General features: G+C 39.0%; 6 protein-coding genes, 2 non-coding genes and 3 pseudogenes across 20 annotated transcripts; 3 read left to right on the top strand and 8 right to left on the bottom strand.

The window, feature by feature from the left end:
* Positions 1 to 78,139: 78,139 nt before the first annotated feature.
* On the top strand, positions 78,140 to 104,985 carry HMGCR (3-hydroxy-3-methylglutaryl-CoA reductase). Of its 2 annotated transcripts, none has more exons than XM_050794458.1 (20): positions 78,140 to 78,423; positions 84,096 to 84,283; positions 85,694 to 85,805; positions 86,086 to 86,173; positions 87,416 to 87,500; positions 89,054 to 89,159; positions 91,664 to 91,770; positions 91,881 to 91,997; positions 92,410 to 92,570; positions 92,689 to 92,936; positions 93,045 to 93,223; positions 97,114 to 97,308; positions 97,673 to 97,831; positions 97,983 to 98,140; positions 98,943 to 99,048; positions 101,561 to 101,731; positions 102,076 to 102,216; positions 102,302 to 102,460; positions 102,890 to 103,044; positions 103,193 to 104,985. In XM_050794458.1, the coding sequence occupies exons 1-20, from the start codon at positions 78,387 to 78,389 to the stop codon at positions 103,245 to 103,247; spliced, it is 2,727 nt and encodes a 908-aa protein (XP_050650415.1). In that variant the 5' UTR covers positions 78,140 to 78,386; the 3' UTR covers positions 103,248 to 104,985. The 2 variants fall into 2 exon arrangements, with proteins under 2 accessions (XP_050650415.1, XP_050650416.1); XM_050794459.1 differs by lacking the exon at positions 78,140 to 78,423 and adding an exon at positions 78,729 to 79,104.
* A 6,450-nt stretch (positions 104,986 to 111,435) lies between these two features.
* CERT1 (ceramide transporter 1) lies at positions 111,436 to 260,231 on the bottom strand. 4 transcript variants are annotated; one of them, XM_050794468.1, is made up of 19 exons: positions 260,146 to 260,231; positions 259,499 to 259,892; positions 254,377 to 254,511; positions 202,565 to 202,681; positions 172,006 to 172,113; positions 171,006 to 171,144; positions 162,515 to 162,598; positions 160,257 to 160,414; positions 154,399 to 154,491; positions 146,440 to 146,526; positions 143,686 to 143,778; positions 142,788 to 142,865; positions 132,399 to 132,494; positions 129,340 to 129,472; positions 128,089 to 128,159; positions 125,389 to 125,517; positions 124,509 to 124,638; positions 122,727 to 122,863; positions 111,436 to 111,603 (listed from the first exon to the last, which is right to left on the bottom strand). In XM_050794468.1, the coding sequence occupies exons 1-18, from the start codon at positions 260,229 to 260,231 to the stop codon at positions 122,736 to 122,738; spliced, it is 2,259 nt and encodes a 752-aa protein (XP_050650425.1). In that variant the 3' UTR covers positions 111,436 to 111,603; positions 122,727 to 122,735. The 4 variants fall into 4 exon arrangements, with proteins under 4 accessions (XP_050650425.1, XP_050650423.1, XP_050650422.1 ...); XM_050794466.1 differs by lacking the exons at positions 142,788 to 142,865; positions 260,146 to 260,231 and having other exon boundaries at positions 259,499 to 259,992; XM_050794465.1 differs by lacking the exons at positions 111,436 to 111,603; positions 122,727 to 122,863; positions 260,146 to 260,231 and adding an exon at positions 116,563 to 117,436 and having other exon boundaries at positions 259,499 to 259,992.
* Positions 260,217 to 350,797, top strand: POLK (DNA polymerase kappa). 4 transcript variants are annotated; one of them, XM_050794460.1, is made up of 15 exons: positions 260,217 to 260,301; positions 289,943 to 290,090; positions 301,585 to 301,704; positions 318,654 to 318,806; positions 322,931 to 323,062; positions 325,962 to 326,115; positions 330,925 to 331,164; positions 332,983 to 333,107; positions 334,452 to 334,618; positions 336,714 to 336,746; positions 340,597 to 340,693; positions 344,160 to 344,331; positions 347,167 to 348,126; positions 348,704 to 348,746; positions 348,891 to 350,797. In XM_050794460.1, the coding sequence occupies exons 2-15, from the start codon at positions 289,956 to 289,958 to the stop codon at positions 348,970 to 348,972; spliced, it is 2,613 nt and encodes an 870-aa protein (XP_050650417.1). In that variant the 5' UTR covers positions 260,217 to 260,301; positions 289,943 to 289,955; the 3' UTR covers positions 348,973 to 350,797. The 4 variants fall into 4 exon arrangements, with proteins under 4 accessions (XP_050650417.1, XP_050650419.1, XP_050650418.1 ...); XM_050794462.1 differs by lacking the exon at positions 260,217 to 260,301 and adding an exon at positions 260,430 to 261,038; XM_050794461.1 differs by lacking the exon at positions 260,217 to 260,301 and adding an exon at positions 266,946 to 268,317.
* LOC126957758 (U7 small nuclear RNA) lies at positions 280,964 to 281,024 on the bottom strand. Its single transcript, XR_007726927.1, has one exon. It is a non-coding gene; the product is annotated as a U7 small nuclear RNA (small nuclear RNA).
* On the bottom strand, positions 321,868 to 322,238 carry LOC126957071 (60S ribosomal protein L39-like). Its single transcript, XM_050794484.1, has one exon. The coding sequence runs from the start codon at positions 322,214 to 322,216 to the stop codon at positions 322,061 to 322,063; it is 156 nt and encodes a 51-aa protein (XP_050650441.1). The 5' UTR covers positions 322,217 to 322,238; the 3' UTR covers positions 321,868 to 322,060.
* Positions 350,798 to 360,530: 9,733 nt separating the features above from the next.
* On the top strand, positions 360,531 to 414,344 carry ANKDD1B (ankyrin repeat and death domain containing 1B). The gene is made up of 15 exons (XM_050794485.1): positions 360,531 to 361,038; positions 366,324 to 366,427; positions 369,893 to 369,991; positions 376,254 to 376,352; positions 376,458 to 376,562; positions 383,654 to 383,752; positions 384,539 to 384,637; positions 389,335 to 389,433; positions 395,324 to 395,422; positions 398,191 to 398,289; positions 401,444 to 401,542; positions 405,530 to 405,625; positions 408,947 to 409,148; positions 411,433 to 411,564; positions 413,478 to 414,344. The coding sequence occupies exons 1-15, from the start codon at positions 360,846 to 360,848 to the stop codon at positions 413,537 to 413,539; spliced, it is 1,686 nt and encodes a 561-aa protein (XP_050650442.1). The 5' UTR covers positions 360,531 to 360,845; the 3' UTR covers positions 413,540 to 414,344.
* Positions 414,345 to 417,034: 2,690 nt separating this feature from the next.
* Positions 417,035 to 454,485, bottom strand: POC5 (POC5 centriolar protein). 5 transcript variants are annotated; one of them, XM_050794469.1, is made up of 12 exons: positions 454,303 to 454,485; positions 450,723 to 450,820; positions 445,291 to 445,429; positions 443,243 to 443,326; positions 439,796 to 440,001; positions 437,934 to 438,110; positions 435,781 to 435,885; positions 433,770 to 433,949; positions 432,366 to 432,519; positions 428,567 to 428,844; positions 420,797 to 420,973; positions 417,035 to 417,415 (listed from the first exon to the last, which is right to left on the bottom strand). In XM_050794469.1, the coding sequence occupies exons 2-12, from the start codon at positions 450,804 to 450,806 to the stop codon at positions 417,272 to 417,274; spliced, it is 1,728 nt and encodes a 575-aa protein (XP_050650426.1). In that variant the 5' UTR covers positions 450,807 to 450,820; positions 454,303 to 454,485; the 3' UTR covers positions 417,035 to 417,271. The 5 variants fall into 5 exon arrangements, with proteins under 5 accessions (XP_050650426.1, XP_050650428.1, XP_050650427.1 ...); XM_050794471.1 differs by lacking the exon at positions 443,243 to 443,326 and having other exon boundaries at positions 454,303 to 454,436; XM_050794470.1 differs by lacking the exons at positions 450,723 to 450,820; positions 454,303 to 454,485 and adding an exon at positions 449,927 to 450,133.
* On the bottom strand, positions 419,463 to 420,790 carry LOC126957070 (40S ribosomal protein S4, X isoform-like; annotated as a pseudogene). Its single transcript, XR_007726639.1, has one exon. The product of XR_007726639.1 is annotated as a 40S ribosomal protein S4, X isoform-like (transcript).
* On the bottom strand, positions 447,062 to 447,165 carry LOC126957705 (U6 spliceosomal RNA). Its single transcript, XR_007726887.1, has one exon. It is a non-coding gene; the product is annotated as a U6 spliceosomal RNA (small nuclear RNA).
* Positions 454,486 to 489,775: 35,290 nt separating the features above from the next.
* LOC126956161 (ADP/ATP translocase 2-like) lies at positions 489,776 to 549,304 on the bottom strand (annotated as a pseudogene).
* Positions 549,305 to 559,382: 10,078 nt separating this feature from the next.
* Positions 559,383 to 561,663, bottom strand: part of LOC126956160 (importin subunit alpha-8-like) — a 6,421-nt pseudogene continuing 4,140 nt past the window's right edge.

The raw sequence follows: 561,663 nt of genomic DNA, 5'->3' as shown, positions 1-561,663 counted from the left end.
GTATTTTTAGTAGAGAGGGTTTCACCATGTTGGCCTGGCTAGTCCCGAACTCCTGACCTCAGGTGGTCCACCTGCCTCAGCCTCCCAAAGTGCTGGGATTACAGGCATGAGCTGCCGTGCCCAGCCACTAACGTTGCCAAACATTCAGTATTCCTTAGTCAGTATTACTTCCTTCCTATCTTTTGAAGATATACTTCCCATTTTTATGTTGAGGCTTTTATCCTTCATATTTCCAACATCTCTAAAGTTCTCTTGAACTCTGAAATTCAGTGACTCAGAAGCCTTGGATGAAAACTAAGATTCTTTTTTTCCCCTAGCCCTTTAGCAACATCTAGTGGGTATTTAGAGACAGGACAAGACAAACTTTTTCCTACATAAGGATCAACTGTATAGATGGCAAATTTGACTTAGCAAAAAAAAAAAAAAAAAAAACACAGCCTTAAGTCTTCAAACAAAATCTCTCCTGTGATTAAGTAATTTGCTACATGCATGGGTGTGTATGTAAACACTTAAGATAAGTCCAGCTGACATTTCCTCATTTAGCCTGCTGTAAACATAGACAAGAGTTGTTACTACATGAGTTGTTACTACATTACATCATGTAGAACCTCATGAAAGGTCTGAAGCAAGAGTACCAGCACAGTGTGTAAACCTCCAAAAGCCAAAAGGAAGAACTTGCATAGAATGGCATCTTTCAGGAACAGAAGTCTCTAGGCATAGAAGCAGAGAGTAACAGAGGAGAGAGAGCAGGAGGGGTGGGTTAGGGAGGGAGCACAAGAAGAAAAGAATAAAGCAAAATCACTGGGACAGATAGATTTATAGAATCCAGAGTTCTTATCCTAAGATAACTGCAGCCCAGTCATCGCTCGCTTAACCAAAAGTAGGTTTCTCTTCATCCTTCAAGCCTGCTCCCCCAAAGAACTTTGCCATCTTTCCCTTTGACTTGCTTCATTACCTATCTCATCTCACTTTCACTGGAGGTTCTGGTCCTAGGCAGATGACGGCTGATAGCTGATGACTGAGAGAAAAGAAGCTCCTAACTTCTGTCTATAGAAGTAAATAAACTATGACTGCAACCTCTCCTATTCCCACCAATACTTGAGTCCTAACAAAAGCAGCTCTTTTCCTAGAAAGCTGGTAACACATTCCTAAAATTAGTTTGCATTCTGACCTTTACAACATAGGTGGAGACTCTGTCAACATTATCCAGTTATAAGAAGGGGATGGCCTGAGAGTCAGACACCCTGGGCTCTTTAGCCTCATTACTTTTTAACCCTATTATCATAGACACTTTATCTAATCTCTCTGTGTCTCAATTTCTCTATCTACAAATTAGATATGATTAATCATATCCTTGCAATTTTCATAGACAGTTCTCCATGATCAATTAACATTTATGAAAATGCTTTCCCCATAGAAAAAAATCCATGAAGCCTAGGTAATAGTATCAGCATTCCCATGAACACCTATGAAACAAATACCTGTTTATGGCTATCAACATATGGTGCTGGGCTGAGCTCCACACAAGTTAGGTAAACCCAGTTTTGCAATCTAGGACTATGTTGTTCCAATTTGGCTTATGACAGGAGAACATAGAACATTGTGGAGGAATTTTTGAGGCAGAATGTTGGGGAGTCAGCAAATGTGAGTTAGGGGAAGGGAGGACTTGTCCTATCAGATATTAAAATACATTTTAAAGCTCTGTTGGTTAAAATATCATAATATACTGGATCAGGGATAGACAGATAGCTCACTGAAAGGTAATGGGGACCCCATAAACAGATCTATACATGTATGAAAATGCTTGGCAATGTAGATCAATAGGGAAAGGAGGAAATATTTAAGACACAATGTTGGAACCATTAGTTATTTGTGTATGAAAAATTGATTCTGGATCCATACCTCAAACTGCACACAAACTCAATTCCAGATGGATCAATGAAAAAGCCAAATTTTTTTAAATTGGAAGAAAACACAAAATATCTTTATATAATCTCAAGATAGAGAAGGATTTCATAAACCAGACACAAAAAACAAAATCCATGAAGAAATGATTGATAAGCTTTGCTCTATAGAAATTAAGAATTGTGTTCTTTGTTGTTGTTGATGTTGTTTGAGATGGAGTCTCTCTCTGTCGCCCAGGCTGGAGTGCAGTGGCATGAGCTCACTGCAGCCTCTGTCCACTGGGTTCAAGTAATTCTCATGCCTCAGCCTCCCAAGTAGTTGGGATTACAGGCATGTGCCACCACACCCAGCTAATTTTTGTATTTTTAGTAGAGACGGGATTTTGCCATGTTGACCATGCTAGTTTCAAACTCCTGACCTCAAGTGATCTGCCGCCCTCCGTCTCCCAAACTTCTGGGATTACAGGAGTAAGCAACACGCCAGCAAGGATTGTGTTTTTTGAAAAGACAAGGAGAGAGTAAAAAGGGCAATGCATAAACTGGCAGAAAATATTGCAGAACATATAACCAGGAAATTAATTTAGGTTATATAAAGAACTCTACTAAATCAGTAAGAAATCAAACAAACCAATAAAAAAAAGGGGCAAAGATTATGAACAGGCATTTCTCACAAGAGAAAGTATGAATAGTGGGTAAAATACAAGAGAGGATGTTCAACTTTATTTTCAATGAGCAAAATGTAAACTGAAATTATAAGTAACATCATTCCACATTTACATATACCTAGATATATTCCCTTGGAAGCTTTTATACAGGCACATTAAGAGACAAGTTCAGAATATTCACCAGAGCCTTTTTTTGTTAACAAAAACTGGAAAAAAGTTTATTAACAGAAGAATAAATAATAAATTGTGATATGTTAATATAATACAACAGCTAAAATAAATGAACTGCAGTTGTATCAATATAAGTGACTTGAAAACATAAAGTTCAGCCAAAAGGAAGGTATGGAAGAACGTACCCATTTATATAACCTTCAGAAAAAAATAAGACAAAGCTTCTCAAAATATATTGCCTAGGTCGGGAGCCACCAGTGGCTCAAGCCTATAATCCCAGCACTTTGGGAAGCCAAGGCAGGCAGATCACCTGAGGTCAGGAGTTCGAGACCAGCCTGGCCAACACTGTGAAACGCTGTCTCTACTAAAAATACAAAAATTAGACAGGCACATTGGTGCACATCTGTAATCCCAGCTACTTGGGAGGCTGGGGCAGGAGAATCACTTGAACCCGGGAGGCAGAGGTTGTAGTGAGCCAAGATTGCACTGCTGCACCCCAGCCCAGGCGACAGAGCAAGACTCCATCTCAAAAAGATTTATACATATATATAGGCTAAAAATACATAGATCTTGGTAATATTATAGAGAAAAGCAAGGTGATAGCAGTGACAGTAGCACAATTTTTTCAGTCTCTACAAACGCCTACATAAAACAGATAAACTAGATGTTAAAACCAAAAACTCGTTGGCAACATTTGCAACACAGCCAGGTGACAAGGTCTCTCTACAAACCTCAAAACACAAGTTGGTGAAGATAGGCACAGCCACAGACCTGTTTGGTCTCAGGGTGTATGTAGGAGGAAGATGAGGAAAACAGTGGAGTGTCTAGTAGCCCTGAGAACAGGAAAACTCTAAAATAGTCAAGAATATTCACTGGACAGAATGGTGGGCCAATTCCAGAACAGCTGCTAAACTAAGATGAGTATTGTCCAATTCAATAAAGGTTAAATATAAAGGTCTTTGGTAAAGTCTTTAAAAAGCTCAAGTAGTCTGGGTCACATGAACTTGTAAAGACATCAAGCAAAACTGCCTTTCAAGACAAAGTTCCATATGGTGGAGCAACTGCTGAAAATAGAAAAGAATAGAAATTCAGAATGCATCTAATAATGTAAAAATGCTGTTTGAGAAAGCTTATTGTTTCAGTTTTTATATGTGTGTATTGCTAAAATATAAAGTTTACTTTCTTACAGTTGGTCATGAGCAAAAGTTTGAAACCATACTGCGATGGCTTTCCCAAGTCGTCATCATCTTCTTCTTGTTTTTTTAAGACAGGATCTTGCTCTGTTGCCCAGGCTGGAGTGCAATGGTGTGAACATGGCTCACTGCAGCCTCAACCTCCTGGGCTCAAGTGATCCTCCTGCCCCAGCCTCCCATGTAGTTGGGACCACAGGCACTCACCACCACACTGGCTGACTTTTTCATTTTTTGTAGAGATGGGATCTAACTTTGTTGCCTTGATGTCTCTTTGTTGCCTTGGCTGGTCTCAAACTCCTGGACTCAAGCAATCCTCCTGCCTCAGCCTCCCAAAGCGTTGAGCTTAAAGGCATGAGCCATGGTGCCAGGCCCCAAAGTCTTCTTTTTTTTTTTTTTTTTTTTTTGAGACAGAGTCTTGCTCTGTCCCCCAGGCTGGAGTATAGTGGCATGATCTCAGCTCATCTGCACCCTCTGCTTCCCAGGTTTAAGTGATTCTCTTGCCTCAGCCTCCCGAGTAGCTGGGACTACAGGCACCTGCTACTATGCCTGACTAATTTTTATGTTTTTAGTAGAGGTAGGGTTTCACCATGTTGGCCAGGCTGGTCTCGAACTCCTGACTGCAAATGATCCACCCACCTCAGACTCATGAAGTGCTGGGATTACAGGCGTGAGCTACCACGCCAGCCCCAAAGTCTTCTTAACTCCAATCTTTCTTACTCTGCCTTCAGAATTATGTTCCTAAAACTCTCATCTGGTCTTTTGCTTATCTCCTGCCACGGTCTGAGTGTGTCCTGAAAGTGTTCATGCATTAGAAACTTAATTCCTCAATGTGGCAGTGTTGGAAGGTGTAGCCTCATGGGAGGTGTCTGAGGGTTCCACTATCATAAAGGGATTCATGAAGTTCTCACAGGACTGTGTTAGGCCTTGAGAGTGGGTTTTCATAAAACAGGTCACATTGCCTGCTTTGACTCCCCTCTTCCCCATATGCTTGCCTGCTCTTCTGCGTTTCTACCATGTTATGATGCAGTATGAAAGCCCTTGCCAGAAACTGCTGCCATGCCCTTGGACTTCTCAGCCTCTAGAATTGCAAACCAAATTAACTTCTCTTCTTTATAAATTACCCAGTCTCAGGCATTCTGTTATAAAGACAGAAAATGAACTAAGCCATCTACCTACATATTTTCAGGCCACTATTTCTCTAAGTGAGATCCTGTGCACAAAAATCACTGGGGATGCTCTGTTACAAATTCAAAAAACTCAGGCCTCTTCCTAGACCTACTAAATCAACATCTGGGGGTGTGATGCAGGAATCTACATATTAAACAATTCTCCCCACATATTCTTGGGCACAACTAAAGTTGGAGAACATTTAAGTCCTGTTAACTTAAGCATGACCCAAATAGGCCCCTACCTCTACTCACCAGGGATGCAGACACCATTAGATACAGGACAAAGATGTTTCTGTAGGAGATGGCAGGGGGAAGATAGGAAGAATTAGGGGTTATTTGTTGGTCTTCTCAACTAAATTTTGGGTACCACTTCTTTAAAATGGATCTAGGTCAAATTAAATACATCAGAGAACTTTTTGGTTTGAGCAATAGATCCTGACGACAATGCAGATTCAGTTTCTATTTGTTCTGGCTTAGATCTACTCGTAGACACCATAACATATATCCCTCTATTTAGGGAGAGGTGCTGTGATAATCAAGTGTCCCAAGTTTGAAAGAAATGGGAATTTAAGGAACCAATGCAGAAATGCCAAGTAGCTTTTTAATACATTAGCCGAGAAATGTTGTAGAAAATAGTGAACAATCTTGTCCTGAGACCAAGAGGGGTGAGAGACATTCCCTCTCCCCCTCTTTCCATGTTAAGATATCACACAAGTGAAGATAATTTTGAGTCTTTGAGGGAGGGTGAATGGTAGGGAGAAATGGTATTTTTCTTGAGTCCTTTCAGTGGGTTCCTGGTGCCTTCTATCATTGCAGCTTGCATGACCAACCCCAGTTATGGCATCCACTTTTGTATTTTGGTAAAGCACTTAAAAATGTATAATTAGTTCTGATATGTCAACTAACAAGAACTAATCACTCAGGAAAGATGCTCAACAATTTGAATTTTTAGCAAGCATTCCATAATGATTTTATCATCATGGAAAAATCATCATTTTATTAATTTTTATCATCAATTTAGGAGACTCTGGCCTAAAAATGGAAAAGCTGATTAAGAGAATAACCAATGTATATTTTTTACTTTCAACATTTATCCAGATCAAAGTGAAGGCAGGTGTCCAAGTTGCCATTGTACCATAGATTTGTACAGTTTGTGTGAAGTTCACAGGTCAGATTTATTGCATGATAAAGGAAGTGGCAGTGATGTGCTTATGAGTATTTGTATCTTTATCTGGTGCCAGCTAATGGTGAAACTCATCTTCTCCAAGTCACACCAGCTAGGAGCACGGCCAAGCAGGAGTCTTCCACTTAGCTCCTTCTGGCAAATTGTGTGAACGATACCCCCCACCATCAGTTAAAATCCCTTTGAAATAATAAAGGAAGTCACTGGTGTTCTTTGACACAGTGCGACAGACGGTGGCTTAACAACAGGCATTTACTCTCCCCCAGTTCTGGAGGCACCAGAAGTCCAGGATCAAGGGTTGTGAGGACAACGCAGGCTCTGGGACTCTGGGCAGGATCTTCCTGGCATCTTCACACTTCTGCGGGCGGCCAGCAATCCTTGCAAACCTCACTATTTTCTTTATCTGTCTCTGCTGTTGGCTGAAGGATCCTAGGCCACTGTTTGATGTTGCCTGTCACTGTGTGGGTTCTACCCTAGATTTCTGAGGCCTTCTCAGGCTCCCGGTGTTGACTGCATAGATCTCCCCCAACCACAGATTGGCATATCCTCTGCCTTTGACAGCCCGCAAATGTCACTTCACCTTCATTATATTTCATAGATTTGAGAGTGGTATTGAAGGTAAAGTAGCACACTTTTTTTTTCTTCACCAGTTTTCTGCAAATCCTTAGAAAAAGTGAGGTCAGCACATTTCCTGCTGATATGGAAATTGCTGATCAATCCAACAGGCTCAATCTTTTAAGACCAAGCTCAGGTGCCCTAATCCCTTAGGTTGAAGATGAGTTATTTTCCAAGAACTTCAATTTCTTAAGGTCCTGTGCCCCACCACACTAGGATTTGCTTGAACCTGCACGATAAACACAGCTTATACTCACACTCTGGGGCTCCCACTGTATGGAAAGTCTTGAAGAAGTTGAAGCAGAGGAGAGGTGTCATTTGTTGAAAGCTGTCAAACAGCCAGATTATAGAAAATTCTGAAGATATTTATCAGGAATATTCTAAGATACTGCTACAAACAACACTATGTATTAAACACGAATATGCCAGTGGCTTTACATATATTCAACCTTACAATAATCAGGCTAGGTAAATCATCTGATTTTACAGATGAGGAAAGAGGTTCAGAGAAGTTAAGCAGCTTGCCCCAAGTCATAGAAACAGAATTCCAAATACAGAACTCAAGAATTAAAAGGACTTTCCAGTCAGTACTGCAATACTGTAGTGCCCTTTCCCCTCAACCCCTCCACATTTACCCCACCCTCCAACAAACATATGAGTGAAGGAAAAGGGGAGGGCAGAATTTATGTGTCTAATGGACAGCTTCCTTTCAAGAGGCAGAGGGTGTTGCTAAGCTGATCATGGCCAGTTTTTGCTTCCCAATCCTGCCAATCTACTAGGTCATCCCTTCTTTTCTGGAAAAGAGCAAAGGAGGGACAGAAAGAGTTGGGAGTGTTATACTCGCAAAGCCATCTACACAGGGAAGGACATATCAGGAATAAAGAAAAGTACTTATCTCACCTCCCCAACAGATCTATTCATCTAATATATATGCACACAAGTTACATTCATATGCAAAAGCTTTTAAAATAATACTGTAAATACGTTAGAAGAAAATATAGAAAAATATTTTTATAAATTAATCATGGGAGAGGTTTCCTGGAGCATAAATAAAAACAGAAACCATAAAAGACTAATCCAAATTTCTGCTTTTCTCCTTATAAGGAAATGGAAATCAGAATTTTAACTGGGTATACCCTGTGAGATAATAATTATCCAATTATTTATTTATTTATTTGGATAGGCTATTGAACATTGAAGAACTACAGTGAGAGAGAACTTTTTGAATGTTAAAAGAAATGTGGCTTTATATTATACACCAAATTAGATAAGCAGAGCCTTACAATTCTAGAAACGGTCTCATTATCGACATCCACAGATATGGTGTCAATAAAATAACACCTCTAATGAAAGTATTTGTCACATCTGAATTACAATTACACTCATTTTTAGGCATCTTCATAATTAGGCATCAATGAGAGTAATTCACATAAGTTCTAGGGATCAATATTATTTTTGTGAGATCCAACCTGATATTTAGATTTCCTCTTCTTACTCTATCAGTTCGTTATTATCTATAATCAGTAACAATTGCTATCAATTACCACTGACACATGACAAAAAGCATCATTAACAATTGGAATTCCCTGGGCTCCTCCCCACTCCTTAGTGGCCTCTTCTTTGTGCTCTTTCTCCATACCCACTGTGGTAGGCAGACTTTTAAGATGATCCTCAACAGCCAGACAGGGTGACTCATGCCTGTAATCCCAGCACTTTGGGAGGCCGAGGCAGGAGGATTGCTTGAGCCCAGGAGTTTGAGAACAGTCCCGGCAACATAGTGAGACCGTCTCTCCACAAAAAAGAAAAATATTAGCTGGGAGGCCAGGCGTGGTGGCTCACGCCTGTAAATCCAGCACTTTGGGAGGCCAAGGCGGGTGGATCACGAGGTCAGGAGATCGAGACCACGGTGAAACCCCGTCTCTACTAAAAATACAAAATTTAGCCGAGTGTGGTGGCGGGCGCCTGTAGTCCCAGCTACTCCGGAGGTTGAGGCAGGAGAACGGCGTGAACCCGGCAGGCGGAGCCTGCAGTTAGCCGAGATCACGCCACTGCACTCCAGCCTGGGCGACAGAGCGAGACTCAGTCTATACATATATATTAGCTGGGCATGGTGGCACGTGCCTGTAGCCCGAGCTATTTGGGAGGCTGAGGTGGGAGAATCACTTGAGCCTGGGGGTTTCAGGCTGCAGTGAGCTGTGATCATGCCACTACACTCCAGCCTGAGCAGCAGAGCAAGACCCTGTCTCAAAAAAAAAGATGACCCTCAATAATCCCCAATTCCTGGTACTCATAAATGTCCTCCCTTTGAGTATGGGCTGAATCTCCTTGAGTGTGACTTGTTTCTAATGGATAAGATATGGCACAAGCAAAGGTATGTCATTTTCATGATTAGACTTTTTTTTTTTTTTTTTTTTTTTGAGACGGAGTCTCGCTCTGTCACCCAGGCTGGAGTGCGGTGGCCGGACCTCTGCTCACTGCAAGCTCCGCCTCCTGGGTTTACGCCATTCTCCTGCCTCAGCCTCCCGAGTAGCTGGGACTACAGGCGCTCGCCACCTCGCCCGGCTAGTTTTTTGTATTTTTTTTTTAGTAGAGACGGGGTTTCACCGTGTTAGCCAGGATGGTCTCGATCTCCTGACCTCGTGATCCGCCCGTCTCGGCCTCCCAAAGTGCTGGGATTACAGGCTTGAGCCACCGCGCCCGGCCCATGATTAGACTTCTATCCTGCCAGCACTATCTCTTGCTCTCTTGGTTGGCTCACTTTGATAACATCGATGTCACATTGGGAAATGCTCTATGGAGATGCCCATATGACAAGGAATTGAGGGAAGCCTCCTGCCAACAGTTCTGGGGAACTGAGGCCTCAAACCAACAGTTGGAGATAACTCAAATGTTGCCAACAACCACACGTGTGCTTGGAAGTAGCTCCTCCCAGCCAAGCCTCGGAATGACTAAACCCAGCTGACGCCTTGACTGAAGCATTGGGAAAGAACCTGAAGCAGAGGTCACAATATAATTGTAGTGGCATCATCGGAGTAGCTACCAGCTGCCCTGCCTGCCTCAGCTAAGATATTGTTTGCAAAGCCATTTTGTTAATTTCCAAAGAGCTGTAATTCTTATGAGAAGTGACAGTCTGTAGTTATAACATGTGAATGTGCAATAATCTGTCTTGGAAAATTACAGGCAGGAATACAAACAGTCTAAGTAAGTGAAAACCCAGCTTAGAGTTAACACACCTGTGAACAAAAGAAAATTGTGCAACTCTAAAAAAATCTAGGGGGCCCATCTCGTCTAGTATAAACCCAGAGTCACACTTTTAAAAAGCCATTTAAGTAGCCAAACATAATTAATAAGAGATTCCATTATTTGCTCCAGATGCTTGAAGAAAATTATAGGACACAATGCATAATATATATTGACTGTTAACTCTCTCCTCTGTGGAATTTCTTGCATCCTGAGAAAGTTCAGAACTTCCCACACACTTAATTTCCACTTTCTTCAGGCTTAGCTCTGAATAAATTTTATTTTCCCTCTTTTCATGGCGCCACTGTTTTCTTTCCTTTATTATTTAGATAACATTAGCTTTTTAACCAACAAACAATAATCCTTTTTGGTTTTATTGAGAAAGAAGGTAAATAAGAGGAAGAAAACTGAAGAATAGTGGGTTCTCCTGAGCTGCAGGTTAACAATAAAATGTCAAAAAATTTTGTCTTTTGGAAGCAACACTGATACTTTGTCCTGCTTCCATCATGGAAAAAGGTGGAAGGCATGTTTTACATTCAGGGGAAGAGTTTGCACCCTAGGACAAACCAAAGCAGACAACAACAACAAAAAAATAGGAATACCCTGTCTGGTTCTTGAAACCTTGAGCCATTCTGGTAAGTTACTGACTCACTACTAAAACCTTATTGGCCTGGGCACCATGACTCACACGAGAGGATCACTTGAGTCTAGGAGTTCGAGACCAACCTGAACAACATAGCAAGATCCCATCTCTACAAAAAAATTTAAAACTTAGTCCAGCATGGTTGTGCATGCTTGTAGTCCTAGCTACTCAGGAGGCTGTGGTGGGAGGATCACTTGAGCCCAGAAGGTCAAGGCTGTAGTGAGCTATAATAAACCACTGCACCCTAGTCTGGGGAACAAAGCAAGATCCCGTCTCTTAAAAAGTTAAGTAAAATAAAAATAACTTTATTTATTCTTGGCATTTTCAATTCTGATGTATGAAATTATACAACTATTATTAATCTATTGCCTCTCAGCTTGCTGTCCTTTGAGTAGACGTTCATTTCCTTGTTTAAATAACCTGTAATAATTCTATCTGAAGCAGTTGCCTGGCAAGGGATGTCCATTCTCCTCAAGATCTGTTCCCACTACTTGTTACCACAAGACCCACTCTGGCGTTAGGTTTCAGATTGTATCAGGAAGACAAATTGAAAGCTTGACACAAGAGGAAACAGCTTACTCTCCAAAGTCATTGCAAAATTTTGCTGTTTTATATTGGAAGAAACCCAGTGAATATGTATGTGAATGGGTTATAAGGGCATTTGACAAGAACAAAATGTAACACTGGGTAAGGCTAACTATATTGATATTAGTGTACTGACCATTGATTCTGAATTTAATAAATTAACTCATACTACTAAAAGTTACTTTAACAGTTCACTGGATTTGTTGACTAAAATTTCAACTCAAGTCTGGCCTATGTATAATGAGGTTGAGACGCTGGAACTGCCCTGAGATAATGTAAGTGAAAGCATTCAAAGGATTGGAGAAATTTGTTGAAGTAAATTATCACGTGCAAAATTAATCCCTCCCTTTTCCCTCTTCATCCACTGAGAGGACCCAGAGGATGCACAATTTAATAAGCCACTGAGAAGTAGATTAGCGAGGGGAGCACAAGCATCATGGAAAAGGAAGTGTTATCCTTTGTAGGTCAGTTAGAATGATAGAAGATGGTACTGTTGAGATTGGTTTCTTGATTCAATGAGGATAATGGATCCCAGAGCAGCACAGGTCAAGTGGCAGCACTTAATAGCCAAACACAAGGTGTTCGCTATCTGTGCATCAGGGAGGAAGTGGTATTAAAATGTTCTGACCTACAAGAACCTTTGATGATGGTTAGTTGATCCCAGTAGGTAGGAATAAAATAGCCTATGAACATAGTCCTTGTTCCATGTAACATGAAAAACTTCAGATCTGGTGACTGGAGACCTGATCTGAGAGGGAAGTAAAGTACTAGGAGCAGACAGAGGATAAACTATGAAAGGCAGAATTCTGAGATGATCCCAATGTTTCTGCCCTCTAGCATACATGTTTTGTATAAACCTTTAAGCGCAAGAATCTGTGACTATTATGGGATACCACTCCATGACAATGTTATCATAATACGGTAAAATTAATTTTTCCAATGTAATTAAGATTCCTAAGCAGTTGACTTTGAGTTCATCAAGATGGAGATCACCTTGCATGAATCTGAGTAGATCAGACAAATTGAAAGAAGGTCCAACAGAGCTGGAAGAAAGCAGAGAGATCTTAAGCTGCAGCAAATACCCTTGCTCGTCTTAAAGAAGCAAAGTCCATGATATATAAAGAGCCACATGGCAGCGAATGGCAGGCAGGCCTTAGAAGCTGAGAATGGCCTCAGTTGACAGCCAGAAGGAAAGCCGGAACCCCATTCCTACAACCCCAAGGGATTGAATTCTTCCACTTTGAATGAGCTTGAAATGGTACTATACACTATAGATAAGAGCACAACCATGGTTAATTCTTTGATTTTAGACTTATGAGACCCCAAAGGGAGAATGCAGTTGAGCCTAATGCAGACTTCTGACCTATAGACTGTGAGATAATAAATGGGCTTCAAAGCTTAGTGGCAGCTCAGCCTTGGGTCTCAATCCTGCTGTTTGTGAGTTTGCTCCTGGTGGTCTAATGGCTAGAAATATTTTATTCTTCTAACCATAAATGTAATATAGATTTCTAATTTTAAAACATTCAATTATTATAGAAAATATCACTTAGAAAGTCAGAGTCTCTCATAATTCAATCACAGATAAAAGCTGACAATTGTGTATATATAAATTAGATATATACAATTTTTAAATTTAGAAATGGGAGCATACTATATTATACTGTTCTGAAACTTAGCCAGGCATGGTAGCACATGCCTATAGTCCTACCTACTTGGGAGGTAGGGGCGGGAGGATCACTTGAACCTGGGAGTTCAAGACCAGCCTGGGCAACATGGCATGGCCCATCTCTACTAAAAATAGTTTTTACAAAATAGCCAGGTGTAGTGGCATACACCTGTAATCCCAGCTACTCAGGAGGCTAAGATGGTAGGATTTCTTGAGCCCAGGAGTTAAAAGTTACAGTGAGCTATGATTGTGCACTGTACTCCAGCCTAGGCAACAGAGTGAGACCTTGTCTCAAAAAAAAAAAAAGAAAGAAAAAAAAAGAGTTGGCCAGGTGCAGTGGTGGCTCACACCTGTAATCCCAGCACTTTGGGAGGCCAAGGCAGGCAGATCACCTGAGATCAGGAATTTGAGACCAGCCTGGCCAACATGGTGAAACCCTGTCTCTATTAAAAATACAAAAATTAGCCAGGTGTGGTGGTGGACACCTGTAGTCACAGCTACTCAAGAGGCTGAGGCACAAGAATTGCTTGAACTGGGGAGATGGAGGTTGCAATGAGCCGAGATTGTGCCACTGCACTCCAGCCTGGGCAACAGAGCAAGACCCTGACTCAAAAAAGAAAAAAAAGAGTATACCACAGTAGACAAGAAAATGAAGCCCTTTCATGAACTTTGTCTATGAAAAAGAGGAAGGAGGGTAGTGTAGGAAAGAAATGTAGGGTAAGGAAACATATCTATATAAATTTTAGAATGGTATCATGCTATATATATGTTCTATATGTTTGTGTATGTATATCTATATAAGAAATTGTCTTCCTGTCACCACTGCCCCAGTATGCCCAGTTCCCCACAAAAATAAATAGTAACAGCTAATGATTTATGTATCTTTCCAAAGTTTCTTTATGAATATACAAGATAATATATATTATATTTCTCCCTATTTTACACAATATATACTATATAAATTTTCTGGGTTTTTTCAAATAATATATCTTGGAACTTTTTTTATACCAGCCCATAGAGGACTTGCCCACCTTTTAAAGTTGCACAGTATTCCACTGCATGGATGGACCACATCTATTTAACTAGTCACCTATTGATGACCACTTTTGCTATTGTGAATGACACTGTGATATATCATTTTGCCCACATGAAAGCAAGGCCACTGCTAGTCCATCAGTGCTGTGTTGAGTAATCCTTCACTCCACTTTCTGCCCTGCAGACACTGAGATGAGGACTTGGGTCCAGTTAGTTTATTGAGAGGTGGTTCCAGGAAACAGGAGTGAAGGAGTAGGGAGAGTGAGACAGCAAGGAAGGAGAAGCCAAGAAGAAGGTGGGTTTTAGAAGTTGTCTGGACCACCCCAAGAACTATATAGAACACCCCAGAATTGTTCAATGAAGGACAAAAGACTGAAGCATTTTTCCAGGTTGCTCCTAGATGCATTAGTTCTCCCAGACTTCCACCCTGAATTTCACCCTAGGGAAAGCTCAAGGAAGACTACTGTCAGCTGATGTGAGCCTGAGCAACCGTGAAACTGTCCACTGCAATATGTCTGAGATCCACGGTGGGCTGAAGTATCTGATAGGGTGACCGGTCTTTGTGAAAATTAGAGAAAGGTGCCCCATCTGAGCAGAAGTAATGTTGCATTCTCAGAGTTTGGTGGTAGATAGCATCTCTGTGTGAAGTTTAGAAAGTTACTTTCTCTAAGCTCTTTACATCCCTGCCCCAGGGACAGGATATGCAGCTAGAAAAGAGCACAGACTGGATTTCAGCTCCTTGGCCAAAAGCATTCAAGCAATGAGCACAACCATACTGAGTGCCCCTGGGTGCACATGCGTCAGAGGACACATTTCTAAAATGTGTCACAGGTATGATTCTTTCCTCTACTCAGGACTTCCTCACATGTTTGCACTGATCAGGACTCAGTTAAACTTGGGAACTCCACTGCAGATCTCGAGGCTCTCTCTCTCTCTCTCTCTACTTCTTTCTCTCTGGTACTCTGCCTGCAAATTCTACCTACTTTTGCCTCCCCAAATTCCCACATTCTTCAACTCAAGACCACTGGGCTCTGTCTGGGTTTCTCCTTCCTGTGTCAAGCACCGACTCTGTTCTCATGCAGTGAGCTGGGACACTCAAAGGATTTACCTTTCTTGTTCCATGTGTCTTCCGGATCACCGTTCTTTGCTGCCTGATGGTCAGTGCCTTGAAAATTACTGTTTTATGTATTTGATCCAGATTTACAGCTAAGAAGTGAAGGTAATTAGAGTACCAGATATTTCTTCTTGACCTGAAGTAGAAACCTCTACGTGTGCATTTTTTTATTATTATTTAATAAGTACTCCCCAGATTACTTTGCACACAGGCTATACCAATTTTCACTTCAATTAGCAATGTATAAAAGTGCTCAAGTCTTCACATGCCAGGCACAAGGCAAAATGTCATCAAAACTTGTTCATACCCTGGGCCAGAAGGGAACCCTCCGCCTTGAAGGGAAGGACCCAGTTCTGCAGGATTCATCACCTCCTGATTAAAGAGCCCTGGGGCCTTGAATAAACATCAGCGATAACCAGGCAGTACTTGCCTCAGGCCTTGGGTAAGACCGTGCCATGCCGACTTCAGGTGTGACCCATCACCTTCCCAGCTGTGGTGGCCACCGGGAGAAACTCCTTCTGCTTGAGGAAAGGGGAGGGAAGAGTAAACGGGGCTTTGTTTTGCTGCTTGGATACCAGCTTAGTCACAGTGAGGTAGAGCACCAAGCAGGCTCCTGGGCTTCTCGATTTCTGGATGGCATTTCCAGACCCACTCTATGCCAGAGGGGAGTCCATAGCCCTGAAGGGCGAGAACCAGGCCTGGTAGCATTTACCACAAGCTGACTGAAGAGCCCTTGAGCCTTTTGGGCAGCCAGGCAGTGCTTGCCACAGCTTGGCATGGTGGTAGCCATGGAGAGAGACTCATCTGCTTGAGGAAAGGAGAGGGAAGAGTGGGAAGGACTTTCTCCTGTGGCTTCGGTGCCAGCTCAGCTGCAGTAGAATGGATAGAGCACCAAGTAGATTCCTAAGGATCCTGACTCCAGGCCCTGGCCCCTGGACAGCATTTCTGGACCCACCCCTGGCCAAGGGAGTGCTCACCACCCTGAAGGGAAGGACGTAAGCCTGGCTGGATTTGCCACCTGATGACAGGCAACTCAGCATGGAGCGAGGGACTCCATTTGTTTGGGGGAAAGTAAAGGATAAGAATAAGAGTCTCTGACTACGAATCCAGGGAATTCTCTTGAATCTTACCTAAGACCAGCAAGGCGGTACTTCTATGAGTCTGCAAGAACCACAGTGTTACTAGGTTTGGGGTGCTCCCTAATGCAGATATTGCTGCAGTGACCAGACAATTAGATCACAATACTTAATTTCCTTTGAATACTTGGAAAGCCTTCCCAAGAAAGACAAGTACAAACAAACCCAGACTGCAAAGACTGCAATAAATACCAAACTCTTCAATGCCCAGATATTGAAAAACATCCACAGAATCAAGACCATCCAGGAAAACACGGTCTCACCAAACGAACCAAATTAGGCACCCGTGACCAATCCTGGAGAGACAGAGACATGTGACCTTTCAGGCAGAATTTAATATAGTTGTTTTGAGGAAGCTCAGTGAAATTAAAGATAACATAGAGAAGGAATTCAGAATCGCATCATATAAATTTAACAAAGAGATTGAAATAATTTAAAAATTCAAGCAGAAATTCTGGAACTGAAAAGGTCAATTGAAATGCTGAAGAATGCATCAGTCTCTCAACAGCAAAACTGACCAAGCAGAAGAAAGAATCAGCAAGCTTAGAGACAGACTGTTTGAAAATACACAGTCAGAGAAGACAAAAAAAAAATTATAAAAAAATGAAGCACACCTACAAGATCTGGAAAATAGCCTCCGAAGGGCAAATCTACGAGTTACTGGCCTTAAAGAGGAGATAGAGAGATCAGGGTAAAAAGTTTATTCAAAGGGATAATAACAGAGAGCTTCCCAAACCTACAAAAAATATATCAGTATTCAAGTTTAAGAAGGTCATAGAACACAAAGATTTAAACCGAATAAGACTAACTCAAGACATGTAATGATCAAATTATCAAAGTCCAAGGGTGAAGAAAGGATCCCTAAAAGCAGGAAGAAAAAAGAAACAAATAACATACAAAGGAGCTCCAATACTTGTGGCTGCAAACTTCTTAGTTGAAACCTTACAGACCAGGAGAGAGTGGCATGACATATTTAAAGTGTTGAAGGAAAAAAAAGCTTTTATCGTAGAAAAGTATGTCTGGTGAAAATATCCTTCAAACATGAAGAAAATGTGAAAGAAAAATATCTTGTGCCCCCAAAATCACTTAGCTAAAGTGAAAAGTCAAACTGGGAACCACTTAGGGCAAATCTAACTCCCATTCTATTCAAAGTCACCCCTCTGCTTACCGAGACAAATGCATATATGGGCCGGTTGAGGTGGCTCACGTCTGTAATTCCTGCACTTTGGGAGGCTGAGGTGGGTGGATCACGAGGTCAGGAGATCGAGACCATCCTGGCTAACACAGTGAAACCCCATCTCTACTAAAAATACAAAAAATTAGCCGGGCGTGGTGGCAGGCGCCTGTGGTCCTAGCTACTTGGGAGGCTGAGGCAGGCGAAGGGTGTGAACCTGGGAGGCGGAGCTTGCAGTAAGCGAAGATCACGCCACTGTACTCCAGCCTGGGCGACAAAGCGAGACTCTGTCTCAAAAAAAAAAAAAAAAAAAAAGCATAAATGCGTATCTGATTGCCTCCTTTGGAGAGGCTAATTAGAAACTCAAAAGAATGCAAACATTTGTCTCTTATGTACCTATGACCTGGTAGCCCCCTTCCAGCTTTGAGTTGTCCTGCCTTTCCAGACTGAACCAATGTTCATCTTACATATGTCGATTGATGTCTCATGTATCCCTAAAATGTATACAACCAAACTATGCTCTGACCTCCTTGTGCACATATTGTCAGGACCTCCTGAGGCTGTGTCATGGGCACGTCATCAACCTCGGCAAAATGAACTTACTAAATTAACTGAGACTTGTCTCAGGTTTTCAGGGTTTGCATTTTGGTAACCATGAAGGGATTCTGAGTGGAGGTGCCCCTGACTGTTGACAAATCCCCTATTGGTGCTTGGTACCAACATGAGCTAACTTTATGGCTCAAACCAATAGGATAATTTGCTGAGGCCTGAGAGCACCTGCTCCAGAGAATTCCTGATCTCCCAAAATTTGATTGAAATCTAAAGTTTATTTTGCCGTACAACTCTTTTTTTTTTTTTTCTTCCATGGTGATGGAAGGCAGGTAACTCCTTTATGAATTATGAGCTCACTTCCAAAGGGGAGATGAAAATTTGGTTTTTGTTTGCTTGTTTGTTTGTTTGTTTGTTTGTTTTTCCTGCTTCTAGGATGGTAGAGAGCAGTCTTCAGCCTGAAATCCATCCTTAGGTAAGTAACTGAATTGAGGGTTGTCTTGGATAAAGCTAAGATTAACAGACAGCTGGTCTTAATTTCTCCTTACCATTAGAACACTCAGTAATCATGTAAGTTGTGCAATCATTTGTTTTGCTTAACATTTTTTCTTACTGTTGTTTGTTTCTGTTTCTGTTGTTGTTTCAATCTTTTTCCCGTTGGGTTTGATCAACTCTATCCAACTCGATCAAATCCAAAGGAAGTTCTAAATTATGGGGAAAGAGGCCTCTGAGGTGGATAAATTTCCAAACACACAAAAAAAGGGTAGTGTGGTGGGGGGAGAAAAATGGCCAGCAAAAGGATAAAAAGAGAGGAAAAAAATTTTTATTTTGACTGCTAAGGGGCTTTATTTAGATAACAAGGCCACCTTTTTGCTAGCCAGGCCAAACTGAAGAGCAGTGGCTGTACTTCTGAAATAGCAGCAATTTTTTCTAGCTGAAATATGGTAATGAGATTTAAAAAAATCTTTTTGAAAGAGCTCAGTGGTTAAAAGTCAGCTTAATTGAAAGCGAACATCCAAGGGGGGTGTGTGTGTGTGTGTGTGTACGCGCGCGTGCATATGTGTGCGTTTGTATTTAAAAGGCCTTCATGCTTTTGTTTTTGTTTTTCTCCTACGACCTCATCTTTTTTTTTTTTTTTTTTTTTTTTTTTGGTAGCAAAAGTTTTTCCTTCTCAGTTGACTGGATTCTCCTTTTTTTTTTTTAGACAGGGTCTCTCTTTTGTTACCTACACTGTAGTGCAATGGCGTGATCTCAGCTCACTGCAACCTCCACGTCCTTCAAGCGATTCTCCTGCGTCAGCCTCCCGAGTGGCTGGGACTACAGGCACATGCTGCCACAACCCACTAATTTTTGGTGTTTTTAGTAGAGACAGGTTTTCATCTTGTTAGGTAGGATGGTCTTGAGCTCCTGACCTGGTGATCCACCCTCCTGACCTGGAGATCCACCCTGACCTGGTGATCTGCCCACCTGACCTGGAATTCCTGACCTCATGATCCTCTTTTGCTATGCGGATGCTCTTTAGTTTAATCAGATTCCATTTGTCAATTTTGGCTTTTGTTGCAATTGCTTTTGGTGTTGTAGTCATGAAGTCTTTGCCCATACCTATGTCCTGAATGGTATTGACTAGGTTTTCTTCTAGGGTTTTTATGGTTTTAGGTCTTGTATTTAATCCATCTTGAGTTAATTTTTGTCTAAGGTGCAAGGAAGGTGTCCAGTTTCAGTTTTCTGCATATGGCTAGCCAGTTTTCCCAACACTATTTATTAAATAGGGACTCCTTTCCCCATTGCTTCTATTTGTCAGGTTTGTCAAAGATCAGATGGTTGTACATGTGTGGCACCATTTCTGAGGCCTCTGTTCTGTTCCATTGGTCTATATATCTGTTTTGGTACCAGTGCCATGTTGTTTTGGTTACTATAGCCTTGTAGTATAGCTTGAAGTCAGGCAGCGTGATGCCTCAAGCTTTGTTCTTTTTGCTTAGGATTGTCTTGGCTATGTGTTCTCTTTTTTGGTTCCATATGAAATTTAAAGTTGTTTTTTCTAATTCTTTTTTTTTTTTTTCCCAGACAGTCTCACACTGTCACCTGGGCTGGAGTGCAATGGTACAATCTCAGCTCAGTGCAACCTCCACCTTCTGGGTTCGTGAGATTCTCCTGCCTCAGCCTCCCAAGTAGCTGGGATTACAGGTGCACTCCATCACACCCAGCTAATTTTTCTGTATTTTTAGTAGAGACGTGGTTTCACTATGTTGGCCAGACTGGTCTCAAACTCCTGACCTCACGATCTGCCCGCCTTGGCCTCCCAAGGTGCTGGGATTACAGGCATGAGCCACCACACCCAGCCATTTTTTGTAATTATGTGAAGAAAATCAATGGTAGCTTGATGGGGATAGCACTGAATCTATAAATTACTTTGGGCAGTATTTCCACTTTCATGATATTGATTCTTCCTATCCATGAGCATGGAATGTTTTTCCATTTGTTTATGTCCCCTCTTATTTCCTTGAGCAATGATTTGTAGTTCTCCTTCAAGAGGTCTTTTACATCCATTGTAAGTTGTATTCCAAGGTATTTTATTCTCTTTGTAGCAATTGTGAATGGAAATTCACTCATGAATTGGCTTTCTGTCTATTATTGGTGTGTAGGAATGCTTGTAATTTTTGCACATCGATTTTGTATCCTGAGACTTTGCCAAACTTGCTTATCAACTTAATGACTTTTTGAGCTGAGATGATGGAGTTTTCTAAATATACATAAATATAAATTATGTAATCTGCAAGCAGAGACAATTTGACTTCCTCTCTTCCTGTTTGAAAACCCTTTATTTCTTTCTCTTGCCTGATTGCCCTGGCCAGAACTTCCAATATTATGTTGCATATGAGTGGTGAGAGAGGGCATCTTTGTCTTGTGCTGGTTTTCAAAGGAAGTGCTTCCCACTTTTGCCGATTCAGTATGATATTGGCAGTGGGTTTGTCATAAATAGCTCTTATTATTTTGATATACGTTCCACCAATACCTAGTTTATTGAGAGTTTTTATCATAAAGGGGAGTTGAATTTTATCAAAGGCCTTTTCTGCATCTATTGAAATAATCATATGGTTTTTGTCATTGGTTCTGTCTATGTGATGGATTATGTTTATTGATTTGCATATGTTAAACCAGCCTTGCATCCCAGGGATGAAGCCAACTTGGTCATGGTAAATAAGCTTTTTCAAGTGCTGCTGGATTCAATTTGCCTGTATTTTATTGAGGATATTGGCAACGATGTTCCTCAGGGATATTGGCCTGAAATTTTCTTTTTTTGCTGTGTCTCTGCCAGGTTTTTGTATCAGAATGATTCTGGCCTCATAAAATGAGTTGCGGAGGAGTCCCCTCTTTTTCCATTGTTTGGAATAGTTTCAGAAGGAATGGTACTAGCTCCTCTTTGTACCTCTGGTAGAATTCGGCTGTGAATCCATCTGGCCCTGGGCCTTTTTGCTTGGTAGGATATTAATTACTTCCTCGATTTCAAAACTTGTTATTGGTCCATTTGCTCATTAGTTGATGCAGTTTCTTCCTAGCATCGATGGTCTTTACATTTTGACATGTTTTTGCAATGGCTGGTACCGGTTATTCCTTTCCATGTTTAGTGCTTCCTTCAGGGTCGCTTGTAAGGCAGGCCTGGTGGTGAAAAAATCTCTAAGCATATGCTTATCTGTAAAGGATTTTCTTTCTCCTTCACTTATGAAACTTAGTTTGGCTGGATATGAAATTCTGGGTTGAAAATTCATGTCTTTAAGAATGTTGATTATTGGCCCGACTCTCTTCTGGCTTGTAGAGTTTCTGCTGAAAGATCTGCTGTTAGTCTGATGGGCTTCCCTTTGTGGGTAGCCCAACCTTTCTCTCTAGCTGCCCTTAACAGTTTTTCCTTCATTTCAACTTTGGTGAATCTGACAATTATGTGTCTTGGAGTTGCTCTTCTCGAGGAGTATCTTTGTGGTGTTCTCTGTATTTCCTGAATTTGAATGTTGGCCTGCCTTACTAGGTTGAGGAAGTTCTCCTGGATGATATCCTGCAGAGTGTTTTCCAACTTGGTTCCATTTTCCCCGTCACTTTCAGGCACCCCAATCATACGTAGATTTGGTCTTTTCACAGAATCCCATACTTCTTGAAGGCTTTGTTCATTTCTTTTTCTTATTTTTTCTTTAGACTTCTCTTCTCACTTCATTTCATTCATCTGATCCTCAATCGCCGATACTCTTTCTTCCAGTTGATCGAGTCGGTTACTGAAGCTTGTGCATTTGTCACGTAATTCTCGTGTCGTGGTTTTTATCTCTGTCAGTTCGTTTATGGCCTTCTCTCCATTGATTATTCTAGTTATCCATTCTTCCATTCTTTTTTCAAGATTTTTAGTTTCTTTGCGCTGGGTACGTAATTCCTCCTTCAGCTCTGAGAAGTTTGATGAACTGAAGCCTTCTTCTCTCAACTCGTCAAAGTCATTCTCCGTCCAGCTTTGATCCTTCTCCGTCCAGCTTTGATCCATTGTTGGCGATGAGCTGCGTTCCTTTGGAGGGGGAGATGTGCTCTTATTTTTTGAATTTCCAGCTTTTCTGCCCTGCTTTTTCCCCATCTTTGTGGTTTTATCTGCCTTTGGTCTTTGATGATGGTGATGTACTGATGGGGTTTTGGTGTGGGTGTCTTTCCTGTTTGTTAGTTTTCCTTCTAACAGTCAGGACCTTCAGCTGTAGGTCTGTTGGAGATTGCTTGAGGTCCACTCCAGACCCTGTTTGCCTGGGTATCAGCAGCAGAGGCTGAAGATAGAATATTGCTGAACAGCAAGTGTACCTGTTTGATTTTTGCTTTGGAAGGTTCATCTCAGGGGTGTACCCCACCGTGTGAGGTGTGGGGTGTTGGTCTGTACCTAGCGGGGGATGTCTCCCAGTTAGGCTACTCAGGGGTCAGGGACCCACTTGAGCAGGCAGTCTGTCCGTTCTCAGATCTCAACCTCCGTGTTGGGAGATCCACTGCTCTCTTCAAAGCTGTCAGACAGGGGAATTTACCTCTGCCGAGGTTTCTGCTGCTTTTTGTTTAGTTATGCCAGAGGCAGGCCAGCCTCCTTGAGTTGTGGTAGGCTCCACCCAATCCGAGCTTTCGGGCAGCTTTGTTTACCTACTTAAGCATCAGCAATGGCGGATGCCCCTCCCCCAGCCTCGCTGCTGCCTTGCAGTTAGATCTCAGACTGCTGTGCTAGCAATGAGGGAGGCTCCGTGGGCGTGGGACCCTCTGGGCCAGGTGTGGGATATAATCTCCTGGTGTGCCATTTGCTAAGACCCTTGGTAAAGCACAGTATTAGGGTGGGAGTTACCCGATTTTCCCGGGGGTTGTGTGTCTCAATTTCCTTTGGCTAGGAAAAGGAATTCCCTTCCCCCTTGCACTTCCCAGGTGAGGTGATGCCTTGCCCTGCTTCAGCTCTTGCTGTTCAGGCTGCACCCATGGACCAGTGCCAACTGTCCAACATGCCCCAGTGAGATGAACCCAGTACCTCAGTTGAAAATGCAGAAATCACCCGTCTTCTGTGTCGCTCATGTGGGGAGCTGGAGGCTGGAGCTCTTCTTATTCGGCCATTTTGGGTGCCCCCCCCCCCGTTTCTTTTTTGAACTCTTTTGGAGAAAGCATTTGAGAAGAAATTGAGTCACTGCCCTCAAGTTTTCTCTGATCTCTCATAGCTAGGATGGCTTATTCCTAGACTAGTCAGTTCCAAGTTATTAGGAAAGCTCATTTTTAGAAGGTTGTGAAGTTGCATGTCCTATGAAGAGAAAGAGGAAGGAAGAAAAACAACAACAAACAAAGAACAATCCTAGAAAATCTATTAGGCCACATTATTCTGAAGTCCATACATCATTAGGTAGGTATGAAAGTGGCTTATATATGTAAATAGGTTGCTGTTATTTTCTTCTGAGGTTTAAGTTGTCTAGCTTCAGTTTGTAGGGCTTTATGAAAGCATGGTTTAGTTTTCAGTGACTCCAAATTAGGAAAAATGAGGAAAAAAGGAAGAAAAAAATGGAAAACATTATTTTGAAGACTTGTAGCTAAGAAAAATTAGAATTTGGTCCAAACTGTAGAAAATAATAAAAATTCAAAAACATTAGGCAAGACTAGAATTTAACAATAGTAGTACTATAATTTTTGAAAGATAGTTTTTCGGGGTGCAGAGCAAGATGGCCGAATAGGAACAGCTCCAGTCTCCAGCTCCCAGTGCGAGCGACACAGAAGACAGGTGATTTCTGCATTTTCAAATGAGGTACCGGGTTCATCTCACTAGGCAGTGCCAGATAATCGGTGCTGGTCAGCTGCTGCAGCCCGACCAGCAAGAGCTGAATCAGGGTGAGCCACCGCCTCACCTGGGAAGCACAAGGGGGAAGGGAATTCCTTTTCCTAGCCAGGGAAACTGAGACACCTAGAAAATCAGGTAACTCCCACCCCAATACTGCGCTTTACCAAGGGTCTTAGCAAATGGCACACCAGGAGATTATATCCCACACCTGGCAGGGCGGGTCCCATACCCACGGAGCCTCCCTCATTGCTAGCACAGCAGCCTGTGATCTAACTGCAAGGCAGTAGCGAGCCTGGGGGAGGGGCACCCACCATTACTGAGGCTTAAGTCGGTAAACAAAGCCGCTGGGAAGCTCGAACTGGGTGGAGCCCACAGCAGCTCAAGGAGGCCTGCCTGTCTCTGTATACTCCACCTCTGGGGACAGGGCACAGCTAAACAAACAAAACAAAAAAGAAGCAGAAACCTCTGCAGACGCAAACGACTCTGTCTGACAGCTTTGAAGTGAGCAGTGGATCTCCCAACACGGAGGCTGAGATCTGAGAACGGACAGACTGCCTGCTCAAGTGGGTCCCTGACCCCTGAGTAGCCTAAATGGGAGACATCCCCCACTAGGTGCAGACTGACACGCCACACCTCACATGGTGGGGTACACACCTGAGACGAAGCTTCCAGAGCAAGAATCAGACAGCAATACTCGCTGTTCAGCAATATTCTATCTTCTGCAGCCTCCGCTGCTGATACCCAGGCAAACAGCATCTGGAGTGGACCTCAGCAAACTCCAACAGACCTACAGCTGAGGGTCCTGACTGTTAGAAGGAAAACTAACAAACAGAAAGGACACCCACACCAAAACCCCATCAGTTTGTCACCATCATCAAAGACCAACAGCAGATAAAAACCACAAAGATGGGGAAAAAGCAGGGCAGAAAAGCTGGAAATTCAGTAAATAAGAGCGCATCTCCCCCTCCAAAGGAACACAGCTCATCGCCAGCAATGGAACAAAGCTGGATGGAGGATGACTTTGATGAGTTGAGAGAAGAAGGCTTCAGTTGATCAAACTTCTCAGAGCTAAAGGAGGAACTACGGAACCAGCGCAAAGAAACTAAAAACCTTGAAAAAAGAGTGGATGAATGGATAACTAGAATAATCAATGCAGAGAAGACCTTAAAAGAACTGATAGAGATGAAAACCATAACATGAGAACTACGTGACAAATGCACAAGCTTTAGTAACCAACTCGGTCAACTGGAAGAAAGAGTATCAGCAATTGAGGATCAAATGAATGAAATGAAGCAAGAAGAGAAGTGTAGAGAAAAAGAAATGAACACAGCCTCCAAGAAATATGGGATTATGTGAAAAGACCAAATCTACGTATGATTGATGTGCCTGAAAGTGACGGGGAAAATGGAACCAAGTTGGAAAACACTCTGCAGGATATCATCCAGGAGAACTTCCTCAACCTAGTAAGGCAGGCCAACATTCAAATTCAGGAAATAGAACGCCACAAAATACTCCTCAAGAAGAGCAACTCCAAGACACATAATTGTCAGATTCACCAAAGTTGAAAGGAAGGAAAAAATGTTAAGGGCAGCCAGAGAGAAAGGTAGGGTTACACACAAAGGGAAGCCCATCAGACTAACAGCAGATCTTTCAGCAGAAACTCTACAAGTCAGAAGAGAGTGGGGGCGAATATTCAACATTCTTAAAGACATGAATTTTCAACCCAGAATTTCATATCCAGCCAAACTAAGTTTCATAAGTGAAGGAGAAATAAAATCCTTTACAGACAAGCAAATGCTGAGAGATTTTTGTCACTACCAGGCCTGCCCTACAAGAGATCCTGAAGGAAGCACTAAACATGGAAAGGAAAAACAGGTACTAGCCATTGCAAAAACATGTCAAAATGTAAAGTCTGTCGATGGCAGGAAGAAACTGCATCAACTAGTGAGCAAAATAACCAGCTAATATCATAATGACAGGATCAAGTTCACACTAACAATATTAACCCTAAATGTAAATGGACTAAATGATCCAATTAAAAGACATAGACTGGCAAATTGGATAAAGAGTCAAGACCCATCAGTTTGCTGTATTCAGGAGACCCATCTCAGATGCAGAGACACACATAGGCTCAAAACAAAGGGATGGGGAAAGATCTACCAAGCAAATGGAAAACAAAAAAAGCAGGGTTTGCAATCCTAGTCGCTGATAAAACAGACTTTAAACCATCCAAGATCAAAAGAGACAAAGAAGGCCATTATATAATGGTAAGGGATCAATTCATCAGGAAAAGCTACCTATCCTAAATATATATGCACCCAATACAGGAGCACCCAGATTCATAAAGCAAGTCCTTAGAGACTTATGAAGAGACTTAGACTCCCATACAAAAATAGTGGGAGAGCTTAACACCCCATTGTCAACATTAGACAGATCAATGAGACAAAAAGTTAACAAGGATATCCAGGAATGGAATTCAACTCTGCACCAAGTGGACCTAATAGACATCTACAGACCACTCCACCCCAAATCAACAAAATATATATTCTTCTCAGCACCACATTGCACTTATTCCAAAAGTGACCACATAGTTGGAAGTAAAGCACTCCTCAGCAAGTGTAAAAGAACAGAAATTATAACAAACTGTTTTTCAGACCACAGTGTAATCAAACTAGAACTCAGGACTAAGAAACTCAATCAAAACCGCTCAACTACATGGAAACTGAACAACCTGCTCCTGAATGACTACTGGGTACATAACGAATTGAAGGCAGAAATAAAGATGTTCTTTGAAACCAATGAGAACAAAGACACAACATACCAGAATCTCTGGGACACATTTAAAGCACTATGTAGAGGGAAATTTATAGCACTAAATGCCCACAAGAGAAAGCAGGAAAGATCTAAAATTGACACCCTAACATTACAATCAAAAGAACTAGAGAAGCAAGAGCAACCACATTCAAAAGCTAGCAGAAGGCAAGAAATAACTAAGATCAGAGCAGAACTGAAGGAGATAGAGACGCAAAAAACCCTCCAAAAAATCAATGAATCCAGGAGCTGGTTTTTTGAAAAGATCAACAAAATTGATAGACCGCTAGCAAGACTATTTAATAAAGAAGAAAAGAGAGAAGAATCAAATAGACACAATAAAAAATGATAAAGGGGATATCACCATCTACCCCACAGAAATACAAACTACCATCAGAGAATACTATAAACACCTTTACGCAAATAAACTAGAAAACCTAGAAGAAATGGATAATTTCCTGGACACTTACAGTCTCCCAAGACTAAACCAGGAAGAAGTTGAATCCCTGAATAGACCAATAGTAGGCTCTGAAATTGAGGCAATAATTAATAGCCTACCAACTAAAAAAAGTCCAGGACCAGACGGATTCACAGCCAAATTCTACCAGAGGTACAAGGAGGAGTTGATACCATTACTTCTGAAACTATTCCAATCAACAGAAAAAGAGGGAATCCTCCCTAATTCATTTTACAAGGCCAACATCATCCTGATACCAAAGTCTGGGAGAGACACAACAAAGAAAGAGAATTTTAGGCCAATATCCCTGATGAACATCGATGCAAAATCCTCAGTAAAATACTGGTAAACCAAATCCAGCAGCACATCAAAAAGCTTATCCATCATGATCAAGTTGGCTTCATCCCTGGGATGCAAGGCTGGTTCAACATATGCAAATCAGTAAACGTAATCCAGCATATAAACAGAACCAAAGACAAAAACCACATGATTATCTCAATAGATGCAGAAAAGGCCTTTGACAAAATTCAACAGCCCTTCATGCTACAAACTATCAATAAATTCGGTATTGATGGAACGTACTCAAAATAATAAGAGCTATTTATGACAAACCCACAGCCAACATTATACTGAATGGGCAAAAACTGGAAGCATTCCCTTTGAAAACTGGCGCAAGACAGGGATGCCCTCTCTCACCACTCCTATTCAACATAGTGTTGGAAGTTCTGGCCAGGGCAATCAGGCAGGAGAAAGAAATAAAGGGTATTCAATTAGGAAAAGAAGAAGTCAAATTGTCCCTGTTTGCAGATGACATGATTGTATATTTAGAAAACCCCATCGTCTCAGCCCAAAATCTCCTTAAGTTGATAAGCAACTTCAGCAAAGTCTCAGGATACAAAATCAATATGCAAAAATCACAAGCATTCTTATACAGCAGTAATAGACAAACAGAGAGCCAAATCATGAATGAAATCCCATTCACAATAGCTTCAAAGAGAATAAAATACCTAGGAATCCAACTTACAAGGGATGTAAAAGACCTCTTCAAGGAGAACTACAAACCACTGCTCAGTGAAATAAAAGAGGACACAAATGGAAGAACATACCATGCTCATGGGTAGGAGGAATCAATATTGTGAAAATGGCTATATGCCCAAGGTAATTTATAGATTCAGTGCCATCCCCATTAAGCTAACAATGACTTTCTTCACAGAATTGTAAAAAACTGCTTTAAAGTTCATATGGAACCAAAAAAGACCCCGCATTGCCAAGACAATCCTAAGCAAAAAGAACAAAGCTGGAGGCATCACACTACCTGACTTCAAACTATACGACAAGGCTACAGTAACCAAAACAGCATGGTACTGGTACCAAAACAGAGATATCAACCAATGGAACAGAACAGAGCCCTCAGAAAGAATGCCACACATCTACAGCCATCTGATCTTTGACAAACCTGACAAAAACAAGAAATGGGGAAAGGATTCCCTATTTAATAAATGGTGCTAGGAAAATTGGCTAGCCATAAGTAGAAAGCTGAAACTGGATCCTTTCCTTACTCCTTATACAAAAATTAATTCAAGATGGATTCGAGACTTAAATGTTAGACCTAAAACCATAAAAACCCTAGAAGAAAACCTAGGTAATACCATTCAGGACTTAGGCATGGGCAAGGACTTCATGTCTAAAACACCAAAAGCAACGGCAACAAAACCCAAAATTGACAAATGGGATCTCATTAAACTAAAGAGCTTCTGCACAGCAAAAGAAACTACCATCAGAGTGAACAGGCAACCTACAGAATGGGAGAAAATTTTTGCAATCTACTCATCTGACAGAAGGCTAATATCCAGAACCTACAAAGAACTCAAACAAATTTACAAGAAAAAAACAACCCCATCAAAAAGTGGGCAAAGGATATGAACAGACACTTCTCAAAAGAAGACATTCATACAGCCAACAGACACATGAAAAAATGCTCATCATCACTCGCCATCAGAGAAATGCAAATCAAAATCACAATGAGATACCATCTCACACCAGTTAGAATGGCGATCATTAAAAAATCAGGAAACGACAGGTGCCGGAGAGGATGTGGAGAAATAGGAACACTTTTACACTGCTGGTGGGACTGTAAACTAGTTCAACCATTGTGGAAAACAGTGTGGCGATTCCTCAAGGATCTAGAACTAGAAATACCATTTGACCCAGCCATCCCATTACTGGGGATATACCCAAAGTATTACAAGTCATGCTACTATAAAGACACATGCAGACGTATGTTTATTGTGGCACTATTCACAATAGCAAAGACTTGGAATCAACCCAAATGTCCATCAGTGACAGACTGGATTAAGAAAATGTGGCACATATACACCATGGAATACTATGCAGCCATAAAAAAAGGAAGAGTTCGTGTCCTTTGTAGGGACATGGATGCAGCTGGAAACCATCATTCTCAGCAAACTATCGCAAGAACAGAAAACCAAATACTGCATGTTCTCACGCATAGGTGGGAATTTAACAATGAGATCACTTGAACACAGGAAGGGGAACATCACACACCGGGTCTTATTGGGGGGGTGGGGGAAGAGATAGCATTAGGAGATATACCTAATGTAAATGACGAGTTAATGGGTGCAGCCCACCAACATGGCACATGTATACATATGTAACAAACCTCCACATTGTGCATATGTACCCTAGAACTTAAAGTATAATAATAAAAAAAAAAAAGAAAAGAAAAGAAAAAGAAAAGGGGGAGAAATGTGAAAGGAAAATATATTGGGCCCGAAAGTCTCTAAGCTAAACTGAAAAGTCAAGCTGGGGAACTGCTTAGGGAAAACCTGCCTCCCATTCTATTCAAAGTCATCCCTCTGCTCACTGAGATAAATGCATATCTGATTGCCTCCTTTGAAGAGGCGAATCAGAAACTCAAAAGAATGCAACCATTTGTATCTTAACTACATATGATCTGGAAGCCCCCTCCCACTTCAAGTTGTCTCACCTTTCCAGAATGAACCAATGTTCATCTTACATATGTTGATTGATGTCTCATGTGTCCCTAAAATGTATAAAACCAAAGTATGCTCTGACCACCTTGGGCGCATGTCATTGGGACCTCCTCAGACTGTGTCATGGGTGCATGTCCTCAACCTTGCCAAAATAAACTTTCTAAATTAACTGGGACCTGTCTCCGATTTTCAGGGTTCACAGAGAAATAAAGACTTTCCAAGACAAAAGCTGAGGGTTTTTATCCATGCTAGACCTGGTCTACAAGAAATGCTAAAGGGAGTTCTTCAACCCGAAAGAAAAGGATGTCAACTAGGAATAAGAAACCATCCAAAGTTTAAAACAAAGTTATAAAACCATCCAAAGTTATAAAACTCACACAGAGAATATTATAACACTGTCATTGTAAAGTGTAAACTCATATCTTGAATGGAAAGGCTAAAAGGAAAAACTATCAAAAGTGATAACTACAACAACTTTACAGGACAAAGATAGAAAACTATTATGTAAATAGAAACAGCCAAAAAGCAGTGGGATGAAATTAAAGTGTAGAGTTATTAGTTTTCTCTTTGCTGTTTCTTAGTATGTTTGTTTTTGAAATCAATGTTAAGTCATCATCAGTTTAAAATAATGGGTTATAAGATGTTATTTTCAAGCCTCATAACCTCAAAAAGCCTACAACAGACACAGAAAAAAAAAGCAAGAAAGTAAAACACTGCCAGAGAAAATCATCTTCACATAAAGAAAGACAGGAAGGAAGGAAGGCAGAGAAGGCCACAAAACAACTAGAAAACAAATAACAAAATGGCAGGAGTAAATTTTTACTTGTCTATAATAATATTGAATATATATGGACTAAATTCTACAATCAAAGGACAAAATGGCTGAATGGATTAAAAACAAAAAAACAGAAACCAAGACCTAACAATGTGTTGCCTACAAGAAACAGATTTCACTCTTCATAGTATCCAAAAGCCCTATCATTTTCAATGCTTTGAAAAAGAAAACTCAATATCTATGAGATAAGGTGGCTAGAAGGAGAAAAGAGTCAGATATAGACAAAACACATTAAAATTTTATGTTTAAGTTCCACCAGAGTCTATTTAAGTATACTTTTTAGCTAGCTAAGGTTGTACCTATTATTACAGACAAAAAAGAAAATTAAAATAGTAAGTATATCATGCTTCAGAAATGTCTAATAGAAAAGCTTTAGCAGCTGAACAAAGTCTCTCTGAAAGTTTTTTTTATTGACCTGTGTTAGAATAATAGTATCAATATTCATTTTCCGGGTGTGGTATAGAGTAATAGTTAAGAGCAGGGTTTTTGGAATCAGACAACACTTTATTATAATATTAAAAAAATTATTTAAACTATCTAATAAACTTTCAGAATCTCAAATTCCTTCTTTGAAAAATGCACAATTATAGATTTTTAATGACGATTAAATGAGACAATATATGTAAAGCACATAACAGTATTCCATGCATGTAAATAATAAGTGACGGTAAGTTTTTTTAAAATAAATTCTATGGCCTGGCCGGGCGCGGTGGCTCAAGCCTGTAATCCCAGCACTTTGGGAGGCCGAGACGGGCGGATCACTAGGTCAGGAGATTGAGACCATCCTGGCTAACACGGCGAAACCCCGTCTCTACTAAAAACACAAAAAATTAGCCGGGCGAGGTGGCGGCGCCTGTGGTCCCAGCTACTCGGGAGGCTGAGGCAGGAGAATGGCGTGAACCCGGGAGGCGGAGCTTGCAGTGAGCTGAGATCTGGCCACTGCACTCCAGCCTGGGTGACAGAGCGAGACTCCGTCTCAAAAATAAATAAATAAATAAATAAATAAATAAATTCTATGGCCTAATGCACTGAGAATTTTTTTTCATGGATTTGGATCTATGAATTTTTTAAAATGTGCCTTCCTTTCATCAGCTTCGTTGGCCAACGCTATGTGGACTCCCTGCTCTTGCTTGCCCACTGGAACTAATAAAGAAAATGGTGTTACTTTGAATAGACTGGGAAAAAAATTGTCTTTGCCAGCCTGATATATGAAAATTGTATCTTATAGTAGTTTTAATTTATATTTGTACTCTGAGTGATATTGAGATTGTTTTAAGACATTAAGAACCATTTGCATTTTCTTTCTTGTGAACTCTTTATTTATATCTTTTGCCCATTTTTGCTGAGTCATTAGTCTTTTCCTTAATGATTTGTAGGAATATTTACAAATTGACCTCCATTATTTCAAAAGTCACATTACAAGTTTAAGTTCATGCCAAGTCAGAGGACAATGCTGACATTGTGGTGCATTCCACAATTGATGTTATATTTATGACATATACGAAGTAAATATTTTAGGCTTTATCTTAGTATTTCTCAAGCAAAATATGAAACTAAAAAAATCCTTCCTGATAGCCATAGTAATGATCTCAATACATGAGAACACACATATTTGAAACACATTTTCAAATAGGTACTTCAAATATAGGCCCGGCACAGTGGCTCATGCCTGTAATCCAGCACTTTGAGAGGCTGCAGTGGGCAGGTCACTTGAGGCAAAGAGTTCGAGACCAGCCTAGCCAACATGGTGAAACCCCGTCTCTACTAAAAATACAAAAAATTAGCCAGGCCTAGTGTCACGTGCCTGTAATCTCAGCTACTCAGGAGGCTGAGGCAGGAGAATCGCTTGAACCTGGGAGGCAGAGGTTGCAGTGAGCCAAGTCTGCGCCACTGCACTCCATCCTGGGCAAAAGAGAAAGACTGTCTCAAAAAAACAAAAGAAAACAAAGGAAAAAACAAGTATAAATACATGTATTACTCTCTGTAAGCACCTTGAGAGTAGGGACTAGATCTTATTTTTATAGTGGAAGTTCCTTGAATTTTTTAGGATCTCAATATATGTATTGATAAATACAAGCTAAGTATGTGTTTTCTTTTAAGACATTTTTCTCTGCTATGTCACTCCATAACTGAAATCCCAGGTTGTTCTTTTATTTTTATAATTTTGTCTTCTGTTTTTTGTTTTATTTCTTATTTATTTATTAAATTTCATCTTTTATTTTCAATTCAGGGGATACATGTGCAGGTTTGATACATGGTGTACAGTGTGATGCTGAGGTTTGTGGTATGATTGAACCCATCAGCCAGGTAGTGAGCAATGTTCAATTTGATGGATGCTCATAGTTGCATCCATGATCTCAATATGGACCCATGAAGGCCAGAGGGTGAGCAGGTTTGACTTCTTTGCTTGGAAGAGAGGAAGGCCCTCTCCTACCCTTTCTGGTAAAAAAGCCTCCAGTCCCTCTGTATGTTGCAACTGGCATACAAGTTTTGGGGAACTCGGACCTTCTCTTTCTCACTCTAAATTCTCCTGTAAAGACAGTCAGATCTCTTTCTCCACATGTTCCCAAAACAGGTGATTTCAAGTGACCTCACAACAGTGAGTCTTCCCTTACCCTCCTGCTCTCCTAGGCTGGCACCAGGCTAAATTATTCCTTTACCCCTTTTCCTCATACCTGGGCTGATCACTGTGTAACTGCTTACATGGATTGGCAATTCAGCATATGGCCCTGGAATCAAGAGGTTTTTTCTAGTGAGAAACATGGGACGCCCCTTTAGAAAGTGCACTCAAGTGCCTCAGTGAACATGAGTGGAACCCTTTTCCTTAGCACTATGCCCCAAGAGAAAATGTGGTTTGTGTCCCCAGTGGACATTAGTCCCCAGCAGCTCATCATTTTCCAGTCCTACCATGAGACAACCCTGTCTATTCCTTCAGATTCACCTCTGGGTTGCATTTTAAAGCACTGGGATAAATTCTCAGGCTCTCAAAAGGAAACATGTAATTTTCTTGTAAAATACAGCATGACCCATATGCAGAAAATCCTCAAATTAGCCTCCTCAGCCTTTTAAAACTAAGCAGAATAAAGAGGACAGGGCTAAGGAGAAAGAAAAACACAAGGACAAGAGGCAGGCTCTAGTGTTGGCTGCTTTACAAGCCCTCAGCCCCCTCCAGCTTGCTCTAAGGACACTCCTTCAGGTAACTGCTACTGGTGCAGAAGGCCAGGCCATTGAAAAGTAAACTGCCTTAATGAAATAAATGGGGAAAAGCCCCACACAGTTTCCCCTCACTCTGCCACAAGCTTGGCCACTGGAAACAGGACTGCCCTGAGGGCTAAAGGGACTCTGGGACAGTATCCCAATCCCTGATGGTCTTGAGCTAAAGGGGCTCTCTGCTCCAGCTGGCTTTCAAATCAGACACTGTCATCAACAGGACAAAGCCAAAGGCACTCTGGAGAGGACAAATGAAATTATAAATTTCCCTTTTGAGTTCAAACACTGCCTACTCTGCACTAATCTTCCCTGAGCAACTGTCCTCAAAATCCTGTTGGGTAATGAAGGCAAATGGCATCCCCTCCCTCCAAAAAGAAAAAATTCACATCCCTTTATATTACTTAAGGGACCAATGGCCATTCTCCCACCAGTTTCTGATAACTAAATACCTCACACCCTTTTAGGGCAAAAATATGCTTTCCAAGATAGGTACCTGCTTAATATTTACCCAACCTCTGAATTCATCTCTCCCTCTAAGCCCTGTTTCTCCTGGGAAAACTGCCTAAATTTTTAACCAATAATTTCAACATAAACAGCCCTACTTCAAGGGTTTAAAATAGCCCACACTTATTCAGACAAACCCTAATAAAAACATAATAATCTCTTGTGGGAAGATAACTTCTACAGTATGTAAAAAACCTCCTCATTTGCTCCCCCTTCACAGAACTTGCTCAGCAACATGCAGTACAAATCTTAACTTCCTAACAAAAGGAAAATAATTTTTGTCTAATTCAAAGGTTATTTAAAGATTATATATAAAACAAGGTAAAAGGAACCAGGAAATAAAAGAGACATAAGTAAGGTTATAAAGGCAAAGAGGTATTTTCGGTAAGGAAGGTTATAAAGTAAAGAAATTTTATATGAGAAAATATATTGTATGGCAAATTCTTGTCAAAAAATAAAATAACTTTTTTTTAAAGAAAGAGGTGGGCAACCCCCTTTGGGTTCCCTCCCATTTTATGGGAGTTCTGTTTTCTCTCTATTAAGTCTTGCAACCGCGCACTCTTCTGGTCCGTGTTTGTTATGGCTTGAGCTGAGCTTTCGCTTGCCATCCACCACCACTGTTTGCTGCCGTCACAGACCCGCCGCTGACTTCCACCCCTCCAGATCTGGCAGAGTGTCCGCTGCGCTCCTGATCCAGCAAGGTGCCCATTGCCGCCCCTGATTGGGCTAAAGGCTTGCCACTGTTCCTGCATGGCTAAGTGCCCCGGTTCTTCCTAATCAGGCTGAACACTAGTCAATGGGTTCCATGGTTCTCTTCTGTGACCCATGGCTTCTAAGAGAGCTATAACACTCACCGCATGGCCCAAGATTCCATTCCTTGGAATCCGTGAGGCCAAGAATCCCAGGTCAGAGAACAAGAGGCTTGCTGCCATTTTGAGAGCAGCTGCCACCATCTTGGGAGCTCTAAGAAAAAGGACCCCCCCCCCAGCCTGCTGCCACCGGTAATGTTTTGGCAACCACGAAGGGACCTCCAAAGTGGTGAGTAATATTGAACCACTTTCACTTGCTATCCTGTCCTATCCTTCCTTAGAATTGGAGGACAATACTGGGCACCTGTCAGCCAGTGAGAAACTGTTAGTGTGGCCACCGGACTTAAGACTCAGGTGTGAGGCTGTCTGGGAAAGGGCTTTCTAAAAATCCCAACCTTTCTGGATTGGGAGCGTGGTCTGCCTGGAACCAGCTTCCACTTTCAGTTTTCCTGGGGAAGCTGAGGGTCGACTAGAGGCAGAAAACTGTCACCCTGAATTCCTGGCATTAGCCAGTTGAGATTATGGCACAGCCAGAAGTCTCTACTCAACAATCGCCCATGAGTGTGCCCCTGCCTTTCCTTCTGACCCATACCTCCTGGGTCCTGACCACTAATTTCTTGAAAGTGTGGCCCCAAAATTCTCCTTACCTCTGAATCTACTTCCTCTGATCCCTGCCTCCTAGATACTAATGCTTCAGACTTTCACTTCCTCTCCCAAGTATTAGAACAGGTTGTATTGTTGGAACCGAACTGTCAATTCCCTCCTGGGCAGGGGTCACCGCGAAGGATCACCGACACGAGATTCACAGCAGAGAGTTATTTATTACTAGCGCGCTAGGGTCCCAAGCTCTAAGTTGGCCCTGGGACCCCGACTGCTTGTTACAGGCTGTTTATATAGGCAAACACAAGTTCAAACACAGCTTAGGGCGCGAAATTCAAACAAAGCTTTAGGCGCGTGGTAATTGGGTCTGTCTATGGCCTGAGCAAGGTGTCTTGTTCTAATTGGTTAGAGCAGGACCTTATGAGGTTTTTTCCCTGGAGTTGTTGATTCCGGGAACTTCGAGGCAGGGTGGGACCCCCGGAATTGGCAGGGTGGGACCCCATGAGGTTGTTTCCCGGAATTGGCAGGGTGGGACCCTATCAGGGTGGGACCCTATCGAGGCAGGGTGGGACCCTATCCAGAGCCACCTGGTGTTAATTTTTTTAAGTTCTTTTTTTATGAGGCCTAGTTTCTAAGTTTTATGCGGCCTAGTTTCAGTATCTCCAAAGGGATCTAAGGAAGCTCTAAGCTGCAACCTTAGGCCCCTAGGCTATGAACCCAGGGAGTCTTGTCCCTGGTGTCCCACCCAATTTAGGCATACAGCTTTCGACATGGTCAGTTATGTGGGACCCGTTCCCCACCACCCTTGCCAGGGCCTTAGAACTGATAACCCAGTACTGTAACAACTGGAACTGGGTCTACAACAACGTAATAGATCAGGATGAAAGCAAATTGAATAAATAAAAGGGAGGCACATATTCCTATAGTGGCAAATGGGGGCAACGAGTGAACATCCTTCCACTGTGTTTCCAAAAATCCATCTACAAAGACAGAAAGAAGAAAGAGAGAAAGAGAAAGATAGAAGTAGTAAAGAAAAAACAGTGTACCCTATTTCTTTAAAAGCCAGGGTAAATTCAAAACCTGTAATTGATAACTGAAGGTTTTCTCCGTGACCTTATAACACTCCAATACCACTTTGTTGTCAGTGTAAATAAGGGCGTAATCCGAAAGCACTGAGGCCACTGACAACCAGTAGCCTTCCTATCAAAAATCTTTAACTCAGGAACCCGTGGGTGGCCCAAATGCATTCAATCTGTAGTGGCAACTGCTTTGCTAACAGAAGAAACTAGAAAATTAGCCTTTAGAGGAAACCTCATTGTGAGCACATCAGAACTATCCTAAATCAAAAAAGCAAAAAGGTAGCTTACTAACTTAAAAATCTTAAAGTATGGGGCTGTTCTGTTTGACAAAGATAATTTAACATTAACCACTGAAAATTCCCTTAACCCAGCAGACTTCCTAACAGGGAATTTAAATCTTAATTACCATACAAAGGTCCAATCAGACCTAGGAGGAACTCCCTTCAGGACAGGACAATAGACCTTCCTCCCAGGTGATTGAGAAAAAAACACAATGGGTATTCAATAATTGAGGGAAACTTGTAGAAGCAGAGTTAAGAAAATTGCCTAATAATTGGTCTGCTCAAAGTTCGAGCTGTTTGCACTTAGCCAAGCCTTAAAGTACTTACAGAATCAAAAAACTCTATCTCAATCCTGACTCAAAAGGTTACCCACACCCTCTCTGAAATGAATTTGCATAAGAACTGTTGTTTGTAGGAACGCACCTGGATGGGGCAACTGGGTTACTGTGAAATACTCAGAAACCCAGCCCAGCTCTAGAACTCACCCCTGAGTGCAAAGGCAATGTCGAGCACGCTAGTAAAGGACCACTAGAATCCAGCAGCCTAGACCCCTTTCTTTGTGGTTAAGAAAGGTGGGAAAACAGGTGCAGGACTGCTACATCAGTGAATGTAACTAATCCAATAAGCAGAGGTCCATGGATGGTTATGCACCCCGGAAAGGAGTATTAGGACCATAGAGGACTCTCTAATACTAATGTTCATCAGAAAATGACTAGGGGTGCTGGCATCCCTATGTTCTTTTTTCAGATGGGAAATCTTCCCCCCAAGGCAAAAATGCCCCTAATATGTATTCTGGAGAATTCGGCCCAGCCAGAGTGTATGTACCTTTTTCCCCCTCAGACTTGAAGCAAATTAAAATAGACCTAGGTAAATTCTCAGATAACCCTGATGGCTATATTGATGTTTTACAAAGGTTAGGACAATCCTTTGATCTGACATGAAGAGATATAATGTTACTGCTAAACCAGACACTAACCTGAGATGACAGAAGTGCCACCATAACTGCATCCCGAGAGTCTGGAGATCTGTGGTATCTCAGTCAGGTCAGTGATAGGATGACAACAGAGTAAAGAGAACAATTCCCCACAGGCCAGCAGGCAGTTCCCAGTGTAGACCCTCACTGGGACACAGAATCAGGACATGGAGATTGGTGCCACAGATATTTGTTAACTTGCGTGCTCGGAAGCAGCCTATGAATTATTCAGTGATGTCCACTATAACACAGGGAAAGGAAGAAAATCCTACTGCCTTCTGGGGAGACTAAGGGAGGCATTGAGGAAGCATACCTCTCTGTCACCTCACTCTATTGAAGGTCAACTAATCTTAAAGGATAAGTTTATCACTCAGTCAGCTGCAGACATTAGAAAAACCTTCAAAAGTACGCCTTAGGCCTGGAGCAAAACTTAAGAATCCTATTGAACTTGGCAACCTCAGTATTTAATAATAGAGATCAGGAGGAGCAGGCGGAATGGGGACAAACGAGATAAGAAAAAGGCCACTGCTTTAGTCATGGCCCTCAGGCAAGCGGACTTTGGAGGCTCTGGAACAGGGAAAGCCTGGGCAAATCGAATGCATAATAGGGCTTGTTTCCAGTGCAGTCTACAAGGACACTTTAAAAATGATTGCCTAACGCCGGGCGCGGTGGCTCACGACTGTAATCCCAGCACTTTGGGAGGCCGAGGCGGGCGGATCACAAGGTCAGGAGATCGAGACCACGGTGAAACCCCGTCTCTACTAAAAATACAAAAAATTAGCCGGGCGCGGTTGTGGGCGCCTGTAGTCCCAGCTACTCGGGAGGCTGAGGCAGGAGAATGGCGTGAACCCGGGAGGCGGAGCTTGCAGTGAGCCGAGATCGCGCCACTGCACTCCAGCCTGGGAGACAGAGCGAGACTCCATCTCAAAAAAAAAAAAAAAAAAAAAAAAGATTGCCTAAATAGAAATAAGCCACCCCCTCGTCTATGTCCCTTATGTCAAGGGAATCACTGGAAGGCCCACTGCCCCAGGGGACGAAGGTCCTCTGAGTCAGAAGCCAGTAACCAGATGATCCAGCAGCAGGACTGAGGGTGCCTGGGGCAAGCGCCAGCCCATGCCATCACCTTCACGGAGCCCTGGGTGTGCTTGACCATTGAGGGCCAGGAAGTTAACTGTCTCCTGGACACTGGCGCAGCCTCCTCAGTCTTACTCTCCTGTCCCAGACAACTGTCCCCCAGATCTGTCACTATCCAAGGGATCCTAGGACAGACAGTCACTAGATACTTCTCCCAGCCACTAAGGTGTGACTGGGGAACTTTACTCTTTTCACATGCTTTTCTAATTATGCCTGAAAGCCCGACTCCCTTGTTAGGGAGAGACATTCTAGCAAAAGCAGGGGCTATTATACACCTGAACATAGGAGAAGGAACACCCGTTTGTTGTCCCCTCCTTGAGGAACGAATCAATCCTGAAGTCTGGGCAACAGAAGCACAATATGGATGAGCAAGTTACCCTATCCTGTTCAAGTTATCCTAAAGGATTTCGCCTCCTTTCCCTACCAAAGGCAGTACCGCCTTAGACCCGAGGACCAACAAGGACTCCAAAAGATTGTTAAGGGCCTAAAAGCTGAAGGCCTGGTAAAACCATGCAATACCCCTGCAATACTCCAATTTTAGGAGTACAGAAACCCAATGGACAGTGGAGGTTAGTGCAAGATCTCAGGATTATCAGTGAGGCCGTTGTCCGCCTATAGCCAGCTGTACCTAACCGTTACACTCTGCTTTCCCAAATACCAGAGCAAGCAGAGTGGTTTACAGTCCTGGACCTTAAGGATGCCTTTTTCTGCATCCCTATACATCCTGACCCTCAATTCTTGTTTGCCTTTGAAGATCCTTCGTACCCAATGTCTCAACTCACCTGGACTGTTTTACCCCAAGGGTTCAGGGATGGCCCCCATCCATTTGGCCAGGCTTTAACCCAAGACTTGAGCCAGTTCTCATACCTGGACACTCTTGTCCTTCAGTACATGGATGATTTACTTTTAGCCACCTGTTCAGAAACCTTGTGCCATCAAGCCACCCAAACGCTCTTAAATTTCCTCACCACCTGTGGCTACAAGGTTTCCAAACCAAAGGCTCAGCTCTGCTCACAGCAGGTTAAATACTTAGGGCTAAAATTATCCAAAGGCACCAGGGCCCTCAGTGAGGAATGTATCCAGCCTATACTGGCTTATCCTCATCCCCAAACCCTAAAGCAACTAAGAAGCTTCCTTGGCATAACAGGCTTCTGCCGAATCTGGATTCCCAGGTACGGTGAAACAGCCAGGCCATTATATACAATTAAGAAAACTCAGAAAGTCAATACCCATTTAGTAAGATGGACATCTGAAGCCAAAGTGGCTTTCCAGGCCCTAAAGAAGGCCCTAACCCAAGCCCCAGTGTTAAGCTTGCCAACAAGGCAAGACTTTCTTTAAATGTCACAGAAAAAACAGGAATAGCTCCAGGAGTCCTTACACACATCCGAGGGACCAGCTTGTAACCTGTGGCATACCTGAGTAAAGAAATTGATGTAGTGGCAAAGGGTTGGCCTCATTGTTTACGGGTAGTGGCAACAGTAGCAGTCTTAGTATCTGAAGCAGTTAAAACGATACAGGGAAGAGATCTTACTGTGTGGGCATCTCATGATGTGAACGGCATACTCACTGCTAAAGGAGACTTGTGGCTGTCAGACAATCGTTTGCTTAAATATCAGGCTCTATTACTTGAAGGACCAGTGCCGTGACTGCGCACTTGTACAACTCTTAATCCAGTCACATTTCTTCCAGACAATGAAGAAAAACTAGAACATAACTGTCAACAAGTAATTGCTCAAACCTACACCAATCGAAGGGACCTTCTAAAGGTTCCCTAGACTGATCCTGACCTCAACTTGTATACTGATGGAAGTTCCTTTGTAGAAAAAGGACTTTGAAAAGCGGGGTATGCAGTGGTCAGTGATAATGGAATACTTGAAAGTAATCCCCTCACTCCAGGAACTAGTGTTCAGCTGGCAGAACTAATAGCCCTCACTTGGGCACTAGAATTAGGAGAAGGAAAAAGGGTAAATCTATATACAGATTCTAAGTATGCTTACCAAGTCCTCCATGCCCAAGCAGCAATATGGAGAGAAAGGGAATTCCTAACTTCCGAGGGAATACCTATCAAACATCAGGAAGCCATTAGGAGATTATTATTGGCTGTACAGAAACCTAAAGAGGTGGCAGTCTTACACTGCTGGGTCATCAGAAAGGAAAGGAAAGGGAAATAGAAGGGAACTGCCAAGCGGATATTGAAGCCAAAAGAGCCGCAAGGCAAGACCTTCCATTAGAAATGCTTCCAGAAGGACCCCTAGTATGGGGTAATCCCCTCCAGGAAACCAAACCCCAGTACTCAGCAGGAGAAATAGAATGGGGAACCTCATGAGGACATAGTTTCCTCCCCTCAGGATGGCTAGCCACCGAAGAAGGAAAAATACTTTTGCCTGCAGCTAACCAAAGGAAATTACTTAAAACCCTTCACCAAACCTTTCACTTAGGCATTGATAGCACCCATTAGATGGCCAAATTATTATTTACTGGACCAGGCCTTTTCAAAACTATCAAACAGATAGTCAAGGCCTGTGAAGTGTGCCAAAGAAATAAGCCCCTGCACTGCAGGCCATACATTTCAACCCCTGTATCTTTAACCTCCTTGTTAAGTTTGTCTCTTCCAGAATCGAAGCTGTAAAACTACAAATCATTCTTCAAATGGAGCCCCATATGCAGTCCACGATGAAGTTCTACCACGGACCCCTGGACCAGCCTGCTAGCCCATGCTCCAATGTTGATGACATCAAAGGCACCCCTCCTGAGGATATCTCAACTGCACAACCCCTACTATGCCCCAATTCAGCAGGAAGCAGTTAGAGCAGTCATCAGCCAAACTCCCCAACAGCACTTGGATTTTCCTATTGAGAAGGGGGACTGAGAGACAGGACTAGCTGGATTTCCTAGGCAGACTAAGAATCCCTAAGCCTAGCTGGGAAGGTGACCGCATCCACCTTTAAACATGGGACTTGCAACTTAGCTCACACCTGACCAATCAGGTAGTACAGAGAGCTCACTAAAATGCTAATTAGGTTAAAACAGGAGGTAAAGAAATGGCCAATCATCTATCGTCTGAAAGCACAGGGGGAGGGACAATGACCGGGATATAAACCCAGGCATTCGAGCCGGCAATGGGTACCCCCTTTGGGTCCCCTCCCTTTGTATGAGAGCTCTGTTTTCACTCTATTAAATCTTGCAACTGCAAAAAAAAATTAAAAAAGGAAAGAAAGAGAGATGTTTAGGACAAGTCAGAAAGTCCGAGAATGTCATAGATGGTCTGTGTAGGTCATGAGAAAATTCATGAAAGGAAATTTATAAAAGGAATGTTGTATGTAATTAAGATATAATCTTTTCTAACATTGGTCTCCTATGTTAAAACAAGATTTTCTTAAGGTATTAATCTGCTCTTAATAAAATTGCAAGAAGTTTTACTTTCAATTTTCTAAATGTTTCTTTTAAAAAAAACTTCTCAGAATCATATCTCAGAAGTTCAACTTTTTCTGTGTTCTGCTGCTTTCAGCTTTTTCTCCCCTGAAGAAGGCCTATGATAATAACTCTCTCTTTCACCTTTTGTCAGGTTCTGCAACTTTTTCCTCCAGTTCTAACTGTTATTATGGCCTAATGCTAAAATATTTCATCTTGAAGGTCAAAAATTTAAGCAATGCTTACCTCAGGCGTAACTTAATTCTGTACCCTTGGCTTTTCTTGATATGTCTAAATCCTCAATGTAATAAAAAAAATTCTCATGCTGTTTCTAAGAGTCATGTATTCCCCTGCTCTACTCATAATCCTGAACACACTCTTCCTGTGTCTAATGAAATTCAAACACTTTTTGTTGAGTTTAACTTCCAAGTTATCTAAATGAGCTTCCAATGGCAAAACAGGCACACTGAAAAAGGGTTTTCTTTGCCTTTTTAGCAACTGGCTTAAAAAAAATTTTTTTTTGGTCCAGGTGCAGTGGCTTACGCCTGTAATCCCAGCACTTTGGGAGGCTGATGTGGGTGGATCACCTGAGGTCAGGAGTTTGAGACTAGCCTGGCCAACATGGCAAAAGCCCATCTCTACTAAAAATACAAAAATTAGCTGGGTGGAGTGATGGTTGCCTGTAATCCCAGCTACTCAGGAGGCTGAGGCAGGAGAATCACTTGAACCTGGGAGGTGGAGGTTGCAGTGAGCCAAGATCATGCCATTGCACTCCAGCCTGGGTGCCAAAAACGAAACTCTGTCTCAAAAAAAAAAAAAAAATTATCTTTCAGAACTCAATAGTTTTACCTTGAAATGATGCTGTGAACAGGAGGATATCAGTCTCTCCCCAATGATGCCTGCTTCCTTTACGAATTTCCTCTGGATTCAACTGGACACCAGTTTTGCCATGACATGCTCCCCTTCTCCGATGAGTCCCTTCCTCTGGTAAGATCCAATATTGTAAGTCCCACAATCTGGGACAATGATCCACAGGGTCTCCTGACAGACTAACAACCATAGGTAGGATTAACTCTATGCCCCAGGCCAGTGGGACATAGTTGGAAGATGAGACCTCTGCCCCAATACTAAAGATTTGTTATTGTTGGTCTGTCAGGGGGAGAATATGGAGTGCTGATAGATGAGTAAGCAGCAAGGAAGGGGCCCCACATTGAAGAGGTCCCCCATTGGGGAAGAACAATGAGCAATTTGTTCAGAGAAACAGCTACACATAAACAGCCCACAGGCAAAACAACCTCATTCTGGGGGCACAATGACCTCATTTCACATGTAGCCCCCTCCAGCATGACCCTATAAAACTTCCCTCCAGCCCCCATCTCTTTCCAGACAGCTGCTATGCTGCCCATTGAAGTCTTGTAATGTATTTTCATATTTTCTCTAAAAAATATGCTCTTCTTTACCTACAACTGTCTTGGTAAATCCCTTTACTGCCCATGAAGCAGGCCTCAGCCAGTTGTACCCATGACAATCCCTTCCAATGTAGCAGGAAAAGCAATAATCTTGATAAATGTTTATAAAATATTAAATAAATAAATAAATAAAACTTACACTATCAGCCCACCATGGAAAAAATATGCAACACCAAAAATTCCTATATTTTTCTTTTAACACTGGCAAATGAGGAAATAGCTGGGTGGAGTTTAGAATTACGTAAGAAGGTATGGTGGTATTCTATATGGAACAAAGGAGAAATAGACAATTTAGCTGAAAGCTCCATCTTGCTTTGGAGCATTATGGTTTCTCTTCATTTCACCATTTTACCTTTTTTAAAATCCAAAATAAATTGTTGTGTTTCCTTAATGATTTGGTTTTGAAATTGTTATTGTTCAGACTTGTACTTCTGTGAGGACATCTACCCAGCAACTGCCTGTCCAACCTTGACTGATGCCACTCTTATTACTGCTCCTTGTAGCCAAGGATAATGGTATCAAAACAATTGTGTAATCCTCCTCATTTTTTTCTTTAAAAACTTTTGTCTTCCTTTGACAACCACTGTCCTGAATACATCCACCATATTTCCATTGCAATGCTTACTCCCAAATAAATATAATTTTCTTTCAGAGAACCTCTCTCTGTGTCTGTTATTTAGGTTAACAATAGATAGATAGATAGATAGATAGATAGATAGATAGATAGATAGATAGATAGATGGATGGCATCAAAGTCTTGAATGATTGTTTTTTTCAATACCTAACCCTTGATCCCCAATCATTTATTTAATAATTTATTTCTTTCCTATTGAGTTATAGTGTATATTAAATCATTGTTGTATATTATAATAATTATTTATGTAAAGGTCTATTTGGTGGCTTTTTTCTGATCCATTAATTTTTATATTCTTGCATTGTCTGTAAACCTTTTATTATTGTGATTTATTTTGATACCTGGGAGTCCTAGTCTTCCTAGCTGTTCTTCTTTGTAAAATTTTCCTTGCCATTCTTACAAGTTTTTCTGTATTAATTTTAGGATAATTTTGTTAAGCACTCCCCTCTCCAAACAATTCCTGTTGGGAATTTAAAAGGGGTCACATTAAATCCACATACTACTTTGGGCTGAATTTGACATTTTTATATCCCTAAGTCTCCTCATCCAAGGATATCAATAGGATTTGTTTACAAGAAATGAAGATTTCCGCCGGGCGCGGTGGCTCAAGCCTGTAATCCCAGCACTTTGGGAGGCTGAGTCGGGCAGATAACGAGGTCAGGAGATCGAGACCATCCTGGCGAACACGGTGAAACCTCGTCTCTACTAAAAAAATACAAAAAACTAGCCGGGTGAGTTGGCGGGCGCCTGTAGTCCCAGCTACTCAGGAGGCTGAGGCAGGAGAATGGCGTGAACCCGGGAGGCGGAGTTTGCAGTGAGCTGAGATCGGGCCACCGCACTCCAGCCTGGGCGACAGAGCGAGACTCTGTATCAAAAAATAAAAAATAAAAAAATAAAAAAATGAAGATTTCCTCACATTATCTTGGAAAATTAGGCCTATCATACTCATAGTTTCTGCTCACTCATGGCTCTGTACACTGTCTTCTATCTTTTGGATTCTGCACCTGCCAACTGCTTGACTCTTTCCTCATACCTACAGTTTAAGTTTCCTAGAAAGAGAATTGGCCTAGCCAAACATTGTCCCTATTGGAATAGAGTTTTCTTTTTACTATCATAAGAAGTAACATTTATTTGAATTCTGCGTGTATTTCTAAAGTTTGCTGTTTTCTTCATATTCTTGTTGACACATTTTTATTTTTCTTTCCTTCTTTTTTTGAGACAAGACCTTGCTCTGTTGCCCAGGCTGGAGTGCAGTGGTTTGATCTCAGCTCACTGCAACTTCTGTCTCCCAGACTCAAGCAATCCTCCCACCTCAGCCTCCCAAGTAGCTGGGACTATAGGCACATGCCACTGCACCTGGCTACTTTTTTTATTTTTAGTAGAGACGAGGTTTTACCATATTGGCCATGCTGGCCTTGAACTCCTGACCTCAAGCGATCCACCAATGTGCCTGACCACATTTCTCTTTTAAAAATAATTGCTGGGTACGGTGGCTCACGCCTATAATCCCAGCCCTTTGGGAAGCCAAGGGAGGCGGATCATGAGGTCAGGAGGTCAAGACCATCCTGGCTAACACGGTAAAACCACATCTCTACTAAAAATACAAAAAAAAAAAAAAATTAGCTGGGTGTGGTGGCGGGCACCTGTAGTCTCAGCTACTCGGGAGGCTGAGGTGGGAGAATCAGGTTACAGTGAGCCAAGATTGTGTCACTGCACTCCAGCTTGGGTGACAGAGTGAGACTTTGTCTCAAAAAAATAAAAATAAAAGATAAAGTTACATATGATATTTCAGATATGTTGGCTGCTCATGAATAGGATTATGTTTCCTTTATGTTTTCTATAAAGAAAAGCTATTTTTAAAAAAGATGTTTTATTATATTCAACCACTTTACCATGTGCTATTATTTCTAAGTTTTTCCATTGATTCTTTTAAGGTTTCTATGTAAAAAAGAAAAAAAATTCTTTTCAAATAATGCCTATGTCAAATCCTTTCATAAATTTACTTTTTAAAATTACCACTGTGGAGGCAGCATGCAAAATGGGAAAGTGGGCCTGGAAATCAGATGAGAAATTATGGTGCTTAGGAGTTATGCAGGATAGATAATAAGAGTTGAAAGGAGAGGGTGGATTTAAGAGAAATTCCAAAAGGTAGAACACGCAGGACTCTGCGATGCGGGGCAACGGACTGGGAGGAATAAAGGATGACTTCCAGGCTTCAGCGTTGCATGACTATGTAGAGAGATAGTTCATTAAGCAATTTTAATGGAAGACAGTAGTCACTCAGATTACAGCTAAGAGATTAGCAGATTATTGTATTCACAAGTAAAAATAAGGACACCAGGATTGCTGGGCTATAAGAGTAAGAATAACTTAGAGACTTAAGTCAGCTAAGGCTCCAAAGCATAAACCAGTTGTCCTTGTTGTTGTGGCAGCTCCATGGGCCCTTGTGTTTATGGTGACGGCATCTCTCTGTCCCCATCTTATTATCACCCATCAATCATTTCATCCTTTTCCTCAGGTCTATCATTACTAATAGTTTCTGCTCACTCATGGCTTTGTATGCTGTCTTCTGAGTATCTTTTGGATTCTGCTCCTGCCAACTGCTTGACTCTTTCCTCAGACTTACAGTTTAAATTTCCTAGGAAGAGAGTTGGCCTAACCAAACGCTGTCCCTGTTGGAATAGAGTTTTCTTATCAGGGACTTAGCCAGCAGCGGGTTGGTTTCTGAAATGGCTGCCTTGAGGCAGGTATTCACTCTGTATCCAGTTGTGTGAGACAACCAACAGATCAGGGTAACACCGAGGGCCTCTGCAGTCAGCACAGTCTTTGCAGGGGGGACTCACTCTCACAATTTAGAAGCCTATGGACATAGCCACAAGCTGTACTTGTTCTGGCTGCACTACAACAAGAAGGAAGGGCAGGTTGTGGGAGTGGGAGGCAAGGGGACACAAGTTAAGTTCTGGTCATGTTTCATCAGAGTTGCTTACAGTATGTCCCCACAGATAGGTCCTGCAGGTGGTGGGAAATTCTGGCCCAAGGTTGGGAGCCTCTGCAGCATTTTTCAGGTCCCTCTTGTAGTACCTACTATATTATAATATAAATTTACTTGTTTTAAAACACCAGATCATTAGCTCCTTGAAGCCAAGGCTTTGGTCCAATTCACCTTTTTGTCCTCAGTGCCTGACACACAGTAAATGCTTAGTAAATATTTGCTGAATGAATAAATGGATGAATGATTGTGGTTTGGAGACAGTTAAATTGGTAGAGATAATAATAAGCTATTTTCTCCATTTTGTACTTGAAAAATATTAGAAGGAAAAAGACATTCATTCTAATTTTGACATCTTTCCATATATATGTACAATTTACATAACTTCAATTCAACAAATTCTTTAATTTACATTATCTTTACATATTGTTCTTTTTTATGTAACATTATTTTGTACATGGATTTCCAAATATTGATGTATCCACATAATCGTTATTTTTATGAGTTTCCATTGTTTTTGTCTACTTACCCATATCCTATTTGTTGCATATTGGGAAACATAATGTCTGACAGCATAAAGACTGGTGTATATGTATAAATTAACTTTAATCTCACCAAGAGGTAATCGGTTAACATTTAAAGTACTCAGATCAGGAATCCACACTCCCCTTTCACTCCTGTTCTAATAAATTTCTTTTATTTTTGTCTTATTATAAAAATAATCGACAATCATGGTAGAAAGTATGGAAGTCACAGAAAATTACAAAGAAACAGATTTTTAAAAATCTGTTGCCTCTGGGTAATCTAACTACCCAGAGGCAAGTACTGGCATCATTTTGAAGTATTTCCTTTAGTCTCTTTTGCTTCTCTATGGTGACTTTCCACTTTCTCCACACTTGTTCTTCCCTGCATGCCATCAGTGTGTCTTTTATTTGTTTGTTTGTTTGCTTGCTTTTGTTTTTGTTTTTTGAGACAGGGTCTTGTCCTGTTGCCTAGGCTGAAGTGCAGTGGCACACCATAGTTTATTGCAGCCTCAAACTCCTGGGCTCAAGTGATGATCTTCCCAACTCAGCCTCACGGGTAGCTAGGACTACAGGTGTGTGCCACAATGCCTGATGATATCGTTTGAATCTGTGTCCCCCATCCAAGTCTTATATCGAAATGTAATCCCCAGTGCTGAAGGTGGGGCTGGTTGGGAGGTGAGTTCTCATGAGATCTGGATGTGTGTAACACCTCCTTTCTTTTCTCTCTCTTGCTTCTGCTCCGGCCATGTAAGACACGCCTGCTTCCCCTTTGCCTTCCGCGATGAATGAAAGTTTCCTGAGGCCTCCACAGAAGCCGAGCAGATGCCAGCACCATGCTTCCTACACAGCCTGCAGCACCATGAATCAATTATACCTCTCTTCTTTGTAAATTCCCAGTCTCAGGTATTTCTTTATAGCAATGCAAGTATGGACTAAAACACCCAGCTAATCTTTCTCTCTCTTCCTTCCTTCCTTCCTTCCTTCCTTTTTCTTTTTCTTTCTTTCTTTCTCTTTCTTTCTCTTTCTTTTTATTTATTTATTTATTTTTTAGCAGAGACGGGGTCCCACTGTGTTGCCCAGGCTGGTCTGGAACTCCTGGGCTCAAGTGATCCTCTCACCTTGGCCTTCCAAAGTGCTAGGATTACAGATGTGAGTCACTGTGCCTTCAGTGCATCTTGTTTGACACCTCCCAAGACACTTCCCAAGATAGTTACACAAGCATTTTAAATACAGTATCTTGCTGAAATCTGTATAAGAGTTTGTTAACTAGCTAGGGGATATTAGATATAATTTTTCATTGGCTCAAAATAGACTGTGCAGACATCACTGCCCTTGCATGAACAATTGTAAGAATCCAGCAAGCTCCACAAGTGGTCTAAGATCTAGAGCTCTACTTTATCCAGTAGCTGTCACTTCATTAAGGAGTCTATTTCTTGAACCAACCATAGTATTGGCAGCTCCTGAGTCCTCAGAGTGAACCTCTCAGGTTAGAGAAAGAGTGCCTGAAGCCGGGATCTTCCCTGAGTTTAGAAGATCTTGTTATGTGATTGCTTGTACTTATTTTATTATTTTATTTTATTTTATCTATTAGAGACAAAGTCTTGCTCTGTCACTCAGGCTAGAGTGCAGTGGTGTGATCACAGCTCACTATAACTTTGAACTCCTGGCCTAAAGTGATCCTCCTTCCTCGGCCTCCTGAGGTGCTGGGATTACAGACATGAGCCACTGCACCTGGCCTGCTTTCTTACAAATGTGGTTTGGCAGAATTTGTTTTATGATTTGCCTTTATCATAACCTTGCTTACCACCTGGAAACAAGATTGTGAGGCAGAGGCACATAGATACTCCACCTAACCTTAATGGCCAGGTTACTGACTTTTACCTGACAATTATAGAACAAATTGGCTTATGTTGGTTCAAAATAAACTGCTTGCAAATGTTTCCTGTCATAAACAGCTGACTAGAATGATATTTTTTTGAGACAGTCTCTCACTCAGGCTGGAGTGCAGTAGCACAGTCACAGCTCACTGAAGCCTCAACCTCCCAGGCTCAAGCCATCCTCCTACCTCGGCCTCCTAAGTAGGGGGGACTACGGGTCTGTGCTACCATGCTCAGCTAATTTTTTTATTTTTTGAAGAGACAGGTTTTACCATGTTTCCCAGGATGATCTCAAACTCCTGGGCTCAAATGATCCTACTGCCTTAGCCTCTGAAAGAGCTGGGATTACAGAAGTGAGCCACCACACTTGGCCTCAAATGACAGTTTTTGGTAGGAAAGCACAATACTCTGAGATTAAAGTACAATCTACGCATATAAGTAAACTGAGGTCTCTAAAGTTAAGTGATTTGTTCAAGACTCACACAACTTGTTAGGGCAGGGCTGAGACTAAACCACAGAGTCTCATAGCCTAAAACAGTGAAAACACACATCTTCTTCCATCTTTCCAGGGTCATCCAAGTTTGTTCAACAATGGGCTATGTGGTGATTCTGAGGGTTACATGAAGGTTTAGTTGGTTAAAATCTGTGTCAAGAAGTTCCAAAGTTGGCATATGAGGGTCTGAGTTATTTGAAGTCTATGTGTATAATTTGGAGGTTTTATAAATGCTTATTTTTCTTTTCAAGTTCATTAACCTGCATCATCTCAATTTCATGGTCTAATTTTAACACTAAATTAGAACAGGATAAAGTCATCTAATTATGTTCAACTTCAATTATCATTACTGATCAGTCCAGACTGCTACCATGATTACTGGCTCTAATCAGTTACACAGCAGTTAATGCCCCCTGTGCCCTAAACTATTAATGTGAGTTACTTTACTGGATAGTTCTGAAGGTCTCATATACTTCAGATAAGCCACACATTAGATACCCAGACACTATACAATGCTCATTTTTATAATATGTCTACTAATTACATCCCAGCTGAGTCCTTGCATGAGATGTGTTTTTAGTCTGGCTCCTTTCATTAATCTGGCTGACCTTGTTTGAGTCATTTAACCTCTCTGAACTTTCTATTGAGAGAATGCAGGTAGACAATCTCTAAGAGCAATTCAAAACTACCCTTCACTTTTCACAATTTAGGAACCCTTACATTCATATTTACTTCCAAAAGGGTGCTCTAAATCCCTGCCTTCTTTCCAACTTGGCTTGAGTCTTTTGGAAGGAAACCTGAACATCTCCCTTACCATTTCCTTTGATTCTACCACCAGCCCTCAAAAGCCCCAAACTCTTTAAAGCCAAAGGCACAAATAAGGAAAAGAAAATCTTCTCCTTTCTCATCCAGTGTCTAAATCACTACACTAGTCAAGTTACTTCTTCCCGCACCCTCCAGTTTTTCTGGGATTGTAATTTTTTTTACACTTTTGAAACAAAACATATTTCTCTGTAAATGTTTTCTGCTTCTAAGGAAAGAAGAAAACAGCTACCATCTCTGCCCAAAAGGGCAGGTTTATTCCAAACTTTAACCAATTTTTAAATCTTTCTTACTGGTTTGCACTCTTTAATTCCTGTTCTGTTTAATTAAATTTATTTTATTTTGTCTCATTATAAAAATAATTAACAATCATGGCAGAAAATATGAAAGTTATGGAATATTGCAAACAAGGAGATTTTTTTAAAAAGTGATAATCTAACTACCCAGAGGCAACCACGGACAATGTTTTGACATATTTCCTCTAGTCTCTTTTGCTTCTCTGCATTGACTTTTCCACCTTGTCTCCTTACTTGTTCTTCCCTGCATGCCTTCAATGTCTGAGAACTCTCCACCTACCCAAGTAAGCAGACGAAAAGATTCAAGAACTTGGAGGGAAACTGTACTCTGGAATATGCTGGAATATGCAGAACAATTCCTTCTTTTTCAGACCATGCTTCCTCCCTAATTTTTTTGTTACAAACATTTCTGAACACACAAAAAAGTTGAAATGGTGATAAAATGAAGATCTGGGCCAGGCGCGGTGGCTCACGCCTGTAATCCCAGCACTTTGGGAGGCCGAGGTGGGTGGATCACCTGAGGTCAGGAGTTCAAGACCAGCGTGGCCAACATGGCAAAACCCCATCTCTATTAAAAATACAAAAAATTAGCCAGGTGTGGTGGCACGCGCCTGTAATTCCAGCCACTCAGGAGACTGAGGTAGAGAAAATCGCTTGAACCTGGGAGGCGGAGGTTGCAGTGAGCCTAGATCGTGCTATTGCACTCCAGCCTGGACGACAGAGTGAGACTCTGTCTCAAAAAAAAAAAAGTATCATAAAGACCCCCACCATGATTATGAATTTATCTGTTTCTCCACTTAGTTGTTTCCAGTATTTTTCCTTTATCCGGTTGGAGCTATAGTATGGCATGCACAAAGATTTAGGGTTCTGTTTTCTTCCTATTGTATTGACTACTTTATCATTATGAAATGCCCCTCTTTTATCTGGTAATCCTTAATTTGCTAATGTAATGCATCGTATCTAGTAATGCTTCTAGAAGCATAATACGTTATATTTAGTAATGTTTTTGTTCTGATATTACTATAGTCATATCTACTTGCTTTTGGAAAGCATTTACTTGATATAACTTCTTTCATTCTTTTACTTATATTTAACCTTTCTTGTCCTTATATTTAAAGTAGGTCTATGATAAATAACATATGCTTGGGCTTTTAAATCCAATCTGACAGTCCTAGTCTTTTACTTGAATTTCCATGTAGTATAGCTAATGATATGATTTAATTTATATCTTCCATCTCACTATTTTTGTTTTTAATCAACCGATTTTATTTTCCTTTTTAATTCTCTTTTGCCTTCTTCTGAATGAATCAATTAGTTTTATTATTCCATTTTCCCTCTACAAACTTTTTATTTATTTATTTACTTTTTGAGACAAGGTCTTGCTCTGTCATCCAGGCTGGAGTGTAGTAGCATGATCTCAACTCACTGCAGCCTCTCCATGTCCCCGGTTCAAGTGATTCTCATGCCTCAGATTACAGGCGCCCACCACTGTGCCTGGCTAACTTTTGTATTTTTAGTAGAGATGGGGTTCCACCATATTGCCCGGGCTGGTCTCCAACTCCTAGCCTCAAGTGATCCACCCTCCTTGACCTCTCAAAGTGCTGGGATTACAGATGTGAGCCACCGTGCCTGGTCACCTCTAATAACTTTTCAGTTATACACTTTTTTTTTTCTTGAGACAGCGTTTTGCTCTTGCCCAGGCTGGAATTCAGTGGCGCGATCTCAGCTCACTGCAACCTCTGCCTCCTGGCCGGGTTCGAGTGATTCTCCTGCGTCAGCCTCCCAAGTAGCTGGGATTACGGGTACATACTACCATGCCCAGCTAATTTTGTATTTTCAATAGAGACAGGGTTTCACCTCAAATGATCCACTCAATTCAGCCTCCCAAAGTGCTGGGATTACAGGCGTGAGCCACTGCGCCAGGCCAGTTATACACTCTTTTACTAGAGATTACCACATGCCTCCTTTAATTAGTATAGTCTAACACAAATTATTGCTTTCAGTTCTTAGTTGGTAATGCAGAACCCTAGAACATATTAACTCTGTTTACACCCTCCTGCTTTTTACCTTATTGATGTCAGGCATTTTCATTTTACATATATTTTAAATTCCACACACACTACTAGTATTATTTTGTACAGTCGATTTTAATTTATATTAGCCACATACTTACCATTTCTGTTGCTCTTCATGCTTTCCCACAGCTCCATGTGTACATCCGGGATTACTTTCCTTATGCCTATAGAACTTTCTTTGGTATTTATTCTAATGCAGCCCTGCTGGTGATGAATTCTTTCAGCCTTCATTTTGTATATGTCTCAAAACATCCTTATTTGGCCGGGCACAGTGGCTCATGCCTTTAATCCCAGCACTTTGGGAGGGCGAGGCGAGTGGATCACCTGAGGTCAGGAGTTTGAGAACAGCCAAGCCAACATGGCAAAACCCCATTTCTACTAAAAATATAAATATTAGCTGGGCATGGTGGTGGGCGCCTGTAATCCCAGCTACTCAAGAGGCTGAGACAGGAGAACTGCTTGAACTCCAGAGGCGGAGGTTTCAGTGAGCCAGGATCGCGCCACTGCACTCTAGCCTGGATGACCAGAGTGAAACTCCGTCTCAAGGCCGGGCGCGGTGGCTCAAGCCTGTAATCCCAGCACTTTGGGAGGCCGAGACGGGCGGATCACAAGGTCAGGAGATCAAGACCATCCTGGCTAACACGGTGAAACCCCGTCTCTACTAAAAAATACAAAAACCTAGCCGGGCAAGGTGGCGGGCGTCTGTAGTCCCAGCTACTCGGGAGGCTGAGGCAGGAGAATGGCGTGAACCCGGGAGGCGGAGCTTGCAGTGAGCTGAGATCCGGCCACTGCACTCCAGTCTGGGCGACAAAGCGAGACTCTGTCTCAACAAAAAAAAAAAAAAAAAAAAAAAAAAAAAAAGAAACTCCGTCTCAAAAAAAGAAAAAGAAAAAAATTCGTTATTTAATCTTCGTTTTATAAGACTATTGTGCTTGACATAGAAATCTAAATTGGTAGTTGTTTTCTTTCGGCCATTTGATTATGTCATTTCATTTTTTTCTGTCTGCTATCATTTTTGTTGAAAAGTTAATTTTTTGTTAATAAATGTCAGGCACATATAGTCAACAGGTGAAAACCAAAGACAAAATGAAATCCTGAAAGGACCTGGAATACAAAAGACTGAATTCCTTCAAAGGAGCAACCATAAGGCTGTTTTTCTGATTATTTATCTTTATTGGTAGTAAGTGTTCTTGGGGTTCACAGCTGGGGTTCACTGAGCTTCCTAAACCTGTGGATTAGTGGTGTTTGTTTTCAGACAAAGTCTCGCTCTGTTGCCAGGCTGGAGTGCAGTGGTGCAATCTTGGCTCACTGCAACCTCTGCCTCCTGGGTTCAAGCGATTCTCCTGCCTCAGCCTCCTGAGTAGCTGGGACTACAGGTGTGCGTCACCACACCCTGTTAATTTTTGTATTTTTGATAGAGATGAGATCTCACCATGTTGGCCAGGATGGTCTCGATTTCTTGACCTCATGATCCGCCTACCTTGGCCTCCCAAAGTGCTGGGATTACAGGTGTGAGCCACCACACCTGGCCTGGTGTTTTTTTTTTTAATCAGGATTGAAAATTCTTGACCAAAAGATTTTCAAATATTATTTCAAACTCATTCTCTTGTTTAACTTTTGAGTCTCTAATTTGCATGTATGTAGACCTTTAATTTGCATGTATGTAGACCTTTAGATTGTATCTGAATTTATCTTAATCAGTTTTTTCCCATGTGATTTAGTGTGGAATGTTTCTGTAGATTCATCTTCCAGTTCAGTAATCCTGTCTTCAGCTGTAACCAAAACACTGTTAACACATCTATCAAGTTCTTAATTTCAGATAGTGTATTTTTCATCTGTAGAATGCCCATTTGATTTTTAATAGGTTCCTTTAATTATCCATTTTTAATTAAAATTTTTTCATTTATTTTCTTGACTATATTAATCATAGATACTTTAGAGTCTTTATCTGCTGACTCTAAGGGTGATCTGGATCACCTATATGTCTATTTATTGCTACTTTTTCTCTTGGTTATCTGTCACATGATTTTCACATGGCTAATAATTTGTATTGAATTCTGGACACGTATATAAAAATTGTAGTGGCTTCTAAAGATGCCATTTACCACCAAAGAATTTCACCTTTTCCTTTACTAGACAGAGTAGGAGCCAATTCCATTAATCTAATAATGAATGAGCTGTATTGAGCTAGTGTCACATTTTTAGTAAGACTTAATTTACCATGAGTTTTCTCTTATTCCTGGGAGGGACTCCCGAAGGCCTTCAATGGAAGCCCTGGAGGGTTTCATGTCTCACCATGGAGAGAGAGTGGAAAATTTCACTCTACTTTTCAGAGGATTTTGCCTTAGTTCCCAGATAGTATACCATGACCAACTCTCATTTTGTTGGATGTGTATTCTTAATAAATTGTTTTATAATAACGAAGAGTTGGGGGAAAATTTACTTCTTTTTCCTTGAGTTATATTTTTCTTTGAGAGTAGATTCATTATCATCTTTAGTTTGTTAGCTCCCTTTCTTTAATTCTTTTATTTTCTGAATATAGTATGTTTATCAAGTTGCCATGTTATTTCTTTCCTTGTAGCTCATAGAAGCAGTGGGCTGTTGTGTCTAGATTCTAGAGCAGTGGTTCTCAACTTAGGGTAATTTTGTCCCTAGACAACATTTGGTAATGTCTGAAGACATTTTTGGGTGTCTCAACTGTGGTGATGGGGGTGTTGCTACTGGCATTGAGTAGGTACAGATTAGGGATGCCACTAAATATTCTACAAGTCATAGGATGCCCCCTTCCCTCACCACACAAATACACACTCAAAAGAATTATCTGGCCCCAAATGTCAAGTGCTCAAGTTGAGAAACCCTGTTCTAGGACCTTCTGTTTATATGATGTATTACATGGAGAAATTGTTCTTATTATGATTCCCATACTAGAGACCTATTTGCCTTCCTCTAAGAACAAAAACTTTCAAGCTGAATGCTGAGTTCTATTCAATATTGAGGACACTGAAATGGAGAGTTCTTTTGGCACTACATTCACCTGTTACTATGTCACCTGGGCTTTGCTCTATTTTCTGAGATTTCTTATACCCAGGAAGCCTCCACCTGATTGGAGCAGGCTTCAGATTACTTCTGTAATTCAGGCCACTTTCCTAATTCAGCATGAACATAGAAAATGGTGATCCCTGGCCGTTCTTTCTGTCTTTGCTGACATGCTGTGGGTGCTATTGGCCTCTCTCCTGGGTTTCTTTGACTTTTCCCTAGGCTGTCTACTGGCTACCTCGGTTTATTTCTCTCCTAAGTGGGAGTTGTTAAGGAACGCTGGATCAAATTCCCTAATTTCTCTGTCTTGATTAATGGGAAAAGGCAGGGGTAGGTTTAAGAAGAGGTTAGAGGTAAAAAATCTCCTGTTTGGTTCCTTGAGCAATGCTTTTTAAGGCTTATGACACAACATTATACTTCTCCCCTTGCTTTGTGGCTACAAGTGAAATTTTTGCCTCTATCTCACTATCTTTTGAAGATTTTGTCAGGTAGTGAGGAAAGGAAACTTTTGTGTCCAGCCTGTCATTTTATCCCAGATATAGTAGTAGGTATTAAAATATTACAGACCCAGCATTTTATTACCCTAATATTACCGTATTATTGATCTTAGATGGCTCTAAAATTAGACCAACCAGGAAGCACTAGGTCTGGGAATTTACCCATGGATAACAGTGACGGGGTGCGGGGCGGAGGGGGGCTATAAGCAAGGAATCATGATCATGTGGAAAGTTTATGTTTTTTATTTGAGACAGGGTCTCACTCTGTCACCCTATCTGAAGTGCAGTGGCACAATCACAGCTTACTGCAGCTTTGAATTCCTGGGCTCAAGTGATCTTCCTACCTTAGCCTCTCAAGTAGCTAGGACTACGGATGCACACCACACGCCTGGTTTGTTTGTTTGTTTGTTTGTTTCTTTCTTTCTTTTTTCTTTCCTTCCTTCCTTCCCTCTTCCCTCTTCCCTGTTTCTTCCTTCCTTCCTTCCTCTCTCCCTTCCTTCCTTCCTTCCTTCCTTCCTTTCTTTTTCTTTTTTCTTTCTTTCTTTTTCTTTCTTTCTTTCTTTCTTTCTTTCTTTCTTTCTTTCTTTCTCTCTCTCTCTTTATTTTTCTTTCCTTCCTTCCTTCCCTCTTCCCCCTTCCTTCCTTCCTTCTTTCCTTCCTTCCTTCCTTCCTTCCTTCCTTCCTTCCTTCCTTCCTTCCTTCCTTCCTTCCTTCCTCTCTCTCTCTCTCTCTCTCTCTCTCTGTCTCATGTGGTCTCACTATGTTGCCCAGGCTGGTCTTGAACCCCTGGGCTCAAGTGATCCTCCTGCCTCAGCCTCCCAAAGTGTTGGGATTACAGGCATGTACCACTGTGCCTGGCCTAATATTTTTTTACTTTTTGTGGAGGTGAGGACTCACTATGTTGCTGTGGAGGAAAAGTTAAATATTAAATTTGAATTCAATTGAACATGGACACAAACAATGGTCACCAGGTCCCAGAATAGGCTGTGTGAGTCCCTTGAGGCATTCATCCAGCACTGTTTCAGAGAAATCTCTATTTCAATCGATTCCCATACATTAGTTACTGAAAAACAATAGACAATCACAAAAACAGGTTGACCTTTTTGTGTTCCTTGAGCCCAGTCGCCAAGAACCCTCGTGACTGGGCCTCATGCCAAATAACTTGTTACAAAAAGAGTTAGGGTCCCAGAGTGCGCCGAAGCTTCATGAGACCTCTCATCATCTGTACACGGATGAGTGGCCGACTCTGGAGCCCAGGCTGTTGCTTCCCGGTCTAGTGGTGAATCCTCCATAGTCTGGTGAATGTAAATATCTTTTCCCTTCTCTTCCCATTGCAATTTGCTGATTATACCAATCTCCTTATTATATCATTTGCTTATTATATCTGCATTGCCATTTACATGGGATAAAGGTTGTTTACCCTTAAAGGTATTGTGTGTGTGTGTCTTTTCTTCTCCCCTCGCACGTTTCCTACACATTGCCTAGGCTGATCTTGAACTTCTGGCCTCAAGCAGTCTTCCTGCCTTGGCCTCTTAAAGTGCTGGGATTACAAATGCAAGCCACCGTGCCTGACTGGAAGTTTTTTAGAAGAGGCTTGTAAATACTACATAACTAGGAAGAAATGGGAAAAGTCAATCTAGAAATAGACAAGTCAGATGGAATTCCTGTCCAATAAGTCAGGCAAATCAGGGTGAGAAATAGGGTCTTGAGGGTTTGATCCTCAGATTATAGCTGCTCAGGAGATTGCTCTCCTCACATACCTGTAATCAGTTTTCCTTCCTTTGGAGCACATGACACCTCTTCCTCTAATCCAGTTTACCTCCTCTTTTTATTTATTTATTTATTTATTTTTTGAGATGGAGTCTTGCTCTGTCACCCAGGCTGGAGTGCAGTGGCACAATCTCTGCTCACTGCAACTTCCGTCACCAAAGTTCAAGTGATTCTCCTGCCTCCACCTCCCCAGTAAGCAGGGATTACAGGCGCCTGCCACCACACCCGGCTAATTTTTGTATTTTTAGTAGAGACAAGGTTTCACCATGTTGGCCAGGTTGGTTTTGAACTCATAGCCTCAAGTGATCTACCTGCCTCAGCCTCCCAAAGTGCTGGGATTACAGGCGTGAGCCTCCACGCCCAGCATCAGTTTACTTCTCAGACCATTCCAGTCTAATTCTATCTAGCTTTCTTAGCTATTTTTATAAAAAGAACACTGGCTTAGAAGAAGGGGAGAGATGTGTAAGTTTTCTTGCAAGTCCAGCTTTCCTACCTTGCTCCTAATTAGGTTTTCTGTTTCTGTGGCTGTGACTTCTCTACCTCCAGCTTGCTGTGTTTATTTCTCCCAAACAACAGCTCAGTATACTTACTTCTCAAATATAGTTTTCAAAACACATGGAGGAATCCACAAACCTCTGTGCATCAGAGTCCAATTTTCCTGCCCTCAAAAAGGCACACAGCTGTATACACAGCATGTTTTGATCACTGGCAAGAGCTTTCTACCTGCCAAACACTTAAATTCATTAACATTTACTGAGAATGGCAGGATGTAGGGTACCGTTTGTCAATAGCCACAGTCTTCCCATCTTCTCACCACCCTAGGAAAGAAGGCTGAGGAGAGAGATTTCTCACACAGATGACCCCAGTCAAGAGCCAAAATACCTTGGCAAGAAGCAGCCAAAAAAACACTCCACTCCCTGTAAGTTCTGCATTTGGAGTTTCTCTGCAGTTTGCTAGACTGAGTAAATAGAGCTGGCAGCCAGAAATAAATATCTGTTTTTCACAGCCAGAAGAGGGACAGCTCCACGAGTGTTCATCTGTGTCTGCCTTTGGCTCACTGGTTTTGTTTCCACAGCTTTGGTTCATGAGTGGACATCGCGCGGGCCTAATGCAGGTGGAGACACTTCTGGAGGTGCGGGCCTAGGGAGGAGAGGTGAAGAGCAGGAAACGCATCAGCACTTTTTCTTCTAAGCGCTTTATGTCCCCAGAAGGCTCTGAAAATTTCAAGAAATTTTGTGAATTTCTTAATCTGTGGTCATCGCTATGTAAGCGGCCACAAGTTGAAGGGGAAGTAATTTTGCAATTAGGTGTTTCTTGAAGTTCAAGTGACTAGCCCACTTAAGGTACGCTGAGGAGATTTGGCCATATCAGATGGTCAGATCCAAAATATACAAGATCTGGTTTCTGAAATTAGGAATCTGACCCTGACACTCCTGCAGATTTGTTTAAGGTGTTTGAATGTTTTTCAACAAATTGGTCAATTTGGCAAACTGACTTTTGAAGAAATTACTTTCAGAGATATGACAGAGCCCACTTTTCTCCTTGACACTGGATCCTCATTACCTACTCGGACCCTTAGTATGACCCCATCCTGGGGTCTGACTCTGCCAAACCACTCCAGCTTTCAGTCTACTTCTCAGGCCTCTGACCTCAGCTGTACAGCTGGCCAAAAACACCTACCTCAGAGCCATTTATCAACTTGCTTGCCATGCCTTAAGCCCTTGTAACTCTTTATCCATAGCTGTCATTTTTGGTCTCTCTGAATCATGCTCTCTTTCTTAAAGCTCACTGTTGTTCTGGATTCCATGGCCACTGTCTCTGACTCACTCTTCCAAATCAAGGCTCCTATCCTCAGGCTGAGTAAGCTGGGAGGAGGCCTCTGCTGTCGCAGTGGGAGGCCTCCAGGGTCATTCTGACTCATCCTCTCTTATTTTGCTTTGTTGGTATCTATCTGTGTGCTGCTTTCACTCACAAAACTTTTGACAGCAAATGCGTGGTATCTTTTCCAACATCACTTCACCAAATTTCCAACACCAGCTGGGTGTTCTACAATTCAATTCAATTCTAATACTATTTATCTGGAATTAGCTTCAGATCCCACAAGTTAATGAAGTGTAACCAAACGCAGTTTCGGCCACGTGCCGCTTACAAAGTCAAATAACAAGGACAAGGAATGGTGGAAGGAAAGTGACTTTATTCCAGAGCTAGCAGTGGGAAAATGGCCAAGCTTTGTGCCTTACAGAAACCATTTCAGGTAGGATTCAGTGGCTCACGCCTGTAATCCCAGCACTTTGGAAGGCCAAGGCAGGCGGATTGCTTTAGCCCAGGAGTTTGAGACAAGACTGGCAACATGGTGAAATTCCATCTCTACAAAAAATACAAAAATTAGCCAGGTGCAGCGGCATGAGCCTCGAGTCCCAGCTACTCGGGAGACTGAGGGAGAAAGATCGCTTGAACCTGGGAGGTCAAGGCTTCATTAGAGAGAGGCCCTATCTCAAAAATAATAATAATAATAATAATTCAAATTTTGGACAGAATGCAAGGGGTTAAAAAGGGAAGCTTGCTATGGGTGGAGTGGGGGGTGGGGGCAGGCATGCTGAAGGGGCATGTTATTTTTTAGTCTTTTTTTTGTTTGTTTTTTCATACAGAGTCTTGTTCTGTTTCCCAGGCTGGAGTGCAATGGTGTGATCCCGGCTCACCACAACCTCCACCTCCCGGGTTCAAGTGATTCTCCCCGGTAGCTGGGATTACAGGTACCCACCACCATGCCCAGCTAATTTTTGTATTTTTAGTAGAGACAGGGTTTCACCATGTTGGCCAAGCTGGTTTCAAACTCCTGACTTCAAGTGATCTGCTTGCCTCAGCCTCCCAAAGTGCTAAGATTATAGGCGTGAGCCACCATACCCAGCCGGCCGGAAGTATGAGTCTGTTACAGGACTTGCTCTGATGACTTATCTTGGATTATTGCCCCCTATGGTGGTGAATGGGCTGGTGCCATCTCCACCACAATTGGGTTGTAAACTCACTGCAACCTTGAGGTAATCTCCTGGTGGGGAGAATTCGGTAGGTGACTGGATTGTTTTAAGATTCAGTTCCTGGAATTTATAAGCAAGCATAAAAATTGATAAGGGGACACTATGCTTGGTGGAAAGAAAGAGGGCAAAGGTTACCATTTTATTCTTAAGAAGTTATACACTAGTCGAGTGCGGTGGCTCATGTCTATAATCCCAGCACTTTGGGAGGCCAAGGGGGTGCGTATCACCTGAGGTTGGGGGTTTGAGACCAGCCTAGCCAGCATGGTGAAACCCTGTCTCTACTAAAAATACAAAAATTAGCCTGGTGTGATGGCACGTGCCTGTAATCCCAGCTACTTGGGAGGCTAAGGCAAGAAAATAGCTTGAACCTGGGAGGCGGGGGTTGCAGTGAGCCGAGATCATGCCACTGCACTCCAGCCTGGATGACAGAGCAAGACTCTGTCCCCAAAAAAAAAAAAAAAAAAAAAAAAAAAAAAAAAAAGTTAAACATACAGTAAGCAAGGAGGAAAAAGGAAATAAAAAGAGAGAAAGAAAAAAAGTTTTTAATAGGGTAATTTGGTGGCAGGATCAGTCCAACAAGACTGCTACCACTTCAGATGCCAGCCACAAGTTCCAGATTGTCACTGGTACTTCTCTCTATCTGGCTATGAATTTGTGGCTTTCCACAACTTCCTCCTGAGGTTTGATAATTTGCTAGAACATCACAGAACTCAGGAAAGTGCTTTACTTGCCATTACTCATTTATTATGAGGGATACAACAAGCAAACAGAGGAGATGCAGAGGACAAGGTAGGGATTCGGAGCTTCCATGCACTCTGGGCACACCATTCTCCCAGCACCTCACGGTGTTTACCAACCCAGAACTTTTCTAAACCCCAATGTTTAGTGGTTTTAATGAAGTGTTCATTAAGTAGGCACAATGGATTAAATAATTGGTCATTAGTGATTAACCCCATCTCCACCTTCTCCTTCCTCCCTGGAGGTTGGAGTGTTGGCCTAAAAATTCCAACCATCTAATCATGCCTAATCATGGTCTTTCTGGTGACCAGCTCCCACCCTAACACTATCTAGGTGTCCCCAGTTGCCAGTCATCTCATTAGTACATAAAAGATGCTAGTAGGCTAGGGCAGTAGCTCATGCCTATAATCCTAGCACAGGGGGAGGCCAAGGTGGGAGGATTGCTTGAGCCTGGGAGATCGAGACCAGCCTCCTCAACATAGTGAGAACCTCATCTCTACAAACTTTTTTTTTTTTTTCTTTTTGAGATAGAGTCTTGCTCTGTCACCCAGGCTGGAGTACAGTGGCATGATCTTGGCTCACTACAACCTCTGCCTCCCAGGTTCAAGTGATTCTCTTGCCTCAATCTCCCAAGTAGCTGGGACTACAGGTGCATACCACCACGTCTGGCTAATTTTTTGTACTTTCTTTTTGTAGTAGAGAACAGGTTTCACTGTGTTTGCCAGGATGGCCTCGATATCCTGACCTCAAGTGATCCGCCTGCCTTGGCCTCCCAAAGTGCTGGGATTACAGGCATGAGCCACTGCGCCTGGCCAATTTTTTTTTTTTTTTTAAATTAGCTGAGCGTAGTGGTGCGCACCTATAGTCCCAGCTACTTGGGTGGCTGAGGTGGGAGAATTGCTTGAGCATGTAAGGTTGAGGCTGCAGTGAGCTCTGGTTGTGCTATTGTACTCCAGCATGGGCAACAGAGCAAGACCCTGTTTCAAAAAAAAAAAAGCCAGTATCATTCCAAGGGATTCCAAAAGTTTTAGTTTAGGAGCTGTGTATCAGGGACCAGGAACAAAGACTAAATTTTCTTTTTAGTATGTCATAGTATCCTACAAAAACTAACAAACTCATCACTTGCTAAATTTCTGAAACTGGGGATACATACACAACACTATTTAAAAGGGCAGTTGTCTTCTCTGGGTTTCTGGATCTGACAACGTACAACCAGTTATCGCATATTAACATACCAAATTGCTTAAAATTGTATGTTATTTATACTTAATGTAAACTAAAATGTGCCATCCCTTTGCTCCAGCATCTCCATCTCCAGGGATAATCCCTATGCCGCCCTCAGGCTGGCACTGCATGACCTGACCCCTCCTGTTCCCTGACTAGGAGTGGGCGGTTAACCCACACTGACCCACTTGGCCTCTCACACATGCATTTGAGTTGAGGGACAGAGAGCAGGAGCTGGAAGCTGCAGGCTATTAACAGCAGAGCTCTAAGGGGAAGATCCCCAAACTCATGCATCAAGGTCCCTTTCCTCCCTGAATCCTGCTTATTTAACTTTTGTTTAGACTTCATGAGACCTAGTGCTCTGTTTCAGACTTGTACCATTCTAGGCGTTGTTTGCAGCAAACATAAATGAGATATGTACTTCAATGTTGCAGATTCATTGGTTGGCTCTTCCCACTATCTCTTCCTTGCTGTTTTTCCCAACAGAGGTTAGAAAACATCAATATTCTATTTCTCTGCTTCTCTTGCCTTTAAGGGTGCTAGAGTTCTGGTCAAGGACACATACATTTCTATGTATGTCTTCGGAAGAAGTTTAGGGAAAGGATTTTTATGATAAATGAATCAGGTGCAGCTGGTATGCCTCTTCACCTTATTCTCACTTTGAACTAACATGTAATACTAGGAGCCTCAGCACCCACCTTGAGGCTATGTGGGAAAGGCCAACTGAATTGTAGAGGTGCTGTCCCTGACACTGTGGAGCTGCTAAACCAATGCCAGTAACCACCAACCTCCAGATTTCTTGATATAGAAGGGAAAAAATGTTTAAGCCACTGTGAGTTAGGTTCTCCATTGCCTGCTGCTGAAATGAAGAGTTCAAAAGCAATTCTGCCATGAAGACTGATTGCCCTCGTACAAAGAAATACTTCCTGCTATTTAGGCAGTAACTCAAAAAGTAAAATTCACTAGTTCTATGCTGCCTGCAATTATTTTCTAATCATTCCACATGCACTTGCACAAATTGAACTTCTTAATCATGGGAACTAAATCATCTACCTTATTCAAAATTTCCACAATCTCTGAGCAGGCTGGACAATCGGAAAAATGCTTTTAAAATTCTTTCCATGAGGCACTAGGGCTCTAAATAAAGTACATCCCCCGAGTCAGTAAGCAGTTTCAGAAAGTAGTACCTTTGGAACTAAGCAAACCAAAACAAACCAAAACAAAACAAAACAAAAAAAATCTTGTGATTCAATACAGGCAGAAGGGTTTCATACTGAGAGAGACCTTATAAACGTGTGGCTGCAGAGAACAGTGTTTTATGTATGAAAACAAGGATAAAACCACTTGGCAAAAGATAATATTGGATTTACACCTCGTACCAGAAGAATAGACTACAAAAGGATCAGAAATGTTAATGTAAAGAATGAAATCAAACAAGAACTAAAAGAAAACACAGATACATTTTTTATAACTTAGGTGTGGTGAAAGGCTAAGTAAAACTCAATATATAGATGCAATAAAAGGAAATACTACATATTTTTAAAACCACAAGTTTTTGCATGGCAAACACCACCATAAATAAGAAAAATCAAAAAACAAATGATAAACTAGAAGAAATATTTGCAAAATACATCACAACAACAAGCAAATCTCAAATCTAAGAGCATATAGAGGAGTAACAGTGATACAGATTAGAGCAACCTTGTAGGCAAGTAAAAATATATATTAACACCATTTACCCAGCTCCCATTCATTTTAGGATTTATTTTACTTATTAATTTTAATTTTAATATTTTGAGATGGAGTCTTGCTCTGTCGCCCAGGCTGGAGTGCAGTGGCACGATCTCTGCTCACTGCAACCTCCGCCTCCCCGGTTCAAGTAATTCTCGTGCCTCAGCCTCCTGAGTAGCTAGGATTACAGGCACCTGCCACCATACACAGCTAATTTTTATATTTTTAGTAGAGATGGGGGTTTCACCACTTTGGCCAGGCTGGTCTCGAACTCCTGACCTCAAGTGATCTGCCCGGCTTGACTTCTCAAAGTACTGGGCTTACAGGTTTGAGCCACCATGTCTGGCCACCATTTTAGGATTTAATAGTGAAATATTAAAGGCAGAAATGTTGGAACACTTAACTATTTATGATAGACTCCTTCCAATAGTCAGGAAGTTTCCAACTTAGTGTGTATAACAATTTTTGTCAAAGCTGTAAAAACAAAAATTGCATACTGTATTTTAAGAAATATAAAGAGATTTAAATGGTATTTTTGACTCTGACATTTTTCCTCCTCATTGTTTTTAAGGCCTTGAGATCCTGTTGGAGTTAATTTTTCTTTTTGCATTGATTTTAGAACGAACCTAACTCTCACAAATAATATGCCTCCTCTGTCTGACAAAATGAGATATTAGATATTGGAAACATAGTCACCACCTATCTGTCAAAACTTCAAAAATTCCTACTTAACTACCCATTAACTCTCTTGTTCTTTCTTTGAAATACTTACTGAAAGAAATATCTGATGGTTTCACTTGGCTTGAGAAAGTCCTGCTTAATAGTATTTATAAAAAGAGTCAGAATTTCACTAATGTTAAGACCATCAACAAACGTACATATTGATCACTTTCTATGCGTTATAATCCATGCTTACTTGCAAGTTTAAAAACATTGAAGGCTCTCTGTTTCTCTGTTATTGGTGTGTAAGAATGCGTGTGATTTTTGCATATTGATTTTATATCCTGAGACTTTGCTGAAGTTGCTTATCAGCTTAAGGAGATTTTGGGCTGAGATGATGGGGTTTTCTAAATATACAATCATGTCATCTGCAAACAGGGACAATTTGACTTCCTCTTTTCCTAATTGAATACCCTTTATTTCTTTCTCCTGCCTGATTGCCCTGGCCAGAACTTCCAACACTATGTTGAATAGGAGTGGTGAGAGAGGGCATCCCTGTCTTGTGCCAGTTTTCAAAGGGAATGCTTCCAGTTTTTGCCCATTCAGTATGATATTGGCTGTAGGTTTGTCATAAAAAGCTCTTATTATTTTGAGATATGTCACATCAATATGGAATTCATTGATAGTTTTTAGCTTGAAGGGCTATTGAATTTTGTCAAAGGCCTTTTCTGCATCTATTGAGATAATCATGTGGTTTTTGTCTTTGGTTCTGTTTATATGATGAATTATGTTTATTGATTTGCATATGTCGAACCAGCCTTGCATCCCAGGAATGAAACCCACTTGATCGTGGTGGATAAGCTTTGTGATGTGCTGCTGGATGCGGTTTGCCAGTATTTTATTGAGGATTTTTGGATCGATGTTCATCAGGGATATTGGTCTAAAATTCTCTTTTTTTGTTGTGTCTCTGCCAGGCTTTGGTATTAGGATGATGTTGGCTTCATAAAATGAGTTAGGGAGGATTCCCTCTTTTTCTATTGATTGGAATAGTTTCAGAAGGAATGGTACCAGCTCCTCCTTGTACCTCTGGTAGAATTCAGCTGTGAATCCAACTGGTCCTAGACTTTTTTTGTTTGGTAGGCTACTAATTATTGCCTCAATTTCAGAGCCTGTTATTGGTCTATTCAGGGATTCAACTTCTTCCTGGTTTAGTCTTGGGAGGGTGTATGTGTCCAGGAATTTATCCATTTCTTCTAGGTTTTCTAGTTTATTTGCATAGAAGTGTTTATAGTATTCTCTGATGGTAGTTTGTATTTCTGTGGGGTCAGTGGTGATATCCCGTTTATCATTTTTTTATTGCATCTATTTGATTCTTCTCTATTTTCTTCTTCATTAGTCTTGCTAGCGGTCTATCAATTTTGTTGATTTTTTCAAAAAACCAGCTCCTGGATTCATTGATTCACAATTGCTTCAAACAGAATAAAAAAACCTAGGAATCCAACTTAAAATGGATGTGAAGGACCTCTTCAAGGAGAACTACAAACCACTGCTCAATGAAATAAAAGAGGACACAAACAAATGGAAGAACATACCATGCTCATGGATAGGAAGAATCAATATCATGAAAATGGCCATACTGCCCAAGGTAATTTATAGATTCAGTGCCATCCCCATTAAGCTACCAATGCCTTTCTTCACAGAATTGGAAGAAACTACTTTAAAGTTCATTGGAACCAAAAAAGACCCCACATTGCCAAGACAATCCTAAGCCAAAAGAACAAAACTGGAGGCATCACGCTACCTGACTTCAAACTATATGACAAGGCTACAGTAACGAAAACAGCATGGTACTGCTACCAAAACAGAGATATAGACCAATGGAACAGAACAGAGCTCCCAGAAATAATACCACACATCTACAACCATCTGATCTTTGACAAACCTGACAAAAACAAGAAATGGGGAAAAGATTCCCTATTTAATAAATGGTGCTGGGAAAACTGGCTAGCCATATGTAGAAAGCTGAAATTGGATCCCTTCCTTACACCTTATACGAAAGTTAATTCAAGATGGATTAGAGACTTAAATGTTAGACCTAAAACCATAAAAACCCTAGAAGAAAACCTAGGCAATACCATTCAGGCCATAGGCATGGGCAAGGACTTCATGTCTAAAACACCAAAAGGAATGATAACGAAAGCCAAAACTGACAAATGGGATCTAATTAAACTAAAGCGCTTCTGCACAGCAAAATAAACTACCATCAAAGTGAACAGGCAAACTACAAAATCAGAGAAAATTTTGCAATCTACTCATTTGACAAAGGGCTAATATCCAGAACCTACAAAGAACTCAAACAAATTTACAAGAAAGAAACAGACAACCCCATCAAAAAGTGGGCAAAGGATATGAACAGACACTTCTCAAAAGAAGACATTTATGCAGCCAACAGACACTTGAAAAAATGCTCATCATCACTTGCCATCAGAGAAATGCAAATCAAAACCACAATGGGATACCATCTCAACCAGTTAGAATGGCAATCATTCAAAAGTCAGGAAACAACAGGTGCTAGGGAGGATGTGGAGAAATAGGAATGCTTTTACACTGTTGGTGGGACTTTAAACTAGTTCAACCATTATGGAAGACAGTGTGGCGATTCCTCAAGGATCTAGAACTAGAAATACCATTTGACCCAGCCATCCCATTACTGGGTATATACCCGAAGGATTATAAATCATGCTGCTATAAAGACACATGCACATGTATGTTTATTGTGGCACTATTCACAAGAGCAAAGACTTGGAACCAACCCAAATGTCCATCAATGACAGACTGGATTAAGGAAATATGGCACATATACACCATGGAATACTATGCAGCCATAAAAAGGATGAGTTCATGTCCTTTGTAGAGACATGGATGCAGCTGGAAACCATCATTCTCAGCAAACTATCGCAAGAACAGAAAACCAAACACTGCATGTTCTCACTCACAGGTGGGAATTGAACAATGAGAACACTTGGACACAGGAAGGGGAACATCACACACTGGGGCCCGTTGTGGAGTTGGGGTAGCAGGGGAGGCACAGCATTAGGAGATACACCTAATGTAAAAGACGAGTTAATGGGTGCAGCACAACAACATGGCACACGTATACATATGTGACAAACGTGCACGTTATGCACATGTACCTTAGAACTTAAAGTACAATTTAAAAGTAAATAAATAAAAAATAAAAAATGTTGAAGGCTACCAGGTATAGAGACCAGGCCTATTCAGAGGCCAAGGACAACCAGAGTGGGAAGAGAGTCCTTTAGAATGTGGTCTGTGAATGAAATACTATTGTCCAAGCTTTAGGAAGGAATTACAAAAGTCTCAGTGGGAACAGGGCTTCTAAAACAACTTACGACTTGCCATCTAAAGAGGCCAAATGGGAAAGTAAAAGGAAAGAAATTCTGGTACAGCAGCCCATAATGCATTCCTTATAGCAGACAGAGTACTCTGCTACATTTCCTGGCCATACCTCCCCTTGAGCTGCAGGTGTGGTAGAGTCTGCCAGGTAGACAGTTCCTGGCAAGCTGAAGGCTTCCCTGCTCAAGTGCCCAGCATCATATCTTTCACCTTTCCTGCCTCAAGGCTTTTCTAAAGCCTAGATATTTCAGTCCTTGCACACACAAAGCTGGCAATGTTTCTTAGAGGGCATTTCTCAGTCAAAGAGGGACTGGAGTTGATGAATAAATGTCTCACGTCACATCCACCCCCATCCTTCAGGGGTGCATTCTACACTTTTTTTAGAGGGTCCCCAGCAGTATTAAGCCCAGTTGCCCACAATGGTAACTAGCTAAATAATACATCCGTCGATGGTCTTTCCTTCTTCCCTGTTAACCTTTCTTTTTATTCTTATTCTGACTTCCTGGGATCATCCCCCAAAGATACTATTACACTCCAGTTTTTTACTCAGTCCTTGTTCTGGGGTTCCCAAACCAAGACAGTCCCACTCATGGTAGAGGAGGAATAAGATGAACTGAAGAGGCTGGTCACAGTGGCTCATACTTGTACTCCCAGCACTTTTGGAGGCCAAGGCGGGTGGATCATGAGGTCAGGGGTTTGAGACCAGCCAGACCAACATGGTGAAACCCCGTCTCTACTAAAAATGTAAAACTTACCTGGCGTGGTGGTGCACGCCTGTAATCCCAGCTACTCCGGAGGCTGAGGCAGGAGAATTGCTTGAACCCGGGAGACGGAGGTTGCAGTGAGCCAAGATAGTGCCACTGCACTCCAGCTTGGGCGACATAGCAAGACTCTGTCTCAAAAAAAAAAAAAAAAAAAATCAACTGAAGAAACAGGGTGAAGTTTCAGACTCAGTTTGCCCTTCTTGAAAAGAAGAATGAAACCAAGAGAAGTAGGTATATCTACCTATGCAGAGAAAGAGTGGAAAGGAGTGCTTCTGCTGTATTTAAGTCCTGCCTTAAGGCAGGATGGCTTCCTGCTCTGTACAAAACTATATTTCTTTTTCTTTTTATTTCTAGAGGCAGAGATCAAACCCTTTCACTCTCTTCATGCCGTATTAAATACATTGTTAAGCAATGGACAGATATTACCATCTGTGCTTTGAGCTCTCTACCAAAATTGGGATTATCTGGTGATCTAAGCAGTCTTAGATTCCAAAAGGTAGTTGGTTTCCTTGCTAAGCGCTAGGGTAGAGACAGAAGATTTTGATCATAGCCTATGGCCAAGCTCCAGTAGGATTTCCAAAGCAACTGTTTAAATAAATGGCTGGGCAAGAAGAGAGGCTGTCCTGGCTGCTTTCATTATCTTCTTTAGGGAAAAAATTATTGGCCCTTGGTGACACCACTTATAAATTTTTAAGTTTCCTTGGTGTACATGGGTCAAATTTCTTCCTAAATTATTTATAGTGACATATATATGTGCATGTGTGTATGTATCTGTATCCACATATGTATACCTCAAAAGAAAAGCAAGCAGGAGTTCTCAACAGAGAGGCATTGAGCAGAGACTTTGCAGGCATTTGGTGTTCTTTTCCTTTGGGGAAGATATGCAGCCTATCTTTCTGGAAGAAGCACAGACACCTTGGTAATATCTTGCTTGAGAAATATGGATAGTTTGTTAATCCATTTCCTTTTCATGAGAAGGTAAAAATTAGCTTTAGGAGTGTTGAGACCTAACTAGGGAGATTTTACCAAGAGTATCTCATAACATGCTGTCATTGAAGTAGCATGAGTTACCCAAAGTCTGGAAAGCACAAAGTAAGGGGGAAAAGTAAGATTTTAGGGATAAATCCAGCCAGAAAACTTATCAGGGTTCCTTGTGCCCCCAAATGCATGGGCTTTGGAAGCACTAATAACTGCAGCTTTGGTTCAGTGCAGCTGGGACAAATATGGAAAGAACTGGAAGCCTTCTCTGGGAGGCAGGACTCATAGGCCTAAGAAATTTCAGAGTGGGAGGCAGCCTATGATACAGGGTCAAAGAAGCACTGAGAACTTGCTGGGTATTAACAAAAATGCAAAAGAAAAAGCAAGGAATCTGGATCAGAGGGAAATCAAGACCACAAATTGCTTGGGAAGTTGCTGTAATTCATTCATTCTTGACTGTTAATAGGTACTGGAGATATAGCAACGAATAAGACCAGTGATGCCCTTTTTTTTTTCTATTTTAAGAGAGAGAATATTTTGTTAGTTCCCCAGATTATTTATGGTGGACCATTTGTAACGTTATACATTGATAGATTTAGCTAAAAGTCAAGTCTCAGTGTTATTAAGAATTCCATTGACATTTCAAGCTAATGTTTATAAAATAATACATCTTTGATATTAGAGTTATGTCCTTTCCTATGCCCCCAAAATCTTGATGGTAAAATTGTTTCCTGTTTTTGAGTTAGGTGATCAACAAATGTATTGTGTACTTACTATGTGCTCACCCAGTATGTGAATAGCATGGAAGATGCTTTCTTCAGTTTTGAGCTGGGCATATTGTTGCAAAAAATAAAGATTACATTTCCAGCTTCCTTGTACTTAGGTATGACCTTGTAGTTCTGGACACTGAGATATAAAATGTGAATATAAAATGAGATATAAAAAAACAGCTAAGAAGGGCTGGTGTTTTCTTCCCCTCCGCCCTTTTGTCTTTAACCTGTTCCTTCCAGAGGGACTGAAATGCAGATATGAAGGTTGGAGCTCCAGTTGCCATCTTGGACCACAAGTGACCCTGGAGATGGAAGCTGCATGCTGAGCATGGTGGAGCAGAGAGACAGGAGGGTCCCTGAAAACATCATGGGTTGCCACGCTAGTCTTGGATTATCTATCTCCAGTTTCCTTTACCTGAGAAATAAATAAATGCTTATCTTTTAAAGCTTCTTTTATTTTGAGTTCTCTGTTACTTGTAGCCAAATTTGTTGCAATTTGCAGCAGATATAGAGTTCTGTAGCTTGTTTTGGCCATTTTTACTTATAGGTGACAGTAACTTTGCATTAAAAGATTGCCTAGCTAGGTATTGCCCTGAGCAATTGCTGTTAGGCTTCTCTTTCAATGGGGTTGCTCAGAAAAGCTGAGGCAGGTCCCCTTGGATGGTTATCCTTCTGTCTTGCCTGGTAGGATCTTAACCAGCTCTTTTCCAAGCTCTTCCTTACCTCCTCCCTCCATTTTCATTTCCTTCTGGTCTCTCTCAATTGATTTTGCTATCTAGGAGCTTTTTTAAAGCTAGGAATGAGCCAGGCGTGGTGGCACACACCTGTAATCCCAGCACTTTGGGAGGCCAAGGCAGGTAGATCACCTGAGGTCAGGCGTTCGAGACTAGCCTGGCCAACATGGTGAAACCCCATCTCTACTAAAAAAAAAATACAAAAATTAGCTGGGCAAGGTGGTGGGCACCTGTAATCCCAGTTACTCGGGAGGCTGAGGCAGGAGAATTGCTTGAACCCGGGAGGCAGAGGTTGCAATCCTCCTGGCTCAGACTCCCAAAGTGCTGGGATTACAGGCATGAGCCACTGTGGCTGGCTCAACGTTTGCTCTTGAGGGAGAAGTGGTGCTCATACTTGGGTCACAATTAGTTCTAATTAGTTTTTCTTTGTTTCGTTCCTTTTTTCTTTTTTTTGAGAGAGTCTCACTCTGTGGCCCAGGCTGGAGTACAGTGGTATGATCTCAGCTTACTGCAACCTCTGCCTCCCAGGCTCCAGGTATTCTCCTGACTCAGCCTACCTAGTAGTTGGGACTACAGGTGCGCACCACCACACTCAGCTAATGTTTGTGTTTTTAGTAGACATGGGGTTTCTCTATGTTGGCCAGGCTGGTCTTGAACTCCTGATCCCGGGTGATCCACCCACCTCGGCCTCCCAAAGTGCTGAGATTACAGGCGTGAGCCACACACCCAGTCTGTTTCATTCTTTCTTGATCTTTCATTGACTTCTTTGTGAACCAGTCACCTTGGTCAAAAATCCCTAAGACTCTCAGATATGGACACTTACGCATTATCATAGTTATACTGTTTCTACATTATGAAGTGTTTCCCAGAGGAAAATAAATTCCTTTAAAACAAACAAACAAAAATTATTCTAATACAATTTGTTACTACTACCCAACCTATTCTACAAAGCTAGGGCAAGGTCTATAGAGAGGAATGGAGAAAACAAACAGGACCAGTTAAACAGTGAAAGCAGGCTCAGTGGACAGCAGAAATCTTTGTGTGTACTCACTCTTGTAGAGACGTTTCTTCCCAACGTCAAGAGAGGCTTCACCTATTCATTTCGTTTTTGGGAAGTTTTAGGAACAAAGAAGCAGTATTTTTAGTTTTGTTATTGAGAAGCAGGCAGCTGAGACTTTCAGTGCATGTACAATATCACCACTAGGGACTTTGAGATCTTCTGCCAACCTGCTCATGACTTCCTTACCTTTTAAATTTCTTGTATTCTATAGTACTTTAAGATTTCTACCCAATTAAATTTTCTTGTATATCTACATCACCTCCATTCTCATGCTAACAATACTAGCCTTTGTGCCTAGAATAGACTTCAAACCATTTCCTCCTCTTGTTCAAAACACAACCCAAACTTTTCTCACTGGACCCTGTGTATACCTCACTCAGAACACTGACCATGTTATCTGGGAAGGGTTTGTTTGTATATATTTTCCTATTTAACTCTCTGCCTTGAGGGCCTAACCCTTTGCCTATCACAGAGTAAGGCCCTCAGTGAATATCTCCCGACCTTTGGCAGAAGTGGTAATCAGTCATCATATCTGCCAAGAGCTATGTGTGGGCAATTATCATTTGCAATAAGCTAGTCTAAAGAAATTATCCTGAAATTTAAAATTACAAAACAAAAAAAACATTGTGCAGGACAAAGAGAAAGAAAACTGCCAAAGGCTGGAAAATACAAATTTGAACACAGCTGGGAGCTGTAAAGGGAAACAAATAAGTACAACTCTTCATTGATATTATGAAAAGTCTTTTGTAATGAAGCATCAGCAAATTAAACAATCACATAATATGTACTAATATAAAATAATGCATATTATGCTAATACAAAAAATAAGACAGTGGAGTGGTTTAGTGTATATGTTTGGGAGCCACATTTCAAAGTTTATATTCTGGCTCTGCTACTTTCAAGCTATATGGATTTAGGCAAATTACTTAACTTCTCTGTTTCTGTAGCTTCATCATTTGTAAAATGCAGATTCTACTATTGTTTTCCTCAGTGGACTTTTAATAAAAGGAGTTAATATATCAAAAGCACTTAGACAAGTGGCTGACATAGAAACAGCAATGTAAATATTTGTTTTAGTATTATTGCTGCTGTTATAATTCCCCATCTTTAAGCAAGACTCATGACGACAAAAACCAAAAATGTAAAGGTTGGAAGCCTAACATATTTATGAATGTAAACGGTAAAGGTGATGGCTTAAGATGGCAATGCGGGTCATTCATTACTTTTAAAGGGGCTCTTAACATTATACTTTTAGGGGGGCTGCGGTAGTTCACACCTGTAATCCCAGCACTTTGGAAAGCTGAGGCGGGCGGGTCTCTTGAGGTCAGGAGCTGAGACCAGCCTGGCCAACATGGTGAAACATCGTCTCTACTAAAACTACAAAAAATTAGCCGGGCGTGGTGGCGGGCGCCTGTAGTCCTAGCTAGTCGTGAGGCTGAGGCAGGAGAATGGCGTGAACCCAGGAGGCGGAGCTTGCAGTGAGCCGAGATCACGCCACTGCACTCCAGCCTGGGTGATAGAGCAAGACTCTGTCTCAAAAAAAAAAAAAAAAAAAAAAAAAAATATATATATATATATATATAAATATACAAATTATATATATATGTGTGTGTGTGTGTGTGTGTGTGTGTGTGTGTGTGTGTGTGTGTAAGCTGGGCTTGGTGGTGCACCCGTGTAATCCCAGCTATCCAGGAGGCTGAGGCAAGAGAATCGCTGAACCCAGAAGGCAGAGGTTTCAGTGAGCTAAGATCGTGTCACTGCACACCAACCTGGGCTCTGTCTCAAAAAATAAAAATAAAAAAATTATACTTTTATAAACTCTTTGCTTGAATGGTTAAATACATACGAGGAAGCGGCGCATAGACTTCCTTGGCGCCTACCCCACCCTCCCTTTCTATGTTGTGTCCATACCAAATTTTGTGATTTATCACTAAGTACAAATTATTAGTAAAGTGCTATAAAGATTCCTTTGAAATACCTTTTGGGAATGATATAGAATTTATTTTAAGACCATAAAACTAGACAACTGGCGTTTCTTTATTGCTTGCTTTTGAACTCATATTACTATTGGAGTTCTCAATTAGGCAGTTTGGGAATGAAAATTTCTAAATCTTGGGCTAAAGCCTGTTTTGGTAACAGCTTTATAGTCCTTATTTGAATTACATTAGTAGGCATGTGTACATTCAGTAACTTCTGAGATATTTGGCCCTTGAGACTTGTAGCAGCATTAAAAATATGACAGCTTCTAGGCTCTTGGTACTTATACACTTTTCTCTCTCTCTCTCTCTCTCTTTTGACAAGGCTGCTAAGAGAACACTGCAATCTTCGGGTAGTTCACCTGTTCTCTTTACTGTGCAAGGTTCATAAAGGCAGGCACCATATCTGTCATGTTTGTCACTATATCTCCCATGCCAACCACAGTGTAATCCACATAATGAGCATTTCAAAGGCACAACATTTGGTAAAGAGATATGAATGAAGGTCTTACACGGAAGCAGTGGGGAACAGTAGAACCAGCGTAAGCATTAGATCTGGGTTCAAATTCCAGTTTTACTCATTATGTGATCCACAGCAAGTTGCTTGACAAACTTTAATTTTTACTGTTTTGTAAAATGGGAATAATACCTATTATATAAGGATTATAACAATCTATAATCATTTATTAAAACTAGGGAGTGTTTAGTGTTTTCCTGGTACTGTTTCAAAATATGGGCTTTAAAAATTGAGTGAAATACTATTCCTGTCCTTAATACATTTCCACATACGATAGTAAGGCAAGTCAAAAAATATTACGGAAATTTTATGGGTTTTCAAGGTCGGCAGTGATGATGTGTTTGAGGGAATTAGAAAAGGAGGTGGTATATGAAAAAGCCCTTAAGGGATATTTAGGATCTCAACAGTTTAAATGGGTAGGCATATCCAAGGTAAACAAAGAGAACATAAGCAGGGAGGTAAAAAGGTACTGAGTGTGACTGAAGAAGGGCCAGTTACTCCTGGTTGAACTGTAAGGTTCGCACAGGAAAGTAGAGATACGTCAGAAATGTATGGTGGGGCCATATTAGTGGTGACAGGTTCTTTCTTTAATCCAGTAGACAATGAGAAACGCTGATCTGGGTCTATGGCATAATAGGAAGTAGTATGCCACATACTGCGTGTGGGAGTTGTGCAGGAGAGGTTGGAAAGTGAATGCGTCTAAGACTGGGAAGACCAGTTTGGAGAGGCTATTGCACTGTTTTAAGTAAGAGATAATAAAGCCCTGCACCAGGTGGAGAGCAGAAGGAACGCAGAGAAGACGCAGGAGAGGCACATTTCAGAGAGAATCCAGCATGCAATGGATGTCCTACACAAGACAGAGAGATGCAGGTAACCGGAGCCATTTACACTAACGGGTAAATCTCGGGAAACCGCTGGTTTCGGCTACCGGCCAGTTATAGGTTTGAGGTGCCCGTCGCTGCCACCTTCCCTTTTTTATACTCCTCTTTTTTTCATGGCCGCCTCCACTTCCCTCCATCTCTCCCGCGCTAGTAACTGAGCTTTCAGTCATCGACCTGACCCTGCGTTTTCCCTCACGCTCAATTCTGCTTCCTATAACTGCCTCCCACAGTACTCTCACAGCCAGGACGACCACGGGTCAGGCCCTGGGGCTGTGGGACACTCCACCCGCCAGGTCCCCTATCGCCTTCGCCTAGGCAGCTGCCATGCTTGCGCCCCCACGGCTCTAGGGCCAATAGGCAGGCCCTACTGCTGGGACTCGAACCGCTATTGGTTGGCCGGGCCGTGGTGAGAGATGGTGCGGTGCCTGTTCTTGGCCCTGCAGAGAGCTGTGGGCGGTTGTTAAGGCGACCGTTCGTGACGTAGCGCCGTCAGGCCGAGCAGCCCCCAGGCGATTGGCTAGACAATCGAACGATCCTCTTTTATTGGTCGAAGGCTCGTCCGGCTCCACGCGTGCGTAAGGCGAATGTTCCTTCCGCTCCGTGTCTCCGTTGACTGGAGACGGGCGGAGCACCGGCGCCGGGGTTTGGTGGCCTCTAGTGAGATCTGGAGGTGAGGCGGGTGGTGGCCGAGAAGCGGGGCCGGGGCGGCGGGGAGCGGGGCGAGATGGGTGGGAGCGGGGTTTGGGCTATTTTGGTGGCAATTCTGGAGCTTCCCTCGGCCCTGGGAAGTGGCTGCCGGCAGCTCCTGCGGACCTGGAGGGTGCTGCGGTTGCGCTTTGTTGGTGTGGCGGCCCGGACCCTCTTGGACTGCAAGGAATGTCCTTGAGGCCCGGCAGGCCGAGCGGCGACCGGCACCAGTGCCGGAGGAACCCAGGGTCCCGAACTGGGCTTGAGAGGCGGGCGGCGGTCTGGCCTCTTGGTGACTGCGGTCATCATCTGTGGACCCGCGGAGCGTAGCCGCGTTCATCGGCCGTGTTCAAAGTAGGCAGTGCTGGCTGCATTGTCGCGGTAATCGGGGCAGAAAGGGTGTCAGGCAGGGTGACCTCGGAGGCCCCTGGATTCGAGAAATGCTAGGGGTCTGTGGGGCTTCTGGGTTGGCAGCTCGCAGGGCAGACGGGAGAAGCGCGCCTGCTAGATCCGGGCATTCACGCCCAGGAGCTGCTGTTCGTTAGCTCCTTTCTTTTACGTGACGGGAAAGATCTCTGTAAATGCTGCTAACTAACTTAGAGCCATAAAGAACCGTGGATTGGTGTAGATGTGTCCGGTTATTTACAGGAGAACGGCTTGAGAGGATGCGGAACCCAACGTGGGGATTCGCACAAGGACTCAAAAGATTCTTCTTCTTTTTTTTTTTTTTTTTGGTAAGGGGCGTAGTCTCCTTGGTGCTGATGTTCTTTTAGGAAAAATGTATCTTGGAGATAAAAATATAGAACAGTTAATTTCTGCAGTAGGAGGAGGTCGATGTACTTCATTCTTAAGTAGTCGTTTGAAATATTTCAGGATTTGAGGATATGCCTTCTTAGACATGGTCCTGCAGAGTCCTAGGAAACATTTATTTCTGGGCTATACTAAATGTGCATGTTTTCGGCGTCCCACAAGGTAGAGAATGTACTTTTTGTTTACTTATGAATTTATTTTCGTCTCCATGCAATGAAAGGCATTTTGCAATTTAGAGATAATCTAGCAAAGGCCTGGACATTACTTTGGGCATAGACTGGATTTTGCAGGCCTGCTTTGTTGTAGTGTTCTTCCAGAACTTACGATAAACTTGGTGGTCAAGACAAATGGGAATTAGTAACATGAAGGTTAAACAAAATTGCACATAGGTTACAGCATTAACATGAAAATTGTCAGGTGTTTGGGATAACCATTTCAAGATAAGTGAGTATGCCTGCATGCACACACTCTTTGTATTATTCCTTTATGGTCTAGTTTCTAGACTATAGATAGCCACATTATGGAATCACATGGTCTACTTAGGTTGACCCATGTGAAATTGCCAGTATTTAAAATTCAGCTAACCTACAAAAATAGCAGTTTCATATGATTCCATTTAATACTTATCTTTGTCAGAGAACTTTGGAGCTCTAGCTTCTTCATAAGTGAATGAAGAGAAGAGATATGACATAAAAACAGCATGTAATAGAATGTGAGCTAATTGGGTATAGAATCCAGGTTTCCTGATTGCCAGTGCAAGATTTTTTTTTTTTTTCCTTCTTTCTGGAATACCAGCTTGAGCAGCAGAATGCTAGATCCTCTTGGGATTGAAAATGACTGCCATATAAGATGCAGTTCTTGCCTTCAAAGAGACAAAATGTACACATTTAATTAATTTGAGAACACTGTAAGACAGTATATAATCAAATACTGGAATGTGCAATGCAGGCGGAGTGCTGAGTAGGAGGAAGTAGGATGCCAAAACATCCTTTTCTGCAGTTGGTCATGGTAGGTGGTTTCTGTAGCAGATTGGATTGACATTTAAGAATTATCCATTCTTTTAAAGAATCCGTAAAATGTTTGGAGCATACTTTTTAGTCTGAATAAGTAAGGCATACCTTGCCTATTTGTTTTGTTTCTTTAAGTGAAATTAATTTTTATTGCAGTGTTGCATAAATACTGTCAACTCAATTTGCAGGAGCTATCCTGTAGCCTGCTTGTTCCATTTGCAACTGCTGATGAAGGTGGAAGATTGGATTCTATGGCATGTAAATGCTTTGCATAATCACAGGGCAATGGGGAGGATGTTCATGAGAAATGAGATTGTTTATAATTATGGTTGCTTTTGACACACCCTTATAAGATTGCTCTGTTTGTTTCCAAATAGGTGGGGTTTTCTGTGTTTAGGGGTGGCTGACAGGGTCATGTGTAATTTTTTTCCTTGAATATTGCAAAGATGACTTTACACCTGGGAAAAAAGTCCCAGAATTACAATGCCACATAAAATCTTTTGAGGGAATACATAATGTGTCTAATGTATAATTATGGGTTTATGATGTTAAACCAATTTGTTCACAAGTTAGTGTTCCTACAGGGTTGCAGCTAAGATTTTAATTCAAATGAATTAACTTTTTAATAATAATGGAATCTGATTGGCATAATGAGGAAAAATCTGAGCTGAAGTGTTTTTTTGCAGGGAAAGAGAGTTAGAAATAATTTTGACCTAATTTTGAAACACATAGTTAATTTACTTTCTGGAACTTCGATGCTAGTTGATCCTGTAGAACACTTGGTAGAGTTGTGTTTTAAATGTAAGACAGAAATTATGTGATAGAATACCATCATGAAAATCTAGCCTTTTACTTTTAGTGAGTCTTTTGGTTATAATTAAGTAGGGTTCAAATCTAAGATTTGATTAAAGATTTCCAATATTTTAAGTCCAAGTACCTGCTAATTTAATAGAAAGTATTTTGTTGCTGTTGTACGTTTTCCAGGATAGTTCCAAGTTGACTGTCTCTAATCTGAAGATCTGAAATCCGAAATGCTCCAAAATCTGAAATTTCTTGAGCACCAACCTGACACTCAAAGGAAATGCTCATTGCAGCATTTGGAATTTGGATTTTGGATTTTGGATTAGGGATGCTAAGCTAGTAAATGTAATGCAGATATTACAAAATTCGAAAACATCCCAAATCTAAAACACTTCTGGTCCCAAGCATTTTGGATAAGGGATACTCAACCTGTATGTAAAATGTTTCTCCTTCCCATACCCCATTAATATATTCCCTGAATGCTCTGCATTTAGCCTTAAACTAGAGGGCATGGGTTACATCCATATCTAGGTGCCTTAAAAAAAAGTCATCTTTAGATCTGTTTCAAGATGTGTCATAAAACACATGCTACTATAGTTTAAGAATTTAAGCCAGCATTTGTTGAGCAATGCTATGTGTGAGTGCAAGGTGCTGGAGGGTAAATTGATGAATAAGACTCAGGGTGGAAGGCTGAAAAAGCATGAGTAAACACAGGCAGGTACATGCCACATTTATATTCCTTTAGGTACTGCCAGCTTTTTAAAACTGACCCACGGTAGGAAATACATGTTAATTTAAAAGCCAGACACACACTTATATATGGATAGTTTCTTGAAACATAGTTTTAAGAAATAATACCTACCCATACTACCTGGCTTACCCAACAGCTATTTTTTATAATATTGTTTTCTATTTAATTTTATTTAAAAATGTTTGTTCTTATTGACGAAATTGATGTCATGATGTAATTGATCCAGTTGTTGTGGATCAACGGTTTGAAAACTATTCAGCTAGTGGCGTGGTATGGCTGAAATGTAGAGAACATGGAGTGATGCAGTGAGAGATGACACTTGATACTTGCTTTGGTTCCTTAAAGCTACTCTTTTTTTTTTTGGTCTTTCCCCAACCCTTTATAAATAGATAAATGCTTTCTTTCTCTTACTTGATTGCCTTTTTATAGTCTGTCTTCAACAGATGAATCACTTTCTTAGTTATTACTAAATGTGAGATTCATTTGAATTCTTGCTAGTGTGGCAGTTAATGAGCTTACTTTTAAAGTCTTTTTGTTGATTTTTGCGGGTTACTAATATGCTTTATCATAGGCATTAATTTCAGTGAAAGAAGTAAGACTTGTAGGTTTATTTGTGGAGACCAATGGTAATATAAGATTTTTTCAAAATAGAATATCAGAATTAGTATTTAGCAAACAGGAAATTTAGTCATGGTAGTCACTAGATCAAAATCTTCTATGTGTTCTATTGGGAATTTTTTTGAATGCCACATACAGATACTTCAGCCAGTCATCCTCTTCTACTACTGTTCTAGCTTTTGATTAGTTGTGAAAGTTGGGAGCTTTTCATGTCTAATGCTTTTCTACTGGTCTTCTAGCACTATTGTTGATGATTCTGCTAGAAGAAAAGCAGCCACCACAGCAAAATTCTTACCCTGTTTTATTAATGTAGAAACATCTATCAGAAAAGACTTTTTCTGTTGACAGCAATGTTAGGAAGGTTTTATTAAACATCCTTTTGCTAGTGACATTCTGCCGTATGTTTTATGGAATGAAAAAGTACAAGAGGTCCCTGCCCTTGAGGATCTTATAAACTAACATGATTTATAGCAGGACACTCAACAAGTAGATTCTTTGGTGTTTACCTTTTGTGTAATCAGAATGTAGATGATGAAGAAGATACTTAACATGCATTTTATATTTCGGTAATTAGAAAATGTGAATAGCTGTTTCTCACTTGTGTTTTCTGCTTGATTGCTCTTCTACTTGCAAGGCTCAGGTAATAAGGTCAAGTTTATCTTAAATGTTTGAATTCATATAATTTTTAAGAAATGGCTGCTTTAAAGTTGGTTGCCAGTGAGTAGTGAAGGATTTATTGTTTGAGTGAAGAAGTAATAACATAGTTCTCTTAATTTTATAATTATTTTCCAGAATTATAAGGAACAGTATCAAATAGTCATATGTATAGGACACTGTGCATACAAAGCAGGGTTTATAGCATACTTTTCCTTAAAATCTTTTCCTAAAACTACAGTGAGCTGTATAGCACACTCTTCCTTAAAATCTTTTCCTAAAAATACAATGAGCTGTATACTAAGTGTTCACACTTGATATTCCTTCCAGGATCCACGGATTCTGTATCTACAATGTTGTCAAGACTTTTTCGAATGCATGGCCTCTTCGTGGCCTCCCATCCCTGGGAAGTCATAGTGGGAACAGTGACACTGACCATCTGCATGATGTCCATGAACATGTTTACTGGTAACAGTAAGATCTGTGGTTGGAATTATGAATGTCCAAAGTTTGAAGAGGTTAGTGAAGTTAATTTGATATTGACTAAAGTAAATTACATTTTCAATTTCTAAAGAGCCCTTAAGTCCTTATATGGTCCCTTTAGGGACCACATAATTTTTAAAAGTTATGAGTAAAATATTTTTTTTTTTTTTGAGAGGGAGTCTCCCTCTGTCGCCCAGGCTGGAATTCAGTGGCACGATCTCGGCTCACTGCAAGCTCCGCCTCCCGGGTTCATGCCATTCTCCTGCCTCAGCCTCCAGAGTAGCTGGGACTATAGGCGCCCGCCACCACACCCGGCTAATTTTTTGTATTTTTAATAGAGACGAGGTTTCACCGTGTTAGCCAGGATGGTTTCGATCTCCTGACCTCATGATCCCCCCCGCCTCGGCCTCCCAAAGTGCTGGGATTACAGGCGTGAGCCACCGCGCTTGGCCGAGTAAAATCTTTAGTATGTAGGAACTTACCTCAAATTTCTGTTTATATGGAATGCACTGGAAATACTATTATTTTGCGTTCTCTTCACAAATGAGTGTAATTGACTTTATTTGAGAAATACATCTTTTATAAGTAACTAATAGTCAAAAATGAGTGTGGGCCAGGTATAGTGACTCATGCCTGTAATCCCAACACTTTTGGAGGCCAAAGCAGGAGAATTGTTTGAGCCCAGGAGTTCAAGACCAGCCTGGACAACCTGGGCAACATAGTAAGACCAAGTCTTTTAAAAAAATTAAAGGCTGGGCGCAGTGGCTCACGCCTGTAATCCCAGCACTTTGGGAGGCCAAGGCAGGTGGATCATGAGGTCAGGGGATCGAGACCATCCTGGCTAACATGGTGAAACCCGTGTCTCTACTAAAAAATACAAAAAACTAGCCGGGCGTGGTGGCGGGCGCCTGTAATCCCAGCTACTTGGGAGGCTGAGGCAGGAGAATGGCGTGAACCCGGGAGGCGGAGCTTGCAGTAAGCCGAGATCGCGCCACTGTACTCCAGCCTGGGCAACAGAGCCAGACTCCGTCTCAAAAAAAAAAAAAAATTAAAAAATTATCTGGATGTAGTAGCATGCACCTGTAGTCCTGCCAGTTTGGAGGCCATGGCAGGAGGATCCCTTGAACCTGGGAGGTTGAGGCTGCAGTGAGCTGTGATTGCACCACTGTACTCCAGCCTGGGTAACAGCATGTAACCCTGTCTCAAAAAAAAAAAAAAAAAAAATTGCAGTGATGTATTGACTTACCACAGTGGTTTGATTAAAAGTTGGATTTAATTTTTGATTTGCATGTTTGATATTTTTATTGGACTTGTATTGTGCTTACATTTATGTTCTCATGACAATATATAAATGAATTGCACATGCAAAATAAAAATTCTTAGTTTTGATTGCTTATTTTAAAAGTCAGAGCTATTGGAATTTCCTTTTCTTTCTCTCCTATTAGGATGTTTTGAGCAGTGACATTATAATTCTGACAATAACACGATGCATAGCAATCCTGTATATTTACTTCCAGTTCCAGAATTTACGTCAACTTGGATCAAAATACATTTTGGGTAATAGTTTTACATGTTTAACTTCTGGTGTCATGAGATTTTTGATGTGCTGTAGAAATAAACCTGTTCATTCAAATCATGTATTTGGAAATATGTGTGTTGCTGAAAGTGTGCTGCATGCATTTAATAGTTTCCTTATTATTGGCAGTTAGACATTCTGACATTTGAGACCTTAATAATTTGGAGAAAACTAGTATTATCTCAGAATACTGTGTGAGACTGTTATTATTTGTGTAGTAAAGGATAAAAGTTTTTCAGTATTGAACTTTTGTCATTTTAGGTATTGCTGGCCTCTTCACAATTTTCTCAAGCTTTGTATTCAGTACAGTTGTCATTCACTTCTTAGACAAAGAATTGACAGGCTTGAAGTAAGTATTTAAAACCTAAATATACTTTCTGTCAAAATACATTTTAAAAAACTTTTCTTCCCCATGCTGCTAAGGCACACATTTTCAAAAGTTAAGAAAATAAGGGGAATTTTTTTGTATAATTTTACTATTAGCTAATTTTCTTAACTATTAACATTTTGGCATATATCCTTTTCTACTGTTTTTATACTTAAAGAAAATATCTGACATCATATATATTGTTTTATAATTTCTTTATGCATAATAATAGTTTATCAACATCTTTCCCTGTCCTTTTTTGTTTGAGACGGAGTTTCGCTCTCATCACCCAGTCTGGAGTGTAATGGCATGATCCTGGCTCACTGCAACCTCCACCTCCTGGGTTCAAGCAGTTCTCCTGCCTCAGCCTCCTGAGTAGCTGGGATTACAGGCACCTGCCACCATGCCCATCTAATTTTTGTATTTTTAGTAGAGACTGTTTTTCGCCATGTTGGTCAGGCTGGTCTCCAACTCCTGACCTCAAGTGATCTGCCTGCCTTGGCCTCCTAAAGTGCTAGGATTATAGACGTGAGCCATTGTGCCCGGCCTCCGTGTCCTTAATGTTAAACTAAATTGTTTGTAATGGCTATACGTATTCTCTTCTGTCTAAACATCTTGTAGTTTATTAATCATCTAATGTTGGACTGTTAGGTTATTTAATTTTTTTCATTAATAACAACTGTGATGAATGTTTTTGTAACTACATTTTTGTTCATATTCATAATCATTTTCTTCAGATACATTCCTAGGAGTGAGACAGTGGTTTTGCTTTTTTTAGAGCTTTGCTTTTTTTTTTTTTTTTTTTAAGAGCTTTTTAGTGCTGTCATTGCCAATTTAGTTTCCAGAGAGTTTGTTTAGTTTATCCTTCCACAGGTGGTGATTAATGAAAATTTTTATATATTCTACTTTTTTTCCCTAATGGTAATCCAAGGAGGTACTTTTTACCAAGGATGATCTTTTGATACAAAATTACCAAAAGGTGTTTAAATGTAAATATACTTACATTTTAACATTAAAAATATTTTTAACAAATATTTTGAGCAACTGTTATGTTTAGCTTTGAGGATACCAAAGAAATATAGGGTATACCTTTTTGTCTGCAGAAAGGTACACATACTACAGGATCATACAATATAGAGGGGGAAAGGTTTTGTTCTAAAAAGAATTTTTTTAAAATCATACTTTTTCTCATTAAATTTATCTGATCATTTTGTTCTTTTCCAGTGAAGCTTTGCCCTTTTTCCTACTTCTGATTGACCTTTCCAGAGCAAGTGCATTAGCAAAGTTTGCCCTCAGTTCCAACTCACAGGTAAGTATTATTTATAAGATAGCAGTGTGAATAGTATTCTTTTTTTCAGTTTACATTAATAGGAAGGATTAATAGTTTCTTCATAGTCCAGGATTTAAGAATTGCCCAAAGTTTTAAGTTTAATTCTCAAGTCCCAAGACTGGTCTCTATAAGTGCCCCAGGAACAGTCCCCTTTATCTAACAACTCAATTATGATTCTGTAGCTACTGGAATTTTGAATTGCCTCCATTTTTCTTTTTGAAAGTTTTCAAAAATTATGGTAATAATTTTTGGGTAAATAAGAGTATTTTCCTAGTGAAACACATCAGAGAGCAGAACAGGATCTAATGGAAGAGAACCCCAGGGCTGATTGATTGATTGATTGATTGATTTGAGATGTAGTCTCACTGTCGCCCAGGCTGGAGTGCAGTGGCGAGATCGTGGCTCACCGCAACCTTCTCCTGGGTTCAAGGGAGTCTTCAGAGCCTCAGCCACCTGAGTAGCTGGTATTACAGGTGTGCACCACCATCCCCGGCTAATTTTTGTGTTTTTAGTAGAGACGGAGTTTTGCCATGTTGGCCGGGCTGGTCTTTAATTCCTGACCTCAAGTGATCCACCCACCTCGGCCTCCCAAAGTGCTGGGATTAAAGATGTGAGCCACCGTGCCTGGTCAGACTTATTTTTAAACCCCTTAAATTAACACTAGCGTTATTTCCTATTTTAAGTTTCTTCTTAATGTTCATTAGTCACTTTGAAGAACCTAACCTTTTTAACAATATTATATCAGAGCATTTTGAGTATAAAATAGTACACAATTCTGCCCTGATCATTTATTGATAAATGTGTATGGTCATTTGAACATGTTAACAAGGAAATGAGTTTGGTTTTATTAATACTAATATGATCTCATAAAAAATTTGCAACTAAGCTTCTGCCATGGTAGGCAAAAATATAGAATGTTATAGGGTTTAATTATGTGGGATTTAAATGACAGAGTTAATGCGCGACCTCAAAGGAATATTCCTAAGAAATATCTTATTCAGTGGAAAGGGAATCAGGGCACTATATGTTCTTCTTTAAAAATTTGGCTGGGTGCAGTGGCTCACCCCTGTAATCCCAGCACTTCGGGAGGCCGAGGCAGGCAGATCACCTGAGGTCAGGAGTTTGAGATCAGCCTGGCCAACGTGGTGAAACCCTGTCTCTACTAAAAATACAAAAATTAGCTGGGCATGGTGGTGGGTGCCTGTAATCCCAGCTACTCGGGAGGCTGAGGCAGGAGAATCGCTTGAACCCAGGAGGCGGAGGTTGCAGTGAACCAAGATCGAGCCATTGCATGTTGCACTCCAGCCTGGGAAACAAAGTGAGACTCCATTTCAAAAAAGAAAAAAAAAATTCATTTTTAAATCCGTCATAATACCATCACACTTTCTATCTTGAATACCTGTTAGTTTTATCATATTGTATATTTTACTCTTTGAATAGTAATTTGATATTAATATAAGCCATAGGATGCTCTAACATTTAAAAAAGTTATTTTGTCCCTTGCCCTCATTGATATGTTTGATCCGTTTTAGGATGAAGTAAGGGAAAATATTGCTCGTGGAATGGCAATTTTAGGTCCAACGTTTACCCTCGATGCTCTTGTTGAATGTCTTGTGATTGGAGTTGGTACCATGTCAGGTTTGTAAGCAATTTTTGCCATATTTTAAAATAGGTATGTCACTAAAGAGGAAAAAGAACATCTTGGATTTGTATTATTTATTGTTAAATTCTGACTTTTAAATTACTCTTAAAATTTTTAATTATATTTGTGACATTTTTGTTCATTTGCTTTCTTTTGTTTGGTTTTTTAACCAACATTGCATTCCAAGGTTGGTCTGGAAGACACCTTCCAGGCCCTGCTGTTACTTAGACTCAACTGGTGGCTTGGTTTTTTGTGTTTTAATTATCATGTAGGGAGAAAAGAGTCAGGAATTGGACAGATCTGAGTAAGATTCACCTAATAAGGTGATTGGAAATATTAATCCAGTAGTAAGCAGTACATCTCAGCAAGCACCCAGCATTAGCTTCAACACATGTTTCTTCATTCTTAATTTGGATAGTAGAGAATTAGATACTAATATCAAACATAGGACTTCATTATGTAGAATAAAAATTACAGCCTGGCATGGAAATTTGCCAGAAGGAATATATTATGGTGTGTGAAGGTCTCCTAATCATTAGGACTATATTTTGTGACTTTCTCGTAAAGACCATACTTAGTTAACTACTGTGTATTTCCTGGTACCTTAGAGCCCTCAGTGAGATGCCTCATTCTTTCAGAAGTAAATTATCTAACTTTTAAGGGTGTAAATTACTGTCATTAGTTTAGGCCTTTTCAGTGGATAGTATTTTAAAAATGTAATATTGCTTCTAACTTTCTGAGAGTAAATTATTATTTAGTTATTTCTTTTATTCAACAAAGATTTTATTTAGCAGATAAAATATTTTTTAATTTTAAAAATTTACTTACCTTAAAATTTACTTTTGGGAGTACAATTTTATGAGTTTTGATAATGACATAGCCATGTAACCAGCACTACACTCAAGAAAAAATGTTGATCAGGTGAAAATGTACTTGTATGATTTTATTCAAACAAAAGAATATATGAGAAGAGGATTCGCCAGGAAGTAATAGTTGGGCCATGAAACCACGGGGTTATTCATTGAAATAATAATGATGTGAAAAGCAGTTGGGCGATGAGTTTTGTCATGATATGGTCAGAAAAGTAGACAAAGGAAGTGATTAGATTTGTGGTTGGAGAAGGCAGTGAGACATTTACAGCCATACAGAAATGGTGTAAATAGAGATTTGGGTTAGGGTAGAAAAGGACAGATTTAATACATATTAACTTGGAAGTAACCCTTTGAAAAAGCCAGTACAAAAAGTAGAAAGTCTTAGCTTCTTGGATGCATGTGGATTGGTGCTGTTTCTTGGTGTATAGAGAGACTTATCTGGGGACAAAGTAAGGAAGAATGCCTGGAGAGCATATGGCAACAACATGAGTGAATATTGTGCAGAGAGAAATAGTAGATAGTCAAGTCAGGAAAGCATTGGTCAAGTATGGTTTCGATGGCCTCAAGTGTGAAAAGATTATATTCAGCTACCGTTTAAAATGTAGTTTGATTTATAATGCTTTTGTTATTGTGATTGTGTAGCCTCTTGAATTTCCACATTTGAGGGTAATTGTGGAATTAAAAATATACAATATATGCTTGTTCTAGTCAGTCAAATGATATCTTAAAATTTAGGAAATAAAATACAACTTTGAGTTTTTGTGAGCAGTTTTTATAGGACAATTTAAATTTATGTTTCAAAGCATTGTTATGTTTGACATCAGAAATATGTTTTTTATTATGCTCAAGGTTATTTGTAAAGTGAGAGAGAAGGATTTGGTGGTAATCTAAGGTCTCTTCTAGCCTCTATAATTCGGTTGTTTTCTATTTGAGATTACCAAATGATACCTTAAGCATTTTGTAGTGGATTATGTTTGTTAATTTTTAATCTTGAGTTGCCATTTTGTATTATATCATTTTCCAAACAGATCAATGAAATAACCAAAATTATAAGAACTTCAGTAGCCATCATAGAAGTTATATTGAAATTAGAGTTTGTTGGTACACAAAAAATAATTATTTTGATCTTATATCAGGACTGGCATAACTGGCAGGATATTCTACTTATATAAAAAATCCTTGGTTAATTGGCAAATTGCTTTTCTCCTAACAAGTGGGATTAAATCAATAGTGTAACTGGGGTTTTGCTCCGTCAGAGTAGCCTGCACGCTCCATATTTCATAACAAGGCACTACTGCTTGACAAAAAGGAGTTGGAAACACATATGTTTATCAGTTGTGTATTAAACACTACGATTCTCCCTGGCATTGTGATATTGGGGACATGGGAGAAGGCAAGAGCTTTGCCCTTGAGGGACTTACAGTTCTGTGGTTATTCCTGCTGTTCCCTAAGGCTTGGCATCACCTCTGAGTTGCTAATTCTATTTCCAGTAAATGGCAAGGAGCTTAGTGTATTGATATTTTCATGTATTTGTCTGCCTGCAGGAAGACAAATATATCCTTGTGATACATGCAGCATCAAAAATACACACACTTTACTAGTTATATCTTTAATTTTTCTCTAACCAGGGGTTCGTCAGCTTGAAATTATGTGCTGCTTTGGCTGCATGTCAGTTCTTGCCAACTACTTCGTGTTCATGACTTTCTTCCCAGCTTGTGTGTCCTTGGTATTAGAGGTAAGACCAGTTCTTACATATGGCACTAGTAGAAGAGTAATATTTCTGCTTACCTCAGTTTACCTGAACAGAATCAGTACCTTCTAATGTTACACTGACTTAATTTGTAGCTTTCTCGGGAAAGCCGCGAGGGTCGTCCAATTTGGCAGCTCAGCCATTTTGCCCGAGTTTTAGAAGAAGAAGAAAATAAGCCAAATCCTGTAACTCAGAGGGTCAAGATGATTATGGTAATGACATAGTTTTCTTCTCCTTTTAGTATCCTCACTTCCAATCTCATTCTTTTAAGATTTCTTATTTTCTACAATTTTTGGCCCATTCGATGATATTGCACCCCCTTCTTCCTTTTTTTCTTAATGTGTTCATTTCTTTGAGGCTCCTGGTCTTTATTAGCCCCTCTCTCCTAAGCAAACTTTTTAAGTTCCTCCACCTTATCTCCCTTTGAAAGCCTGTTCTTTGGGATGTTTTCAGTAGTTCAGTGGGGTCACTACTTTATTTAGTTGCATAGCAAGCTTGGGGCTTTCTTTTTCATGGTAAGAGGAAGCTATGAGAGATAATGTCTGGTTGTCCATTTGCTAGGGATAAGAAATTTAAGTTCTGTTGATATGCAGAGGATACATTATTTTTAAAATTTTATTTCAGTCTCTAGGCTTGGTTCTTGTTCATGCTCACAGTCGCTGGATAGCTGATCCTTCTCCTCAAAACAGTACAGCAGATACTTCTAAGGTTTCTTTAGGACTGGATGAAAATGTGTCTAAGAGAATTGAACCAAGTGTTTCCCTCTGGCAATTTTATCTCTCTAAGTAAGTTAACTGATATCTACTTTGTGATATATTAATCATAGTACTCTATGCTAATATAAGTTCAGATTGTGTCCTTTACATTTCTGAATAATATTTTAATTTGCTTTCTTTTATTTAGAATGATCAGCATGGATATTGAACAAGTTATTACCCTAAGTTTAGCTCTCCTTCTGGCTGTCAAGTACATCTTCTTTGAACAAGCAGAGACAGAATCTACACTCTCGTTAAAAAACCCTATCACATCTCCTGTAGTGACACAAAAGAAAGTCCCAGACAACTGTTGTAGACGTGAACCTGTGCTGGTCAGAAATAACCAGAAGTGTGATTCAATAGAGGAAGAGACAGGGATAAACCGAGAAAGAAAAGGTAACTTGTTATTCTCTTCACTTTCAGTCCTTCATTGCTTCTTCAAAAAATAGTCTGTTTTCAAAATTTTGTGCCGTGTTGTGAGATTTCTTTTGATCTCTTGAACAGTTGAGGTTATAAAACCCTTAGTGGCTGAAACAGATACCCCAAACAAAGCTACATTTGTGGTTGGTAACGCCTCCTTACTCGATACTTCGTCAGTACTGGTGACACAGGAACCTGAAATTGAGCTTCCCAGGGAACCTCGGCCTAACGAAGAATGTCTGCAGATACTTGGGAATGCAGAGGTGAGGATGATACATAAACTCCAACGTGGCAGTTTTCATTACAAAGGAGCTTTTTCAAGGAAGAAAAATCTAGTATCTGCTGAACACTACAGCTAAGTTCTGGGCACCGTGTAACATAACTAACAGATACTATCTTCTTTCTTTATTTCCCACAATCTTGAGAGGTAGGTAGAATTATCTGTTTTCTCGATGAGAACGTTGAGGTTCCAGTATGTTTAATTTCCCCAAGTAGTACATCTAGGAAATGGTAAAGCTGATAGCAGGGTCCAAGATTTTCTGACTCCAGAGTCAAAACTCTTTCTAGTTTATTACTGTTTTATCATAGAGATGAGCGACTACTGTATTCTCATAGGTGTGTTGAGGCCTAGAAAGAGTTTAACACAGAGACAAGTTTCAAAGATACAAGAAAGTTTTTGTTTTATTTTGTAAGCTTGATACCCATGAGGAAGCTTGCTTTTTTTTCTGAGATTTGAACAGGGTCTTCTACCTACATGACCATATCAGTCTACTCATGCTTTCATGCAAATAATCATGTTCCATCCATGTCTGCTTAATATGGTTAATTCTTTCTTTTAAATATATTTTAATACGTTTATTGGTAAAATGCAATTTTTCACCAGTTTTATTGAGGTATACTTGACAAATGAAATTTTATTTTATTATTATTATTATTTTGGGAGACAGAGTGTCATTCTGTCACCCAGGCTGGAGTATAGTGGCACCATCTTGGTCACTGCAACCTCCACCTCCCAGGTTCAAGTGATTCTTGTGTATCAGCCTCCTGAGTAACTGGGATTACAGGCACGTGCCACCATGTCTGGCTAGTTTTTGTATTTTTAGCAGAGATGGGGTTTCACCATGTTGGCCAGGCTGGTCTCAAACTCCTGGCCTCAAGTGGTCTGTCTGCCTTGGCCTCCCAAAGTGCTGGGATTACAGGCATGAGCCACTGCACGCCCGGCCTGCATTCTTTAATCATATACTTTTTAGCTGAATTTAGTCATTGTTCTTTTTTTTTTTTTTTTTTTTTTTTTTGAGACGGAGTCTCGCTCTGTAGCCCGGGCTGGAGTGCAGTGGCGCGATCTCGGCTCACTGCAAGCTCCGCCTCCCGGGTTCACGCCATTCTCCTGCCTCAGCCTCCCGAGTAGCTGGGACTACAGGCGCCGCCACCACGCCCGGCTAATTTTTTTTTTTGTATTTTTAGTGGAGACGGGGTTTCATTGTGTTAGCCAGGATGGTCTCGATCTCCTGACCTCGTGATCCGCCCGTCTCGGCCTCCCAAAGTGCTGGGATTACAGGCTTGAGCCACCGCGCCCGGCCTGAATTTAGTCATTGTTCTTTAAACGCAGTTCCCAACTCTGGGTTTCTATTGTTTTTGTCATCTGACATGCCTCCCCATCTCCAGGTGTTCACACCTTCAGGGCAAATGCTAGCATCTATGAAATCTATCTCAATTCCGCCAAACAGAAGTAACCTTTCTTTTCTGAAGCATCCTTTATATAGAGACTGTGCATTTTTAATGGCAGTTGTACTTTGTTGCTTATATCATATTTACATGAATATCTCCATTATTAGACATCAGGCTCTTAGAAGGCTAAGTCCATGTCTTGAGAAGGCTTTGGATTTCATAGGTGCTCAGTAAACTTTAAGAGAATGAATGAATTTTCATTGACAATACATACACCAGCTAATGTTTATCTTACTATTCTTTTGAAAAATTAGACTAATATTAGTGTTTGCAAAGAAGATCCTTGAATAAATCCACAGGTAGTAGTCACAAAATTGAATTACTGGTACCAGTTTTGTGGAAGGTGGTGACTGTGAATGTGTGTGTATATATGTATGTATGCATATGTATGTATATCACCACCACAAGCAGAGTCAAGAGACAGCTAATAAACCAAGAGAAAATATTGGCAATTTATGTTTAAGGCTAAAGGGCTAATCTCTAATATATAAAAAGCTCCTGCAAACTGATGAGACTAAATTTTTATCTAATTTTTTAAAAGCAGATAATATAATCAGTCTATTGTCAGGAAAAAAGTACATGTGGCTCTTAAAAATGTGAAAAGGTGATTAACTTCATCCTAAGAGAACTGCAAATTAAAATTGTACTTGAGATATTTTTACTCATCAGATTGGCAATAATCCCAGGGTTTAATAACATACTCTATTGAGGTTGTCGGGAAAAGTCTTTTCTTGTTTTTTTTTTTTGTTGTTGTTGTTGTTTGTTTCTTTTGAGAAGGAGTTTTGCTGTTGTTGCCCAGGCTGGAGTGCAGTGGCGTGATCTTGACTCACCGCAACCTCTGCCTCCCAGGTTCAGTTGATTCTCCTGCCTCAGCCTCCCAAGTAGCTGGGATTGCAGGCATGTGCCACCACGCCTGGCTAATTTTTTATTTTTAGTAGAGACGGGGTTTCTCCATGTTTGTCAGGCTGGTCTCGAACTCTGGACCTCGGGTGATCTGCCCATCTTGGCCTCCCAAGGTGCTGGGATTATAGGCGTGAGCCACTGCCCCCAACCTGGAAAGGTCTTTTCTTACATTGGTGGTGAGAAGGCAATTGGACAGTGTTAATTCAAATTAATAAAGTTGTAAAAATTATAAAAATTTATAAGATTATAAATGTTCATACCCTTTGGCCCAACACTTGTGTGAATTTATACCCATATATATGCGTGCGTGTGTGTGTGTGTGTGTGTGTGTGTGTGTGTGTGTATTTATAATCATGCATAAAAAAGTCTGGATGGATACACAATAAAATAGCGGTACCTATTTATGTGTAGTTAGCAAAGAACTGGGCAGATGGTAGACAGAGATGGGATGAAGACTTTTTGTTATATCTCTTTTAATATTTAGTTTTTTTTTTTTTTTTTGAGATGGAGTCTCGCTCTGTCGCCCAGGCTGGAGTGCAGTGGCCAGATCTCAGCTCACTGCAAGCTCCGCCTCCCGGGTTCCCGCCATTCTCCTGCCTCAGCCTCCCGAGTAGCTGGGACCACAGGCGCCGCCACCTCGCCCGGCTAATTCTTTTTTTTGTGTGTGTGTTTTTAGTAGAGACGGGGTTTCGCCGTGTTAGCCAGGATGGTCTCGATCTCCTGACCTTGTGATCCGCCCGTCTCGGCCTCCCAAAGTGCTGGGATTACAGGCTTGAGCCACCGCGCCCGGCCAATATTTAGTTTTTAAACCATGTGAATATCTTGCCTGTTCAGGATATTAAAAATAGAAAGTTTACTAGAGTTTAAACAATAGCTGTTACATCTGACACACACTTGAAACCTTGCTAAATTCACATTTATTTTTCTTTTTACGGTGTATTAGTGCAAGCCTGTCTTTGTATTGTAAAATCTAATGATATGGTATTTATATTATTTTTGTTTGGCATTTTTTGTATTAAATGAATTGTTATTTTGCGGAGGTATCTTTGTTTTGTTTTGTTTTGTTTTGTTTTGAGAGAGTCTCGCTCTGTTGCCCAGGCTGGAGTGCAGTGGCCGGATCTCAGCTCACTGCAAGCTCCGCCTCCCGGGTTTACGCCGTTCTCCTGCCTCAGCCTCCCGAGTAGCTGGGACTACAGGCGCCCGCTACCTCGCCCGGCTAGTTTTTTGTATTTTTTAGTAGAGACGAGGTTTCACCGTGTTAGCCAGGATGGTCTTGATCTCCTGACCTCGTGATCCGCCCGTCTCGGCCTCCCAAAGTGCTGGGATTACAGGCTTGAGCCACCGCGCCCGGCCCCGGAGGTATCTTTTAATTAAAAACTACAGTGATTTAATTTAAAAATTACATTATTTTAACTTAGCATTGTTTGTATTAAATGGTTTATAACATGAACTATAGTCTTTCAAGCCTTCTGTTTCATCTCTCTCTCTAACCCCAATTTCATTTTTTTCTCCATTTCTTTAGAAAGGTGCAAAATTCCTTAGTGATGCTGAGATCATCCAGTTAGTCAATGCTAAGCATATCCCAGCCTACAAGTTGGAAACTCTGATGGAAACTCATGAGCGTGGTGTATCTATTCGCAGACAGTTACTTTCCAAAAAGCTTTCAGAACCTTCTTCTCTCCAGTACCTACCTTACAGGGATTATAATTACTCCTTGGTAAGTTGTTTTCTTGATTAAGAGAGGTTTGCTTTGTATGTTTTTAATCTTTTTCTTTTCTTGATTAGTTTCGTGTATGTACATAGTTTTATAAAACATTTTCCTTTTAAATCATTTTACCCTAATTTTTTATTCTGCTTATGATGTAGGTCATAGAAAACAAAAATATTTTTCCTGTTTTTACAGTCATTACTCAAAGATTTTAGTATTTTAAACACTTTTTAAAGGTAAATTAAAAATTTTGTTTAAAAAGAATACATACTAAAGGATTATGTTTGAAGATAGTTATTAATGACAAGCTGAGATGAGTTTTTGTGCATTTTACTATATAGATTTTCATTTGGTGCCTGACTTTACCTTGTAGGTGATGGGAGCTTGTTGTGAGAATGTTATTGGATATATGCCCATCCCTGTTGGAGTAGCAGGACCCCTTTGCTTGGATGGAAAAGAATTTCAGGTTCCAATGGCAACAACAGAAGGTTGTCTTGTGGCCAGCACCAATAGAGGCTGCAGAGCAATAGGTGTAAGTTGGCATTTATATATTTGCCAGTTTTAAAATACATCATGGGCAAGGCAATGAGAAGAGTTTTAAGGACAATTAGTTGATACCTTTTGGGTCAAGCATGAGCGTTTTTGGGTAACATGTGCTTGCTTCTCTAACATATACTGTGTAGCTTGGTGGAGGTGCCAGCAGCCGAGTCCTTGCAGATGGGATGACTCGTGGCCCAGTTGTGCGTCTTCCACGTGCTTGTGACTCTGCAGAAGTGAAAGCCTGGCTCGAAACATCTGAAGGGTTCGCAGTGATAAAGGAGGCATTTGACAGCACTAGCAGGTGTGTGAGTGGATTTGTATGTACATTTATATCTATTTATTTTAGAACCAGTTTCATTTTCTGTGATTACCGAACATAATTGTTAACATATTACCTCCTTAAGAGCACATAACAGAATATCAACTTTAAAGCTATTCATTTAAAATAAGTAATATTTATGCTTGGTTGGGGGGAAAAAAAGAATCTTGATTCAAATGAATAGCTCCACAGAGGTAAATTAGTAAGAAAAAAAAAAAAGTGTGAGCTAGTAATTTTGATTAGACTGTTACTTTGCCTAGGAGAGAACTGTCTTAGAAAAAAAGATTTTCCAGATAGGAGAGAAGTATTAGTATAATAGACTTACTTTAAATAAAGAAAATTAAATTTATAAAGTAGCATAATCAATACAAATGATAACCACAATATAGTTCAAGCTAACACATTTGTTTTTATGTGAACTGTGTAAGTTTAAGAAATAATTGTGACTGGGCGCAGTGGCTCATGCCTGTAAGCCCAACACTTTGGGAGGCCAAGGCAGGCAGATCACTTGAGGCCAGGAGTTCGAGACCAGCCTGACTGACATGGCGAAACCCTGTCTCTATTCAAAATACAAAAATTGGCTGGGCATGGTGGCCCGCGCCTGTAATCCCAGCTACTCAGGAGGCTAAGGCAGGAGAATTTCTTGAACCTGGGAGGTGGATGTTGCAGTGAGCTGAGATCACGCCATTGCACTCCAGCCTGGGTGACAGAGCGAGACTCCATCTCAGAAAAATAAATAAATAAATAAAGAATAAAATACAATCTTTGCATCTTTTATTTATAGATTTGCACGTCTACAGAAACTTCATACAAGTATAGCTGGACGCAACCTTTATATCCGTTTCCAGTCCAGGTCAGGGGATGCCATGGGGATGAACATGATTTCAAAGGTAAGTGTAGGCAGAGTATCTGAAAGTACTTTTATTAAAAGGTAAATATTGATTGATATAACTCATGTTATATCAATCAGGCATTTGTTGATTGGTATTCCTTACATTTGATAGATTTAATTTAGACTTGGCATTACACATATCCTGAGTTTACTCAGGACTGGGAACAGTCTTAGTGTTGACATTTCAAAACTTTATCTAGTCAAGAGACCACCTTTGAAGCTGACCTCTTCCAGAGACTTCAAGATTCGTCTTTAAGAACAGCAATATAATCCCAGTACTTTGGGAGGCCAAGGCAAGGAGATTGCTTGGGGTCTGGAGTTTAAGACCAGCCTGGGCAACACAGTGACATGCCATCTCTACAAGCAATAAAAAAAAAATAGCTGGGCATAGTGGCACATACCTGTGGTCCTCGCTACATGGTAGGCTGAGGCGGGAAGTTAGCTTGAGCCTAGGAGCTTGAGGCCAGCTTGGGCAATGTAGCAAGACCCTGACTCCATTCATCCATCTGTCTGCCCGTCCGTTCGTCTGTCCGTTTTGAATTTAGGATATTTTCTACTTATGTGGGGTTTACAGTCTAATAAACCTATCAAAAGTCAAGGAGCATTGCCAATAAACAGTATGGCAGTTCAACAACTTAAAAATAGAATTACCATATGATCCAGCAGTTGCACTTCTGGGCATATACCCAAAAGAACTGAAAGCAGTTCTCAAAGAGATATTTGTACACCTATGTTTGTAGCAGCATTTTTCATAATAGCCATGAACTGGAATCAACCTAAGTGTTCATTGTTAGATGAATGGACAACAAATTAGATGTATTTGTATGTGTGTGTATGTATATGTCTATATAAAATGGAATATTACTCAGCTTTAAAAAGGGAGGAAATTATAGCACATGATACAACATGGATAAACGTTGATGACTTTATGCTAAATGAAATAAACCAGTCACAAAAAGACAAATACTATATTATTCCACTTGAATCAGGTGTCCAGAATAGTCAAATTCATAGAGACAGAAAGTAGAATGGTGGTTATCATGGGTTTGGGGAAGGGGAAAATGGGTGGTTGTTATTTAGTAAGTACAGAGTTTTTGTTTTATGAGATGAAAAGAGTTCTGGGAGCAAAGACATGGAACCGGCCCAAATGCCCATCAATGATAAACTGGATAAAGAAAATGTGGCACATATACACCATGGAATACCATGCAGCCATAAAAAAGGAATGAGATCATGTCCTTTGCAGGGACATGGATGAGCCTGGAAACCATCATCCTCAGCAAACTAACACAGGAACAGAAAACCAAACACCACACCTTCTCACTTGTAAGTGGGAGTTGAACAGTGAGAACACACGAACACAGGGAGGGGAACAACACACACCGAGGCATGTCGGGGGGTTGGGGGCAAGGGGAAGAGCATTAGCACAAATACCTAATGCATGTGGGGCTTAAAATCTATATGACAGGCGGCCGGGCGCGGTGGCTCAAGCCTGTAATCCCAGCACTTTGGGAGGCCGAGGCGGGCGGATCACAAGGTCAGGAGATCGAGACCACAGTGAAACCCCGTCTCTACTAAAAATACAAAAAATTAGCCGGGCGCGGTGGCGGGCGCCTGTAGTCCCAGCTACTCAGGAGGCTGAGGCAGGAGAATGGCGGGAACCCGGGAGGCGGAGCTTGCAGTGAGCCGAGATCGCGCCACTGCACTCCAGCCTGGGCAAGAGCGTGAGACTCCGTCTCAAAAAAAAAAAAAAAAAAAAAAAAATCTATATGACAGGTTGATGGGTGCAGCAAACCACCATGGCACATGTATACCCATGTAACAAACCTGCACATTCTGTGCATATATCCCAAAACTTTAAAAAAAAAAAGAGTGCTGGGTATTTGTTGCATCGCAGTGTGAATATACTTACCACTGTATACCTAAAAATGGGTAGGATGGTAAATTTTATGTGTTTTACCACAATAAAATTATTTTTTAAATTGCCAATAAGTATGTTTTGGGTTATTGAGGTATGAGTCGTTAATTGAATTAATTCTATTTAATTGGAAGTCATTGGAAAGCTTATTTGTGTTTTATGTAATATTAAAGCTCAATGACTTTCCACCTCACAAGATCAACTCTTATGACTCACTTCTCTTTACTCTTTGGGGTTTTAGGTAACAGCTGAATAATTAGAAGATGGAATTTATTACTCATTCCCCAGTGACATATAAATATAAGTATCCTTATTGAGTATTTTTAACATTATCATTTTTTATCTACATCCTATTCAACAATGACTACAAAGAACTTGGTTTTCTTACCGAGAAAGAAACACATTAGGAATCTATACCTGACCAAGAAAGTAATTGTGATGGTTAATAAAACAGCTGTTACTTTTGTGCTCAGTTTCTTTGAAGTATAGTTATTACACTTAGAAATATATCATAGATACAAATAAATTCTTCTCATAAGGATGAATATTTCATGCATTTTAATATGTGTGTGTTTTGCGTTCTTGTTAACAGGGTACAGAGAAAGCACTTTCAAAACTTCATGAGTATTTCCCTGAAATGCAGATTCTAGCTGTTAGTGGTAACTATTGTACCGACAAGAAACCTGCTGCTATAAACTGGATAGAGGGAAGAGGAAAATCTGTTGTTTGTGAAGCTGTCATTCCAGCCAAGGTTGTCAGAGAAGTGAGTGACTGGATAGATAACTTATCTTTTTTATTTTGTAATCATCTTTAATTGTATTTAAAACTAGGGTAAAGGAGTATTAACATTTTAAATAAAGTTAAATATATGGGACAGTGTTTTCCATCAAAGATGGCTGTTGTACCTTGCCACCTGCCTATGTGTATCTAATCCATAGGAGCAAACTTTACTGATTTTTTTTTAATTATTATTTTTTAATGGAGGACAGAACTTGAATGGGGCCACATCTAAACTTTGTTTTCTGCAGGTGCAGAAAGATAGATTTGGGTAACATTCCCCTGAACCTTCTAGAGGAACATCTAAATGTACACAGCTCTGTTTTCTAGGTATTAAAGACTACCACAGACGCTATGATTGAGGTCAACATTAACAAGAATTTAGTGGGCTCTGCCATGGCTGGGAGCATAGGAGGCTACAACGCCCATGCAGCAAACATTGTCACTGCCATCTACATTGCCTGTGGACAGGTGAGCTCTTCAGCCTCCACTTCCCTTGTTACGTCTTTCTGAGTGAAAGAAGTATATTGTAGATTTTTTCTTTTCTTTTTTCCAGGATGCAGCACAGAATGTTGGTAGTTCAAACTGTATTACTTTAATGGAAGCAAGTGGCCCCACAAATGAAGATTTATATATCAGCTGCACCATGCCATCTATAGAGATAGGAACGGTGGGCGGTGGGACCAACCTGCTACCTCAGCAAGCCTGTTTGCAGGTATGATGTATCAGGCATAGAGTCCACACGTCTAGTTCCAACTCTGGGTTTCTCTTTCTAGCTGAGACTATGTATCACTCACCTCTATATTTTAATTGGTCTTTTCAAAACTCTTTTGTCATATCAGCCTAATCCATTGTGTCCAAATAGGCATGTTTCAGCTTATGCTTAGATAAGAAAGTAGATGAAGAGAGCAGATGAATGTTCATCTACTGAGTAAAGGGTACTGCCAGTGAGGCTGTGAATATGATGTTAGCTATGGTGTTATGCACTGTCAGTCGTGGCTGTCAAGTCTTGGAAAGTTAGTACGTCCAGTGGAGTCTAGTTCTATTCTAATGCCATTTATAGTTGCCCTGTTTTTAGTTGATTGAGTAAGAAATTGTTCATGATTTTAAGGGTGAATCTTGCTGTGTCTCTCTCTGGCTACAGATGCTAGGTGTTCAAGGAGCATGCAAAGATAATCCTGGGGAAAATGCCCGGCAGCTTGCCCGAATTGTGTGCGGGACCGTAATGGCTGGGGAATTGTCACTTATGGCAGCATTGGCAGCAGGACATCTTGTCAAAAGTCATATGATTCACAACAGGTAATACCTAAAGATATATTTAACATGTTTTCCCTATATTTCAAAAAATATGCAGTGTAAAAACTTACTACTCAGCTACTGTAGTCCCAAGTTAAAATTCTACATTCCTGATGTTTATATATTGCTACTTTGTCATTTTCTACCATAGGTCGAAGATCAACTTACAAGACCTCCAAGGAGCTTGCACTAAGAAGACAGCTTGAATAGCTTGACAGTTCTGAACTGGAACACGGGCATTGGGTTCGAAAGGACTAACATAAAATCTGTGAATTAAAAAAGCTCAATGCATTGGCTTGTTGAGGATGAATAGATGTGATCACTGAGACAACCACTTGGTTTTTGACTCTTTCAGAGAGGTCTCAGGTTCTTTCCATGCAGATTCCTCAGATCTGAACACAGTTTAGTGCTTTACATGCTGTGCTCTTTGGAAAGATTTCAACAAGAATATTGTACGTTAAAGCATCAAAGATGGTAATCTACAGCTCACCTCTGAAGGCAAATACAAGCTGGGAAAAAAGTTTTGATGAAATTCTTGAAGTTCATGGTGATCAGTGCAATTGACTTTCTCCTTCACCCCTGCCGATTGAAAATGGATTTTAAAATTATACTATAGCTGACGAAACTCCTGATTTTGTAGTTAATTTATTAAGTCTGGGATGTAGAACTTACAAGAAGTAAGAGCTAAGTTCATATTTGTAAATTAATTCTTCATTTGGTGCTGGTCTATTTTGATTTTGGGGGGTAATCAGCATTATTCTTCAGAAGGGGACCTGTTTTCTTCAAGGGAAGAAACACTTATTCCCACACTACAGAATAATGTGTTAAACGTGCTAAATAGTTCTGTCAGGAAAACAAATCACTGCATTTATCTCTGCAGGCTATTTGTTCAGAGAGGCCTTTTGTTTAAATATAAATGTTTGTCTAGATTGGCTATAACATGTCTTTCAGCATTAGGCTTTTAAGAAACACAGGGTTTTGTATTCATTACTAAAGATATCAGAGCTCTTAAATGTTGCTTAGATGAGGGTGAGTGTCAAATGCAAGCAAGACTGGGACCTTAGAAATCAATGGAGAAACACAGTTTTGAAAGAAAAATACCATTTCTCTAAGCCAACTTTAATTGCTTAAGAGACATTTTTATTTAGTTGAAAAATCTAGCTTTTTTTTTTTTTTGTAAACTGTATCAAATCTGTATATGTTGTAATAAACCTTCTTATGCTAGTTTATTGGAAGTGTTCAAGAAATAAAAATCAACTTGTGTACTGATAAAATACTCTAGCTTGGGCCAGAGAAGATAATGTTCTTTAAGGTTGTCCAGGAAACCCTGGCTTGCTTGCGGAGCCTAATGAAGGGGAAAGTCAACTTTCAGAGCCAGTGAAGGAGCCACGTGAATGGCCTAGTTCCTGTGGCCAGGAGGTTGGTGACTGAAACATTTACAGAGGGCTCTTTGATGGACCCATGAACGCTCTTAGCTTCCTCAGGGGATCAGCAGAGTTATTGAATCTTAATTTTTTTTTAATGTACAAGTTTTGTATAAATAATAAAGAACTCCTTATTTTGTATTACATCTAATGCTTCAAGTGTTGGTCTTGGAAAGCTGATGATGTCTCTTGTAGAAGATGGACTCTGAAGAACATTCCAGTAAACCACGGCAGCATGGAGAGCCTCTTAGTGATTGCGTCTGCAGTGTTATTGTGGAAGATTTACCTTTTCCATTGTACGTAAAGCCTAAATTGTTTTTGTTGTGACTTTTTAGCCAGTGACTCTTTTTCTGAGCTTTTCATGGAAGTGGCAGTGAAAAATATGTTGAGTGTTCATTTTAGGACTGTAATTAATATCTTGCTAAATTAATGTTTTGTACAATTACTATATTGTATACATTTTGTTATAGAATACTTTTTTTCTAGTTTTAGTAAATAATGAAAAGGAAGTTAATACCAATAAGTGTAAGCAGTAACCTTTTTTTCTTTGGATTAATCCTAGCCCTGCCTGAGGTCTGGAAGCTTGTAAAGTCTGGTCATAGTAGTAACCTGTAATTCATGCGAGGAGTCACATGACCATTCTCAAACTCTAAAACATTGATAGCAGTATTCTATTGCATTAAAATCAGCTTTCTTAGAGCATTTGATTAGTTCAGATTTATGTCAACTAGACATCTTTTGGATAGTGAGAGTGGGAAGGCTAGTTAAGGAGAAGACGGGCAACCACAACCAAAGAGCCATTGCAAGCATTTAAGCTGTGTGAGCTGAATTGGAGAGGGGAATTTGTACAGCTTAGCATAGCTGAGGATGGCCTCTTTAGAAATTATTGTGAGTCAATAATTTACATAAAATGATTGACTACACTTTTGCTGTAGTTAGAGGTAAAAAGGTATGTATGAGCCACTAAGAAAGAACCAAGGCCCAGATACTAGAGGATCAGTTTGAGTTTTTCTCTGAAATGACCTGTGGTCACCTGTATGCTCAGCCCTCTTCAGGGTGGAACAGGCTGGACAGAAGAGAGTGAAGGATCTTCAAACCTGCTTTCCGCCTGGGTGATAAACTGAGCAATGAGATGCATGTGGCAGGACAGGATGTTTGATTTCAGGAGACAATACAGGATTAAATCCAAGGGGCACATCTCACACTGAAGGATCTGAGTTTAGATAAGAGGACAAAGAACAGCAAAACACATCAATACCAATCTCCTGAGCATTATGTTCATTGTGGAGTGTTTTTTCATGACCAGTGTTTCTCGAAGTATGCTCCTGTGCTAGGTAAGTCTTGAATTTATTAATTACTTTGCCCAGTTAGCAAAAATAATGGGTAACCTCTACACTGGAAGCCGAGAGAAGATGGCAGATGATTTAGTTTGCAATTATGTGTTTAAAGCTTAACGGAGTGCATTTTTCATTTTGGTGTGCCTGGAACACAGCCCTCCTACCCCCCGTCCCTGCTGCTGTTTTCCATCGTGTGCAAGTTTGAGAGCTGCCGGGGGAGATATGGGCACTCTTGCATCAGGATGTGAGTTTTCTAACAGCTGCTCCCTAAGGCCAAAAGAAGAGCCTCACACTAACACTGGGGTTAGGAGGCTGAATGCAAAAGATGGCTTTAATACTGTGCTCTCAAATGAGTGTGCATCCACCCAGAGGACCTGCTTCAACAGACTGCTGGGCCCCGCCCCAGCGATTTCCTGTTCTCTTGTTCTGGGGTGGGGCCAGAACTTTGGCAGTTAACAGGTGCTGCTGCTGCACGAATAGGTTAGAATTTCAATATGAGGTACCTGGTGGGGCTGTGAATGAATGGTTTTACAAAACTGTTTATTCAGTAGCACAAGGTTGGAAAACACCCGGGGAGTGACCAAGTGTTGGCTAATAAAAATTCAATTGGAATTAACCCAAGAGAGATGTAATAACTAACTAGAAAATGTTACTTGGATTTGGTGCTCCTCATACACCCCCTTCCTGTCCCAGAACAACAATGAAGGTCTTCTCCACCTCTTCAACCTGTGGAGTGACTGCCCCAGAGAGAAGCACTTGCCACCACCTATTCCCTTCACCCTCCTGCTTGTTCCCTCCACTCTGCTGCAAAGGGCCAGATAGAGGGAAAAATTGAGCCCCTTTTAGAGGTATGTATCACTGTCCACTCCCCATCCTCACCCCGCCTGCACTATGAAGTTTGACTACTTTGAACTGTAATGTTCCAGGATTGTAGCAGTGGAGCAGGATTAGTCCCAGGCAACAGCATTCCAGTTGGCTAATTCTGAAGCCACTTGGCAGGGAGCGTAAAAGTAGGAGGGCCTTGTGCCAGCTGCTAAGCATACAGGGTGTGTATATGTGTGTGCGCCAACTGCTAACTAAGCATACGGGGGGGTGTGTGTGTGTGTGTGATGGAAGGAAAGCATCAGGAAGTAATCCAAACTAGAAGGGCTCCGGTCATCCCCCCTGTGTTGATTATGGAAGTACTTTGCTTTCATGTCACTTGCAAATTTGAAGTGGGCTGGAGTGGAGGTGGGGGGCAGTTGAGGGGGCAATTCTGTCTCCACTCTAAAATCAGCTGGGATTGTACTAAGTAGAAGCCTTGCACACAATAAAGTGAATATAGAGCTTTGTTAGCCCTGCATGATGTGTGATGTTCTCTTGTAGCCCTGAAGCTCACAAAGGAATTAACAGAGGAGCTTCTACCTTCCTGCCCATTTCACTGTCTAGACTTGGGCTATAACCTCAAAGGGCTCTTACTATGAAATCAAGCTTTGGTGCACTTCCTCAGTCTTTTCTCAACGAGGACATAACCTGTGAGCTCTCGTTCTTAAAACTTTCATCCTCTAATAACAAAAGGTACTCATATCTGTGTGGAGAGCTTGCCTACCTCAGGCCAAGCCTCTTTCAACACATCTGGATGCTCTTACCCAGTGGTCCCCAACCTTTTTTGGCACCAGGGATCAGTTTCGTGGAAGACGATTTTTCTACGGATGGGGTGGGGTTGGGAGGGTGATTTTGGGATGAAACAGTTCCACCTCAGATCAGGCATTAGATTCTCATAAGTGTGCAACCTATGTCCCTCACATGCAGTTCACAATAGGGTTCTTGCTCCTATGAGAATGTAATGCTGCTGATCTGACAGGAGGCGGAGCTCAGGCTAATGCTCGCTCTCCTGCTGCTCACCTCCTGCTGTGCGGCCTGGTTCCTAACAGGCCAGGGACCAGTACCTTATTCAACTGTACAACAGTTAAATAACTGAGGCTTGCTGGTATATACCAGGAGGATGGTAATTTTAAATGGAAAGTTCTTGGGGTAAAAGCCATTTTTAACTTGCTCAGGACAGCACTTACCTATGCCAGTAGAACTCAAACCTTGAACACCCCATCAGAAAAAGTTTTGGAAACGCACCTCCAATAATTTTTTGTTTTTTGAGACAGAGTCTCACTCTGTCACCCAGGCTGGAGTGCAGTGACACAATCTCAGCTCACTGCAACCTCCGTCTCCCAGGTTCAAGTGATTCTCCTGCCTCAAGCCTCCCAAGTAGCTGGGATTACAGGCATGTACCACCACGCCTGGCTAATTTTTCTATTTTTAGTAGAGACGGAGTTTCACCATGTTGGCCAGGCTGTTAATATTTATTTCTTGAGGAATTACATACATTATCAAACAAAAAATTAAATGATAAAAACATGTTTAAAAAAAGCCAAAGATTTTTTAATTCTGTACTGCAGAGATAAATCTTGCCCACATTTTTCTCCAGACTGAGGTCTCTGATGGGCAGGGACTATGTCTTTTCTTGTTACCTTCAACAAGTGCCTTACATTAAAAGGTCCTCTAAGTTTGTTGAATGGCCGAGGCAACAAGTCAATATACTTAGCACTCATACCAAACAGAAAACAGTCACAACAGAGGCAGGAAGTGTTGAGGGAGCTGGAAATCCAGAGACCTCCATTGCAGTCCTTGCTGTGAGACTTTATGCTATTCATTTCCTATCTTGTCTTCAGTTTCCTTAATTGTGAAATGAGACAGTTGGCTTCGCTGGCTTCTAAGAAGGTATCTAGCTCTACGTAGTCTATGAAATGCCATATTTATGGTGTCCTCATATAAACACAGAATCAGTTTATCATCCAAAGACGGAAACATGATACATTTTTATAGTGGATGATATGAATCTCATGTGTATTGATACTTCAGGGAAGAGCCCAGTACCTTCCACAGAGCACCACAGGGATTGTTAGCAGAGGTGACTCAGTCAATCTTTGTTTCCATCATCGCTCCTCAGCAGCTGCACAGCTAACTATCCATAACCCTTTGCAGCCCAGACCTGCTGTGGGCTCCTGGCATTTCTTTTGACTCTTTGCTCATCTGCCACTATCTCTGGCTGGGAGAGTTGGCATCTCTTTATAAAGCTTAAGTCCTAGGGGAAAAGAAGATAATGGTGTTCCTTTTCCCGGATCTCATCCTTGCACCTTCTCATTGAAGTTAAAATCTCTTCTGCCCCTCCAGTTTCATTTGCTCCTTCTATTCACAACCTATCCATATATATTTTTTCACTTTTTTGCCACCTTAAACATACACTCTATTGAAACTGCTCTCTGACTTTAGGTGGGGCCTTGTGTTCTACTGGTCAGTTGAGTTGATAAGCTAGAGCCTAGCTTATTAGCAGAGTTTCTAGACTAATACAACAAGCAATATCATAGTAGTTATATAATCCAAATACAAAGGAAAAGGACATACAATAGAACTGAATAGCAGTTGAGGGGGTTGATATAAGTAAGTTCAGAAGTTGGGACCCTGAAGTAGGTTTTAGCTATTGACTAAGGGGAGGATAGCAGGCATTTCCTTAGAAGGTAAGCATGGATTGCTGAGTGACACAGTAAATCTACCTGGCTGTGACAATTTATCTGTATAGAGGACCAAGGAGTCAGGCTGGTAAGATGGAATAAGGCCAAACTACTAAAAGATGCCTTTGATATGAGACTGAAGTCAAGGAGTGTGGACTCACTCTTGGAGATAAGGGCACTATTGAAACATTTAGCAAGAGGCTGAGGCAGGACAATCGCTTGAACCCGGGAGGCGGAGGTTGCGGTGAGCCGAGATCATGCCATTGTACTCTGGCCTGGGTAACAAGAGCAAAAAACCACCTCAAAACAACAACAACAAAACCATCAGGCTGGGCACGGTGGCTTATGTTGTAATCCCAGCATTTTGGGAGGCTGAGGCAGGTGGATCACTTGAGGCCAGGAGTTCAAGACCAGCCTGGCCAACATGGAGAAACCCCCGTCTCTACTAAAAATAAAAAAATTAGTCTGGCATGGTGGTGCATGCCTTTAATCCCAGCTACTCGGGAGGCTGAGGCACGAGAACCACTTGAACCAGGGAGGCGGAGGTTGCAGTGGAAGATCACGCCTCCAGCCTGGATGACAAAGCGAGACTCTGTATCAAAAAAACAAAACCCAAATCATTTGACTTATTCCCTATTCAAACGAAACCAGGCAGCAAGACCCACAGATATTTCTAAAATGTGTACAATAATAATGCTCCAAAAAGTCCTTCAGTGTCTCCCACTGCTGGCAGAACAAAGATCAAACTTTATGGACTTCAAGGTTTTCAACCAACTGCCTGTGCCTCTCCCCCTAGTCTTCTCCCTTACTGGTTATGTCCTGGAGGTAGACTAAACCCCAGAGAAGCCAAGTAACTTACGGTTCTGCTCAAAGCCCCCAAATGTTTGCAACTTGTCATTATTCCTGTCTCTTGCTCATCTTCCTATTTCTACCATTCAAAACCCAGCACCTAGCACATATTTGCAGTTGTGTATTTCCTTAATATTTGCATAGTGCTTTAAAATACATTATCTTGCTCTTCCCCAAACAACCCTGTGATACAGCCATAGTAGGTGGCTTTGTATAATTTTATAGAAGATTACAATAGACTTAGACACATTAAAATGATTTGCCCAAGATAAAAGCTGTTCAAGTGAGAGAGCAAGAGAACCTCTGGTCTTCCTAAGTCTCATTCTTTCTCAGTATGTTGAATACATGGTACCAGGGACTTGGAAATTTACTTAGAAATAACAACAAAAAACCTACTGGATGCTAGGAATGAAAAGTGAGTCACAGACTATAAATTGTAGTTTTAAATTAAAATGAATACCATTAATATGGTGCTATCAATGTACAGAGGCTGGTGAACTTAAAACACAGCAACAACCCATTTCCTATCTACCTTTTGAGAACTGAGAACCAAGAATTAAAAACACTTCTGTACATCTCAACTGTGGCCAAGTCACAATGTAAGTTCAATGTACCTTATTCAAATGCTTCTGATCTCAAAGCCTATTTCCTTTATTTTTTTGAGACACAGTCTTGCCCCATCGCCCAGGCTGGAGTACAATGGTGCAATCTCGGCTCATTGTAACCTCTGCCTCCTGGGTTCAAACAATTCTCCTGCTGCAGCCTCCCGAGTAGCTGGGATTACGGTGCTCACCACCACGCCCAGCTAACTTTTGTATTTTTAGTAGAGATGGGGTTTCACCATGTTGGCCAGGCTGGTCTCGAACTCCTGACCTCTTGGCCTCCCAAAGTGCTGGGATTACTAAACGTGTGAGCCACCATGCCCGGCCCAGCCTATTTCCTTTAACTTTGGATACATTTCTTAAAAGCTTGGTTATGACAAAAACAATGAAGGCTACATGCTGGTTATTGCTGTATCTCCAATCCTTTGTGGCATGTAGTAGTTCAATAAATTCTTGTTTTGGGAACTGTTTTAGGGTGCTGGGGAATTACTGATATCCAATTTGCTAAAGTGTTTTGTACATTGACTACACCTTGATTTAGCTGCTGCACACAGATTCCCTGCTGCTGGACCCAGTTACCATTTAAACCTCTCAATCCTAACAATAATACAGAAAAGAACCACAGTAAACCAAGTTACAGTGAATCCAAAGCTTGGTTTATTTCCTCAGTGATCATTCTGTGGTAGGCAGCCAACAAAACAGTGATAGTTATATTGCAGCTCATCCTTGGGTTGAAAATCTGGGATAAAATCCTTGGGCTTGTTTGTAGTAATGTTTTATGACTCAGTTTCCTGTTTCATCTGAGCTGGAGGACAGGAAGAAAGTTTAAGCACCAAATCGTGATCAAATTTCATCTTTACTGACCTCCTTTCTGTATCTGGTGGGATTTTATAAGACACATCGTTACAAAAGCCCCTTGTGATGGGACCACATATTGATAAGTTGAAAATAAGTTAAAATAATAACGCATTTCGACAGAAGCACCTCGACTTATGATGTGGCCATGTACTGATAAGCCCATTCCAAGTTGAAAATACCGTAAGCTGAAAACTTTTTTTTTTGAGACAGAGTCTTGCTGTGTCACCCAAGCTGGAGTACAGTGGTACACTCTCAGCTCACTGCAACATCCACCTCCCGGGATCAAGCAATTCTCCTGCCTCAGTCTCCTGAGTAGCTGGGATTACAGGTGTGTGCCACCACACCCAGCTAACTTTTTTATTTTTAGTAGAGACAGGGTTTCATTATGTTGGACAGGCTGGTCTCCAACTCCTGAGTTCAGGTGATCCACCCGCTTCAGTCTCCCAAAGTTCTGGGATTACAGGTGTGAGCCACTGCCCCTGGCTGAAAATGTACTTTTGACTTACAGTATTTTCCGCATATGATTGGTTTACTGGAACACAGCCCCATGGCAAGTTGGAGTGTACTGTATTTGTAGTGCTTTGTATAAAGTCAAACAATCATAAATCGAACCATTGTTAAGGAACCACGTGTATTTGGAATTTTGTGAAGCCAATATTGAAGTGTGGGACTAAGACCCATACACCAAAATTGCTAGTCTTCAAGCATGTTGGTTCTTTCCAGTCCATCAAACACTATATTCTAGATATTACACATAGGCATTAAAAAGTAAAGTCTAATGGGAAGCAAACAAACTTGAGTCAATCAGTAGGTTTGGAACCCCAACCTGTTCCCTCCTCTGTAAAAGAGGGGTGGTATCACCAATCACCACTATCACCTCACTGGACTGCTGAGTGGGGAGGAGTCAGAAAAAGCAGGCACAGTGCCTGGTACAGACACGACGGAGATACCCTCACACAACACCTCATCAACCACAGAGCCTGGGTGACAGGAACATCGTGGTTTGGCATCTTCTAATAACTTCAGAGATATTAAAGATTTGTTCTAGTACTAACCTCACAGAACTCTATACAAAGAAAGAATGAAGAGGCCAAATAAAGTAGCTTCACTTATGATATCTGTGCAAGGCTATTCAAAGGATACAGATGTGGAAAGTTCACAGAAAATGTGTCTTAATAGGCAGACAATGTAAATGATAGTATGAACTCTGTAGTAACCAAGTTCAAATAATGGCAAGAAAATCTGGAAGAGCCTATAAAAGCAACCCCATTTGAAACTGCTAGGTAGAACTACACCTTATTAGCAGGTTATATTCCAAAGTCAAGCCTAAAGCAAAACCTGCAGTTAAAACTGCCCTAGAAAATCCCTCTAGGAATGAGGACCACATATTTCTCTGTCAACAAATTCAACACAAGTCAGATTTTCCCTCCAGCATCCCACCAGATTAAGTAGTTGGTTTTTATTTACAGATTACATTGTTTGGATGTCATGTATTTTTGAACACTAGGAAAGAAATATGCTCAGTGCCTTTCAATACGAATCCACTGGCTGAGTGAACTGCAAGTTCACACTTCCCATTTCATGGTTGTTCTAGGGCATAAATTCCCTGAGTGCAACAAGTGGAGCTGAGATTATTTAAATGAGATTTAAATAAATGAGATGATTTATTTATGGTTAAGTGCATACAGATCAATTACAAAATAAATGTGTATCATTCGCCAGCGCTGTGCTTCCATTTTAGAAACACCCAAGTGAATATAGCTTAATTCTCTAGCAATCTTTTAAAACTTCTGGACGTGATCCACAGTGAGAAATTCATTGTAAACTGTAACCCGCTACACACATATGTATAATACATATGACAAAATACATACAAAATATTTATTACATGTCATATACTTGATATATTCCACTGTTATATTTTGTTAAAAAAAAATCGGGCTGGGCACTGGCTCATGTCTGTAATCCCAGCATTTTGGGAGGCCCAGGTTGGTGGATCATCTGAGGTCAGGAGTTCGAGACCATCCTGGCCAACATGGCAAAACCCTGTGTCTACTAAAAATACAAAAAGTAGCCGGGCGTAGTGCCTCACGCCTGTGATCACAGCCACTTGGGAGGCTGAGGCACAAGAATCGCTTAAACCTGCGAGATGGAGGTTGCAGTGAGCCAAGATCGTGCCATTGCACTCAAAGCCTAGGTGACAGAGCAAGACTCTGTCTCAAAAAAAAAAAAAAAACCAAAATAAAAATGTCGGCTGCAACTTTGTTTTCTTGATCCCTAACTGGGTTACAGGAAGAACACTGAATTTCAAGCTCTTAACTACTCAGAGTAGGGCAATATCTCAGGGTTAAGGAAAACAAATCAAGCCAGCATATTTGTCCATAATATTTTAATACTTTTCCACTTTAAATACTGGTTTTAATTTTGTGATTGTAACATGGAAGATCCAACTTTATTATGTTTAAAAAACATCATCAGGATCATAAAGCTATTATAGAAGTTACTCTACACACTCCCAAGGTACTTTAAAATGATTATGTTTTGAGTCTGTAGATGAACCATGACAAAATCCAAATACATCGTCTGTACAACTCGGACTAAATACTGGTGAAAAGTGTTTAATTGGACAAATAACTGATAAGCTTAAAGATAACCAGCACAATTTCACAAGAGAACCAGCTCAGCCCAACTAAAAATTTCTTAATAGCAATTGACACTGACGTTGTATTAGGTGTATAAATTAGTTGATGAAACTGAACAAAGAGAAAACCCATTCCTCCTTTTCCTTATTTTGCCTTCTTACACCTCCCTTGCAGATATAACCCTCCTTTGGTTTAGTTACCCCTGTGGCAATACCAAACCAAGTACTGCAGTGATCATCCTCTACCTCAAAACCAGGAGTCCTGAATTCCAACGGAAACACTGTGCTCTCTTGTCCTGTGCAGTGGCAGTCAGGGATAAAACCCCACATCACCAATAGATTTCAAGTTTCTAACATAGCACAAAAGATAAACTGAGTAGAAAAGAGAGTAAAGGGTAGTTTTTTCTTTTGGTTTGGAGGAAGACAAATTATCTGTAGATGAGAAAACATGAATATTCAGGATGTAGGAATCAGCTTAATGAAAATAATTCTAGAGGATCTAAATGTTGTCCAGAAGGCCAGTACCTCTCCAAATTCTGACCTCTTTTGGACTCTTTCCATATTCACCAATTTATTTCTCAATCTGATTGGGTGGAATTAACTCTAGTGAAGTAAAAGTGCAGTTATCTAAAGGTAAAATGTTATCTTTTCTTCTCTTAATACAAATATTTTAGTGTAATCATTTTATTTACAGAATCAATTGCAAAAGTATATCATCACATTTAGTCCAAATGCAACTAGTGATAATTAGATTTAGATATTGCTTTGTAAACTTTCCATACTTCTGTAAAATAAAGCTATCCAATTTAGTAATGAAAGAGTTAACTGTCTGTGTTCATGACAGTTACCAGAAATGGCAAACAGAGAAACATTTATAGTGAGCATACAGAATTTTTTTGAAGATTCTTATCAGTGGCTATGGTGAATAAACCTGCCCTCCCCAACCCTCCCATTCTCCCATCCCAACCCCATAACCCACAGCTGATTGTAAAATAAAATACACATTTGAGGTATAAACTTTTCTTTTTTAAACATCACAATATAAAATGTTAACTGGTGATGTAGTAAACCAACATGATAATTTGTCTTATTTGCCTTACTAGCATTACCACCATATAGGCACTTTTCCACGTAGTCAAATTATGAACAGCATTTTTCTATAAGGCATATTCCATGCACATCATTTACAGAAAGGTAAATTAAAAAATAGAAAAGATTATGGAGCGTGAAATCTGCGTGCATGTAATGTAAGCATATGTTTTATATGTATTTTTCTCTCTGTACAGAATAATAAATATCACTATATCTGATGCAAGTAATTCACTTCCAGGATTGTGCATATTAAGCGATCAGACTAATCCCATCATTAAATTATTATCTTGCACTTATCATTAAGACTCCATTACCATGTATGTGATATATACAGGACATGTTCCATGTGACATGACTTTCTGCTTTACAAAATGGGTCCGATTTCTGTGTTTTTACAGAGCTGAACAAGTCAGCGAAGCATCTACAAAATGCCTCTGATTTGTATAAATACACTGGTGTGTAAACACAATGAAGATTTTGAAGTGGGCAGTCATTTCAACTTCAGTGAGCACTATTCCTTGCCTCATCTCCATGCTTCAATGTTGTTCACAAGACTTAAACTGAAAAAGGTATTTTACATTTTAAGTTCATATAGCAACAAAGAAATGCATTTCAGTTTGAATCATGTGGAATCTTTACTGCTCTGCTGAAGTTTCTGATCAAGAGGCAGAGAGGCATTGCTCACATTTTCCATGTATACTTTGCAACCTATCTTTTAAACTGACCCAAACTGGAAGAACAAACATATATACCCGTTACTGAATACCAGAAATATTGAATTAAATGTCAAACTCAGTCTGATTTGCTTTAAACAAGTTATACCATATACTACCTTAGAAATTTAAAGAAAACATGAATTTGGCCGGGCGCGGTGGCTCAAGCCTGTAATCCCAGCACTTTGGGAGGCCGAGACGGGCGGATCACGAGGTCAGGAGATCGAGACCATCCTGGGTAACACAGTGAAACCCCGTCTCTACTAAAAATACAAAAACTTAGCCGGGCGAGGTGGCAGGCGCCTGTAGTCCCAGCTACTCGGGAGGCTGAGGCAGGAGAATGGCGTGAACCCGGGAGGCGGAGCTTGCAGTGAGCTGAGATCCGGCCACTGCACTCCAGCCTGGGTGACAGAGCGAGACTCCGTCTCAAAAAAAAAAAAAAAAAAAAAAAAAAAAAGAAAACATGAATTTATCTTGACCATTTTCCAGAAAGTAGTCTATACCAACAAGATTTGTACAGATATTTCTGTTTGGAGACAGGCAGAACCAATTTAGGGATTACCAAATTGTGTTTGTAATAAACTGAAAAAAATGTCTAGCACACAGTACACAACTAAAAAATATAATAGAAATATAAAGATATCTGGGGGAAGAAATAAAGCTTTTCACTTTCTCCATCAGAACCAAAGTTCTTCATGGGAGTAAGACTATAGAAAAGGCAAAATCACAGGTTATTGACAGCCCTCAGTTATTAAGACACACACAACATGAATCATTATAGAAATCAGCAGCAACGAATTCTATGATTATACAAAGCAAAAAAGTCAAAAAATTCTGGACACAGATTTGACTGTAGGCCTGAAAAAAGAACCTCATCCAGATTATTTGCTGCACAGAAAGCACATGCCCCATGTGCGTTCAACTTTTGTGCTTTTCTTTTGTGCACAAAACCTGATACAACAGAGGATCTTAGGCCGGACCATAGTAAATTAAAAATTCTGAAAAAGTATCCAAAAATTAAAGCATCAATTCCTAGTTGTGATTCAAAGTTGATTTTTTTTTCTCTTCTAGGAGCAAGCAAATAAAAATATAGCCATATACATGTAATTTTACATGTATTTATAGTTATATGCTGAGCAAGGAGATCTAGCAGGAGATAGCTAGTGTTAGATGTTCAGCTTTGCTATTGCAATATTTTGTCATTTTTGTACACAAGGCCAAGGTCTTGGGCCACAGACAAGGCTATAGATCCTACGTTCCAGCTTAGAGCATTCAGCTTTTTTTTTTTTCTTTTTTTCTCCAACATGGAATGTCACACAGCCTTGCTTCAGTCACTGAAGGGAAAAAAAAAGACAAGTAAAAAACTCAGCAGTATGTTTGTTACTAACAGCTGCAAGACTACCAGAACACAGTTCTCCCACCCTCCATATTCATGGAATGCACAGAATCTCTATTAAAATTTATCATTATGAATGCAAAATTATTAACCTTACAAATTTGAACTTATCCTATCAGCAAGGAATCGAAGGTATATGGAATTTTTCAAAAGTTAGGGGAATAGTCCTCTCTACGGTCTGGGCCTCCAAGATGACAAAGAAAAGAAGGAACAATGGTTGTGCCAAAAAGGGCCGCTGCCACGTGCAGCCTGTTTGCTGCACCAACTGTGCCCTATGCGTGCTCAAGGACAAGGCCATTAAGAATTCGTCATTTGATACACAGTGAAGGCCGCAGCAGTCAGGGACATTTCCGAAGCAAGCGTCTGTGATGTCTATGTGCTTCCCAAGCTGTATGTGAAGCTGCATTACTGTGTGACTTGTGCAATTCACAGCAAAGTAGTCAGGAATTGATCTCATGGAGAAGAATCAAATACCTCCACCCCAGTTTAGATCTGTGGGTGCTGCCCCTTGACCCCCACCAAAGCCCATGTAAGGAGCTGCGTCCTTAAAGACTGAAGATGGACTATTCTCTGGAGAAAAATAAAATGGAAAGTGTACTTAATATTGCATGCTCAGTGTATTTGTGCCACATAGGGTGAGAATTTTTTGTGTGTGTCAGACCAAGTGTGAAGTGACACAGTGTATTTTCATGAGGGAGAAAGCTTATTTATGTAAATCAGATCTTAACTGTTTGTAGTCACATCCTCGGCCTCACAATTTGCATAGGTGTGTGAAATAAAGGGGGTTAGGCATCTGAAAAAAAAAAAAAGGGCAATATAGGCAAGCAGAGGGGATCAGTGAAAGGTCTCCTGATTTTTACCCCACAACATGGCATTTCTTTTCTTAGCCTGCAATAAAAATTATGACATACAATACTATTTATCAAGAATTTAAAAAATGTATTCAAGCTATGAGAGAGACGCTTGCCTTATTTAATCAACAAACATGCTCTGAACTCTTTGTCAAATGAGTTTAAAAGTTTTTACTGGCTGGGCTAGTGGCCCACGCCTGTAATCCCAGCACTTTGGGAGGTTGAGGCAGGCGGATTGCCTGAGCTCAGGAGTTTGAGACCAGCCTGGGAAACATGGTGAAACCCCAACTCTACTAAAAGTACAAAAAATTAGCCGGGCATGGTGGTGTGTGCCTGTAGTCCCAGCTACTCAGGAGGCTGAGGTAGGAGAACACCTGAACTTGGAAAGTTGAGGCTGCAGTGAGCTGAGATTGCTCCAGTGCACTCCAGCCTGGGCGACAGGAGTGAGACGCTGTCTTTAAAAAAAAATCTATGTATATATATAGTTTTTACTGTTAAACAACTTTGGATCTTATTAACTCTTTACAGAACTTTGTCTAAAGGTGATATACACACTATTTAATGTTACTATTTTTTCCATCACCAAAATTAAGAATGTTCGCTTCCCTAGGGTTTCAATGCTGGGTTTGACTTCATACATTTATCTTCCATAATTATTGTAAGAAAAAAAAAAAATCATGTTACAGTAACAAAGATTTTTTCACATTAAGGTTTGAATTTGGATCTTTGTTAGAAAGAGACTCAATCTGGACTCAAAAAGCCAGATTTAAGTTTGGGCCAATGAATCTTTTGAGTTGTATCTTTGCACACATATACACGTATCCACAAACAATAGACCTCTCTTCCCCAGAGACGTTTTTAAGATTCCAAGCTCCTCCCTCCTAGGTCCATAAATGAAAAATCTGTGCACATATACATACACACACACAGACAGTCAATAAAACACTGCTCTAAATCCAACAGTCTAGATGCAAATGCTGCTAATATCCTACCATGTATCTTTCAAATGTTTCAAAAAGTTATTCTTCTCAAATATAATTGAGAGCATGTTTTACACAGAACTGCATTCTGATTTCTTTTGCTTTAATACAAAGTTATATTTTCTGTCTTGTTTAGTTGAATATCTGAGCCCCTTTGGTAAGGAAGTCATATAAAGCATCAAGAGGGAGGCTGTTTCAGCGAGGTCATGGTGAAGAGAGAAGACAGAGTGAAACAAAATCTGGTCTTGGATAGAGTGAAACAGCACCACTTTAAAAACCTAGTGGCTATGGCAAACAGACATATCACTAAGCAGGGTGATAAGCCTGTTTCTGTCACGTGCCATCAGTTTTCTGGTTTATTTGATAAATATGGCACAGACTCAGAAACAATAAGAAGTAATGCATCCAGATCTAGCTATAACAATTCTAAAGTACAAGATACTATAAAAATCGTGAGCACACTTAATGCAGTGCACATGTGCCTGAGGAGAGAATCCCTAAAGAGTCAGGCTATATTACAAAACACTATTTTCAAATACCCTTTTTCCTGGGAAAAAGCTAAGTAAGACATCAATGTAATACACCTTATGTTAATATGGGATATTAGTATCGGACAATAAATTTAGCCTTTGCATTTTTTTAAAAGAAAGACATACTATAAATATCATTAGAAATCAGATTTGTTTAACATTATTTCATTATATAATTGACTATTATTTTTAGCTAAAGAAAAGGACTCAAGAATATACATTTCTCAGCCAATTACTTAACATTCAGTATAGGTGAGAATGAGAAGATATTCACGTGTTACTGCTTACCATTTGTGTATCACAATTGGCAATACCTAGTAATATTTTAAATGTTATTACAAAATAGAATTTATAGAAATAGTATTATACAAAAGATTCTCAATGGACCAAAGCAGGCTTAAACTCGGTCATAAGAATACAATTAAAACTACACTGACAGAGTATTTTTCACCTAATGAGTTGGGAAAGTTACAAAGTTTTGTTTTACGCATTGTATGAAAAATTATGGGACACAGGCACTGCAATTCATTATTGCTGTTGAGATGGTCAATTACTATAACCTCTATGAAAAGTAGTATCTAAATTATAAATGCACAAACCCCTAGCAGGGCCAGTAGTACCACATCTATTAATTTTTCCCACATATAAACTTGCAAGTACAAAATGACATATGGATACAATTAAAACACTGTTCTAGCAAAAATTGGAAACTGTAATATTCACCAATGCAGAACTGATTAAACAAATTATGTGTATCTACACAATGGACTACTGTATAGCCATCAAAATGAGGAAGCTCCTTATAAATATGTGAGACCTTCAAGATAAAATGCGAATATAAGATGTTGAACAGTGTTTACAGTATGCTGCTGCTTCTCTAACAACAAAAAAAGTGTATGTGTGTAGAAAATACACTAGTATTTGTTCATTCAAGCATTAAAAACTTTCTGGAAAAAACTAGTAATAGCATATAGTAATAGTTAATAGTATATGGCAAATGCAAGACAGGATAAATTTTACTGTGTAACTCTTTCATACTTCTTTTTTTTGTTGTTTTTTTGAGATGGAGTCTCGCTCTGCTGCCCAGGCTGAAGTGCACTGGCTAAATTTCACCTCACTGCAAGCTCCGCCTCCCGGGTTTATGCCATTCTCCTGCCTCACCCTCCCGAGTAGCTGGGACTACAGCTGCCCGCCACCTCGCCCGGCTAGTTTTCAGTATTTTTTAGTAGAGACGGGGTTTCACCAGGTTAGCCAGGATGGTCTCAATCTCCTGACCTCGTGATCCGCCCATCTCAGAACTTTTTCATACTTCTGACTTTTTTTTTTTAAGAGACATTACCTGTCCAGGCTGGAGTGCAGTCGTATAACCACAGCTCACTGCAGCCTAAAACTCCCGGACAAAGCGATCTTCCTGCTTCAGCCTCCCAAGTAACTAGGACTATACGTGTATGCCACCACGCCTAATTTTTTTTTTTGTCAAGATGGAACCTTGCTGTGTTACCCAGGCTAGACTTGAACTCCTGGCCTCAAGCCATTCTCCCACCTTGGTCTCCCAAAAAGTGATGGGATTACAGGTGTGACCCACTGCGCCTGGTCACTTTTGACTTTTAATCATGTTAATGTATCACTTACTTTAAAAAGTTAAAGATTCTGGGCCGGGCGCAGTGGCTCACGCCTGTAAACCCAGCAATTTGGGAGGCTCAGGAGAGCAGGTCACCTGAGGTCAGAGTTCGAGACCAGCCTGGCCAACACGGCAAAACCCCGTCTCTACTAAAAATACAAAAATAGGCTGGGCATGGTGGTGGACGCCTGTAATCCCAGCTACTCAGGAGGCTGAGGCAGGAGAATCGCTTGAACCTGGGAGGCAGAGGTTGCAGTGAGCTGAGATTGCGCCACTGCACCCCAGCCTGGGCAGCAAGAGAGAAATGTTGTCTCAACAACAACAAAAAAGGTTAAAGATTCTACCTCTTTGCATAGAGGTGTTCAGTGCTGTACTGGTTGACAGTAAAAATACGGAACCAACTCAGACATTAATGTGGGACTAGTTAATAAATTCTGCAACACGCATGTAACAAATGTTAAAAGAATGAGATATTTTACACATCTAATGTCTTATAAATATAGAAAGATAGTCAAGATACATTGTTAAGTGAAAAAAAACAGGCTATAAAACAAGAATTTTGTTATAATAGTAAGTATAAACATTTTAACTCTCAAAAATATGTCAGTATATACAAAGAAAAATCTGGAAGATTATACAACAAAAATAACAGTTTCGAGGAAAGGAAAGAATACATACAGGAAGTTTGCCCTTCTGCAATTCTACAGTTCTATAATATCAAAATTTCTTTACATAAGCATTAGAAGAAAAAGGAAACAATAAAAAAATTAAGTTTTAAAGGCTATAAACTGCAATTCCCAAGGCCAGGCATGGTGGCTCATGTCTGTAATCCCAGCACTTTGGGAGACTGAGGCAGGATGATTGTTTGAGGCCAGGAGTTCAAGACCAACTTGGGTAACATAGCAAGACCCTTATCTCTACAAAAAAAAAAATTAGCTGAGTGTGGTGGCACATGCCTGCGGGGACTTCCAGCTACTGTGAAGGCTGAGATGAGAGGATCGCTTGATGCCAGAGGTCGAGGTTGCAGTGAGCTGTGATGATGTCACTGCACTCCAGCTTAGGCAACAGAGCAAGACCCTGTTTAAAACAACAACAATGACAACAACAAAAACCAACGAAACAATACTCTATAGGGGAACATCAAAAAACACAGCAAATACTTTCAACAACTAAATTTTGGTATCGACAGAGTCATATTAGTCAAATAAAGTTAAAAAAAAAAAAGGTAAAACATATCTTCTAGTACCTGTTAATACTAGAACAAAATAGGCTTTCCTGCAGTTTTTTCTTGGACGTAAGAAGTAAAACGTTTTAGAAATTTAGGATACTCTCGCTTTGCCACTGCCCTTAACACTGAGGCTGGTGCCCATCCACCAGGGTTCACTGTAAGATAAAGGAAAATTAAAATGTATTAAGATACAATTCTCCAAACATATGTGAAGCACTTAATTTGTTCCCTTGCTTTTAAAATATTCCTCACATTGGACCAATTTGCATCTTCTTTTTTTTCTTTTTTTTTTTTCGAGACAGAGTCTCGCTCTGTTGCCAGGGTGGAGTGCAGTGGTGTGATCTTGGCTCACTGCAACCTCCGCCTCTGGGGTTCAAGTGAATTCTCCTGCCTCAGCCTCCTGAGTAGCTGGGATTACAGGTGCACACCACCATGCCCAGCTAATTTTTGTATTTTTAGTAGAGACAGGGTTTCACCATGTTGGCCAGGATGGTCTCGAACTCTTGACCTCATGATCCGCCCGTCTCAGCCTCCCAAGGTGCTGGGATTACAGGCATAAGTCACTGTACCTGGCCGGACTAATTAGCATTTTTTAAGTCCCAACCGTTCATTCCTTAACACTATCCATCAGACATAATCAGACAGCAAATAAGAAAGCATTTATAACCTTTCTACAATGTTCTTGGTTCCCGAAATTACCTGTAAAAATTACTATAGCACCACTTAAGGTTATTTAAGGCAGATTTATTCATAAATCTGTACTGTAATTAAATAGTAACTTACTCAGGTACAACTGTTTCTTTAAACATACTAGCAGTTATGGCCCTATATAAAGAAGGTTTGACTTTTGATGAGAGAGGTTGCAATGATTACTGCAGGTGCAAAGTAGGTAAAGCAAGGACCCAAAGCAAGCAATGAAAAGGCCTATTCAAAGCGAAAGAAATAGGTAACTAGCAACTAATAAGGACTAGGGAAGCGCTGACTCAGAAAACAAAAAGCCTGACAATGAATGCCAAAGAGAAATAAATATGTAACTAGCAACAAATAAGGTTAGGGGAGCCCTGATTCAGAAAGTTAAAAAGGCTGACAATGAGTAAAAGAACTCTTAATTTCCTTCCCCACTGTTGCTTATATTCCTAATTATAAACACATTCTATTAGGCAAATATCTAAGAAAATGGTGCTTAAAAATGAAGGCTAGGCCGGGTGCAGTGGCTCACGCCTGGAATCCCAGCACTCTGGGAGGCCAAGGTGGGTGGATCAGGAGTTCAGGACCAGGTCAGGAGTTCAGGACCAGGTGAGGAGTTCAAGACCAGCCTTGCCAAGATGGTGAAACCCTGTCTCTACTAAAAATACAAAAAATTAGCTGGGCATGGTGGTGGGCACCTGTAATCCCAGCTACTGGGGAGGCTGAGGCAGAGAAACGCTCGAACCTGGGAGGCGGAAGTTGCAGTGAGCTGAGATTGCACCATTGCACTCCAGCCTGGGCAACATAGCGAGACTCCATCTCAGAAAAAAAAAAAAAAAAAAAAGAAGGGTATATGACAGTGACCTAGGGATAAAGTTTTAAAATTTACTTATCCACCTCTAGCTTCAGAAATACTCATATAGTAGTAGCTCCAGGGTGAAATTCAGACATCTGTATTTTCAAAGATTCTCTAGTAATTCTGATATACCTTTCTCCAAATTAAAATTCAGTAAACTAATGGATAAGAAAAAGGCATTTGTCCAAACTGTTGTCATATAGGTCATGATCAAGAACAGCCACATTATCAAAGAGCAAAAACAATAAAATACATACCATTAGCTACATATGTAATCTTGCATAGAATGTTATCCCTGCTAATTTCCTGGTTTCCCTCTGGTGGGCTTACCAAGGTTTGACAAATCATAGCAACATTTATTTTGGCACGGACACATCGGTTGTTTAGCTGCCAAAACAAAAAACAAAGCATCAGTAGATACCCAGTATTTTGTAAACTCTGCTGGTCTAGTCTCATATTAGGTTAACCAAAATCATAACTCTTAAAAACTATCTCCAGTGAAATCTTATAAGCACCAAGCTGATATGACACCAGGATTCCTCCCCACCCACTTTTTTCGGGGACAGGGTCTTGCTCTGTTGCCCACTCTGGAGTGCAGTGGCGCCATCATAGTTCACTGCAGCCTCAAACTCCTGGGCTCAAGCAATCCTCCTGCCTCAACCTCCAGAGTAGCTGGGACCACAGGTACACATCACCAGGCCTGGCTAATTAAAAAAAAAAGAAAAACAAAATTTTTCTTTAATAGAGATGGGGTCTAACCATGTTGCCCAGGCTTCCCTCCTCTTAAGTGGTAAATGGAGCTAAATTGTGGTAAACCACAGAGGTTTGGCTGGTAGTTGATAATGGCTTAAGAGATAACTGTGGGAAGTAGCCTATTGCCCAGGGTACGTACTGCCCTTTTGGCTGTTTCACCAAACCTTAGAAGGAAAGGTAAATGGCCCTGGTGGAATGTTCATAGCCATGACTGTTGCCCTCAGACAACACATGGGCTATACTATTGCTAGCAGTCAATCTAACACAATAAGAAGCATTATCAAATCAAGTATTGTGTGTGGGATGTGTTTATCGTCTTTATCCTGCATTGTGTATTTAGCTTTATATTGTTTAATTATACACATTTATATATATTGTACTTACAGGAGCACTGTCATGATCCACAGAAAAATTACAAACTATCCAAGTTTCAGGGTCATTTTCAGTCAAGGCTGATATCTTTCGAATGGCAGAAAGATATAATACGTCTCGCTGAGAAGCAGGCCACACCCTCTGTGGAGAAGTAAAAATCTTCTGAAAAACAGATCTAACATGGAACTAACAGGACAAACAAATGTAATGCCAATAAATGTCTTAATTGAAGGTAAAATCTCTCAAATTTTAAACAGAAAGCATCTGAGGATATCTACCAAATGATTAATTATGAACAGAGTTAATAGCTTTGCAGAACAATATAATAAAAGGAATAATGTTCTATTTTTTAAATTATAGTAAAATATATACACATATAATTTGCCATTTTAACTAATTTTTAAGGTACAATTCAGGGACATTAATTACATTCACAGTGCTGTGTAACCATATGGCTATCTCTGAAATTTATCATCATCCCAAACAGAAACTCTGTACCCATTAAGCAACAACTTTCCATTCCTCTCTCCTCATACTCCATGATTATGGTCCGCTTAGATTCAAAGATTTAAAGAAAAAAGACTTCTTTGAATCAAATCACATTAGAAAGAATTCTAAGTCACTTAGATTGAGTATTTCAGTATTAAGGTATGCAAGGGGAAACATATACTCTGGGAATGACATGGAGCCTAGGTCTTCAATAAATGGGACTCCTTTAAATGAGAAAAAAACAAAAACAAAAAAAAACCAACACAAATCTTTTATCCTGTTTGTTACTTCTGTTTTGGTTATCTCATATATGTACCTGGACTAGTCCTTATTATGCAGTGTCATTCTTGATTACTGAGAGTAATAAATAGCATACAATACAAATCATTTGCAAGATGAAATGATTTATTTTTTAAAGATACAAAATTTCATGCAGTTGACGAACGCAATGTTAGGTAAATTGTGTGGGGACAGTAATACATGAAGATTTGGCAAATTTAGACCTAATGAATACAAATCCACAGGATGATAAGATAGAAATTTAAAGAATGAGAATGACTTAAACATCAAGAGACCAGTAGCCCTCTTTTAAGACCATACTGTAAAAGAAGTCAAATTTAAAGGGAAAAATATTGTAGTGTAAATAACACTATAGACTTTGAGTCTAAGCAGAACATTATCATGGAATGTGAGGAGAGGGGAATGGAGAGTTGTTGCTTAAATGAGTACGGAGTTTCTGTCTGGGGTGATGATAAATTTCAGATATAGTGTTAGTGGTATGGTTACATACATTGTGAATGTAATGTGATTTTCTTGGAAAAATTATTCCAGGACAATTTGTTTATTCCAAGAATTGGCAAATAATTATAACTGTAACACATTTTGTTACATATAAGATTTTAATAATTTTTAGTTTTATTTTTCAATCCTGATACAACTTATATGACCCTCTCTCCATCTACTATTTATCTAGTAGAATACCTTCAGCAGATTGTTTTCCATGATGGATTATTTTCAGATAATAAGGCTCTTTTGGTTCTAAATTATTGGTTATTTATCTTCATTCCCAATTTTAGGGCGACTTATTAATATTCTGACATTTACTAAATTTTAGATTTCAAATTAGACTTCAAAATTTGTATGCTAAAACAGAATCTTAACTGTTATGCATTTCTGAGCAGCTATCATGTAAAATTAAGTATGGCTCCTAATTATTAGATACAAGATGTCTCAGATGACAAGACTGAGCTTAATACAAAACAGACTAATGTTTTCATACAATGCACTCAAAAACCATTTAAAAAAGAAAAATGAAGTACTCACTGAATTGGAAAAACAAAGTATCTATTAAATCATTATATTTCTTTTATAATGTTTAATATTGTTTTTGGTGGATCTCTCCAAAATTTTAATTCCTTTTATTATGATATACACATTATGTTATTGGGCAGTTTTCAGAAAAGAAACAGCAGAATAAGGCAAGAGAAATATTAATTCTATAATTTTAAATATCAAGAATAGCAGAAGAAGAAATAAGGTGAAAGGGAACTAATTTATATTTCTGTGTGCTCTGGTGTATGACTAACCTCTCAAGTCATGCTCTGCGATTTTTCTTTGCCTTCAGATAATCCACTTACTTTTATATCTATTAGTCTTAACATAGGCTAATACCATACTAGCCATTACCCTTATTGTTGTTGTCACAGGAAGCTATAATTCACATTCATATTTGGTAACTATCATTTACCTCTTAATAGAGACTAGATACTAGAAAGGTATTTAAATGTATTTCAGTATTTCAGAAGGCTCTTTTCTAGACTTAAAATGTGTATAAAGAAAGCTGAGAGCGTGGCATACACCTATAGTTCCAATTACTTGGGAGGCTGAGGCAGGAGGATCACTTGAGCTCAGGAGTTTGAGCCTAGCCTGGGAAACATAGCAAGACCCTGTCTCTTCAAAAATAAAAACCGCATCAAGGGAACTAACTGTTGATCTTTATCAAGCACTCTATTTCTAGATTGTCTCTCTCAGATTCTTGCCTGCACACATTTCTGCTCTGAACAGGTTGATACACCTTTCAAATATATGACATTCATGAATCATTAATAAAGTCTTTGGATTTTTGTGCCTTTTAATAACCTCCCCAATTTTACTTTAGGGAATCTGCATGTCTGTGTTTGAACTACATTGAAGTCCTTTTAGGATGAATGAAGAGATCTTTACCTTGTGTGTTTGATAAATGATGATTGCATTATCAGCTAATGTTTCCACCACATGAAAGTTTTCTATAGTTGCTGAAATGAAGAGAATAATAAAAAGATAAATTATCTTTTCCTAGAATGTGATCAATTAACTTATGATGAAAGTCACGTACGAATGGACAGTATGGTCAATTGAACAAGATCCTGCCCTATCTAGGCTACGTCCAAATGGAAGGTAGCTAACACTTAGCATTGTGGTTACAGATGAGGGATGTGAGGTCTGATCACCAGGAAGCCTCATTTTCTTTGGCCCAATATCTATCTCCCACAGCAAGAAAGCAATTCTAATCACTACTGCATCACTCAGGCACAAATAGTTCCCTAACACTAAAACTGTTCCCTTTTTCCCTAATTTATTGATGTTAAATAAATTGTTATATCTAATCTTAGGTGGCTATTTCTGTGAAAAAGGGATGTCAGACTGCCAATGATAAACATGATGTTGAGAAGTATCTATACTTAGGAGATTGTGTGTCTAAGCGGAATACACACTAAGAGTAACTCTAGGCTGGGCGCGGTGGCTCATGTCTGTAATCCCAGCACTTTGGGAGGCCGAGGCAGGTGGATCACCTCAGGTAAGGAGTTCGAGACTAGCCTGGCCAACATGGTGAAACCCTGTCTCTACTAAAAAATGCAAAAATTAGCTGGGCGTGATGGTGTACACCTGTAATCCCAGCTACTTGGGAGGCTGAGGCAGAAGAATCACTTGAACTGGGGAGGTAAAGGTTGCAGGGAGCTGAGATCACGTCATTGTACTCCAGCCTGGGCAACAAGAGCAAAACTCAGTCTAAAAAAAAATAATAATTCTAAAGTAATCACAAAAGGATTCACCTAGGATTTACCATGGAAACAGTTTAGGAAAAAGTAGATGATGAAACAGAAATCTTCAATTTCAGTCTTGGCTTCTCCACCTTGTTGCCTTTGACAAGTCACTTTGCCTATCTGAATTTTACTTAATTTGTATGTAAAATAAGCAATAATAACTACTTATCATTGTAGGATTACTGAGGTTATTGGATCAAATTACATAGTAGGAAGCATTTTGTACACTGAAAAGTTCCACATAAATGTATTGTTAGTCCTCTACATGATTTTCCAAATACTTTCTAAGTTGATTTTGTGAACTATGTATGAGATGCAGAAAACTAGGCTGGATTTGATATTAAATTCAAAATAATAATTAGATTAAAATATATTAATAATGACAGCTTACTTTCCCAGTCATTGCGAACGTCAACATTCCAGAAATAATTGCAGACCTCATGTCCTGTGACGCCTTTAACTGCATGGGTAGCTTTTAAAGGATCCAGAACAATCCCATTTTCTTCTACTTCTCTTCTGTATACCTAAAGATAACATAATTCCAAAACTGTTTGAAAATTAAAAATCAAGTCCATAAAAGCATGAAAACATGCTTTTAAATATGGCTGCTCTTTAGATTTTTATGAAAATCTATTTATAGAACATATTCTGCTAAAAGAAAATTAAAAATTTCAAATTAACAAAAAGTACTGAAAATTATAAATCCAAGGTAAACTTCATAAAAAACATGCGTATGTGATAAATAACTTACTGTGAGTTGTTTAAAAATAAATGTATCAATTTGAATTAGGCATTATTTACCAAACATTCTCAAAGACTGTTTAACATGGCTAAGAAAACCAAATAAACCTGGCTAGAATATATTCTCCTTAAAGATACTAAATTAAGGTTGCTTTGTTCAATGCTGTATCCCAACATCTAGAATAGATGTATCTGAAACACAGTAGGCACTTGGTTATTTGTTAAATCAATGGCTGAAAGCTAAGATGGCAAAAACATAAATAACAGATCTATCTTACTTTAAATACTGAGGTTATATACCTTAAATGCTAAGTAAAATTAATTATTTTAAAATTATAGTTTGCTACTTTAGATAATTATGTGATAAATACTTTTGAGAAATGAAGAAACACGTATCATGGGGGAGAACCAAGTGCCAATTTATGAAGGACCTATGGGGCTAGACATTTCACATAGTTTCTATTACAGCATCTCTCAACAGACTACCTTCCCCTACAGATTTATTACTCATATCATTGGGACCACCGTTTTCCCAGCTACCCAAACTAGAAACTCTAGACTTTTGATTCCTCCCTTTACAGTTCACACAGCTAGTAAGCTTTTTACTATTCTTCTTCTTTTTTTTTTTTGAGATGGAGTTTCGCTCTTCTTGCCCAGGCTGGAGTGCAATGGCGCCATCTTGGCTCACTGCAACCTCCGCCTCCCAGGTTCAAACGATTCTCCTGTCTCAGCTTCCTGAGTAGCTGGGATTACAGGCGTCAGCCACTATGTCCAGCTATCACTTTGTGCCTGACTCTTTTAAGTAGTCTGCTTGTTCTCCAGTTTCTTCCCTATCAGCTTGATCTTCTTAAAATTATACTTTTCTATCCCAGCACTTTGGGAGGCTGAGGTGGGCGTATCACCTGAGGTCAGGAGTTTGAAACCAGCCAAGCCAATACGGTGAAACCCCATCTCTACTAAAAATACAAAAACTAGCCCAGCATAGTGGTGGGTGCCTGTAATCCCAGTTAGTCGGGATTACCAAAAAAAAAAAAAAAAAAAAAAAAAAAGATACTTTTCATACAGTGGAATCTACTGTTACAGACAATTGTTATAGACAATGACTATTCTCTTTAGAGAGTAACTTTATGCTTCCCATAATCTAGGTCCAATTTCTCTAACACTGTGTGCTGTAGGAGTACTTATTTTCTATTCCTTGTTCCAGCTGGAGAGACTTCATCTAGACCATCACTCCTGGCTTCTCTTCAGTGCTTCACTTCCTCCTCCTTAGAGGTAGGTGACTCTACCGTGACTGAATGATGACTACAGAACAAATAAGGCAGGTGTGGCTCAACCCTTTCTTCCGCAAAGAGCATACATCCTGGCCTGCTTCTGTAGTGAAGGTTTGTGATTATCCAGCAATGCCAGGAACATGCTTAATTCTGGAATAACAAGACCCTGTAGCAGCTGATCTCAAACTATTTTCTACAATCACCTTATCAGAATTATAGCTAACATTCTGGTAACTCATTTATCTGTCTCTTTTATTTTATGTCTTAATTTGTTCCTTATTCAAGATGAGAGGAGATCTCAGCATCTAATATTATATCTTATTTGCTAGAATAATTCTGGTCAACACAGATTATGCAAAAATCCCGACTAAAAAGTTTGCTTTCAAGTTTTTGCTCACATCATTATTAATAAATTAATAAAAACAATTTTGTTATTATTTCCAGATGCAGTTCAAATGCTTCTCTGCATTGTAAAACAATCTAATTGTTTCAAATCACAGAGATCTTTCTTTTCTGATTTTCTCCACCACTCATCTGTACTCTTCACTCAGTACGTTATCAGATGGGGCCAAGTAATAGCATGCATACACACACATATATATATACTATTTTTTTAGACAGGGTCTTAGTTTGTCACCCAGGCTAGAGTGCAGTGGCACAAATGTGGCTCATTGCAGCCTTGACCTCCCTGGCTCAAGGGATCTTTCGCCTCAGCCTCCTGAGTAGCTAGGACCACAGGTGTGTGGCACTGCACCTGGCTAATTTTTGTATTTTTTGTAGAGATGGGGTTTCACCGTGTTGCCCAGGTTTGACTTGAACCCCTGAGCTCAAGTAATCCACCTGCCATGTCCTCCTAAAGTGCTGGGATTACGGGTATGAGCCACTGTGCCTGGCCAATAGTACCTTTTAAATGTCAATATTCTTTTTCTTCTCTCATTCCTTGCTCTTATTTTCTGTCCCTGTGTTTAGGGATGTAAACAAGATTAACTGACCAATGTCTGAACATCAAATAAAGGTGCAGTAAGAGAAAAGAAAAGGAGGGTATAGACCAAAAAGGGAGAGAAACAAAGTGTCATCTAGGCACAACATTCAGTATGTTAAAAAAAAAAAACAAAAGGAAATATCCAAATACAGGACCATCAGCTAATTGTGACCTTTCATATCTAATTCTCCAAATTTTATTTTCTTCATGGCCCAGTCAAAACAGAAAGGTTTAATCATATATTTATATTACAATCATAAAGAAATTTTAGTAAAGGCAAAGCCAGAAAAGCAAAAAGACATTCTATTGCTCCATATATGATACTGCTTTGATCACATGTAATAATTTGTTTTAAAGGTAAGTTGAAAGTGCTATCCTTATTCATATCAATAGTAATGATAATATGACTGAAACAGAGATGCCTTTGGCAATCTACAACATTTCAGGGGGAATTACCTTCATTTCTCCTTCTTCTACAACCAACTGCCAATTGGCATCTCCGCCTACATCCTGTAATGAGTAAGTCATGTGGTTCTGCACCATCTCTTCAACCTTGTGAGGGGAGGAAAAAGGCATGAGAATCCAATAGGTATGTCATAATCTCTAAAACAGAATGGTATTCAGTTAACTTCAGTTCAGAAATGGTGCTCTTAGTAGCTGAGCAACCAAATGGACAAAGGTGAGGAGGTTTTACATAGCGTTTGAAGAGTTTGGTCCACATTCCAGATATCCAGGTTAATGACAGGAGACAGAAATGAAAAGAAGGAAGATGGGTCACTCAAGTAACACATATTGGCCTAATGTGTATCAAGTGACCAATAAGCATTTTCTGGAAAAAAGAAATATTCCATTCTATATCATAAAACAGAGATAATATGTTAAAGTATAAAATAATGGAACAGTATAGATAAAAGGGGCACAGAGATCATCCCGTCCAATGTTTCTATATTTAAGACTATGTAGAGATATCAGGAAGGTCTGATATGAACAAAGACATATATAGAGAGAGCACATCTTTGCTCTCATATGAGCAAAGATTAGCAAAGATATATATGTATATGTTAAAGATTTCAATACAAAAAAGGTGAAAAACCTTCCTTATGCCACTGATAAACCTCTGTTTTACAATGGAATATAAGCCAATTTAAAAATAATCAAACCCTTATTTATTTGATTCCAATTTCTTTGTTCTAAATTCTTTCAGGGACAATGCTAATATTCATATATTCAAGCATTTACACATAATCACCTTTTAGTTCATTTTAAAATTTCTAACAATTTCCTTTAAAAAATTTTAAATTTGAATTTATAACAACTTTTTACTGATATTTAAATGTAACTCTTAACTATCACAAATTGTCCTTATACATTTTATGTAAATAAGCAAAGTTGAATATTTCACGCTACCAGAATTCTCAGATTTATTAGAGAACTGAAGTGATACAAAGTGGAAACAAGTAATTTCATTTTATGTAATAAATATATTAGAAGACAGAAGAGCTGGAAAATATATATATATACACACACACATATATATCATACTTCCATTAAATTTTATCCTAAAGTTCGTTTGTTTTATATAAAGTCTATTCTGTTCATTAGGAATATAGAACAGGAATCAGTTTTGAACATATTTCAAAGTAAATAATCAACTCCCCACCCCTCACCCAAGAGACAGGGTTATTCTGTCACACAGGTTGGAGTGCAGCGGCACAATCATAACTCACTGTAATCTTGAACTTCTGGACTCAAGTGATCCTCCTGCCTCAGCCTCGTAAGTAGCTAAAACTACAGGCCTATGCCACCATGCCCAGCTAATTTTTTTTTTTTTTTTTTAAGAGACAGGGTCTCACTTCGTGGCCCAGACTGGAGTACAGTAATATGATCATAGCTCACTGCCACTACAATTTCCTGGGCTCAGGGGATCCTCCTGCCTCAGACTCTGAGTAGGTGGGATTACAGGAGTACAACACCACACCCAGTTAATTTTTCGTAGAGACAGGGTCTCGCCATCTTGCCCAGGCTGGTCTTGAAGTCATCTTCCCACCTTGGCCTCATTAACGGTTTTAAAAAAGAAACTCACTCTGGGAATATAATTTTCTATACCAAAGGATGTTATCAATATGTTATAGTGATGTATATTTCTGCTACCTCGAGTTTGTACATCTTAAATGCATTTTTGATTACTGAAAGCAGATATGGCCTTAAGTGTCTCCTGATACATCAACCATCACAAAGAATATTTTTGATAAAAATGCTGAGATTCTATAATCTACTTTTGTACTAAATAAACACTAACAATATTTTATTCCTTTATTCATAATTCTCAAAACAGTGTGAGTTACTGATTTGACAGAAATTTAACAGGACATTCTACAATTTTACAAAGCCTTGGAAAATATAACTTTCAGTGTTGCATGGAGAAACTGTGCACCTTTATAATTTCAACATCTGCTTTGAGAGAGCAAGGATAACTAATGCAGGATTCCAAGTTACTAATACATACAAAATGTATCTGATTTCCAAAAAGAAAGTCCCAATTACTATGCATAAATAAAAGTAGCATTGGCTTGATTCATTTGTCTGTGTCACACTGTGATTAGGAGAAATGTTTACACTCTTCAGATTCCAAAATCTTAAAAATCTTTAGATTTGAGTATGTGCTTTGAGGTAGGAAACTAGCAGTTAAGCACACCTGTATTTATTATGAGGTAAGAGACAGAAAGAAATGCTTCCCCCAAATAAACCCTACTTTCAATACGTTACTTGTGAAAGAAGAAAGTGAAGAACAGAAGAATTTTATTCTGTTAAAAAACAGAATCGGGTTCAAAAAAAAATTTTTTTTTTTTTTTGGAGATGGAGTCTTGCACTGTTGCCCAGGCTGGAGTGCAGTGGCGTGATCTTGGCTCACTGCAAGCTCCGCCTCCTGGGCCCACGCCATTCTCCTGCCTCAGTCTCCCAAGTAGCTGGGACTACAGGCACCCACCATCACGACTGGCTAATTTTTTGTAGTTTTAATAGAGACAGGGTTTCACCGCGTTAGCCAGGATAGTCTCGATCTACTGACCTCATGATCCACCCGCCTCGGCCTCCCAAAGTGCTGGGATTACAGGCGTGAGCCACCGTGCCTGGCCTAAAATAATTTTTTAATGCTACTTAGCTCTTTTGTCAAAAACAACGCAGGTAGTTGTGTTTCTGTTGGGGAGATTATTCTGAATTAGGGATTTCAAATGCCTAAGAAATGAGGTGTTTTTGATTTGTGGTTTTGTCCAAAAGAAACCAGATTCCACAAACATAAACGCACAGTAGGTAGCACAAGTCAAAAAATATATAGAAAGCATATTTAACATTGTCTTTCTAGGTAGGCAAAAAATGCTATTCCTTCAACGGTAGGCCATGAGGCAGGTCCAGGTTCAATTTTCAGCCATGCTGTATAAAAATGTTTTAAAAATAATATTCCTGTAATAGCTACACTGCATCAATGGAAAACCAGTTTTCAAAAGGTTCAACAAAGAAACAAACATTCAGTGCTATGCTCCTAAAAAACTAAAGATCTAATGAAGTACTAAATTACTGTAATAAACTCTGCAAAGCTTTCATCATGGAATCTTCATTCATTATAATATCTTCCTTGAGGTAATAACATTAAAGTTAAGAAGAGAGGTATACAGGTAAAAATCTCACTATAACAAATTTTATGTTTGCTGTAGGAAAATATGAAGTAACCAATATTACCATAGGGGCAGTGACTTGGGCACTGGTGACCAGACTGACACTTCAGATCTAACCTAATAATCTGCTCACTTTACTGTTCAGTTATGACACTACATATTAAAAAGAAGTGGGAAGCTGGGCGTGGTGGCTCACACCTGTAATCCCAGCACTTTGGGAGGCCGAGGCCGGCAGATCACAAGGTCACAAATTCGAGACCATCCTGCCTAACACGATGAAACCCCGTCTCTACTAAAAATACAAAAAAATTAGCCGGGCATTGTGGCGGGCACCTGTAGTCACAGCTACTCGGGAGGCTGAGGCAGGAAAATGGCATGAACCTGGGAGACAGAGCTTGCAGTGAGCCGAGATCACGCCACTGCACTCCAGCCTGGGCGACAGAGCAAGACTCTGTCTCCAAAAAAAAAAAAAAAAAAAAAAAAAAAAATGAAGTGGGAAACAAGCAAATACTGTTTCATAAAACAAACAAACAATAAACAAATATAGCCAAATCTACCATGCTGTTAGGCTCAAAATTTGACATTCTAGGAAATAATATTATAGTAACACCTCCTGTCACTTATAAATGAAAAAGACTCAGTCAAAAACATTGAAGAAGGTGAACAGTGTTTCTAAGTTTTATTTAGGCTAAGTGTAATTTCAGAAATCATGCCCTTGATTTTTCCAGACCTAGAGTTGAAAATGATTAGCTGACATACAAAGCATCTTCAAATTAATAAACTATGAAACAACATGGAGATAAAATACATTTGATACAGAAAATTAGCTGGGCGTGGTGGCGGGCACCTGTGGTCCCAGCTACTCAGGAGGCTGAGGCAGGAGAATGATGTGAACCTGGGAGGTGCGAGCTTGCAGTGAGCCGAGATTGCGCCACTGCACTCCAGCCTGGGCTACAGACCGAGACTCCGTCTCAAAAAAAAAAAAAAAAAAAAAAAAAAAAAAAAACAACATTTGAGATAGGGGGACATTTGCTCCAATTCTAACCTTTTCTTCCATCTCATATCTAAATCACTCAGTATGATGCCATTTCTGAAGGCTACCAAGCAGGATTTTTCTAACACTATTACCCAGAAATCTGAAAAGAAAATTGCCTTTTGATAGCACAATAAAAGTCTAAGTTGGGCATGGTGGTTCATGCCCGTAGTCGCAGCAGCTTGAGAGGATCGCTTGGGCCCAGGAGTTTGAGGTTAGTCTTGGCAACATAGCAAGACCTCATCTACTTAAAAAAAAAAAAAAGAGTCTAGAAGGGCTCAAAAACAGCTCAGATCTCTTTCTCTTATGCATGTAAAAGAAATACAACTATGTTGGTCAGGCACGGTGGCTCATGCCTGTAATCACAGCACTTTGGGAGGCCGAGGTGGGTGGATCATGTGGTCAGGAGATCGAGACCATCCTGGATTGGATAATACAGTGAACCCCCCTCTCTACTAAAAATACAAAAAATTAGCCAGGCATTGTGGTGCATGCCTGTAGTCTTAGCTACTCAGGAGGCTGAGGCAGGAGAATCATTTGAACCTGGGAGGTGGAGTGTGCAGTGAGCTCAGATCGCGCCACTGCACTCCAGCCTGGGCAACATAGTGAGACTCTATCTCAAAAAAAGAAAAAAAATACAACTACGCTTACTACAAACTCACAAAACCATAGAGGGGCTTGTTAGATAGAACAATTATTAATAACAAATTAATAGTGTACTGTTAACCCAAAAGAGAGATGGTTAAGAACATAGCACTTTTAGTCTACCATATTGACAAAAGTTAACTGAATTACAATATTCAGTGCTACTATATCAATAGAAAACTGACCTGGGAACGTAAGCTGGTTCAACTTTTCTAATTAAGAGTTTGGCAGTAAAAATTTTTAAAACTTGGCTGAGGCCTGTGGCGTGTAATCCTAGCACTTTGGGAGGCTGAGGTGGGAAGATCACTTGAGGCTAGGGGTTCAAGACCAGCCTAGGCAACACAGTGAGACTCCCGTATCTACAAAAAATAAAAAATCAGCTGAGAATGGTAGCCCATACCTGTAGTCCCAGCTACTCAAGAGGCTGAGGCAAAGATCACTTGAGGCTTCAATGAGCTATGATTGTGCCACTGCATTCCAGCCTGGATGACAGAATGAGACCTTATCTCTTAAAAAATAAATAAAATACCAGCCTGGGCAACATAGTGAGACCTCATCTCTGTTACAAATAAAAAAATTAGCTGGGTATGGGGGCGTGTGCCTGTAGTCCTCAGTTCCAGCTACTCAGGAGACTGAGGTAGGTGGATCGCTTGAGTCCAGGATCAAGGTGCAGTGACTGTGATCTCACCACTGCACTCCAGTCTGGGGAACAAAGCAAAACCCTGTATTAAAATTAATAAAAATAAAATAATATAATATAATAAACACTTGAAAATGTTCATGGCCTTCGTTCCCACAATTATGCTTCTAGGAATACATTCTAAGGAAATAATTAGAAAAGGGTGCAAAGATGTATATAAAAGGATGCTCACTGTAGCACTATATACAACAGAGAAAAATCAAAAATAAGCTAAATGTTCAATATTAGGTGAGTAGGTAAATTCAGCCATGCATATGCATAGACAAAGACATATAGACTTATATTTACTGATGGGAAGATGGGCCTATATATAAGTTTAAAATAAAGATTATAAAACAGTTTATATAGAGTTACCTATTTTGGTAGAAGATTTTTAAAAATCTGGCACATATGGATAATTACATACACCTTAATATTTATCTCATATACATGACAGAAGATAAATGGAGTATTAGTAAACTATTATTTTAATTTTATTTATTCTACTTTCAAATTCTGCTAAAATTAGCATGCATCACTTGTACACTAAAAAAGTGAGAGGGGTGAAATAATTACCACAACAATAATGTGCTCCTATGGACAAAAGGTGGGAAAAAGCCTCACACAGAACCATTTTTTTTGCAATGATGCTCCCTATAGATTAAGCTGCAAATGTACTGTACATCCTTTGATTTCTTTCTTTTTCAACTGAGGATGATGTTCTTCCCCCTTTGATTTCTAAGGTGACACCTTTAAATGTGAACTGTTATGCAAATAAATGTGACCAAAATGATCAATTTATGAATCTAAATTCTTTCTATTCTCTGTACACCTGAAAATTATTTTCTGGTTTGTGGCTACAGTCATTATTTCAAGAACTTGCCAGCCTGGGCAACACAGCAAGGCCCTGTCTCTACAAAAAATAAAAACAATTAGTTGGGTGTGGTGGAATGCCTGTAGTCCCAGCTACTTGGGAGGCTGAGAGACAGGAGGATCACTTGTGTCCAGGAGGTCAGAGGTCAGGTTACAGAGCTATGATTGTGCCACTGCACTCAGCCTGGACAACAGGTGAGACCTTGTCTCCTTAAAAAAATAAAAATGAAAATAAAAAAGGCTGGGCATGGTGTCCCAGGCCTGTAATCCCAACACTTTGGGAGGCTGAGACGGGCAGATCACTTGAGGTCAGGAGTTCAAGACCAGCCTGGCTAACATGGTGAAATCCTGTCTCTACTAAAAATACAAAAATTAGCTGGGTATGATAGTGTGTGCCTGTAATCCCAGCTGAGACAGGAGAATCGCTTGAACCTGGGAGGTGGAGGTTGCAATGAGTCAAGATCGTGCCACTGCACTACAGCCTGGGTGACAGAGTGAGACTGTCTCAAAAAAACCAAAAAAACAAAAATGAAAAAACAAACAACAACAACAACAACAACAAAACACAGAACCTGTAGTCCTTTACAACTTTAATTTCTCAGATCTGGAGTGACTTTGTTCCTAGTATCTGCCCATCAGACAGATTCATGTGTTGGTACTAATTTCCTGGTAGATTTATATATTTTATTTTAAGCTATTTTCAGGGCATCTCTGAGTTGTACACTTGATTATTTCAGCCAATTCAAGACTATAAAATACCATTTCAACAAGAACAAGGTAGTCATGAGCCAACACTTACGTAAACAGCAAAGTGAAATTACCAGAGATTTAGAAGGCTTCTGTATGGGAGCTGATATAAATGATCAAGAAACTAGGTATGATACATGTATCTGGACTTTTAAAAGTTTGTTGGAGTAAATAAGGATTATATTATGCTTATATAATATTTTGGCAAATTATTAAAGGTGATTAAAAATGCTGACTTGGTTTTTAAATTAATTATGAAGATCTTACAAAACAAAGAATTTGGCTACTTCCAATATTTCAAGTGTTGTAGAGCAACTGATGTGTATTTGTGTATTAAGAACAATGTAGGCCAGGTGTGGTGGCTCACGCCTGTAATCTCAGCACTTTGGGAGGCCGAGGCAGGCAGATTACCTGAGGTCAGGAGTTCGAGACCAGCCTGGCCAATATGGTGAAACTCCGTCTCTACTAAAAATGCAAAAAATTTAGCTGGGCGTGGTGGCAGGCGCCTGTAATCCCAGTTACTCAGGTGGCTGAGGCAAGAGAATCGCTTGAACCCAGTGGTCGGAGGGTGCAGTGAGCCAAGATTGCACCATTGCACTCCAGCCTGGGCGACAAAAGCTAAACTCCGTCTCAATAAAATAAAATAAAATAAAATAAAACAAAAATAAAAATAAAAAATCGATGTAATATAACAAGTGTTTCTAATGTTAATGAATAACCTTTGAGCCTCTTACTTTGCTTAATACAAAAGTCTCTGTAGGGTGTGAGAACTGTAAAATGTAACACTACTGCATAGTCACTACTATAATTTTACACTGTGTTGAACTAGAAGAGTTTTCCAGATAACACAGTGTTTCTCAGCTAATATTAACTTCAGATCTACATCCAATGCTATATTCTCAAGTGTGACTGTACAGAATCAACTTGCTAGATCCTTTGATAATGGGTGATAAGGCAGTGTAACATCCTCTGAAACAGAAACTCTTACAATTGGGAATTAGTCATCTATTCTAAAGGAACTGCCAAACATAAGGTACACAATTTAATCACAATAGTTAACTGCTAGAGTCCATATCTGCTAATGACAACTAATGCTTTAGCAAGGACAGTAAATACTTGAAGACCTTAATGTAATTTTCTTCATTTTTACCTCTGCTGGCATACAAAACAGTACATAATCAAAAGTTAAAACAGGATCGGATCAATCATGTGCAAAATATATTAGAAAAAAAATTCAGCAAGATTTCTCTTGTTACATATGTGAGCTTTACAAAAAGTTAATATTATGAAGAAGTAAGCTGTAATTCAGTAAAATTTTGTAAAAATATAGGCACCTGCTTCTCAGTGATATAGTTACCTGTACTTAAAGGCAGTTCAGCTGTTCTACAGCACTACCATGAGGGCCCTGGTTTGGGTTCTGAACCCCTAATTCTTAGGCATTCTTTATTACTGGCTTACATTCTTTCCTTGCTGTCATTATATTTTTTTTTCATTTATAGCCTATGTATGCCTATATTCTTGATTAGTCTGTGATATTTTAATGCAATGTGGAGCTTAGCATAATAAACCAAAGTCTCCTAGTATTATGTAGTTTTGTCACAGATTCATTATGAATGGATCTCTTTTTTAAAAAATATGTGGAGCCAGGCACGGTGGTTCACACCTGTAATCCCAGCACTTTGGGAGGCCAAGGTGGGCACATCACGAGGTCAGGAGTGCGAGACCAGGCTGGCCTACATGGTGAAACCCCGTCTTTACTAAGAATACAAAAATTAGCGAGGCGTAGTGGCATGTGCCTAAAATCCCAGCTACTTGTGAAGCTGAGGCAGGAGAATTGCTTGAACCTGGAAGGTGGAGGTTGCAGTGAACCCAGATCATGCCACTGCACTCCAGCCTGGGCAACAGAGCAAGACCCTGTCTCGAAAATAAATAAGTAAAATTTTATAAAAAAATGCATAAATGGACAGGCAAAAGGTAAAATAAACTGTAGTACATTTGGTTATGGATGATTTCTGATCCAGAGTTGCTAAATCTTTTTCTTAAAAGTATTCAAGGAGAAAAAAGCTGTACAAGTCAGAAAAACACCATGCCATATTCTTCTCTATGGCAGGTTAAAAACTAATGTAAACTTTATTTATATACATAAAAATAATAGAAATCTCTTTTGACTTTTAAAAACTTTTATAGCAATACTCTCATAGAGTAAAAATAATGATGTAAACTTTTATTAGCTCAAATAAATTATGTTATAATAGCAATAAAAGCTAACATTTATTGAGCACTTATTATGTGTCAGGTTCTAGCTAAATCACAAAAATGAAGCACAAAAAAGTTAGAAAACTTACTGGGATCATACAGCTAACCAGGATTTAAACTAAGTCATTCCAACTAGAGTGTTCAGGTCTTTAATATAGGATTAACATAATATAATCTAATCCAATAAAATGCAATAACCAGAAAGATAAAAAGTTGAATGGCAAAGATGTGAAGATTAAGAAAATTAAAAAAAGAACCAATGCTGACACTAAAAAAAACTTCCTCCAATGGTAATTTGATTTTATTTTGAGGGTAGAGACTGCAAGCATCCAGCTTCCTGTCTTAAATTCCCAAACCCTTACCAATGTTAAAAATTAAAACAAATTTCCATAGATTTAGCATATGAACAGAAATATTCATTTATAATACCCAAAGGTAATTTGTATAAGGAAAACACAATCTGCTCAATGGAGCTTAGTATTATAATGGAAATGAAACATATTATTAAAAAGTGATTTCTTTGCTGAATATAATTTGGAGATACTTTAAATTAGCTTAAAAGTGAGACTGCTGAAATCTGCTTTTCTGCTATAACATATCATATAGACCACATCCATCAAAACTGCTAAATCCTGACTGAAGAAACAGATATTACATGATACCAAAACCCAGTATCTTCTATTTGTTTCAATTCAGTTTGAAAATCTTTCTGGAGTACCTCCTATATGACAAAATTCCAAGCTGTGAATAGTAAAGGACACATGCAAACCTGACAGAGAAACTATTTAGTAGACAAGGAAGACCTTTTTAATGCTTAATGTTACTATTTAAAATTCAAAACTAAAATCAGTGGCCTAACCAAAAGATTTCTAGGAACTGGGAAAACAGGCTGAAATATAGCACAGAAAGACTCAAGTCCACTCTATACATTCATACAGTACCTGGGAGCTGAATCTGTGAACATCATCAGAGGCACTGACTAGATCAATGGAAGACATGGAGGAAGAGCGACTATAGGGCTACCAGAGACAGACAAAGAAAAAACCAAGTAATCAGAACAAAAGCACAACAGAGCATTCAGTACCAACTTCCAAACACAAGATAAAGGGAAAAGAAAACAAAGCACTATATGAAACAAGCACAGCAGCAACTGCTGACTTCATGCACCTATTATGTATTATGTTCCAAAATCATTCCAAAAAAGAATGCAGTGCTTCCACTAATACAAAGAAATACCATTTAATCCCAAAGAAGAGAGAGATTTAGTATAACTGGATATATTTCTGGTTAACTATTTTGGATTAGCCACTCCTAATTTGCCCACCCCCCACTTTCCCCTTAAATAAAAATGAAAGAACTTTATTTTCAGAACAAGATTTCTAACTGTTTTGGAGGATGTATATGGAATACAATATATAAAATCAAAAACAATCTCATTACTTAAATTCATGAAAAAGGGAGAAAACTTATACTACAAGATATTTCTGGCTGGGCATGGTGGCTCACGCCTGTAATCCCAGCACTTTGGGAGGCCGAGGTGGGCGGATCACAAGGTCAGGAGATCAAGACCATCCTGGCCAACGTGGGGAAACCCTGACTCTACTAAAAATACAAAAATTAGCTGGGTGTGGTGGCGCATGCCTGTAATCCCAGCTACTAGGGAGGCTGAGGCACGAGAATCTCTTGAGCCCAGGAGGCAGAGACTGTAGTGAGCCGAGATAGCGCCACTGGACTCCAGTCTGGCGACAGAGCGAGACTCCATCTCAAATAAAATATATTTCCACCAACAGTGAAGAACAATACAAGGTGTACTTTTAGTAAACTCTGACATTAGCTTACCTTTTGGACAAATCTATGTGTCCCCACAGAAGAAAAGGCATCTCCAGATGGCAAGGATGTAGGCCAATGTAATCTCACCTTTTCACTCTGTGACTAAAAAAACATATGTTAAGATGGGAAGGTTTTAAAGTGTATTTTGCAATTGAAGAATGGATAATATAACCTGGAACTACCAACATTCGATTAGTGAACGCCTTAGTGCTTATAACCATTAGAATTATGAAACTACTTCACAGACATGGCAAATCCTGATACTTGCCTCAGATATCCCAACCTCTTCTTTCTAATTCCGCAGATACTATGTCAGGCAAGGGATAAGTTCTTTGATTTTGCTCCTAGTCAGACTCCCTGCTACCTGCATAGCATTATTTATTATAGGTCAATCTTAACACTGCTGCCAATTCTCTCCTATCCAAACCCTGGCCAAATCATTCCAATGACTCTACCTTATAAGGCCCCTGGAGGGCTGACCCATAGGTTTATATATAAATTGAAAATAATATCACTGTTTGCTTCAGTCATGTTCCTAAGAACATAGGTATATCACTTTGCTTCCTCTCCATGAAGGTATTCTGCCCTTCATCTCATCATCTTACTCCTGTTAAGATGCCACTTGACCTCCTTCTTCCTCTTCAGTTTGCCTTGGTTGTTCTCATTTATTTCAACCAACTGCTAAGATCTCATTTCACATGCACCAGCATGTATCTTTCCTTCCCTATGTTTGCAAATAACGTAAACTCAAAAATGTGTGATAATGTCACCTGGAGAGTATCTATTTAATGGCTGTGTTGTTCAGAGATCTGTGCAATATATACTAAGTATGAAGAGGGAAATGATCTAAATCTATGGAACTGATTTTATGGATTTCTGAAGCTCTCACTACTCTATAGAATATTACCACACTGTATCTTTGTCATATCAACATGCCTGGCTATTAGGCAACAAAAACAACGCACTGTTCAATGACTATTTTGCACAGCATCTAGAACAGTGTCAAGAATAGAATGAAGTTGATTGGATGGCCCCATGAATATTTCTTTTTCTAAAGCTTACAGAAGGGTTCATCAATTCTCTCAAACCCAACTCAATTACCGCACTGATACTCAGTAGAGTAGCATTTTAGAGAGAAGAGATGTTTTGAATCATCTTGTCTACTTTGTTTCACAGATTAGAAAACCAAGGCCCAGAGAATTCAGTGATAAGTTCATAGCTACAAAGTTAGTTAGAGGTAAAACTAAGAGTAAGACTGATGTCTTGACCTGTTGACTACTTTTTCCCAAAACAGCACATCCTAGACAAAAAACGAAGGGAAACAAATAAATAATGCTGCTTCGGGTAGTACTTTAGGTTTCCAAAAGTAGAGCCCATTTAGGAACTGAAAGTACCCACTCTTCTTGAGTGGTACATAGTATCTTTTGGGTATTAAAAAAAAAAATGAGCAATAAGCTTTACAAATTAATGTGACATGAACTTTTTATCAGTAATTTTTTAAAAATAATGAAAGATACACATGAGAAGCAGTTACTACTGTAGGTGATTTACCCTTAGCTAGGTAGACCAATAAGAGCATAGTAGCCATGTACTGCCTTAGCAAGGACAGGAAATGAACAAGCTAACTTTTCCATGCAAATTCATTTGTACTATAAAACTGACACATACATGATTATTTGGCAAGATACTCTGTAGCCACAGTTTATTAATACTTTCCCCCCAAAAAGGTTAAGTTTCCACTATAACGAGCATAGCTTAAACAAAGGGAGGAAATAACAAAATTCATCCTTAAGTACCATCTAGTGGTAACATACAGTAACTGTATTGTTGCCAAATTACAGAAGACAAAGTATCAAGTTAATCTTGAAGCTAGAGTTAATGGGTTTAAGAAATACTTTTCTTTAATTTCCACAGCAGCTAGGTGTAACTACTGTAAATTCAATAATGATAACAAAACACGGAACAAAGTAAAAGTGAGAAGGAAACTGAAGGTGAACTAGTGAAGGCAATAAAGGGGTTAATAAAAACAATGATACTAATATAGATGAAAAAACCTTAAGTTTTTGGTTATCTTCCTTTTCATATCATACTTGGTGAAGAAAAATTCAAAGAAGCTTTTTACTTAAATATATGCTTTATATTAAAAGAATGGTTTAAGTTGGACACTTAAAAGGAAAAAAGCAAAAAGAACATTTCTATTTAAGTTCATGTTAATTATGCATGATACCTTTTAACAATTATTGGTTTTCTTTCTACTGCTTGGAAATTCACATATAAAGGAACTGACTTATAATGATTATTTTACTGCCGGTACCATGGCTCACGCCTGTAATCAATCCCAGCACTTCGGGAGGCTGAGGCAGGTGGATCATGAGGTCTGGAGTTCGAGACCAGCCTGGCCAATATGGTAAAACACCACCTCTACTAAACATACAAAAAAAATTTAGTCAGGCTTGGTGGCATGCACCTGTAGTCCCAGCTACTCGGGAGGCTGAGGCAGAAGAATCGCTTGAACCCAGGAGATGGAAGTTGCAGTAAGCTGAGATCGCGCCACTGCACTCTAGCCTGGGTGACAGAGCGAGACTCCGTCTCAAAAAAAAATATATATATATTTTACATTTGTGACTCAATATATTCACAGTTAAGTTTGTCGGTTACTAAGTTCACAATGTTCAAATTCTATTTACATGAAATAATATACATTAAGGAATGCCTATAGTGTTAAAATAAATCTCAGCTTAGAATTTTCAATAATAGATATACCTGTTCTTCTATTTTATCTTGTCTGTCAAGAGCAGCTTCAACAGCATCAAAGAACTCTTCTTCATTAATCAGACTGTTAGGGCCTTCCTATTCCAACACACGGGGAAAAAAGCAGTTTATTTAAAGAAACGGAAAACTCTGATAACTCTGGTACTAACTTGAGGTTGAAAATTGACCTAATAAACATTTATAGAACACATATTTACAAACCAGTCAGTAACTAGATCATATGTATGCTCTGTGTAAAATCACAAGTGTTATAATTAATTCACTTAGTACTCATATATTTACTTACTGTATATTGACCAATATTATGTTGGGATAATAGTCTAGAGCAGGGATTGGCAAAAACTGTGGCCCACAGGCCAGATCCAGTCTGCCGCTTACTTTTGTATAGCCTGTGAGCTAAGAATTTCATTTTTAAATGGCTGGAAAAAATAAAAGTAATAATATGACATGTGGGGATTACTTGAAATTAAAAGTTTGGTGTCCCTAAAGTTTTATTGGAAAACAGTGATGCTCATTCAACTATATATTATCTAGGGCTTCTTTAGTAGCATAGTTGAGACTTATGACACAGACAACAGAGATATAAAATTGCAATGAGGGAAGTCAAAATGTGCACAAGAACTACAGCTAATAAGTATGGCTAGGCATTCAGAGGGGGATCTTCCTAAGCAGGGGTAATTGTTTCATGAGGAAATAAAAGTTGAGTTGATGCCTGATAGTCTGGCTAGATGGCAGAATAATGGCCATCAATCACTTGGGGAATTGTGTGGGAGATCTCTTACAATGAAAATTCCCAGGCCTCCATGCCCAGAAATTATTTCTCAGTAGGTCTTCAGTGGAACCTTGGAATATACATGTTTAATAATTCCCCCAAGTGATTTCCATGTAAGTGGAACCTCAGCAGCACCAGACAATAAACATACAAAGAACAATAAGAAAATGTAAACAATCAACATATGTTCCTGCTGTGATGAACCAAGTAAGTGGACAGTAAGTGGAACAACAGCTTTGTATTATGATAAAAGTAGAGGCTAAAAGGTAGGCTTGGGTTTAGAATTTCTTAAATGTTAAAATATATAAAATAAGACACATGAACAATTGGTGAAATCTTCCCAGTTAAACTCATAACGCCAAGTCATCATTAGTCCATTAAAAAATATCTAGCAACATCATCCTAACCCCACCATAACCTGGAACCATACTGGAAGGGTGGGAGGTATGGGGTAACGTTCTTGTCATTTGGCATATAAGAAAAATTGACTTAATGGAGTTCTTCTTTTAGGGTTATGAGGACTCAGTCCCCTACAACCTACTTCATAAAAAACAAAAACAAACAAAAAAAACCCACCACCACCACAACAAAAACACCTTTCTATTCAGATACAACAAACATACAGAACAGTGCATATCTCAGTGAAGTATCATACAGTGAATATAACCATCTAATGACCATCTGGGACAAGAGGGTCATGAAAAAAATAGTAACAACACTTTAGAGGCCTTCCTCCTTCAGGATTCTGTTTATAAAGTCAAAACATTTCAAAGACAGTAAAACGACAGCAGGATAACTTTGCTCTCTGTTGATCAGAGAAAACACAAAATATCCAAACTCAAGTATATTTTCTAATGATTTTAAAAACTATTTAACCACATCTACATTTAAAAAATATTACCATTCATTCACTCTACAGTGATTTAGTACACGTGGATTTCTAGTCCTTAAACAATCATGTCAGAGCCTCAAGAGTCTAATTGAAAACTAAAGCATTTAAAAATTCTGGCCAGGTGTGGTGGCTCATGCCTGTAATCCCAGCACTTGGGGAGATCGAGGAGGGCAGATCACATGAGGCCAGGAGCTCTAGACCAGACTGGCCAACATGAAGAAAACCTGTCTCTATTAAAAATACAAAAATTAGCTGGGTGTGGTGGTGCACGTCTATAAACCTAGCTACCTGGGAGGATGAGGCATAATAATTGCTTGAACCTGGTAGGCGGAAGTTGCAGAGGTTGCAGTGAGCCAAGATCGCACCACTGCACTCCAGTCTGGGCGACAGAGCGAGTCGCTGCCTCAAAAATAAATAAATAAATAAATAAATAAATAAAAATAAAAATTGTATTTTGCCAAATGAAATGGTTTTTCCTTTAATGGCAAACCTTTGGGAGAAGAACTAAAGTAACTGGCATAAAATTTTCTTTATTAAAAGAGACTTAAAAAAACTCCTTTTATCTCATCATGCTTACTAAGGGCAGGAGCTACTTATCTGCCCTTTAGCACAGCATTTCTTTTTTTTTTTTTTTTGAGACGGAGTCTTGCTCTGTCACCCAAGCTGGAGCGCAGTGGCGCGATCCTGGCTCACTGCAAGCTCCGCCTCCTGGGTTCACGCCATTCTCCTGCCCCAGCCTCCCGAGTAGCTGGGACTACAGGCGCCCGCCACTGCGCCCGGCTCATTTTTTGTATTTTTAGTAGAGACGGGGTTTCACCGTGGTCTCGATCTCCTGACCTTGTGATCCGCCCGCCTCGGCCTCCCAAAGTGCTGGGATTACAGGCGTGAGCCACCGCGCCCAGCCAGCACAGCATTTCTTATGTTAACAACTCTCCTTGACGAGTTCTCTGACTATAAAGATCAACAAGAATTTGTTCACATCCTGAGACAACAGGTTTTAATCAAGAAAATGACATTTTCAGATTTGCAGTTTAGAAAAGTCATTCTCCCTGCAGTAGAAAGAATGGATTGAAGGTAACAATTGTGACTGGGCACTTGGACACTTTTTGTATAATAGAGATGAGAGTTGAAGGTGGCCTAAATTAGAGCCAAAGCAGGAGGAATAGAGAGGCAATGACAAATTAGATATAGTAATCCCCCCGTATCAGTGGTTGGGGGGCTCCTTTGTAGGTTTCCCCTTCTCTGCCTGTCCTTTAAATGTTGGTGTTCCTCAGGGTTCCATACTTGCTCTAAACACAGTATTCTTACTTATATACAATGCTTCAGTCATCCTTTGATGACTCTTAAATTCACAGCCAGACCACCTCTCTTCTAAGGGTTAGATCTTTGTATCTAACATAGAAGACTTCCTCATTTGACTCACCTCTTCTCTGATCTCCACACCTATCTGCAGAACCTGGGCCTAATCTTGGATTCCTTCCTTTTCCCTCATTCAATCATCACACCCTTCAATTCTACTTTCCAAATACAATAGTCTCCCCTCTCTGTGGTTTTGTTTTCTGTGGTTTATATACAATAAGATACTTTGAGAGAGAAAGAGACTACATTCATGTAACTTTTTACTATAATACAGTATTACAATTCTATTTTGTTATTGTTAAAATAAAAATTAAACTTTATCACAGGTACACATGTATAGGAGAAAACACAGTACATATAGGAAAAAACATAGTGTATACAGGATTCAGTACTATCTGCAGTTACTGGGGGGGTCTTGTAATGTATCCCCCCAACCACTGATACGAGGTGATTACTATATCTAATTTGTCATTGCCTCTCTATACCTCCTGCTTTAGCTCTAATTTAGGCCACCTTCAACTCTCATCTCTGTTATACAGAAAGTGTCCAAGTGCCCAGTCACAATTGTTACCTTCAATCCATTCTTTCTACTGCAGGGAGAATGACTTTTCTAAACTGCAAATCTGAAAATGTCATTTTCTTGATTAAAACCTATTATCTCAGGATCTGAACTAATTCTTGTTGATCTTTACAGTCAGTCTCTTAACCATTCTTTCCTCTCAATTTGTGGAGGCTCTACCTTCCAAAGAGAACTACTTTCAGTTGCCTGAGGAAAAATACTCTTTGGCTTCTGACTTCTGGAAAACACTCTCTACTCAATTTACTCATTCTTAAGGTTTCTGCTAAGAGGTTCTTTTCTCTGGAAAGACATCTCTGATTCAACACCTTCCCTGCTTTTAAGTGTTTCATGACATGCGTTATGATAATTGTCTATTAGTCTTTGTTCCCATTATGCATTCAGGTAGGGCCCTTAGGCAGGATCCTTATAAGCCTTGTTTCTTGTTGTATTCTCCAAGCCTAGTGCAGTACCCTTTATTATGGTAAGTCTTTTTTTTTTTTTTTAGATGGAGTCTGTCCATCGCCCAGACTGGAGTGCAGGAGTAAGGTCTCAGCTCACTGCAGCTTCCACCTGCTGGTTCAAGCAATTTCCCTGCTTCAAACTTCTGAGTAGCTGGGACTACAGGTGCACACCACCATGCCCGCCTAATTTTTGTATTTTTAGTAGAGATGGGGGTTTCACCATGTTGGCCAGGCTGGTCTTGAACTCCTGACCCCAGGTGGTCTCCCCGCCTCGGCCTTCCAAAGTGCTGGGATTACAGATGTGAGCTACCGCGCCCAGTCACATTATGGTAAGTCTTACAGAATAAATTCAAGATTATAAAGTAATTTCTGAGGCTACAGAAGTCAGAAACACTTAAATCTTTTTTTATAATTAGAACATCATGAATGTCTGATTATAACCAAAAAGAGTCATAGTTTGAAATAAGTGTCTAAAACCCATACGACTATAATACCAATAACAAGAAAAGATAGATGATTCAAAACTCCAAAAGGAAGAAGGGGAAGTGTAAAAACAGTTTCCAGTTTACATAAGAATTGTAAATTTAACTTAGTGAGAAAAAAATAAAGTACCCTTAACCAGTTTCTTCACTAAGAAAGAGTAAAGTGCATTTCAAATAGGTGAATAAAGGATGTTTATTCAACAAATGCTAGTGGAATAAAATAGGTTTCTACATTGTACCATTATTTTAAAAACTCCAGATGTATTAATATATGTAGAAGAGACCACTGGAAAATAAAAAAATGAGAAAATATAAATAACGATTTGAAGTAGAAAATGCCCTTCTAAGCATGATACCAAATGTGGAAAAAAGTGGATCAAAGGACTGAGGAGTTAATTACACGAAGGTTTAAAACTTTTATATGGCAAAATCTACCAAACTTTTTAAGTTATGAAAGAAAAAAATAAAATTAAAAAAAGGCAAATTCTGTACATCTTCTAAATCAATAGGAAAAAACCCCCCCAAAACCACTAAAGGACATGGACAAGTTATTCATTAAAAAAGAAATGTGGCAGCCATAAAAAAGAATGAAATCGTATCCTCTGCAGCAACATGGATGGAGCTGGAGGCCATTATCCAAAGTGAACTTCTCACAGGCCAGGTCTCACTAACAACTGTTTCAGTACTGACTGTTTAAGTTAAATATTAAAAGCCAGTGCCCTTATACAAAGGCTGGCATGTAACAAAAGTCCATCACGAGTTTTGCCTAGGCCTTTCCTGGGCCTTAAAGCGTGACAAAATAATGAAGGAATTCTTAATAGGACCCACTTAGGATTAAACAAGTTTTACCGTGGGTCTGAAGAAACTCCCCAGTCCTCCACAAACAAGTTTATTAGCGGTCTGAAAGAACTCCTCAAATCTACATGATTTAGTAGGAGATATGATAAGGGTAATCACCCTAGCACTTTTCCAAGGCTCCAAAGGAAGGTCTTCAGGACTCAGACCTTAATTATAGATTAAAAGAAGTTAATAACTTAGGTCTTTAGATGAATGCACACTTACAGGTAGACATATAGCTTAGAAGGTATATAAGCTCTGGAAAACTTTGTAATTTGGAGTTGGTCTGCTGATGATGTACAGGCCTTCTCCCTGTAACCGGTTACAGAAATAACTCTCTTCCTCTCTAGTTCATCTGCATCTTGCTATTGGGCCGCAGAAATAGCAACCCGACCCTCAGTTTGGTCCCGGAACAAATTAACTCAGAAACAGAAAATCAAATACTGCATGTTCTCATTTATGAATGGGAGCTAAATAATAGGTACACACAGACATAAAGATGGAAATGACAGACACTAGGGACTCTAAAAGAAGGAAGGGTGGGAGGGAGGGGTGAGAGTTAAAAAATTAGCTATTTGGTATAATGTTCACTATTTGGGTAATGGGCACACTAGAAGCCCAATCTCTACCAGTACGCAATATACTCATGTAACAAACATCTGTGTGTACTTCCAATGTAAAATAAAATTAAAAAATAAAAAAAAGAATGTCTGATAAACATAAGTTTTAAAATGCTCAATCACATACATAAAGCAATTTTTTGGCTTTGAAACTAGTAAATGCATGTACCTAGCACAAGGCCCCTCTTCCCTCCACCCCGTCCTCTCCCCCTGGGGAAAAAAAAAAAAAAACAAACCTGTGTTGATCGAAGCAGAGATAAATATGTATACAAATTATACTTACATACTACTGGTAGATGATAAACTGTACAAGTATTGTTAAATTTAAAACATGGGCTTTATTGGCTTATTTGTATAATCTTCCTATAATGAATATACATTTTATTTATAATATTAAAAAATAAGGTACTTTAAAAAGTTGGTATTTCTTCCAAAATAATAATCCTAAAATAGCAAAATAATTTGTTTAGTTTCAGAATAAAAATAATCATTATAATACCTCATATTAAAACCTCAGAGGATAGCTAATTATGTAATTTTAATACATTTTAGAAGGGATAAATTGAGAACAATTAAAAAATATTGCAATTTAAGTCTCATCAGAATGTACTATCACAGTTGGAAATTGATTCCAATATAAAACAATTCAGCAACAGCAGAGCAGCTGTTTAGTTTTCCTTTCTAGAGCAAAAGTAGCAAGAAAGTTTTCTTCTGTTTTCATAAATATAACTACAACTACTTTATTCTTCTATTCCACCTCAATGATACTCCTTGATATCCCATTTTTAACTGCTCATTTCAGAAATAGCAACACTTTTTTTTTTTTGAGACGGAGTCTCGCTCTGTTGCCCAGGCTGGAGTACAGCGGCACAATCTCGGCTCACTGCAACCTCTGTCTCCTGGGTTTAAGTGATTCTCCTGCCTCAGCTTCCAGAGTAGCTGGGATGACAGTCACTTGCCACCACGCCTGGCTAATTTTTGTATTTTTTTAGTAGGGATGGAGTTTCACCATATTGGCCAGGCTGGTCTTGAGCTCTTGATCTTGTGATCCCCTAGCCCCGGCCTCACAAAGTGCTGGGACTACAGGCGTGACCCACCCGTGCTGGCCAACACTTTTTTTTTTTTAGAGACAAAGCCTTGCTCTGTCACCAAGCCTGGAGTGGAGTGGTGCAATCACAGCTCACTGCAGTCTTGGGCTCCTCAGTAGCTGGGACTACAGGCATGTGCCACTACACCCAGATAATTTTTATATTTTATTTTGTAGAGATGAGGTCTTGCTATGCTGTCCAGGTTGGTCTTGAACTTCTGGCCTCAAGTAATCCTCCTGCCTTGGCCTCTCAAAGTGCTGGGATTACAGACGTGAGCCAGTGCACCTAGTCTCAACGTTGTTTAATGGCAATTACCAAATATATTTCTTACACATTTTTTTCTCTTAATATAGAAAGATAGCTTATAAGATTTTAACATATGTGTGTATATACATGGAGAAGGAGATTTTATTACCTGTTTAACAAATAAACACAAGGAGAAAAAAGCTGGCATCAGATATTTTCAAACAAAGACAATAAGAACAGTTTATGTTCAGCTATGGATAAGATCTCACAGTATAGTACAGACTAAAATCTTTTGTCTGCAAAGCACTCAGAGTTTTCCTTTATAGTTTCCTTTTATGTTAAAAAAAAAAAGTAGGTAACATTAAAAATGATCTTTACAGGGAGATACAAATTTGTCTTATGAAGTGAACAGGCCTAATACTAAGCCTTTTAAAGCCTAAACTTTGTAGGCAATAAGAAATATATATTTGAGTATGCCTGGCATTTATATATCACGAAATATACACTGAATTAACATAAACACTGAGGAAAAAATTATATATTTAGAATAAAGTTACAAAACTATTATTAAAAAATCACTTTTGTGATAGACATGACCTATGTGTTTCTCTAAGATCAAAATATAAATTCATACTTCATAATCTGGTCCTCCAAAGTGGGATTTTTTCTTAAGTTCTGTCATTGCATTTTTATATGCTTCCTCTGTTCTTCTTTTCTTCTCAGTTTCCTATTAAAAAGAAGTGAAAATTTGTAATTTGAGGCAGGTATTTTAATTACAATGAAGTCTTTTAGGTGGAATTCCTCTACATTTCACTGAAATTTTATAATTTGACACAAAAAAATTACACTCCTGTGAAAAATAGAGAGTATTATTCTGCCCAAGAAAACATTTTTCTCTAGGCTATAAATCACTTACAACCTACTATGTATGTATGTATGGATGTATGTATTTTTTGAGATGGAGTCTCACTTTGTCACCCAGGCTGGAGTGCAATGGCATGGTCTCGGCCCACTGCAACCTCTGCCTCCTGGGTTCAAGCATCTCTCGTGCCTCAGCCTCCCAAGTAGCTGGGATTACAGGCGCGTGCCACCACACCCAGGTAACTTTGCTATTTTTAGTGGAGATGGGGTTTCACTATGTTTGCCAGGCTTTTCTCGAACTCCTGACCTCGTGATCCACCCTTCTCAGCCTCCCAAAGTGCTGGGATTACAGGTGTGAGCCACTGCACCTGGCCACAACCTACAATTTAAATCATCACTAAGATCATCTTAAAAGTAGATTATGTGTTTAAATGGTTAAGTCACTGCATGTATACTTAAGAAAAAAAAAAAAAAAAAACCCAGGTAAATTAGCATCAGAAATATCTATTATACATTCTTGTATTTCCCCTTCCCACCAACCCCAGTAAGAGATACATTTATTTTGGTATGAAGAAAAACAGCAAGTAATACCAGAAAAGAACTCAGTAGGTGGGATCAATGAATTCTAAAAAGATATTCTAAGAAAGAAAACCTTCTTATACTTTCTCACTGCTGCTTAAGACTGTATTTTGGAGTTGAAAAATACTTCAGGTCTATTTTAACACTCTCCTTTTAATGATAGGGTCTATAGCTCTAAAAGGTTAAAAGACCCAAGGTCAACACTTAAAATAACAAAGGCTGGTGCCATATAAAACTTATTTCCACAACAATGGAGTTCACTGGGTCAAAACTGATACTGGAGTCCATTATGTTTGTAAATAATCTAATGCTTTTATTCCCTCAAGTACAGTCATATGGCTTTTTTCTTTTCTTTCTTTCTTTCTTTCTTTTTTAACCTTGTCCAAATTCCATTTTCTAAAAGACTGATTTGCTTGGTCCCCCTATTGGCTAATCTAAGCATGACACTTCTGAAAGTGAAAGGGAATGTCAGTAATAATTTTGCTGAATTAAGAACTGCCTTGGTCAAACCAGGATTCATGGACACTCTGGCAATAGGAAATGTCAACAGCTCTTCCTATTTCCCCTTATTCCCAAAAAAACACTACTCTGAAGAGTATGATCATCAAAAATCATAATAAAACAGATTATGCTTGTGATCTAAAGTAGGCTGATGAAAGCCACATGAATTTACTGTCACGTGTTACTTCACCACGGGGATACGGTCTGAGAAATGTGTCACTGACGACTTAATTCTTGTACAGACATCATAGAGTGTACTTATATACACCTAGATGGTATAGCCTACCTACACATCTAGGCTATAAACATTTACAGCATGTGACTGCACTGAATACTGTAGGCAATTTTAACATGATGGTAAGTATTTGTGAATCTAAACAGAAAAGGCACAGGAAAAATATGATATAAAGGATAAAAAACAGTATACTTGTATAGGGCACTTATGAATGGAGCTTGCAGGATTTGAAGTTCCTCTGGGTGAGTCAGTGAGTGAACAGTGAATGAATGTGAAGGCACAGGACATTACTGCACACCACTATAAACTTTTAAACACTGCATACTTAGGCTACACTAAATTTATTTAACAATGTTCCTTCTTCAATAATAACCTTAGCTTACTGTAACTTTTACTTTATGAACTTAATTTTTTAAACTTTTTGAGTCTTTTGTAGTAAGATAACTTAACACATAAACATACTGTACAGCAGCACAAAAATATTTTCTTTCTTTATACTGTATTCTACAAGCATTTTTCTACAATTTAAACTTTTTTGTTATAAACTAAGAGACAACACAAACATTAGCCTAGGCCTACACGGGGTCAGGATCATCAAGAAGTCACTAGGCAAGAGGAATTTTTCAGCTCCATTATCATATTATGGGACCACAGTTGTATATGTGGTCCATCACTGATGGAAATGTCGTTATGCAGTGTATAACTATACTTAATGGCTAAATTAAAGTCTAAACTGAACTCACAAAAAGCATACTACTTCTAAATACCACATCAGCATTAAAGACAGTGGAAATCAATGAATCGATGGGTTCATTGGACCCAAAGATTTCATTAATTGATTTTTTTGTACTAAAGAAAAAATGGGACTACAGATCCACCAGAATGACTAAGCCAGGTGCAGTGGCATGTGCTTGTAGTCCTGCTCATTCAGGAGGCTGAGGCAGGAGGATCACCCGAGCCCTGGAGTTCAAGGCTCAGTGTGCTAATGGCTGTGCCTGTGAATAGTCATTGCACTCCAGCCTGGACAACACAGTGAGACCCTGTCTCTCAAAAAAAGAAAGACTCTCCCCAAAATCAAACACCACCAACACCACACACACATACACACAGACACACACACACAATACCAAGTACAGTCAAGAGTGAACATCAACAACACCCATACACCCACACATCCCTAACAATACCAAGTGCTGTCAAGAATTAAAAGTAATTGGAATCCTCACCCATTGCTGGTAGAAATATTAATTTAATCACTTTGGAAAATCATTAGTATTCACTAAAGTTAAGCATATACCCCCATGGATAAATAAGTCTACTCCAAGGTATGAGAAATATACCTAAAGATATGCCCCAAGAACTCTCATACCAGTTTTATTCATGATAGCCAAAAAATGAAAAAAACCTAAATGTCCACCAACAGGAAAAGCGATAAGCAAATTGAAGTCATACAATAAAAAGTTATCATATAATAAAATACTGTATAGCAATAAAAAAGAATAAACTACTATTAAATATAACAACATGAATGACTCTCACAGCCAATGTTGAGGGAAAGAGAAGGCCTGACTCAAAAGTATATTGTATGATTCAATTTATATGTTGTCCCAGAACAGGCAAAACTAATCTATAATGACATAGGTTAAAACCATATGATCACCTCTTGGGGTGGTGCTATGATATGGAATAGGAAGGAGCATGAAGTTACCTTCTAGGGTGCTAGAAAAGTTACATATCTTGATCTGACTATGGTTAAAGGGGTGTATACAAACATTAAAAAAATCAAGTAGTATACTTAAGATTGGTACACTTCCTTCTATGTATGTAATACATTTTAAATGAATAAAACAAAAATGCACAGCACAGCAATAAAGACTTACAGGAAAATATTAAAGACTTACAGGAAAGTGAAAATGTCTGTAAAATTACACACCTGTAAGTCTAATAACGTAAGCAAATGTATCTTCAATGAACAGGTTATCTCTCCTTAACATTGTTAACCATAATTGCCTAATTTTAGAATTTTTGGTCTTCCTGGACATGACTGGCTAATAATTAAGTACACTTCTTCTACAGTAGAAAGGATTATTATTATAGGTAACCAATAAAAATCATCACTACAAAATAGTATTTTCAATTAGCTGAAAGAATCCTGGAACTGACATTATAAGTCTACATAAGAGTATAATATAGACAATTCTACTATTAAATAGTAGAATTTAATAGTAGCTGTTATTATCACCGATTTAATTGTTCTCATTAGATTTTAAGCCCCTAAAGAGACTATTTCCTGCTCATCACTGTTTTCCCATTCCTAGCTTAGAGTCAAGCACACAGCACCTGAATGAAACAATTTCGGTGAAACCATATTGCTATCATTGTACTTTCTTTCTCAATTCTAAGAATTACCTGAAAGACATATTTGTTGATAAACAACTTTCTCTATTCAAGGACTTTCTAGTCTTTAGTGTGTATATATATACACACACACACACTACATACAAAAGATTAGAAAATTCTTGAATAGAGTTGATTACCAATAAATACACACATACCCTGCATATATTTATATTTATATATATATATATGAACACACACATACTGTGTGTACACACATGTGCAAATACACACACACTTACATTCCATGTAAAATGTAACTGGGATCCAGTTATTTCAACCTTGAGAAAAAATTACAGTGGAAAAAGTTAATAAAATTTGACATCAGATAGATTTGTAAGAAGACTATAAAACACAGTAGTGTCCAGATTTTAACCAATACTGCCATATTTTCTGGCTGTTCTTTGGTGAAGAGTGTTGCATGGAGAAGCAATAAAAATAGTTTTTTTCTGCAGATCTTTGGTTTGCTCTGCTCATTGCTACCCAATAAAGAAAGGGAACTGGTAAGATAAACAATGCTGAAAGCAATCAAAAATCTATCTCCCCTTTTCAACATGGCAAATAAACTTGAATGCTAAAAAAATCAGGAAGTCGTGTTATATAACGTGCAAAGGTTTAAAAAAATTTATTTTAGGCAATGTGGTTAGAGTATTTGACCAAATAATACAATCTCTTAGTGAAGGAAAAAGAGACTAAAGAGAGAGAAAGTTGCCAAAAAGTTGGAAATAAGCTAGTCTGGAGAAGTTGAATGATACTCTTGAACCATCAGTCTAATGTATTCAGGCATCAGTCTAATGTTTTTCAACACATTGTTTTTTTGTGTGAACAGGGACTCTTCTAATAATTCAATTTGATACACACTGAGTACAGAGTTGAAATCTTCGAAGATATAATAGTCTGACTCCAGGATGATAATAAATTTTCTATACCTTAAAAGGATGTTTTCATTGCCTGTTTTAAAAGAAGACATATTCCTAATCAAAATGGCTTACTCTCACCTGCACTTGTGCATTCTGAACTGTTCTCTTTTCTTCTAAAACAAGGGAACCTTCCTAAACACATACTGCTAACACTGCTTTCCTCAGTGTCCTGATCAAATTCAAAGGCCTTCAAACTCTGCAAGCAATATAACTCAGAATGAATACGATTCTGGCTGATGTCTAATCTGGTATCCAGAGCTGATATATAAAAATAGAGAAAAATGCCTCTAACTCTGTTACTTTTCACCTTTTGACAAGCCTCTGGGCCTCAATTCCTTCTTCTATAAAATGATGGCATTGGACTGGAACTTTAAGGTATGTTTCAATTCTAATATTTTACTATGTTTCTAAAGCTGAATTATAAATAGAAGTTTTCCTACTTAACAAATCCACTGAGCCATACTTCACACTAGAAACTAAAGAGTCATACTGTAATATTATCAGTGCTGCAGTTTAAACAAAGGTGGGAAAATGTGAACATAGGGCAAATGCTCAAACAACATAATGTATGTGAAATGATATCAATGACCATGGAAAAAACACATGAGTATTATTGTAATAAGTAAATGTTTAACTTTGTAAATTGGCATATAAGTTAGTTCGTATGCCTTAAATGCAGTTTCATACATCATACACTTGAAGGTGGGTAATGTTAAATGGCTCAACACTTCTATTCCAAATCATTACTAACATCATCACAAAAACTTTTATAGCAAATCTTTCAAGAAAGCATACTGTATAGTAATTAAACAAGTAACTGGTGAATCTTGTTAGGCAAACGAGTTTAAGATGCCCATAAAGCTTCAGAGTACTAGTATCATCTGCTATTTCTATCAACCCAAGATTTTTCCCTAAGAAGTTAGCTTGGTTTACATATTCAAACAATACATAAAACTTAAAGTGTGATTATTTTTAAAAGAAAAAAAACCTTAGTCTTACCTTATCCAGTCTCTTCTGCCAGCTGTCCTCACGTTTAACCATTAGTTCAATACAATGAGAAAGTGTTGCAAGGATTCCAGCAGTAGTTGCTTTAAAAGTTATCGCTTCCCCTTTAAAGTCTATACCATTAATTCCTTTTGGTGTCACATGTGGAAATACTGAAAATGAAAGTTATTCACTGAAAATATTTCTAATGAAGAAATAATTCATCACAATTTAAGATTAGAAAATGTTTAGAAAATTAGCAAGTCAGAGCAGATTTTGGGATTTTAATTTTCCTCCTGTAGGCCAACATTTAAAAATCTCCTATGCAAGCTCTATGAGCAAAGAAGCTTTGTGGCAGCATATGTACTTTCAAGTCCTTTTTTTTTCTAGATTCTGTTTCCTGAAATTTATTTGCTGTGCTGCACCCAATTAATCAAATGGTAGGAGGAGCAATACTTTAACAATTACATTCTGACAGCTTAGAGTAGGACCTAATTATGGCAAGAACTACCTTATATTTTGAAAAACCTAGAACTTAAAAAATATCTGAAGATAAACTAAAGAACCTAATAAAATAATATACAATTTAAAAATAAACATACAAATTTAAATCAGGACCAATGCACTTACTTAAACTCAATGCCTTTTATGTTTCAATTTTATCATTTTAATTCATGGTTAGTTTTTGAATTAAACAAAAAATCTTAAAACTCAAAGATGCAAACAAGAAAGTGTAATATTCTATAGTTAATAAGAAATCATTTTAGTAGAATCCTTATAAATGAAATGACACTTTTGACTTTAAAAACTATTAGAGATATGACAGTAAAGGTATAACCCATTAAAGAACAAATTGTCAAACCTCATCAAAATGTAAAATTTCTGCTCTTGAAAATACTCTTAAGAGGATAAAGAGATAAGCCACAAACTGGGAGAAAATCTTGTGTGGCGTATGTTTAATAAAGGACTTCTATCCAGAATTATGAAGTAAACTCAAAGCTCACTAACAATGAACAACGGCCGGACGCGGTGGCTCACGCCTGTAATCCCAGCACTTTGGGAGGCCAAGGTGGGCGGATCACCTGAAGCTGGGAGTTTGAGACCAGCCTGACAAACATGCAGAAACTCCGTCTCCACTAAAAATACAAAATTAGCCGGGTGTGGTGGTGTATGCCTATAATCCCAGCTACTCAAGAGGCTGAAGCAGGAGAATCGCTTGAAACCAGGAGGCGGAGGGTGCAGTGAGCCGAGATCACCCCACTGCACTCCAGCCTGGGCAACAAGAGCAAAACTCCGTCTCAAAAAAAAAATAAAAAACAAAAAATAATAATAAACACCAACCCCAACATGAGCAAAAAATGTGAACACACACTTCACCGAAGAGAAGATATAAATGGCAAATAAAAACATGAAAAGATGCTTAATATCACTAGTTAGTATGGAAATGCAAATTAAAACCACAATGACATATCCCTACACACCTATTGGAATGACTGAAATTTGAAGACTGACCATATTAAGTGCCGGTGGGGATGTGGAGGAACTGGAACTCTCATATGTGGCTGGTAAAAAACAGTTCGGCAGTTTCTTTAAAAATTAAACACATATATATCTGCCATACGATTAGAACATTCTACTCCTAGGTATTTACCCAAAATAAATAAAATAAATTTCCATGAAAAGAACTGTATATGAATGCTCATAGCAGTTTTATTTGTAATAGTCAAAACTGTAACTGACCCAAATATCTACCAGTGAATGACTAGATACACAAACTATGGTATATCTATACAATAAAACACTACTGAGCAATGAGAAGAACTGATTGTGTTGATAGTTTTATGAAAATATCCAATTGTCAAATAATACACTTTAAATGGTATGTCAATTATATTTCAATAAAGCTTTTTTAAAGCTTGTATTTTCTTAATAAGAACAGACACGTACATCAACTCACCAGAATTGAGCGTGCAGAAATAAACACTCGCATTTATAGCCTATCAGTTTTTCACAAAGGTGCCAAGGGAAAAAAAAATTGTCCTTTCAGCAAATGATGTTGGGACAGCTGGACATCCATATGTAAATGTCACCATTATTACATAATGTCAGAATGTGATTTTTACCTACGTGTCTTGGAAGCTATTTTCACTTGGATTCCAGCAGTTCTATTGCTTTTATAAAAATTAATCAATCAGGTAATTATTCTTTGTGAGTTGTTACATAACTTCTGAAAGTATACTTTATCCAGCTGAGGGGAAAAATGTATTACTTACACTTTTCTTTATTGCCGTTGGTATTATGCAAGAAGTCGCCATCAGAACGCGTTGTAGGAAAGTCATCTTCATCATCTTCTACCACTAAATGAAATATATTTAAGGAAATTAGGATGAAAAGAAACAGAAATTAATGTCTATTCTTATGTTCAACTGAGTCATTTTACTCTGGATTCTGATTTTGTGAGTATGAAGTCTTACTCATCTTTGTATTTTCACTGGTAATCAAGGTATGCTCAATAAATATGTGGTGGAATGTCTTTAGATACATTATTTTTAAACCACATTCATTCTCATTTGTGTAAGGGAAGGTTACTGAGTTATGAATTATTTCACCCTGTAGTCTTCCTATATCTTGCTCCCTTACATGGGGCCATTTCAACTCTGTAACAGGACCAGAAGGACTGAGCAGGACTATAGAAGGTACCTTCTATGCAGAAGACACCTTAGCTTGCCTCTGAGAGTTCTTTTTTGTAGATGGAGTCTCACTCTGTCACCCAGGCTGGAGTGCAGTGGCATGGTCTCCGCTCACTGCAACCTCTGCCTCCCAGGTTCAAGCAATTCTCCTGTCTCAGTCTCCCAAGTAGCTAGGACTACAGGTGTGTGCCACCACAGCCAGCCAGTATTTTTGTATTTTTAGTAGAGAAGGGGTTTCACTATGTTGGCCAGGCTGGTCTCAAACTCCTGAACTCGTGATCTGCCCGCCTCAGCCCCCCGATGTGCTGGGATTATAGGCGTGAGTGACCGCACCCAGCCGAGAGTTCTTAAATATACTATTTCTGGATGTGCAGGGAAAATATAATGACTTGCAGATATCAATTTTCATTCATCCCAGTGTATATCTGTACCCAGACATCCCTTTTAGCTTCTCTAATTGCAGAAAAAACAGAATCTCTTTTGTTCTACTTTAACATACCTCTTTCTTCTACGTGCTATCCCTTCTACTACCTCACATACTTCAATTCTCTGTACTATGCATTCCAATCATAATGCAAATTCCTGCATCTTAGCTCCCAACATTATTTCCTGCTTTATCAAGCTTTTCACGGCTTCTTCTTCTTCTTGTTTGTGAGACAGTGTCTGGCTCTGTTGCCCAGGCTGGAGTGCAGTGGCACGATCTCAGCTCACTGCAACCTCCACCTCCCGGGTTTAAGCAATCCAGCCTCGCACACCACCAGCCCAGCTAATTTTTGTAGAGACGAGGTTTCACCATGTTGCCCAGGCCGGTTTCGAACTCCTGAGCTCAAGCAATCTGCCCACCTCTGACTCTAAAAATGCTGGGATTACAGGTGTAAGCCGCTGCACCCAGCCTACATGGCTCCTTTATCTATCTTTTGAGGAACTCCCTTTATAAAGAAGGAATCTACATTTTAAACTAATGTCTTACTTACTGCCTTTATCTTTTTACCTCAGGAGCACCATGGCTCTATAAGGAACATCTCATCTATCTTAGCTGTCTTTTTTATGGATGCAGAGCCCAATTTGAGACCTTATTTCCCTCCTTCGATTAAATGGTAGGAATCACCATAGAAAATCTTCTGTACTGCCATTTTCTAATTACTGGACTATTTCGTTTTTTAATAATCACTTGAAAATGTTGCCAATCATCTATAACAACTTTTACAAATCATAAACTGCTATTATCTATTAATACCTTGTATTCATTTCTACCTGGCTGTGATCTCAATATTCAATTCTTTTTCTTTTCCACTTCCATCATTCCTATAGACTTCAATATGAGCATACCTTGATTACCAGTGAAAATACAAAGATGAGTAAGATCTGATATGCTCAATAAATATGCTGTGGAATGTCTTTAGATACATTATTTTTAAACCATATTCAGATAAAAAACCATGCTGACCATCAGCTGAAGTTACAATACGACTATTCCTAAATTAGTCCCCTGGCATAATCCCATAAAGATGACCTTCAAGTACATTTTGAGATCCTTACTTCCCGGGGCCTTCTCAAATTTCCCTACTTTTTTTGCATCATATCAATGAAAAATTAAAGCAGTTTGTTACTCACTCTTCAATTCTACCTTCATGCATTATTTTCTACAGTAGCAGCAGATATTTTGTTTGCTCTAGATTTGACCTATTCTCCCAATTTGAAGGACTTGTTTTCTTGGAAAACTCAAAAGCCTTCTATATAGCATTTGTTTTCCGCTTTCTGCTGTGCTTTCCTTCTGCCTTCAGAAGGCTTGTTTATAATGCTAGCTCATAACTAGAGAGGGTATCCACGTATCAAGGAACTTTTGGTTATCTACCTATTAAGGAACTTTTAAAGAACAAAACCTTAATCTCTCTCTCTCCCCTTAACCCCTGAATATTCTGGTTTAGTTGAGACTACGGTGAAGGGTATGATACAATTATTTCTTTTTTAAAGCTTCCCGAGATGATTACAATATCAGCCAAACTACTATTTATTTTTGCCACCCAAATATTTCTCAGCCACCAGCACATTAAATCTTCCTCTACCCCTTTACCGTAACCCTCCACCCCCAAAACAGATACAGAATAGTTTTTTCAGGCTGGGCGTGGTGGCTCAAGCCTGTAATCCCAGCACTTTGGGAGGCCTAAGTGGGAGGATCACTTGACGTCAGGAGTTTGAGACCAGTCTGGGAAACAGCAAGACCTCATCTCTACAAAACAGCCCAGGAGTTGGAGACTGCAGCTATGAGTGCACCACTGCACTCCAGTCTGGGCGATAGAACAAGACCCTGTCTCAAAGGAAAAACAAAAACAAAAACAAAAGGTTTTTCAAAGGTTAACTACTGTTTAATAAAATCTGTTTTTATGGTTTGCTCCCATCTCTTTCTTGACGCCTATGCTGTATTTGACACTGCTCATGCTTACATGTCAAATTTCTACTTGACAAGACCAAACAGCCTTGATGATTCTCACATCTTGCTAACATGACCCTATATTATGTTCGTTTTAAAAATTAAATTTCCCTTTACTCTTTAGCTGTGGGCAAACTTCAAGTCTCCTTCCTCAGATATTTATCCTTCTACCCCATGGGCATTTATTCACTGTTATGACTCCAACTATTTTTATGCTAATGACTCCTTATTTTCCTGTGACTTCTTATACTAACACTAGGTTCACATCTCCTATACAATTTCTCTAAAGAAATGTCTATTACTAAAAGTAGTTCCATAAACAAACCAGCTATGCTAACATTGTTGATTAGCTTCTCTGTGCAGTTCTCTCGTCTATAAAAAGGGATTAATACTTATATCTACATAAGGTTATTATAAAATTATATTCAGATAATTAAAGTATTTAACATAGTACATGGGGAATACTATAAAACATTACAAAAATTAATCATGGTAACTCCCCTCTAATGGATTTCCTCTATTCTTCATGCTTATCTAGGGGCTCATTTACAGATGTTTACATTGCTACAATTGGTTACCACATAATTTTCCCCTATCTAAAGTCTTTCACCATTCTAATCTATGTTACAATTACCTACAATGATTAATGTTTTAAAAATATTAACTTCAACTTATATCCTTGCCTAAACAGTAACTTTTCAAATTACCAATGTGAACATTATTTTTTAGATTAAATCGCAACTGTTTCTGTGTTCAATATTCTCCACCTAATAGCCTACCAGCATCAAACAGCGATTTTCAGCTTTTTAAAGCTTTTTAAAAGATATTTTTAAGGCCAGTAATATATAAAAATGATGAAAATAAGCTAAAAGAGTGGACTTCCCTTTTTTTCCCCGAAAGAACTCCTTGTGCATCCTTGAGGCAACTTTACAGAACTCTTAGGGATATCTCACATGGTTTGAAACCATCATCCTAATACAAAGTTCCTCCATTCCAGTCACACTGGTCTCCCTTACCAACATTCAAGTCTGTTAGGCTAAATCCCACCTTTGGATCTTGTACATTTCTGCTTCCTGTCACCCCAGCAATAATCCAAATTAACTATATTAATAACAGCTATTATTTGAGTTTTTGCTTTTAAACACAGTGCTAACATATACATTATCATTTAATTCTCACAATCACAGGTGCTAGATATAATAACCATTTTATAGCTGAGGAAACAGGTGTTGAGAAATGTTGAGAAATCTACTTCAAGTCATTAAACAATAAATAGAAGAGTAAGATTAGAAGAAATTTTACTTTTAATGTGGTATATATGTATTGTTTTTAAAATTAAACAATGTGTTTAGGTAAGAGGTGATGTCTGCCACTTCTGTAATCCCCAGAGTATCTAGACTTAAAATGTTAATTAAATCTTACTGAATGATATACATAAAGACAGACAGTGATTCTTAAAATTATTTAAGTCATAAACTTAGTTTTAATAATTTAATGACAGTATATCCACAGAGATCCTTTAAACTCAGGTCAGCAACTCTGCTCTGCCAAGTAGGAAATTATGGTCCATGTCCTTATACCCAGCATATATTCTTAAAAACATCAGTATTTCAGGCTTAGCAGGTGGCTCACGCTTGTAAGCAGATTGCTTGAGCTCAGGAGTCTGAGACCAGCCTGGGCAACATGGCAAAACCCTGTCTCTACAAAAAATACAACAATTAGCTGGGTGTGGTGGTGCACGCCCGTAGTCCTAACCACTTGGGGAAGCTGAGGTGGGAGGACTGCTTGGGCCTGGGGGGTGGAGGTTGCAGTGAGCCGAGATTGTGCCACTGCACTCCAGCCTGGGTGACAGAGGGAGACCATGTCTCAAATAAAAATCAAAGGATCAATCAATCAGTTGGTATCTCATAAATAACATTTGTAGGGAAATCAATTGTTATGGGCTGAATTGTGTCTCAGAAATTCATATGTTGAAGTCCTTAATCTCCAGTACCTTAGAATATGGCTATTTGGAGCCAAGGTTTGTAAAGCAGTAATTAAGTTAAAATGGGGTCATTAGGATGGGCACTAATCCACTATAACTGTACAATATGCAGAGGAAATTTGGACATAGATACATACAAAGGGAAAGATGATGATGTGAAGATATAGGGAGAAGCTGGCTACCTATAAGCCAAGAAGAGAGGCCTGGAACAGGTTTTTCCCTCATGGCCCTCTGAAGAAACCAACCCTGCCAATACCTTTATCTCAGAACTGTGAGAAAATAAATCTGTTGTTTAAGCCACCCAGTCTGTGGTACTTTGATATGGCAGCCGTAGCAAACTAATACATCAGTCTACATTTTGCTGTTTATTTAAACATGTAGCAGAAAAGATTCAGTGTAATGTCTAATATTTTTTAAGTCATCTACACAACCTGGTTATCACTGCATCCCAACTTCTACTTTTTCACCATCACTTTTGTCCTTCTAATACTATACACTATTGGTATGGACCATTAAGATAAACACTGGCCGGGCGCAGTGGCTCACACCTGTAATCCCAGCACTTTGGGAGGCCGAGGCGGGCGGATCATTTGAAGTCGGGAGTTCGAGACCAGCCTGACCAACATGGAGAAACTCTGTCTTTACTAAAAATACAAAATTGGCCAGGTGTGGTGGAACATGCCTATAATCCCAGCTACCAGGGAGGCTGAGGCAGAAGAATCGCTTGAGTCTGGGAGGCGGAGGTTGCGGTGAGCCGAGATTGTGCCATTGCACTCCAGCCTAGGCAACAAGAATGAAACTCCGTCAAAAAAAAAAAAAAAAAAAAGATAAACAAGGCATCATATTCTATATGTGCCCTGTTTTTGTTTAAAGGACTACTTGCAAGTATAATAAAGCTAATCTGTAACATTTAAATTGATTAAAAGGTATTCTTTTTTAATGAAGGAGAAACAGAAGTTCAGGTGTTTTTTATTTTTAGAGGGGGAAAAAGTCACACATTAACGAACCAAAACCTTTAATAAAAGTTTTTATATTAACAAATAGAAAGGACTTCAAGGCCAGGCGCAATAGCTCAAGCCTGTAATTCCAGTACTTTGGGCAGGTGAGGTGGGAGAATCCCTTGAGGCTGGGAGTTTAAAGACCAGCCTGGGCCACATAGCAAGACCTCGTCTCTACAAAAAATTTAAAAATTAACCAGATGTGATGGTATATGCCTGTAGTCCTAGCCAGTTGGGAGGTTGAGGTAGGAGGATCATTTGAGCCCAGGAGTTTGAGGTCACAGGGCGCTATGAACATTCCACTGCACTCTGGCTTGGGCAACAGAAGGAGACTGTCTACAAAATAAATAAATAAACAAACAAATAAATAAAAACAGAAAATAACTTCCAGGCTACTAAATGTACACAAAATTGAGAAACTTTAAAAGGAATACAGATTTCTGCTTCTGTTCGAGATGAAATAACCAGGATTGAATTTACTCTCTAGCATAAAAGTAAAAACTGGACAAAATATATGAAACAATGCTTTTCAAGACACTGGCTATCAGGCAAAAAAGGACAGTGATCCTTAATAGTTGGGGAACAAATGAAGTGAACTCTATGTCTGCTCTAGCTCATTGTTTTAGGAGTTTCCAAACTGTACAGTAAGGACAGGAAACCCAGGAGGAGCCTTCTGGATTCCCTGAAATGAGACGAAGCTGAGCACCCAGAGACAAAGGCAACTAGCAATAGTTCACAAGGCAGAGTACTGGAGAGGAGAGAACTGGACAGACAGAGAACACTGGAGAATGGCAGAAGGCTACCCCTGAGTACTCTGCAGAGTACTGATAGCACATGCAAGTGAGCAAACTATAAAGGCAAGGGATAGAACCTTCTTAAAGGATTCCAAGAAACAGCACTTGAAGCTTACATGGGAGCAGGGAAAATTATCTGCTTTATAATGCAGACTGGAAAACCTTGTAATTCACAGGGAATTGGTGAGAACTCAGAAGATTCTTGCCTCAGGAGTGAGGACAAAGAAATACATTATTGGAAGGTTCTGATACTACACATAAAGTGGTATATTACTTGAAGGTAGACTGAGGTAAGTTAAATATGCAAACTATAAACCTTAAAGTAGCCAATAAAATAATAAAACCATGAGTTATAGCTAAGAAGCCAACAAAGGAGATAAAGTGGAATTTTATATATATATAAAAACTTCATCCAAAGGCGGCAGAAAAAGGGAATATAGAATAGACAAAAAGAACTTGGATCCAGATCAAACACATTTAATAAGAAAGAGAAATGAAACCATGTCAAGCCACTTACTTATACTGGGAATGAACTTAGTCCTATTTGGTAATAATGGTAAAGTAGTTCACAATAAATTAAGTGAAAAGCTGAAGAACAATGTTGACATCAGCAGCATTTTCAGCACTAACAAAGGAAAGTTAAACTATAAACCTAACACTAAAAGTTAATTGAAGATATCTTGTTTCTTTTAAATAAAAACAATAAAATTATTTTTAAATGTATATACAATTATTATTTTGGTTTCTATTACTGATTTCTTCTTCTATGAGAAAAAGGGTAGAGAAAGGGAGAGATTGAGAGAGAGAGGAGGCCAAGCGCAGTGGCTCACACCTGTAATCCCAGCACTTTGGACGGCCGAGGTGGACAGATCACGAGGTCAGGAGATTAAGACCATTCTGGCCAATACGGTGAAACCCAGTCTCTACTAAAAATACAAAAATTAGCTGGGCATGGTGGTGCGTGCCTGTAATCCCAGCTACTTGGGAGGCTGAGGCAGGAGAATCGCGTGAACCAGGGAGTCGGAGGTTGCAGTGAGCTGAGATCACGCCACTGCACTCCAGCCTGGTGACAGAGCGAGACTCCGTCTCAGAAAAAAAAAAAGAGAGAGAGAGAGGAAAAGACAAAAAGAAAGGAAAGGGGAGAAAAAGAGAAACGAGAGGAAGAAGGAGAAAGAGATCAACTGGCTGATTTCAGACCTGAAGGATTTAACATATACTTATCTCCTCTAAGACTCATCATGGGGTAAATTTATCAGACATAATAATAATGTGAAATGCTCTGTATTACCAAGATGATACCATTTTTTAATGGAATAAAGAGTATCATTTGAAAATCTCTGCCTGGTGTAGTGGCTCACACCTATAATTCCAGCACTTTGGGAGGCCAAGGTGGGAAGACTATTTGAGGCCAGGAGTTTAAGACCAACCTGACCAACATAGTGAGACCTCCATCTCTATAAAAAATAGAAAAATAAATTAGCTGGGTGTGGTGACGCACACCTGTAGTCCTAGCTACTTGGGTGGCTGAGGTAGGAGGATTGCTTGAGGCCAAGAGTTCGAGGCTGCAGTAAGCTATGATCGTGCCACTGCACTCCAGCCTGGGCTATAGAATGAGACCATGTCTCAACAAAAAATAAATAAATAAAATAAAGGTCTTCAATGGCATCTGGTATGGATGATCAAAATGAATTAGTATGTGTAACTGAAGTACCCAAATTACAAGGACACTGAAATCTGTTTCACTGGGGGTTTGCACCAAAAAATGACTATAGATACCTTTATCACTTAAAGACATTACCCTTTGAGATCAAGAGGCTTTTAATCCATTCATTTTCCAAGTAAAAATAGTGGTAATAGCCTAATTAACCTTTATCCCTTTGAAGTTCATCCTTAGAGACAGCATCAGCACAGGCATCAAAGTACTTCTGTAGCGTGTCAACTTGTCTACATAAGATGTCTCTAAATGTTTCCATTTCAGCCAACTTCTCACGTAAACTGTGGCCTTTCTGCAAAACACAAAATAGGGAGATGTAATTCAAGTAAAACAAAACTGGATTTTATTTGGTCCTATGGTATTTCATCAACTTTTAAGGTCTGCACCTTATAACTGAGGGCATGGGATAAGGAGAGCTGTCTAGTTCAATATAATACTTCTAGGAATAGGCTTGAAACTGACTAATCTATTGGCTTGATAGTGATAAGTCACTTAGGAGTGATAACCTTGCAAGTGATATCACTTATAAAAAAGCCTTATTTTTTATAGAAAATAAGAAAGTAGTAACACCTGACAGTTTGCAAATATAACATTTGATATTTTCAAATTAAACAAAATTGTGAGGAACAACTGTGAAAGACTTTGAAATGGGCAAAAATATTACTAGTGTCCTTTCAAAGTAATGGTGAGCTGTCATTTATGGTACCCTTGGGAAAGTACTGTTTGATCATACAGACACTTTTGCCTTTCACTGCATTTGAGCTATTTTACAACTCTTCTAGTAAAAAACTGAGTAGTATAAATAATTCTTGTTCATAGAGATGCAAATGAATTTTGTCTGGTGCAGAAGCACTGATTATTAATCTGTGGATATTGACCAGTTTTGCACACATTTGCAAATCGTTTCAGTTCTTCAGATTTTCCTTTGAACCAGTTTTTTTATGTTTTACCTAATAAATGAATGAAATAAAATCAGTGACGTGTTCATTTGTATGAGTTATTATTTTATACCTTAAGTTTTTCTTTAATAAGTTCAAATAAATTATATTATTAAAAAGCTTGTTCAAAAATTATCAAGTATATTCTGTTCACAACATCCAATACTAAGCTCAATTTATGTTGCTTTAACTTAAGGCATCCATTAACTATACACCTTGAATGAAGAGGTGGATGTTGCAGAGTAGCCACTTGCTCCAGACACCAGGGACACCATTGAGCCATGTCGACGCAAGCTGGATTCAGATCCATATCCAGATTCAGTCTAAAAAAAAGGTAAACTATGTGAAAAGAATTTAAATAAAAAATACTTGAGAAAACAAAAGGTTTTCTATGAATTAACAAGGTTATTATAACAATAATTGGCAGTTTGGGTACATATAAAATATATAGTCAATCCACTGACATAAGCAATGCCTTTCAATTCCTAAATGCCATTTAATTTAGAAATTTATGGAATACCTACTATGTGCTGGGCTAGTGGTCACAAAGACTGTTTAATAATAGGAAAACTAAAGTAGTCAAGTTCATAGACAGAAAGTAGAATAGCTGTTACCAGAAGCAGGGAAAAGAAGAACGGGTAGTTATTATTTAATGGACACAGAGTTTCAGCTGGGGAAGATAAAAAAGTTCTGAAGATGGATGATGGTGATGGTTGAACAATAGTGTGAATGTACTTAATACCACAGAACTGTATACTTAATAGTGGTAAAAATGGTAAATTTTACGTATTCTCACCTATTCTTAACACAACACAATTACAGCATTTACTACTCACAATAGTTTGTGTTTTGTTATTACTACTGGACTTGGATCTTTTTGGAAGCAGCTTGTATCTTTTTGATCTTTGTAACCACCTCGACAGTTGAAGGCACAAAGTTTCCAATTTTGCTAGTCTGTTAAGTTAGCATCCCATGGAAGATAACTGATGGGGATGATACTCTTCAGAGCATCAATTTTATATTTTACCTTCTCTAATACAAATGCAATATAACAATACAGACAAAGGAATAGAACATTTGAACTTCAAAGTAATTAAAACCAGGTATTTTGGATCTCTGATTATTTTCTACTGTTACTTTTAAAAAGTACAGTGAATTAGGCCAGGCACGGTGGCTCACGCACACCTGTAATACCAGCACTTTGGGAGGCCGAGATGGGTGGATCGCTTGAGGTCAGGAGTTTGACACCATCCTGGCCAACATGGTGAAACCCTGTCTCTACTAAAAATACAAAAATTAGCCAGGCATGGTGGCAGGCACCTATAATCCCAGCTACTCAGAAGGCTGAGGCAGGAGAATCACCTGAACCCGGGAAGTGGAGGTTGCTGTGCGCTGAGATCACACCGCTGCACTCCAGCCTGGGTGACACAGTAAGAGTCAGTCTCAAAAAAAAAAAAAAAAGTACAGTGAATTCATAAGCTTGTGTGGAAAAACCAAGGCATCTGTATTATATCCTTTGACAACGTGTCATATCTATTATGGTTTGATTGATTTCAATCCTGCTCCTCTATACTATTATGGTTCTAGATAAGTATTTATATTGAACAGTTTTCCTTCATTTGAATGGGGGAAAAAATCCCTAGGTTTAGTAAACATTATTTTTTTTAATACTTAGAGACCAATACTGAAAACAAAGGAACAAAAAGCTACATTGTATTTAATTTTAATTCTACTCAATAAACTTAAGTGGTAAAATAATATCTAATTATTTTTAGTGTCAAACCTATGGTTACAATGAAAAATTATTTAAAGTTACACAAATTTCAAGATCAATATTAGGAAACAAAATTACATACAATGTTGAAAATATACCCATTGACATTTTATAGCCTCTGTGGTCTAATTCCTGAAAATCCATTACATTTCCTATATAGCTGTTGGTTTACCCATGATATTATTCTAATTGTAAAATATTCTTTTTAGCTATAAGAATACTAAGCTTCTATAGTTTAATAAATAAAATTTTTATGTTCTCATTTTTATGTAAGTGATATCAGCACTAGTTTAAAACATTTTCCAGTTAGTATCATTTCATTTACCTTAACTTTAATATTCTAGGATCTCAGAAAAGCTATCAGAAACTAGATAAGTTTATCCAAATGTAAGAAAAAATGAAAAAGAAAAGCAAGGGTAAAAAGAATAGTAGAGATTAGAAGTGGCAGTAACAATGGCAAGGAATGGCAACAAAGAGGGACAATTCTGCTGAAGGTACAACAGCAACAATCTCAAAGGAAGAGCAAACTTGTCCCCACCCCCAACATCAATAATCAGATGGATCTGGTTAAAACGGGGGAAAAAAAAAAGACGACTAGAGGAGGAAAGGAATCTGTAACCAAAATAACAAAACTCCTCATGAAAAAAGAGATGGACATCTTCAGGCAGACACTAGGAATTTATTCATATCAAAACAAGTAGCCTCCTAAATTTCAAACTTCTAACATCTACCAGCTGTCAAAGTAAAATGGTCACATTTTTTAATAATGCTTGCTTATAAAACATTCCATCTATAAAAAGTACTTCAATACGTTCTCAACTCTTAATTAACAAATTACATATAATTTTAAGAGAAGGTGGAATCAAAGCTCTTCTCCAAGACTTTACATGACTCCACATCTCAAAGCAGTATCTTAGTGATGAAGGAAAATAAATGTTCTGGAGTCAAGAAAACGATTAATGAAAAGGTAAACAAAAGCATGTACTTTATGGTATGCAAATTATGCCTCAAGAAAACGGATTTTTAAAAAAGACAAAACTAATCTATGACAAACAAGAGCAGGCCAGAGTACAACAAGGGCACTGAACACAAAGAGGTAGAAGAAAATGTGGGAAGTGTAGACTACATTTGTCAAAACTCAAACTGTACAATTAAAATGGGTACTTTTTAAGAATGTAAATGTAAATTGTACTCCAATAAAGATAAAGAAAAAAATGTAACCTTGTTTCAACATAACAGAATCACAGCAAAATAGAATTCTAATTACAGCAATCAGTTCACAAAAAAAGGAGTCCTTGACTAGGTGCATTACTAGGCTCATGCCTGTAATCCCAGCACTTTGGAGGCCAAGGCAGGAGGACTGCTTAATCCCAGGAGTTCAAGAACAGCCTGAGCAATAAAGCAAGACACCATCTCTACAAATTTTTTTTAAAAGTTAGCGGGGCGTTGTGGTGTGCTCCTGTAGTTCCAGTTACTTGGAAGGCTGAGGCAGGAGGATCCCTTGCATCCAGAAGTTCGAGATAGCACTGAGCTAGGATTGTGCCACTGCACTCCAGCCTGGGTGACACAGAGAGACTATCTCAAACAAAAGACTTACTGTTTTTCAATTTTAATTTTAGGTTCAGGCAGTACATGTGCAGGTTTGTTACATGGGTAAATTGCGTGCTGCTGGAGTTTGGTGTAAAATAATTTCATCACCTAGATGTGAGCATAGTACCTGATAGGTATTTTTTTGTCCCTTGCCCTCCTCCCATCCTCCACCCTCAAGTAGGGTCCGGTGTCTATTGTTTCCCTCTTTGTGTCCGTGTGTACTGAATGTTTACTTCCCACTTTTAAGTGAGAACATGTGGTATTTGGTTTTCTGTTCCTGTGTTAATTCACTTAGGATAATGGCCCCCAGCTGCATCCATTTCATGAAGAAGCGAATTAGCACCCATTCCAGACTCACTACACTGAAGAGGTGGTCTAGCGGGCAGAGGGAACTCAAGAAGCACTTCGGATGAACCATGCTTCAGTGGCCCTATGTGAGCCCTGCCATGGCAGGAACTTTTGGCATCACCCATCTGATTCCCTCCCTGTGTTATGGGGTTGGAAATGAACTAATTAGAGCTAATGTTGGACATAAACTTATTAGATAAGCCCATGATTTGGCCCACGTGTTCTCATTATTTCGCTCTCACTTATAAATGAAAATGTGCAGTATTTGTTTTTCTGTTCCTGCATTAGTTTACTAAGGATAATGGCCACTAGTTCCATCCATGTTGCTGCAAAGGACATGATCTCACTCCTTTTTATGGTTGTGTAGTATTCCATGGGGGTATATGTGCCACATTTTATTATCCAGTCTATTGTTGATGGGCATTTAGGTTCATTCCATGGTTTTGCTATTGCAAACAGTGTTGTGATGAACATACACATGCATGTGGTCTTTATGGAGGAATAATTTATATTCCTCTGGGTGTATACACAGTAATGAGATTGCTGGCCAAATGGTAGTTCTGTTTTAAGTTGTTTGAGAAATCACCAAACTACATTCCACAGTGGCTGAACTAATTTACATTCCCACCCGCTGTGTATAAGCATTCCTTTTTTTTGAGATACAGACTTGCTCTGTCGCCCAGGCTGCAGTACGGGCGTGCAATCTCAGCTCACTGCAAGCTCCACCTCCAGGGTTCACACCATTCTCCCGCCTCAGCCTCCCGAATAGCTGGGACTACAGGCACCAGCCACCACACCCGGCTAATTTTTTGTATTTTTAGTAGAGACAGGGTTTTGCCATGTTAGCCAGGATGGTGTTGATCTCCTGACCTCGTAATCCGCCTGCCTCGGCCTCCCAAAGTACTGGGATTACAGGCGTGAGCCACCGCGCTTGGCCAAGCATTCCCTTTTCTCTGCAACCTCACCAACATCTGTTATTTTCTGAATTTTTAATAATAGACATTCTGATTGGTGAGATGGTATCACACTGTGGTTCTGACTTACATTTCTCTAATGAACAGTGATGTTGAACACTTTTTCATACGCTTAATGGCACAGCATGGATGTCTTTTGAGAAGTGTCTGTTCTTGTCCTTTGCCCATTGTTTAATGGGGTTGTTTGGGTTTTGCTTGATTTAAGTTCCTTATATTCTGGATATCAGACCTTTGTTGGATGCATAGTTGGCAAATACTTTCTTTCTGTAGGTTGTCTGTTTACTCTGTTGATAGTTTCTTTTGCTTTGCAAATGCTCTTCAATTAGGTTTTACTTGTCAATTTTTGTTTTCGTTGCAATTGCTTTTGGAGACTTCATGAAATCTTCACCAAGGTCTATGCCTAGAACAGTATGTCCTAGATTTTCTACTTGGGTTTTTATGGTTTTGGAACTTACATTTAAGTCTTTAATCCATCTTGAGTTAATTTTTGTACAAGATGAGAGGAAGGCATCCAGTTTCAATCTTCTGCATATGCCCAGCCTGTTACACCAGCACCATGTATTAAATAGGGAGCCTTTTCCCTATTGCTTATTTTTGTCAGCTTTTTCGAAGAACAGATGTTTGTGGTTGTGAGGCTTTATTTCTGGGTGATCTAACCTATTCCACTGGTCATGTGTCTGTTTGTGTACCAGTACCATGCTGTTTTGGTTATGGTAGCATTGTAATACAGTTTAAAATTAGGTAGTGTGATACCTCTGGCTTTGTTCTTTTTGCTGAGGATTGTTCTATTTGGGACTTTATTGGTACCATATGAATTTTAAAATAGTTTTTTCTTATTCTGTGAAAAAAGACATTAGTAGTTTGATAGAAATGACAATGAATCTGTAAACTGCTTTGGGTACTACATAAGCACGGAATGTTTTTCCATTTGTTTGTGTCATCTCCAATTTCCTTCAGCAGTGTTTTATAATTCTTATTGTAGAGATCTTTCACACTTACCTGGTTAGCTGTATTCCTGGGTATTTAATTCATTTTGTGGTTACTGTGAATGGGACTGCACTCCTGATTTGACTCTCAGCTTGGACGTTATTGGTGTATAGAAATGGTACTGACTTTTGTTTTATCGAGATAGGGTCTTGTGCTGTCACCCAGGCTGGAGTGCAGTGGCGTGATCATGGCTCACTGCAACCTCCATCTCCTAGGCTCCAGTGGTCCTCCTCCCTCAGCCTCCAAAGTAGCTGGGACTACAAGTGCATGCCACTACACCCAGGTAATTTTTTGAGTTGTTGTAGAGATGGGATCTCACTCTTTTTGCCCAATCTAGTCTCCAACTCCTGGGCTCAAGTGATCCTTCTGCTTCAGCTTCCCAAAGGGCTGGGATTACAGGCATGAGCCATGGTGCTTGGCTTGTGGTACTGATTTTGTACATTGATATTATACCCTGAATTTGTTTATTGCTTCTAGGAGCCTTTGGACAGAGACTATGGGGTTTTCTAGGAATAGAATAATATTTATTGTCCGTGAAGATAGTCTGACTTCCTCTTTTCCAATCCAGATGCCTTTTATTTTTTTTCTCTTGCCTCATTGTTCTAAGAACTTCCAGTATTATGTTCAATAGGAGTGGTGAGGGTGGACATCCTTGTCTTTTCCTGGTTATCACAAGGGGTACTTCCAGCTTTTGCCTGTTCAGCATTACACTAGCTGTGGGTTTCTCAAAGATGGCTTATATTGTTTTGAGGTATGTTCCTTCAATGCCTAGTTTGTTGAGGTTTTTTTTTTCTTTTCCGTTTTTTTTTTTTTTAAATCATGAGGGGATGTTAAATTTTATCTAAGCCCTTTCCTGTGTCTACTGAGATGATCATGCGTTTTTGTTTCTAGTTCTGTTTATCTGATGAATCACATTTATTCATTTGCATATGGTGAAACAACCTTACATTCCAGGAATAAAGCCTACTTGATTGTGGTGGTGTTTTGACGTGCTGCTGTATTCAATTTGCTAATATTTTGCTGAGGATTTTTGCATCTAAGTTCATCAGGGATATCTGCTTGAAGTTTTTGTTTTTTTGTTGTGTCTCTGCCACGTTTTGGTATATGAATGATGCTGACCTCACAGAATGAGTTAGGGAGGAATATGTACTCCTTGATATTTTTCAGAATAATTTCAGTAGCATTGGTATCAATTCTTCTTTATACGTCTGGTAGAATAGAGCTATGAATCTATGTGGTCCACGGCTTTTTCTGATTGGTAGGTTTTTTGTTTTTTTAAATTACTGATTTCATTTCTGAACTTATTATTGGTCTGTTCAGGATTTCATATACTTCCTGGTCAAACCTTGGAAGGTTTTGTTTCCAGGAATTCACCATTTTCTAGTTTTTGTGCACAGAGGTGTTTAATCTCTGAGGGTTTTTTGTATTTCTGTGGGATGGGTGGTAATGTCACCTTTGTCATTTCTAAGTGTGTTTATTTGGATCTCCTTTTCTTCATTAGTAGTCTAGCTAGCAGTCCATCAATCTTATTCTTCCAAAGAACCAAGTTTTCATTTTGTTGATTTTCTGCATAGATTACATGTCTCAGTTTCATTCAGATCAGCTCTCATTTTATTTGATTTCTCCTACTAGCTTTGGGGTTGGTCTTGTTTTTCTAGTTCATCATGGTGATGTTAGGTTATAAATTTGTGATCATTCTAACTTCTTGATGTAGGCATATTTTTTGGAGGTTTTGTTCATTATTTAAAATTCTATCTCTTTTATTTTTGTCTCTCTGCACTGATTCAAAGGAGTGGTCTCCAAGCTCTGAGATTTTTTCTTCAGCTTGGTCTTTTCTGCTATTAATACTTCCACTGTGTTCTGAAATTCCTGTGGTGAATTTTTCATTTCCAGAAGTTCTGTTTGGTTCTTTCCTAAAATGGCTATGTCATCTTTCCACCCTTGGACTGTTTTACTGTGCTCCTTGGACTGCATTTCAACCTTCTCTTGTTTGTCAACGAGCTTCCTTGCCATCCAGATTCTGAATTCTCTATCTGTCATTTTAGCCATTTCAGTCTGGTTCAGAGCCATTGCTGGGGAGCTAGTGTGGTCATCTGGAGGTAAGAAGACACTGGCTTTTAGAGTTGCTAGACTTCTTGTGCTAATTCTTTCTCAACTCTGTGGGCTGGTGTTCCTTTAACCTTTGAAGCTGCTGTCTTTTGGATTGGGCTTTCTTTTTTTATACTGTTTGAGGCTCTTGAGGAATTGGCTATGGTATAAGTTGGATTTAGTTGATTGGTTTCGTTTTTGGTCACTTTAAGGGGGCCAAGGCTTAGTTCAGCACTCCTTAGCGATGTGTTCTAATCTTGGGGGACTGAGATCAGGATTACTAGCCGCTGTACTGGAGGGATAAGGTGTTCCCAGTCTGCTGGTAAGAACATTCTGATGGGGGCTGCTGGCAAAAGCACTCTGGTAGGGTGGTGGTGGCTCCCTCACCCTGCACATATGCACAGGCGGGGCGGTGGGGGTCCTCACTTGTGTGCACACCAGCAGGGTACCTGCAGGTGTCCTCATATATTTGTGTACCTGTAGGGGTCTTTGCATGCATGCATGCCAGCTGGGGCAGCAGCAAGTCCCTGTGTGAAAAATTCTTATGAAAGAATGAGGTGTATTAAAATCCTAGAGCAAAGGTATCATGTTAGGTCCTTTACCTAAAATGGCTCTAGTTTCTTTTCTGAGACACAATGTTAACTTTGTAAGTGTAGTACTCTATTTCTTATACCGGTTTTGGTAAAGGTTTCTCTCTCTCCTTCCTTCTTTCCTTTTCTTCCTTCCCTTCCTTCCTTCCCTTCCCCTCTTTTCTTTTTTTTCCTTCTTTTACTAAATATGGGAGACTACAATTAAAAATAAGAATCTCTCTGTAACAGGTGAAAATATAAGGTATTTCAGAAATTACTTAGACACCTTTGTGTGATTGATTTCTAAGCAAAATCTGGATTGTTCTTTTAAATATAATAATATCCCCTACAACTTATAATCCATATTTCATACTATTAAACACACATTTTGGACATTTATTCGAAAATATTTAAAACTCAACAGTTTGAATATACATATTTTTTCTTTTGAGACAGGGCATCACTCTGTTACCCAGGCTGGAGTGCAGTGGTAGTCATGGCTCACTGCAGCCTCGATCTCCCAGGCTCAGACAATCCTCCCACCTCAGCCTCCCAAGTATGCTGTATGCTGGGACTAATGGCATGCAGCAAGATGCCCTGCTAATTTATTTTTATTTTCTACTTTTATAAAGACGGGTCTTATTACATTGTCGAGGCTGGTCTCAAACTGTTGGGCTCAAGTGATCCTCCTACCTTGGCCTCTCAAAGTCCTGGGATTACAGGCAGGAGCCACTGTACCTGGCCCAGTATGAAGTTTAAATCCAAATGAATCCACCCTATTCATGTCCAGTATCAATGAGTCTTAAACAGAGCAAGTCAAAACTACTGATTTTTTAAATGATCTTAAAACAAAATATAAATATTAAATACTTTACTAACGGTGTCTTCACTATATGTCTTATACCCTTATGTATTTCTTCAAGTTCAGTATTTCAAAACAAGTAACATCATCTTACAACAAAGACATGATAAAACAAGACTCCATTTCAGCAAAATCGATGCAACACATTTTAAGTGATAGGTAACAGATAAATGTGGAGGCTACAAGTTTAGTACACTTACACTTCTAAGTCTAATAAAATTTCATTTACATAAGTTTCATTATAGATTGTATAAATAATTGCAATGAAAAAGAAAACAGGTCAGGCGTGGTGGCTCACACTTGTAATCCCAGCACTTTGGGAGGCCAAGGTAGGTGGATTACTTGAGGTCAGGAGTTTTGAGACCAGCCTGGTCAACATGGCAAAACCCAGTCTCTACTAAAAATATAAAAACTAGCTGGGTGCGGTGGTGCACGTCTATCATCCCAGCTACTTGGGAGGCTGAGGCAGGAGACTCGCTTGAACCCGAGAGGCGGAGGTTGCAGTGAGCCAGAATCGCACCACTGCACTCCAGCCTGCGCAAGAGAGTGAGACTCTGTCTCAGAAAAAAAAAAAAAAAGAAAAGATAGTATACTCATGAATCCTACTTCCATTGTTATTCAATTTAATAATGAGGGTTCATTATTCCAGTAACTACAATAACTACTAATATAAAAATTTTGAGTTTTTAACAAATACACATAGACACACAAATATACCCTCATTGTTTAAAAATTAGTCATTCTGGTAATGTCTACAATTGTGCTAATGATCCTGTCATTGCGTGAAATTTCCTGAATGGTCCTACCATAACCATATTGAGAGCAACTCATTACACAAAATAGAGCTATTTCAAATCATTTTGGTGATTTTAGAATAAAAATTAAAGAAAAGTCTCATTATATTAAAGGAAGAGCTTAAGCTGATTGTATTTATATGACACGGCTCTGAATTAGTTTTCAATTTCTCTCAAAAATCAAATCTATCATCAAAGATATCAGTACCTTTAAAAAGTATGATAGGGACCAAAAATAGTTCTAAAAGATAAGTTATCAAACTATTCTAAAAAGTGATAAAAATTTGTTAACACATCTCTTTGGCTTCCCAAGATACCCACTTTGAAAAATGACAGTTTTTATTTGCATTTATAATGTCTGCTTTTTGAGAGTGAAGCAGGGTTAAGGAAGTAAGGATGAAAATGAGAAGACATTACTTAGTGGTCATAACTGATACAGTGTTAAATGTTCTTAAAACTTGTAACATGCTTTCAAAATCCCAATGGCACGAGTTTTGGGGACAATATTTTAAAGGCCTGCTGGCTTTTTCTTAATTCCACTTACTCTTCCACAAGAAAAAAGAAGGTGAACTCATTTACAATCTCTAATCACCAATCCATTATTTTGAAAACACCAAATTCTATGAAAATTAATAATGTGGAATTCAAATATAGTTACTATAGGAGTATTTTCCCATTTCAATATATCCACTTTAAGATCCCTCATACAAACTGTTTTGCAAAAAAATTGCTTCCCAAATTTGTTAGTGTTTGTAAGCAGTATTCCTAAGCATGTTCTACATAGATGAAAAATAACATCTTGGGTCAATGAAGCACTTACTGAAACACCTCCTACATAGACCAAGGTTTACTACTTCTGAATACTACAGTAATGAGACCACACCTTTGTTATATTAGGAAATAACTTTTTTTTTTTTTTTAACAGCAATACTAGCCTGAACATTTTTTTTAAATGGCAATCTTTTGGCCACTAAAGGAGGTCAGTAATATTTTTCAATATGAAAGCTAATATGAAGGTTACTACTGGTCAAAAAAAAAAATAGTAAACTTTAGACTGAATCCAATATATATACCTTTATGCTTTAGACTTTGATGTTTTGAGAACATTTAAAAGCATTTCAAATTAAATAACATAGTTCAAAGTTATCAATTAAAATACCAGAAATGCTTAAAAACTGATTTGAACAAAAAGAAAAAGCCAAAAAACCTCCTTAAAGTTGCAACTAAATTTGGTAGCTTGATTATATGGAAGATAAACTCGTACATTACCATCCTGCACAGTTTGTTCATCAGTCTATCTACCCTCCAAATAAAGTGGTATAAAATATAGTAAAAAGGTTGGCTTTAAAAAAACAAATAGCACCTGCCTTTTGAAAACCTTCTTCCTTTTCCTAATAACACTCTGTAGCAAGAAGCACAGCAAAGAAATTGAGAGAGAAATTAAGTAACTTCCTCATGGTGTCAAAAATTACCTAGTTATTAATGTCATAGTTCCTCACTCCCACTCCCTCCACTTAAACTACACTGTCTCTCTCTATTTTAATTACGGAAAATGAGAAAATACAAGATTAAATGTTAACATAAGCACAATAAAGGATTTTTCTGAAAATAAAATTCTGAAACCCATAATAAAATCAAACAAGCTGACTGTGTTGTGAGCATCCATACATTTAACTTCAATATTACTATTTTAAAACAAACCACATGAGAAGCCAGATACAATATCTAAGAGAGCAATTTAATCAATAAAATTGTAATTTAAAATACGCAATGGAAACAATTTTAGCTTGTCCAGGTCAATATAAATATATTATCTGAGATAAAATTTAGCATGACAATTTCATGCTCATTAATATTAAAATTTATTTAGGCTTTCAAATACTTATGGGTCCCCCACTAGAGAAGTTACAGTCTGTAGCAAAAACCCCACAAGGATATGAGTGAGAAAAATGGGCTTTTGAATCACTGTAACAGATAATTAGACACATTACTTATTACCTTCCCTGGGCTTCATTTTATCTTTAAAATGGTATGGCTAGTCCAGAAGTGTAATTCTCTATACTAAACCTAAATACCAAAACTCAGGCTAAAAATGTACATATACAGTGGAAACCAAGTTAAGACAGTCCCTTGCGGATCCAGTTGGAGAGAGAAAATATACAATTCATCAAGAAAACTAACTTTATAAGAAAAGGCTCAACTGACAATGATTTCCAGGAACTGAACCACTCACTCATGAATCAAAAAAATTTTAAAACATATATTTTCAAATAGTATTAAACAGGATTTTTATCATATTTCAATGGTCTAAAACCTAGGTACAGTAAAATTAACTTCAATGAGCGCACTATTTGCTTACCCTCAAGATACTTTTCTCAAATCACGCCGAAAATCAGAACATTTGTAAAAATTAGCCCATAAACTACCACGGGAGAGCTTTTTCAAATCCTAGTCATTCCTGCATCATAATTTAAAAACTAGTATCAAATACAGCAACTCATTTGAAGGTCATTTATGGGAGTTGGTTATTCATTTGGCATTTTCTTTTACTAAACTAGAACATGCGATAAACTTTCCTTTACAGAAATATCGGAATAGGCAAAATGCTGAAGTGAGAAGAAGCTGGAAAAATTAACCAGGGCCTATCATACACCCTAGTTCCTGTGTCTTAAGCAATGACTTACCTAACTCAGGACTAAAAAGCTGAGTGTTACAAGTATACTAGAGGGGAAGAAGAGAGTAAGACATTGCTTATGACCATCCAAAGCAAAAAAAAAGCCCAAATATAACATGGTACCATAGAAGTAGAGGGCTATAACAGCTGCCCCCACTCTCTGCTTGGTTTCAATCTTCTTTTCTTACACTTATAATTCAGGGCTTCTGATTCTGTAATATCATATACCTGCATCCATGGCTCCTGTTTCTCTTAGGATCAAGTCCATGCATTGCTAATAAGGTCTTGGTAGAGGTAGAAATACAATTACACTTAAGGTCTTGGTAGAGGTAGAAATACAATTACACTTAACTATCAGCCTCTATATTCATTTAGTATCCAATATCTAAAATATGTCACAACAGTATTGGCGTATAACAGTGTTTTGTTCCAGCACGTACAATCATGCACTGCATAATGTTTTTGTCAATGACAGACCACATATATGATGGTGGTCCCATAGGATTATAATAGCATATTTTCATTGTACCTTTTCTATGTTTTGACACACAAATAATTACCACTGTGTTACAACTGTCTACAATATTCAGTACAATAGCATGTTATACAGGTTTGTAGCCTAGGAGCAATATGCTCTATCATATAGCCTAAGTGTGTAATAGACTATACCATCTATATATAAGTTCACTCTATGATTGCATAACAACAAAATCGCGAAACTATGCTTTTCTCAGAATGTATTCCTATTGTTAAGAATGTGGGTATTTGTTATAAGGCTATATTATGTTGTGAAACAGTGGAACTATCTTAACCATTAAGACTGCAGTTCAGTAGTATTAAGTATATCCACTTTATTGTACAATTAATCTCCAAAACTTTTTCAGCTTATAAAAACTGAAACTCTATATCCATTAAACAGCAACATTCCATTTTTCACTCCCCCTGTCCCTGGCAACCACCATTCTACTTTCTGTCTCTATGAATTTGACTACTCTATGCACCCAATATGAGCGGAATCATACAGTATTTATCTTTTGGTGACTGGCTTCACTTAGCATAGTATCCTCACACTTCAGGAGCATGTGGCAGAATTTCCTTATTTTTTAAGGTTGAGTGATATTCCACTCAATGGACATACCACATTTTGCTTATATATTTGTCCATTTATGTACACATAGGTCGCTTCCATGTTTCTGCAACTGTGAATCATACCAGGAACATGGGTATACAACTCTCTTCAAGATCCTTATTTCATTGCTTTTAGGTAAATACCCAGAAGTGGTAGATCATATGTTAATTCAATTTTTCATTTTTTGAGGAACTGCCATACTATTTTCCACACTGGCTGTACTATTTTATATTCCTATCAACAGGGCACAAGGGTTCCAATTTCTTCACATCCTTGCCAACACTTGTTATTTATTTGATAATAGCCACCCTAATGGGTTTAAGGTGGCATCTCATTATACTATTAATTTGACTCTGTCACTCAGGCTGGAGTGCAGTGGCATAATCTCAGCTCATTGCAACCTCTGCCTCCCATGCTCAAGCAATACTCACAGCTTAGCCTCTCAAAAAGATGGGACTACAGGTGCACACCACCACATCCAGCTAATTTTTGTATTTTTTGTAGAGATGGGGTCTCAATATGTTGCCCAGGCTGGTCTTAAACTCCTGGGTTCAAGCGATCCACCTGCCACTGCCTCCCAAAGTGCTGGGATTACAGGCAAGAGCCACTGTGCCCAGCCTTTCTGATTTAGTCTTGGTCAGTGTTGTGTTTCTAGGAATTTGTCCATTTCATCTAGGTTACTCGATCTTATGGCATACAATTTTTCATAATGTCTTACAATTTTTATTTTGTATAGTCAGTAGTACAGTAATCCTCTCTTTTCCATGGTTTCATGTGCATAGATTCAGTTACTTGTGGGAAATTCTGATCCAAAAATAGGTGAGTATAGTACAGTAACATATTTTGAGGGGAGGGGGGAACAGGGGGAGAGAAGAGAAGAGAGAACAAGAGCCAGAGTGAGCATGCACATGTGCTCACATTCATATAACTTTTCCTACAGTATACTGTTATAATCATTCTATTTTATTATTTGTCATTGTTGGTAATCTTACTGTGCCAAATTTCTAAAATAAACTTTATTGTAAGTATGTATGCATAGGAAAAAAATGTATATATATACATAGAGAGTTCGGTACCATCTGTGGTGTTTCAGGCATCCACTGGGGGTCTTGGAATATATCCCCTTGTGAATAAGGCAGGACTCCTATAACATCCCTACATTAATTCCTGATGTTAGTAATTTGAGTGTTCTTTTTTTCCTTCGTCCATCTAGCTAAAGGTTGGTCAAATTTCTTGATCTTTTAAATCAAGTTTTAGTTTCAATGATTTTCTCTATTGTTTTTCTAATCTCATTTTGTTGATTTCAGCTCACATCTCTATTATTTCCTTCCTTCTGCTAGCTTTGGCTTTACATTATTTCCCTTTTTAATTTGTAAAGCTATGTTGTTGATCTGAGGTCTTGTTTACTAATGTAGTGTTTATAGCTATAGTTCCCCCTTAGCACTGCTTTCGCTGCATCCCCTAAGTTTTGGTATGTTTTTATTCAACTCTTAGCATTTTCTAATTTCCCTTGTAATTTCTTCTTTGCTCCACTAGAAGTTATTCCATGATCCTGTAAATTTTCCAGTTTTACTTATTACTAATTTCTCAAGTCACCCAGCTGTGGTCAGAGAGGACACTTTATATGGTATTTATCTTTCGAAATGGAATAAGATTTAATCTGTGTCCTAATATATGATCTATCCCAGAAAATGTCCCATGTGTACTTGAGAAAAATGTATATATTATAGTTTGGTACAGTGTTCTGCATATGTCTTTTAGGCCTAGTTGGTATACTGCGTTAAGTTCACTGTTTCTTAATTCTGTCTGGTCTATTACTGTAAAGGGGCATTAAATTATTATTGTAGAACTGTCTATTTCTCCTTTCAATTCTGTTTTTGTTTCATATTATTTTGATGGTCTGTCTTAGTATGTAAATGTTTATAACTGTTACAGTCTTCTTGCTGCAGTGATTTTTATTAATACACAATGTCCTTATTTGTCTCTTAAAATCTTCTCTAACTTAAAGTCTATTTTCTCTGATATTACTATAACTAACCCTGCTCTCTTTTGGTTGCTATATGCATGAATATTTTCTTCTATTCTTTCACTTTCAATCTGTTTGTTGTCTTTGGATCTAAAGGCTCATATAGACAGCATGTAGTTGATCATGTTTTTTATTTTGCTGTCAACCAGGCAGGAGTGCAGTGGTGCAATCTTGGCTCACTGCAACCTCTGCGGCCCAGGTTCAAGCAAGTCTCCTGCCTCAGCCTCCCGAGTAGCTGGGATTACAGGCACCTGCCACCGTGCACAGCTAATATTCATAGTTTTAGTAGAGGTGAAGTTTTACCATCTTGGCCAGGCTGGTCGTGAACTCCTGACTTCGTGATCCATCAGCCTCAGCCTCCCAAAGTGCTGGGATTACAAATGCGAGCCACTGCGCCTGGCCTGATCATGTATTTTTAATTCATTCTGTCAGTCTCTATCTTTCAATTGAAGAATTTGATTCATTTACATTTAAAGTAATGACTGATAAGGAAGAACTCACTTCTTTTCGCTATTTTCTATGTGCTTTATTGGCATTTTTGTCCCTCATTTCTTGCATCACTGTCTAGTTTATCATGGTTTAATTAATTTTTCTTTTTCTTTTTTCTTTTTTTGAGACAGTCTCTCTCTCTGTCACCAGGCTGGAGTGCAGTGGTGTAATCTTGGCTCACTGTAACCTCCACCTCCTGGGTTCAAGATATTCTCCCGCCTCAGCCTCCCGAGTAGATGGGACTACAGGCCCACGTGAGCAGGCCCAGCTAATTTTTGTATTTTTAGTAGAGACTGGGTTTCACCATGTTGGCCAGGGTGGTCTTGATCTCTTGACCTCGTGAGACGCCCGCCTCGGCCTCCTGAAGTGCTGGGATTACAGGTGTGAGCCACTGCGCCCGGCCTAGTTGATTTTTCATAGTGAAATGTTTGATTTTTTTTCATATTTCCTTTTCTGTATTTCTATAGCTTTTTTTTTGTGGTTATCATCTGGATGATATCCTGAAGTTATAACACTATAATCTGAACTTACACTAGCTTAACTTCAGTAACATACAAAAACTCTATTCTTTTGCAGCTCTGTCTTCACCCCTTTCAGTTGCTGATGTCACAAAATTACATCTTTATATTCTCTATGACCAAAAAAATGAGCAAATATTCTTCGAAATCCATTAGTCTACAGAAAAATCTACAATTACAAACCAGTTACAATGCTACTAGCTTTTAGGCTAACTGTGTTCTTAAACATGTATCGTTTTCTTAAATCATGTAGAAAACAAAAAGCAGAATTACAAACTGTTAGAATAATTCTAATTTTTATAATTGCTCATGCATTGACTTTTACTAAGATTTGTATTTCTTCATACAGCTTAGAGGTATTGTCCAGTATGCTGACAGTTCACTTCAGAGGATTCCCTTAAGCATTTCTTGCAGTGCAGGTCTAGTGGTAAATAGCAAAGCTAACTCCCTTAGCTTTTGTTTACTTGGGTATGTTTAAATTTCTCCCTCACTTTATCCCCTCTTTTTACTGCTGGAAAACTAATTTTTTTTCTTTCTCTCTTTCTTTAAGAGACAAGGACTTGGTATTTTGCCAGGCTGAATTTAAACTCCTGCACTCAAGTGACTCTCCTGCCTCAGCCTTCCAAGTAGCTAGGACTACAGGCACACACCATCACACCTGCTAACTCCTTCTCTTTTGAAGGACACTTTTGTCAGACATAGGATTGGGTTTTTACTGAGATGAGGTCTTGTTATGTTGCCAAGGTTAGTCTCAAACTTCAGGCTTCAAATGATCCACCTGCCCCAGCCTCCTGAATGGCTGAGATTACAGGTGCAATGCCACCATGCCTGGTTCCACAAATACGGGAATCTTGGTTGACAGTTCTTTCCTTTTAGCGCTTTGAATATATTGGCCCAACACCTTCTGGCTTCTAAAGTTTCTGACAAGAAATCTGTTGATAATTATATTGAGGATTCCTTTTATATGATAAGCTGCTTCTGATTGCTTTCAGGATACTCTATAAGTCTTTTGAAAGTTGATTATATCTGTGAATCTCACCGATTTTATCTTATTTGGAGTTCGTTAAACTTCTCACATTTATATTCATGTCTTTCATCAAATTTGGGAAGTTTTCAGCCATTATCTCTTTGATTATTCTCTCTGCTCTTTTTTTCTCCTGGCACTCTCAAAATGTGTATTGAGGTCTCCCTGATGTGTCCCACAGTTCTCTTAGGCTCTGTTCACTTCAATCTTTTTTCTTTCTGTTCTTCAAACTCAATCATATCCACTGTCCTATATTTAAGTTCACTGATTGTTCTGTTTGTGAAAATCTGCCTTTGAATCCCTCTAGTGAATTTTTCATTTCAGTTACTAAAGTTTCTAGCTCCATAATTTCTTTTTGGCTTCTTTTCAGGTTTTCTATTTCTTCATTGATATTTCTATTTTGTTCACTTATCTTTTTCTTAACTTTCCCCACATCTTCCTTTAGTTATTTGAGTATCATTAAGGTAGTTGCTTTAAAGTCTTTGTGTAGTAGATCAGCCATCAAGTCTTTTTCAGGGACAGTTCCTGTTGATCTACATTTTTCCCTTGAAAAGGCCACATTTTCCTGTCTCCTTCTATGCCTTTTGTTTTTTTGTTGAAAACTGGACCTTTGAATTTACTAGTGTGGTAACTCAGGAAATCAGGTTCTTTTTTTCCTCACAGTTTGTTATTTGTTATTTTTTATTGTTGTAGGCTATTTCTGTGTCAAGGATCCAGCCTGAGGAGGAAAGGTAAGGTCTTCTTAGGGTCTTTTCTAGCCTTGCACCTTTCCCTGAGCATGCACAGTCATCACTTTCTAATTTTTCCTGTATATGCAGTTGTTTATGCATGTCCTAGTCTTTAATGTCTTGCTCCCAAAAGGAAAAAGAGAAAAGTTAAGGAGAAAGAGGGCACTGGCCCTTCAAGTCCCCTGGAAATCACTACAGCCAGAGGGGAAGGGACTTGCAACAACAATGGTCACCCACTTTTTGTCTGCCCCTCTGTGATAAGAAGCCATAATTGGCAGTCAGAGAATCCTTTGTGCTCACTCTGGCTCCCACAAGTTGTGTATTGATTGCTCTAGGAACACATGTACAGCTGCCTGCCATGCGGCTTGGATGGGTAGAGGTATAGGAAGCTACTACTGTGTTAAGAGCTGAAATTAACAGCAATTTATCACTCAAGCCTTCCCTGGAACTTGCAAGCCTTTAGTAGACTCAAGAGTTTCAAAACAGTTATATTAGACATATCTGGCTAGTGTAATTGTTGTCTAGGTGGGGAGACAGATTCTTGGTGCTTCCTGCTCTGCCATCTTCCCCAAATCCTATCTCCATCCATAATGTTTTTGAAGGAAAAGGTACCCAGAAGAGAAAAATACACCATTGTCTGGATTATAAGACTGAAGGTAGTTTTTACATTTTCTTCCTTTTTTTTTTTTTTTTGTTAAAGAGACAAGGTCTCATTGTGTTACCCAGGTTAAAGTGCAACAATGTGATCACAGCTCACTGTAGCCTCAAACTCCAGGCTCAAATGATCCTCCTGACTCAGGTTGCCCAGTAGATGGGACTACAGGCATGTGCCACCATGCCCAGCTTGTATTTTCTTACTTTATAATTAACAAATATTACTTTAAAAAACCATGGTTGGTCGGGCGCGGTGGCTCACGCCTGTAATTCCAGCACTTTGGGAGGCCGAGGCGGGTGGATCACGAGGTCAGGAGATCGAGACCATCCTGGCTAACATGGTGAAACCCCGTCTCTACTAAAAAATACAAAAAATTAGCCGGGCGCGGTGGCGAGCGCCTGTAGTCCCAGCTGCTCGGGAGGCTGAGGCAGGAGAATGGCGTGAATCCGGGAGGCGGAGCTTGCAGTGAGCCAAGATCACACCACTGCACTCCAGTCTGGACCACAGAGCCAGACTCCGTCTCAAAAACAAAAAAAAAAAAAAAAAAAAAAAACCATGGTTGAGGAGTCAATAACATTTATGTAATACAACAATTTGCAGAAATAGTTTTAAGACTTGATAAGCATTGTTAGAGCTAACTGTATGAGTATTTTAGGTTGCTGCTCTTGAAATAATAATGTTACCACATACCAATCAATAATCAATGTTCTCATAATCCATTCAATTTCATTTTTTATGTAAAATGGGGGCTTCTGGGAGAATTAAATAACACATTAAAGTGCTGAATTATTCTTCCTATCCCTCTATAGATTAGAGGAGTACTATTAAGAAGAACAAGGGGCTAAGAACTGAACAGTAATATAAGCATTCCTATATTAATCATTATTTGCCTATGAAGTACATGGAGTTCCCGTGTGACTAAACTGTTTTCAGCTAGGGTAATATTTTAACCTATGGGATACTAATTTACTTTACTATGTATTTTTTATTATTCCTACCCCAATGTTGTTTTTCATTCTCAGTACCAGACAAGGTGAGAATATGTACCAAGCAATAAAGATAATATAATACTTTTATTAAAAAGATTTATTTGATGAAAAAGAGCAGTTCTATGTAGAATTTAGGAAACATTTTCTCCCAGCTAATGTCCTAATACTCAGCAAGTAAAACTGGAAAACAGTTTATATTGCTGTCAATATGTATAAGCCATGTCTCCCACCATTACTTTTCCATATTAAATATAGAAAAAAGCAGAATCCCATGTGTCCCAGTGACTGTCAGAAATCTTCCCTCTTCATTAAATAAAAATTTAAATACCACATTAGGGCATTGTACAGAAATAACTTCTGCAGTATATAATCTCATTTTCTTTAATATCTTCTGTAAGAATTATATGGAACAGTTATTCGACTCTAGATTAACTTTTTTTTATAACTTGTTACCTAAATAAATATTTCACAAATTACAGACGAAAAAAGGATAGAGAATTAAGCTGAAAATCTAGTAACAGTAACCTAAATTGTTAGTGGTAAACATGTAGTAAACATTATAAAAACTTGAAAATCTGGTAAACTCTATGCAAAATTATAAAATGCATTTTCAGGACATTATACTTGCATAACTGCCAATCCTACCCCTTCCTTTAAACTTTCTTTAACAACAAATAATTAACAAATTCATAGTAATGTGGTGTGAAATGCAAGTAGACTTTTTTTTTTCTTTTTACTTTGGGACATACTAAGAGATTAAGGCAGTTAGGGGTTGAAATCAAAAGACAGAAAAATGACAAACCGAGGAAACAGAAACTAAGAATAGGATAGGAGAGCAAAAGTTATGAATAAACAGGAATTTCAAAAAGGAGAAAAGAAATAATAGGATGAAACAGATATATTAACTGTAGCTGAGGGCATGTGATTGGAGTTTTGTTAACAATAAGAGCACTTGGGTTAAGTACACAATTCCACCTTTCCTTGCAGGTAGCGTATTCTAAATTTTCTTGGTTGCTGGGAATTTTCCCATTTCTCAAGGGAATACAGGCTGGCCTCCAGTCCCTATAACCTAAACAGCTTAATTAAAATGAATGGACCTATGACATCAATACTTGTGAGAGCTTCAAATTTTCAATATGCATCTGAGCAGAGGGGATATCTATGCTCAGCTTTAGTAGATATTGAAAAATGGTTTTCCAAGTGTGTGCACAATTTACAACTTACATCAGCAATGTATGAGATTACTTGTTGCTCCATGTCCTCACCAACACTTGGTGTTTTTTTTTTTTCTTTTTTTTTTTTTTTAAAGCCATTCTGGTGGGTATATGGTGGTATCTCACTGAGGTTTAAATTTGCACTTCTCTGATGATTAATAGCATGAAGTACCTTTATTTATGTTTATTACCCATCTGAGCATCCTACTATGAAGTAGCAGTCAAATCTTCTGGCTTTTTCCCCCTTAATTGAACTTCCTAAACTTTTTGTATTGATTTGTAACAATCTCCCTGTCTTTTTGACATAGTATCTTGTTAAATTACATCTCTTCGATTGGTTATATTAGTTAATACGATTAGCTATCTAAATATCTTCTTCCTTCACTATTCAATGTACAATCTTCCCAATCCTTTTACCATCTTGGTAAAAGTTAAGCACCTTCTCAGACAGAAGAATCCACCTGAAAAATCACTGACCTTTCCTCTCTCTCCAAGATTTATTTTTTGAAGTATTTAGGTGTAAACCAAAAATGAAATTCTAGGCGCCCCACCAACTGGCTGAATGTACCCTCCTCCTGGCCAAGGGGACCCAACTAAACCTGAAAAACTAGTTCAGACCATGACTGGAAGAGAGGTGGGTCAGGCATGCCTCATTATACTATCCTCCCTTGGGAGTTCAGGCACAGAGCTGACCAGCATAACATTAAAATAGAGATTCTAAGACTAACAGAACAGACTCTACAGCAAGAAGATACCAAATTCCAGCCTGACTCTAGTATAGTATAGTAGGGCCCTGAAAGAAACCAAAGTATTTTACACCAAAACATATTTCTTTGACATATTTTGAAATGGCCCCGCAAAACTGTCTCTTATAGGGGAAACTTACTTCCTACAGAGAATAGAGAGCCTTTCCCTATCCAGGTCTTTTTCTGATCCTGAAGAGACTGAGTTTAGAACATTTTCAGGATCTGTATAGGAAAGGTTTGCCTTCTACTGCCTCTGGTGGGGCAGCCACCCATGAGACTTCATTTACCTAAGAAGTAACCCTGGTCTCCACAATCCCTTATCTTAACCCAACCACTTCTTTCTATTGATTCTAAGCCTTTAGATAATAACTCAACAAACTGCCAATCAGAAAATCTTTGAATCTCCCAATGACCTTGTAAGCTTCCCACCCCTTCCAAGTTTTCCTGCTTTTCTGGACTGAACTAACGTATGCCTCACATGTACTGTTGATGTTTTATGTCTCCTAAAACATAACCCAAGCTGTAACCCAACAACTTTGGGCACATGTTCTCAGGACCTCCTAGGGCTGTGTCATGGGTCATGATCCATAACCTTGACAAAATAAACTTCTAACGTCTCAGATACCAGTTTTCAAATACTGCAGGCAGGAAAAAATGACAAATACAAAGTTACTTATAAACGCTTGACAACTGAATTATTTTTATTCCAGAAGACTATAAAAACTAAAGGGGGCTGGTTGGTATCTTGTTTTCCTCTTTGATTTCACCAACCTCAAAAATGCTGGTAGTTTGATACTACCCACATTGCGGTGTTTTAAAAAAATTTACTAATGGTGTGTGGATTACTGCATGCAATTTGGCAGTTAATTCCCATTACTAGGAACCAAATTCTTGATTTTAATGACTGAAACATCCAGAGACAACATGAAGTTTCTTTGCTGGTTAATAAAAGTCAGTTGTGATTCTATGTACTTACTTTTCTACAACTTGAGAAAATGGCAGAGCCCTGACTACTGTGAGAACTATATATTCGTCCTTCCCTCAAAATTTAAAACTCTTGAATGTAAAGAGGAAGTAAAATTTGATCCTCTGTCATCATCATATGATGCAAATAGGTAAATGGAGACTTGGTTCTAATACACTCATGAAATTACTTATATGAAGTAAACACTCAAAATAATAAGTTATATTTGCATTCTTAAACATTTCCCAGTTAAATCATATTCAAATGTGAAGCTAAGTTTTATATAATTTATAAAGCAGATGAGTATAGAAAGGGTATCTGTTAAAATCTAATACTGATTTAAAATGGCACACACCAACAGTACGACTTTACATAACCTTGTTATTTAAAAACTACTAAGAGTTAATAATTCTGCCATCTAGCTATTTTAGAAGTTTCCTAAGATTATGTCAAATTTAAGACAAAAAAATGAAAGTGTCAACTAAGTAGAAATTGCTCCTAAAATTAGAAAAAAAAAAAAGCAGCAAATCAAACTTACTCTGACAGAGCACAGGGGAAATATTTCATTATGGTAAAAGCAACAAAATTTTTAAAAGATCTCTAAAGTAGGTCTTGAGCTTCACTTAGATGGCTCAATAATGGGGTTCTCTTGGTAAAAGACTTTTTTCACACTTCATTTTATTTCAAGTAAAATATATGTTCCCTTCAAAAAGTGTTTTCCATATAATTTTCTCAAAAAGAAATCTCTGAGCTTCTCAGGTTGTGAATGAACCTTTCTTTCAAAGTTCATTGATGCTTCACACATGAATTCGGCCTTCACAAAGGGTAACAACAATTCCACAAATATTAAATGACAAGACAATTGCCTCTAGATTCCCACTACAGAAAATCAACATCTCTAAAAATTACCATTTGGATTCTTCCTCCCTAATTTTATATTTTCATATGAATCTTTGTGTCATGGATAATTTCCACAATGTGAGGAAAGTCTGTGTGGCCACAGGCACCAACATATTAGGATCTACTAAGGTAGATCCTAAATCTTACGGACATAAGAATGTCATATGATTACCATAAACTCTGTCAGAGGCAAGAAACTTAACTTTTTCAAGATGATTTTTAAATCTGCTAGTGTCAGGAAAGCCTTCTTGCTAGTTTAAGGGATTTGAGGGGTTGAAGTGGGGGAGTACATTTTTTTCATAGTAAGCAGAAACTTTGTTTAATCAAAATCACATGTATTCTAGTTGTAGAAGATTCTGAAAATAATCCTATAATTTAAAAAAATCAAAAGATGGTTTATTATATATCTTTGATAAATTATATAGAAAATGCTCACAGAGCCCTTTGACAATAGGCACCTCTTTACTACAAAAATGTTAGCTTAACTTTATACAATCTTAACTTTAATTCATACAGCTTTCAGTTTTTTTAAAGAACTTTTACAAACACTATCTCATTTGAACTCAAGATAGCATGAAAGATGGCTAAGATATTTAAAACAAAACCCTATCTTTAAAAATAATTTAGTGTTGTCTCAAAATCATAAGGAGAAATGCAGAATATTAATGGACTCCACAGAATAAAGCCAGCATATTATTCCTAAATAAAATTACTGGTCTGGTATACATATGTCCTTTTCTATGTTATAAATTGAAATAGAATTTTTGAATTTAAGAATGACTTGGGAATAACTTTTTTTCTGCAGGGGCTGCTGTATAACGTCACATTGAATTACGTGATTTCTAATACATTGCGAATATTTAAATCATACAGTCATTTCGTTAAAACTTTTCTTGTAGTGAGCAAGCCATTCTAGAATGGATACCAAGGAGGTCAAAATAGTAAAGCTAGACAGAAAGTATTCTGTTAGTAATCACTGTAATACAAACCATGAGGATTTTAAGGGTAAAAAGCCTTCAAATATCACAAATTTCTCCCATAAAATCTGTTTTACAATACTGTAAATTATTTCAAATAAAAAATTTGCATGCCCAATGCTTTGCTGATTCCTACAAAGAAGTTTAATTAGAATATGTCTGAGTCTTCAAGAAGTTATGGTCTAAATAATATAGTTGTGAGGAACAAACAGAAAATATGAGAATATCGTGATTCAAGAAGCCCATGATTTATGTCAACAAATCATAATTCACAGAAATACATACTTAAAGCACAGAATTGCGTGCTGGTCAAAAGCCCTGGTTCTGGGTCAGAAAAGACCTAGGTCTGAATGCTGGCTTCCTCACTAACTAGTTGATTGACCTTGGACAAATTACTTCACCTCTCTATGCTCCAATTTCCTAATCTGTAAAAACAGGATAATAATGCTAATCTCATAAAAGTGAGGAAAAAATGAGATAATATATATAAAAGAGTTTATTATATTAGGCATACATAAATCCTCAAAAATGTTAGCTATCTTCATCACCATCACCATTACTATTGTTTAGAAGTCTTGTAAAATAAAACTCATTTTGCTTGCACACGTGTATGTATGAGAAAGCGAGCGAGCAAGTGGAGGGTGCGTGAATGTGCATGGGTGTAATAGATCAATACAAAGAATTTATCATCAGCGTAAGGGTCTCCTGGGAAGGAAGGAAAAGAAACCCCCAACCTCTTCCTCCAGATGTTGAAAATAACTGAAATGTTCCAGGTAAGCCCTAACAAAAGGCCAACAAGAAAAGGTATTAAAAGCCCATCCAATGGCATCAGAACAGAAAAGTACAGGTCTACTAATAGCAAGTGGTGCACTGATGAAGTAACTGTGAAATGAACTGAATAAACTGGCTAACCACAAAGTATAATACTTTTGGTTTATCATGGATAGGTTATTTTGTTTGCTTATTTTTGTCAGGGGTGCTGAGGGTATGGTAACGCATACCGTAAACTATCATTTTTTCCTCCTCTAAATAACTTACCAAGGCCATTCAGCTAGTATTAGGTTGGTGCTAATGTAATTGCAGGTTTTGCATTGTTGAAATTTGCTGTTTGATACTGGATTACATTCTTAAATAAATGTGGTTATATTATACATTATTTTAATGTGCATTTCTTGCTTTATGTTTTTTGCTAATGTTATTACTTGCTGTTTATATCTATTTTAGACTATGAAAATTGATGTTAGACAAAAAGCAAATAAAGCAAATTCAAATGATTTTCTTATTTGAGTGCAAAATGGGTCATAAGGCAGCGGAGACAACTTGCAACATCAACAACGCATTTGGTCCAGGAACTGCTAACGAACGTACAGTGCAGTGGTGTTTCAAGAAATATGCAAAGGAGATGAGAGCCTTCAAGATGAGGAGCGTAGTAGCTGGCCATCAGAAGTTGACAACGACCAACTAAGACCAATGATGGAAGCTGATCGTCTTACAACTACACAAGAAGTTGCCGAAGAACTCAATGTCGACCATTCTACAGTTGTTTGGGATTTGAAGCTAATTGGAAAGGTGAAAAAACTCGATTAAGTGGGTGCCTCATGAGCTGAGTGAAAATTTAAAAAATCACAGTTTTGAAGTGTCATCTTCTCTTATTCTACGCAACAATAAAGAGCCACTTCTCGATCAGATTGTGACATGTGACGAAAGTGGATTTTATACAGTAACTGGTGACCACTAGCTTAGTGGCTGGACCAAGAAGTTCCAAAGCACTTCCCAGAGCCAAACTTGCACCAAAAAAAGGTGCCAGTCTGATCCACTACAGCTTTCTGAATCCCGGTGAAACCATTCCATCTGAAAAGTATGCTCAGCAAATAGATGAGATGCACAGAAAACTGCAATGCCTACAGCCAGCACTGGTCAACAGAAAGGGCCCAATTCTTCTTCACAATGTCTGACTGTACGTTGCACAACCAATGTTTCAAAAGTTGAACAAACTGGGCTACAAAGTTTTGCCTCATCCGCAATATTCACCTGACCTCTTGCCAACTGACTACCACTTCTTCAAGCAACTTGACAACTTTTTGCAGGGAAAATGCTTCCACAACCAGCAGGATGCAGAAAATGCTTTCCAAGAGTTTGAGAATCCCAAAGCACAGATTTTTATGCTACAGGAATAAACAAACTTATTTCTTATTGGCAAAAATGTGTTGATTGTAATGGTTCCTATTTTGATTAATAGAGATGTGTTTTAGCCTAGTTAAAATGATTTAAAAATCATGGTCCAAAACCACAGTTACTTTTGCACTAATCTAATATACAGTAGTGCCAGGATTCAAATCCACATTTGCCAGACTCCAGAATCCAGTACTGAAACAGTTACCAATATAATACACTGTCCTGTTTGACAATCCATAGGCAAAAAGAAAAATGAGCTTATATTTATCTTGCATAGGTATAGCAGAACTCAGATTATACACCATAATTTGCAGGAGGTGAACTCATGGGAATTGTTCATAAAAAATCAGTTTATTAATGGTAACAGATAGACAAGTGAATTAACACAAAATCAAATACTCAGAAATCATGAACTAAAAGACAGTACAGTCTCAGGCAAATTCTTTAATTTTAATGTAAACTTGTTTCCTCATCTGCAAAATAATACTCTATTTTTCAGGATAGCAGGGAGAAAATAAAACACACAAAGCACTGAATACAATGATTACTACTTGGTGATTCTCAGTAAGTGGTAGCTCCTATCATTATCATCATTATGCCTGTACAGTTTTATATAGAGTATCAAGACAGTAATGCATACTTAAATAGTAAAATTACTAAACTTAGCTTCTACAGTCAATATTCCTTAATGATACTGAAGAATGAATCAAGAAACATCTCACTAGCCCTGGTCTATGGGGGAAAAAAACAATGATAACATTTGAAATTTCTCCCTCTTACATATTAAATGACTCAATAATTTACTTTTAGAATTCATATTCTAAATATGAATTCACTTAAATATTCACTAATAGGCTGCTCAGTTGGCATACATCACATATTTTACTTTAGTACATTAAATAATATTAACAACAATTAACAAAGATTTCTCCTTGTCTACGAATAAACTATCTTTAAAAATAAGAAAGGGTGGCTGTGTGCGAGGCTGACACCTGTAATCCCAGCATTTTGGGAAGCTGACGCGGGCAGAACACTTGAGTTCAGGGGTTCAAGATCAGCCTGGGCAACATGGCAAAACTCTTGTCTCTACTGAAAATACAAAAAATTAATTAGCCAGGCATGGTGGTGCATGTCTGTAGTCCCAGCTATTAGGGAGGCTAAGGTGAGAGGATCATTTGAGCCCAGGAGGCAGAGGCTGAAGTGAACCGAGATCACACTCCATGCTGGGTGACAGAGTGACCTCATCTCAAAAAAAAAAAAAGAAAGAAAGAAACGGCAAGCTTGTACAAGGCATCACAACCCTGCAGTTGAGTATTTTTTTCAAGAACTAAAAATCACTTGAAATTTGTTATCTCAGCTTAAATCCCACTGTTCTGAGAGAGACCCAAAGATTAAATCTATCCATTGTTCAAAGATGTAAAGAAATCAACAGTAGAGGAGAAATATATGCTTCATGCATTAATCTTCACTAAAGGAAGAAAACACAAAACAGGAACCTTGCAAAGGAACTGTCATTGGACTTAACAGAGAAAAGTGAGCAAAATAAAATATGTTTAATTAAAACAGAAAAAAACTTGCCCTGTAATAAAAATCAACTGATTAAGCCCTTAAAGGTCATCTCCATTAAAAATATAGAAATTAATTCTACTTAATAACATCTTTAATCACTAGTGAGATGGCTGGCCTTGATTAAATAACATGAAACAGGATGTTCTCCTTATATGCACATTTAGCTTCTCTCACCTAATGTAAAACTCTTCATCCAGAAACAAGATGGTATAATTTAGTGAATTTAGTTGGGACTCCAAATCTCTTGCTTTTCCTATATGCCATAAATGGGCAAATATATCAGTCATTCTGGTAAGAAACTTTGCATATTATCTCATTTATGTCTTACTACAACTTTGAGAAGTACCAACATTGACAGCTGAGAATAAACACTAAGAAGAGGTTAATTACCATGGCCAAGCTCACACATGTCATACATGGCAGAGGCTGCATGTATGGCCTGGCTCCAGAGCATTGAGATTTTTTGAATACTAGCTCATTTCTCTTTTAAATAATAGAAAAACAATAATTTTTTTCCATATTTAGACTTTTCTGAAGTAACATTACCAAGATAACTAAGACTTAGAAAATGTTTTAAAAACTTAACACTAAAGTTTAAATATATAGCCCTAAAGCTAAAACAAAAAAAGACAGGTAACAGTCAATTTTATTTAGGCTGGTAGAAATCTTAATAAACCAAGAAAGAAAAGCTAATACGATTGGATAAAGAAGTATGCAATCTCAGGTGAGACTGGTTTTTCTTGGGTGTATGGGTGTAGGGGTGTGTGTGTGTGTGTGTGTGTGTGTGTTGTGTTTTGCGCTTGTTAAAAATAACCAAAACAGTACCAGAGATTTCACAATCGCATACTTCTTTATCAATTGTGTTAGTTTTTCTTTTTCAGGCCAGACTGGTTTTTCTTGGGTGTATGGGTGTAGGGGTGTGTGTGTGTGTGTGTTTTGTGCCTGTTAAAAATAACCAAAACAGTTGTAGTGTTTCAACTACAACTCTGTGAAACTCAAACGAACAAGTACAGGCAAGTATGTAAACAAGCAAAACTTCTCTAAAGTCATACTCAAGAATGACATGGTGGATTTAGAACTTTCTCTGTTCTTTGTTTTATCATGGTATTACTGAATTAGCTAATAATACATATTTATTAATGTATTTCTTCAGTCTACATAATATTAACAAAAGTCAAAAACAAGCTTTAAATTATATGAATGTACCTTATATATTTATATAATAATACTTTCTACAGGTTTATCATTAGATAGCCTCACATTTACAAAGAATAACCGATTTACAAATGTTCGTACTAAGAATTTACCCAAAGAGTTATAACAAAAATAAACATTGAAGCTTTTACAAGTTAGGGTTTTACAATCCAATGTTATTTCAAAAATCCTTTTCTTTAGATCATAAAAAAGGTATTTATTATGAAGCAAATCATAAATAAAAAATCGAAATATGTTTTATGAAAAAGAACATATTTTTGTTTTAGTTAACAATGAACAATATTTTATCTTTTCTTTTTTTGAGACGGAGTCTTGCTCTGTCGCCCAGGCTGGAGTGCAGTAGTGCAATCTCGGCTCACTGAAACCTCCGCCTCCCAAATTCAAGCAATTCTACTGCCTCAGCCTCCTGAGTAGGTGGGATTACTGGTGCTCGCCACTAAGCACAGCTAATTTTTGTATTTTTAGTAGAAAGGGGGTTTCACCATGTTGGCCAGGCTGGTCTTGAACTCCTGACCTCAGTTGATCCACCTGCCCTGGCCTCCCAAAGTGCTGGGAACACAGGCGTGAGCCACCACGCCCAGTCAAATAATATTTATCATAGTAAATACCCTTAGTACAACTAAAGCGTTAAAAATAAAATTATTTCAAAAATTTACATATGAACTGCTTTAATCTTTACCACCCAAGTAATGTTCAATGTTTCAGTAACTAATGTCACATGTCAATATTTTTTTAAGGCACTGTCAACAATCTCTTACCTAGTCCTCCACGGACAGGTAAACATCAGGGATCTTACCTTGTGCTGTTCAATGGCATCTATCCATTGCTGTCTATGATCTGGATCCTGAGCACGAAGATACCAAACACTATCATTTACACTAATATCAAATCGACATTCATCAAAATCATGAGGCTGTGGAGAAAAAGTAGAAAATGAAAAGCAAAGCTAATTATATCCTTAGAAGTGTTATACCCCAAAGCCAAAACATGAACATACTCATTCTGTGGTGGGAGACTTGTTACTTTTTATTTTTCTATTCAAATAACTTATCTGAAGATGTCTCAGATAAGAATGTACAAAGGCACAGTTACCAAAAGCCATTTTTCACTCACTACTCTTACAAAAGAGTTGTCACATATGCTACAAACATCTACTTCTAAAATACAGCTAATATTTTCATCAAATGCTTTGAGTTAACTAGTGAGAACACCATGAAAAGGATAACTTTTTATTTACTTTTGAGGTGAGGGTCTGGCTCTATTGCCCACATTGGAGTGCAATGGCAGGAACAAAGGCTCACTCCAGCCTCAAACTCCGGGGCTCAGGTGATCCTCACGCTTCCCAACTGGGACTGTTGGCACACACCACCATGTCCTGCTAAATTTTTAAAATTTTTTAAAGATGGAGCCTTGCTGGCCAGGCGCGGTGGCTCACGCATGTAATCCCAGCACTTTGGGAGGCCAAGGCAGGTGGATCACGAGGTCAGGATTCACGACCAGCCCAGCCAAGATGGTGAAACCCTGTCTCTATTAAAAATACAAAAATTAGCTGGGCATGGTGATGGGTGTCTGTAATCCCATCTGCTTGGGAGGCTGAGGCAGAGAATTGCTTAAACCCGGGAGGCTGAGGTTTCAGTAAGCCAAGATTGCGCCGCTCTCCAGCCCAGGTGACAGAGCGAGACCTATGTCTCAAAAAAAAAAGAAAAAAAAGAAAAAAAATGGAGCCTTGCTATGTTGTCCAGGCTGGTCTCAAACTCCTGGCCTCAAACAATCCTCCCACCTTGGCCTCTCATGTTGCTGCAGTTACAGGCACGAGCTACTGTGCCGAGCTAAAAGCAGAATTTTTTTTAAGGCCAAAATAAGTTTTAGAATATAGATTTACTACTTTTTTCTTACCTCATTATTCAAGAGTAAACGCCCATTAATAATTTTATTTCATTATTCTTGATATCTTATTTATCAAATCTTATGAAATTTAACAAAGCAAGATAAAAATAATGTTAACATTTCCCTTTAAGTATCTAAAATTAACTTCCAGGCTTTTACATGTCTTTGATAGTAACAACCAAGAGCACTTCCAGCTAAAGGAAAAAATAAAATGAATATTACATAAGATCTATGTGAGCTATCTACAGAATACTCTGCACCAAAGGTGTAAACATTTAGTGAAAATGTCAACTTTTTGATTCAGTGCTCTTGACTCTTAAGAATATATAAAATGAGTGTTTTACATCCTTGTTTTTAATCTCAACAAATGAATTAAAATATGACAGGAATACATCACATTTACCACCTCTTTTTCCATCAGATACCGTAGAGAGAGACAATCAATATCCTCTCCTGAAAAGATTCTTAACCTTGGAGGGAAAAGAATCCGCTCTGGGCAACACAACAGTGAACTTATTTGCTCAACAGAATTTACATCTTGTACTTCTTCCAGTGTTTATTGTTTATTCTCTCCCTCCCTTAACAACATCCACTTTTTATCTCGTCAGTTTATTTAGCAAAAACAATATAAACTAACTCTACCATTTTCTTTAGGCTATGAAACAACTTCTCTTTTAAGATTAAGATAAGAAATCATGGTTCTGACTGATTAAAGGATTCAAGTTAAATTTCCTGAATCAGTATGTGCTAGACAATAATAAGACTATAGTGAGAAGTAGAGTGCGCTAGAAAGAAGCAAAAGGGAAAAACAATGCATATCCTGCTTCAGTAATTATAAATACAGAAAGACATAAGCAATAACGAGCAACATTCATAAATAATGATCATAAATTTAACTTAATTCTAAATATCCGGGCATCTTAAGAATCAAGTCTAATTATTGAGAATAGCATCTTGGAGGAAACGAAACATATGCTGTGTAAAGCAGGAGTCCTCAAACTCTGGGTCACAAACCAGTACCAGTCCATGGACTGTCGGTAACTGGGCCACACAGCAGGAGGTAAGCAGCAGGTAAGCAAGCATTACCACCTGAGCTCTGCCTCCTGTCAGATCAGCAGCAGCATTAGATCCTCATAGGAGCATGAACCCTACAATGAACTGTGCATACAAAGGATCTAGGTTGCTTGCTTGCTCCTTATGAGAATCTAACGGCTGATGATCTGAGGTGGAAGAGTTTCATTCCAAAACCATCCCCACTTCCACAAAACTGGTCCCTGGTGCCAAAAAGATTGGGAAATGCTGATCTAAAGAACCAAATAAAGAAAGTAAAGCAGATGATCTGTCTCTTGCTATAAGTAGCCCAGGAGTTTTAAACTTTTACTCCATGATCATTCCCATTATATTTCCAGCCAGTATTTCTCAAAATGTTTCACATTTTGTACTGTTAAATATCCTTATTAAAGCTTTAGAAAAATAAAAGAACATACAGCTCACAATTCACCATTTTCTCTGGCAAACACCTTCCTATGCAGACAAGGGAGCCATTTCTACCATCAATGATCTGAAGCATAGGTGGCACAGAAGAGAAAAGCATGAATTGTAAGTGGTGTAGAAAGTCTGTGAATAACACAGTAGTTTTACATCTCAACAAAGTGGAAAAAAAACGAGAGAAGAGTCTGCAGGGCAAAGGAAATGACAGATTTGGTTAAGAGGATGTGTTACGCAATAAAGCTCACATCACTGTATTACACACACGTATGTGCCCCAAACTTATAACAGATTGTTTCATTCAATAACCAATCCTATCTTTATTAAAAATTTTGATATTCTGCTCATTACACAGTAATTTAGTGCTTTAAAAAATATTGCAATAAAATCTTGATTATTGAGCTTTTTCTTGCTTCCTTAAATTTTGTGATTGAGGTAAGTCCCTCACTGGTCTTATCCTCCTTGCTTTGGTGCTGACAGGTAATTATCAGAAAGAAACAAATGTAGGATAGAGGCCAAAATTAGACGGAACACAATGAGAGGTGATAAATATAAGATATGACCTAAGGCAGCAGTCCACAAACTTTTTGGCCTCAGGGATCGGCTTCATGGAAGACAGTTTTTCCACAGACAGGTTGCGGGGAATGGTTTTGGGATGAAACTGTTCCACCTTGATCATCAGGCATTAGATTCTCATAAGGAGTGTGCGACCTAGATCCCTTGCATACACAGTTCACGATAGGGTTCGCACTCCTATGAGTATCTAATGTTGCTGCTGATCTGACAGGAGGCAGAGTTCAGGAGGTAATGTTGGCTTGTCTGCCACTCATCTTCTGCTGTGCGGTCTGGTTCCATGGACTGGTACTGGTCTGTGGCCTGGGGTTTGGGGACCCCTCATCTAAAGGAAAAAAAGACTAAAAAGTTTAAAGAAGAACTAAGGTGACAAGTGATGCAAAGAGGGCTGACAGAGCTAAGTTAAAAAACAAAACAAAACAAAACAAAAAACAGAGTTAAAAATGGGGGAAGCAACAACAAAAAGCCAGGTTTAAAAAGTCATGGATGGCTCACGCCTGTAATCTCAGCACTTTGGGAGGCCGAGGTGGGCAGATCACGAGGTCAAGAGATCGAGACCATCTTGTACAACATGGTGAAACCCCATCTCTACTAAAAATACAAAAATTAGCCAGGCGTGGTGGCGGGCACCTGTAGTCCCAGTTACTCAGGAGGCTGAGGCAGGAGAATGGCGTGAACCCGGGAGGCGGTGCTTGCAGTGAGCCGAGATCATGCCACTTGCACTCCAGCCTGGGCGACAGAGCAAGACTGTCTCAAAAAAAAAAAGGAATGGACATGTTAAACAGATTTGAGAAAAGCACAAAATGAAAGAAATATAATAATGTAGAGTATCAAAGGAGATAAAGCAGATAAAATAACTTTAGCTGGTGTTTTCAAACATGAGAATATAACACACATAACAGAAAGACACACTATGCCCAGGAAAAAACAGACACAGAAAGATCAATGCGAATATATATTCTGTAAGGTTAATTAATTTCAAGAATAAAGGAAATGCTGTAGGACACTGTTTCTCAAGCTTTTTGCATTACCACACCCTGTACCCCAAAATTAAATACTAAGGATAAGATTTTTGTCCATTAGAATTTTGGGGGCCATAAACCATTGTTTTATCTAAGATTTCACCCCTTCTCAAGAACCAAGTATCACCACCACTAAGAATGCATGCTACAGGAAAAAGACATCTATAAAAAGGTGGGTTCCATATTTTCTCATGTCAACATTCACTGTTAAGGACAAAAAAATTTCAAAAGGTGAATAAATCCATGGCACTTATATCCATTCCCTACCAAAATAACCTTATAGAAACAAGAGAGACAAAAATGTCCAAAAGAAAAAGAAAAAACTTATCAGCAAAATTCACAGTTGGAATGTGGTAAATGACTTAAAAGGTGTTACCAAAATACCAGGGGTTTGGTCTAGGTCCTGCTGCTCACAACACAGCAAGCCAATCACTGAGACAATGATTACTGCCAGGGAAGAAGGCTTTAATAGGGTGCTAAAGTTGAGATGGGAGGTCTCAAATCCATCTCCCTGACTAACTAAAATTAGGGGTCTATAGAGCAGGGAAGAAATATAACCATGTGTGGAAACATAAGAATTAGGGAGGGGTAAGGAAAAGGAGTTGCTCAACAGGAAGCAGGTGGTTGGTTAGGCACTCATGCCAGGTAAGAGTTCTGGCATTTCATTGTCCAGATGCAGTGATCTGGTAAGTTTTCGGTTCTTTGATACCACCTGGGAGGCCTGATGGTTGGCTTCCTGAGAAAGGAATTCAGATAAGACAAATGTAACTTTCTCAAGTTTCAAAACTAGAAAGGTCAAGTGCTAGGTTTATGCAAAAGAAACCATAAACATCAGTTCTATAGGAAAACTGGATCAGTTTCACAGGCCTGAGAAAACTGAAAATTAAAAATCTACAAGGGAAAAGAAGACAAAAGAATCAAGCCAATTTGCACACAACATTGGAGAAGTAAAGGAACTGGGGGCATGAGGTAGCACTAGAGGTTAAGGCATGGATGGAGCTGAGACCAGAATTGATTGAGTCATTAAAAGGTGCAACTAGAACCCTGAAACTCTACATGCCCATCCCAAGCACTGGTGACTACTCACCTACCGCCACATGGTAACACTAGAGGCCCCACTCTCCACCCTCCAGACAGACTGAATCAGACATTCTTACACAGAATAGGGTACAGGGTGCTATGGGGGATGGGGTGAAGGGAAGCAGATAAACAAAAGTCTTCATATTAAAGGCCTCTTTCCCCTTCTTGGCACCCAGAAGGCTAGGGCTCAAAAGGTCTGGTGAAGACTTGAGCAGTGTTTTTTTTTTCCTTTTTTTTTTTTTTTTTTCCTTTTTTTGTTTGTGTTTTTTTGGACAGTGTCTCACTTTGTCACCTAGGCTGGAGTAGTGCAATCTTGGCTCACTGCAACTTCTACCTCCTGGGCTCACACGATCCTCCCACCTCAGTCTCTGGAGTAGCTGAGACCACAGATGCATGCTACTACACCTGGATAATTTCTGTAATTTTTGTAGAAACAAGATCTTGCCAGGTTGCCTAGGCACTGGTCTCAAGCTCCTGGACTCACACAACCCACCTGCCTCGACCTCTCAAAGTGCTGGGACTACAGGTGGTAAGCCACTGCATGTGGCTCAGTTTTATACTTAGAATTTTAGGTTCTCTTTCTCTGGCACTGTAATTTGGGATTATCTCCTTACTATCTAGGTTCTTTTGCCTGGTTCCTACAGCTAAAATGATGGCAGGTTTTCTTTAACGGAGTTTTAGCTCTCACATCTCTGCCATGATGGACAGTGACTGAGATCATGGTTCAGACTGCTCTCAGTCAGGTGCACACAAGCGTGGTTCAGGAGTCAGCAAGAGACTTGGAGAGTTTATATATACAATTTTGAGATCCCTTCTTCTAGCTCTCCCTTTTTTCGAATTTTCAACTTGCTTTCTAATAGCCTTGGTTATAGCAAGTAACTTTCCCAGGTTCTACCAGTCAGAAAAATGGTTGGCTGATTTTTCTGTTAGAGTTATAGATACCTAGCACCACCATCACAATGGAGATTTGACCCGATTCTACCCTGACAGTAGGATATCTGATAATTTCCAAATATCCTGCCAAACACTTGTGAAGGCCAAAGACTTAAAACCGTCCAAGTCTAGCATCTCTCTTTTCTGTTTTTACAAATAAACACAAAGCATTAGAATTTCTTTATTCAACGAGACAGTTAAATAAATCCTATTAGGTTCAAACAAGATGAATCAATCAGTGCTCTAAATTGTAAGCCACAGAAATTGATTCTTGCTCACTTAAGAAAAGGAATTCATTTAGAAGTTATTAGGCAGTTCACATTGCTAAGAAATACAAAGAACTGAGATCAGAAAATGGAAAGGAGCCAGGGTAGACTAGGCAACAAAACTCCTGCTGGGAATGCACCACAGGTGTCATTTGTATGGACAGGGCTGCTTCCACTTCTGGACCTTGTAAGCCACTACTGGCACTGCTTCTACTGGAAACTGCATGCTCCTGCTGCCAGCACTATAAGAAGAAAAACTTCCTGTCTCTTGATTCTCTGTATTGGTCCTGTTACAGAATCAAAGTAAGGCTGAAGAGGAAAACAAGGAAAAGCGGGGTGGGGGGTAGAGAAGGACAGCGCAACTGTCTGATAGGTTAGGCCTAATTCATATGCCCATATGCCCTAACTAAGGGGAGTTAACAAGATAGGAGATTGTAGGATGGAGGAAGCAATTAAGTACCTGGTTTTTATAGATCATTTGAAGGAGACCTTCCACTCATATCATGGGGAATTCCTCAAAAGCAAAAAGAGAATTTTGATAAGAATGCCACTTAACAACCTATGATCTCTCTTAAATCCACCCTTCTATACTGTTTTGTCCTACTGGAACTGGGATGCTGCAAACTATATTTCTCCTTTGCCAGCCCCCTTTTATTAGGTTCTGTCAGTGTGGGACATTAGATAAGGATTAGAAGCCAGGAACAAGATAGAAGGAACTTTGCACATTGCTGTCTGCATACTGTTTCCATCAATATCTGCCCCGCAAAAGTCCTTAGCCCTGGCAGTGGCAGTCAGTTCCACTCAAAAGATTCTTTTAAAACTCCCTGGACCAGCTTCATCTAGACACCTCAGAGGTTCCAGTACCAGCTACTCATGGGCCACTTCTTAATTGTATGAGGTGTCGCTCCCAAGATTTCCTTTACAGATGAGTGGGATATTAGAGTATAAGTTACACGAGCTGTAATTCCCCTTCTAGATGTCTGAGACCCAGCTGCACCAAGCATTTCCTTTAAGCTTCTGAGATAACAGCAGATAAAGAGCAACCCTCTCCAGCCGAGCCTCAACTCTTCAGAGATCCTTTCTCTGAGTTTCAAAAGTACTCATCAGCTAGGTGGCCTTTTCAGCTCAGAGGTTTATTAAGTCTCATTCCAGGAGGGTCCTAAGGTAATGGTACAAACACCAGCAGGCAGCAACTTTTCTCCTGAGTCCCACCTCTGCAGGACTATCCCTCCAGACTTATGGGTTCTGATAACCCAAACCACTTCCCTTTGTTCCTGTAGTCTAAGAAGTAGAAGCTGGTCCTTGCAATTATCACTTCTATATTACCTCAATGTTTTTCTTTTATTATTTCACTTCTCCCACAACTGTTTGAATAATTTCCTATATTAAACACTTTCTGCTAAAATACCTAATGTGGTTTTTGGTTCCAGGTGACCCTCTTTATTGAATGCTGAGCATAACATTCAGAAAACTAATGTCCACACAAAAACATACAGAAAAATATTCATAAAAGCTTTATTTGTAACAGCCCCAAACTGGAAACAACCCAAATGTCCTTCAATTGGTGAATGCCTAAACTGTGGTATAGAGATGGAATACTACTCAGCAATAAAAAGGAACCAATTATTGATACATTCAACAACTTAGTGGATTCTCAAGGAAATTATGCTGAGTGAAATAAGCCAATCTCAAAAAGCTATATACTGTATGATTCCACTTTTATAAAATCCTCAAGATAATAAAATCACAGGACTGCAGAACAGCTTAGTGGTTTCCAGTGGTTAGGGATTAGAGAGTAGAATGAAGGTAGAAAGTTGTAACTATAAAGAGGTAGCATAAGAAGCTGGACGTGGTAGCTCACACTTGTAATCCTAGCACTTTGGGAGGCTGAGGCAGGCAGATTGCTTGAGTTCAGGAGTTCAAGACTAGCCTGGTCAACATGGCGAAACCCCATCTCTACCAAAAATACAAAAATTAGCTGGGCATGGTGGTGCATGCCTGTAGTCCCAGCAACTTGGGAGGCTGAGGCCAGAGGACCGCTTGAACCAGAGAGGCAGAGGCTGCAGTGAGCCAGGATTGTGCCATAGCACTCCAGCCTGGGCAACAGAGTGAGACCCTATCTTAAAAAAAAAAAAAAAAAAAAAAAAAAAAAGGTAGCATAAGAAATTTCTGGGGCGATAAAACAGTTCTGTAATTTGATTGTGATTGTTACAAGAATCTAAGTGATAAAATTGCACAGAACTACACAGATGCACAGATGAGTATATGTAAAAGTGGTTAAAATATGAATTAAAGTGAGTTGTACCAATGTTAATGTCCTGTTTTTGATATTTTACTATAGCTATGTAAAATCAGACCATAGATAGAAACTGGATGAATAAATGGAACCAATTTATTCCATTTTTACAATATTTTAACAATGTACAATTACTTCAAAATTTTACAAAATTTTAAGTGAAAAACTTAAAAATTCAACAAAATGCAAAAAGCGGTTGGCCCTTAGTGTCAGAATTACAAGTGGTTTTCTTCTTTAGAAATTTTTATATTTGGTAAGAGTTTGATAATGGATAGGCATTACTTTTGTAATGAAACAAATTAATATTACAAGAAGGCAGAGCCAGATGGAGAAAGAGGACTCTCCAGTGATCATCCCCTCAAGAAACATCATTTTGAACAACTATCCATGCATGAAAACATCTTCAAAAGAGCTAAGAAAACCAAGTGAAAGTTCATAATACCTGTTTATGGCATACTAATAAGAAAATACCCATTGAAGAGGGTAGAAACAATAATTTTATAGTATCTGTGTCAACCCTCCCACAATCCTACTCAGCAGAACGCAGAGATATCTCCTCTGCCTGGGGAAAAAAAGAGAAGTGTAGGATTTTCCCTTGGTCCCTAATACTGGGCCTGACACAGTAAAAATCCAGTGCCGGGCAGACTCCCCATGCTGACTGAATCCAGGTTGGTATCTGTGAATTGAATCTTCTCACCTATCCCAGTGACGGGTGGTAAACTGTAGCCCTCACAAAATGTACTCAATCTCTGGCTCCCATCACTGCTGGATGATGACAGCAGCCTCAGATTTCAGTTAAACCTCAGTAACAAGTAGGCCTCATGATTTTCAGATGCACCCCAGAGCTGTGCCAGCCATGGTAACAACAGATTCTAGTCTCTTGTTATGCTGACCATGGTAATTCTGGGTCCAGAAAGCCTAATGCTGTAACAGTTGCAATGGTCATGGGCTTAGAGATCATACCAGATGACGTGCCCAGGATCTAACAACAGGCTTACTGATAAAGAGCCAGATAAAGCCAGGCTGCAAACATTCCAGTAAGTACCTACTTCTTCAACATGCAGATATAGATGCACAACAGCAAGGATTAAGAACAATCAGGGAAACATGACCTTATCAAATAGACAAAATAAACTTCCAATGACAAACCTAAAAGAGATGGAGATGTCTCAAAAGTCTGACAAATAATTCAAATAGCTATTTTAAGGAAGTTCAATGAACTTCAAGAAAATACACAGAAACACTGAACAAAATGAGGAAAATAGTAAATGACCAGAATGAGAAAATTAATGGATTGAAATAATAATTAAAAGAAAACCAAACAGAAATACTGGAGCTGAAAAATACAATGAATAAAATGAAAAATGCGATAAAGAACATCAATAGCAAAATCAAAGCAGCAAAGAATCTGTGAACTTGAAGGCAGGTTATTTGAAAATATACGGTCAGGAAAAAAAGACGTAGGATTGAAAAGGAATAAAAGAAAGCTTACGGAATTTATGAGATAGCATTAAAAGAGCAAATTTTTGAGTCATTAGAGTTCAAGAGGGAGTAGAGAAAGGCAAACAGGTAGAAAGGTTATTCAAAGAATAAGAACAGAAAACTCTGCAAACCTGGATTCAAAATTTGGTAAAGAATATGCAATAATGATGTAAATTGTAACATCAAAAATTCAAAACATTGAGGGACAGTGTAGTAAAAAGAGTTTATTTTTCAGTTGTTATCAGTTTAAAATAATAATGTTTTTTGTAAACCTTATGGTAATTACAAAGCAAAAACCTGCAATAAATACAAAAAATAAATATAAAGCAAGGAATCAAATGTACTATTAGAGAAAATCACTTAGCCACAATGACAGTAAGAATGGAAAACAATTAGGAAACAAGTGGCAGCAGTTAAGTCCTTACCTATCAATACATAAATACCTTATATATAAATGGATGAAATTATCCAATCAAAAGATACAGAGTGATTGGTTGGATTTTTAAAAAGACCCATCTATATATTGTCTATAAGGGACTCATTTCAACATATACATACTGAAAGAAAAGAGATTGAAAAAGATATTCTATGCAACTCAAACCAAAAGACAGCAGGAATAGCTATACTTCTATTGAGATAAAATAGACTTTAAGTAAAAAACTGTAAAAAAGAGATAAAGGTCATTATATGTTGATAATTCAGCAAGATGATATCACAATTATAAATACAATATGCATCCAACATTGGAACATCTAAATATATAAAGCATATATTCACAGATCTGGAAGGACTACACACAATAGTAGGGGAATTCAACACCTCACTTTCAGCAATGGACAGATCATCTAGAGAGAAAATTAACAAGAAAATATCAGAATTAAACTATATTCTGGACCAAATGGGCCTAACACATATATACAGAACATTTTAGTTGCAGAATATATTATTCTTCTTAACTACATATGGGACATTCCTCACAATAGATCATATGCTAGACCACAAAACAAATCTTAACAAATTTAAGAAAACTGAAATCATATAGAGTATCTTTTCTGACCACAATAGTATAAACCTAGAAGTCAATAAAAGGAAGAGCTTTGGAAAATTCACAAATACATGGAAATTAAACATCGTGATCAAGGGATGCAATGATTCAACAATGGTTCAACACAAATCAATAAATGTAGTACATCACATTAACAGAATTGATGGACAAAAATCATATGATCAATAGATGCAAAAAAGCACTTGACAAAATTCAACATTCTTTCATGATAAAAACACTCAACAAATTAGTTATAGAAGAAATGTACCTCAACACAATAAAGGCCATATGCAACAACTCACAGCTAATACACGGAACAGGGCAAAGTTGAGCTTTTCCTCCAAGATCCTGGACAAGACAAGAATGCTGACTCTTACAACTTCTATTCAGCGTAGTACTAGAAGTCCTAGCCAGACCGATTAGGCAAGACAAAGAAATAAATTGTCCCTGTCTGCAGATTACATGATCCTTATATATAGAAAACCCTAAAGACTCCACCAAATTACTGTCAGAATTAATAAATGAATTCAGTAAACTTGCAGGGAATAAAGTCAACATAAAAAAATCATTAGTGTTTCTATACACTAACAGTGAACTATCTGGGGAAAAAAATGAAGAAAATAATCCCATTTAGAATAGTTACAAAAAGAAAATAAAATACTTAGGAATAAATTTAACCAAGGAAGTGAAAGATCTCTAGACTGAAAACTATATAACATTCAAGAAAGAAACAGAAGACAAAAATAAATGGAATGAGATCCCATGTTCATGAATTAGAAGAATTTATACAGTCTTGTGTCACTTGGCAATGGGAATATGTTCTGAGAAATATGCTGTTTGGTGATTCTGTCAGCTACACATATCTAGATGGTATAGCCTACTACTCCTACTACTCACCTAAGCTACACAGTATAGCTTATTGCTTCCAAGCTACAAACCTGGATGGCAGGTTACTATACTGCATACTGTAGACAATAATTATACAAGGGAAAATATTTGTGTATCTAAAAATAGAAATCGTTATGCATTAAGCTGTGGTCTTATGATGGCTACATCACCATTAAGTAATAGAAAATGTTCAGCCCCATTATGACCTTATGAGACTATTGGCTTAGAAGTGGTATGCTGGGCGGACGTGGTGGCTCATGCCTGTAATCCCAGCACTTTGGGAGGCTGATGCAGGCAGATCATGAGGTCAAGAGACCAAGACCATCCTGGCCAACATGGTGAAACCCCATCTCCACTGAAAATACAAAAATTAGCTGGGCATGGTGGCACACACCTGTAGTCCCAGCTACTTGGGAGGCTGAGGTAGGAGAATTGCTTGAACCCAGGAGGTGGAGGTTGCAGTGAGCCGAGATTGGACCACTGCACTCCAGCCTTGTGACAGAGTGAGACTTTGTCTCAAAAAAAAAAAAAAAAAAAAAAAAAGTGGTACGCTGATGACTGAAACATCACTGTGTGAAATATGATTGTACTGTTAAAATGTCTACACTACCCAAAGCAATCTACAGATTCAATGCAATCCTTCTTAAGATACCAATGACATTTTTCATAAAAACAGAAAAGGTAATCCTAAAATTGATGTGGAACCACAAAAGACTCCAAATAGCCAAAGGAATCTTGATCAAGAAGAACAATGCTGGAGGGGGTCACACTACCTGACTTCAAAATATATTACACAAAACTATAGGAATCAAATCAACAAGTAACTAGCATAAAAATAGACACATAGACCAATATAATAGAATAGAGCCCGGAAATAAATCCGTGCATTTACAACCAACTAATTTTTGACCGAGATGTGAAAAACACACATTGGGGAAAGGATAGTCTCTTTAACAAACAGTGTTAGGAAAACTGGATATCCACATGCAGAAGAATGAAATTAAATGCTTATTTCTCACCATATGCAAAATTCAATTGAAAGTGAATTAAAATCTGAAATATAAGACCTAAAACTATGAAACTAGTAGAAAGCATAGGAGCAATGCTCCATGACATTGGTCTGGCAAGAATTTTTTGACTGAAACCTCAAAAGCATAGGCAATAAAATAAAAAATAGATGAGATTTCAACAAATCTGCTGCACAGCAAAAGAAGCAATCAACAAAGTGAAGAGAAAACCCACAGAATGGGAGAAAATATATGCAAACTATATATCTGACAAGGGATTAATATCTGAAAAATATCCGGAACTCAACTCAATAACAAGAAAACAAATAACCCAATTAAAAAAATGCACAAATACCTGAACAAACATTTCTCAGAAGAAAATATACAAATTATCAACAGGTATATGAAAAAATGCTTAATGTCATAAATCATCAAGCAAATGCAAATGAAAACCATAATGAGATATTATCTCACTCCTGTTGGAATGGCTATTAGCAAAAAGACAAAATAGAGTAAGTGTTGGAGAAAAGGGAATCCTCCTACACTTGTTGGTAATGTGAATTAGTAGAGCCACTAAGGAAAACACTATGGAGGTTCCTTGAAAAATTAAAAATAGAACTACCATATCATTCAGTAATGCCACTGCTCGGTATACATCTAAAGTAAATAAAATCCACATGGTGAAGAGACATCTGTACTTCCTACTTTCATTATAGCTCTATTCACAACAGCCAAGGTACGGAATCAACCTCAGTGTCCATTAACAGATGAATGGATAAAGAAAATATAGTATATGAACAGAATGGAATACTATGCAGCCATTTTTGTTGTTGTTGTTGTTTTAAGACACAGGGTCTTGCTCTGTTGCCCAGGCTGGAGTGCAGTGGCATGATCATAGCTCACTGCAACCTTGACCTCTTGAGGTGAAGTGATTCTCCCGCCCCACCTCAGTAGCTAGGACTGCAGGTGCATTCTACCATGCCTAGCTCATTTTTTACATTTTTTGTAGGGACAGGGTCTTGCTATGCTATGCTACTCAGGCTGTCTTGAACTCCTGGCTTCAAGTGATCCTCCTGTCTGGACCTCCCAAAGTGCTGGAATTATAGGCATGAGCCATCAAATCTGACTGATTCAGGAATTTAAAAGAAAAAAATACTGCCATTTTTGACAATATAAATGAATCTGGAGAGCATTAAATGAAATAAGCCTGGCACAGAGAGACAAATAACACATTATTTCCCTCATATGTAGAATCTTAAAAAAGTTGATCTCCTGGAAGTAGAGAGTAGAATGGTAGTTACCAGAGTCTGGAGTGTTTAGCAGGTGAGGAGGGTTAGCGAGATGTTGGTTAAAGGACACATACTTATGGTTATATAGGAGGATTAAGTTTAAGAGATCAATTGTACAACATGATGACTATAGTTAATGATTACATACTATGTTCTTGAAAAATGCTGAGAGTGGATGCTCAGTATTCTCACTGCAAAAATGACAACTATGTGAGGTAATATATTTGTTAGCTAGACTTAACCATTTCACAATGCATATATACTTCAAAAAAGCATGTTGTATATAATAAATACATGTTACATGTCAACTTTAAAAATTAATAGATTTTTTAAAAATGTAAAAAAATATGTTACTTTAAAATAAAAGGGCTGGCTGTCAATCTTAATCATTGTTATAGTTTGGTGAAATAAAGTTGTAATGAAAATACCTGACAGTAGAACCCATACCTTAATCAAGTAGAAGAGCTGTTCTCTTAGTACATCACGAAAGTCAGTTAAAAATAAATGATTTTTGGCACTAATCCAATCTGAAGAATAACGAATTTAGCCTGCCCAGTGGATGACAGTCTCATGTAGTATATTAGATTCCCTCTACTAGAGGAGACCTCTAGTAGAGTCTAATAATCTCATGTAGTCTATTTGAGGGAGTCTAATAGACCACATGACATTATCATCCACTGGGCAGGCTAATGACACAATAAAGACTGTGGTGTTAAAGGAGGCCAACTAGCTATATCCAGTACTTAACATACATGGTATGATCTTGGGAAAATACCCATAGTCCAAGGCATGTAAACAAAGTTTTGCAAATCTAGAAACTAGATCTTGTCCGTGCCCCAGAAATAGAGAGATTCTTAAGTCTAACCTACGATGCTTCTATGAGATTTAGGAATGTATCAATGCACATACCATACTGACAATTTAATGATTTATAGCAAGGAACAAATGCCATGATAACCAGACATTTCAATTTTCTGGTAAATGTGCTCCTTGTAAGAATCCTATCCAGAAAAATCAAATATAAAAGTTTCAGCATGGGATAAAAATAGAGAGAGTGAAAAGACTTTTAGTGACCAGTAGCACCAAATTTAGTGTAATGTCTTTCCAATTTCCATTTTAAGTGACAGAACCCTATCTGCTGCTGCCCCACCTTCCCAAATCTTAACTTTAATACCTATATATTGTTTACATGTATGGGAATGGGGAAGGAAAGAAGAGCCCTACCGTTTTCTTTTCCCCTCAAGATCATTGCCACTCTCACCAAATGGCTCCTGAGGCATTTTCACAAAACAGGGTGAAAAACCACAATTAACATATCCTTTGACAATTATACTGTTCCTGGGGTGCCTTTTCTTAAACTTGCCAAAGGTCTGTTCTTTCAGATACTTGTTTTACTGCTTGGGAGCTTAATATTAGCCTTTCGGTTTTTTTTCTTTTTTCAACAATTACTAATTTAGCTTTCCTTGGAATCAGTATATTCATATACAGAACTCGCTTATGTTACTCTCCAGTCTATCAAAGGTCAGAGATGGTATATAAACTTTGGTAACCTTAGGCAATTTACTTAAACTCTCCGAAGTTCCAATTCCTTATCTATGAATGTAGGGTTAACAATAAAATTTATTTCACTGGATTTCTGAGAGGACAGAATGTGATAATCCACATTTTGTATGTGCAAATAGTGAAAACATTTTGAGCAATGTTTGGAATAGCAAAAGCACTCAAATGTCAGCTACATACTTTTAAAAACCTATTTTTTATTCAATTAAAAAAACCAAGTTAAAAAAACACTAGTTTTGAAACAATACAAGCTTCTCTAAAACATCTGTCTCTATCAATTCATAGGGATTATTTATTTAACATAAAAACACAAACACAGGTGGAAAAAAGAAACATGTTTTAGATAATCTGGCAGCATAAAACATTTTAAGTTGTAGATGAATTAAATGGTAAGTTAAAGAGGTTGTTTTCTTGATTCCAATTTGTAACACTGGGCTTCAGATAACTGTATCCCAACTCTGTTAAGATATAAGAAGAGCATAGAAATCATGATTTTTTTTTTGCACCTATCACTACCTATTACCATGTATTTAGTATACATAACAGAATGATTATTAAAAGGAAAACCAAATCATGTCACTCCTCTCTTCAAAGTCCTTCAATGCTCTCCATGACAAATTCTATACCCCTGACTTAACCTCAGAGTCGCTCTTTCCTCTTCCTAGAACACTCTCCTCCAAATATATCCATTGTTTAGCTGTTACTTTCTTAAGATCTTGACTCAAGTGAATCCCTTCCTTTGCCACCTTGTCTAAAATTTCAATCTCTAACTCCCACCTATTCACACATGCTTACCATCCAATTTAAAGGCTTGAAAATAAGAAACTAGAACAAAGGTAGTTAGGTAATCAAAATGGTAACTTGTCGGATATATCAAAACCATAAAAACTGGATAATAAAATACTTCTGCTAGTCAGGGAAATCCCTACCCTAAACAACACTGGAGACAGTGAAAACTACTTAGGTTTTTCTTTTCCATGTATAATGCCCTTCCTTGGAGGCAAAACTGATGCCTTGTTCTGTGTAATTATGGAAAAGCCTGCACATTACATTCAAAAGTCAAGGGGAAAAATACTGTGTACTCTGGGATGGGGAAAAAAAATCCAGTCAATTTACTTAGTTTTAAAGTGCCCCGAATTCCCAAATTAACAAAACCTTGAGCTGTTCCTTTAACTACTGACTCCCTATGTCAGTAGTGAAGTAAGTCCCCCATGACTTAATGACTCCCTAACAACCCCTTTATCCTTGACTTCTGCAAAGGTGTTATCTGAAGATACATGATGACCTTTGCAGATATGATAATCATACGCAAAGTATGAAAAACCATTGTTTTTCCTACTATGTAGAGACTAGATGGAAACTTCGGAATCTTATTTTCGCCCCTTTAAAACTGACAGCATTTTTATTTGGGGAGTTGGTTCTACTGAAGTCTATATTCTCTTGTAAACCTTCTTCGTAAGTAAATTTCTAAATGTCTTGCCCTCATTTTGATACTGCATATTGGCTCTCCCCTTACTTGGCTTTCTCTGATCCATAACATCAAGGGTACAGCTAGCTGGGCTGAAAAAAGGGCAGGTTGAAAGTCTGTATGTGACACAGTAATAGTCATTTTTTTTTTTTTTTTTTTGATAAAATACAGTAAAATTGGTTAGGTTTTCTACTCTCAGTTGTATTTCCATGAAACTACATCCTAGTTCATGAACAACATGAACTATGATACTATTAAAATCTCCTCCGGCATAGTCTTTTTTTCTTTTTTTTTTTTTGAGATGGAGTCTTGCTCTGTCGCCCAGGCTGGAGTGCAGTGGCCGGATCTCAGTTCACTGCAAGCTCCGCCTCCCGGGTTCAGGCCATTCTCCTGCCTCAGCCTCCCGAGTAGCTGGGACTACAGGCGCCCGCCACCTCACCCGGCTAGTTTTTTTGTATTTTTCAGTAGAGACGGGGTTTCACCTTGTTAGCTAGGATGGTCTCGATCTCCTGACCTCGTGATCCGCCTGTTTCGGCCTCCCAAAGTGCTGGGATTACAGGCTTGAGCCACCGCACCTGGCCTGGCATAGTCTTTAAAACCTCTTAGTGTTATTTGTAAAAATTTATGGGGTTTTGTAACTGCCTTATTGCTTACCCTCATGTCCCAACCATAATGATAGATAGCACAAATAAGTTCATAGAAGGTCACTTCAATGAGAGTAAAAGTCTAATAAGACGTAAAAAAAAAAAAAAAAAAAACCACCAACCAAACAACAACAACAAAAAGCCTACTATGATACCTACTCCATGGAATATTACCCAGCTATTTTAATAAGCAAGTTTGTATACATTAAAAACAAAAAATTCACATCAAGGATTAACAGTAACTACCTCTAAACTATATAAGTAGGGCTAACTGTTTTCATTTGCTAATTGTTTTCATTTGTTTACTTGTATTTTCCATAAATCATACATAATACTTTCGTCAAAGGAAAAAAAAGTTCATTTAAAAATACATAAGACCTGTGGGCAACTATGGTGGCAGATTGATATATTCACTTTCAGTTAACGAACCCCACTTAAAAGATTAAAAAAGGCATTAAAGCATTAAACTAGAAATAAGAAAATTAGAAGGAAAATGCCGGGCACCGTGGTTCACACCTGTAATCTCAGCACTTTGGGAGGCCAAGGGGGGCAGATCATCTGAGGTCAGGAATTGAGACCAGCCTGACCAACATGGCAAAACCCTGTCTCTACTAAAAATAGAAAAATCAGCCAGGTGTGGTGGCACAGCAGCTATAATCCCAGCTACTTGGGAGGCTGAGACAGGAGAATTGCTTGAACCCTAAAGGCGGAGGTTGCAGTGAGCCAAGATCGTGCCGCTGCATTCCAGCCTGGGTGACACAGCAAGATTCTACCTCAAAAAAAAAAAAAAAAAAAAAAAGGAAAGAAAAAGAAAAAAGAAAAGAAAAGAAATAGCACAACAACAAAAAAAAGTGAATTCAATCAAATTTTAGATATCTGAAAGCAAATGAGCAAATTAAGATGTCACAGGTGACTAGGGAAACCTAAGTGTGCAGGGAGGGAGGACAGATAAGATGCAATCTTATTTGTGCCAAAGAACCACAGAAATAATAAAAAGAATGAGAATCAGCAATTTCAAACTCCAGATTCCTCTGAAGCTATAAACAGAAGAACTGATTAAAAGTAAGAAGCAATTAGTCTGCTTAGACACTATCCCTAAAAATAACCAAATTACCCTTCTAGCAGAAGACTAGAGTTTTTCTATTTGGATATGTTGAATTGAAAGTAAGCACTATCAAAGAAAGCTGAGGAAAAGGGTTCAAAACAGAAAGATCAAGGCAAAGCCTATACTGAGTAGTGAAACTGTCACCCCCTACTCCCTATCTGATACTATTTCCCCATCCAAAGCAATCAAGGCTCCTCAGAAAAATGGTCCAGGACTGGGGCAGGTGAGGTATAAGATAAGATGAATCCAGAAAATCTTGAGCTTGAAAGTAAGTACCAAAAAAAAAAAAAAAAAAAAAAAAAAAGAAAAAGAAAAAAAAAAAAAGCCACAGGGGTATGTCAAATGGACCAAGGAATCAGCTCGAAGGTGCTTCCATTAGCCAAATCTACGACAATTTTGATCATCAAAACATGAGTACAGTAATGGATTTTAACATTCAATATTAAGCAGAAATAGGTAAGTCCCCTATGTTATTAAATGGGACAAAAAAAAAAAAAAAAGACTGGGTTTTGTTGAGTTTTTAATAGTAAAATGTTGGCTGATAAAATCTGCAATGTTTGCAGCATTAAAAAAATCACTACTTTGCAAACATTATTAAACTAAGATTGGGTGGGGCAGGCATCATAAATAATTGCTAAATAAGAGAAAAGGATGATGAGGGAATAAGATTTTTACAGTCTTTTTTCTTTTAACTTTTATTTTAGGTTCGGGGGTACATGTGAAGGTTTGTTAGATAGATGAACTCGCACCATAGGGGTTTGTTGTACAGATTGTTTCATCACCCAGGTACTAAACCCAGTACCCAATAGTTATCTATTCTGCTCCTCTCCCTCTCACCCTCTACCCTCAAGTAGACCCCAGAGTCCATTGTTCCCTTCTTTGCGTTAATGAGTTCCCACCATTTAGTTCCCACTTGTGAGAGCACGTGGTACTGTTCCTGCATTACTGTGCTAAGGATAATAGTCTCCAGCTCCATCCACGTTCCTGTAAAAGACACGAGCTCATCACTCTTTTTTATGGCTGCATAGTATTCCATGGTGTTTATGTACCACATTTTCTTTATCCAATCTGTCATTGATGGACATTTAGGTTGACTCCATGTCTTTTTTTTTTTATCGTGAACAGTGCTGCAATGAACATTTGAGTGCACATGTCTTTATGGCAGAAGGATTTATATTCCTCTGGGTATATACTCAGCAATGGGATTGCTGGGTTGAATGGTAGCTTTGCTTTTAGCTCTGTGAGGAATCCCCACACTGCTTTCCACAATGGTTGAACTAATTTACGCTCCCACCAACAGTATGTAAGTGTTACCTTTTCTCTGCAACCTTGCCAGCATCTGTTGTTTTTTGATTTTTTAATAATCGCCATTCTGACAGGTGTGAGACGGTATCTTATGGTTTACTCAGTCTTAACATATATTCCATGGACCTTACCTTCTAGATTCAAGGAGATCCAGAAACTACAAAGCAGAAAAACTAGACAACCCCTTGGCCCTTTGCTGGATTATTGAAATTACTATCAAATGAGGGTCCACTATCTATGTCTCTGATGTGATGCCCTGAGAAAAACACTCCATCATTTACATAATATTCTGAACCTAGGTACTTACAGGAGTTACCTACATTATTCTTGCAACTTTTCTATGTGAAAAGATTTCAAAATAAAAAGTTAAAAACCAAAATGATACTTAAAAATACACCATTGGTCAACTCTATTCTCCCTTCCCTCACAAAAGTCCTTTTAGAAGCTGGCTGCTTAATCTCTCCTTATATCTCATTGTTAAAGACAGCCAAAGCTCATCAGACATTTGAAGAAAACCTCTAATGATAAAATCACAGACTAAACACAAGGGGGAAAAATGGAATTCTGAAGCAATAATGATGCAAGAATCAAATGATAAACTCACACGCATACATGCCATACATAATACACACATATGTGTGCACGCATACACATAACTCCAACTGGGCCCTCTTCCCTCATCTCCAGACTTTTACTCAGTTGCTCTATTATCTTCTCGTAATGCCTAACAGGCTTCTCAACATAATCCAAAACTGATCATCTGATTTGCCTTCCTCAACTTCTCCTGCAGGCTTCCACATTTCTGTAAATGGTAACAATACAGTTGCTTTGACCTGAATCACCTGATTTGTTATTTCTCTCACACTGTATAGGAATTCATTAGCAAATCTGCAAATCTTGTCAGCTCTGCCTTCAAAAGAAATCCAGAACCCAAGTGCTTTTCGTAATCTCCACCACTGTAACTCTGGTCCAAGCTACCAGCATCTCTCATCTGGATTACCTGCAACAGCCTTCAAAGGCTGCCTGATTCTATTTCCCTGCTTCCATCCCTTCCTCCTACAATCTATTCTTAACACAGCAGCCCAAGTGATCCTGTTGCAAGGATCAAATCACTCCTCTGCTCAAGCCTCCAGTAACTTCCCATCTCACTCAGCATTAAAGTCAAAGTCCTTATGGATGATCCACAAGGCTCTCCACAATCAGGCCTCACTACCGCTTTGCTTTCCCCCTATCTACTCTGCTCCAGCCATACTGGCCTTCTTTAACTAGCTTTGGTTGTCCTTTACAACTGCTGTTTCTTCTTACCTGGTCACCACTTCCTCTAAATGGCATGACTCATTCCTTTCCCACCCTCAGACTGCTTCTCAAATTCCCCATTTCACTCATTATAAAAACTGCCCCAACACACACAGTTTTATATCTCTGAAATAAGGATATATCTTACAAATGATATACATTTGAACAGTTACTATAGTATATAATTATATGGTGCAACTTAAATTTGGCGGCATCAAACTCATTAAAATACAGTAATACTTTGCCAGAGAAACCTTCCCAGCCCACCCTACAATAAAAGATGTTAAAATAACAAAAGCTACTTAATAAAAATGTGCGAACAGCCTAAGAGGAACAGACTTCCAGACAAAGTCAGTCTGAATAACTGTATCATCCCCAAATGTAAAATATCTTAAACAATTTGTTTTCTGTTTGTAAATCTTAACTGCAAATTTTTCAGGAAAATATATAGGAAAGCTAATTATAACTATTATTCATTTCCAATTATTTCATATAACATTGACTTGATGTATCCACTTGATTCCTTTAACTCTTCAATTTTGAGAATCTCTAAATAAAACCCTGTTTTCAATTTTTGTTCTCAGATGAAGGCACAGATACTGACAATATTGCTGTAATTTTTGGCTACAATGATAATAAAAGGAAATTCTAATTTTGTGGTTATATATGATCTCTCCTCTAGTAAGAATCACAACTTAATAAGACTAGCATACAATATAATGGGATGTCAGAGATCCCGAAATATATTTTTACAATGATACTGGAATGTTACAGGACCTTACCAGAACTGATTTGATTACAATTACTTGATAAAAACATAATTTAATGACCTTAACTTAGCATCTAAAACTATTTCTTTCCTGGTATAGAGCACCAGATGGGCTCTTGGGGTCCCAAATTCCAGGCCTTGGCTCCTGGATGCCATTTCTAGACCAGCCCTGGGCCAGAAGGGAGCTCACTACCCTAAAAGGAGAGACCTAGGCCTGGTAGCATTCACCACAAGATGACTAAAGAGCCCTAGGACATTTAGTGAACATTGGCAGTATCTAGGCAGTACTCATTACAGGCCTGGGGTGGTGGTTGACACAGGAAGACACTCTATCATGAGGAAAGGTAAAAGAAGAGTGGGAAGAACTTGTGGCTTGAGTTCTAGTTCAGCCATAGTAGAATAGAGCACCAAGTAGACACCTAAGGGTTCTGATTCCAGGCCCTGGCTCAGGGGGTAGCTTGCCACCATGAAGGGAAGGACATAAGCCTGGCTAAATTTGTCACCTACTGACTGACACCTACTGGAGAGCCCTCAGGCCTTGAGTAAACATCAGCAGTAGTCAGATGGTAGTCACTGTGGGCCTTGGGCAAGACCTAGGGCTGTGGTGGCTGTAGGTCTGACCCAGCATAGTCCCAGTGGTAGTGGCCACAGTGGTACTTGTGTCACCTTTACCCAGCTCCAGGCAGCTCAAAGCAAAGAAACTCCATTTAGGGGAAAGGGTAGAGAACAAGAGTTTCTGCCTGGTAATCCAGGGAATTCTCTTGGATTTTACCCAAGATCAGCAAGGCAGTACCTCTACTTGTGAGTCTGCAAGAGTCACAGCATTACTAGGCTTGGGGTGCCACCTAATGCAGATACTGCTATAGCAACTAGAGACTTTGATCACACCAGTCAGTTCCCATTGAATACTTGGAAAATCTTCTTAAGAAGAATGGGTACAAAGCAGCCCACAGTGCGAAGACTATAATAAACACCTAACTTTTCAATGACCAGAAATCAATGAACATCCATAGCATTAAGAACATCCAGGAAAATATGACCTTACCAAACAAACTAAGTACGGCACCAGTGATAAATCCCAGAATGACAGAGATATGTGCCCTTTAAGACACAGTATTCAAAAAAGCTATTTTGAGTTAGCTCAATGAAGCTGAAGATAAACAGAAAAGAAATTCAGACTCATCTCTGAATTTAACAAACTGTACAAATTTAATACAATCAAGTAGAAATTCTAGAGCTGAAAAATCCAATTGATAAAATGAAATATACATCAGGGTCTCTCAACAGCATAATTAATTATGCAGAAGATATAATGAGTGAGCTCAAAGATAGGCTATTCGAAAATAGAGAGTCAGAGGAGATAAAAAGAGAGTTAAGAATGTAGCAAGCCTACAAGATCTACAAAATACCCTCAAAAGGGCAACTCTAAGAGTCACTGGCCTTAAAGAGAAAATAGAAAGTGAGGTGAGGGTAGAAAGTTTTTTCAAAGCGATAACAACAGAGAAATTAATAAACACAGATAAGGAGATCAACATGAACATATAAGAAGGTTATAGAACATCAAGATTTAACCCAAATAAGTCTACATCAAGGCATTAACATTAACCATAAAGATCCTAAAAGTAGCAAGAGAAAAGAAACAACATATAATGGAGCTCCAATACATCTGGCAGAAGACTTCTCAGTAGAAACATTATAGAACATGAAATAAAGAGCTGAAAAAAATCTTTTAGGGAGCGAAGTTCCAAGATGGCTGAATAGGAACAGCTCCAGTCTGCAGCTCCCAGTGTGAGCGACACAGAAGACGGGTGATTTCTGTATTTCCAACTGAAATGCTGGGTTCATCTCACTGGGGCTCGTCAGGCAGTGGGTGCAGCCCACGGAACAGGGCGGGGCATCGCCTCACTTAGGAAGTGCAAGGGGTCAGGAATTCCCTTTCATAGCAAAGGGAAGCCGTGACAGATGGCACCTGGAGAATTGGGATATTCCCACTCGAATACTGCGCTTTTCCAACAGCCTTAGCTAACAGCACACTAGGAGATGATATCCTGCACCTGGCTAGGAGGGTCCCACACCCATGGAGTCTCATTCACTGCTAGCACAGCAGTCTGAGATTGAACTGCAAGGTGGCAGCGAAGCTTGGGGAGAGGCATCCACCATTGCTGAGGTTTGAGTAGGTAAACAAAGTGGCTAGGAAGCTCAAACTGGATGGAGCCCACCTCAGCTCAAGGAAGCCTGCCTGCCTATGTAGACTTTATCTCTGGGGGCATGGCATAGCTGAACAAAAGGCAGCAGAAACTTCTGCAGTCTTAAATGTCCCTGTCTGACAGCTTTGAAGAGAGCAGTGGTTCTCCCAGCATGGAGCTGGAGATCTGAGAACAGACAGGCTGCCTACTCAAATGAGTCCCTGACCTGCGAGTAGCCTAACTGGGAGACACCTCCTAGTAGGGGCCAACTGACACCTGATACAGCCTGGCGCCCCTCTGAGACGAAGCTTCCAGAGGAAGGATCAGGCAGCAACATCTGCCATTCTGCAATATTTGATGTTCTGCAGCCTCCACTGGTGATACCGAGGCAAACAGTGTCTGGAGTGGACCTCCAGAAAACTCCAGTAGACCTGCAGCTGAGGGTCCTGACTGTTAGAAAAAAAACTAACAGAAAGGACATCCACACCAAAACCCCATCTGTACGTCACCATCATCAAAGACCAAAGGTAGATAAAACCATAAAGATGGGGAGAAACCAGAGCAGAAAAGCTGAAAATTCTAAAAATCAGAGTGCCTCTTCTCCTCCAAAGGAACGCAGCTCCTCGCCAGCAACGGAACAAAGCTGGATGGAGAATGATTTTGATAAGTTAAGAGAAGAAGGCTTCAGACGATTGGTAATAACAAACTTCTCCGAGCTAAAGGAGGATGTTCGAACCCACTGCAAAGAAGCCAAAAACCTTGAAAAAAGATTAGACAAATGGCTAACTAAACAGTGCAGAGAAGTCCTTAAATGACCTGATGGAGCTGAAAACCATGGCATGAGAACTACGTGACACAAGCACAAGCTTCAGTAGCCAATCTGATCAAGTGGAAGAAAGGTTATCAATGATTGAAGATCAAATGAATGAAATGAAGCAAGAAGAGAAGTTTCGAGAAAAAAGAGTAAAAAGAAATGAACAAAGCCTCCAAGAAATATGGAACTATGTGAAAAGACCAAATCTACATCTGATTGCTGTACCTGAAAGTGACAGGGAGAATAGAACCAAGTTGGAAAACACTCTGCAGGATATTACCCAGGAGAACTTTCCCAACCTAGCAAGGCAGGACAACATTCAAATTCAGGAAATACAGAGAATGCCACAATGATACTCCTCGAGAAGAGCAACTCCAATACACATAATTGTCAGACTCACCAAAGTTGAAATGAAGAAAAAAATGTTAAGGGCAGCCAGAGAGAAAGGTCGGGTTACTCACAAAGGGAAGCCCATCAGACTAACAGTGGAACTCTCGGCAGAAACTCTACAAGCCAGAAGAGATTGGGGGCCAATATTCAACATTCTTAAAGAATTTACAACCCAGAATTTCATATCCAGTCAAACTAAGCTTCGTAAGTGAAGGAGAAATAAAATCCTTTACAGACAAGCAAATGCTGAGAGATTTTGTCACCACCAGGCCTGCCTTACAAGAGCTCCTGAAGGAAGCACTAAGCATGGAAAGGAATAACTGGTAACAGCCACTGCAAAAACATGCCAAATTGTAGACCATCAATGCTAGGAAGAAACCGCATCAACTAACGAGCAAAATAACTAGCTAACATCATAATGACAGGATCAAATTAACACATAACAATATTAACCTTAAATATAAATGGGCTAAATGCTCCAATTAAAAGACACAGACCGGCAAACTGGATAAAGAGTCAAGATCCATCAGTGTGCTATATTCCGGAGACCCATCTCACGTGCAGACACACACATAGGCTCAAAACAAAGGGATGGAGGAAGATCTACCAAGCAAATGGAAAACAAAAAAAAGCAGGGGTTGCAATCCTAGTCTCTCATAAAACAGACTTTAAACCAACAAAGATCAAAAGAGACAAAGAAAGCCACTCACTCAAAACCGCTCAACTACATGGAAACTGAACAACCTGCTCCTGAATGACTACTGGGTACATAACAAAATGAAGGCAGAAATAAAGATGTTCTTTGAAACAAATGAGAACAAAGACACAACATACCAGAATATCTGGGACACATTTAAAGCAGTGTGTAGAGGGAAATTTATAGCACTAAATGCCCACAAGAGAAAGCAGGAAAGATCTAAAATTGACACCCTAACAACACAATTAAAAGAACTAGAGAAACAAGAGCAAACACATTCAAAAACTAGCATAAGGCAAGAAATAACTAAGATCAGAGCAGAACTGAAGACACCAAACACCCTTCTAAAAAAAAAAATCAATGAATCCAGGAGCTGGTTTGTTGAAAAGATCAACAAAATTGATAGACCTCTAGCAAGACTAATAAAGAAGAAAATAGAGAAGAATCATATAGACACAATAAAAAATGATACACGAGATATCACCACCAATCCCACAGAGATGCAAACTACCATCAGAGAATACTATAAACACCTCTACGCAAATAAACTAGAAAACCTAGAAGAAATGGATAAATTCCTGGACACATACACCTACCAAGACTAAACCAGGAAGAGGGTGAATCCCTGAATAGACCAATAACAAGTTCTAAAATTGAGGCAATAATTAATAGCCTACCAATAAAAAAAGTCCAGGACCAGACGGATTCACAGTCGAATTCTACCAGAGGTACAAAGAGGAGTTGGTACCATTCCCTCTGAAACTATTCCAATCAACAGAAAAAGAGAGAATCCCCCCTAATTCATTTTATGAGGCAAACATCATCCTGATACCAAAGCCTGGCACAGACACAACAAAAAAAGAGAATTTTAGACAAATATCCCTGATGAACATCGATGCAAAAATCCTTAATAAAATACTGGCAAACTGAATCCAGCAGCACATCAAAAAGCTTATCCACCACAATCAAGTTTGCTTCATCCCTGGGATGCAAGGCTGGTTCAACATACGCAAATCAATAAACCTAATCAATCATATAAACAGAACCAAAGACAAAAACCACATGATTATCTCAATAGATGCAGAAAAAGCCTTTGACAAAATTCAACGGCCCTTCATGCTAAAAACTCTCAATAAACTAGGTATTGATGGGACATACCTCAAAATAGTAAGAGCTATTTATGACAAACCCACAGCTTCTGAATGGGCAAAAACTGAAAGCATTCCCCTTGAAAACTGGCACAAGACAGGGATGCCCTCTCTCACCACTCCTATTCAACATAGTGTTGGAAGTTCTGGTCAGAGCAATCAGGCAAAAGAAAGAAATAAAAGGGATTCAATTAGGAAAAGAAGAAATCAAATTGTCCCTGTTTGCAGATGACATGACTGTATATTTAGAAAACCCCATCGTCTCAGCCCAAAATCTCCTTAAGCTGATATGCAACTTCAGCAAAGGCTCAGGATACAAAATCAATAGGCAAAAATCACAAGCCTTCCTATACACCAATAACAGACAAATGCAGAGTCAAATCATGAGTGACCTCCCATTCACAATTGCTTCAAAGAGAATAAAATACCAAGGAATCTAACTTACAAGGGATGTGAAGGACCTCTTCAAGGAGGACTATAAACCACTGATCAACGAAATAAAAGAGGACACAAACAAATGGAAGAACAGTCCATGCTCATGGATAGGAAGAATCAATATCATGAAAATGGCCATACTGCCCAAGGTAATTTATAGATTCAATGCCTTCCCCATAAAGCTACCAATGACTTTCTTCACAGAATTGGAAAAAAACTACTTTAAAGTTTATATGGAACCAAAAAAGAGCCCACATTGCCAAGACAATCCTAAGCCAAAAGAACAAAGCTGGAGGCATCACACTACCTCACTTCAAACTATACTACAAGGCTACAGTAACCAAAACAGCATTGTATGGATACCAAAACAGAGATATAGACCAATGGAACAGAATAGAGCCCTCAGAAATAATACCACACATCTACAGCCATCTGATCTTTGACAAACCTGACAAAAACAAGAAATAGGGAATTTAATCCCTATTTAATAAGTGGTGCTGGGAAAACTGGCTAGCCATATGTAGAAAGCTGAAATTGGATCTCTTTCTTACACCTTATACAAAAACTAATTCGAGATGGATTAAAGACTTAAATGTTAGACTTAAACCATAAAAACTCTAGAAGAAAACTTAGGCAATAGCATTCAGGACATAGGCATGGGCAAGGACTTCATGTCTAAAACACCAAAAGCAATGGCAACAAAAGCCAAAATTGACGAATGGGATCTAATTAAACTAAAGAGCTTCTGCACAGCAAAATAAACTACCATCAGAGTGAAAAGGCAACCTACAGAATGGGAGAAAATTTTTACAATCTATCCATCTGACAAAGGGCTTATATCCGGACTCTACAAAGAACTTAAATCAATTTACAAGAAAAAATCAAACAACCCTATCCAAAAGTGGGCGACGGACATGAACACACACTTTTCAAGAGAAGACATTTATGCAGCCAACAGACACATGAAAAAATGCTCATCATCACTCGCCATCAGAGAAACGTAAATCAAAACCACAATGAGATACCATCTCACACCAATTAGAATGGCGATCATTAAAAAGTCAGGAAACAACAGGTGCTGGAGAGGATGTGGAGAAAAAGGAACACTTTTACAATGTTGGTGGGACTGTAAACTAGTTCAACCATTGTCGAAGACAGTGTGGTGATTCCTTAAGATCTAGAACTAGAAATACCATTTGACCCAGCCATCCCATTACTGGGTATATATGCAAAGGATTATAAATCATATTGCTATAAAGACACATGCACACGTATGTTTATTGTGGCACTATTCACAATAGCAAAGACTTGGAACCAACCCAAATGTCTATGAGAGACTGGATTAAGAAAATGTGGTACATATACACCATGGAATACTACACAGCCATAAAAAGGATGAGTTCATGTACTTTGTAGGGACATGGATGAAGCTAGAAACCATCATTCTGAGCAAACCATCGCAAGGACAGAAAACCAAACACCTCATGTTCTCACTGATAGGTGGGAACTGAACAATGAGAACACTTGGACACAGGGTGGGGAGTATCGCACAACGGGGACTGTCGTGGGGTGGGAGGAGGAGGAGGGGGGAAGGATGGCATTGGGAGATATACCTAATGTAAATGATGAGTTGACAGGTGCACCACACCAACATGGCACATGTATACCTACGTAACAAACCTGCACATTGTGCACATGTACCCTAGAATGTAAAAAAAAAGAAAAAAAAATTTTATCTTAGAATAGTATATCCAGCACAAATATCCTTCAAACATGATGGAGAAATAAAGACTTTCACAGAAAAGCAAAAGCTGAGGGACTTCAACACTAGACCTGTCTTATAAGAGATGCTAAAGGGGCCGGGCGCGGTGGTTCAAGCCTGTAATCCCAGCACTTTGGGAGGCCGAGACGGGCGGATCACGAGGTCGGGAGATCGAGACCATCCTGGCTAACATGGTGAAACCCCGTCTCTACTAAAAAATACAAAAAACTAGCCGGGCGAGGTAGCGGGCGCCTGTAGTCCCAGCTACTCGGGAGGCTGAGGCAGGAGAATGGCGTAAACCCGGGAGGCGGAGCTTGCAGTGAGCTGAGATCCGGCCACTGCACTCCAGCCTGGGCGGCAGAGCGAGACTCCGTCTCAAAAAAAAAAAAAAAAAAAAAAATAAGAGATGCTAAAGGGAGTTCTTCAGTCTGGAAAAAAAAAAAAAAAAAAGGACATTAACAAGCAATAAGAAATCACCTGAAGTTACAAAACTCACTATTAATAGTATGTACACAATCACAGAATATAAAACACCATAATTGTGGTGTGTAAACTGCTCATATCTTGAATAGAAAGACTAAAAGATGAACCTACAAAAAATGATAACTACATCAACTTTTGAAGACACAGACAGTATAACATATAAAGAGAAACAATACGAAGTTTAAAAGTGGAGGGTGATAAAATTAAATTATAGAGTTTTTAAGAATTCTCTCTGCTTCTTCGTTTCTTTTAGTAACCAGTGCTAAGTTATCATGAGTATAAAATAATGGCTTGTTATTTGAAAACCTCATGGTGACATCGAATCTACAACAGACAACAGACAAAACCAAGAGACAAAAAGCAAGAAATTAAAACACACCACCAGAGAGAATCACCTGCACACGAACACAAAAAGAAAAAAAATAGGAAGGAAGGAAAAAAAAAAAGACCACAAAACAACCAGAAAACAAATAACAAAATGGCAGGAGTAAGTCCTTGCTTATTAATAACAATATGAATGTATATGGACTAAATTCCCCAATCAAAAGACAGTGACTGAATGGATTTAAAAAAAAAAAAGCAAGACCAAATGATCTGTTGCCTACAAGAAATATACGTCATCTATAAAGACACAGACTGAAAATAAAAGAATGGAAAAAGATATTCCATGCCAATAGAAAGCAAAAAAGAGCAGGCTTAGCTATACTTAGACAGTATTTCAAGACAAAATCAACAAGAAATAAGGAAGGTCATTATATAATGATAAAGGGGTTAGTTCAGAAAGGATATAATAACAGTAAATATATATGTAACACTAGACCACCCAGATATATAAAGCAAATATTAACAGAACTAAACAGACAGACCATAATACAATAGCTGGAGACTTCAACACCCACTTTCAGCACTGGACAGATCATTCAGACAAAAAAATCAAGAAAGAAACATCAGATTTAATGTATACTATAGACCAAATGGACCTAAATGATATTTACAGAACATATTATACAACAGTTGCAGAGGACACATTCTCCTCAGCACATGGATCATTCTCAAGGATAGACCATATGTTAGGCCACAAAATAAATTAAAAATTTAAAATAACTGAAATCATATCAAGTACCAAACCACAAGAAACAGAGCCGATGGTATACGTTGAAAGTAGTACTAAGAGGGGCAGTTATATTAATAAGCACTTAGATAAAAAATGTAGAAAACCTTCAAGTAGACAAACCAATGATGCATCTTAAAGAGCAAACCAAACCCAAAAGTAGTAGAATAAATAATAAAGATCAGAGCAGAGGCAAATGAAATTGTAACAAAAAAATACAAAAGATCAATGAAACGAAAAGCTGGTTTTTTGAAAAGATAAACAAAATTGACAAACCTTTGATCAACAACCTAAGAAAAAGAGAGAAGACCCAAACAGATAAAATCAGAGATGAAAAGGGAGACATTATGACTTCTACTGCAGAAATTGAAAGGATTATTAGAGGCTACTATAAGCAACTATATGCCGAGAACTGGAAAACCTAGAAGAAATGAATACATTCCTAGACACATACAACCTATCAATATTAAACCAGGAAGAAATTTAAAACCTTAACAGACCAATAACAAGTTAAGGTCAAAGCTGTAATAAAAAGTCTCAGCAAAGAAAAGCCTGAGACCCAATGGCTTCACTGTTGAATTTTACTGAACACTGAAGGAAGAACTAAACCAATCCTACTCAAACTATTCTGAAAAACAGAGCAGGAAATACTTCCAAACTCATTCTATGAGGCTAGTATTACCCTGATACCAAAAACGGACAAAGACACATCAAAAAAAGAAAACTGCAGGCCAATATCCCTGGCAAACATTAATACAAAAATCCTCACCAAAATACTATCAAACTGAATTCAACAACACATTAAAAAGATCATTCATCATGACCACATGGAATTTATCCCAGGGATGCAAGGATAGTTCAACATATGCAAATCTATGTGGTACATCATATTCACAGAATGAAAGACAAAAACCATAATGTCATTTAAATTGATGCTGAGAAAAAATGATAAAATTCAACATCCTTTCATGATAAAAACCCTCACAAAATTGGGCATAGAAAGAACATACATCAACACAATAAAAGTCATACACAACAGACCCATGGCCTGTATCATAATAAATGGAACAAAAGTGAAAGCCTTCCCTGTAAGATCCGAAAGACAAGGATGTTCACCTTCACCATTGCTATTCAACATAGGACTGAAAGTTCCAGCTAGAGCAATCAGAAAAGAGAAAGAAATAAAGGGTATATGAATTGGAAAGAAAGAAATCAAATGATCCTTATTGGAAATGATATGACCTTATATTCGAAACAACCTAAAAACTCCACCAAAACTATTAGAACTCATACATTCAGTAAAGTTGCAGGATACAAAAATTAATACACAAAAATCAAGAGCATGTCTATATAACAACAAAAACCTGAAAAAGAAATCAAGAAAGTAATTTCATTTATAATAACTAGAAATAAAATGATACCTAGGAGTAAACTTAAGCAAAGAAGTGAAAGATCTCTACAATGAAAACTAAAAAACAGTGATTCAAGAAACTGAAGAGGACACACAGCAATGGAAAGATACCACATATTCACGGACTGGAAGAATCAATATTGTTAAAATGTCCATACTACCCAAAACAATCTACAGATTTGATGCAATCCCTATCAAAACAACAATGACATTGTTTACCAAACCACAAGAAACAATCCTAAAGTGTATACAGAACCACAAAAGACCCAGAATAGCCAAAGACATCCTAAGCAGAAAGAACAAAACTGTAGGAATCCCACTATCTGACTTCAAATTATACTACAGAGCTATATAACCAAAACAGTATGGTACTGGCATATAAACATATATATAGACCAGTGAAACAGAATAGAGAGCTCAGAAACGAATCCATACACCTACAGTGAACTCATTTTTGAGAAAAGTGCCAAGAACATACATTGGGGAAAGGACAGTCTCTTCAATAAATAGTGCTAGGAAAACTGGATATTCATAAGCAGAAGAATGAAACTAGACCCCTGTCTTTTGCTATACACAAAAATCATATCAAAATGGATTAAATACTTAAATCTAAGACCTCAAACTATGAAATTACTAAAAGAAAACACTGGGGAAACTTCAGAACACTGTACTGGTCAAAGATTTCTTGAGTAATACCACATATGCACAGGCAACCAGAGCAAAAATGGACAAATGAGATCACATCAAGTTAAAAGGTCCTTCTCTACAGAAAAGGAAACAATCAACAAAGAGATAACCCACAGAATGGGAAAAAATATTTGAAAGCTTACCATCTGACAAGGGATTAATAACCAGAATATACAAGAAGACAAAACAAGTCTACAAGAAGAAATCTAGTAATCCACTTAAAAAAATGGTGGAAAGATCTGAATAGACATTTCTCAAAAGACAACATACACTGGGCAAGCAGGTATGAGAAAAGGTGTCCAACAACACTAATGACAGAAATGCAACTGAAAACCACAATGAGATATTATCGCGTCCCATTTATAATGGCCATTATAAGTGTCCGTCAACAGATGAACGAATAAAGAAAATGTGGTAGATACACACAATGGACTACTATTTGGCCATTAAAAAGGATGCGATCCTGTCATTTCAAATAACATGGATGGAACTGGAGGACATTATGTCAACTGAAATAAGCCAGGCACAGAATGACAAACTTTGCGTGTTCTTACTAATTTGTGTGAGGTAAAGATGAAAAGAAATGAACTCATGAAAACAGAAAGTACAATAATGGTTAGTTACCAGAGGCTGGGAAGATTAGAGGGAGTGAGTGCGGAGGTTTAATAAGTACAAAAATATAGTTAGATAGAATGAATAAGAATCTAGTATTTGACAGCACAACACACTGACTAGAGTGAACAAAAATTTACTATACATTTAAAAGTAACTAAAAATATAATTAGAATGTTTGTAACACAAAGAAATGATAAAAGCTTGTGGTGGATGCTGCATTTACCATGATGTGATTCTTACACACTGTATGCCTATATCAAAATATCGTATCTACCCCATAAATACCTACCATTATGTACCCATAACAGTTTTAAAAAAAAAACAAAAAAACGAATTCTTGCCAATTCAAGTCTTCTAAACCACAAAAATAGTAACTTGAAAATGTTGATGTTTCTTTCAAAAGATTTATTTTTATACAGAACTTGCAAATGTTAAGTCTATCGCTAGTGTGAATTTAAAAACTAATAAATTCTCAGCAAATATACTTCATATAGTACTGCTAAACTCTAAATTTTAAGTTTTAATTTTTATCAAAGTTGTACATAGCTTATTTTAAAAATCACTTTTCTAAAGAATTGATATTTAAAGGACTCCTTGGTTAGATATAAAATCCTTGATCCACATTTTTTTTTCTAAGTTTAAAAACGCTGCTCCCTGTTGCCTTCTTTCTTAATTTTGTAAAGTGTGGTGCTAATCCAATTATTTTTGCTTTTATGATTTGTTCCTTTTGCTTGAAGAATTTTATATTTGATCTAACAGTTTTACTGTTCATAGTTTATCATTCTGGGTTAATTTTCCCAAGTACCCAGTATCCTTCTCAATGTGTACATCCAGCCTCTTTCTCTATTCTGAGACAGTTTTCCTTGATTATGGTTTTAAATAATGCCTCACTAAAAATTTTTTCTTTTCAGAGCCCATATAGCCAAGACAATCATAAGCAAAAAGAACAAAGCTGGAGGCATCATGCTGCTTGACTTCAAACTATACTACAAGGCTACAGTAACCAAAACAGCATGGTACTGGTAACAAAACAGATATATAGACCAGAACAGAACAGAGGCCTCAGAAATAACAACACACATTTACAAACATCTGATCTTTGACAAACCTGACAAAAATGAGCAATAGGGAAAGGATTCCATATTTAATAAACGGTGTTGGGAAAACTGGCTAGCCATATGCAGAAAACTGAAACTGGACCCCATTCTTACACCTTATACAAAAATTAACTCAAGATGGATTAAAGATTTAAACCTAAGACCCAAAACCATAAAAACCCTAGAAGAAAACCTAGGCAATATCATTCAGGACATAGGCATGGGCAAAGGCTTCATGACTAAAACACCAAAAGCAATGGGAACAAAAGCCAAAATCGAAAAATGGGATCTAATTAAACTAAAGAACTTCTGCACAGCAAAAGAAACTACTATCAGAGTGAACAGGTAACTTACAGAATGGGAGAAAATTTTTACAATGTACCCATCTGACAAAGGGTTGATATCCAGAATCCACAAATAACTTAAATTTATAAGAAAAAAAAACACATCAAAAAGTGGGCGAGGGATATGAACACACACTTTTCAAGGGAAGACATTTATGCAGCCAACAAACATGAAAAAAAGCTCATCATCACTGGTCATTACAGAAACGCAAATCAAAACCATAATGAGATACCGTCTCACGCCAGTTAGAATGGAGATCATTAAAAAGTCAGGAAACAACAGATTCTGGAGAGGATGTGGAGAAACAGGAACACTTTTACACTGCTGGTGGGAGTATAAATTAGTAACCACTGTGGAAGACAGCGTGGCAATTCCTCAAGGATCTAGAAAGCAATGCCATTACTGGGTATATACCCAAAGGACTATTAATCACTCTACTATAAAGACAGATGCACAAGTATGTTTACTGCAACACTATTCACAATAGCAATTGCCCATCAATGTTAGCCTGGATAAAGAAAATGTGGCACATATACACCATGGAATACTACGCAGCCATAAAAAAGAATGAGTTCGTGTCCTTTGCAAGGACATGGATGAAGCTGGAAACCATCATTCTCAGCAAACTAACACATGAATAGAAAATCAAACACCGTATGTTCTCACTCATAAGTAGGAGGTAAACAATGAGAACATATGGGCTCAAGGATGGGAGCATCACACACCGGGGCCTGTCAGGAGGTTGGGAGCAACAGGAGGGATAGCATTAGGAGAAATATCTGATGTAGATACGGGTTGATGGTTGCAATAAACTACCACGGCACATGTACACCTAATGTAACAAACCTGCACATTCTGCACATGTATCCCAGAACTTAAAGTATAATAAAAAAAACTTTTTTTTTCTTCTTCAGAGACTCTAGTAATACGAAAATTAGTCCTTGTCTGTTTTCCATTTTCAGTAATTTTTCTGATCCTTTTCATCTTACTTTCATTCTCTTCGTTGTTGTCTACTCTTTCAACATCTGTACTAAATTTTCATTTGACTCTATTTTCAATATCTGGTATCTTTTTTTGTTCGTTTAAGATAATCTATTGTCATTTTCTTTCATCTCTTTGAGTACAATTCTTTTTTTCATTTTTCACCTGGTTTTTGCCCAATTTTGTTCTTGATTTTGAATTTCTGACTCAAGGTGGTTCCTCTTATCTTCAAAGTGTTGTATACTTTGAGTTCTATTTGGAGTGTATACTAATAGTTTTCATTTGCTTCGTAAGCAGTTTTATGGGATTAGAGGAATTTTCCTTAGTTGATTTGTATGAAATTGTCTCTAATTTTATAAACTAAAGGAAAGGATTTCATTTTCCTTTTGTTTCTTTTTGTGATTTGGGGGCATTTTTTCAATATCCTTAGTTTAATGGCATCTTTTCCTTTCTGTTGTTTGCCAAAGTCTAGATACCTGAGTGGAGTTTTGTTTTGATAGTAGACAAGAGGATTGTGGGACTTCTAATTTTTTGGTTCCTTTTTTTCTTGCAGGTCTTTAAAATTTTTCCTTGACCATCCAATTTCCAAAGAACTCTTCTGTTTTCCTTTTCTGTCTTCCAGAAGTTATACATTCAGAAGTCTGTCTCTTTATATCACATTTAAATGGCTGTCTAGCCCTTTAAAGTACTCATACTTTGAAATTCTTTTCCTGTAATCCTGCTCTGATCTGCCTGGTTAACTTTTTGCATTAAAAATACAAAAAAAAAAAAAAAAAAAAAAAAAAAAGGGTAGATTTAATCTTTCTGGTGGTTCTTCCAGCTCTCCCTCACTAGTGCTCCTTCTGTCTTCTCAAGGAACATATCCTGGTCTCATTTTCCTTGCCACAGGGTCCTCTTGTGGCAATGGGGTAAAAGCATGTAGGATCACTGCACTGGAGTGTGTTACCTTTTTCTTACATGATTATTTTGCAGTTTTGGCATTATCTATCTACAAGTAATGTTGAAGGTGTTATTTCATGTAGAAATGATACAGATGTGAAGTTATTTTATATCTTCTAGGGAGATAACATTTTGGGATGCTGCTTACCACAAGCCTACCACCTACCACTGTCTTCAGCTACTCAGAAGCCAACCCACAAATTAAAGAGTTAAATCATTCTGAACTCTTTGAGTCAAGGTTTGATATGAAAAACAGTTGTAGCTCTTCTCACCTTTATTTCTCTCTCCCTAACCATTTTCACCTTTTTCCTGATAATACATAAAATAGCTAGCACAATGCATGTTACAGTTGCTCAGTCCTCATTTATATTTTAAAAAATCTGATAATAATGGCCAGGTGCAGTGTCTCACACTGTAATCCCAGCAGTTTGAGAGGCCAAGGCTGGAGGAGTTTGAAACCAGTCTGGGCAACATAGCGAGACTCAGTCTCTACCAAGAAACAAAAACAAAAAACAAAAAAACAGCCAGGTGTGGTGGTGCACCTATAGTCCCAGCTACTATGGAGGCTGAGACAGGAGGATCATGAGCCCAGGAGGTCAAGGCGGCAGTGAGCCATGATTGCACCACTGCATTCCAGCCTGGATGACAGCATTAGGCCCTGTTTAAAATAAATAAATACAATTTTAAAAATTTGATGGTAGAGACAAAGATGAGAATGAGGTCTAAAGTGGTTCATTGAAAAGCTGTGGTTTAGTTGAGCCCAGGAGGAAAGACAGGCTTTTGATAGTACAGGAGGAAAAGGCATTCCAGATTAATAAAAATTTCAATTGGCAAATTCAGCAAAGGATGTCAAGGTGCCAGTTAGACAAGCAGCCAGGTTGGTACAAGGTGTGTTCATGTGTTCACCTCACACCTCTTCCTATTTCTGATACAATCACTATACTTAAGAGTTTCCTTAAATCTGAACTTTTACATCCATTGTTGAGATTGTTAGAACCAATAGCACAATACAGTATTTTTTATGTATAACAACTCAATTGATTTAGATGCCAGAGCAACTATCAAAGTCCAGAGAGCAAGCAGTTAAGAAAATGAGATGATACAAAACACCAGTCATATCCATTCTTTACTTGAGCAAAGCTATTTTTCCTGCTTTAGGAAAGTGGTTTTCAAACTTTAGGATACATTAGAATCATTTGAAGGGTTTGTTAAAGACAGAATGCTGGACTCCATATCCAGGGTTTCTGATCCATTAGGTCTGGGGCAGGGCCTGAGAATTTGCATTTCTAACAAGTTCCCAGTTTACACTGATGTTACTGCCCTTGGAGATCACACTTTGAGTACAATAACCTCTATCACATCTTCCTCTTGTTTATTTAATTCTTCCTCGTTTTGATGGGGCATATCTTTCAGCAGAAGACAGACGTCTGTGTCTGTGGATGTGTTTTACTTTTTATTATGAAAAATTTCACATATATGAAAAAAACACAGATTAATGAACCCTCTTACCACTATTTGGCTTCAACAATTCTTAACTCATGGTTATTCTTTTTTTAAATCTACATCCTCATCAATTCATATCCTTCCCAAGGCATTATTCTGAAGCAAATTCTAAACATACTATTTCATCTGTAGATATGCAAATATGCATCTCTAAAATAAAATATTTTTAAAACAACAAGAGGTAAATTCGTTGAGACTATATTTTAAAACGTTTTCAGTCTGTCCTTATACTCGCTTGGTGACCTGGCTGTATATATAATTCATTGTTGAAAATAATTATTCTTCAGAAGAATGTAGGCATGATCCATTGCATCTTAGCTTCCAGCACTGCTTTTGAGAAGTCCACAGTCATTTTGAATCCTTAACCTTTGTTGTGATGTTTTTTCCCCTCTGGAAGCATCCAAGATCTTCTTCCCAGTGGTCTGACTCAGCATAATGTGTCTTTAACGTGAGTCTTTTAAAAAATCTATTATACTGGACATTGCTTGACCCTTTCAGTGTAAAACTCCTGTCCTTTATTTCTGTGAATTTTTTTAAAATTCTTTCACTGATAATCCCTTTCTGCTCTGTTCTCTCTGCCAGGAGCTCCTATGTTCAGATGTTAGAACTCCTAGATCATTCCCTTAATTTTACCTATGTCCTATTTATTACCTTTAAAAAACCAAAAACCTTTTCTTTACTTTCTGGGAATGTCTATAATTCTACCTTCTAACTCTTCTAATTTCTTTCATCACTGCTACCATATTTATAATTTCCAAGAGCTCTTTTTTAACCTCTTCCTTTTTTATAGTATACTTACTTTTTCATGATTTCAAAAACTCTTATCTCTTTAAAAATGCTGACAAATTTCCTTCTTTATTTTTGTTGGACATCTGAATAATGTGTTTCCCAGTGTTGCATTTATTCTCTTGATCTCTTTCATATTGGAAACTTTCCTCATATGACTGACAGTCCTTTGCTGTCTGCTCATTTTTAACAGTAAGGAATCTTCTGACTGGAAATCCAAAGGCTGTACTTATAGAGTTTACCAAAAATGGACTTCACCACAGGATAATCCAGTTGGGCTACCTTATTAGGGAAGCTATATTGTTATCTTCAGGTCAAACTCTTATGCTGCTCAGATTCTTAGGAAAGACCCCAGCAACCTCCTATCCTGAGGATTAGTTTGTTGGCCAGAGTTTGGAAGTCAGGGAATAGTGGAGGGATAGGGTTGTGTAAGGCTCAGTAGCTAGTTTGCTTGCTTCCTGAATCTGTATTCAATGTGATACCTTGATTTCAATTGTATCTGGTGCCTACTCCTCTACCCTCCAAGACCAGGGACCCACGATTTTATTCTCTCTATAGTGGTCCAGTGTGGGGAGGAAATATCGAGATTTGATTGTTTCTTAAACTGACATATAACTCATCCTCCTTACACACTCTCCACCCTCAACACCCCATTCCAGGAGGTATCCAGAACTGCTACAATGTTATATAATTATGATGTAAATCTAGTTTTGAGCTTCCCTAACTGATAGTTTAGGATCTGGGTTTCTCAGGTTTACTAACTCACTTAGCACTTGACCACTTCCAGTTTCTACAATGCTGTCTTCTGTAGTCTCCTCTGTTGTCCACTCTGTCTTTTGGGATTTAAACAGTTTTTAGCCCCATTTCTTTTCTTCATAAGGAAGAAGATAAACTAGATGTACCTTTACCTGGATGAAATTCCTACCTTTTAAAAAGCCAAGCGAAACTATCTGATGTCTTTCACAACAGGAGACAACTTTACTTTATCAAACTGGGTTTAAGTGTAAGTTTTCAGGAATCATTACCCTTTCTTATCTCCCATCCTCGAGACATTATCACTTTACAGACTGCCTTAAAATCTAGGTAAGATTCAACCGGTCATGGCTTCTCAGTCTTTTGGTTCCTTATAATGAATTTATAAATAATCTTTTTCAAGTGGTGAATCCTCATTAGAGGGAAAGTATATTTTTAAAATACATAATTGTTGGATAATATATATTCTCTAAATTGGAGCCCAAGAGAATAGCTCAGCTTTCTTTATCAGCCACAATTTTCTTCCTTCAATAAAGACATGACCAGGTGCAGTGGCTCATGCCTGTAATCCCAGAACTTTGGGAGGCTGAGGCAGGCAAATTGCTTGAGTCCAGAAGTGCAAGACTAGCTTGGGCAATATGGTCAAACCCTATCTCTACAAAAACACACAAAAATTAGCCAGGAATGGTGGCGCATGCCTGTAGTCTTGGCTACCCCGGGGGGCTGAGATAGGAGAATCACTTCAGCCCAGGAGGTAGATGCTTCAGTGTACCGAGATCACACCACTGCACTCCAGCCTGGGCAACAGAGTGAGACCTTATCTCATAAAAAAAAAAAAAAAGAGAGACCAAACCTACACAGCACTCACTCCAAGGAAGCTAAATAGGAATACCAGCTCCCCTGGTGAATGCACTACATAACGAGTTGTCAGCAAGTTTTAAAGTTAAGGCTTTGTCACTTTAAACAACAGAGTGCCACTGTAGACCCAAAGTAAAAAATAAAAATTTAAAAACAGTGAGAAATGTTGCGTCTATACACATAACATAGAAAAAAAGTAAATAATAATGCTGTTAAGAACTCAGAGCAAAAAGTCATCAAAATACACATTCACATAGGTCTTAACTGTAGATAAGTTTTTAGTGTTAGTGACAAAAATCAGTCTCTCAGATTGGGAGAAAATATTTGCCAAACATGTACCTGACAAAAGTTATGGTATCCATAATACATATGAAGAATTCTCATAACTCAACATTAAGACAACAAACACAAGATATTTAAACAAACATCACAAAAGCTACAGATAAGCAAATGAAAAGATGTGCAACATCATTAGTCATTAGGAAAATGCAAATGGAAACCACAATGAGCTATCACTACATACCTACTAGAATGGTTAAGATAAAAAAAAAAAGTGACAATACCGAATGCTGACAAAAATGCCAAGCAAATGGAATTCTCACACAATGCTAGTGAGATGGTAAACTGGTACTGCCACTTTGGAAAACAGTTTCACAGTTTCTTACAAAGTTAAACACAGTTTCTCATAAAGTTAAACATATACTTACCTTACAACCTAGCAATCCCATTGGTACGTATCTACCCAGGAGAAATGAAAATATGTTTATGCAAAGACCTGCATGCACATGTTTAGAGCAGCCTTATTTATTGTATCTCAAAACTGGAAACAAACATATATCCATCAACGGGTGAAGGCATAAGCAAAATATGGTACATCTCTATAGTGAAACAGTATTCAGCAAGAAAAAGCAACAAGAAAAAGCAACAACATGGATAAGTAGTAAAAGCATTATGTTAAGTTAAAAGCCGGACACAAAGAGATGCATACTATAAGATACCATGTATGTAATATGCTGGAACAGTGGTTACCAGAGGTTGGGGACACAGAGGTAACTGACTATAATGGAGCAGAAGAGAACTATCTGGGATTATGGAAATATTTTATATACGGATGTGGTAATGACTATATGACCGTATGCATTTGTGAAAACTATAACTGTATACTTCAAAAGGGTGAATTTTACTGTATGTAAATTATATCTCAATAAATGTGATTTTTTAAAAGGCACAACATATTTCTTTTTTAAAAAAAGACATAGAATAAGGAAAACCAAAAAAAGGTAGGAAACAATAAACAGAACAAAGAAAAAAAGAATATCTAGAATACACAGAAAACATATAAAGAGTTAACTATTTTTTTAGGTTGGTAAATAGAACTGTTTGGTGGAAGAAAATTTCTGAACACAGTTGCATGAGAATCTGTTCAAACATGACACACTACATATCCTGGCTCTAATGAGTCAACTGCATCTTTGTCCCCCTTTGATAAAAGGGTTTGACAACTTCTGTCCTTTTAATTTTTTAACTGTAGGCTTTACTACCAATACAAACATTTCACAAAATAAATTTGAGAGCCTACTATTATGTGCCAAGAATTGTACAAAGTACTTTTTATGTTCTTTTAATTACATAATCATTCCATACTTAGATATTATCCCCTTTGTTCAATCAGTTAAGGAAGCTGAAAGCTCAGAGAAATTTAGTAATCTGCCAAATGTACCTTTGGCTGTAAAAAGTGATACGGTTCGGGCACGTCCCCACCCAAATCTTATCTTAAATTGGAGTTCCTATAATCCCCATGTGTTGTGGAAGGGACCTCATGGGAGATAATTGAATCATGGAGGTGATGGTTTTATAAGGGGCTTTTCCCCCTTTGCTTGGCTCTCATTCTTTCTCCTGCCACCCTGTTAAGAAGTGCCTTCCACCATGATTTTAAGTTTCCTGAACCTCCCCAGCCAAGCAGAACTGTGAGTCAATTAAACCTCTTTTCTCTATAAAAAGAAATACCCAGTCTCAGGTATTTCTTCATAGCAGCATGAGAACAGACTAATACAGTAAAATGGTACTGTAGAGAGTGGGGTGCTGCTATAAGGATATCTGAAAATGTGGAAGCGACTCTGGAATTGGGTAACAGGCAGAGGTTGAAACAGTTTGGAGGTTCAGAAGAACACAGGAAAACGTGAGAAAGTTTAGAATTTCCTAGAGACTTGAACGGCTCAGAAGACAGGGAGATGTGGGAAAGTTTGGAACTTCCTAGAGACTTGTTGAATGGTTTTGACCAAAATGCTGATAGTGATATGGACAATGAAGTACAGGCTGAGGTGGCCTCGGATGGAGATGCGGAACTTGTTGGGAACTGGAGCAAAGGTGACTCTTGTTAAGCTTTAGCAAAGAGACTGGTGGCATTTTGTTGCTGCCCTAGAGATCTATGGAACTCTGAGCTTGAAAGACATGATTTAAGGTATCCGGCGGAAGAAATTTCTAGGTGGCAAAGCAGTCAAGATGAAGCAGAGCATAAAAGTTTGGAAAATCTGCAGCCTGTTGATGTGACAGAAAAGAAGGACGCGTTTTTTGGGGAGAAATTCAAGCCTACTGCAAAAATTTGCATAAGTAACAAGGAGCCAAATGTTATCAAGACAATGGGGAAAATGTCTCCCGGGCATGTCAGAGACCTTCATGGCAGCCCCTCCCATCAAATACCTGGAGGTCTAGGAGGGAAAAATGGGTTTCCTGGGCTGGGCCCAGGGCCTTGCTGCTTCATGCATTCTTGGGATATGGTGCCCTGTATCCCAGCTGCTTCAGCTCCAGCTGTGGCTAAAAGGGGTCAAGGCCACTGTGAGGACAGTTCAGGCCATTGTTTCAGAGGGTGCCAGCCCCAAGCCTTGGCGGCTTTCCCGTGTTGGGCCTGTGAGTGTAAAGAAGTCAAGAACTGAGGTTTAGGAACCTCGGCCTAGATTTCAGAGGATGTATGGAAACACCTGGATGTCCAGGCATTAGTTTGCTGCAGGAGTGGTGCCCTCACGGAGAACCTCTACTAGGGCAGTACAGAAGGGAAATGTGGGGTTGAAGCCTCCCCACACACAATCTTCACTGGGGCAATACCTAGTAGAGCTGTGAGAAGACGGCCACCTTCTTCCAGATCCCAGAATGGTAGATCCACTGATAACTTGCACTGTGCACCTGGAAAAGCTGCAGACACTCAATGCCAGCCTGTGAAAGCAGCCAGGAGGGGGGTTTGTATTCTGCAAAGCCACAGGGATGGAGCTGCCCAAGGCGATGGGAGCCACCTCTTGCATAAGCGTGACCTGAATGTAAGACATGGAGTCAAAGGAGCTCATTTTGGAGCTTTAAGATTTGGCTGCCTGCCAATTTCTCCCATTTGGAATGGGTGTATTTACCCACTGCCCGTACTCCCAATGCATCTAAGAAGGAACTAATTTGCTTTTAATTTCACAGGTTCACAGGTGGAGGGGACTTGCCTTGTCTCAGATGAGACTTTGGACGTGGACTTTTGGGTTAATGCTGGAATGAGCTGAGACTTTGGGGGACTGTTGGAAAGGCATGACTGTGTTTTGAAATGTGAGGACATGAGATGTGGGAGGCTCCAGCGGCAGAATGATACAGTTTGGCTGTGTCCCCACCCAAATCTCATCTTGAATTGTAGTTCCCATAATCCCCATGTGTTGTGGGAGGGACCTGCTATGAGGTAATTGAATCACGGGAGTGATGGTTTTATAAAGAGCTTGTCCCCCTTTGCCTGGTTCACATTCTGTCACCTGCCGCCCTGTGAAGTGCCTTCTGCCATGATTGGAAGTTTCCTGAGGCCTCCCCAGCCATGAAGAACTGTGAGTCAATTAAGTCTCTTTTTTTAATAAATTATCCAGTCTCAGGCATTTCTTCATAGCAGTATGAGAATGCACTAATACACACAGTTAAGGTCTGAACCCAGATTTGACTTCATAGCCCATGCATGATGTTCTAAACACTTTGGAATTAAGAGTTGCTTTATAAATATTTAACAGTCATGTTCCTGCAACCCCTACACAAAATAAAATGCACCACATATACAATTTTCTTATGCCCAGTGATGTCATAAAATAACAGATGGGAAGCTAAAGACTTGGGTTCTTGAGTTAACAGACACTTTGTGTTATGGGTTGAACTGTGCCCCCCTCAAAATCATATTATATGTTCAAGTCTTATCTCCCAGTACCTCTGAATGTGACCTTGTTTGAAAATAGCAGCATTGTGGATTTAATTAGTTAGAATGAGATAACAGTGGAGTAGGTTGGGCCCCTAATCCAATATGACTGGTGTCCTGATAAATAGGGGAAATCTGGAAAAAGACAAATACATAGAAAGAATGCCATGTGTACATGCAGGCAGAGACTGGAGTGATGCATCCACAAGCCATGGAGTACCAAAGATTGTCAGCAAACCACCAAATGTAAGGAGAAACTCATGAAACAGCTTCTTCCTCACCGCCAACAGAAGGAACCAACCCTGCCCACACCTTGATCCTATTTCCAGCCTCTGGAACTGTGAAACAATAAATTTCTGTTGTTTAAGTCACCCAGTTTGTGGTACTTTCTTATGGCAACCCTAGCAAATGAATACATTTTATAATTATATAATTTAAATTATATAATTTTCTGTAAGTTATTTCTACATTCTAAGCCCCAGATTTCAACAGGTGCTCTTTTTCATGTTTTTCTTCTTCCAAGACCTCTTACCAAATATTTTAAGTACTTTCTACTTCATGCTATCTGAGTTACATTATCTGAATCACATGTTATTGAAAGATGGAATATATTGTTTTCAAATGAACTGCTAAACAGATAAATTATGAGTTCCTCAAAGCATAAATCTTAGCAGATTGAGAGTCTCACTTCTTTAAAAATTCACTGACAAATGCCCCTCCAATGAGAATTAACAACTAGTTTCTTATCTAGTGCTTTTATTTGCTGCATACCTTCCTCTCTTTCCTTTAGTTCTCACTAATACAGTTCAATATAGTAAAACTGCACACTTGAGAAAAGGCCAACTTCTTGGATTTCTCACTAATTTGGAGATCTTATAATGACTACTTAAGGCACTAATCATCTTTGGTGATATCCAATTTGCTGAACTTCATCTCCATAATGTAATTTCTCATTTTACAATTCCACATTCAAAAACCTTTTAGATCTGACTACTATCTGGCACTTTCAAAATTTATGTTTATTTTTGTGGTTCTCTTCAATTTTGAACACTTCCTTCCCTTGCTTTTACATCTCCATTGTCTGGTTTTTGTTTTTTGGGTATTTTTTTTGAGACAGGGTCTCACTCTGTCTCCCAGGCTGGAGGGCAGTGGCATCACCTTGGCTCCAACTGCGAGGCTGAAGTAACTGATCCTCCCACCTCAGCCTCCAAAGTAGCTGAGACTACAGGTATGTACCACCACGCCAAGTTGATTTGTGTATTTTTTGATGTAGAGATGGGGTTCCATCAGTTTCTTTAATTTTTCCAAGATCTTTCAACTTCCACTCTTGTGGCAAGCCCCTACCCCACCAACTTGCCTAACTACTATTTGGATTTAATTTTTTTTAATCCAACAGTAACATTTTCATTACCTTTCAGTTTTCCTTCTAAAATTTTAAAACATAAAACTGGCAAATTTCCCTAAAACCAACCTATGATAAGAATAATAGGAATCCTACTCATTTGGTGATTTGAGAAGTTCAACAAGATATCAGGTATACAAAGGCAGATGCCTAAGGTGAGACATGAAACTACAGAACTTAGGAAAACCAACTCTATCTGAAGATATTATACCAAAAATTTCTACCTGTTTTAATTTTAGTAACTGCAAATAAATTACTTTTATCTTCACCAATGGATCATTAGCAGTTTAAGGAACTGGTTGAAGAAATACTCACAACATAATTTTAAACAGAGGGTAAGAAGGAGGACAAGCCGAATGCCCAAAAGACAGTCCAGAAACAACCTTAAATAAACATGGGACCGTAACATATGATGAAAGTGGTGTTTCAAACCACTTGGAAAAAGATGAGTTATTTAATTAATGCTACCCAGATACACAATTAGTCATGTGGAAAAAAATTAAAAACATCCTTAAACTCCTTAAACTAAACTCCTTAAACTAAAATAACTTTCACAGGAATCAAAATTCAAGTATAAATTTTAGATGAAAATATATCTACATTTATATATAGAGAGTCTTTGACAGAGAAACACCTATCTAAACAAGTAAATATAGAAGCCATAATAAAAGATGCCAATAAGAGTATGTAAAAATCTAAGATTTCTCTAGGGACTAATATAGACTATAAAACAAGCAAAGAAGGAACAGACAAGTGACAATGTGGGGGAAAATATTTGCAACAAATGTGCCAAATGGCTAATTATCATATGAAGAGTTTCCACAAGCCAACAAGAAAAACCAAAAAAAGTACATAAGCAACTGGAAAAGGAAAAAGAAATAAAAATGGCTATAAATTATTAAGTTACTCAACCTCATGGATAAAAAGTGCAATTTAAAATAGTAAGATACCATTTTAATGTAGCAGTTTGACAAATACTTTAACATTTGCCAACACCCAAATTCCTCAATACTTGCGGGTAGGGAGAAACAGAGGCACTCATTCACTACTGGTAGGAGTGAGGAGTGGTACTGTTTTGAAGGAGTATTTGACAATAACTAAAAACAAATTTTAAAGTACATATTTGTTTCAATAATGACTGTAACAAAAATTGGCATGATTTAAGTGTGCAAAAACAAGGACCAGGCAAATAAATATATCCATACTATTCAACAGAATATAATAGTTAATGTGTAAGATTTATTAAAACAAGGTGCAGAACGAAACGCTTAATATGATACCATTTGTGTAAATATTTATGAAAGATATAAACAAATCCTTGTATAGGCTCACACATTTTCTGAAAGGATGACCAGAAATTTAAGTTTGGTTGTCCCTTGAGTGCAAGACTAAAAAGCAGCATGTACTTCTTAAACTTTTTAATGCCATGAATTATAATTTTTATCATGTGCACTTTATTTAAAAAATAGAATTTAAAAAGTAAACAGTGTAAATTTTCCATAAACATTTGCTTTTAACTGAAACAATTACAACTAACATATTCAGAATATCTACTATGTGACAAATTTTGTAGCAGGGGCTGGGTCTTCTAAGTATCAAGCTATAATAACTGAAGAATTCAACTGTCTTTCTACAAACACTTATTCTACATACAAATAGCTCTTTTTACACAAAGTAAGGGAATACTATTTTTCCTCTCACCTACTTACCGTCAATTCTTTCACATTAAGGAATAAATTCTCTCAAGACATATTTTCTTCCTTGAAATTATTTCACCCACTTTATTATCACACAACTAAAGAACATTCTTTTTATAAGACTGATTTAATCATTAAACTAAGAATGAACTTAAAATGGATCAGGCTCTATCAAGAAATGTGGGCTCAGATGCTAGATGCTTAAAATGGATTAGGCTCTATCAAGAAATGTGGCCTCAGGGCACAAGATCCACCAACAAATAATATAGTAATGAATGGTTATAGTAAAGTCACATCAACTCTTCAAGCCCAGATTTCTTCGTATGTGAATGTTATCAATTTCATAAGGGTGCCATATAAAGAAATTAAACATTTATATTCTTTGTATTCTGACATGAAGTGATATAGGCAATAGCCCATATTTAAGGGAAAAAAATGCCAAGAGATGCCTATTAGTATTTAATGAGGAATATTACTATTACATTTATTTATTTAACTAAAGTACACACTCTAATTTGTAAACTTCATCCTGAGTTCACTGAATTCAGTTATATTTTCAATTTCCTTTAAATATGTAACATGGAGTCTGTGAATCCACAGGGCAAGGAAAAGTTCAAGTTAATAATATAAATGCTTGTGTTTTTTCCTATCATCTGTTTCATTGTATCTAAGACTACCACACAGATTTTGCTGCCTCATTCATCTTTTTACTTTTACTTCTATTATCTCTCCTTTAAAGAATTCAAATTGTTCCACATTCCTACTCATGTCTTTTACTATGTACTACAATGAAAGTTATGCATGTACATATAGCTGTAACAAAAATCATTTACAACAAAGTAACAGTTTTCTTCCTGAGAAGATGGATGTAAATGTTTATTTAAAATTTTCTTTTCTCGAAATAAGCCAGGCAATATTATTATAGTCCATAATTCAAGACAGAATAACTGTATCTAAATCCACAGAAACTAGCATGAATACTACTACTTAAGGAACAATAAAGATAAAATTTAATTCCTCCCCATTTTTACATCAATCATTATGCTACTTTCAAACACTTAAGCATTGAAACTAATAAACATCCAATAATACGCAAAAGAAGGGGAGTGGAGGATCAAGGAAGAACACTTCAAGATCGCAAGGTACATTTCAATCCACTATTCTGTCCCCTGACATGAATAATGATCTATCTTAGAAGAAAAACACCCAAAATATTAAACTAGATACAATTTCTAAACACATTACAATGTACCACATACCAATTAAAATAAATACTGAGCCTTTATGTTAAAGCTATTTCCTAAAAATTGTCTCTAAGAATAAAGAGTAGTAGTTTCATTATCGACACTTCCAAACACTTTTTCTGTGTTTCTCTAATTTGATATTCAATTCTAAACTTTTGTTTTCAAACTTTGAATATACAAGGGGGGAAATAATGTATAAAAAATAATGTAAAAATACTGTAAGATTTTCCCTAACTGCATAACAAACGTGTGCTAAGTTAGGATTAGATATTAAAAGAAATCTGAAGTATTACATATATATATATACTCTAACTTTTGTAAGCCATATAAATTCTATCACAAAATGTGACTTCTCTTTGAGTGAGTTAGTAAAATCTGTATTTTTGTTTTAACATACCCATTTTCAGATTTTAACTACAATAGCTCCCTTAACTGACCTCTATTTAATTCTCGGACCTTAGCCAACACTTTTTTTTTTTTTTTGCCCATGGCATGCTGACCATTCTTAACTAGTATGCTATTTTTTGTATAATCAGGCATTTCTAACTAGTTGGGTTACAAGCTTAACAAGTCATTGGTTGTTCCCAAATCTGTTTATGTCCGTTTACTTGTTATAGTTCTTACATATCTTAAACATTATTTATGTCTAATGACTATGAGTGCAAAAAGGAACAGTTGTTTCTATATAATAAGTTAAATGTAAGTTAAGTAGGCCGGGTGTGGTGGCTCACACCTGTAATCCCACCACTTTGGGAGGCTGAGGTGGGTGGATCACTTGAGATCAGGAGTTTGAGACCAGCCTGGCCAACACAGTGAAACCCCATTTCTACTAAAAATACAAAAATTAGCCAGGCGTGGTGGCACGCAGCTATAGACACAGCTACTTGGGAGGCTGAGGCAGAAGAATTGCTTGAACCTGGGAGGTCGAGGTTGCAGTGAGCTGAGATCACGGAACTGCACTCCAGCCTGGGTGACAGAGCAAGACTGTCTCAAAAACAAAACAAAAAAACAAAAAAAGAACAACAAAATGTAAACTAAGTAGAATGACTCAACAAAAGTGAGTTATTCTTTCAAAGGGTGTTGAATTAGATAAAAGTGACATAACTGCAAAATATAAGGGGAAATCATAAAAAGTTAGAAGGAGCCTATACTTAGGGTTTTTCAAAAGTTATCTTTAGACTTTTATTCCACGTTAGAGATATCAAAACTGCAAATAGTAAATCATGTGTGAGGAATATAAGAACAGCTTCTCTCAACTCCACAAAGAGATGGCATTAGCTCAATGTTAAAAAGTTTATATTTTTTAAGTTAAAATTTTAGAACGTTACCTACAAGATGTATTATTTTTAAATTTTCAGTAACCTACAAAGTAACTGTCCCAGCCTCAACAAATAAAAAGCCTTCAAACTTTTTTTTCCCTAAAGTCCTTAAACCGGTTTGATATACCCACTAGATAAAAACTACCTGTCTATGCAAAATAACAATACGTAGCAAAAAGCACAGTAAAATAATTTTATGGAAAAAAGTATTAGAATGTATATTCTTCAAGGGCAAGGATCTTTATCTTATTCACAGATGTATCCTGAACATGTAGAACAGTTCCTGGTACGTGGCTGACACTCAGTAAATATTTGTTAAATGAAGAAGAAAAGGAACTTACTGTGATGACAGCCTTGCTAAGACAGATGGATCCCCTGCAGCCATACTCTGTTTCGTCTTCAGATTTGTAGTAACTCAGAGCATTATTTTTCAAAACTACCCAACGATCCTGCCACCCATGAATGTAGTTTGTCCACTGGGAGTGGGAAGGGGAACAGAAGGGAGAAGAAAACAAAAAAGAGAAGTATTTTAGAAATCCAAACTTTTTGAAACAGCAATGTAATTTTAAAACCAAAACGTGAAAAGTCCAACTTAATTCTAGGCATAAACAGTAAAATGATTACAGAAAGTGAAAAGTTGAGATTTTCTAGATTGCATAATGATTTTCAGTAATTTTTACAATATTATAAATAAACTGTTAAGAAACAAAATATATCATTTTCTTCTAACATTTGAAGAATAAAACAAAAGCCAGATTTTGGTTAAAATTATTGTTTGTTCTCTGTGTGCTTTCATCCTCTCCTAAGTACCTTCATGATACTTGTTTTGGTCCTTGTCATAATTAACATATTCAACAGAGAAGTATGTTCAGTTAGGTATGGAGTCTCTCATTTTCTGACACCAAAGACTGCATGAAGCCTTCTAAATCAACGGAAGTATAAAGTCAATTATTACTAAACTCTACTTTTGTTGTTATTCCCATATGAAAATTTATAATGGTCATAACTCTATCAAAATAAAAATAATAATCTTTAGTAAGTTGGCATCAACTTTAACTTCTCCTCTACAGAACTGAATAATATTTAAAATGGCCAATTCATTTTCCAAGTTTCTCTGAACATATATTTTTCAAACTCAAGAGTAATAAAACAAAAATAAAATTGGTTTTCAAAAACATATAGGATTGCCTTCAATACCTTAAAAGAGTTTCTGTGTTGCTAAAGTCTTGCTGCACAGTGAACATCACAATAAACTGGAAAAGGGAGAAATGTAACCTTTACAGGACTACTTATTTTTGCATGTTTTTATCTATGCTCTGGGGTTTTAAGTATAGAAAAATCTCAAAACTATCTGCCAATTCCAAAAACTAATTAAAAATAGATTGCCAAAATATACTGCATTGGCTCAGGCTCTATATCCACTGAGAAATCTTTTTCTATTCTCTAATTAAGCATTTTTGAGATTTATTCAGTTCTTAAATTTTCTTTTATTTTGTATTTTTTTGAGACAGGGTCTCACTCTGTCACTCAGGATGGAGTGCAGTGGCACCATCTCAGCTCACTGCAACCTCCCGGGCTCAATCTTCCTTCCTCCTCTTTCCAAGTGATTGAGACTACAGGTGCGTGCCCCCACGTCTGGCTAACTTTTTGTAGTGATGAGGTTTCACTATGGTGCCAAGGCTGGTTTCAAACTTCTGGGCTCAAGGATCTGTTTTCCTTGGTCTCCCAAAGTGCTGGGACTACAGGTGAGCCACCATCCCTAGCCAGTTCTTAATTTTTCTAAGCCCCATCATTACAACCCCTCTCTGAGAACTCATCCAAGCTGACAATTTAACTCATTCTAGTGGCTCCTAATCACCACTTCCTTATTTCTAACCGCTTGTGATGTACCACCACTTAGACAAAGGCTTGAAATAAATGATAGTTACCAACAAAACTGAATTTACTTCTATAAGGTGTACTTCCTTCCTATTTTCCTACTTCTTCTTTCCTGCTACTTCTGCTCAGAGTCTGTGTATTAGATATACAAACAGATTAGTGTATACAGGATTAAACAGGCTCAACTACTCTACAACTCACGTGAAGAGAGTTTTGACAAGTTACTTTCGTAAGCTTCAGTTTCTTTGCCTGTTGATTGATGGCTGAATAAAATAATGAAAATGCCTAGCATAGTCACAGAAGATACTCCTAAGTGTTCCTTCTCAATATTTATAGCCCATCACCAAAACCTGCTTATCTTTCCTTCATAGTAAACCCTTAAATTTGCCTCCTCTTCTCATTTTCAACTATTCCAATCAAATTACCCAGTTCCTGTATTCCTTACAGGACTTAATCTTTTCTCTAGTATCTTCTGTGTTTTTCATAATTTACACAAGCTTATTTACTTACTAAGCATGTTTGCTTACTTTTCTTACATGTTGACCGTATTGAGTCTCCAGCTCCAAAACTTACATGGACAACTTCCCACTGACTGTCATACAAATTGTTTAGGGCACTCAAGACCCACCATGGATTAATCTTACCTCATTTATAATTACCACACTTCATAAGGCTAAATTTTGTGATAGTGGTCAAGTTACTTACTCTGTGTTCTTTTCTTTGTCAAACTCTGTCTCTCAGAGTTAAGTTTAAACAAGAATAGACTTAGAACAGTGCCTGGACATAGTATTTTCTGAATCTGAGGAAGAGTTATACATGGCTAATGAAGCTTAACCTTCAGCATTTCTCACTAGAACAGAACTCTTTCAATATTAGAGAAGGGACCCCAGCAATTATGTATCCGTAATTCAATATTATGTTCTTGTAAGAGGCTGAACAAACTATATCAGCTTCAGGACTCTTTTCTCAGTAAGCTGTTAGCTGTTATTATGACACCTGGAAGACAAGTTTTTTGTCTTTTCTCTGCTCTCATAATGTTCCCTCACTCTTCCCAATTTAACAAATACAGACAAGGCAATATGCTAGACATTGCAGGAGAACTGAATGTTACTGTGGCAAACAGGCCAGCAAACACAAACACAAGAGAAAAAAAATATATATTTAGAATAAAACAAAATGCTATGGGAATTCAAGTGAAGGAGGTCTTGAATGATGGCAAAATACAAAAAGGCTTTACGGAAAGGACAGTATTTGACTTGGACTCTTAAGGATGGATAGAATTTCAAACAGTTTGGTGTGTGCAAAAACAGAAGGTAAACCATGAAGGATGGAGGATATTCAGAAATTGAATGAGATTATTTTATCCAGCCTTAGTTGCTCTCAAGTCCTACTAAGGCATGCATCTTTTCCCCACCATGATCCATCACGATACTTGTTATAACCAGACAGAATTATTGTCTATCAAGTATTTTTGGAATCTATACACTTAAGTGATTTATAAGAAATATGCTTCATAGGTATTTCCATATATTTCAGATTACCATATGGAAAATACCCTTTGAACTGGTATATTTCTAATATAAATTTACCCAAGCCCATTCCAAATCCACCCCATTTTGGGGGACAAACGAAACAAATTGTACCGGGACTTATTTACATTACTCAATGGAAGGAAAAGAACAAAAGCCGAGTTCTGATCCTTGTTTAAATTACCAGGTGAATATGAAGAATTCAAAATATATAATTTACATTTAAAAACATGCACCATACTCAGTATGAGTATATATATTCAATTTAGAATACCCTTGATTAAAAAGTTTCCAGAAAACACTGTATATAACCATAAATTGGTAAATCTCAGGAAAATTTCCTTCATAGCTATTAGCAAGAATACCAAAAGCTGTATTCCTATTCATTCTACATAAGAAGCAACAGTCAAAATTTAAGTTATTCACCTTCCACAGAGGTGATCAAATGCATTTGTATGCATTTAAATATCGAGATTGGTCTTCCATTTTTTGATCTATAGTATACCTACTCCACATAAAGTAAAACTCAGAGCACTGGTGACTTTTTCCCCCAGTCACTGCATTCCCCCAACCCCCAAAAAAGTAATTATCAGTAGGTCAAAATTACAATTTGTATTGCAAAATACTCAACACATCACAATACTAATATGGCAGTCAGCTTCCCATCTTATGAGCAGTGATGAAACTATCAAAATCACTGAGAAGCAAGTAACCCACTTCCTATTATCAACTGAAAATGTGTACCTACTACACAATGTGTTCAATAGAGATTCCTAAATTACAGGATACATTTAATGTAAAGAAATCCTGAGGAGCTTCTCGTTACTGAAAACCTTGCATTGAAATTTCAAGAATGATCACAGCATCAATATACAACTAATTTTTCGGCTATACAAATAAAAGTCAACACTTGCAATCCTTAGTTCTGACTACACATGCCTTTTCTAGTTCCCTTCTCATTAGCTTTCTACAGACATTATAAAAGCATTATATTAAACAATTCCACAAATAATGTCCAAGTGATGTGCCAAAGTATGAATACTGGAAACAGGGTGATTTCTTAATAGCCAGTAGCTGCACATGACATAGTATCTTATGACCAGCTTGTTGAGGGACTGGCCCAGCTCCCCCTCTCCAAGTTAACTGCTAGCTCCAGCCATTTCTAAAAAAGTTTAACAGGAAGGGGGAGAGAAGTCCAAAAGGCTATGTGAATCTTCTTATAGCAAAAACTTAAAAAAAAAAAAAATCCCAACCATGTAATATCAAGAGATCACCCATCTGCAGTTCTATAATGGCTGCTTTCCTAAAATTTTGATACACGGATTTTAAAAAATACATAAAAGGTAAAACATCTTTTCCTTACCCTGGACCCCTTACCGCAAAAAGAGTTTATTATTAAATAATGCTCTTCTTCCTGGACTAAAGATCATTCTCCTTTCTCACATGTTTCAAGTTACTATGAATATTTCCTGTACCCATCACGTGCCGATTCAATATCTCTATTCTGAACTAAGGTACAGGGTGAGGGAGAAAGTCCTCCACATTAATCTGTCTCACTACATCTAACCTGGCGAGTTCAACACCTCAAATTTCAACACCAAGCTGAGTCGCTCCGGCTTCTGTCGAAACAGCTGCGTCCGCAGTGCCCCCCAACCTACTCGGCTTGGCATCCTCAGACAGACCAACCTCTTTTAAGAGGTCCGACTTGAACCGCTCCCGTGCCCAGTCGTTCGGACACCGCTGAAGCCCAACCCGGATTCCTTACACCCGGGACAGCTGCCGCCCTAGGTCCCAAGGCACGGCACGCATCTGGTCTCCCAAACTGGATCCCCGGTTGATACACCCTTTCCCTGGTCCTCGGCTGCCCCCGACGAGCCCTCGGGCAGCAAGGACAGGCCCCCTATATCCCCGCCTCATCCCTAGTCGCCGCAGCAGTACTCAGCCTCGCACCCCGGCACGTTCCGCGCCTCCCGCCAGCCCCACCCCACCGCCTCAGCGGATTGCCTCGCGGCAGGTGAGTCTGGCCAGGGGTCCCCTGGCACCACCGGTTGCTCACCTTACTGAGGACCCCGCAGCGCTCCACAGGCGGCCCAGATTCCGTCTCTGGATCCTCCTCCGAGCCCGACGAGTTCCAGCTCTGATTATCCGACATGGAGGCGCGACAGCCGAGCAGGAGACCGGCCCCCGCTCCCTCAACTGCGCCGGAGGAGGCGCCCAGTCCTCGGGGTGAAGGGTCGGGGGATGGCGAAGCGAAGAGTGCCAGCTCCGCTGTGGGGGGGAGCAGGAGGAGGGACGAAGTCCGCTCGCCGCGCCGCCGCCGCGCCTGACACCGAGCGGAGCGGGGAAGGAGGACGAGCGGTGAAGGAAGCCTACCCTTCCAGCCGTCAGCCGCCGCCGCCGTCGCCGGGACCCCTGCGTTGCGCCCGGTGCTGCCACCCGAACTTAGCCCCCTCGATGCCAATTTCAAATAGCGAAGGAAAAGGGAGAAGAAGGGAAGAGAAAATCCGGCCGCTGAGACCCGAGTCCACTCACACCTCCGCTACCGCCGCCATCTTGCTGCCTGGCCCACTATTTACCCTCCCCTCCCCTGTCCTTTCCCCTCCCCTTCGTCCTCCCATTCTCCCCTCCTACTCCCCGCCCCGTCCCCCTCCCGGCGTCTGACGCGACACGCCAAGCGTGCGGGATCCTCCTCCCGCACCCTACCTCCGGCTCTCCCGGATGACGAGGGGTAGAAAAGTAGGAGGAGCGCAGTAAGGAGAGGGCGGGATAGGGATGCCGCTGTGCTGCATTCTGGGAAGGGCGTTGGTTCGTCGCTCGCCCAGCCTCCTGGGAGTTGTAGTCGCGATCCTGAGGTAACGGGTGAGTATCCCGCGCGGGGATCGCTTGTCGCCTTGGGGACTTGTCAGTCGGTGGGTGGGCTTCGTTTGACAGTTGCGTGACCTGCCTCTTGGCCTCGCTTCTATCCTTGCCTTGTGTGTTTATGACGAACCCTCCGGGCTTGCGGGCCAGGACGTGAGAGAGCTTTCTGCTGAAGATGACGGGCCTGCGTTGTAGGGCTGCTTGTCGAAAGCCCGGGAGCGCGTAGCCGCTTCCGCCTCAACCACGGGATGGGGTTTTGTGAGCTCCTAGTGCCAAGGGGGTTTTCTTTCCACCAGACCACCGCTGTAAATCTCGAGGGTCTTACCCATTAGAAGTTAGAATTCACATTTGACGTTTAAAGGAAGAATTTCCTTAGTACCTTCTGACAAGCACGCACTTCGCATTTTTAGATTTCTAGAATTTTCTTTGTGGAAAGTAATTTTGAGGTTGTCAGAGAATAAATAACGTTAGAAAGGTTTTTAAAGTAAAACAAGAATGTCAGATGATAGCCTGGGATTTTCTCTTAGTTGTAAATGAATATCTTACTGAGAACCACGTTAACCATGCCTGCCCCTCAAAGATAGGAAAGTTTGGATATATAGAAACTTTCTCGTATTAGAAATACGAGATTAGGGGATTAGGCAATAGGTGGCTATTTTTAAGACTAGGGTTGAATTAGCAGAAAGACCAAAAGAAGATCTAACAGCTCTTGTCAGTTGTCAAGGATAACTTTGATGGTGAGACCTTTGACTTTGTAGCTTCAGTAATTTCCTCTCGTTAGCTATTTTAATATAGTCGAGTTCCTGATAATTGCCAAGAGTAAAATTTGTTATTAAGCCTTAGAAAGAATACCTTTTTTACTACAAGGATGGGACAATAGGAGCGAAATTTCGAGTCTAAGGGAAAACGCTAGTCGAGTGCGGTGGCTCACGCCTGTAATCCCAGCACTTTGGGAGGCCGAGTTGGGCGGATCACCTGAGGCTGGGAGTTTGAGACCACCCCGTCTCTACTAAAAATACAAAGATTAGCCGAGCAGGGTGGCGGGTGCCTGTAATTCCAGCTCTTTATATCCTGGTTTCAAATCTAGGCTTGATGACCTTTTCCCATATCCCAGTCTCCTATTTTTTACTTCCTCAATGGGGGATTAATTACGATTCTAAATGTTTGGTAGCATGAAGCTAGGTTATCTCTATCGTGGCAGTGGATATTTAAGTAGGCATTACCAATATGTATCTTGCTTTCTTTTACTTCCTTTTCTGACCATCCACACTCCATTTATATTGATGAATTCTTTTACTAATGTCAATTATTACTGTATTATGCTCATACTGCCATGTCTTATTCTGCAGCTTTGATCCTTAAGGTGACTTAGCATATCTGTCTAAGACTCCTTTATCTGTTGATTTTTACCATTTAAGTTTCCAAAGGCAGCTGTGTTTTTGGAAAAGTGGGAGGGAAGAGGTAGATGGGGGTACTCATTGATACCTTAATGCACTTCACAGCTACTTGAGAATATGTCAGATCCTACAAAAAGTTCTAACATTCGAGAATAAGACAGTGATTTCAGAAATGGAATTTCAAAGGGTGTGTAGGCCACCCTTTTTATTCTGTTTCCTGTTGTACAAATGAGAGCCAGGCTAGGAATGTTTCAAGGAGAAATATTCTTACTATTCAATGAAATTGAAAAATATATTCCCTTATCTTTTACTCATATCTGTTTGGTTTATGGGATAAAAACTTGTTAGGGTAGTTGGTATTTCATAGGCTTCACTCTAACATTGAAAAACCTTTTAGTCTAAAAATCACACAGTACAGTACATTGATGAACAGTATTAGTGCCCACTCTTGGCATGTACACATGTTCTTTCTTTCGTTTTTATTTTGCTTAGCTTTTGAATTGCTTTTCCTGTTAGATTGAGAAATTATTTTATTAATATTTTAAAGGCATACTATATAAAGCAGTGTGGTGGTATCTTATGTATCAGTAGAATCCTCATGATAGTTATTTTGTAAACGTGTTTTGCTTCCTGTTTTTTTCTAACCCTTTTATTGTTTCACTTCTATGATTTCAAATCCTTTTCTTCTTAGTCAAATAAGTTGAAAAAATATTTCTATAGAGCATACATGTTGCTATGGTGATAGCTTATGAAAAAATAGTTTATCCCTGTTTAAGATCTTTATTAAGATCTTGCTATATGATCATCTGAGATACTATAAAAGTAAAATATAAACCATTTCTGTAGAGTCATTGTTTTCTAGCATTTTACTGTCTAGATATTCTGACAATAATTATGTGTAGAAAGTGAATAAAGATTTTAAATTGCCTGTGACGTAGGAGGTTTTCAGTAAATAATAACCGATGAATGAAATAAGTTTAGCCTGGTTGATAATTGAAGGGAAGTTGTAGGAACTGCCATTAACAGGGCCCAAGAAAAAAATCACTAACGTGATTAAAATCAGTCAGAGACCAAAGAATCAAATAACATCATAGCTTTTTGTAAGTAGCAAGTGTCATTTGCTAAAGGCCTACAAAATGTCAAACATTGTTTTAGGTTCATTTGATTTATTCACTCTTCACAAAAATCCTGCAAGGTAGACATTATTCTTATTTTACACATGAGGAAATTAACATTCAAAGAAGTTAAGTAAATTGCCCAGATCATCGCTAGTGAATAGTCTAGTCCAGGCTTTGGACCTTAGACGCTTGTAATACATAACTTCTAATACGTATAGAATTGATTTTAGATTGTCACTCAGGCATAATGGTACATACCTGTAGTCCTAGCTGCTCGGGGTGCTGAGGCGACAGGCTAGCTTGACCCCAGAGGTTTGAGGCTATAGTGAGCTGTGATCGTGCTAGTGTACTCCAGTGTAGGTGACAAAGTGAGACCCTGTCTCAAAAAAAAAAAAAAAAAAAATTTCCAAAACACTATTATCCCAAATTATTTTAAATGATTAAACATTTGAGAATCTGTCAGAGCCAGATAGATTACGTTCTAGGTGTGTTACATAGTTTTTCTTTAGTTTAACGGTTTTCTTAAAAGAAAATTCACCCACATACATTTTTAAGGTACAATAACATAACAGCCAGTTTACAATTCTTTTCTTGCTAGTGTGTACTAGCAAGTATATGTTCCAATTACCCATAAATAATTTAAATGATCTCTGGAGCCTCTTGCAACTATCACCTTGTCTTGTGTTGCTGCTAAAAGGAATAACGTGTTGATTTTAACATTTAGTATTATCAAGAAAAATAGTCATTGTCATTTACTATCATTTTATTTTTTATATTTTTGGTCATTTTATGAATAGTCCTGAGAAGCAGCAATAAAGGGATAGCGGAAAAACAACTTTATTAGAAATTATAATAAAAATAAAAATATAGCAAACTCAAATTTTTATTCCATATATTCTTGAAATAGGGAGGCCTCAAGCAGTCCTCCTGCCTTGGCCTCCCAAAGTGTTGAGATTTGACATGAGCCAACATGCCAGGCCCGATATTCTTTTCTCTATGGCTAAATTCCATTGTGTATATAGACCACATTTTCTTTATCCATTCATCCATTGATGGTTGATTCCATAATTTAGCTATTGTGACTACTGCTGTAATAAACATGTGAGGTCAGATAGCTCTTCAATATATTGATTTCCCTTTTGGATATATATCTAGTAGTAGAATTGCTAGATCATATAGTAGTTCTATTTTAAGTTTTCTGAGGAACCTCCATACTGTATTCCATAGTGACTGTACTAATTTACATTCCCACCAACAGTGTAGCAGGGTTCCCCTTTCTCCACATCCTTGCCACCATCCATTATTCCCTATCTTTTTAATAAAAGCCATTTTAGGCTGCCCATGGTGACTCATGCCTGTAATCCTAGCATTCTGGGTGGCTGAGGTGGGAGGATCACTTGAGCTGCTCAGGAGTTCAAAACCAGCCTAGGCAACATAGTGAGACCTCGTCTCTATTATAATAATACTTTAAAAAAATTTTTAAGCCATTTTGACTGGGGTAAGATGATACCTCATTGTGGTTTTAAATTGCATTTCTATGATGATTAGTGATGTTGAACTTTTTTTTAATTTAACTCTTGGCCATTAGTATGCCTTCTTTTGAGAAATGTCTATTTTGCCCATTTTTAAATCGAATTATTTTTCTTTTATTGAGTTGTTTGAGCTCCTTATGTATTCTGGTTATTAATCCCTTGTCAGATGGATAGTTTGCAAACATTTTCTCCTGTTCTGTGGGCTGTCCCTTCACTTTCTTGATGATTCACTCTGCCATGAAGAAGCTTTTTAGCTTGATATAATCTAATTTGTCTACATTTGCTTTGGTTGTCAGTGTTTTTGCGGTCTTACACAGAGAAGTCTTTGGCCAGGCCAGGAGTTGTGCCTCATGCCTATAATCCCAGCCCTTTGGGAGGCTGAGGCACAGGATTGCTTGACCCCAGGAGTTTGAGACCAGCCTGGACAACACAGGGAGACCCTACTTTCGCAAAAAGAATTTTAAAAGTTTAAAAATTAAAAATAAAATTAAATAAAAAATTTTAAAAATTAAAAGTTTAAAAAGTTTAAAAATAAATAAAGTTAAATGAATAAATAAAATTAGCTGGATGTGGTAGCACACACCTGTGGTTGCACACACCTGTGGTCCCAGCTACTCAGGAGGCTGAGGTGGGAGGATTGCTTGAGCCCAGAAGGTCGAGGCTATAGAAAGCTGTGATTGCGCCACTGCATTCAAAGCCAGGTGACAGAGACCCTGTCTCCAAAAAAAAAAAAAAAACCCGAAAAAACAAAAAAACAGCATTTGGCCAGACCTATGTACTGGAGTATTTCCCAAATATGTTTTTCTAGTAGTTTCATAGTTTCAGATCTTAGATTTAGGTTTCTAATCCATTTTGATTTGATTTTTGTATCAAAAATCAAAAAGAGATGAGGAAGAAATATCTGAGAGATAGTCTCATTCTTCTGCATCTGGTTATCCAGTTTTCCCCGCACCATTTATTGAAGAGACTATTCTTTTACCATGATATGTTCTTGATTGCTTTGTCAAAAATTATTGGTTGTAAATGTGTGGATTTATATCTGGGTTCTCTATTCTGTTCCATTTGTCCATGTGTCTATTTTCTTGCCAGTATTATGGTCATTTGGTTACTATAGCTTTGTAGTATATTTCGAAGTCAGATAGTGTAATGCCCCCAGCTATGTTCTTTTCCCTTAGGACTGCTTTGGCTATTCAGAGTCTTTTGTGGTTTTATATACATTTTAGGATTCTTTTTCTATTTCTGTGAAGAATGTCACTGGTATTTTGATAGAGATTGCATTGAATCTGAAAATTGTTTTGGGTAGTATTGTCATTTTAACAATATTCTTCCAATTCCACAAGCTTGGAATATCTTTCCTTTTATTTGTGTCTTCAATTTTCTTCATCAGTGTTTTGTAGTTTTCTTTTATAAATCTTTCACTTAAGGTAATTCCTAGGTATTTTATATTATTTGTAACTATTATAAATGTTATACTTTAGCAGCAAACAATATGAAAAAGAAATCAAGAAAGCAATCTAAATAAAAAATGTCTGTACTGACTTTTGTATGTTAATTTTGTATCCTGAAACTTTACTGAATTTGTTTATCAGTTCTTAACAACTTTTTGGTGGAGTCTTTAGGGGTTTTGTAAATATAAGATTATGTTGCCTACCAACAAAGATAACTTGAGTCCTTCCTTTGCAATTTAGATGCCCTTTATTTCTTTCTCTTGTCTGATTGCTGTGACCAAGGCTTTCAGTATTATGTTAGGTAACAGTGGTGAAGGTGGGCATCCTTGTCTTGTTCCAGATCTTAGAGGAAAGGCTTTCAATATTTCCCCATTCAGGATGATGCTAGCTGTGGTTTTATCATATGTGGCCTTTATTATCTGGGATTATGTTCCTGCTATTCCAGTTGGCTGAGGGTTTTTATCATAAAGAGATGATGAATTTGTCCAATACTTTTTCAGTGTCTATGAAAATGGTCGTATGTTTTTTGTTCTTGATTCTGTTAATGTGATATATCATGTTTATTGATTTGAATATGTTGAACTGTCCTTGCATCCCTTGGATGAATCCCACTTGATCATGGTGAAGGATCTTATTAATGTGATTAGCTAGTATTTTGTTGAGAATTTTTGCATGTATGTTCATCAGTAATATTGGCCTATAGTTTTCTTTTTTTGTTGTGTCCTTATTTGGTTTTGATATCAGGGTAATGCTGGCCTTGTAGAATTAGTTTGGAAGTATTCCCTCTTTGATTTTTTTTATTTTTATTTTTATTTTTGTGGGGTGGAGAGTTTGAGTAGAAGTGATATTAGTTTTTCTCGAAATGTTGGGTAGAATTCAGCAGCAAAGCCATCAGGTTCCAGGCTTTTCTTTGATGAAAGACTTTTTATTGCAGCTTCCATCTTGTTACTTACTGGTCTGTTCAGGTTTTCAGTTTATTCCTGTTTCAATCTTGGTAGGTTGTAAGTGTCCAGGAATTTATCCATTTCTTCTAGCTATTCCAATTTGTTGGCATATAGTTGCTCATAACAGTATATAAAGATTCTTTGTATATCTGTGGTCTCAGTTGTTATGTCTACTTTTTCATTTCTGTTTTTATTTATTTGAATTTTCTTTCTTTTCTTTGTCTAAAGTTTTGTCAGTTTCATCTTTTGAAAAAAACTTTTGTTGATCTATATTTTTTAGTCTCAATTTTATTTACTGCTGTTCTTACCTTTATTATTTATTTTCTTCTACTAATTTTGAGTTTGGATTGTTCTTGCTTTTCTAGTTTTTGAGATGCATTGTTAGGTTATTTATTTGAAATTTTTCTCCTTTTTTGATGTAGACATTTATTATTGTAAACTTCTCTCTTAGTACTGCTACTTTTGCTGTATCCCATAGATTTTGGTATTTTGTATTTCCATTGTCATTTGATTCAGAATATTTTTAAATTCCCTTCTTAAATAGAGACAGGGTCTCACTTTGTCACCTAGGTTGGAGTGCAGTGGTGTGATCATGACGCACTGCATCTTCAATCTCCTTGGCTCAGGGGATGCTCCTGCCTCAGCCTCCTGAGTAGCTAAGACGTTAGGCACACACCACCAAGCCCAGCCAACCCAGGTATTGTTATGCTTCCCAGGCTGGTACTCAAACACTTGGCTTCAAACAAGGTCCTTCCGCCTTGACCTCTCAAAGTGCTGGGATTATAGGCATGAGCCACCTTGCCCTGCCAGGAACAAGTCATTTGATTTGAACTTGCTCGAAATTAAATCAAACAATTAATTAATTAATTTTTTGTATTGTTTCCGAGGTTCCTCTTGTTAATGATTTCAAGTTTTTTTCCATTGTGGTTACAAAAGATATGTGATATGATTTCTACTTCATTGACTTTGTTGAGACTTGTTTTGTGGCCTAAGATGTGGTCTGTTCTGGAGAATGTTCCATATGCTGATGAAAAGGTTGTCTGTTCTGCAGCAGTTGGGTGAGATTTTTTATGTCAATTAGGCCTATTTGGTCTAGTTTAACTCCCCTGTTTCTTTGTTGATTCTTTGTCTGTATGATTTGTCCTTTCCTGAGAGTAGGGTGTTGAAGTCTCCCTACTATTATTATATTGTACTCTCTCTCTCCCTTTGTGTCTCTCAATATTTGCTTTATAGACTTGAGTATTCTGGTATTGGGTGCTTAGATATTATTAATTGTTATATCCTTTTGCTGAATTGACCTGTTTATCATAATATAGTGACCTTCTTGGTCACTTTTTGGAGTCTTTGACTTATAGTCATATTTTATTTGATGTGTTAACTATTCCTGTTCTTTTCTGGTTTCCCCTTGCGTGGAATATCTTTTTCCATTCCTTCACTTATAGTGTTATATGTGTCTTTGTAGGTGAAGTGGATTTCTTGTGGGCATTGTATGATTTGGTCTTTCTTCTTTATCCAGTCAGCTACTCTGTGTCTTCTAATTGGAGACTTGAGTTCATTTACATTCAGTGTTAGTATTGGTAAGTAAGAACTTATTATTGCCCTTTTGTTGCTTGTTTTCTGGTTCTTTTGTACTTCTCTCTTTTCCTTTGTGTGTTCTTTTGTGGTTAAGTGATTTTCTCTGATAGTATGTTTTAATTAATTGCTGTTTATTTTTAGTGTATCTATTACAGGTTTTTGCACTGTGGTTACCATGAGGTTTATTAAAAAGTTTTAGAGTTATGACAAGTTATTTTAAAACAATGAAAACTTATCTTAGATAACAAAGAAAAAAATAGAAACTAACAAAGAAAGAAACTTAAAAACTTCTACACTTTAGCTTCATCGCCCCTAAATTTTGACTTTTTATTGTCTCAACTTACCTATTTTTATATTGCCTATCTCTTAACAGGTTGCTGTAGCTACTATTGTTTTTAACAAGTTTGTCTTTTAGACTTCATACTAGAATTATGAGAGGACCAACAACAATTATAGTATTAGAATATCCTGGGTTTGTCTGTGTACTTACTTTTACCAGTGCATTTATTTTATTTTTGTTTTCAGAGACAGGGTCTTGCCTCTTCACCCAGGCTGGAGTGCAGTGACATGATCATAGCTCACTGTAGTCTTGAACTCCTGGCTCAAATGATTCTCCCAACTTAGCCTCCTAAGTATCTGGGACGATAGGCATTTGCCACCATGCTCAGGTAATTAGAAAAAAGAAATTTTTTTAGAGATAAGGTCTTATGATGTTGCCCAGGATAGTCTTAAACTCCTAGCCTCAGTCAGTCCTCTGTTGACTCAGCTTTCCAGGTAGCTCGTATTACAGGCATGAACCACAGTGCCTGTAATAGACTAGCAGTGGGTTTTATACCTTTAAATGTTTTCTTTTTGCACATTTTTTTTTCTCTGAGATTGAAGAGCTCCCTTTAGTATTTCTTGTAAAATGAGTCTGGTGATGGTGAATTTTCTCAGTGCTTGTTTGTCTAGGAAAGTCTATCTTTCTTTTTTTGTAGTTGAAGGATAGATTTGCTGAATATAATATTCTTGAATGGCAGTTTTTTCTTTCAGCACTTTGAAAATGTCATCCGCACTTCCTCCTGGCTTATTTGGTTCCCATTGAGGAGTCTGTTGCCAAACAAATTGAAGCTCCTTTATATGTTACTTGCTTCTTTTAACTTGCTACTGTTAAGATCCTCTCTTTGTCCTTGACATTTGAGAGTTTGATTATTACATGCCTTGGGGTAGTTTTATTTAGGTCAAATCTGTTTGGTGTTCTCTGGCCTGAATATTGATAATTTTTCTTAGATTTTGGGAGGCTTTATTTTTTTGAATAAACTTCCTACTCCTGCTCTTGCTTAGCTCCTTGAATACCAGTAATTCTTAGATTTGCTCTTTTGAGGTGATTTTCTGTATCTTCTAGGCAATCTTCATTCCTTTTTATTATTTTTTTTCCTCATCTATGTGTTTTAAAATAGCCTGTCTTCTAGCTCACTGATTGTTTTTTCTGATTGATCCACTATGTTGTTGAGAGCCTCTAATGATTTTTTTAGTTCAGCAAACATATTTCTCAGTTCCACCAAGATTTGTTTGATTTTTTATTGTTTCAAACTCTGATAATTTTCTCTGATACATTTCTAAATTTATTTTTTGTGTTATTTTGGATGTCACCGAGTTTCCATAAAATCACTATTTTGTATTCATGGTCCAAGAGTTCACGAATCACTGTCTCATTAGGGTTAGTCACTGGTTCCTTGCTTTGTCCATTTGAGGAGATCATGGTTTGCTGTTGTTTCTTTTGGATGTAAATCTATGTCTTTGCACTGAAACATTATTTGCTTATTTTAGACTTCTCTGACTAGTTTGGTTTTTATTGGACATGTTTGCTTAGAGATTCTTTGTAACTTACCTGTTGAATTTCTTTCTTTTTTTTTTTTTTTTTTTCCTGCTACGTCACTCTGCCTCTTTTTTGGCACTAGATGGAGCCTTGATTCCAGGTTTGCCTCTAGCCTAGTAAAGGATCAGATTGCTGCCTGTTAGGATTTGAGGAGGTCCCGAAGGTGATATCTCAGCAGTGTAGAAAGGCTGGCTAGGGGTTTGTACCCAGGGGACCTGTGGAACGTACCTCCTGCCTAGTGGTCCTGCCGAACAAGTACTCTGATTTGGTGTCTCCTTTGACTAAGTTAAAAGAGCAGAGTTTCCAAGACTGGGAGTGATAGTCCTCCCTTCCCCCTCTGTCTCTGAGTGTCCTCAGGGCTATTTTTCCCTTTGCATACTTATGATGCTTCCCATGGGTTGAGTCAGCGACCCCATGGGCCACCAGGACCCCAAGATGGTGAGGGAAACTGGTTGTCTACTTCAGTCTCACTTTTTCCAGTTTAGACACTGTGAGTCAGGGAAATTTTCCACATACTTGGTGTCAGGCAGGTTGTGGGAAGGGGTGTCATAGATACTGAATTCTGATTCTTTTTATGGCTGCTTGGAGTTTTTTTCACTTTTTTGTGTCCCTTGGAACCGTTTGATCTACAAATTGAGTTATGGGATATTGCTAGCAATAATCTCAGCACCATATATTTGTTTTTGGTTTTCGCTAGTGAGGGAATGAAGCCAGCTTACTTCTACTTACCGTTTGGAACCCAAAACTGGTTTCAGAACTCTTAATGGTGTTAATAAAAGCCACTGAAAAGAAGACTGCAAAAATGAGGTTTCTATGCTTTTCTGCTTTCAAAGATGTTATACTGTGGAAAACAATATGAGAGCTGAAATATGATATAAAAATGATTTCCTATTGGATCATCTTTTTAGGTGATTCCATTTTATTTTTTAATTATTTTACTTTTAGCATATCTCCCAAGAAATAATTCATGAGTAATGGTTAAATAATCCCTAGGATGATGAAATACTAAAATACAGAGCATAGGAAAAACAGGATCCCTAAGATTCTGTTATGCATTTTAAATTAATAAAGAGGATGAATACATTCAGATAGTAATTGTAGGATAGAATCAGTTTTATTCTTTAAAAAAAAAAAAGAATCCTTTTTTCTTTGGAAAACTTCTAAGAAATATGAAATATTAATGTTTACAAATAAAGTTGCTCAAAGAAGAAACTCAGAAATAAAAGACCCTGGTGGTATATAAGGGCTAGTGTAACTACATTCTTCAATTTTATTTTACAACCAAACCTGAGTTGGTTTATATTTCCTTCCCCATCTCAGGGTTAGCTGTTGTAATTCATTACAAAATAAGAATAATTTGCCTAAATAAGATACTCTTTATGTTAAAGGTCAAAGCACATCGTAATATACTGCTAGTTGATTTATCTTTGTCCAATCTAGTAAAATTTTTTGCATTACAAAATAGAAAATATTATATATGAGTGTATTTATTAAATACTTATCCATTGGGATATCTAAATGTCATTTTAGTTAGAAATACCTAAAATATTAAAATCATTTTTCAGGTTTCCATATAAAAAAGGTATGTCTGTCATGTAGATCACACCATAGAAATCAGTTCGTAGTAGAACCATACTATGTAAATTGCAATCTAAGAGAATTACCAAGAACCAAAGTAAAGTCAAGGGGATCAATGACTAATATGCAGTAATATTTACCGTAGCCCTCATGCAGATATGTGAAAAGATGTGTAAAGTTAAGAAATACCTGTAAACTCCAGATACAAAGGCTTTCTGCAAACAAAGACCTTTGCTTCTTTCTAGGGATTATTGCTAGTTTTATTGTGGAATGAGAACCCAAACTGTTTTGTGATTAAGTTAAACAGGTACATGATTCAAGGTAGGTTTTGTAGGTTATGTTCTTGAAAGAAGGCCTGGGAATTTTTAAAGCCTTGGAAAGCCTTGGTTGTTTTTTTTGTTTGTTTGTTTTTGCTTTTTTGTTTTTCACTAAAGAGTGTTTTTTGAAAACTAGAAAACAATTTAAAATATGCATAATGAGGATTCTGGGGAGGTGAGGAAGGCATCTATGTTGCATGTCAGAGACAGATAAAACTTTAAGATTGTAGGCTGGGCGCCGTGGCTTAAAACTGTAATCCCAGCACTTTGCGGGCCGAGGCAGGCAGATTACCTGTGGTCAGGAGTTCAAGACCACCCTGACCAACATGGTGAAACCCTGTCTCTAATAAAAATACAAAAATTAGCTGGGTGTGCTTTCGGGCGCCTGTAATCCCAGCTACTCAGGAGGCTGAGGCAGGAGAATCACTTGAAACCAGGAGGTGGAGGTTTCAATAAGCCAAGATTGTGCCACTGCATTCCAGCCTGGGTGACAAGAGTGAGACTCCATCTCAAAAAAAAAAAAACAAAAAAAAACCTTTCAGATTGTAAAAAGGGCAGATAAGAGGAAGCAGGAATAGGAGGAGGTTCTCATAGAGAATACGAGAACCTGTTTTATCTCTGTACTTTGAAGATAGGGGTGGACAGTTGACTGAACAGGTTTAAATCTAGGAACTGAGTCAGTTCCAGGTGCCTCCCTTAAATACTTGAGGGTTGAATGACTGTGTTAACCCATCTGAAACCAACCTAGGATTAAAATTTTAGAAGAGACTGGAGTTTAATTGACTGCTCTCCTCGCTTTGGATCTTGGAGAAGTCAGTGCTGTCAGCAAACATCTGTTTAAACATGTGGAATAGCTGCACTTTGGAGAGCAAAAGTTATTTTAGTACTTTAGGAATATGAAGTAAATTATGTATAAGTTTATTTGCTTTTAAATTTTTGAGAAACTTCTTCTTCCAGTAGGGAGAAGTAAGCTGCACATGACTGAAAACCTAGAAAAAAAATACAAACATCAGTTACTTGTGGGGTCTGGAACAAAAAGCAGATAGATTTTGGAAGGTATCAAACTTTGACAAAGCAACCCTTACAGAGTGAGATTCTCATTCTTTGCAGCTTTGCCTTGAGGGCAGACACAGTATGGCACAACTAATGTTCACTAGGAAGCCCCTCATTATTCTGTCCAAAAGAACCAGGGAAAGGGGGCCAGTGCTACCAAAGAGTAGGGAAGGAACCCAAGATAAGAGAGAGCCAGAGAATGGAAATTCTAAATGCCATATAAAAGCTTCACCTGACTTTCTGACTGGCATAGTCTACATGCATGCCCAGGGCAAATTGAAAGCAATCTGAACTGAGATCTGAGTCTCTCTCCTCACCAGACATAGAGAGTTTTCAGTTAGGGTTTATTTGCCTGCTAAAACAAAAATATTAACACTCTTCAGAAAGATTAACCAGAATCCAGAGTTCTTACAACATAGCATTTACAATATCCAGGATACAATTACTTGATATATGAGCCAGGGAAATGTGAACTATTTTCAAAGAAAAGACAAGTCAATAGATGATAACCCCAAGATGATCCAGATGTTGGAACTATCTGACAAAGACTTTAACCCAACTATTAAAACTGTGCTTAATGAAGTAAAGAAATATGTTTGTATCACTAAAAAGAAAGGAAATCTCAGCAAAAAAGATAATATAAAAAATCAAATGGAAACTGTAGAACTAAGAAATACAGTATCTGAAATCAAAATGATGTTACTAGATGGACTTAATAGCAGAATGGAAATGACAGAGGAATTGGTCTGTCACTTCGAAGATAGCAATACAAAATAACCAATATGAAGAAGAGTAAGGGAAAAGATTAAAAAAAAAACAACAGAAAAGGAAACTCAGGTACCTGTGGAACAATAGCAAATGAGTAATAACAGGAGTAACAGGTAATTGAACCTCCAAAGGGAGATGAGAGAGAGATTAAAGGAAGAAGAAGAAACAATCATAATGGCCACAACTGTCTCAAAAAGGGAAAACATACATAGAGGAACAACAATTTGAGTGATCATGGCCTTAGCAGAAATAATGGAGGCTAGAAAACAGTGGAGCAACATCTTTAAAGTACTGAAAGAAAAAAAAAACTGTCGATTCAATTCTAAATCTGATGAAAATATCTTTTGAGAATGAAGATAAAACTGGCATCTTAGGCGTAGTTGTATATTTGGCATACTGATTAAGAATGCGGGCTTCGGAGACACAATCTGGATTTGAGTTTCAGCCTGAGTACCTCTTGTGATCATGGGCGAATTATACAAATTCTCTAACCTCAATTTCCTTATGTGTTAAAGATACTTTAATGAAATATCTAAACTAATGAGTAATCATGAGTAGCAATGAGAGGATGCTTCCTAAGCACTTAGTATCTGCTTGGCAAATGGTAAATTGTTGGAAAACATTAGTTACCATTTATATATGCCTGTTTTTAGCTTTCATAGTAAATATAACCAACCTTTATAGAATTTCGTATTTTCTATTTTTATCTATTTCATTTTTGTTCAACTTTAGAGAGGTTGGCTCTATCTTGAAAAGGGAAGGGCGAGACTCCGTCTCTTTAAAAAAAAAGAAAAAAGGGAAGAAACCACTGACAGTATTGTAAAAGAGAAATCACTTTTACTACTGCTTTGACTTCAGCAAAAACAAAATTTAGGAAGCTCTTATTTTCAGAAAAGGAAATGAGAGGGGACATTTTTCTGTCTTAGAAAACAATACCCTCAGCACCTAATTAATAAGATTTTTGCTATGTAAATTAAGCGTTATCCAATCATTCTTTGTCCCATTTGGTGCCCTTTTGTTTGTTTTGTTTGTCTCCTTATTTCTTTTCTTTTTCAATATTTTTCATGGTATTTTAAAATGATAATTTAAACAGTTGGAGATAAACTTCTGATTTAATGTGACTTTTTTTTTTTTTTTGGAGACAGTCTTGCTCTGTTGCCCAGGCTGGAGTGCAGTGGTGCCATCTTGGCTCACTGCAACCTCCGCCTCCCAGGTTTAAGTGATTCTCATGCCTCAGCCTCCTGAGTAGCTGGGATTACAGATGTGCAACACCACACCCAGCTAATTTTTGTATTTTTAGTAGAGACGTGTTTTGCCATGTTGGCCAGGCTGGTCTCGAACTCCTGGCCTCAAGTGATCCACCTGCCTCAGCCTCCCAAAGTGTTGGGGATATGGGCATGAGCCACCGCACCTGGCTTAATGTGAATATTTTAATACCTAAAACCATTTATTTTCCTTTGAAGTAAAAGATAGAGGTATCTAAAATAGATAAAGAGAGTCAGCTAGGTATGTGGAGTTTATCTCTCAGTCTGATTGGAGTTTTAATGTTCATAAGCATAAACCATAAGATACCCCTTTTGACTTTGTTTCTGTATTTGATATGAATGGTAGTGAAGGATATTGTGTATTAAATTTGGCTTTTAAATATAATTCATTACATAAAAAAGTCTCCAAGGAGGTTATGCTTTGTTTTATTCCTTCTAAAAAGAATTATATAATCAAACATGTTTTTTTTTAATTCCAGTTGTTGGAAATCTTAAGATGTTGTTTTGGCCAGGTGCAATGGTTCACACCCCTAATCTCAGCACTTTGGGAGGGCAAGGCAGGAGGATTGCTTGAGCCCAGGAGTTCTAGAGCAGCCTGGGCATGTGAGACACTGTCTCTGCAAAAAAATAAAATAAAATTAGCTAGTTTTGGTGGTACACACCTGTGGTCCCAGCTACTTGAGAGGCTGAGGTGGCAGGATTGTGTGACTGTACTCCAGCCTGGGTGACAGAGTGAGACACTGTCTCAAAAAATATTTATATATATATATATATATACACACACACACACACATATATACATGTGTATGTGTATATATATGTAGTTTTATTCTTAGATCAACTATTTGGACTTTGCTGTTGACATACATACCTGCTTTTCTTCTCTTAACCTGGTAGTTTTGCTTTCACTTAAATTTTTAATTCTTTTTATAAGGTATCTCAAAATCTTTTCGGAAAGGAATAGATAACCAGGCAGGCTGATAGGTAAGAAGACCACTTAAGTGTTAAAGAATTCCTTGTGTATTCCTTAAAATATCTGTCTTATTAAGACCAGTGCCTAAAAATGTATGGGCACAGATATTCATCACAGCATTTTTTATAATAGAGAAAAATTAGAAACAACCTAACTGCTGTCATTAAGGAGCTGTTATATAAAATATAGTTCAACCATACAGTGTAATACTGCACAGCCATTAAAAATAATATTAGAATATTGGTACTGTCAGACAAAGATTTTGAAGCACGAAGTTAAAGTTCAACCATCCCCAAATGGCCAAACTAAATTCAGATACCCAGACACATCATGATGGCATGGAAAATTTCCTTTCATACAGTCTTAAATAAAGAACACAGACTGCAAAACGATATGTGGGATGAAATCAACTATGTCTAAAATGTATAGATTACACACTTATACTCCATGTAAGTAGAAAAAATATGGAAGAAAAAATGATTCTATAGTTCCATAATTATTTAAATAAAAATAATTCTATGATTAAGAGGGGGAAAAAGGTTACAAAGCAGTATGAATAGCAATGATGTCATTTTTATATAAAATATGTGAGGAAATAGACATAGAAGAAAGTAATGAAGTATCCCAAAATATTATATTAATGATCATTCTCTCTGGATTGTTGCATGATATATTTATTATCTTTGTTTCCCTTTTATGCATTCTGATATAAAATTTTTTTGTAGCAAACATGAACTTTTATAATTGGAATAAACATTGATGCTATATTAGAATTAGAGTGTGTTGGAGCATGGTGGCTCATGTCTGTAATTCCAGCACTTTGAAAGGCCTAGGCAGGAGGATCACATGAGGCCAGGAGTTCGAGACCAGTTTGGGCAACATAGCAAGAACTCCACTCTACCAAAAAAAAAAAAAAAAAAAAAAAATTCAGGCAAGGTGGCACATACATGTAGTCCTACCTGCTCTGGAGGCTGAGTCAGAAGGATCACTTGAGCCCAGAAGTTTGAGGTTACAGTGAGCTATGATTGTGCCACTGCACTCCAACCTGGGCAACAAAGCAAGATCCTGTCTCTTAAACAAAAATAGAGAGAATATAATGAAATAGATATTATAAAATATAAAGTTATGTATTTTCATTACATTAAGTGAATATAGTTATCCCTTGATATCCATGGGGGATTGGCTCCCGGACCTCCCACAGACACCAAAATCCATGAATGCTCAAGCCCCTGATATAAAATGGCATAGCATTTATATATAACCTTTATATAGTCTTCCATAGACTTTAAATCATCTGTAGACTCTTTAGAATACCCAATTGTGTTAGTCCATTTGCATTGCTTTAAAGGAATATCTGAGACTGGGTAATTTATAAAGAAAAGAGATTTATTTTGACTCATGGTTCTGCAGGCTATATAGGAAGCATGGGGCCAGCATCCGCTCTTGGTGAGGGCCTCAGGAAACTTCCAATCATGGTAGAAGGCAAAGGGGAGGCAGGCACATTACATGGAGAGAGCAGGAGCAAAAGAGAGAGGGGGAAGGTGCCACACTTTTTTTAACAACCAAATCTCTTGTGAACTCTGAACTCAGAGCAAGAACTCACTTATTAACACAAGGAGGGCACTAAGCCATTCATGAGGGTCATAGGTCATGACCTACCCCCATGACCCACCCCCGTGACCTAAACACCTCCCACTAGGCCCCACTCCAACATTGGGGATCACATTTCAACATGAGATTTGGAGAGGAACACACACAAACCATGGATGCATGGTTTGGATGCTATATAAGTAATTGTTATACTGTTACATAGTATATGCTATACAAATAGTTGTAAATGCGGTATAAATAGTTGTTATACTATTGTTTAGAGAATAAGGACAAGGAAAAATGTCTGCACATGTTCAGTACAGATTAAAAAAATTTTTTTTATATACAGTGTGTTGAATACACAGATGTGGAACCCATGGATATGAAAGGCCAAGTACACAGATTATAATCTTGTAATATACATATAAACATATCAAAATGTATACTGGAGTATGTAGAGATCTTTTAGATTGAAATAGTGTAAAAAAAAACTTAATACATTTCAATTATATAAGTACATACATATAATTGAGTATAAACGTATACACATAGATGAAATTGTACCCTTCATATCCAGTCTTAACGTTCCAGGAGATACAATAGAACTATCAGCACAAATTTTGCAGTAAATCTTAGTTCACTCAAATTCACATGAAATGGCTAAGAACAATAAAAACTTACTTTTTATGAATAATGCTTTCCCTTTACTTTCCCTTTTCCTTTAAGTAGAAATATAGGGCCCTATTTTCTTGATAGTTGATTTTTCAGTTTTTAGGTTAGGTAATGTCTGGAGAAAATAAGCCGTTTTAGATGCCATGATTATTGAAGAAATTACCCTCTGGATTACTGGGAAGATCTCCAGTTGATCCCAAATGTGTTTTTATGTTTCTCACATTTCAGGGTATTCAAAAAGCTGAATCTATTTGTATTTCTCCTCTATATCGATGATCTTCGTTTCTATCCATATTCTGAATTCTGTCTCTGACATTTCAGCCTAGTTAAGAACCATTGCCTGGGAACTAGTGGGTTGTTTGGAGGTAAGAGGACACTCTGGCTTTTTGAGTTGCTAGAGTTCTTGTGCTGGTTCTTTCTCATTTGTGTGGGCTGATGTTCCTTCAGTTTTTGATGTTGCTGTCCTTTGGATGGATTTTTTTGCTCTTCTCTTCTTTGATGCCCTTGGGGATTTGATTATGATATAAGGTGGATTCAGTTGACGAGCTTTGATTCTAGTCTGTTCCTGGGTCTTGGAGGAGCGCCCTCTGATTACTTTCTCTGTGCCTGCATTTTTTGGGGGGGTGTTCTGGTCCACAGAGCTTCCTCAGTCAGGGTCCTCAGTTGGCAGAGAGGCTGCATTCTTGCCACATCAGCCCTAATCTGCTATCTGTGTGCTTCCTGGGGAAGCATGGGGTTGTGCCTGCCCGCAGAGTTCAGGTGGAAGTGGGAACCCTGGATTAGAAGTTCTAGTAGTTGTGGCCCATCTGGCTATAAGAGGCAGGGTGGGTAGAATTGCCTGCTCTGCTATCTGGTTGTTTCCATGGCAAAAAGAGGCTGCACCCCTTGGCACATTCAGGCAGAAGCAGGACCACTGGTCCAGAAGCTAAAGCAGGCATGGCTCACCTGGCTACCAGTGGTGGGGGTGGGTGGAGGCACCCACCCTGCCCCCTGGGTGTTTGCTGGGACAATAGGAGGCTGTGCCCATCAGTTGAGTTCCCACAGACGCAGGACCCCTGGGCCGGAAGCTCTAGCATGTGTTGCCCCCCAGCTGCCAGAGGCAGGGATGGGCAGGGTGGCATGCTTTCTTGTCTGGGTGTTTACTGGGACAACAGGAAACTGCACCCTCCTGCTGAGTTCACACAGATGTGGAGCCCCTGGGCTGGAAGTTCTCACAAGCATTGCTGGCCTGACTGCCAGTGACAGGGGCGGGTAGGGTCATGTAATTTGCTGTCCCGGTGTTTCTTGGGATGACAGGAAGCTGCGTCCTTCAGCTGAGTTCACACAGAAACAGGACTGCTGGGCTAGAAGCTCTAGCAAGCATTGCCTGCCTGGCTACCTGTGGCAAGGGTAGGTGGAGTGGCCAGCCAAATTCTGGCTGAAGCAGGACCACTGGGCTGGAGACTGTTGCTGAGCCCCATCCAGCAAGGAATAGTGGAGAAATACTGCTTTCAGGCACTGCAGTGGCGGCCTCTACTGGGGCTATAACACTGGTGCTGATCTGCTCCAGAGCCCAAGGCTTATAGAGGTCCACTTGGACTTCAGAGTTGCCTCCACCAAACATCCCAGTGGCTCTCTGCCTCAGTCTGGAAGCGTGGGGATGGGGGGCACAGGGTGGCCAGGGGGAATCTCCCATTCCCAGTCTTGCACAGGTCCTTGTGGAAAGTGTGAATCACCCTGGGGGCTCTCACTCACCCTTTCAGGTGTGGTACTCCTGACTCTGTGCTCAGCCCAGACAAGCTGGTGCCCAGCTTCATTCCTCTGTGCTCTCTGTGTTCCCCTGCTGCCTCGATAGATCCCAACATTGTTTCTCAGATGATCAGCCTGCAGGGTCAGTGTTCACTAGCCCTTTTGCTTATTCTCTGTGAGAGCAGTGCACATGAGCTGCTTTTAGTCTGCCATCTTGGCCCCACTAACCTAACCCATTTTTAGATGTTACATTCCATCACTTCTACTTCTGCTATATTCTATTTGTTAGAAACAGGTCACTTAATTACACATTATGACATTAGTTTGTTGTGTCTTTTGTGCTTTCCTAGCATCTGTGAAGTATTATTGAAAGTAATTATTTTAGTAGTGTTAGGAAATGTATATTTTATAATAACTATTTTAGTAGTGTTAGAAAATGTATATTTGCAGTTCAAATTTTATTTTTTAGTGTACTTTGTAGTATAGAAATAAGTACTTCATATGCTGGCAATTACCGTTAACATTTTATGAATTTTCATAATGCTATGTATACCATGTGCACATTTTTTAAGCCTTCTTAAAATAAACAGCATATTTAGATCTCATTAATTTAAAAAAAGTTACTGGTAAGTCTAGACTGCTTTTTATTTTATGAAAAAAATTAAGCTAACATAAACCACATATTGTGATAGTTTGATGAACTAATCTAGCTCGGTGTTTTGCAATATTTTTTAACCCATGCTTTCTTTCATAAACCTTCCATTAGTGTTTTTTGAAACGTCAAAAAAAAATTACTGAATACAAACCAAGTTATAGTATCTCAGAGGAGAGAGAGATATCATCTCATCAAGCTTTCTGGTGAAGACCGGAATACCTGTTAGACAAATTCTGAAAAACTGTAACACTCATCTCATCAATTGAGAATAATTATTTTTACTAATTTAGTGTAAATCCCAGATGCTGTTGTTTATTATCAGATGCTTTTTATATAATATATGTTTAATTGGTTCTTTTATTTATTTATTTATTTATTTATTTATTTATTTATTTATTTTTGAGATGGAGTTGTGCCCTTGTTGCCTAGGCTGGAATGCAGCAGTGCGATCTCAGCTCACTGCAACCTCCACTTCCCGAGTTCAAGCAGTTCTCCTGCCTCAGCATCCTGAGTAGCTGGGATTACAGGGTACGCCACCATGCCCAGCCAGTTTTTTATATTTTTAGTAAAGGTGGGGTTTCATCATGTTGGCCAGGCTGGTCTCAAACTCCTGATCTCAGGTGATTCACCCACCTCAGCCTCCCAAAGTGCAGGGATTATAGGTGTGAGCCAACGTGCCCGGCTGTTTAAGTGTATTTTTATAGTGTAGTTATTTGTTAATAATAGTTTCCAAATGGACTGTCAATATTTTAAAAGTAAAGCTCTTTTTAACAGTGTAATCTTAAAAGAAAAAAAGATTATTAAGGATTTTTTTTTTCTTCAATTTATTGGGCAGGGGGAAGGTATGTGATTATGTTTCTAAGTCATTTTGGCTTAATCACTCCAAGACCACAACCTCTTGCTGATGTTTTTTTATCATGTTTGGCAAGTCCCAAAGCAGTGTTTTTGGGATGTTTAATTTTTTTTGTTTTTGGTATTTAGGCATGTATGATATGACTAGGAAGAAAATAGAATAATGATTTTCAGAGCTTATTTGCTGTGGGAACCATCTTTTAAAATTCATCAGTAGTAAACAACTGTTATTGGCAGTCTTTGAGTTGGTAACAATCGCAATGTATGTTAGTGTTCACACAAGTATTTCTTTTTCTGTTTCTTTTCTTTTTTTGAGAAAGAGTGCCTCTGTCACCCAGACTGGAATGCAATGGCACTATCATGGTTTACTGCAGCCTAGACCTACTAGGCCTCAGAGATGATCCTACTTCAGCCTCCTAAGTAGCTGGGACAGCCAAGCTACTCTTTAAATTTTTTTTGTAGAGACAGAGGTCTCACAGTGTTGCCCAGGCTGGTCTCAAAACCCTGGGCTCAAGCAATCCTCCCACCTCGGCCCCCCAAAGGGCTGGGATTATAGGCATAAGCCACCACACCCTACTCACATAAATATTTCGAAGGAATTTGGAGAATCAAATAAATGAAGTTTACTATGAGCTTTCCCTTTTTTGTAGGTTACCCATTTATTCTTTTAAATTAGTGATAGAATACATATGAAAAAATTATAGAAGAGCTGTAGAGTAACATTAGTAGAACAGAGATCTAGGGAAATACTTGAGATTTTTATCTAAAATTTCATTTGAACGGGGTTATGTTGCTAAGGAGTTTTAAACCCCTGCCATACACTATTAGAGCTGTAAGAAAACTAAAAAGTCAGGAGCAGTGGATCAAGAAACAATATCACGGTTAGAACTCAGAAGAAACTTAGGAGCAGTTTGGCAAAGGGGACAATTGAAAGGATCATTTTTCCAGGACAGGAAAATAATAATAGCTTACACAACTCTTTTTGATTTTATTAGATATTTTCCTTCCAATAGTGTGGAGTGTAGTGTAGAGATAAATAGCACAGTATCTCAATTTCTTATTTGTAGTGTAAACCTACCCTATTATCCTGGCTTCTGTTGTAATTTGTTTTTTTTGTTTTGTTTTGTTTTTTTGAGACGGAGTCTCGCTCTGTGCCCAGGCTGGAGTGCAGTGGCCGGATCTCAGCTCACTGCAAGCTCCGCCTCCCGGGTTCATGCCATTCTCCTGCCTCAGCCTCCCGAGTAGCTGGGACTACAGGCGCCCGCTACCACGCCCGGCTAGCTTTTTGTATTTTTAGTAGAGACGGGGTTTCACCATGTTAGCTAGGATGGTCTCGACCTCCTGACCTCGTGATCCGCCCGTTTCGGCCTCCCAAAGTGCTGGGATTACAGGCTTGAGCCACCGCGCCCCTGGCCTGTTTGTTGTTGTTGTTTTTTTTTTTTTTTTTTTTTTTTTTTTTTTTTTAGAAGACACAGGCTTCGTCGCCCTGTCTCTTAAAAAGTCTTGCTCTGCCGCCCAGGCTGGAGTGCAGTGGCATAATCATGGCTCACCATGGCCTCGAACTCCTGGGCTCAAGCGATCCTCCTGTCTCAGCCTCCCGAGGAGCTGGGACTACAGGCACATGTCAACACATCTGGCTGTTTTTTTGTGTAGACAGGGTCTCAGGATGTTGCCCATGCTGGTCTTGAGTTCCTAACCTGAAATGATCCTTCCATCGTGGCCTCCCAAAGTGCTGTAATCACAACCCTGAGCCAGGAGAAATGTTTTCTCCTTTTCTAAGGACATTAGTATGAACTGTCCCTTAAGACCTGTGCACTTCAATGAAACAAAATTAGTCTGTTTAGCATCACTTTTATGTAGATAGATATTTTTGCCTATAACTAGCGCCCAAAGAAACTCCCAGCCTATCTCCTTCATGTTGATCAACATTCCAAGAAACAATCAACTCCTATAAGATAAAAACTTAGATTTTCACACTTATTAAATGTCTTGAGTATGTTTATTTCTGAGTTAAAGTTTTCATTGTTAAAGAACCTGGAAGGCTTTTTATAAAATATGCACCTCATCATCCAAATAGAAACTTAAAAACTTGGAGGCTGGGCACAGTGGCTCACGCCTGTAATCCCAGCACTTTAGGAGACTGAGGTGGGCGGATCACCTGAGGTCAGGAGTTTGAGACCAGCCTGAACAACATGGAGAAACCCCGTCTCTACTAAAAATACAAAATTAGCCATGCCTGGTGGCGCATGCCTGTAATCCCAGTTCCCCAGCTACTCGGGAGGCTGAGGCAGGAGAATCGCTTGAACCTGGGAGGCAGAGGTTGCTGTGAGCCAATATTGTGCCATTGCTCTCCAGCCTGGGCAACAAGACCGAAACTCCGTCTTCTGTCTCAGAAAAAAAAAAAAAAGCTTGGGGCTTGGGGAATTTACCTTTGAATTGACACTGTAGGTAATATGTTTATATCAGAATATTATTCATCCTGTCAAAATAAGATAATTTCCGCTTACTGTTCTATAAGAATGAATTTAATGTCTTTAGGATGAAGTAGAGTATAGGTTTTTAAATTTCCCTCTGTCCCATTCTTCTTCATTAGAACCAATTAAATGAATTTTAAAAAGGAGAAAGGCAATACATGCATGGTAGAAGAGAATACATGCATGGTTCTCACAAGGCAGGCCTTCTGTCTCTGGTGAGAAACTTGAGTTTTCTTTTAGCGTATATACTCTTGGTTTAGGATCTGTGGGGTTTCATATTTCTTTCTCTCAGTAACACATGTAAATGAGAAAATCATTCAAATCCAGTTTAAAATATTTTTGAAAGATTTTTCCTCGTATTTTGCAAAAAATATTTAAAGCTAAAAATTCAAAGTTGCACCTATACTTTCATTTTTGTCATATAAAAATTGTGGCCATATGGTTTCAGTGTATGTTTTCATGTATCTGTGTGTAAAATAATTGGAGAACATGGAAAAATAATCTGTTAAAGTCTTGAAATTGTGATTTTTTATTTTCTTGAAATTTAAAAAAGTATTTTTACAGTAAATGAAAATGAAAACGGAAATTTTAAAGTAGATCATATAAGATGTATTGGTTTGAAAATTACTACTTTAAATGTAGAGTAATATCCCCAATTCAATTCATTGTATTTAAATTTATAGAGAATAACATGAACATTTAATCACAGTCTGAAATTTTGTGCCGGGTGCTTAATCTGTTCAAAGTATTAAATATTTGAATATTTGGGAGATTTAAAATAGTATATGTCCTTAAGGTATATAAAGATTTTCTGAGGAAATTATTACATTTGGTTATTTACAGTATATTAGAAATAGGAAACAAGCTCCACCTAGGAACTTACTCTAGTTTAGCCTTCTGTATTCCTCTCTCTCTCTCTCTCTCTCTCTCTCTCTCTCTCTCTGTTTCTCTCTCTCTCTCTCTCCCCCCCACCTCCCTTTCCCCCATCACCTTTCTCCTCCCCTTGTCTCTTACTACTTTTGGTATATTTTGCATATTTTCTGGTAGATTAATTCCAGATGACTTTGATCACAGTGTGATATTTTTTATATAGCTTCATTTACCTCTTACAGGTGGGAAGGAACCCTACCACACTAAAACTTTTTCCTTAGAATTCCTTCTTAAAAATTCTAAGTTTCCATCTTTATTACTACAAAAAGCAAAAGTTTGCCTTACGTGTGTGTGTGTGTGTGTGTCTGTATATATATATATATATTTTTTTTTTTTTTTTGAGACAGAGTCTTACTCTGTTGCCTAGGCTACAGTGCAGTGATGTGATCTTGGCTCACTGCAACCTGGCTCACTACAACTGCCACTTCCTGGTTTCAAGCACTTCTCCTGCCTCAGCCTCCCAAGTAGCTGGGATTACAGGTACCTGCCACTGCGCCCAGCTAATTTTTATGTTTTTAGTAGAGATAGGGATTCACCATATTGGCCAGGCTGGTCTCGAACCCCTGACCTTGTTCTTCTTTGTTTCATTCCTTTTTTTTTTTTTTTTTTTTTTTTTTTTTTGAGAGAGAGAGAGTCTCGCTCTGTGGCCCAGGCTGGAGTACAGTGGCATGATCTCAGTTCACTGCAACCTCTGCCTCCCAGGCTCCAGGGATTCTCCTGCCTCAGCCTACCTAGTAGCTGGGACTACAGGTGTGCACCACCACACCCAGCTAATGTTTGTATTTTTAGTAGACGTGGGGTTTCTCTATGTTGGCCAGGCTGATCTTGAACTCCTGACCTCAGGTGATCCACCCACCTCGGCCTCCCAAAGTGCTGGGATTACAGGCGTGAGCCACCACGCCCAACCTTATTTGTTTGTTTATTTACTTATGTATTTATTTATTTATTTTTGAGATGGAGTCTTGCTCTGTCTGGCCCAGGCTGGAGTGCAGTGGTGTAGTCTCGGCCCACAGAAGCCTCTGCCTCCCGGGTTCAAGCAATTCTCCTGTCTCAGCCTCCTGAGTAGATGGGACTACAGGCATGTGCCACCATACCCAGCTAATTTTGTATTTTTAGTAGAGAGGATTTCACCATGTTGGCCAGGCTGGTCTCAAACTCCTGACTTCAGCTGATCCACCCACCTCGGCCTCCCAAAGTGCTGGGATTATAGGCATGAGTCACTGCTCCCAGCTGTGCCTTATATTTTTAACTAGTAACCTGAATAAATTCAAGGTGATTTTGAAAGCAGAGCTCACAGGATTTCCTGATAGTTTGGATGTGGGTGTATGAGAAAGAGAGGGGTCAAGGATGACTCCTGGGTTATTTACATGAGCAACTGGAATAGATTAGAGTTGCCCTCAGTGGATACCAAGAAGGCTGTAAATGGAGCTGGTTGGAGGGGATGGAGGCAGATGAAAAGATTACTTTTGGACATGTTAAACTTGAAATGTCAAACAGGTATTTGGACTGGTGCTATAAACCTGTAAGTCATTGGCATGTGGATGATAGTCAACATATGCCTATGAAACTGGACAAAAGTTTCATGATAATTAGGTATCAATAAGCAGGAAGGTAGCAAAAAACTAACTCTACCTATCTCACAATTTTGCCTTGTCCCAGGATTGCCCATAGTCCAGTTCTTTTGACTCAAGCACCAAAACCAACTCTTAGAGGTTTTTTTTGTTTGTTTGTTTGGTTTGGTTCTTTTGAGGCAGTTTCCTGCTCTGTTGCCCTGGCTGAAGTGCAGTGGCATGACCATGGCTTACTGTAGCCTTGACCTCCCATGCTCAAGTGAAACTCCAAACTCAGCCTTCCAAGTAGCTTGGACTACAGGTGCACATCACTACACCTGGCTAATTTTTTACTTTTATTTTTGTAGACATGGAGTCTCACTGTGTTACCAGGGCTGGTGTTGAACTCCTGGGCTTAACCAGTCCTCCTGCCTTGGCCTCACAAAAATGCTAAGATTACAGTCATGAGATGCTGTACCCGGTCTCTCCTCAAGAGTTTTTTGGCTAAGCAATTAATATATCATATGTAAAGAGTAGGCATTCAATAATATTTCTTTTCCATTTATACATTTCATCATTTAAAGGGCAAGGCAGCCAGGAGTTGTGGCATGTGCCTTCAGTCTCAGCTATTTGGGAGGCTGATGAGAGAGGATCTCTTGAGGCCAGGAATTCAAGTCCAGCCTGGGCAACCCACCCCTGTCTCTAAAAAACAACAGCCAGGTGCAGTGGCTCAGGCCTGTAATCCCAGCTCTTTGGGAGACTGGGGCAGACGGATCACTTGAGTAGTTCGAGACCAGCCTGGCTAACATGACGAAACCCCATTTTTACTAAAAATACAAAAATTAACCAGGCGTGGTGGTGTGTGCCTGTAGTTCAAGCTTCTTGGGAGACTGAGGCAGAGAAACACTTGAACCTAGGAGGCGGAGGTTGCAGTGAGCTGAGATCACACCACTGCACTCCAGCGTGGGTGACAGAGTGAGACTTCATCTCTGAATGAATAAATGAATGAATGAATGAATGAGTGAATGTGAATAACAACAATGACAAACCCAGAAACATATGGGCAAGACAGCTTAAATGTAGGATGTTTGCATTTAGCCATTTCACTCTCTAGTAGTGAAGGTATGGTGAAATTGTGACTGAATTACATTCACCTGCTTTACTAGAAACTGACAAGTAATTGGATTAATGAAGCGTAAGGCAAAATGTAGAGTAATATTAGCTCAGTGTGATAGTTGAAGGGAAAAAATTCAAATGATAACAAAAAACCAACCTATATTCCCCCTGGGCACTACGAAACAACATCTGTACCAGTGGTTCCTATGCTTTGGGACACATTGAAATTACCTGGGCATCTCTTTAAAATACTCCTATCTGGCTACTACTCCCAGACCTTCTGATTTATTTGGTATGGGAGGACCGTTCGCGTCACAGCTATCCAGGTGGGCCTAATGTGCAGCAAAGTTTGAGAACTACCATGATGTATACTTTTTTTCCTAGTGGAACTACCACTAATAGGCACAGTATTCAGAGTCCCTTCCAAAATTCTTTTTATTCTTCGCCAGTGCCAAAAAAAGAAGCAACATTGTTAAGGGAAGATCCTCAAGGCAGAGTAAATTGGCGCCCTCTCTAAATCATGCAAATAAGTCACAATTGTAATTTATTTTAGATTCTTGACAACTGTTCACCTGGCCACTTATTTATAGTATACGTGATCCCCAAATCGGAGGCAACTGTAATGTCATGGAGTGCATCAGAATTGAAGTAAGAAGGCTTGCATTCAACTCCCAATTCTTCCACTTACTAACAGTTATGATGGCAATTCATTCAATCTTGCTGAAGTTCTCATTTTTTTCTCCCTAATATGAAAATAACCAGATCTGTTTTGCATGGTTGTAAATATCTTTAAAAGCTAAGGTATGTGAAGGTAAACTACAAAGTATGTAAAGATATTAAAGATTTATTATTTGAAAGGATTTTTCTTGACCTTAGAGGTGACTTAACTTTCTAGGTTTTTTTTTTTTTTTTCTGTATTTTTTCATTGCCTTAAGAAGGAGATCTGCATATAGTAGATAATAAATGCAGTTGAACTTAACATGTGTAGTAGAGGAAGTATTATTTTGTATTTCTATACCATGTTTTAATCTGGGTAGAAACATAAGTTCTGTACTCATGCCTGGGTTCCAACACATGTGTTGCCACTTGTTAGCAAATTTCTCAATAGACATGTTCTAAGACTCAGGTTTGTTATCTTTTTGTATGGAGAATAGTACCTATCTTTCAGGGCTGTTATGACCCTCGCATATAGTGCGCTAAGCATAGTAGCTAGAATGGAGCATGCAGAAAATGCTAATTCCTTTCTTCTCTCCAAGAATATCATAATCTTGTGATAATACAGATGACCCTTGAACACCACAGGAGCTAGGGACCCTGCCCACGCACAATCAAAAATTCACATATAATTTTCGACTCCTGAAGAACGTAACTACTAATTGTCTATTGTTAACTGGAAGCCTTACTAATAAGGTATGCAGTTGATTAATATGTATTTTGTATGTTATATTTGTTCTGTACTCTATTTTTACAATAAAGAAAGCCAGAGAAAGGAAAATGTTATCAAGAAAATCATAAATGAGACAATATATTTATTATTCATTAAGTGGAAGTAGATCATAAAGATCTTCATCCTCATTGTCTTCATGTTGAATAAACTAAGGAAGAGAAAGCAATGGAGTTGGTCTTTCTGTCTTAAGGGTGGCAGAGGCGGAAGAAATTCAAATATAAGTGGATGCTCTCAGTTCAAACCCGTGTTGTCTAAGAGTCAACTGTAATTTTTAAAGTCTGAGTAATAATTTTTAGTAGCTAAAAATTCTTAACTGTCATTTAAAAATTTTGTTTTGCTGATTTCTATACCATGTAACGTTTTAAAAACTTTTTTATTGATGCATAATGGATGTATGTGGTGCTCCTGTCCCCCTACCCCCCACATGTTTTTTGGAGTTTTTCTCTGTTTTTTTGTTTGTTTTTTGGAGACAGAGTCTCGCTCTGTCGCCCAGGCTGGAGTGCAGTAGTGCAGTAGTGCAGTCTTGGCTCACTGCAACCTCTGCCTCCTGGATTCAAGCAATTCTTCTGCCTCAGCCTCCCTAGTAGCTGGGAGTACAGGCGCACACCGTCACACCTGGCTAATTTTGTTTGTATTTTAGTAGAGACAGGGTTCCACCATGTTACCCAGGCTGGTCTCGAACTCCTGAGCTCAGTCAGTCTGCCCGCCTCGGCCTCCCAAAGTGGTCGGATTACAGGCATGAGCCACCACATCTGGCCACAGATGATTTTAAAAGCAGTGTTTATCTTTATACTTTTTCAGATAAGTTTATACCATGGATAGCATAAAGGAGAAGTGTGACAGTTACAAAGATGATCTTCTGCTTAGGATGGGACTTAATGATAATAAAGCAGGAATGGAAGGATTAGATAAAGAGAAAATTAACAAAATTATAATGGAAGCCACAAAGGTATGTTTCCTGTTTCTTTTGATATGTGTAATTTAATGACCTTTTAACTTTCTGTTTCAAAGAAAATCATTTGAATGTCATTTTTATTTAATATTTCAATATATATTATTTTTAAACTACAAAAGAGTATGGAATAATCTCCCTTCTATTCTGTTGCTCCTACCATCCAGGTTTCTATTTCACATGCATATAATAGGCATATAAAGCCAAAATAATGTACATGTTCCTCTTCACCTTTCTTTTGTTTAACCCCAATGGGAGAAATTGTTTTGGTATTTGGATTTTTTTTTTTCAGTTAATATAACTTGGAGCTCTTTCTGTATAGGTAATTAAAGATCTTCATTCTTTGTATGCCTGTGTGTGTGGATATAATGTAATTTATTGAACCAGCCAAAAAGTTTATAGATAAATATATGTTATTTGTAGTCTTTTATTTTTACAAACATTACTAGTAAAGTAGGGAATAACTTTGTATTTTATAACTTTCTATATGTGCAAGTATAACTGTAGAAGAGATTCCCACAAGTGGAATTGTTTCACCAACTACACATAGCACAAAAGAATATATGCATGTGTGATTTTTATGAATTGCCAAATTACCCTCCATGGTGTTTCTGTCAATTCACACTTCCACCACAAATATGTGTGTATTACCGTACTGAAACTGTGCTAACACAGTGTATTACTAAACTTTTGTATTTGTCAATCTGAGGTAATACAGTATAGCATTAATTTGTATTCCTTTTATGAAAAATTAGTTGCATATCTTTTCTTTTTTTTTGAGACAGGGTCTCACTCTGTCACCCAGGCTGGAGTCCAGTAGCACAAAAATAACTCATTATAGCCTCACCCTCCTGGACTTAAGTGGTCCTCTCACCTCAGCCTTTGAAAACCTAGGACAATAGGCACATGCCACTAAGTCTGGCTAACTTTTTATTTTTTGTTGAGATGAGGTCTCACTATGTTGCCCAGGCTAGTCTTGAACTCCTGGCCTCAAGCAATCCCTCTATTCCCAAAGTGCTGGGATTATAGGCATGAGCTACCATGCCTGGCGCTCTTTTGATATTTTAAAAATTACTTGTATTTCATTTTTTATGAACTCTGATTATGTATTCTATATACATATGCACATTCAATAATTAGTTATCTTTTGACTTTGCTTATGGTAGTTTCTCCTGTTCAGAAATTTTTTGTTTGCTCCATTTTATGTAGTTGAATGTCAACTACATATGGCTTTAAGGTCATAAAAGAATTCTTTAATTTTTTTACCACTTTTTTGTTTCATTTATATATCATATGAATATATATGTATTAATGTGTTATGTGTATTATCAATGTATATCAATATTAATGTACATTAATAATATATACATAATATATAATGTGTACTAGTATGTTGTATTATATATGTTATGTACATTAATAAACACAATACATGTATTAATATACATGTAGAAAGATGTAAACTTTAAGAGAATATCCTTATTCTTAGGAAACGCATGGTGATGTCCACAGCAACTTACTTTAACATGGTTTAGCCAAAAGGAGGGGAAAGGGGTGTGTGTGTATGTATATGTGCGTGTGTGTGTATACACTCATGCACACATACATACATGGAAGTTGGGGAAGAAATCAAATGTAGCAGGATATTAATTGATGAATCTAGGTCAGGGTATATAGGTGTTCATTGTACTATTTTTTCACCTTTTGCAGTTTTGAAAATTCCAAGATAAAAAGTTAAGGAATTACCATTAATTTTGTTAGCTATGAAAATGTTACTGTGATGAAGTGGGAAAATGGCCTTATTTTTAAATGCATACTGAAATCCTCTGTGGAATGGCTAAGTATCTTGATATTTATAATTTAAAATGTTTCACTTGTAATGAAGCATATACAGTAAAATGTTAACAGCTGTTAAATCTGAGTGATAGTTTTATACGTGTTTATTGTATTCATGTTTTTTCTGCGTTTGAGACTTTTTTGATATTTTCATCATAAAAATGTTCAAAAAGAAGAAAAAGAATAAAACCTATGAATCTAGTTTTTAGGTTAAGAAATAGAATATGTAGGTTACCCTAGATGTCCCTATCTGATCCTCCCTCTCTATTCTCTGCATCCCAGTACAATTTATTAAATAGTCCATCCTTTTCCTACTGACCTGCTGTGCTTTCTCTTCTGTTCCACTGGATCATTTGCCTATGTTTGCATGTATACAGCATGTTTTTTATTATCATGCTTTATAATAAGCCTTGATATCTGCTAGCACAATTTCTTTTTTTTACACTTTGTTCTTTTTCAAGAATATCTTGAGTATTCTTGAAGCTTTGCTTTCATATAAATTTTATGTGATATATATCAAAAATATATAGGTACATATATAATTGGCACATATCACATGATTGCTATATAAAAATACATAGAATAATATATATTCCTCTAGCATATGAGGTGAGTTTATCATAAATGGTTTCTTGATTAAATTGGAATTTTCTAATTGTTACTATTCCATAGCAATACAATTTACTTTTTTAAACCTCTTATCAGAAAATTTAAAATATATAGAAAATTACAGAGAATAGTAAAGTAAATCCCCATATAATCATCACCCAGCATCAACAATTACCAACATTTTTGCAAATATAGTTTTATCTATCTTACCCTTCCCCTGCTGATTTTTGGAGGGAGGAGTGGAGTATTTTAAAACAAATTCCAATAAATTTGATGCATTTCTAGAAGTTTACAATTTTCAAAATGGACTCAAGAAGATACAGAGAATCTAAATAGATCTATATAATAAGGAAATAAATTAGTAATTAAAAATCTCCCCATCAAAGAAAAAAGACCAGGCCATTTGGCTTCTCTGGTGAATTTTATCAAATATTTAAAGATGAAATGATACCAATATTCCATAAGCTTTTCTAGACAATAGAGAAGGATGGAACACTTCCCAACTCCTATGACGCCAGTATCACCCTGATACCAAAGCCAAACACAAGGTTATACATCATTATGAATGCGAAAGTCCTCAACAAAATATTAGAGGATTGATTTAAACAATATATCAAAAAGATTATGCACCATAACCAAATGGCATTTATCTTAGGAAAGCAAGGTTGGTTTAAGATCTAAAAATCGGCCAAGCTCATGCCTATGACCCCAGCGCTTTGGGAGGCTGAGGTGGGTGGATCACCTGAGGTCAGGAGTTCAAGACCAGCATGACCAATATGGTGAAACCACATCTCTACTAAAAATAAAAAAATAAGCCAGGCATGGTGGCATATGCCTGTAGTCCCAGCTACTCGGGAGGCTGAGACAGGAGAATTGCTTGAATCCGGGAGGTGGAGGTTGCAGTGAGCCAAGATCATGCCACTGTACTCCAGCCTGGGCAACAGAGCAAGACTCCTTCTCGGAAAAAGGAAAGAAAAAAAAAGAGACCTGAAAATCAATTAATGTAATACATCATATTAAAATAAAGGGCACAAAACCACACAATCATCTTAGTAGACTCAGAAAAAGCATATTTGATAAAATCCCACCACTATTCATGCTAAAAGCTCTTAACAAACTTGAAATAGAAGGGTACTTCCTCAATCTAGTAAAGGACATCTATTTAAAAAAAAACCTACAGTAAACATCATACTTTATGGTGGAAGATTGAACACTTTCTCCCTAAAATTAGGAACAAGGCAAGAATGTCCCCTCTCACCTTTTCAACTCAACATAGTCCTAACAGTTCTAACCAGTGCAGTGAGACAATAAAAATAAAGAAAAAGGCCAGGTGCAGTGACTCACACCTGTAATCCCAGCACTTTGGTAGTCCGAGATAGGAGGATCACTTGAGCCCAGGAGTTTGAGACCAGCCTGGGCAACATAGTGAGACCCTGTCTTTAAAAACAAAACAAGGGGGCGGAGCAAGATGGCCGAATAGGAACAGCTCCAGTCTCCAGCTCCCAGCGCGAGCGACACAGAAGACAGGTGATTTCGGCATTTTCAACCAAGGTACTGGGTTCATCTCACTAGGGATTGCCGGCCACCGGTGTAGGTCAGCTGCTGCAGCCCGACCAGCGAGAGCTGAAGCAGGGCGAGGCATCGCCTCACCTGGGAAACACAAGGGGGAAGGGAATCCCTTTTCCTAGCCAGGGGAGCTGAGACACACAACACCTGGAAAATCGGGTAACTCCCACCCCAATACTGTGCTTTACCAAGGGTCTTAGCAAACGGGCACACCAGGAGACTATATCCCACACTTGGCCGGGAGGGTCCCACGCCCAGGGAGCCTCCCTCATTGCTAGCACAGCAGTCTGCGATCTAACGGCAAGGCAGCAGTGAGGCTGGGGGAGGGGCGCCAGCCATTGCTGAGGCTTAAGTGGGTAAACAAAGCCGCTGGGACGTTCAAACTGGGTGGAGCTCACAGCAGCTCAAGGAGGCCTGTCAGTCTCTGTGGACTCCACCTCTGGGTACAGGGCACAGCTAAACAACAACAACAACAACAACAACAAAAGTAGCAGAAACCTCTGCAGACGCAAACGACTGTGTCTGACAGCTTTGAAGTGAGCAGTGGATCTCCCAACACGGAGGCTGAGATCTGAGAACGGACAGACTGCCTGCTCAAGTGGGCCCCTGACCCCTGAGTAGCCTAACTGGGAGACATCCACCACTAGGAGCAGACCGACACCCCACACCTCACACGGTGGAGTACACCCCTGAGAGGAAGCTTCCAAAGCAAGAATCAGACAGGTACACTCGCTGTTCAGCAATATTCTATCTTCTGCAGACTCTGCTGCTGATACCCGGGCAAACAGGGTCTGGAGTGGACCTCAAACAATCTCCAACAGACCTACAGCTGAGGGTCCTGACTGTTAGAAGGAAAACTAACAAACAGGAAGGACACCCACACCAAAACCCCATCAGTACGTCACCATCATCAAAGACCAGAGGCAGATAAAACCACAAAGATGGGGAAAAAGCAGGGCAGAAAAGCTGGAAATTCAAAAAATAAGAGCACATCTCCCCCTGGAAAGGAACGCAGCTCATCGCCAGCAATGGATCAAAGCTGGACGGAGAATGACTTTGACGAGATGAGAGAAGAAGGCTTCAGTCCATCAAACTTCTCAGAGCTAAAGGAGGAATTACGTACCCAGCACAAAGAAACTAAAAACCTTGAAAAAAGAGTGGAAGAATTGATAACTAGAATAATTAATGCAGAGAAGGCCATAAATGAACTGACAGAGATGAAAACCATGACACGAGAATTACGTGACAAATGCACAAGCTTCAGTAACCGACTCGATCAACTAGAAGAAAGAGTATCAGTGATTGAGGATCAAATGGATGAAATGAAGCGAGAAGAGAAATCTAAAGAAAAAAGAAGAAAAAGAAATGAACAAAGCCTGCAAGAAGTATGGGATTGTGTAAAAAGACCAAATCTACGTCTGATTGGGGTGCCTGAAAGTGAGGGGGAAAATGGAACCAAGTTGGAAAACACTCTTCAGGATATCATCCAGGAGAACTTCCCCAACCTAGTAGGGCAGGCCAACATTCAAATTCAGGAAATACAGAGAACGCCACAAAGATACTCCTTGAGAAGAGCAACTGCAAGACACATAGTTGTCAGATTCACCAAAGTTGAAATGAAGGAAAAACTGTTAAGGGCAGCCAGAGAGAAAGGTCGGGTTACCCACAAAGGGAAGCCCATCAGACTAACAGCAGATCTCTCGGCAGAAACTCTACAAGCCAGAAGAGAGTGGGGGCCAATATTCAACATTCTTCAAGAAAAGAATTTTCAACCCAGAATTTCATATCCAGCCAAACTAAGTTTCATAAGTGAAGGAGAAATAAAATCCTTTACAGATAAGCAAATGCTTAGAGATTTTGTCACCACCAGGCCTGCCTTACAAGAGACCCTGAAGGAAGCAATAAACATGGACAGGAACAACAGGTACCAGCCATTGCAAAAACATGCCAAAATGTAAAGACCATCGAGGCTAGGAAGAAACTGCATCAACTAACGAGCAAAATAACCAGTTAATATCATAATGGCAGGATCAAGTTCACACATAACAATATTAACTTTAAATGTAAATGGACTAAATGCTCCAATTAAAAGACACAGACTGGGAAACTGGATAAAGAGTCAAGACCCATCAGTTTGCTGTATTCAGGAGACCCATCTCACATGCAGAGACATACATAGGCTCAAAATAAAGGGATGGAAGAAGATCTACCAAGCAAATGGAGAACAAAAAAAAGCAGGGGTTGCAATCCTAGTCTCTGATAAAACAGACTTTAAACCATCAAAGATCAAAAGAGACAAAGAAGGCCATTACATAATGGTAAAGGGATCAATTCAACAGGAAGAGCTAACTATCCTAAATATATATGCGCCCAATACAGGAGCACCCAGATTCATAAAACAAGTCCTTAGAGACTTACAAAGAGACTTAGACTCCCATACAATAATAATGGGAGACTTCAACACCCCACTGTCAACATTAGACAGATCAACAAGACAGAAAATTAACAAGGATATCCAGGAACTGAACTCATCTCTGCACCAAGCGGACCTAATAGACATCTACAGAACTCTCCCCCCCAAATCAACAGAATATACATTCTTCTCAGCACCACTTCACACTCATTCCAAAATAGACCACATAATTGGAAGTAAAGCACTCCTCAGCAAATATACAAGAATGGAAATTATAACAAACTGTCTCTCAGACCACAGTGCAATCAAACTAGAACTCAGGATTTAGAAACTCAATCAAAACCGCTCAACTACATGGAAACTGAATAACCTGCTCCTGAATGACTACTGGGTACATAACGAAATGAAGGCAGAAATAAAGATATTCTTTGAAACCAATGAGAACAAAGATACAACATACCAGAATCTTTGGGACACATTTAAAGCAGTGTGTAGAGGGAAATTTATAGCACTAAATGCCCACAAGAGAAAGCTGGAAAGATCTAAAATTGACACTCTAACATCACAATTAAAAGAACTAGAGAAGCAAGAGCAAACACATTCGAAAGCTAGCAGAAGGCAAGAAATAACTAAGATCAGAGCAGAACTGAAGGAGATAGAGACACAAAAAACCCTTCAAAAATCAATGAGTCCAGGAGTTGGTTTTTTGAAAAGATCAACAAAATTGATAGACCGCTAGCAAGACTAATAAAGAAGAAAAGAGAGAAGAATCAAATAGATGCAATAAAAAATGATAAAGGGGATATCACCACTGACCCCAGAGAAATACAAACTACCATCAGAGAATACTATAAACACCTCTACACAAATAAACTAGAAAACCTAGAAGAAATGGATAATTTCCTGGACACTTATACTCTCCCAAGACTAAACCAGGAAGAAGCTGAATCCCTGAATAGACCAATAGCAGGCTCTGAAATTGAGGCAATAATTAATAGCATACCAACCAAAAAAAGTCCAGGACCAGATGGATTCACAGCTGAATTCTACCAGAGGTACAAGGAGGAGCTGGTACCATTCCTTCTGAAACTATTCCAATCAATAGAAAAAGAGAGAATCCTCCCTAACTCACTTTATGAGGCCAACATCATCCTGATACCAAAGCCTGGCAGAGACACAACAAAAAAAGAGAATTTTAGGCCAATATCCCTGATGAACATCGATGCAAAAATCCTCAATAAAATATTGGCAAACCGGATCCAACAGCACATCAAAAAGCTTATCCACCATGATCAAGTGGGCTTCATCCCTGGGATGCAAGGCTGGTTCAACATACGCAAATCAATAAATGTAATCCAGCATATAAACAGAACCAAAGACAAAAACCACATGATTATCTCAATAGATGCAGAAAAGGCCTTTGACAAAATTCAACAGCCCTTCATGCTAAAAACTATCAATAAATTCGGTATTGATGGAACGTATCTCAAAATAATAAGAGCTATTTATGACAAACCCACAGCCAATATCATACTGAATGGGCAAAAACTGGAAAAATTCCCTTTGAAAACTGGCACAAGACAGGGATGCCCTCTCTCACCACTCCTATTCAACATAGTGTTGGAAGTTCTGGCTAGGGCAATCAGGCAAGAGAAAGAAATAAAGGGTATTCAGTTAGAAAAAGAAGAAGTCAAATTGTCCCTGTTTGCAGATGACATGATTGTATATTTAGAAAACCCCATTGTCTCAGCCCAAAATCTCCTTAAGCTGATAAGAAACTTCAGCAAAGTCTCAGGATATAAAATTAATGTGCAAAAATCACAAGCATTCTTATACACCAGTAACAGACAGACAGAGAGCCAAATCATGAATGAACTTCCATTCACAATTGCTTCAAAGAGAATAAAATACCTAGGAATCCAACTTACAAGGGATGTAAAGGACCTCTTCAAGGAGAACTACAAACCACTGCTCAGTGAAATAAAAGAGGACACAAACAAATGGAAGAACATACCATGCTCATGGATAGGAAGAATCAATATCGTGAAAATGGCCATACTGCCCAAGGTAATTTATAGATTCAATGCCATCCCCATCAAGCTACCAATGAAATTCTTCACAGAATTGGAAAAAACTACTTTAAACTTCATATGGAATGAAAAAAGAGCCCACATTGCCAAAACAATCCTAAGTCAAAAGAACAAAGCTGGAGGCGTCACACTACCTGACTTCAAACTATACTACAAGGCTACAGTAACCAAAACAGCATGGTACTGGTACCAAAACAGAGATATCGACCAATGGAACAGAACAGAGTCCTCAGAAATAATACCACACATCTACAGCCATCTGATCTTTGACAAACCTGAGAAAAACAAGAAATGGGGAAAGGATTCCCTATTTAATAAATGGTGCTGGGAAAATTGGCTAGCCATAAGTAGAAAGCTGAAACTGGATCCTTTTCTTACTCCTTATACGAAAATTAATTCAAGATGGATTAGAGACTTAAATGTTAGACCTAATACCATAAAAACCCTAGAAGAAAACCTAGGTAATACCATTCAGGACATAGGCATGGGCAAGGACTTCATGTCTAAAACAGCAAAAGCAACGGCAACAAAAGCCAAAATTGACAAATGGGATCTAATTAAACTAAAGAGCTTCTGCACAGCAAAATAAACTACCATCAGAGTGAACAGGCAACCTACAGAATGGGAGAAAATTTTTGCAATCTACTCATCTGACAAAGGGCTAATATCCAGAACCTACAAAGAACTCAAGCAAATTTACAAGAAAAACAACAACCCCATCAAAAAGTGGGCAAAGGATATGAACAGACATTTCTCAAAAGAAAACATTCATACAGCCAACAGACAGATGAAAAAATGCTCATCATCACTGGCCATCAGAGAAATGCAAATCAAAACCACAATGTGATACCATCTCACACCAGTTAGAATGGCAATCATTAAAAAGTCAGGAAACAACAAGTGCTGGAGAGGATGTAGAGAAATAGGAACACTTTTACACTGATGTTGGGATTGCAAACTAGTTCAACCATTATGGAAAACAGTATGGCGATTCCTCAAGGATCTAGAACTAGAAGTACCATATGACCCAGCCATCCCATTACCGAGTATATACCCAAAGGATTATAAATCATGCTGCTATAAAGACACATGCACGCATATGTTTATTGCAGCACTATTCACAATAGCAAAGACTTGGAATCAACCCAAATGTCCATCAGTGACAGACTGGATTAAGAAAATGTGGCACATATACACCATGGAATACTATGCAGCCATAAAAAAGGATGAGTTTGTGTCCTTTGTAGGGACATGGATGCAGCTGGAAACCATCATTCTCAGCAAACTATCGCAAGATCAGAAAACCAAACACCACATGTTCTCACTCATAGGTGGGAACTGAACAATGAGATCACCTGGACTCAGGAAGGGGAACATCAGACACAGGGGCCTATCATGGGGAGGGGGGAGAGGGGAGGGAATTCATTGGGAGTTATACCTGATGTAAATGACAAGTTGATGGGTGCTGACGAGTTGATGGGTGCAGCACGCCAACATGGCACAAGTATACATATGTAACAAACCTGCACGTTATGCACATGTACCCTAGAACTTAAAGTATAATAATAATAATAATAATAAACCCCTTATACCATACACAAAATTAACTCAAAATAGACTTAAAAAGCCAAACCAATACAACTTTTAGGAGAAAATTTGAGAAAGCCTCTGAGACCTTCAGTTAGGCAGAAATTTAGATGTGATACTAAAAGCACAGTCAATAAAAGAAAGTTGATGAATTGGTCCTCATCAAAATTTAAAATGTTTACGCTTCAAAAGACAGCAATAAAAATAAAAAGGTCAGGTGTGGTGGCTCACGCCTGTAATCCTAACACTTTGGAAGGCTGAGGTGGGAGGATCAGGAGTTTGAGACCATCCTGGGCAACATAATGAGACCTCCCATCTCTTAAAAAAAAAAAGAAAGAAAGAAAGAAAAAGATCAGTGTGCCTTGGGTAAAATATTTGTAAAACACATATGTGATAAAAGACTTATATCCAGAATATACAGAAAATGTCTACAACTCAATAAGACAAGCAACCGAATCAAAAAATGGTCAAAAGATGTGAATAAACATTTAAGTAAAGAAGATATACAAATGGCTCTAGGCACATGAAAAGATGCTCAGTATCATTAGTCATCAGGCAAATACAAATTTAAAAACCACAAAGAGATGCCATTCATACTAGTATTGCTTAGAATAGCTATAATAAGTAAGACACAGTAACAAATGTTGGCAAGGATGTGGAGAAATTGGAACCTTCCTGCATTGCTGATGGGATTATAAAATGGTTCAACCACTTTGGAAAACGGACTGGCATTTCCTCAAAAGGTTGAGTATAGAGGTACCATATGACACAGAAACCCCACTCCTAGGTACATACCTGAGAGAAATGACAACGGATGTCCACATGAAAACTTGTCCACAAATGTTTACGATAGCATTTTTCACTGTAGCCAAAAAGTGAAAATAAGCTAAATGTCTATCAACCAGATAAATGGATGGACACTATGTTCAGTGATGAAATGATGGGCAGTTTTTAAAATTATTTTCTACATTTTCTTTAATGACTTAACATTAAATATTTGAAAATACTTTGTAAGGAGTATTTTTTAATGCAAGAGATAACTGATGACCCAACCCATTAAGGCCTTTTATATGCCCTGTGGATCCTACCTAGGACATACTGTTCTTTTCTGAATGCAAATCTGAATTCATCTCAGAGAGCTTGTACTATGCTAAGTACTGCCTCACAACAATCCTGTAATTTAATTAACTACTTATAAATTCATCTTACAAATAAACTGAGATGTAGAAAGATTAAATAATTTTAGGGTCACCAATCTAGTAAGTAGTAGAGCTAAGTTTTAAATTTAATCTTCTGTTTCCCGAGTATGTGCTCTTAGCCGCCAGGTTATACTACAGTGATGCTTTCTTTCAGATATTTTTCTTATGCTTTGTTTTGTTTTCCTCCATAGGGCTCCAGATTTTATGGAAATGAACTCAAGAAAGAAAAGCAGGTCAACCAACGAATTGAAAATATGATGCAACAAAAAGCTCAAATCACCAGCCAACAGCTAAGAAAAGCACAATTACAGGTATTAGTTAAATTGTTAAATAAAGTGGAAGCTGGTAGAATAGTAATTGACAGTTAAAATGTATTATCAAGTCATAACTGAAAACAAGATGAAATGTAAATGTTCAGTATATTGTAAAGCATACATATTCAGCAAATGAACATACTTTTCTGAGTGTTGCTCTGCTCATTTACATAAAGACTCCACACCTAGACATTGTCACCTCTATTATACAGATGAGTAAATGAAGTCTTAATTAGGTTGAGTAACTTGCCCAGCTTGATAGGACAAGTAGTTGGCAAAACGAGGATTTAATCCAAAGCCTATGTTCTTTTTATTGTATACATACTTCACAGCTAGAAAAAGGCCACAGGATAAATGTGGCATGTTTCTGCAATACTGATGTTGCAAAATATATTTGAGGAATATGTTAACTAATTAAATTGGAAAGTAACTTAAAACATAACCATGTTATAGTAAAATAAAAAGTCACACTATAGATTAGAATGCCAAATGTACATGAACTTTTAAGATAAAACACAAGACTTCTAAAATCTTGGAAGGTTTTTGCCTTCTCCAGGATCTCGGGAAGTAAATACTCAGTTTCCTCTTCTATTAAAAGTTATTTCAGGAGAAAAGTTTGGGAATATCCAAGTTGCAGGGCACTGTGTGGTAGACTGACAACTCAAAGCAGTCAAATTTCTGATAGTAAAACAAGTCATGGCAAAAGGTGTTTACCCTTTATCAAAATCTGATCCAATGTTAACAAAGCTCTAGTCTATAAGGTAACAGTAAAATTAGATTAATCTAATATGTTACAAAATCCTTCTCTTGTGACAGAGTTCAAAGATCATAAATTTTATGCTTTCTTTACCCAACTATATAATGTGTCATTTTTTGATACATATGCCTTCTCAGAGCACAAGATAATTTTTACATGGTCTTCTATTATGATGAAAGATGATCTATTTGTCATATCATCATTTTTAATGCTTCACAGCATTCCACTGTATGGAGGTACCATAATTTATTTACCATATCCCACCTTGATTTCAGGTTTTTGTTTCATACACAACCCTGTGATTATCCTTCTTACCTTTGTACTCTAGTGCTGTTATTTTGATCAAAGATGGTATCATTTTACATTTTCAGCATGAGAGTATTGATTTTCTCACATAATTGTAAGCCATTAATATTTCCTTATTGTGAGAATTTCCTCTTTTATTCTATTTGTGAGGATATATGCTAAGTTGCTAGCACAAGAAACCAAAAATGTAATATTTTAAATAAGAGCTGCTTTCTTTCTCACATAAGTGAGTAGTTCTAGCTGGTGAGTGACTCTGATTATCATTTAGAGACCCAGGTTCTTTAAATCATGTTGTTCCATCATCCCCTGGTGTTATCCTTACCTGAATTAGCAAAACTGAATTATTTTCCATCCATATTCCATCTCCTGGTTAAGGAAGAAAGAAAGGGAAATAATTGAAGGCAAGTACAGTAATTTGCTATTAAACAAGTGCAAAAGAAGTTGCACACATTACTTCAGCTGACATTATTTGGCAAGAATTTAAGTTACATGGCCACACCTAACTGCAAGAGAAGCTATAACTTTAGCTGGGTGCCCATGTGCCCAGCTGAAAATTCATTACTATGGAAGGAAGGAAGAATGGATTTTGGGATTCAAGTAGCAGCCTGAAGCAATGTTTTTTGCCCACATTTTTAGGGGAGTTTATATGTATCTTGATTTATAGGGTCTTAATATATTAGAGATTTTTTCTTGCCATTTGTTTTGAATATTTTTCCAATATATTATCTTTTAATTTTGCAGTTTTTCCCATATAATTTTTAATATTTATGTAATCAAAGCCAGTGACTTTAAAAAAAATTGTATATATATATGTATATATCTTCCTTTCACTTCAAAATTTATTTTTTTTAACTTTTAAGTTTGGGGTACATGTGCAGGTTTGTTATATAAGTAAATTGGTGTCATGGGGGTTTGTTGTACAGATTATTTTGTCACCCAGGCATTAAGCCTAGTACTACCCATTAGTTATTCTTCCTGATCCTCTCCCTCCTCCCATGGTCCACCCTCCAGTAGGCCCCAGTGTATGTTGTTCCCCTCTATGTGTCCATGTGGTTTCATGATTTATCTCCCACTTACAAGTGAGAACATGCCGTATGTGGTTTCTGTTCCTTTGTTAGTTACTAGGGATAATGGCCTCCAGCTCCATCCATGTCCTTGCAAAAGACATGATCTCATTCTTTTTTATTGCTGCACGGTATTCCATGGTGTATATGTATAAAATTTTCTTTATCCAGTCTATCATTGATGAGCATTTAGATTGATTCCGTGTCTTTGCTGTTGTGAATTGTGCTGCAGTGAACAAACACAAGCATGTATAAAAAGACCATATTTTTCAAAGCGGTTTTAGGTTCACAGCAAAATTGAACAAAAGGTACAAAGATATTCCATATACTCCTTTCTCCCCACAGGCATAACCTCCCCCACTATCATCATCCCCCACCAGAGGGGTACATTTGTTACAGTTGATGAACCTACGTTGACACCACCTTATCACCCAAAGTTGATAGTTTACATTAGGGTTCAATATTGGTGGTGTACATTCTGTGGGTTTCGACAAATGTACAGTGAGGTGCATCCACCATTATAGTATTATAAAGAGTAGTTTCACTGCCCTAAAAAAATACTCGGTGCTCCATCTATTCATCCCTCCCTCCCCCAGTAACCCCTGGCAATCACTGACCTTTTTACTATCTCCATAGTTTTCCCTTTTCTAAATGTCATATATTAGAATCATACAGGATGTAGCCTTTTCAGACTGACTGTTTTTACTTATGCAGTGTAAATGCATACATTTACATTTCCTTCATGTCTTTTCATGGCTTAATAGTTCATTTATTTTATGTACTGAATGTTATTCAATTGTCTGGATGTACCACAGACAATTTTTTTTTTTTTTGAGATGGAGTCTCTCTCACTTTGTTGCCCAGGCTGGAGTGCAGTGGTGCAATTTTGGCTCACTGCAACCTCCTCCTCCCAGGTTCAAGCTTTTCTCCTCCCTTGGCCTCCCGAGTAGCTGGGATAACCAGTGCCCACCTCCATGCCTAGCTAATTTTTGCATTTTTTAGTAGAGACAGGGTTTCACCATGTTGGCCAATCTGGTCTCCAACTCCTGGCCTCATGTAATCCGCCCGCCTCAGCCTTCCAAAGTTCTGGGATTACAGGTATGAGCCATACCATAGACAATTGAATAATATTCAGCACATAAAATAAATGAGCTATCAAGCTATTTGTCCATTTACCTACTGAAGGTTACTTTGGTTGCTTCTAAGTTTTGGGAATTATGAATAAAGCTGCTGTAAATATCCATGGCCAGGCTTATGTATGGGCATAAGTTTTCAACTCCTTTGGGTAAATACTAAGGAGTGAATCGCTGGATAATATGGTAAAATAAAATTATGTTTAGCTTTATAGGAAGCTGCCAAACTGTCTTCGAAAGTGACCATACCATTTTGTCTTCCCACCAACAATGAATGAGAATTCCTGTTGCTGAATATCATTGCCATCATTTGGTGTTGTCACTATTGTGAATTTTGGCTATTCTAATATATGTATAGTGGTATCTCATTGTTGTTTTAATTTGCATTTCCCTGATGACATATGATGTGGAGCATCTTTTCATGTGCTTATTTGCCATCTGTTTATCTTCTTTGTTGAGGTGTCTGTTAAGGTCCTTGACCATTTATAATCAAGTTGTCTGCCTTCTTATTTTTGGTTCTTAAGAGTTCTTTGTGTATTTTGGACAGCAGACCTGTATCAGATATGTCTTTTGCAAATATTGTTTCCCAACCTGTGGCTTTTCTTTTTATTCTATTGACAGTATCTTTCACAGAGCGGAAATTTTTAATTTTAATGAAGTCTAGTTTATCAATTATTTCTTTCATGGATTGTGCCTTTGGTATTGTATCTAAATAGTCATCATTAAATCCAAGTCCATCTATATTTTCTCTTGTGTTATCTTCTAGGAATTTTATAGTTTTGCACTTTACAGTTAGGTCTGTGATTCATTTGAGTTCGTTTTTGTGGAGGATATAAGTTCATCTCTTTTTTTTTTTTTTTTTTTTTTTTTTTAACATGTGGATATCCAATTGTTCCAGCACAATTTGTTAAAAAAAAAAAAACTTTTCTTGCTAGGTGTGGCGGCTCATGCCTGTAATCCCAGCACTTTGGGAGGCCAAGGTGGGAAGATCACTTGAGCCCAGGGGTTCAAGACCAGTCTAGGCAACATAGCAAGACCCTGCTTCTACAAAAAATAGAAAAAAATAACTGGGAGTGGTGGCACAGGCCCATGGTCCTAGCTGTTCGGGAGGCCGAGGTGGGAAGATTTTTTGCGCCTGGGAGGTCGAGGTGGCAGTGAGCCATGATTGCACTCCTGCCTGGGCAACAGCATGAGTCTCCAGAAAAGAAAAAAGAAAAAAAAAAAAGAAACTCTTATCCGTGTTACTGAGTCATTGCTCCTTTTTCAAAGACCAATTGTCTGTATTTATGTGAGTCTATTTCTGGGCTCTGTATTCTGTTTCATTGATCTATTTGTCTGTTCTTTTGCCAATACCACACTATCTTAATTACTGTAACTTTATAGTAAGTCTTGAAGTCAAGTAGTTTCAGTCCTTCAGTTTTGTTCTTGTTCTTCAATATTGTGTTGGCTAATTGGATCTTTTGCCTCACCATATACATTTTAGAATCAGTTTGTTGACATCCACAAAATAAGTTGCTGGGATTTTGACTAGGATTGCATTGAGTGTATAGATGAAGTTGGGAAGAACTGACTGGCATTTGATCATAGAGTCTTCCCCTTCATGAACATGGAATATCTCTCCATTTAAGGATGCTCCTTGGCTTACAATGGAGTTACATTTGGATAAACCCATTATAAAGTTGAAAAATTGTAAGTCAAACCATCATAAGTCTAGATATTCCCTGACTTAATGGTGGGATTATGTCCAGATAAAAACCCTTCATAAAGCTGAAAAATCTTAAGTTGAACCATCATAGGCCAGAGACTGTATTTAGTTCTTCTTTGCTTTTTTTCAGACTTTGTAGTTTTCCTCATGTTGATCTTGTACCTATTTTGTTACATTTGTACCTAAGTATTTCATTTTTGGATGTTTTAATATAAATCGTAATGTGTTTTTTGTTTTGTTTTGTTTTTGAGACTGCCTCTGTCACCCAGGCTGCAGTGCAGTGGGATGACCTCAGCTCACTGCATCCTCCTCTTCCTGGGTTTAAGCGATTCTCTTGCCTCTACTTCCCAAGTAGCTGCGATTACAGGTGCCCACCACCATGCCTAGCTAGTTTTTGTATTTTTGGTTGAGACAGGGTTTCACCATGTTGGCCAGGCTGGTCTTGAACTCCTGAGTTCAAGTGATCCACCCGCCTCAGCCTCTGAAAGTGCTGGGATTACAGGTGTGAGCCACCATGTTTGGCCTCTAATGTGTTTTAAATTTTAAATTTTACTTGTTCATTGGTGGCATATAGGAAAGTGACTGACTTTTGTATATTAACCTTATATCTTGTAACTGATTATTATCACTTACTGGTTCCAGAAACGGTATTCTTATAATGGTTTTTTTGTTTTTTTGTTTTTAATTTTTGGTCTTGGTATTGTACTTGGAAGATTATTCCTCACAGCCATGCCTATGTCTTCTTTTAGTATTTTTTTATAGCTCTTGGCATACTCATATCTTTAGTCAATTTGGAATTTGTTTTGATGTAAGGTGTGAAGTATGTTTTTCTTAAATGGTGTTATATTTTCCCTACATAGTATTATTTTCCCTAAATGGTGATTCACTTGTCCCAACTCCATTTATTGAATCACGAATCCTTTCTTCACTGAGTTGAAATGAGGCACTTCCAAATAAAAAAATTCTCAATTTTCTTTGATTTATTTCTGGACTGTCTTCTAATAAGTTCAGTCTTTTCTTGTATCAGTAACATACAGTTTTAGTTATTGAACAGCAGGAATATAGTTTAATATTCTCCCTTGTAATGCTTCTTTAAATTTTTTTTTTCTCATGCATGTTTCTTTCAAATAAACTTAGGCATCATTTTATCAAGGTTTTAAAAAAAATCAGTTCTATCCATAATAATATTATTTTTAAATTGATATTAATCCTTAAGCAATGTACTTTCTGGACGTTTTCATTTTATTGATCTATAACCTACAAATATATTTAGCAGTTTCAATGATACAGTATATAAGTGATGCTAACAACTGTTAGCTATTCATACTATTTTTAAAGCTCATATCCTTAAATATACTAATAATCTGAAGGAATAGAAAGTATCTTCCATTGTGTAGCAGAATATAAGATTTTGTTCCAGTGTTGGTTGACTATTTCATCAGAGGCTCTCTGGCATCTTTTGCAACAGGAATGGCAGGAAATGTGTTTTATGTTGATTGTTAAATTGTTTAATTTGTTGAGCTTCCTCCAAAAGAAGTTGTATAAATGGGAGGGGATTGAGGAAGTTTGAGTCAAGAAGGCCTGAGAGAACAGAGTTGTTTCCATAGGAAATGTGTTTCTATTTTAGAGTCTTAAAATTTCCAAGTACTCAATTTTATTATGTGTGATATGATAGTATGTACTATTGCTAGTTGAGCTGAGGTAAGCAACTTCTACAGGCATGAACCCCCAGGGTGTTCAGAACCTCTCTTAAGTATACTTCACCCTTTCTCAACCTCAGTGGACTTCTTAAAGGCACAATCTTTTTTTTTTTTTTGTAACTGACAAATTGTTGTATAAGAACATCGGTTCGTAAATCAAGTAGACAAATGTTCATGTTACATTGCATGGCAGCTATACAGCAAATCAGTGCATTTTGACCATTTTCGCAATTTATTGATTTGGGGTTTTTTTTTTTTTTAAGAGACAGGATCTCTCTCTGTCACCCAGGCTGGAGTGCAGTGGTGCCATCATGGCTCACTACAACCTCCAACTACTGGGCTCAAACAATCCTCCTGCCTCAGCCTCCCAAGTAGGTGGGACTATAGGTGTACACTTTCATGCCCAGTTAATTTTTTAAATTTTTTGTAGAGACAGGATCTCGCTATGTTGCCCAGGCTAGTCTCAAACTCCTGGCCTCAAGCTACCCTTCCACTTAAGCGTCCCAAAGGGGTTACAGGCATGAGTCACTGGGGCTGGCCAACAATTGATTTTATTAACTCAAATTTATTCAATAGTCTTGGGGAAATACTAACTTAAGAAAACAACAACAACAAAAAAAAACCACATTATTTCTGAGTCTCTCAATGTAATAGAAATGGGGGATTTTTAAAGAAAATAAGACATAATATGGATAGAAAATACACCATTACAGTTCAATTTGAGTGTATTTCAACATTACAGACTTTAAAAAATCTATTGTAGGGAAGCATCATAACATAATCAAAAACAGACTTCAGAGTAACTTGGTTTCACTGTTTAGTGCTAACATTTACTAGCTGTATGACTTAGGGCAAATTACTTACTCTTACTGAGCTTTAGTTTCATCTATAAAATGGGAACAATAATTATGATCTCAGAATTACGACCAGTAAATGATTTAACTTAGAAAGCACTTAGCATATTATATGACACATATACTCAATAAATGTAACTTCTACTTTTATAATTATAGATAATTAAGCCCTTATTGTATCCCTAGATAGGTGCATTATATGGGTGTCTCTTTTAATTCTTTCAATAACCTATTGAGGTTGGTTTAGTACCACTTTACAAATAAGGAAAGTAAGCATGAAAGGGGTTAAATTGCTCCCTGTCCTGTAACTAATGTAGTTAAATTGCAGTGCTAGGACCCAAACCAAACCTGTTATTCTGTTTTTTGTTTCTTTAAAAAAATCTATTATTATTATTATACTTTAAGTTCTGGGATACATGTGTAGAATGTGCAGGTTTGTTACATAGGTATACATGTGCCGTGGTGGTCTGCTGCACCCATCAACCCATCATCTACATTAGGTATTTCTACTAATGCTATCCCTTCCCTTGTCCCCCACCCCACAACGGGCCTTGACGTGTGATATTCCCCTCCCTGTGCCCATATGTTCTCGTTGTTCAACTCCTATTTATGAGTGAGAACATGCAGTGTTTGGTTTTCTGTTCCTGTGTGTGTTTGCTGAGAATGATGCTTTCCAGCTTCATCCATGTCCCTGCAAAGGACATGAATTCATTTTTTATGGCTGCATAGTATTCCGTGGTATATATGTGCCACATTTTCTTTATCCAGTCTGTCACTGATGGGCATTTGGGTTGGTTCCAAGTCTGATATTGTGAATAGTGCTGTAATAAACATACATGTACATGTGTCTTTATAGTAGAATGATTTATAATCCTTTGGGTATCTACCCAGTAATGGCATTACTGGGTCAAATGGTATTTCTGGTTCTAGATCCTTGAGGAATCGCCACACTGTCTTCCACAATGGTGGAACTAATTTACACTCACACCAACAGTGTAAACGCGTTCCTATTTCTCCACATCCTCTCCGCATCTGTTGTTTCCTGACTTTTTAATGATCAACATTCTAGCTGGCATGAGATGGTATCTCATTGTGGTTTTGATTTGCATTTCTCTAATGACCATTGATGATGTGCTTTTTTGTTTGTTGGCTACATAAAGGTCTTCTTTTGAAAAGTGTCTGTTCATATCCTTTGCCCACTTTTGATGGGGTTGTTTTTCTCTTGTAGCTTTGTTTAAGTTCCTTGTAGATTCTGGATATTAGCTCTCTGTCACATGGATAGATTGCAAAAATTCTCTCCCATTCTGTAGGTTGCCTGTTCACTCTGCTGATAGTTTCTTTTGCTGTGTAGAAGCTCTTTAGTTTAATTAGATTCCATTTGTCAAATTTGGCTTTTGTTGCAATTGCTTTCAGTGTTTTAGTCATGAAGTCTTTGCCCATGCCTGTGTCCTGAATGGTATTGCCTAAGTTTTCCTCCAGGGTTTTTATGGTTTTAGGTCTTATATTTAAGTCTTTAATCTATCTTGAGTTAATTTTTGTATAAGGTGTAAGGAAGGGGTCCAGTTTCAGTTTTCTGCATATGACTAGCCAGTTTTCCCAACACCATTTATTAAATAGAGAATCCTTTCCCCGTTGTTTGTTTTTGTCAGGTTTGTCAAAGATCAAATGGTTGTAGATGTGTGGTGTTATTTCTGAGGCCTCTGTTCTGTTTCATTGGTCTATATATCTGTTTTGTTACCTGTACCATGCTGTTTTGGTTACTATAGCCTTGTGGTATAGTTTGAAGCCAGGTAGCATGACGCCTTCAGCTTTGTTCTTTTTGCTTAGGATTGTCTTGGCTATACAAGCTCTTTTTTTGGTTCTATATGAAATTTAAAGTATTTTTTTCTAACTCTATGAAGAAAGTCAATGGTACCTTAATGGGAATAGCATTGAATCTATAAATTACTTTGGGCAGTATGGCCATTTTTACCATATTGATTCTTCCTATCCATGAGCATAGAATGTTTTTCCATTTGTTTGTGTCCTCTCTTATTTGCTTGAGCAGTGGTTTGTAGCTCTCCTTGAAGAGGTCCTTCACATCCCTTGTAAGTTGTATTCCTAGGTATTTTATTTATTCTCTTTGTAGCAATCGTGAATGAGAGTTCACTCATGGTTTGGCTCTCTGTTTGTCTATTGGTGTATAGGAAAGTTTGTGATTTTTGCACATTGATTTTGTATCCTGAGACTTTGCTGAAGTTGCTTAGCAGCTTAAGGAGATTTTGGGCTGAGACAGTGGGGTTTTCTAAATATACAATCATGTTATCTGCAAACAGAGATAATTTGACTCCCTGTCTTCCTAATTGAATACTCTTTATTTCTTTCTCTTGCCTGGTTGCCCTGGCCAGAACTTCCAATACTGTGTTGAATAGGAGTGGTGAGAGAGGACGTCCTTGTCTAGTGCTGATTTTCAGAGGGAATGCTTCCAGCTTTTGTCCATTCAGTATGATATTGGCTATGGGTTTGTCATAAATAGTTCTTATTTTGAGATACCTTCCATCGATACCTAGTTTAGTGAGAGTTTTTAGCATGAAGGGATGTTGAATTTTTTCGAAGGCCTTTTCTGCATCTATTGAGATAATCATGCGGTTTTTGTCTTTGGTTCTGTTTATGTGATGGATTTCGTTTATTGAATTGCATGTGTTGAACCACCCTTGCATCCCAGGGATGAAGCTGACTTGATTGTGGTGGTTAAGCTTTTTAATGTACTGCTGGATTCGGTTTGCCAGTATTTTATTGAGGATTTTCACATTGATGTTTGTTCATCAGGGATATTGGCTTGAAATTTTTTTGTTGTTGTGTGTCTCTCAGGTTTTTTTGGTATCAGGATGATGCTGACCTCATAAATGAGTTAGGGAGGAGTCTGTCTTTTTCTGTTGTTTGGAATAGTTTTAGAAGGAGTGGTACCAGCTCCTCTTTGAACCTCTAGTAGAATTCAGCTGTGAATTTTTGTACAGATGGGGTTTCTCCGTGTTGATCAGGCTGGTCTTGAACTCCCGACCACAGGTGATCTGCCCACTTCAGCCTCCCAAAGTGCTGGGATTTCACACGTGAGCCACCATGCCTGGCTGTGAATCTGTCTGGTCCTGGACTTTTTTGGTTCATAGTCTGGCTAGCAGTCTGCCTATTTTGTTTATCTTTTCAAAAAACTAGCTCCTGAACTCACTGATTATTTTAAGAGATTTTTGTGTCTCTATCTCCTTCAGTTCTGCTGTGATCTCAGTTATTTCTTGTCTTCTGCTAGCTTTTGAATTTGTTTGCTCTTGCTTTTCTAGTTATTTTAATTGTATTGTTAGGGTGTCAATTTTAGGTCATTCCTGTGTTCTCCTATGGCCATTTAGTGCTATAAATTTACCTCTAAACACTGCTTTAGCTGTGTCCTGGAGATTCTGGTACGTTGTGTCTTTGTTATCTTTGATTTCAAAGAACTTACTTATTTCTGCCTTAATTTCGTGTTTATCCAGGAGTCATTCAGGAGCAGATTGTTCAGTTTCCATGTAGTTGTGCTATTCTGAGAGAGTTTCTTAATCCTGAGTTCTAATTTGATTGCATTGTGGTCTGAGAGACTGTTATGATTTCCGTTCTTTTGCATTTGCTGAGGAGTGTTTTACTTCCAATTATGTGGTCAATTTTAGAATAATTGTGATGTGGTGCTGAGAAGAATGTATATTATGTTGATTTGGGTGGAAAGTTCTGTAGATATCTATTAGGTCTGCTTGGTCCAGAGCTTAGTTCAAGTCCTGAATATCCTTGTTAATTTTCTGTCTCAATGGTCTGTCTAATATTGTCAGTGGAGTGTTAAAAGTCTCCCACTGTTATTGTGTGGGAGTCTAAGTCTCTTTGTAGGTCTCTGAGAACTTGCTTTATGAATCTGGGTGGTATTGTATTGGGTGCATATATGTTTAGGATAGTTAGCTCTTCTTGTTGCATCGATCCCTTTACCATTATGTAATGCCCTTCTTTGTCTCTTTTCATCTTTGTTGGTTTAAAATCTGTTTTATCAGAGAATCAGAGACTGGGATTGCAATGCCTGCCTTCCTCCTCCTCCTCCTCCTCTTCTTCTTCTTCTTCTTCTTCTTCTTCCTTCTTCCTTCTTCCTTCTTCCTTCTTCCTTCCTCCTCCTCCTCCTCCTCCTCCTCCTCCTTCTTCTTCTTCTTTCTTCTTCTTCTTCTTTCTTCTTCTTCTTCTTCTTCTTCTTCTTCTTCTTCTTCTTCTTCTTCTTCTTCTTCTTCTTCTTCTTCTTCTTCTTCTTCTTCTTCTTCTTCTTCTTCTTCTCCTCCTCCTCCTCCTCCTCCTCCTCCTCCTCCTCCTCCTCCTCCTCCTCCTCTTCTTCTTCTTCTTCTTCCTATTTGCTTGGTAAATCTTCCTCCATCTCTTTATTTTGAGCCTATGTGTGTCTCTGCATGTGGGATGGGTCTCCTGAATAGAGCACACTGATGGGTCTTGACTCTTTATCCAATTTGCCAGTCTTTGTCTTTTAATTGGGGCATTTATTTTGATCCTGTCATTATGATGCTAACTGGTTATTTTGCCCATTAGTTGATACAGGTTCTTCAAGTGTCAGTGGTCTTTACATTTTGGTATGCTTTTGCAGTGACTGGTATCAGATTTTCCTTTCCATATTTAGTGCTTCCTTCAGGAGCTCTTGTAAGGCAGGCCTGGTGCTTGTCTGTAAAGAATTGTATTTCTTCTTCACTTATAAAGCTTAGTTTGGCTGGATATGAAATTCTGGGTTGAAAATTCTTTAAGAATGTTGAATGTTGGCCCCCACTCTCTTCTGGCTTGTAGGGTTTCTGTAAAGAGATCTGCTGTTATTCTGATGGGCTTCTCTTTGTAACCCGACCTTTGTCTCTGGCCTACCCTTAACATTTTTTCCTTCATTTCAACCTTGGTGAATCTGATGATTATGTGTCTTGGGGTTGCTCTTCTCAAGGAGTATCTTTGCGGTTTTCTTTTGAATGTTGGCCTGTCTTGCTAGGTTGGGGAAGTTCTCCTGGATAATATCCTGAAGAGTGTTTTCCAACTTCGTTCCATTCTCCCCATCACTTTCAGGTACACCAATCAAATGTAGGTTTGGTCTTTTCACATAGTCCCATATTTCTTGAGGCTTTGTTCGTTCTTTTTATGCTTTTTCTCTAATCTTGTCTTCACACTGTATTTCATTAAATTGATCTTCAATCTCTGATACCCTTTCTTTCGCTCATCAATTCAGCTATTGATACTTGTGTATGCTTCTTGAAGTTTTTGTGCTGTGTTTTTCAGCTCTATCAGGTCATTTATATTCTTCTCAAAACTGGTTATTCTAGTTAGCAGTTCCTGTAACCTTTTATCAAGGTTCTTAGCTTCCTTGCATTGGGTTAGAACATGCTCCTTTAGCTCGGAGGACTCTGTTATTACCCACCTTCTGAAGCCTACTTCTGTCAATTTGTCAAACTCATTCTCCATCCAGTTTTATTTCCTTGCTGGCATGGAGTTGTGATCCTTTGGAGGAAAAGATATGTTCTGTTTTTTGGAATTTTCAGCCTTTTTGCACTGTTTTTTCCTCGTCTTTGTGGATTTATCTACCTTTAGTCTTCGATGTTGGTAACCTTTGGATGGGGCTTTTGCGTGGTCATCCTCTTTGTTGATGTTGATGCTGTTGCTTTCTGTTTTTTAGTTTTCCTTCTAGGAGGACCCTCTTCTGAAGTTCTGCTGGAGTTTGCTGGAGGTCTACTCCAGACCCTGTTTGCCTGGGTGTCACCAGCAGAGGCTGCAGAACAGCAAAGATTGCTACCTGTTCCTTCCTCTGGAAGCTTTGTCCCAGAGGGGTACCACCAGATGCCAGCTGGACCTCTCCTGTATGAGGTGTCTGTTGACCCCTACCATCAGGAGGCATTGGAATCAGGGACCCACTTGAGGAGGCAGTCTGTTCCTTAGCAGAGCTTGAGCGCTCTGCTGGGCAATCTGCTGCTGTCTTCAGAACCAGCAGGCAGGAACGTTTAAGTCTGCTGAAACTGCGCCACAGCTGCCCCTTTCCCCAGGTGCTCTGTCCCAGGGAGATGGGAATTTTATCAATAAGCCCCTGACGGGTTGCTGCCTTTCTTTCAGAGATGCCCTGCCCAGAGAGGAGGAATCTAGAAAGGCATTCAGGCTACAGTGGCCTTGCCAAGCTGTGGTGGGTTCCACCCAGTTCGAACTTCCCGCTGGCTTTGTTTACGCTGTGAGGGGAAAACCTCCTACACAAGCCTCAGTAATGGCAGATGCTCCTCCCTTCACCAAGCTGGAGCATCCCAGGTCGACTTCAGTCTGCTGTGCCAGCAGCGAGAATTTCAAGCCAGTGGATCTTAGCTTGCTGGGCTCTGTGGGCATGGGATCCACTGAGCTAGACCACTCGGCTCCCTGGCTTCAGCCCCGTTTCCTGGGGAATGAACAGATCTCTCTCTCTGGCATTCCAGCACCACTGGGGTATGAAAGAAACCTCCTGCAGCTAGCTCAGTGTCTGCCCAAATGGCCACCCAGTTTTGTGCTTGAAACCCAGGGCCCTGGTTGTGTAGGCACCCAGTGGAATCTCCTGGTCTCCAGGTTGTGAAGACAGTGGGAAAAGCGTAATATCTAGGCCGGATAGCACCATCCCTCACTAACAGCACAGCCCCTCATGGTTTCCCTTGGCTAGGGGAGGGAGTTCCCAGACCCCTCATGGTTCCTGGGTGGGTCAACATCCCACCTTGCTTCTCCTAACCTTTCTTGGCCTGCATCCACTTTCTAATCAGTCCCAATAAGATGAGCCGAATACCTCAGGTGGAAATGCAGAAATCACCCACCTTCTGCCTTGGTCTCACTGGGAGCTGCAGACAGGAACTGTTCCTATTCGACCATCTTGCCCGGGAATCCCAAAAGCCGTTACTCTTAACCAGTGTGACACACACTAGTTTTGAGCAGTAGCAAAAAGAACAAGGTACGTGTTGGAGACTCAGATAAGAACTTGAAAGTCATTGGAAAATGGAAGAAAGGACAATATGAATGGGGATTTCAGTTGAAGAAACTTTTAAAAGCAGTAGTGGCATGCATCTGGTTGATGTAGAAAGAGAAGAGTTCAGACAAAGGTGACTAATGAGAGATAGTAAAAGGAAAGTAGAATGTATGAGTCATGCAGTGGGGAGATTTCCTTTTGGCAACTACTCTTGCTTTAAGCACACAAAAAAAGAGAATAGCTTGCTGAAGACATTTTTATAGCATTAATATATGAGTCTGAGGAGAATTTTTTCCCATTTGACTTGCTTTCTATTCATCATCTTTTTCTTTTCTAGATGATTCCATGTCAAGGTATTTCAGATGCCACTTTCTTATTCTCATGTGACTGTTATATCTTAGGTATATTTTCTGGATTAAAATAGAGTAGTTTTTAGTTTACGTTTGTTTTTATTAATCTCCATAATTTGTTTACATGTGGTCATGATGCTATTCTCTGGTTCAGAATTGAGGTACTAAAAGAAGTAGGTTTTAATTAGCATGTTAAATTATAGTAATGTTGAAAGGTTCCATTTATTACGTATGGGATTTTACTGTAGGAAGTTAGTCTTCTTCAAGATTTTTCTACTAGTACTGCTTTCACTTTTTAAACCAACTTTAATATACTGCTGTAAATTCATAATTTTTCTCCTTCTAGTCTCCCCTCCCCATCTCTCTTGTGAGAAAATAATTTGAAGTCAGATAAGGTCTTTCTTCTGAAGGAACTGACAATTTAGTATCTAACACAATAAGTGCCATGCAAGAGCAGGGAAACAAGGAATATTAAATTCTGTGGCACAGAGGACAGACATTCTATTAAGATACCAAGATATATTTCAGCTGATCCTTGAAGGCTTGTGACAGAGCTCGGAAAGGCACTGTAGACAGAGGAACAGCCTGAGGAAGGCATAGAGCAACCCAGGTCATTCAGTGAGCTGTAGCCTAAACAAGGGGGAGCCTTCTACAGATTTCACTGTACCTCCTGGAGACAAACATGAGTCAGGGTGATTGCTTCTAAAAGAGGAGTTATAGGTTTAACCTGCGACTAGTGTGCAGCTGGTGTCTCTATAACACTAAGAAGGAAGGACATAAAAAAAGTTCTGCAGAATGGAGGCAAAGCTGGAGTCCAACATGAGGGAAAAAACATATACACCTATAGCTCTCCACCTTTGAGAAAACTTGCTAGAGGGAACTCCACATGACAGAAGTTATTTCCATTCCATAGATCACCCCAGTTGCTCATTGCTGGCTGTTTTTCTCTCAGTTTTTGATGTTTTATTATGCAGCTATCCATCGATCCTTTTAGTGATAGATGCATTTATTGAATTTGTGCCATGTACCAGGTACTGTTCTATGTTCTGTATGTTTTCCAGCTTATTTAATAGCTTTCTTCTCTTACGATTTTACTTTAATGGTCTTGGTAACTTCCCTGTGTTGCATAGATCACAGCTATTACACAGCCACCCCCAGCTGCAGGGTAAGCTGGGTAAGTGAGTATTTAGCCTTTCTTGCCTTGATAGTGGAGGCCGGCCACAAAAATGGAAGTTAGAAATGAGTATGTCTGCTACATAATCACTTTTCTTACTTGCTTCCTTTGTTTAGTCTATCCCCTTTCATTTCTTTCTTGTAAATCTAACTCTTTTTCTCTGAAGAAACTAAAATTCTTTAAAGATTAAGAATCTTCACTATTATATTTGACATATAAAAGTTCATGAAGAATAAATTACAGCTTGGGTTTTAAATTTTTACTTGTATAGATTAACATCAAATTTTAGCATTATAAAAGCAATTCTACAGAGGGAACATTTACATTATGCTTCAGTATCTTCAGTTGTACCTTACTGTTCAGCATAAACATCATATGCCAAAGAGGTATAATCTTTTGTTGTATATTTCCTTTGTTGATTTTTAAAGACATTATGAATCAAATGGCAGTTGTTTATTTTACCTACATTGAAGCTTTTAGTTATAGTGAGTTGAACTCCAAATTTATAAAGCAGTAGAATCATTTAATAAAATCAGTTGGATTAGCTCATTCATTCATTAAATATTAAGTTCCTGTTATGTGCCTGAGGGTATGGAGAGATGAAAGAGTTGGTAGGGAATGATATTTGAGGATAGGCTGTCTCTATGAAAATAAAAGCAATTACCAATTTTAATTTAAAAATAAAATATACATAGATAAACACTTATAAATAGTAATAAAATATAAACCCATAAACACTCATGAACAACAAAATACACACCCATAAAAGTAAATGGATGGGTGGATGGATGGATGGATGAATGGGTGTGTGGACAGAGACTGATAGACACTTAATAAATTAAGATTAATGTTGTAGTTAATGGTGTTTCAATATTATGTTGTCTAAAAGTATGTTAACTTTTTTAAAAAATTAAGGTTGACAGATTTGCAATGGAATTAGAACAGAGCCGAAATTTGAGCAATACCATAGTGCACATTGACATGGATGCTTTCTATGCAGCTGTAGAAATGAGGGACAATCCAGAATTGAAGGATAAACCTATTGCTGTAGGATCAATGAGTATGCTGGTAAGTAAAGATCAAACACAAAAAGGAAATTTTATAACATATGCAAGTAAGCTTTACTGTTTCACGAAGGGGGAATTCTTTATTGAGGTCTACCAGTTTGCTGAGTATTTTTCTGGGTGCCTTATATATGACTCAATTACTGAATCCTTTCAACATACTTTAAGGCAGGGGACTCCTGCCCCTGGTTCACAGATTGGTATTGGTCCATGGCCTGTTGGAAACTGGACCTCGCAACAGAAGGTGAGCGTCAGACAAGCGAACGAAGCTTCATCTGTATTTACAACCACTTCCCATCACTTGCAGTATGCCCGAACTCGGTCAGATCAGTTGTGGCACTGGATTCTCATAGGAGCACAAACCCTGTTGTGAACTGCGCATGCGAGGGATCCAGGTTACATACTCATTATGAGAATCAAATGCCTGCTGATCTGTCACTGTCTCCCATCACCCCCAGATGGGATTGTCTAATTGCAGGAAAACAAGCTCAGGGCTCCAATTGATTCTATATCATGGTGAGTTGTATAATTATTTCATTATATATTACAATGTAATTATAATAGGAATAAAGTGCACAATAAATGTAACATGCTTGAATCATCGCGAAACCATCGCCCCACCAGTCCGTGGAAAAATTGTCTTCCACAAAACCAGTCTCTGGTGCCAAAAAGGTTAGGAACTGCTGCTTTAAGGTACTAGTTTTTATTTCCATTTGGCAAAAAAGAAAACTCAGAGAGATGCTTAATAACTTGCCCAAAGTTACAAACCTAGTAACTTCCATGGCAAATTAAATTTTTCCATAAGTAACCATTCTAGTTAAAGAGAGTTGAATAAGAAAGCAAAGGAAATGTTATTATAAGGTATTAATAGAGATTTTCAAACTGGTCTGCAGGCCAAATCCAGCTTTTTATTGGAGCAAAGTCACACCCATTTATTTATTACTATTGTTGCACTAAAAGAGCAGAGTTCAATAATTCAATGATCTGCAAAGCCTAAAATGATTACTATCTGGACTTTCACAGAAAAGAAAAGGTTTGCCAACCCTAGTTCTGGAATAACATATTTCATTAATAGAGTACATTTAGAATGCAGTTAAATTGTTTCTCCCATGACTTAGAACTTTGCTTTTCTGATTACTGTGTTGCTGTTCCTTTTTACACTCTAACTTTAGAAGGTAAAAATGACCAGGATAGCTATGTGTGGCTGAAAGTGTGTTGGGAATTAAAAGTAGCAACTGAAATAGATGGGCTTTGGTACTTAAAAAGTATTAGATAAACAAGAAGAGTTCTTCTCTGTTCCTAACTCCTTCCCATGCCTTAGATAGCTACAAAACTAATTCTTACTGAGTGATTATTTTATTATAAAACTATAATCTGTTTGTTTTTTATCTCTGCCTCTGTGAGTATGCAGGCAACTGATAACTCTGTTTCCAAACCACTGTTTTTTGAAAGGAAACTCCCCTTTCCTACAAATCATCAATAAATATTTCAAAAAAATATATTTACTTTTATTAAGATGTAACACCATAAATTTATGTATGTTTATGTATGTGTATACATACAAACTTGCTGTAGCCATGTTAAAGCTAAACCGACTGCTTTTGAAATCTACAAAATATTTTCTTTCCTACAGTTTCTGTTCTCCTAAAAATCAGTTATTGTTTCTAAATTCAAAATTACTATTTGTTATATTTAAACAAAGATTACTCCCTTTGTATGTTGAACAAATAGGTTTCCCTTCTTTTTTTTTTTGAGACGGAGTCTTGCTCTGTCGCCCAGGCTGGAGTGCAGTGGCCCGATCTCGGCTCACTGCAAGCTCCGCCTCCCGGGTTTACGCCATTCTCCTGCCTCAGCCTCCCGTGTAGCTGGGACTACAGGTGCCCGCCACCTCGCCCGGCTAGTTTTTTGTATTTTTTAGTAGAGACGGGGTTTCACCGTGTTACCCAGGATGGTCTCGATCTCCTGACCTCGTGATCCGCCCGTCTCGGCCTCCCAAAGTGCTGGGATTACAGGCTTGAGCCACTGCGCCCGGCGGTTTCCCTTCTAATAAGCATAACTTTTTGTCCTATTAAACATATAAAAGTATATCTACAAATTAATGGGAGTCGTTTCATTATTCCTACTGATAGAATTCTTTTTTGGTGAATTTGATGGATTTTTGAAATGTTCTAACTTGGCACTGAGAGTTGCAACTGAGATCGTATAGCAGTTATCTATTGCTGCATAACAGCTTCCCGCAGTATTTAGTGGATAGCCAAAATTTATTAGCTCATGATTCTGTAATTTGAGCAGAGTGCAATGGCGATGGCTCAACCCTGCTCTACCTGGATTTGGCTAGGGCAATTTAACTGAGGTTAAAAAATCCAAGATGGCTTCATTCACATGTCTGGCACTTGGACTGAGGCGATCGGAATGGATTCCAGCTTCAGAACTTTCTCCTCTCCATTGTTGCTTCAACATTGAGTAATCTACCCCGAAATATTTACAATAGTTGCTGGATTACTAAAAGCAAAAACTTAGGTTTCGGAACACAGTGTCACTTCCCTCACATTATTTTCATCTAACCAAGTCACAAGGCAAGTCACATGGCATGAGGAACTAGAACTCACTTTTGATAAGAGTAACTGTAAAGTGTTGTGGCTGTGATGTACAATATACCACAAATTTAAAAGTTAGAGAAATTCTTATTTAAAAGTTTGTTTCTCCTCTACTATAGATCTAGCTTTTATGTCGATTCTATTAAACTTATTTACTAAAGCATTGGTTTTGTTTCTAGTGCTATCTACATTTTCTGTTTCAGAACACTGACTAAGGATTAGTATAGTTCTGAGTACTATCAAGATGTTTTAAGTGCCATTTGAAAATCATTAGAGGAAAATTCATATTATCGTGAAATAATTCCTTCATTTGATTCTGTTTTTCATTTCTTTGAAATTTCACTTGAGATTCCAAATAAGGATTTAATTTGTGATAGAATTTGTTTATAAATAGTCCTACGGTCTACCATGTTCACATAGACTTTCATCAGATATCATCATCAACAGGATTTATAAGCAATATTCTCCTTTTTTTTTTTTTTTGAAATGAAAGGCCTCACATATTTATTACTGAACCCAGCCAACCAACGCATTCATAATAGATTCAGAGAGGAAAATATGTCGAACTCTCCAGAGAGTGGTGACATTTTCAGTTTGATATGGTAATATGATCGTGACCTTCAGACAGCACAAATATATGTGCCATCTCATGTGCAATTCCTTATAGACCCAGCTTGGTTCTTCCCCAGTGTCTCCTTTTGGAGTTGTACCTTATTTTATTTCCAGTTTTCATCCGAATCCACTGGGGAATGGGACGATTTTGCTTTTGTTTCTTGGCCAGGAATCGCTTAATCCTGAAAGTCTTGTGAGAAGACATGGCGAGAAGTGGAGGCAAGAACCAATATTCTCCTTTTTACTCTCATACTTTTGTAGTTCCATCTCCTAGTCAAAATGTTTTCAGCAAAAAAGATAATTAAGCCTTAAGAAAAAACCCTTAATTTCTAAACTTATTTTAAGCTTTAATCACTTCATTTTGGAGACTTAATTTGGCTGACCACATAGTAGACCTTTTATTTTTGTTCTAGATGAAGTTTCCAAAATCCCAAATAGAGCAAATTCCAAAAGTTTACTATTATACTATACTATAATAGTATACTATACTATTACTTTCTATAATGTAACGTCTTTACTATTTGTATACTATTATTTTATGACTATTCTGTACAACTTAGTATATTATTACTTTCATGTAGCATAACTCACCATCATTCAAACTTTGATATTCATTCTATAACAAGTATGCCTTCAAACCAGTGACGTTTAGTTAGTAGAAATTTAAAAAAATCTTTTTATTAGCACAGTCTTGTTTATATCTGGTATCGCATTATAAATATAGGGATAGTAATGGGAGAGGGTCATGGTATCAAAATACTGTGACAGAATAAGTCAAAACTTGGATTAAAACAGAGGCCTATAAATGAAATGTCCTTGAATTGAAAAGGCACATATTAATGTATTTCCTATGAATGCATTGATCAATATGTCCATTTAGGTTTGTATATTTTTTTCCATGTGGTCCAATATCTTTCAGTCTACTTCAAATTACCATGCAAGGAGGTTTGGTGTTCGTGCAGCCATGCCAGGATTTATTGCTAAGAGACTCTGCCCACAACTTATAATAGTGCCTCCAAACTTTGACAAATACCGAGCTGTGAGTAAAGAGGTAAGTTAATGTCTCACCCCTACTTTAGGCTTTCACTGATTTCCTGTCACCTGCAGACTCAAGTCTGAGTGCCTTAGCACATAGGATTTGGTCTTAGCTTACGCTTTCAGTCGAGCCTCCTATCACTTCTTCAGCTTGTATATTGAATACTGAGCTGCATATAGCATCCAGAATACATCATTCTTTTTCCCAATTATTTGCCTTTCCATGCAGTTTTCATTTGCTTAGAAAACTCTTCCCATTTCCTCCAACTTTGAACTGCCTTAATGATAATATAAAATTAAATTTAGCTCTTTTTTCTTAACGTACAATATACATTTTTTCTAGAACCACATTTTATTAATAACTTACAGAATCTACTCATCATTAATGTCAACCTATTATCTGAATAATTATTTGTTAATGTTGTTAAACAGTGACAAAATTCATGTATTTTGATTAGCCTACTTTTCTTGCCCTATAATCATTTACTGTCTAAGACTGATAATAATTGAAAAGAGAGTAATCCATTGCTTTGAAAAGGATCTTTGAAGTAGATTTGATTATTTACTAAAATTGCCAAACTGTCATATGTGAAAACTTTCATTTTTTCTATTTTTTATGACAAGTGGTTTATCATGCAGTGCTGGAATAAAATTTTAGACTGCTATATCAAATACTTTTAGACTGCTGTAGTAAAATGTGTTTAAGACTACTGTCTGAATGGAAACACTTAAAAAACTGTGGCCTAATACTTATTACTCTTTTGTTATGCCAGGGGTCTTTAAATTCACCCCTCTTATTTTTATTCCACCTCATTTTCCCGAGAAATGACACTATTCCAAGTTTAAACACAGGTTTGTTTTTTTTTCTGTCCATGGCGGTCTGTGACAGCAAGTGCTTTGTGTATACCTCTGAAAAGGCAGTGTAGGAGAGGGGAGCACACTCACATTTGGTTACTGTTTATCTCTTTCATTGTATTCCTAATTAAAAAGAGATAAAATACTAATCATAAATATAGCGTTTTAAGAAGTTTTAAAAATCCTACAAAAATTTAGTAAGAGAAGGCATTTTTTAAAGTCGTGCTTTAACTTAGCAATACTTCTGGCAGTATGCCAGTGAAAACCAAAGTGTTTTTAGTTATTTTAGTCTGGTTACTTATGTAAGTCAGAGAACTCTTCAAATTTGAGCCGAATCTAGCTAGTTTATTTGCAGATAACAAATGAGTTCTTATGTGTAAATGAACTATAGAACAAATTCATCACTGCCTATGGATACATTAATATTCATGACTTGGTTAGAAAGTTTAAGAAAAAGCCCTCCCTATTTTTTGAGACAGGGTCTCACCCCATAGCCCAGGCTCAATGCTGTGACTCGATCATACCTCACTGTAACCTTAAACTCTTGAATTAAGCAATCCTCTGGCCTTATCCTCCTGAGTAGCTAGAATGACAGGCATGCATCACCACACCCTCCTAATTTTAAAATTTTTTTGCAGAGATAGGGTTTCGCTATGTTGCTCAGGCTAGGTTTAAACTCCTGGCCTCAGAAAATTATCTTGCCCAGGCCTCCCAAAGTGCTGGGATTACAGGCATGAGCCACCATGCCCAGCTAGCCATTTTTGTTTTATCCAAGATATTGGAGCTTTAAGTGCTTGATTTTTACTGGAACATGTCTCTTTTAATTCTTATAGCAATATCCTATGTAAAGGAAGTTAATAAATACTCAACAGTGTCTCTAGGGAGTACTTCTCATTCAGAATCTTAGTTGGCTGCCAGTTACAGACTTCACAGGGTTTCATTTTCATTGGAAAGATTCTATTTGAGCACATTATAACAAGAACAAAGCTAATTAAGGCACTCTCTGAGTAAAACTTGGCCAAGTTTATATCACCATTTTCTAAAATTCCCTTTGACTCAGCTGTTCATAATTATATTAAGCTAAAAAGCTTTCTTTTTATAAAACAAGAAACAGTTTTCTTGTGATACAGTAGACAGTTTTAAAAGCTAAATGGAAGCATAGCATAATTCAGCCAATATATTTTCTAATACACATTTTTTTTTGAGGCACGGTGTCACTCAGTCACCCAATCTGGAAAATATGCATATTATATTGACAACCATTGCCTCTAATTATAGCTAATATTTAAGTGGTTAGAAAAAAAAGTCATAGTTTTATGTAAGAACACTATCTTATATAAAAGGCATTTCTGAATTATAGCAACTATAATTCTAATCTTTATATGTATTTCTTTTATCCTAAGATGTAACTCCAGACTTTTCCCCATCATTTAAGGTAATCATGGAAGTACACTATAGATTTGTCATTTTTTTCCATTCCAGATCTTAATAAGTAACAGGAAATAGAGAACATTCATTTTCCTGTATGGATTAATGCATTAATTAATGTTAAGTGGACTTTTATGTGCATGTTATAATTAATTGAAATATTTTCTAAAGCAACATAGTACCTTTATATAAGATTATTCCTTTTTAAAATGAACCAAAAACAATAAATCACAAAAGGCAGGAGGGAATAGAATCCTATCATTCCCACTTCAGCTTCTGATGAGCTACCTAAATTTAACCTTAACCGTTTTTTTGTATGTGCCTACCAGATAATGTTGTCTGAGATTTATTTGAATTGCTTATTATAACTAGATATAGGTAGCTAAATAGAGATTGTATCAAATGAAGCTATTTTGTGGTCTTCTGCCTTCATGGTCTATTTTAATACAAAAAGAAATTTTGAAAATATTCCCTGGTAGTGGATTATTTATTCCTTAAATCCATGAGCTATTGACTGCAGGATTGTTACTGTAGTTGCAAACTAAGAATATTAACGTTTCTTATCAGCTACATATGACAGAAGAAATTTGCTATCACAGCAAAATTTAAACTTCTTTTTGTTTCCTTTGAAGGTTAAGGAAATACTTGCTGATTATGATCCCAATTTTATGGCCATGAGTCTTGATGAAGCCTACTTGAATATAACAAAACACTTAGAAGAAAGACAAAATTGGCCTGAGGATAAAAGAAAGTATTTCATCAAAATGGGAAACTCTGTAGAAAATGGTAAGCAACTTATTAAGACTATCAAACCAAGAGGCAGTGAAAAAAAAAACCCACAACTCTTTGAATTGATCCAATTAATTTATTAGTGGCCGGGCGAAAAAGCCTGTAATCCCAGCACTTATTAAGAGACCATCCTGGGTCAAACACAGTGAAACCCCGTCTAAAAAAAAAAGCTACCGGGAGGCTGAGGCAGGAGAACTGAACCCGGGAGGCGGAGCTTTTGAATTGAGAGCGAACTCCGTCTCAAAAAAAAAAAAAAAAAAAAAAAAATTTATTAGCCTGTATAGGTAGAAGGCATAGATGTACCTTTATAAAAATGTAAAATCAGAAAATTTAAAAAATACCGTGGGTTTTCTGCATTAAACATGTAGAATATCACATATAAACGAAATGTGATTGTTAAATCTCTAAGCTTAAGAGTCTGCAAAATCCCTGAACAAAGTAATTTTATAGCAGTTATTTTCCTAAGGTCTAACTAACTTAAGAGTTTGGATGGCATTGAAGCTGAGGAAGTTATCTGTTTAAAGTGGCCTTTTGTTGTTGTTAGAAAAGACTAGCCTCAAGCATATCAAAACATTGGATGATTCTATTTTTCTTCATTTTCCTAATTTTCCTAATAATCTAATTATTATAGCAATTATAACGTTTTTAACTCTGCCAAAATTAATGACTTCTCACTCCCTTCTTTGCCTTACACTGTATAATTTCAAGACTCCAGGGTTGGTTTTTTTTTTTAAATCCCTTTATTACCTATCCAAAAGCAATGCCAAGAAACATGCAGATATTACACATACTGCTTTCAACATTTTGTCAAAGGTATGATTATATCTGAGATGTCCTGGACCCCTGAACAAAGTTCACCTGGATGAAAAAGTGACACAGAAGGGTTTGCTCACAACCCACAGGAACATTTCATGTGCACAACTCTGCTTCAGACGGGCCAGACAGTGCTGGGGAGACCTGTTTGTAACTTTCCCTGAAGCAAAAATGGTAGATCCCCAATGACATTAATATAACTCTCTCACATTGTTTGTGACTCACATCATTTGGAGCAAGTTTAATATGGGCACCAAGTCACAACTTCATTACCTTATTTAAAGCCCTAAGGGATTGGTCTCTCTTTTCTTTTATAGGAACATTAAATAATAATCATCATTTCTGGACACAGAGGCATAGAGCAAAAGGTTTTCCTTATTTCGTGTAACTTTATTGTTTGAGGATGTGGTACATAAAGCCTGATGTCACTTTGTATAAAATCTTACTTTACTAATTCCTTACTTTCACAAGAGAATGAGGGAATATCATTAAATAATTATGTCAAAGCATGCCCTGAGGGCCTCCCATAACAATTACTTGCATGATATGTTTTAAAATTTTTACATTGGGATTAAAGTAAATATTTTCATTTTCTACTAATTTTTTTTTTTTTTTTTTTTTTTTTGAGATAGAGTCTCACTCTGTTGCCCAGGCTGGAGTGCAGTGGCATGGTCTCAGCTCACTGCAGTCTCTGCCTCCTGGATTCAAGCAGTTCTCCTGCTTCAGCCTCCTGAGTATCTGGAATTAGAGGTGCCTGCCACCACACCTGGCTAGTTTTTTGTATTTTTAGTAGAGGCGGAGTTTCACCATGTTGGCCAGGCTGGTCTCAAACTCCTGACCTCAGGTGATCTGCCCGCCTCAGTCTCCCAAAGTGCTAGGATTACAGGCGTGAGCCACCACGCCCGGCCTACTAATGTTCTTTTCATTTCTTATAATGTCCAAACTCACTATGAGTATTTGAGTTTTTAATATCTATTGCTTTTAACATATTTACTTGTACAGCGCCCTCTTCATGTATTTTCATATTCCTAAGCAATTGGAATAGTTTAAATTTTCTTCTCATGTATAAATACCTGTGGGCTGGACTTTCAGGCATGTTTCATCTCACATCATGCCATGGGAAATTGTCAATAGTGCATTGACTGTGGCAGGCAATTGATATATCTTCCTCTAAAGTCCAAGACATTTTTTTGCTGTTTCCCCATTTTCTAAAAGGTGTTTGTCTTTGGAAATATATTGCTAACTACCATCTCTACATACAAATAAAATTTTTAAATGTTTACTCTCCCATCTAAATCTGGATGGTGAGTGCCAGATAATAAAAGAAACTGAAATGCCATTCACTTTTTAGCGCTTGTCGTTCAAATGAAATGCTTTAATCCTAGTGTTACATTCTGATTACCTCAGTTATGGGGATTATAAAGATGTTTCTGACACAAAGCAAATAAGAAACTAGTCCAACTGTTGGTTGCACAACCAGGCCTCACAGAAAAGTAGAATGTAGTTCAGATTGAAAAGATACCTGAGCATTCTGCAGCAGCTCTGATAATGTACTAGAAGGCAGCATTCTTTGCTTCCTGCTGTATAATTCTGCTCTCACAGTGACTCACCTGAGGGCTGGGTGGTTGAGGCATGAGGTACAAAACATGGCATAAAAAACTCGGCAGAAGGGACTTATGAATGTGACAGATAACTCATTTGGTTTGCAGTTTTTCTGTAGCTCTCTTTACCTTTACTTCTACCCATCCAGATGAGGAAAAGGTCTCCAGGTAGATACCATTTCAACTGTTTCACAGTCTTTTTTTTTTTTTTTTTTTTTTTTTTTGTGAGATGGAGTCTCACTCTGTCACCCAGGCTGGAGTACAGTGGCACGGTCTCAGCTCACTGCAACCTCTGCCTTCTGGGTTGAAGTAATTCTCCTGCTCCAGCCTCCTGAGTAGCTGTGCGCCACCATGCCTGGCTCATTTTTGTATTTTTAGTAGAGATGGGGTTTCGCCATCTTAGCCAGGCTGATCTTGAACTCCTGACCTCAGGTGATCCGCTCGCCACAGCCTCCCAAAGTGCTGGGATTACAGACGTGAGCCACCGTGCCTGGCCTGTTTCCCCTCTGAATTGCTCTACATTTTAAAACCAGAATATTAAAAAGTGACAGGAACTGAAGCACATAAATATCAGCTAATGTAAGTTTGAAAATAAGGCTTATTGGCGAGGCAAGGTGGTTCACATTTATAATCCTAGCACTTTAGGAGGCTGAGGTGGGAGGATCAGTTGAGCCCAGGAGTTGGAGACCACCCTGGGCAAGATTGTGAAACCCTATCTTTACCAAAAAAGTATAAAATTAACTAGGTGTGTTGGCTTGCGCCTGTAGTCCCAGCTACACTTCAGCCTGGGCAAGAGGGAGACCCTGTCTCAAAAAAAAAAAAAAAAAAAAAATGGAGAGAAAGAAAATTGGCTTATTGTGTATGTGCCCTGGGAATTCAGATTTGGAAAACATCTGACTGAATTAACATCTATGACTTAATTCACACTACATATTTTAAATTTTTAAATTTATCAGATGTCTGTCATATTTATTTTATATTATTTTTAAATTTTTTTCCTAAACAGCCAAGTTCATTTTTCAAGTAATATACATTCATATGTGTCTTAAAACTAGAAATTTAATTTTTGCTTCTGCATTTACCTTAATTTGGAAAATATTTATATGTAATAAAATTATGAGATGGGATCAGAAAGCTTTTTTGCTAACCTTGGTTGTTACAAATGCATTTAAATTGTATTTCTTCTACATTAAGCCCAGAAAATAGGCTTTAATAGATTTGTTCATGGAGACATTTTTAGTATCAGTATAGATTTAAGTATATTTTATAGAGTCCATTTATGAAAAATATAAATATAAGGAGGTAATAACCAGATTGGTATTTTTACTTTACTTTGTAATAATAGTTTATAGCCTATTAATAATAACGTCTCTTTTTCTTAAACTTGGACCATCCAATCAGACCTTAAGAATTTGTATATTCAAAGCATAACTTTCAGAGGTAATTTCTATTTATTACAAATGTGCCCTTAATCAAAGTGATACTTCATAAACAAGCAAATCAAAATTAAAATCAGCATTTGAAAGAAGAAAATTCAGATTATTTTAAAATCTAAAAGTTTTCTTCCATGAATGAAGAAAAGTTAAGTGTTTTTCCTTCTAAAAACAAAACTTTATTTTCAGGTGTAATTATTATATATTGCTTAAATGCCTTTTTCTTCATTCCTAAATTCTAATTTTAGAAGATTCTTTTTCTTCCTAAAGGAGAATAAAGAAAAGATTTCCTTTTTTTTTTTTTTTTTAAGGAAAAGGTAATGTGAACTGAAACCCAATTCTGAATTTCAATTAATTTAGGTACGAACATTAAAGAGTTTTACACAGAATATTTTCTTTTTTTTTTTTTTTTTTTTTTTTTTTTTTGAGACGGAGTCATGCTCTGTCGCCCAGGCTGGAGTGCAGTGGCCGGATCTCAGCTCACTGCAAACTCCGCCTCCCGGGTTCACGCCATTCTCCTGAAGCCTCCCAAGTAGCTGGGACTACAGGCGCCCGCCACTTCGCCCGGCTTTTTTTTGTATTTTTTAGAGACGGGGTTTCACCGTGTTAGCCAGGATGGTCTCGATCTCCTGACCTCGTGATCCGCCCGTCTCGGCCTCCCAAAGTGCTGGGATTACAGGCTTGAGCCACCGTGCCCGGCCCAGAATATTTTCTTTTAATATTTATGTTGTGGAAATGGATAATAGTCTTGTTAGGAAAAATTCATAATCAGTGTTCTCTTTAACAGTTATAAAACAGCAAATGATAAATGATGGCATTTCTGATCTTGGATCCTAGAAACTAAGCTAAACTAGATTTTTTTTTTTTTTTTGTCTTCAGAAATAATGTAGGGAAACCTAACTTATGAAGTATATACTTCTTAAAATAAACGTGAGTTATTGTTCCTGTTTATGATTTAGATAATCCAGGAAAGGAAGTTAATAAACTGAGTGACCATGAACGATCCATCTCTCCACTACTTTTTGAAGAGAGTCCTTCTGATTTGCTGCCCCCAGGAGATCCTTTCCAAGTGAACTTTGAAGAACAAAACAGTCCTCAAATACTCCAAAACTCAATTGTTTTTGGAACATCAGCCGAGGAAGTGGTAAAGGAAATTCGTTTCAGAATCGAGCAAAAAACAACATTGACAGCCAGTGCAGGTATTTAAAAGGGTATTGGTGGCCACTATAGTTATAATTTTCAGACTGGCTAATTCAAGTGTAATATTAGTAGTTTCTCATTATAAAGTATTTAGTAACATTTTACTTATCTAGTCTTTGATTCACCTTCTAATGACTTTACCTATTCAGAATAGCTGTGAACCTAGTAAGTAAATTGGAGTTAAGCAGACTATGAGCCTGAAGAAAAAAGAGATTATAAATTTCTTTCTTTTTTTTTTCCTTTTTGAGATGGAGTCTTGCTCTGTCGCCCAGGTTGGAGTGCAGTGGGGCAATCTCATTCAGCTTATTGCAGCCTCTGCCTCCTGGATTCAAGCAATTCTCCTGCCTCAGCCTCCTGAGTAGCTGGGACTATAGGCGCATGCCGCCATGCCCGGCTAATTTTTTGTATTTTCAATAGAGACGGGGTTTCACCACGTTAGCCAGGATGGTCTTGATCGCCTGACCTCGTGATCCACCCACCTTGGCCTCCCAAAGTGCTGGATTACGGGTGTGAGCCACCATGCCTGACCCATAAATTTCATATAGCTATATTTTTCTAGCACAAAATATATTTTTATTGTTTTTGCATGTAATACTTGATTATTAGTTTTTCCTTGGGATGTCCAAGATTACATTGCAGGAGAGAACCCGGATGGCCACAAGGTAGGAGACAAAAGGAATACTAACTAGCAACATAGCAATCCAGGATCATCTGGTAAAGTTAAAACAAATTGACATATGTTGTTAACCCATGAGGCCATCACTGTCTCTTAGCATAATAACTATTTTTCATCATGAGGACCCTGAACTATCTTGTAAAAGCCAAACTGTGATTAGGTAAATCTTTTCTTTCTACACCAAAACATGAGAATGAATAATGCATTTTAGGAAGATCTATATAACAATTGACATGAACTGTTTAATGAATCTATTTGAATATACCTATTTCAAATTATCTTAATCAGGATTCCTAGAAATTGTAAAACATCTTTCTGAAAAATAGTAATCTGTTCTGTGAATAACATAAAAAGGATACACCAATCTAATTATTATTTTAAATATACTATAACCAGAATCTTCGATTTTTTGCTTTATGTGGATAATCTATGCAAAAGACCTTTTCGAAGAGTAAACATCCACCCTAAATTATATTCTGGATCTTTTCTGAGAGGTAGATATAGAACCACTATAAAAACAATCTGGGCTGGGCATGATGGCTCACGCCTGTAATCCCAGCACTTTGGGAGGCTAAAGCTGGTGGACCACTTGAGGTCAGGAGTTCGAGACCAGCGTGACCAATATGGTGAAACCCCCGTCTCTACTGAAAATACAAAAATTACCCAGGCGTGGTGGTGCATGCCTCTAATCCCAGCTACTTGGGAGGCTGACACAGGAGAATAACTTGAACCCAGGAGGTGGAGGTTACAGTGAGCCAAGATTGCGCCACTGCCTCCAGCCTGGGTGACAGAGCAAGCCTCCATCTGGAAAAATAAAAAATTCTGTATTCCTACTAAAGGTAGTAAGTAAACTAATAATTACACTTAATATTACTTAGCTCAGAAATTACTCTTACATTTTAAAATATCATGGAGAATTAAATATTTCTCATTTTTGCTGCCACAATAACTAGTACAATTTCTTTTCCTAAGACCATAGCAAGCCCTGGGGACATAGATGGTAATCAATTGTTATTTTTAAAGTACCATTATATATCATTTGAGATTTTTTGCAATTAACATTTTTTTCTGTTTTGTTATTGCATTTTTAAAAGTCACACATATCAACTTCTTTGAGTCATCAGAGTATTCTTCTTTTAAGGCATTGCCCCAAATACAATGTTAGCAAAAGTATGCAGTGATAAGAATAAACCAAATGGACAATACCAAATTCTTCCCAATAGACAAGCTGTGATGGACTTCATCAAGGATTTACCCATTAGAAAGGTAAGATTTTTACATACAGTTTATTTTTGTATATGTCCTCTGAATTCTGAAGAGATACTATGTAGGTCAATAGTTAATCATTCTTTGCTAAAATGTTTTAAAACAATAGATAACAAGCAAGAACTATAATGGGTGATAGAATTTGAACTTGAAGAAACCTTTCTGTGAAACCATGAAAGTGAGATTTAGCTTATTTGCTGTAAACTTTTAAGAAAGTAATAATCACAGATTTTTAAGTGAATTCCTGCCAAGGAGAAGAGAAATTAAAAGAATATTTCCAACAGTCCCTTCATCTGTAACTTAGTGCTATCTTAGTTCTAAAGTCTAGATTGCTGCTAGATTAATGGGCATGATGCTTCAAAGAGATTTAGAATTTTAATTGTTTTTGACAAAGAATAAACCAAAATATTTTGCCATTTTAAAAATGGTAAAATTATCCCTCAGGGGTTCCAGAAAGTGTATACTTTATTATTTTTTAGAGCTTCTAGATTTTTCTGCATATATATACTTTTTTTTCAATAATTGCACCATACACTACTGTATATGATCTAGGACTTTCTTTTCTCATTCAACATAATGTACATGAATGAATTTAAATATTTTTCAGTGCTCAGTATGTAATATACAGTAATTACTGACTAGTATATGTAAGGTGTAGCTGCAAAGCAGTGTTTTCCAATGTTTTTCAAGTATGAATAGGTATTCCCTTTAAAAAGGTTCTGGGTTCAAATACCTTTGGAGTGTACTACTCTTGATGTGTCACTATGCATATTAATATATTAAAGATTCATAAATCTTGGAATAAAAAGTTTCACTTAAATTTGTTAATCCCACCATTCCCTAAGTTTATATGAACACAGCACTCCTTTTTTAATGCCTTTTGAACTTACATGAAGCCCTAGTTTAGTAAATGTGGTCAAAAAGTAATTAAAGCAGTTTTCCTGCATGACTTGTGAAGATAGTCACATTATTCGTACCTTTTATCGATTATAAAAGATAAAATGAGCACTTTGGGAAGCCAGGGTGGGCGGATCACCTGAGGTCAGGAGTTCGAGACCAGCCTGACCAACATGGAGAAACCCCATCTCTACTAAAAATACAAAATTAGCCGGGTATGGTGGCGCATGTCTGCAATCCCAGCTACTCAGGAGGCTAAGGCAGGAGAATCGCTTGAACAACCCAGGAGGCGGAGGTTGCCGACGTGGCGCCACTGCATTCCAGCCTGGGCAACAAGACCGAGACTCCAATTCCCCCGCCCAAAAAAAAAAAGTGTAATGAGATTGTAATCTCAATTTTTAGCTTAACTTTAAAATCTATTAATAATAAATATTGATTCTTTTCTAGGTTTCTGGAATAGGAAAAGTTACAGAGAAAATGTTAAAGGCCCTTGGAATTATTACATGTACGGAACTTTACCAACAGAGGGCATTGCTTTCTCTCCTTTTCTCTGAAACATCTTGGCATTATTTCCTTCATATCTCCTTGGGTCTAGGTTCAACATACCTGACAAGGTATCTATATGTATTGTCATTCTGCTTTTTCTTAACGTTTGCTGCAATATCAGTTTTAACCATTGAGATGAGGCTATCTGGATAACATGTTTTAAAATTCTTTCAGGCTAGTTTAATTCAAAATATAATGTTTGAATTAGAGTCAACAGATTGGATGTAGGAGGAAAGGAAAAGAAGAATAAAGAATCACTCCTAGGTTGTGGCGTCAGCAGTTGGGTAGAGAGACAAGAGGAATAATAGCTACTTTCTTTTTTATCCCTACCTTGTTCTTTGTTCAGAACCTAAGAAATGCCAGTAGTCAGGTTGTTGTGAAAAGAAAGATGGCCATATTCTGTAATTCACCCTTTAAGGAAGGAGATGTAATGATTCTTTGAAAGCTTTAAACTACATTTCTTTTCTTTTCCAGATTTGTAAATGATTCATTCATTTAGTACTGAGTACTTTACTTTGTGTTAGGTACTATTCTAGGCACTGTGGATAACAGCAGCGAATAGGACAAATTCCTGCCCTCATGGAGTTTACAGACTAGTGTGAGCGATAGAAAATAATTGTAAAGCAGAGTGAGGGCATAGAAAATGACTGGGGAGTAAGTGTGAAGGGTTAGCAACCATCATCCAAAGGCAGAGAGACCTGAGGGAGCCTGCCATGCAAAGGCTAGAAGAGGGAACAGCTGGAGGAAATACCCTGGGTTTTCTTCCCTGCCACTCTTTCATGTAGGTCTTAAAAAGAGGAACCCTAGAGGTAGAAGGTAAATTGTTGTGGGATAGTAGGTGAAAAGAAGGAAATTTTAAAAGACTGGGAATCATGGAAGTCAACACTGGGCACTATTTTTACAATTTTGTCATCACCTTGTCAGCCTGTCCTCAAAATGACTCCTTTATATTCTTGTATTTAAACTGAAGGACAACAATAAAAATCAATGAGGATGCAGGTAAAATTGATGGACCAATTAAGCCTACTAAATTTTACAGAGAGTGCAAGGCTTGTTGTATTGCTTTTCTCGTCTCTTCCTGCTCTTCAATCTTTTGAGTCCACAGTTAGCTGACTTTAATCTTCAGTGGACATAATGAAAGATAAAGATATCACAGCACCATAAATAATTATATTTGAAGATAGCAGGAAATAAAACTTCATTTTTAATCCAAAATTTTTTTTATTTCCATAGTGCTTGAAAACAATATAGTTCTGATGTAACATAACATATATTAACTTGTGGTATTTAGAGATGCAGGTAAGGCTTTTACATGAAATTCATAGGTAATTTATAATAAAAAATACAAAGCCTACCTTTCCCTCTGCCCATATTCTCTATTCGCCTATTCTGCTTTGCTTTTTAATCAGAGTACTTCTCCCCTTCTAACCCGTTCCATATTTACTACTATATTTGTTTATCTGTCTCTCTCCAATGGGATATATACATTTCCTAAGGGCAAGTACTTGGTCTGTTTCCTTCATTACTGTATCCTCAAGTTCTAGAACAGTGCTTGAATCATAATAGGTTCACTAAATATTTGGAAAATGAGTACTCTACATGTCATTTCAACTTTTTGGTTTTAACTAATCCTGTCAGAGCAGCTAGAATACAGCCAAACTAGGTGGTTCAGATTCCCAATCTTCATCCTATAGCTGTGTACTAAATTCTGACTGAGGTTCTATATAGTGGTATAAATGAATAATGAATAGGCTGTGGGAGAAAGAAGTTAATATACTAAGCCAAAAACTAGATAACTGATTTTAAATTATTTAAAATTCAATTATATTTTATAACTGGAAGATATTACACTATCACTTCCTATTTGTTTTTATAAGTTGTGGTTTTTGATAGTCAGATTTTTAATAGAAGCAATTTCTAATATCTACCTATTTTCAAGTTTGTTCTTTTCAATAGATATAGACTTGATTCATAATCATATTAGCATCTTACCTGTCTATGTTCTTTGCTGATTTATTTTTAGATAAAAATCTGTTTTTCATGATGTATAAATTTTAATAAAAAATTTGAGATCTCTAAAAGGTAATTGATATGTTAAATCCTCTTCGTTAACTAAAAACAACTCAGTCTTTGAAAAATAAAGTCTTTTTTTTTCATTTCAAGGGATGGAGAGAGGAAGAGTATGAGCGTTGAGAGGTAATGTTTTATTTATTAATTATTGTTAATTGTGCATAATTCATGTTATTTTAAACTAATATTGAATTAATTTTTAGTAAATATCACTGAAATAAGAAATCTATTTGCAAATTACTATAACAATTTTTAGTAGTTTACACTCCCTGCAGTAAATGCCTTGGTATAAGACTATTATTTTCGGCCGGGCGCGGTGGCTCAAGCCTGTAATCCCAGCACTTTGGGAGGCCGAGGCGGGCGGATCACAAGGTCAGGAGATCGAGACCACAGTGAAACCCCGTCTCTACTAAAAATACAAAAAATTAGCCGGGCGCGGTGGCGGGCGCCTGTAGTCCCAGCTACTCAGGAGGCTGAGGCAGGAGAATGGCGTGAACCCAGGAGGCGGAGCTTGCAGTGAGCCGAGATCGCGCCACTGCACTCCAGCCTGGGCAACAGCGTGAGACTCCGTCTCAAAAAAAAAAAAAAAAAAAAGACTATTATTTTCAGTTGCTATAATCTCAGAAATTAACTTCAGCTATTTTTTAATGTTGGTTTTAATCCTACCTAGTGAAAACCAAGCATTTTAGAATTTCATATCTTAATTTCTAGCTTGTTTATAAGGACAATTGAGTATTTACTTCAGAAATTTAAGAAGTAACAATTGGAATTCTTCCTAAAATTATTTCAATATTGATGATTAAGCAGAAGCTTAAACAGTAAAATATTACTGATGAAAGAGAGCTTAAAGATGATCTAGGTTAGTGGTTTACAATCTTGTTTGAAAACCAAACGAAATAATGATGGAAACTTACTGTTTGGGGAAATAAGTCATTGTTTGAAACGTCCTTCAATTATCTCCTCAAAGCAGCAAGGTTCCACTGAGACATTTAAGAAACACTGACCTAGGGCCCGGCAAGGTGGCTCACACCTGTAATCCCAGCACTTTGGGAGGCTGAGGTGGGCAGATCACTTGAGGCCAGGAGTTCTAGATGAGCCTGGCCAACATGGCAAAACCCTGTCTCTACTAAAAATACAAAAATCAGCCCGGCATGGTGGCTTACACCTTTAATGTCACCTACTTGGGTGGCTGAGGCAAGAGAATTGCTTGAACCCGGGAGGCGGAGTTTGCAGTAAGCTGAGATGGCACCACTCCACTGCAGCCTGGGCGACAGAGTAAGACTCTGTCTCAAAATCAAAACAAGACAAAACAAAACACTGACCTAGTACAAGGTTGTGTTCATATTCCACATATGTTATTTGTGGTCAGAAAAGCTGAATAACTTTTACAGGACAGCATAATAAATGGCTTTGATAAAAATTGCTATTTTGGGTTTTGGTCCATATGAAAGCAAGCAAAGAGAGATTTTAAAAAAAGCATCCAAAAGCAAAATAGTATTGCCCTATTTGATAAATTTCTCTGCCATTTTCTCTGTTATTGGGAGCACTATTTGATGTACAGGAATGTGTTCTCCACTTTTTTTTTTCTGGAAACTGTCTCCTCTTGGCTTTTTTAAATGGGCAGTATAACATCAAATTTGGTATGAAGTTGGGGGAAAGGAGGTTGCAATTTATATCACAAACTAACTTCTCTAATACAGAAGGAACTCTTATAATCAATAAAAAAAGGGACAGTAAGCCAACAGAAAAAATGAACAAAGGTCTAATTAATTAACAGAAAAGGAAATACAAATGGCTCTTAAAACAAGTGAAAATATTACCATTTTCATTTATAATTAAAGAAATACAGATTGAAAGTTCTCTCAGATACCTTTCTTTCACTAATCAGGTTGGCAAAGATTCTAACATACTCTGTTGGCAAAACTGTAGGAATGAAAATGTGTAAACTTTAGAGGGAGTACATTAGGGTTTTTTTATTGCTTATTAAAACAAGTTTCTACAAATTTAGTGGCTTAACACAACACAGATTTATTCTCTATCATTCTGAAAGTCAGTGGTTCTAAAGTTAATGTATTGGTAGAGCTCCATTTCTTCTAGAAGCTCTGGGAGAGAGTCCATTTCTTTATGAAAAGGTTCTAGAGGCCATAGAAGCTTTGGCTCATAGCCTCAGCAACTTCTTTCTCTGACTGTAACCCTCCTGCCTCCTTCTTATAAGGACCCTTGGGATTACATTGGGCAAAGCTGAACATTCCAGAATAATCCTCAGTCAGAATTTAATCACATCTACTTAAGTCCCTTTTGTCATATAAGATACTAGGTTCACAGATTTCAGGGATTAGGATGTGGACGTTTTTAGGGACCATTATCTAGCCTACCACAGGGGGTAAGAAATTTGATAATATGTGTCAAAATCACAGATACATGTATTTGATGCCATAATTCTTTTATTAAGAATTAATTCCAGAGATGTAGTCACATGTCATTTTACATATATACAGGGTTACTTATTGCATTTTTTATGATAGAAAAAAACTGTAATATCCATGAATAGAGAATTGGTTAAATTGGCCGGGCGCGGTGGCTCAAGCCTGTAATCCCAGCACTTTGGGAGGCCGAGTCGGGCGGATCACGAGGTCAGGAGATCGAGACCATCCTGGGTAACACAGTGAAACCCCGTCTCTACTAAAAATACAAAAACTTAGCCGGGCGAGGTGGCAGGCGCCTGTAGTCCCAGCTACTCGGGAGGCAGAGGCAGGAGAATGGCGTGAACCCGGGAGGCGGAGCTTGCAGTGAGCTGAGATCCGGCCACTGCACTTCAGCCTGGGTGACAGAGCGAGACTCCGTCTCAAAAAAAAAAAAAAAAAAAAAAAAAGAGAATTGGTTAAATTACCTTACATCATTAAATTAGAATATTATGCTGCTATATAAAAATGAGGAAATCATTTACTCATGGGGAACTCTCACCATGATAAATTGAGAAAAGCAGGGTATTAAACAATGTATCTAAAATTCTACTGTTTATGTAAAACATGAGAGGAAAATGTCTAATGGTTTGCTTATTTTATATATATATATATACTTGGAATATTTTTTTTTTTTTTTTTTTGAGACGGAGTCTCTGTTGCCCAGGCTGGAGTGCAGTGGCATGATCTTAGCTCACTGCAAGCTTCGCCTCCCAGGTTCTCGCCCTTCTCCTGCCTCAGCCTCCCGAGTAGCTGGGACTACAGGCGCCCGTATACGTGGAATATTTCTAAGGAATTCATAAGAATAAGAAGCTGACACATTGGTTGCCACTAGGAAAGAGAACTGAGTAGCTGAGGTTAAGGTTAGAAGTAGAAAGGGGACTTTTTACTGAAGAGTTACTTGCTCAGGGTCCATACTCATCATTCTGGTCTCTTTGTATTATCCTCTTTTATGTTAATATCACTTGTCAACTTATTTCAACACTCTTTTGTAGATGAATTCAAAATACCTACATTTAGTCTTATCAGCCTTCTATTTTCAGCTGTCTATTAAACAACTCTGCCTAGGTTCCATGAGCCAACCCCTTAAATCTACTTAAAGGTGTTTCTCATCCAGAAAATCCATGTACAGTAATTGGAATGATGTTCTCATTTGGACTTTCTTAACATAATCCTCTGTAACAAAGTCTATATATACATATACCCTAATCTGTTTTAAGTTCTGGAGGCATTACCATTATCTGTTGGTAATTTTAATTATCTTTTTTGTGATATAATAGAGCAACAGCATAAAATTGTTTCTTTGCTACTCAAGCTTTCCTGTTTAAGTGGGTTTCCATTATTTATATAGATCTTAGATGTTTTTACTTAATTAAATTTTAGTTCATTTGAAAACTTTATTTTGTACTGCAGAAAATATAACTTCATGCTAGCCATATAAACATGCATACCATTTCCAAATTATCCTGGATTATAGTTTACTTTGTGCACCAAAATTATTCTTATCTTTCTAGGACATTCAGTGAGATAAATAAAGCGGAAGAACAATACAGCCTATGTGAAGAACTTTGCAGTGAACTTGCTCGAGATCTACAGAAAGAAGGACTTAAGGTGCTTTATTTTGATATGGTGTCCTTAGTTTTTAAGTTTTTTAATAATAAAATGCTACCTTAAAGCTAGAGTTAGATTAGACATTATTCTTAAAGGTGAATACAAATTAATAAACGTCAGAATAGTGCAGTCCTATCACCAACAGTCAGATACAAATCCAATTCTGACCTATATCTGGAGTCTGTGATGGGGTGATTCTATGAAGAAGCAACTTGTGAGGATAGTGTGGTTCAGTATAATTCAGAGGACTTTACTTCTGTACCTCAGGAGTACATTTGAATAAGTTAAAACCAGAGTTACACTGGCATTAGAGAATAAGGCAGAAGAAAGAATTTGCAGAGAATTGTATTCACATATTACAAATGTCTTTCCAATCATCCTTTAATGTTTTTCTTACTTAGACAATGACTTTCTAAAATAGCCATTTTGTTTCAAGCTTGTAATCCAGGTTGCTTAACACAGGACAACAAAACCTATAAGACTTTGAACTTGCTATTTTATAATCTTCACTCACAACAATTTATATTTAGAGTATTCCCAACACTCTCAAACCAGAGGCAGAATCAGTACAAAGCGTAATAAAAAGGTATTTTTAAATTGCTACACAGGTACAAATACCTGGTTTGATAGAAGAAATGAGACCTAGTGTTCAATAGGTCAGTAAAGTGGTTATAGTGTACAGTAATCTATTTTACATATCAGAATAGCTATAAGAGAACAATTTGCATGTTTCTAGCATAAAGAAAATGCAAATATTTAAGGTGGTAGATATCCCAAGTACACTTATTTGATCTTTACAAAGATCAAAACTATGAGGTACATGTGATAACTTACTATGTTCATATAATGCATCAGTAAAACTATTACGCTAATCAGTGAAAAATTTGTTTTAAAAAAATTAGTACCAAGAGTGGGATATCTTATGAGTATTTTTCTCATAGTCCTTCTCTATCATACCTTGAGTGTAAATAATTTTCTTTTTAAAAAATGTTTAATAAACATTTAATTTTATGATCATTTTAGGTTTCCAGAAAAGTCACAAAAATAATAGAATTTCAGCATACTCCTCACCTGGTTTCCTCCATTATTAACATATTACCAGAGTACATTTGTCAAAAGTAAGAAACTGATATTTCATTCATTGCCAATTATTAAGTCAACCCTAGACTTTATTTGGAGTTTACTAATTTTTCCATTAATATCCTCCCTGCCTTCTAGAGTTCAATCCAGGGGACTACATTGCATTTAGCTGTCATGTCTCTCCGGTTTCCTGGTCTGTGATAGTTTCTTAGTTTTTCCTTCTTTTTCATGACCTCGACAATCTTGGGTATTACCATACAGGTATTCTGCAGAATGTCGCCCAATCTGGGTTTGTCTGATCATTTTCTCATAATTAGATCAGGGTTATGGATTTTTAGAAAGAATATCACAAAGAGGAAGTGCCCTTCTCATAACATCCTATCATGGGGTATATAATAGCCACATGATGTCATGGATGATATTAACTTTCCTTACTTGGTTACTGTTTGCTAGGCTTCTCCACTGTGAAGTTAGTGTTTTTCCCTTTGGAAGTAAGTCAGTAAATCTAATCTACCCTGAGATGAGAGAGAGCAGGAATTAACTTCCTCCTCCAGGGGATACTAAAATATACATAACATAAAATTTACCATTTTAACCATTTTTAAGTGTACAGTTCATACTGTTTTATAACCATCACCACCACCCATCTCTAGAACTGTTTCATTGTCTCCACTGAAACCCTGCACTCATAAAACACTTAACTGTAAAAGGAATTCTTACATTTAAATTGTTTGGCATAGCATCTGACAATGCAGAAGGCACACAATAAGTGTGAGCTATTCATAAGTCCTTTTCAGTGAGACACTTTTAGAAATATTGTTTTCCTTCCTTTGTAGATAATGAATCAACCTCCAAAAGAGATTCAGTAAAAGTAAAAGTGATCATTTAACCTTTCCCTTAATGTAATGGCCTTTCATAAAAATTCAGTTGTGGGGCCAGGCACAGTGGCTCATTCCTGTAATCCCAGCTTTTTGGGAGGCTGAGGTGGGTGGATCACCTGAGGTCAGGAGTTTGAGATCAGCCTGGCCAACATGGTGAAACCCCATCCCTACTAAAAATGGTGGCGGGCACCCGTAATCCCAGCTACTCTGGAGGCTGAGGCAGGAGAACCATTGGAACCTGGAAGGCAGAGGCTGCAGTGAGCCGAGATCCCGCCACTGCACTCCAGCCTGGGCAACAGAGTGAGACTCTGTCTAAAACAAAAAACAAACAAAAAAATTCAGTTGGGAAGGGGAATAATAATTACTGGCTAAAATGGGATTTTAGGTTAGGCATAGTGGCTCATGGCTGTAATCTCAGCACATTAGGAAGCTGAGGCAAGAGATTGCTTGAGCCCACGAGTTCAAGACCAGCCTGGACAACCCAGTGAAATCACGTCTCTACAAAAAAAATTTTAAAATTAGCTGGACGTGGTGGCACGAGCGTGTAGTCCCAGCTACTTGGGAGGCTGAGGCAGGAGGATAACATGAGCCTGGGAGGTCGAAGCTGCAGTGAGCCATGATCACGCCACTGTACTCCAGCCTGGGCAATAGAGCGAGACCCCCATCTCAAAAACAAAATAAAATGGGATTTCAGCTTGTGTTTGGAAAGGGGAGTAAAAGTTTTTGGCTAAAATGGTATTTTTAATTTTTTTTTTTTTTTTTTTTTTTTTGAGGTGGAGTCTTGCCCTGTCACCCAGGCTGGAGTGCAATGGTATGATCTCGGCTCAATGCAACCTCTGCCTCCCAGCTTCAAACTGTTCTCCTGCCTCAGTCTCCCCAGTCGCTGGGATTAAAGGCGCCTGCCGTCATGCCCAGCTAATTTTTGTATTTTTAGTAGAGACAGGGTTTCACCATATTGGCCAGGCTGGTCTTGAACTCCTGACCTCGTGATCCGCCCGCCTCGGCCTCCCAAAGTGCTGGGATTACAGGTGCGAGCCACCACGCCCGGCCTCTTATTCTTTGTGGTATTTTTATCACCATGTTTTATAAATAATTGGTTATACTTCCATAATCTTATGTCCATAAACCTTTCTGAATTTTTCTAACATGTAAATGACTTTTTTCTAGAAGTTAGGAAGTCATACAGAATAATGTATTCTGGTGGGTGCAGTAGCTCATGCCTATAATTGCAACACTTTGCAAGGCCAGGATCGCTTGAGGCCAGGAATTTGAGACTAGCCTAGGTAACGTAGTGAGACTCCATCTCTACAAAAAATAAAAAATTAGCTGGTGTAGTGACATGCACTTGTAATCTTAGCTACTCAGGAGGCTGAGGCAAGAGGATCACTTGAGCCCAGAAGTTGAAGGCTGCAGTGAGCTACAGCTGTGCCAGCGCATTCCAGCGTGGACAACAGAGAGAGACTGTGTCTCATAAATAAATAAATAACATATTGTATATGTTATAGGGTAGAACTGTTACCATTAAGTTGAAGAATGTGAATTTTGAAGTAAAAACTCGTGCATCTACAGTTTCATCTGTTGTTTCTACTGCAGAAGAAATATTTGCCATTGCTAAGGAATTGCTAAAAACAGAAATTGATGCTGATTTTCCGCATCCCTTGAGATTAAGACTTATGGGTATGACTTTTTTATTTTTTTGTTTTTCCTTAAATCTGCTAGGTTTTCCTAAATAATTCACTTTGGGAATACAGGGGGCCCCCAACTTAACAATGGTTCAACTTAATGATTTTTCAACTTTGCGATGGTGGGAAAGTTGTATGCTTTCAGTACACTTTTGACTTACAGTGCGGTTACATCCTGATAAACCTGTCATAAATTGAAAGTATTGTAAGTTGACTTATTATGTTTTCAATTTACAGTGGGTTTATCTGGATACAATCCTATTGTAAGTCAATGAGCACCTGTATTCTCGCCTTCATTTTATTTCTTAAATCTGTTTAGGAAGTTCTTCCTTTGCTGCTGCCATTTATCTTAATTTTTAGACCCTGATGTGTGAAGCCATGATCATTAGTTTAATTCCAGTAAGAGCCAATTAAAGTTGTTCTTTTCCTCATAACTTAATGAAATTCTTGTGGCCAGGTATCTTTCAAAATTCAAAACTTTTCAGATTTTGGAAAGCAAATTCAGTGCATGTAGAGTATATTATGTTTTAATACTTCTTTGTGGATCTGGGGCAACACCCCCTATTCAAACATATTAATATTTCTATAGCAAAACAAAATATTCAGAGACTGTAAAGACTGATGACTTTAATTTAGTCATCAAGTATCACTTGTTGCTTACAATTTTCAGAACTTTTTGGATTTTGGAATTACAGATAAAGGATTGTGACATTGTGAAATCACATCTCCAAGCCATTACATGGTAAAAACTAACAAGCCATGTTTCCAAAGTGAACTGGTTGAAAGTATGTATATGGATCAGCACTCCAAATGCACATTTTACTAGTAAGGAGTGGGTCACTAGCCATACTTTCATTTATGAAAGATATAGCACACACTGAAATCTACTGAATAAAGTGTTAATTAAAAGAGCCAGGCTTGGCCGGGCGCGGTGGCTCAAGCCTGTAATCCCAGCACTTTGGGAGGCCGAGACGGGTGGATCACGAGGTCAGGAGATCGAGACCATCCTGGATAACACGGTGAAACCCCGTCTCTACTAAGAAATACAAAAAACTAGCCGGGCGAGGTGGCGGGCGCCTGTAGTCCCAGCTACTCGGGAGGCTGAGGCAGGAGAATGGCGTGAACCCGGGAGGCGGAGCTTGCAGTGAGCTGAGATCCGGCCACTGCACTCCAGCCTGGGCTACAGAGCGAGGCTCCGTCTCAAAAAATAAATAAATAAATAAATAAATAAATAAATAAAATAAAAGAGCCAGGCCAGGCGTGGTGTCTCACACCTGTAATCCCAACACTTTGGGAGGCCAAGGCAGGTGGATCGCCTGAGGTCAGGAGTTTGAGACCAGCCTGGCCAACATAGTGAAACCCCATCTCTACTAAAACTACAAAAAGTTAGCTGGACACGGTGGTGGGCACCTGTAATCCCAGCTGCTCGAGAGGCAGAGGCAGGAGAATCGCTTGAACCTGGGAAGTGGAGATTGCAGTGAGCTGAGATCACACCATTGCACTCCAGCCTGGGCAACAAGAGTGAAACTCTACCTCAAAAAAAAAAAAAAAAAAAAAAAAAAAAAAAAGCCAAGAGCAGGTATCTATAGAAGCTTAATTCATAATTGCCAAAACTTTGAAACAAGCAAAATGTCCTTCGGTACATGAATGGATAAATAAACTGTGGTACATACAGATAGTGGAATAATATTCAGCACAGAAAAGAAGTGAATTATCAATTCATGAAAAGACATGAATGAAACTTAACTGCATAATGTTAAGTAAAAGAAGCCACTCTGGGCCGGGCGCGGTGGCTCAAGCCTGTAATCCCAGCACTTTGGGAGGCCGAGGCGGGTGGATCACGAGGTCAGGAGATCGAGACTATCCTGGCTAACATGGTGAAACCCCGTCTCTACTAAAAATACAAAAAACTAGCCGGGCTTGGTGGCGGGCGCCTGTAGTCTCAGCTACTTGGGAGGCTGAGGCGGGAGAATGGCGTGAACCCGGGAGGCGGAGCTTGCAGTGAGCCGAGATAACGCCACTGCACTCCAGCCTGGGAGACACAGCGAGACTCCGTCTCAAAAAAAAAAAGAAAAAAAAAAGAAGCCAATCTGAAAAAACTAAATACTGTATGATTCCAACCATATGAGATTCTAGAAAAGGCAAATATGAGTACCATAAAAAATAATTGATTGTCAGGAGTTAAGAGGAGAAGAAGGGATGAATAGGCAAAAACACAGGAATTTTAGGGCAATGAAATGATTCTGTATGATTCTATAATGACACGTCATTATAAATTTGTCCAGGCACACAGAATGTATTCCAAGGGTGAACCCTATGTAAGCTATGGACTTTGAGTGACAATGTTGTGGCAATGTAGGTTTATAGATTGTAACAAATGTACCACTCTGGTGCCACATGTTGATAGTTGGGGTGGAGGGGTATGCTTGTGTAGGGGAAGGGAATCTATGGGAACTCATTGTACCTTCTGCTCAATTTTGCTGTGAACCTAAAATTTCTCTAAAAAATAAAGTTTATTAGAAAAAAAAGAGCTAAAGAGTCTGTATAGTTGACTCCGGTTAGTTACTGGTATTAATGTAATGGTATGTGTCATATATGAATTAAAATCCTACATCATTATGCTAACTCCAAATAGATAGTTAATATTTAATGATATTCTTTTATAAAGGAAGGTAAATTTGTACTTATAATAACAGCTTTGAAATGTGACTTATTTTTTCTCTCTAGCCAACCTTTTGCATATGTCATAGCACTAGACAAAATGTTTTTATGCATTATGAGTGAATTGGCTTTGTTCAATATGAAATTGATTGTGATTGGTTTAATTTAGGTGTTCGGATATCTAGTTTTCCCAATGAAGAAGACAGGAAACACCAACAAAGGAGCATTATTGGCTTTTTACAGGCTGGAAACCAAGCCCTGTCAGCCACTGGGTGTATACTAGAGAAAACAGACAAAGATCAGTTTGTAAAACCTCTAGAAATGTCTCATAAGAAGAGTTTCTTTGATAAAAAACGATCAGAAAGGAAATGGAGTCACCAAGATACATTTAAATGTGAAACCGTGAATAAACAAAGTTTCCAGACATCACAACCATTCCAAGTTTTAAAGAAGAAGATGAGTGAGAATTTGGAAATATCAGAGAATTCAGATAACTGTCAGATATTTACCTGTCCTGTTTGCTTTAGGGCACAAGGGTGCATCAGTCTGGAAGCCTTTAATAAACATGTAGATGCATGTCTTGATGGATCTTCAATCAGTGAAAACTCTAAAGTGTTCTCGTGTTCACATGTTTCTGCTACCAGAGTTAACAAGAAAGAAAATGTTCCTGCTTCTTCACTTTGTGAGAAGCAAGATTATGAAGCCCATCCAAAAATTAAAGAAGTGTCTTCAGTAGATTGTGTAGCTTTAGTAGATACTATAGATAACTCATCTAAAGCAGAAAGCATAGATGCTTTAAGTAATAAGCATATCAAGGGAGAATGTTCTAATCTCCCAGGCAAGTCTTTTAATATTGAACACTGTCATCAGAATTCTTCTTGCACTGTTTCGTTGGAAAACGAAGATGTTGGATTATTAAGCAGACAAGAATCCTGCCAGCCTTACTTATGTGAAGTGATAACAGGCCAAGCTCTAGTTTGTCCTGTTTGTAATGTAGAACAAAAGACTTCAGATCTAACCCTGTTCAATGTGCATGTGGATGTTTGCTTAAATAAAAGTTTTATCCAAGAATTAAGAAACGACAAAGTTAACCCAGTTAATCAACCCAAAGAAAGCTCCAGAAGTACTGGTGAGTGTGTAGTCGTTTTAAATTGCATGATTTTCTAGGAATATGTTTTATTAAAGTTAATGAGATTGTTAAATCTGAAACATATACTATTAAATGGGTAGTTTGTGTATGCCACCATTTAGGGAAATGTTGGTTACCTTGCCATAGGTTAGAATTAACTCAAGCCTATAGATTGTGAATTTGGGGAAAACTTTGGTTTGATCTTGATTTAGCACAGAATGAACTCAAAGGTTTAAGGAGCTGAGTGATCTAATCAAAAAAGAAATTCCTTCAGAGAGTATCTGCGAAGACACAGTGGTAAATTAACTATAACTGCATAACCAGAAAGCCTCTTTAACTTATTTTTTGGTAGTGCTGACTGTACCCAAATTTCACCAATAAAATTAAGTGTAATGCTAATAAAATTAGTAAATTACAAAGAAATTATAGTTTTTGGTGTGTTTCCATATGAACTATATAGTACCACGAAAGTTATTATCTTTAATCAATAAGTTTTAACTTTTTAAATTTTTGTACAACTTTTTAATTATTTCATATTATTCATTATGGAATTTCTTGACTTTTCTTTCCTCTAAAGGTAGCTCAAGTGGAGTACAGAAGGCTGTAACAAAAACAAAAAGGTATGGCTAATTAGAGCTTTAATAAAGCTGGCTACAATATGAAAATTCAATCATTTTATAAATTATTAAGTAATCAATGTTAGAAATTAATTATTTTCTAGAATCTCTTCCTGCATTTTAATTGTGTGTTCCTTTTAATTCTAGGCCAGGATTGATGACAAAGTACTCATCAAAGAAAATAAAACCAAACAATCCCAAACATACCCTTGATATATTTTTTAAGTAAACATTGAACATTTTATCATTAACTTTAAATTGAAACTTGTTATTTTATAATCAATGAATTTGTTCTTTCTGATTTTAAGTTTGCAGATTTATTTAGTGAAGGCAAGTGCAATAATCCTTCCTCAGATGATGTTTACTTTTCTAAGATATATATATATTGATTCCGTATATCTTTTTTATAACCATGAGAATTTTACTTCCATTATACATCATTTGGAAATTAATCCTGTTATGAGATAATTTTTAAAAGGGAAATTAGGAATGAGATAAGAAGGTGGTTTTTTTTTATTATTTTTATACTGAATATAAAAACATATTTGTAAGGGTTCTCAAAGATTTACACAAACCTATATTATCATAAGAATTTTTCAGCACTTAACTACTTTGTTGGCATTGATCCTAGTATCTAAATACTTCATGAGCATTCATAATTAAAATTTATCTTAAGTTCTGTGAAGAGTATTAACATAACTAGTACAAGTGGTTTTCTTCAGGAAAATAAATATCACAGTTATTATCTGCATTAAAATGGTTTTTGCCTAAAATACAATTTTTAATCTGACTTTTCTTATTTAGAATTCCGTTATCTTATGAATAAGCACTTGAATCACTTTTTAAAATATTTAGTCTAAGATGATTCAAAGTAGTTTTATTTTAATACAGGACCTTTAAATGGCAGTATTTCATTTCTTGTCAATTATGTTGGTACTCTCCACAAATCTATAAAGAAGGATGAATTGTACAGTCATTTTTTCATAATCTTCAAGAGAAAATGTGTAATTCAAAAGATTAATGTGTATTAAAACACATTACATATCTTAGTTACATTTCTATCAACATTTTTATTAATATTTGTGAAAGAAGAGAGCTTAATAGTAGTTAGCTTAAGTAGTTTCTCCAAATACTTTTGTGCTATCTATGAGTTCTTCTCAAAAAATAATTATTTAGGCCAGGCACAATGGCTCATACCTGTAAGGACAGCACTTTGGGAGGCTGAGGTGGGCAGATCACTTGAGGTCAGGAGTTTGAGACCAGCCTGGCCAACATGATAAGACCCTATCTCTACTAAAACGAAAAAAAAAAAAAAAATTAGCCAGGCTTGGTGGCACATGCCTGTAATCCCAGCTACTCAGATGGCTGAGGCAGGAGAACCTCTTGAACCTGGGAGGTCGAGGCTGCAGTCAGCCAAGATCTTGCCACTACACTGCAGCCTGGATGAAGAGCGAGACCCTGTCTCAATAATATAATAATAGTTATTATTACTATTTAATTGTAACATGAAGTTGGAAGCCATTTTATGTTACTTCTTTAAGGAGCTAAATCTTTTGTTCTCTAATATTTTTGTTTTCTCTCCTCTTGCTTTTCATATTTTAGCTTATGATCTAAATATATATTTTATATATTATAATATTTTAGGAATAGCTTAATTAAGAACTCATAGACTTTGGCAAAGTGGTAACTGGACTTTTAATTACTAGATTGTTTAAATTAGGCTTAATGCCTGTTAGCATGCCAATCCAATCCCATGACTGATGTTATTATACACTGTGGCAAATACAGAGTTGTAGTGTTATGGTTCTTGATCGTGTGATTTACTTATGTAAATTCTGTACAAATTTAAGTTCAATGAAATATTTAATGTACTGAAAGGTAAATAATACCATATTGAATTATTTTCTGTCTTGCCTTAAGTTTATTTTTATTATCTTCAATATTAGATTAAATGCTAAATTATTTTCATTTAAGGATTTATTTAGTTGAATGTTAATCATTTAGTAATATTTAATAATCATTTGAAATCAAATTTAAAACTTTTATAGATCTAATAGAGATGGTTTCCTTACTTTTCCACTCTTCCTCCCTCTTATGCCTTCATTTTTATTTTCTCTGCCCAGAATTTTCTTCACATTCGTTACTACCTGTTTTGTCTATTATATCCAACCCATTTTCTTTTTATTATAATTTTGATTTGGGGCATTTGAAGAAAATACAGCAAAACTACAAGGACTGGTAATAAGCATGCATAATTTTACCTACTTAGTGAACCTAATATAAACCTAATATAAAGAACCACCATATTTGCAATATATATAACTGGTGAAAAACTAGTGTCCAGAGTATATAAATGATCCCTATGAATCACTAAGAAAAAGACAGTCAATAGAAATTTGTACAAAAGACTTTATATGGCATTTCAAATGAAAGGAAATCCAGATGACCAAGAAACATGAAAATATTCCCAGCCATATTAATATTTGGGAAGTAAAAAATAAAACTACAAGGAGGTATCATTACATCTCTACCTTATTTACAAAAATGAAATGATCTAATGATACTAAATTTTGGTGATGATGTCAGCTCTTACATTGAAAACAATCACTGGAAAAATTTGTCCTTCAGTAAATAAAGATAAACGTGCTCAAAACCCAGCAATTGCACTCTGAAGTATACATCTTTGCAGGCTGTCTTTCATTACAGTTATTTTTTGCCCTGTCAGGACCCTAACTAATACAATGCCTTGGGAAAACTACTGAACATGTATCCTAGAAAGCATGTACAAGAAAGTTCTGCCCAGTCAGGAAGGTGGCCTAGAAAAAAATTTTTTAGTGTTCATAGCAGCACTGCAATATCCAAAAGTTATAAATGAACCAATTATTCAGCAATGGTAGAATGGTTAAATTCTACCATGGCATTTGTGTTGAAACAATAGAATTCTACACAATGGTGAAAATGAAGGAAATAGCTAACCACAACATGGATGAATATCACAGACATAGCATAGAGCAAAAGAAGCGAATCACAGAGGGATGCCATCAACATGATTCCATTTGTATAAAGTTTAAAACAGTAAAAACTGAACAACTATATTGTTTTAAGGGTGATAAAACTGTAAAGAAAAGCAAGTGTTTTCATTAACAAGATGATATTTTCCTCCATCTCTGCAAGCTAGTTTCAGTCAAGAAAAAAATACATTTCTGGCCGGGCGCGGTGGCTCAAGCCTGTAATCCCAGCACTTTGGGAGGCCGAGACGGGCGGATCATGAGGTCAGGAGATCGAGACCATCCTGGCTAACACGGTGAAACCCCGTCTCTACTAAAAAATACAAAAAACTAGCCGGGCGAAGTGGCGGGCGCGGGCGCCTGTAGTCCCAGCTACTTGGGAGGCTGAGGCAGGAGAATGGCGTGTACCCGGGAGGCGGAGCTTGCAGTGAGCTGAGATCCGGCCACTGCACTCCAGCCTGGGTGACAGAGCATGACTCCGTCTCAAAAAAAAAAAAAAAAAAAAAAAAAAAAAAAAAAGAAAAAAATACATTTCTTTCTTCCAGGACCTTGCTGAACACAGCAAGAAAGAGCCATCCCATGCCAAATTTTTAATTTTTCTCCTAGCATTTCCCCTAAGGCTACCGCCTCAATCAGCATTTGGTCTTCTTTCCAAAGACAGCTGTAGACAGTTTGACCAAATATTTTGTTACCGCTTGTGATGGTTAATATTGAGTGTCAACTTGATTGGATTAAATAATGCAAAATATTGTTCCTGGGTGTGTCTATGAGGGTATTGCCAAAGAAGATTAACATTTGAGTCGGTGGGCTCAAGAGGCAGATCCACCCTCAGTCTAGTTGGGCACTCATCTGATCAGCTGCCAGCATACCTAGGATAAAAGCAGGCAGAGGAACGTGGAAGGACTACACTGGCTAAGTCTTCTGGCCTCCATCTTTCTCCTGTGCTGCATGTTTTCTGCCCTGGAACATCACACTCCAAGTTCTTCAGCTTTTGGACTCTTGGACTTGCCAGGGACTATGAGGCCTTCAGCCACAGACTGAAGGGCTGCACTGTCTGCTTCTCTACTTTTGAAGTTTTGGAACTCAGACTGGCTTCCTGGCTCCTCAGCTTGCAGACAGCCTGTATGGGACTTCACCTTGTGATTGTGTGAGTCAGTTTTCCTAAGAAACTCCCCTTCATATATACATCTGTCTTATTAGTTCTGCCCCTCTAGAGAACCCTAATACACCACCAAACAAGTCACCAGTTTTCCAGTCTGTGATATTTGTGTCCCGACTCCCTGAAGTCTTCTCCCCAACCCTAAGTCAATTCGTTATATTAGGCTTTGTTATTTGCAGTACCCTATTTCTTTATCAGTCCAGTCACAAGTTTCCTGGTGCCTCTTCCTCGTTGAGTCACATGGGGACATGCTTAATTCTCCCAGAAATGTGTGACAGCATGTGTAAAATATTGCCAACCAGGGAAGCTCAACCAATCCTTGGTGTCCAAGGTTTTTACTGGAAGTCAGTCACACAGACACGCATCACACATGTGACTGACCTTACCTATTAAGTCTCAAGACCCCAGAGGTGTAGTGATACCTCATGGCCCAGTGCTTCAGCCATTCAAAAACAGACATTCACCATGAGTCATACTGTTAGCATAAACTATCTCATCAAACTAACAAAATGCAGCCCAAGGCCTCAGGCATACTAGAACACTATTATCAAACTGGAAATTCCAAGGGCTCAGGTCATTTCCCAGGAGCTAGTTAAGGAAGGGCCAGTACCTGAAGACACCTCTCTTTGAAAAGTGCAAGGCTTGAGTAACCTGAGGCTGCTGGGTTAACCCTTTACTGCATAAATGTCGAATTATTAGAATTGTATTCAAATAAAATATAAAAAAGAAAGATCACTTAGAGTAACTTTTTCCTGCCTCACTTGAATAATGCAGAGACACTTCAAATTCATAACATGTTTAGGAGGTCTCAAGGAGGATGGGCTATGCATTTGGAATGTATGCATATTAGAGTATAAAACAACAAATGACATAATTTCTTTGCATGTGTATAATCCTCTCTTCAATGTAGTTCAAAGGTCTCTTTTTTAATATCAGTCTTTACATTGTCCCTGTAATATAGAGCTATATACCTTTCCTCAATCTTATGTGATAGGAGGAAAAGTAACATTATAAGAAGTATTTATAAATTAATTCACTCCCCCAGAAGTGCTTTATTTTAAAGTTAGCATGGGAATTGCAGTATCCGCAAGGTCAATGTCCCCACTGAAGAAGTGACCTTCTAGAGGAAGAAGTTTCAGCATCACCGTGGGTAATGGAAGCCATATAACAGAATTTAAGAAGGAACTTTGTGCTAAGAAAATGTAGACAGTGGTTATAGGCATTTATGTAAGAAGGCTGTAAGTTAAAGGCAAGAGAGATGTAGCAATTAATAGGAGATATTTTTTTTGCCCTCATTAACAAATGTGTTTATTTACTACTCCTTACCTTTTAACTCATCCCCCCTGTATCCACTGCTACCTCTGCCAACCCTATATCTGTTACTGAATTCTGTCTACTCTTGTGGGGCCTCTTGAAAATATCCATTTCTTTCCATCTCTTTTGTCAAGCCCTTATCAGTTGTCTAAACTCTGACTTTCCAACTGATGTGTCAGTTTTCCTTGCTCTAAACCATCTCACGCATTTTTTTACAGATTAGCCATAAACAGCGTTCCCATAATAGCACTCTCATGTCAAAAAAACAAAGCAATTTTCAAAAGCTCTCAACTGTCTCCAAGATTAGCAGTGGAATGAGTAGGAAAAGGGAGTGATTTTTAGTGTATGATTATTTCTGTGGTGTAAATACTCCCACCATGACAGATTTCAAGTTATGTGATGTCAACCAGTTCACAAAATTCCTGAAACTTTTAACAGCTCTTGCAAGCCAGTACAAGCCAGCTCCTATATATCACTGTCCATGATGCACTCTAAACACTGGCTTGGCATTCAGGGTTTCCTGAACAGACCAAGCTGTTTCTCCTTTCTGCCATCTGTGCTCCATTGCTCCCTCTGTCCAGAATATGCTTCCTGAATGCCCCTTTTCTATCTCCCACCTACATAGTCACTCGTCTTTCAACTCAGCTCAGGGGCCACCTTCAGAAAACGGTTCCTTGCCCTCTGGAAAAACTGATCAGTCACTATTTTGTGCTGCTGTTTCTCTACAAAGATCCTGAAACATTCTTTGCATGGCCCCCGATGTTGGTTTCTCCCTACCAGATTGTAGGCCCCAAGAGATCCTGGGCTTTCACTTATCTCTGAATTCCAAGTATGAAGTGTATGGCCTGGCACACAGTAGATACGGAGAGTCATTTGTTGACATGTAAATGAATAAATAGTATGTGTCCAAGAGTGTTTACTACTATCTTACTGTTTTTCTCTGGGAAGACAGAATGGTGGCTAAGTGGCTGCACTCACACTAGGTCCTAAAGAGTGGGCGTTCCAGAAAGAGACAATTGTATTTATTTCCCTTTATTAGATAGTGGCTTGCTTTATACATGTTTTATTATTATACTGTGTCCTTTTGGAGTGGCTTGGAAGTATTTGCAAGAAGACTTAAAATACGACTATTAACCTGGGGCTAATAAAACTGTTTTTTGAGGAAATATTTCATTTAAAAAATCATACCTGGTGTACCTGGTGCTGAACTGTTGTTTTTAGAGACAAGGTCTGATCGTCACCCAGGCTGGAATGCAGTGTCATGATCATAACTCACTGCAGCCTGGAACTCTCGGGCTTGAGATCCTCTCATCTCAGCTTCCTGAGTAGCTGGGACTACAGGCTGGTGCCATGATGCCCAGCTAAGTTTTTGTAATTTTTGTTGAGATAGGATCTTGCTATGTGGCCTAGATTGGTCTTGAACTCCTGGCTTCAAGCAGTCCTCCTTCCTCAGCCTCCCAAAGCTCTGAGCCACCATGCCTGGCCCTGGTACTGAATTTTCTTTGACGTAATGTTCCATTTTGAAAAGCAGTGATATATTTGAACACACTTTGTGTTGCTAGGATTTTAGTAAACTTCACAGAGAGGTGATGTTTATTTCCCTGGAGAAAAAACTGTTTTTTCATTGTATAATTAGGGACTAATCGCTTTTGCTTTGTAATACATAACTGAATTAGGTTGTTAAGAAAAACTCCAATGACATTATGGTGACTATTGGAAACATGATTCCATTTATTAAGCAAACCATAATATTGAACTGTTCCCCTTACCAGTATGAGGCAATTGTGATAGTGTTACTTTGTAACTGCTGCTGTCTACAGAATGCTCAGGGAAATTAAAGATAATTCAGAGACAAATGGTACTAACCCTTCTAACCTGTCGCTAAAGTGTAGAGGACTCTTTCCTGTATACACACACACACACACACACACACACACACACACGCACACAACCTCTGCCAACCACATACCTATCATTGAGTTCCGTCTACTCTTGTTGGGCCTCTTTGAAAACACTTCTTTCCATGTCTTTTATCAGGTTCTTATCAGTTGTCTAATATCTAGCTGTCTAACTCATTGCTTAGCTTTCACCAGTTGCTTTCCCTGCTCTAGATCATCTTGTGCATTTTTATATACAATACTTTCCTAATATCACTCATGTTCTTGGGTGTCTGTGGAGAGAGTGAGAGAGAGAGACAAAATGAAAAAAAAAGGTTGGGTCAGCTCTAGGATAAAATCTAGTTCTCTTTTATGAAGGCTCAAAAGTTTTTTCCTCTTAGAATATGCTAAACATCAAATGTGATCTCTGAAACCATCCACAAGTGTGAGATATGCCAAGGTTTTTTGGGTTTTGCTAGCAATTCTGGGCAGAGATCCTGGTTGTCCTTCAACATTCTACTTTTCTGCCATATTATTAGAATTTTAGTTTGGCACATGATCACCCAGAATAGACTACTGTATTTCATCAATTCTTTATAAACCACTAAGAAATAATACCTAAGATAGGGAGTCTAATAGGTTACCAGTGCATAAATATGGGACACCAAGGTTTATACCTTCAAAGCAAGGATAAAGGAGAAATCCTCTATGAAGAAAGAGGGAGCAAAGCAACTTGCCTGCTCAACCTTGGCACTGGTTGGAAGGAGGGACTGCCAGTGAGAATTTGAATCACAAACCAGCACACATGTAGGCTTGTAATCTGAATTCACACAAATGGTATCATCCTGAAGAGCTCAAGCAGAAAATGTAATTAAAGTGAGGTTAGTATTGTCCCTAGTGACTGGCGGAAGCATATGCAAATCCTTTCTGGAATAACTCAACTTCAATTCAGGTGGACAATTTAGTATCTCAATTAAAAATATGTGATAGTGTGAAAAATAGAGGTTACAGAATTGATGACTCCAATATATCTCCCATCCTTGCAGCTCACACCCTCCTGGCTAGGGGTAGCCACGTGACTGAGTTTTGACTAATATAAAAGGAAGTACTGGCTGGGTGCGGTGTCTCACACCTGTAATCTCAGCACTTTGGGAGGCTGAGGCACGTGGATCACCTGAGGTCAGGAGTTCCAGACCAGCCTGGCCAAGATGGTAAAACCCCGTCTCTACTAAAAATACAAAAAGTAGCTGGGCATGGTGGCACGCTTGTGATCCCAGCTACTCAGGAGGCTGAGGCAAAAGAATCGCTTGAACCTGGGAGGCGGAGGTTACAGTGAGCTGAGATTGCACCACTGCACTCCAACCTGGGTGACAAAGCTAGACGAGACCTTGTCTCAAAAAAAAAAAAAAAAAAGAAGTATTATGTGTGGTTGCTTTTGGGAAACTTCCCTTCTTGCAGCTGTAGCATTCTCTTTGCCTCTTCTTTCTATTTCTCTGTTCCATCCTGCTGCCTGGAAGCAGATGCTGCCGTTTACACCTAAACATAAGGGCTGCACATGGGGATGGTGGAGTAGTGGGCTGCAGAGGCTGATTCCTGGGGGCGTTGTAAAACAGAGACATATCAGCACTGGCCTGCACACTTTGAGACTTTCACAAGAAGCAAATAAAAAAACTGTTTAAGCCATAGTTACTTGGGTTTTCCTATTAATTATAGCTGAATCCTAGCGGATAAAGGACATAAAGATTATTAAGACATGTTTGTCCTCAAAAAATGGACAGCCACTCCAGGGACAGTTTCTATTCAATGTAGGGAGGGCTATAATAGGTGAATATACAAAGTGGGAGTCTAGGGAGAAATCATCTGGTAGAGGAGGGCAAAGAGAAATCTAGGAAGATGTTTTTAAAAATATGGAATCCTTGAACAGGATCTGGTTTTAAAGGTTTACTTCAGAATTGAACATATTTTTTTAGTCTAGACCTTCCTTTAGGGAAAAAACTAAAGCTTTCAGGACTCAAAGACAAGTTACTGCTCACATGGCTAAATTGCGTTCCATATTTATTTGACAAATACTTATTGCAGGTTGGGTAGCTGTTGGAGATGCAGTAGGAAACTTTTTTTTTTTTTTTTTTTTTGAGACAGAGTCTTGCTCTGTGACACAGGTTGGAATACAGTGACATGATAACAGCTTGCTGTAGCCTTGACCTCCTTGGCTCAGGCCATACTCCCATCTCAGCTTCCCAAGTAGCTAAGACTACAGGTGTGCACCACCAGCAGCAGCTAATTTTTAAATTATTTGTGGAGACTGGAGTCTCACTAAGTTGCCCAGGTTGGCCTCAAACTCCTGGCCTCAAGCCATCCTCGACTTCAGCCTCTCAAATTGCTGGGATTATAGGCATGGACCACCACGCCTGGCCCAACAGACTTTTAAAAATCACTGTATTCATGAAGTTTACCTTCTGGTTGTGGAAACAGACACTAAACAAATACAGACATTTCAATGGTAAGTGCTACAAAGGAAAGTGACAACAGCACAAGAGAATGGAACATGAAGGTAGGGGACACTTTTAGAATAAGATGATCCCAGAAGGCTCCTCTGAGGAAGTGACATTTAACCTGAAACCTTACTGATACAAAGAATCAAAACTATTTTAAAAATTCGGAAGTGGAGGTGGGGGAGAGAGGTTCTAGGCAAAGGGAGGAAATAAAAGCTGGATGGCTCTCCACCAGGAAACACTGGATGAAGAATGGAGAAGAATTGTAGGGCCCAAGATTAGAGAGATGAGTAGGGCCAGCTCATGTGAGCAAGCTTTTATGTATTAGCACACTTAGAATTAATATTCTGCTTGAGAAGTAACCTGATATTTGAAACAGTGAAAAAGAAAATACCTCCCACAGTATACTTCGTAACTTCTCATTTAGCCCAAGCTCTCAGGGAAGTAAAGTCCAGGTATGGCTGAGTTTCACATAATGCACTGCTTTGGAGTTTTTGTCTCATCTGGTACAGTAAGATAAGTACCACATACTATTTTTTTTTTTTTTTTTTTTTTTTTTTTTTTTTTGAGACGGAGTCTCTGTCGCCCAGGCTGGAGTGCAGTGGCCCGATCTCAGCTCACTGCAAGCTCCACCTCCCGGGTTTATGCCATTCTCCTGCCTCAGCCTCCGGAGTAGCTGGGACTACAGGCGCCCGCCACCTCGCCCGGCTAGTTTTTTGTACTTTTTAGTAGGAACGGGGTTTCACCGTGCTAGCCAGGATGGTCTCGATCTCCTGACCTCGTGATCCGCCCATCTCGGCCTCCCAAAGTGCTGGGATTACAGGCTTGAGCCACCGCGCCCGGCCACAGTACCACATACTATTATAAGGCTATATAGCATAAAATGATGATGCATTTTCTCCGGTCATCGATAAGAAGATTTTTTAAAAAGTCAATTTCTTGGTTTAGAATTTGAAGCAGTTTCAAACTTGGATAACACAATTCAGATCTTTTTCTTCTTATTATTATTATTATTTTATTTATTTATTTATTGAGATAGGGTCTGGCTCTATCACACAGACTGGCACACAGTGGCACAATCTTGGCTCATTGCAACCTCTGCCTCCCAGGCCATCCTCCCACCTCAGCCTCCCAAGTAGCTGGGACTACAGGCATGCACCACCATGCCTGGCTAATTTTTGTAGAGAGGGGTTCTCACTTTGTTGCCCAGATTGGGAGATCTTTCTGTACTTGACTGTATGCTTTCCATTGATCTGCTGCTGTTTTCACTATTATTCCTTCTTTTGTGTGGGTATTTTCTTCTGATTTTTAGAATTTTACTTGTAAACATGCTACATACACATATAATTTGTGCCCTGTTTTTCCATTTACATATTATACTTTCCATATTAGTACATTGTCTGATATTTCTGCATAATACTCAATTCAGCTTATCTGCTGTTGTTTTTATCATATCCCTATTACAAACATGAGGCCCATTTCCCTTTTTTAAAAAAGGAAAGTTTGAGGTTACGGGTGGTGTTCTGATAAATAATATTTTGTCATTTGTTTTCATTGATAAGGAAACATTGTTTTGAATTCAGTGCCTCATGGGTGCACAATAATTTGAAGGAAAAAGCTGACAAGTTTGAAATGAAATTGATATTACATAATTTACATTAAAATGATACATCTTTTGTAAATTTGTAAGAAGAATAAAAAATAAATGAAAACCTGATTACCTTTCTTATTTGAAGTTTATTTGGGGGGTCAGAATTTGACTTGCTTCTGTATTATTTCACTTTTCAAAAGAATCCGCCAGGAGAGATTATAATTGCGTGGTCTTCAAATGAGAAATCAAGTCTTTGTTTATTCAAAAGAAAATGTTGGAAGCCCATTTAGAAATCATGTAATATTGAAGTTCCTATAGTGTTGGTTATAAATTCAACCTTGACATTTCTTAAAATTGTACAAAGAAGTGGTAGAGTAGAAGTGGGAGTTCACTGGGGCTTGTAGATTTCGCAGGACGTTTTATTTCCCGGAGAACCAAACCTTAAGCACAGTGCACGCCTCACCTGAGGGCGGATTCTCCCAGGCCGGCCCAAGTCAGGGCAGGGCTGGAGAACCAGGGGCTTGTTGCCCAGCGAACCGCCACAACAGAGAGCGGTCTGCGCTCCGGCGGGGCTGACCTGCCAGCGTCCAGCCTCGCGCCCTGAGCCTGTCTGGATCTGGGTCTGGGTCTGGCCCTGCGCTCCGGGTCCGCGGAGGCGACCATGGACCTCGCCGGGCGCGCCCGGGGCCACGGGGCCACGGTAGGGGGGCTGCTGCTCGGGGCGGCTGCTGCCGCCAAGGGTCTCAGGGAGGACCTGAGGGGCGCGGACGCCCTGCCTTGGAGGGCCCTGTCCCGGATCCCGAAGCGGAAGGGGCTTGGAGAAGAGGACACGACAGTTGCGGGACACGAGCTCCGTGAGTCCCGGAAACGAGGTCTCAGAAAATCAGGTTGCGGGGCGGGCTAGGTCGAAGGGACTTAAAAAGGTACCCAGTGCAGCGCCTCCGGAAGCTGCGGGAGTGAAACTGGCGCGGCGACTCCGCCCTGGGACCCCGAGTCCCAGCCTCCACCGCTGCACCCCTTGTTGGCTGGTTTTCGGCTTTGGAATCCACTCCCACCATGTACTGTGGGTGGAAGGACAGTATTATTCTTCCGAATTAAGGAGGAGGCTTTTTAAAATAATGATTAAGTCCTTTTGCAAATAAGAGTTTCATGTGCTCTTATCTCCTATATCGTGACTCATGCGCCGATTTATTGTCTGACTTTAAATAAATCACTTATCTTTCTGCACTTAAGTTTTAAAGCATGGAATGGATCATCTATGCCTTGGGAATAATGTGCAGTATAAACTAAGGCAGCTGTTAAGCAGTTCAAAAGCTGAAAGCGAGTCAAGTCTCTCCCCGGCACCCTCCACTCCCCACCCGCCTCCGACCCCGGCCCCCCCGCAAGCAGGGTCTTGTTGCTCTGTTGCACAGGCTGGAATGTAGTAGTGCAATCACAGACCTCCTCAGGCTCAGGTGATCCTCCCACCTCAGCCTTCCCACTACTCAAGTCTCTCTCTTTTTTTTTTTTTTTTTTTTTTTTTTTTTTTGAGACGGAGTCTGGCTCTGTCCCCAGGCTGCAGTGCAGTGGCTGGATCTCAGCTCACTGCAAGCTCCGCCTCCCGGGTTTAGGCCATTCTCCTGCCTCAGCCTCCTGAGTAGCTGGGACTACAGGAGCCCGCCACCTCGCCCGGCTAATTTTTTGTATTTTTTAGTAGAGACGGGGTTTCACCGTGTTAGCCAGGATGGTCTCGATCTCCTGACCTCGTGATCCGCCCGTCTCGGCCTCCCAAAGTGCTGGGATTACAGGCTTGAGCCACCGCGCCCGGTCCAGTACTCAAGTCTCTTAACGGGGCACACCATCCAAGCCTACTGGCTAGGACGGCCTTATTTCCTAAATTAGGCTTGGAAGCTGTACACCAGTTCCTCAATATAGTGTTCATTCAGTCATTCCGGAAATATTTTCAAGGGCTTAACTATTTTCTAGGCATGTTCTAGATGTAGGGATGGAGAGAACAAGACAACCCCTATTCTGGTGGAACATTCTGTTGTGGTAGAGGGGTGATAGACAATAAAGTAAGTAAGCAAATAAATGAATAAGATAATTTAAGGTAAGTGCAGTGAAGGCCATGAGACAGGGTGATGTGGTTGGAGTCAGGCTGCCTAGGACAATTCTATCACTTATAAAGCATGAACAAGTGGTATAACTTTTGAAAATCTCAGTTTCTTCATCTGTAAGATGGAGGAATCATGCCTACATCAACAGGTTATTTGTTTTATATAAACCCTGGGGCATTCCAATAGTTGGAGATCAAGCAAAGGAAAAAGAGCAGGTAGAAAAGACTAGAAAGCAACAGTTGGCTTACCAGACCTCTAGAGAAGAACATGTTACAAGGGGTGTGTGTTCCTCTGTGTCACAGTTGCCAAGAGCTCAATGCACTTGACAGGGTATGATGACTGGGTTTTGGCAAGACGGAGTGACCTCAACAGGAGCAGTTTCAGTAGAGGGGTGGGAAAGATGTCTGATTAGCATGGGTTGAGACAAGACTGAGATGAAGAAATGGAGACAGCAATTATAGAATACTTAAGTTTGGGGTAATGGAAAGTTGAAAAATGCAGCAGCAGTTGGAAAGGAAGCTGGGGTCAAAGGAGGGTTTTTTACACTTAGGGTATTATGACATCTCCGTATTTTTTGAAGGAAGTGATCCACTGGAGAGAGATTAAGTGATCTAGAGGAAAGAAGACATAATTTCCAAGAGACTGACATATGAAACACTTGAAAACATAAAAAGGGGATGGGATCCAGAGCCCAGGTGTAGAAGTTGGCCTTTCCTAGGTACAGGGATGCTTCATCGTGTATATACAAATGAAGGTAGGTTGGTAGATTCACCTAGGTGGGAAGATGTGGGAATTCGTGTCCTACTACTTCTGTTTTCACTATGAGGCAACGGTATTGACTGAGAATTAGGTGATGGTAGTGGGAGGAAGTAAATTAGGTAGATTAGTAAATTCAGATATTTGAGGAGAAAGGAAAGGATATGACATATTGAAGAAGGGAAGACTAGGGAAATGTAGAGGCTAGCTAGTCGTGCTGAGATTAGTGGGGAAGAATTTAAGAGACCTGTTAGCATGTGTATCAATCAGGACAAAGTAAGCTTTTCCTGCAGCAATAAATGACTCCTACGTCTGAGTGACTGGACATAAAAACAATCTCTTTCTGGCTGGGTGTGGTGGCTCACACCTATAATCCCAGCATTTTGGGAGGTCCAGGTGAGAGGATCACTTGAGGACAGGAGTTCAAGACCAGCCTGGAAAATGTAACAAGACCCCGTCTTTAAAAGAAAAATCTATTTCTTGCTCGTGTAGCATGTCCAAAATAGGTTGGCGAGGGTCTCTCAGGAACCCAGGTGTCAAGGACCATAAAGGGGTTGAGATTTTACCCTACTTATAATCTCACAAGTTAGCTTACTAGGTGATAGAGATGCTGGCAGAAGACACTTTTGGATCAGAGATGATGGATTTCATTACTCACAGCAGTAGCAGTAGCCAGAGTGTTAGCATTTGTGTCAGTTCTCCAAGCCCCAATTCCCACAGGGAGATATAAAGATGCCAAATGACACCTGCACACACAGTGGGTTGTGTTACAGAAAAATCCTGCACTTAGGGAACCCAAATCGTTTGTAATAGTCAGTAAGCATGCCTTACCATTGCTTTCTTCCAAGGCTGCAAGCAAACCTGCCCTTTGCTCCAGAGGAAAAATATCTCTATTTGTCAAGGCTTTTCACTATACAAACATCCTTGAAAAGATAGTAAAGAGCAAAGCCAGTCAATGCTTTTGCTTGTAAGATGTGCAGAAATGTGAGAGACCCGGAGAGAATTATCTCCCAATACCAAGTTGATGGAGGTACCACCATCTTGTGACCCCTTCATTTAAACACATGGCTTCCAGTGTTGCTAAGGCAGGGAAAAGAGACCTAGAGGGTGACACAGGCTTTTCACTGACTCAGCCCCAAAGTGACATGCCATCACTTCTGCTTTCAGTCCATTGGATACACCTCATCTAGCTGTATCCAGGCTGGGATATGGGCTTACACATGTGACCAGGTAGAAGAGAAAAAGCAGATATTGATGAACACTAGCAATGTTTACCACAGCATGGTTGTGTGTTTTTCTCCAGTACCGTTTAGCTGTTCAGGTACAGAAACAAAGCAAGTAGCAGTTGGATTTAATCTCAGAATTAGGATTCTGACCAACTAGTCTAATGGAGGAAAAGAATGGTGAGGGAGGTGTTTGCATAGAAGTGATTTCATAGGTGGACCATATGCTATGGTCTGAATGTGTGAAATACATTTCTGTTTTTTAAAAAATTACTCAGTGTCAGGTAATTTGTTACAGCAGCAAAAACAAACTGGCACCATGGAATCTAAACATGGTAAGGAGGGAAGTAAGGGCACAGAAATGAAGAATATGAGAAAGGGTTAGAACTGTGGACTGGAGGACTTCATAAGGTTGCAGAATTTCTGGACTTGGAGAACTAGAACAGCTGAGCTGAATGGATGAGAAGTTGTGGTCAAAGAATAGGATTCTGGAAGTCAAGATTTCAGAGGTAGTGCAGTTTGAGTGATGATTAATTCAGGAATGTGTCTCTGAAATTTGATGACTGAGGTCAGATCTGCGGAAGATTATTAGAGGGAACTAAGAGGCCAAGGTGTTGGATTAATCATCTGTGAGGAGGTTGAAGTCACCTAGAATGGTGACAAGAGTAGGGGTAGGAAGGAAGAGAAGGATCCAGGTAACAGAAAGAATGAACATGTGAATCTGTATGAGTCTGCTCAGGCTGCCACGACAAAGTACAGCAGACTGGATGGCTCAAACCACAGATGCTTATTTTCTCACAGCTCTGGAGGCTACTAGTGCAACATCAAGATGTTGGAAAAGTTGGATTCTTCTTAGGCCTCTTTCCTTGGCTTATAGATGGTCACCTTCTCCCTGCCTTCACCTGGTTTTCCGTGTGTGTGTGTGTGTGTATGTGTGTCCGTCCTAATCTCTCTTCTTTTAGGGACACCAATCATATCAGATTGGAGCCCATTCATATGACCTCATTTTACCTTCATTACCTCTTTAAAGGCCCTATCTCCAAACATAGTCAACATTCTGAGGTACTTGGGGTTAGGAGTTCAACATATGAATTTTGGAGAGACACAATTCAGCCCATAACAATATTTCCCAAGAAGATACTCCTTGGTTGGTCCTTGATTGGACTTGGCAGTATCCTTAAGGGTCTTTGCTTCGGCAAAAACTTGGGGAACATTGAATGTCATGATAGTATCATTTAAAAACAAGCAAACGCTTAGGAAACTATTCAGCAACACACATACAGAAACCTCTCTTACAGGTCCTTTCTGTTTGGAGATGGTCTGTTATTGACTCCTACTTAACCTCAATTCTGGTCTTATCCCTTCGTGTTGGGCTGTCCTCTGAGAGCCCTCTACTCCCCTACATAACAAAAAAACTCAATAAACCCTGGAATCTTCTCTATGACAGTTAATAAAGCTTACCATATGAATGTGTATATGTATGTGAAATATGACATTTATAATAGATGTCAATCTACTTCTCCGTGTTTTTATATCAATGAGAATAAAACATTTTCATCCCCTTTACCTTTGTGTCTGTATGTGTGATAGGCTGCATTTTGAAATTTTCTTCATGCAGGCCTGGCGTCTGTATAGAGTTCTGAAGACAACAGTTTTATCTCTGTAAGCTGTAGGAGCATTTGGACTCCTCCCTGCCTAATCTTGTACAAGGTTTTTTACAAACAATGTCCCCTGGGAAGTCTACCGCCTTCTGACCTTCTAAGCCAGATACCACATTACTGACTTCAGGGTGGTCCTCATGAATAATGTTTTGTTTGGGGCCAGGAACATTTTTAAGGGTGTGAAAACCCTTGCAGCATGAGGAGAAAATTGAATCTTGATACTACAGTTTTATAAGATACTGAAGCAAAGTTTCTGTGTCCTAAATAAAAATAGCGAAATGTGAAAGACTCAAGGCTGTTGTTTCGTTTCAAGGCTGTTGTTACAAGGTTTGCCCTATGAAATATGCTTTCTCTTTGGCCTCCTTAAATTCCCTTAGTTCATGCTTGCCTTGCTTTCTTTCAGTACTGCCAAATGAGAGAAGCTTTCAGAATGCTGCTAAAAGCAATAATTTGGATCTTATGGAGAAGCTGTCTGAAAACAAGGTTAACATTAATGCTGTGAACAATGTGAGTAGAAGTCATAAATATGACAAGTGACTACTCCACTAATGGCTTGGGTTTACACAGGACATCTGAAATAATAATAAAAGTAAAAATCATGGTGCTAGCTGAGATAAGGGAGCGCTCCTTTGTTGGTAATCCCAGGGTGTTTAAGCTAAAAGGTGGAGTCAAACAGTGGAAGAGGCTCTGTGCGTTTTAATTCCTCTTCCAAGAAGGGCAGTGCACCGAATCTTCATGCATATCTATTCAGAGTCTGTGGGTGGGCAGTAAAGCCAGCTGTTGGGGTTATAGGTAAAGCCAGCTGTTGGGGTTATAGGCCTGGACCTGGTCCTGGATTGTCGCCTGCGGATCAGCTTGGCCTCACACATTCTGGAAAGGCAGAACATTTTTTGCTACGCAGTCTGGGTTGTTTTCTTGCCAATGATGTCCTGTGTGGTTCTGTTTTTACAAATTTAAAAATCTAAAGAGGCATATGGATTTTCATTGTACTGGTTTTGAAATGTAGTGTGTCTGCCTCTTGGGCAATGAGGCCTTATCTAAAACCTGGCTCTTACTTGTTCTTTAAGTCCCTGGGTTTTAGCAGAGGGAAAGTCCACTGCCATAAATTTGGATTCTCTACTGCTTGCTTTTGTGAGGATTTCCTGATAGTCCTTTGAGGCCAGGTTTATCAAAGTGAAGGTTGGAGGCTGTGTCAATTGCTTAGGACAATTTGTGGAGTGGTTCCAGGTGGGTGTGGCACCCACCTGGGTGGTGGGTAATTGTATTTAATGGTAAATTTAATGGTAAATGATTTGCTATTTAATGGTAAATGAAGCATAAGCTTCAGGGCCCTTGCTTGTACAGGCCCCTTGTAAGGCACTGAGAGGGCTCTGGTAATATATTCCTATGACTATATGATTTTGTAAAATCTGAAAAATTATAAGGCATTTTAACTGCAATTATTTAAGCTTTCTGACTCTGGCTTTAACGAAGACTCCCTAAATAGTCTAAACTCAGGTTTCACAAAACCTATATCTATCGCAGGCAGTAAGGTCCTAGAAACTGAAGCTGCAGAATCTGAAATCATGTACCAGATGCAGTAGAAGATGTTGTGCATGTGTGTCGGGAGCCTTTGTGCTTATGTGTGGGGATAAGTGTGGGGATTGATATATCTATGTGTATAATGTGTGTGTGTGATGTGTTATGAGTGTATATAGTGTTCATGTTCCATAGATATCCTAGAATAGGAAAGCAGCAAAATTTTGTAGCGTAACAATTTTAGGGACAAAAAGAAAAAAAAGGAATCAAGAAAGGAAGGAAAGGCAGAAAGGAAAAAAGATGGAAAGGAAGGAAAAGAAAAGAAGTAAGCAAGTCTCTTTGAAGGGGATATTTGCATAGTTTCAAAAATATTTATGGATAGGTATCTTTGAAGATTATTTTGACCATGAAAGGTTAATTGTGGGAGTAAGTGAAGCAATAATCACTTTTCCAAGTAGCAGGAAATAGATTATCTAGTATACTGTTTAAACCATTTAACATTTTTCCATATTCAACTTTCTGTTTTGTTTTAAACTTTTTTTTAATATTAAAGTACTTGGAGAGATAGTACAATCGAATACACTTTAACTTACAGCGTGGCAAGTTATTATAAATTCCTAATGAACTGTATTATGCTTTCTCATGACATCTGTTTGCTGTTTACAGCAAATCGTTGACATGGTTACTTGGAGAGTTCCTTAAAACCAGTGACGATGGAGCTTTTTAAAATATAAGTAATTTTATTGAATTATCTTGGGTGAAATTTTGGCTTACATCCTTATTCACAAGTAAAGTTAATAGTGGAACTTATAAGCCCATATTTGACATAGTAGAGTAAAGCTCCAGATTTCTGACAAACTCATAATAACTCATGGGTTTTTTTGTTTTGTTTTGTTTTGTTTTGAGACGGAGTCTTGCGCTCTTGCCCAGGCTGGAGTGCAGTGGCGCAATCTCAGCTCACTGCAACCTCTACCTCCTGAGTTCAAGCAATTCTCCTGCCTCAGCCTCCTTAGTAGCAGGGATTACAGACGCACGCCACCATGCCTGGCTAATTTTTGTATTTTTAGTAGTTACAGGGTTTCACCATGTTGGCCAGGCTGGTCTCAAACTCCTGACCTCAGGTGATCTACCCACCTCGGCCTCCTAAAGTGCTAGGATTACAGGCATGAGCCACCGTGCCCAGCCATAACTCATGTTTTGTCGAACTTATTTTATCACTGGTTTAGCTATTGTGAAAGTTTTCAGAATCAAAATGGGGTCACCAATATTAAGAAAACCTTGACAAATAGAGCTGGGGAAGGCCATGAAGACAGGGTTCTCATGCTTGTATACTTGATAACAAAAACTATCACAAAAGACTGCAAAACCCACAACCTCACACAAAGGCCATCACAACCTTACACAGAAAATACTTCTGCAAGGACATCTGCCCAGAAACTGCCTGTCTAATCTAAGACTGGTGTCAGCTTGTTGTTGAACTTTGCAGCAAAGGATAATTATTTCAAAACAGTTATGTAATCCTCCTCATTTTTTTTCCTTTAAAAACCTTTGTCTTCTTTTACTTCCCTAAATACACACATAGTTTACTATGACATGCATATTCCCGTTGCAATGCTTTATTCCCAAATAAATATCTTTTCTTTTGAAAGTCTCTTATTATTTAGGTTGACACTACCAAGAAAATCAAATATTTAAACAGTTCTCATTTTTTTCTTATTTATGTGTAACAAAGAATAGTAAAGCCATGCCCAGACATCTTCTTTGGAAGCAAAAACAGTGTCTAGAATATGGGAATTATGACTCATATCACTTCCAAGCAAAACTTTCATTGTCTGAAATGTATTAGACTCTCTCTGGGTATCCCAGGAGCACCACATGGACTGTCCTTTGGAGCAAGATGGTCATAGCTTTTCCTCTGCCTTTCTGTCTTTCCTTCCTCTTTTCTCTGCTCTTTTATCCCTTCTTCTCTTCCTTCTTCCTTTCAGAAGGAATTTATTTGCTTCAGTAAAGTTTACAGTCCAAAAACTTAGAGAAGAATGAACATGAGTGGATTGAATACCTAGGAAAATTTCCGCTATGCATTATTAGGATATTCTAAGCAGAAAAATTTACCGTTATTAATGATTATATAAGGGGGAAATCCAACTTTTACTTTCTAAACAAAACCCATTATGTTGCCACAACATAATGCTACAATACAATATAAGTTGAAACAAGAATTTCAGCTCGAGGCGTGTCCTTCAGTGGATTGCCAAATTCTCTGCTGTTATCTCATAATGAAGGCAGAATTCGGCTGGACACAATTCTCACAACTTTCAAAGGTAAAGGCAAAGAGTGGAGCCAAACAATCAAAATAGAAACACCTAATAGAAAAGTATGGCCATTCAAGAAACAGGAAACCTAAAAGCACTAAATAATGATCAGTGACTAAAAACATAAATTATGCTTCCTCAGATGAACCGCACAGCCCTGCATTTTGCAGTGGGGAGAAATCATTTATCTGCAGTGGATTTCTTGCTTAAACACAAGGCCAGGGTGGATGTTGCTGATAAGGTAAGCTCATCTTGAGTAGAACAAATTGGAGCATAACCAATGTACAGGGAGAATCTGATCACTCCAGATATCTTTTCTTCACATACATGCAAAATATTTTAATTGGCAGTGTTTGTTCTGGAAACGTCTCTTCAGAGAATATACATATATGTGCTCTTTGTATTTGGGGACTAAATTGTTTCCCTTTTACCTATGGGACCTGGGTTTTTGCTTATTTTCTCATATTGACTTTATGACCAATAGCATGCATTTGTAAAAGCAAGATCATTGTCCAGAGTAGAATCTGGGGTGTGGAAGACAGAAGCTAACTGGCCCCAGAGACATTAAATATTGACTTTGCTCTATGAACTCTGATACTAAATAGGCTTATTAAACAGCTCAGGGGTGAGCCCAGGAGCACACACACAACTTTATGCCATCCCTTTCTCAGGCTCCATCTTCTCCATGATCAACTCCCCTACATTTTCCAGCTCCCCACCCTCTTTTCCTGGTCCTCTGACTGGAAAGCCAAGGCTGTGGTCTCCCGGCCCTGCTGTGTACTTTCCACAAATAGGTCTGCCTCCAGGACCAAGTGGGGGAGGGTAACAAGAGAACATTTGGATTCTTCCTCCACCGTGCTTTATGACCACAGTTCCTCTGGCCAGAGAGAAAGATTCCCCTATGTCGGACTTTAAGGTGCTTGCCCAGCCACTGCTGCTACCCTTACCACTGTCAAGTTGTAGCTTTGGGAGTGGGGCTTGGCTTGCGGGGAGGGGGCAGGGCCTGTAGAGAAAAATGAAGCAGAGAATTTCCCCTGCCTTCTCTGTTCTATAGGGGCTCCCTTCTCCTCCTTAGACCAGAATGAGAGAGCTTCTGTTGGAAATCTTTCTGACTGTGCCCAGGGCACAGTTCCATGATTTGCACTGCCTCAAGTCCAAGTTGGAAGGTATGGGAGGAAAAGAAAAATCTGGAAAGTCACAGCAGGATTGTCCTTACTTTGAGTTCTGATTTTTTTTTTCCCGAATCCACCTGATACCATTTACAGAGTCCTCAGCTGTTCCATGCATTCTTTGTTTTTACTTTTTAATTTAAAATGTGTGTGGGTATATAGTAGGTGTACGTTCCATGCATTCTTTCCAGAGATTTTATTTGTTTTGGTGGGAGAGACAGAGTGGACTGTGCTTACTTCGTTTTAACCAGAACCATAACCCCAAATCTTTACTATAGCAAAGTAGAGGGAATCATACAGCGAACATCTATGTATCCATTGCCAGATTAGATTGCATCTTTTCTTTTAAACAGCATATCTGAGGATTGCCATGTTTCTAATATATTAAATATAGATCTGGTTTGTGTCAGAGTGCAAATCAATTATGTAGGGAAAAGAAAGAAAGATCAGACTGTTACTGTGTCTACATAGAAAGAAGTAGACATAAGAGACTCCATTTTGTTCTGTATTTGAGATGCTGTTAATCTGTGACCCTACCCCCAACCTTGTCCTTGCAAGAGTCATGTGCTGTGGTGACTCAAGGTTTAATGGATTTTGGGCTGTGCAGGGTGTGCTTTGTTAAACAAGTGCCTGAAGGCAGCTTGCTGGTTCAAAGTCATCACCATTCTCTTAATCTCAAGTACCCAGGGACACGTACACTGCCAAAGGTCACAGGTACCTCTGCCTAGGAAAACTAGGTATTGTCCAAGGTTTCTCCCCATGTGATGGTCTGAAATATGGCCTCGTGGGAAGGGAAAGACCTGATCGTCCCCCAGCCTGACACCCGTGGGGGGTCTGTGCTGAGGAGGACTAGTACTAGAGGAAAGAAGGCCTCTTGGCGGTTGTTGGCAGTTGAGATAGAGAAAAGCATCTGTCTCCTGCCCGTCCCTGGGCAATGGAACATCTCGGTGTAAAACCCGATTGTATGCTCTGTTTCCTGAGAAAGGAGAAAACTGCCTTAGGGCGAAAGGCGGGACTTGCTAGCGCAATGCTGCTCTTTATGCACTAAAAAGGTTTATGGAGATGTTTACATATGCATATCAAGGCACAGCACTTTTCCTTAAACTTATTCATGTCACAGAGATCTTTATTCATATGTCTTACTGCTGACTTTCTCCCTACAATAATCCTATTATCCTGCCACCTCCTTTTCTTTAAGATGGTAAAGATAATTATCAATAAATACTAAGGGAACTCAGAGACCAGTGCCAGCGTGGGTCCTCGGTATGCTGAGCTCCGGTCCTCTGGGCCCACTTTTTCTTTCTGTATACTTCGTCTCTGTGTCTCATTTCTTTTCTCAAGTCTCTCATTCCATCATTTCTTTTCTCAAGTCTCTCGTTCCACCTAACAAGAAACGCCCACAGGTGTGGAGGGGTAGGCCACCCCTTCAAATTATTCCTGAAATGATGGAGAGATATTTCACCAACTTGTTCTCCTTGAGGTTTTTCTAAACATATGTTTGCATTACCTTGTCTCTGAAGCATGACTGTTTCTCTTAACTTTGCTTGAAGATTGAAATAATGTCAGGTGGGAAATAGAGTAATTCCTGATGTGTCTCTTTTTCCTGCTTTGAAGGTTTCACTAAGTTAAATATGTTTATAACTGATTAAATTATCTACAGTGGCATTACTCCATAACTAGTCAAATGTTTTTCATAATTCAAGCAAGGTCACTTTTGACCCAATCTGGCAGCTTCTTTATCTGAATGATGAGCCTTGAGTTTGACCTCTTCTAAGTTCTAACACCATTTGCAAAGAGCTAACAGTTGATCCCCTTCACCCTCAATATTTGTTCAGTGGCTGTTGTGCGTATGTCTCAGTGTCAACTACTGAGGATTCAACTAGACAGAAGTCCTTGCTATTTAAAGTGTGGTGCCAGGACTTGAAGCATGTACATCACCTGCAAGCTTGTTAGAAATGCAAGATCTTAGGCCCCACCCCAGGCCTGAATCAGAATCCGCATTAAAAAAAAATTCCCAGGTGATTGTTTTCGGGAAGCACTGGTATGAGATAGAGTCATGGCTTTGCAGGGCCTACAATCTCTCTGGGGAGCAAGGACAGAGACTGTACTAGCTGAGTGCCATTCAAGGCACTGCATGCTAGGGACCAAAGTGAGCAGCACCCCCAAGTCCTGGGAATAGGCAGACTGGATAAATGGAGGGCCTTACTCCAGACAGGAGTAAAGAATCCCAGGTGGGTGCAAGTGGTGCTCAGAGGATAAAAACATCTGCTCACAGAGCTTCTTATCTCTGGGAAGCTCCTAACATAGAATTGTTCCCCAAAGGAAATTATTGACCTCACCTATGACGAGACTGGCAATGAGGACAGGTTGTCAGTGACTGTTGGGCAATGTACACTTCACAGACCTTCATGAGTCACCTGTGAGTGTGATTTGTGACACATGGTCTTAAGTAGTCTCAGGCATGCCAGTTTCACACCAGAAGAATTTGTTTTATGGAGGTTATTCTCAGGGAGTTTACATCTGTGAGCCGTGATTCATTACCTCTGAGGAACAATGGCTCCATTCTGAATTTGTGGTTTTAGAGACTTAGGTTGTTTGCAGCTTGAATTCCCAGCTTTTAGATTTTATGATTGGAGCTTGGAATTTTAAAATATAGGCTGCTTTGAAATTAGGAATTACCTCTTAGGGAAAAAATAGATCTCCTATCAAAGAGTGATTTGTCACCTGTCTCAAATATTTCTGGCTTTTTTTTTTTTTTTTTTTTTTTTTTTGAGAGGGAGTTTCATTCCTGTTGCTCAGGCTAGAGTGCGATGGTGCAATCTTGGCTTACCGCAACCTCCACCTCCCAGGTTCAAGCGATCCTCCCGAGTAGCTGGGATTACAGGCATGCACCACCATGCCTAGCTAATTTTGTATTTTTAGTAGAGATGGGGTTTCTCCATGTTGGTCAGGCTGGTCTCGATCTCCTGACCGCAGGTCATCTGACTGCCTCGGCCTCCCAAAGTGCTGGGATTACAGGCATGAGCCACCGCACCTGGCCTTCTGGTCTCTTTTATATTTGAAAGCAGATTTAGTATTACTAAACATAGAGCATTGACTCGTAGGGAAGTCCAAATTAAGAGATGGAATTGTGTTTAGGGAACATGCTTTAAAGAACCTCAAGTAGTCAGTCATTGTACATCATTTCTTTTTGGGACAAGGAGTCCAGAAATGAAGAGTCTTCTTCATGCTGGAATTGTAAACCTACAAATGGACTAACTCACCCTCTAGAGTGACAGCTGAAATATAAATTTGATAGGACATGCACATTAAGAGCAGGGTTTCTCAACAGTGGTGCTTTTGACATTTGGGGCCAGATAGTTCTTTGTGGTTGGGGCTGCCCTGTGTATTGCAGGATGTTTAGCAGCATCCCTGGCCTCTATCTACTAGGTGCCAATATTAACCTCCCCCCACCCACAGCATGACAGTAAAAAATGTCTCCATACATTTTTCCAAATGTTTCCTGGGGGCAAAATCACCCCCAGTTGAGAATCACCAGTTTAGAGTTATGCCTCAATAATTTGGGACTTGCTGTTTTACTCTCCCAATGTGAATTCTACTGAGAATAAGAGAATACATTAATGCAACTTGGGGGCAGCCAAAATAAATGCCAAAAGGCTTATGCACTTCACAAGTAGAAGTGTGCTGCAGGCCTTCATTCCTTACGCATTTACTCATACTGTGTACATCTGACAAACAGTTTCCAGATCACAAACACAACTGATTAGAAGAGGGAAATAAAATGTAGTGTGAGAGCTTACTTTGGGCAGGCACTTGTACTGAGGAAATGGATTACTTTTTCGTGGGGCTAAAGGAAACAGAAAAGCACACTTGAGTTTGCAGATAAGGAAGCTGAAGCTGACAGTTAGAATTAAGTTCACCAAGATCCCCATACTTGAAAGTGATAGAAAGTGACCAGAATTTGAGATTAGTTCTGCTTGATCCTGAAGATCAGGCTCATAGTGTCTGCCCTATGCTGCTTCTCTAACTTAGGGCCTGGCGTGCAGATGCATGTTTTTGCTTATGTCCCTCGAATCTCACCTCCCTAAAATAGCCAATGTTAACTGCTGGCTACGCTTCCTTCCACACTTTTCTCCCTGCTTATTTGGTAGACAAGTCAGCATACAACTGCCCACAGCATCCCTACGGGTCAGTAAATCCTGGTCTCTTTCAGTCTGACAACTTTGTGCACATGTGTTTGCACACAGACAAATCGAAATAATTTTGTATAAATAAAATATTTTAAGTAGCATCTATATAAATGAGATGCTTTTTATAACTTGTGTTTCTTTTACCTGTGTGTTCCCTCTCCTCCTCTGGTAACTATACTTAACAATCTGAGATATATATGTTTATTTCTGTACTTTTCTCCTGCTCACATAGACTTATCTATATTAATCAATCTACCTACCTACCCACCAACGCACCTATAGATGGATATAGATATGTACATATACATGTATGGGGTTTTCTTAATCACTCCTTTTTAACAAATGGGATTATATCATATTTATTCTCAATCTTATTTTCCATATTTAGCAAAACTCATGGAAATCTTTCCAAGTCAATTGTTGTAGCACTAATTCATTATTTTTAATGCTTGCATTATATAGTCTGACTATTCCATAACTTATTCAGCATTCCCATGTTGATAGGCCTTTACCTTGTACCCAGTTTTTAGTATTGCACTTAATATCCTTATATATATAGCATTAGGTAATGACATTTTTATTTTTATGGGATGGATTCCCAGGAGTGGGATTGCTGGTTGTATTTTCAATTCTAATAGATATTGCCAGATACTTAAACAATAATCATTTCCATTTCCTTTCTTTGTCCATTTTTCTGAGTTTGTCTTTTTCTTCTCCATAGGTAAGTGTGCTTCATGGATTAGAGAATAACCATTTATCTTTATTAAAGATACATCTTTAAAAATCTGTCATTTTTAATTGACTTTGTTTATTATCTGTCTGTTCTCACTCTGAATTAAGAGACTGTACATTATAGTCTGGATTTTATTCTAATATGTTTATTGTTTGTGTGCTATTTTGTGAGTGTGGTATGATACAGCTTTTCATTTTATTTTCTTCCAGATGGAGAACCACTTGTGCCTGCACCACTTATTAAGTATACCCTTTTTTCCCCATAGAACCGAAATATCACTTTTGCTGCGTATTAAATTCTCTATTTCTTAGTTTTCAACAATCTAGTATTAATTTGGCCTTTGTTGATGAGGCAGTATATGCTGTGGCTCATCAGAGTGATAGATTCTCTTTTTCTGTCTTCTTGGGGAAGCATGGCTTGACAGTAATTCACCTTGCAGCCTGGTCTGGGAGCCTTGAGGTCATGCTCATGCTGGTTAAAGCTGGAGCAGATCAGAGAGCCAAGAATCAGGTAGGTATGTGGGTCACACCTGGACAAAAGCTCTTACCTCACCATTGCAGGAGAGAGGAAGTTCTGAGGTCACTGTGTATCTCCCCCACCCCTGGCTCTCTTCAGGATGGAATGAATGCCCTCCACTTTGCTGCTCAGAGCAATCATGTGCGCATCGTGGAGTATCTTATTCAAGATCTGCACCTCAAGGACCTGAACCAGCCTGATGAGGTGTGTTTACTTTGGTTGTATAGGTCTTGCATCCAACCCTATCAAATTTCACTTTCTCCTGCCTCTGGTACAGCTGTGAAAGCAGCCAGCACAGACAGACCCTGCCCTATAGCCAGCTCCTCCATCACGTTGGCAGACCACAGAACCAAAGAGGAGTGTTGGTATTAGTGGCGATCCTGGCCCCTGCTTGTAGGGAGAACAGGAAGTGTTGAGGAAGCAGCCAGATTCCTTCTTCCCATTCTACTCCCTCATCCTGGCCGGAGTGTGGACAGTATCCTATCCCCTTTAGTAATCAAAATGTGTATCTAAATTTTATTTTATTATGCTTGGCCTTTTGGTAATATATTTGACCCAAAGCTATGCAGTAATGAGCCGTGAAATACAATGCAGTTTTATTGCATTTGTCAGTATTTCTTTTCTTTAAATAAGGGGATACATAACAATACTAGCTACTACTTAACAAGTATCTGTTAATGTAGGTACAGAGGAAAGCTATTTACATACATTATTTCAGTAAGAGGTCTTGGACCTGACACCTACCAATGCTCAACAAATCATTGCTGAATGAATGAATGATCTCACTAACCCCTACAATAATCCTATAAAGTAGGAAATATTTTGCTCATTTGTAGAGGAGAGGAAGTTGAGGCTCAGAGAGGCCAAACACCTGATCAAAAGTCTCACAACTAAAAAGTGACAGAGCCAGGACTTGACGCCAGGTCTGGCTGAATCCAGCCTTCATGCTGTGCCGTCTCCCTCCTCAGACTAACAGTGGGTATTGTTCATGTCAGGGACTGTCCTTCCCCTGGAATATTTCCCTCTAGGCATTTTTTTTTTTCTTCATAGAGGAGTAGCCTTTGTGCAATTGGCATTTTGATTTCTCAGCAGTAGAATATACTTCATGAATGGGACTTCCTTTTCTCTGTGCCACGAGAATACTATACTATAAAAGTTTCTTTAGAAGCTGGTCAGTGATAGTCACTTCATTTCACCTCTTTTTAAAAATTTTTACATTTTTTTTCCGACCGTAATCTCAAAAACAACAATATTAACAATAAGAAGTATTTCTTCAGATTAGGTCTGTATACTTCTTTGACTTCCTCTACATATGATTAAACAACTATACATTTACAGCTTAGAGGAAGATAGACTTGGGCTTTGGTCTGGTCAGTACCACCATGCACTAGCTGTGTGGTTTTAAGCAAGCTCTTCAATTTCCGAAACCCTCAGTTTCTCCATCTATACAATGGAAACAATAAAATCTACTTTATGGTAACAACAGGGTGACAGGAGAAGTCTTGTCCCACATATAATTTTTTTTAAATCAGCAAACCTCCATTCTTTGGTATATAATGATTGACATTTCCTCAATCTTATGTAAAAGTACCTATGCAAGTGAACTTCATGATGAGCCATTCCATAACCCCTTTTCACTTATGCCATTCCTATGTAGGAATGTTGGAATAGCTGAGATGCTTAAATGAGCTAATGACTATAAAGCACTTAGCAACGAGCCAGGCACATTGTAAGTGCTCACTGTTGTAACAATTGTTATAGGATAAAATATCCTATCTGATTTTCTGAAAGTGACAATCATAGTCAAATGCCATTTAGTATCAAGGTGAGGAAGCTGGATCTTTCTAATTTTATCCATGCCAAGTAGAGACGTGGCCAATTAATGAATTCCATTCAGTTCAGTTCAGCAGATATTCGTTGACGGCCTGTTATGCATGAGACACACAGTTATTTTCCCCTTCAATGTGCTCTGATTGCTTCCATGAGAGAGAGTAGTGTATGGGAAGGACGGGAAGGATCAGGCAGGCTGATGGGATTCAGAAACCAAAGCACATTTGCAGGGAGCCTTCCCCATTTCTTGAGTTTCTGCTGGCCAGCAGCCTTCCTCTCCGTAACTCTTTTCAGCTGATTCTGGACATGTCCTCTCCTCTCACCTTCTTCCTCCTCTGTCTGTTGGGAAAAAGGGTTCAGGAGCACTGGCAGCAAACTGCAGAGTGACATGTCCAGCTGCGAGATCTTAAATTGAGTTCAGAGACATACAAGGAATGAGCAAATAATGAGTCCACTGGGTCATCTAGGGAAAGAAGACTCTGAGTCTGAGCCCAACTTTAGTCCCTTCAGAAAACTAAATTGATGAATAGAAAAGAAAAAAAAAAAATCTACTTTTTTTCCTAAGATCTGTGAGTGGGTCACACCTGTTGGCAAACATCAGTTGGAATGGTAGTTGCCAGGAACTAGGAGGAAGGGAAAGTGGGGAATTATTGTTTAATGAGGACACAATTCCAGTTTTGCAAGATGAAAAAGGTTATGGAGATGGATGGTAGTGATGGCTATCCTTATGAGTATCCTTAATACCACTGAACTATACACTTAATAATGGTTAAGATGATAAATTTAGTTATGAGTACTTTACCATAATAAAAAATTATGGGGGGAAATTCCAGTTGCAGCTGTGATCAGAAGCTCAGGTTCTATCAATTTACTGTTGGGTTTCCCATTTGCATCTGCTTAAAGGTATTGTGGAGTTTGTGAAATACATTTGATATTTAAGACGTCTTCACCTTCACAGTGTTACTCTCTTGCCTAGTTTCTTATCAACAGAAAGTGATTGAGAGCCTGTGTACCTGCCAGGGTTGGTAAAATCCATCTCTCTGGCCTGGAGGGAACTCCAAAAGCTAACAAGGAAAGCTTTCCTGGAAGGAGGCCCTTAACACAAAATGGATTTAACTAGGCCAGGGGGAGTTTGGGTGGGGAGAGATGGAGGATGCTGGGAAAACTTTTGAGATTTCCCCCAGCTCCACAGCCATAAAAATCACTGAGGCCTTTCCAGGGGAGAGAGATTAGCGCAGCAAGGAGTTAGGAATAAAGTATAGACATTTTGAATCTACATATAAATGTCCATCTGGTGATCAAAAATAAATACTCAGACTGACATGTTTGGGGAGGGAGAGAAATAGGAAGGCCTCACACGCCATTCATGTATTTGTTCAATATTTACAAGAATTTGGGGGTACAATGTTGCTTTGGTTTCAACTACGAATATGGTAGACTTCCATTGGTTTAAAGTCTCTGGAAGTCAAAATGCATAGAAGCTTCTTTTTCTGGGAGGGAAGGGGATAGTGAGTAGAAGGGGACTTGAGAAGACACCTGTTTTCTTATACAGACCCAAGGCAACATTTAACAATTTTAGATTTAATCAAATCTCTTGTTTCCTGTCTGTGAGGGGAGAACTAACCCACTGTCTCCCACCCCACCAGTGCCACTTTTTCATATGTAACATGCTGCTTTTTCTTTTTTTTAACCTCATGACACATATTTTTTACCTGTGAAATTTCTAGTTATTCAGGGTTTTCCCCTTCCTCAAGTGCCTGACCCTGGGGTGATGGGAAATGCTGTGGGAGGGAGCATGCACTGGAGGCCCACCCAGCGCCTCTCCTCAGAGGCTCCTGAGAGCGACACATCTCGGGGATCCCTGTGGTAAAGGAAGGTCAGGTTGGTCTTTGGATACCCACTTAATGGCTATTTATGAAATTTTTGCTGAATTTCATAACATCAAATTTGATGATTTCATCTTCTCAGTAAACTTAAAAATAATTTATAATAAACAATTCCAATCCCTCAGACTTACATGCCAAAAAAAAAAAAATTAAATGCATTGAGTTAAAACATATCAGGTTAGCCACGCACAGTGGCTCACACCTGTAATTCCAGTACTTTGGGAGGCAGAGGTGGGAGGATCTCTTGAGTTCAGGAGTTTGAGAACTAGCCCGGGAAGCATGGTGAATAACTGCCTCTACAAAAAAATACAAAACATTAGCCGGCATGTGGTGGTGCGCACCTGTGGTCCCAGCTACTCGGGAGGCTGAGGTGGGAGGATCACTGGATTCCAGGAGATGGCAGCTGCAGTGAGCTGAGATCATGCCACTGCATTCCAGCCTGGGTGACAGAGTAAGACCCTGTTATAATCAGGTTAAATAGATATTGAGTTAATAGAGGAAAGAAGGAACAGGAATCCTGGACCCTCCTTATTTTAGTACTTAAACGGACAGGATCCTGAGCCAGGGAGTCTTTGTGATTGGCCCAAGGCCTGGAGCCCAGGGCTCTGACACCAAGCTCCACCATCCTTCTGGCTGGAAAAGCTTCCTGCCTTCCAAGTAAGGGAGGGCCTATGAGACTGCCCTGGATAGAGGCCTACTTGAATGTGATGAAAAAGGATTGGGAAGTTAAAAAAAAAAAAAAAAAAAGGACATAATAAGAAACTATTCTTTAAAAACCACATATATCTTTGAAATTCCTGTTATTTTGTCTAATAATACGTACTCAATGAGAGAAAATATTTATATCTCACTATGCTATAATCTCACCTTTCTTTATGCTACCTTTTCATATATTTATTATAGGTTACTTTAAATGTCTTTACTTTGTGTAATTTTGCTTTTACATCTTTTTCCTGGATGATAACTGTTTTAAAGGGCTTCCAAAGTTCAAACTAATAGTGTTTCCAAAGGAAAGGAAAGATCTTTCATCTGTGGTAACTGTAGTCTTTTCTCAGAACCTCCCATCTCTTAGCAGGTGAAGCTTTCTTTCACTTTGTTATCTACGCAGTAATGCAAAACTTTGTAGCAACCACGGGTAAAAGAAAAGCACCATTTTAAAATTGAACAGATTAGTATTGTTACCAAACTGATAAATATGTATTAGTTAGAATTCTTTCTGTTGCAAAGACAAAAATCCATCTTGATTGAGATTAAGCAAAGAAGGTAATTTATTAACTTGTAACTAAAGAGTATGAGGGTGTATCTTTCCAGCTTCAGGCATGGCTGGACCCAGCTCTTTTTCTTTGTCCATTTCTTAGCTGTCTGCATGTTGGCATTATTCATAGGTATACTTTTCATATAGTAGGAAAGATAGCTGTTAGCAGCCTCAGGTTTAATATCCTTATGGATTTCAATCCATAAGAAATAGAAATAATAATCTGTCATTAAATGTTTATGTATAAATCTCAGGAACAACTGGCCCTACCTGAATCATATGCCCAATCTCGAACCAATCACTGTGACGGCAGGTTATGTAATCACTTCATGTGGCAGAAGGCAGGCAGATAAGGCTTGGAAATGGACAGCACTAAATGGGCTAAATGACAGGGTGTGTGTGTGTATGTGTGGTTGTTCTGCAAAGTAAAACAAAGTTACTAGAAGAAAGGTAAATATAAAGGCAAAAGCAACAAATGCCACACTAGGGCACAACACCTTCATGTATTATTTGTGGTCTCTGTGCATAAAGAGCTAACAAAAGCCCTTTCCTTCTGCATGAGCCAGGGGTCATTCTCCAATGTAAAAGATAACAGGCAAGAATCAGGTAACAAGTTCTCTTTTCTCCTGTTCCAGTGCATTAGCAACCTTTAAAGGCCTTCTTCCACCACTTCTCACCACCTACCTTTCCAGCCACAAACACACTTAAATGCTGAGTTATATAACCCCATATATCACCAGCACTCGGTTACTACATTACATTATAATTACTTGCTTATGTGTCCATCTCTCCTTTTGGACTCTGAACTTGAGGATGGGCAATATATTTCTCACCCTGGTCACTCTATTGCTTAGCACATTATCTGGCATATTCATAGGCATTCAATAATTGTTGAAGAAATTAATGAATTATTTATGAGGATATGTGATCAGATGTTTTCATCTAGTATATAATCACTGTCTCTTGTTCCCTCTTTTGTGATTTGTTTACATGAACCTTTACCTGTAGTCACTATTTGCACATATTTGTATATCAAACACAATAATTTTTGGTCTGTCGTTTCCAAAGAGTTGCTCATGACTCAAGATTAAATTTTACTCTTCAATTAGTGCAGAAAACTGGGGTTCTAAGCAATCTCTGTTTCTTTCCTTTGCCATTTCTAGGGATCTCCTGAGAATGAAATCACTGAACCCTTTAAAGGGTTGGAGATGTAGATCTCATTGATGACATATGTGGCCCAACAATGATGAATTAGGTGAAGTTTTTGGTGCAAATTTGTTTCTCCAGCTTCCATACATGCATAAATACAGACCTCTGTAGGACTGATCTTTATAGATTTGTTTTTGTTTTTGCTTTTTACCGTTTGTTATTTCAGCATTATTTCTTCCTTTTTTCTCCAGTTACTGGGAGCTCCTATGTTGTTATCTCAGGTTAACAGTGGCCACGATCTTTTCATTACCCTATTTTATCAAGTGTTAGATGAGGCTTGTATCTATTTTTTAACATTAAGACACCTTGCTAAGCTTTCAGTTAGTAACACACTAAGCCAATTTGTGAGTGTTTTCTCTTTAATTGAAGAAAATACTTCTGCTATCATATTGCCACCACAACTTCCTTTTCCTTCTTTTAATTATCTCAAGTTACAACATTACATTTTCTGTGGATCTGCTATAGTTTGGCTATGGTTTGTCCTCACCAGAATTCATGTTGAAATTGGATCCCCAATCTGGTGGTGTTAGGAGGTGGGACCTCTTGGAAGATGTTTGTGTCATGAGGGTGGATCTTCATGAATGGCTTGGTGACATTCTTCAGGTAGTGAGTTCTCACTCTGGTGGGACTAGATTCATTCTCATAGGAATAAATTAGTTCCCACGAGGGTGAGAGCTAGGATGCCTCTTGGGTTTTGTCTCTTCACACATGTTCGCATCCCTTTGACTTTCTCTGTCATGTTATGACACAGTGTGAAAGCCCTTGCCAGAAGCCAAGACCGTGCCCTTGAACTTCCCAGCCTGCAGAACTGTGAGCTAAATAAACCTCTTTTCTTTACAAATTACCCAGACTGAGGTATTCTGTTATAGCAACACAAAACAGACTAAGACAAGTCTTTCACTTTTCTTGATGACATTTTGGCTATGGAAAATATAGTCTCCATTGGCAACATAAAAAGTAGGAGGAATTCCATAATCAGAAAATTCTATATTTGAGCTTATCTTCTAAAAAAATCAAACCTAAACATTTCTCTTAAAATGTCACTAGCTTTGTCCACTGTCATGCTTGTTCACTAAGAGTGTAATAACTGCTTGAGGTTTGTGATTGATTTTTAGAAAGGAAGAAAACCATTTCTTTTGGCAGCTGAGAGGGGCCATGTTGAAATGATAGAAAAACTTACCTTCCTAAACCTGCATACTTCAGAAAAGGACAAGGTGAGTTGGACTTTTATTTCTTTGCTGAGAACAAGAGAAAGGGGAGTAACAATTGATGTAGAGGGGTAACAATTGGCCTGTAGATTTGGTGAGGGACTTTTAGTCAGCAGAAGAGTTGTAAGTTGTTACTATACTCAGAGAGAATCATGAACTATCCAGACAAAATCCTTCCACTGCTGCTGTGGGTTGTCCAGATTGGCACTTTTTGCTTCATAATGTTTGTGAAGTCAATAGACCACATGGATTTTTCCATGATCAACTCCACCCCTCTTCTCTCCTCCCATGAGGTCTCCTGGAGCCTCAGCCTTACATGAAAGGGGAGGGGAAAACCCTGGGGTAGACATCGTATCTGTATGTACACCTTTGATGACTTTCTTAGGAGAAATTCCTAGATGTGGAATTGTGGGTCAAAGGCTTCTGCACATTTTAAAATCTTTGGGTATATAATATTGCTAAAATGACCTCCCAGAAATCTTTCACCATTTTACCCTCACATAGGTCAAATGGAATTTCTTCTGTTGCTCCATGTTTTGCTAGCAATTGGTAGCAAAGTTAGAAGAAGGAGCATGGATGATTTTTTTCCTACTGGTTCAGAAAGCTATACCTTTTTATTTAAAACTTAAAAATGTATAAATTTCACTTAAAACTGCAGATACAGTGGTCCACGCTCTGGACCGTGCTTTAACCAAAATGAAAACTTCCAGAAACTCCATTGCAGCCCTTACTGTTGAAGGAACATGCTCTCCCAGCACAGGGCATTCTACCCCGAGTGTGTCTCTGTTGCAGGAGGGAAACACTGCCTTGCACCTCGCTGCAAAGCACGGTCACAGTCCTGCAGTGCAGGTGCTGCTAACCCAATGGCAAGACATAAATGAGATGAATGAGGTATGTGGAAGTACGCATTACAGGCACAGGACTTAAATGGGGAAGGGTTGGAGGAATGGCTTTCAAGAAAAGAGTGGGAGGAAAACAAAGGTGTTAGTGCCATAGGGTGTAAAATGTGATGCTGAAAGATTCTTACTTTATTCTTCAAAGTATTCCACAGCACTTCATTTGTTAATCCATTCATTTATTCACCCGTTCATTCAAATAATATTTGTTCTATATGTACTGTATGCCAGATGAAGTATGTACTCTTATTCCAGAAGCCTACAGGGTAAGAAGGGCATGCAAAACAAATAATGTATCGGGCTACATGCAATAATAGAGGTCTACAGAGAATGCCATGAGAACACAGAGGAAGATGTTTTTCAGAAATTACAGTTTTCACAGAAGAAGTGATATATTATCTGGGTCTTGGCATTGTAATGAATGTTGGCAGGAAGGATTTTGAGGATGGCACAAGTATAAAGTATTTCAGAGGGAAAAGTCCAAGGAAAAGAACCGAGGCAAGAGTATGGTGTGTTCTGGGCTGACAAGCTCAGGGTGGCAGACATTGTGACTAGGAGGGCTGGGAAAGCTGGAAGCCTAGTGGGCCAAGGCAGACAGATGACGAAAGGCCATGCTTTACAGGAGGGAGGGTTTGGCTTTGATGTGGTTGCCAGCAGAGACCTTGAAGGGTTTTAAGTAGTGAAAAGGGATAGAATTCATCTTAGGTGTGGGCAGGTAACTGTCACAGCCGTTTGAAAGGTAGACCGGGTGCCAGGAGAGCCCAGAAGTGGGGAGGACCAGTCAGGTGACTGCCAAAATGGGGAAACAAGACCTATGGAAGACCTCTCACTGAGACACTCATGAGCAACAAACAGGATGAAGTGGTAGGAGGAGGCAGAGTCCACAGGACTTATGACCAGGACTTAGAGAGAGGGAGGACTTTCTGCCCCCAGCTATCTGACTTGGGCTGTTGCTGGGGAGTACAGGTGTGGAGCAGGTGAGTGGGGTAGGTAATGAGGGCTTGAATGGGTTTGTTTGAGGCACTTGGGAGGGGGGTACATTCAGGTGGAGTGTTAGTGAGCTGGAAACTGGTTCTGGGGCCGGGTATGGTGGCTCATGCCTGTAATCCCCGTAATTTGGGCAGCCGAGGTGGGTGGATCACCTGAGGTCAGGAGTTTGAGATCAGCCTGGCCAACATGTGAAACACTGTCTCTACTAAAAATGCAAAATTAGCTGGGTGTGGTGACAGGTGCCTGTGATCCCTGCTACTCGGGAGGCTGAGGCAGGAGAGTTGCTTGAACCCGGGAGGCAGAGGTTGCAGTGAGTCGAGATTATGCCACTGCACTTGAGCCTGGGCAACAGAGCAAGACTCCATCTCAAACAAAACAAAACAAAACACAACCAAAAAAGTAAAAAGAAACTGGTTCTGGATTTGGTGGAGGCGATGTGACTGTGGCTATGCAGGGCAAGTTTGTGAGTCATTTGCCCTGGATGGTCACTTCTTAACCTATGGTCCAGTGATTTTTTGTCTGGCTCTTTGGAAACTCGGGTCAGTGGGGTCCTCTTGGATTTCACAGTTTAATGTTCTGATCATTTCTAAACTTGATGCCTCACCTGAGAGCTACCGAAAGAACTAGTATCATAAGCATTTACCTTAAGATACCATTGATTGTAAAGCACACCATTATTTTATGTAACACTCAGAAAAAATAATGCTGCCATTTAACTGTGACAAAAAACTTTATTGTCACTGAAAATATTTATTTTATGCTGCCTATTTGAAGATGTTTTTAGACTGTTAGTTTTTTACGTGCATATATAAAGGAAAAAAATAAGCAACTCGGTTGATTGTAAACTTCAAGCTGAATTAGATTCTTCTAAATCACTTATTCAGTCTTGATGATTTCTTTCTTTTTTCTTTTTCTTACTTTATTTTTTTTCTTATAGCGTCAGGGTCTTGCTTTGTCACCCAGGCTGGAGTACAGTGGCATGGGAGATGCAGCATTTCTTAAAGAATGCCCCACTGTTGTTTCTAAGATTTTCTTCTAAGCCACTGATACCCATTCCAGTGTAATGCATGTGCTCAAACAACAACAATTATATCCACCTGGTTGACTGAGCTAGCCCTCATGATTTAATCACCACATAAAAGCCACCTCTTAATCTTATTGCATTGGGGATTTAAGTTTCAACATGAATTTTGGAGGGACACAAACATTCAAACCAAAGCAGAGATCAAGTCCTGTAGTCACAGGATTTGTAATCTTATTTATAGTATTAGTTATGCTTTCCCTGTTCTATTAAAACATATTTAAACCACTGGAATGTGTGCATGCATGTGGATTTCATCTTCCTTTTAGCAACTTTGGAGTCAGGGCACATTGGGGAAAATTCATAAAGCCCAAAAAACTTTAATTTCAGATTATGATAGGTTTAATTTGCACAAAATTAAGGGCACAGTGATAATAATATCATCTTTTTGCATATGATTCATAATGTTTGTCCATTTGTGGACAGCCTCTGCTTCCTGATACAAGCTGTTGCCAGATCAGTTAGAGGGACCCATGTGAATGTGCTCTAGAGCCGTGGTCTCCAGACATTCTTGGCAGCAAACTCATATCAGTAAAGAAAGTTTGAGCATGTGGCTATCACATATACATTTATAATTCAATTAATTCATTATAAAGTATATGCTAGAAATATAAATGTTTAAAATTCAAGATAAAAAATAAATAGCAGTTTTGTATTTTCTCTAAACTCACAGAATTATTATTATTTATTATTATTAGAAATAGGGTCTCATTATGTTGCTCAGGCTGGTCTCAAACTCCTGGCTTCAAGTGATCTTCCCATCTCAGCCTCCCATGCAACTGAGATTACAGGTGTGAGCTACCATGCCGAGCTCAAAGGATGATCTTATACACATCTGATGGATTTTATTGTGTTCCTCTGCATATATGTACAATATATTTTTCATAGCTGTCCCAAATTCACTTAACTATTCTTTAGCTCTTGGTTATTTAGTTTCAGTTTTTGTTTATTATAGGTTGTGCTGTCACAGATCTCTTTGTATATAAACCTGAGTCTGATTTCCTCACAATTGCCTTGGAGTATATCCTTAGAGGCAGATTGCAGGGTCCAAGATATGAAACCTTATCAGGCTCTGGATATGAATTCTTTCCTTTACACATTTTTTTAACAAATATTTTCCCCACTGGGATTTGTCTTTTTGCATCCATTTTCCTGGAAAAATGAGAAGGAAGATTATGGGGAGAAATGCCTTTTTTGTTTGTGTGTTTGTTTGTTTTTTTGAGATGAAGCTTCGCTCTTGTTGCCCAGGCTGGAGTACAGTGGTATGATCTCGGCTCACTGCAACCTAAGCCTCCCAGGTTCAAGTGACTCTCCTGCCTCAGCCTCCAGAGTAGCTGGGATTACACGGGCCCACCACCACGCCTGGCTAATTTTTGTATATTTAGTAGAGATGGGGTTTCACCATGTTGAGTAGGCTGGTCTTGAACTTCTGACCGAGGTGATCCGCCCGCCTCAGTCTCCCAAAGTGCTGGGATTACAGGCATGCGCCACCATGCCTGGCAGAGAAATGCCTTTATAAGCAGATGGCTGTCCCAGGCACCCAGGTAAAGCAGCCTGGAATATGATTTTCCCACCTTGTTGGAATGGGAACACTGGTTTCTATACTCTTGTGTTCCTGTTAACATGATTGTTCATACCTAATTCACTATGAGTAAAGCCTTCTGAATTTATCCTAAAGTAGTTGTTAAGCAGATTAATGTCCAAGGAGGGAAATGGTTAGGGAATGGGGAAGGAATTCTGCATTTCTTCCCAACATTTTTAGGAAAGAGTCTGCATGAGGAAAAGGAAATAGCCAAGTAGCTATTGTGTGGGACCAGCTCCTTCTTTTTCCTCATTTTGGCCTGAATTAAACTCTTACTTCGTCCTCCTAGTATTTATCTTGAGTTTCAGGAAACTGAAGTACTGAGATTTTTTAAAGTAATGTTATTTTTTAAAATGTCATGTAACATTTAATCAGTTGTAAAGATTAAAGTTATACTTGGTGCAAATGGACTTCTAATTTTGTGTGTTTCATACTGTACTATAGTTCCTTATTTCTGAGATTATCTTTCTTTTTTTTTTTTTTTTTTTGTTTTTGTTTTGAGACGAGGTCTCACTCTGTTGCCTAGGCTGGACTGCAGTGATGCAGTCCTGTCTCACTGCAGCCACAACCTCCTGGGCTCAGGTGATCCTCTCACCTCAGCCTCCTAAGTAGCTGGGACTACAGGCATCCACCATGCCTGGCTAATTTTGTAAACTTTTTGTAGAGATGGGGCTTTGCCATTTTGCCCAGGCTGGTCTCTAACTCCTGGGCTCAAGTATCCTGCCTGCCTCAGCCTCCCAAAGTGCTGGGATTACAGGCTGAGTCACTGAACCCAGCCACTTTGACACTTTTCAGCTGAGGTTTAGTTTTCTTATCTGTAACATGTGGATAATATTAACCCTGCCCTTATAGCATTGTGTGATTTAACTGTGCCAAAGCATATAGTCTTGGCAGTACAAGTTGACACATAGTTGTTCAATAAATGCTATCCATTATTAAGAGTAATGCACAAAAGGCATAGAGAAAGCATGTTGTTTGTCAAGTAATTTCATTCCATGACAAGGGGCAATTAAATTTAACTTATTTTTCCTTTTGTTAGAATGGAGAAACACCATTCTTTCTGAGTGTTGAAGGAGGTCATGAAGAGTGCAGCAAAGTGCTGCTGACAGCAGGAAGTGACATCAACATTCCAAATAAAGTATGTGTTCCAGACCATGTTCACTCATGCAGTGGGAGGGAGACTTAAAATATTCTTTGGAAACTCTGGTCCTACATTGATCCACTCACTGGTACTTTAGAATTAATATTTATAATACGCTTTGTTTTTGGTAAGAATTAGTGATTTACCTCCAATATTTCCCAGTTACTGTGTCCTCAAAAGCAATGCTATTCTTTCTGTTCTTCTGGGGAAGGAATAATTGAAAGTGGGGCAAAATGAGCAAGTACTTGTCACTTCTTAGAAACAGACACTCTATTCTACTTTGTTTTCTCATAGCAACTAGTGCACACCTGGCTTATACAGAGAAGACGCTGAAAAAAACTTTATTGTGTGAAAGCTCAAGTGGTCAGCCTGGTGCATGAAGAAGGAAGGATGGTGCCTTCCTCTAAATGCAGAATACTTTTGTATGTAGTCATTGTGCTAAGAACCTTTGAAACTTTTGAGACTGTGTTATTATTTTCATTTTTTTAGATCACAAAAATAGAATTTGGAAAAGTTAAGGAAATCATTCAGGATCATACAACTAGTCAATAGCAGTGCAAGGATTCAAACTCCTGTCTGACGCCAATGCCTCAGCTTTTAACCCCTGCGATGGCCTTGTCTTCAGATGGTTTAGTTTCTTTTCCTGTTTTTCTAATTAATTATAATGAAAACTCATGACAAAAAATTTGAATAGCACCAAAGGGTATATGATAAAAAAGTGTCTTACTCCAACCCCACATCACAATTTTACTCCCCAGAACTAACATCCTTAATAGTTTATTTAGTCTTCCAGGAATTTTCCATGAATCCACATGGAAAATGTGATTAAATCCATACACATATATATACCAACACCATATAAACAGTAGCACAGTATGTAATATATGCTGCTCTGCACCTTGTTTTCTTTTGATTGCCAATATATTTTAGAGATCTTTCTATCTGCACAATGTATAAACAATTTCTTTTCAACAAGTACAAAGTTAAACATGTAAGAATAAAGTCCCAATCAAGAATAAAGTCCCAAACTGGCATGTTTGATACCCTGTATTCTGCTGGTGGGAGTGTATATTTGTATAATCTTTCAAAAAGCAATTTGTCACTTTCCTTTTACCCACACATGGTGGATTATGTTAAGGAAATAATTTGAAAGGTGGAAAGCTAGCTGCATGCATTCAGATAGATGATAAAGTTAGCTCCAATTGCCAAGAATTAGATATAACATATACGTGGAATTAATGGTAGGAGAAGGCTGAAAGAAGGTCTGGTGCTTCTACTTCTTGGAAAATTATGTAGCTGTTAAAAATTATAGTGATAAATACTAAAAATATATTGCAATATTGAACATGTTAATCATAGAACACTAATTGAAAAATATATTATAGTCGAGTAAATATTAATGTAATATTGGATTTATATATACATGGACAAGGATTGTCGGACAGGAAAATCAAAGTAGCATGAGTTGATTCCCACTTAAGTTGCAAGGTTATTGATGCAATAAATAAACAGAAAGTTAAGAATTCATGGGAGCCATGAAATATTAAGAATGTGGAGAGCTGTGCTGCTGTTCAGTCATTGCACAGGTGCCTCCTTGTCCCCAGTCTGTATCCCCCTTCAAGTTCCTGGGAAAGCTTCCCAGGTTAGCTAGACTCTCAGGCTTACTCCATTATTTTGTACCCTGCCTCACCCTTGTCCTTAATTATTTTGCCCTTAAGTATTTTGCTTTGTAGTGATTTTTCATATGCACACATTCTCCCCATCCGACTAAGACTGCAGGCTCCATATTGCCCCTGTCCTTACAGCCAGTGGCCTCAGTTGCTCTAGGCAGCCTGGAAATGATCGCGAATCCATTTTTTAGCTTTTACTTCTAGAGTTTTTCCCGAGTTCATCAGCTCCCTTCTGAATCAGCAACCTCAGCCCCCACTAGCTATCCACACCTATCTGTCCAACCCAGTGAAAACCTTGGGGGGGAAAAGCAGTGTGAAGCAAGAAGCCAACAGCAAGAACACACATGAGCCCGGGATGGGTTGAACTTTGTTTTGCTTTCACATTTGTAGGTGATTGCTATGTTTGATCTTGGAAACGCTTCACCTGCTGACACTGATGAGTCTTGGTTTCCAGGAGTTTGCTTTTGTGCTCCCTCCCACCTTGCCATCAGCAAGGGGAGCAGGTAAAGGGTTAAGTCGTTTCTTTCTTTCTTTTTTTTTTGAGACGGAGTCTCGCTCTGTTGCCCAGGCTGGAGTGCAGTGGCTGGATCTCAGCTCACTGCAAGCTCCGCCTCCCGGGTTCACGCCGTTCTCCTGCCTCAGCCTCCCGAGTAGCTGGGACTACAGGTGCCTGCCACCTCGCCCGGCTAGTTTTTTGTATTTTTTAGTAGAGACGGGGTTTCACCGTGTTAGCCAGGATGGTCTCGATCTCCTGACCTCGTGATCCCCCCGTCTCGGCCTCCCAAAGTGCTGGGATTACAGGCTTGAGCCACCGCGCCCGGCCCGGGTCAAGTCGTTTCTAAGGAGGATGTTGGAGTGAGATTATGAATGTAGTTGACAGCCGGCTTTCTCCGTTTATGTTGGGTGGAAGAACTGCCCAGAGTTAGGGCAACAGGCTCTCTTTAGCGCCCTATTAACTGCCCTGGGTCCAAAAAAGGCTTTTGTAGGTCCTAAGAACTCATATTCCTGGAGGTCCTACCTCACATTTTATCATACATATTTAAGTGCTCCCACATTCCTCTTTACTTTTTTTTTTTTTTTTTTTTTTTTTTTGCTGTTAATTGCTCTAAAAGGCTTTTTTGTTTTTGCTTTTTGCAATTATTTGGCTATGACAGACTCACCTAATTTATGATTGACTCTGATTTCTTAGAACTCTGTGTGCATAATTGGGAATTTGAGGGAGGTGAAAAAATGCAACCTGCAAATTGTTTATAAATACAATGAATATTTTATGAACATTACATTTAACAATCAATGAAGTATGAATGTCAATTAAATATTTATTCACTTCAATTTTGTGGTTTTCTTTTGGTATCGTGGAACCAATAATTTTTTTCTTTTTTACATTTTAACGGTTTCTTTGGCTCATAAAGTCTGTAGGCCCTATACACAGAGCCCATGATGCCTAGAGGTAAATGCTGTGGACTCCCGCAGCTCTTCCTACTACAGGGTTCCTGCTTTGAGTTTCTCAGAAATTTGTTTCTGCTTTAGGTGGCTTCTGATCTTGCCAGTGAGGGCACTGCTGACCATTCTGATCTCAGTTTAACTGTCACCTTATCCAAGAAGGCTTTGTTGATCAGCCATGAGAAAGTAGCCAACCAGTCATGCTATTTTATGTCTTGTTATAGAACTTACAACTAGCTGATGTTATTCTTCTAACAACATCTATAATCTAATAAGCATATTTAAGTCCACTGATTTGCTGATCTACCAGTCTACCAATCAATGGATCAATTGATTGTCCACCGCCACTGAAATGTAATGTCCGAGATCTTATCAGTTTTGTTTACCAACATATCCCTCCACTATCTAAAATAGTGCCTGGTACAGAATAAGTGCTCAATGTTTTTTTTGTGTGTGTGTGTGTGGAATGGATAAAATAATAGTTACGGTTACCATACACATTTACTGGCTCGTGTATCCTCCCAGTAGTACTGTGATTTCAGAGAAAGAGGTAGGATGATGTGGTAGGCAGAATCAGGCTCCCCACCCCAGAGATGTTCACATCCCAGTTCCTGGAACCTATGAATATGTTATATTACATGGCAAAGGAGAATTTAAGTTGCAGATGGAATTAAGGTTGCTAATTAGCTGATCTTAAAATGAGATTCTCCTGGATTACTAGGTGGGCCCAATGTAATCATGAAGAGTCCTTTAAAGTGGAAGAGGGAGGCAGACGAGGATGTCAGTGATGCAGTGTGAGAAGGACTCAGCTAACTGTTGCTGGTTTTGACAATGGAGCAAGGGGGTGTGAGCCAAAGAACATAGGAGGCTTCTAAAACCTGGAAGAGACAAGGAAGTGGATTCTCCTGAGAGCCTCCAGAAGGGAACATAGATCTGTGAACATTTTTTTTTTTTTTTTTTTTTGGTTAGCCCAGTGGGATCCATTTCAGACTTCTGACCTCCAGAACTATAAAATAATACATTTTATTAAGCCACTAATTTTGTGGCAATGTCTTATAACAGCAATAGAAAACTATTATGGGGACAGTTTTGCAGATGAAGACAAAGAGGCCCATACTTGATAGGCCACTTATCCAAGGTCATATAGGCATTTAGTATCATGCAAGCTAGATTTCAGTTGGTCAGAGATGCACAGGTCATTGCTGTTGGCATCTGTTCCATTATCTATTGCTTCCTGACAATCCAACCCAAAGCTCAGTGGCTTAAAACAACAATCTATTATTATTTTCACGGCTCTGTGAGTTGACTGGGCTCAGCTGAGAGGATTCTTACTTTGAGTTTATCATGTGATTCCAGTTGGAAGTCGGCCAGGATTTTGAAGGCTTACCTGAGCTCGATATCCAAGAGAGTGCACTCACATGCCTGGCAGTTAATGCTGGCTGTCTGCTGGGAGCTCACCTGGGCCTCACCATGGGCCTCAACCTACAGCCTGGGAACTGGCCTCTAAGAGAAAGGATTACAAGAGCAGGCATTACAAAAGGCAGAGAGCAGCAGCTGCCAGGCTAGTTAGGGGCCATGCCTGGAACTGGCACGCTGGAACTTCTGCCATATTCTATTAGTCAAAGCAGTTACAGGGTCGACCCAGATTCAAGGAGGTGGAGAAATAAACCCTGCCTCTTGATGAGGGGAGTGGCAAGGTCATATTGCAGAGGAGCCTGTGGGACAGGAGATACTGATGCAGCAATTTTGGGAAAGTAATTTCCAACAGCGTCCTTATTTGAAAGACCTGCAAATACTTTGTAGCAATCTTACAATTAATCAGTCAACAATGAATTACCTAATAACCTCCGAAAGGCCCCACCTCCTATCATCATCACATTGACATTAGAGTTTCAACATATGACTTTTGGGAGGGACACAAACATTCAGTCTATTGCACACATGTTCCCTGGGGCTCTACACTTCTATGGGAGACACTTAGAAAAAAACAGACAATTAGGTAAAAACCACAATTGCTTTTGTACTAACCTAATACTAGCTCCCCCTCAACCCAGTAATTAAAAACACAATGGGTTTTCTTTTTATTTATTTAGAGACTGGGTCTCACTCTGTTGCCCAGGCTGGAGTGCAGTGGCATGATCTCGGCTCACTGCAGTCTTTGCCTCCCAGGCTCAAACCATCCTCCCACCTCAGTCTCAGCCTCCTGAGTACCTGGGACCACAGGGACACACCACCAAGCCCAGCTAATTTTTGTAGAGACAAGGTTTCACCATGTTGCCAGGGCTGATCTCAAACTCCTGGGCTCAAGTGATCTACCTGCCTTGGCCTTCCAAAATGCTAGAATTACAGGCATAAGCCACTGTGCCCAACCAGATTTTCTTTTTAAAATACAGCCATGCATCTCTGAATGACAGGGATATGTTATGAGGAATGCCTGATTTCACTGTGTAAACATAAATAGAGTGTACCTACATAAACCTACATGGTACAGCCTACAACACACTATATGGTATATCTATTGCTCGTAGGCTACAAACCTGTACAGCATAGTAACATAGTAATGTAGTTAAGTACTTGTGCCATAGGAATTTTTCAGCTCCATTGTAATCTTATGGGACCACTGCACGTCTGTCATTGACCAAATCACTGTTATGTGATGCACAACTGTAGTTGTACTATTTCATTGTATTAACTGATTACCATGTGATAAACACCAGAAAGCATGCTGAATTATAATGGGAGTTCCTCCCTGCCCTCTCCATTGTCTCTTGCAGCTCAATATCAGTAGTTTGCAGATAGCAACCAGGAATGGCCATGCATCCCTTGTCAACTTTCTTCTCAGTGAGAACGTTGATCTGCACCAGAAAGTGGAAGTGAGTTTATTCCAATGACATGGGCTTTGGTCCTGGCGCCATGAGGTTGGCCATGCTAAGGAGATGCCCCTTGCAGATACATGTAGGAGATGAGATGTTTCACAAGGGAGGAATTATTTCTGGGAAGGCTGGCTGACTTCTTTTGGAGGCTGAGTCTTAATCTTGAGAAATAAAATCCAAGGGATGAATTTTAGAAAGTCATTGAAGTTCCTGAACAAAATGAAATCTTTGTGTTTTAAATATTTGTATTTGCTGCAAAAAAGCTTTCTCATATGTCTAGAGATGCCATTACTCTTGTATTAATTTTATCAGTCTGGGAAAATAATGAAGCAGCTGTACATATCAAGAAGAGTGATAATTTTTCTCCCTTCACTGAATGTTCTTGTTTTTCTTTTGTAAGCCAATTCTTTATACTGATTTAGGTTTTCTGACGTTTGAATTAGCTTTGGCAGAATTAACAAAGGCCCTCTGTGCTGGAATTAAACAAGAAACATGCCTCTATTTTTCCACTCTATTTTCATTTCTCTGTTGAGAATATGATTTCCTCTGATCTTGCTGAGCCATTACTATTTATTGTATTAACTCAAGAGGAGGGATGTGATTTAAACCATGTCAGATAGCTTTTGGAGCATGGTATTGGGGGAATTGGCTCTGAACTTACCTGGTTCAGTCCAAGGACACTTCCTGTTTCTCAGGAGGAGCTGGGCCCAGCAAGGCGGGTGGCCCCAGCAAGAAGGACAATGCCCACTTCTTTCCAATGTGGGATGCTTTCTCATTTTTCACGCTTAGTGCCTCAAGGAGGTTACTCCTGGGCAGAAGAAACCTACACAGAAATTCTTCCCTTCACGCTGCCCCCACGGCCCTGCTCACACCATCTGTCTGCTTTGACCCTTGCTGGCCTCTGACAGTCTCTGACTTCCTCAGCTGTGGTCTTCTACCTGTCCCCTCATCTCCTCTCCCTCCATCTGCTGGTGACACTCTTGCCAACTCACTATGGTCTCTCTTCCATCCATCTACCCCCATCTCCTGAGACAGAGCCTGGTGCAGATGGTAGAGTCAGAAAGGTCTGGGTTCACGTCCTGTGTCTGCCACTTCCTTGCTGCATGGCCTTGTGGAAGTTACTGATCCTCTTTGTGTCTCATGTATGAAGTGGGGAATATGAGATTGAATGTCTAGGGTTATTGATGTGATCTCTGAAAAACTGTCAGCCTGGTGTTTAAAACAGAGTATAAACTGTTAGGGCAGCCTGGGCAACATGGCAAGACCCCATCTCTACAAAAATTTAAAAATTAGCCAGGCACAGTGGTGCATGCCTGTAGCCCCAGCTACTCGGGAGGCTGAGGTGGGAGGTTTGCTTGAACCCAGGAGTTTCAGGTTACAGCGAATGACAATGGCTCCATTGCCCTCTAGCCTGGGCAACAGAGTGAGACCCCATCTCTGAAAAAAAAATAAAAGAAACAGTTGGGGAATTGAGCGTGTAATAAGCACCACGATGAGAATGTGCTGAGTGTGTCTGATGCATATCATGAATATCAGCTGTTCCACTTGAGCGACGCTGCACTTGCCCTAGTCACTCACCCTCGTAGGCGCTTGTTCTCTCTCGCCACTCGCTCCACACTCAGCTCGGCTCCTGATCTGCACGGTGTCACTGGATCTTCAGCCCTTGCTGTCACACCCCTGTCCACCTCCCCCTGGTGTCCTCCCTCCCTCATCATGCTGGATGCCCCTCACTTCCCTCTCTCTCATGCCTTAATCGCTTCTGCCCTCACTTCCCTTCATTGCTTCTTCCCTCCCTTTTCCCCACTCTCAGCTGACTCTACTCCTGGAGGCATGTCTCCTCTCATGTCTCCACAGGCCAGTGGCAGCTGGGTGGGACTGCAGCAGCACGGGAGCCTGGAGGCAAAGTGTTGGGGGTAGACATAGGCACTGCGACCTAGCAGGGCCGGGTAAGAAGCCAGTGATGGGGATGGGTGAGAGGGGGCTGTGGCTGGGAAGACAGGTGTAGGTGTTTTAGCCACAAAGGAGAACAGGAGAGCAGGCTGCAGAGGGCTTGGGGAACATCCTGTGGCTGGACTCTATGCGGGGAGAGCTGAGCACGAGGATGGTGCCCCTGAGTAAGGGGGACTCCAGTCCTATAGGACACACTAAGAAGTAAGGGCTCCAGAACAAATCAATTCAGGAAATGCCAACTGTGCAATGATTTTGCCCTTGTGGCTACTCTCATTGCCCTTTAGCTCTTTGAAGGCTCTGAGAAGTCCTGCGGTTTGGCCTATTTAACACTTACTTCTCCTTCATATTTGAGCTTAAATGTCAGTTCTTCAGAAAAGTCTTTTCTGGCCTCCCGAAAGGTCAGCCTTCCCCCTATCCCCACACTGGCTCTTCTACTTCTAAAGCACTTAATTGTATACCGTATTTGTGTGACTTAAAAAAAGTTAATATTTGCTTACCCCACTAGACTGAAAGATTCCTGAGAATGAGCTTTGTTCATGTTAAATCTCTGGCAACCTGAAAAGAGCTTGGCCCATAGTAGGTGCTTAGTATGTTGCTCCAGAAAGAACAAAGGGGGTGAGCTGATTGCCGGGGAGCGAGTTTGCTTCAAAGCCTTGGGATGACCACAAATGCTGAATACTTACTAAGGGTCACCACTGGGATGGGTAGTTTCAGTACTTGGGAGATCATCAGGAAATAGCTGCTGAAATGAGTTGCTTTTTGATTTGAATGATGAAACCAGAACCTTTTGGATTTGAAATTTTTATTTCTCTCTGCAGCCTAAGGAGTCTCCTCTTCATTTAGCTGTTATCAACAACCACATCACGGTTGTAAACAGCTTATTAAGTGCACAGCATGATATTAACATATTAAATCAGGTAAGCCAAGAAAATCAGAGCCTGGAGGGTCTCTTTTCTTATATTTCAACACAGTGGGTGTTTAGGGGGAGTTTTGATCAAGTTCGAGGTACTTAAAAATTCCTGGGAGGAACATGTGCATCCTTTTTATCCTTTTCCTTGTGTAACTCTCACTCCATCCCCATGACCACACACATACTTTTGTCTTTCTCAGCCACACAACTGGAGTTCAGCCAGTGCATGATTAAATCTTACATGTCTAACAGGCCCAGCACTTTTGATAGAAAAACAGTAGCTCAGAGCTAAATGGCCAGAGGCTCTTTAAATCAAAAGCCACTCCCCCAGAGTGAAATATTGTAATTGGCAGGGAGCCTTTCCCCCACAAGAAGGAAGCTTTGTTTCTATATTGAAGACAGTAAATGTGTCTTCTCTTTGCCTAAAGGCAAAAGAGACCTCTTGGAATAAAAGAAAAATCACCCCAAGTTCAGTCAACTGAAGCAGAATCAAATGACTCATTAAAGCAATCCATTACTGGCTGGAAATGGGAATGCCGCAGCGGAAGGATGAAGAGAATGGGGGTGGGCACTGATGAGCCTGCTCTCTGGGGCTCTTCTGGGGCTGGCCTGCCCTCTTCCAGGATACGTAGGGGAGTGGAAGAGGAGCCTTTCCAGGGTCCTGAGGCCAGATGAGACCTTCCGACTGCCTCTTCCCAGAGAAGCCTCAGCGGCGCCCCTCCGGCTTAGGGAGGAGCCACGGTGCGTGGGCGTGCCTGCCTGTCCTAATGCACTGTGAAACCAGAGCATTGACTCAGATCTCTGCAGTCTCCTCCCATTCCCACCTATGAGCTCAATTTTGCTCTGAGCTGAATGAAGATTTACCTGTACTTCTGTCCCTTCTCTCCTCCAGGGAACCTAGCCTCCTCCTTTGCCTTTACCTATCCCAAAAGTTTTTTGGGGGGGAAAAAAAATCTCCTTTTGTTATTAAATATGCTTATGTATTCAACTATGTTAATATCTAAAATCTTTCCCAATGGGCAAAATCTTTGCTAAATACACAGACAGAGCCTTGTGCTCACATGTGATACTGGTTTTGACAGAACTGGCTAGAGGTACTCTAGGGAAGGAGTGTGTGTTAGGCTTGCTATCCTTTTACAGAACCAGACTTCATCACTTTAATTTTTTATTAGACCAAGAATAAGCATAAAAAATAGGAAATTTTATATTTTAAATGTAAAATATGTATGTAAAATTTTTTAAAAAGCTAAAAAGACTTAATGTGTTTGAAGTACCCAGCAAAGAAAGATAACTCTTGTTAATGTTTTAGTGCATTTCCTGCCTTCCAGACTTGTAGCATTATTGTTAAAATGGGTGTTGTTGGATTTGATACATTCCATTTTCACCTTTGTTCCATGTCGGTAGAGATCTTTGGTAGGCGTGTCAGTATAAGTGTAATGTCTTCAATGACAAACACCTAGACACACTGACATTTGAAGGTGAGTCTTTAAGAAATGCTTTTTGGGGCGAGGTGCGGTGGCTCACGCCTGTAATCCCAGCACTTTGGGAGGCTGAGGCGGGTGGATCACGAGGTCAGGAGTTTGAGACAAGCCCGGCCAACATAGTGAAACCCTGTCTCTACTAAAAATACAAAAAATTAGCTGGGTGCCTGTAATCCCAGCTACTTGGGAGACTGAGGCAGAAGAATCGCTTGAACTCAGGAGGTGGAGGTTGCAGTGAGCTGAGATCGCACCACTGCGCTCCAGCCTGGGCGACAGAGTGAGACTCCATCTCAAGAAGAAAAAAAAAGGCTTTTTGGAGGCCAGGTGTTTTGGGTCACACCTGTAATCCCAACACTTTGGATGGCCAAGATAGGAGGATCACCTGAGGCCAGGTTTGAAACCAACCTGGGCAACATAGCGAGACTTCATCTCTACCAAAAAAAAAAAAAAAAAATTAGTAGAGCCTGTAGGCCTGTAGTCTCAGCTACTCAGGAAACTGAGAAGGGAGGATTGCTTGAGCCCAGGAGTTCCAGGTTACAGTGAGCTACTATCATGCTACTGTACTCCAGTCTAAATGACAGAGTAAGCAACTGTCTCTCAGAAAAAAATAAAAATATAAATAAATAAATGTTTTTTGGTAATATCCCCAGCATACTGGCCCTGTGCTCTGGTGGGAGGAATAGTGGGCCACGTGCTATTGCCCAGCTCTGTGACCCTGGGAAGCTGCTTCCCTTTTCTGGTTAAGGAGTTGGGCTGATCACATCTAAGGCTCCTCTCTGCCCTAATATTTTAGAAATCTCTTCACAACTGCATTCCTTTTGGTGAGAGGTTAAGATGGGTGATTTTCTTGGGATTTCGGATATTTCTTTTGAAACTCTTATCATCTTAATAGGAAAATGATTACTCCAGAAGGAAATTAGAAGTCTTGAACTCCTTTATACATTATAATGTAGAAAATTTAGAGAACAGAGAAATGCATTCGGAAGGCAATAAAATAAACTCTAATCCCTTCATCTAGACCTTAGCATTAGCATTTTTCTGTACTGTATTTTCTTCTCTTTCTCTACATGTAGTTTTAATTAAATCAAGCTCAACTAGATAGTATCATTTCCTGAAGTTTCAAACATTATATCAAAAGCATTTTTTATTTTCAAAAAATCTTTGAAATCATTTTTATTGTAGTAAAATACGCATAACAAAATCCACCATTTTAACCGTCTTAAGTGTACGGTTCAGCAGCATTAATTACATTCTTTTGGTATAATATCACCACCATCCATCTCCAGAACATTTTTCATCTTCTCAAACTGAAATTTTATATCTATTAAACAGTGACTTCCCTCCTCATCCAGCTCCTGGGAACCACCATTCTACTTTCTGTCTCTATACATTCGACTACTTTAGGTACCTAATATTGAAATCATTTTTAAAAAAGTAATTTTTAATGGTTGCCTATTATTCCAATATACAGATGTATCATAATTTATCTAGTGAGTCTCCTTGTTAAACATGTAATTTCCTTTCAGTTTTTCACTATTGAAAATAATACTGCAATGAATGCCCCAGTATCCATTAAAGAATGTACAACCTGTGTTTTCCCTTGAGCCTAAATAGGATGGCTATACTTTCCGTTTGTCTTTTCACCGTCCAAGTTTGTTCCCCTCCTTAATTTCATGGCAGAAGCAACAAACCCCTCTGCATGTAGCTGCTGATTGTGGAAATGTGGAACTGGTGGAAACCCTGCTGAAGGCAGGCTGTGACTTGAAGGCTGTTGACAAGGTAAGTGCATAGACTTAATCCATTCAGCTGAGATGGTTGCTAAGACCTTCCCGTTGGCTCTCAGCCTTGAGCAGAGGCATTGGAATATCTTTTGTGAAATGGGCACAAACTGGAGAAACCGTGTATCTTCATAGTCAGTAAAATATCCCAGTTTTGGTTGAGCTATGTCAGTAAGAATTTTTACTTTGAATGACAAATATGTGTTTTTAAATTCAAATTCTTTATTAAATTTTTGAAAAGATTATAGATTCATATGGTCCAAAAATAAAAGAATATAACTAGTAAGGGTTTAACAGTAAAAATTTCCCACCCACCCCTGTTCCTACTTGTCTGGTTACCATACCACCCTGCCTATATGTATCCGTTATTATAAATTATTTCTGTTCCTTCCAGAGTTTTTTATGCACATGCAAGCAAACATAAACACATTGTACTCTTATTCCCTTCCTCCATCCTTTTTAGACACTGATGGCTTACCTATAACTAGTATACTGTTCTGCATTTAGCTTTTTTAGCATTATTAAGTGGAGATATTTGCATATTAGTACATAGAGAGTTCCTTCATTTTTTTTTTTTTGAGCTGCATTGTATAGCATGGCACAGACATATCACAACTTGTTCAACTAGTCCTCAATTGACTGACATATAAGTTGTTCCTAAGGTTTTGCTCTTATAAACAGAGTTGCAATGAATGACTTTACATATGTCTAAATTTTTTTTTTAATTAAAAAATTTGTGGTAAAATACACATACATAAACACTGTCTTAACCATTTTTAAGTATATAGTTCAGTATGGTTAAGTATGTTCACATTGTTATGCAACTGGTCTCCAAAACTTTTCATCTTGCAAAAGTGAAACTTTATACTTGTTCAATAACTGGCCATTTCTTCCTTCTCCCAGCCCCTGGGAACCACCATTCTGCTTTCTGTTTCTATGAATTTGACCACTCTAAGCATCTCATATAAGTGGAATCACATGGTATTTGCCTTTTTGTGACTGGCTTAGTTGACTTAGTGTAGCGTCTTCAAGGTTTATCTATGTTGTAGCATGTGTCAGAATTTCATTTCTTTTTAAGGCTAAGTAACATTTCGTTGTATGTCTCTACCACATTTTGTTTAATCATTCATCCATTGATGGACATTTGGGTTGTGTCCACCTTTTGGCTATTGTGTAAACTTGTTTTTAAAGAAAGACAATTTTGTTTCTTTCAAGTGGTGCAACAGTGCAGGCTAAGCCTCCGGAGGGTTGTCAGAGAGCTGTGTTAGGTTTCAGCTTTACTGAAAGTTATACAGGAGGCCCCTGGATACAGCCCTGTCAGGTACTCATGCATGCCATATTACTTCAATCCTCACATCTCAGTGAGGTGGATAAAATTACTCCAGTTTTCAAGAGTAGATTGGACAGATTCTGATGACATTGGGTCACACACATAGTAAGAGGCAGAGCTGGCTTCAAACCCAAGTAGTGGCTGCTCTGCCATCTGGTGCTTTGCTACAACTGTCAGCAAAGATGACTGCTTCCGAAACTTGCAGTTTTCCCTTCCTCATTTTTACCCACATAGTTCAATAGCCAGCACCTACCTAATTCACAGTGCAAGCCTGAATCCACCCTACTCTAGTTCAGAATCATCCATTTTACATGTGTAAGATCTAAAGTAGTTATATGTTATATTACTTTTCTCTGTGTGTCAGTTTCTAAAATTAGATTTTTTTTTTTTTCTGATCATAAAAGTAACACAGGCCGGCTGGGCGCAGTGGCTCACTCCTGTAATCCCAGCAGTTTGGGAGGTCAAGGCGGGCACATCACGAGGTCAGGAGTTTGACCAACATGGTGAAATCGCATCTCTACTAAAAATACAAAAATCAGCCAGGCGTGGTGTTGGGCGCCTGTAATCACAGCTACACGGGGGGGCTGAGACAGAAGAATCACCTGAAACCTGAAGGCAGAGGTTGCAGTGAGCCGATATCGTGCCAATGCCCTCCAGTCTGGGCAAAAGAGCAAAACTCCGCCTCAAAAAAAAAAAAAAAGTAACACAAGCCCACTGTGGACAATTTAGAACACATAGAAAAGCTTAAGGAAGGAAAACACAAACCCATAATGTTATCACTTGTGTGGAATTCCACCACTTTCACCAGTTGTACCTGGTTAACTTGGTTTAATATTTAGCAGTAATATTTTCTAATGCTGTTGTTTTGTAATTTATTTTAGTTTTTCATGAATACTTAATACACCCAGAGCCATTCTGTGGGTACAAAATCTATACCATTGGGCAGGGATTTACATTGGGGTCCCCGGTGCTTAGTGGACTAGATATTCCAGTAAACAGTCAATGCTACCATTTGACTTTGTTTTCAAAACAAGAACTCATAGTTTACTGGGCCTCATAATTTGATTTTCCCAGATTTCCCTTCTTCTCCTTTCTTTTCAAGGTCTGGCACATAGTTGGCACCCAATACGTAGTTAATTAATGAATAAAAAATATATTTTCTATTGGCTCCCACAATTTATTTTTATTTTCATTTTTGCCAAAGAAAAGTGTTTCTAGGACCATGTTAGGGTCTGGTTAGGAAATAAGGAACCAAAGTTTGGTATAAATTTGACTTTCCCAGCAGCTTGTTCTCTGCTTGTCCTCTTGGCCTGAGGTGTCAAAAAGCTCTCAGAGAACCTTCTATCCATGCTACCTCCCAACCCCTAAGGGCAGAAGTGTTTAGATTTTCACTCCAGCATATATTCCCTAGGAAAATTTTCCTACGAACTTGGAAACTCTGGCTCTCAGAATGCTGCCTTCTCAAAGCAGGCTAATTATGGTGATTCAAATGGCTTTACAAGCCAGAATGTAGACAGCATACAATTAGAGGCTTGCTAAATGCCTGCAAAATGCAGTTCTTCCTAATTTCATTACTTTCTCTTTTGATTAGAGGCTGATTATTTTCAGCCCTAATTTTCCTGCTCGCCTGGGTCTTAGCGCCTAGACTATGAACCAAATCATTTATATTGGTGGGAATTGCACTCGTTGCGAATATCTAACCATGTAAGATAATACTTGGGATATATTTCTGGAAGCATAAGGGTTCCTGAGATTGGAACTTCTTGGGTCTTTTCTGACTATTAATTTTCATTGTTTTCTGAGCAAATTCTTCATGGGGCATTTGAAAAGGAAATGAGAACGAGCATCCTTTGCTCAGGGTAAAATGTTTAGATGTAGAAGTGGTGCACTCGAAGAAATCCAGAGGATTCTGCTTGCAAATCTCTATGCCCTGGCTTTGAGCTCTGTCCATCTTGAGAAAAGTGTACCTTTTTGTAATTTGTCTAAAATACCATGTGGGCTCCAGGCAGTTCATTCTCAAAATTATGTCCAAAACAGCGCTTGTTGATCATTCCATTTTTAAGATTCAAACCTCTCACGTTTGGTTGGAGGCAGTATGGTGTAATAGAAAAAATTTTAGATAGGGGTCCATTGACCTATGAATTACCAGCGTTGCCATTATTGATATTATTCTTAATAAGATCCAGCCATTTTCTGTCTTATTACTGAATGCTCCTCAAAACGTGACTTCTACTTCCTGGTCTAAAGTGGCTGTTCAGGCTCCTGCCATCATGTCAGCATTCCACTCAGGAGGGAGAAGAGAAGAAGGAAAATGCCGTTCATCCCTCTTCTGTTTAAAGATACTTCCCAAAAGTTGCATGTCCCACTTCTATCTAAAGACTGTTGGCCAGAACTTAGGTCACATATCTAACTGCAAACGAGGCTAGGAAATGTTCAGGGTAGCACATGTTCTAAAGGCTTTATATGCATTATCACATTTACCCCTGACCACTCCACTATGGGGTAGTTATAAAGACCCAAAGAAGCAAAGGACTGGCCTAAATTTACCCAGCATGGGCTGGTAGAATCAAGATTTGAACCCAGGCCCCCTTGTTCCAAAACTAGAGCTCCTAATCACTAGGACATACCACCTGAATTTTTTTTCTTTTTTAATTTTAGCAAGGAAAGACTGCCCTGGCTGTGGCCTCCAGGAGCAACCATAGCCTTGTGGTGGACATGCTCATTAAAGCAGAGAGATACTACGCCTGGAGAGAGGTAAGGAAGGCCGATCCCAGCACAGCAGGGGCTTTCCTGGCAACACTCTTCTTCTTGAGGGGCAGTGCAGGGTCTGTGCCATTCTTTGCTCTAATGAGCAGAGTCCTGGTCAGTACAATTATAACTCTCCCTTCTGTCTTGTTCTGCCCCATTCACGGAATGAACATCTGCCTCTTCCTTTGCTGACATCAGACGTCAGAACTGAGTGCGTAGAGTTCACTAGGGCCAAGGGGCATTGTCCAGGCTGGCTCTAATGGACCTAGCGTGTGAGCCCTGATGGGTGACGCCCTGGTTGTGCCCTCTGTCCAGAGTCTGGCCATGAGCTATTCCCAGAAGCACGAATGAGTGGTTTAAAAAACTCCTTTCTGTGGCTTGGCAGTTTTCAACACACCCCTGTGCGTGCTTTCGGGCACTCAAGTATTCTGTGAGAGTCACGAAAACCTTATTCATCTAAGAACGCAAAAAAACTTGTCTGTAAGTCATTCTTTTTGCTGTTCTTTTATTTTTATTTTCTCTGATATCTGCTACCCATGCAGCTTCTCAATAGACTGCCCTCCCCTGCAAGATTCAACTCTATGCCCTCAGGCAAGAATGGCACTGCCAGGCACCATTCTTGACTTACAGTGATGTGTGGTTTCCATTCTACTGATGTGTTGTTTCCATTCTAGGCTGCATGGCTACCCCTGGCCCAATGTGTTAGCTCCAGAATTCAGGCCCTAATCACTTGAGGCCCACCCTGAATTTCTACGAACGTGGATTGCTGTCCACCTGGCCAGTCCTGGGAAATTTCCCTTAAATCCTTAAAGCAAAAAGCATTTACTCATCTCCTTCTCTCTCACAATCCTGTTTAATTAGCTTGGTAGTCTTGATATATATGGATTCTTTTAAAGGTCACACCATCCTCCTTGCAACTTTTCTTGCCTGTAAAACAAAACAGAAAAAAAGGTGCTTTGCTTGTAAAACTTTTTTTTTTTTAATTTTAACAATTGGAACTCTCTGTTTCTTCTCTCCCATTCATCATATTCTACGTTCTTCCATCTCCTCCCTTTACCTCTTCCTCTTTTCCTATATCCTCAGGCTCAATTTCTTAAATTACCATTGTATTTTATTGAAGACAACTTTACCAAGTTCCATCTTTTCTCTTTCTCTTTAACTTGCTTTCACATTTTCTTTGGAAATAGAAATATTCATTGGTTCTATTTTTAATTCCTGATAGCTTTTTAAAAATTATTTTGGGTAGATGAGAATAAATTACTTTCCCACCAAATGAATACGCCCTCTTTCCTAATGAATCTTTAAGACATAAGAGGTAGGTATACTTTGAAAACCATACATAATACATGAGTATAGCTAAAGGAAACCCCCAGAAATGGTAAGAGTTGTTAACTCTGGTGACAATTGGGATCCTGGGGTCTGGAGTGGGAGAAATACTGGTTTTTTAAGATGTATCTTTAAACATTTTTTTAACCAAATGCATTTATTATTTTAAATTATCTTTGTTCATTGAACAAGTTTATATCCTTGGCTAATATAAAATGGTTCCTAGTAAAAGGATTAAAGATATGATTTAAATTCCTCTCTTATATTCATTTATCCTTTAACCTAACCACCCAATCATCCATCATTGAATTCAGTGGTTCAGAGGCAAATGGGAGCTTCCTAAAACCTGACTTATGTTATTTTAATTTCCACCAGTTCTGGCTCATGTTATTCCTGCAGATAGTTCAGTGCTTTGGCAGGCAAGCTATTTAATGCTTTCACTGGCTGCTGAAAAAGACCTAGACTTTCCAAATCTCCTGCCCTTTTCAATGGAAGCCTAAGGGACCACACAATCCAATCCTGAAATGCACAAACCATGTAAGTTTCTTGAAGAACTAAAAATGTTATCGCACAAAGATAAATGCAGAAGCATTTTGTGTTCTTCCCTTTCCCTTGTGACGTTTAGGCTTTTGTTCTTGTTGGATTCATCATTGTTTCAGGAGATGGAATGAGGAGAGAAGGACAAAGTGAAGTGGCCTGCAGCTCCCAAGTTTGTTGGATCTCCCCATCCTCAACCTTACTTCTTTTGGAATTCCTGGGAGCTAGGCACTGTGGAAGTAAAGCTGAGGTTGGGTTGGAGAAGACCCTGCTTTTTACAGTCCCTAAAACAATTATGGGTAGTTCACACCTCCCATTCCTCTTCCAACTTCTATACACAAAGTTCAGATACTAGAGGAAGATTTTGCCCTTCTTGGCCAAGCTTCCCAGGAGGAGCTTATTGTGCTTCCCTTGTTGAGCTTCCTGGAGGAGGTTGCTGATGCTGTGAAGGATCCATGGTGGGGGCCCATCAAGTTCTTCTCATCAGTGTTGAAACCCAGGGTCCTAGACACTTTTGGTTCATTTCCTGCCCCAGCCTTGATTCCCATCTTGTTGTTAAGAACATTTTCATTAAGATACACCTCTATTTAAGTGAAAGACAAAAATAGAAGTCACTATACATGAAAAAGGAGAGGTAAGTAGGAAGTCCTAGACTTCTTGGTGGGCCGCGTGTCCTACGCGTCCTTAACTGATCTGCAACCTTCTGCAGGAGGATAACCTGGAGACCTACTGGCATAAGCACAACATACAGTTCTAGGAAGCGGCGCTGCCTGCTTTCACTCAGTGATTTTCTCCAGTGTTTGTGGTTTGATTCTGCAGGACTCTGGTGGATTCTGCTGAAGGGACAAAAGGAACCTTGCCAATCTAGGCATAGCGCTGTTGGGCTGAGTCTGGCTGCAGTGACTTTAAATGACGTCCACTCCTGTCCTCTCCACCCCCTGGGTCACCTCTTCCCCAAGCCCCACCCTGAGCTAGGCTCCTAGTTTGCTCTCCTCATGCTCACCAGAGAGCAGGATGAATGAGGGACCATCTATGGGGTCTTATTAAGGATACAGCCAATCTGGGCTCACCAAAGCTTCGATATGAGAACATCAAATACCCAAAAGAAGAAAAGGGGGTGTGGGTTCAAACAAAGGCCATTAAAGATGGTTTTGTTGTTGTGACACATCCTTTCCCAAGACAGCCTCTCTGTTCTCATTCTCTGTTCTAAGCAGCATGGGACACAATAGGCAAAATCCCTCACATTTCCTGTGTCAGACAGACGGTACCCAAGCTTTTAATTTCAAGCATTTGTTTCCATTTTGGATGTCAAAAAAAAAAAAAAAATGATCCAGTGACAGATGGCATTGAAAACATAGTCTCAGTGACCACCTTACTAGTTATGTATGAAAAACATATATACTCTGAAATAAGGTAATAAGTAGAACATGTCTGAAATCTTCTGATAAATTATTTTCACTTTAGGAGCATCATGAGAGCATCGGGGACCCATCAACAGGCTTTCCTCTGACATTCAAGCAAGACCACAGTCTGGAGACCAGACACATTCGCACGCTCCTCTGGGGCCTGGCTTACCATCAGCTGAAGGCCCATGAGTGGCAGAGGCTGGCCCGTTCGTGGAACTTTACAGATGACCAGATTAGAGCCATTGAGGCACAGTGGTCAGGTGAGTACGGACCAGGTGATGTGGGCAGGAGGAAGTCACTGTTAGGAACAGCAGTGCCTCCTGGTGTGGGGTCTTCCAAGGAAGTGCGTGGCACTCACAATAAGCCGCAGTCTTCGAGGGGCCCAGGAATAGGGGCAGCTAGCTTAAATCCATACCAGTGATTTGGGTGTTAAGATTTGCAGAAAGTGAATGTGCATGGTCTGCAGTAAACTGAAGTTTGCAAGGGATGATTATTGAGCCATATCAAACATGTGGCATTTAGCTTAGAGAGAAATTAAGGTTCCCAACTGGACAGTCACTTAAGGAAGCAAGGATTTAACAGTTGGTGTGTCAGTGGGAAGCCAGTCTGATTTCTATGTTCCTTGAGACTGTCCTGGGGTGAATGGGTTTATTCTGTAATCAATAGACTCACTGTTGAAATCCGCGCTCCAGAAAGAGGAATTCCTTAAACCAGGTGGGTGGGGGAGAAAGGGTTCTCGTAGGACGCTGCCTTAGGGGAGACTTGGCTGTCCCATGAGAGACACGGGGAATATAGACTTAGAGGGCTTTCTTGGCTAGATGATTCCAAGCAATGGAATCATTTCAGGTGGACTCAAACTGTCAGAATTAGTGAGGTCAGGTCAGCTAGATTCCTTAATTTTGCTTTTTTGTAGTTAGACGAAAACCTAGGAAACATAGAAAGTTTACTTGGCATTAATCAACTAATTAGCTTTGAAAACAATGAAGCAAACACGTTTCTTGGCAAAGTGTTTTATTCAGAGCACAGCCCTCTCATGGACATCCTAAGACGAGAAGGTGTCCTTGCTCAGGGGTCGATTTGTACCAGGGATTGCTGGGAACTGGGGATAGCAGAAGCACAGCCTGTGAGCACACACTGTTTATACCACATACAAGTATATGAGACTTCGTATTGCACATTCTTAGGATTCATTTTCATGTGAAAAATAGATGATAATATATTGAAAACATTAAATACTAGTTTCTAACTAGAAAATTTGTTTTATTGTTGAGATTTCTTTTTTGTCATTAGTTAGGCTTATAGTGTTGTGTGAAGTCTTTAGGAAAATTGAGTTGCCTCCTGGAACTCTATGTTGACCAAAAGAGATGACTGGAAAATACAGTGTTATCTTCAGAGTACTTGCCAGCAGGACAAGGGAGATTTTAAAGTGTTTCGATGGAACCTTTATGGAGGGCCTGGAGTGTTTCTCTGCTGGATGAGGGACAGATACATCAGCTCTCTAAGCCATGCATGTTTGATGGAGTTTATAATCTAGTTGGCACAATAACAATGACATTTACAATTCAATTATATTGTAAATGTCCAGGGTACATTATATTGTAATGTACCCTTATATTCAGGGTAAGGTTACCGGCAATGGGGAGTTTGTGGGCTTTTGAGCAGAGGAGTAACAAGACTCATGATGGTATTTTAGACAAATTAGTTTGTCAAGAGCAAGATTAGGAAAGGAACAGAGGACTTGTCCAGGAGTACATTCTGTAAGCATGTAGTTCCCTCTCCCTGAAAAGCCTGCCTCTCTGTAACAGTCTGTCCAGTGAACTTGTCCCTCACCCCTGCAGAGCTCAGGCCCTTCCTTTGCACAGCATGTCTGCTCCTGCACACTGTTTCTCAGAGCAAGGAGCCTGTAGTGACATCCTGTTGGGAACCACAGTGGCTTTGTGGCTCCCTATCCCAATACTTCCCCCAACACCTTCCAGGCTGAGATATCCAGTGAGTATTTGTCAAATGCATAATCCTGGCCCAGGGATGCAAACTTCCCTCAGAGTAGCTTTCTTGAAACTGGAGTGGCAGAATGAATGGTGCGTGCTTGCTGCTCAGAGTGGGGAATATGGAGCAGCAGTGGCAGCAGCACCCGGGAGTTTGTTAGATGCATGGATTCTTACCCCAGACCTACTGAATCCGAACGTGCATTTTAGTAAGATACCCAGGTGAAATAAGCACTGGGAGTTTGAGGAGCATTGGTCTATGAGAAGTTGCACATCTCATTAAAATTGTTACCACTGGGCAGGCACCACAGCTGTCCTCTCTCTTGTACATTCCTTTGGGTGTGTGCCAAGCACAGTAGGTGCGAGCCAAGAGTTGGAGGGAATGCAAACGCTGGTCATCATAAAGCAGCACAGCGAGGGCAACTGGAAGGGCTTTTTTCGAAGAGGAACAGTCATGTGCAACCACAGTCATTCAGAAAGTTTAGTTGGAACCGAGATCACAATGGAAAGAGATAGCAGCTCGTGGTGTTTTACCTCGGACCTCTTGTGCTTGGCACAGGAAATGAAAGCTTCCGTGAACATGGCCACAGGGCTCTGCTTATCTGGCTACATGGGACCCTGATGACTCAGGCTGATCCGGCCAAGCACCTGTATGAAGAGCTGGTACACGCAGGTTTCCCAAAACTAGCTGGTAGGTGACAATTTCAACAAACAGAAATTCTTTCTCCCTTAAAATGTCAGAAAGCAGGCTACAGAAACACCATCCTGACCAGCTGCAGTCCCAGGGTGGTGTTAGCTGTGGCTCACATGGAGTATGGAACTATGGAAGGGGCTTGTAAGCTGTCAGCAGCTTCTCCTATGGGGAATGACCCAGTCAATACTGGTTACTCCTTAGCCGGGCAGTTCTGTGTCATCCCCCTACTCGGCATTTGAAAAAGTGTGGGAGTGTTTCTGTTTATGCATATGTGTGGTGGGGGCGGGTGGGGCGGGGAAGAAGTGCTAAACCATCCCATACAGTTACAAGATTGTTCTCCACAACTAAGAGTTGTCTTGCTCAAAATGCCATTTTACCCCAGTTGAGAAACTGCAGGTTAGTGTATTTGAAAATGTTATCTCTAGGTGGAACAAAAAGAGCAGACAGGCTATTACTTTGCCACCTGTGGTTATTGCTAAAAATCACTCGGCCGAAATCACTGACCATCTTGTCAGGAAAGATCCTTTAAGAGCTTATCAATAAATTAGGAGGTGTTATAACTCTCATATAATAACAAGCATTCAAGCAAAAAACAGGAACATCTGCCATTATTTTCACTGAAGCAGTTTTACCTGGAGCAAGAAGATAAATGAGTGAACACCGACTGATCCAACAGTTTCTAGCAGTAGTAGGTACAAGGAACAGTGTGTGGATACCTACCTTCCATCACACCATCTCATAATATTGGAGTTGTTCCCTCAACTTTAACCCTGTTCCCATTGGCCCCGAGAATATTCGCCAGCAGTGCTTGCAGCATTTACCCCGAGAAAACTTTGCCATGAATTTTTTTTTTTTTTTTTTTTTTTTTGAGACAGAGTCTCGCTCTGTGGCCCGGGCTGGAGTGCAGTGGCGCGATCTCGGCTCACTGCAAGCTCCGCCTTCCGGGTTCACGCCATTCTCCTGCCTCAGCCTCCCGAGTAGCTGGGACTACAGGCGCCCGCCGCCTCGCCCGGCTAATTTTTTGCATTTTTAGTAGAGACGGGGTTTCACCGTGTTAGCCAGGATGGTCTCGATCTCCTGACCTCGTGATCCGCCCGCCTCCGCCTCCCAAAGTGCTGGGATTACAGGCGTGAGCCACCGCGCCCGGCCTGCCATGAATTATCTTGCTTTTATTATTATTTTTGCATTGCTCTAGTATATCGACTTTGGAAACAAAATACATCATTCTACTTACAGCATTCTGTTTTTAGTAGTGGTATTTCCATTTACAAAATATGGAAATTCTTGATGGTTGAAAATGTCAAGTCCTAGAAAATGTAGCATTCCTACATGTGATGTTGACGTCGTTCTCAAACAATTGTTGGCCAAAGATTCATTCAGTGAATCCGATTTTTCGGAAATTGACGATTCGGATGATTCAGACTATTCTGATGTTAGTTCTGTTTAGAAATAACTCCAAGAACAGTTTTTATATTTGTTTTTCACATTGAAAATCAGTCAGATTTGCTTCAGCCTCAAAGAGTGTGTTCATGTAAAATTAAAGAAGCGCTGGCAGTGAGCTGCACTTTTTTTCTAAAAGGGAAAAGGGTTAAATGTATTCTTCCTATGAAAGAGGTTCCATAAGAACTCTCAGAGAAGACACAGATGCAGTCCACTGAACTGGCTAAGGGTATGTATTCTGATGCAAGGCTGTGTGAGCTCACTCTTGAACTCCAAAGCTGACTGCTTGTAAATCTTGAGCAAGTTCTATGACCTCCCTGTGACAACCTTCTCATTTATTAACTAGGAAAGAAAATAAAAATGTTTACTTCAAAGGGCTGTTGTGGGATTTAATGAACAATAGTGCCTAGTAGACAATAAGTGCTTTAAAAACGTTAGGTATTAATCAATGTTATCTTATTTTTTTCCAGAAAAGACTCGTCATTTCAAAAGCAAAACTGACTTAAACTCCAAGAAATGTGTAGTTTCATAAATGCCCAAAGAAATTGTATTTACATGATCTTCCACTCAGCATTCAGTTCTTTTAATGCCATAAATTTCTCCTAGCAGTAGCACTGATTTTCAACTATGATGATGGTGGTGACAGGGTACTGTAACAGGTGAAAGAAGAGTAATACCATGATACTTTTCAACCTCTAAAAAGCCAAATACAGTTTTTTTGCTGAGGGCAAGTTATATATCATTTTCCCATTTCTGTCATTTGATGTAACACATGTAATAAGATAATCTAGGAGGGTTTTGTATGTCATATTTTTTTCTAAAAATTCATGGGAGCAGCATCATGGTACAGTAAAAAACCAACGGTTTTTACAATAGACGAATATAGTTTTGAACTTGGTTTTGCCACTTATTAGATGTGAACCTTTGGGCATGTTAATGTTGTTTAAGTTCTTAGATCTTCAGTTTCCTTCTCTATAAACTGGGACAAATGTCTATTTAATCCACAGGGTTGGAGTAGAGATGAAGGGAAAATGCCTGTGAAATGCCTAGCCTCATGCCCACAGTATGGAAATCAACTGTTATTTCTCTTTCAGTAAGAGAAACTGGGTTTGGAAATTTATAGTCATTGTTGACTTTAAATCACACATAATGTGTAATATATTACTTAGGAAAGACCAGAAGTATGTACACCAATTTTTTTTTTTTAATCTTGTGGTGATGTAATTACTGATGATAATTTTCTTTGTACTTTTGGGTACATTCAATTTTTTTCACAATGAACATGCATTATTTTTGTAATCTGAGAGTTGTGAAATAAATGTAAAATCGAGTATCAATTTGTGTCGGTTTATGTGCACCTATTCATTGGAATTTAAGACTCTCCATTTTCGGATTCTGACTCTAAATTTACAAGGCACATAATAAAACCATAAGCAATTTCTATCCAGTTACTCTGTCATGAATTTATAGTTTTATGTCTTTGTCTCATACTGATTATAAGTGGCCCACTTAATCTTACGAATGTTTAAAACAGGTAATAGATTCATATGATTCCAAAACATTTTTCAAAAACGTATTGAGAAGTCTTGTCCCATCTGTTCTTCAGTATGGTCAGTTTCCACTGACCTCTCTTTATCACTGCTCCCCACCAGATTGGAGTAACCTCTTTATGCAAAAAGAAACAAATATGAATACATACTACAACTGTGTAAAATGTTTAATTGTTGAATTTATGTTAACTTAGGCCAACACTAATTGCTTGGTGCTTTAGACAACATACATTTCTAGAGCTTAAAGCTTAAAAAGATGTTTATAATATTCTTAATCACACATTCATAATATTCACTTTAGTTTGTCCATATTGTTTTGGCTTGGATACTGAAAACCATTCCTGGTTGTAGTCTAGATCCTCAAAAAGTAGAGCTTGTCTAAGACCGAAGTTTGTGTGCAACAACTTTTACAGAAGTGTGCATCCGGGGAAGCAGGAGTGGAGGAAAAAGGCGAGTTGTCCACGGAAGGAGGGAGAGTGAGAACAAAGTGAATTACCTAAGTGGCCATCACTCGGTACAGGTATAGTTGATTATTTAATCTCGAGCTACTCTATTCTGAGAGACATAATATGCTAATGCATTTCAGGACAATTCATACAGGGGAAGAGGAAGGGAGAATTGGTCTGTTTACCACAATGCCAAGTATTAATTCTGTGCTGCATGAGTGGGCTCCCCAGTGGAGCCTGCACTCTCCTGACTCAACTGGGAGTGAACGGAGAAGCCCAGGAAGAGCAAGCACACGCAAAGGGCGCGAGATGAGATGAGGTTTATGTTCATGAAAAGCTTGCTGAAGCCCATGAGGGGTGGAGCTGTTTACCACAAGGGTAGCTGGGCCAGAATCCAGAACAAGTGTTGTGTAAATATCTAATACCCTTTAAGAAACAGCCTGATAATAATTCAGAAAGGCCTTAGCGGGCCCCATTAGAAAATGGGATTCTATTTGCCTATGTCACACTTATTCTCTGATGTCCTGTGAACAATGTGAGGCAGCAAGAAAACCTATTTCCCATAATAAAAATTAGTGTAAGAGAACTTATATTCAAATTAGAAGAGGCTTCAGATGATTAAGTCCATCCACTCAGTTAAAGATATGGAAATTAGGCCGGGCGCGGTGGCTCACGCCTGTAATCCCAGCACTTTGGGAGGCCGAGGCGGGCGGATCACAAGGTCAGGAGATCGAGACCACGGTGAAACCCCGTCTCTACTAAAAATACAAAAAATTAGCCGGGCGCGGTTGTGGGCGCCTGTAGTCCCAGCTACTCCGGAGGCTGAGGCAGGAGAATGGCGTGAACCCGGGAGGCCGAGCTTGCAGTGAGCCGAGATCGCACCACTGCACTCCAGCCTGGGCGACAGAGCGAGACTCCGTCTCAAAAAAAAAAAAAAAAAAAAAAAAAAAGATATGGAAATTGAGGTCCTAGACAGACTCTTTAGGACCTGTTTATTTTTATGTATTCCATAAGTACTTGTGAAATAGTAGGTAGATTTTACGCTTATTTCACAGATGAGGATCCAGAGATTCATTTAAATTGTCTGGTCCACACAATCAGTCAGCAATAAAACCATTAGAAGCCAAGTCTTGTTCACCAAAATCAGTTCTGCCCAGATGGTTTCTTTGTACTGGACAGCCATTGAAAAATTTCTGCCCAGGCCTAGGTTTGCTGAGTTGCACAGGGCCACACCACCACAGAACAGTGTTTAGATGTTCAGGGAGAACAAGGTAGGTTCAGTGCTGCAGAGTTTCAAATAAGGTGAGAAAGAAAACCAGAAACAGGATCATTCTAACAAGAAATTTCTGACACTTCTGTAACTCTAGTGCTAGTATTACAAATGTTTTCCCTTTTGGCATTAAAAAATGATGCATAGATGTTGCCATTTCCGTCTATTTTCAACTGTTAGAGTCCTGGAATGAAGACTAACACGCTAAAGCCACAAAAAACCTGGGGCCGGGAGTGGTGGCTCACGCCTGTAATCCCAGCACTTTGGGAGGCTAAGGCGGGCGGATCACTTGAGGTCAGGAATTCGGGACCAGCCCGGCCAACATGATGAAACCTCGTCTCTACTAAAAAAGATACAAAAATTAGCCAGGCTTGGTGGCTGGCACTTGGAATCCCAGATACTCGGGAGGCGGGGGCAGGAGAATCGCTTGAACATGGGAGGAGGAGGCAGTGAGCCGAGGTCACACCACTGCACTCCAACCTGGGCGACAGAGCAAGACTCTGTCTCAAAAAAATTAAAAAAAAAAAAAAAAATCATTATTACACTTGGTCTTTAACTTTTTAAAATAAAAATAAAAATATCCTAGTTTCTACTAGTTCTAATACTTTGTTTTTAGTAAGGTTCCCTCTCAACACTTTGAGTGAATTACAGCTGTGTAATATTGGAAATAATTTAGTGTTTTATAAATAGTGAAAATAAATTTATATACTTTGATGATGTAATCAGCAACAGGCTAAACATATTAAAAAAATAAAGTCCAGTTTTTTTTTAATTTAAAAAAGTTTTACTTAATTGCTTAAATAAAAAATAACATTAAAATAATTTCTACATATAGTTACAAAGCATGGTAGAGTTTGAAAAAGTCTCTTGTTAATTTTGAACAGATGAACGTGATGTATCCATGATGTTCTAACAATATGAAAAAGTTAAAAACAAAAGACTTCTAACCCTTGGTAAGACCAGAGGGATTAAAAGACCCCACTATGGACATATTCACTTTAGTCAACCACTTTTATGGACTGAATGCTTGTGAGAGACGGGGTGTGAGCTGATCTGGTTCCAAGTGATCTGGAAGCTGAGGTACTACTTTCAGGATGAATGGTCCGGGGATATTTTGCTGCAGTTGCTTGAGGAATGGTTTGCTGAAAAGACAAAAATCTGCTTTAATAATACCACAAAATTATGTATACTATGTATCATTTCATCATCTATCATCTATAATTTAACCCAACAAACATCTGTTAAGATCCAGTAGAAAGAAGCAATGAGGGAGTGAAGCAGCTGTTAAATTAGACGAGGCCCTTCTCTGTAAGGAACCCCTACCCAGCCTGACTGACATGTTCAACACCCACAATGTAATATCAGAGCTATATCCACAAAGATCATTAAGAAAGCCATGGGAGCCATTCCTCCAACAGGGCCCAGTGGAATCTTGTAATGTGTACAGAGGCTTTGTATACAGACAGAAACTGTGGTAATTGGAAGAGGGGTCAGCCTTGAGCCCTCCCCTCATTCGATCCAACTTCCTTCTCTCTACTTGACTGTGGAAACCAATCCCAGGGGCAGAGGGAAGCCCTCAGGATGCAGTCTGGTCCTTTCTTTAAACCAGAGCCCTCATATTTAACCTGGTTCACCTGGGAGCAGACTAAAAGTTTTATGCACATCACCTCGGAGCTCAAAGGAACACCTCAGACATGAGCACTGAATCATTAAAGTCAGGACACACGCGACTCAGTCCACACATATAATATGCATGTAATACATGTAAGTACACACTATGTATACAAGTACACATTACATGTAAACATATGAACAATATGTATCAGTACAAGGCTTTTCCCTATTAAACCCGATAAAGCTTCTTAGTAGCCAGCAGTGGGATTTGTTATCAAGGTAAGTTATTAGTCCATGCCACTGACTAGGACATGCCAATTTCTATTAGGATCTTCCACTTAGAAAACTCATCGTTAAAATACTTTAAGTAAAACTATATATATTTGGTCAAAACATTCACTATGTATTTAAAAAACTCCAAGCTGTAGTTTTTGCTTAAAAAAAAGAATGACACCTCTTAAAAACACAAGATCCTGTCAGATTCTGTTTTAAAAAGAACAGAACTCCTTTTTAAAGAAAAATAACCTCTTTTCTTAAAGTATCTTATAAAAATGTTTCTTTGTATATAAATAACTGGATAACCATTATAAATAAGAGATACTCTTGCAACAGATAGGAAATTTTAGTTGCCAGTCACCTAATCTGAGCCTACTAAAAAGGCTTTCTCTTTGGGGAGGATGGGCAAGAGGAACTGTAGAAATAAAAGAAGCCACTGAAATTATGATACACAAAATATGACAGAGAACGAAGTGGCCCTAGAAGCATGCAGTTGTCCAGCAGAAGAGGCTACGGTGTCACAAATCGCATCCTTGGTTTTTTAGTAAAAACCATTTCTGGTAGATTTAGATCTTGACTCCCAGGGTAAAAAGAAATACAGTACAGATGACTGCCACTGTGTCTGTCACATAATCCAGGAAGCTGATGGCTATCCGATTCATATGCAGTTAGTGGGGAAGGAATGCACGTACTGAATAAAGGGAGGGCAGCATGGGAGATAAGTATCAAAAACAAGGGTTCTAAATGTTTAGTTCTTTGTCTTCTGTAAAATATGAATTCTTATTATTACAAAAGGTTGTCTAATAAAAAATAAACACGTATGTGCTCTCTTTACGCCTTCTTTACCTCACAAATGGACAGTCTCTCACCATCTCTATACATTTTCTACATCTGAAAAAACAGAAATGCATTCATTTCTTCTCATTTTTGGTAACTTGTCTTCCATATTCAAAAATATATAGAAAAGTCTTCTATGAACTTTCAGAGTCTGTCCAACTTACGAAACATGAAACCTAAGATAATCCTAAAATAAATCCTCCGTCATCTCCATGTGTCTCTCTGGACTTGGTGCTTCTATCTCCAGCATTCTACCTCGCTAAGGTCCCACTTCACCTGAAGTTCAGTTCAAATCAATCCAGCTTGTCTTCATTTAATCATCTAGTGACCAGCTAGTACTCAGGAAAAAAGGATTTAAAATCATTCCACGTACTTTTGTTTTTGCTAATACTTAGTAAGTACATAGGAATGTTGTCCAATGCTGAGAATTCATAGAGGGCATTCTCTCTCTTTTTTTTTCCCTGCCACAATATTTTTAATTACGTACAAAGGTCTGACATGTCACCCAGGGACCATTTCACCCACTGCTCTGTTTGGCCGCCAGTCTTTTGTCTCTCTCTTCAGCATGGTGAGGCGGACACCCTTTCCTCGGGGAAGAGAAATCCATGGTTTGTTGCCCTTGCCAATAACAAAAATGTTGGAAAGTCGAGTGGCAAAGCTGTTGCCATTGGCATCTTTCATGTGAACAACGTCAAAAGATCCAGGGTGCCTCTCTCTGTTGGTGGTCACACCAATTCTTCCCAGGTTAGCACCTCCAGTCACCATACACAAGTTACCAGTGTCGAACTTGACGAAATCAGTAATCTTGCCAGCCTCCAAATCAATCTGAATGGTATCATTCACCTTGATGAGGGGATCGGGGTAGCGGATGGTGCAGGCATCATGAGTCACCAGATGAGGGATTCCTTTTGTGCCCACAAAGATCTTTCTCACTCTGCATAACTTGTACTTGGCCTCCTCAGGTGTAATACGATGTACAGCAAAGCGACCCTTGGTGTCAGATCAGACAGAAATTCTCTCCCGTCTTGTCAATGCTGATGACATCCATGAATCCAGCAGGCTGGGTTATATCAGTTCGGACCTTGCCATTGATCTTAATGAACCGCTGCATGCAAATCTTTTTTACTTCATCTCCTGTCAGGGCATACTTAAGTCTGTTCCTTAGGAAAATGATGAGGGGGAGACACTCTCTCAACTTGTGGGGACCGGTGGATGGACGAGGAGCAAACACACCACTCAATTTATCCAGCATCCAATGCTTTGGAGCTGCTACCCGCTTCAGATGCTTCTTGGGACCACGAGCCATGGCTGCGTTAGGCAAGGAAAGAGTGGGCATTCTCTTTTAAAATCAATCCCTGAAATTAGCTGGCTGTGGTGGCGGGCACCTGTAATCCCACCCACTCGGGAGGCTGAGGCAGGAGAATTGTTTGAACCAGTGAGTGAAAAATTTTTGTCTCTTTTTAAACAGATAATAAATCCTTTACATATTTTACTCTTTTGACCACAAACACACTGGATTACTTTTAGTATTTTATAATTTTTACAGTTTGGAAGAAACGATGTTTCTGAAATTAATTTCCCAACAGCAGAAAGGTAGATTTATAGCAGGTTGGAGAAATACAAGTATAAAAACAAACAAACAAACAAACAAACAAAAAAACTGTATCAGGAAAAGGCAGAACAAGTACCAGTCATCATAAATTCTTATCTTCTCAACATGTTATGTAAGTGTTTACTAGTCTGTGAACTCTCAGGAAAAAGACTTTTTGACAAAAGGTCATCAAATGTGGACTCACCACTGTGACTGGATGATGTTTTTCCACAACAACTGAGCTCATGGGAGGAGAAACTCCCATTATAGCTAAACCGCTGCTAATTCTATTTTTTGAAGCAAAATCACATCTTCCTGTGATCCGGGCTGTAATAGTTCTTCCTGCTTTCTGTTGTGCAGAGGTTACAACTCTTGGCACATACTAAGAAGAAAAAAATAAATAAAAGAAGTAATGAGGTGGCAGAAAATCCACAGCAAAACTTCTATTAATTTGATTCCATAAATTACGAAGAAAACACACAGGCACTTAAAATAATTGTACGTTCAACCAACTTTAACATGGAAAAAATCAAACAAAATCACAAGACAAAATGCAAAGCACAAAACCGAACACCCCAAAATATCCCTTTAACCTGAGTATGCCAACAATTTTATAAGATTTTAGAAACTTAAAACACCAACTTTTTATTTTGAAATAATGATAGATTTACAGGAAGACACAGGGATCATATTGAAAAGTACTGTGTGCTCTTTACCCAGTTTCCTGCCATGGTTACATCTGACATAATCAGAATATAACAAAGTCAAAACCAGGAAGCTCAACATGACATAATGCCTGTATATAGATCTCTGTCATTTTATCACCTAAGTTCCCATTAACTATCACTCAATCAAGATAGAGAATACTCATCACCACGAAGATCTCCCTCGGGCCACTCTTGACAGTCATACCCATCTCTCCGTTCCTTCCCCAACCATCCTTAAGCCCCGGCAACCATTAATCTGTTTTATGGACTTTTTCATCCTTAAGCATAATTAATATTATCATTACACATATGTTTCTGTGTTCTGCCTTTTTTCCATCTCATTTTATCAATATATTTTTTTCATGAGGTAATACAGAGACCTGCTATAGTTCTTAATGAGATGGTTTTTATACCAACGAACTACTTTGTCTTTCTTTTTCTATTACATTTAGCACATTTTGCAAAAGAAAAATCCTCTTTTTAGTTACTTCTGTATAATATATTGCAAACAATGGAACGATCATATCAAAAAGTATTATCAGCTTTTATAGCTTTTGTTGCTTACTGCTGGATGATACTCCAGAAAAATATTTACAGCAAGAATAACACATAAGTGGACTATTTTTGCACTGTCAATCAATTACACACCTGCTCGTTTAAGTCTGAGGTGAAATCTACTATTCAATTTGCGGTTCCTTATTAATGTTTCATATTTGTATTCCATTTTGTCAACTATCCATCTTATTTGCTAAGAATTGAAAGGATATTAATATTTAAATTTTTAAAAATAGTTCCTGATGAATAGTAAACTCATTTAATAATTATAGATACTTATCTAAAAGTGTAAACAATTTCCTCATTTATTTGTCTTAATCTTCAATGCACATCCATTTTTTTAAGTTGTGGTTAATCCTGTCATTAATTTCCTCTTGCTTCCATGATGAAACCAAAATCAGCTTTGGACAGCTGAGGTAGTTATACTCTCACAACATTTACTTATTTTGGCTTAACTTATTAAAACATTTGAAATTTCAGTGTGAAGTATTAATCTAAATTCATTTTTTCTCTAAACAGTTTTTCCAAAGGCATTTATTAAGTATCAATGTTTTCCCGATTATTATAGTTCATCTGTGATTCTCCATATTCTGTGTGTAGCTAGATTCTGCACCTAGCTACACATAGTCACAGCTATACATTGAAATGGGAAGAGAGTGGGCTTCAGGAGAGATGTCTCGGGGATAATTAAAATGACGGAGTATTGATGTTTTTGGAAGACCCTACGGAAAATAGCATTCAGTAGGGTTCCGTAATCCCTGGAGAGTTCGGAAATAATTCACTATAGTTGGAGAGAAAACCAAAGATAAAAATGAAGCAATTAATTCTAAAACAAAACATTATACCAGAAAGGAAATGTAGTCATAGTATACATTCATGGCTTAGCTATATTAGTCATCATAAATGATTTAATCTGAAATTGGAATATCTATAACTAAATATTTACATACAGGGAGGATGAGGAAAGTGAAGAGAGAGAGAAGGAATAAGGTGGCATAAGGAGGCCAAGTCCTTTTTATCTGTAATAAGTTAACAGATGTTTGAAATTAAGAAATGTAGAAATAATGATATAGACATATTATTTAGAAAAAAATGGAAACAGAAGAAATAGCTGACAGAGTTAGGGAGAGGGATTTAGAAGACTGTTTCTCACTATAGTCCTTGTAAAAATGATTTGGCTTTTTAAACCATAAACTTCTATGGATCTTATGAATTTGATAAACTAAAAATCTCAGATTTAAAAATATTTACAAATATGTTTTTGTGGACTAAATTCATGCTTCTGGCCTGAGGGGAACTTTATCTTATTACTTATTACAATAAGGGACAAAAAATATTTTACAAACTCCTAAAGATGCTTAAATGCTATTTTAAAATACAAAACTAATTGCTGGCAGGAATATTCTTTGCCAAAATGTGGAAAATGAAGTACAACTGAGTTTGTAACTTTCCTCCTGCCCAATCACACTTGAGGGGTGTCCTCTCAGTAGCCGTGATTCTCTCCTGGAGCTTCAGGTGTGAATGAAAGACTAGAGAAATCGGGACTAAAGAAAATTAGAGTAGTGGGAAAATTGCTCATAGATGATAAATTTCATTCAACTCAGCTCAGAATTGCTTTAGAATGCCTTCAGTAATTTGAAAATATATACTCCTGTAAATAAAATGACTTCTAAAAGAAATCTCTACGCGCTCATTTGAATTAAACAGAAGTTGTCTTAAATGCATGTTTACTGTCGACTGCTTGTTTTCAGATGGTTTGCCATTTGTACTTGTTAATGTTTATTTAAGGTATTAAAAATTGTGTAAATTGATAAAAAAGAGTTTTGAAAATGTATAAGAACATTTTAGAAATAATTCATAAAGATAAATTATTAGAAAAAAGTTGCTACTAAATCAGGGGGAGGAAAGAAAAACCTAGAAGGATTCTATAATCAGATTGTTCGGGAAGTTTTGTTAGGCTCATGCTTTACAGAAACTGTAACTGGAGAACACAGAAAATATATTGGGTGTAGTTTATATTAAAAAAAAGATGAAAATTACAATCTTTGACCCCCACATTCAATCTGGCTCCACATTAAAAACTAGTAAATACATACATATTTATGTTTTAAGATACAATAATGTATTAGATATGTATCATTCTCTGCAAATTAAATGACCGCTTACTGGTACCAATCATGTTGGAGTTCATTAAATTTATCAGCCGACTTTAAAAAATGCTATAAAAATAAAAATTCTAGCATTTTAAGCCACATCAACATAAGCAACAAAATTGAAAGGAGTAAGAAAAAAAGAAAATGACAGGCCAGGCGCAGTGACTCACGCCTGTAATGCCAGTACTTTGGGAGGCTGAGGCGGGCGGATCACAAGGTCAGGAGATCGAGACCATCTTGGCTAACCATCTTGGCTAACACGGTGAAACCCCGTATCTACTAAAAATACAAACAATTAGCCGGGTGTGGTGGCGGGCGCCTGTAGTCCCAGCTACTCCGGAGGCTGAGCCAGGAGAACGGCGGGAACCCAGGAGGCGGAGCTTGCAGTGAGCCAAGATCGCGCCACTGCACTCCAGCCTGGGTAACAGAGTGAGGCTCCGTCTCAAAAAAAAAAAAAAAAAAAAAAAAAAAAAAAAAAAAAAAAAAGGAAATGACATTAAAAACAGTATTTACACCTTAATATCTGACAAAGAGACAGTATAGATTATTGCTTAAGACTAAGAGGTCTAAATCAGATTGTCAAAGTCTGAATTCCAACTCAGTTACTAACTGTGTCCCTAGGGAAGCTGCATACTCTCTAAGTCTCAATTTCTTCATTGATAAAATGGAGAAAGCAGTACTAACTCCCTAATGACACCCTTTCACTTTCTATTCGAATGAAGAGGAAAGCTGGAAGAGAAACTTTACTAAAGGTCTTTACCAAACAGCTTTAAAATTCAAGGAAAAATATTTCCCCTCAATTATTCCAATTGGAGTTAGAAAAAGAATAAAATGCCATCTACTGTTCAACTTTATGAACTGCAATATGCTTGCTTGTATAACTGTCTAGCCTTTTTTAAAAAATGGTTTCCACCATGAAATTCTGCTATTGTCTTTAACATACTGAGGATGTCTGCATTAAAGAAAATCATTTTAAATACGAAGATATTACTTTATTAGCGTCGTAATCTTCCTTTCTCCAGTTATTTGTTTGCCAATTCTCTGTACTTTCTACACCTAGCTCTTTTTAGCTACTGGAAATACCAAGAAAAATTGAAACAAATTTTGAATGTTTATATGAAGCCGCTGTCATTAAAATGAAAAGAAAGATAACCAAGCCAGGATTGCAAATCTCTCTCTTCTTTTCCTATTCCCAATGACGACGGTTTCACAGTAAGTTAGTCAACTACTTACTGGATTTATTCCTAGTTTTGTTATTAAGTTTCTTTTAAAAACACAAACACATATTTGAGGTGAATCTGAGTATTTTAATTACATAAGGAAGGAAGAAAACTAAGATTATACTTAGAGATTTAATTGTGATTCTCTTTTTCTCCCTGGCCCTAAAGGCCACTTACTTATATGACTGAAATGGAGTGTGTACCTGTTTTTGAAAAAGTGGATATAGTGGGGTGGGGCAGATGGGGAAGGGCTGTCTACAGAATATTATGGTTTTCAGGTTTCAACGACTTCAACACTATCTCCTGACCAGATTATTCAAAAAGTTAGCAACAAAAAGGGTGCTAAGCAAACTCATTCACTCAGTTCTTCCCATACATATTCAGGTTTACATATAAATGCAGATGTACCCATGAAGTCACATTTTAGGAAGAGAATTTTGAAAAATCTAGCTCTGCATGTGTTAACTGCATATGCAAGATGAATGAGAAACCAGAACATAAACACAGTGAATGAATGTTTAAATGAGGTCATCTGTGCAGGATCACACTTCAAAATGTGTAATCATGGAAAACAAACACATCTGAAAAATATGTCAGATTTGAATTTTAGTGTTTTATTTTTTTTTTTTTTGAGACTGAGTCTTGCTCCATCACCCAGGCTGGAGTGCAGTGGCACGATCTCGGCTCACTGCAACCTCTGCCTCCAGGGTTCAAGTGATTCTTCCACCTCAGCCTCCCGATTACAGGCACAGGCTACCAAGCCCGGCTAATTTTTTTTTTTTTTTTTTTTTTTTTGAGTCGGAGTCTCACTCTGTCCCCCTTGCTGGAGTGCAGTGGCCGGATCTCAGCTCACTGCAAGCTCCGCCTCCCGGGTTCAGGCCATTCTCCTGCCTCAGCCTCCCGAGTAGCTGGGACTACAGGCGCCCGCCACCTCGCCCGGCTAGTTTTTTTGTATTTTTTAGTAGAGACGGGGTTTCACTGTGTTAGCCAGGATGGTCTCGATCTCCTGACCTCGTGATCCACCCGTCTCGGCCTCCCAAAGTGCTGGGATTACAGGCTTGAGCCACCGCGCCCGGCCGAGCCCGGCTAATTTTTTTGTATTTTTGTAGCGACAGGGTTTCACCATGTTGGCCAGGATGGCCTCGATCTCCTGATCTCATGATCCACATACCTCCACCTCCCAGGGTGCTGGGATTGCAGGCGTGAGCCACTACGCTCGGCCAGTGTCTTATTTCTAAGTCAAAGCTCCCCCACACAAATTTCTCTTAGCCATGTGCTATTCTTCAACCTCTTTGTGTCAATATTTGGTAAATAACTGATCTCAATGTATTCTCTGCCAAAGTTAGTAGCTCTCGAAAGGTAAAAATTCAAATCTGGTAGAATACTAAAGATGACTACTTGTCTGTCTCAATACCTCCTTTAGCTACAGACAGCCGTCCAGAGCAATGGCTCCTTCTAATGGCCAGCCAAGGGAACTTTAAGACCTAAAACTTTCCCTCTTCTTGCCTCTTATGTAAGTGGTTAGGAGTTGGGGAGAAGAGGAAGACAAGCAAATCAGAATCATCTCAGGAGCTTTGTAAAACTATACATGCCTTTATGCCAGACCCACACCACAGCGGGAGAGAAATTAACAGTGTTTTGTTTTGTTTTTTGAGACAGTCTCGCTCTGTCGCCCAGGCTGGAGTGCAGTGGCATGATCTTGGCTCACTGCAACCTCTGCCTCCCTGGCTCAAGCAATTCTATGCCTCAGCCGCCCAAGTAGCTGGGATTATAGGCGCCCACCACCATGCCTGTCTAATTTTTTGTATTTTTAGTAGAGACAGGATTTCATCATCTTGGGAAGGCTGGTCTTGAACTCCTGACCTCGTGATCCACCCTCCTCGGCCTCCCAAAGTGTTGGGATTACAGGCGTGAGCCACCGTGCCTGGCTTTTTAAAAATAAATACATACATACATACACACACACATACGTACATAAATAACTGATCTCTGCTAGCTCTGCACACGTGAGTCTAATAAGCTTGGCTTGCATCTGTACTCCGCCCTTTCTTGAGAAACATGGTTTGTAGAATACAAGTTTAACAACAGGAGGCTAAGGAGTTACAGCCACAATGTGCTTCATCTGAAACTCCAGTTAAAAAAAAATTTTTTAGGGACAGGGTCTCGCTCGTTGCCCAGGCTGGAGTGCAGTGGTGCAGTCATAACTCATAGTAACTTTGAACTCTTGGGCTCAAGCGATCCTCTTGCCTCAGCCTCCTGAGCAGCTGGGAGTACAAGTGCACAGCACCATGCCTAATTTTCTACCTTTTTGTAAAGATGAGGTCTCGCTATATTGCCCAGTCTGGTCTCAAACTTCTGGCCTCAACCAAACCTTTCACCTTAGCCTCTCAAAGTACTGGGATTACAGGTGTGAGCCAACATGCCCGGCCTCTTACCATATTAACAGCTTGATCAATTTCACTTCAGGCAAGTTCTCACACAAATCTTCCATCCCCATTTAACACTATCCTCTTGGCACTTCTCTAATAGTAGCTGACTGATTCTAGGAAACACTGTTCCTATCTCCATTCCAATTCCAAATTACAAATTAAAACTCAATCAAGATGGAGTTACTACAGAGCAGTGTTAGTGATATATCTGCATTTAGAAAAAAGGAAAGCTGTTTGCTGAATAGAAAATATAAAATTAAACATACATTAACCTCCCAGACCTTTGAAAACACCCACTAGTGTTCTTCAAACGTAAAGTCTGTCATCAACTCTTTCTCAAATTAAATCTACTTTTCCTACATAATTTTTGAAAAATATAAAAAAGTTCTTTGTCTTAATTATCACTACTATGACAGCACTTTCAGGTATTTTCATTACAATGTAATGTTCTAGTCACTTTGTGTATTAAATATTTTCAGTGAATTTGCCTAAATACCACACAGATTTTTTTTTCCTCCATAGGAAAATATTTTATGAGTTCAAAATATTAAATTTACAAACAAGTGTTTTGTTTTGTTTTGTTTTGTTTTGAGACGGATTCTCGCTCTGTTGCCCAGGCTGGAGTGCAGTGGTGCGATCTTGGCCCACCACAAGCTCTGCCTACAGGGTTCATGCCACTCTCCTGCCTCAGCCTCCCGAGTAGCTGGGACTACAGGCACCTGCCACTGCACCCGGCTAATTGTTTGTATTTTTAGTAGAGACGGGGTTTCACCGTGTTAGCCAGGATGGTCTCGATCTCCTGACCTTGTGATCCGCCCTCCTCGGCCTCCCAAAGTGCTGGGATTACAGGCGTGAGCCACTGCATCTGGCCGCCCTTTTCATAAGGTGGGACCTCTATAAACTGTACTAACCATTTCTTCTGATGCAGCAGTAGCTGCAGATCCTGCACCAAGAACAGAAACAGGAACATGAGCAGAAGATGCGGAAGCAGCCCTGGTAGAAGTCATCGAAGCAGCAGAGGGAACAGCAGTCGCGCTGGCTCCTCCGACTGCAGCTGGCGGGGATGGCAGCAGTGGTGATGCAACCGGTAAGGGCATCGGAGGAGCTGAAGGATCCAAATGAGCAGAATGTTCTTTTCCTTGAACACCAGGACCATACTCTTCCTTTTTATTATTCGTGGAGTCTACCCCTGTAAGTCACAAATTAATTCCACTCAAATTCTTCCAGGTTAGGACTACTATTATCTTCCAAACAAGGAAAACACATACTGGCTAAAGTTTGGTCCTAACAAAAATTTAGATGTTTGTTTATAGTATATTAGATACAATGTTCAGTTAATACAGTTTGTCAGCATTAACCACTAAAAACTTCAGACTACTTCCTTCCACATGCGAAAGCGAATGGATCATTCGCTCTTATATAACAGATGAAAATAAATTACGTACTCAGCTGGGACCTTAACTAAGTAGAGTATATTGCCATCACAACTCTCACAAAAATATGATCACAGTGAGCCCAGAGATCTAGGTTCCTTTGTATTAGTTCATATAAATATCCTGATAAATGGCCGAAATGACCTGGAATCCATCTTTAGAATCACTTTCTGATATCACTATACTCCCTAATTTTCATGTATTGCGTCTATCCTAACAATTTATTTTTGTCCTTGAGTTGTCAGAAAACAAAAATAAATCAATAAAACTAAAATCTTCACTTTTTACATTGTAAAAAAAAGGGTTCTTGCAGATAAATTATATAAATCATAAATCAACGGCATATTTGTGCACCTAACTGATTTGTAGTGACACCCCAATCAGTAACCTTCCCTCAAAACTGAGCCTTAATCTTGATCTAAGGAGCCAATAATGTCAAATTCCAGAGGCTAGTACAAAGGGTTTCTTCCAATATTAGATGTTTTCTCTCCAGTATTATAATTTCGTTAGTTTCTGCTTAAGACTGTATCTGTGTGGTACCAAACAGTGTGGTGAGGGTTTAGAAATTCAGTCAATGAGCTGTTTCAGAACATCTGAACAGAGCGCATTATGTAAGTCCTATGTTTAAATGGTTTCTACGCAGTTTTCTTTCCATCCAGAAGTTTGGGCCTCTGCATAAGTCCTTTCCTTAGACTACCTGTATAGAAAATTTGTAGAGTATTAGTTACCTTATTTAAGAAGTTTAACAATGATTACAGTGCCTACCTAGATCGTTTGAACTCCTCTGATGAAAGGGACTAATTCAATATAAAACACAGCTAATTTGAAAACAAAACACACACTGAGTTTTAACATGTTTTGGTAGAGATTCTGAGTGTCCACCTTTAGATGGTGGCAAATATTACGAGACGTAGAAACATTACGAGATGTAGAAAGAGTGTGAAGGTCAGGGAAGAGAGGCAGGTGACCAACTCTTGCTAATACAGGCTGATTTATGCAGTTCCTGTTTATCAGACAACTCTTAAGTTTAATAATTAATCTCATTTTAGCTGGAATAAATTTTTCAGTTGTCAAGTATTTTTTTTACTGTGCCTAAAATTGCTTTTAAAATTGGCAGATATAATTTTAAGGACTTCTTGTCATGTTCTAACTTCTTCATAAAACCTCTAACTTGGAAGATTTAAGATACTGTACCACATGAGAGGCACTGCAAATTACAGACAGCAAATAATACGTACAAATAAAACACCAAATATTTATTTTGCTCTAACAAGACAGGTGCATTAGGAACTTTGCATTATTAAAAACTGCATTATAAAGAACTTTTTTTTTTGAGATGGAGTCTTGCTCTGTCACTCAGGCTAGAGTGCACTGGCGGAATCTCGGCTCACTGTAACCCTGCCTCGTGGGTTCACGCCATTCTCCTGCCTCAGCCTCCCGAGTAGCTGGGACTACAGGCGCCCACCACCACGTCCGGCTAATTTTTTATATTTTTAGTAGAGACGGGGTTTCACCGTGTTAGACAGGATGGTCTCGATCTCCTGACCTTGTGATCCACCCGCCTCGGCCTCCCAAAGTCTGGGATTACAGGTGTCTGCCACCACACCTGGCCTATAAAAAACAACTGTTTTAATAGAAGAGGGCCAGAAGTAATTTTTTTCTTATGAGAATTAAAAAAAAAAAGGTGTCATTAAAATGTCATAAAACCTAAATATCACAAAGCAGATCCACTGAATTATACTGAACTTTTTTGCCTTTGGTAGCTCTACCAACATTATTGCTAATGCATGGTTTACTATTCTTATCATCTTTCTCATCCATTGTTTTTAAAATAACAGGAGCAAAACAAATCATGTTGTATAATTAGCAGAAGATATTTTCTTCAAATCCTCTTAGGGATATTGGCCTTTAGGAGACACAGTTGTATTTCAATTTAAATTTTAAGATGGTAAATTTATTAAGGTGGGAAACACTCCTAAATCAATTCAAAATCTTTTTAAGCAGGTTACAAGAAACAGGTTTCTTGTAATTTAATGTAAGAAGTTCTAATAGGAATTTGTCACTTTACTTGTGAAACCCATATTTCTCCCAAGTAAACAATTAAATTTCTCAATTTGCGACATACAACTTGCTAATACTTAGAACTGAAACAGACTATTCTATCATTGAAGGTGGTGAGTTTGTTTTCAACATTGATACTCAAATAAAAGACCATTTATTGGAAAAATCAAGTACTCACCTAGGTATTACCAAGATAAACTATTCAGCCTTGAATAGATTCCATGATTCTCAGTTTCTAAATTAAATACGGACCACAAACCACAACCACTTCAGACAGAAAGCAATTTGCCTAAACTTACTCCTATCCACAATATGCATGCTTTAAATAATAAATGTTTGTTGATGTTTTAAAATAGGGGCATCACAAGCACAGAGAAGTTATTCATTGGATTGAAATCATGTTAATGATTTACAAAATCTTGAGAGGTTGACTTGAATTAAAACTATAATAATTATATCATGACTGTCATCTTACACATTAAAGTGCATTTTGTCTTTTAAAGTGTTTTCAGATGTTTTACTGCATCCCACAAGAAGCCCCTAGGAAGCAGGTAAGGAAGGTTTATGTTATCTCCTTTGCTCAGAGAAGAAATCTAAGGCCCAATGAGGAAAACAGGCCCCTGAGTAAATTGGTGGCAAAGGAGTACAGTTATGGGCTTTTCTACGCAATGCTGACAAATCTACTACACAAACCACTCCTATGTCAAACAATATGTGGATTTAAAAAAAACAAATTTACTTCTCTAGATAGGCCTATATTTACATTTGCTGCAATGAGCTTAGTTGAGGCTTTTCTTAAACTGGAAAATTAGGAATTTTTAAAATGAGAAACCATGACTAGATAACTACTTACCAAAATAGTCCAAGATACTTGGCTACTTAAGAAAAGACAAAATTATAAATTTTGTACTTAAAAGGGCATTAAAATTCTTAGTTAAAAGAGATTTAAAATGTTATACATTAAAATATTAAACATTTAGCTTAAATACTTAGGAGTGACAGTTCACTTGATCAGATCTAAGATACTATAAGTAAACATGACTGAGCTCATTTTCATGGCAGATTTAAGGCTGGATATGACACCACTGAATTAAGAATAGCTGCACCTCGATGAAACATACCTACTGCAGATTATTAATACTGTAGACCATATCAATCACCAAAATCCCAAATCCCTTTCTGAAAGTAGGCAGAGAATCTTCAATGAAATACTAACCTGTATCATTTCTGTTTTGAAATATAGTCATGGCTTCAAGATTTAACGCACATACACCCCTCATGAAAGCTTTTTTCATGGAATCTTCAAAGTGCTCTTTTTCATGTTGCATTCTTTGAATTTCAGCTTTTGCATTTTCCAAAGCTCCAGATAACTAAAATAAGAACGTTTAAAAAACAAAACAATTTGAGATACTACAAAGAATACTGTCAATATATATACTCTGAAATCATTCTCATGTGAAATATTAAAAAGTTTGCCACTTACCTCTTCTGCTATGTGCAATTTATTTTAAAAGGTACATATTACCTCTATTATCTCCATCAACAAATTGCTTTCATTCCTAACCCTAAAATCAAGGCTCAAACAAGGGGAATTTTATCCAGTCCCATTGAAGATTGCTGATGTATTTTCATTTTACAAAAAGATATGCCATTTTTTACTGTAAAACTTATGTAGGATGTTAAACAAAATACATTAAGAGCCACAGGTAGCCCTTTCAGGAAAAAAAACAAAAAACAAACAAAAAAAACATACACAAAAAACTACATGCCTGCAATATTAACAGATTTTTTATAAAATAAATGTTACCTTCAGTATTTGAAGTGCAGAGTGACCCTACATACAACACACTTTCCCACAGGCCAAACCTCAAGGGACTGCAGTTTTTGCAGGTCATATTGAATTGCAGAAAAGTATTTGTATTATGGATTTATTTTTAATCTTAAGAATTTAATGCTGTAATGATGAGTCATTTTTCATTTTAATATTTAACTTCAAGAGGCCTATTGCATTCTTTAGAATGGTTTTTATTTCATTTGAATTCCAAATGTTTTCCCATGAAAACAATGTTAATTTTATTATTAAAAGTCAATGGGAAAAAATAATTTCAATTTCTTGTTATTCTTTTTTGAGACAGATTTTTGCTCCCAATGCCCAGGCTGGAGTACAATGGCATGACCTCGGCTCACTGCAACTTCTGCCTCCCAGGTTCAAGCAATTCCCCTGCCTCAGCCTCTGGAGTAGCTGGGATTATAGGCATGCACCACCACACCCAGCTAATTTTTCTTTTTTTTTTTAGTAGAGATGGGGTTTCACCATGTTGACCAGGCTGGTCTCAAACTCCTGACTCAGGTGATCCGCCCGCCTCAGCCTCCCAAAGTGCTAGGGCTACAGGCATGAGCCACCGTGCCCAACCAATAATTTCAATTTCTATACAACTACTTACATCAACCATGTAAGAATATACAATAAACATTAAATTAACACAAGAATAAACATTTTCATTTTTTTGTCTTCATTCTTGATTAAAGATCAAAAGAAGAAGTCTATTAATTAATAGTGAGTCTACCTACCTTTTCACTGTATTAGAAGAAAGTGAAAAGCAGGAAAAAAGATGCTTACCATAGCAACTTTGGCTTCATAATCATTGGAGATCTGGACACAAACTTCTTCAGCTCTTGCTTGACAAGCTCTTTCCACCACATCTTTCCATTGCTTTTGGACTACGGAACGCCAGCCTTTCCAGACTTTCTTCAGTAAAGTTCTCTGGTAGTACTGGTCAGCTAGTTTACCTTCATAAACCTAAATAAAAGTAAAATATAACTTCAAAAACAGTGGGCTGATAAATATATTGGTAGTATTAATAAACATAACATGGTGGTAAGTGTACATACATTATTTAATCCTGTGTAATCATACTATTCTCATCTTGCACATAGGAGAACAGGTTTAGAGAGGTTAAGTAACCTATGGAGGTCACACAAAGAGGATGAGTAAAGCCAGACTTGCCTGACTCCAGAGACTGAGTTCTATCCATTACATCATTGCTTTGCGCAACTAATCAAGTTAGAGAAAAAGAACACAATCAAATGAAAGAAAATGAGCAAATTACCACTTGCCATCTTACTTATGAATTTAGCAGGACTAGGAGAATAACAGTGGCTAGAAGGAAGGAAAAGGTGGTGGCTCTGGCTTCAGATGACACTGCTTTCTCTTCAGTTTGATGGCCACCACAAGCAAGATTAATGTATAAACCTTGCCATCATATATGGTGCTAATCCAAATAAGAACATATGCTATTTTTCTTTCATCAATGAATTTAAATTCTTGAAGAAGTAGTTCCAATTCTCAATTTCTTAAGTTTGAAAAACTATCCAAAAAGTGACAGTAGCCTCAACCATTCTGGCTAACATTTAAAAATAAATATGCATTCTCATTATTTTACTTGACAAGTTTCAAAATAGAGTATAAATATTCATTTTAACCAGCTTAATGTGGATTTAATCTATTGGGATTAATTTAAAAAAAAAAAAGAAAAAAACCAGAAAGTATACTTAAAGGAGAAATCTTATTCCAGGATAAAGTAGGTTGAGCATCCCTAATCCAAAAATCTGAAACTTTCTGAGTGCCAGCATGACACAACAAGTGAAAAATTCCACATGGAAGTACTTAACACAAACTTTGTTTCATGCACAAAATTATTAAAAATATTGTATACAATTACCTTAAGCTATATGTAGAAGGTGAAAAAATATGAAACATAAATGAATTTTGTGTATAAGGTGTGATACGAAACATAATCTAAAATCTACAATTCTCCTGGTGCCAAACATTTTGGATAAAGGATACTCAACCTATACTAGCTTTTTCCTAAAACACTAATCTCTTGGAAACTAAATACACAGAGATTACTCCAGAGCTCACATGAATATACATGGAAAACATACATATATATATATATAAAATATATATTTATCTCCTATACTCATGTGTCTCTAAACTCTGTCTTCTTGTGGGATATACTCTCATACTTTTCCACTTCTGATACAACAATTTATTATTCTCTTTCAGTTCACTATTTACTGATATACCAACTCAGTTCTTTCTTAAAGGGTGTTCAAGTTTAAACGATATACTACAAGCTAAGGATAACTTTAAAAAAGCTATATAGGTATGGCTTTCTCTGACTCTCACTCTAACGTAAGTCTATATAACAAACATTTATATTGTGATTTAATGTACATAGTAAAGCCTCTTTATGAATAAGTTGTATTCAGGCATTTTAAAAGTAGAAACAATATAGGAAGCATTTGAGATGTTAAAGGTAATTTCTTTCTCCAAAAACCTCATCTGAGGGGTTCTATTACTAGGGCATTTACAATTTAGGAACAATCCTTATTAACCCACTATGAAGCAGGAAATGATGTATCTATTGTAATATATATTATATGTCTGTAAGACCTAAAATGTATTTTTTCCAAGCTATATCAAAATCAAATTCCTTTGAAATAAGAGGAACATTAAATCACAAATTCATTTTGACTTATTAGAAAACAACTATAATAAGTGATCCTGAGCGCTTCTGAATTCAGAAGTCTAACATCCATCAGCTGTCTTCTGCTTTGACACTTACGTCCTGTCTGGCTCTGACATGGCCGATTCGCCAGTGGAAGAATGTTCTCATCAACTCTATCTTTTCCTTTTGCTTGCCTATGGCATGAGACAAGCTAGAAATCACCTGTGAAAACAGCAATTAACCCAATTATTGTGATACTACAATAACAGCAGTTGGTAAAGTGATTTTCTCATACATCAAAAAATGCTAGAGAGGATAGGTATGGATCACTACTATATTCATTCAGTTAACCTTATTATTATCTTTAAAAAGACAATAAAACTTTCTCACATGAATATACTAGATATCAACTAATGAAAGGGAACAAAAAAAATCTTCATTATGTGTATAGGGTAATCACCAATAAAGAGTTTATGTATATGCAAATTAGCTACTGACATTCAATTCAGGTAAACAATTATACATTTGAAAGTTCTTCTATATACACCATGTCTTCATTCGCTAGATGTGAGGGCAGGGGCCAGAATATTTAGATATCTAAGTATCTTTCTGGTCCCTACTACTACCTTGGATATAGAAGTTCCTCAAAAACTGTCCAATGATTTTCTGGATTAAACAAACCTATAAAAGCAAATAATAGTTATATTATTTGCTTATTAGTTATATGTTATATATATAAATTAATAACATGTTATACATGTAACTATTAATAACATGTTATATATAACATGTTATATATGTTATTAATATGTTATATGTAGATGTACTTCTTCATGGATATTACTCTTGTTCTTAAAAAAAAATTCAGAAGGCTTTAAAATCCTAAGATAATATTCTCTCTTATAAAATAACTGAATAACTGAAATAAATTTCTAAAAATAGTCACATTAGAAAGAGATTTTGTAAATTGGGCACATTTACCAAGAGATATTTATACCTGTTCTTTAAATAATTTCCAAAGAGGAAAAGGGCATACATTCTAAGATACTGGAAATATTCTATGCGTTAAGATGAATGGTAGAACCTGTCTATCCACTTTACTCATTCTCATAAACTGAACATATGATATCTATATTCTTTGTGATACTTCAAAATTAAAAAATTAAACTTAAAATATTTCAAAACCACAGAACAGAATTTTGAGTATAACAAAGAAAATGACATTAAAATCCATTGCTTCAAAAAAAGCAAACTCTATAAAACATTCAATTTTATACGAAATCAAGATATGTTTAAAAAAATTATAATCTTTAATACATGAAAACACTTAAGTGCTGCTTCTGCAGACAAGCAGCTGAGGTGTCTGCCCAAGTCCTCCTCTTCTGAACACCACCACTCTCCTATCCATAAGTGGATGCCTATCTGGACATTCACTTATAGCAGGGCACAGATTTGTTGCCCATCTGCTTTGTTCCAGGTACTGTGTCAGGAGGCAAAAAATTAGCACAGACTTGAATTACCCTCAAATTCTTAAGAAGCTAAAGGAAAGTGAAATAAAAGATGTTTTCTGTGTTTATCAATAAAATGAAGAAAGACTTCATTAATGAAAACACACCCATCACTGATAGAATTTGAGATGCTTAAACCCAGGCTTGGTGGTATACACCTGCAGTCCCTGGCAGGGGCTGAGGCAGGAGGATCACTTGAGCCCAGGAGTTTGAGGTTGCAGTGAGCTACTATCATGCCTATGAATAGCCACTGTTCTCCAGTCTGGGCAACATAGCAAGACCCCATTTCAAAAAGAGAGAGAGAAAAAAAGAATTTGAGATGCTTAAAATGACCCCTAAAAGGATGGTTTAAAATGTAGATAATGCTGATTCCTTCACGTTCTCTTAAGGGTAGTTAGGATTAGAAAGAAAACAACTAGTGTACTTACATTTAGCACATACTCTTTTTAAAAAAAATTTAAATTGACAAATCATAATAGTTTTATATATTTATGGGCTACAAGGTGATGTTTTAATATGGTTTACAAAGCAAACACTCTTTGTTTTCTAAAACATCAAGAACATCAAGAACACTGAAGTCAATGGTGAGGGTAAAATGACATTACACTGATATGTTTAACAGGAAGAATAAATCAGATGGCCACGAATTTTTCTGTCAGTTTCTGATAGAAACTATCTTGTACGAGGTAATCATTTCTTAGAATTTATTATTTAGCAAGACATTTACTGAATCTCAATTAAAAAAAATATAAAAAAGAAGACCTCATCTTTTCTCCCAATGGAGATTTCAAAGGTTTTTTGTAGCTCCTTCAAGTCACTGATCTGATTACACAGTTGTTTTAAATGTGCTGCATGTTTTTCTTTCTCTTTTCTCATTTCCATTCGGTGCCAGTCAATAAAATTAAGTCTCCATTTACTTAGCTCAGATATGATGTTTGTCTGAAAAATTAATATAGTGACAATTAAGTAGTTTGTTCATTAACGTCACTTCTTAAAACTACACTGAAATTAAGAAACATTAAAAAAATCAGAACAATCAACACAAAAGCCATTAAAACAATTGGAACACACTAATGAAAAACATGTAAGTTCAACAGTTACAGGTCTGTGCAGTTCACAGTCATCATACTAGGGAAGCTAATTTTTTCCTATTTTAAGTAATTTTGTATGAAATCTTGTTGTCATTTCAAAAAAATTTCAGGCTTCATTCACTATGTTCCTTTGTTTATTCAAGGATTAAATGTCCATATGAAGACGGATCAGGAATAAAGGGAAACACAGAACAATGGCATAGGCTAAGCTCATATAAGAGTCAGAAGTTATTTAGAAATGGGTGATGGAGGAAACCATGGATACTTTTTTTCCCAAGCCATTTATTACAGATTATTATCTGTATAATGGACTGCTAAGTTCTGCCACCCTACTGACTGGCATAAATAAAAAGACCAAATAATAATTTGTTATAAAAAAAAAACTGGACAACATATTAACTAAACACAATTTAAATGGTTGGTGGTACAATACTCCAATTGACTTATACTATTATAAAGTATGAAACCCGTTCCAGGGGGAAAGTGGTAAAATTACACTGAAGAATTATTTCTAGAATTTAAGGTTCCAAATGAGGGAAAAATATAAATGCCACAGAACTCATATGGCCATAATTTCTCTATATATGTGAATATGCAACTTAGTTTCCTCAAATTATGTTTCAGAAAAACTGTCATTTTCTCCAGTTTTTTAATAATAGCAAAAAAAAAAAAAAAAAAAAAAAACCCAAAAAGCAAACAAAAATCCCACTTGCCATTTCTGCAATACTTTCTTTTACTTAAAGGCCAGTAGTATCAAAATAAAAATCAACTTTTATAGATTTATCACTTCTACATCATGGTTGCTATAGGAATGGCTATAAAATGAATATCTATTGCTAAAATTGGATCTTTTGTATCACATAAAAGGAGACATTTCCATTAGTCATAACTATGAGATGGTAAAGGCTCAGTATGTCTCAGTTACACACAGGCTGACCATTCAAAGTATCTGCGAAATTCTGTGGAGCATGTAGAACCGTTCCAGCAACCACTTAAAACCTGGCAACTCAAAGTACAGTTTCTGAAGCAGTAGCCTCACCTGGGAGCTTCACAGAAATGAGAACACATGGACACAGGGAGGGGAACATCACACACCGGGGCCTGTCAGGGGATGGGGGGCAAGGGGAGGGAGAGTATTAGGACAAATACTTAATGCATGCGGGGCTTAAAACCTAGATGGCTGGTTGATAGGTGCAGCAAACCACCATGGCACATGTATACCTATGTAACAAACCTCCATGTTCAGCACATGTATCCCAGAACTTAAAGTAAAATCAAACAAACAAACAAACAAACAAGAGTCAAAAAAAAAAAAAAAGAGTCTACTGCATATGAAGCTGCAGCTTAACAGGCTCCCCCTATGATTCATAAATACATTAAAGATTGAGAAGCAAGACTTAAGACACTGAACTGATCTCAGGAAACAAAAGATTTTTAAAAAGTTTAACTCAAAAAACCAAAACAAAACAGTATAAACGAGAGTAAAACTATTACATTACATATTAAACCATCGTAGTTGAACAACTGCTGTACCTTAAGACCTGAACTCCAAAGATCAAGTACATTTTCCATCTTCTGAAGGTTTTCATCAGAAACAAGAAAATCGCCCACAAGTATTTCATGGGCATCTGTATGACTAGAATTTGTTGCTGGTGAGGAAGAGTCAGCTAAAAGATGTGAACTGAAAAAATCCATGACCGGATGAGAAGCCTTCCTCGGCGATAACACTGGTGATGACTCTAGAATAAAAGAAAAGTTGTAGCTGTCAAGCCAAATTGAAAATAACTCAAGTTGGTAAGGAACCATGTTGGAAGGCTAAAAGATGTCTGCTACCTATGGAGGCTGAGAGAAATGCAGAGAAACTACCTTTCAGGTGTACCTTAATCTATTTTTAATTTCAGTACTGTCACTGATTTAGCACTGGCATGAGATAACCTCCTATACTCCCAATCCCTTCTCCCCCAGCAAATGACCTCTATCCCAAATAAGGATCCTTCATATATTCAGGTCCAGGCTCAGCTGAAACTATCATCATCTGTATTATATCATCATTAATGAAGTGTTTTCTGTTTCTGTAACAAAAACATTATAAAGATTAGTTCTCATAACACATGCTACCCTAAAAAATAGGTATTATTATCTCCATTTTACTGATGAGGAACTGAGGTTCAGAAAGAGTTAAGTAATTGACCAAGGTCAGTGTGGTTGTATATAGGTCAATATTACTCCATAAATTTAACACTGGGATTGGTTTTAATACTATTTAAGTTTGGCCGGGCGTGGTGGCTCATGCCTGTAATCTCAGCACTTTGGGAGGCCAACGTGTGCGGATCACGAGGTCCAGAGATTGAGACTATCCTGGCCAACATGGTGAAACCCCATCTCTACTAAAAATACAAATATTAGCTGGGTGTGGTGGCACGTGCCTGTAGTCCCAGCTACTCGGGAAGCTGAGGTAGGAGAATGGCGTGAACCCAGGAGGCGGAGGTTGCAGTGAGCTGAGATCATGCCACTGCACTCCAGCCTGGTGACAGAGTGAAACTCTGTCTCCAAAAAAACCCAAACCCCACCCCCCCAAAAAAAATCCATTAAAATTAAACAATATAAGTAGAAAGAGACTCATAATTTAGTTTTGCACATACTCTGTTGAAAGTACCCTGCTAGGCTTCAATATATAGGTGAGAAATATACACATCTCTATATGTATGTGCATATATATAAAACACTCATCCCCTATCCATATACAGGGAGGTGGGGTAGAGTCAGGGCCCTAAAGAGAACTGGTATCTATTTCTAAAAAAGCACTGAAAGGCTGAGCGCGGTGGCTCATGCCTGTAATCCCAGCACTTTGGGAGGCCGAGGTGGGCGAATCACGAGGTCAGGAGTTCAAGACCAGCCTAGCCAACAGGTGAACCCCCATCTCTACTAAAAATACAAAAAATTAGCTGGGCGTGGTGGCACATGCCTATAGTCCCAGCTACTTGGGAGGTTGAGGCAGGAGAATTGCTTGAACCTGGGAGGCTGAGGTTGCAGTGAGCTGAGACCACGCCACTGCACTCTAGCCTGGGTGACAGAGCGAGACTCTGCCTCAAAAAAAAAAAAAAAAGTACTGAGACAGAAAAGTTCATATTTTCTCACATATTTATGCGGGAATTAGAGACTATCTGTCATCACTTGTCACATACCTCACATCTGCTACGAGCATCCTAATAACAGAGATGGAAGAGCTTTCTTCTTATTGAATGAAAGATGAATCTATGATAGAAAACTTGTTACTTAAAAGTAAGCATTTCAAGAATTCTTTTTTAAAATTTGTAAGATTTTAATTTTTTTGCAAACATATTCTGCTTATGTAAAGACTTCTTTGCAAAAGGGAAAATAACTCCTTAAGATGTGTGTTTGGTATAAAAAACAACACTAGGTCTGGGCTAGTCACACTATGAAACACTACCTGCATGTTCTGAGGATGGTTAAGAAACCCAAAGAACAGGTGGAATGACAATGTACATGAATATTCTCTTTTACTTGATTTTGCCAATTAGATCTGTACTCACAAAGAAAGCAATAGACTCTGCTTTTCAATTTAAAAAATATCTCAACACTCACCTTTTAAGAAATCAAATCATGTAACTTCAGAACTTGGAAGGGCTGTCAGAGATTATGGTGCCTAAGACTACTACTTACAAGTGAGGAAACTAAGGGATACAGGCATTACTTATGTGGTGGCAAAAACGGTTACCACATTAAATAACATTAAATAGAAAAATATTCCACAATATTACATTTTAATCATTTTAATTACTCTGTCAAGAAAAAAGTTCAGTCCAGTTCTAAAAAAAGCTCCAGTTCTTTTTTTTTTTTTTTTTTTTTTTTTTTTTGAGACGGAGTCTCGCTGTGTCTCCCAGGCTGGAGTGCAGTGGCGTGATCTCGGCTCACTGCAAGCTCCGCCTCCCGGGTTCACGCCATTCTCCCGCCTCAGCCTCCCAAGTAGCTGAGACTACAGGCGCCCGCCACCACGCCCGGCTAGTTTTTTCTATTTTTAGTAGAGACGGGGTTTCACCATGTTAGCCAGGATAGTCTCGATCTCCTGACCTTGTGATCCACCCGCCTCGGCCTCCCAAAGTGCTGGGATTACAGGCTTGAGCCACCACGCCCGGCCAAAGCTCCAGTTCTAAAAAGAGCTTTTAAAAGCTCTTTAAAGCCAGGCATGGTGGCTCATGCCTATAATTCCAGCACTTTGGGAGGCCAAGGCAAGTGGATCACTTGATCTTAGGAATTTGAGACCAGCCTGGGCAACATAGTGAGATCCCAGCACTACAGAAAATTTAAAAATTAGCTGGGTGTGGTGGCATGTGCCTGTAGTCCCAGCTACTGAGGGCGGGGGCGCTGAGGCAGGAGGATCACTTGAGCCAAGCAGGTTGAGGCTGCAGGGAGCCCTGCACTCTAGCCTGGGTGACAGAGTGAGATCCTGTCTCAAAAACAAAACAAAATAACAAAAACAAAAAACAACCCCCCCAAAAAGCCTCTTTAAGATTTGCTAATCTTTCCTTTTAACAAAGACAAAGCAGACTTTTAAAGAAAAACACTAAATGATAGAACAGGTGGCATAAAGATAGGATGAAAATTCTTACATTGGTACGCAAATGCCTGGAAGTTGGGAAACAGTGCATTGGTTTACATAAAAACTTGAATTGGTCAAACTATATAATATGCCATTAAATCTTTTAAAAGACTTGCCCTCTAACTTAGAAATTTTAAGAAAGGATACTACATACTATAATGCATTGACCTGTCTTAGTTGTACTATTTTGGAATCTTATAAAATTATTTTAAATATTATCACTTAAATTGGTAACAATAGCATTTTAAAATCCTGCCAAAAAGTAATATGCTGAAATTATTCCTCTTACTACATAGATATTATTCATCAAACCACAAAATATTGTATATTAATACAAATAAGCTAAAGAAAATTAATACCATCTGTCTTTGAATGACTTGAAATATTGAAATCACATCCTTTTCCAACTTCTATCGCAGTTTCTCTTACTTCAGAGTTATTTCCTGCCAAAAGGAAAGCTTTTTAAAATTAAACGGAACCGTTCTTAAATAAAATGCCTAATCACGCATAATTTAATAAGGTAGCAGTACATAAAAAAGATTTTAGAACAAACAAAATACAACATGCCGAGGATATAGGAACACTAAAACAAAGAACAAGAAGAGATAAAAATCTGAGACTAGAAAAAGACTTACTATATCATTGATAAGCTCCAACTTACACACCAAATATAGATGAGAGATAATGTAGTCTACTATAGCATTCAATTCACACTAAGAGAGTAAGTGGGCAAATGACATTAGAACTTGGAAAAGGATCTGCTCTCTTATGACACTGGGTATTTCCAGAGGCCCACTGCTTTTCACTAGCCACAATCAAACTAAGGTGGCACTGGCTCCCCCAAACAAGGACTTTCTGGCTTCCACTTCAGGAACCTGTAGTCAACAGATGGCAAAAAGGAAACTGGGAAAAACCTCTCAAGAATGACTGTTAGAGGCTTATTCATATGTTGTCAATTTCCACATATCATGCCTTATATCAAGCAGCTGAGATATCAAGAATAAAGAGAATGTGGGATGATGAATTTACATAGAAGACTTTAACAAAGTCTACTTGTGAATCTCAAGATGACTAAAGAATATCTAAACTTACTACATATTGTGTGTTTCAATCTCAAATCCTTTTTGGAAATGGTAGAGAATAAATGCATGCTATTTTACATAAGAGAAAAGAACAATAGTCTTAAATCCCAGGTGATTACCTTGAACTGTTGACTACAGCATCTCGAAAGTTTTTTTTTTTTTTTTTTTTTTTAAACAGAGTCTTGCTCTGTTGCCCCGGCTGAAGTGCAGTGGCATAATCATGGCACACTGCAGCCTTGAACTCCTGAGCTCAGGCAATCCTCCCACCCCAGCCTCCCGAGGTGCTGGGACTATAGACTGCTCTGCCCGGCTAATTTTTTAGTAGAGATAGGGTCTTGCTATGTTGTCTAGGCTTGTCTCAAACTCCTGGGCTCAAGTGATCCTCCTGCCTCAGCCTCTCAAAGTACTAGCATTACAAGCATGAGCCACTGCCTGGCCTATATTTTAAGGCTCTCATCCTGTGGTCCCATTTGTTGTTCCACTGCAATAGGCCAAGACTGAGAAGCAGTGAAAATTCCATGTCTACAGACAGTGAGAGACAACAGACACTAGAGCTATGACTTAGCAGAAGCCCAGGAGCCTTTGGCCTCTGAGTAGGCTGTATCATGTGCCTTCAAGGACAGGGATCCTTGGAGTTATGCCTATAGTGTGATAACTGTTCCTTATCAGGACTGTTTTAGGAAGGTTTTCTGTGCCCTTTGAAAGAACATTTATTTAGAGTTTGGGATGTTGTCTCCACCTGAATAAGGAATGGAGGTTAACGGAACCTTACCTCTTCTCTCCACCTTTCACTCATCTATCAACACACATCCTGGTTTGTAGTAGCTTTCAGTTCTGTTGCTGACATGGTCCACAGATAGGTTCACCTTTGTGATAATTATTCAAACAGTTCTCCATGCCCATATAAATACCGCTGATAAAGCACTAGCATGAGGTTCGTAAAGTAATTTAAGAGACTCTCAGGGCTACCATCTTTAATTTTAGGCTTGGGCATTTAGTTTTCAAGTTAATCCTGGCATAAAACTGTTGGAACAAGTACTGAGATACAACATACCTAAAAGCCATGTAGTTGCCATAGTGCTGCTTCAACTTTATTATTCTTCATAAAAGTAAGAGTCAAATGAAGTTCAAAGAAAAATCAAGCTGTCATAAGAGAGTCAGGAATAATATATTAAACTGTAAAAAGCTCCCCTAGATGATACTAATACACACAAATGGTCGAGAAGAATCCCTGATCTGGACAGGCATTTTCACAATCCTGTCAGGATCATTAATAAACTCAGTAATATGTTAAATTAAGAGATATCTTGAAAAATATATATAACCTTGACTATGAAGAATATCATGAATTGTAGAAATTCTGACATCTGGCACCAATTCTCCCTTAGGATGAGATGACTGTGAAGCACCGGGTTCAATATTTGGAGTCACTATAGCATAACGAAGCAGCTCTTCATATTCTTCCTAAGAGAGGCCAATAATCAATAATGTAGTGTAACAGTTACAATGTTATATTCAACTGAATTTCTTTTTAAGGAATTTAATTACCATAATAGAGTCACATGCTTATTATATTACAAAGTTTTAGTACTTATTCCCAGCTTGAGTTCTTTGAGTGCTTCTTGTGTGATTTTCACATTTATGATTAACAGTTTGAAGAGGGCAGGGTGCTGTGACTCATGCCTGTAAACTCAGCACTTTGAGAGGCTGAGGCAGGAGGATGGCTTGAAGCCTGAGCAACAAAGTGAGATCCCATCTCTACAAAAAATTTTTTACAAAAATTTGCCAGGCGTGGTGGTGTGTGCCTGTAGTTCTAGCTACTCAGGAGGCTGAGGCAGGAGGACCACTTAAGCCTAGGAACTGGAGGCTGCAGTGAGACAAGATGGCACCACTGCACCCCAGCCTGGGTGACAGAACAAGATCCTGTCTCTGGGGAAACAACAACAAAGTCTGAAGAGGTGATAAGATTCTGTGAGTGACTCAACACTGAATCAAAAGTGTTCTGTCACTTAATTTTAAATGTCAGATCACTTTAATTGAAGATGGGACATGCTATTAAAAAGATACCATTTTCAGAATTAAAAAAAAATTATGTAACGCAAACAAAACATAGAAGCAAACTGGATACTTAAGCTTATAAAACCGCAATGGCCTTCTATTACCCCCCAATTTCAAATGTACATTTATCAAGGCAGCTTAACGGTTTTTATTAACTGACTTTGTGAGAAATAAATGTCACGTATTTGAATTTACAAAATAAATCTACACTACTGTAGTTTTGTTTTCATCTGTTTTCTTATATTGGAATTTTAAGTAAAATTGTTTTAAAAAAGGTTTATGCTTTTATATACTGAAAACTGATAGCTTTTATGGCAATTACATGTACCAGAGTGACCTGGTTTGCGCTTCTACCTTAATTTACATTTTTTCTTTTTTTCTTTGTTGTTTTTTTGAGATGGAGTCTTGCTCTGTCGCACAGGCTGGAGTGCAGTGGCATGGTCTTGGCTCACTGCAACCTCCGCCTCCCAGGTTCAAGCAATTCTCCTACCTCAGCCTCCTGGGTAGCTGGGATTACAGGTTTGTACCACCACGCCTGCCTAATTTTTGTACTTTTAGTAGAGATGGGGTTTCACCATGTTGGACAGTCTGGTCTCGAACTCCTGACCTCTTGATCTGCAGCCTTGGACTCCCAAAGTGCTAGGATTACAGGTGTGAGCCACCGCACCCGGCCTGATTCACGTATTTAACATAGATACTTACATGCAGTAAACGTTAGGTATAGCAAATACTGATTTGTATATACTTTAAGGCTAACAACAGAAGAGGAAGAGAGAGATATTCCAAAGAGAAAATCTTTAGAAAATTCAACCAGAATCTCCTTCATATTGCTATAATCAACCATTTTTGTTAGCAATGTCACCTTCATGAGAATAAACATCTGTCTGAGTTTTAAACTTACATTTCCTAGTAGCAAATAAAAATTAGTATTTTACATAATGGTTATCACCAAGATGGAAGGCTCTTAATAGGAAACAAATCATTTAGGATATCACAATACAACATTGATTTGTATTATAAAACTTAAAAAAATATTTAAAAATTTTAGAACATTTCACGAATTTGTGTGTCCTCCTTGCACAGGGACCATGCTAATCTCTGTGTGACTCCAATTTTAGTTTATGTGCTGCTGAAGCGAGCACCAACATTTAATTTTTACATTGACAAAAGTAACTATAGTTATTTAAATAGATTTAAATATCCTTAACTTAAAAAAAATACACTTCCCAAAGCGTATTGCTTTTCCAATTATCAAAAGTAAATTCCCGGAGAGTTTGATAAATTGGGGCCATACAAAAGATATTTACTAGTTCCTGTAAATCTGAATGTGTGAGTTGGTTCTAATAAACTAATACATAAAATTTCAAGTGCATAGAGACTGTAACTAATCCAGCAGCATCCATTGCTTTTTAATTTCTTTAACTTAATAAAGCCCCAGGGTTTGATTCGGGCAAATGGCCATCCAGCTACATTTCCCAGCCTCCTCTGCAGCTAGGTGTGGCCAAGAGACCTGGTCTATGGGTTTCGAATGGAAATGATGCATACAACTTTAGGTGAAGTCCTTAAAAAGGAAGCTGCTTCCTTCTAGTCCCCTCTTCCCACAGGCTAGAGGTGGTGCACTGTCAGTGCACCAGTACCTGACAATGCAAACACGGTCAACAGCTCATGGCACAGCAACAAGAGAGAAGGGATTCGGTCCTCAGATGATCTCAGGACTATGTATCAGCTCAGAATTTATGAGAGAGAGAATCAAACTGTAAGGAACCCACTTAAGCCACCTTTACTTGGTTTCTGTTAAAGCACTATTATACTTCCCAAACAGCCAAAATAAACTTTTGATTTTGGCTAAGAATATATAAAAGTGTGGCTGTTATGGAGTTATGGACTCTGAATGTTTGTGTACCCTCAAAATTAATATCCTGAAGCCCTAACAGCCAGTGTGGTTGTATTTGGAGATGAGGCCTCCAAGAAAGTAATTAAGGTTAAATAAGGCCATCGGCCGGGGCCCTGATAGCATTAATGTACTCATCAGAAGAGACACCAGGAAGCTTGTGTTCTCTCTCCTCCCACCTGCACATACTGTACCGAGGAAAGGTCATGTGAAGACACAGCAAGAAGGCACCTGCCTGCAATCCACAAAGAGAGCCCTCACCAGAAACTGACTGTATTGGGCTGTGATCCAGAACTGTGAGAAGAAAAATGTCTGCTGTTTAAGCCTATGAATTTACAGTATTTTGTTATGGTAGCCTGAGCAGATTAATATGATGGTGATCTTACATTGTGAGGTTCATAAGCTTTTTATAATGTCCCTGCTGTGGTGTCAGTCACAACTAGATTTAGCCAAGTCAGCTCTGCTCAGAGTTAGCCTATTACCACCTCCAGCCTGTAGGAACGGAGGGAGAAGTGGAAGTCAGTGGCTTTCACTTGTGGCTTCCCTAGTCTGACTTCTGTTCTGGATAAGAGAAGGAAAAAAAAGATCCAAACATATATTTCAAATCATATATTTCATACATATTCATATATTTCATATATTTTACCACAATTGCTATGGCTTACAGGGGAAATAAATAATTATATGTCAATAGTATTCCATGATCATATATTCCAACTTATTTCAAGAAAAACATTTTTAAAAAATCAGTTATTTAAATGACTATTTTAGAGTTTCATATATGTAGATACAGGCCAAATGAGTTATTTAAAAATAAGAATCCAAAATTAAGAATCAAAATAAATAATTTGCCTTTCTTAATTGCCAAACATAACCTGTGTTAACATTCAAAACTTGTAATTTTGCCCTCCTTCCCAATCCCCAAGAGCTGAATTGATATGACCCTGAAATATAGCTCCACCCATGCCTCAACCATTAGAGTCAGAGCAACTTGGCTGATAGGAGCTGTGGTTAGAGGAAATTTTCAGTGTATAAGCACTATGGATGCTGCCCATCCCTCAGCATTTGCCACCCTCTGGCTTATGAAGCATTTGCATAACAGAAGGAGTAACAAAAAAGTCCCTTAAGAGGAATATTGATTTATGAAGGGCTTTTGTATTAAATGTTTGGATTTATATATTTACTATATATGTAAAAATATGTATTTTATGTTATTTTTAAGATTATTTTTTGTATTTATATTTTGAAGTGTTTCCAGTAGTGAAACCCAAAGTAGTAACAATGTATGTACAGGGAATATGGAGAGGCTTTCAACTTCAGTCCAAGAACCAGGAGGAATGTTAGTTGAAAGTAAGAGACTGTCAATTGGGCTTACATTATAGGTAGGTAACCAATAACACAAAATAATTTCTGACAGGTTCTTCTTCCATCTCTCTAAAATTCCATTCTAGAGATTTATTCTTTTGATTTAAAGCTTTGTCTCTTGACAAAATGACAACATGAATGCTCACGAGGTGTTTACATTTTAGTATAAATGAGTTAATCAGTTCTATCTTCAAGTTTCAATCAGAGAGCCATGAAGAGTGGAGGAAGTACTGTCACCTGAAGAGAGGACTGCATGGGAGAGGTACCATCAAAAGGGAAGGCTGTACAAAAGCTTTGCCACAACTCCAGACTACTTTTATCCTAGTAAATATTCAGATATTTTCCCAATACCTTCCCCATTTTGAAATCCATAATTTCAATTAAAGGAGAAGATTTGTTTCATAAAATATTTTCCTAAAGCTTTTCTCATATTGTACAGAATCAACAACAATTTCGTATGCTTAGGCATAAACAGCCTTTCCCCTTGAGTAATATAACTGTAAAATTTAAGATATACCATGTCATTATTCTCTCATTTAAAATCTACTCTAGAAATCTAAATCCATATTTTTGATGATGAAATATTTAGAAATAAGAGAAATTTAAAACATTTCATGCAAATACCACATCTTCTGTAGTCAACTGACCCATTTCATTTTATCTATCAATGTACAGGGCCTGGGCAGCAGATTGTACTGAATGTCGTGACAACAAAGACCAAACCTCAGCAAGTAGAACACAAGGGAATCTTGAGCTCTAGAACTTTGAATGGTTTGATATTGTACTAATTTGCATTAAAAGTGAAAGCAGCATTCATGAGAAGTAGCTAAAATGACAAAAAATTAAAGAAAAAAATGTTTTGGCCGGGCGCGGTGGCTCACGCCTGTAATCCCAGCACTTTGGGAGGCCGAGGCGGGCGGATCACGAGGTCAGGAGATCGAGACCATCCTGGCTAACACGGTGAAACCCCGTCTCTACTAAAAATGCAAAAAATTAGCCGGGCGAGGCGGCGGGCGCCTGTAGTCCCAGCTACTCGGGAGGCTGAGGCAGCAGAATGGCGTGAACCCGGGAGGCGGAGCTTGCAGTGAGCCGAGATCGCGCCATTGCACTCCAGCCTGGGCGACTAAGCGAGACTCTGTCTCAAAAAAAAAAAAAAAAAAGAAAAAGAAAAAAATGTTTCTTGAACATTTCAGCTTTGCCTCTGTGTTGGTTGAAGCCTTTGTACAGAGTGTTTGAAGAGTTCATCAATATTTTCTGAAAAGTTAAAACAATGTAAAGTAACTCCTAAAATATGTACAGTAATTCCTAAAGTTTGATATTATTATAAATTGAAAAACTCCCTTGCAAATTGAATGAAAATTTTTTTTTAAAATCCTAGTTTTCCCTTACATTCATTTGTTTAAAATAAAAAAAATCATGATAAATTTAGAAATTTTTTCCTACCTGAAGATTCGAAGAGACAGAACTGCCTGGACTGGAGTCATTTTGCACAACTGGAAGTGAGTATTTCTCCTCATCTGATGACATTCTGCACAAATGCTCTAAAACAGTAGAAGCTAACTTTAGCTTTTTTCCTTGATATTTAGGATAAAATCCTTTCCAGATATATATATAAGTGCAACAGTATCCAAATCTGCAATCTTCATGTGATATGTTAAAATCATTCATTCAATATATTGAGTACCTGTAGGCAAATTTCACTGGGCAAAAAATAATTGAAGACCCAGTCCCAATATTAGTGAGTTTATAATGTAGTCAGGGAGATGAGAAAACATGAAAGGTTAAAGAAAAATAGAGGATCTTCAGAAAAATCCCCAGTGGGGTCTGTTGAGCATAAGAGATTGTATCACTGTTCTTGAGCAACGTGTGACAACCTGGGTGCTGTGTACTTTCCTCTAAGATACAGAACCAAGAGAGAACAAACAATTTGTGCAAATTCCCTTCTTGGGAAACTTACCTTTGGAAACATTATTTTAAGAAAAGTGAGCTTATACAGAACAACAGAATCAAATACATGCATAATTTGTTGAAAGTCCGAATCAAAAAATTATTAAAAGTACTTTTAGTAACAAGTAGCCAAACTATTTAAAGAACAAATAGTGACTATTCGAACTATCTGAATATCAGTAATATGTAAGACATTGGTGAGGGATGTAAAATGAAGTCCTTATTCTTAAGGAGTTTACAATCTGTAGAGAGGTCCAGGCATGTATATTATATAAGTGACCGACTGCTGAATAAACTGCTGATAGGCCCTAAAATAACAGATACAAAGTAGAGAGGGAGGAGTAGCTATTTTTCATGGAGTAAGATTGCATGACTCTAAATAAGCAGGAAAGGAGGCAGAGAAAGTTTTTAGAGAAGATGACCCAGGTGCTGAGAGATGAGGTCTCATCCTGAAAGATGGATAAAAGGTATAAACACAGTTGAAGATATTCTAGGCAGTATAGCAATGTAAGCAAAGACACAGAGTCATGGACATGTATGCCAGGAACAGCAAGCAGGTTGGTAAGGCCAAAGCAATGGATGCAAAGCAAGGATTGGCTAAGGATGAAACGAAAAGTAAGGAGCAGCCAAGATCATGGAAGGTCAAGATTTGTCATATTAAAAATCTGGGTGTTTATTTTAGACAAGTTATTGAAATATTTTTTAAAAGTTACATGATCAGAAAGATCATTCCAGCAGCGTTGAGGATAAATTTGGATATTAAGAAAGAGAGATCAGGCCGGGTACGGTGGCTCACGCTTGTAATCCTAGCACTTTGGGAGGCCAAGGTGGGTGGATCACCTGAGGTCAGGAGTTCGAGACCAGCCTGGCCAACATGGCGAAACTCTCTCTCTACTAAAAATACAAAACAATTAGCCGAGTGTGGTGGCAGGTGCCTGTAATCCCAGCTACTTGGGAGGCTGAGGCAGGAGAATGTCGTGAACACAGGAGGCGGAGCTTCCAGTGAGCTGAGATCGCGCCACTGCTCTCCAGCCTGGGTGATAGTGTGAGGCTCTGTCTCAAACAAACAAAAAAAAAAAAACAAAAAACAAACATAAAAACTCCCAAAAAACTGCCCCAAAGTGGGTAATTTATAAAGAAAAGAATTTTAATTGACTCATAGTTTCGCATGTCTGGGGAGGCCTCAGGAAACTTAAAATCATGGTAGAAGGGGAAGCAGGCACATCTTAGATAGTGGCAGGCAAGAGAGTAAGTCAGAGAGTGCAGGAAAAACTACCATTTATAAAACAATCAGATCTCGTGAGAATTCACTATCATGAGAACAGCATGCGAGAAATCACCCTTATAATCCAATCACTTCCCTTCCACTACATGTGGAGATTACCATTGAAGATGAGGTTTGAGTGGGGACACAAAACCTAACTATATCAGGTCCCTACACCCAACTTGTATGTAATATTTTTATCATAAATGCGAATGTGTATTTTTCTAGAAAGATCTTTAGCTTTAAATATGTGTTCAGAGGGGACCACAGCCCTAATAAAGTTAAGGACTACGACCGTGAATGAGAAGAGGGTTAAAGCCAGAACCACTAACATCTAAAGGGCAAGAGAACAGTCAGCAAAGAAGAGGAGTCAGCAGTCAGAACATTAGAACTATGGGAGCAGCATCACAACTTTGAGAAACTTTAAGAAGAAAATAGAGTTAGATGCCAAAGAACCATGAAGATTGGATAGAATTTGGCGATTAGGAGGTTGCTGTGACATTTGCTTGAACAATTTCAGTGGAAAGTAAAACAATTTCAGGTCTCAGTTTTAGTGGGCTGAAAAATAAATGAGAGATGAGGCAATTGAAGTAGAAAAGTAAGATACAGGGAAAAGTGCAAAAATAGAATGGAAACACAGGCTGGAACTAGATTGTGGAAAGGAAAGTTCAACTTTTTCCAGTGAGTATCACTGTGCATACACATGCTAAGTAAACTAAATCTCAGCATGACTGTCTTTAGTTAAGCCAATTAGGGAGGATAAAATAAGAGCATGTTTCTGCAGCAAAGAATGGCTGCTTCACTGACTTCAAGTCTACCACTGTGATAACTTGGTCCATTTATATTTTTATTCACTTCTTCCTTCAGGATTTGAGACCAGGCAGGTAACACGGGTGGTGAGTGGGGTGGTGCTGATTATTTTAAAAATGAGCTAGAAAGTACGATCAGATCTCAAAAACTGTTTCTTAATACGGACACTGCAGACACAAAAAAACCCACTGCACTTTTGGAAAATAGGCTATCTCCCATCTGCCCTGCTTTATGCCAACAAAGTATGAGTTATTTGAAACTCTAGAACAGTAGCATTTTCCTGTTTCTAGGTTCAGAAACGAAGGAGAAAAATGAAAACTGCTTTAATGGGTGGCAGATGTACATTAGTTCACTACATTTTCAGTAGTTTCTAATCCAAGGTATCAGAAAACAAGACCAAAACTTTTGTGAGCTTCTCTGTTGCCAGAAACATAAAATAACATCTTGGTAATTACCTGGCTGACAGGAAAACAGGGGTCTGGGAATTCAAATGGAACCACCAAGAGTCAAAGGAAGAGCGAATTAACATGCAGACTAGCAGCAGGGTGATGTGCCCTGTGCCCTTCATCAGGCCTAGCTGCACGCAAGGAGAGGGGGTGCGCCAGCCCCTCCCCAAGGCAGGGACTAGAAGCAGAGGAGAAAAGTCACTGCAGTAAGCAAAAGGCCAGAAGTTTTCTTCCATCACCTTCCGACCCAACCTGTTTAAAGAAAAATCTTACTTAAGCACAACAGAGCTTTATACATGGTTATTTTTTCTCAACGTTTTAAGTGACAGGAGCCTCTGATGACAGTAACCGCTTAGCATCCCTCACACCTGCTCTCTTCCTCTTCCTGCACGCCTCGGAGGGGAACTTTGAGACCTTCCGGAACAACAGCTGAATCACCCGTGTCCAGGGAAGAGCCCCGGGGGAGGAAGCCCGCGCCAAGGAACTTTAAATCGCACTCCACTACTTTCGCCAGGGATGCAGGGACGCAGGGTGTGCCCGCAGCGCTGCTACCCACCGTCGCCGCTCGCGACCAAATCCCGACTCCTCGCTCTGCGCCTCCTATCCGCGTCGCAGCTGCAGTCTCAGCAAGTGCAGACTCAGCAAGCACAGCCGCTACCCAGGGAGCAACGTGACAGTTTCAAACTGCAGGGAGGAATTAAGGACAGCTCTGTGCATTGGTCCTTTTTTCCAGCAATCTGCCGTTTGATTGGTCCGAGATCTGGGGGCGGGGCTTTGGGCCGGTGCCGCGAGAAGCCGGAATTACTTTGGAGAGCCCCGCCCCCTGGCTCCGCAGGTCAGTAGGGGGCGGGGTCCTAGGGAGCCCCACCCAGCGACAGTAGGGATTAAATACTGCGCGTGCTCAGTTCTGTTCAGTGGCTGCAGGCTGCTAAGCGGCTGCGGGAGCTGATTTGGTTAGAGGCTGTGGAGCAGGGATAAAGTTGGCTAATGCCCTGTGCTGTTGGCTTTCAACAATTCCGGTAGCCTAGGTATGAGTCCTCATGCTTTCGTCTGCATAAGAACAATAAGAAATTCTGAGCCAGGTGTGCTGGCTCATGCCAGTAATCCCAGCACTTTGGGAGGCCGAAGTGGGAGGATTGCTTGAGCCCGGGAATTCGAGACCAATCTGGGGAACATAGGGAGACCCTTTCTCTATAAAAAATTAAAAACAAAAAAATCTGCGTCATCCACAGATCCCCTGCAACAGAATCACTTGGAGGTGCTTTTTTTTTTTTTTTTTTTTTTTTTTTTTTTTTTTTTTTTTTTTTTGAGGTGGAGTCTCGCTCTGTCGTCCAGGCTGGTGTGCAGTGGCACTATCTCGGCTCACTGCAACGTCCGCCTCCCGGATTCAAGCGATCCTCTTCCCTCAGCCTCCCGAGTAGCTGGGATTACAGGTGCCTGCCACCACGCCTGGCTAATTTTTGTATTTTTAGTAGAGATGGAGTTTCATCATATTGGCCAGGCTGGTCTCGAACTCTTGACCTCAGGTGATCCGCCCACCTCAGCCTCCCAAAGTGCTGGGATTACAGGCGTGAGCCACCACGCCAGGCCGGAGGTGTTGATTCCTTCGGTCGTGGACACCGTCAGGAAGTCCGAATTTTTAATACACACTGCCAGTGATTCTGATGCAGGAGTCTGCAGACCATGCTTTGAGAAATTGCTAGTCTGGGCTGGACGCGTTGGCTCACGCCTGTAATCCCAACACTTTGGGAGGACAAGGCCGGCGGATCACCTGAGGTCAGGAGTTCGAGACCAGGCTGGCCAACATGGTGAAACCCCATCTCTACTAAAAATACAAAATTTAGCCGGGTGTGGTGGCTTATGCCTGTAGTCCCAGCTACTCCGAAGGCTGAGGCAGGAGAATCCCTTGAACCCAGGAGGTGGAGGTTGCAGTGAACCAAGGTTCCGCTACTGCGCTCCTGCCTGGATGACAGAGTGAGACTCTGTCTCAAAAAACAAACAAACAAAAAAACAAAATTGGCAGTCTAGTTTTAACTAATCTCAAATGTGTCAGACTTCAAGATAGAGCCTTCTAGTGAAGTTTTGACCTTAGAATAAGATCATAATTATAATATAGCTTTACCATCTACTCACTGTCACCTTGGATAATACTACTCACATAGTAAGGTGGTAGGAGATTAAAAGAATTAATACATCTAAAACACCTAACACACAAACATATAGTCTTTCAACTTATATTGGCAACAGATAGGCTAGAGGTATAAGGACCCCGACGGCAAAGGTGCTTAAGTAGCCCAGACTGGGGTTCTCCAATCTGAAGAACAAATACTGAGATCTGGGTGAGTTTTCAGTCCCCTTTCTGTTATCTCCAGGATAAGGTTTCTTTTTTCTGTAGATAAAAATGGCATAACCTGGGTCTCACTTTCATGTTGGCAGAACCAGACTCCTACAAACAATGAAATAAGAAAGAGCACCAGAAGTTTCTTTGGCATAAGTTATGTTTGTTCTCCCGCCTTTTTTCCCCATACTTATTATATAGGACAAATCCCTATTAATAGCTGCAAATTCATACTTGGTTCTAGTATTTGTTTTTAAATTGAATTGCCTTTTGGCGACCCCATACACTATAATTGATACTGAATCACGCTTCTGGTGCCCTTCTGCCGGTAGGTTCCAAGTTTCTCATTTCTGTCTTCCTTTTGGGGAAGGAGAGATTTTTATTGAAAACCATTTAGTCAGCAATCCCCATTCTCCTGTAAAACTATAGAGAGAAAGAGACAGAATCTTGTCTGGATGTTGTGAATTTAGAACTGATATCTTTTCTCAATGTTCCTAGAGAGGGAGGGAAAGAGAGAGAGAGAGAATTTAAAGCCCCCACAAACCCCTAATAACTTGGTTGCCAGTTTGAATCCTTCATAATTATTTATTTGTTCAACAAATATTTAACATCTGCCATAGGCAAAGCAAATTTTTGTTGGTGCTGGGGATAGAGTGGTGAGCAAAACACAGTCTGCCCTCATGGAACTAAGAGTCTAATGGGAAAAACCAGTATCAAACCAACAAATCCACCACACATATGAATACATAACAGCTGTGTGAACCTGGGCAAGCTGCATAACGTCTCTGTACTTCAGTTTCTGTATCTGAAAAATGAGGACAGGAATTCGTTCACTGAGAATTAAATTAATGTAGGTGTTATTCCTATCCTCATGTTTCAGATAGAGAAACTGAAGCACGGAGAGGTTATGCAGCTTGCCCAGGTTCACGCAACTGGTAAGAACAGCATCGGAGTCCATGTTCTTATCACTCAAGATGTTCTGTTGGGGACAGCATGCCGTGGTCTTGAGGTAAGAAAGGGCTGGTATCTGGATAATAACAAATACCAGTAAGACTGGACTTAGTGAGGAGAAAGTGGCACAGGATGAGGCTGCAGATGGAGGTGGGGGCCCAACTATGCAGGACTTGTTAAGGATTTGATATTTTAAGTTCAATAGGATGTATTTTAGATGTTCAGGAGAGAGATGAGGACAACTTGAACTAGAGGAGTGGCAAAGGAGATGGAGAGAAGACAGAAATGAGATGCAGTCATCACTTGCTATTCCTAGGGATTGGTTCCAGGACCACTCCCAATGTCTTCCCCTCCCCACCCCACCCCGCCAATGTAAATACCAAAATTGAGGATGCTCAATTCTCTTATATAAAATGGTATAGTATTTGCATATAACCTACACACATCCTCCCATATACTTTAAATAATCTCTAGATTACTTATAATACCTAACTTAATGTGAATATATGTATATAAATGGTTGTTATATTTTATTGGTTTTTTATTTGTATTATTTTTACTTTAAAATTTTTACTTTTTTGAGTATTTTTGATCTATGGTTGCTTAAATCTGCTGATGTGGAACCTGAGGATATGGGGGCCAACTGTATGTTTTGGAGGTATAATTGATGGGACTTGGTGATAGGACTTGGACTGTATCTGAGATGAAGAAGAGAAAAGTGTTAAGGACTCCAGGTTTCAGATTTCTCGCTTGAGTGGATGGCAGCATCAGATATTGAGAAAAACACTGGAAGAGGAGCAGGTTTTGAAAGGGGAAGATCAAAATTCAATTTTAAACATTCTTTAAACATGAAATGCCTGGAGATACCCAAGTGGAGTATCCATTAGACCATTGAACTTAATGTCTAGAGCTCAGAAAAGAGGTCGCTGCCAGATATATAAACTGGGTGGCTCTTGCATATAGATTTTGCAGAAGATTGCAAAAATGGCTCCAATTCTACATGTCTCTAAGTATTGATGTCCTGTGCCATGTAACCTTACTTGGAGTTCTTCTCTGGTAATGACCAATAGAATGTTAACAAATATGATGCAAGCAGAAGTTTCAAAATACTTATGTGCTTGGCTTAGCTTGCTCTTGCTCTCTGTTACAACCGTGGAAAATATGCCTGGGCTAGCCTACTGGAAGATGAAAGACATATGTAGTAGAGCCAAGTTGCCCCAGTCATCCTAGCCAAGGCCATCCTAGGTCAGCCTATAGCCATTTGACTCCCCAACAGGTGTGTGAATCTAAGAACCACCCAGACAACCTGCAGAGACATGAACTCAATTAATATTGATTGTTTAAATCATTGTGTTTAGGGTGGTTTGTTACATAAACTTATTATGACAACAGACAACTGATACAGATGCAATTTAAAGTCAAAGAACTAGATGAGACAATCTAGTGGGGGAGAGCAAAATGAGTAGAGAAGAGGATTTGGAACTGAACCCTGATGTCCTCTAATGTTTAGAGGTTGGGTAGCAATGGAGGAGCCAGCAAAGGAGACTGAGAAGGAGGTGCTGGAGAAGTGGGAGGAAAACCAGCAGAGGCTTCAGTAAAATGCTGGTGAAGTGACTATTGTGTTTGACAATATGGAGGTCCCCCATGTCTTGGCCCTTCCATGGGCCCCAAGTTCTGAACGTCCTCTAGTGCCTGTCTTCTTTCCATCTCTAATGTTTTTGGTTAAGCCACTGCTGAATTTGGCTTGGACTGTTTCTTGATTGTATACGTTCATTTCTTCTTTCTACAACTCACTCTTCACACTGCTGATGACTATCTTCTTTTTTTTTTTTTTTTTTTTTGAGACGGAGTCTTGCTCGTCACCCAGGCTGGAGTGCAGTGGCTTGATCTCAGCTCACTGCAAGCTCCACCCCCGGGTTCACGCCATTCTCCTGCCTCAGCCTCCCGAGTAGCTGGGACTACAGGCGCCCGCCACCTCGCCCGGCTAATTTTTTGTATTTTTATAGAGACGGGGTTTCACCGTGTTAGCCAGGATGGTCTCGATCTCCTGACCTTGCGATCTGCCCGCTTCGGCCTCCCAGACTGCTGGGATTACAGGCGTGAGCCACCGCGCCCGGCCACTGATAACTATCTTCTTAAAATAGCACTGGATTGCATCACCTATCCAAAAGCCTTCCATGGTATTGCATGGCATCCAAAGCTCTCCTAAACCAAGCCCCACCAAACACCAAAAGGACTATGCTGGAGTCCCCAGATGTACCACTTATCAGGAAGGAAACTTTGGGACAGGTGTGCATTCTTTATATGCTTGAATTTCATCTCTTTAAAATTGAGAAAGTATTAGAACATATAAAATCTAACTCTATATCTAAACCAGGACCTGAACCTAAATCTATTGTGTCTCCCTCTCTTTCTCTGTCTCTCAATATCAGTTCCCTCCTGCTCTAGTAAAATAATTGAAGCTAAGCATATGGCTGCATAGCAAGACTACATTTTCCACCTACCTATCAATTAAGTGAGACCAGAAGCCATAGAGTGTGAGTGGAAATGCAGTGTACCACTTCCTGAACTGGGATTTAAGACATTAGGTCTGCTTTCTCCAAGTCTTCTCTTTTCCCACTATGTTGGGCTGCATGACCATGTGGAATATAACTCCCCTGCTAGTTCTGTAGTATGAGAAAGCATCATTTTTTAAAATGTCCTTATATTTGAGGGTCAATTTGTTATGGCTTTTAACTAACACCACATCTACACCTCTGCAGATGGGTATATAAAGTTGTTGAGAAGTCATGTATGTGAAAGCACTGTGCAAAATTTTAAAGTAAGGCAGCCAGGTGAGGTAGAAAGAACATAGAATTTGGATTCTTAAGATCTGGGATCCAGCCTTTCCTAAGATATAGGCATAAAGTTAAGATGACTTTAGGCACCTGTTGGAAAGCATCTAATAATTTCCACTAATATGATATTAGTGGAATAATAATAATCATATTAGTGGAAATTATTATTATAATAGTAATAATAATATTAGTGGAAAGAGTTGATACCTACGTTACTTTTGCTGGACGTGTGTTAGGGCACTGATTTGAAACCTGTTTCTTTTTAAGGTCATCCATGATTCACTTAAAAATCCTTCACCGTATTATCTCTTCACCCTATTATTTGTTTAGCTGGGACTTTAAGAGAACATTCCTCACTCTAGAGATCTTTAAAACTGGTGACTCTTGTCCAGGGTAGCAACCACAGTCTAGTCTGTTACTTTCATTTTATGAAGGAGGAATTTAGACCAAGAGGGATCTATATTTGCTTTATCTGAGTTGCAAATCTGGAGAAAGAGAGAGAGAGATTGAGAGAGAGAGAGAGAGAGATCCGGAGTGGGAGTGGAGATGGGTGCAGATTTTAGGGACAGGGCCCTTACTAGGGCCTACATCTAGGTAGAGGCTGCCGTGATGTTCCCTAAGAATTTGATTTTTTTAAAAAAATATAATTTCAACTTTAATTTTAGATTCAGGAGGTACATGTGCAGGTTTGTTACATGAGTATATTGCATGATGCTGGGGTTTGGGATATGAATGATCCCATAATGCAGGTAGTGAGCATAGTACCCAATAGTCTTTCAGCCCTTTCTCCCCACCCTGCCAGTAGTCCACCAGTGTCTATTGTTGCATCTTTACACCCATGAACACCCAATGTTTAGCTCCCACTTATAAGTAAGAACACAAAGTATTAGGTTTTCTGTTCCCCTGTTAATTTGCTTAGGATAGTGGCTTCCAACTCCATCCATGTTGCTGCAAAGGATATGTTTTCATTTTTTTTTTTTTTTTTTTAAAAGACATGGAGTCTTGTTATGTTGACCAGCCTGGTCTTGAACTCCTGGCCTCAAGTGATCCTCCCATCTTGGCCTCCCAAAGTCCTGGGATTACAGACATGAGCCCACCACGCTGACATGATTTTATTTTTTTATGGCTGTGTAGTATTCCATGGTGTAGATGTACTGCATTTTCTTTATTCAACCCAACATTGATGGGCACCTAGATTGATTCCATATCTTTGCTATTTTGAATAGTGCTCTGATGAACATATGAGTGCAGGTGTCTTTTTGGAAGAACAATTTATTTTCTTTTGGATATTTACCCAGCTATGGGATTGCTGAGTTGAATGGTAGTTCTGTTTTAAGGACTCAATTCTTTACAAGCTAGCCCCATATCTGCTTTTCTACCAGACTTCTAGACTCACAGATTATCTTCCCTTCTTTTTCATCTTACCCACTCATCAATTCAAATATACCTGCCTTTGTTATAGCCTCTCAGGCTGGACTTTGTTTCTCCAGGGTGCAAGTGGCTGACAAAATAACTTAATCTCCACAGGTGAGAGAAGCAAAAGCCTCCAGAGCTTTCCGTTCCTTGTGAACTTTTTAGCACTGGCCTCCTGAAAACAATGCCCTGGTTTTTCTAAGTCAGAAAAGTGACTTGATGGTGAAATCTGAGTTCAAGTAGGACGATGTGCAAAGATCGTGGTAAATTAATTTTGACCAAGTGACTCACAATACAGGTCCCAAAGAGAACTTCTGTAGTTAGAATACAGTCTATTTACAACCTCTTCACACTCCGAGAGCCATTTAACTGAGGCAGAGCAGAAGGAGAAAGACCCTATCAATAAGGCAAAAATGTAGAGTAAATGATGGTTTTTATGGACACAGTGGTCTACATATGAGGCAGTTCACCGCTTTGCTGTGGACTAAGGGCTTATTCAGAGTATTTTGATTCTCTGGATTCTACAGGCCTGGCTCTGTTATTGCAGAAGGGAGTTCATTTCTTGGCCCTCATCATCAACCTTCTTTTCTTCCTAATTATAAACACTCATTCTTAAACCTCTCTAGTAGTCTCTTCTAGCCATATAAAAACTTCCTTACCCTTAGCATTTCTTTCTCCTGATAAAACACTCTAGCACTAGCTGTGAGAGGCAGGATTAATTAGCTTTTCAGAGAACAATATTACTGAGTTTGAGTACCATACAGATGCTGTATTCTTGGATCTTTAGGGCTTCTGAGGGTGAGTTTGCAGATCAGGGTCATTCAGCTCAATAAAAAGAATCTATGCAATTCTAAATTATGACCCTTCCTTCCTTTATCCTTTCTTCCCCCCTTTTTTTTAATGGAAGGAAGGGAAGAGAGGCTAGATCTGGTATTTTAAAGCAGATTTGAAATGTGAAAGAATTCGTTTCCTGTCTTTGAAAACACCATTCTAATTGTTTTTTTGTAGTTGCCTTTTGTGTGCGAGGGGTCATGCCAATCAATCTACCTCACATCTATAAACATATCCCAAAGCTTAATTGTAGATCTATTGTTTGTAACTTGAAATGCATCTTCCTACAGAAAAATGAAAATGTTGTAATTCCAAGGTCAGCTCAATTATGAGTCCATAATAGGGCTGAAACATTGTTTGCAAGCATTGTTTGTAGTATGGTAGAAAACCATACTGTTGCAAGGCTAGTAGATTTAACCAACAGGAGGAATAATGCTAAATGAGAAAAATCTTCCTGTATTTTTATCTTGAATGCCTATGAAAAAGAAAAATGGCGATATGGTAGGAGTGGTGATACACTTGTTTACTTAGAGGAGGCTACAAAAAATGTATTGAATTTAGGGAATTGATGGGGAGGTAGCAGGAAAGGAGTAGACATGACGAGCTTAGTGGGAAACAGATACATGTTTTCTGCTCTGAGACGTATCCTGTGGCTGCCATGCTCCTGGCCCCTTTGGAGCATCTGTATCTCCCAATCTCACAGAAGTTACTGTGTGAGCTGAAATATTAGTTTCCCTATACACAGCCTGTGTGTGTCTTAATATGTCTCTATTTCACAGTCTGTGGGAGGATAGATAAAAGGAGATTGGGGATCCTAGGTCACAGTCTCCATCCTGTAGCTCACCAGTTGGGGTCTATTTTAAGTCTGATTAATGGAGACACTAATCTTCATTAGCAGGGTCTTCAGGTGACTTGTCTTAGTGGAATAAGTGTGGTGATAAGAAATGGAAAACTCAATTTAAATGGCCCTGAATCCATCCATTAGCACTCAATATATGAAACTGGTTAAAGGATGAATTAGTATGGCTAAAGTAAATAACCATCATTGCCTATTGCATTTGGCAAGTCAATATGCTGAGACACACTGGGTTGCAGAAGAGAAAGAGATTCAATTACAGGGCAGACAAATGAGGAGATGGGAGGAAATCTCAAATCCCATCTGCCCAGGAGTTTGGGGCTAGGGTTTTTAAAGGTCTTGGAGTGGGCCAAAATGTGGAGATTGTTGATTGCTTGAAGAGTGCAAGGTGAAGTCCTGGGACAGGGAGATGAAGAAACTGTATTCTCATGCTTATTCCTCTGTGAGGGTCTTTGAACTGTTTCCGTGGAACTCAGGATCTGAAAAATCTCTTAAGCAATCCTTAAACAGAAGCTTTATGATCTGATGTCAGCAATTCTATCAATAGGAACAATGGGGATACAAATGGTCAGTATCTAGTGACTTTCAGTTACAAGGAAGTGGGCCGAAATGCAGCTTGATTAATATAATTATAACTATATTTCTGTCTAGAATTCTTGTTAACTCTGTGGGAGGATGGCTTATTGACTTTTCTTTAGTTTTTTTAAATTTTTAATTTTTGTGGGTACATAGTAGGTGTATATATAGTTATGGGGTGCTTGAGGTGTTTTGATACAGGCATGCAATGTGAAATAATCACATCACGGAGAATGGGGTATCCATCCCCTCAAGCATTTATTTTTTGTGTTACAAACAATCCAGTTATACTGCTTTAGTTATTTTTAAATGTACAATTAAGTTATTGTGGACCACAGTCACCCTGTTGTGCTATCAAATAGTAGGTCTTATTCATTCTTTCTATTTTTTTGTACCCATTAACTGTCCCCATCTCCCTCGCCAGCCCCTCAATACCCTTCCCAGCCTCTGGTAACCATCCTTCTACTCTCTATGCCCATGAGTTCAATTGTTTTGATTTTTAGATCCCACAGGTAAGTGAGAACATGCGATGTTTGTCTTTCTGTGCCTGGCTTATTTCAGTTAGCATAATGATCTCCAATTCTATCCATGTTGTTGCAAATGATAGGATCTCATTCCTTTTTCTGGCTGAATAGTACTTCATTGTGTATATGTACCACATTTCCCTTATCCATTCATCTGTTGATGGATACTTAGGTTGCTTCCAAATCTCAGCTATGGGGAGCACTACTGCAACAAACATGGGAGTGCAGACATATCTTTGATATACTGATTTCCTTTATTTGGGGTATATACCCAGCAGTGGGATTGCTGGATCATGTGGTAGCTCTAGTTTTAGTTTTTTTGAGGAACTTCCAAACTCTTCTCCATAGTGGTTGTACTAATTTACATTCCCACTAACTGTGTACAAGGCTTCCCTTTTCTCCACATCTTCGCCAGCATTTGTTATTCTCTATCTTCTGGATATAAGCCATTTTAACTGGAGTGAGATGATATCTCGTTGTGGTTTTGATTTGCATTTCTCTGATGATGAGTGATGTTGAGCACCTCTTCATATACCTGTTTGCTATCTGTATGTCTTCTTTTGAGAGATGTCTATTAAAATATTTTGCCCATTTTTGATTAGATTATTAGATTTTTTTCCTATAGAGTTGTTTGGGCTCCTTATATATTCTGGTTATTAATACCTTGTCAGAGGGGTAATTTGCAAATATTTTCTCCCATTCTGTGGGTTGTCTCTTCACTTTGTTGATTATTTCCTTTGCTGTGCAGAAGCTTTTTAACTTGATGTGATCCATTTGTCCATTTTTATTTGTAAATCTTTATGTTGAACTCTGACGAAGAAATGTGCTATTTTATGTAAATGTTTATGTTTAACTTTGATGAGGAAATGTGTTATTTTATGTTGCAGAAGCACAGCCTTCTGTTGAACGATCTTTTAGAAGGAAGTCCCTTTCCTGTCTTGAGTCTTCATAAAATTAACTTGCTTTCTTCTAAAAATATCTGCCCATCACTATTATTTAGAATTCTTCTTTTTCCGAGACTGTTCATACATTAGGATTTTCTTTCCCCCAGAGTCCTTGTTTCTTCCTTTACTCCTAATGAAGAATAGACTGTCTCTTCATTGAAAGATTTTTAAAAAAACATAAATAAATTATGATAATTAGATTGGAGTTTAAAAACCAGTTTGTGCAAGTTACAAAAGTTCCTGAAGTGTTAAAAACCCTCATAGTAATTATTCACCATTTTCAATTTCCTGAGTTCTGAGGTCGTAGATACTGAGTCCAGGTTTTGGTTTGCGAATCAGCTTATTTGTCTGGCGTAGGTGCCAAACTAAACTAGTATTACTATAACCTGGAGTTGATATAAGTTAGTTTTATGGATAGGTCTGAGAGATGGTCCCTTTGAGAACATTCTTTCAGCTTCTACCTTCTGGGGATGGGTTATTCTTAACCCCATGTGTTTCCCTCCATTTTCCTCCCCTATGTAAACTTCCCCTGACCCAACATTGCTTGGGTCTCATGTGTTCCCTAGTGTGCATCAAAATAACCTGTGTTGACCTAAAAGGAAGCAGCTGCAGCAAAATTAATATAAGTAGAGAGAGTCAATTTGGGCCAAGTTTGAGGATTGCAACTTGGGAGCATAGATTCAAGTTGTCCTGAATATACACTCCAATTAGTAGCAGTTACAAGTAGGTTTTTAAAGGCAGAAAGGGGGGGCAGGGAATGGGCTGATACAAAGTCATCTGTCAGGAATTCTCATTGGTTTACAGAAATAACATTGATTAGTGATTGGCTAGACATTGTTAAACTATAGGGTGTTGGTTATAGTGCCCAGTGTGGCATTAGGTTAATTTATATCAACTTGTGGCAGTAGCAAGCAGTTTCAAGAGATGAATACATAGCTCAAAGAGGGGAGTAGGGTGTGATTGCTGTCTCATTTCAGTGCCTCTCTGGGCCTAATAATTTGGAAAGGCTCACATTCCTCAGATCAACCTCTTTTTCTTTCCTCACCTTGACAGTTTACTAGGACATGGGTTGCTGGGCTTCATTGTGGGAGTTTCTGATTAAGGGGGTCTGAAGTTGGGCCCAAGAATGTGCATTTCAAACATGTTCCCATGTGATAACGATGCTTCTGGCCACAGAGCCACTTTGCCCTAGGTCAATTAGGGTCCTAGCTTCTAGCAAGAGCAGTATTCTCTCTGGCTCTAAGCTTCAGCATTGTTCACCCTATCACAATCAGGCCTCTCTATAACTTTGCTCTAGACACTCCAAGCTTCATAGCTGGTTCCCTGGAGGTTGAAGTCAATTTCCTACCTAAACCCCGAAGACACTCTTCCAGACTTCCGATTGTAGAGTCCAGTTCTGACAGCTGTGCACGTTGGAAGTCTCCAGGGTTCTGGGCTTTTCAAGTCTCAACCTCTCTTCATTCCAGTTCCCTCTGTTCTTTTCAGTGGCCAGCAAATCCACCCTGCTGAAGCTTAGCTTTTCACCTCCTCTTCTAAGTAACACCTCATCCTAATTCATTCATGATGGGTGTGTGATCCTGAGAACCGTTTTTCCTTCCATAGCTTATCTTTTCATCTTTTCCTTCCATAGCTTATTTTAGTCCATTTTGTGTTGCTGCAACAGAATACCACAGCCTGGATATTTTATAAAGAAAATGATTTTATTTATTACCGTTCTGGAGGCTGGGAAGTCCAAGATTGACAGGCTGGCATTAAGTGAAAGCCTTGCTGCATTAGCCCATGGTGGAAAGGGAAAGGGCAAGAGAGTGAAGGAGAGTAAGAGGGGGCCAAACTCGCCTTTGTAACAAGGCTACTCTCTTGATAACTAACGCACACCTGCAATAACGACATCACTCCATTCCTGAGGGCAGATCCCTCACGACCTAAGCACTTCTTATTAGGCCCCACCCGCAACACTGCTGCATGGGGGTGGGGATTAAGTTTTCAGCACTTGAACTTCAGGGACACATTCAAACCGGAGCATAGCTTTGAGCAGATGTTCATTGCCTGCCTCAAAGCTGCTGTAATTGGAGGTGGGGACTGGGTTCCAGGGCTTACTGCGGCTCCTAGATCTGTAAGTTAAGATACGTCCCACGTGCTATTCCATTACTCAGACATTGATCTTTCTCCCAGGGAAATGGTTTTGCAGAAATGCAGTTTCAGGCTGATAGCAGCTTTGGAGTAAAGCCAAGGTCCCAGGAATATTTCTTTTATTTGATTCCCAACAGTCTGACAATAAAGCTTTTGTTCTCTAGAGAAACAGAATATGTGTGTGTGTGTGTGTTCATTATAAGGAACTGGCTCATTGGTTCATGCAATTATGGAGGCTGAGAAACTCTACAATCTGCCATCTGCAAGCTGGAGACCCAGGAGATCCTATGGTGTCCAGTCCAAGTGCAGGAGAAGACTGATGTTCCGGCTTGAAAACAGTCAGGCAGAGAGAATGAATTCTCCCTTTTGTTCTATTCAGGCCTCCAGATGATCAGATGAGGCCCACCCACATTGGGAAGGGCAATCTGAGACTAAATCAGCTGATTCAAATGTTAACTCTTCCAGAAACCCTCACAGATTCACCCAGAATAATGTTTAACCAAATATCTGGGCACTCCATGTCCCAGTCAAGTTGACACAAAAAATTAATGATCACAGCCTTACTCGTAACTAATTCCTGTTAATCATAGGGGTCCATACAAATGAACAGTCACACAGAGCATCTTCTCAGGTACAATGAGAAGCTTGCCATATTTTTCCTCTCCTTCAGGATCTCCCCCTTCTCAGATGACCTGCTGCTGACCTCAGATACCTATAGAGACTCTGCTGGTGCCTGTCAAAGGTGCTGTAACCTCCCACTCCCAGAAAAAGTGCCTCTGCGCTCTCTCATCTGCTGAAAGTAGCGCTGCTGGAAGTCTTGTATGAAAGTGGAAGATCTGATGTCTTTGCTGCATGTATTGGCATCTCTGGTTGAAAAGGTTGCTAGTGTTCCACTCTGCTGATGCAGGCACTGGTGGTGGCATTGATGTGATAAAGACTTCAAAGCACCAGTAAGTTCTCTACTGAAGTGGAAAGGAGCTTTTTGTGTCTTTTGTCTTATATTTCTCCTGGGCTCCAAAGTCATGCTTCCTGGTATTGCCAGTGAGCAGGGAGAATTTAGTGAAGAAGCTTTTTGCAGAGACGACTAGCTGCTAAAATTCCGTTATGTAGAATGAGTGCCAAGAAGTAGCCACACACACATTAAAAAAATTCGGAACCTCTGTACCCCACCTTTGCATTTAGTGGAGTCATAGGACTAGCTCACACCCATGTGAACAGAGCTGATGTGTCTCATTTCGGGGTCAAGGAGTTTAAGAAGTGGGGTGTGTCTCCTTTACAATCTCTTTTTCCTCTTCTGCCAGCTCTCATACCTCAAGGAATGTCAGAATAGGGCACAGAAAGAGCCAGGACATCCACCTTGCACTGTTCTGGGAGCAAGAAATGCATTTTCTGGGTTGGGCATGGTGGATTACGCCTGTAATCCCAGGACTTTGGGAGGCTGAGGTGGGCGAATTGCCTGAGCTCAGGAGTTTGTGACCAGCCTTGGCAACACAGGGAAACCCCATCTCTACTAAAATACAAAAAATTTGTCAGGTGTGGCAGCGTGTGCCTGTAATCCCAGCTACTCAGGTGCTGAGGCAGGAGAATTGCTTGAACCCAGGAGGCAGAGGTTGCAGTGAGCCGAGATCACGCCACTGCACTCCAGCCTGGGCGACACAGTGAGACTCTGTCTCCAAAAAAAAAAAAAAAAAAAAAAAAAAAAAAAATTTTCTGTATACTTGAAAATAATTAAAATGATAAATTGTATCATTGTGTTATGTGTATTTTACCACAATTTTAAAAAATTACATTTCTACTGTGACAAGTTGCTGAACATTTGAAGTCTGTTACAGCAGCTAACTAATGTTACCTTAACCGATTCTCAGCTGCTTACATTTGTTCTCATTTAGGATTCATTTACCAGAATCTTGGCACAAGCCACACACAGAGTGCACTAAGAGCAATACTCAAAATTTCCTTTCTCTTTTCACGTTGGCCCTTTGCCCTTGGCAAGTGCCTGGACTGCCTTAACACTCCTTTAAGTATCTTTCTAGAAAAAGACTCTTGAGTCACAATATGTAGAGGTCACATACCTGCTAGAGTTCACATAACTGCTTCACAACTTTTTTTTTTCTTTGAGACGGAGTTTCACTCTGTTGCTCAGGCTGGAGTGCGGTGACGGGATCTTGGCTCACTGCAACCTCCACCTCCCAGGTTCAAGCAGTTCTGCCTCAACCTCCCAGGTAGCTGGGATTACAGGTGCCCATCACCACACCTAGCTAATTTTTTTATTTTTAGTAGAGATGGGATTTCTCCATATTGGCCAGGCTGGTTACAAACTCCTGACCTCAGGTGATCTGCCTGCCTTGGCCTCCCAAAGTGCTGAGATTACAGGCGTGAGTCTCCCTCTGTCACCCAGGCTGGAGTGCAATGGCACAATCTCGGCTCACTGCAACCTCTGCAAGCGATTCTCCTGCCTCGGCCTCCTGAGTAGCTGGAATTACAGGCGCGTGCCACCACGCCCAGATAATTTTTTTGTATTTTTAGTAGAGATGGAGTTTCGCTACATTGGCCAGGCTGGTCTCAATCTCCTGACCTCAAGTGATCTGCCCACCTTGGCCTCCCAAAGTGCTGGTATTATAGGCGAGAGCCACCACACCCAGCCTGCCTTACAAGTTTTAACTCTGTTACTGTTGATGATGTACCTCCCAGACCCTCCAGTCATGCCACATGTGAATCTTGAGTGAGCAATTTAAGTTTGAGTTTCTTCCTAGAAAATAGTAAAATACTATAGGAACAGCAGATGTAATTTCCAGAGATAGGGCAGAGGACTTTCTTACATTTTTTTGGGTACTCAGTCCAAAAAGTACTTGGGTACTTGCTATCCATCAAGCAGTGTGCTAGCCCATTTCACATATATTTTGCTACTATAATAGTTGTTACAAAGTTCTGCATAATTAAACCATAGGACCAGAAGATTATACTCATAATAAAAATTTGGTTTGAAAATACTTGGAGAACTGTGATGCAATATTAACTGTTATTTTATATTACAATATTATATTATGCATGTATCTCTAAATTATAAGTATTATTTTATACAATGTTGTTTGCCCTTTAGAATTTTTACTAATAAGAAAAAAAGCAAATACATAAAACCAGATCAAATAAAGGTTATTCATATTCTAGAAATGCACCAAAGGAGAAATGACATTTAAAAATGAGATTTTGCATTCCTCCTCATGTCATTTTTGTTCTTCAGGATACGAAGATAAAGAATCTTAACACTATGTAAAACAAGCTTGATCATATCCTTTTAACAATTAAATAGATTTTGTTAATATAAAAAAAAAAAAGTTTTTTAAAGTTATGGGTTGAGCTGGGTGCAGTGGCTCCACCTGTAATCCCAGCACTTTGGGAGGCCAGGGTGGACAGATAGCTTGAGCCAAGGAGTTTGAGACCAGCCTGGGTAACATGGTGAAATCCCGTCTCTACAAAAACAAAACAAAACCAAAAAAACAACAAAATTGGCCGGGCATTGTGATGCGTGCCTGTAGTCCCTGTTACTCGGGTAGCTGAGGCAGGAGGATCCCCCGAGCCTGTGAGGTTGAGGCTGTAGTGAGCCGTGATGGTGTCACTGCACTCCAGTCTGGGTGACACAGTGAGACCCTGTCTCAAAAATAAATAAATAAATAAGTTATGGGTTGATGGAGTTTTATATTTAAAAAGCATTTTGCATAGGTAATTATTCAACTTACATAAATCATTATTTTTGCAAGATGAATGTATATGTGTTTTAGTCCATTCAGGCTGCTATAAATATAAACTGAATGGCTTATAAACAATGGAAATTTTTTACTCCTAGTTCTGGAGGCTGGGAGGTCCAAGGCACTGCTTGATTCAGTGTCTTGTTAGGGCTTTCTGGTTCACAGATTGTGCCTTTCAGCTGTGTCCTCACATGGTGGAAAGAACAGCCAAACTCCCTCAGGTCTTTTTGATAGGGCACTAATCCCATTCCTGAGGGCTCCATCCTATGACTTTATCACCTTCCAAAGACCCCACCTGCTAATACCATCACCTTGGGCGTTAAGATTTCAAAATATGTATTTTGGGGAGACAAACATTCAGACCACAGCAGTATATATTCAAAGACTATTCTAATAAAAATTCAACAGTTATTGCTTTCTTATTACATTGAACATTTAAAAAATTTATGTAAATACCCTGAATTCGAAGAAAAATATGCCAGGAACATATTTGATAAAATCAAAATTTAAATTCAAGAGTGCATGATAGCCCTGTCTTGACTAAAATTCAAATAATTGAAATCACCATTGAAGAGGCTGATAAAAAAGTACAATATCAAAGCACTGATTTTACCATAAGAATAAAAAAGAGGATGATGTTGATTTGCTGAATTTCTAAGAATCAGCAGTCACATAGATTATCTGAACATCTTTTGAAAAAAGCTTGAAAAGCGAACAACTATTCTTTTATGTCCTGTGAATATGTAACGTATATTAATGTAATATGTATTATGTGATAATGATAATATGAATATTTAATATAACTTATTTAACATTATACATCATCCTATCTTAATAAAATTTTGGAAAATTTATTTGGGTGAGTTTTTTTGTCTTTTGTTTTTTTGAGGCAAAAATGATTTGAAGAAAACTTAGTAGCAGAATTGCTACCAAACTTTATCATTCATGATTCACTTTTTAAGGAAAGAAAAATTTAATTGTTAGTATTACAAATTGAGTATCTTCCACCGTTCTGATAATCAAATCCTAATCACAAAATGGCTGTGAAAATTATAAATTTTCTCATGTATACTTTGCTGATAAAATAATAAGAGAAAAATAAAATAAGACTCATTTTTAAACTAGAGGCTTTAATTTATTATTATTGGTATATATTTTTCCCCATCCTCCTCAATTCCCTTGCAAAGTTCCAAACTTCCTTTAAGGTTATCCCAAATGCCACTCCCCCTAAGAGGTCTATTTTTGGGTTTTGTTTGTTTGCTTTTATGTTATTTCTCGTGATCTCTTCCCCTCTAAAGCATATTGCATGCTTACCTCCTGTTATATTCTGCCTTTAATTACTAGATACTCTAGGGCAGGGATTGTCACTTCCTCATTCTTGTGTCACCGATGGCACAAAGCACTGACTTTAAGTTCAGTGAGCCCTAAGTAAACATTTGCTGAATTAAAATGCTAAAGACTCCTGATTTTCCCTTCCTGTATAAAATAATTTGTGTTTGCTGTTGGTCCAAACCTCTCTCCTCATTTTATGTAGATCCGCAAATTCAAGAACAAAAGTCAGCCTGTGGCATGACTCAGTAATGCTGGGTCAGTGTGTCGACCCTGCTCTGGTAGCTTCCAGAGAGTTGAAGAAAGTTTGTCCCAGCCACACCAGGTGGCAGTGTGAGCCGTGTCTGCATGGCCACCAAAGCTGGAGTATGAGCAAAACAATGCAGACATTCTACCAAAAAAGACATTTAAAAGCAGTTTAACACAAAAGGGATAAAGTCAATTTTCTATATTTTAGTGAGAGATTCAAAGACCCACATGATTTATACAACTGCTGTTGACACAGAAAAGTGAAGAAAATAAGTTTTATTATTTGCACTGTCAACAGGTACAGAGAGAAATAAGTATGCATCCTGGCAGACAAGAGTAAATCTTGGCGTTTATATAAAGGAATGGAAGTGATCATATTGAAAGTTAATATTATTATACTATTTTGTAAATATGAGAATAGCTGTAAAAGGCACCATTATTCCTTGAAACTCAAGTGGTCAGAGTATTTCACTTATTAAAAGATCAAGAGATTAATCTGATTTTAAGATATAACTGATTTTGGCATTATGGTTGAATTTTGGTACAGGTAAATGATTTGTGCAAAATGCTTTTCATGTATATGAGTACCTTTATTGTCTTAAAAGTTGGGATTCCAGGTTAAGCCCTACTGAATTTGGGATATGGAGAAATAAGAAACAATTGCGTTATTCTGGTATCAGTAACATATTCTTCCATGAAGTAGCACATTCTGCAGTACTTGATAGGTATCAGCACTTCCACCTTTCAGTTGATCTTCTGAGTATTTTTTGCAACTATAACATAGAGGAAGCACTAACAGGGAGAAATCTCTCCTTTAGGGCTTATTGTGGACACTTGTTATTGTGGTCATTCCTGATTGCCCAGCACCCCTTGAATGCTCCTTTAATGCTTGGAAAATGTCCTGTCATAGGAGTTCCACTTCTCCAGGTTGCAGCAGGAAACTCTCTTTCCCTGCTTCCCTTGGGGTCATAGGTGTGTGTCCTGGATTCTACCAATCAGATGCACTAGTGTGTGGCTTTCATTAAGAAGTGAGCAAGCAATGGGAGAAAGGAGGCATGTAGAATTTATCCTTCAGCAAGGTTGGCAACAAAGATGTTGGGGCTCTTTAGGATCATCGGTGCCAGGGTTTCTGGCATCTGATCCCGAGAATCCCCACGTGAACTGAGCAGCATTTGTGCAAGTCATGGTACAGACGCTGACCATGCAGCAGCGGTGTTTTGGTTGTAGTGGCTCCTGCAGAGTAATTGGACATTGTTCCTGACTGCCCAGCATCCAAGCCTTGTTCTCAAGCCCTCTCAGAGCATCTGTGAGCTACCTACCAGCCTTTAATTCCTTTTTCATTTAAGCTACTTAAAACCCTGACTGAAACAGGAAGAAGAGGATATACTCTTTTTTTCTAGACAAAGCTTTTGGGATAACTTGTAAGATTTTGTTGTGTTATAAACCTAGGGAAATTTTCATATGAAATTCCTGGCTTCAAGAAAGGAAGAAAGAATGCAATATAATGGCTGTAATCTGGAATTGATTAAAGATCCAGTAAATGAGATAAAGCAATCTCAACTGAGTAAAGGTAAAGTCATTTCAATGTTTATAAGTAGATGCTTTCTTTAAAAAAGGGAGAAGTAATTTTAACGTTTAAAACTAGAGCAATACTAAGAAACACCTAAATTTGATATCAAAGAATAATTTAGCAAAGTAACACTTTAAAAACAAGCAGAGTAGAAGACTATTGTTTTTGTCTAGCTAGTACACTATTTCCCTTCTATTTATGGAATCCTTCTTTATTATGGGGAACCCTTAGCATGGGACTAGCAACAGGCTATTCCACTCTGTTTCCCCATTGCCCCAAGGAAGGCAGGTGACCCAGCCCTGGCCAATCAGAATACTCTCTTTCCTGTCCTGCGTTCACATATGGGCACAAGATCCAAGCAGGGCACATCAGAGTCTTTCCTGGGATTTGATATGTAGAATCTGGGAGATTCTCTAGTCCACTGGGATTGCAAGCTCTAAGGACAATGTAACTATTCTCCCTAGCCATTTGGAAGAAGTTGCTTATTGTAGGAGGAAAGAGGCAACAAACAAAGAGAATGGGCATAGAGGAGAGATGGAGGGCCTAAGACCCTTAATAACATTTTTTGAGCCTCTAGTCCAGCTGTGCCTGGGCAATTTCAATTAAGCTTATTTGATTGGGTTTCTGACGCTTGGCAATCAAGAGTCCTGGTTATATGACGAAATCTGTTATTCTCTATTTCTTTTTAATTTCTTTTATATCTTTTCTTTTCTTTTTTTATAGAGATGGGCTCTCACTATGTTGACCAGGATGGTTTTGAACTCCTGGCCTCAAGCCATTCTCCCACCTTGACCTCCCATAGTGCTGAGATCACAGGTGTGAGTCACTGCACCTGGACTTATTCTCTATTTTTTTTATTTGCTCTTTTCTTACCATTATGCATAGTGGGAACAAAACTAAAGAGAAAAAAAAATGCTTCTAGCAATTTTTTTTTCTGATTATAAAAGTAATAAATGCCTTTTATAGAGAAATTGAAAGACATTAAAAAGTGCATGGGCATAAGCACGCAGAGAAAAGCTAAACAAGTCAACGCGTAAGCCCACCGCCCAGAGAAAAAGCACTTTCATTTATGTCATCCCACATATCTATGTATATAAGCCACTGGGAGCATACTGTACTTTTGTAATCTGCTCTTTTCATTTAATAATACATTGTGAACATTTTCTTGCATCATTAACTTTTTTCTCCTGCAAAATTAAATTGCTAAACCATTCTGGAGAACCATGGTAAAAACTGTCACTTGACAAGCACCAGGATAGTGAGTGTGGGGTAGACAAGTTTTCCAGCAGACTTATTAAATCTGTCTCTCATCACCCATCAGTCTTGTCCTAACAACTCTCACTCATTAAACACATTTTAGGGCTTCAGAAAGTAGAGCGGACTTGTTGTTGAGCCTCCCACTGACCTGACTACAGGGCATCAAATAGACACGATGGCCTCCTGTGGTAGAATGATGATGGAATGGGGTTTGGGGAGAGAGAGGAGCGTGTGGAAAGACAGCTTATGTGCTAGTGGGCCTACTAGTGGGGCTTCTGTGTTGCCTTATGAGAAGACAATAAGCCTTCCAAGTAATGTTCCAGTACTAGCTCAGAAGACGTAGAGGCTGCACTGACTAAGGAGGATTTGATTGCATTTCCTACTTAGGACCTATCGAAGGTAAGGCTAGATGCCCCATTCATTGGTGTCAGTAAGTACCAGAGAAGCTATCAAAAATAAATTTAAGGAATATAAATGTATGTGTGTGTGCATGCATAGTATGTGTGTGTATGTGTATGTTTATACAGTCATGTGTCACTTAATGATTGGGATGCATCCTGTGAAATGTGTCATTAGGTGATTTTGTTGTTGTGTGAACATCATAGAGTATATTAGATAGTCCTAGACTATACTACTGTAGTCTACACACCTAGGGTATATGGTAAACCATTGCTCCTAGACCACAAACCTGTACAGCATATGACTCTGCTGAGTATTGCAGACAAGTGTAACATAATGGTAAAACATATCTGAACATAGAAAAGGTACAGTAAAAATATGGTATTATAATCTTATAGGACCACCATCATTTATGCTGTCCGTCATTGACCAAAATGGTGTAATACAGTGCATGACTATATGTATATGTATGTGTGTGTATATCTATATATGAGATTCTTGCAGGTATAGAAGGTATAGACTGAGGATAACCTCCTCACATTAGATCTTGTGAGTACTAAATTGGATGCTGTAGGGTAGCTCTGGTTTGCTACAATGATAGACCATAATTTCAGGGCTTGTTATTAGTAGGGGTTGAGCAGCAGAGATGCAGATGCTCTGATCTATTCAAGCACTCCCTGAGTCACTGAAAACATAGTAAGTTCAGAGGTTTGGAAAAAGGGTCATATTCCCTGAAGGGCAGGGTGTAGTTCACAGACTTCGGTTCTCTCAGTGGCTATGGTGAGTAGAGTCATTAATCCAGAGGAGGATAGAGGATTGGTTTGATCTAGACCTCATGGGAAGATTTCCCTTGCCATTGTGGGAAGGGGAAAAAAAGCTTTTCCCTGCGAGAATGGTGCAAAAAGTTTCTCCAAAGATATGTGAGTTCTGATCGAGAATTGGAAAAATTTCACTCAAATTCAACAAATATTTATTGAGTAGCTGTTATGAGCCAAATACTGTCTTGGTGCCAGGAATTTCAGTTGTGAATAAAAACTAAGTCCCTGCTCTTATGCAGTTTACATTTTAGTTAGTGGAGACAGACAATACGTTAACCATCACATAAATATTTTATTTGTGGCTAGTGATACAAAGGATAAAGCAGAGAAAGGGGATGGTGATGGAGGTAGACTGCTATTTTCTATGGGGTGATAAGGTGGTACCTGAGCATAAACCTGAATGAAGTGAGAGAGCACATCACGTGGGCCCCGTGAGGGGAAGAGCATTCCAGGCAGAAGACTCTGCAGATGCAAAGGCTCTAAGGTTGAAGAGTCTTGGTATGTTCGAAAAACAGCAAGAAAGTGAATGTGGCTTAAGTAGATTGGGCAAGAGGGGATTAGCAGAAGATGAATTCACAAAGGTAACAGGAGCACTAGATCTTTCAGAGCCTTTTAAAACAATGTAAGGGGCCAGGTGCGGTGGCTCATGCCTGTAAACCCAGCACTTTGGGAGGCCGAGGCAGGTGGATCACCTGAGGGGTTCAAGACCAGCCTGGTCAACATGGTGAAACCCTGTCTCTACTAAAAATACAAAAATCAGCTGGGTGTGGCAATGTGTGCCTGTGATCCCGGCTACTGGGGAGGCTGAGGCAGGAGAATCGCTTGAACCCAGGAGGCAGAGGTTGCACTGAACCGAGATTGTGCCACTGGTCTGCAGCCTGGGCGACAGAGCAAGACTCCATCTCAGAAAACAAAACAAAACAAAACCAAACAAGACAAAAAGTAAGGACTTTGGCTTTTACTCTGACTGGGATGGGAAGCCATGGGAGCATTTTGGGCCAAGGAGTGACATAATAGAATTAGATATTACTTTGATTGCTTTGTTAAGAATAAATAGTAGGTGAAAAACAATGAAGTAGGGAGACCAGTTAGGAGGTGAAAATGCAGTAGTAATCCAGGTGAGAGTTTATGATAGCTCAGACCAGGATGTGGTGGTGAAGATGATTGCATGATGGATGTATTTTGAAGGTAGAGTCCAGATTATTAACCGATAGGATGCGAGGTACCCGGGAAAAAGGGGAGCTAAAGATAATACGGCAGATACTTCTAGATGCATCTTCTTTTTTCCCCTTACTGGTAGAATCCTGAATTTGTTGGGGGTGGCAAGTTAAAAATTACATCTCCCAGTTGAATATGGAAGTCATGTTGTAACCATGAGGAGCAAGCCAAAATAATTATACAGTCTTTAGTTCTTGAGCCGCTAAAAAAGATTCCAGGAACTGTCTACTTACAGACTGCTTGATGAAAGCAATATGATTGTTGAAGTGATTTGGGTTTTGTAATCTCAACTGAAATCAATTCCTACCTGAGATAACATCAAGGTTTTTGGCTTGAGAAGCTGATATAATGGAATCATCGTTTCCTAATATGGGAAAAACTGGGAGAGAAGTGAGTTTGGGTGGGAACTTAAAGTTCTGATTGTAGACGTGTTAGCATGTGTGGATGTCCATTAGGCAGTTGACTCTACAGCCTACTGTTCAGGGAATGGAGAGAAACATGAAAGTAAACAGTGTCCACATGGAATAGAAAGCCATGGGGTGGGAGGAGATCTTCTAGTGAATTAATAAAGAGAAAACAATAGGTCCCATGGTTGAGCCCAGGAACACTCCCAAGTTTAGAGGTTGAGAAATTTTTAAGAGTAGAAAAGGAAACTGGAAAAGAGTAGCTATAGAAGTAGGAGAAGAACTGAGAGACAGATTCAGGCAGCCAAAGAAAGAAAGTGATCAGTTGTGACTTTGACGTTGAGAAAAACCCATAAGAGTTGGCTACGTGGAGGGCACTTTGACCTTAACAAGAGCAATTTTAGTGTACTGATGAAAAAGAGCCCTCACTGGTGTGGGTCAAGAGAGAAAAGGAGGTGAGAAAACAGAGATGGCAATTATAGAAAATTATTCTATAGGAGTGTTTCTTTTTCTTTTTTGTTTTTGTTTTTGTTTTTTGTTTTTTGTTTCTTGTTTTTTTTTTGAGATGGAGCCTTGCTCTGTCACCCAGGCTGGAGTGCAGTGGCGCGATCTCAGATCACTGCAACTTCCGCCTCCCAGGTTCAAGTGATTCTCCTGCCTCAGGCACGTGCCACCATGCCCAGCTAATTTTTGTATTTTTAGTAGAGACAGGGTTTCACCATGTTGGCCAGGATGGTCTAGATCTCTTGACCTCATGATCCGCCCACCTTGGCCTCCCAGAGCGTTGGGATTATGGGCGTGAGCTACAGTGCTGGGCCCAGGAGTGTTTCTATGAAGGGGTACAGGGAAATGCAATGGGATCTGAAGTCAAGGGAAGGTGTTTTTCTTAATGATGGAAGATATTGAAGTGTTTTTATATGCAATTGGAGATATTCAGAAGAGGTGAAAAGCCTGATGTTGAAGGATAGAGGACAATTGCTGGAGTGATGTCTTTGGCAGGTCCACAAGGAAAGGGGTGGGCATTAAGTAGGTACATAGACAATCAGTTGTGTGCAGCAAGTGTGTGAAGGCAGAGATGCAGGTAGATTTCATGTTGGGAGTGTGCTTAGAAGTTCTCCTCTGATCTCTTCTACTTTCTTAAGCAAAAAGTAGCAAAATTTCGTTGAAAGTGAGGAAGTAGAGAGATATTTGAGTTTTGAATATCCAAAAAGAGATGACATTGTTGTTGAGAAAAGCAGGGCAGAGCATTAAATGGAGCAACGTCGGCAGCAGTGAGGACCTCCCGGGGTTGGTGATCATGCATTTAGAATGAGTCCTGTCAGCCTGGTTGTGTGGTTTTCTTCAACCATATTCAGCTGATTAGGTGCAGGTGGAGTAGGTAGAGTGATTTAATCTGGGAAATGGTCTAGCCAATTGAAGTGCAGAGCAAGGATGGTGAGGGATGCAAGGGAGTGATTTATAGACCATGAAATTTAAGTGGGATAAGGGATAAAAGGAGGTAGGTCAGGGAGAGTGAAAAGCTGGAGAGCTCACTGGGGACAAAGAGTTGTTGCATTGGTAATGTAAGGACTGAGTAGAAAAGAAAGAAGGTGGTGGTCAGAGAGTGGAATCATGGAAATTGAGATAAAAAACCTTTCTGTAAAAAGATATTGCTTATTCATCACTTTTCAATAATATTTTCTTTAAATAAGCTCCTTAAGGCATAATTTATAGTAAAAGTCACATATTTTAAGTATATACGTTGATGATTTTTAACAAAACTGTATACTTATGTCATTGCCATCAAAATTAACATATAAAAGAGTGCCCTCTCTCCAAAATTCACTTTTGCCACTTTGCAGTCTCCCTCACCTCACACCTCACTGAAATGCGGGTCTTTTTTTTTTTTTTTTTTTTTTGAGATGGAGTCTTGCTCTGTCTCCCAGGCTGGAGTGCAGTGGCATGATCTCCACTCACTGCAACCTCTGCCTCCCAGGTTCATGTGATCTTTCTTCCTCAGCCTCCCAAGTAGCTGGGACAACAGGCGTATGCCACCACACCTGGTTAATTTTTGTATTTTTAATAGAGACAGGGTTTTGCCTTGTTGGCCAGGCTGGTCTCAAACTCCTGAACTAGGGTGATCTGCCCACCTCGGCCTCCCAAAGTGCTGGGATTATAGGCATGAGCCACTGTGCCTGGCCAACACTGGTTTAGAAAAAAAAATCACCATAGATGTATTTTAACTATTCTAGAATTTCACTTAAATGAAATCATACAGTATGCACTTTTTAAATGCCAGGTCACTTTTGCCTGGAAAAATGTCTGTGAAATTTATCCATGTTTATTTTGTGTATCTGTACTTTGTTCCTTTTTATTGCTGAGTGGTATTCCATTGTATAAATAATACAATTTCGGTATCCATTCGCCTGTGGATAGACATTTGGGCTGTTTCCACTTGGGGCTGTTATAATATTAATGTTCATATGCAAGTCTTTTTATGAGCATATGTTTCCATTCTCTTAGGTAGATACCTAAGACTGTAATTGCTGCTATGTATTATCCGTTTTTACATATTTTTGGATTTGACTCACTAACATTCTGTTTAGGATTTTCGGGTCTATATTCATAGAACTGAGAAGTCACCACGACAATTAGTCTAAGAGGGAAACATTTAGTCCTTTGTTCGGAGATGGGGGCAAAACTAACCCTTTGGCTCTTCCTTGTGTTGGAGTCATTGTAGCAACAGTGTCTTGATCCTATAAATAATGGTAAACTGAACCAGAATGCCTATAAACCAGATGCATTCATCTGCCACAAAACAAAAGGCATAAAAATGCATAATAGGGTCATGGCAATGAGGGATCATGCAGAATTTCAGAAGGCACCACAGCCCATCCTTATAACTAAGTAGCTTTGTCCTGTACTCCTTCCAATCTCTATTTTTTCGGGGTCTCTTTAGGTATATTCTTGGACAACCAGTCCTTAAGTTTATCACCTTCTGATGGAAACACAGACAGTCAGATAATCCACACGGGGATACTGTTTTAGGGGAACTAATGGCATAATTTTAAATGTTGTTATGTGGCAGATCATTTTCAGCTGTGTTGCAGCAATGTCTCTACTAAACCACCACAGCTAAAGGTGTGTCCAGAGAGAAGCACAGGTGTCCTGGATCCTTGGAGTTATAGCTATTGACACTTGGATGAAATATCCTCTTCCTTAAGCGTGAAGTGTCTCTGGAATATCACAGCTTTGAAGACTGTCAATTTCCCAAAAAATAAAAGTTACTTATTTCATAGTAAATAATTCAATTTGTAGGTTAAGTTTTACAACAAATTTACTGGAACTACTCTTTCCTACGTACTCCTTAAATACCCCACAGAACCTCTGGCAGGTATTGAGGCAATCAGTAGATTTTTAAGAAAGCAATATTCCAAAATGACTCATCACAAAATTAGAAATTATGTAAAGATAATTGAAGTAAAAGAAAAATAACACATTGTTCTCTTGACTCATTTCGTTTCTTCCCTGACAATGAATTTTCATGAGCTTCTTGGACTGTTAAGGTAAATTGATATTTTAAAGTCTGTGATTATGTGTGACAGCAGTACAATATTTTTTATTTGTATATTTATATTTATACCAAATATCTATGAGCAATTGTGAGTAAAATACCTTCTGTCTTTAAATTGCTCACTAAGTAGAATACTTGCCAAACATCATTTAAATGAATACTTATTATATGTGAAACACAAGTGCTTTATAACTTGCTTTTAGAATATTTAATTAAGAAATGGAAGGGAGGGCTGGGCACGATGGCTCACGCCTATAATCTCAGCACTTTGGGAGGCCGAGGCAGGCAGATCACCTTAGGTTGCGAGTTTGAAACCAGCCTGGCCAACATGGTGAAATTGTGTGTCTACTAAAAACACAAAAATTAGATGGGTATGATGGCACACACCTGTAATTCCAGCTACTCTGGAGGCTGAGGCAAGAGAATCGTTTAAACCCGGAGTCAAGATTGTGCAACTGCTCTCCAGCCTGGGCAACAGAGTAAGACCCTGAAAAAAAAAAAAAAAAAAAAAAAAAAAGAAAGAAAGAAATGGAAAGGAAAGTATCTTAAAGCACAATATGTTATGTGTCAATAGGTTATATGACTTTGGGGGAAGGATCTGTTAGAATAAGTTTTCTGAACACCTAGAACTTACACTTTCAAAAGCTTTTTTTCTTTTAACCAGTTAAGAAACTTTTTTTTTTTTTTTTTTTTTTTTTTTTTTTGAGACGGAGTCTCGCTCTGTCACCCAGGCTGGAGTGCAGTGGCCGGATCTCAGCTCACTGCAAGCTCCGCCTCCCGGGTTCACGCCATTCTCCTGCCTCAGCCTCCCGAGTAGCTGGGACTACAGGTGCCTGCCACCTCGCCCGGCTAAGTTTTTGTATTTTTAGTAGAGACGGGGTTTCACTGTGTTAGCCAGGATGGTCTCGATCTCCTGACCTCGTGATCCGCCCGTCTCGGCCTCCCAAAGTGCTGGGATTACAGGCTTGAGCCACCGCGCCCGGCCACTTTTTTTTTTTTTTTTAAAGCATTGTTGGGTTTCCTGCCATCTCAAGCAGACCGTATAGAATATAATCTACAAATTCTACAGGTGATGATTATGTGTTTCAGTTCACCAAGGGTGCACACCTTGAGGTTGATTAAAGTGCATAGACACAAAGGAGGAAATCGGGAAACAAAGCAGCGTAGTAGTTTGAGGCCATGTATTAAATGGGTCTACCTCCTCTCTCCTTCCATTCCCCTCCCTCCCACACCCATTTGCTTCCAATCATACACTCATTTAAACTCAGAAAGATGGAGGGTGGATCCAAGAGGTCAGTCGACCTTGGTTATTCCATCACTAACTTCGTTTTATGTTGTTTTACATTTTGGTTTTGGAGGAGGTCCCAAGGCTGAATAAATACATCCATGTGAGACTCAAGTGATATGCTCACAGAACTTTTTCTCTCATTTTTGTGCATCTTGGTCCTCTAGTTTCTTAAAGTTAGCAAAAGAATGATTTCTGGTTATGTGGCACCTTGCTGGAATAAGCTCTGTGTACTTCAAAGTGCAGGAAAAGCATGAACGACTTGCTCAATACAAGCCTTTTCAATTCTTTTCTCTCTCTTGTCTTAAAAGCAGACCCTGAGATAAAGATCCAAATAAAAGCATTTTGTTTGTTTGGCAGGTGAAGGAAACACCAACAGGTGAGTGGGATGTGAGAGAAGATGAAGGTAACTGGTAAAGAGTGTGTTACAAGCCAGCCTCCACCCTGGGCAGCTGGAGCTGAAGCCTACTCTGGAAAACGATGTTCCACTCACCCCGCAGAGTCACCAGGACCAACTCCTGTAAGTCAATAGTTGAACATTGATGGGCTGTTAATACTTTCACACTTTCAGCCTGCCTGCATGGGTGGACAAAGTGTGCTTAGGTGGCCGAAGAAAGTGGAAGATAGGCACCATGAGCTGACGTGGTAATGGTGAGGAGATATGAGCAGGGCACCTACAGTGCAGCTGGAATTGGTGACATGAGAATGGCCCCTATTCTCAGTCCATTGATTTGGAGACTTGCATTTCAAGAATGAATTAAGAGACAGCTATGACTTTCCTTTAGAGTAGTATCTAGAAATGCTGGTTTCCAATGTTATTGGAAGAAAAATATAATCGCTACTAAGTAGGACCACATTCTACCTATCTGTGCAGCATTTTCTGGTTTATATCCTGAATGCATTATCCCATGAATTGCCTTACTCAACCTTATTTTACTTTTATAATAATTTGCTGACAATTTGAATTTCTTTCTTCTCTCTTGAATGGTCAGATAGGAGTTCGTAAGAGGTGATTGATTTCCTAGCGTCAGTTTACTCCACTCCCTCAACCCAGACATTTCTTGAAATTATAGAGTAGTGATTTTGAAAACTATAAGTCAAACATTGCTTATTTCTAAAAACTTTCTGTTGTCCTTATAAGGTTCTTAGCTGTGGGAGCAGGGTGTACAAATATACAGGGATTCTGTCTCATGTAGTGGGACGCTGTTTTATTCTGCCAGCATCTTTTTCATGTGGATCCGTTTTTCCTCAAATTCATTTGGCTGTGTGTGTGTGCATAATGGGTCTCATAAATATCCCACTTCCAGGGTTGGCATGTGACTGGGACTGGACCCATCTTACTGTAGCATTGACTGGACACACAGAGGTGGAAACATGATGCAGTCATGGCCAGAGTATACAGTGTGTGTAAGAGAGAGAAAGAGAGAGGAACTATGGATACTATGGATACTGGGGGACTGAAGCTCTCCTTCTTCCTTGTTTGCTCATCCGGGATAACATAAAGCTAGGGATGACTGTGGCCACTTTCGTGACTCCTCTAGGTGGAGAGGCATAGATAGCATGCCGAGTGTAGCCAAGTGGAGACAAATAATAGAGATGAAAAGTCTGGAGGTTTAGACCCTGGATCTGGCTTGACTGAGCTTGACCTCAGGGCCTCTGAACCAATTTATCTGTGAGCTAATTCTTCTTCTTCTTCTTCTACTTCTTCTTCTTTTTTTTTTTTTTTTGCTTAAGCTCATTTAAACTAGGGTTCTAGCACCTGCAGTAGAAAGGCTTTTGACTAAAACAGAGCTGGCAAGAAACTGAAGATGAAAGAGAAAGTGTATCAGAAAAAAGTTTTGAGATACCTAGCTTAATAATGAAAAATCTTAAACACAATAAAATGCATTCAATATCAACTAATGAGATTTTTTATGAAACTAGAGTATGTATAAAATTATGACACGATGGCCGGACATGGTGGCTCATGTCTGTAATCTCAGCACTTTGGGAGGCCGAAATGGGTGGATCCCTTGAGGCCAGGAGTTCAAGATCAGCCTGGCCAACATGGCAAAACCCTGTCTCTTCTAAAAATACAAAAATTAGCTGGGCATGGTGGTGCACCCCTGTAATCCCAGCTACTCACAAGGCTGAGGCAGAAGAATCGCTTGAACCTCGGAGGTGGAGGTTGCAGTGAACCGAGATCGCGCCATTATACTCCAGCCTGGGCAACAATACAGAAACTCTATCTCAAAAAAAAAAAAAAAAAAAAAAAAAACACACACAAAAATTATGACACAACTGGCCAAGAAACACTGTCTGTTATTTTCCTTAAAATGACTGCAATACAAGGTAAAATGTCCACCAATACCCACATCTGAATAACCATACTTTGCCAGTCAGTGTTTTTTCAAGAAAATATGGTGTTGCATGAAAAAAGTGTCTAGTTCAGTGTGCAACTCCAATACTCACACAAATTGTTTTCCTCAAGTCAATCAGTACTTTAACATGCAATAAAGGTGCCTTATGAGGACTTTCCATTTTATAACAGAATATTAAAAAGCAGTACACTCAAAGGTTGACAACTAACAATTTTTAGTGCTTTATCAAGGACATTCCTAAGCGAAACTGTTTTTCTTTAAATTTTTTTTCTATAACCTCATATTAGAAGTCATTTTCTTTTCCTTTTAAATCATGAGTGCCATGGCAGTGAAGAATATGACTATTTGGCCAGGTATGGTGGCTCATGCCTGTAATCTCAGCACTTTGGGAAGCCAAGGTGGGCAGATCACCTGAGGTCAGGAATTCGAGACCAGCCTGGCCAACGTGGTGAAACCCCGTCTCTACTACAAATACAAAATTTAGCCCAGCGTGGTGGCATGTGCCTGTAGTCCCAGCTACTCAGGAGGCTAAAGCAGGAGAATCGCTTGAACCTGGGAGGTGGAGGTTACAGTGAGCCGAGATTGCACAACTGCATTCCAGCCTAGGCAGCAGAGTAAGACTCCATCTCAAAAAAAAAAAAAAAAAAAAAAAAAAAAAAAGAATATGATTATTACAATAGTTTGGTGCCACTGCCTTGATGGGTGTGAGGATTCTAGCAGTTGTATCCACCAGCGCTTTTGCACCTTCAATGCAAATGTCAACCCAGAGAGTGATATAGTTTGGATATTTGTCCTCACCCAAATCTCATGTGGAAATGTAATCCCCAGTGCTGGAGGTGGGACCTGGGGGGAGGTGTTTGGGTCATCAGGGTGGATCCCTCATGGTTTGGTGCTGTCCTTGCAGTAATGAGTGACTTCTTGTCAGATCTGGTTGTTGTGAAGTATGGCACCGTCCCCCCATTCTCTTGCTCCTGCTTTGGCCACATGATGTGCCTGCTCCTGCTTCAACTTCTGCCATGAGTGAAAGTTTCCTGAGGCCTCCCCAGAAGCAGACGTGGGTGCCATGCTTCCTGTACAGCTTATAGAACCAATTAACCAATTAAACCTCTTATTAATTACCCAGTCTTAGGTATTTCTTTATAGCAATGCAAGAACTGCCTAATACAGACAGCAAGGCATATCCATTTCAATATTATTATGAAAATAGTTTTGATCTGGCAGATTCCTTGAAAGAATTTGGGGAACCAACAGAAGTGGGTGGACCATACTTTGCAAATCACTAATTTAAAATGTGCTATTATTCTATCAATGAAAAAAAGACTTACCGAGTCCATATGATTGCCAGGCACTTTTGAGAGCATGGAATATGTCAGTGAACAAAACAAGGAACTCTGCCTTCATGGGGGCTATTTTCTAGCAGGGTGGCAATAGACAATAAGATAGGAAATATAATATGTAGGCAAATTAGGAAATGCCTTAGGAGATGTTAAGCGCTATGGGCAAAATAAAAAGCAGAGCAAGGTAAGAGTGACTGGGAGTGCTGGTGGGTGACAGGCAGCAGGTTGAAAGTTTAGAGTGGTCAGGGTAGGCCTCATTGCAAAGGTGACAATTTTGAGCAAAGTCTTAAAAAAGGTGAAGGAGTTAGTCATGTGGCTTTCTGGTGGAGGAGCATTTCAGTTAAAGGAACAGCCAGTACAAAAGCTACAAAGTAGGAGTATGCCTGGTATGGTTAAAAAACACTAGGACACCAGTGGGGAGGGAGTGGAGAGATTAAATGTAAAGTACTAGAAAATGTGGTCAGAGAACTAAGGGATGGAGCACATCATGTAGAGAAATGGGAGACACTGGAGGGCAGAAGAGTGACCCAATTTCTCTTATGCCTTAAAAATGGTCAATTTTGGCCCGGTATGGTGGCACATGCCTATAATCCCAGCATTTTGGAAGGCTGAGGCAGGAAGATCACTTGAGCCCAGGAATTTGAGGCTGCAGTGAGCAATGGTTGCACCACTGCACTCCAGCCTTGGTGACAGAGTGAGACTTTGTCTCTGAAAAGAAGGAGAGGAGAGGGGAGGAGAGGAGAGGAAGCCGTGTTGAGGATAGAGAACAAGGATAGAAAATGGTTGAGTGATAATAATGGGCCAGCCCAGAGTGGTAGATGTGAAACTGTTGAGAAGGTAGACTCAGTAGAAATTCCTAATGGTTTTGATGTGGGGTATAAGAGTAAGAGAGAATTCGAAGGTAACTTCAAAGCTATTGACCTGAGTAACTGAGAAGATGGTGAATCTCTTATACAAAAATAATTCAAAATTTTCCATAAATCAAAGTGTAAAATTATAAAACTTTAGAAAGAAAATACTGAAGAAGATCTTCATGACCTATAGATAAACAAATAATTCTTAAACTTGACACCAAAAGCATGATGCATAAAAGAAAACAAACAATGTATTGGACTCATCAAAATTAAAATTTTTTGCTCTGTTTAAATATTCTGTTAAGAAAATAAAAATAAAGTCATTGCCTTGGAAAAATTATTTGCAAATCACATATCCCACAAAGGCTTTGTATCCAGTATCTATCTGTCTGTCTGTCTATCTATCTACTTATCTATCCATCTATTCATCTATCTATCTGTGTATATATATATACACACACACACGCACTCTTTAAACTCAACAAGAAAATAAACAATCCCATTTGAAAATGGGGAAAAGATCTGAACAAATACATATCCAAAGGATGGCAGAGAAGCACATGAAAAGATGTTTAACATTATTAACCCTTGGGGAAATGCAATTAAAGTCACCATGAGATATTCCAGCATACCTATCAGAATGCCTAAAGTAAAAAATACAATATCAAGTGCTGACAAGGATGAGGAACAACTGGGTCTCAGATATTGTTGGTAGAAATGTAAAGTGGTATGGCTAGTCAGGAATACAGTTTGGAATTTCTTATAAAGTTAAACATATAATTCCCATATGATCTGGCAACCCCAGTCCTGGATGTTTATCCCAGAGAAATGAAAACTTATGTTAAACAAAACCCAGTACACAAATTATTCACAGCAGCTTTATTTCTAATAGGCAAAAAGTAGAAACAACACAAATGTCCTTCAACAAGTGAATGAATAAACAAACTGTGGTGTGTCTATATAAGCAAATACTGCTCAGACAAAAAATAAAAAGAATGCATGTAACAACTTGAATGGATGTCAAGGGTATCAGGCTGAGAGAAAAAAAAAAATCAGTCTCAAAAAGCTACCTACCATGTGATTCAACTTATATAACATTCTCAATATGACACAATTATAGAGATGTGGAATGGATCAGTGGTTGCCAGGGGTTAGGGTTGGAGGGGAGAGGGCATGAGGGAGCTTGTTTGGGGTAAAGGAATAATTCTACATACTGATTGTATCTACTGCTGGTTACAAATATCTCAACATGTAACAGCATCTCTTAGAACATTTCATACATGAAGAAAAAAAGTGCATATAAAAACTGGTGAAATCAAAAAAGGTCCATAGTTTAGTCAATAGTATTGTACCAATGCCAATTTCCTGATTTTTTATACTTGTACTGTAGTTATGTAAGATGTTATTTTGGGGGGAATCAGGGTGAAGGATTCACAGGAACTCTGTACTATTTTTGCAACTTATCCATGAGCCTAAAATTAATTCAAAATAAAAAGGAAAAAGCTAGGGTTTCCATTAACCAGGATTAAAAAGACTGCACATAGAGTAAGTTTTACAGGAGGAGATGAGGGGTTCAATTTTGACGTTCTAAATTTCAGATTTCCAGTACAAATGCTTATGTACAAGCCTGGAGTTTGGGAAGGGAATCTGAATGAAATATGCATTTGGGAAATAATATTTAAAACCGTAAGACTAGATAGGCTCATCCAGGACAGGAATGTAGATCAAGAAGAAAAGGGGAGCAAGGACTGGCCTTGGGTTATTCCACTACAAGACAACAGGAGAGAACAGAGTGAACTCTTGGGAGGTAATAGTTCCACGTTTACGATTTTCCTTTTTGTGGAAGCTTTTTAGGGTGAGTGTGTGTGTGTGTTGACAGAGCTCTGTTCCAATTCGATTGTTCCACTCTACCAGATTTACTGGTAGATTTGAACCTCTTTCAGTTACTGTGGATTTCTTTCTCTTTGTATCTTAGATATTTTTATTTGTTCATATTTGTTACTTATCAGGAATGACTGAAATAAAAAATGTAATTCAGTCCCATAATCATAATCATAATCATCATTACCACCGTCATCATCATGGAAATGGCTTTAAGTGAGAACTGGTCATATGAATATTATTGCTTCTGATTTTCAACAGTAAATAGTTGCCATTAATGAATGCACAACCCAGAGTCTATCAACAAGGCTCAAGATATTTTATATAATATAACATGCCTGTTCACAGGGGAAAAACCCAGGAAATAACTTATGTGTACTTCTTGATTTTATCACAAAAGAAAAGCACAAAAGCACCACCCATACCTCTGAGAATGTTGGACCATGCACCTTTGAGAAAAGCTTTGTCTCCTTCATGAGCAATTTTCCTCCAGCAGTCAAGGATGCCTGTGTACAGAATATCAGTTCCTTTGCACCCTGACCACATCATCTTGTGGTGGCAAACAGTGTCAAATGGATAGGAATGACTTTCTATCCCAGCAATGCTAGTGACAGATTGTGTGATCATCCAGCTGATGAAGATGTTAGTGTTCTTGGGATCTGGAAGAATTCCTTTTGCAATGTCACTGATACCAAAGTAGGAAGCTTGGTAGATGATAATACCCCACACTGACACATTAAAGCCTTGGTGCAGTCTCTTAATTCCATCGGATGTGTAGATCTTAACCAGGCAGTTACTGAGGCTTCTGGATTCCCTTCAGCTCTAGCTTTACCCACAGTAGCTGCTAGACGGGTACAAGGTCAAGCAGCTGCAAAAATCAAAAGGGTACACCACACACAAGGATGTGGCCCAGTGGCATCAGTGGGGGCCAGATAGCCTGCAATGTAGCGCCACAACTGAGGCCTCTTGTCCACCCCATCTGGGAAGATCTGCCTCTATTTACCTTGGGCAAAGTTGACAGCCTAGGTGGGTAAGTATCTGATGACACTGGCCAGGTTACTGTGGCAGAAGGAAAGGACTCCCTGCTCCTTGGTATGAACCACAGAGTCTGTCAAGCCCTTGCATTGCTTATCTGCAGTAGTCTGCTTGCTGGCATGCTGTACTTGCTGCAGCAGCAACTTGACCCACTTGATGGGCACTGCTGTGGTCTTGGATATGGCCGCAGCCACCCAACCTGCCAGAAAGTCCTTGGAGAAGGTCACAGTGGCATCTGTCACATTGAAAGGAAAGAGGAGGCTGGCAGCTGTAAGATGGGACTGGACTGGGAACCAGCTTTGATTCTGGGGCTCTGGGCAGACTTCCTTCTCTTTTCCTCTGTATTTCATCAATTCTGGTAAAAATTAACAGGATATCAGAAGGAATGCCCCTCACTTCCCCTCATCTATTGAACTCAGCTCAATGATTTTACAAACTGTTATTTTTTTTTCAATTCCTGCTACCACTAGGGATCGTGTGTGGTAATATCAGTGCTTTGGGAAAAATGAACATTGGTTCCATTAAAAGAGGATGGAACATATGTTGTGAGACTACTTCCCCTAAGGGGAAGATAAACACAAAATCTGATTCACATTTAGGAAAAATTTTTTTACTTTCCTGAAATCACTGCTCATTTATGATCAGTATCTACTCTTACCATTTTATTTTGAAACAAAAGTTCTATATCCTTTGTCACCATTTTTCCATTATCATTGCTGTTAAAAAATTAATCTACCTAATTAACTAACTTTCACTTAATAGGCAAATCATGATAATTGTTTTAAGGTTTAGGAATGCAGCCTTGCTTAGAGGGAAGCTTATAATAACTAATACATGTGTTAGGAAACAAGAAGGGGTGAAAATCAATGATCTTACCATTCATCTCAAGAAGTTAGAAAAAGAACAGCGAATTAAAACCAAACAAAGGGGAGAAAAGGTATAATAAAAATGAAAGCAGAAAATAATGAGATATAGAGCAAACACATAATATAATAGAAAAGTTCAACCCAAACAAAAGTTATCTCTGTGCAGGAAAGTTTGATAAAGACAAAAAAGAAAAGCTATAATTGCCAACATCAGGAATTAAGAATGGAACATCACTTTAGATCCTATTAGTATTCAATTATGTATGAGGATACTATAAAAATTTATTCCAATGAATTTTAAAAATGGCACAACTTAATTACTAGTAAAGAACGATTTACCAAACTGACACCTATTTCTGACATGAGTAGAAATAGAATATATGAGCCATCATTTTGTAACTCACCTATTCACATTCTCAGTCTGTATTCAAACGGGATGTTTGTTTTTTAAAAAATTGATTCATGGAACTTCTTTAGTTTGTTGAACTTTTTCTTTCTAAATTTTTTTTGCTATTATTCTCAGTCTATCCTTATATGTTTTCTTCCAGTTTGTGATGATGACGATGATATGTTTTTAAAATTAATTCTTTAAAACTTCTGGAACTACATTTGATGTGTGATGTGAAGCAAAGGATCACTTGCTTCCCCCCCGCCGCCCCGGCCCTGTAGCTGATTTTCTCAACATCATTTAAAATATAATCAATATTTTCTTCCACTCATTTCTGATGCTCCCTTGATCAAACTCCCTTAAAGTTTGTGTATACTAGTGTCTGTTTCTCTTTTTACTTGTTTGTTAATTCTTCTGTAAAATTGCTCCTTAAGGTTTTTCTTCTGCCTTTCACACCTTTTAGAACATTAATTTTACCATGTTAAAAAAATCCCATGGAATTTATTCAGTTGTTTTTTTAAAACTATATGCTTTGGAGGTGAAAATCCAGACATTTTCACAAAGTTAATGTGTCAAACTTAATAAAAGATCAGATTTTGTACTCTGACATGCATTATCTCTAAAATGTCAATAGTAATATTTGATAGATTTGTTGGAAAGATACAATAAAATATAAAATATATAAAATCCCTTGAACAATCCTTGGTATAGCTGGGTAATAACTCCCAATATTCATTGCCTTCAGTGAATGCTGACTATTGGCTCACACTTCTGTTGATAAAATAAAAAATAAAATAAAATTTGCCTTTTATTAGTATTAGAAGTATTTGATCTTTACATCCTTTTATGCAAGCATCTCTCTTCTTTTATATACAAAATTCAATTTTTTTTCATATTAATCACAAACTTTTTGGTTAGGTTTATTCACAAATATTTTATGCTTTATACTGTTGTTTTATATAAACTGGGTTTTCTCTTGTTTTGTCTTTTTGATCATTGATGCTATTAGGCAAGACTGAAAATGCATATTTATCTTGTATCAGATTACTTTGCTGAAGTCTAAAACATTAATTTGAGACATTTTCAATTCTCATATGGGCTGTATAAGATGATCTTGTGTCCTTATTTCTAATAAAGTGTTTATTTTTTGTTTCTATTCCTTAATTTTTGAATTGAATTCAAAAGAAGAATGAGAGTGATGTATTCTCTTGTTTTGATCCTTAATTTTAATGGAAGTGCCTCTATCATTTTACTCTAAGTTACTGTGTTGGCTGTTGGTTTAAAGTAGGTATTTGTTACCATGTTGAGAAAGTACCAGCTATGACTCTCAGGCTGCAAACTCAGGTGGGCAAGGAAAGTGACTAAAGTAAATTTGTATTTTGAGCCTTTATTCTGCCAGATGGCAAGACCTTCATCTCAGTTAATTAAGGGTTTTCTCTCTTTTTTCCAGGGAACTTACATCGTGCCAAGGCACGCGGGGAGAGTGGGGATCTGATCCTGTGCAACCTCCTCCTCCTTTTACCTATTGCTCTATTTCTGTCCTCCCAGTTATTCTTAAATCAATCAGCAAAGGTGGGAGAGGCTGGGTAGGGAGGAGCAGCAGGGGTTGGGATATTCTTTCTTGTCTGTTTCTCTCACAGATTGCATTGGGGTATGGCAGAAAGCAAGGAACATTCAGAGAAATTTTCCTTGCCCTGATTCCTCTTCTCTTTCCTTGACAGCTTGTCCCCTACCATAAATTTCACAACTCACTAGCTGTGGGGTGAAGTCAAAGGTGGAGCATGGAATGTGGAATGGTGGGGATGAGAAGGTCGGGGAGGATCTGGGCAACTGTAGGAGGAGAGGGGAGGATAGAAGAAAGGACAATTCCAGTAGCAAGTAGAAAGCGGGCATAGGTCTAGGACAGCATAGGCTGGCTGCTCTTCTGTTGATAACATTAGAAAAATAAAATAAATGTTGCCCTTTATTAGCATTTCACATAAGGAAATTTGCTGGCTGTTCCTAGTGAGAGACATCTTCGATTTCAATCAGAAATTATGAAAAAGGAAAAAGTAGGTGTAACTTAAATAACTTCCCCTTTTTAATATTTCATGTATATGTAAATATAGATCCCATATACGTATACATACATATATATATGTGAATGTAGATTTCATGAATTGTATATATATGTTCTATAAATATTCTGAAAAAATATATAAATTTGTATTTTGAGCTCTCATTCTGTATGAACCTTCATATATGTGTGTGAAACTTTCATATAAAGGGCAGCTTTGACATATGCCATTGATTTTGATACATGTCACTTGGAAGAACAGAGGTAAATGATTTATTTTGCGAGAATGTGTTTAAACAACAGAGTGTTTTGATTTACTTTGGAAGAAAAGCCTGCTCTCCGTTCTACCTGTCCCTTGGAGAATGCAGCAGGCAGGATGGCTGTACTGGGCGACCATGCTCAGCAATGCAGTCTCATTTCTCCAGATCGCACATTGTCATTTATTTTTGAAGCTGCAGTTTTGTGCTGTTATTTTTTCTTCTCCATCTGATTCATTCTGAGTCATGGGAAGCACATTCTCATTGCTATGGGGTGCACTGCAGAGAGGGCTCACTTGCTTGTTCTGCACCATTAAATTCTTGCTGTGTCTTTCTATCAGAAATGGTTTGAGGAGTCACAGCACAGAAAAAAAAAAGGGAGTATGAGCATTGTGCTTGGGAAGATTCAGACTAGGAGAAATAGGATTAATAAAGTGTTCTTTTTTTGTGTGTGTGAACTAATGTGCTTGATGGACAACTAAATCACTCTGTCTTTCATTGTTCTCAAGCAAACAAGGAACCGCTCAACAATGGCATTCTCTACTGGTAAAGGATTTCATTCGAGCATGCCAATTTCCCAGGCAAGGGGTGAGGGGTCTGTGGGATCACCTTAGTGTCAGAACAACATTATCAAATGTCGGATGTCCTTGGTCATCATCTTCCCCAAATGTATTAGCTTATAATCTGTCAGCAAGGAATTGAAGGCTATCATTCCAGTCATACTGAAGGGTCATGATTTTCCAAAATATAGGAGGTTTCTGTTCATTAAGAACCCACCGGTGCTGAGCATAGCTTGAAAATTTTAATTTGAAGAAAAGTGGTCCTGTTACTACCAAGGAGATAGAACGAGGGCAATATACTTTGAGGATATTAAAAGCTAGACTAGAATGAAAGTATGGTGCAGTTATCTCCTTTTCTCCCTTTTTTCTGTGCTTAATACAATTATTTTAAACATAAATATGGTGCATTTTAGAACATGGAGACAGTGAATCGAAAACTCATTATTTGACCTCTCTTTTGCCTCAAACGTTTAAATCTAATTGATTTGCTATAGTAGTAATAATTCCATTCACAAGAGACAAAAGCCATAACATCAATAAAATGATAGACAAATGCAATTTGTTGCATTAGTGGCAAGCAACTGGAACAAAATATATTAGTAATTTAGAAACCATTCTGTATTTATGTGCATGCTTCCTATTAAAAAGAAATGCACAGAATGGAAGGACATAGGGGATAACATATTTTCCCATTGAGATGAGTCCTTTTATTTGAGATTTCTTCTATTGTTGTAAGTTATAAAAAAGCATATTTGCCCCTGTAACTGCAGCTTGCAGTAGAATCCATTTTCAGCACTTTTGAATTCAGCTCACATAGCCTTCTTGTAGGCTACAAGGAGGTTCAAGCTGTTCTAAAATAGTCATCACGATCCATTACACTCTGTTCCCTGTAGCTTTTGTTCCCAGTTGCGTGTGATACTGTACTTTTGAAAGAAAATTTAAAATACATGCTGAGTTTACACATGGAAGGGTTATAGTTTCATTTGTTCAAAGCATTTTTGCATATACTATCCAAAATCTAGTATGAATAATCCAGGACAAAGGTAACATCTCAAAACAGAACATATCAAATTAATATTTCTTTATGTTAAAATAAGCACCTTAGGAGAAAAATGCCAAGGTTACATGTGGCATTTTGACTTGGTTTACATATGGGAAATAGAAAATTAAAGCCAATAATTTAAACCCTAAAGATTGACTACAAATACCTGTATCACCAAAGTAAAAGCATTTTGCCTAAGAACACATTAAAAACTTCTTTAAAAATTGTATTCTTGGCCAGACGCGGTGGCTCATGCCTGTAATCCCAGCACTTTGGGAGGCCGAGGCCGGTGGATCACCTGAGGTCAGGAGTTTGAGACCAGCCTGGCCAGCATGGTGAAACCCTGTCTCTACTAAAAATACAAAAAGTAGCTGGACGTGTTGGTGGGTGCCTGTAATCCCAGCTACTCAGGAGCCTGAGGCAGGAGAATTGCTTGAGCCTGGAAGGTGGAGGTTGAAGTGAGCTGAGATCACGCCATTGGGCTCCAGCCTGGGTGACAGAGCAAGACTCTGTCTCAAAAAAAAAAAAAAAAAAAAAAAAAAAAAAAAAAAATAATAATAATAATAAAATTGGATTCCGGGAGACTGTGTTTATTCCATTTCTAAATAATAATGAAAGACATAATAGATGATATTTTAGATTATGTTTGTAATAAATTTATCCTGTTTTTGGATGTTGTAGCTTAGAGTGAAAGACTTTAAGAGTATTAGAAAAACAATGAAGAGAAAATACTTCCATTCTAATTCCTGACTTCATACACGTTTTAGGGAAAGCTCAATTTTTTCTCCCAGGAACTGTCTCCTATTCCTTATGCTCGTTTTTGCTTGATGTCTTCCAGTCATCCAATCTTCCTTGACATCCTTCACTTTTCCCTTCTTTATCCAATCAGTTATCAAGTGCTATTGCATCTTCTCTTGCAAAACTGCTCTCCTTTAGAGAATCTCAGAATTTTATGCCTTTGAAGGAGACTCCTACCGTCCAGTTTTTCTCAAAACTTTTTAAGTATCAGAAACTTTTCTCCAAGTGTTACACAGAAGTCCCCAAATTGATAGTAACGATAAAAATAAAATAGATAAAAGAAAATTTGATTTGGTTGAAGCAAGACTTGGGTGGCACAGACTCTTACCTGTTTGGTCCATTCATGCTGCCTTGCTATTGTCTCCAAAGATGCTTTCCCTAACCTTGAGGGATCCTTGGAAGAGAAAATGAAGGTCCAAAGAGATTAAGTGACTTGTCCGGGATCATGAAGCCAGTTAGTGCAGAGCTGGTCCCAGAAGTCAAGCTAAAGTTTAGTGCTCTTTTGGCTACATCAGGCAAACTCGCTATCATTACCACCACCTGACACAGCTTATTGTAGTCTAGTCTCTCCTGTTAAGCTTCTCTGTTTACAGAACATAAGGTATTTTCCATCCTTTGTATCTGTCCCCTGTGCAATAGGCTCCCAGAGCTCTCCACTGCCTCTGAGATCAAGTGCAAGTCTTTATAGGTTCATTTCAGGCTCTTTATAATTTGCACAATTTCTTTATTTTTTTATTATTATTTTTATACTTTAAGTTCTAGGGTACATGTGCACAACGTGCAGGTTTGTTACATAGGTATACATGTGCCATGTTGGTTTGCTGCACCCATCAACTCGTCATTCACATTAGTTATATCTCGTAATGCTATCCCTCCCCCAGACCCCCAGCCCCCAACAGGCCCCAGTGTGTGATGTTCCCCGCCCTGTGTCCGAGTGTTCTCATTGTTCAATTCCCACCTAGGTGAGAACATGCAGTGTTTGGTTTTCTGTCCTTGTGATAGTTTGCTGAGAATGATGCTTTCCAGTTTCATCCATGTCCCTGCAAAGGACGTGAACTCATCCTTTTTTATGGCTGCATAGTATTCCATAGTGTATATGTGCCACATTCTCTTAATTCAGTCTATCATTGATGGACATTTGGGTTGGTTCCAAGTCTTTGCTATTGTGAATAGTGTCACAATAAACATTTGGGTTGGTTCCAAGTCTTTGCTATTGTGAATAGTGTCACAATAAACATACGTGTGCATGTGTCTTTATAGTAGCATGATTTATAATCCTTTGGGTATATACCCATTAATGGGATCGCTGGGTCAAATGGTATTTCTAGTTCTAGATACTTGAGGAATTGCCGTACTGTCTTCCACAATGGTTGAACTAATTTATACTCCCACCAACAATGTAAAAGTGTTCCTATTTCTCCACATCCTCTCCGGCGTCTGTTGTTTCCTGACTTCTTAATGATCACCATTCTAACTGGCATGAGATGGTATCTCATTGTGGTTTTGATTTGCATTTCTCTAATAACCAGTGATGATGAGCATTTTTTCATGTGTCTGTTGGCTGCATAAATGTCTTATTTTGAGAAGTGTCTGTTCATATCCTTTGCCCACTTTTTGATGGGCTGTTTGTTTTTTTCTTATAAATTTGTTTAAGTTCTTTGTAGATTCTGGATATTAGCCCTTTCTTGGATGGGTAGATTGGAAAAATGTTCTCCCATTCTATAGGTTGTCTGTTCACTCTGATGGTAGTTTCTTTCGCTGAATTTGCACATCTTCTTACGTTGCTCTCCAAGTCAAAGCCACTGTGCCAGCCTGGTTGATTTCTTCACTGACCCTTGAAGCACTTCTAAAGCTTTCTTACACTGTTCTCTCTGGCTGCAATGCTGTCCTTCTGTCTAAGGCGCCCTTCAAGGCTCCAATCAAGATTTTTGGAGCCTGTTCTGAGTATACCAGTTAAGTTACCCCTTTTATCTTTTGACAAACTGTAATTCTGCACCTTTTTTTGCTTTTAAATTTCCCATGGGTAAGAATATATGAAAACATACGTTCTTCCAGGACTGTGGCTTATTTTGCACATACTGCTAGCATGCCGCTTTGTGAATACCAGCTGTGTTTTGTGGGTTAATTACAGTGGACTGTGTGATGAAAAATGATACCCGTTTCTTGGTCACCACACAAGAATCCACTGCAGTCTTTTTCATGTAACTGATAGTTACTGGAGTTTACTATTGTCCATTTTTCTTTTCCGCCATAGGAAATAGGGTCTAAACAGGCTTTCTATTTGATCTTACTCTGTAACTATGCCATCAGCCTAATTATTAAATAATTTTAATTGAATATGAATAAATGTCACTAATAATAATTTAAATGTTCTATGCAATTACCTATTTCTATACGTTTTCAATAAATATTTAAAGTTTTACAGTAGAGTGATTATAATTGCTTTTCAGAATATAAAGATCACACCAAAAGCCATATTCGTTCCTGAAGCAGAGGCTATCCATGCTTCACTCTTATCCAGATGACAAACTCAGGCAGGACTCCATTCCCTATTACCTCTATAACTACAATTAGAACTAGACTGGAGTTGCTGTCACAGGGTTATTTGAAATAAAAAATGAAGTCAGAATTCTGATTAGTTATTTAGTTTGACAATGATGAATAGCTTTACTAATTAGATTTCTGTAATAGGTATTTTTAATATACATTAATACACTTAATAAAACTTCAAGCTACAGATTTAACTCAATTTATTAAAAGCATGTTAATAATATTCAATATACTAAACAATATTTTAGTTTTCCCAACCTTTTCTGAGTATACTAGGTTAAACAGGATGTCTCTCAATGAGAGACTGAGAGGTGTAATTAATAGTTTTTTGATCAATCTTGGAAAAGTCTTTTTGATATATTTCCCAGAAATTGTGAAATTGATGTCTCTAATGATGGGTAACAAATCTCTTCACAATTCAGGATGATTTCCATTTCTTTGCTTTCAACAAAATTGAGGAAGACCTAATTGAGTTGTCAGCTGATGGATCACAAAAATAATATTTGAAGATGTGCCACTGTGTAGTTTTGGCATATAAAGTGGAAGACATTCAAAGAGTTGAATGACATTTCTATAGAAAATTTTGCCCCAATTACATCTATTTTTAATTGTGAACAAAGATTCTCAGAGCTTACAAAAAACACATTAGAACTGATACTAAACCCAGTCTCATTATAGCAATAAATAATATTCATCCACCAGAACATAAGTGAAATTAAAAATCTTCACCTGTCCCGTGAAGAAAAATAATTTCTAATTTTTTCTTTTTATGTTTGAAATTTAAAACACATTTATATTGTAGCTATATGTAATAATAAGTATGATAATAATACTGAATAAATTTTTTAAAATTTAATTTTATTTTTAGTTCTGGGACAATGTGCAGGACATGCAGGTTTGTTAACAGGTAAACATGTGCCACGGTGATTTGCTGCACCTGTCAGCCCATAACCTAGGTATTAAGCCCTGCATGCATTAGCTATTTATCCTGATGATTTCCCTCCACCTGCCCCACTGACAGACCCCAGTGTGTGTTGTTCCCCTCCTTGTGTCCATGTGCTCTCATTGTTCAGGTTTTTTTTTTGTTTTTTTTTTTGCTTTTAAATTTCTCATGGGTAAGAATATATAAAAACATAAGTGAGAACATGTGTTTGGTTTTCTGTTCCTGTGTTAGTTTGCTGAAGATAATGACTTCCGGCTCCATCCATGCCCCTGCAAAGGACATGATCTCATTCCTTTTTATGACTGCATAGTATTCCATGGTGTATATGTACCACGTTTTCTTTATCCAGTCTATCATCGATGGACATTTGGGTTGATTCCATGTCTTTGCTATTGTGAATAGTGCTGCAATGAACATACACATGCATGTGTCTTTATAATAGAATAGTTTATATTCTTTTGGGTATATACCCCGTAATGGGATTGCTGGGTCAAATGGTATTTGTTTTTCTAGGTCTTTGAGGAATCGCCACACTGTCTCCCACAAGGGTTGAACAAATTTATATTCCCACCAGTAGTGTAAAAGTGTTGCTATTTCTCCAAAGCCTCACCAGCCTCTGTTGTTTCTTGACTTTTTAATAATCACCATTCTGACTGGTGTGAGATGGTATCTTATTGTGGTTTTGATTTGCATTTCTCTAATGATCAGTGATGTTGAGCTTTTTTTTCATATGTTTCTTGGCCACATAAATGTCTTTTGAGAAGTGTCTGTTCATGTCCCTTGCCCACTTTTTTAATGGGCTGTTTTTTTTTTCTTGTAAATTTGTTTGAGTTTCTTGTAGATTCTGGATATTAGACCTTTGTCAGATGGATAGATTGCAAAACTTTTCTCTGATAGTTTCTTTTGCTGTGCAGAAGCTCTTTAATCAGATCCCATTTGTCAATTTTTGCTGTTGTTGCAATTGCTTTTTGATGTTTCTGTCATGAAATCTTTGCCTGTGCCTATGTCCTAAATGGTATTGCCTATATTGTCTTCTAGGGTTTCTATAGTTTTGGGTTTTACATTTAAGTCTTTAATCCATCTTGAGTTAATTTTTGTATAATGTATAAGGAAGGGGTCCAGTTTCAATTTTCTGCATATGGCTAGCTAGTTTTCCCAGCACCATTTATTAAAAGAAAATTATTTCCCCATTGCTTGTTTTTGTCAGGTTTGTCAAAGATCAGATGTTTGTAGATGCGTGATCTTATTTCTGAGATCTCTCTTCTGGTCCATTGGTTTATGTGTTTATTTTTGTACCAGCACCATGCTGTTTTTGTTACTGTAGCCTTGTAGTATAGTTTGAAGTCAGATAGCATGATGCCTCTGAAGGAAAAATTTTCACCCTCAAAAGCCTTACAAGTTATTGAATTTATATATTAATACATATATTTGGTTGCAGAGAAACATGAAAGGTGATCAATAAAGTATTTTCAAGTATGAAATATTTTACATGAAGATATTCTGTGGGGAAAGTGGAATAAAATACAAATTCAAGGAGAAAAAATGATGTAAAATTTATGAGCATTAAAGAAGAGCTTTTTATAACATACTTTTTCTTTAATATTTTATTATTTTTATCATTACTATTATTTTTATTTGAATAGGTTTTTGGGGAACAGGTGCTGTTTGGTTACATGGTTAAGTTCTTTAGGGGTAATTTCTGAGATTTTGTTGCACCCATCACCTGAGCAGTGTTGTGTACCCAATGTGTAGTCCTTTATCCCTCACCCCCCTCCCACCCTTTCCCCTGAGTCCCAAAAGTCCATTGTATCATTGTCATGCATTTTTGTCCTTTTAACTTAGCTCCCACTTACAAATGAGAAGGTACAGTGTTTGGTTTTTCATTGCTGACTTACTTCACTTAGAATAATGGTCTTGAACTCTTAACCAGGTGGCTGCAAATGCCACTATTTTTTTTATGACTGAGTAGTATTCCACGGTGTGTATGTACCACATTTTCTTTATCCACTTGTTCATTGATGGGCATTTGAGCTGGTTTCATATTTTTGCAATTGTGAATTGTGCTGCTATAAACATGCATTTGCAAGTATCTTTTTTGTATAATGACTTCTTTTCTTATGGGTAGATACCCAGTTGTGGGATTACTGGATCAAATGGTAGCTCTACTTTTAGTTCTTTAAGGAAACTCCACACTGTTTTCCATAATGGTTGTACTAGTTTACATTCCCACCAGCAGTGTAAAAGTGTTCCCTTTCACCACATCCATGCTAATGTCTTATTATTTTTTGATTAAGGCTATTCTCGTAGAGTAAGGTGATATCTCACTGTGGTTTTGATTTGAATTTCCATGATAATTAGTGATGTTGAGCATTTTTTCATGTGTTTGTTGGCCATTTGTATATCTGCTTTTGAGAATTGTCTCTTCATGTCATTAGCCCACTTTTTGATGGGATTGTTTGTTTTTTTTTTTCTTGCTAGTATGTCCTTTGTTGGATAGATACTTTGCAAACATTTTCTCCCATTCTGTGGGTTGTCTGTTTACTCTGCTGACTATTTCTTTTGCTGTTCAAAAGCTCTTTAGTTTAGTTAATTCCTATCTATCCTTGTTTTTGTTGCATTTGCTTTTGGGTTCTTAGTCATAAAGTATTTGCTAAGCCAATGTCTAGAAGGGTTTTTCTGGTGTTATCTTCTAGAATTTTTATGGTTTCAGGTCTTAGATTTAAGTCTTTGATCCATCTTGAGTTGATTTTTGTATCAAGTGAGAGATGAGGATCCAGTTTCATTCTTCTATATTGGCTTGTCAATTATACCAGCATCTTTTGTTGAATAGGGTGTCCTTTCTACACTTTATGTTTTTATTTGTTTCATCAAAAAACTGTTGGCTATAAGTATTTGGCTTTATTTCTGTGTTCTCTATTCTTTTTCCTTGGTCTGTGTGCCTGTTTTTATACTAGTATCATGCTGTTTTGGTGCCTATAGCTTAATAGTATAGTTTGAAGTCTGGTAATGTGATGCCTCCAGATTTGTTGTTTTGCTTAGTCATTTGAAAATGGTCATTTTCATAATATTGATTCTACCCAACCATGAGCATGGGATATGTTTCCATTTGTTTGTGTCACCTGTGATTTCTTTCAGCAGTGTTTTGTAGTTTCCCTTGTAGAAATCTTTCACCCCCTTGGTTAGGTATATTCCTAAGTATTTTACTTTATTTTATTTTATTTTATTTTATTTTATTTTTTGGCTATTGTAAAAGGGATTGAGTTCTTGATTTGATTCTCAACTTGTTGCTGTTGGTGTACAGCAGTGCTACTGCTTTCTGTACATTAATTTTGTATCCTGAAACTTCACTGAATTCACTTATCAGTTCTAGGAGCTTTTTGGATGAGTTTTTAGGGGTTTCTAGGTATACAGTCATATCATCTGTGAACAGCAACAGTTTTCAGTTTTACTTCTTCTTTACTTATTTGGATGCCCTTGATTTCTTTCTCTTGACTGATTGCTCTGGCTAGGAATTTCAGTACTATATTGAATAAAAGTGAAAGTAATACTGAATTTTCCCCATTCAGTATTATGTTGGCTGTGGGTTTGTCATAGATGGCTTTTTATTACCTTAAGGTATGTCCCTTCTGTGCCAATTTTGATGAGAGTTTTAATCATAAAGGAACCCTAGATTTTGTCAAATGTTTTTTCTGCTTCTATTGAGATGATCATGCAATTTTTGTTTTTAATTCTGTTTATGTGGTGTATCACAGTTATTGACTTGCATATGTTAAACCATCCCTGCATTCCTGGTATAAAACTTGCTTGATCATGGTGGATTATCTTTTTAATATGCTATTGTATTTGGTTAGGTAGTATTTTATTAAGTATTTTAGCATCTATGTTCATCAGGGATATTAGTCTGTGTGTGTGTGTGTTTTTTTTTTTTTTGGTTATGTTCTTTCCTGGTTTTGGTATTAGGGTGATACTGGCTTCATAGAATGATTTAGAAAGGAGTCCGTCTTTTTGTGTCTTGTGAAATAGGGTCAGTAGGATTGGTACCAATTCTTCTTTGAATATCTCACAGAATTCAGCTGTGAATCAATCTGGTCCTGGACTTTTTTGTTGGCAATTTTTAAAATTCCATTTCAATCTCACTGCTTGTTATTTGTCTGTTTGGAGTTTCTGTTTCTCCCTGGTTTAATCTAGGAGGGTTGTATCTTTCCAGACATTTATCCCTCTCCTCCAGATTTTCTAGTTGGTGTGCAAAAAGATGTTCATGGTAGCCTTGAATGATCTTTTATATTTCTGTGGTACCAGTTGTAATATCTCCTGTTTCATTTCTAATTGAACTTATTTGGATCTTCTCTCTTCTTTTCTTGGCTTATCTCACTAATGGTCTATCAATTTTGTTTATCTTTTCAAATAACCACCTTTTTGTTTCATTTATCCTTGTTTTTGAATCAGTTTCCTTTAGTTCTGCTCTGATCTTGGTTTTTTTTCTGCTGAGTTTGGGTTTGGTTTGTTCTTATTTCTCTAGCTCCTTGAGGTATGACATCAGATTGTCTATTAGTGTTCTTTCAGACTTTCTGATGTAGGCATTTAATGCTACATACTTCCCTCTTAGCACCACTTTTGCTGTATCTCAGATATTTTGATAGGCTGTGTCACTATTATTGTTCAGTTCAAAAAAATTTTGAATTTTCATCTTCTTTCTATTGTCCAAATGATCATTCAGGAGCAGGTCATTTAATTTCCATATATTTGCATGGTTTTGAGGGTTCTTTTTGGAGTTGATTTCCAGTTTTATTCCACTGTGGTCTCAGAGAGTCCTTGATACAATTTCAGTTTTCTTAAATTTATTGAGACTTGTTTTGTGGCCTATAATATGGTCTATCTTGGAGAATGTTTTGTGTGCTGATGAGTAAAATGTATATTCTGCAGTTGTTGGGTAAAATGTAAATATCTGTTAAGTTCATTTGCTCTAGGGTATGGTTTAAGTCCATTGTTTCTTTGTTGACTTTCTCTCTTGATGACCTGTATAATGCTGTCAGTGGAGTACTGAATTCCCCTATTATTATTATGTTGCTGTCTATCTCATTTACTAGGTCTAAAGTAGTAATTGTTTTATGAATTTGGGAGCTCCAGTGTTAGGTGCATATATATTTAGAATTATGATGTTCCCTTGTTGGACTAGTCCTTTTATCATTATAAAATGTCCTTCTTTGTCTTTTTTAACTGTTGTTGCTTTAAAGTCTGTTTTGTCTGATATAAGAACAGCTACTCCTGTTCACTTTTGGTGCCCATTTGCATGGAATATCTCTTTTGACCCCTTTACCTTAAGTTTAGGTGAGTCCTTACGTGTTAGATGAGTCTCTTGAAGCAGATACTTGGTTGGTGAATTCTTATTCATTCTGCCACTCTGTGTCTTTTAAGTGGAGCATTTAGGCCATTTACATTCACATTAGTATTGAGATATGAGGTACTATTCTATTCATTGTGCTAGTTGTTGCCTGAATGCCTTGTTTTTTTATTCATTGTGGTATTGTTTACCAATCCTTTGAGATTTATGCTTTAAGGGGGTTCTATTTTGGTGTATTTTGAGGATTTATTTCAAGATTTAGAGCTCCTTTTAGCAGTTCTTGTAGTACTGGTTTGGTAGTGATGAATTCTGTCAGTATTTGTTTGTCTGTAAAAGACTGTATCTTTCTTTCATTTATGAAGTCTAGTTTTGCTGAATACAAAATTCTTGGTTGGTAATTTTTTTTTTAAGGAGGCTAAAAACAGGCCCCCAATCCCTTCTAGCTTTTAGGGTTTCTGCTGAGAAACCTGCTGTTAATCTGATAGGTTTTCCTTTATAGGTTACCTGATGCTTTTGCTTCACAGCTCTTAAGATTTTTTTTCCTTCATTTTGACTTTAGATAACCTGATGACAATGTGCCTAGGCAATGATCTTTTTGCAATAAATTTCCTGGATGTTCTTTGAGCTTCTTGTATTTGGGTGTCTCAATCTCTAGCAAGGCTGGGGAATTTTTGCTTGATTATTCCCTCAAATATGTTTTCCAAACTTTTAGATTTCTCTTCTTCCTCAGGAACACCAATTATTCTTAGGTTTGGTTATTTAACATAATCCCAAACTTCTTAGAGGCTTTGTTCTGTTTTTTTTTTTTTTAAGTATTCTTTTTACTTTGCCTTTGTCAGATTGGGTTAACTTGGAAGTCTTGTCTTCAGACTCTGAAGTTCTTTCTTTTACTTGTTCAGTTCTATTGCTGAGACTTTCCAGTGCATTTTGCATTTCTTTAAGTGTGTCCTTCATTTTCAGAAGTTGTAATTGTTCTTTATTTATGGTGTCTATTTTGCTGAAGATTTTCCCTTCATATTCTGTATCATGTTTTTATTTCTTTAAGTTGTACTTCACCGTTCTCTGGTGCCTCCTTGATTAGCTTAATAATCAACCTTCTGAATTCTTTTTCTGGCAATTCAGAGATTTCTTCTTGGTTTGGGTCTATTGCTGGTAAGCCAGTGTGATCTTTTAGGGATGTTGAATAACCTTGTTTTGTTATATTACAGGATTGTTTTTCTGGTTTCTTCTCATTTGGGTAAACTATGTCAGAGGGAAGACTTGGGACTCAAAGGCTACTGATCAGATTCTTTTGTCCTATGGGGTGCTCCCTTGAAGTGGTGCTCTTCCCCTTCCCCTAGGGATGGGACTTCCTGAGAGCCAAACTGCAGTGATTATTATTTCTCTTCTGGGTCTAGTCACCCAGCAGAGCTACTGGGCTCCAGTCTGGTACTGGGGAGTGTCTGCAAAGAGTCCTTTGATGTGATCCATCTTCAGGTCTCCCAGCTGTGGATACAAACGCCTGCTCCAGTGGAGGCAGCAGGGGAGTGAAATGGATTCTTTGAGAGTTCTTGGTTGTAGTTTTGTTTAGTGTGCTGGTTTTGCATTGTTTGGCTTCCAGCCAGGAGGTGGCACTTTCAAGAAAGCATTAGCTATGGTAGTATAGGGAGCATACAAGCTTGCCCTAATGTCTCCTGGATAAGTATTTGGGTTTCTCAAGTTGTGGATGGGGCCATAGTGCTCCCATGAGATTATGTTCTTTGTCTTCTGCTACTAGGGTGGGTGAAAGACCACCAGGTGGGGACAGGGTTAGGCCTGTCTGAGCTCATACTCTGCTTGAGTGGGGCTTGCTGAGGCCACTGTGGGGGATGGGGCTGTGGTTCTCAGGCCAATGAAGTTATGTTCCCGGGGGATTATGGCTGCCTTTGCTGCTTTGTACACACCACCAGGGAAGTGGGGGAAAGCCTGGAGTGACAGGCCTCACCCAGCTCCCACACAGTCCAAAAGGCCAGTCTCATTCTCACCATGCCTCCCCAATAGCACTCAGTTTTTTTCCAGGCAGCTGGAGAGCAGGGCTGAGAACTTGCAACAGGCTACAAGCCTCCCTGCTGAGAAAGCAAGCAGGGTTTTCAGGTTTCATGCCTCCCTGCTTGCTATAGCTTCTGTGCTGGTATCTGCAGTTCTGGTTTGTCCTCTCCCAGATTCTGTCCAGGAAACTTTGCATTGGGTCAAAATTGTTACAAAGTTCAGCAAGAAGTTCCCTTCTCCCTGTGGTCTTTTCCCAATTCCACTGGCAGCCCTCTCCACGGACCCCTGTGAGACAAAGTCAGAAATGGCTTCCCTGTGGATCCAGAGTGCCACAGGGCTCTTCACATTGCTTCCTCTACTCCTATATTTTGCTTGGCGCTTTAAATTCATCTCAGCTGCAAGTAAGGTCTAATCCTTCCCCTGTCATCTTGACTTGCAGGTTTCCCAGTGAGGATGTATGTTCAGGGACAGATGTTCCCCCCTCACACTTTAGGCACTCACAGCTGTCTCACAGAGCCTGCAGAGGCAAGCTGCTTTTTTCAAAGGGTTTGTGGATTCTCTCGGCTTTCCTCATATGTTGTTCTGGTATTTCTTGGAGCAACAGTTTATGATGTGAGTCTCCACATGCTGCTCTGTCCAAGGGGGAGCTGCACGTTAGTCCTGCCTCCTATCTGCCATTTTCCTGCTTCTTTCCACAATATATGTTTTCAATGGGTGATGTTACATATCAATAGCTTTGGTATTTATATATTTCTCAGATACATTATTCCCTTATTTTTATTTATTTTTAATATTATTTAAAATATCAATACTTATACCAGAAATCAAATCCTTTGCAACTATGTATTTGAATTTAAAATGGGAGAATTTAGATATGAATTGCCGATATATGAGTGGATACATAGTTTTTCATAATTATTTTAGAGGGATACAGAAGCAAAATCTTGGAAACTCCTCTGGCCTAGAAGCGCTGAGTGACATAGCCTCTGTCAGCCTGACCAGCCCTATCCGGTGCCTCCCTCTCATTTGATGGTTTATATTAACACCTACTTCACTAAGAGTCTGTTTCCTTTTTTTCTTTTTATTTTATTTTTAAATCAGGAAGAAATGTTTAAATTTTTTAGGAATATAATTCTGTTCCTTCTTTTAGGAAACTCTTCAGGATTTATTAGTAGTAGTTTTCAGAAAGTGGTAGCTCCTTTATTTTTTGTCCTCTGCTTTGTGACATCAGACCACATGTTGACTGTTCTTTGTCCCTCATATTTATTATTGTCATAAGGTTGCTTTTGTCTCTGTCTTTTATCTCCTCCCTTGTATGACTTTCCCCAAAGCTGTCTTATAAGTCACTGACTTGGATTTCTGCCATGTTGATTATGTTCCTTTCTGCATTTAGCTTATTGCTTGGTCCTTAATCATGTTGTTTTTATTCTTGATATTTTTTTCCCTTTAATTCTGCAATCTCACTTAAAAAAATTAAATTCTACCATCTATCATCTGATTGTGATCCTTTAAAACACAGATTTAATATTTTCTTAAATGTAGAGAATTTATTTAAGGGCAGGAAAGATTTGTGTTCCTGAATTTTGTTCTGTTTCTTGGAATATGTCTTCTGCCTGAGTGTATTGTATGCCTGTATTTTTATGCAATGTTCAATTCCATCCTCCGTTCTCTCTTCTACTCCCCTGCCTTGTTTTATTAATTGCTTCACGTACTTTCTTTTCAGCTCACTCAAATTTGTTGGGGGCAGCCATCATTAGGCTTTCAATTTACTCTCTAAATATCTTAGCTTTTTAAATTTACTTATTTGTTTATTTGAGGTGGAGTCTTACTCTGTCACCCAAGCTGGAGTGCAGTGGCACGATCTTGGCTCACTGCAACCTCCGCCTCCAGGGTTCAAGCAGTTCTCCTGCCTCAGCCTCCGGAGTAGCTGGGATTACAGGCACCCACCACCACACCCAGCTAATTTTTAAATTTTCAGTAGAGACGGGGTTTCACCATGTTGGCCAGGCAGGTCTCAAACTCCTGACCTCAAGTAATCTGCCTGCCTCAGCCTCCCAAAGTTCTGGGATTACAGGTGTGAGCCACCGTGCCCGGCCAATATCTTAGCTTTTTACGAATAATAGGTATTCATAAACAAAGTAAGGAAAATAAAAATAGAGATCTCATTTACTCCTTGTATCAGGTAGAAATTTGTTTACAATTGTGTATGACACAACTGGACTACAGTTGGCTTAAACAAACAAGGATTTACATTTTAAACCTAACAAGAAGCCTAGAGGTAGGCAGCCCAGGGAAGGTAAGTAATGGTCCACTGTGCCTGCACAGATGCAGGTTGTGCACTTGTGAACTTCAGTTTTTGTTGCCTTTGAATTGTAAGATGGCTGTCTCTCCTATGACAGAGGGCAAAGGCTTGCTAGCTGAGTCTTCCATCTTTATATATAGAGCCTTCCTGGGAGCTCCACCCAGTGACTTGTGCTTTCATCTCATTGGTCAGAACTCAGTTACACAGACACTGCTAGCTTCAAGGAAGGCTGGAAAACGTAGCTTATCAGCTGTGCACATTCAAAATTAGAATTCTGTTGGTAAGAAAGAAGAATGAACGTTGACAGACACCCAGCAGTTTCTGCCATATTCCTGTTCTTAGCTGTTTTCTGTTTGTAATGATGAGATTAGAAACATCTGATTTTCTTATTTAAAGTAATATTAAGGTACATTCACACTCTTCAATTCAATGCCACCCTTTTTGATAGGAACCAGTTTATATGCAAATGTGTGAGCTAAAACATATGATCCCAATAAGAATTGTATCTATTGTCTTTTCATGTGAACAATCATTGGGAAACACTAAGCTTTTTCTGCTTTGTTCACATTTTACCCAGTGACATTCGTGGCATATGTCTATTATTCTACTTACTGAACATGAACTGAAGATTGTAAATTTGAAAGAAATAGGAAAGTGGCAAAGAAAATGGGAACAATAAGGGAAGTTTCTCAAGGCTGTATATCCACACTTAATTGTTAAATAGCACTGGTTAGAACTTTACTGCACAATGCTTTGACTATAAAATATGGTTGAAAGAATAAAACAAATGTATAAATGATGTTAAATCAGAAATGTTAATAATTTGTCTAGTGAGTATTGTGCTGCTAATAGAGACTGCAGCAGCATGCACTAATATTCATGAGAATGCTGTGTTATTTTCCTCCAGACATCCCCTGGGAACATACGATTTTCTCATTGCAAGGATTTCTGTCTTGAAAGACACTCTAGCCATTATGGACCTCTAATACAGTAATAATAGTTTGCACATCTTTTTTTCAAAGTGTGGCTCTCATGGGTGGATCTAGATTTTGTAGTGCCTGAAGATTAGTAAAATGTTTAGTCTCTCTTTCAGAAGAAATGCACAATCAGATACAAATGTGATAATTTATTTAGAATAAGAGAAGATATCAAAAAAAACCTGACAAATACACAAGCATCACAAAAATCTAGAAAAGTAACATAATTTAATTAATTAACTGTTTGAAATACCTCTATAGCACTTTTCTCCCCTATGATTTTTAGGCTGCATAATCTTTGATCATTTTTTTTTTTTTTTTTTTTTGAGACAGAGTCTCGCTCTGTCGCCCAGGCTGGAGCCCAATGGCGTGATCTCAGCTCACTTCAACCTCCACCTTCCAGGCTCAAGCAATTCTCCTGCCTCAGCCTCCCGAGTAGCTGGGACTACAGGCGCCCGCCACCTTGCCCGGCTAGTTTTTTGTATTTTTTAGTAGAGACGGGGTTTCACCGTGTTAGCCAGGATGGTCTCGATCTCCTGACCTCGTGATCCGCCCGCCTCGGCCTCCCAAAGTGCTGGGATTACAGGCGTGAGCCACTGCGCCCGGCTGATCATATTTTTTATATGAAAATAATTTTGTAATATTATTTTCTCTGGCGAGAATAGAAAGATTATTTAATCTTTCTTCTATCATGGTTGATTAAAATTTATTTTATAATAGCTTAGTAAAGATTTGTTCCATTTCATTACTGATTGTTGGTAATGTCATGTACTATCTAGGATTGTTGCTAAATTTTGGGAAATCTGGCAATTTTCTTTTATATATGAACTATAAGATTTTAGGGCGTTTCAAATTTTCTTGTGTAGTAACTAATCTTAAACATTCTTTGAATTGATGACACTCATTGGCCAATTTATCATCAGTTGTCTTCATTGTCATGGCATATTATGAATTTTATGTTATCTGATGAAGAGAAATTTCATTTCGACTAGGCATTGATGAGAATCATATCTTTTACTTGTTATTTTATATGTCTGATGCTGAAAAGATTTTCCACATATGCTTCTGGCTCCTTACATAGCACCCTTCCCCAACACAACCCATAAAATTCCAGTGCCGAACACCATAGAACACGTTCACATCTCAGTGTGACATCTGCCCTTGCACCACTGTGTCATGACACCATTCCCACAATAGAATAGCTATCCATAACTTGTCTATGCAGGAAGTGCCTGTGATAAAGGTATCCCACCAACCCAGATAAAATATATCCCATACTCATCTTATACTTAACGGAATCTCCAAATGCCCATAGCTTCTCTACCATCTCACAACATGATGAGAAGAGTGAAGGAGTAGATGTTGAGATAGAAAGAGACAGTAATATTAACCAAATACGGTTAAAGTAACTTACTTTTGTCAATTTTACACATTTGCTGCATGAGTAGGTATAAGATTAGCGGCCCAGGTTGGCTCTCTTGGGAAGTATACTCTCAGAAAAAATGCAGTATGTTTATTAGCAAGTGCCTCTGGGGTTCTCAAAGGATGAAATCTCAACAAATTTAGTTCAAAGATCTAATTTTCTTGATTTACTTGCTTACTAATAAAAATTATATATATCTATCATCTAAGTAACATTGTTTTGCAGTTGTAGAATGGCTAAATTGAGCTAATTATATGCATTACCGCATGTACTTTTTTTTTTTTTGGCATGGTGAGAACACTTAACATTTATTCTCTTAGCAACATGTATAAACACAATGCATTGTTATTAACTATAGTCACCATGTTGTACGATATATCTCTTGAACTTCTTTTTTTTTCTTTTATTTTTGAGGTGGAGTCTTACTTTGTCACCCAGGCTGGAGTGCAGTGGTTTGATCTCGGCTCACTGTAACCTCTGCTGCCCTGGTTCAAGCAATTCTCCTGCTTCAGCCTCCTGAGTAGCTGGAGTTACTGGCTCCTGCCACTGTGCCCGGCTAATTTTTGCATTTTTAGTAGAGATGGGGTTTCACCATCTTGGCCAGGCTGGTCTTGATCTCCTGACCTTGTGATCCACCCACCTCAGCCTCCTAAAATGCTGGGATTACACGCGTGAGCCATTGTGCCCGGCTGAACTTATTTCTTTTATCTAACTGATAACTGGCTTTTTATAAGTTTGCAATTTGTGAGTAGGGCAGCATCTCATCAGAAAATTTGGAAATAGTGCTCTATTAGGCATGGCTACTTTTTATACGGTATCTTGAACAGGAACAAAGAAACAGCATAATACAAAAAGTGGTTTGGTTAACATCAGGTTACTTCGGGTTACTTTTTCACCTCGTAAAGGTTAAAGCAGAGGGGACTTCCTTCTCATGCCACTTTTAAAAACTGGCCTATTGGTGAGTTGGCTATTATCTCTCTCTGTCTCCTGATTTCTCAGAAGGTGAGGTAAACAACTTAGTTTTAGTTTGGTGCCATGGAACTTTAGCATCAGTGACTCAATTTTGCTTTGGTCTATTGGGGTGTGGTGCAGGAGCTCAGTCCAAATCAACAGTCTCCCATAAATTTTATTTAGCAGGGTCAATACCTGTGGATGAAAATAAAAGAAAGCAGGGCCAGGTGTGGTGGTTCACATCTGTAATCCCAGTGCTTTGGGAGGCTGAGGCAGGAGGATCACTTGAGGCAGGCATTCAAGACCAGCCTGGGACACATAGCAAGACCCTATCTCTACAAAAAAGTTAAAAAATACTTGGTCATGTCTTGGCATTTAGCATATGCCTGTCATCCTAGCTACTCAGGAGGTGGAGGCAGGATGATCATTTGAGCACAGGAATTTGAGGCTGCAGCGAGCTATGGTTAGGCCACTGCACTCTAGCCTGAGAGACAAAGCGAGACCCTATCTCTAAAAAAAAAGGAAAATAATTGGGCAGAAAGAGAAATTGAGTTGCCTGTGATGACTTCATGAACTCTAGAATTAGAACAGCCCTTTTAAGTTGTTGTCTAGTTTTTCATTTTAATTTTTTTGAATCAGTAAAATATTTACATTGTAGAAAATACAAAATGTTCAAAGAAGGTATCTCAAGAAAATTCATTTTTCTATCCTTGACCTTCAGCCTCCAGGTCTCTTCTCTAAAAGTTAACCTGTGTTATCAGTTTCTTGTGTGTACTTCCAGGGATATTCTAACCATATAAAATTACATTCATGTTTCTACTTCTTTTCTCCTGTTTGTATACAAATGGCAGCATATTATGCACAAGGTTCTGTACCTTGCTTTTATTTATTTATTTATTTATTTATTTATTTATTTTTGAGACAGAGTCTCACTCTGTCATCCAGGATGTAGTGCAGTGGCACAATCTTGGCTCACTGCAACCTCTGCCTCCCAGTTTCAAGCAATTTTCCTCCCTCAGCCTCCTGAGTAGCTCGGATTACAGGTGTATGCCACCATGCCTGGCTAATTTTTGTATTTTTAGTAGAGATGGGGTTTCACCATGTTGGCCAGGCTGGTCTTGAGCTCCTGATTTCAAGTGATTCACCCGCCTCAGCCTCCCAAAGTGTTGGGAATACAGGTATGAGCCACCAGGCCTGGTGTGTACCTTGCTTTTTAAAAGAACTTTTAATTTTTAGTTAATTCTAGACTTACAGAAGAGTTGCAACAATAGTAGAGTTCACACATACCTTTCACCCAGCTTTCCCTTATGTTTAAATTTTACATAACAGAACAATTGTCAAAGCTTGCTGAATTTCCAAATACACTAATCAAACTTACCAGCATAAAAAAGAAGCAGCAGGGCTTGGGGGTAGGGGAGGATGTAATTAAGTAAGGCATTGCTATGGTTTGAATGTTTGTGTCCCCTTCAAAATTTATGTTAAAACTTAATCCCCAATGTATTAAGAGGTAGAACCTTTAAGAGGTGATTAGATCATGGGGGCTGGGCCTTGATGGATTGGATTCATGCCTTATAAAATGAATTGAGGGAACTAACTGGCATTTTTAAAAAAAAATTTTTCCCTTCCACATCCTGCCACATGAGGACACAGCAAAAAGGCACCAACTTGGAAGCAGAAAGCAGTCCTCGTCAGACACTCAATCTGCTGGTGCCTTGATGTTGGACTACCCAGTCTCCAGAGCTGTGAGAAAATAAATTTCTATCCTTTGTAAATTATCCATTCTCAGGTATTTTGTTATAGCAGCAAAAATGGACTAACACTTGGAAAAGACATTTACATTTCTAGACATTTCAATTCCATCAAGTCCATTTAAAAAATAGAAGTGGGGTTAACATTACCAATGAAGGCAGTTTTTATGAGTGACTGTAGATTTGAATATGGGCATATTTTGTCCTCATTCTTGTGTTGCAACTCACTCAGAAAACAAAAATAGAAGACACCCTGCCTCTCAACGTAAGCTGCATAAAATAACTCTTGGTGGAGATTTAGTTCAGAACATACTTTGGAATTCTAGTTAGTTTTTAGCGACTACAACATCCCATCTCTCTTTTCAAGAATATACCTAGGAAGGTAAATATTCCTATATACTACATTTTCACTAGTGGTAGGTAGGATCAAAATCAAGTATTTTTAAGAAAAATTATGCTGAAGAGGAGATGGAGCAAGATGGCCAAATAGAAGCCTCCACCAATCATCTTCCCCACAGGAACACCAAATTGAATAACTGTCCACAAAAAAGCACTTTCCTAAGAACCGAAAAATCATGTGAGCAATCATAGTAGCTGGTTTTAATTTCATATCACTGAAAGAGGTACTGAGAGGGTAGGAAAGACAGCCTTGAATTTCCAATGCCACCCCTCCCTCATATCCTGGCATTGGCCACATGGCACTAAGAAAAAATTCTATGCACTTGGGGGGAGGGAGATTGCAGTGATTATGGGACTTTCCATTGGAACTCTGTGCTGCCCTGTCACAGCAGAAAACAACACTGAGTAGAACTCATCTGGTGTCCATAGAAGGAGCATTTATACCAGCCCCTAGCTAGAGGACAACTTCCCATCCCAGTAGTTGGAAACTGAGTTCTGGCAAGCCTTGCCACTGTGGGCTAAAGTGTTCTGGGGTCCTAAATAAACTTCAAAGGCAGTCTAGGCCATGAGGACTGCAATTCTTCAGCAAGGCCTGGTGCTGTGCTGGGCTCAGAACTGGTGGACTTCTGGGGCATATGATCCAGTAAGACACCAGCAGAGGCAGCTAAGACAGTGCTTGTGCCACCCCTCTGGCAACTCCAGGCAGCACAGGCCACAGCAAGAGAGTCTCTGCTTGAGGAGAGTAAAGAGTACTTTGTCTTGCATCTTGGATGCCAGCTCTGCCACAGTAGGATAGGGCACCAGGCAGAGTCCTGAGGCTGTCATTCAAGGCTCTAGCTTTCAGATGACATTTCTCAACACAACATGGACCAGAAGAGAACCTGCTGCCTTGAAGGGAAGAACCCAGTCCTGGCAGAATTTATTACCTGCTGGCTAAAGAGCCCTTGGGCCCTGGATAAGCAGTAGGGGTAACCAGGCAGTACTCTCTGTAGGCCTTGGGTGAGACTCAGAGATCTGTTGGCTTCAGGTGTGACCAGCATGTTCCAACTGGTAGCTATGGGCAGAGGCTCCTTCTGCTTGAGGAAAGGGTAAAGGGGACTTTGTATGCAGCTTAGATACCAGCTTTACCGCAGTGGAGTTGAGCACAAAGAGGGCCCTTGGGATCATTGATTCCAGGCCTCAACTCATGGGCGGCAGTACTGGACCTGCCCTAGGCCAGAGGGGAGCCAGTGCCCTTAAAGGAAAGTCCAAGCCTGGCAGCATTCACCACAACCTGACTGAAGAGCCCTTGAGCATTGAGTGAACATCAGCAGTAGTCAGGCAGTATGCACCAAGGGCCTGCGGCGGTGGTGGCCATGGGGAGAGACTCCTCTGCTTGTGGAAAGTGGAGGGAAGAATGGGAAAGTCTTTGTCTTCTGACTTGGGTGCCAGCTCAACCACAGTAGAATAGAGCACCAGGTAGATTCCTAAGATTTATGACTCCAGGACCTGGCTCCAGGATGGCATTTATGGACCCATCTGGGGCTGGGGGCAATTGCCACCTTGAAGTGAAGCCACAAGCATGGCTGGCTTTGCACCTGTGGATGGTAGAACCCTAGAGCCTTGGGTGAACTTAGATGGTAGCCAGGCAGTGGTTGCCACAGGCCTTGGGCAAGAACCAGTGCTGTGCTGGCTTCAGGTATGACACAGCACAGTCCTGGTGGTGGTGGCCACAGGGGTGCTTGTGACACTTCACTCCTAGCTCTAGATAGCTCAACACACACATGGAGAGACTCCATTTGTTTGGGAGAATGGAAGGGAAGAGAATAAGAGCCTTGGCCAGGTGCGGTGGCTCATATGGAAATGTTACTGATTTTTGTATACTGATTTTGTATCCTGCAATTTACTAAAGTTCTTTATGAGTGCTCATAGATTTTTATGGAGTCTTCAAGGTTTTCAAAATATAAAATTATACCATCTGCAAACAAGGATAATTTGACTTCTTCCTTTCTAATTTTGATGCTCTTTATTTATTTTTCTTCTCTAATTACTCTACCTAGGGCTTCCAGTGTTATGTTGAATAAGAGTAGTGAATGTGGGCATCCTTGTCTTGTTCCAGAAGTTAGAGGAAAGGCTTTTAGTTTTTCCCCATTAAGCATTACACTAGCTGTGGGTCTGTCATACATGACTTTTATTGTGTTGGGATATGTTCCTTCTATCCCTAGTTTTTTAAGGGTTTTCATCATGAAGGGATGTTGCATTTTATCAATGCTTGGTCAGCATCAATTGAAATGATCATGCAATTTTTGTCCTTCATTCTGTTGATATGAAGTATCACATTTGTTGATTTGTGTGCGTGGAACCATATGGCACATTTCCATATGCCAACAGCAAACAATCTGAAAAAGGAACCAAAACTTAATCCCACTTCCAATAACTACAAATGCAATAAAATACCTAAGAATTAGCTTAGGCAAAGAAGTGAAGCTTCTCTACAATAAAAACTATAAAACATTAATGCAAGAAATTGAAGAGGACACAAAAGATGGAAAGATATTCCATGTTCATGGATTGGAAGAATCAATATTATTAAAATGTTCATACTATGCAAAGCAATTTACAGTCTCAATAAAATCCCTATAAAAATACAGGCCGGGCGCAGTGGCTCAAGCCTGTAATCCCAGCACTTTGGGAGGCCGAGATGGGCGGATCACGAGGTCGGGAGATCAAGACCATCCTGGCTAACACAGTGAAACCCCGTCTCTACTAAAAAATACAAAAAACTAGCCGGGCGAGGTGGCGGGCACCTGTAGTCCCAGCTACTTGGGAGGCTGAGGCAGGAGAATGGCGTAAACCCGGGAGGCGGAGCTTGCAGTGAGCTGAGATCCAGCCACTGCACTCCAGCCCGGGCGACAGAGCGAGACTCCGTCTCACAAAAAAAAAAAAAAAAAAAAATACCAATGACGTTCTTCACAAAAATAGAAAAACCAATATTAAAATTGATCTGGAGTCAAAAAAGACACAGAATAACCAAAGCTATCCTGAGCAAAAAGAACAAATCTGGAGGAATCCATTACCTGACTTCAAATTATACTACAGAGCTATAGTAACCAACACAGCATGGTACTAACATAAAAACAGACACATAGACTAATGGAACAGAATAGAGAATCCAGAAATAAATCTACATACCTACAGTGAACTTATTCTTGACAAAGGTGCCAATAACATACATTGGGGAAAAGACAGTCTCTTCAATAAATGGTGTGAGGAAAACTGGATATCCATATGCAGAAGAATGAAACTTAATTCTCTCACTTTATACAAAAATCAAATCAAAATGGACCACAGACTTAAATCTAAGACCTCAAACTATGAAACTACTACAAGAAAACATTGGTGAAACTCCAAGGACATTGGTCTGGGCAAGAAGTTCTTGAGTAATATTCCGTATGCACAGGCAATCAAAGCAAAAATGGACAAATGGGATCACATGAAGTTAAAAAGTTTCTGCACGGTAAAGGAAATAATCAACAAAGTGAGGTGACAACCCACAGAAAGGGAGAAAATATTTGCAAACTATCCATTTGACAAGGGATTAATAACCAGAATATGTAAGGAGCTCAAATAACTCTATAGGAAAATATTGAATAATTTGATTAAAAAATTGGCAAAGGGTTTGAACAGATATTTCTCCAAAGAAGTCATGCCAATGGCAAACAGGCATATGAAAAGGTACTCAACATCATTAATCATCAGATAAGTGCAAATCAAAATTACAGTGAGATATCACTTCACCCCAGTTGAAATGGCTGATTAGACAGGCAACACGAATGCCAGTGAAGGTGTGGAGAAAAGGGAGCCCTCATACACTACTGGTGGCTGTGTAAATTAGTATAACCACTATGGAAAACAGTTTGGAGGTTCCTCCAAAACTAAAAATAGAGTTACTGTAGGATCTAGAAATCTCACTACTAGGTATATACCCAAAAGAAAGGAGATTGGTATACAGAAGAGAGATCTGCACTCCTGTGTTTATTGTAGCACTATTCACAATAGTGAAAATTTGGAAGCAACTGAAGTGTTCATCAACAAACAAATGGATAAAGAAAATATGGTATATATATACACAATGGGGTAGTATTCAGTCATAAAAAAGAGTGAGATGCTGTCATTTGCAGCAACATGGATGGAACTGGAGGTTATTATGTTAAGTGAAATAAGGCAGGAACAGAAAGACAAACTTCACATATTCTCACTTATTTGTGGAAGGTAAAAATTAAAATAATTGAACTCATGGAGATTGACATGGTTTGGCTCTGTGTCCCCACCCAAATCTCTTCTTCAATTGTAATCCCCATAATCCCCATGTGTCAGGGGAGGGACCAGGTGGGAGGTGATTGGATCATGGGGGCCGTTTTCCCCATGCTGTTCTTGGGATAGTGAGTGAGTTCTCATGAGATCTGACAGTTTTATAAGGCACTTTCCCTCTTCTTGCTCACGTCATCTCTCTTGCCTGCCACCATGTAAGATGGGCCTGCTTCCCCTTCCTCCATGATTGTAAGTTTCCTGAGGCCTCCCCAGCCATTCAGAACTGTGAGTCAATTAAACCTTTTTTCTATATAAATTATTCAGTCTTAGTTATTTCTTTATAGCAGTGTGAAAACGAACTAATACAGTAAATTGGTACCAGAAGTGGGCATTGCTATACAGATACTCAAAAATGTGGAAGTGACTTTGGAACTGGGTAATGGGCAGAGGTTGGAACAGTTTGGAGGGCTCAGAAGAAGACAGGAAGGTGAAGGGAAGTTTGGAACTTCCTAGAGACTTTTAAAATGGTTGTGCCCAAAATGCTGATAGTAATATGGACAATGAATTCCAGGCTGAGGAGATCTCAGATGGAAATGAGGAACCTATTGGGAATTGGAGTGAAGGTCACTCTTGCTGTGCTTTAGCAAAGAGACTGGTGGCATTGTGCTCCTGCTCTAAGGATCTGTGGAGCTTTGAACTTGAGAGAGACGATTTAGGGTATCTGGCAGAAGAAATTTCGAAGGAGCAAAGCATTCAAGAGGTGATCTGGGTGCTCTTAAAAGTTATAAACTCTCACAAAGAGATGGTTAGAAATTGGAACTTATGTTTAAAAGGGAAGCAGAGCATACAAGTTTGGAAAATTTGTGACCTGGCAATGCAATAGAAAAGAAAAACCCATTTTCTGGGTAGAAAGTCAAGCTGGCTGCAGAAATTTGCATAAGCAATGAGAAGCCAAACATTAATCACCAAGACCATGGGGAAAATGTCTGCAAGGCATGTCAGAGGTCTTCATGGCAGCACCTCCCATCATAGGCCCAGAGGCCTAGGAGGAAAAAAATGGTTTTGTGGGCTGGGCCTAGGGCCTTGCTGCTTTGTGTGAAAATGAACTAATACAGAGATAGTAGCACAATGGTTACTAGAGGCTGGGAATGGCAGTGGGTTTGGGAAAGTGGTGATGTTTAGTGAGTGCAAAAATATAGTCAGATAGAATGAGTCAGATCTAGTATTTGATAGCACAACAGGCTGACTACAGTCAACACAAATTTATTGTACATTTTAAAATAACTAAAAGTGTAATTGGATTGTTTGTAACACAAAGAAAGGAAAAATGCTTGAAGTAATGAAACCCCATTTATCCTGATGTGATTGTTATGCAGTGTGTGCCTGTATCAAAATGTTTCATATACCCCATAAATATATACATCTACTATGTAGTCACAAAAGTTTAAAAGTTTTGACTTTTTAATAAAAGTAATTTTGACTGGTGTAAGATGGCATTTCATTGTGGTTTTGATTTGCATTTCTCTATCAGTTATGTTGAGCATTTTTTCATATGATTCTTGGCTGCATGAATGTCTTCTTCTGAAAAGTGTCTATTCATGTTCATTGCCCACTTTTTAAAGGGGTTGTTTGTTTGTTTGTAAATTTGTTTAAGTTCCTTATAGATGCTGGATATTAGATTTTTGTTAGATGCATAGTTTGCAAAAATGTTCTCCCATTCTGTAGGTTGTCTGTTTCCTCTGTTGATAGTTTTTTTGCTGTGCAGAAGGTCATTAGTTTAATTAGAGCCCATTTGTCATTTTTTGCTTTTGTTGCAATTGATTTTGGCTTCTTCATCATGAAATCTTTGCCTGTGCCTATGTCCTGAATGGTATTGCCTAGGTTGTCTTCTGGGGTTTTTATAGTTTTGGGTTTTACATTTAAGTCTTTAATCCATCTTGAGTTAATTTTTGTATATGGTGTAAGGAAGGGGTCCAGTTTCAATCTTCTGCATATGGATAGCCTGTTATCCCAGCACTATTTATTGAACAGGAAATCTTTTCCCCATTGCTTGTTTTTGTCAAGTTTATTGAAGATCAGATAGTTGTAGGTGTGTAGTCTTATTTCTGGATTCTCTATTCTGTTCCATTGGTTCATGTGTCAGTTTTTGTACCAGTACCATGCTGTTTTTATTACTGTAGCCCTGTAGTATAGTTTGAAATCAGGTAACATGATGCCTCAAGCTTTGTTCTTTTTGCTCAGGATTGCATTGGCTATTTGGGCTCCTTTTTGGTTCCATATGAATTTTAAAATAATTTTTCTAGTTCTGTGAAGAATGTGAATGGTAGTTTAACAGGCATAGCATTGAATCTATAAATTGCTTTGGGCAGTATAGCCATTTTAATGATATTGACTCTTCCTATCTATGGGCATGGAATATTTTTCCATTTGTTTGTGTAATGTCTGGTTTCTTTGAGCAGTGATTTGTAGTTCTCCTTGTAGAGATCTTTTACCTCCCTAGTTAGCTGTATTCCTAGATGTTTTATTCTTTTTATGGCAGTTGTGAATGGAAGTTCATTCCTGATTTGGCTCTGGGCCTGACTGTTGTTGGTGTCCTGAAATTTGCTGAATCTAAACTGTTGTTTGTATCCTGAGACTTTGCTGAAGTTGTTTATCAGCTCACAAAGATTTTGGGCTGAGACTATGGGGTTTTATAGATATAGGATCATGTCTACAAATAGGGATAGTCTGACTTCCTCTCTTCCTATTTGGATACCTTTATTTCTTTCTCTTGCCTGATTACCCCAGCCAGGACTTCCAATAGTATGTTGAATAGAAGTGGTGAGAGAGGGCATCCTTGTCTTGTGCCAGTTTTCAAGGGGAATGCTTCCAGCTTTTTCCCATTCGGTATGATGTTGGTTGTGGGTTTGTCATAGATGGCCGTTATTATTTTTGAGGTATGTTCCTTCAATACCTAGTTTATTGAGAGTTTTTAACATGAATGGATGTATTTTGTATTAGCCAGGGTTCCCTAGAGGGACAGAACCAATAGGATATATATATACATACACTATTGTTATATATATATTATTATTGTTATATATAATAATAATATATAATATATAATTATATATATAATATATATGAGAGTTTATTAAGTATTAACTTACATGATCACAAGGTCCCACAATAGGCTGTCTGCAAGCTTGAGGAGCTTGAGGAGCAAGAAGAGCCAGTCCGAGTCTCAAAACTGAAGAGCTTGGAGTCCGATGTTTGAGGGCAGGAAACATCCAGCATGGGAGAAAGATGTAGGCTGGAAGACTAGGCCAGTTTTGCTTTTCACGTTTTTCTGCCTCCTTTATGTTCACTGGCAGCTGATTGGATTGCACCCACCAGATGAAAGGATGAATCTGCCTTTCCCAGCCCACTGACTCAAATGTTAATCTCCTTTGGCAAAACCCTCACAGGCATACCCAGTAACAATACTTTGCATCCTTCAATCAAGTTGACACTCAGTATTAACCATCACAAATTTTATCAAAATTTTTTCTTGCCTTCATTGAAATAATCATTGGTTTCTGTCTTTAGTTCTGTTTATGTGATGAATCACATTTATTAATTTGTGTATGTTGAACCAACCTTGCATCCCAGGGATAAAGCCTACTCGATCATGGTGTATAAGTTTTCTGATGTGTTGCTGGATTCTGTTTGCCAGTATTTTGTTGAGGATTTTTGCCTTGATGTTCATCAAGGATATTGGCCTGAAGTTTTCTTTTTTCGTTGTATCTCTCACGTTTTGGTATCAGGATGATGCTGGCTTCATAGAATGAGTTATGGCCTCTTCAATTTTTTGGAATAGTTTCTGTATGAATGGTACCTCTTTGTACACCTGGTAGAATTCAGCTGTGAATCTTTCTGGTCCTGGGCTTTTTTTTTTTTTGGTTGGTATGTTCTAATTTCTACTCATACAATCACTGCAGCCTTTCTGCATCTCACTGAATGAGCAATTACATTTTGGGGGCATTGTTTTTAGGCTTCCTAAATTTTGAAACATTACTTTGAATTGGTTGAAAATGTATTTTCATCTCTGTTTTGTTTCCTTTATTTCCTGCTGATTGAAAAACATCTCATTTCAGTGAGCAGGAATGTTACTGTTGTGCAATTATTTATTCTCTTACCATTTTCTTATTTAATATCACATGATTTCTATTCTGAAAGACAATATAATTTTTTTTTTTTTTTTTTGCCAAAACCACAAGTGATTCTTCTAAAGGCTTTTTTTTTTTTTTTTTTTTTTTTTTTTTTTTTTTTTTTTGGCATGCCTTAAATTGAGCTGTCATCTAGTTCACTGATCCAACAAAAGAGTGATAATACACTTTATATAAATAATTTAGGAGGATGTCTCCTGTCAAAACAAAAAGTGCATTTAAAAGTAAACCAATATTAATGGTAATAATTCATAAAAATACTACAACAAATCCTAAATTTGAAATAGATTATGTTTCACATTTATCTTATGCCTTATGTGTGAAAACCATATTGCATATTGCCAATAATTAACTCTATTTTAACATCAGGTTCTCAATATACAATATTATGTAGCAATTGAAGGGATTGAGTGAGAGCAAAATTTTTTTTGACAGAAAATATGACAAAAAACAATCACCAAACAAGTAGATTAAGAATTTTACCCAAATGGCTACCATATGAACAATACAAATTGGAATCTGGATATTCCGATATTTTATATTAACTCAGAATACTTGACAGCCTTTACTGGTGGTGGACACATTTTTCTGTGAAAGGCCAATCATAAGTATTTTAGACTTCGTGGGACCATTTGTTCTCTTGCAACTACTCATCTCTACTGTTGTAATGCAAAAGAAGCCATAGGCAAAAAGTAAACAAATGGGTGAGGATGTGAACTGATAAAACTGTTTACCAAAATAAGGGGGTAGGAGGACTGGAGTTTGTTGACCCTTGTCCTATATGATAGATATGACATATAGGAAGTGGAGCTCTAGGATGTCACTGTAAGTCCAGAACCTGATTGTTGGGAAATATAGGAACATTTGTAAAAACATGTTACAAAAAGTAGGAAGAAACTATACATTGACATGGTTAAAAAAAAACATAGGGAGATAAAGTCTGAAATAATGTCATAAAAGGTTTTTCTTCCCCCCCCCAATACATCATGATGCGCAAAATAGAAGTTTTAAAAGCTGAATGAAAGATATGAGAAGAGACCAAGATATAACAGAGGAGCTTATCTTCCTTCAAGCCAAGAGGAAAAATGGTTCAGAGGGTGCAGGGTGTGGGCCAGGACTAGGGACTGTTACTCCTGCATAGACTGCAACCTGGTCTTAATGCCAGAATCCCCATGAGAAAGGACCTTGTTTCCTTAGGTATCTAGGGGAGGAAAGAGCTACTGAGATGGACTTAGCTTGGTGTGTAGTGAATGGTTTCTACTTGATCTCACTCTGTTCTTCCCATAGTGGCAATCCTAGGGGCCAGCAAGGAAAATGTTACTCAAACATAACCCAAATTATGGTGGCCCAAGATCGACTGGCTTTATTTATCCTCCTTAAGGAATATCCAGATATGTCAGAGAGAACCTGGTGTGCTGCCTCATGTGTGGTAAGCCCCACTTCGTCACACTGTTACTCTCCAGTGTCCCTGTCACCTCTGCAGTACTGCCTCTCTGACCAATGGAGTTCATAGTCTGCGTGGCACAGCTGTCCCTCCACTGGTGAGCCTCACTGCCTCAGGAGAAAAGATGTTTTTCTCCTTGTAGAGATGGCATTTGGCTTTAGCTAAACCATTGTGGCTTAAATGGATACAGGTTTATTTTTGCTACAAAACAATTACACACACACACACACACACACAAAGACTCCTTTTTCCCACAATTCTTAGCCTATGGTTTTTATCCTCATGATTGAAAAGTGGCTGCTTATACTTCTAGGTCATGTTCACAGTCCAGGCAGGAAGAAGGCAGCAAGGAAAGAATTGGCACCAGCAATCTTCTACTCACATATTTTTGGCCAGAATGTGTCAAATGGCCATATTTGGTTTCCATAGAATCTGAGAAATTTGTGTGTGTGTGTGTGTGTGTGTGTGTGTGTATGCCTCTACAAAATGGTAGTTGGGTTAGCCAGTTGTACCGAATGCTCGACTTCTTGTCTACTTCATTCCATGAGTAGGACAGGCCCTTCTCCCAAATTTCCCAAAGTATAATAAAGCTTAGGCTATAACTTTTAAACATAGCTCTGTATTTTGAAATACAGTCATGAGTTGCTTAATGACAACTGTACTGAAATCTGAAGAAAAATTGTGTTAACAGAGTATAAGATGAAGAGGCTGGAGAGTGAGCAGTTACTGAGTAAGAATTTGTTTAGTGTTCAGCAGCAGTACTGAAGACCTTGAAGATACTGCACTTTGAGTGTTTGGATTTTGGCCTCTATGGTTTCGATAGCTCTTATTTTCTCCATAACAGGAATAATGAGTTAATGTGGGGTGAGGGGAGAACATGTTGATTTCTTCAGATGAAATGAACAGCTTCATTTTCAAGCTCATTAAGCATTCTCCCATTCCTTTGTGAGTCTTCTTCAGCTCAATAAAGAAGGAAACCCATCCTGAAGTGCACCAGTACTATAAGTATTGATTTGTTGTCTGATCACTAAAGCGGATTTTACTTATTTGTTGGTGAGATTCAAAATGACCAACAGTAAGGAATAACATCTGCTAGTTTTCTCACCAAAGTATACTCAGTAACAATGACAAAATAATAGAATTCAGCTTATCTCCATTCCTCTCCCACTCTTCTTCAGATATTTGACAGGCTAAGTAATTGGTCACGTTTATATTCCAATGTAATTTATAATAGCAATATAGTTTCTGACTTGGGAAAAGTAGATATTGATTTATGACTTAAAAAATGTTAAAACATTGATGTGCCAAAAACAGGTTGAATAACAAATGAATCATTAAGACTGACTAGGAATTCTGGATGTATTTAATTGGATATGGAATACCAAGAGGTCTTCGATAGTGACCAGAAGACAACAAGGAGAAGGAAGAGGTCCACTTCTCACCGTTCACTCTTGGTTCTAATGAATGAGGCTCGATGAAGCACTTCACCTTTTTAACATCGTGGTCTTTTCATCAATAAAACACAATGTGAAGACTGTCTCTGACCTTCTAAGTAAGGATTTCTTGGCAGTGCTGAACCCAAAATGTTCCAAGGACTTAATTCAAGAAAGATGGGCTCAGATAGCTTGGGAATATGCCATATTATTAACAGTTGTGGTATCGGGTGATTTTTATTTCCTGTAGTTGTCAAAATGTCTGCCATGAATAAATATTGGTATTATAATTAGGAAAAATTAATACATATAATTTAGACAAGAAAAATGGATTCAAGCCTCACCAGTGAGCATTGTTATGTCTAGAAAGGCATGTGAGTGCACAACATTGCAGAAAGAGGACAGTCTGGAGTCCAGAGGAGGATGTCTGATGTTGTTTGCTCTTTGCAGCCCTTCAGACCCAATTGCAGGCTGATTCCCTCCCCATCCTCATAGCCTTCCTTCTTTGCTTTCCTATGTTCTCCGTTTCTTCACATGCCCACTTTTATTTCCCTAGCGGGGTAAAGGCTGGGGGAGTCATTGTTCTTGGCTGAGATACGCTAAATAATGGCCCCCAAAGACATCCAGATCTTAATTCCTGGAAACTATAAATATAACTGTATAGGGAAAAATGGATTTTGCAGCTATGATTATGGATATTGAGATGGGGAAGTTTATCCTGGATTCTCTAGGTGGGCCCTAAATGTAATCATAAGTATTCTTAGAAGAGGGAGGCAGAGAGAAATTGGACCAGAAGTAGACAATGTGAAGGCTGAAACAGGATGCTACTCTGCTGGCTTTGAAGATGGACAAAGGGGCCTTGAGCTAAGGAAAGCAAGGAATGCAATCTAGCAGCTGGAAAGGGATTCTTTCCTAAAGCCTCTGGAGGGAGTGTGGCCCCGCTAACACCTTGATTTTTTTCAGCCCAGTGAAGTTGATTTTGGACTCCTGACCTCCAGAAGTGTAAACTATAAGAGAACACATGTGTGTTGGCTTAAGCCATCAAGTTTGGAATGGGCAATACAGGTTCTTGGAGTCAGCAGCTTCCTCAGGCCCTCCACTGCAACAGGAACACCCACAACACAAGCAAACCTTTCTATTGCTAGTAAGGATCAATTTTCCTGGCTTTCAATTTTACTAAAAGTCTTCTAACTATGTAGGAAGGAATGAAACCGCTGAAGGGGACTGAAAACCCTACCAGGCCACAACATAGGCTGGACACTTCTCACCCAGTGCCTCGCTTCTATACGTTAATGCTTGTTCTGGCCCTGTTTCTCGGCCTGGTTAGGGAGATGTGGAACTGTCCAAGCTGCTCTAGTTGGCAGGCTGGCAGCATGCCGAGATTGTCAATTCCTGGACAGCCTCTCTAGTAGAACCTCTTAGGGCAAGTTTGTTGTCAAGTATTTGTTCTGATTCTCTGTCGGTGCTAGATGTTGTAATTGATCACAGTATTTTTCCCCACTAAGATGGACCTTGGGCTCTGAATGCCTCTCCGTAAAGAGCTCCCAATGGCTACTGCCACATGAGGGAGAATCAGGAGGTTTTTCTTCCCAGCTCTAGGGCCTGCCAGTGCCGAGAGCACTCACGACAGTTCTAGGCAGACCACATTCCCTCCAGCAGGCAGTGGACTGAAATGACCTAATTATATTTATAAATGTTTTTTCCTTTTAAAAAAGATTCCTTCAGTGTCTCATCTATGACTCATGAATAGCATCCCTGGAAAATCTTAATTATATGAAACTTCAAACTGTGAGGACTAATTAGCTGTAAGTGTTAATTGTTCTGCACTCATCAGATAAAGAGGTGTTATAGAAATAAAGATTTTTAGCTGTTTTTTGTTAAAGTTGCAAACAAGTTATTTAAGATTCATTCTCTTTGTTGGTTGGTTTTTCCATGTTGGATATCAAATATTATTGTGTGCCGCTCTGTCTACTCTGTTGAGTACCTTCCCTCTCAACTTTGAGTCACATCAAATTCTGATTTGCTTTCTACCTAAGGTATCCAGTGTCCTGCCTGTGCCTCTGATGGCCTCCAGCTCAGCACTGCATCTCCTAATCCAGTTGTGTCACTATCCCCAGTGGCCTTCAAGGTCATGGGACATTTGTTACCTCTACTAGGTCCCTAGGAGCCCAGAAAATGAACTCTCTAGGGTCACTGGATGCCTGTAGCCATGCCTTTCTTGATCTCTACAGAGGAACTTGAACTTGGCTAAAATAGGTTTGATTCACTTGAAGGGAAGACACAATTTATGAGCTAGGCTTTCCATTTTGGTGAATTCAAGTCTAGCAGAGCTGGCTTAATTGAATTTCTTTTCTGTCTCTACATTTTAATGCATTTCCTTTGTACATAAGTAGTTTAAACATGAGTGTATTTTGTAAGTACATATGAGACAAAAATTTTAAGTGGGAGCATGCTTTCCACATTTGGAATTGGTTCACTGCAAGTGGTATATTCCTGGAAGTCACAAAATGGCATTCATTTCTTTTGGACAACTTTTCTCAGTACCTACTATTTGCACCCTAATAGCCACTATTCTAGAAAACTAGAGTAATTCTGGAAACTGTAGTCATCAGATAATTAAATCTGTATGCATAAAGGAAAAGCTGACATCTCAGTTTTAAAGAGAAAAATTTCTTGACAGGTTGACTGCTACTGTTGAGACCTCTTTTATTGTTGTTCTTAAAGACCCAAGTTTTAACTTGATGGGAAGACTGAACACATATAGTTTTAGGAGAAATTCACAAAACAGGATGGCTATGGGTAAATTTACTAAAAATATCCCTGAGTGTTTTTAAAGGAAGCGTGTCATGTTGTGTATATTTGCCTATAGAGAATATATGTATATTTTTAGTAGAGATGGGGTTTTACCATGTTGGCCAGGCTGGTCTTGAACTCCTGACCTCAAGTGATCTGCCTGCTTCAGCCTCCTAAAGTGCTGGGATTACAGGCATAAGCCACCATGCCCAGCCAAATTTCACTTTTGATTCTATTCTATTGATTTAGCCTAGGCTGCATTGGGGAACTTTCATCATTTGAAAGTCTGCTTTCTGTCCTCTTGGCTCATCCTTGCCCATCATCTTCCATCATCACTAGCTGTGCTAAGAAGATCGAAACACTTTAGATTGGGTTGACCAATTCAAGTGGCTCATCAATTTGGGGAGTGTGAGTCTGTCTGCGGGGTGGTCCTTCAATTGAAGAACTGAGGGATGTATATTGTTGCAGTGCATATACAGCCATGAATCTTGCATTCATCTGGGACCTAGGAACAAACAGCAACAATAATAATAGTAGTTATGATGGGAATGCTAGCTGCCCTAGGTCACACTTCCCAAGATGGAGATTTGCATGCAGGGGTTTATGAGGATGAGCTCTCGGGAACAATATTTATAAGGGAATGAGGGAAGCAGGATTGGGCGGAAGAAGAAGTTGAAATAAGATGCAACTGCAATAGAGGAATCTGCCATTCCCACTGGGAGCTCAGGAGTTGTCCTGGTTGAAGCAAGGGAGCTGAGCATTGATAGTCATTGTTTACTGGTTGGTTCCAACTACCCTGTGAGAAGAGTATTATTGTTGTTATTCCTATTTTACAGTTGGGAAACCAGGTCCAAGTGAAATTTAGAAACTTGCCTGGTGGCAAATGACTAATAAGTAGCAAAGGCAGATTTTGAATACAGAGCTCAGGTAAAGGACCCATAATTGTAACACTTTCTCCACTTGTCTTATATTTAGTCTCCTGGAGACAGTCACTTTCGTTAAAAATTCTTTATATTAAAGTGGTGATTTTTTTAAATTAATTTTTTTTTTTTTTTTTTTTTTTTTTTTGAGATGGAGTCTCGCTCTGTCACCCAGGCTGGAGTGCAGTGGCGCAGTCTCAGCTCACTGCAAGCTCTGCCTCCCTGGTCCACACCATTCTCCTGCCTCAGCCTCCTGTGTAGCTGGGACTACAGGTGCCCGCCACCGCACCTGGCTAATTTTTTGTATTTTCAGTAGAGATGGGGTTTCACCGTGTTAGCCAGGATGGTCTCCATCTCCTGACCTCGTGATCCACCCATCTCAGCCTCCCAAAGTGCTGGGATTACAGGCGTGAGCCACCGTGCCCGGCCTTATTTTTTTTTAATCTCCATAGGTTATTGGGGGAACAGGTGGTGGTTGGTTACATGAGTAAGTTCTGTAGTGGTGATGTGTGAGATTTTGTTGCACCCATTGCCCAGGCAGTATATGCTGTACCCTATTTGTAGTCTTTTATCCCTCACCCCCTTCCCACCCTTTCCTCCTGAGTCCCCAAAATCCATTGTATCATTCTTATGCCTTTGCATCCTCATAGCTCAGCTCCCACTTCTGAGTGAGAACATATGATGTTTGGTTTGGTTTACTTCACTTAGAATAATAGTCTCCAATCTTATCCAGGTTGCTGTGAATGCCATTAATTCATTCCTTTTTATGGCTGAATAGTATTCCAGCATATCTATCTATCTATCTATCTATCTATCTATCTATCTATCTATCTATCTATCTATCTATCTATCTTACTGTTTATCCACTTGATTGATGGGCATTTGGGTTGGTTCCGTGTTTTTGCAGTTGTGAATTGTGCTGCTATAAACATGCATGTGCAAGTGTCTTTTTCATATAATGACTTCTTTTTTTCTGGGTATATACCCAGTAGTGTGCTTGCTGTATCAAATGGTAGTTCTACTTTTAGTTCTTTAAGCAATCTCCACACTGTTTTCCATGGCAGTTGTGCTAGTTTACATTCCCACAAGCAGTATAAAAATTTTCCCTTTTCACTACATCTATGCCAACATCTACTTTTGATTTTTTGATTATGGTCATTCTTGCAGGAGTAAGATGGTATCACATTGTGGTTTTGATTTGCATTCCCCTGATCATTAGTGATGTTGAGCATTTTTGCAGATGTTTGCTGGCCATTTGTATATCTTCTTTCAAGAACTGTCTCTTCATGTTGTTAGGCCACTTTTTGATGGAATTGTTTAGTTTTTTTTTTTTTTTTTGCTAGTTTGTTTGAGTTCATTATAGATTCCGGATATTGGTCCCTTGCCAGGTGCATAGATTGTGAAGATTTTCTCCCACTCTGTGGGTTGTCTGTTTACTCTGCTGACTGTTCCTTTTGCTGTGCAAAAGCTCTTTAGTTTAATTAAGTCCCAGCTACGTATCTTTGTTTTTATTGCATGTACTTTTGGGTTCTTGGTCATAAAATCCTCACCTAAGCCTAAGCCAATGTCTAGAAGGGTTTTTCCAATGTTATCTTCCAGAATTTTTATAGTTTTAGGTCTTAGATTTAAGCCCTTGATCCATCTTGAGTTGAGTTTTGTATAAGGTGAGAGATGAGGATCCAGTTTCAATTCTCCTACATGTGGCTAGCCAATTATCCCAGCACCATTTGTTGAATAGGGTGTCCTTTCCCCACTTTATGTTTTTGTTTGCTTTGCTGAAGATCATTTGGCTATAAGTATTTGGGTTTATTTCTGGGTTCTCCATTCTGTTCCATTGGTCTTTGTGCCTATTTTTATATAGTCCCATGCTATTTTGGTGACCTTGGGCTTACAGTATAGTTTGAAATTAGGTAATGTGATGTCTCCAGGTTTGGTCTTTTTGCTTAGTCTTGCTTTGGCTATGTGGGCTCTTTTTGGGTTCCATATTAATTTTAAAATTGTTTTTTCTAATTCTGTGAAGAATGATGGTGGTATTTTGATGGGAATTGCACTGAATTTGTAGATTGCTTTTGGCAGTATGGTCATTTTCACAATATTCATTCTACCCACCCATGAGCATGGGATGTGTTTCCATTTGTTTGTGTCATCTATGATTTCTTTCAGCAGTATTTTGTAGTTTTCCTTGTAGAGGTCTTTCCCCTCCTTGGTTAGGTATATTCCTAAGTGTTTTATTCTTTTTGCAGCTATTGTAAAATGGATTGTGTTCTTGATTTGATTCTCAGCTTGGTTGCTTTTGGTGTAGAGAAGAACTACTGATTTGTGTACATTGGTTTTGTGTCCAGAAACTTTGCTGAATTCTTTTATCAGATCTAAGAGCTTTCTGGAAGAGTCTTTAGGATTTTCTAGGTAAACGATCATATCATCAGCAAATAGCGACACTTTGATTTCCTCTTCACTGATTTGGATTCCTTTAATTTCTTTCTCTTGTATGATTGTTCTGGCTAGGACGTCCACTACTATGTTGAAGAGGAGTGGTGAGAGTGGGCATCTTTGTCTTTTTCCAGTTCTCAGAGGAAATGCTTTCAACCTTTCCTCATTCAGTATTATGTTGGCTGTGGGTGTGTCATAGATGACTTTGATTACATTGAGTCATGTCCCTTGTATGCCAATTTTGCTGAGGGTTTTAATCATGAGGCGATGTTGGATTTTGTCAAATGCTTTTTCTTCATCTATTGAGATAATCATGTGATTTATGTTTTTCATTCTGTTTATGTGGTGTACCACATTTATTGACTTGCAGATGTTAAACCATCCCTGCATCCCTGGTATGAAACCCACTTGATCATGATGGATTATCTTTTTGATATGTTGTTGGATTTGGTTAGCTAGTAGTTTGTTAAGGATTTTAGCATCTATGTTAATCAGGGATATTGTAGTTTTCTTTTTTGGTTATGTCCTTTCCTTGTTTTGGTATTAGGGTGATATTGGCTTCATAGAATGATATAGGGAGAATTCCCTCTTTATCTATCTTGTGGAATAGTGTCAATGGGATTGGTACCAATTCTTCTTTGAATGTCTGTTAGAATTCTGCTGTGAATCCATCTGGTCCTGGACTTTTTTTTTTGTTGTTGGTAATTTTTGAATTACCATTTCAGTCTCACTGCTTGTTACTTGTCTGTTCAGGGTATCTAATTCTTCCTGATTTAAGCTAGAAGGGTTGTATCTTTCCAGGAATTTATCCATCTCCCCTAGGTTTTCTAGTTTATGTGCATAAAGTTGTTTATAGTAGCCTTGAAGGGATCGTTTGTATTTCTGTGGTGTCAGTTGTAATATCTCCTGTTTTGCTTCAAACTGAGTTTATTTGGATTTTCCCTCTTCTTTTGTTGGTTAGTCTTGCTAATGGCCTATCAATTTTATTTATCTTTTCGAAGAACCAGCTTTTAATTTCATTTCTCTTTTGTATTTTTTTGTTGTTTCAATTTCATCTAGTTCTGTTCTGATCTTGGTTATTTCCTTTATTCTGCTGGGTTTGGGGTTGGTTTGTTCTTGTTTCTCTAGTTTCTTGAGGTGTAACCTTAGATTGTCTGTTTGTGCTCTTTCAGACTTTTTGATGTAGGTATTTAGGGCTATGAACTTTCCTTTTAGCATCACCTTTGCTGTATCCCAGAGGTTTTTATAGGTTGTGTCACTATTGTTCAGTTTGAAGAATTTTTTAATCTCTATCTTGATTTCATTTTTGACCCAATGATCATTCAGGAGCAGGTTAATTTCCATGTACTTGCATGGTTTTGAAGGTTCCTTTTGGAGTTGATTTCCAGTTTTATTCCACTTTGGTCTGAAAGAATGCTTGATATAATTTCAATTTTCTTAAATCTATTCAGGCTTGTTTTGTGGCCTATCATATAGTCTATCTTGGAGAAAGTTCCATGCACTGTTGAAGAGAATGTATATTCTGTGGTTGTTGGGTAGAATGTTCTGTAAATATCTGTTAAGTCCATTTGTCCCAGGGTATAGTTTAAATCCATTGTTTCTTTGTTGACTCTCTGTCTTGATAACCTGTCTAGTGCTGTCAGTGGAATATTGAAGTCTCTCACTAATATTGTTTTGCTGTTTATCTCATTTCTTAGGTCTATTAGTAATTGTTTTATACATTTGGGAGCTCCAGTGGTAGGTAGTAGGTGCATATATATTTGGGACTGTGGACAATGCCTTTTATCATTATATAATAATGATGATTTTCCTGTTGGACAAGGCCTTTTATCATTATATAATATCCCTCTTTGTCTGTTTTAACTGGTGTTGCTTTAAAGTTTGTTTTGTCTGATATAAGAATAGCTACTTCTGCTTGCTTTGGTGTCCATTTGCATGGAATGTCTTTTTCCACCCCTTTACCTTAAGTTTATGTGAGTCCTTATGTGTTAGGTGAGTCTCTTGAATACAGCAGACAGTTGTTTGGTGAGTTCTTATCCATTCTGCAAGTCCACATCTTTTAAGTGGAGCATTTAGGCCATTTACATTCAACATTAGTATTGAGATGTGAGGTACCATTGCATTCATTGTGCTATTTGTTGCCTGTATACCTTGGTTTTTTGTTTTTTCAATTGCATTTTTGTTTTATGGGTCCTATGAGATTTATGCTTTAAAGAGGTTCTGTTCTGATGTGTTTTCAGCGTTTGTTTCAAGGTTTAGAACTCATTTTAGCAGTTCTTATAGTGATGGCTTGGTAGTGGTGAATTCTCTCAGCATTTGTTTGTCTAAAAAGACTATATTTCCTTCATTTATGAAGCTTAGTTTTGCTGTATACAAAATTCTTGGTTGATAATTGTTTTGTTTGAGGAGGCTGAATATAGGGCCCTAATCTCTTTTAGCTTACAGGATTTTTGCTGAGAATTCTGCTGTTAATCTGATAGGTTTTCCTTTATAGGTTATCTCATGCTTTTGCCTCACAGCTCTTAAGATTCTTTCCTTTATCTTAACTTTAGATAACTTGATGTAAATGTGCCTAGGCAATGATCTTTTTGTGCAATGAATTTCCCAGGTGTTCTTTGAGCTTCTTGTATTTGGATGTCTAGGTCTCTAGCGAGGCAACGAAAGTTTTCCTTGATTATTTACTCAAATATGTTTTCCAAACTTTTAGATTTTTCTTCTTCCTCAGGAATGCCAATTATTCTTAGGTTTGGTCTTCTAACACAATCCCAGACTTCTTGGAGGTTTTGTTCTTTGTTTTGTTATTCTTTTTTGTCTCTGTTGGATGGGGTTAATTCAAAGACCTTGTCTTTGAGCTCTGAGGTGTTTTCTTCTGTTTGTTTGATTCTATTGCTGAGACTTTCCAGAGCATTTTGCATTTCTGTAAGTGCGTCCATTGTTTCCTGAAGTTTCTATTGTGTTTTATTTATGCTATCTATTTCATTGACTATTTCTCCCTTCACTTGTATCATTTTTTTTTTGATTTCCTTAGATTGAGCTTCGCCTTTCTCTGTTGCCTCCTAGATTAGCTTAACAAGTAATGTTCTCAGTCTTTTTCAGGTAAATCAGGGATTTCTTCTTTGTTTGGATCTATTGCTGGTGACCTAGAGTAGTTGTTGGGGGTGTTAAGAAGCTTGTTTTGTCAAATTACCAGAGTTGGTTTTCTGGTTCCTTCTCATTTGGGTAGGTGCCATCAGAAGGAAGGTCTAGGATTCAAGGCTGTTATTTAGATTCTTTTGTCCCATGGGGTGTTCGCTTGATGTAGTAATCTCCTTTTCTTAGGGATATGGCTTCTTAAGAGCAGAGCTGTAGCGATCGTTATCTGTCTTCTGGATCTAGCCACCCAGCAAGTCTACTAGGCTCTGGGCTGGTACTGGGAGTTGTGGGCACGGAGTCCTAGGATGTGAACCATCTGTGAGTCTCTCAGCCATGGATACCAGCACCTGCTGTGATGGAGGTGGCAGGAGGGTGAAATGGACTCTATGAGGATTCTTAGCTTTGGTGGTTTAATGCTCTATTTTTGTGCTGGTTGTCCTTCTGCCATGAGGTGGTGCTTTCAAGAGGGCATCAGCTGTGGCAGTACGAGGAGGAACAGGTGGTAGACAGGGCCCTATAACTCCTGAGAGTAGATGAGAATGGCACTTCACTTCTGTGACCTTTCTTCCCAAAAGACTACTCATGAGAAAAACATCAGACAAATAAAGGGAAATCCTGCAATTTACCTGATCAGTACTCCTCAAACTGTCAAGGACGTCAAAAACAAGGAAAGTCTCAGAAACTGTCTTAGCTAAGAGGGTCTAAGGAGACATGACCCCTAAATATAATGTGGTATCTTAGATGGGATCCTGGAACAGAAAGAGGACAACTAAGGAAATCTGAATAAACACTGGGTTTTAGTTAATAATATTGTATCAATATATGTTCATTGATTATAACAAATATATCACATTAATGCAACTTTTTTTTTTTTGAGAATGAGTTTCACTCTTGTCACCTAGGCTGGAGTGCAGTGGTGCAATCTCGGCTCACTGCAACCTCCCCCTCCCAGGTTCAAGCAATTTTCCTGCCTCAACCTACTGAGTAGCTGGGATTACAGGCACCTGCCACCATGCTGGGCTAATTTTTGTATTTTTAGTAGAGATGGGGTTTCACCATGTTGGCCAGGCTGGTCTGGAACTCCTGACCTCGGGTGATCTGCCCGCCTCAGCCTCCCAAAGTGCTGGGATTACAGGCGTGAGCCACCGCGGCAGAAACTGGGTACCCAGATGTATGGGAACTCCTCGTGCTATCTTTCCTATTTTTCTGTAAAACTAAAACTGTTCTAAAAAATAAAATTTACTTTGAAAAAGATCTATTATCCAACAAAACACATTTTCAGATTAATTGAAGTTGGAAAGTCTGGAAACAACTAGCAGGGTTAGTCTACTCTCATGATCTACTAGTAAGTAATCTAATACAGTCTCCAGCCTAAGTGGTATGTGGGGGGACAGGTAAAAGTGTTTTGTTTCAGCCTTTTTGTATGTGTGAGTTATAGGTTTATTCTATTTTGAAAGTCAAAATAGACTATAAAGAGACTATGTGTTTCTCCTGCTAGTCTGTGATGCCCAAACATAAGCCTTAGAAAGATCTCAATTGCACCTGTTTGTTTAGGACTGAGATTTGAACAGATTTCCTTTTCATTAGCATCCTCAGATATACATTTCTCTATTAGAATAAAAGGTGGTGAGGTTTCAGTTCAAAACGTCCATTTTGGAAACTTTAAAAATTTTGAAATACTGTAACACCATTAAGCTGGTAATTTTTTATATGTAAAACACTAAACACTCGTAAGACAGCCAGGCTTTGGGGGAGTCTTGCCAGTAGTATGGGAAACCTTTACAGTAACAGCCTATGTCACCAAAATGATTCACTGAATCCACTCTATTCTTTTGATATGTCTTGACTACAGTATCTCTTGACCAAGACAATGCTATTGTTCATAAATAGGTTTCTTTGAAAAATATAATGATGGTATTGTCAGCAGCTGCTGCCATAGTTCCTTGATCATTCAGGGCTGCCAATCATTCTGTGAGGAGAAAGATTATAACTCTGGAATTGTTAGAGTCATGATACAAATTAATAGATCTACTTGGTAAGTGAAAAATAGAACATTAAGGATATCATATTTGAAACCAATGAGACAAAGACACAACATACCAGAATCTCTGGGACACAGCTAAAGCAGTGTTTAGAGGGAAATTTATAGCACTAAATGCTCACAAGAAAAAGCAGGAAAGATCTAAAATCAACACCCTAATATCACAATGAAAAGAACTAGGGAAGCAAGAGCAAACAAATTCAAAAGCTAGCAGAAGACAAGAAATAACTAAGATCAGAGCAGAACTGAAGGAAATAGAGACATGAAAAAGCCTTCAAAAAATCAATTAATCCAGGAGCTGGATTTTTTTGAAAAGACTAACAAAATAGACTGCTAGTCAGACTAATAAAGAAAAAAAGAAATAGACACAATAAAAAATGATAAAGGGGATATCACCACTGACCCCACAGAAATACAATCTACCATCAGAGAATATTGTAAACACCTCTACACAAATAAACTAGAAAACCTAGAAGAAATGAATAAATTCCTGGATATATACCCTCCCAAGACTATACTAGGAAAAAGTCGATTCCCTGAATTGACCAATAACAAGTTCTGAAATTGAGGCAGTAATTAATAGCCTACCAACCAAAAAAAGCCCAGGACCGGACAGATTCACAGCCAAATTCTACCAGAGGTACAAAGAGGAGCTGGTACCACTCCTTCTGAAACTATTCCAAACAATAGAAAAAAAGGGACTCTTCCCTAACTCATTCTATGAGGCCAGCATCATCCTGATACAAAAACCTGGCAGAGACACAACAAAAAAAGAAAATGTCGGGCCAGTATCCCTGATGAACATCAATGTGAAAATCCTCAATAAAATACTGGCAAAGTGCATCCAGCAGCACATCAAAAAGCTCATACACCACAATCAAGTCTGCTTCATCCCTGGGATGCAAGGCTGGTTCTACATACACAAATCAATAAGCTTAATCCATCACATAAACAGAACCCATCTCAAAAATCACATGATTATCTCAATAGATGCAGAAAAAGCCTTTGACAAAATTCAACGGCCCTTCATGCTAAAAACTCTCAATAAACTAGATATTAGTGGAATGTATCTCAAAATAATAAGAGCTATTTATGACAAATCCCACAGCTAATATCATACTGAATGGGCAAAGGTAGAAGCATTCCCTTTGAAAACTGGCACAAGACAGGGATGCCCTCTCTCACCACTCCTATTCAACATAGTACTGGAAGTTCTGGCCAGAGCAGTCAGGCAAGAGAAATAAATAAAGGGTATTCAAATAGGAAGAGAGGAAGTCAAATTTTCTCTGTTTGCAGATGACAGGATTGTATATTTAGAAAACCCCATTGTCTCAGCCCAAAATCTCCTTAAGCTGATAAGCAACTTCAGCAAAGTCTCAGGATACAAAATCAATGTGCAAAAATCACAAGCATTCCTATACACCAACAACAGACAAGCAGAGAGCCAAATCATGAGTGAACTCTCATTCACAATTGCTACAAAGACAGTAAAACACCTAGGAATACAACTTACAAGGGATGTGGAGGATCTCTCCAAGGAGAACTACAAACCGCTGCCCAAGGAAATAAGAGAGGAGAGAAACAAATGGAAAAACATTCCATGCTCATGGATAGGAAGAATCAGTATTGTGAAAATGACCGTACTGCCTAAAGTAATTTATAGATTTAATGCTATCCCCATCAAGCTACCATTGAGTTTCTTAAAGAATTAGAAAAAACTACTTTAAATTTCATGTGGAACCAAAAAAGAGCCCATATAGCCAAGACAATTCTAAACAAAAAGAACAAAGCTGGAGGCCTCATGCTACCTGACTTCGAACTGTACTATAAGGCTACAGTAACCAAAACAGTATGGTACTGGTACCAAAACAGATATATAGACCAATGGAACAGAACAGAGGCCTCAGAAATAACACCACACATCTACAACCATCTGATCTTTGACAAACCTGACACAAACAAGCAACGGGAAAAGGATTCCTTATTTAATAAATGATGTTGGGAAAACTGGCTAGCCATATGCAGAAAACTGAAACTGGATGCCTTCCTTACACCTTATACAAAAATTAACTGAAGAGGGATTAAAGACTTAAACGTAAGATTTAAAACCATAAAAACCTTAGAAGAAAACCTAGGCAATACCATTCAGGACATAGGCGTGGGCAAATATTTTACTTTTTAAAGGTTTTAGTTTTAAGACACCAAAAGCAATGACAACAAAAGTCAAAATTGACAAATAGGATCTAATTAAACTAAAGAGTTTCTGCTCAGAAAAATAGACTATCATCAGAGTGAACAGGCAACCTACATAATGGGAAATTTTTTTGCAATTTATTCATCTGACAAAGGGCTAATATCCAGAGTCCACAAGGAACTTAAACAAATTTACAAAAAACCCCATCAAAAAGTGGGCAAAGGATATAAACAGACCTTCTCAAAAGAAGACATATATGTGGCCAAGAAACATGAAAAAAAGCTCATCTTCACTGGTAAGTGGGGAAATGCAAATCAAAACCACAATAAGATACCATCTCACGCCAGTTAGAATGGCAATCATTAAAAAGTCAGGAAACAACGGATGCTGTAGAGGATGTGGAGAAATAGGAAGGCTTTTACACTGTTGGTGGGAGTGTAAATTAGTTCAACCATTGTGGGAGACAGTGTGGCGATTCCTCAAGGAACTAGAACCAGAAATACCATTTGACATAGCAATCCCATCTCTGGGTATATACACAAAGGATTATAAATCATTCTACTATGAAGACACATGCACATGTATATTTATTGCAGCACTATTCACAATAGCAAAGACTTGGAACCAACCCAAATGCCCATCACTGATAGACTGGATAAAGAAAATGTGGCACATATACACCATGGAATACTATGCAGCCATAGAAAACAATAAGTTCATGTCCTTTGCAGTGACATGGATGAAGCTGGAATCCATCATTCTCAGCAAACACAGGAACAGAAAACCAAACACCGCATGTTCTCACTCATAAATGGGAGTTGAACAATGAGAACATATGGTCCCAGGGAGGGGAATATCACAAACTGGGGCCTTTTGGGGGATGGGGGGCTAGGAAAGGGATAGCATTAGGAGAACTACCTAATGTAGATGATGGATTGATGGGTGCAGCAAACCACCATAGCACACATGTATACCTATGTAACCTGCACATTCTGCACATATATCCCAGAACTTATATACATATATATATATATATACACACACACACACATACATATATGTATGTGTATATATATTTAAAGGGCAGAGAACACCAAATCCCTCTGGAAAATGTGAAAATACTGGAGGTGAGATGGCAACCCATTTAAGCAATTTATTAAATGATAACCCATGATAAAACTTGTGCATGTTGAGCATGGACATGGTCGTTTTCCAGTAGCATCTTTTACTACTTTGCCAAATTTGACATGTAGAGTGTTTCAACAAAAATTCATGGCCAGACACGGTGGCTCATGCCTGTAATTCCAGCACTTTGGGATGCTGAGGTGGGCGGATCACTTGAGATCAGGAGTTCAAGACCAGTCTTGCCAATATGGTGAAAACCCATCTCTACTAAAAATACAGAAATTAGGCAGGCATAGTGGTGGGTGCCGCCTGTAATCCCAGCTACTTGAGAGGCTGAGGCAGGGGAATCGCTTGAACCCAGGATGCGGAGGTTGCAGTGAGCCGAGATCATGCCGCTGCACTCCAGTCTGTGTGACAAAGCAAGACTCCATCTCAAGAAAAAAAAAATTTATGGCCAGTCAGACTGCTGTAACATATTTGGGGGACAAATTATACTTGGCTCCTACCTCCCATAGTCAGGGAGGAAATCAAGTGATTAGAATTTGAGCATGGCACAATTTATTGGCAATTAATATAGAATGCTTTGTTATGTAATCCAGGACAAGAAGGATCAAATATTATCGTTATAACAATGCTATGATATTTGTTACTATGAAATAAGATCAAAGTTATGCTATCAGTTTATTGGGTGGAATTGAGGGTGAAAATTAATCCTATGATGATGAAATATGTTCAGTAGTTTCCATCCTTTAAGAGAGAATGAGCTTGAGCCCAGAGGAGAAGTTTCCTTCTTTCAGTGGAGCCCCCTCAGTTGAGAACTAACAGAGCTCACCCTTGCCCTCTGCAGACCAGTGGTAAATGGACACAATAGAAACTCTCTGGCATTAAAAATCAACTGGGGTTGTGGAAGCTGCAAGACTTGGAGGGAAATGATGGTGGTTGAGGTAAGACTATTTCTTATGGGGAGTTGTGGTAAACCCCAGGGGAGAAGCTTGTGGAACAGGGATACCAGAGAAGAAAAGAGTTAAAGGAAGAGGGCTGTGGGAGTAGGAGGAGAAAGTGGGAGAATTAGGAAAGAGGAAGTGTCCAATGAGACACTCCCCTAACACGGTCACCCCCATCCTGAGTTCAGGCCCATCTTCAAGGTCTTTTCACCTGTGTGGGAGTAAGGAGTCAGAAGCATGAGGCACCAGATTCTCATTCCATCACACCCTTAGCTGTCAACAGGTGGCTGCAGTGACTTCCCTATTGTGGATGGCTATATAGCAAGGGCTATTTCTACCTGCAGGCGCCAGCCCAGCGAGGGAAAGAGAAAGGCCAGTGTCATGGACACAGCTCTCTCTGGAGGACAATTCAAGGCATTCCTGGTCAGGGGGCCCACTTCAGTGCAGAGAGCAGATCCAAGGAGCTACTTGTCACAGAAATGTGGCCCTCAGCATTCATGCGGCCACTGTAGCCATAAAGATAGAGAAGTATTTTGACTGTGGGTTTGGTTAAGCTATTCTGACATGGGAGACATTTGATGATGCCATAACAATGTAGCTGTTTGGAAGCATAGAATAAAAATGACTGAGTCTAATACAGGCAGCCAACAAACATATGAAAAAATGCTCAACATCACTAATCATCAGAGAAATGCAAATTAAAACCGCAGTGAGAAAACATCTCACACCAGTCAGAAGGGCTATTAATAAGTCAAAAAAAACAACAGATATTGGCCAGACTGCAGAGAAGAGAATGCTTATATACTGTTGATGGGAATGTAAATTAGTTCAGCCTCTGTAGAAAGTAGTTTGGAGATTTCTCAAAGAACTTTAAAAACAGAACTACCATTCAATCAAGCAATCCTATTACTGCGTATATACCCAAAGGAAAATAAATTATTCTACCAAAATGACACATGCACTTGTATGTTCATCGCAGCACTACTCATAAAGAAAAGACATGGAATCAATCTAGGTGCCCATCAGTGGTGTATTGAATAAGAAAATGTGATACATATACACCATGGAATACTATTGCCATAAAAAAAGTCATGCCCTTTGCAGTAACATGAATCCAGTTTGAGTCCATTATCCTGAGCGAATTAATGCAGGAACAGAAAACCAAATACCACATGTTCTCACTTATAAGTGGGAACTAAACACTGGGTACTCATGGACAAAGATGGGAGCAACAGACACTGGGGACTACTAGAGTCGGGGGAAAGAGAGGAGGGAATGGGTTGTAAAACCAACTGTTGGGTACTAGGCTCACTAGCTGGGTGATGGGATCATTTGTACCCCAAACCTCAGCATCACGTAATACATGCATGTTACACACCTGCACATATAACCCCTACATCTAAAATAAAAGTTGAAATTATTAAAAAAAACAAACCAACCAGCCGAACAAAAAAAGACCCAAATAGCTGAGTCTAAATGTTAAATTGTTGCCTCTTATTACATAGTATTGAACACAGTAGACACCTTACACCCTAACCCCGAGTTATAGGCAAATTTGAACCTAGGGGACAGGCTAGGCATGGAGCAACAGTATTTTTTTCCTAATAAGATAAATGGTGGGCCTTTAGTTCCATCCTTGTACCAGTACTCTTTCCTTATTGACTCTTCCAGAAGCTATGGTGCTAAAGAAGCCGTAAAGCGTGGCTGTGAACAGCTTCCATAAGAATGTTCCATGCAGCGGATTCCATACATAAAAAATATGGAACTATATAAAGATTGCCTAACCGCTTATTTAGAGCCAGAACTGAGGGAAGTGGGATTCAGAGGAGCTAGGTTGCAGCCAAAAATTATTCCAGGAGGAATGCGAGAGACTTCTATGGCTTAGAGCTTAAATTCTGGGCTCAGCTTATATTATTAGTCAAGTACTTTCTTTGCAGTATAAAAAGTGTGATTTAACTTACAGGGAAAATGGGTTCTGTGTTGCTGAATTACTATTCTTCAATTAAGTGCTTTTTTTTTTTTTTTTAACCAGATGATTTTAACATTTCTGCTTATCTAATGGATGTGATATGGCACCACATCATAGTTCTTATTTTTCTCTCTCTGATGGTAAACCTTAGGTACCTACTTTTGGGAGGTAACATATATCAATTCTAGGCAAGATTATTTGGAGGCCTCACAACAGAATCTACAACAGAATTAGATCAGTGTTTCTTTCCAACTTTTGCTGGCCCTGGATATTGGAGCATGTTATTGTACTGATACTATAAAAATTTTATCCCTGCCCTATTTCTTTGTATCCCTTGCTATACATCTAAAATTTTAGTTTCTATGTCTGATGACTTTCTCCTGGGTCAAACGCCCTAGGTCGTGTGCCTACCACTAAGACTCATCAGGAAGGAGATACAGAAAGTTAGCTCCAAATCCCAATGCATTCCTACTATAGTCCATAGTATTTGGCTACCTGACATCAAAGCACACCTTACTTCACATGCTCAGTTCCTGAAAAAGGAAGGAAAGAAAAGAAAAAAAACTGCCTTCCTTACATCATGCAATTATCTCTTCATACATCTGAAAGTATACTTGTATCTTTCCAGAGGTAGACAGGTCAAGTTTCACCAGTTACCACATTTTCAAATCCAGCTCCATCTAGCTCTGCACTACTCACATTTGTGTTCCACAATTTATATTCAATAATGTGAAGTTAACCACCAGTAACACATTATATGAGATATTGAGTCCCGTTGCCTCTCCCCACTTGTAAATGGAGCCCATGACCAGAAACAGTATTTTATGGGCAACCATAATGGTGAATGAAGCATTCAATAAGACCAGGGATAGTTTTGCTGGCAGAAGCATAGCAGGCAGGGACAGCAAACCTAGATCCAGAAGATCCAGAGTAAGTACCAATTATAGTGATTTTAAATTGCTACCCCTTTCATGACAGAGGGGATCCAATGTAATTAATCTGCCACCAGGTCAGTCTTGGGCTCTTTGGGGATGCTGGCATCACTTTTCATATTTTTGTGATTGTACCCAAGATTTAAATTCCCAGTAAATAGAGATTGAATTCCATGCCCAACAACTGATCAGGAATGGAGGTTTAAGGGGATTATGATAGACAGAAACAAAAGGTTTGATTAACAAATAAAAGGATAGGGATGCTTGGCAGGCAAAAAGAATAGATCCACACTCCACCACTTTGAGGCTCACTTACCCTCCCCCTACATCACATATGAATTTTCATGCATTTCGGTTTTTAAATGCCTCATTCTAATATAAAGAAATTTATCGTATGCACAACCAAGAATACTTAAGCTGTTGTATCTAGCTTCAAGTTCAGGTTCTTGGGTTGAAGTGCAGCCTTCTTCTAGTTTCATTGTGATTCTGCCTTGATACTCTGAAATCTGAAACTTGATTAAAAAACAACTTAATGTATTGGAGAGTCATCTATACTGACACATGTAACTCAGAATCATCCCTTTTTGCTCCTATATGAACAGTCTATGATTTATCCATATTTCTGTTGGAGGGCATTTGAATTTTTCTGTTGTCAACAATTATAAATAATAGAGCAGTAAACATTCTGTGTCTCTCTGTTTACACATGCAGGAGTTTTTCTCAGGGAAATGTTTACCTAGGAGAAGAATAGCTGAATCAGTGTGTGCATTTCTAACTTGTTTGATTTTAAAATTACTTTCCACTTTATATTGCTATTAACGTTGTATGAGAACTATATTTCTTGACTTCCCTAGCAACACTTGTTTTTAAATTTTTAAACATTTGTGCTTCTCTGATGGGTGTGACATGGCACCGCATTATAGTTATTATTTTCTTCTCTCTGATGTCAACCTTAGATGGAGGGTATTTTTGTGAAGTCCATTTTACAAACAGGGACTCTAAGGCGGAGGAAATAATTTGTCCAAGGCCTTACTAATTATAATTAGTAGGAGACTGGAAGTCAGGAATGATCTTGGAACAATCTAACTCCAAAATTCATGCTGTTAATTCTCTTGCTGTAACTTGTTAGCTTACACTTCACTGTTAGGCCAGCATGCATCCTTAGAATGAAGAAACAGAGCCTAGAGTTGTATTTTTCTCCTCATTTTGTACTCTTCCAGTAGTCTGCTGTCTGCGTGTTTTGTCTGTGCCTTTTTCCATTCATCTTTTCTATCCTTTCCTTATTTCCTTTCACCCATCTTTTCTCTTCCCTCTCTCCCTCCATCTTCATATTTTAAAAAGTGACTTTAGCTTGGTTATTCTGCACAGCTATTCATAAGATTGAGAGAATAGACACAATAAATCTTGAGATATTAACTGATTTTTTCTTTACATTGTATGTGAAAAAATTACAAACCTACCCATATCAAGGTTGAAGTGGAAAGGAACAACGCGGAATGCCTTTGCGTGTGTGTATTTGGAAATGACTGTTGGCAAAAAATCTCTCTGGAGCAGCTGCTTCTGATCACACCACTTGTCTCTTATAATTAGAAAAAAAAGTAAGCTTTTTTTGTTTTTGTTTTTGTCTTTGAGATGGAATCTTGCTCTGTCGCCCAGGCTGGAGTGCAGTGGCGCGATCTTGGCTCACTGCAACCTCCGCCTCCTAGGTTCAAGCAATTCTCCTGCCTCAACCTCCCGAGTAGCTGGGACTACAGGTACCCGCCACCACACCTGGCTAATTTTCATATTTTTAGTAGAGGTGGGATTTCGCTATGTTGGCCAGTCTGGTCTTGAACTCCTGACCTCAGGTGATCTGCCTGCCTTGGCTTCCCAAAGTGCTAGGATTACAGGCATGACCCACCACACCTGGTCAATTTAAGCTTCTTTAGGAACTGAAATTATGCAGCAAATTTATAATTAACAATAAAATGTTGAATGGAGAGTTGGCCCACCATTCATTCCTGCATTAATGTCTTTTAAATTTCTTTTAAAGTTCTATTATTAGCTAAATAAGAATTACCACCTAAGCAGGTAATATGAGAAATACCAAAATTACAAGCTCAGGATGCTCTAAACCTTGGGGTTGAAGAGCAGTGAAGCAAATTAGCCTCAGTCACAAAGCACCAAATTCAGCAAATTTCTAGGCCTCGGGGTTTGTTAGAAAGAAGATACAGAAGTTAAATCAACATTTCGATACAGAATGTTAAAGTTTTGTCTTTCTCGTGTTGCTCTTTTTCTTACCTAAATAGGAACTCTTCCCTCTGTGCCCACACAGACTCTCTGTGCCCCTCAGGACATTCTGCCTTCCATGAAACTTTTGCTTTATATGGTTGCCATTGCCATAGAATGAAAAAATTCATGAGAACAGAGCTGTGACTTCTTCATCTTTGACTCCTCATAGAAATTAGCACCTTGGCTGACACATCGTAGGTGTACAATATATGATTCTCAAATTGAGGTGAACTGAATTCATTCAAGGTAACAAACACCTGCTTTCTAATTCTGAGCGTGACTGTGAAGAACTAGCACTGAGTACATGCTATGAGTGATGGTATGAATACAGCAAATCTTGCAATCACCAAAGCCCCAAATTCTGGCATAAAACTCTGTTAGTAGAAAAATTAAAGTGCCTTGGGTAGGATATTGGGAGTGATGTTGTGGTATAGATTAGCGGATAGCCAGTAAAAGCAATTCTGTTTCCTGTGGTATACCTTAATAAATGGAGATGATGCCTTATCTCTGTATAGATAAATTCAGTCTTGTATAAGATGTATTCTCTTTAAATTAATACTTATAAGAGTTTTAGGAGATTTAAATGATTATTCAAAAGTTACTTTGGAATGCAGGAATTCACCAAAAAAATTCTGAAAAAGTAGAAAGCATTGCAGACTGGCCAGACAAGGTATTAACAGTAATATAAAGTGTAGTTATTAAGACCTGATGGCACTGGTGCAGGACTAGATCAACTTGTTTATTCATTCTCATTTAATAGACATTTGGATTGTTTCCAGTTTTCAGTTGTTATGAATGGAGCTTCTATGAACATTCTTGTACAATTCTTTGTGTGGACAAAGAATTGAGTAAATACCTAGGAGTGAAATTCTAGGTCTTATGATAAGAGTAGGTTTAATCTTATAAGAGATTGTTACACTGTTTTCCAAAGTGATTGTACAATTTTGCGTTTCCACCAGCAATGAATGGAATTTTAGTTGTTCCACATATTCTCCAATGTTTGGTAATGTCAATATGTTTACTTTTAACTGTTTTGTGGGAGTATAGTAAATCTCAATGTAGTTCTAATTTGCATTTATCTGATGACTAGTGATGTTAAGCATATTTTCATGTGCTTATTGGCCATTTGTGTATCTTCTGTTGTGAAGAATCTTTTCAAACATTTTGCCGAATTTTGACTTGAGTTGTCTTCTTGTAATTGAGTTTAAGAGTTCTTTATATATTCTGGAAACAAATGCTCTTTTAGATGTATATATCATGAATTTTTTCTTCCAGTCCATGGTTTACCACTTTGTTTTCTTAATGGTGTCTTTAGAAAAGCAGAATTTTGAAGTCAGGTAGTGTGATGCCTCCAGCTTTGTTCTTTTTGCTTAGGATGGTCTTGGCTATATAGGCTCTTTTTTGTTCCATATGGATTTTAAAGTAGTTTTTTTTTCTATTTCTGTGAAGAATGTAAATGGTAGTTTGATGGGAATAGCATTGAATCTATAAATTACTTTGGGCAATATGGCCATTTCATTCTTCCAATCCATGAGCATGGAATGTTTTTCCATTTGTTTGTGTCCTCTCTTATTTTCTTGAACAGTGGTTTGTGATACTCCTTAAGAGGTCCTCCACATCCCTTGTGAGCTGTATTTCTAGGTATTTTATTCTCTTTGCAGCAATTGTGAATGGGAGTTCACACATGACTTGGCTCTCTGCTTGTCTGTTTTTGGTGTATAGGAATGCTTGTTAATTTGGCACATTGATTTTGTATCCTGAGACTTTGCTGAAGTTGCTTATCAGCTTAAGGAGCTTTTGGGCTAAGATGATGGAGATTTCTAGATCTACAATCATGTCATCTGCAAACAGAAACAATTTGACCTCCTCTCTTCCTATTTGAATACAGTTTATTTCTTTCTCTTGCCTGATTGCCCTGGCCAGGACTTTCAATTGTTTTGTTTCTCTATTACTACTATTAATAGGTGCAAAGACTAAATATCAATAAAGGCCAAAACGAGCGAAGAAAGTGGCAGCCTTTTATTTGCAAATATGCATACACTCTCGGATGAGGTTCTCTGGTCCTCAGGTGTGGGGGGGCCAGGGAAGTCACGCCGGCGCTCTCGGGTGATGTTCTCCGGTCCACGAATGTGGGGGGCCGAAGAAGTCATGCTGGCTCCTGCCGGCGGTGGACTTTTATGCCTGGGAGCTGGAAGGGGAGGAGTTTGGGGCGTGTGTGTAGGAGTGTCTTCTTGAATTTCGGTGTCCCTGGCTTGACGTCATTCTGCGCAGGCTCAGTTGATTTGGTTCCTTTCCCGGGCATGGGAATTTTTCCCAGGCGCGGGAAAATCTGTGATGAAGAACCCGGAAACAACAGGGACTGCTCCATCTTGTTCACCTTTCTCCATCTTGTCCCTTTTCCCTCACCCAAACAGTCCAACCTCTTATTGATTATAAGAATTTAGGGCGCCATGGTCTGTCTGGCTGCTTCCTGCTGTTAAGGGGCATAGTTAGGGTCTGAGGTTGGCAGTTGGGTGTAGGGATGCAGGAGCATTTGGTTGAAGGTGACTCGGGTGATCTCTTGGACCCTGGCTCGGAGAAATTTTATTAGAATGGGAGCAAGACGGCCGGGCGCGGTGGCTCAAGCCTGTAATCCCAGCACTTTGGGAGGCTGAGACGGGCGGATCACGAGGTCAGGAGATCGAGACCATCCTGGCTAACACAATGAAACCCCGTCTCTACTAAAAATACAAAAAAAATTAGCCGGGCGAGGTGGCGGGCGCCTGTAGTCCCAGCTACTCGGGAGGCTGAGGCAGGAGAATGGCGTAAACCCGGGAGGCGGAGCTTGCAGTGAGCCGAGATAGCGCCCCTGCACTCCAGCCTGGGCGACAGAGCGAGACTCCGTCTCAAAAAAAAAAAAAAAAGAATGGGAGCAAGACATAACATAAGACAGAGAATTAGTATGGGAATTAGGAATGGAAGCATCTGCTGTACTACAGGCAGCAGCCATACCGGTGGTCCGGGGGTTAAGGGGGCATTAAATTGTTGAAGCTCCTTTTTGATTTTGTTTAATGTTTGGACATTGGTGTCAACCAGGCCTGATTCATTTACGTAGTAGCAACACTCCTCTCCTAGGAAGAGGCATGTTCCCCCTCTTTCAGCAGTAAGAAGATCTAATGCCCATCTATTTTGTGCTGCTACCTGGGCCACTGAGGTGATTTGACGTTGTAAAGAGGCTAAGCTTTCAGCTGAAGCCTCTATGGCTGCCTGAACCTGAGTGGAGAGGGTCTGTGTGGATTGAATCGAGTGGGTGAGGGCCCCTGTTCCAAGTCCTGAGGCTACTAGGGACGATGCTAGGGAAACCCTGATAATTAAGGGAAGAAAAACAGCCCACTTTTGGATGTTATTGCTGGAGCTGAGCTGGGAAGCTAGTTCAGACAATTCTCCTTCGCTATATAGGGTTAAGCTAGGCACTAAAGATACTGGAACACAAAGGGACTGGGTGATGGAGGCATGGTTAAGAGTTTTAGATAGAGTTTGGTTACACCAAAAGTAGCCTCCAACGGGGGCCGTCTGGGTCCTGCTGGGAGCTTGTGTGCGATCACACCACAAAGAGTTTGGAGTAGAGTAGCAAAAAGGAAGGGTTTGACTCTGTGGATTACGGTATAATGGGACTTGAGGCAAGGATGTTGCTTGAGAGGAGCTGGTAGAGTCAGTGGTGATATTGAAAGTGGTTGGTAGTGGGACTGCCACTAAGGGAGCTTTTCCGAGTACAGCACAAAGGAAGCAGTGGGAGAGGTTCCTTACTCCAGCAGCCTGGGTTAAGTCCCTGGCGAATAAGTGTTAGCCATGAGAATGGGTCCTCATTGTTAAGGGGGTTTGGGGGGCTTAACAGCTTCTGTATTTTCTGTTCATGAGATTTTACAACTGAGGTTAAATTTTGTAGGGCCTGTACACTCTTAGGAGGATATACTTGTTTACTCTTAGGGAGGGGTACTTGTTGCACGTATACTCTCTTTATTTGGAGGGTTGCGGTGGGATATGAGGACCAAGATGTTGCATATAGTCCACCTTTAACTCCCTGAGCCCACCAGGGTTCCCAGGGATCCTTAATAGTAAGAATATATCCTCCTGATGTTCTATTTCTTACAAAAGGTTGATCATTGGGGGTGCAAATGCCATTTGCACACATTAAACCTATCTCATGCATGTTGCAATAGTTGTATGGACACCCCAGGTTGGTTTCTTGCCAGTAGTTCTTACAATTATATTCTGTTTGGTCGTACAAGAAACATATGACTGGGTGGTCGTAGTTGCCGACAGAACTCAGGTGAAAGTTAAGGAGGAGGGCAGCTTGACAGCCCTGGGGGGAGCAATCTGCAGTATCTTGCGTTTGTGAGTGAGCCTGGTTGTCAGTAGACCAGGTTTCAGTTATAGAGAATCTCCATACAAATTTAGGATTAGTAAGGCTAGCAGGAATAATTAGAGTGAACCATAATAGTGGTAACAAAGGTGTAGATGGTAAGTTCAACATTGCTGAAATCATAAAGGGCACCTTACCAAGCTAGGTCTTCTATGAGAGTAAAAAGTTGGGAAACCTACTGGTCGGGGGAAGGGTCGGGAAGGAAGGTTTCTAGAGGGTCTATGAGGGGAAATTCAGTTAAGTTGAGATGGAGAATAGTGAGAAAGCGAGAGAATTTCAGAAGAGCGTAGCTCATTTAGTTTGTATTAAGTCTGGTTATTCTCAGACGGGTGGGTGACAGTTCAGTGGACTGCCACTGAGTCTGAGGGGGTGGGGCTCTTTTCAGTTGAGTAAGGTGGACCCAAGAACTGTGGCCTAAGAGTTTGGCTGCTGTGGAAGTGGTAAGAATTACTGTGTATGGACCTTTCCACTTAGGGGTAAGGCCTTTTGCGTGCAGGTCCTTGAGTAAAACCTGGTCGCCTGGTGAAAGGGCTGAGGGGGCTTCCGAATTTCCTTGTGTAGGGTGGGGAAGTGACCTCTCAGCATGTTCTCTAAGTAATTGTCTTAAGAGAGAAAGGTATGGAAGGTAGGGTGCTAATGGCGTAGGGAGGCTAGGGAGTTCTTGTAGTGTGAGGGGGCGCCCGTATACTAATTCAAAAGGACTGAGGCCTGTGGGGCCTCTAGGTGTAGCTTGTAGCCAGGTAAGTGCAAGGGGAAGCAAAGTTACCCACGATTGACGTGTCTCTATGGAAAGTTTGGTTAGTTGTTGCTTGATGAGTCCATTTGCCCGTTCAACCTTTCCAGATGACTGGGGATGGTATGGAATATGTAGCTTCCCAGTAATGTTGAGAGAATCTGTCACTAGCTGGATCACTCTGGAAATAAAAGCTGGGCCGTTATCAGATTGGATTGACCGGGGAAGCCCAAAACGAGGAATGATTTGTTCTATGAGAATGGAGGCTACAATGGATGCACTTTCTCCTGTGGTGGGGTAGGCTTCTATCCATCCTGAAAAGGTATCTACCAGGGTGAGTAGGTAATGAAGCTTTTCGTGCCTAGGCATGTGGGTGAAATCAATCTGCCAGTCCTCTCCGGGTTGATGTCCTCTAAGCTGATGGCTTGGATGGGCGTTGCGTATTCCCCCTTGAGCATTTGCCTTTAGGCAGATTAAACACTGTTGGCTAATTCTCTTGAGGTGAGAAAGAAGGGATGGACACTCAATGATGGGGTTTAAAAAGTTGTATAGGGCCTGGTGTCCAATGTGTAAAGAGTTGTGAATATCTCTTAAGATGTGTTGTGTTTGAGCTTCAGGGAGGACGACACGGTTATGGATAAAGATCCATTGGTCGGGGGTAATAGTTGCATGTGGGTTCTGTAAAAGCTTGTTTTTCTCTTCTGAGGAATAAGAAGGGGTGTATTGAGGAGTTAAGAAACATAGGGATCGAGGGTTTTCTGTAGATAGTGCTATGGATTTTGCAGTGGTATCAACCAAGTTGTTGCCTTGGGCAATGGGATTGGTAGGTTTTTGATGTCCTCTACAATGAACTATAGCTACCTCTTTAGGGGAGGTTAGAGCATCTAGCAACCGTTGGATATGTTTCCCATTTATGATAGGGGTTCCTTTGGTGGTTAAAAACCCGCGTTCTTGCCAGAGGACGGAGTGTGTGTGTGCTATCATGTATGCATGCTTGGAATCAGTATATATATTAACCGTTTTTCCCTCAGAGAGATGGAGTGCCCGGGTTAAGGCAGTGAGTTCTGCCTTTTGTGAGGTTGTGCCTAATGGTAGAGGCTTAGCTTCTATCACCTGTGTGTTAGTGACTACTGCATATCTCGCGTGTCTGTTTCCATGGGGGTCAACGAATGAACTCCCGTCCACAAAGAATGTCAGTTGTGGGTCTGGGAAGGGTTGATCCCGTAAGTGGAGATGGGTTGGGAGAGCTAACTGGATAATCTCTGGGCATGAATGTTCTGGGATGTGTGAGGTATTTGGAGTAGGCAGGAGAGTAGCAGGGTTGAGAGAAGAACAGGTGGCTATTTTAATGTCAGGATTTTCTAAAAATAGGACATGGAATAACTATGTGGGAAGGAGTGAGATGACTGATGCATTTGTGAGAAATTAAGTCTTGAAGACAATGTGTGGAATGGACCGTAAGGGGGCCTCCTAAGGTAAGTTTTAAAGCTGCTTTGGTTAGTTCTGCCGCTGCAGCAAGAGCGCGTAGGCAGGGCTGCCATCCCTGTACTGTGGTGTCTAGTTGTTTGGAGAGATAAGCGACCGGTCTGAAGGTTGTGCCTATTGGCTGGGCCAGGAGACCTGTAGCTATCTTGTGACGTTCATCAGTGAAGAGGTAGAATGGGTACAGGGGGTTAGGTAAGGAGAGAGTAGGGGCAGACAGGAGACATGATTTAAGGCGTGTGAAGTGTGTAGCTATTAATTTTGGGTCTGATAGGGGTCCTGTTGGGGATTCCTTGGCAGCTTGGTAGAGGGGTTTGGCCAAGACCCCAAAATTTGGGATCCAATGTTGGAAGAATCCTACAAGACCTAAGAAAGATAGGATTTCTTCTCCGTTAGATGGGGGGGTGAGACTCTGAATGAGACTTAATCTATCTGTAGTCAGCGATTTGGACACTGGGGTAAGTTCTATGCCTAGGTATATAACCTTGGGAAGGCAAAGTTGGGCCTTTTGTTTGGTAATCCTATAGCCCAGCCTACCTAAGAAGTTAAGTAGGGTGGCAGTATCCTGTAAGGAAATGTCATGTGAGGGGCTACATAGAAGTAAATCATCAACATACTGGATAATGGATAATGGTGCTGGAGTGGAATGGGCACTGGGCTAGGTCTTTAGCCAATGCCTGCCTAAAGAAGTGGGGGCTGTCTCAGAAACCTTGGGGAAGAACCGTCCAAGTGAGTTGAGTAGACACATGGGTTTCGGGATCTTCCCAAGTGAAAGCAAAGATAAAGTAGCAATCAGGATGTAAAGGAATAGAAAAGAATGCATCTTTTAGATCAAGGACCGTGAAGTGGGAGGTCTCAGGAGGTATGCGTGAAAGAAGGGTATAGGGGTTAGGGACTACTGGGTGTGTTGGGATTACTGCCTCATTAATGATACGCAAGTCTTGAACTAGTCTGTAAACTCCTGAGGGTTTCTTAACAGGGAGGATGGGGGTGTTGCATGGAGAATGGGTGGGGATTAAAATCTGCTGTTGAAGTAGACGATCGATGATGGGTTTAATTCCTTGCCGGTGACGCAGTGGGAGAGGGAACTGAGGGTGAGACGGGAAGTGGGTAGAGTCCTTCAGGTGGATAAGGACTGGTAAGTGATGTCGAGCAACAACTGGGGTAGATGTATCCCACACCTGAGAGTCAACTGGCACCGGGAACACTGGGGAAGGTGGATTGGGGCCCTGATTATGGGTACACAAAGGCATTATTAGGGTAATGTTGGAGCTGGGGAGGGGATGAGAGGGCAGGTTAATGGAAGCCTTGAGCTTGGTTAAGATGTCTCGTCCTAAGAGAGGGGTGGGACAGGAGGGCATGATGAGGAAAGAGTGGGCAAAATATGCATAGTCCAGGCAACAGTTTAACATTGGGGTCTGGCGAGGGTTAGATGGCTTACCGTCTACCCCACTACTGAAATAGTGGAGGGTTGGCTAGGTCCACTATAGGATGGCAAAACTGAGTAGGTAGCCCCCGTATCGATGAGAAAAGAAATTGGCTTACCTGCTACCTGTAGCGTTACCCTGAGCTCGGCGAGGGTGACTGGGGTCTCTGAGTGAGGGCACTGTCAATCGTCGTCGAGGTGTAGGAGCTGGAAGGAGACTTCCGACCTTTGAGGAGAGGCACCATGTTGAGGTGCAGGGCCTGTCCTGACAGCGGGGCAATCAGACTTCCAATGCACTTCTTGATGGCATACCGGAAATGGCGCAGTAGGTGAGCGAGGATTTGGGCACTTACTGGCCCAATGCCCAGTTGTGCCGCACTTGAAACAAGGATTGGACGGTAGACTCCCCTTTGTCTGAGGGCACTTATCAGCCCAATGCTTGGGGTCTCCGCATCTGAAGCAAGTGCCCTTAGGAGACTTGCCCTGTGTCTTCCCTGCTGGCAGAGTGGGCAACGCTGGTTGGAGGGCAGCCACTAGAGCTTGCGCCTGAAGCACAGCCCTTCTTTTCTCCTTGTCTAGCTCTGCAGCCTCAGCTGCTGCTTCTCTGGAGTTAAAAACTTTAAAGACCAATTTTACTAAGTCCTATATGGGGGTTTGAGGCCCATCTTCAACCTTTTTTAGCTTTTTTCGAATATCTGAGGCTGACTGGGAGATAAAATAGGAGGCTAGGACAGCTGCTTTGGCTGGGGAGGTGGGGTCTAGCCGAGTAAATTGGGCTAGTGCCTCTGTAAGGCAATTTAGGAAGGAAGCCGGGTTCTCATCTGAGTGCTGGATGATTTCCTTTAGTTTATCAAAATTGACCACTTTGTTAGAGGCTGCCTGCATACCGGCCAAGAGACATTGAACCATAATGTCTCTCCTATGGCGGCCGGGCTGCTGTGGTTGGTAGTCCCAATCTGGTTCTATGGACGGGACAGCCATCTCTCCTAACAGGACAGTGGCGTCAGTTAAATGCCATTGATCTGCATGTTGCCTGGCAGCTGCAAGAATACGCTCTCTTTCCTCTGGGTTAAGGGAAGAGGACAAAATGACCTGTAAGTCATGCCAGGTTAGATCATATGCCTGACATAGGTATCGAAACTCCTTGGAATACAGGGTGGGGTTAGCAGAGAAATCACCGAGCCATTTTTCAATCTTGGAAAGATCTGCCAAGGAAAAAGGGACATGGACTCTAACTAGTCCTTCGGCTCCGGCAACCTCTCGGAGGGGGGCCAACAAACTAACAGGGGAGGTTGAAACAGACTGACCAGTTGGGTAGGTTGAGACCAGCTGACCAGTAGAGGGGGTTGAGGCAGGCTGACTGGTAGAGGGGGTTGGGGCAGGCTGACTGGTAGAGGGCTGACTAGTGGGGGCCGCTATCGTGGTCTTGGAGCGAGTGTGGGTGGAAATGGGAGAGGTAAGAGGAGTGGCTGAGGGAGGGGCGGTAGGAGGAGCATAGGGAGGGGGGTTGGTAGGTTGGGAGGGAGGTGCCCCGCCGTCGGCCTCGTCTGAGATGGAAGTAGAATCTTCCTCTGCTTGTGGTGTGGGGGCCGAGGGCTGGGTTTTAACTAACAAGACCTGGGCCATTGAACACTGGGCGCACAGGTCTGGGCAAGTCCCAAAAGCCTTGGACATAGATAATCTCTGACCACTTTCCAAGCCTTTGGCAGAAATTAGAGAGATCTAATAGAATGTTATAGTCAAGTGTGCCGTCTGGTGGCCATTGAGACTGGTTGTCTAATTTATATTGCGGCCATGCCACAGTGGAGAGGAAAATTAGCCGCTTTCATTTTAAATCTTGAGCTAAATGTAAGGCTTCCAAGTTTTGGAGGAGACACCCTAAGGGGGTGTTCCTAGGGATTTTGGATTGTGAGGTTCCCATTGTTTAACCACCAGAAATGGAAACCGACCTCACGCAGTGGCAAAGCGTCCTTTGCCGCTGCTAGAGACCGGGGGCTCCTGGAGCCACTAACGGAGAATTGAGGAACTTCAAGACGGACGTCTCCGGGTTGAAGGCCTCACTGCACCACAGGGTGGCTACGTCCTTGGGTGTACATACGACTGTAGGCCAAGGACACGGAAACGGACAGGGATGGTTAACAAAGGGGAGTACTCACCGAAGAAGAAATTTTCAGAGCGGCACCAGTGGAAAGCTGGAACACTTGTTCAGTGTTGGTGGCTGGTTGGATTGGGAGCTGGTTCGCTGGGGAGGAGGTTCCTCAGACCCCTAGGGGATGTTGAGGAAGGGTCTCCTCCAAGGTCAGGTTTCGCCACCAGCTGTTTTGTTTCTCTATGACTACTATTAATAGACGCAAAGACTAAATATCAATAAAGGCCAAAATGAGCGAAGAAAGTGGCAGCCTTTTATTTGCAAATATGCATACACTCTCGGAGGAGGTTCTCTGGTCCTCAGGTGTGGGGGGCCAGGGAAGTCACGCCGGCGCTCTCGGGTGATGTTCTCTGGTCCACGAATGTGGGGGGCCGAAGAAGTCACGCTGGCTCCTGCCGGCGGTGGACTTTTATGCCTGGGAGCTGGAAGGGGAGGAGTTTGGGGCGTGTGTGTAGGAGTGTCTTCTTGAATTTCGGTGTCCCTGGCTTGACGTCATTCTGCGCAGGCTCAGTTGATTTGGTTCTTTTCCCGGGCATGGGAATTTTTCCCGGGCACGGGAAAATCTGTGATGAAGAACCCGGAAACAACAGGGACTGCTCCATCTTGTTCACCTTCCTCCATCTTGTCCCTTTTCCCTCACCCAAACACCAATACTATATTGAATAGGAGTGGTGAGAGAGGGGATCCTTGTCTTGTGCCAGTTTTCAAAGGGAATGCTTCCAGCTTTTGCCTATTCAGTATGATTTGGCTGTGGGTCTGTTATAAATGGCTATTATTTTGAAATATGTTCCATCAATACCTAGTTAATGGAGAGTTTTTAGCATGAAGGATGTTGAATTTTATTGAAGGCCTTTTCTGCATCTATTGAGATAATTTTTTTTTTGAAAGTATTGAACATTTTATTAATGTTAAGTTTTGAAAGCTTTATATTTGGGGTACACTAAGATATAGGACTGCTGCTGCTTAAAGAAGTTATCCTTTAGCATTAGGTTGTTGTTGTGGGAAGTCAGGGACCCCGAACGGAGGGACCTGCTGGAGCCGTGGCAAAGGAACATAAATTTTGAAGATTTCATTTTAATATGGACATTTATCAGTTCCCAAATAATACCTTTATAATTTCTTATGCCTGTCCTTACTTTAATCTCTTAATCCTGTTATCTTCATAAACTGAGGATGTACGTCACCTCATGACCACTGTGATAATTGTGTTAACTGTACAAATTGATTGTAAAACATGTGTGTTTGAACAATATGAAATCAGTGCACCTTGAAAAAGAACAGAATAACAGCGATTTTTAGGGAACAAGGGAAGACAACGATAAGGTCTGACTGACTATGGGGTTGGGCAAAAAGAGCCATATATTTCTTCTTGCTGAGAGCCTATAAATGGATGTGCAAGTAGGAGAGATATCGCTAAATTCTTTTCCTAGCAAGGAATCGTAATATTAACACCCTGGGAAAGGAATTCATTCCTTGGGAGAGGTCTATAAATGGCCTCTCTGGGAGTGTCTGTCTTATGCAATTGAGATAAGGACTGAGATATTCCCTGGTCTCCTGCAGTACCCTCAGGCTTATTAGGGTGGGGAAAAACTCCGCCCTGGTAAATTTGTGGTCAGAACGGTTCTCTGCTCTCAAACCTGTTTTCTGTTGTTTAAGATGTTTATCAAGACAATATGTGCACCGCTGAACATAGACCCTTATCAGTAGTTCTGCTTTTACCCTTTATCCTGTTCCTTCAGAAGCATGTGATCTTTGTTCTGCTTTTTGCCCTTTGAAGCATGTGATCTTTGTACCTACTCCCTGTTTTCCACCCACTCCCCTTTTGAAACCCTTAATAAAAAACTGCTGGTTTGAGGCTCAGGTGGGCATCATGGTCCTACCGATATGTGATGTCACCCCCGGCAGCCCAGCTGTAAAGTTCCTCTCCTTGAACTGTCTCTCTTTATTTCTCAGCCGGCTGACACTTATGGAAAATAGAAAGAACCTATGTTGAAATATTGGGGGTGGGTTCCCCCAGTGGGTTGTTGGTTTAGGAGTTATGGAACTTGGCTATTTTTTGCTAAGCATTCATAATCTATAAATTCACAATCTTGGTTTAGGACTTGGCTCAGTAAAGTTAGGCTCTCATCTTCTTCCTCACCAAAGTGCTTCTCAATGATGTTCAAAGCAGACTGGCCAATCTAACAGTTCTCATGCAGTTGTAAAGCCTCAATTCTATTGATCCCACTGAGTTCTTCTATCAGAAAACATAGGATTTCCATCTCAGACCATTTCTCTGCCACCTGGAGGATGCAAGAGATGACATCGAGGATGATGAGAACAATTTTAACATCTGGGGCAATGAGCAGATTCACCAGTGGCTCCGGGACCCCAGAGTGGAGGATCAGCTAAACCATGGTGACCCACATTGCAAAGTTAGCCACCGCCTAGACAGCCTCTTTCTGGACTTTAAATTCTCCACTTTTTTTTTTTTTTTTAGCAGAGCCACCAAGGGAGGCAAGATGTTGTAGCAAGCAGCTGCTGGGTGTGGTGAGAGGGCCCTGCCACCATATTGCTCAAGGCCTAGGTCACCTCCTTCTGGATGAAGGGCCTGTTGTGCTGCAGGAGCTGGGGCAGCATGTTCAGCATGCCCACGTCAGTGGCCATCTGTTTCTGCTCATCTGTGCCTGTGATAATGTTCCCCACAGTACAGAGAGAAGGGGTCAAGACATTGAGGTCTGAGCTGGTCATGAGTGCTACAAGCCTGGGCAGGACCCCCGTGTCAACTACTTGGCTGATGCACTCTTTGTAGCCATTGGTGAGGTAGGACAGCACCCAGCAGGCTTGAGAGAACCTTGTCGTGGTGGTGCTGCGGGAGTGAGAGGGCCAGCAGCATCTGCTTCACTGCAGTTTCGCAAGGGCATGGGGTCTTCTTTTGGCACAGGTTCGACAAGGTCCAAATGATGTTCCGCAGAAATGTGATTGGTAGGGTGGGTGAAATCAGGGCCAGCAGATGTGGGATGGCATTGCTTGAGATGATGTTATCTCTGAACTCTGGGCTGTCACAGGGTATACTATCAAGAGCCCACTTTGCCTGTTCACACACAGCCACACTGGGGGAATACAGGAGCTTGATCAAGGGCTGGATGGGTCCCCCTTCTACCATAGCTCAAATCTGCTCGGAAGTCCCTGAAGCAATGTTGGTCAGGGCCTAGGCGGCCTCAAACTGCAAGCAGGGGTAAAGTGATGACTTCAGGAACTCCACCATCCTGGGAACAAGGAGTGCTTCAATGATCAATTTCAGAGGGGGGTTCTTTTCCCGGGATAGCATTTTCCTGTCTGTCTGGGTGGCCTGGAAACAAAGGACTGAATCTGAGCTATTCACACCTTTGATTATTTCACCCAGAGTGAGGCCAACTGCCACCCCTTTGGCTGGTTTTTTGGAAGCTGTGTCAGGGAAGAAGCTGGTGATATTCCTTCTCTTTAGGGTCTGTTCATCTTTCTTGGCCTTTCAGTCCTCCAGGCTGACTGCCATCCTCTGCTGTCACCTCAGAGATGTATCTTTTCCTCAGTACTTAAATTTTCTCAGCCTCTTTTCTGGAGCATCTAAGGTTGCTTTTTATCATTGGTTCTGTTTAGGTGATAAATTATGTTTATTGATTGGTGTATGTTGAACCAGCCTTGCATCCTAGAGATGAAGTCAACTTGATTGTGATGCATAAGCTTTTTGATGTGCTGCTGGATTTGGTTTGCCCAGTATTTTATTAAAGATTTTTGCATCAGTGTTCCTCAGGAATATTGGCCTTAAGTTTCCTTTTTTTTATTGTATCTCCACCAGGTTTTGGTATCAGGATGATGCTGGCCTTAAAAAGAGTTAGGGAGAAGTCCCTCCTTTTCAATTATATGGAATAGTTTCAGAAGGAATGGTAGCAGCTCCTCTGTACCTCAGGTAGAATTTGGCTGTGAATCCATCTGGTCCTGGGCTTGTTTTGGTTCATAGGCTATTAACTACTGCCACAGTTTCAGAACTTGTTATTGGTTTATTCGGGGATTCAATTTCTTCCTAGTTCACTCTTGGGAAGGTACATTTGTCCAGCAATTTCTCCATTTCTTCAGATTTTCTAGTTTATTTGTATAGAAGTATTTATAGTATTCTCTGGTGGTTATTTGTATTTCTGTGGGGTCAGACAAATAGACCAATGGAACAGAATAGAGATCTTAGAAATAAGAGCACACATATACATCATCTGATCTTTGACAAACCTGACAAAAACAAGCAATGGGAAAAGGATTCCCTATTCAATAAATGGTCCTGGGAAAACTGGTTATCTATATGCA

This window comes from Macaca thibetana, chromosome 6 (genome assembly GCF_024542745.1).
Source record: "Macaca thibetana thibetana isolate TM-01 chromosome 6, ASM2454274v1, whole genome shotgun sequence".
Taxonomy (NCBI): Eukaryota; Metazoa; Chordata; class Mammalia; order Primates; family Cercopithecidae; genus Macaca; species Macaca thibetana.
This window is presented reverse-complemented; position numbering and strand designations above follow the sequence as displayed.

What these genes read in the sequence shown, in the direction of transcription:
- HMGCR (XM_050794458.1), top strand. Translation starts at nt 78,387, where the DNA reads ATGCAATGGATGTCCTACACAAGACAGAGAGATGCAG. An exon ending in GCATTTGACAGCACTAGCAG is followed by an intron (nt 98,141 to 98,942) that starts GTGTGTGAGTGG and finishes TTTTATTTATAG; the next exon opens with ATTTGCACGTCTACAGAAAC. An exon ending in AGTCATATGATTCACAACAG is followed by an intron (nt 103,045 to 103,192) that starts GTAATACCTAAA and finishes TTTCTACCATAG; the next exon opens with GTCGAAGATCAACTTACAAG.
- CERT1 (XM_050794468.1), bottom strand. Translation starts at nt 260,231, where the DNA reads ATGCAGCACAGCGGCATCCCTATCCCGCCCTCTCCTTACTGCGCTCCT. An exon ending in AAGATAAAATAGAAGAACAG is followed by an intron (nt 143,779 to 146,439) that starts GTATATCTATTA and finishes ATGTTTTTTTAG; the next exon opens with TCACAGAGTGAAAAGGTGAG. An exon ending in TAGAAGAAGGAGAAATGAAG is followed by an intron (nt 129,473 to 132,398) that starts GTAATTCCCCCT and finishes TGTTATCTTTAG; the next exon opens with GTATACAGAAGAGAAGTAGA.
- POLK (XM_050794460.1), top strand. Translation starts at nt 289,956, where the DNA reads ATGGATAGCATAAAGGAGAAGTGTGACAGTTACAAAGATGATCTTCTG. An exon ending in CTTGAGATTAAGACTTATGG is followed by an intron (nt 344,332 to 347,166) that starts GTATGACTTTTT and finishes GGTTTAATTTAG; the next exon opens with GTGTTCGGATATCTAGTTTT. An exon ending in AGAAAGCTCCAGAAGTACTG is followed by an intron (nt 348,127 to 348,703) that starts GTGAGTGTGTAG and finishes TTTCCTCTAAAG; the next exon opens with GTAGCTCAAGTGGAGTACAG.
- LOC126957071 (XM_050794484.1), bottom strand. Translation starts at nt 322,216, where the DNA reads ATGTCTTCTCACAAGACTTTCAGGATTAAGCGATTCCTGGCCAAGAAA.
- ANKDD1B (XM_050794485.1), top strand. Translation starts at nt 360,846, where the DNA reads ATGGACCTCGCCGGGCGCGCCCGGGGCCACGGGGCCACGGTAGGGGGG. An exon ending in GATACTACGCCTGGAGAGAG is followed by an intron (nt 405,626 to 408,946) that starts GTAAGGAAGGCC and finishes TTTTCACTTTAG; the next exon opens with GAGCATCATGAGAGCATCGG. An exon ending in AGGTTTCCCAAAACTAGCTG is followed by an intron (nt 411,565 to 413,477) that starts GTAGGTGACAAT and finishes ATTTTTTTCCAG; the next exon opens with AAAAGACTCGTCATTTCAAA.
- POC5 (XM_050794469.1), bottom strand. Translation starts at nt 450,806, where the DNA reads ATGTCATCAGATGAGGAGAAATACTCACTTCCAGTTGTGCAAAATGAC. An exon ending in AAGTCATTCAAAGACAGATG is followed by an intron (nt 440,002 to 443,242) that starts GTATTAATTTTC and finishes CTTTTATTCTAG; the next exon opens with AGTCATCACCAGTGTTATCG. An exon ending in TTTGGAGTTCAGGTCTTAAG is followed by an intron (nt 438,111 to 439,795) that starts GTACAGCAGTTG and finishes TTAATTTTTCAG; the next exon opens with ACAAACATCATATCTGAGCT.